This window comes from Peromyscus maniculatus, chromosome 19 (genome assembly GCF_049852395.1).
Source record: "Peromyscus maniculatus bairdii isolate BWxNUB_F1_BW_parent chromosome 19, HU_Pman_BW_mat_3.1, whole genome shotgun sequence".
Classification (NCBI taxonomy): domain Eukaryota; kingdom Metazoa; phylum Chordata; class Mammalia; order Rodentia; family Cricetidae; genus Peromyscus; species Peromyscus maniculatus.
Window position 1 is genome coordinate 21,658,197 of NC_134870.1, and position 573,134 is coordinate 22,231,330.

Here is a 573,134-nt window from a genome sequence, read left to right on the forward strand (position 1 = left end):
GTTCAGTTCATGGCGTCTGATTCCAGAGTGAATTCGATTAACCATGACAGCATTGTCTTAACATTCAAGGTAAGAAATGATGGAAAGCCAAACACCTGTGTGGTATGTACCACAGGGGACAGGTTTTTCTGGTAAGTAGTAGAGCCATGTCACAGCAGATGAGGACACCATGTCAGGATCAGGCAGAATACTGGTATGGCTTAGCTTTTGGGCACTTCCCCTTTTCCATTAGATTGGATTTCTGTGTGACATTACCGGAAGTGTTGGTATACACCTTTAATGCCAGCACTTGGGAAGAAGAGGCAGGCAGATCGGAGTGGAAGGCCAGCCTGGTCTACAGAGTTGCAGGAGAAACCCTGTGTCAGGGAGATGGGGTTTCTGTATTACACACAGAAAACAAGAAACGCCATAACCCTTGCCACACTGAAGACATCCATTGTCTCCATTTTCTTCCCCCTGCTCATAATTCCATCCTGTTTTTCTTTTTCCCATGGCACCAGTGGAGTCTGAACTTTGTACCACACGCATGCCAGGCAAGTGCTGAACTGCACAGAGCTACAGAGCACAGCCCCACCCCGTTTTGTTTCTGTTTTCATCAGTTCTGACCCTTGCTTGCAGATGACATGACACTGATTTTTTTTTTTCTAAATTCTGTTCCTCTGCCTTTCAGCACCAGTTAAAGACAGAGGCAGCATCTGGGCCCTACTTCTCAACGAAATGCCTTTGACCAGCTCAAAGCAACAACGGTCTGTGTTTTAATTTGAGAGCATTTCAAGTCCAGCTTAGTTCTAATATTTACCTCCTGGCAGCTTGATAACCAGGGAGCAATATGTCCCCTAGCTCTGGGCTGTTTAATGACTGTAGAGTACCACCCTGGGAGCAATAGACGGAGGCCTTTTCCCAGATGTCATGTTTTAAAACAGTCAGCTAGAAAAGACCTTCACTGTGTGAAATTTATTTTGATTACAGTTAGACTTTGCCTTCTTATTCAAAGAGGGGGAAAAAAAGAAAAACACAAAAAACTGATCTCTGGGGCTGAGCAGTGGTGGCACACTGGTGCAGGCCTTTGATCCCAGCACTCGGGAGGCAGATGCAGGTGAATCTCTGTGAGTTCGAGACCAGCCTGGTCTACAGAGTGAGTTCCAGGACAGCCAGGGCTACACAGAGAAACCCTATCTCAAAAACAAACAACAACAACAACAAAAACCCTCTGGTTTCCTGCTTCCTGAATTTCTGGATCTAAGTCACACGATGACAGTTTTCAGTTTTTCAGGCAGACAGGGAAAGTCAGATATGGCCAAACTTGGCCTCAACAGCAATAAGCACTTCAAGTCTGTGACAGGAATTATAGACTGCTGTAGAGACCACATTTTTAAAAAACAGTTACCTCCCTTTCCATAAAGTATAGGGGTGTCTTTCTTCTTTCCTGACATCTTTTGCTGGATTTTCCCTAAAAAGCTTTGGTCCAAAAAGCATTGAACGTTCAGTTTCCTTAGGTTTTGTTTCCTACATGTAATTATGTATTAGTAGGCGCTGGTATGCTTTCATATACCATGCATTCTAGAGCAGAAGGGGTTTGCTGGAAAGCTTCACTATTAGATAAGATTTACTTTTTTAAAAAACTTTTCTTTGGTCCTTTGAAGACAAACATACTAAGCATGCCTTCATACATGAACAGAAAAGCAAAACGTGCCTGGGCCACTTCTTTTTGAAAACAGACATTTATGTGTATGCATGTGTCTGCTTGTGTTTATGTGCAACCCATGTGTGCAATGCCTGGGAGGGCAGAAGAGAGTGTGTGATCTCTTGGAACTGGAGGTACAGGCAGTTGTAAGCTGTCCTGTGGGTGCTGGGAACCCGTCCTGCTCAGCCTCTTCAGCCTCTGGAGTTGCTTAGTCGTCCTAGCCTAATCCTGTACATGGATATTTTGCTGATGTCATCTGGGGCTTCTGGTGATGATGAACTGCAGACGTGAGTAGATGCTGCCTGGGCCGCCCCTAAAGCTGAGTCAGTGTACCCTTCTCCAACGCAACTGGAAGCTAAGGAGGCCAGGTGCCAAGTCTGACATTCAGCCTGGCACACACTCCCGGTGGGCCTGGTTCTGGCAATCTTTGGCTTGATCTAAGCTGCCCACTTCCAGGCGTGGGCGCATGGGGGAGGGGGGAGAAAAGCCCTTGACAGCTCTGAAGTGCGTCGCTAACGTGGGCGACTGCTCGGGTAAGGCCCGGAGCTCCCTAGGCTGCCTGCAGGTCCAAGTGCCACCTGCAGCCTCCCGGACAATGCTGTCGCGCGACCAGAACTACAACTCCCGGCGTGCCCTGCGCCGCGGCCTGGCCGGGGTGGCCTGGCAAACACTGCGCCGGCTGGCCTGACATCGGTGAGCCGCACTGGGTGGGCTCGGCGCCCGCGAGGGGACCCAAGTAGGTTCCAGGTCTTCCCGAAGAGTCTCTCACTGCCACCTGCCTGAGACTCGGCCCCCGCAAACGAAAGGCGGCTGCCCATACGCTAAGCAGCGCCAATCACAAAAATGTGCGGACTAAGGCCACGTGACTAGCGGGGCGGTCCTCCCAGGTCCTCGGGATCTCTATGGTTCTCACCGACTCGCTAGAGGACGTTTGGTCCACTGGAGGACTCCCTACATTCTTCCTCCATTACCTCACTGCCTCCGGTGGCTGCTGGGATAGAGGCGGACTCGGGTCCCGACTCGACTCAGTCCTCCACCCGCCCCGGGAATACCTCTAGTTCTCCCCGGCCGCCGCCGCCGCCGCCCCGCCGCTTCCTCCTCTGCCCTCCCGCCGGCCTCCTTCGGGCGTCCTCACCCGCCTCGGGACTCTGCTTTTTCTCGGGAGCCACCACCCAGGCGCATGGCTCCATGAAGCAGGAGGAAGAGGAGAAGGTAGAGCGCGAGAGGTCCCGTCCGCCCCGGCCGCGTCTGGGTCAGGAGAAAAGGTGGGAAATTCTAGGGGGAGGGGGGGAGCCGGAGGCTCCGCCGTGCTTCCTCCTGCCGGGCCTGCTCGAGGCCCTGCTCGAGCTCCGAGCGGACAAGTATCCTGGAGATTGGGGGTCCCGAGGTGCAAAGGCGAGGGGGTCCCGGGGCGCCGTGGGGGAGGGGCTCGCCGAGGCGGCCCCCGCGGGTGGGCCAGGCCTCCTCGGGCTGCGCGTCCCCCCGCCGAGGACCCACGGGGCCGGGAGGCCGTGTGCCCGGGGGTCTGGGTGGCCGCGGTCGTCCCCCGGCCAAGGAGGCGAGGCGGCAGCTGTAGCCCCGGTGCCTGAACTCCCTCCAGGAAAACAGTCGGTGGAAAGTTTGGTGGTCTCCTGCGCCGCCTGGTGGCCCCCCACCCGGTCGTCCCCTCCCCCGCTCGGCGTCTGGATTCCACCCCCGCGGCCCGGACCCAGTTGCTCTACCCGTCGCCCTGTCGTTTCCCCAACTCCCCCAGCGCCCTGTACTCTCCTGTCCCACATCCTCCCTTTCACCTTTTCCGTCTGCCTGTTCTGCCCCTCCCGGCTCCGGCCTCTTCTTTCCCTCTTGTCTCATCCTTTTCTTGCTTAACTCTTCACTCTCCCACTTTCTCCTCTTCTTTTTTCCTCCCGCTCCATCTTCCACATCTACTTGTAGACTCCCTTGCCTACTACCATCCCTCCATCTTTAGGGGGTTTTATGCCCTTCCTCTCGGAGCTGTGTGTTTTGTCCTTCGTTCCTTGCCCTGATCTGACTCCTCTTTGCTCACTTATTCCTCTGGGCCTATCTGCTTTCTTGGCCCTCTCTTTGGATTGAGTGGGTGGGGCCTGGAGTCTGTTTTGCATAAATTCTCTAGTACTGGGGAAGTGGGGAAGGTGGAAGAAATTGTGAAGAGATTTATGCAAGACTGAGTAAAGATGAATGGCTCCACCAACACTTACCATCTCTTCCTGGCACACGATGCCTTGTTCTCAGGGGCCTAGCATGTTGGCAGGTAATTTTCAAGACTCGGGAGTGTGTTTGTATACTGTAACCTGTGGAGAGCTCAAAGTGATAGGTCCTGGTTGGAGAGCAAGTTTTCACCTCAATGTGTGGGAGGGGGAGTTGGGGTTAACAGTGCATGTTCTCATTCAAGTAGAATATAGCCTTTGATCCTCCATGGGACTTCCGTTCCTTGTCTCATTTTAGCATTAGACATGTTTTGAAGTAAGGAGAGCTTATTCTCCAGCTGGTTTTGTTTGTGTCAGAAATTGCTGTTAAATTGTAACTTTTGAGCCTGGCAGTGGTGGTGCACGCCTTTAATCTCGGCACTCATCCCAGAGATTTGAAGATGTTTTCAGTGGTAAGGTCTCTTGGCGCTTGTTTGTCTTAGACCTGATGTAAAGCCGGGTGTGGTGGTGCATACCTTTAATCCCAGCACTCAAGAGGCAGAGGCAAGAGGATTTCAGAGTTTGAGGCCAGCCTGGTCTACAGAGTGAGTTCCAAGACAGACAGGGCTACACAGAGAAACCCTGTCTGAAAAAAACAAACACAAATTTTGTAAGTTCTCCAAAAACCTGGGGAGTCCCAGACTCTGTTCACTGCACTTGCATTTCTGTCTTAGGTACTGGAAGAAGGAATGGAATTGGAAGAAAGAAGATTCACTCCAGAGACAGAATAGCTTCCCCTTCCTGTTGTAGTTGTTTCCTCTGGGAGTATAAACTTTCTGCTTTCAGTGAGTATTGCCTTGGGCATACTTGAAGTGGGATTTTTGTTGCATTTTTTGGTTTTTGGCTTGTGTCTGGATTTAAGGTTTGTAAGTGTACCTCATTCATGTTTCTCTCAGATTCAGTGGGGCGGTCCTAATGTTGTTGAAGCTTTTATATGTTTTAAAATTACATTTACGATGTAGTGTGTATGTGCACATGTATGTGGATACCACCACCGTGCGTGTGCTGAAGTCAGAGAGAGTCATTTCTCTCCATGTGGGTCCTGGGTGGTGAGCAAACTCAGGTCTTCAGGCTTGGTGGCAAGTGCCTTTGTCTACTGAGCCATCCTGCTGGCCCTGTGCGTCTTCTTATTGTGTATGTGTGTTTTATTTATTTATTATTATTTTCCAAGGGGTTTCTCTGTGTAGCCCTGGCTGTCTTGGAATTCATTCAGTAAACCAGGCTGGCCTGGAACTAGAGATCCACCTGCGTCTGCCTCTCAAAGTGCCAGGATTAAAGGCGTGCGCCACTGCTCCCAGCCTGCAATTATTCACTATTTAAGACAACCAAATAAGTCCCCCTGTGGTGATATTTTGTTTGTACTCAACAAATAAAATTTGCCTGAAGATCAGAGAACAAAGCCAGACACTAGATTAAACATAGAGGCGAGGCAGTGGTGGCACACACCTTTAATCCCAGTACCTGGGAGTCACACGCCTTTAATCTCAGAACTAGGAAGGTTGAGGCAGGAAGTGATGTGGCTAGGCAGAGAAGGAATATAAGGCGGGAGGAGACAGGAACTCAGTCAGCCTCTTCGACCGAGGACTCCAGGGCATTCAGTCTGATGAATCCTGGAGACAGGATCTTCCTTTTTCTGCAGAGGATTTGGCAAGGTGAGAAGTGGCTGTGGCTTGTTTTCTCTTATCTTTCAGCATTTACCCCAGTATCTGGCTCCGGGTTTTTATTACAAGACCAACTAGGATTCGTGCAATATCCCTCCACCCCCTTGGTCTTAGGTTAATTGATAAATGGAGTTAGGAATGTAGCTCAGTTGGTAGAGTGTTCAGGCTTGTATGCATGTGTGAGGACCTGGGTTCTATCCCCAGCTCCACCTAAAACCTGAGGTAGTACATGAGTGTAATCTCATCACTTGGGAAACAGAATCTGGAAGATAGGAAATTTAAGGTCATCTTGGGCTACATAATGAGTTTGAGCAGAAAAATTAACTAATTCAGAAGTTAATATCTTTCCTGAGCAGTTCTAATTCTTATGGTTTTGATCTTCAACTACTTTTGGATCATTTTGACCTAAATCTGTTGTGGTGATATTTTATTAAATCGTATCACAGATTTAAAAATAATTATAATTCTGTATGTAAGCCTTGAACATAGTTCTTGGGTAAAAATTAGTGCTTCTTTGAGTTTATTAGGAGTAGCGTGCTTGGGTTAAAGCTATAGCCAAGTGTGGAGCACTTGCCTCGCCTGCTCAGGGACTTGTGCTGTATCTCCAGTGCACGATTCGATTCGCTACGAGCTTGTTCGAGCCGCCCATCCTTTTGTGAGGGAGACAGGAGAGGAAATGTCTTCATTTCATAAATGCAAAAACTAGCTGGGAGGTGGTGGCTCACACTTTTAATCCCAGCACTGGGGAGGTAGAGGTAGGTGCATCTCTGAGTTTGAGGCCAGCCTGGTCTATAGAGTTCTAGGGCAGTCAGGGCTACACAGAGAAACCTTGTTAAAAAAACAACAAAAAGAAAAAAAGAAAAGGAAGACAAAACAAAACTGAGGCCCAGAAAGATATAACCTCATGCCATAGGTCACATAGAAAGGGAAGTTGGGGTGGGGTGGTCAGGAGCAAAACCCAAAAATATCATCTGGGAGTGTTGGCACACACCTTTAATCCCAGCACTCAGGAGAATGAGACAGATCCGACTGCTGTTACATAGAAACCCAGTCTCAAAACTCATTATTTTCTTTAAGCTGATACAAGAATGTAGACTTTTGGTTTTGTTTGTTTTTTCATTGTTGTTTGGCTTTTATTAAGACAGGGTTTCACTATGTAGCCCTGGCTGCCCTAGAACTTGCCATGTAAACCAGGCTGGTCTGAAATTCAGAAATCACCTGCCTCTTCCAGGAGAATGCTGAGGGTAAAGGTGTGTGCCATCAAGCCCTATGGGTTTTGTTTTCTTGTTTTTGAGACAAGGTCTCTCTGTATAGCCCAGGCTGGCCAGCTCATAGCAATCCTTCTTTATATACCATACCCCATCCCCTCTCTGGTGCTTAGATTACAGTGAGCCACATGCCTACCTGGGACTCTGAGCATTTTGTTACTTATTTGTTGTTTTGTATTTTGTGAGGAAATTGTACATGTATCAAGTGCTCTCTGTATGTATATGGCAGCTGCCTTCTTTTGGCAGGGGAGTTGAGACAGAGTCTCATGGAGCCCATACTGGCCTAGTTGAGAGTGTCCATGAGCTCCTGATCCTATCTGTCTCCTGAGTTTTGGGATAATAGGCATGTACCACCACTTTCAAACTTGATTGTTTTAAAAACAGAAATAATTGGAATGGTTACCAGAATGTAGCATCTCTCATCTGACTCTTTCCTGGAACAATCCATAAATGGGCCAGGGTTACAGCTCAGGCACCACACCAGTACTCATGATATAATTATTACATTGAATTTCACTTCACCTCTTCAGTGTCACAAGAGTAACCCCAGCCTGCCCATCTGAGGAAGGCTTCATTTGAAGACACATCTGGACACTAAATAGCATCAGCTTTCCCCCACCTCCCAAATCTTTATAAGGTCATGTCCTCTGAGAAGTTATTGTAAGGTTTGTCTTCAGAAATAAATAGAACTTTTTTATACTTCTAGGCATTTCACTATGATTACCATTTGAAATGGAACCCTTTGACAGAATCTCTTGCATCAGGATGTTTGTGATAATAGCATATTTAACAAGTAAATTTTTTTAAAACGTTCTGGGTGCTTTTTTGGTGTATTTCTACAAAGTTACATGAGTAGAATAATCTCCATTCTTTCTTTTGGGGGGGGAGGGGGCAGGGGATCTATGGAGCCCTGGCTGCTGTGTAGCTCTTTGTGGAGACCAGGCCAGCCCTGGACTCAGATCTTCCTGCCTCTGCCTCCTGAGTGCTAGGAGTAAAGGTGTGCAATATTCACACCTGGCTTCGTTGTTTCTTAAGACAGGGTCTCCCTTTGTAACTGACTTCAAGGTCCTTCTGCCTCTTCCTCCTTGGTGCTGGGAGGCCTCCAGTGTTCTTTATGGTTTCTGCCATCACAGAATGAAAAGAAAACATGAATGATTTATTAGAGGCCATTACTTTCAAAAGAAGAAAAGTATCAAGGTCTTTTAGACTACAAGGTAGCTGATATAGAATTATATTAATAGTAGTTATGTGCCTGAGGACTGCCAGGTTCCTTTCATGTCTTTCTATCAGATAGTCCTATGTGGCTGCGTGTGGTGATACACACCTTTAATCCCAGCACTTGGGAGGCAAAGGAAGGAAGATCTCTTGAGTTCAAGGCCAAATCTTTTGATGGCATCCTACATAAAAGGACATGGAAGAAGGAAGCTTTTTGCCTTTTGTCTGCTTGCCCTCGTTCTCGCCAGCAAGTTTCCCATCCCGTTGCTGAGGCATTCCTTCCTGGCAATACTGTACTGTACTCTACTGTAGACTGAACACCAGCAGCTCTCTAGGAATTCCCAGTACCCTATAGCAGATTGAGACTGCTGAGGCGTGCAGTCTCATAGATTGAATGATGACCAGATTCTTGGTCTTTCTGTCAAGCCATTGTTGACTACCCAGACTAAAGCCTGTAAGCTACTCTAATGAATTATATGTATGTATGGCTGGCCTCAAACCCAGATCCACCTGTCTCTTCATCCTGGGTGCTGGGATTAAAAGTGTGTGCCACCATGCCAGCCATTGAGAATACTCTACATACTGAGTTCCAGGACAGTTAGGGCTATGTAGAGAGACCCTGTCTAAACAAACACAAAAAAATAAACAAATAGCCCTGTGTGATGGCAGGTTCACGAAGATGTTATAGCTAGCTTGAGTTTGCAGTCAGACTTTGGACCTCATGGTTGGGATCTGAGCCAGAGTTGGCAGCTAGATTGTTACCTCAAAGCCAAAGTTCTGTTCTCAGAAAGTGGGGGCTTCTCTGGCTGTTGTGAGATGGACTTTTCAGAGAGACACACAGGGAGAAGGGAAGCTGTTTTGCTTCTCAGCTGTGTCAGTTAGGGCAGCCTTTTATGTTCTTGTGCTAATACTGGCCTAGACACTAAATAATGAATGTTAGCAATCTACGAGAAATTATATTAATTCCTGGAATGATAAATTGCCACCCAGGCAAGTAAACACTAATGGATCACTAAAAGTCCCACCATCATTTAAAACATTGTATTTCTTTTTTGTTTTTCTTTCTGTTTTTGTGTTTGTATTTGAGGCAGATTTCTCTATGTTGCTCTGGCTATCCTGGAACTCATCTGTAAACCCGGCTGGCCTTTGTAAAGCCACCTGCCTTTGCCTCTTAGAGTGCTGGGATTAAAGGTGTGCGCTACCACACCCGGCTTTACATCAGGTTTTATATTTTATTTTAATGTAAGATAAACAAGCGCCAAGGGACCTTACCACTGAAAACATCTTCAGATAACTGGGATGAGTGCTGGACTAAAGAAAGGCGTGCACCATCACTGCCAGTCTGGACCTGTGTTCTTAATTGCTGGGCCATCTCTCCAGGCTGTTTAGGAGGTTTTTGAGTCAAGACCACTGGGGTAAAGGCTAAAAAAGAAAGCTAAAGCTTTTTTTTTTTTTTTGAGACAGAGTTTCTCTGTGTAGTTTTGGTACCTGTCCTGGGTCTCTGTAGACCAGGCTGGCCTTGAACTCACAGAGATCTGCCTGGCTCTGCCTCCCGAGTGCTGGGATTAAAGGTGTGCACTACCACTGCCCAGCCGGCTTTTTCTTTTTTAAAGTCAAGTTGTTTCATCTACACAGAGTAAGCCTTTGCATCATCTCATGTTAAATGGTACCTGTGGCCAAGTCCAGGACTGAGTTGAGTGGTCACTACTATATAGTGAGTTTCCAGGATAAATTGGGTCCAGATGAGAATTTCCATGATAACTAACCTAGTTGTTAGTGTCCAAATGGTGCTCTTTTTTGTTTTCACTCTTGTTTTGTCTGTGTAAGCATTGCAGGTTTGAGCATGTGCAGTGTCAGGAGACTCGATCTTTTTTAAACAAGATCATTCATTCACCTTGAAGCTATGCTGGTAGGCTAGCAAGTTCTGGGAGTCTCCACCTGCCCACCCATACTGGGGTTATAGGCACCCCACCACTGTGTGTGTGTGTTCTGATGTGAGCACTCGAGATTGTGCCGCTAGGTCTGCTGTGCTTGTGCAGCAGCCAGCCTACCGAAACATCGTCTTTCCAGTCCCCGGGGTGTTTCCAGGCATGGCCCCACCCCACACTGGACGGAACTTGCAGGGATCTCCCTGACTCTGCCTTAAACGTGTGTGTGCATGTGAGTGTGCCTGTGTTACTTATTGTTTGTTTATTGTGTTTTTTGCTTTAGAAAACTGTTTAGGGTCTGGGGAGAAACTCAAGCTGTAAGCATGTATATTCCTGAGGACTCTAGTTGACTCAGTTCTCTAGTTGAGTGTAAATTAGTGTTTTTAAACTTGTTTATTTATATATGTGCACATTTGTCACACATCTGGTGAAGAGGAGAGTGTGCCCATTAGACAGGGAACTGAGGCCTCAGCGGCCCTCGGGGGAAGGGGCTGGGTCATTGAACACTGAGAGCAGGCCTAACTATTTGACATTTGCAAGGCTAAGTGATCTTGAGATGAGATCTATGAGAAATTTATATTAATTCCTGAAATCATAAATTGCCTACTACTACTGCTTCCCTTAGCTTCACGTTGAAGCATGGGCAGTGTCTCCATCTAGTGGATTTCAGTGTTAACTGCTGTGTTCATGTTGATCGTGAAGGCTGTGTATGATTACTGCTGCTGACTCTTGAACTTTGCCCAGGAACTTTTACATGGCTTTGGTCAAGGGAATGTTTTACATGCTTTGGTCAAGGGAATGTTTCCGTGACCAAGACCACATGCCGAGGGCACAACATTGATAGTTCTGAGGTTTGGGAAGAACAGATTACAGTTTTAGAAAGGTAGTAGAACATGTCATTTAATAAAGGATTTGTTTGGGGGGTTCTCTTGTTTTTGTGGTTCTGTCTTGGACATGACAGGCAGGCACACTGCAGTGGACTTAGGTCCCCTCCCGGGTCCCTCTAGTACTCTGAAGGGTCTTAAGCTGTACTTAGGATCCCTAACTAAGTTTCAAGAGTACTGATGTCTCTTGATCATTGTGGACTCTGAGGTGCCTGCTTTGGTGTAGAGTATGCTTAGAATTACATTCTAAACAGAAGGGGAGGGGGATTGCTATTACTTTTGAAGGTGTGTGTCTTAGTTGCTGTTCTATTATTGTGTGGAGACATCATGACCAAGGCAGTTTTTTTTTTTTTTGTTGGGGGAGGAGGATCTCGAGGCAGAGTTTCTTTGTGTAACAGCACTGGCTGCCTTGGAACTCTCTTTGTGGAGACCAGGCTGGCCTTAAATTCAGAGATCCACCTGCCTGTGTGCCTTCCGAGTGCTGGGATGAAAGGTATGAACCATCACGCCTGGCCAAAGGCAACTCTTCTAAAAGAAAGTTTTTGATTGGGGGCTTGCTTACAGTTTTAGAGGGTTAATCCATGATGATCGCGGTGCAGGAAGACAGGAATAATAGTAGCTGAGAGTTTTACATCCTGATCCATAGACAGGAGGCAGAAAGAGAAGGACACTGAGCCCAGCAAGGGCTTTTGAAACCTCAAAGCCCACCCTCCCCACACACACCCCCGCAGTGACATACCTCCTCCAACAAGGCCACACCTTCTAATCCTAATCCCTCCCAAACAGTTCCACTAACTGTGGACCAAGCATTCAAACATGAGCCTATGGGCTCTCATTTAAACCATCACAGTGTGTTGTGTGCTCTATGTGTACGCGGCACCTTCAAAAGCCAGAAGAGGAGTTAGATCTACTGGAGTTGAACTTAAGCCACCTGGTGTGAGTGCTAGAACTCAAACTTGAGTTCTATGAAAGACCGACTAGTTCTATTAGCTACTGAGCTATCCCTACAGTCCCTAAACAGAAAGTTTTGATACAGTTGGCAGGGAAATTATTAATGTTGTTTGTATTGACACAGTTGATGGCTGACATTTCCTATCATTATACCATGGTTCATTTTACATTTTTAACTTTTAGTTTAATGTTTGTTTTATTTTGGGAGATAAGTAAAGTATTAGACTCCTTCAGAAATGTTCAGTAAGAGAGGAGTAGGCAATATATTTTAAGCTTAAGTGAAAGAAACTGATTTTATGGGGGTACATGTCTATAATTACAGCATGGGAGTTTGAGGCAAGAGGACCAGGAGTTCAAGGCTAGATTGGGCAACATAAAACCTTGTATTAAGCCGGGCAGTGGTGGCGCACGCCTTTAATCCCAGCACTCGGGAGGCAGAGCCAGGCGGATCGCTGTGAGTTCGAGGCCAGCCTGGGCTACCAAGTGAGCTCCAGGAAAGGCGCAAAGCTACACAGAGAAACCCTGTCTCGAAAAAACCAAAAAAAAAAAAAAAAAAAAAACCTTGTATTAAACAAGACAGAACAAGCTGGGTGGTCATGTGCACTTCCATGGCAACTCTTATAAAGGAAAACATTTAATTGGGGCTGGCTTACAGTTTCAGAGGTTTAGTCCGCATCATCATGGCAGGAAGCATGGTGGCATGCAGGTAGACATGGTGCTGGAGAAGGAGCTGAGAGCTCTACATCTGGATGGGCAGGCAGCAGAAAGAGAATGCCACACTGTGCCTTGTTTGAGCATCTGAGACCTCAAAGCTTGCACCCTAGTGACACACCTACTACAACTAAGCCACACCCACTTCAACAAGGCCACACCTCCAATAGTGCCAGACCCTAAGAGCCTATGGGGCCATTTTCACTCAAATTACCACATAGGGCATCTCATGCCCTCGTCTGGCCTCTAAACACCTGAACTCAGCTGTACTGCTTTCCCCTCATAACATAGTTAAAAATAAAATAAATTTTTTGGGGGAAAGAACAACAGAACCAAAACAATATAAAACTGTTAAAGTTAGGAATTGGTTTCAATATACTGGTCTTTCTATTTATTTATCAGAACCCTTGACTGATTCCCAAGCGCTGATAAGAATGGCCCCATAGACTCATTTTGATTGCTTATTCACTAGGGAGTAGAGCTGTTGGAAAGAATTAGAAGGACGGGGAGGTCTGGCCTTGTTGGAAATGGACTTTGAGGTTTCAGAAGCTCATGCCTGGCTCAGTCACTCTGCTTGGAAATTTTTATTTATCTGTTTTTATTTTACATGTATGGGTGTTTTGTCTGCATATATGTGTACCACATGCATGCAGTGCCCATGAAGGCCAGAAGATGGCATTGACTTCTCTGAAATGGGATTTTGGATGGTTATGATTATCTAGAGATAATGTTTCATCTGCCACATACCTTTTGCTAAGGAGAATACAGGGAGAACTCAGGCACAGCAGCATCCATTGTGGATTAGGACAAGCATGGTGGTGAGGAGAAGAGAGAGGCCTAAAATTGCCTGGGTTATGGTTCGGGTGTGTTGGCTTTGAGCCTGAGGTCTTAATTTTCTATTCCCCTTTTGTTGACAGACTTATTTAAACTGTTTTTATTGTGTCCTAGGTTGCAATGTGTTTTCTTATGTTCTTAGAGAAGGAACTAAATCCAGTGGGTGGTATTGGCAGATTTTGCTCTGCCACGTGGCTTGGTGAGAAGGTCCAGCTCTTGGAGCCTGACAGGGAGATTATGGTCCAGATCCTGGCTCTGCAGCTTAAGTGTGGCTTTGGAGGATTCCCATGCTAATTAATTCTGAGGTCCATTCTCTTTGAAATGCTGCTGACTGTCTGCCTTGCCAAAGGGTGGTGAATTGAGTAAAGTCCTGAATGTGAAGCATCCTGAATTCAGAGAACATGTCTAGGCCATCGTTAGGTTGCCCTCTAGGGGGAAGCAGTGGGTTAAGAGCCCAAACGGGAGGAAGAGCAGCTAAATGTCGTGTTTTATTTAAGGCCCTTGTGACTATTGGATTCATTTAACTCTCCCAGTAACTCCAGAGAGCAACTACTATTGTTGCTCTAGTTTGGAGGAAACTCAATGGAACAGAGATTGGTCTTGGACAAACCAGAATTTGAACTCAGTAGGCCACTTGGTTTGGTTTGGTTTGAGATAGGATCTTGCTTGGTAGCTAAATTGGCCAACTCCCTGTATAGAACAGGCGGGTGTCAAACTCAGATAGATCTACCTGCCTCTGCCTCATGAATGCTGTGATCACAGGAATGAGCTACCACTTTTAGCTAGTTTTTATATGTCTGACAGAGTCTGGCTGACATAGCTCAGCTTGGCCTGGAACTTGCTTTATATATCACCAGGGGTGACTTTGAACTCATAGTCCTCCTGCCTCTGCTTCCAGAGTGCTGGGGGTGCTAGTTTATGCAGTGCTGGAAATGAAACCCAAAACCATGTGCAAGGCAAGCACTCTGCTGATGGAATTACATCCCAGCCCTGGTTTTGAGGCAAGGTCTCACTGTATAGCCCTGGCTGGCTTGGAACTTGCTGTGTATGTTAAGTTTAATTTAATGCATATGGGTGATTTTTGTGTGTGTATCACATACATTCCTGGTGCCATGAAAGCCAAAAGAGGGTATTGGATCTCCTGGAACTAGAACTACAGACAGTTGTGAGCTTCAGTGCTCTTAACCACGAAGCTGTCACTCCAGTCCTCTATCTTGGGATTTAATGGAGTTCAGAGGAAAACCAGAGAAAATGAGGAAAGGGTTAGAGAAGACAGACAGGCAGGAGCCTCATGTTAGAGGATACACCCATCTTCAGACTGCTTCTCTCCTGAAACAGCCAAAGTTACACAGGTGGACTTACCTTGGTGCTGAGGGGAGTGCTGGAAGGGTGTGGTTAATGGAGAAGTCTGAAAGCTCCCCTGGAGCGCCTTAAAAACAGGATGGTCTCACCGGGTGTGGTGGCGTACGCCTTTAATCTCAGCACTGGAGAAGCAGAGGCAGGCGGATATCTGGATATCTGTGAGCGCCAGCCTGGTCTACAGAGCAAGTTGTAGGACAGCCAGGGCTGTTATTACAGAGAAACCCTGTCTGGAAAAAACAAAATAAAAACAAAAAGGATAGTTTCTATTGGTAACGTGTGCCTTGCAAACAAAGGTCTAAATTCAGTCCCTAAGTGAAACAGGCATGGTCATACAGTTATAATCTGAGCATTAGGGAGGCAGAAACAGGGATTCCTGGGGCAGACTGGCCAGCAGTCTAGTCTAACTTGTGAGCTCTAGGCCAGTGGAAGACTGAGAATGACACCAGAGGTTGTCCTCTGTTCTCCATGTGTGCATACATGTGCGTACACATTTAATTAAATTGACTGTTGCTCGGGTGTAGTTTAATATAACCATTATAGAAGTCAGTTTGGAGATTCCTCAAAAAATTAAAACTATAACTCCTGGGCATATACCTAGAGAACTCTCATAGCTTTTCATAGAGATGTTTGCACTTTTGTGTTTACTACTGCTTTATTCACTCTAGCAAGGAAATGGGACCAACTTAGTTGTCCATCAGCAAATGAATGGATAATGGGTATCCAGTGCATATTATAAAATAGGATATTTAGCTCTAAAGAAAAAATAAAATCACAAAATTTCAGAAAAATGGATGAATGTAGAATTAGTTAATATTAATTAAGCAAGGTTACACAGTTCAGAAAGAATAGCTGCAGACTTACTTTGTGTGTATGTAGACAAATGTATATGTGAGTCTAGTGTAATTTGTAGAAAGGAGACAGACAAAGGGTAAATATAAGGTAATGATGAAGGATGGAATGGAAGGTGCTTGACACCTGACACTTTTTAGGAAAAAAGGATGTAAAGCTAATTGTTTTTCTAGTTTTGATTCTGTCATGGATTCTCCCCTTACCCCCCTCCACACATACACACACCCTTTTTGTGGTAGGTAAGTTTTTAAAAATATTTATGAACTGGGTGGTGGCGGCACACCCCTTTAATCCCAGCACTCGGGAGGCAGAGGCAGGCCGATCTCTGTGAGTTCGAGGCCAGCCTGGTCTACAGAGCGAGATCCAGGACAGGCTCCAAAGCTACACAGAGAAACCCTGTCTTGAAAAAACAAAACAACAAAAAAACAAAAACAAAAAAAAATTAAATTAATGAAGCCAGGTGGTGGTGACACACACCTTTTATTGCAGCACTTGGGAGGCAGAGGCAGAGGCAGACAGAACTGAGTTTGAAGCCAGCCTGGTCTACAGAATGAGTTTCAGGACAGCCAGGGCTACATAGAGAAACCATGACTCAATGATGAGCCAAGTGTGGATTTCACATGTCTTTAACTTGCAGCACTCTGGAGGCAGAGGCCATCAAATCTGCGTAAAAAGTTATTATATAGAAACCCTATCTCAAAAAACAAGCAAACAAAAAAGTGAAAAAATCAGTGTGAAGCTCCACAGTTTGGGATGGCTATTCTGAGCATATAGAGGTCTGTTGAAATGTATATACTGCAGGCCTGGCTAATCTTGCTGAGTAATGTTTTTTATTTGCAAATTCTTTACAATAAAGGCTCATTTATTTATTTTGGTTATTGAGACAAGGGTCTCACTATGTAGCTCTGGCTGTCCTATAACTCATTATGTAGACCAGGCTGGTCTCAAAGTCAGAGATCTGCCTGCCTCTGCATCCCAGGTACTGGAATTAAAGGCATACACCACCATGCCTAACTTGTAAAGGGGGTACTGAAATGTCTAACTAGTTGCATCCTGTCCCCTTTGGCCTTGATGGTGTCTTGGGATAGAAGATTTGCTTATTGCCTGCCTCTCTCCATGGTGGCTATAAACTTTATAGAAACCTATTAGGAAAAGATTAGCGCTTTCTGGTCTAGAACTTGGGGTTTCTGACTTTTTCCTTCTTGACCGTGTCACCTGGAGGTTTGGGTAGGAAAGAATTAAAAAGTCTCTTAATTGCAGTTTATTCATTTGGGGGGAGGGCAGGGGCTATTGTGTGTGTCAAGGTCAGAAGATGACTTGCTGCAGTCAGTTCTGTCCTTCCACCATGTGCGTCATCAGGATTGACAGACAGCAAAAGCCTTTACCCACTGAGCCACCTCACCATCCTCCTTGACAGTCTCTGACGGCTTGTAACTGATCTGTGCAAACACTTGGTTTTTGTTCTTCGTTGAATCATTCCAATGGTACTTACCTTCTCTCTTTTGGATTAGGGTTCTGCAGCATTCCAGATCACGAACACCAAATCAGGATGGGAAAAAGACGTTGTGTTCCTCCCCTTGAGCCCAAGTTGGCAGCAGGCTGTTGTGGGGTCAAGAAGCCCAAACTATCTGGAAGTGGAACACACAGTCACGGGAACCAGTCCACAACTGTTCCTGGCTCTAGTTCAGGACCTCTTCAAAACCACCAGCATGTGGACAGCAGCAGTGGCCGGGAAAATGTATCGGACTTAACTCTGGGACCTGGAAACTCACCTATCACACGAATGAATCCTTCATCTGGAGCCCTGAGCCCTCTCCCTCGGCCCAATGGAACTGCCAATACCACTAAGAATCTTGTGGTGACTGCAGAAATGTGCTGCTACTGCTTTGATGTACTCTACTGTCACCTCTATGGCTTCCCACAGCCACGGCTCCCTAGATTCACCAATGACCCCTAGTGAGTACTAGACATAGGACAACGTGGAGGGCGTGGTAACATCTTTCTGAGGTTACTCTCTTAACAGGGTCTGACTACAGAGTTATGGAAACAGACATTTTTGTTGGTGGTGGTTCACATGGCTTAGGGTAGGTAGAGAAGTCACACTATCACACCACTGGAGACCTCAGTAGTGTTGACATCCAAGTGAATGTGAATTGGAAGTGTCTGAGGGCCAATCTAGAGACTAGGTGCTCTCATTCATTGGGAGCTGATGCTTTAAACAAAGATTCTGTTTGTTGTCCTAAGATATCTAAAGATCCATTTTCATGCATGTGTGTAGGTGTATGTACATGTATGGAGCAGGGGTCAGGCATGTGTTTGTTCAGTGGAGGCTCAAGGTTGATGTTTGGGAATCATCAATGTTCTTCTGCTTTGTTTCCTTGTATCAGGGTTGATCTTAGTCTAACCCAGAACTGGTGGGTTATGGCTAGTCTCAACTAGCCAGCTTAGCCAGGGATCTAGGGCTACCAAACCCACTGGCATTTATATGGGTTCTGAGAATCTGGTTTCTAGTCCTCCTAACCACTGAGCCATCTCTCTAGCATGTTTAAGCAGTATAAGAAAAAAATGAAGAAAGACAATGCCAGTGTTTTCTTCCTCAAAATTGGAGGCAGCTCTGTACCAGCTTTAAAAGGCACTTCAGTTCGAGGCCAGCCTGGTCTCCAAAGCGAGTTCCAGGAAAGGCGCAAAGCTACACAGAGAAACCCTGTCTCGAAAAACCAAAAAAAAAAAAAAAAAAAAAAAAAGGCACTTCAGCTTTTAGCGGGTGGTGGCACACACCTTTAATCCCAGCACAGGGAGACAGAGGCAGGCAGACCTCTTGAGTTCCTTCCAGGATAGCCAGGGACACACAGAGAAACCCTGTCTGGAAAAACCAAAAGAAAAAAGCACTTCTGTTTTCGGATGTTTGTTTTCAGGGGATGCTTCTGTGGCTTCATTAATCTAAGGTTATTCCCCAGCTGTTGGTGCTTTGCAGAACACTGAGCAAAGTTGAGGAGTAGAAAGCAAAGGTCCTTGCTTTGGGGACTCATTTGAGTTGGCAACCACACACATACACAGAAGTAACTCTAGTGTAAAGAAAGCTACCCTGAATGTGTGTTGGGAGGAAAGGCAGAGAAAAATGTGTTCACTTTTTAGGGAATTGTTTTATTATTTTATTTTGAGACAGGGTCTCACCATGTAGCCCAGGCTGTCTGAGAAACTCACTCTGTAGACCAGGCTGGCCTTGAAGTTACAGCTGTCTGCCTCTGCCTCCCAGTGTTAGGATTAAAGGCATGCACCACCACACCTGGTTTTCAGGGAATTCTTGATGTGGGGTGCTGTGATCAGAAACTCATAACTGAGCAGGTGAGATTCAAGCCTGGATAAGTTACATTATTGTATTCAGGGCCTTGTATTTTTAAGTGGGTGGTAGATCTTGAGTTTTTGAGTAGGTTTGGCACAGTGGCTTTCACTTGTATGGAACAAATATGTTATTGGAAGGAAATGAGAGTGGACAGGAGATCCATCTGCTGGGATGATGAAAAATCAATAAAGTAAGGGCTGGGAAGACAGCTCAAAGTGTGTAAAGTGCCTGCCATACAGTATGAGGGTCTGAGTTCAAATCCTCAGAACCCACATACAATCAGACATGGTGTTGCATATCTGTATTCCCAGTACTACAGTGAGACTGGAGGTGAAGACCAGAATCCACAGGTACTTGTGGAACATGAGGTCTGGAGCATGCAGCAAAGAACAAGAGACTATTCCTGTTTGAAACAGTGGTTGTCCTTTGACCTCCACATGCATGCCTTGGCATGTGTGCACCTGCATTACATGCAGGCACACAAGATGTTTTTTCCTTTAAGCATACTATAAGCAGCCAGATGTGAGGGGCTAGAGAGTTGGCTCAGCAGTTGAGCACTGACTGTTCTTCCAGAGGACCTGGCTTCAATTCTCAGCACCCACATAACAGTTTACAACTCTCTGATCCAGCTCTAGGGGACCTGACACTCTCACACAGACATACATGTAGGCAAAACACCAATGCACATAAAATAAGAATAAATTAAAAAAAAAAAAAAGCCAGATAAGGTGACACATACCTTCAGTCCCAGCAGAGGCAGGAGAATCTTTGTGTCTGAGGACTTTAGTGAGAGCTGTCTTGGAGATGGGAGTGGAGGGGTCTAGGTTAACTATTTACTTTGCCTTTGAGAAGTGAGGACTCTGGAATCTCAAAGGTAAGGGCATTGGGAATGTGGAGGGATCTCCACAAGGAGGGGCAGCTCTGTAACTGTCTTCCATCTGATCCGGCCAGGGAAATGTGACTTTGGCTAAGGGCAGAAATAGCAATTTCTGTTGTTAATATAAAGCTTTCCCGAGAAGTTGTTTTTCTCTTCTGAAAGTCAGTGAGCAGGCACTGTTTGTAGTTTGCCACTAGTTACAATTGTGAGAATAATGAAGTCCTGCAGGGATTGCCTGTAAGCTAAGGGGAGGGGAGTGTGGGCAAGGTTTGTCACCATGAATGATGGAACGAGCCACATGGGAACTCACCGAAACAGTAAAGGAGGGGAGGGTATGGGAAGTTGGAAAGAGGGAGATGAATGGGTGTTGAGGAATGAAAGTGTTGTCGAGCACTTTGAGAGTGGAAGCAAGGACGACTCAGTCAGGCTACCTGGGTGACTTGAAGTGGTACAATCTTAGACAAGTAAAGGGGCGGGGCTGTGGTGGCGCATGCCTTTAATCCTAGCACTGGGGGGAGGCAGAGGCAGGAGGATCTCTGTGAGTTCAAGGCCAGCCTGGTCCACAGAGTGAGTTCTAAGAAAGGCGCAAAACTACACAGAGAAACCCTGTCTCAAAAACAAACAAAACAAAAAAAGAAAAAGAAAAAGAAAGAAAAGTAAAGGGAACGCTGAATTCAAGGCGAGGAAGAGGAAGAGAGCTTAGACATGTGACATCTAAGTGAAGGGAAGTTGTGAGGACAGAGCATAGGAAAGGCTACACTCACACAGAGCGTCTCCTGTTGTCTCATGATACTTTCTGGGTTTTTAGCCAGGGCTGAGCAACCTCTAGAAAGGCAGAGTTCTTCGGGTAGCTAGCAATTCAGAAAACCCTTTGGGCAATAACAGAAATGAGTAGAAATAAATGCATAATTAATTTAGGGCTGGAGAATATTTTATGTTTTGCTTTTTTTTAGTCCTCTCTTTGTGACCTGGAAGACAGGGCGAGACAAGCGGCTTCGTGGCTGCATTGGGACCTTCTCAGCCATGAATCTTCATTCAGGACTCAGGGAATACACGTTAACCAGGTAATGACACAGACGTTAGAAAATAGATAATGAATTAACTAGAACTGGAAATAGCTTTCTAGCCTCATTTCTTCCAAATGTTTGGTAGAGTTTGAGCAGTTCTTTTTGTAGTCAAGAAATGTAAGGACTATATCCTGGTGAGCTACCCATCTGTTCCTGCAAAGACAGTTAATACTGACATTAGTGTTAGATACTAGCAGATGCTGTCAGAGGACCTCGGGACTCAGCTGTGTGGGCTCTATGAATGCAATGTTGTCTCCTAACTGGAGGCAGCCTCACATTTATTTTCTGTCCCCTCTAGTGCACTTAAGGACAGCCGATTCCCCCCCCTGACCCGAGAGGAGCTGCCCAAACTTTTCTGTTCTGTCTCCCTCCTTACTAACTTTGAAGATGCCAGTGATTACCTGGACTGGGAGGTGAGAACAGCTGCATTTGGATCTCTGCATCTCTCGTTGCATTTGGGTTCGGGTTAGTACATGGTAATGTATCTCCTTCATTGAGAGAGGGTCTAAGAATGTGAGAGTGACAGAAAAAAAGGTACTTCTCTACTAGGAATAGAAAAGAAATGGAAAATCAGTACTCTGAACTGTGGGCCAGGTGTGGTGATACATGCCTTTAATCCCAGCACTCAAGTAGATCTCTGTGAGTTTACCAGCCTGGTCAAGTCAGCCAGGACTACATAATGAGTCACTGTCTGCCCTCAGCCCCAGAAAAAAACCTGTCCAATTTCTTCCCAGCCCATTCTGTTCTAGATTCAGTAAGATCCATCTGATCCTTTTTCCATGTCTAATCAAATAATGAGATAACCGCCAGGGCAGTGGCGCCTTTCATCCCAGCACTCGGGAGACAGAGGCAGGTGGATCTCTGAGTTCGAGGCCAGCCTAGGCTACAAAGTGAGTTCCAGGAAAGGCGCAAAGCTACACAGAGAAACCCTGTCTCCCAAAAAAAGATAACAGAACACCCCAGATGCCTCTTGACAAACCCTTGGAGAAAAGTTTTTTTTTAGAAATCAGGTGTGAATCTGTGCATGGTGGCACGTGCCTATAATACCAGCAACCAGGAAGTAGAAGGAGGGGGATTGCAAGTTCCAGACCAGTTTGGGCTGTATAGTAAGATAATTAAAAACAAACAAACAAACAAAGAGAAAAAACCAAAGGGAACCAATTTGAAGAACCATGTACTTACAGGAACAGTTTGACATGTTCATGTAGTAGAATTAGGCTAGAAGTAAAATATTTAAACTATTGGGTATCCTATGTCAAGAACTTCTTTCTACAAGCTTCATAGTCTCAGAGGTGCAACTACACATATGTTTGACCTTTTTCTAAAACAACTTTCTTTGATTTCTATACTTTAGAATTAATTAGTCCCATAAATTCTTTTATCCCGGTGGTGGTGGTGCAGGCCTTTAATCCCAGCATTTGGGAGGTGGAGACAGGGGGGATCTCTGAGTTCCAAGGCCAGCCTGGTCTACAGAGTGATAGCCAGGGTAGCCAGGAGGGATGGACAGAGAAATCTTGTCTCAGAAACAAAACAAAACAAAATTCTTCTTTTCCCAGACCCGGGTCAAGTAGCTCAGGAGACAATGTTGATTTATATGTGGGTGATTAAAGTATTGTTAGAATCAGAAAATGCCATGTACTTGGTTGTATTTTTTTGTAGGTAGGGGTACATGGGATTCGAATTGAATTCATCAATGAAAAGGGCATCAAACGAACAGCCACATATTTACCTGAGGTTGCTAAGGAACAAGGTGAGTTGGACGGATGGGCACTCAGAACTGTACTACTCACAGCCATGCCAGTTAAAGGGCAGGAGAGGAGTGTCAGCTCACTGCCCCCACGTACACCAAGTGCAAAATGCCTCTTCCTTTACTCCTGTCAGACTCCTGTAGAGTAAAGGCAAACTGACACAGACATTAGAAACTGGGGGCTGGGGACTAAGGGATGATAACTTTCTTACTTGCTTGTGGTTTCAGATGTTTTCTTCCAAGGAATAACTGTTCTATTTCTTTGCCCCCTTAAGATTCAGAGATTATCACAGCAACTAGCTTGAGCATGTTTTCTCTTTGGTTATTAAGGAAAGTCTTACACTTTAACTGTGAAATCTGTACATGGTGTTCTATTTGGTAAAGGACAAACATCTTCCCCTACTGCTTTTTAAAGAGCTCAGTAGTTGTCAGATATGATGGCACATGCCTTTAATTCTAGCACCTGGAAGGCAGAGAGAGACAGGTGGATTTCTGTGAATTCAAGGCCAGGTTGGTCTATGTAGGACTGTCAGGCCATCCAGGGCTACAGAGAGAGACTCCAACAAACATAAAAAAAGAGCTCAGTAGTTAATGAGTTCTTATAATGAGGACAGTGAAGGTAGGAAGTGGGTTGGGCATGTTTTCTCTTTGAAAGAGTACCTAGAATTCCTTTAACTGTTTCTTGTTCTTTCTGTGATATGTAACCCCATTTTCTTTCTTTCTTGGAATTAGTCTGGTTTTGAAAATAATATGTGAAACACAGTAATTGTTGGGTGTGAACCTGGAATAGAGAAAAATATCCAGTTAAGTATATTAATGAACTACTTATGTGGAAAGCGATCACCTTGTTGGTTTTCATTGTGGTTGTGTTTTAAACTTGTCCAAAAAGCAATGTGTATGTAGCATAAAGAGGATAAATTTCTTTTCTTTTTTTTTTTTTTTTTTTTTTCTTCCGTTTTTTCGAGACAGGGTTTCTCTGTGTAGTTTTGGTGCCTGTCCTAGATTTTGCTATGTAGACCAGGCTGTCCTCAAACTCACCGAGATCCCCCTGGCTCTGCCTCCTGAGTGCTGGGATTAAAGGCATGCGCCACTGCTGCCCAGCAAGGGTGAATTTCTTAAGATGGTTTTGGTCAGGCCATAAATCTAACATGCTCCTGTTTAAAGAACACCAAGCCTAGTTTTTAGTAGTTGGATGTGAATTATTATAGTTGGTTAAATAATCAAACTGTTTCTCCCATTTTAAAGATTTATTTATTTATGCATATGAGTGCTCTATTTTGCATGTATGCCTGCAGGCCAGAAGAGGGCATCAGATCCCATTATACATGGTTGTGAGCCACCATGTGGTTGCTGGGAATTGAACTCAGGACCCCTGGCGGAGCAGCCAGTGCTCTTAAGCACTGAGCCATCTCTCCAGCCCCATGTTTCTCCCGTTTTAATGTTGAGAAACTTGAAACTTGGGGAGCTTCTCTTATGGTAATTGGAAGGAGGGGGTACAACTTGATGTTACAACAACTGGTTGTTACGAATGTGTACTGCTCTTGCAGAGGACCAAAGTTTGGTTCCTAGCAATCACCTCGGGTAGCTCACAGTTGCCATTAACTCTGGCTCCAGGGGCACCTGTATTTGTGTGTTTATGTGCACATACCCACATACAGGCACACACAGACATACAGTAAGACTGAGGAGGTGGGCCACGTGGGGTACTCCAATCCTGACACTCATGAGGCTGAAGTAAAAGGATTGCCTCTTGATTTTGAGCCTAAGCTGGGACATATATATACATAATAAGACCATGTATCAAAAAAGAAAAAAGTAACAACAAGAGAATCAACAGTACAGAGGTGAAGAACTTTTATGTCTTTACTAAGGAGATGATTTCCTTACTGTTATCAGTTCTCTGTCATACCAATCTGGAAGAAATACTGATGTCTGCCTACAACTTCAGCTCCAAGGGATCCTTTGCTTCTGGGGCATCTTCATTCAGGTGCATATAGTCTCACACACACACACACACACACACACACACACATACACATTTAAAAACTGTAAAGGAAATTCCCCCCTTTTTATAGTGACACGTGCCTATAGTCCCATCTCCATAGGAGGCTGAGAAATTACTTGAGACTCTTAGTTCAAGGTCAGCCTAGCTGGGGTTAGAGAGATGACTCAGAGTTAAGAAAATTCCTTACTGGGCCTGGAGAGATGGCTCAGTGGTTAAGAGCTTTAGCTGTTCTTTCAGAGAATCTGGGTTCAATTTCCAGCACCCATATGGCAGCTCACAACTTTCTGTAACTTCAGTTCCAGGGGATCTGGCACCCTCACACAGACATATATGCAGGCAAAACACTAATGCACATTAAAAAATAATAAATTAAATAACAAAAAAAAAAAAATCCAGGCAATGGTGATATACACCTTTAATCCCAACACCTGGGAGGCAGAGCAGATCTGTCTCTGGGTTCATAGTGAGCTCTGGGATAACCAGGGCTGTTACACAGAGACCCCGTCTCCAAACAAAGAGTGCTTCTTACTGCTCTTGCAGAAGACCTAGGTTTGGTTCCCATCACCCATGGGAGCACCCATCACAACTACCTGTAACTCAGTTTCAGGGGTTTCAGCACCATCTTCTGGCCTCATATGTGCATACTGCCCCCAACATACACCTAACACAAATACAAAGTAAAATAATACCTTTAAAAACAAAAACCAAAAAACCAACCTAGGCAATATAGTGAGACCCTGTCTTTCTACCCTGTCTTCCTATAGAGCAGCCTGAGCTTCAGAAATACACTTGGAAATACCTTGTAGGAACTATGAAAGAGCAGGAAAGTTGGGGACAGCATCATGGCACACTGAGTTATAATGTCACGTCTCAGGGTCTTTGCTGGACTGTTGGGGAGGCTGATTGGCTTCCAGTATGTGGGACCATGGCCCAGGGCTTCCTTTGCCCCGGCACACTCTGCTGTCTCTTGAATCCCATTTGTCTTCTACCCTGATCATACTGGAGCATGCTGCCCCGCTTTGACTGTGTGCTGACCTCATCGTGGCTTCTGTTCTCCTCAGACTGGGATCAGATCCAGACAATAGACTCCTTGCTCAGGAAAGGTGGCTTTAAGGCTCCAATTACCAGTGAATTCAGAAAATCAATCAAACTTACCAGGTAAGCAGCTGTCCTGCTCTTTTTGTTAGCTTTTCTTTAATGGGGTTGAATACATGGTATCTGGTGGGAAAGGGGAAGAAAATTGTTTATACCCCTAAGCCAAAGAAGTTTGTGGGAGATATGAGCTCTGAGGAAGCAATGGCTGCAGAAGTGGAGATTCCCCAGCTGTTCTTTGTCTCTCCAGTCAGTGTAACAGGGTTGAAGCAGGATTCGGCCTGTCAGCCCCATGTGGACTTAAGGTTAAGGGGGAGGAGGTTGGGGTTGAGAGCTAAGGGTTCCAGGAATGTAAATCCAGGGTCACTTGAGCTGCTTCCTCCTGGTCACCACAGTCAGATGGCAGGGAATAAAGGATATCCAAGACATCTCTAAGGATCCTATTTGGGTACTTCTGCAGGAAGCTGGCTAGTTGTACGGAACACAAAGTGACGTGGGTCTGTATCTCAGGCTCAATTATTTATGAGCTATATACCTGGGCCAGTTAGTCCATCTCCCAGAACTGTTTCCTGTCTGTAAGGTGTGAGTCGTAATTCCTTCAGGCTTTAAGATGTGGTAAGGTAAGATGTAGAGTTTCCAGGCAAGAGCCAGGGCAACACACTGGAGATGTTCAGTGAATGTCAGTGTTCTACCCCTTCCTGCTGATGCTGGGAACAAAGAAAAGTTAGCTTTGGTGGGCCTTTGCTAGGACCCTCATCTACAAAATGCTGAGTCATCGTATGCTAGCCTCACAGGTCTGTTTGGAAGATAACCCAGTGCTTTTTTAATGCATTCAATTCAAAAAATCAAGGGGCTAGGACTGCAGCTCAGTAGTAGAGCTTAATACATAGCATGCTTAAGGCCCTAGGTTCCATCTCTAGCACCAAAAATTTAAAAAATAAATAAATAAATAAAATAATAGTTAAAAATAAAAACACTGCAAATACAAAGCATTATTACTATTACCATTTATTTGAACAGCCATTTCCCTGTCAAAATTCAGGAATAACCACCTTGCAGTGGAGGAGTGATTACAGTGGGAAAGAGATGGCTCTGGGTAAGGATTGTCACCCAGCTCCTGTGCTCTGTAGTAGGCTCCATAGGTTTGTAACACCCATGCTTTGCATCCTGACTCATGGCTCTTTCCAGAGCAAAGCCAAAGTGCTATGAATTCTGTTCTGATGACCCTGTGATATGGCATATTCATCTGGGGATTGAGACCTTCCTATAGCCAAGGATCCATTAACCTGCTTCATCAGAATTTGACCCAGAATTAGGTATCTATGCCCCTTTTAGTTATAACTTGTTTGTTGCTCTTCTACCAATTGAGGTTGCATTTCTGTCAAATTTATCTCATTTTATCCTGAACGTAGATAACGCAGTTTACACTGGGTTTTGGTGCAGCCATCTTCCAATCTGCCACCCGTGTAATTTGACTTGGAAATTCCTCATCCAGATCCTGGTAGCAGATTGCTTACCAGCAGCCTGTTGATAAGCATATGTAGCGTTTTGAGGTGGGATGTGCTGAGATACATTCTCAGGGGTGAACTGTGATTGTGCTTTTTCATCTTGTTCATTTGTAATAACAGCATCATTTTCTTGTGCCGTCTTTTCATTTTCTGTAAGTAAGATCGCTCCTGGTCTTCCATTGTATTCTTTGAAACTGTGGGATAAGCTTTTGGTTTTCTCTACTAGTGACTCTTCACACTGAGATATTGGGGGTTCCTAATACCATTGCCTGTTTCCTCATACAGGTATCGAAGTGAGAAGGTGACAATCAGTTATGCAGAGTATATTGCTTCTCGACAACACTGTTTCCAGAATGGCACTCTTCATGCCCCGCCCCTCTACAATCATTACTCCTGACACACGGCTACATGACCAGTCCCACCCCCCTGTGGCCACCAATGGCTATGACATCATTGGAGCAGATGCCTCCTCTTCCTGGTCCAGTTACTTCTATTACTGCACCATTTTATGATGCTAGCTTCCGTTGCCAAGTCTGCCTCCTGCTGACTGGAGGGTGTGGGGTTACACTGAATGCAACAGAACACGAGGGGCCCAAGCCTTATATCAGCCTTTCCTCAATCTGGGGTTCTGTTGGATCAGGGCTCCCTAATAACCAGTGAGAATGGCTGTGTGGGTTCAGAAGACCGTTGTCTGGTGATTTCCCACATGTGTGGTGGCTGCACACTGAAAACTGGAATTGATGATCCTTGGAGGCTTCCTCCGCAATCCCCCACAGCCCACCAGACCAATTAGGTGTACTCCTCTGGCAGTCTGGGCAACGGAGACCAACATGAACCACTTATAGGTTGTTTTAAATTCCTTTTTTTAAACTTCCAGTTTATTGTGTACCAAGAGTTGATCACAACCTCCATGCTTCATAAATGAACACCATGTTAGGGTTGAATGTGGGTGCCATGAGCCCCTTTGAGTCCTGGACAGGAGAACTGCACCAAGATCAGAAGTCCTGTTGGATGGCTTTGCATTGTGCAGTAAGCTGTGGAGGTTTTCATGCTCACCTGGCTCTCAGCTGGACTTTCTGGTACTCTTCCTGCATTGAATCTCCTGGTGTTGAACAGAGCTCTGTGGCATAGCCTGCTGAGGAGTGGAATGGAGATGCCCATAGAGGTCCTGATGTCATCGTCATAAGCAGGTGTGAAAGGAGCGATCTCTTCCTCACCACCGGCTACCTCAGCCTCTTCTGGTAGCAGTGCCTATGTAGCTGCATCTAGGTTCTCAGAAGCACAGACATGCGAACAGGTGGTTGGTTGGGCTTTGGGACATACTGTTACAGGAGAGTTTCCAGGGTCTCTGAGCTGGCTTTCTTCACAGGCAATCATCCTGAGGAACCTTTAAGTAGGGGGGTTCTTTTTTTCTGATTTGCCTGCAGAAGTGGGAAGACTTGATATATCAGTCCTCAGTAGGACTCTAGAACAAAGCTGTGTAATAAAACATGTGAACCTTTAACTTGCCTACCACACTGGGACTCTTCACCTCACCAGTGTAAATGTCAATTGCTCGTGTTGCTCATTGAAACCCTTCACATTCCTTTGTCCATCTTTACTCATTCCAAAATAGCAAATTTTCACTCACTGGTGGCAATGTATAGTACTAGGAGACTAGGGAGGCGCTCTGAAAGCTGTCTCAAAGGCACTGCTCAGGCAACTCGAAGGAAGAGACGGCCAGCTGGAAGCAAGGCTCCTGAGGATGGCGGGATGTCTTTCAGCAACTCAGAATTCATGAGGCAGATCAGGCCTCGAGTCAGTGAATACATGTTTTGATTTCTTTTTCAGAATTGATGTGATGGTGTGGCTTTCCAAAATGGGCAAATATTCAAGTCAAAAGTTTCTTCTGCCAGGACTGGAGGAAGGGAAGTAGGAGTACTTGTGTGATTCTAGGCGTCACCCTCAAGTTCCTGGGATTTTTTTTTTTTTTTTTTTTTTAAACAGGGCAGGGCGGTTGTGCCAGGAGTGATCAAGGACCTGGAAAGAATGAGGGAGGTGCTGATTACACTGGAATGCCCAGGATATATGCCCCTTACTGCCAGGTTTGGTTCCTTCACAGACATAAAGATGCAGGGGTCTCATGGTTTCTTGCTGCTGAGGGTAATGAAGGTGATGCCATAGACAGGTGTGACAGCAGGTGCTCTCAGGTGCCATGGATTGATAGTGATGCCAGGGTGGCCAGTTCTGGACTGAGCCACCCTCCTCCAATTTGTACTACAGTATTGATACATAGGGCTACACTCATTACCGTTCAGGCGTTCTATGTTCAGAGTTGTGTTTAATTTCTAAAGATTTAAAGCAAAATGCAAAAAAAAAAAAAAATGGTGCTAAACTTCACCCCTGAGCACTCACAGTGAGACTGGTCATGCAAGCATCTACAGTGCCATGCTCCTCAAGCCTGTTTTTCTTGTAGAAATGTTGCCCTATCTGTCTTCCCCAGTGTATAGTATGTGTTTTATTTTATGGAGGGTGGGGTAGAATACCTGCCATTTGAGAAAATGAACAGAAAATTTTAAGATCCAAGAAGGTGGGGGTGGGGGATAATGAACATGAAAGGGGCTGGCCAGAGCCCAGCCTCACCATGCTGTGGGCTCAGTGCTCTCAGAGTGAAGACGCCTTACTCCCTGCACATCCCCTCATGTTCCCACACAAGGCCAACAGTGGAGATGTTCAAGAGGACCAGGGAGGCAGGCAAGGAAACTATTTGCCTCAGAAGAAATGGGCTCTATTGGTTTCTGTCCTGACCAGAGCCTATGCAGGAAGAAGTCTGGGAAGTGCAGTCATGGTCACTTCATAGGAACGTGTGGCAGATGACTGAGGGAAAAATGGCAAGTGTGGATCGGCCACTTGGGGGCTTCGCATTGGGAGGTAGAGCTCTGAACTAGACCTGAGCTGCCTTCTACACATTGACCAAAGCAGTGGTGAGGGTGGCCAGTATGGGCCCGTAGTGATGACTGAGGAAAGGGACCATTTCCTGCCCAGTGTCTCCTTTGACTTCAGCTGCTCAAACTAACAGAGGTCCCCACTGTCACCGAAGAACCAGCCCAACTCTGCTGGCTTGGTTTGGAATTTGTTTCATCCCTAGCTGTGAGTGCCTTTTGGTCTGGGAAGTTGGCTTGTCTCATCATACCCACAGCTAGGACACACTCTGTAATTATGAATTGTCCTTGTTTTCCTGAGCTAAAAGCGAATGTCTTTGATCACTAGAGTTTGTCAGTGTTGGGTTGTTTCCACTGTGAGGTTCTTAAAACGTTTTTGCTTCATAATGTTAAAATAACTCATGTTAGAAACCCTTTCTACAGGAAAGGTTTGTAGTTGAGACGTTACATATATTTTACTGTTTATAATAAAAATCATCTATACAGAAGAAGTCTTGGGTGTTAATTTTAATATTTTGCACAAGATCTGTTTTCCACGCTATGTTAACATCTACAGTTTCACTAACTTGGTGTTACTTTCTATTGAGATTTCTGAAGCCTAGAAAACTGTGTTCTTTATGTTTTTTATTTTTATTTTGTTTCCTCAAAGCAAGAGACTGTATGGCCTTCACTGCAAAGACTTCAGACCAATTATTTGTATTACACTTGGTTGCCTCTTGGCTATATAACTTCTGAGTACAAGTCATCAAAGTCTTGAATGAAGTATTGTAGAGAATAAATCATAATGGATACAATTTGTCTTCTGCCTCTTTGTAACCAGGTGACTTGAAATTTGAAACTGAGTAGCAGTTACCTTGTTTCTTTGTTGGTGGTCCTCATAAGAGATCTGCCCGCCTCCCAAGTGCTGGAGTTAAAAGTGCACTACCATACTGAGTGAGATTATTACCTAGTAAAAAGATCCCTATGAGTTGGGTGTGGCGGAGCCATCCTTCAATCCCAACACTCTAGGGGACTACACACTGAAAGGCCCTGTTTCTTTAAGGGAAAAAAAAAAAACTATAGATGAACTGGATGCGTCAGCAGATGAAGGTGCTTGCCACCAAATGTGACCTGAGTTCTACCCCTGGGATATAATGCAGTTGAAGGAGAGAGCTGTAGCAAACTGTCCTCTGCCTTTACACATGTGCCTGGTGCACAATACATGCACATAAAAGTAAGTGATCTAAAGATTTCTATTTGGGATTAGAGGTGCTTAAATGTGTGATATAAAGCTGGCCATCATTCTCTTGGTGAGGTCAATGGTGCTAATTCTTGCTGAGAATAGGGGTGATAAGATACTTTAAAGCTCTTTCCAAAACTAGGCATGGTAGGTAGCTCATGCCTGTAATCCCAGCATTTGGGAGACTACAGGAAGATGGCCAAGAGTTGAAAGCAAGGGTGGACTACAGAATGAAATCTTAGCTCAAGAACAACGGGCTGGAGAGGTGGCTCAGAGGTTAAGAACACTGACTGCTCTTCCAGAGGTCCTGAGTTCAATTCCTAGTAACCACATGGTGGCTCACAACCATCTGGAATGAGATCTGGTGCCCTCTTCTGAACTACAAGTAAACATGCAGTCAGAACACTGCATACATAATAAATCTGAAAAAAGAACAATCTAGGTTGGTGGCACACATCTTTAATCCCATCATTTGGAGGCAGAGGCAGGCGGATCTCTTGTGAGTTTGAGGCCACCCTGGGCTACAAAGAGTTCCAGGACAGCATCTGTTACACACACACACACACACACAAAAGCTTTGATATAGTGACATAAGCCTCTATAATCTCAGGAGGCAGAATGATCGCTGTGAATTTAGAGCTAGTCAAGACAACATGGTGAGTTCCAGGCAAGCCTAGGCTACAGAGTAAAGCAAAACAACAAAAGTCTGGGCTGGAGAAATGGCTCAATGGATAAGAGCACATGTTTTCAGAGGATCTGGATTTGGTTTACAACACCCACATGCCACATGACCACTAACAACTATCTGTAACTCCAGTTCCAAGGGATTTGACCCACTCTCCTAGCTTCCTTAGATACTGCGCGCACACATAATACACAGACATGTACATGCAGGCAAAACACCCAGGATTTGAGGGGCATGGTGTCCCATGCTTGTAATCCTGACACTCAGAAGGGCAGAGACTGGCAGACCTTTTTGAGTTCAAGGCCAGCCTAGCTGAAGAGTCAGCCAGGGCTATGCCATAAGACCCTGTCTCCTGGCTTGTTAAATGGGATTCAAACTCTAGGCTTATTGTGTAGCAAAGGTTCTTAACCGTCTCTTGAGCCCTAGCCTGTTGGAAGTTCCTTAACCAAGGTCCAGTACACAGTGCTATTGCTGGATGGCTCTCTAGCCATCTGAATTGTCATCAGAGCTTTATATAAGGTGGGATTATGGACAAGTGTCAAACCCTTTAGAACAGTGGTTCTCAACCTTCCCAATGCTGCGACCCTTTATTTATTTATTTATTTGGTTTTTCGAGACAGGGTTTCTCTGTGTAGCTTTGCGCCTTTCCTGGAACTCACTTTGGAGACCAGGCTGGCCTCGAACTCACGGAGATCTGCCTGCCTCTACCTCCCAAGTGCTGGGATTAAAGGCGTGCGCCACCACCGCCCGGCGCTGCGACCCTTTAATATAGTTCCTTGTTGTGGGGACACCCACCAACCATAAAATTATTTTCGTTGCTATTCATAATTATAATTTTGTTACTGTTATGAATCATGAATCACAATGTAAAAATTTTTGGAGACAGATGTTTGTCAAAGGGGTGTGACCCATACATAGGTTGAGAACCACTGTTTTTGAACCTGGACATGTAGAGGGAGGCTTGTGTTTCAAGTCAAGATAAGCTTTCTGAAGTTGCAGACAGAGCAAATAAGTCTAGCTTGGCCAAGTAATATTACTAGGGTTACTGACTGGAGTATGGCCAACTCATAAACAGTTATACCACTGAAAAGTGCCAACACTACCCTTAAAGTTCTATGCCCCCTGCTTTTGAGGGGTGGCAAGTTCTCATGTATCCTAAACTGACCTAGGTGTGCACACACCATCCCACTTTTATGGGGTGCTCGGGTCAGAACTCAGGGATTCATGCATGACAGGCAAGCACTCTACTGAGCTATATCCTCAGCATCAAGATCCTATTTTATGTGGCTCTAAGTCTACAGCAGAATTTATGCAAACCTTATCAGAGAGCTGCCATCTACTGTTGATGAGTCAGAGGCTACACAGGCTCAGAAAACCTAAAATACAAATGAAACCAGATACAGGGAATTTTGTTTTGTTTTGTTTTTCAAGACTGGGTTTCACCGGGCAATGGTGGCGCACACTTTTAATCCCAGCACTCGGGAGGCAGAGTCAGGCAGATCTCTGTGAGTTCTAGGCCACCCTGGATGGACTACCAAGTGAGTTCCAGGAAAGGCGCAAAGCTACACAAAAAAAAACAAACAAATGAGGAGCGGGGGAGAGACAGGGTTTCTCTGCATAGCTTTGGCGCCTTTCCTGGAACTCACTCTGTAGCCCTCAAACTCACAGAGATTCACCTGGCTCTGCCTCCCCAGTGCTGGGATTAAAGGTGTGTACCACCACCGCCAGCTACTAAACTCTTTCAGATGGGATTTGGGTCATCATGCTTGCAAGGCAAACACTTCAGTGACTAACCATCTGCCCAATTCCAGTTCCCACTTTTTTTTTTTTTTGAAAAGATTTATTCATTTGTTTGTTTGCTTGCTTGCTTTTTTCAAGACAGGGTTTCTCTGTGTAGTTTTGGAGCCTATCCTGGATCTTGCTCTGCCTCCCGAGTGCTGGGATTAAAGGCGTGCCCCACTGCCGCCACTAGAAACAATTTAACCCTAACCCCACCCAGTTTTGCAACAGGATGATATGTAACCTAAGTTGGCATGGAATCATGGAGTTTGCTATATAACTAAGGCTCTTCTTGAACGTTGTTTGCTTGTTTTGTTTGAGACAGGATCTCACTCTGTAGCCCTGGCTGTTCTGGAACTATCACTATGTAAATGAGGCTGTCCTTGAACTCTAAGATCCTCTAGCCTCTGCCTCCCAACTGCTGGGATTAAAGGCATCTGCGGCTACACACCGCTCTCCAACTCCTTATCCTCTTGCCCAGTAGTTTACGACATGACTAATACATCGGGGTTAATAAATTTTCTCTTTACATAAACAAATCATTGAAAGACATTCCAGTATGTTTCTGTAGTCACCTCCCCAGCTTCCCACCCTAGGCCATTCCTTGGGTCAGACACTCACTTAGTTCATTCCTGCACTTCACTTAATCCTTTCCTCCCCAAAAGGCTTACGGAAAGTCCCAGGTCCCACGGCAAGGGCGTAATGCAGAAAATAAGTTTATCTCCAAGTCGAGCAGGTGAGAACCCCCACTAACGACCGGGGAGCCAGCAGGACTGCGACCTGAGACCTCCTCGCGCGGCGAAGCCAGTCTCGTGGGTCCCTCCCGGTGTTTCCCCTCCGGGTCTACGCAGCTCCCTCAGGCCCCGCCCTTTCCACCCGGCCCCGCCCCCGAGCCTGATTGGTTCCTTTCCTGGCCCGCCCTCTCGGCTTCCTTTATCCGGCGGCGTCTGGGGCAGTCCTTCCCAGAGCAATGGCGGCGGGCGGCAGCGATCCGCGGGCTGGCGACGTGGAAGAAGACGCCTCTCAGCTCATCTTTCCCAAAGGTGAGACCCGGGACAGCTCGCCTCGGAGGTGGCATGGTCCTTGAGTTAGAGTCGTTATTCGCTCCCTGGTTATCCCTGGCCCTGACACGCGCAGGGGATTGATTGGTCAGCATGGCACAAACGAACCCTTGCGCGGGTTTAGTTAATTCCTTGGAGGAAGGGCCTTCTGCATAGATTCCACGCTCGGGTGTTTGGAATCGTGGACATCCATATACCCTCCGCTTGTAGTGCCACTGGTTATCGTTCTGTTGTTGTTTATTGTTTGAAACAGTGTCTCACGTGTAGCCCTGGCTGGCCTACAATTTATATTGTAGACCAGGCTGGCCCTGAACTCACTGAGATCAGCCAGCCTTTCTGCCTTTTGACCTCAAATCCAAGGCGTGCGTCACCACACCGGCGGTTTTGTTTTTTGAGTGTTTTCTTTATGTATCTTAGGCTGGCCTCCAACTTGTCACATTCCTGTCCCATCCTCCCTAGTGCTGGAATTAACGGCATGTGCCATCACTCTTGGCATTAGGGGTGTTTATGTCCATTTTCTGGCATGCAAAAGACAGATCTGGAGCAGAGGTCTTATTTCTAAATTGGCAGCTGACAGAAGCTGAGCTATGGCCCCATTATAGTGCTAGTCAAAAGCGGTTCAAAGTCTGTAGGGCAGGAGCGTGCATATTCTTACCACTGTCTCTGAGCAGAGATGCTGTTGTCAGTGGTTTCTGGGCCCGCCTTTTATATTTTCGAGTTAGAAAGAACAGTTGGAAGCAAGATGGATTCCAGTCTGGGATGGTGTTGTGCCTGCTGTTGGATGGATAAATGTGTGCCAGCAGGTGGGCATAGTACCCTTCTCCTGCTACTTGGAGCCTGTGGTAGGTGAATAGTTTAAGCCCAAGAGTTCAGGGCTATCCTGGGCTATAATTATAGTAAGACCCCAAGATTCAATCAGTGCTTTTTGTGAGTTTTGTTTTGAGACAGAGTCTCAATGTATCCCAGACTGGCCTGAAACTAGATAAGTAGGCAAGAATGATCTTGAACTTCCCATCCTCCTGCCTCTGCTTCCACAGTGCTAGGAATTAAACCTAGGTTTTGTGCATGTTAGACAAACACTCTATCAACTGAGCTATATCCCCAGTCCCAGAACAAGCCACTGTTGTTATAAAATCTTACTGTTATCTGTAACCAAGTATCTACAGAAAAATGACCAGATGGGGTATTAAACAATGAGTTTTTCCTTCTTTAGGAACAAAGAGCAATACATTTTGTTTTGGTTTTGGTTTTTCAAGACAGGGTTTCTCTGTAGCTTTGTGCCTTTCCTGGAACTCACTTGGTAGCCCAGGCTGGCCTCGATCTCACAGAGATCCGACTGCCTCTGCCTCCTGAGTGCTGGGATTAAAGGCGTGCACCACCACCGCCAGTCCCTAATCTTTTTATTTTCCTTTTTTTGTTTCATGATAACTTTAGTGTATTTGTGTGTGTGAGACAGAGAGAGAGAGAGAGAGAGAGAGAGAGAGAGAGAGAGAGAGAGAGACAAACACCTCGTCCTACTTGTCTAGTAAGCACCCTTGACTGGGAGCAAGATGCTAGAGAACCAGTAAGCCACAGATCATGTGACAGTAAATAGATTAATGGAAATGGATTAATTTAAATATAAGAAGTAATTAGTTAGTAATATATGCCTCTGTGTGGTAATTTGGGAAAATTTGGGTAGCAGCTACCAGGTATTTGGGACCAGGCAGACAGGACAAAAAGCTCCACCTGTTTACAGGTGTTTGTTTTTGAGTCTCTGTGTATTTTTTCCTGCAGCTCACTAATGTAGACCAGGCTGGCCTCAAACTCAGAGATCAACCTGCCTCTGCTCTGCCTCCCAAGTGCTGGAATTGGCAAAGGCATGCTTTTTAAGAATTCACACTTTTTTTTAAGAGTTTATACTTGCTCTTCTTGCAGAATTTGAAACAGCTGAGACACTCCTAAACTCTGAAGTTCACATGCTTCTGGAGCATCGAAAGCAACAGAATGAGAGTGCAGAAGATGAGCAGGAGCTTTCAGAGGTTTTCATGAAAACTCTAAACTATACAGCCCGTTTCAGTCGTTTCAAAAACAGAGAGACCATTGCCAGTGTTCGTAGGTGAGTACTAACAGTAAGTTAAAAGACAAAATTTAATCATGTATGTATGTGTTATGAGGTGGGTTTTTGTTGTTTGTTTTGATTTTTGAGACAAAGTTTCTCTTTGTAACAGCCCCGGCTATCCTTTGTCTAACAGGCTGGCCTTCAACTCACAGAGATCTGCCTGCCTCTGCCTCCCAAGTAATGGGATCAAAGGCATGCGCTATCACATAACACCCAGCTCAGTGTTATGACTGTTTTGTCAGCTTGTATGTCTGTGCACCATGCACTGCCCACAGAGGCCAGAAGTGGTTATCAGATCCCAGGACTGGAATTACAGGCAGTTTGTGAGCCACCGTGTAGGTGCTGGGACTCAGAACTCAGGTCCTCTGGAAGAGCAGCCAGTGCTCTTAACTGCTGAGCCATCTCTCCAGCCCTACCTAAAGTTTTATTATTATAGATTCTTATGAGAGGTAGAGGCAGTAGGGTCAGGGAGTTCAAGGTCATCCTTAGCTGCATAGTGGGTTCAGGTCCTTGAGACCCTGTCTTAAAAACACAAAGGTGACACACACCTTTAATCCCAGCACTTGGGAGGCAGAGGCAGAAAGATCCCTGAGTTTGAGGCCAGCCTGGTCTACAGAGCTAATTCTAGGACAGGCTGCAAAGCTAACCATGAAATCTGTCTCAAAAAACAAAACAAAACAAAAACACAAACAAAAATGGAGCCTGTGAAATGCCTCAGTGGGTAAAAAGTGGTTCCTAGCCAGGTGGTGGTGGGGAAGCTTTTTAATCCCAACACTCAGGAGGCAGAGGCAAGCACTCTGAATTTATGCCCAGCCTTATCTATTGAGTTCCTAGACAGCCAGGGCTACACAGAGAAACCTTCTCTGGGGGTGGGGGTGGGGGTGACACTGACATTTTTATACAGGTGTAGAATTTATTTTGACCACACTCATTTCTCCCCATTGCTGCTCTTGTTTCACTCACACTGTATTGTTTGTCTTTCTGTATTTTTATTTTCCCTACAATCAGCTTGCTTCTCCAGAAAAAGCTGCATAAATTTGAGTTGGCCTGTTTAGCCAATCTTTGTCCAGAGACTGCTGAGGAGTCCAAAGCTCTGATTCCAAGGTTAGTACTGGATGGGACAAGTTTTGTCTGTATTATACAGATTTCTTTTAGTCAGATTGCTAGATCTAAACATTGTGTGCATTTAACTTTTGGGTTGATGACATGCCAGCACTGAATAAGAATGCAATTTTATGGTGTTGGAGAGATGATTTGGGGGTTGGTTTTGTTGTTTGTTGATGGCATTCTCAGGTGGGCAAGGCTTTCCTTGAGCTCTTGATTGTCCTGCTTCCACTTGTCAAGAGCTGGGATTACAGATGTGAGCAATAGTTTGAGTTTTTTTTTTTTTTATTTTTATCATTTATTTATGTATGTGTACACATGGGTATACATGTTTGTCATATTAAGCATGTGAAGGTCAGTGGACAATTTGGGGTAGTTAATTCTCTCCTTTTACCATGTAAGCTCCCAGGATCAAGCTCAGGGTGTTAGATTTGGTGGCAAGCCACCTTTACCAGCTGAACCATCTTGCCAGCCTGAGAACAGTGGTTTGATACCACACTGACAGGAAGGATATGGAACAGGGTGCTAGGGATGTAGCTCAGTGGTGGAGCTCTTGCTTATCGTATGTGAGGGTCTCTGAGTTTTTCTCCCAAAACCTCACAAAGGAGCATAGGAAACCATCAGAATTCTCCTACACTACAGGTAGTAGTAGACCAATTTTCTATGTCCAGTAAAATCAACGTGACTATTTCCCGTTACCCAAAAAGATACTCCAGTATTCACTTCTGTGGTATTGGGGATAACAGATATTAGACACAATCATTAAGTCAGTCAACAAGTGAACGACTAAAAAGTGAATCATTGCAGGGCCTGGTAGTTTGTGCTTTTAATCCTAGCAAAGGCAGACCCTTCTCTGTGAGTTCCAGGCCAGCTGGGGTTGTATAATGAGACCCTATCTCAAAAACAAGCCAAACTAAAATAAACAAAGCAAAAATTTAAATCATGTGTGACTGTTAAGCCTTTTAAAAATCTTTTATATATCTGTACTTTTTAGTGTTTCTATAAGGGAATGTTGAAAAGAAATTTAGCTTAAGCTTGAAAGTGGTAGAGCTAAGTGAGCTGCACTCAGAGATGACCTCTCTCTGAAAGACAGTGTGAGAAAACTGGCAGGTGCTAGATCACTTAAGTTTATTGGTCTTCTTGCAGCCTGGAAGGGCGTTTTGAAGATGAGGAACTGCAGCAGATTCTCGATGATATCCAGACCAAGCGCAGCTTCCAGTACTAATGTCCAGACCCCTGGTCCTGAGACAGCTCCAGAACAGCACCACATCCCCGTCATCATCACACAGGAGTGATGGACATTTGGACTGCTTTTGTACTGTTTGCTTTATTGAGATACAGAGTCACTCTGTAGTCCTCAAACTCATGACAGACCTCCTGCCCAAGCCTCCCAAGTGCTGGGATTACAAGTGTGAGCCAATGCTCAAGGCTTGGCTTTTGGAGGGGAAAGGCTGGCTTGGTGATGGTCTAGGTTGCTGTCTCCACAGTGACTATTAGACCATAATTATTGTGTCTTCCTGTTACAGCCTTGTAAGGACTATTATGGTCAAGTGTGCTGCAAATCTGGACTGGTGAGGTAGAGTGATATGTTCACTACCTCTTATCTTGATTTTTTTGGACCCTGTGTTATTTGTTCTTGACATTTCAATTTTTAATATAAATATTGTTTGTAGTTTTTCAAATTAAACTGTTATATAAAAAACTTGACTGGGGAAGAATGTTCTTACCTAGTTGCAAAGGGAGAGATAAACCAGAACACTGTCACTGTTTGACTTTTTTTTTTTTTAAGAAATATAGATGTGGTGGTCTGAATGTAACTGGCCCTATATTCTCATGGGGAGTAGCATTATTAGGAGGTGTAGCTTTGATGGAGTGTGTCACTGTGGGGGCAGGCTTTGAGGTCAGCTGGGTAGCCAAAAAGCCTCAACAACTCTGTTTCCACTCCCTTGATGACCTTCAGCATTAGGGTTAGAGGCATGTACAGGTGCAACACGCCAGTCTGTAGATGTAATTCTGAATGGTCTTACTAAATGAGAAACACAGAGCCAAATGCAGAGTTAAAAGCCCAGAGATCGAGCAGCAGCCAAGAGCTAAGACCACCTTCTAACCCCTTGTTGCTGTCATCCTTCCCCTGAGCAAGAGACCTACTTCTTGTGTGTCTGTATTTTTATTGACTTTCTGTTCTGCCTTCTCATTGGTTCTAAACACGACCACATGACTTCTTCGTCACTGCCTGTCTATACAGACCTCCAGGTCTTCTATGGTTAGTACTTGGATTAAAGGCATATGTCACCAAGCTGGCTATGTCCTTGAACACACAGACTCTGCCTGCCATGTGATCAGAATAAGGGCGTGTGCTACCACTGCCAGACTTCTGCTAAATGGCTTGCTACTAGTTCTGACCCCTAGGCAACTTTATTAACATACAAATAAAATCACATTTCAGCCTAAATAGAATCTCACCACACCAGTCTTTTCACTAATTTTAGTGCTAATGATGCACACTCAGATCTTCATGCTTACACAGCAGGTGCTCGTATTCACTGAGCCACCCTGAAGTGTTAAAAGAATGGGAACACAGTTCATTGAAAGAACTTTGGCATTGCCTTGCCTAACCTGGAGACTGGAAGGAAGCACACTGTTGGAAGCAATTACCCCTAGGTTCCTTAGCCTGTGGTACATGTACTTCATCTTGGGGTAAGGGACTTTCTTGAAGAATGTGTATTTGGAGTAGCCTTGAAGGATGTATATTGTCACTCTCAAATGAAGATCTTTCCTTCATAGGATGTATTTGAAGACTGAACACTGAAGTCTTCTCATGAGATGTCTAATCCAAACCTGGTTAGATACTTAGTACTTTTATTCTGTCATAGAGGTGATGTGGAAGGAATGATTGTGTTCCTTTTTCTGTGCTGGAGATCAGGACCACTATGCCTGTTGTCTTAGGGTTTCTATTGCTGTGAAGAGACACCATGAACACAGCAACTCTTTTTTGTTTGTTTTTGTTTTTTATCAAGATGGGGTTTCTCCATGTAGTTTTGGTGCCTGTCCTGGATCTCGCTCTGTAGACCAGGCTGGGCTGGGACTCACAGAGATCCACCTGGCTCTGCCTCCTGAGTGCTGGGACTAGAGGCATGCACCACTGCTGACTGGCTACAGCAACTCTTTTTTTTCAAGGTTTTTTTTTTTTTTTTTTGGAGCTGAGGATTGAACCCAGGGCCTTGCTAAATCCCCAGCCCTAGATGTCTGTTTCAGGTTTTTTTTTCCAAGATTATTTATGGGCCTTGCTAAATCCCCAGCCCTAGATGTCTGTTTCAGGTTTTTTTTTCCAAGATTATTTATGGGCCTTGCTAAATCCCCAGCCCTAGATGTCTGTTTCAGGTTTTTTTTTTCCAAGATTATTTATTTATTTATTTATTTATTTATTTATTTATTTATTTATTTATTTATATATATGTATATAGCATATATGACTGCAGGCACCAGATCTCATTACAGATGGTTGTGAGCCACCATCCATGTGGTTGCTGGGAATTGAACTCAGGACCTCTGGAAGAGCAGTCAGTGCTCTTAACCTCTGAGCCATCTCTCCAGCCTACCGCAACTCTTATAAAGAAAAACATTTAATGAGGGTGGTGGCTTACAGTGTCAGAGGATCAGTCCATTATAATCATGGTTAGGAGCATGGCTGTGTGTAAAGAGACATCGTGCTGGAGGAGTAGCTGAGAGTCATCTTCCAGGCAACAGGAGGTTGACTAAGACACTGGATGGTATCCTGGGCATAGGAAACCTCAAAGCCCGCCCTCACAGTGACACACTTCCTATAACAAAGCCATACCCACTTCAACAAAGTCTGCCTGCCTCTGCTTCCTCCAGAGTACTAGGATTTAAGACATGAGGACACCAGGTGTGGTGGTTTGAATGTAACTGACCCCTAGAATCTCACAGGGAGTGGCCCTAATAGTCTTTTTCTGCTCTTCCGGAGGTCCTGAGTTCAATTCTCAGCACCCACATGGTGGCTCACAACCATCTGTAATGAGATCTGGTGTCCTCTCTGGCCTGCAGGGATGTGTGCAAGCAGAACACTGTATACATAATAAATAAATAAATATTAAGAAAAAAAAGATCTGTTTAAAAAAAAAAAGAAATAGTCTTTTCCCTTTTTGAGACATGGTCACGTGGGCCTCTAACTTCTAATCCTTCTTCCTCCAACTCTAGACTGCTGAGATTACATGTTTGTGCCCCCATTCCTGGTTTTCTGCAGTACTGGAGATTGAACCCAGGGTCTCTTGCATGCTAGGTAAATGTTCTGCCAACTGAGCTATACAGCCCAGCCATGAAATAGTCATTTGTAATCTCAGCACTTGGGAGGTAGGTATAAAAGGATCAGGAGCTCAGGCATCCTTGGCTACATAGCAAATTAAAAGCAAGTCTGGGCTACATGAGATGCTGTCTCAAAGGAAAAGCCCTCTCCCCCAGGATAAATGAAAGGGAAATATGGTCAGATAGCCTGGAAAGCTATAGGGCTACTTATCTGAATCTTTAAGTGTGAGATGTGCAATAAAGGCACAAAGGTAGCACTTGGAAAGCAAAGGCAGGTGGATTTCTGTGAGTTCCAGATGAGCCAGAGCTACAAAGTGAGACTCTGCCTTAAAAAGTACCTCTCCACTAAAAACAGTATGAAGGGGAAGTTAATGATTTGGATCTGAAATATGAGCTCTGCAAGGATCATATGTAAGGCTCGGTTCCCAACTCAAAGTTGAGGCTTTAGGAAAGTGACTATATCATGATAATTTGATATGCTATCAAGTATGATGAACACTTAGGAGAGTCAGGACCTAAGTGAAGGGAATTGGTCACTGGAGGTTATCCTTGGTTCCTTCCTCTTGTCGTCTTTCCCATTGCTTCCTAGCCATCATGAATTGAGCAGCTTTGTCTGGTACCTGCTTCTGTGACCATAATGTTCCACCCACCACAGTCATAAAGCCACAGAACCAGCCAACCGTGGATTGTAACCTCTGGAACAGTGTGTTAAATCAATCTTCCTTTATTCATTTTTTTTTTCTTTTAGTCAGGGTCTCCTGTAGCCCAGGCTGGCCTCAGAATGCTATGTTCATAGAGCCAAGGTTGACTGAACTGACCCCCCAGCCTCTACCTACCAAGTGCCGGGATTACAGGCTTCTATCACCAGACCTTTGCTGTGGATATTACTCTATATAAATAAAACACTGATGGCCAGTGACCAGGCAGGAAGTAGGTGGGACAAGGAGAGAGGAGAATTCTGGGAATCGGAAGGCTGAGGAGGGAGACACTGCAGCCACCGCCAGGACAAGCAGCATGTAAAGACTCTGGTAAGCCACCAGCCACGTGGCAAGGTATAGATTTATAAAAATGGGTTAATTTAAGATAAAAGAACAGTTAGCAAGAAGCCTGCCATGGCCATACAGTTTATAAGTGATATAAGCGTCTGAGTGATTATTTTATAAGTGGACTGTGGGACTGCGGGGCTTGGGGAACCTGGAGAGAAGCCCTCCAGCAACAGACCTTGTTTATATGTTATTGGTGTTCAAACCCAATTCAGGGCTTCCTGAATGCTACATGTCTTAATTTGTTTTTCAGTGACTTTGAAAAAAGTATTAACCAATATAACTTGTGGTAGGAAAGGGTTTATTTGGTTTATACATCCCAGGTCCCAGACTATCACTGAGAAAAGCCGGGTCAGGAATTAGGAGGCAGGAACTGAAGCAGAGGCCATGGAAGAATACTGCTTACTGACTTGCTTTACACTCAGCTTGAGGGTTTTATTTATATATATATATAAAAAACCAAGGACTACCTGCCCAGGAGTGGCACTGCCCAGAGTGGACTGGGCTTTTCCACATCAATCATTAGTCATGAAAAGGCCTCCACAGACTTGCCTACCAGCCAATCTAATGGAGGCATTTTTCCCAATTGTGGTTCCTTCTTCCTAAATGACTAATTTGCAAAGTTGACAAAAAGCAAACAAACAAACAAAACCAACAACTAAATAGCACAACTAGACACATGTCAACTAGACACATGAACTAACAACCTGAGTTGTTAAGAACAGTTAAGAACACTAGCTGCTGCTTCCAGGGGATCTGGGTTTGATTCCCAGCACCCACATGCTGGCTAACAACCATTCATAACTCCAGTTTCAAGGATCAGACACCCCTCCTGGTCTCTATGGGCACTGCATGCACGTGGCACACAGATAGCAGGCAAAACACCCACACATAAAACAAAAATCTTTAAAGCCTTTAATCCCAGAATTTAAGATGCAGAGGTAGAGAGATTTCTGTAAGTGTGAGGACAGGGTGTTCTACAGTGAGTTCCAGGACAGTCAGAAATCCACAGACTCTGTCTAAGAAAAAACAAAAAAAAAAGCAAAACCCTTCCTTGTTTATCACAACTATCACTATCATGTTAATAACAAGATCACAATATAAATACGGTTTGGTGGCGCACGCCTTTAGTCCCAGCACTCGGGAGGCAGAGGCAGGCAGATCTCTTTGAGGTCAATGCCAGCCTGTTCTACAAAGGGAGCTCTAGAACAGTTAGGGCTACAATGAGACCTTGTCTCAAACACACCTGTCCCCAAAGCCCAAAGAAACCAAACCAAGTAGGCAAATAAATAAAAGTCCTTCAGTTGGGGCTGTAGAGAGGACTCGGCCAATAGCACTTTTTGTTTTTGCAAAGGACAAAATGGGAGGGGCTTGGAGAGATGGCCCAGTGGTTAAGAGCACTTGCTGCTGTAGGGTTGGGGATTTAGCTCAGTAGGTCCTGGGTTCGGTCCTCAGCTCGGGGTAGAGGGGGGGAGGGAGACAAAATAAGAGCACTTGCTGCTCTTGCAGAGGACCTGGATTAAATTCCCAGCACCCACACAGCAGCTCAGAGTGCCTGAAACTTCAGTTCCAGGAAACCCAGTGCCCTCTTCTGCCCTCTTTGGGCAGCAGGCATGCCAATGGTGCACAGACATTCATGCAGGCAAACACAGTCACACACATAAAAACATACATCAAGAGGTAAGAACCAGGACACAGTTACAATCAAATCAAAGTAGAATCAACATCCAGCAGTGTAAATTAAACCCTGTAGCTCAGTGTCCTCTACCTGGCTTTCAATCCCAGTCTGGACTGCAAAGGTGTCGTGAAGCTTCAACTCTAGCAATCTGCCATCCACAATCCACATCGCTTATCTTGTAGCATCAAGCCAGCTCCATCCACACCTGCTGCTGTCCTTGTCTATCATCCCAGGGTACTGGCATCACTAGTATGCTGGCATCTTCATTGCGTTTGAGTTTGCATCTTCACCAATTGACTCTCTTGGCTTCTTCAGGGACTGACCCGCCACATGCACAAAGCCTCAGCTTCTTCCTCTGAGACCTTCAATACGCAAGTCTCCATTGTAACTGAGGCTGCACCCTCACCAATGGCCTTCTGCCTTCTGTAGGGACTCCAGCCTTGTTATATGACGCTAAGTCTCTGATGCTCTCCATAAGCCCTTCAAGCCTTCAAAACCAATACCATGTGGGAGATGCTTACATATTACCACGTTCAGCTGCTAGTTTCAGACATAGTCTTGGCCCCTCTGATCCATCTGAGTGCCATGACATACATGTTACATACATGTACACACACACACAAATAAAAAATATATAATTTTAAATAAAGGGCTAGAGAGATGGCTCAGCAGCTAAGAGTGCATACTGCTCTTGTGGAGGACTCTAGTTCAGTCCCCAGGACCCACGTGGAGTGGCTCATGCCTTCCAGTAACTCCAGCTCCAGGGGATCTGACACTTTTGGCTTCTAAGGACACCTGCACATATATACACCTATACACACACACACACACACACACACACACACACACACACACACACACACACCCATACAGACACTCATAATTCAAAACAGTCTTTAAGAATTTAAAAATTAAATATACTTCTCAAGTATTTTGTCATAAGGTGACCACAGTACCAAATTCACTGAGAAAAGCATGAACTTCCACACCCTGGGGCTAACCAGGGTGCAGAAACAGCTGAAACCAGGCATTCAAGAGCTGTGCACAGATTCTTTTGTAGGCTTCCTTCACCAGCATCACTCCATCATGGCTGTCCGTATACCAAAGCCTATTGGCTTCTAATTCTCCTTCTTCTTATACATCTGTCAACTGAGGGATGTCGCAGGCTGTCTTTGGACCTAGATTCAGAATCCCAGGGAGCACCAAACCTCGTATACCCGACAATAGCCTCCAACAGCCTAGGTAGCCAAGGATTGCCTTGAACTCCCCTCCTCCTGCCTCTCCACATCCCAGGTGGTGGTGTTGGAGGCATGTCCCACCATGAGTGATTTGTGTGGTGTGGGTAGCAGATGAAGTCACGAGTGAATGTGTGTTTGTTGACAAGCACAGCTATGTCAGGGGAGCCAATGCCTGAGGCCCATGGTGTCTTTCTTAGGGTTTCTACTGCTGTGGTAAAATACCATGTCCAGAAGCATTTGAGTAGCAAAGGGTTTATTTTGCTTACATTTCCAGATAAACAGTCCCTCATGTCCTGAGAGAAGGCAGAGAAGGAATGCAAGACAGGAACCCGGAGAAAGGAATTAATGCAGAAGCCACAGAGGAGTTCTACTTACTGGCGTGCTCTCTGTAGCCTTTTTCTTATAGCACCCAGGACCATGAGCCCGGACTGACACTGCTCACAATGAGCTGGGCCCTCCCACATCAATCATTAGTCAAAAAAATGCACCACAAGGGCGGTGGTGGAGCACGCCTTCAATCCCAGCACTCGGGAGGCAGAGGCAGGCGGATCTCTGTGAGTTCCAGGCTAGACTGGGCTACAGAGTGAGTTCCAGAACAGGCTCCAAAGCTACACAGAGAAACCCTGTCTCAAAAAACCAAAAAAAAAGAAAAAAAAAAAGAAAAAAAAAAAAGGAAAATGCAAAATGCACCACAAGCTGCCCATAGGCCCATCTGGTGGGGGCATTTTCTCAATTGATATTCTTAAATGATTCTAACTTGACATGTATTCTCTCTGGTACAAGACTGAAAAGGACAAGTGTGGGAAAACAGGAAGCAATTCCATCAGTCACGTGAAAACAACTTGGACAGCTGCAAACTTTCTGTAGTATGTTAGGCTTTGGGGAGCTTACCCTTTCTGTCCTGTCTTCTGTGTTCCTGTGTGTGTGTGTGTGTGTAGGATAAAGGAAAAAAGGTGTGTTCCTCAATTGTTTTCTGCCTCATATATTTTCTTCACACACAAAACCATTTAAGGATGGGTATGGTAGAGCATGTCTTTAATCCCAACACTTGGGAGGCAGAGGCAGGTGGTTCTCTGAGTTTGAGGCCAGCTTGTTCTACATACTGAGTTCCAAGCTGGTCAGGGTTACGAAGGGAGATTCAAGTCCTCTACAAAAACATACACTCTAAACCTCTGAGCCATTACTCCGCCCCTTCCATGCTTTCATTAAATGTACAAAGTAACTTAAGGTTAAGGGCTTTGCTCACAATTTGGTTCTTGCTTTAGGGATAAAAGACCCAGGCCATCTAAGCCATGTAAGCTGCTCCTGCTAGCAAAGGTTAGGGGTGTGACACACTCTTTTTTGTTTGTTTGTTTTGTTTTTCGAGACAGGGTTTCTCTGTGTAGCTTTGCGCCTTTCCTGCATCTCCCTCTGTAGCCCAAGCTGGCCTCGAACTCACAGAGATCCTCCTGGCTCTGACTCCGGAGTGCTGGGATTAAAGGCGTGGCACACCTTTTTTATAAAAAGAAATTACCTTGCAAAGTTATTTTCCCATTGTTTCTGTGTTTCTTTTTGTGGATACAAAGATTAGTCTTTTCTAACACCTTGAATTTGTGTATTCAAGGATGCCTTTGAACTTCTGACCCTCCTGCCTCCACTTCACAGGCCATCAAAACCAGTATAGGTAGTGCTACAGAAAGAAGCCTGGGCCTCCTACATGCTAGGCAAACACTTGACCAACTGAGCAAAATCTGCATCCCTTGTTATTAATTATAATATCTTTTTTGTGTATGTGTGCACACCAAGGAACAGTACCGTACAGTTGTTGGGGAGAATTTGTATAATTTGTATTTCTTTTCTTTTCTTTTTTCTTCTTCTTCTTCCTCCTCCTCCTCCTCTTCCTTTCTTCTTTTTTTCCGAGATAGGGTTTTCTTGTGTAACAGTCCTGGTTGTCCTGCAACTCATTCTGTAGACCAGGTTGGCTTCGAACTCCCTGAGACCCGACTGTCTCTGCCTCCCAAACGCTGGGATTAAAGGCGTGCGGCACCACCACCCTGCTTTTCTTGGCTCTTTTTATTTTTTATTTTATTTATTTTTTTTCTTTTTGGTTTTTGGAGACAGGGTTTCTCTATGTTAACAGTCCTGGCTGTCCCAGCCTCTTAAGTGTTCGGATTCCAGGCGTGAGCCACCACTCCCGGCTTGAACAAGCCGTCTTATTTAGTTTTTATAAAGCGGGATGTTTTTGAGAGCATCCGCGATGGCTCACCAGGTGAAGAAAGTCAGTACGGCCCTGGCGTTAGGCTCTGCACCCAAACCGACTCCAATGTTTGAGCGCCGGAGACACAGGCCCCACCCCTCACCTGCGCGCATGCTCTGACACGAGCCCTACCGGCGACCTGCGGCATAGGCGCGCGTGACGTAGCACCGCGGGGCCGTGATGACGCACAGGCGTACGCTCGGTGGCTCCTCGGGGAAGATGGCGGCTGCATCTTTGAAGGAGAGGCATTGAGAGTAGGGAGAAGGGGAGAGGAGCGGACGGGAGAGACATTCCCCACGGCACCGAAGGACACCGCGCTCGCGGCCAGGCGCCCCTCCCGGCCCTCCACGGTGAGTGTGCGGCGGGGCCCGTGAGGGCCGCGGGCGGCCGCGCTCCGCCATTTTCGGGCCCGGCCGTTGCGTGCTTCGGGGGGTGGGGGGGAGACAGGTCGCGGGAGAGGGGAGGACGGGCATCTGCGGGGCCGGCCGCGGCTGGCGGGGGTCCCAGCGGACGGACTTCGGGGAGGAGGCGGCGGCCGTGAGGCTCCCTCGGCCTCGCCGTCCCCGGCCAGGCCGGCCGCAGAGACGCGAAGTTCGGAGGAAGGAAGCGCGTTGGGGTGGAGGGGAGTGGAATGGAGCGCGGCTTTGAGGGCTGCCCAGAAGGGGGCCGGAGAAGTTCCTGGGAATCCAGGGGGAACAGCTGGAGGAGAGTCAGCCTGGATGCTTTCTAAAACTGAGATCCGTGCTGGGCGCTCGGAGGAAGGCAGAGCTTTGCGCTCTTGCACGAGTTTCAGTCGTCTCTGGCGCCTTTGCAAATGTCCCACCGAGCACTCGTTCTCCATTCCAACTGGAAATTAAATTCTGGTCTCAGTATGTGAGAGAAACAAAGGCTTTCTGGCAACTGGATATTTATGGTGTTAGAAAGCGCCTCTCGTTTTCTTTTCTCCCTTTTCCGATTTCTTGGAGACTGGTCCAGTCGTGTTGCCCAGGTTCGCCGAGAATTTCCAGTCTTCCACCTGCCGGGCACAAGCGAGAGAGAAGCGCGCGCGCTGCCTGGCTTGGCTAGCGGTCCTTTTGTTGTTTGGTTTGATTTCTATTTTATTTTTGATACAGTTTCACTGTGTAGCCAGGCTGGCCTAGAAACTCACTATGTAGCCTAAGTTTCGAACTCAGCGCTAATCATCCTCTCATTCTCCCAACCGATGGCATGACCAGCCGGAGCCTCACTAGACTTACTTGGCTGTAACCCAGGCTGGCACTAACTTGCTAATTAACTTCCACTTCCCGAGTGGGATCGAAGGCGTGGGTCACACCTGACCGAGAATTTGTGCTTTTTTTCCTTTTAAATTGAAGAATTGCATATGAGTGTATGCGTGCACGCGCGCTCCGTCCCTCTTCCCCTCCCCCCTCGCTGGTAGGACAGAGGACAGTTTGCTGGAGAACGCTTTTCCACTAAGTGAGTCTTGATTGAACTTAGGTGGTGTAGGTACTTTAACGCTGAGCCATCTGTTGAGTTACATTCTTGGTGTTTCTTTTTTTTTTTTTTTTTTAACAAAGTGTTGATATTGGGTTGTAACTCTTGTGGTTGGTGGCCCTTCCGGAGTAAGGGAGCTGCTGGTTGAGGGATTACCTCCTTGGATTGGAAGTCAAAGTCAGAGAAGTGTGTGTGTTAACATATGTAAAGACTGTCGGGAATGATGGGAGGCAGTAGCTGTTTGGCAGCTATGGATGACAGGAGCCAAGCCACAGTGGTGACATAGACCACTTGGGAGCAAAACTTTCACGTACTCTCTGGATATAATACAGGCAGCCTTTTGCCTGTGAATGTTTAACCCAAACAAAGAACAAAGCTCTTAGTGACTGTTAAAAGAAAACACTTTAATTGTTTCCCTGGTGGCATTTTTTTCTTCTCCTAATCTTAATTGCATTTGAGACCCACGTTTTGTTTCTATTAGGTACTTTTGCATTTTTAATTTGTTTCCATGCTCAGTAGAGGTAAAATACTGTATAGATTTGGTTTGAGACAAAACTTGAAGTGCTGTATTTAGCTGATTTACTATAGAGACTTGGGGAACATTTTGATACCCTTCTCCTAATTCTGGGAAGGATTTTGGTAGAAAGCTGGTTTACGTCACAGTGCATTAGAAAAAGTAATTTGACCACCAGGCTCGGGGGCACATGCCTATAATTGGGAGGCAGAGGCAGGCAGATCTGAGTTTGAGGCCAGCCTGGTCTATAGAGGAGGTTCCAGTACAGCCAGGGCTACACAGAGAAACCTTGTCTCAAAAAGCAAGCAAACAGGGCTGGAGAGATGGCTCAGCAGTTAAGAGCACTGTCTGCTCTTCCAGAGGTCCTGAGTTCAATTCCCAACAACCACATGGAGCTTCATAACCACCTGTAATGAGATCTGGCGCCCTCCTCTGGCCTGTAAGCATGCATGTAGAACACTGTATATACAATAAATAAGTAAACGGTGGTGGCGTTCGGGAGGCAGAGGCAGGCGAATCTCTGTGAGTTCAAGGCTAGCCTGGTCTCCAAAGTGAGTTCCAGGAAAGGCGCAAAGCTACACAGAGAAACCCTGTCTCGAAAAACCAAAAAAAAAAAAAAAAAAAGGCAATCAAACAGTCCCGCGGTGGCACACGCCTTTAATCCCAGCACTCAGGAGGCAGAGCCAGGCGGATCTCTGTGAGTTCTAGGCCAGCCTGGTCTACAGAGTGAGATCCAGGACAGGCACCAAAACTACACAGAGAAACTCTGTCTCAAAAAAACGAAACAAAAGCAAACAAATGAAATAGTAAATTGTTATTTATGAAGCTGAAAGCTTAGTGAATTTTGTCATCACAATTTTATCCTGACCTAAACCTTTAATAATATTTTTACTGACCTCTTAAGCCCTATATTCAGAGTTTGCTTTGCTAAATAAGAGTCCATTAACATAAAAAGATCATTAGGTAATAGAAAGTCTGTTTTTTTTTGGGGGGGGGGGCGTTAGATATTATTTGATTATTGCCAAGCTCAAACTTTTGTATTTCAGAATGAAAATTTAAAGTTTCATAACTCCAACAAAGATATTAGTGAAAGTTTTTTATTTTAAATTTATATGAATGCATTTATGTAATCCTTTTGAGGTTATTTAGAAAAAATTTGGTATTTTACTTACGTTTTTAATTTTTAGGTAAAATGGTATTAGTTGGAGCTAAATGGTCACTATCAAAAGTTTTTTTCCATTAAAAATTTACATTTACTTTGTGTGTATGTTTGTGTGTATAGAGGTCAGAGGACAAATTAAAGGAATTGGTTTTTCTTTTCACCTTGTGGATTCTGATCTTGTCAGCTGTCTTTTCCCACTGAGCCCCTGACCACACCTGCCTTTGACCATGGTTTTAGTACTTAAATATTTTATCTTTGTTGTTAGCTGTGATTTAGGTTTAAGATTTCTACTTGGGCCAGGCCATGGTGTTGAATGCCTATAATCCCAGCACTCAGGAAGCAGAGACTGGTGGATCTCTGTGAGTTGGAGGCCAGCCTGGTCTACAGAGGGAGTTCTAGGATAGCCACAGAACACAGAGAGACCCTGTCTCGAAACAAAACAAAGCAAGACAAAAAAAAAGATTCTACTTGGACATGTTTTCTTTGGTGACATACCTCTCCCACCACAAATCATTTATCTTAGACACCGACGCTGCCATGTTGGAGAGTGTGACCTATATTACTGTTACTCATTTTGGACTGTAAATAGCAACTTTATAAAATTTGTGTAGTGCCTTATTTTCATAATTTAAGTGTTTATAAATTCCAGACCCAAGGGAGATATATTGGAAAGAAAATCATGGGATGCTGTAGCAAGTAGCCTAAGTTTGCAAGCTGAGTTCATCACAGCTAGCTTTAGATCAAGAGGAAAGGGTGTGATGAGTATGAATTCAGGGGATTACCTGTTTTAAGTGCGTGTTACATCATTGAACTTTACCTTCACTCTAAAGCAGTTTTTTTTTTTTTTAGATTTATTTATTATGCATACAGTGTTCCGTCTGCATGTGTCCTTGCAGGCCAGAAGAGGGCACCAGATCTCATTACACGTGGTTGTGAGCCACCATGTGGTTGCTGGGAATTGAACTCAGGACCTCTGGAAGAGCAGTCAGTGGTGCTCTTAAACACTGAGCCATCTCTCCAGCCCCCAGTTTTTTTTTTTTTTTTAAATGGGTCAGTTAATGAAACTCTGAGTATCAATTTCCTTATATATAAAAATGATAATTGCTAAACTGGGCGGCGGTGGTGGTGGCGCATGCCTTTAATCCCAGCACTCAGGAGGTACAGCCAGGCGGATCTCAGTGAGTTTGAGGCCAGTCTGGTCTACAGAGTGAGATCGAGGACAGGCACCAAAACTACACAGAGAAACCCTGTCTCGAAAAACCAAAAAAAAAAAAAAAAAAAAAAAAGTGATAATTGCTATGGGTGGGATAGTACATGCCTTTAATCCCAGAACCTCAGGCAGCGGAGGCAAGCAGTTTGAGGTCTGCCTGGTCTACATAGTGAGTTTGAGGCTACACTATGTAGTGAATGTAGGCTATGTAGTGAATCCCTATCTCAAAAAAACAAAAAAGTGAAAGTAATTTCACTGTTTCCAGTCCCAGTAAGAAATATGAAAATTTATTGAATGTGTATACTGCATATACTCACCGCTGAGAGGTAGACCAGGCTGGTCTCAGAGAGATCCCCTGCCTCGGCCTCCCAAGTGAAGGAATTATAAATGTGTTGACCACTTTGTCTTCATTCATTGGTTGATGGGTATCTGGATTGATTCCGTGTTCCACCACTTTGCCTTCATTCATTGGTTGATGGGCATCTGGCTTGGTTCCGGTTCCATTTCCTGGCTATCGGGAGTAGCACAGGGTGTACAAGGTCTGTAAATACCGAGGAGTGGGTTAGCTGGTCATAATGGTAAATTCTTTTCAGCTTTTTTTTTTTTTTTGTTTTTGTTTTTGTTTTTTGTTTTTCAAGACAGGGTTTCTCTGTGTAGCTTTGCACCTTTCCTGGAACTCACTTGGTAGCCCAGGCTGGCCTCGAACTCACAGAGATCTGCCTGCCTCTGTCTCCCAAGTGCTGGGATTAAAGGTGTGCGCCACTACCACCGGCTCCTTTTCAGCTTTTTGAGGAATTCCTAGTGGCTGCAGAAGTTTACATTCTACTAGCAGATCTGGATTAGGTTTCTGCTCACTTCACATCCTTTCCAGAATTTTTGTTGTTGAGTCAGAGTTCTCACTATATCCTTCTGACTATCCTGGAACTCAAACAGATTGGCTTGCCTCTACATCCCCAGGGCTGTGATTAAAAGCGTGCTCCACCACTCCTGGCCAGTGTTCCTCTTTTTTTGAGATTTAAATTAACTGTGTGTGTAGGTGTTTTGCTTTTGCCTGCATCCATGTCTGTATAGGTGTGTGAAGTGCAGGAAGCTTGAAGACAGATCAACACTTTTAGTTTGCATTTCCCTGTTTTTGTGTAGTGTATTCATTTGGGAGGTTTTTTTGTTTGTTTGTTTGTTTGTTTGTTTGTTTGTAAGACAGGGCATTCTGTAGTTCAGACTAGGCTGAAATCTTATAGTCCAGGCTGGCCTTAAACTCATGGTGATCCTCTTCCCTTAGCCTCTAAAATATTGGGATTATAAGCACTATCACGACTGCCAGACTTGTGCTTTTTAAAGGTAGTAGATTCTGTAGTACCTTCTTGTTGTTATTGTTGTGCCCAGATCGCGACCCCCAGAGAGACCACCAAGGACGAGCAAGCCGGAATGCAAAAGCAAGGTTTAATCGTGGATATCCAAATGCAATACAAGCCTACTGTATACTGAAGTCCCTGCCTAGGCTTGTATTGCATTTGGATATCCACGATTAAACCTTGCTTTTGCATTCCGGCTTGCTCGTCCTTGGTGGTCTCTCTGGGGGTCGCGATCTGGGCACAAAAGTTATCAATTTTAATTTTATTTAATATTTGGGGGGCAGATTCTTGATTCATTTGCATCCCTGACTGGCCTGGAATTTGCAGGGATTCCCCTGCTGGGATTATAGTCTGTGGCACTGCACCTGGGTGTGGAGATCAAATTCAGGTCATCAGGTTTATACACGGCAAGTGCCTTTCCCTGGATGAGCCATCGTGCCAGCTCTACTGTATGTTTTTGTATTTCTAAAAGTTAGGCATAAATTCTAGAGAATGGGGGCAAGAGGATCAGGAGTTTAAGGCCAGATGAATTTGAGGCCAGCCCAGGTATGACTGAGTCTGTGCCCAATTTAAAAAAAAAAAAGATACTGGGCGTGGTGGCAAGGCTTTTAATCTGGTCTACAGATGGAGTTCCAGGACAGTCAGGGCCACACAAAGAAACCCTGTCTGGGGCTTCCCTGCCTCCCTGCTAAAGTTAAACTTTACAGTTACACTTGTATTGTGGACAGTGACTTTTGGTTGTGAGGACCTTGTTTCTCAAAGTTTTGACTAGTGATTGATGGTTGTTGATTAAACCATTGGGGATTCTAATAAAAAGAAAACCAACTTTTTTTTTTTCTTTAAAAATGCTTTGTGCTGGCGGTGGTGGCGCACACCTTTAATCCCAGCACTCGGGAGGCAGAGGCAGGCGGATCTCTGAGTTCAAGGCTAGCCTGGGCTACCAAGTGAGTTCCAGGAAAGGCGCAAAGCTACACAGAGAAAACGTGTCTCGAAAAACCAAAAGAAAAAAGAAAAAAAAAAAGAAAAGAACACCAAAAACAAAGTGAGATCCATCCAGGACAGGCATGAAAAACTACCAGAGAAACCCTATCTCGAACCCCCCCTCCAAATGCTTTGTATGTCAAGGGTGGAGCACAAAAACTTAGCATGTCTGACCCTCAGTCTAGTATGCTACGAAGTGTTTACTGCTGGGCCACAACTCCAGCTGTCTCCACTTGGTTGTTGTAATTTCCTTCTCCTTTCTTTCTCCCTTCCTTCCTTTTGTTGTCTTCTCCTTTTCTTTTCTTTTTTTTTTTTTTTTTGAGACAGGGTCTTGCTGTGTAGCTCTGGGTGGCCTGGAACTCACTATGTAGACCAGGCTGACCTCTAATTTGTATCAGTCCTATAATTCTCTTGCTACCATCGTTTCTTGAGTACTGGGACTACAGATATGTGATATTACAATCAGCCTGAAGAATGACTTTTTGATAGTTTCCATGAGATATACCTTGCTTTTGTTTGTTTGTTGATGTTGTTTGTTGAATTGTTGAGAATTGTGCATGTTAGTCCAGCACTTTTACTGCTAAGTTATATACACATTTGTGGACTTTTTTTTTTTAAGCTTGCCAGAGCTAGTCTTGAACTTAAGAGAAAATTTTTTTATGTGTATGGGTGTTTTGCTTGCATGTATGTTTGCCTACAGAGGCCAGAAAAGGGTATTAGATTCCCCCAGAACTGGAGTTACAGATAGTTGTAAGCTGTCATATGGGTTCTGGGAGTTGAACCTTGGTCCTTTGGAAGAGCAATCTAGCCGAATTGATGGCTCAGTGAAATTCCCGGTCTCAAAGAACAAGAACAATTGAGGAAAACACTCAGCATCAAGCTCTGGTCTACATGCACACACGCACGCATAAATGCACAAAAACATGTACATATACATCACACATAAAAACATACAAAAAAGAAAAAAGTAAGGCTGGAGAGATGGCTAAGTGGTTAAGAACACTTGCTGTTCTTTGCTTAGAGGACTCAAGTTCAGCCCAGTATCCACATGATGGCCCACTACTGTCTGTAACTCCAGTTCCAGAAGATCTGGTACCCTCTTCTGGCTTCACAGGTATTGCATACATGTGTACACTTACGTACATGCAGGTAAAGCATATAAAATAAAAATAAATCTTTTTAAAAATAAAGTGAGAAAGCTGGACAGTAGCGCACAACCTAGCATGTATGAGGCTCTGGGTTCTGATTCCATGTAACACACACACACAAAAAGAAGTGAAAAATCTACAGAGAAAATATCTACAAATCATAAATCTAATGAGAGTCTTACATCAGAGCGTGTCAGCATACAATCTCAGCAAGTTTCAGGCTAGTGAGACACTGTCCCACAGTGAGGCAGGCAGGAAGGTGGAGGGGGTCAGAATGTGTAAAGAGCTCTTATAACTAACTCAGTAAGAGAAAAAAAGAACCCCAGGCTGGAGAGTAGCTTAGCAATTAAGAGCACTTGCTCTTCTTGATGATTTGGGTTCAATTCCCAGCACCTACACAGTGATTCACAACCCATCTGTAAGTCCAGTTTAGGTGACCCTGCACCTTCTTCTGTACCTCTACTAATACATAGTACACACGCAAGCAAAAAACACATAAAATAAAATAAAAATATCTAAAAATGAAAAAAGGAGAAATAAATCATATTAATTGGGCAAAAGGTTTTTTTTCTCCCTTGAGACAAGGCCTCACTATGTAGCACTGACTGGCCTGCAACTTGCCTCCTAAGTGTTGGGATCAAAGATGTGTATCACCACTGTCCGGTCCCAGGTTTGTGTGTGTGTGTGTGTGTGTGTGTGTGTGTGTGTGTGTGTGTTTTAATGTTTGATTTCTTACCCATTTTTCTTGCCATCTGGCAGTATGGGAGAACTTTGAAATCATTATTGTCATTAATCTGTTTATGTGTAGCTGTATATATTTAGGCTCTGATACCACTGTGCGTTATGTGGTGGTCAGAGGACAACTTTGAAGAGGTGCTTTTCTCCATCCACCTTTTACATGGGTTCTCAGGATTAAACTCAGGCTGTCAGGCTTCTGTGACAAGTGCCTTTTCCCTCTAAGCTATCTTGCTGGCCCTAAATTGAGTTTTCAATGTTTGAAATCAATAAGTATGACCTACAAAACAAATCTTATTAATTTTTGGAAGATAGTATACTTGATAGAAAATTCAAAAGCTGCAGACTAAGTTTCTTCTCAACTTTATACCCTAATTCATCTGTATTTTCTCAAATGTGTTACTTTATGTGTGAGTGTTTTACCTCTATGTGTGTCTATACCACATGCTGGCCTTGCTCCCACAGAGGCCAGAAGGTGGCAGGTTCCCTAGAACTGGGGTTGCAGACATAGCGCTCTTAACCAGTGAGCTCTCCAGCTCCGCCCGCCCTCATGAAAGGGTGGTTAAAATGTGTAGTCTATTACAAAATGACTAAGTGTTTATTATGGATGGAAAATTTAGAAAATACATAGCAGTAAGTCTAATTTCTCTCTGTCTCTCTGTCTGTCTCTCTCTGTCTGTCTCTCTCTCTCTCTCTGTCTCTCTCTCTCTCTCTGTCTGTCTGTCTCTGTCTGTCTGTCTGTCTGTCTGTCTCTCTCTCTCTCTCTCTCTCTCTCTCTCTCTCTCTCTCTCTCTCTCTCTCTCTCTCTCTCTCTCCAGGGTTTCTCTGTGTAGCCCTGACTGTCCTGGAACTTCATATAGACCAGGTTGGCCTCGAACTCAGATCTGCCTGCCTCTGCCTCCTGAGTGCTGGGATTAAAGGTGTGCACCACCACCGCCTGGCCAATTTCTGTAAGTCTTTAAAAAATGCTTATTATTTATATATTTTTGTGTATGTGTGTTCACCTGTCTGAGTTTATATGCATTACGTGTACAGGAGCCCTCACAGGCCAGAAGAGGGTGTGGTGGTGTGGCTAATAAACTTATGTGGGGTCAGAGAAAGGAACAGCCACAATATTAAACATAGAGGTTAGGTAGTGGTAGCCCACGCCTTTAATCCTAGCATTTTAGAGGCACAGATCTGCCTGGATCTCTCTGTGACACACACACCTTTAATCCCAAGAAATGAGCCTTTAATCCCAGGAAGTGATGGCAGAAAACAGAAAGGTATATAAGGCATGAGGGCTAGAAACTAGACGCATTTTGGCTGGTTAAGCTGAGATAAGGACCCAGAGGCTTCCTTCCAGTCTGAGAAAAAAGGACCAGCTGAGGAACTGGCGAGGTGAGGTAGCTGTGGCTTGTTCTGTTTCTCTGATCTTCCAGCATTTACCCCAATACCTGGCTCCAGGTTTGATTTTATTAATAAGACTCTTTAAGATTCATGCTATAAGAGGGTATAAAATATCTTGGAATTAGAGTTATAGGCAGTTTTAAGTCCCCACGTGGACTTGGACATGGCTCCTCTTCAAGAGCATAAGTCCTCTTAGACCACTGAGCCATCTTTCCAGTCCCTAATTTGATATATCTTCCTATGACTGATTTAAGGCATACAACCAAGGTAGTTTTATTATTCAAATTTTTAAATTGGTTTTTGGAGACAGGTTTCTTTTTCTTTTTCTTTTTTTTTTTGAGACAGGGTTTCTCTGTGTAGCTTTGCGCCTTTCCTGGAACTCACTCTGTAGTCCAGGCTGGCCTCGAACTCACAGAGATCCGACTGGCTCTACCTCCCGAGTGCTGGGATTAAAGGTGTGTGCCACCACTGCCTGGCTTATTATTTAATTTTTATTTTGTTTGCTTTTGAAAATTATGTTTATGAGTATTTTGCCTACATATAATGTATGTATACCAACCACATGCATGCCTGGTTCCTGCAGAGGTCAGAAGAGGGTATCAGATCCCCTGGAACTCGAGTTATGGATAGTTGTGAGCCATGCCTGACCTAGTAGGTGATTTTTTTTTTTTGTCATTGCATGAACACCACAAAATGTGCTTACACACCCACTGTGATGGTATAGGTCAGTCAATCTACATGATTTCTTTTTTTGGGGGGAATGTATTTCATATTCATTCATTCATTTATTCATTTATTTATTTATTGTGTTTTTGAGCCAGAGTTTTAGTATTGTAGCACTGCTTGTCCTGGAACTCACTGTGGAGACCAGGCTGGCCTCAAACTCAGAGATCTGCCTGCATCTGCCTCTTGAGTGCTGGTATTAAAGGCATGCACCACACCTGCCTGGCTTCTACATGACTTTTTAAAAAATTTATTTATTTATTACGTATATTGTGTTCTGCCTGCATGTATGCCTGTACACCAATAGAAGTCATCAGATCTCATTACAGATGGTTGTGAGCCACCATGTGGTTGCTGGGAGTTGAACTCAGGACTTCAGGAAGAGCAGCCGGTGCTCTTAACCTCTGAGCCATCTTCCCAGCACCTCTACACGACTTCTTTATGTAGCCAAAAGACAAATATGAAATTCTGCTGACATAATAAAGTATACTCTGAACTTTTATTTATTTTTTTGTCTAGGTAGCTAAGGCTGTCCTTGGAATTAAGTGTCATTCTGCTTCAGTTTACCAAGTACTAGGCATGGTTTGTTGTACTGTATATATACACATATATATGTGTGTGTAGTCTGGCAGTGGTGGCATGTGTGTGTGTGTGTAAATATACACAACCCATGTATATATACATTTGTGTATATATACACACACACAAAATAGAAGTACACTTTAAATTAGAGTATTATACAGTATACATAAGCCTGTAGTGTCATAGTTGTTTATTGCCATTGTCAAGTGTATATAATTGTTGTTTATTGCCATTGTGTTGTACATAATTCAGAATTGTATGTGCTATGTTTTTATTATGAACTTGACATATACTAGCATCTTTACAAATCCAAGTAATGCTTTATGCTATCTATGATATGACTTTACTAGGCAATGAGATTTTTATTTTCATTGTAATGGTAGGATACCAAATTTGTTTATGTGATCCTTTGTGGGCTGTAATATCTTAATAAGACACAATATCAAGAATGAAAGAAGAATTTTAGAGAAGATTTTACAGATGTTAAAATACTAATGAGGGTGGGCGGTGGTGGTACATACCTTTAATCCCAGCACTCGGGAGGTAGAGGCAGATGGATCTCAGTGAGTTGGAGGACAGCCTGGTCTACAGAGCGAGTTCCAGGACAGCTAGGGCTGTTACACAGAGAAACCCTGTCTCAAAAACCAAAACTAAAACAAAACAAAAACAAACCAAAAAAGACTAATGAGATACCATGAACAGTTGTATGCACTAAAAATTGGTGATGTGGGAGAAATTAATTTTGTTAAAATACAAACTACCAAAACTAACCAAAGAGCAAAAAATCAGTCTACCTTCACAAGAGGTAATAGCATCAGGAAGGCTAAAGAATTTTTAAAAACTGGGGCTGGAGAGATGGCTCAGCAGTTACCCAGCAACCACATGGTGGTTTACAACCATCTGTAATGAGATCTGGTGCCCTCTTCTGGTGTGCAAGCATACATGCAGGCAGAACATTGTATACATAATAAATAAATAAATCTTTAAAAAAAAAAAAAAAAAAAAAGAGTACTGGCTGTTCTTCCAAAGGTCCTGAGTTCAATTCCCAGCAACCACATGGTGGCTCACAACCATCTGTAATGAGATCTGGTGCCCTCTTCTGGCCTGCAGGCCTGCATGCAGACAGAACACTGTATACATAATAAATAAATAAATAAATCTTAAAAAAAAAAAGAATTTTTAAAAACTTCCAAAAACATAGCATAGAACATGGATGGCCAAGGGAGCTGTGACTGTCCTGATTTGTAGAGAAAATGGTGCTGTGGCCACTAGTTCTGGTATAAGTCATTCCTGCCTAACTTGGTGACTGCCAGACTAGGTGAATTTATCTGTCAGGGCTCTTTCTGTGATGGTAGTTTCTGTTCTGCTATGCAGTTGTACAGTCTGCTGGGCTGTCTCGAAACATCCAGGGTATTGTTTCTCAACAGGACATGACACCCCCACCCCATTTCCACTTCCCTTCTTGCCTTCCTCCGATCCCTTCTCCTTGTCTCTGTCCCTCCCCCTACCTTTGGGATAGGGTCTTACTATGTAGCCCCTAGCTGGCCTGGAATCCACTATGTTGACCGGTCTGGCTTAGAAATGCAGAGATCTGCCTGCCTGTGTCATGAGATTCCTGGGAGTGAAGGTCTTTGCCACCATGTCTGACAGAATTCTAGTTCTTAAAAACCCTTTAAAAATAATGGAATTTTTTTTTTTTTTCAAGACAGGGTTTCTCTGTGTAGTTTTGGCGTCTGTCCTGGATTTTGCTCTGTAGACCAGGCTGGTCTTGAACTCACAGACATCCTCCTGCCTCTGCCTCCCGAGTGCTGGGATTAAAGATGTAGGCCACCTGGCTAAGGAAAACTTTTTAATGTGCCTCATACTTTTTTTTTTTTTTTTAATGGTACTGGGGATGGAACATGGTAGGCTAGTACCATAAAGTGGTACTGACAGTTTTTCAGAAGATTAATCACAAATATAAATGACTCAAGTTTCAGTTCTAGTTATTTACTCTAGGAAAAGGATAATACATTCACAGAAAAAATTGTACTGGTGTTTATAGTAGTTTCATTCAAATTGCTGAACACAGCATATATCCAAATGTCCTCAGTGAATGGATAAACTTTATCTCCATAGAATTTAGCAATAAAAGAAAAGGATAATTAAAACAGCATGGTTAGTTTTTCAAAACATCATGGCAAATGGAAAATGCTACTAGATTAAAAAAACTTCATGAGATGTAATTTTGTTTGTACTATGTTTGTGAAAATATAGACTTCAGTGATGGAGAACATTGCAGTGGTTACTGTGGTTAGGGGTAATGCTGGAGACTGGTACAAGGAACAGTATAGGATATATGTGGGAATGAGGTGTGTGTGTAGAGAAAGAGAGACTGTAAGTGTAATGATAGGTGTCATCTCTGGCTCTCCTCAAACTCACTGTGTAGCTGAACATGATCTTGAACTTCTGATCTTCCTGCTGCTACCTCTTGAGTGCCACGTTTATAGATATATGCCACTAAACTTTGGTTTGTGTAGTATAGCTCAAACCCAGAGCTTCATTCAGGTGTGCTAGCAAGCATCTGCCAACTGAGCTGTATCTTTAGCCCCAGTTTCTATATCTTGATTATGGTCAGTGTGTGAAACTGGGTTCATTAAAATACAGAATCATATTGCATAAAATGAATATTAAATTAATTTTGTATATATGTGTGTGTTTGATTGTGGGTTTGCACATGTTTGAGTGCAGGTATGAGAAGTAGGTGTTGGATCTTGAACCTGCTGACCTGGTTACTAGGAATTATGTGTAATATTCAAAATAAATTTAGAGCTCAGTGTTAGAGATACTTGTCTAGTTGTGTGCAAGGGCCTGGTTTTGATACCTGGTACTTCAAAAATAAATATAAACATAATTAAGTTAAAAGAATAAGAAAAACCGTAGATCCTGAGAAAATGTTTGAAAAAGATATCCCACCAGACATGGTGGTGCTTACCTTTAATCCCAAGTACTCAGGAGGCAGAGACAGAAGAACCTCTGAGTTCAAGGCCAGCCTGGTCTACATAGAAAGTTCCAGGCCATCCAAGAGAGACCCTGTCTCATCCCCCCCCCCCAAAAAAAAAACAAACCAAAACAAAAAGACTCATTAAGAATGAGATATCTAAAACATACAAAGAGCTCATAAAACATAATTTAAAAAACTAATTCGATTTAAGAAAATGGACAGAAAGATCTGAATAGAAACATTAGCATATAGATGTCAAAATAAGCATGTGGAATGATGCTGAGCTAGGCATTATGCTTGTGTACACACTGTTACAATCTTAGGACTCCAATTTGAGGCCAGCTTAGGCTACACATAACTTACCAGGTGAGCCAGAGCTATGTAGTGAGACCTTGTCTCAAAACACACAACAACAAATCCTCTCCCCCCACACAAAAAGCAACACACCTAACAAGCTGTCATTCATTTCTGGTGGGAATACAAAATGAAGCAGCCACTTTGGATGCAGAAGCATCCTTTTACATACAGTGTAGCAATTGTACTTTATTTATACAAAAGTTAAATAATTTCTCAGAAAAATATGCACATTAATGTTTATGGCAGTTACACTACATAACAAACCAGGGAAGCCACCAGAATGCCCTTCACTAGGTCATAGGTAGCATAACCCTGTGATGATAATGTATCAACTGTAAAAAAGATACGGAAGAACCTTAAAAGCATCACTGCTGGGCCCAGAATGGGGGTGCACACCTTTAATCCCAGCACTTGGCAGGCAGAGGTGGTAGATCTCTTGAGTTTAAGGGCAGCCTAGTCTATAGCTAATTCCATGCCAACCAGCTACACAGTGAAACCCTGTCTTTAGAAAAAGGTGGGACGGGGATGGGGCGGTGGGAAAGCATATTGCTAGTTGGGAGGTGGGTTGGTAAGATGGGTTAGTGGGTAAAAGTGCAAGCAAATCCCCCCCCCTCACCCTCTTCCCCAAGACAGGGTTTCTCTGTGTAACAGCCCTGGCTGTCCTGGAACTAGCTCTGTAGACCAGGCTGGCCTCGAACTCACAAAGATCTGCCTCCTTCTGCCTCCTGAGTCTGGGATTAAAGGTATGTGCCACCACTGCCTGGCCTGCAAACAGATCTGATGACTTGGAATTGTATCCTTGGAGCTCATGTAAAGGTGGAAGGAAATAACAAAGTCACACGTTCCATAGTGTGGGTTTGCATTTTTCTTCCTTCTCTTTATTTTTTTATTTTAGTTTTTTTTTTTTTAATGTGCATTGGTGTTTTGCCTACAAGTATGTCTGTATGAGGGTGTTGGGTACCCTGACACTTGGAGTTACAGTTGTGAGCTGCCATGTAAGTTCTGGGAATTGAACCCATCTGAGTCCTCTGGAAGACCAGCTAGTGCTTTTAACCACTGAGCCATCTCCCCAGCCTCCTCCTTCTCTTTATAAAATATATATATAAAGTCTATATAGAATGTAGTTGAAAAAAATGTGAGGACATGCCATTTATCCTTTTTCTTGGAAATATGTGAGGATAGTCTATTGCTTTAAGGAAAAACAGTTACTTGTTATCGACAAAAAATTGAGTTTTTAATACTTAAATTATGTTAAATATGTATCTGTTACTGTGAAGTTGGTGTTTCGCATAATTGGTACATTTTCTGATGAGACCAGTGGTGACTTGACTTTATTTTGGTTTAGTTTTTTGAGACGGGGTATCTCACTTCGTAGTCCAGGCTGAGCTAACCCAAGTCAGTTTTGAGACCAGTATGCTTTTTGAGACCAGGATCTCACTCTACCTAGCTTTCTTAGTTCTGGCTGGCCTCCAACTTCCAGAGCCTACCTCTGGCTGGGATTAAAGCATGTGCCGTGGTACTTGGGTCTGGAGTTTTTAAGAAAATGATTATTTTGTAAGTGTGAGCCAGGCGGTGGTGGTGAAAACCTTTAATCCTAGCCCTTGGGAGGCAGAAGCAGGAGGATCTCTATGAGTTTGAGGACAGCCTGGTCTACAAATTGAGTTCCAGGGCTACACAGAGAAACCTTGTCTTGAAAAAACAAAATGGAGGTTTTTTTGTTTTTGTTTTTGTTTTTTTGTTTTTGTTTTTTTTTTTTTTGGTTTTTCGAGACAGGGTTTCTCTGTGTAGCTTTTGTGCCTTTCCTGGAACTCACTTGGTAGCCCAGGCTGGCCTCGAACTCACAGAGATCCGCCTGGCTCTGCCTCCCGAGTGCTGGGATTGAAGGCGTGCGCCACCACCGCCCGGCTGTTTTTTGTTTTTTTAAAGGGCAAAAAGGTCCAAATAGAGCTGGCCATGCATGTGTGCGTGTGCGTGTGCATGTGCGTGTGTGTTTTCAAGACCAAGTTTCTCTGTGTAGTTCTGGCTGGCTGTCCTGCAACCTGCTCTGTAGACCAGGCTGTCCTCAGACTCAGAGATCCACCTGGCTCTGCCTCCCAAGTGCTGGGATTAAAGGCGTGCGCCACCACCGCCCAGCTCTCTGCAGTTTTATTAAGTATTATGTTATTATTTGCTTGTATATCCACTATGATAGTTAAATAGTAGTCTATCAACATAAAACATCCCCTTTTACAAGCATACCCACCTATACTCATCCTTAACTTCTGGCATTCATTAATGTGGTCCCCAGTTATTGTTTGTCATTTCAGAAATGTCATATCAAAACTTAAGTTTTATATTTTATTATTTTAGTTTGTTACACTTGATTATGGCTTTTTTATTGTAGCGTTGGAGAAACAAGGAATATTTGTGCCCTATCTATTAAAACAAACAAAATCAAAACAAAACTTACTCAAAGTAAGAAAAAACAGACAAGCAAAGCTGGGCCTGGTGTTTCAGGCCTTTAATCCTAGCACAGCAGGCTGAGGCTGGCTGACCTGTGAGGTGGAGTTATGGAGAACAGCCAAGGCTTCATAGTGAGAGCCTGTCTCAAAAAAGGAAGTTAAAAAAAGATGTAAATGGCAGCATAGAATCTATCCTTTTGAGCAGATTCAGATACCTACCACGGCAGTGAAGGTGCAGTACATTGTGTCACTGCTGAGCCTTCAGCTTGGTGCCAAGCCACCTGTAAGGATGTCTTTTGTGTAGCATGGCATTTGTTAAAGTTGTCAAGGAGAGATGCCAAGGGAAATTTAGAAGAGTGTAGTGTAAAACTAACTCCTGTGCTTGGAAATGCAGAGTGATGATATTTTGTGTAGCTAACAATATTGTTTATGTCACGAACCAAAGTGTGGTCTGGGAGTTGGCTTAGCAGATTGTGCACATTGTACAGGCTTGTGCTGGCCCATGGGCTTCTCAATAGATGTAGCCTTGTAAGGTCTGTGAAAGCCAAGTGGGGGAGATAAATGCAATATGGAAAGCATTGGTGGTCAGCCGAGTGCCTTTGCCTTTGTTTGGATGCAGGCGTTGTGGAAACTGAAAGTACTTAATAAGAAACAGTTTTCTTAGCACCTAAGTAATCCAACTCCAGATGTAGAGATTCTTAGAAGAGGGGGGGTGGGAGTGGGGACGAAAGCTCATGATGTTCTGTGCAAAATCTAGTTATGAGAAAAACAACAAAAGGTTAAAAAAAAAAGGTACAGAATTTTCCCATAATATCCCTGTAACTGTTCAGCTCTGAAGGGAAAGGTATCCTGGTAGTCAGAAGCCAGTTGGTTGGATTTCAATTCCTGCCTAGAATTGTTGGATAGCTCAGAAGAAGGCAAACTTCCTCAGTGTTCAGGGACAGGTTACTGAGAACTAAACCAATTTTCTGTGAAGATTATTTTTCATATAAAGAAGGCAATTAACCTACTGACCAAGTAACAAAAAAAGGACTTGATGGGAGGAGGACTCGACATGTTTAATGGCTCTTTCCTTGTTTGTCCTTGATGTGACAGAATGGTTTCTGTGTAATTATTGATTTATTCAGGATTCTTGTTTAATTAATTAATTTGGTTTTTCCAGGAAGGGTTTTCTGTGTAGCCCTGGCTGCCTGTAGCCTGCCTTGTCCTCCCTAAGTTTTGGGTTAAAGGCGTATGCCACCACACCAGGCAAGATTTCTATTTATTGTTAGAACAAAATGAAAAAAGTGAACATGTTGATAGTTTCATTACTGGCCCAGTTAACCACTTCTCCTCCTCTTTAAAAAACAACAACAACAAAACGAAAACAGAAAAACCTAAGGACATACTGTTTTAAAGGTTAGAGGAAACTATTTCAAACATTTGTCTCCTTAAAAAGTTTCCTGTTGCCGGGCGGTGGTGGCGCACGCCTTCAATCCCAGCACTCGGGAGGCAGAGCCAGGCGGATCGCTGTGAGTTCGAGGCCAGCCTGGGCTACCAAGTGAGCTCCAGGAAAGGCGCAAAACTACGCAGAGAAACCCTGTCTCGAAAAACCAAAACAAAACAAAACAAAAAAACAAAAACAAAAACAAAAACAAAACAAAAAAAAAGTTTCCTGTTGTGCCAGCACAAAATCACAGTATACTAATATATTCATATATGTAATCCAAGGTTAGTCTTCTGAGACTGTAGGAGGAGGCTGGCTGGTAGTCTTGAATGCATGTTTCTTACCTGTGCTGAAAGGCTGACTTTGCCTCTGGTAATAGTTTCTGTTATACTAGACCCTAACTCTGTGGCCCCTCGGCTGGGTATCAGTGAATGATTGGCCTCTCCCCTCCTCTCCCTCCCTCCTGTTCCTTTTTCTTTCTCCCTGTCTCATGTAGCTGAGGCTGGTCTCAAACTTGGTATGTAGCCAAACTCCTGATCCTCTGTTTCTACCTCCCACATACTGGGACTACAGGTGTGCTCTACACTCTGCAGGCACATTTGTTGTTCTTAGTGGTGGTCTAGTTTTGCGTAAAGTCTGTCAGAATTTGGAAGGTACAAGAATTTGGAGGGCACCTTGAGTTCAAAGTCAGCCCAGTCTAAATAATGAGACCCTATATTAAAAACAAACAAACAAAATAAACAAGAATCCTGAACAAGCAGGGTTTATTTTTATTTTTTTTTTTTTTTTTTTTTTTTTTTTTGGAGATAGGGTCTCACTACATAGCTCTTACTTCTCTAGAATTCACTATGTAGACCAGGCTGGCCTGGAACTTAGACCCAGGCTTGCCTCTGCCTCCTGAGTGCTGGCACTAAAGGTATGTGCAACCACACCCAGCCATACCAGGGAAATTTATTTAGAAACTGTTCTTTTTTGTAACAAGCCAACACAGACTGGAAGCAAGAAAAAGGAGCAGGAGTCCCCATTGAACAAAGACCCTTAGGAGATGGCAGATAGATACTGACTAACCTCGACATAGACCTTTTGGAATACTTAGTCTCCTGGGTAGTGTTTGTTTTTCAGAATACTTACTTTATATGTGTGTCTGTGTTTCTGGGAATATGTATATGTATCACATGTGTGTGCAGTAGTAGCCCATGGAGGTCAGAAGGTATTAAATATCCTGAAACTGGAGTTCTGGGTGGCTGTGAGCTGTTAGTTAGTTGTACTCCAAGAATGGAACCTCTGAAAGAGCAATGACAGCTTTTACTGCTAAGCCATCTGCCCAGCTCCTCCTGACTGAACAGGGAGGCTCTCTCTCTCAGTATAAAAACATTTTAAGTCTGTTTTTGTTTTTGAAGGGCTTTTTGCATGTTTGTTGTGTGCATTGTGTGTGGAAATGCATTCATGCATGTGGATGGAAGGCAGAAGTTGAGATTGTATAACTTTATTGCTCTCTACTTTTTATATTGAGTCAGGGACTCTCACTTAATCCAGAGCACGCTGATTGACCTATTCTAAGAACCCAATACACTCTGGGGATCCCATTTCTACCTTCCATCACTGGGATGACAGGTGGGCTGCCATGCCCTCTTGGCAGTTACATGGGTAGTGGGAACCCAAACTCTGATCCTAACACTTCTGTGGCAAACACTTTACTTGCTGAGTGATCTCCCAAGTCCCAAATTATTTTTTAATTACACATTTGAAAGTAAAAAACTTGATTTGTGAAACAGGTTTTCTTTTTTTAATTTTTTGAGACAGGTTTCTCTGTGTAGCCCTGGCTGTCCTGGACTCACTCTATAGACCAGGCTGGCCTCGAACTCAGAGACTCACCTGCCACCACCTCTGAGTGTTAGGATTAAAGGCATGGACTGCCATGCCCAATGTGAAACATGTTATTATTGTGTGTGACTTTTCTTTATGGGAATCTGCCAAAAGCTGAGAACTTAGTGTAAACAACATGAGATGCTTTCTGTACTCTCTGGTGTTCTAGTTTGAACTAGGTGGTTTAGGCTTATTTTGAACTGTGTTCTTTTAGGGAAAACATGATGACCTGGAATAAGCTGAATGAATGAGAGGTGGCTTTATTTAATTTGTTTCTTTCTTCTCTTCAAGTATCTTCCAAAAATGTCTTCTCACATTAAGCTGTTAGTTCTGCGCCCCCCCCCCCCCCCCAGGCTTCTGTAGCGCAGAGGGCCTTGAACTCAGCCCATAGGCAAGGATGACCTTCCATTTACCTAGATTATGGTCTTGGCCTCCCACACCTGTTAGGTTTTCAGAGGCTGATTTGTGTTGTGATCCTGTCTGTGTCCCTATTGCCGTCATCCTGGGAATGGTAGTAGTAACAGTGGCAGTAGAGCCTCACATCACTTATGTGTGCTGGAGGGGCAAGTTCATGTGGGTGTATGTACATGTGTTTGTAGACACATGTGTGTGCTTGTGTATGGAGGTCAGAGGTTGACTTCAGCTTTCATTTTGTTTTGTTTTGCCCCCCCCCCCCCCCACGGTTTCTCTGTGTAGCTTTGCGCCTTTCCTGGAACTCACTTTGTAGACCAGGCGGGCCTCGAACTCATAGAGATCCTCCTGCCTCGAGTGCTGGGATTAAAGGCGTGCGCCACCACCCAGCTCAGCCTTCTCCCTCCCTCCCTCCCTCCCTCCCTCCCTCCCTCCCTCCCTCCCTCCCTCTTTCTTTCTTTCTTTCTTTCTTTCTTTCTTTCTTTCTTTCTTTCTTTCTTTCTTTCTTTCTTTCTTTCTTTCTTTCTTTCTTTCTTTCTCTCTCTCTCTCTCTTTCTTTCTCTCTCTCTCTCTCTTTTTCTTTCTTTCTTCTTTCTCTCTCTTTCTTTCTTTCTCTCTTTCTTTCTCTCTCTCTTTCTTTCTTTCTCTCTTTCTTTCTCTCTCTTTCTCTCTCTCTTTCTCTCTCTCTCTTTCTTTCTTTCGTCCTTCCTTCTTTCTTTCTTCTTTTTTGGTTTTTCGAGACCGGGTTTCTCTGTGTAGCTTTGCGCCTCTCCTGGGACTCACTTGGTAGACCAGGCTGGCCTCGAACTCACAGAGATCCACCTGGCTCTGCCTCCCGAGTGCTGGGATTAAAGGCGTGCGCCACCACTGCCCGGCTGCCTTCTTTCATGATTGCACGAGTGACCCTGGTTGTTCTGTGTATAGACTGGGCTGGTCTCAAACCTAGAGAGCTGCCTGCCTCTGCCTCCTGAGTGCTGAAATTAAAGGTGTATGCCATCATGCCCAGCTTCTCCACTTAAGTTTTTGAGACAAAGTTTTCCACTGAACCTGGAGCTTGCTGATTTTACTAAACTGGCTGTCCAGTGAGCTCTAGGACTTCATCTGTCCGTGCTGCCGCCAGTGCTGGGCTTATGGAAGTGTCCCACTGTGCCTGGCTTTTTGTGCTTCCTGGGGATTCAAACTGGGGCCCTTACCCACTGAACTGTTCTCCAGGATCACTCTTTGAGCTCTTTTGTACTTGAAGATAAAGATTATTTTAATTTTTGTTTATGTGTATAGTGTGTATCTCTCTGTGTATGCTGCATGTGGAGCCTGTGGAGGATGCTGGGACCTGAACTTGGGGTTCTGGAAGAGCAGCAAGCACTATTAATTGTTGAGTGCCTCTCCAGTCATCTTCTGTACTTTTAAACTCTTGATGATTGATTTGTGTCTTGATGACAGGACACAGTGTGTCCTTTCAGTGCTCTTTAAAAATTTTCTTTTCCTTCTTTTTTTGGTGCTGGCTGGTCATAGTCCTCCCATTTAAATCCAGTTTGAATATCAGCTCTCTTGAATTCCTTTCTATTCATTCAATTTTTTTTGTTTTTGTTCTCTCTCTCTCTCTCTCTCTCTCTCTCTCTCTCTCTCTCTCTCTCTCTCAGATTTATTTATTTACTATGTATACACTGTTCTGCTTGTATGCCAGAAGAGGGCACTAGACCCCATTATAGATGGCTGTGAGGCACCATGTGGTTGCTGGGAATTGAACTCAGGACCTCGTGAAGGGTAGCCAGTGCTCTTAACCTCTGAGCCATCTCCCCAGCTCTGTTTTTTTTTAAGACAAGGTTTCTCTATGTAACAGTTTTGGCTGTCCTGGAACTTACTCTGTAGACTAGGCTGGCCTAGAACTCACAGAGTTCTTCTGTCTGACTCTCCAGTGCTGGGATTAAAGGCATGGGCCACTACCACCCGGCTCATGCTACCTTTGTTGCTCTTAGAATAGAAGTTTGTTTAGCAATTGCACATACACCTTTTACTGCTGTAATTAAAGGGTTATTACAGTCTCGGATGAATTGTGAGTTTTGTTTTTTGAGATTCACTATGTTGACCAGGCTGGGTATGAACTCACAGATTTCTCTGCCTCTGCCTCTGTGGTTAGTACATCACCATGTTTGGCTTTGAATGAATTTCTGTATAGCATAATTCTGAAATAATGAATTTGTTATAACTTCACAAAGAATTGCAATTTGATTCTTCCAATCTACTTTTGTCTTCAACTATACTTTGGTAGAATCATATGACTAAGATTATATGAGAAGTTACTTTGTGAGCAATTGGGACAAACAGTTGTTATTCTGCTGAGAATGTGCAGGAGAGCTAAGTCTGAGTAGTCCCGCTTATCCAGTTGACCCAGCGTTTTCTTGTAAAAATAGTGTCTTGAGCAAAGTAAGTCTTTCAGGTTATTTACATTAACTTCATTTTACAGGTTGAGAAAAGAGATGCAAAGAAATTGACTGGTGAAGGGGGAGGGGGAGAGAGAAAAAGAAAAAGGGGAGGTCATTCTCATTCAAACCACTACAACTAGCTTTTCTAATTCTGTACAGTAGTTGAAAGCTTAGGGTGTTCTTAGGGAATTTTGGTTTTTGTTTGTTTTTGTGTTTTTCAAGACAGGGTTTCTCTGTGTGAACAGCTCTGCCTATACTGGAACTCTCTCTGTAGACCAGACTGGCATTGAACTCAGAGATCCATCTGCCTGTCTCTGCCTCCTGAGTGCTGTGACTAAATATGTGTGCCACCATTGTCTTGGCCTGCTTATGGAATTTTGTTTAGTCAGGATATGTTTGCTATATAAATATAGAGTAGACCAGGTACCATGGAGCCTGAGTCAGAATGGTGTGATTTACCTGATGTTTGTAATATAAGGCAAACATTTGACACAATTGTGTTCCTTGTTTGAGACATTACAAGTTTATGTTTAGGAGAAAGATGAATGAATTTAGTTGTTTAGATGGGTTTTTATCCTTAACAATTTGGATGTTTTGTTATATATGAATAACCTTAGGCAAATTATTTGTCTCCTCCTGACCTCTGTTCTTCTTCCAACCCACCTGCTCACCTCTCAGTTATGAGATGACTGTTTGGAGGAGCATAACTTAGAGTTGAATTTTGGCATTCTAGTGCTGAATCTGAAGTGAGTGCTACAGTGAATACAATCTGTATTAATATTTCAATAGGCTAAAGCTACTGTTTCTCTGCATTTGCTTAATAAATATAGTTTCATTGTGAAGCTTGAAGGGTAGCTTGGAGGACTTGAGGTTCTCTCTGTGTGAGTCACTGATGATCAGAATTTATGTGTCAGACTTTCTACTTTCAGAGGAAGCACCTCTTATTGAAGAGAGTCAACCACTTTGCTCTGAAATTACCTAGAGGAGCCATAACAAGTACCACAGCTTTGGTAGCTTTGGTGTCTTAAATAAATTTCCTCAGTTCTGAATGTTGCAACTCAAACATCTACGATGTAAGCAGGGTTGGTTCTTGGTGACACTTTTCTATTTGGCTTGCTGTGTTCGTCTATGGCTGTTGCTCTAGTATTGCTCAGTATTGTTTGGGTCCTAATCCCTCTCTTCTTAAGACAAGATCTCTGTATGGCCCTGGCTGTCCTGGATTAATCTGTAGACCAGGCTGGCTTCAAACTCACAGAGATCCACTTGTCTCTGCCCCCGACTGCTGGGGTTAAAGGCGTGTGCCACCACTGCAAGGCTCCCCTCTCCCCCCTTTTGAGTCCTAGTTTTTTTTTTTTTAAACCATTCAGGTTAGATTAGAACCCTAAAGCTAAATATCATCACATTCTGAGATCCTAGGATTTAGGGCTTTGGTAAGTGAAGTGGGAAGGGCAGTTCAACCCAAAACATCAACAAAGAAGCATTGTTGAAAGTTTAGCCAAAAGAAATTAAAAATTTTTGTTATTTATTTGATTTTCCTTCCTTCCTCCATCCCTCCCTTCCTTCTTTCCTCTCCCTCCCTCTACATCCCTCCCTCCCTCATTTTGAGAAAGTCTCATGTAGCCTCAAATTCATTATGTAGCAGAAGGATGACCTCATGCCTCTACCTTCCAAGTGCAGAGATTACACAAATACATCACTATGGCCAGCTATTTTTATTTTTGTGATGCTAGGGATTGAACCCAGGGCATTATATCAGTCAGATGGTCTCAGTCTCTCATTCTCTCCCCCTTCCCACTACCAAGTAATTTAATGGGTTGCCTGACTTGAAGCTGAAGCTTATAAGGTAAATGTGAAGCTTGCTCAATAGTAACTGTATGGTAAGGTGGTTTGTTTTTGTTGAATTTCGTGTTAACTTTCATTTCATTGATGACTTGTGTAATGTGGGTGGACATCAGAGGACAACATGGTGTGTATGTGGGTGGACATCAGAGGACAACATGGTGTGTATGTGAGTGGACATCAGAGGATAACATGGTGTGTGTGTGGGTGGACATCAGAGGACAACATGGTGTGTATGTGGGTGGGCATCAGAGGACAACATGGTGTGTGTGTGAGTGGGCATCAGAGGACAACATGGTGTGTATGTGAGTGGACATCAGAGGATAACATGGTGTGTATGTGGGTGGGCATCAGAGGACAACATGGTGTGTGTGTGAGTGGACATCAGAGGATAACATGGTGTGTGTGTGGGTGGACATCAGAGAACAACATGGTGTGTATGTGAGTGGGCATCAGAGGACAACATGGTGTGTGTGTGAGTGGACATCAGAGGATAACATGGTGTGTGTGTGGGTGGACATCAGAGAACAACATGGTGTGTATGTGAGTGGGCATCAGAGGACAACATGGTGTGTGTGTGAGTGGACATCAGAGGATAACATGGTGTGTGTGTGGGTGGACATCAGAGAACAACATGGTGTGTATGTGAATGGACATCAGGATAACATGGTGTGTGTGTGAGTGGACATCAGAGGACAACATGGTGTGTGTGTGAGTGGACATCAGAGGATAACATGGTGTGTATGTGAATGGACATCAGAGGATAACATGGTGTGTGTGTGGGTGGACATCAGAGGATAACATGGTGTGTGTGTGGGTGGACATCAGAGGATAACATGGTGTGTGTGTGGGTGGACATCAGAGGACAACATGGTGTGTGTGTGGGTGGACATCAGAGGATAACATGGTGTGTGTGTGAGTGGACATCAGAGGATAACATGGTGTGTGTGTGGGTGGACATCAGAGGATAACATGGTGTGTGTGTGGGTGGACATCAGAGGATAACATGGTGTGTGTGTGAGTGGGCATCAGAGGATAACATGGTGTGTATGTGAATGGACATCAGGATAACATGGTGTGTGTGTGGGTGGACATCAGAGGATAACATGGTGTGTATGTGGGTGGACATCAGAGGATAACATGGTGTGTGTGTGAGTGGACATCAGAGGACAATATGGTGGCATTGTTTCCTTCCTTTACACCATGTGGATCCTGGGAAATCATCAGGCTTGGTGGCAAACACTTTAAACTGCTGAGCTATCTTCCTGGGCCTTAGTCTTAGAAATCAGTTAGGTGTCACAAAGGAAGAGCCCACCCCTCCAGTTAAAGAGTCTCAACAAGGCAGGCTTTCCTTCTGACCAGCAGGACGTGAAGGAGCAGCACACTGGGGCAGGGAGCTCACTTGGCTTCACCCTGAAGCAGGTGGTAACTTTCCCCAGTGCTGGGGCTAACCTTACTCTTTTTGTTTTTTGGTTTTTTGAGACAGGGTTTCTGTAGCCCTGGCTGCCCTGAAACTCCCTCTGTAGACCAGGCTGGCCTGGAACTCACAGAGATCCACTTGCCTCTGCCTCCTGAGTGCTGCGATCAAAGGCCTGCACCGACACCACCTGGCTTAACCTCACAGTTTTTCTTAATTTCCTGGTTTAAAAGAATCAGAGCAAAGGAAATTAAAGACATCAAATAAAGAAAAGGCATTGAGCCGGGCGGTGGTGGCGCACGCCTTTAATCCCAGCACTTGGGAGGCAGAGCCAGGCGGATCTCTGTGAGTTCGAGGCCAGCCTGGTCTACCAAGTGAGCTCCAGGAAAGGCGCAAAGCTACACAGAGAAACCCTGTCTCGAAAAACCAAAAAAAAAAAAAAAAAGAAAGAAAAGAAAAGAAAAGGCATTGAATTCTGAGACTGTGGCAGGATCTTTAAAGTGCAAACAAAAGTTTTACCTAGTTGGAGGGGGGGGGAAACATTTACATCAAAGTTTTACAAGGTGGGGAGAGAAAAAGGTGTGCATTCTTCGTAGTCACAAAAGTTTTATAGCATTTGACAGAAATATCTAATATTTAATGTTCTGAATTTTGTTTTACAGTATAGTCTCACACACACATCCTTTTTTTTTTGAGACAGGGTTTCTCTGTGTAGCATTTGCTGTCCTGGAACTCACAGAGATCTGCCTGCCTCTGCCTCCCCAGTGCTGAGACTAAAGGTGTGTGAACGAGCCACTCCTCACCCCTGGGTTTTTGTTTTGTTTTGCTCTTTTTCATCATTCCAGAATTCTGGTTTCTTTAACGTGAGTAGCACTTTGGCCATTTAAGAAGACAAAACAAGAAGACCTTTCTCAGAACACTTAACTTGATTTGGTTTTATATATTTTTCTGAGACAGGATCTCACTGACTATATAGTTTGGAACTCACTCTCCTTGCTCTCTGTCTGCACCCCCCCCCCCCATCCAAGTTGGCTTTTAACTTGCAGAGTAGCCAGGGGTGGTCCTGAGTTTCTGAGAGTTCTCATTTAATCCTAGTGCCAGGGATACAGGTATTTGCCATCAGCCTGGGTATATGTGGTGCTACAGTTGGGACAAGCATTCTACCAGCCCTTGCTGAACCAGTTCTGTTCACCAACTTGCTTGTTTTGCATTGGACCTTAGTCATTTATGCCATCAATCCTTGATTGGGTCTTGGTTAGTGCTCTCTCCAGTTGAAGCATCTATCTTCAACAGTCATCAGCTTGTTGTTATTATTTCATCTGATATCCATTTGAATTTTTCCTTAAATAGATTAAATTTCTCATTTTTTTTAGGGTCTCTTAGGCAGGAGGGAGGGGAGGTGTGTTTTTCAAAACAGGATTTCTCTGTGTAGCCCTGGCTGTCCTAGAACTCCCTCTGTAGACCAAGTTGGCCTCAAACTCAGAGATCCGCCTGCCTCTGCCTCCTGAGTGCTGGGATTAAAGGCGTGCACCACGGCCTAGCTTTTAAGCCATTTTAAAGTGTACCATTTGGCTCATTTAGCACATTCAGTGTTGTATAGCTGCCTCCTCTTCCTGGTTCCAACCCCTTTATTATCCTGGAAGGAGTAGTCACATTTTCATTCCTTTCTTCCTGGACTCTTGTAACCTGTAGTTAAGAGGCTTTCTCTGGGTTTTTCATATAAAGAGAGTCATGACATGTGGCCTTTTGTGTTTGGCTGCTTTCATTTCACACACTTCAAACATTATACATGTTATAACTAGTATAATTTTTTTGTTATCGAAACTCATTTTATTCCAGTAAAATTAGAAAATTTACACCAAAACTACACAGAGAAACCCTGTCTCGAAAAACCAAAAAAAAAAAAAAGAAAAGAAAAGAAAAAGAAAAGAAAATTTATAATGGTAAAAAATAGAACTTTCTAAGTATGCTTTTTTGGGGCTTTAGGCTGTACCTCTGTTACTACATGTGAGATGCTAGACTCAATCCGCAGTACCCTACACTCTATTCCCTAAACTTAAGAATTTTTATTTTTGTTCTTTTTTTATTTTACTTAAAAATACTACATTTATTTTGTGGGGTGTGTATGTATGCATGCATGCATGTATGTGTATATGTATACAAGTATACATGCACATTGCTGCGGGCCGCAGGAATATATCATAAGAACTCAGCTGGTTATGGCAAAGTCACTACCTGGAGGGATCAGGGAATTCCTCCAGAGGAAGCCAAATCCCAAGGAGTTTTTGGTGTTACTTGGCTTGTTATATATCAGCTGTCTTCTGTTATGAAAATCATGTGTGTCTTCATAGTTTTCCCAATTGATTTTTCCCTAAGAAGGACTAACAGTGTAGACTGATCACTCTCTGGACATACACATTCCAGGCATTTGGAGAACAGCCTCAGGAAAAGGCTTTCTCTGGAATCAGATATCTCCCCTAGCCACTTTCAAGGACTAAAGGAGACATCACCCAGGTGGTCACCCAATTTCCGAGGATTAACAGTGATAACAACCCACAGGCGAGTCTCCTGACTTAAGGTAAATTCCACAAGGGGACACTGCCTAGGTCAGGTAGACATTAAGTAATAGCTTTACACAATTTAGCTCAGACCCCTCCTTTCTTACAGCCTTACTAACTTTATAGACCTCTAACTACTTACCTAACCACTTCTAGGAATATTTAGATAACCTTCTGTGCTAACAGCTATGCTCAGCCAGAACTCCCAGTTCAAGCCTCCCTGTAATTATCATTATTGGTAGTATCCGGCCAGGTCCATCACCGGATGGAGGAAAGTACCTTATCAGAGATACCTCTGTACTCTCTAAGAACAGACTTAAGCATCCAGGCTACCTGTTTGAGAAGGCCTGGTGGATGTACTAATTAATCTTAACTTCCTCCTTTCCCAAACCTTACCTCCAGTTCCAGATCTTCCTTTAACTATCACCAGAGGCATCTAGCTGTACACAGGTTGCCTAGAGACTGAGCACACTTTCCCCCACCCTACAGAAAAACGGCTGACAGCTTGGACAGATAGGAGCCACAGGAAAAAAGAAGACAGTTTTATTTTCTCCCATTGACCTAGCAACTTATAGATTTTTAACATCTTTTACCAAACACATTTAAGATTATAGTTGTGCACGTAAGATCCCTCTTCTTAGATATTTCCCATATTTAGCCTTTAGTTAATTCATTAGTCACTTCCCCTTTGGGTCACAAATGGTAATTAACAACTAGTGCCCCTCTTTGTAATTCTTATCAACCCTCCATTTGATCCTGATAGCGGACAATCACTGCCTGAGGAAGTTCAGGCTGAGTGTCCTGGGTGGAGGGGAGGATTGTGATTTTTGGGGAGATATATAACTGTAAAGCAGAGGACAGAGAGGAGAGAAGAGAATGGAAGAATTAGATGGGTAAGAACTTGAGAGGAACAAACTGAGATGGGGAAGAAGTAGATTGAAGGGCTACAGGAGAGTACTAGAGGAACGAGATGGAAGATGAGAAAGAGCCAGATGGGGAAGAACAAGATGAAGTAGAACAAGAAGAGGAGAGAGGAGACGGGAGAGGAGATGATATGGGAAGGAACAAAGTGGATGAGAACCTAGAAGGGGCAGAACTAGATGAAGGAATTAAGACAGAACCTAGAGGGGATCGCAGACAAGTGTAGAGAGCAATCAAACTAAAGATGACCTAAATATGAGAGCAGAATATAAGCTTATAGCTGTCACAGAATAATAAAGTATATGGACTAAGGAGTTTCATGTACATATATTCATTTCATCAAAGATTATCAGCTGGTTGTAGATTGTTCCCGGACCCTGGGAGGGGACTATCGAGGGGCTGGACCCCCATAGTCCCTGATAGCACATGAGTATAGAAATTAGAGGACCTCCAGAAGTTGGGGGTGGGAGGTTGGTTCTGCTTTCCTACCATGTGAGTCCTGGGAATCAAACTTGTGTTGTTAGGCTTGGCAGCAAGTACCTTTAACTGTTGAGCCATCTTGCCACCTCAGAGCATGCTTCCCGCCCCTATACCCAGGGGTTTCTCTGTATAATCCTGACTGTACTGGAACTCTGTAGAACAGGCTGGCCTGGAACTTGGAGATCCACCTGCCTCCGTCTCCCCAGTGCTGGGATTAAAGGCGTGTGCTGCCACCACCACTGGTTCCAAAATATGATACCCCCCCCCCCAGGGTTTCTCTGTGTAGCTTTGGCACTTTTTCCTGGAACTCACTTTGTAGCCTCAAACTCACATAGATCCTCTTGGCTCTGCCTCCGCCTCCTGAGTGCTGGGATCAAAGGCGTGCACCACCACCGCCTGGCTTAACCCCCCCCCCCCCCACAGGGTTTCTCTGTGTAGCTTTGTGCCTTTCCTGGAACTCACTCTGTAGCCCAGGCTGGCCCAAAATACGGTTTTTAAAGGGATTGGGCACACAACTCAGCATTTGGGAGGTAGAGAGTGGAGGATTCTGAGTTTAGAACTAGACTGGGTTACATAATGAGGCTATATCTCAAAACAAATTTAGAAAAAATTTTAGGCCTTTAGAAAAATTGGCCTAGATATCTGGATTGAAGCTTTTAAATCTCATTGTTGATATGTAGATGTGTTCATGAGGTTTCTGAGTAAGCAGATTCCTCACCAGACTCTCAAGTGCTTCTTGTACACAATCAAATTCATACACACCTCTAATAGGTGGGGTGCTTCTCATCTCGTTACAAACTAACCTGCTGGAGCTGTAGATCAAGAACTGCTTCCTAGTAGAGGTAACACATTAATACCTATTTTGTTACCCTGTTTGTTTTGGTGTGTAGTCAGGATTTCTTTTTCTCCCCACCATCACTACCACCTCTCTTGCCTCACACACTTACTGGGACTGAAGTGATGCAGATGAATGGAGCAGTACCAAGACCATTGTTTCCCCTTTTCCTTTTCTTCTCTCATATATTACATTCCAACTGCAGTCCACTCCTCCTCCTTTCCCTTCAGAGAAGGGCAGGCCTCCCAGGGACATCAACCAAACATGGACTGTCAAGTTACAATACATCTAGGTAACCCAGTAGGAGGAGAAGGGTCCCTAAAGCAGGCAAAAGAGTTAGAGACAGCCCCTACTCCCACTGTTAGGTGTCCCACAGAAACAAGTTACACAACCATAACATATATGCAGAGGACATAGGTCAGGCCCATACAGACTCCCCGGCTGTCTTTGTGAGCCCCCATGAGCCCTGGTCAGTTGACTCTGTGGCCCATTTTCTTTTCTTTTCTCTCTATATCTATATATTATTTTTAAAGATTTATTTATTATGTATACAGTGTTCTGTCTGCTTGTATCCCTACAGGCCAGAAGAGGGCAACAGATCTCATTACAGATGGTTGGGAGCCACCATGTGGGTGCTGGGAATAAACTCAGGACCTCTGGAAGAGCAGCCAGTTAACCACTGAGCCATCTCTCCAGCCTGTGGCCCATGTTCTTGTGTCTTGACCCCTCAGGCTCCTACAATCCTTCCTCAACCAGGATTGATTCCCTAAGCTCCACCTAATGTTTGACTGGTTCTTTGCATCTACTCCCATCAGTTGCTGAGTGAAACCTCTCTGGTGACACCAAGACCATTTTTACCTAAAGAATATCACAATTTTTTTTCTAAACCCCATAAAGTATCTGGAGAGTAAATAAACCAAATAAAAGAACAGAAAAATAGTGGAAATTGCATTCTTTCTTTTGCAGTAAAAATAATTGTGGCTGAGCAGTGGTGGTGCACACCTTTTATCCCAGCACTTAGGAGGCAGAGGCAGGTTGATTTGTCTGTGAGTTCAAGGCCAGCCTGGTCTACAGAGTGAGTTCCGGGACAGCCAGAGCTACACAGAAAAAACCAAAAACCAAAAGAATAACTTGTGTTTCCCTGCTTTTATCTCCCCAATGCTGAAATTACAGCTGCTTTATTCAGCTACAGATGGGGAATTTGAAAGTCAGGCTTTACAACTTTTAGAGGATAAAATAGTTTTATGATAATCTTAAAAATAGATTGACTGTAAAATATCTAAATGAAAATTTTATTTGAAAATGTTAGTAGTGGGTGGAGCTGGAGAGATGGCTCAACAGTTGTAGAGCAGAGGACTTCAAGAGAACCAAGGTTTGGTTCCCAGCACCCAGGTTGGTGGCAAACAGCCACTGTAATTTCAGCTCCAAGGGTTCTGGCACCCATACACTTTGTGCACACATATGAATAAAAATAAAAATCTTAATTCAGCTCCTGTTTTCCATCACTTCCTTCTCCGCCTCTGTGTGTGTGTGTGTGTGTGGGGGGGAGACACGTAAGGTTTTAGAAATGTTAATTCTAAGTTGTTGCTTGCCTTTTCTTCCCCAGAAGAAACACAAAATAAACAGGGGGGAGACACTTAAGGTTTTAGAAATGTTAATTCTAAGTTGTTGCTTGCCTTTTCTTCCCCAGAAGAAACACAAAATAAACAAACACAATACCCTAAGTCATTATGCATTGTACTCTCTTCCATCTGGCCAAATTTTACAATTGATGTTTATTGGCGCTTACTCGGTAAATTAGCCCTCTCAAATGTTTTGGTCTTTTAGTTCCTATATTTATTTAGTGGTGCTGCCATTTGAATCTAGGACTTTATGCATCCTAGGTAAACTCTGCTACTGAGCCATAGTATCAGCCTCATGTTTCATTTAATAAATAGAGTGTTTGAATGTTAACAAACGCTACAGGAGGAAAACTAAAATGTTCACTGGGCTGGCAAGGTGGCTTAGTTAAAGAGGGTAAAGGCTTCTGCTGCCTTTAACAGTTGAGTCCTGGGATCCACATGATGAGAGGTGAGAACCCATTCCTGCAAGTTTCTAACCTCCATACATTTATTAGCACATGTCCTCTCTTCCTGCAAATAAATACATACATAAAAATTTTGTAACCGGGCGGCAGTGGCACACACCTTTAATCCCAGCACTTGGGGGGCAGAGCCAGGTGGATCTCTGTGAGTTCGAGGCCAGCCTGATCTACAGAGTGAGATCCAGGACAGGCACCGAAACTGCACAAAGAAGCTCTATCTTTAAAGAAAAAAAAAATTGTGGCTAGGCCAGTGGTGGCTCATGGCTTTAATGTCCTAGCACTCAGGAGTCAGTGGTAGGCGGCCCTCTGTGACTTCAAAGCCAGTCTGGTCTACAGAGCTAGTTCCAGGGCAGCCAGGGCTACACAAAGAAACCCTGTCTCAAAAACCCTAGATAGATAGATAGATAGATAGATAGATAGATAGATAGATAGATAGATAGATAAATAGCATTAAAAAAAGTATCTACTTAAAATTGGTTTTAGCTTAGGAGTGGAGAGATGGTTCATCAGTTAAGAGCACTGGCTGTTCTTACAGATGACCCAGGTTTAATTTTCAGCATGCACATGGCAGCTCATATCCATCTGTAACTCCAGTCCCAGGGTATCTGATGCCTTCTTCTAGCCTTTTCAGATCTTGCAGGCAGAACACCCACACATATTTTTTTTTTTTTAAAGTCTAAAAATGTTTTCAGGTTAAAAAAATAAATATGCTTTTAGGCACGGTTGTCATGCTGATATGTCTACTTAAAATACTTCCTCTTCTATTCTAGTGACCTAGTAGAAAAACATCACCATGGCTACAGAAATTGGCTCTCCTCCACGATTTTTCCATATGCCGAGGTTTCAACACCAGGCACCCCGACAACTGTTTTATAAGCGCCCCGATTTTGCACAGCAGCAGGCAATGCAGCAGCTTACCTTTGATGGAAAACGGATGAGGAAAGCTGTAAACCGGAAAACCATAGACTATAATCCTTCTGTAATTAAGTATTTGGAGGTAAGTCCAATGAACTTTAATGGCCAAAAAGATAGTTTTTTTAAAACTAAATAAAGGGTAGTAAGTATTACTGGTATTTTTTGAATTAGTGGGATGGATTAACCTTTTAGATAAAGAGTTCATTAATCATCTTCTGAAAAATGACCCACAGTGTATGTGAACTAATAAGTGACTACCAACATAGTAATATTTCTGAGACACTGGCACTGAGAACATGACTTGTCCCACTTCTGAGTTCCCAATGGTAAACTCTAGTCTAGAGGAGTAGCTCTATATTTACCTTGAAGATTGAATACCTGCTATAGTCATGGACTGTAGGTGATCTGCTTAAAGTGCTTTCAGCTGTTTCTGTGCATTTGAGTTCTTCATGTACTTGTGTTAGTCTGTTAAATGTTACTGTGCCATCCACTTGGTTTAGTCTGCTTTTTATACCTTAGTTGAGTGATTAACTCAACTGTTTGCACATTGAACTAATTAATATATTACCGGCACATGGCAAAAGTGTCAAGGGCAGGTTTAGACTTTTTAGTTTTTCCTCTTTTTTTTTTTTAGACAGGATATTATATAGCACAGGTTGTTTTTGAATTCCCAAACTTTCCCCCCTCCATCCTCCAAGTACTGAGATTAAAGCATGTGATGTCACATTGGTTGATTTAGAGTTTCTTGGCAATATCATTTGGGAAGCTAGCGTATGAAGCTAGAATTTGGAAGGAATAAAAAAAAGAAAGCCAAAATAGAGATAAAATAAATTGTTTTTTGCTAATGGTTTTGGCAAAAGTATGATTGCCAGTCTATCCTCACTCCCCCCTCACCAATTTATTTATTTTATGTGTATGAATTGTTTTGCTTGCATGTATGTATGTCTACTGTGTGTATGTATGCCTGGTGCCCATATAGGGAAGAAGAGGGGGTTATATATATCCTCTGGAACTGGAGTTAACAAGCTGTGAGCCATGTGGGTACTGGCATCCAGGTCCTCTGGAAGAGCCATCTCTCCAGTGCTTCCTCCCCCCACTTCCATTTATCAGAATGATAAATGAGTGAGGACGTGTTGGGGATCAGAGGAACTGGATGAATAGGGTCAGGGCTACTTGAATAAAATTCTCAACAGGAGCAGCAGGAAAGGGGGACCATCCCTGTTATCTGTGTTTGAGAAAATAGCCTGATGTGTTGGTGTGTACTCCTTTTATCCCAATGCCCTGGAAGCAAAGGAACTCTTGAGTTCCAAGCCACACTGGTATATGTAGGGGGTTGCAAGCTATACAGTGAGACCCTGGCTTTGAAAAAACAAAACTCAAAACACACATTTGGGGGCTGGGGAGGTGGCTCAATGGTTAAGAGCATGAGCTGCTATTCTAGAGGACCCTGGTTTGATTCTCAGCAGGGACATAGTGACCCATAACCATCTGTAATTCCAGTTTAGAGTCTCTCACGCTCTTCTGACCTCTGTGGGTATTAAGCATGCGTATGGTACTCACATGCATACACATGCAGGCAAAAATCCATACACATAAATGAAAAAGAAATACATTAGGTTCCATTATTTATTAAATTTTACATGACTGTCACAAAGCCACATACTCATTAGTTAATTTATTTCTAACAGAATAGGATATGGCAAAGAGATCAGAGAGATATGCGGGCCATTCAGCCGGATGCAGGTTATTATAATGATGTAAGTATAAGTTCTATCATACTAGCTTAATAAAAACTCCCTTGTTTGGTCATGTAAACCTCAAACCTCTCCATCAAAGTTGTCTTTTCTTCTTACATTTTTTGGTTAAGATTTATTTATTTATTATGTATACAGTGTACATGCATGCTTGCAGGCCAGAAGAGGGAGCCAGATCTCATTATTGATGGTTGTGAGCCACCATGTGGTTGCTAGGAAATTGAACTCAGGACCTCTGGAAGAGCAGCCAGTGCTCTTAACCACTGAGCCATCTCTCTAGCCCCTTCTTCTTACATTTTTATAGTTAACATATTTGCAAAAGTATAATGTAGTATGTCTGTATTTATCTTGATTTAATTTTGTCTCAACTTAAATATTCCTTTAAATTTAATGATGAATAAACTTTAGGCAGAAGCAATGTCAAAAGATTGAACAGCTTCAAAGTCTTTTAATAGAAAAATTAAATTTTAATTTGAGGTTTTGCAAACATGCTTTGCTGTATTGACTTTGAGAAGTAATTTAGGAAAACTGATACTTAAAGCAGACATTGAAATTAAGTTCCAGATTAATATTAATAGGTGTTTAACTTTTTAATCTTAGTTTTCTTTTAATGTAGAATACTTTTAATGTCCTAAAAGCTTTGGAAAGTTGTCCTGAAGTTTTCTTAATAGTTATCTTGCTATGTACCTTGGTTTCTTCTCTGTGTGTTATCAGGTGTTACAAAACCCAATGTTCTTTTTTCTTTTCTTTTTTTAATAGCTGGTCCCACCTATAGGAATGTTGAATAATCCTATGAATGCAGTTACAACAAAATTTGTTAGGACATCAACAAACAAAGTAAAATGCCCAGTATTTGTTGTGAGGGTAAGTATTCTGTTATGTATTTTTTTTTTTAAATTTAATTCTAGTTTTACAAATTTATTTGACAAGGTTGGGCAAGGTAGCACATGCCTTTAATCCTAGAAGCAGGAGGATCTCTGAGTTCAAGGCCAGCCTGGTCTACATAGTTTCAGGATAACCAGAACTACATAGATAGACTGACTCTAAAAACAAAGTATTTGACAAAACAAAAAGTAAATACTATATTAAATGTATGCTTAAGATAATAATTGGTTTGCTAATAATAGTTTTACTTTGAATTGTACTCTTTTATCCATTTTCTCCACTGATGGTAGGATAATGTGCTCTGAATTGTTTTTCGTCATGTTGTAGAATTCTGGAATATTTAGTATATTCATAGTGTGGCAGGTCTCAGGATAGCCCTTGAATAAAAATGGCTTTGTTGCTGTTGGAAAAACAGCATCCTAAGGTGAATGAAAAGCTGTCAGTTGTTGATAGCTGAAAACCTATGGTACATCATACTTAACAGCTATGTGAAAGTGCCCAGTAGTTTCTTTGGAATTACAAAATACAGTTTTATAATCAGGGATATAGTCACATTGCTCAATATTTTGAAGGAATTTTGCAGTTAAAAAAAAAAAAAGGTTATTTTCCATATTGACCAGACAATACATTCAGTTCATAGTCCTACAAATGATTTTTTTTAAAATTTCATTTCCTTTCTCCTTCCATCCTTTGTAGTTTTTATTATTTTTTTAGAATTTTTCAGGTTTTTGTTTGTTCTGTTTTTTGTTTTCTGAGATAGCAATTCTTCGTGTAGCCCTGGCTGTCTTGGATATCCCTCTGTAGAACAGGTTGGACTCTAACTCAGAGATCCTCCTGCCTCTGCTTCCCAAGTGTTGGGATTAAAAGTGTGCACCACTACCACCTGGCTTGATTTCTTTTTAAATGATGTGTATACATGCATGTCTATGTGCATGTTAGTAGAAGTGCCTTTGGAGGCTAGAAGAGGGTATCCCAGTCCTTTGGAGTTCCATGTTGGGAGCTGCCTTATGTGGATGCTGGCAACTGAACCCAGGCCTCTGTCAGCTCAGTATCTTCTTTTAACCATTGAGCCATCTCTCAAGCTCCCTTGCTCCCTTGTGTACTTGTTTGTTTTTACTCTTTACTCCTTGGGGGCCGACCACTCAGCTCCCAAATAAACACTTGGAAACTTATACTTACTTAGGAATTCCTGGCCTTAGCTTGGCTTGTTTCTAACCAGCTTTCCTTAACTTAAAGTACCCCGTCTATCTTTTGCCTCTGGGCTTTTACTTTTCTCTATTCTATATTCCTTTCTCTGCTTCTTCTTACTCTGTGCTAGTTGTGAGCTTGGGTGTCTGGTCCCCAGTGTCCTCCTTTCCTCCTGTCTTGTTCCTCCCTCTTCTCTTCTATTTGTTCTCTCTGCATGCCAGCCCCACCTATCTCTCTCCTGCGCAGCTATTGGCCATTCAGCTCTTTATTAGACTAATCAGGTGTTTTAGACAGGCAAAGTAACACAGCTTTACCGAGTTAAACAAATCTTTGCGTCATTAAACAAATATTCCACAGCATAAACGAATGTAACACATCTTCAAATAATATTCCACAACACCCTTGTTTATTTTATTTTATTTTTAAACTTAATTATTGTATGTGTATAAAGGGGGCTCTCCCCTATGATATATATGTGGAGGTCAGGTCACCTATGGAGTTGTGCCTTTTTTAACCTTTATGTGGTTTTAGGAGTTAAACTCAGGTTGTCAGGATTCTCTGGAGCTGGAGTTAAAGGGTGGTTGTGAGCTATCTGATGTTGGTGTTGGGAAGCAAACTCTGGTCCTCTGGAAGAGCTACAAACACTTTGAACTGCTGAGTCATTTTCTAGCCCTTTATTATCCTTTTATGATACAGGAAACTTTTGAAATGAAGCCTGCACATTCTGTATTTTTATTTTCTCTCCTTATTACTAGGGATAGAGCCTAGGGCCTTGCATATGCTCTGAATTGCATCCTTAGCCCCCCACCCCTTAAGAAAAAACAAAACAATAAACTTCATGCTGGTCTTGAACTCATCTTGTATTGTAGCCCAGGCTGCCCTAGAACTCTTGGTCTCCCTTCACCTTCTCCGTGTGGTGGATAAGTTTTCTTCTTTGGAGATCAAGGTATGAGATCTTGGGGGAAATTTGTGTGTATTAGAGACACAGTCTGTTGAAAGTTATTAAGAAATGCTTTATTTACAGTTTGGTTTACTATAGAATTGATGGGGTTGGGACCATAGCAGATAAAAAAAATCTAGGAAGATAGGAGTACTTTATTCAGAATCATCAAAATGATGTTTATTGATAAGGCAATACAGAGCTAAGTGGTCACACATATTTGTGTCATTTTCCAAATAAACTTCATGTTTCTTTCTTTTTTTTTTTTTTTTTTTTGGTTTTCCGAGACAGGGTTTCTCTTGTGTAGCTTTGCGCCTTTCCTGGAACTCACTTGGTAGCCCAGGCTGGCCTCGAACTCACAGAGATCCGCCTGGCTCTGCCTCCCAAGTGCTGGGATTAAAGGCGTGTGCCACCACCGCCCGGCTAAACTTCATGTTTCTTAAGCACACCTGTTTTTGCAGTATTGGTTTTTACATAGGATAATAAAATTGTACCGACCTGTGTATTTATATTCTTTATGGAAAATGAGTGAAACTGAACAAAAGGAAAAATGAATTATATGCACACACAGACACTTGCTTAACTGTTTGTTTATTTTGTGGCAGGGTCTTATTATATAGCCCTGGCTGGCTTGTAACTCATTGTGTAGATCAGACTGGCCTCAAGTTCATGAAGATCCTCCTGCCTCTCCCTCCATAGTACTGGGATTATAGTGTTGTCATGCTTGGCAAAAATAAATCAATTTATTTATTTATTTATTTATTTATTTATCTATCTATCTATCTACCTACCTACCTACCTACCTACCTACCTACCTACCTACCTACCTACCTACCTACCTATCTATCTATCTATCTATCTATCTATCTATCTATCTATCTATCTATCTATCTATTTATGTTTATTTAGAGACAGGGTTTTCTCTGTGGAGCCCTGGCTGTCCTGGAACTCACCCACTCACCTTGTAGAGCAGACTGGTATCGAACTCAGAGATCTGCCTTCCTCTGCCTCCTGAGTTCTGAGATAAAAGGTGTATGCTGCCATGCCTGGTATACATTATATTTTAATGGTGACTAGCAAGTATGTCACAGATTCACTTCAGCATACAAACTGTGGCATTAAAATAGTTATGTAGTGCTTTTTGTTCTAATGTATTAAGACTTTTTTCTTTTTTCCTTATGTCTTCCTGTATTGAGATAGACTCTTGGTATTGAACCCTGACAGGCCTGGTGTTCACTATTTAGCCTAGGGTAGCCTTGAACTCGCAGCATCTTCCGATATCATCAACTTCCTGAGTGTTGGGATTCCTAATGTAGATCATTATTACTGGCAGCATGGACTCTTGTTTTACTTTTTAAAAATTAATACAGCCTGCCGCTGGCCTTGAATTTAGAAGAGCATAAAATAACTCTTATGTGTGTGGTCCTGGAGATTGAACTCAGGGCTTAGGCATGCTAGGCGAGTGTTCTACTGCTGAGCTAGAACTCCATAATGTGGGTGTTTCCTTTTTCCTTTTTCCTTTTTTTGGGGGGCCAGGATCACACTATGTAGCTCTGGCTGGCCTGGAACTCCCAGAGATCTGCCTGCCTCTGCCTTCAGGCTTTTCTTTTGGTAGTGTCTCACAGAGGCTAGGGCATTCAGAATTTACTATGTATTAAAGGATGGCCTTGAATAATAATAATAATAAATTATAAAATAATTGTAAAAATAAAATTACAAAAATAATAAAGATTACTTTATATGCTTTGGTGTTTTGCCTGAATGTATGTCTGTGTGAGGGTGCCAGATTCCCTGGAACTGGAGTTACAGACACTTGTGAGCTGCCATGTGGGTGCTGGGAATTGATCCTGGGTCCTCTGGAAGAACAGGCAGTGCTCTTAACCGATTAGCCATCTCTCCACCTCCGACCTTGATTTTCTCTCTCTCTTTTTTATTTTTATTTTTATTTTTTTGAGACGGTGTCTCTGGAACTCACTCTGTATCCCAGGCTGGCCTCAAAATCACAGAGATCTGCCTGCCTTTGCCTCCAGAGTGCTGGGATTAAAGGCGTGCGCTACCACAACCAGGTTGGGATTAATATTTTTCATCTGCACAAATAGTTTCTGACCTAGAACTTTTGATCCCACTTCCTTTACCTCTTGAATGCTAGGATTACAGGCAAAGTGCCACTATGCCTAGTTTATTTGGCATGTGGGATCAAACTCCAGGGCCTTTCTGTTTTCTAGGCAAACATTCTAACATCACTAGCCCCTCTCATAACTTTTAAAAAATATTTAGTTATAGGAAAAGTTTGGTATTTTCAATGTTCTTAACACAGTAATTGTTACTGTTTTGCTTGTTTTGCCTCCCAAGTGCTGGGATTAAAGGCGTGTGCCATCACTGCCCGGCGATTATTTTCTATATATGCGCCAGAATCCAACAGCAATCAAAAGATTCCTTATTTTTCATTCAGTCATTTGAACTTTTCTGGCGACTGCCCACCTCATTTATATTCATCAACTGTGTAGCCTAGATAAGAGTGAACTCTTTACATATTATGATTTGACTTGCTTTTTAAGTACATAGTACTATACATTCCTTTTTAAACTTAGCTAAGGAGCCAGAGTATTAGTGCTTCCCTTCACTGTGTCAGGCAAGTTCTCTTCTAACAGTACACTTGCTTATAAAGGTACATCAAATATAAAACAGTGTTGTCTACTTTATTTGGATAAGCTAATATTTTATGAATAAAGGTTCTGGGGACTGGAGAGATACTCAGCAATTAAGAACACCTGCTACTCTTCCAGAGGACTTGAGTTCAGTTACCTACACACTGCAGCTGACAAGTGCCTGTAACTCTGGCTCAACTCACTCATGCACCCAAACAAGCAAACAGAAATGCCTTTGAAAATATTTCTTAAATTAGTGAAGCTACAAGACTGGTGCTTGTATGTAACCTGTCTTCCTTTTCTTCCTGCAGTGGACCCCAGAAGGAAGACGCTTGGTCACTGGAGCTTCTAGTGGAGAGTTCACCTTATGGAATGGGCTGACTTTCAACTTTGAAACCATATTGCAGGTAACAGTAACCACCAGATGGTAGCTCATCTAAGAACTTGAGGGTACAGTCAACTTCATTGGCATTTTTTTTTTTTTTTTTTTTTGGTTTTCCGAGACAGGGTTTCTCTTGTGTAGCTTTGCGCCTTTCCTGGATCTCACTTGGTAGCCCAGGCTGGCCTCGAACTCACAGAAATCCGCCTGGCTCTGCCTCCCGAGTGCTGGGATTAAAGGCGTGCGCCACCACCGCCCGGCCTTCATTGGCATTTTAAAACTTAACAATTGAATAGTTTACTGCTCTGAGTTAATACAGGTTCCTTTCAGCCCAGCCATATATTCTCTTAAAGAAAAACTTAAAATGTTTTCTCTTTTCACAGGCTCATGATAGCCCCGTGAGGGCCATGACTTGGTCACATAATGACATGTGGATGTTGACAGCAGATCATGGAGGATATGTGAAATATTGGCAATCCAACATGAACAACGTCAAGATGTTCCAGGCACATAAGGAGGCGATTAGAGAGGCCAGGTTTATACACAATATACCATTTTCTGTAGTCCCTATTGTCATGGTTAAATTACTCTCTAAGTGTATTCTGGGTGCAGAGATGCATGGGCTCTCTCAGATTCTGGGAAACTTTCTGCACCTTATGAACACAATATATCTCTTTGTTTTCACACATTCACCATTTTGCTGGCACCGTTCTGAAGTAGTTTTGTCCTGGTATCAGCCTTTGCAATATGTTAGAGATGTATTGTCTGACACATTTTGCACTGGTTTTCTCTTTTCATTTATGGTTAATAATGTGTATACGTTATTCCTTTTTATTATCTACTGTGTAAGACAAGAATATTCCAAATAAAGAATTCAGTCTTTAATTATACAACTGAATAAAATCTAAAGCCTACAGAAATCACCTTCAGAATCCACACAAAAGTCAAGGAAAAAAAAGAGGCTTAAGTGAAGACCTGGTTGGCTTGGTTCTGCCACGACTTCAAAAAGAAAGTATAGGACTAAAAACCTCACAGATAACTCTCTGGACGTGGCAAACATTAACGGATTAATGAATGGGTTCTTCATGCTTTGCAGCTGTAAGCAGACCTTTGTCAAAGAAGACTCTAGGACTTTTCTTCTGATTCACTGTTGATAACAAGACTTAATGCAAATGTATGAGTGGAGTTAAAACATTTTCAGTGAGTTGTATGTTTTTACATAACAGTGAGAAATGTATAGTAAAACTGGGGGAAAGAGTTTCAAAAAGAAGCCTGAAGAAGTGCTGCAGCCTCAGAATAAAGCTAAGCAGCATTCTTTTAAGGTTGTGCCATCTTCATGTGGGAAGAGGTTGACTTTAGAAACACCATTTCTACTTTCAGAATCCACAGAACTTGTTGCATATACATGTTTCTGCTTTATAGACCTGGCCTCAGTGTCGTGCTCATAATATTTTTTTTCACTGTTAGTCATTCAGAAGTTCAAGGGAGTTCATACAGTTCATTGAAAATCTTGATGGTTTTTCACAGCCAGGAAGAAAACTGGCTCCCTCTTGTGTAGCAGTCATTGGCTTTAAAAAGAAATCTGATGTATATTTTAAGTTTTCCTCCAAAGGTACAACATTCATGGGATTGCTTTACACCTGGAAGAAGGCATACAGTTTTCATAGGCCTTTTAATTGAAATAAGTGAAAAACATGGTATATGGAGATCTTGAACAGTCAGTCTTACTAGCCTGCTTAAAAGTGTTTTAGCCTATCATTTTTGAAGTTTAAATGTCTGAGGCAGAAACTGATGCTCATGTTTTGAGCAGTATTCCTCTGTGGCTTAAGTGACTATGTGCGGAAATATTGGTAAGAATAGAACACATTTAGTTTCACTGTTAAGGCAGCTCCCCATGTTTTGTTGACACAGGAAATATACTACAAGGAGCATAGGTAATGAAAGGACTAGTAATGCACTGAGGAGTTCTCTGAATATTGATGGAAATGGAAAAGAAAAAACCCTATTATTTTGAAGCCTTTTGATGAGATGCATATGTTAGCTGACTACATTCTTCTTTAAGGGCTTCTTCACTGGATACTTCCTTCTCCTGTTTATAATGCAGCACAGTGTTTTTATTTTTCCCTGTCTGAGAAGCATGGATGATCTGTTAAATGCTGACCTCTTTCCCCTGCTGTGTGTCTTCATGTAACAGTTTCTCACCCACGGATAATAAATTTGCTACATGCTCTGATGACGGCACTGTTAGAATCTGGGATTTTCTTCGTTGCCATGAGGAAAGAATTCTCCGAGGTATGTGTACAAACAGTACTGATTGGAATATTTAAATAGGGAAGGCATTTTTGTTTAAATCATCACAATACACAATATTGGCTTGTATCTCCATTAAAGTATTTTTTTTATACATTCACCATCTCTGCCAAGAAAACACGGCTGTTCTCTAGTTTGCATTCATTTTGTAAATTTTCACTAATAATAATTTCACTATCTTTGAATTCTTTCGGCTATAAAGTAAATATGAGCTCTCCTTTTCCCTGTCACTTCTTTATCTTTGTGTATCCCTTAGGGAAGTACTCTTTCCTGACATAGACATTTCAAAATAATAGACAGCCCACATATTCATGACAGCTCTTGCACATGTAACACATTAACCGCTAAAATAGAGGTGTTAGTAGCTCTATTTATTTGCTCCCTTTTTGAGAAATGTTCTCCTTGGGAAGATTAAGCTGGCCTGGAACTTGCTGTGTAGCCTACACTAGCCTGGAACTTACAGTCCTTAGTCCCTTGTCTCAGACTCCCAGTTCTGGGGGTGCAGTTGCGCTTCATTGCAGCTGGCTTACTTGGAATTTGTAGGTTATTTCACTTTGTATAGTGGGGCTGTCAACACCCTTTATATGAATTCTAAGGTAGTGGAGTTTGGGAATTAGCTGTGTTTTATATATTCTTAGTGCAGACATTACAATAAAACCATTTGTACTTCTAAGTACTTGGTTTATTATTCACTAGGAATGTAGTATTTTCTTTCTTTTTTTAAAAGTTTATTTATTTATTGTTCATTGTTTTGCCTGTGTAAGGGTGTAGGTCCCCTGGAACTGTAGTTACAGCTAGTCATGTGGGTGCTGGGAATTGAACCCGGGTCCTCTGGAAGAGCAGTCAGTGGTCTTAACCACTAGGCCATCTCTCCAGTACAGAATGTAGTATTTTCAAGTGTTTAGTTTAAACCTCAACTAGTTTACAAACTGCCTTTTTTGCTCCATGCCCTTGATTCCTGAATGCCTCAGAAGTAACATTATGTGAAAGGGAAATTCAGGGTGTAGAATGGGTACCAGAGATAACATTTGTCAAGACATTATGATTCAGAGGTTTCCCTTCATGTTAGAGTCAGCCATTAGATGTCTTGGTGGAACTGTAAATTTCTTAAAGCTGGTAAGATACTTTACCATGCCAGGTGTGGTTGTACACATGCTTTAATCCTAGGAGAGGCAGGGAAATCTCTCTGAGTTCTATGTTAGTCTAGTCTACATATATAGTTCCAGACCAGCCAGCACTATATAGTGAAACCCTGTCTCAGAATAAAGCAAACAAAACTAAACTTGAAAAAATTTAAAGACACATATTTTAAGCTAGTATCATTGAATGTATTTTCACATTGGCTTGGATCCCTGTACAGTTATGCATCACTATAGCTAGTGCAGGGATCTTGTCGGTGCCTGTTAAATTGAGGGGCATATACACTGTGAAGGTCATGATACCATGCAATTTAAGAATGAGGTAGAGTCGTTGAGAGCTTAGTCTAAATCACTTTATGGAAGAGTACCACGACCCGGAAGATTTAAGTGACATGTTAAAAAAATAATAGGTCCAATGCCATAACTAGAATGTTAACCACTTGACTTTTATCCTGGTAGTATACTTACGTTGGATCTTTCCTCACTGTTCTTAGAAATATTAGATGTTAAACAGACATAGGTCAATGTTTTCTAGGCTTTGAAAAATCCTTAGGAATAAAGGGATTACAATGATAAACTTGACAATATTCTGAAATATGATAACAGAATTCTCATATAAAACTGGTCAACAATTTGTATTGAAACAAAATCTTTTCTATGTTAACATTTCTTTTCACCTTACATACCAATGAAGAGCTCTGAAAACGGCTCTAAATATGCCCAGCAATGTCTCTGAAATTAGTGTTATAAGTAGCAGTTGATATTTTTAGGTTTGAGTTAAGGTGAGCTTTTTTATTTTTAATTTGAGTCAGGTGAATTTAGATAAAATGGAAACTGTTAAATAGGCAACACAGACTCAAGTATATTATCATGTATATTAATTAAATGAGAGTTTTATTCTCTACATGAGGACTGTCCATTTTAGGCTTTATATGGGTGTTTCAAATATACACAAAATATGCTGGATGCCCGTGTACTTTTAGGATTTATGTTTTTCCTTGTACATATGTATGCCATTTTCTTCCTTGTAAAAACACTTTTACTACTTAATAATTCAGTGAGTATATGAGACATTTGTGAATGTAGTCAACTAAATCAATTAAACAGCCCAAACAGTTGTGAGAGCAAGTCTCACGTAATCCATGAGATTTTAGATTCCAGTTACCGTTTTCTGTCGCTCTGTTCTCTGAATTCTGGGACACTAAGAGCGTTTCTGTTCTTCTTGATGGTGGAGACAGATGTACAGTCGTCACTGGCAGGATGCAAAATTGTTTAACAAAAATTAGAAGGAAGGACCTGAGGATAGCTTCTCATGGAAGACATGGGATCCCAAAGTCAAATTGGGGGGTTGGGGATTTAGCTCAGTGGTAGAGTGCTTGCCTAGCAAGCACAAGGCCCTGGGTTCGATCCTCAGCTCAACAAAACAAAACAAAACAAAAACACCAAAGTCAAGCTGGGACAGGATGAATGTTCTGTCTTCTAAAATGTCAGTTGCCCTGTGTTAAGGGCAATAATCATAGTCCACCCATACCTATCTGACAGGCAAGCAGGCACACTTCTTTCTCTTGTAGTATGTGTCAGGCACTCACTTTGAGAGGTTAGGTATTTAGAAAATCAAGAAAGTGCTGTTTGAGGGACGTGATGATCATATAGTCTGAGGCTATGTTCTCTATCATCCATAAAATCAGACTTTTACTCAGTTTTAGTGATATGGTATTTGTTACCTCATGTTTCCCTTCACCGATATCAGGTCCAATTTTTAGCTCATTCTTCCATTATGTTGGTAATTACTTTTCTATAACTTGTTCTTCTGTTTGGGACATCAAGGGGAAAAAAGCAAAAACATTTAGTGCATGGCTATAATCTCAACACTTGAGAGAGGTAGAGCACAGCCAGGGCTATGTAACACACTCTCTCAAAAACAATAAAAAACCTCTATAATCTATCCTGTCTGACAGCCAATTAAATATTTAAAAATAACGGTCATGTCTTTTTTTCCTCCAAGTTTTTCAGCTTTAAGCACACAGTATTCTTCAGAAGCCACAATACCATTTCAGTATAGAATTTACAGTTGCCTTTTTTAGTGTCATTTCTGATATTGTTCATAACTCTTCGTGTAAAAATGAGTTATACAAGAGAAACATAATATTTAAAATGGACATAGAGCAATTGTTGGGAGGTTTGCTGTACAAAGGATTGGTTGATTCATAAACTCATGAAATTGAATATAGCATAGAATTGGGAACATCTTTTTTTTTTTTTTTTTTTTAAAAAAGATTGATTTATCATGTATACAGTGTTCTGTCTGCATGTGTCCCTGCAGGCCAGAAGAGGGCACCAGATCTCATTACAGATTGTTGTGAGCCACCATGTGGTTGCTGGGAGTTGAACTCAGGACTTCAGGAAGAGCAGCCGGTGCTCTTAACCTCTGAGCCATCTCTCTAGCCCGGGAACATCTTTTTAATGTCCCTTATATACTGAAGTTTATACACACTTGTCCTTTTTCTCTAGTAAAGTGCTTAAAGTTTTGTAGGCAAGATATTTTCACAAGCTTTTATCATTTTAAAAGCAGAGACCAGTGAATAAACTTAATGCTTTGTTAGAAATACTTTTATTGACACAGAAGAGGGAAGAAGACCTGCGACCCTGTTTCTAAAAGCAAAACAAACTTCTTACTGCCAAGTTGAAAACATGTAATCATTAAGCCACCGCCACCTGGCCTACATTTAGGCTTTAGGAATGCCAAAATAAATTTTAACGAGAAGCATACTTCAAAAGAGAATCTGCTCCAGAAATCCACTGCACTTGAAGTTTTGTTTTTCCTTCTTGATTTTGGCAATAATAGCTGGTACAGTGATCAGGCCCAGTGTAAGTACTTTAGCATCATCAACACTTTGGAATAAGAATCGATTATTCTCGCCGGGCGGTGGTGGCGCACGCCTTTAATCCCAGCACTCGGGAGGCAGAGCCAGGCGGATCTCTGTGAGTTCGAGGCCAGCCTGGGCTACCAAGTGAGCTCCAGGAAAGGCGCAAAGCTACACAAGAGAAACCCTGTCTCGAAAAACCAAAAAAAAAAAAAAAAAGAATCGATTATTCTCCACTTTACAAATGAAGGACATGGTGACTAAAAAGTTAAATAAACCTGCCAAAGATCATACATACAGTGTAAGAAGTAGGGCTAGGATCTAAAAGCAGGCTGTGTGACTTGAGTTTATTCTACTCACAGCAGGGCACATATTAGGCAAGTAACCTAGCCACTGAGCTATGTCCCTAACCTTTTAGATTTTAAAAGATGGTCGTCAGAGATTGTGTACCTGGGCTATGGCGATAGAATTACGAAGTAAAGACTTTGGTAGGGGAGGAGAGGGAGAGTGGGCAGAGGGAACTCCAGTTTATTTTAATACTAGTCTTAAAAACTGTCCATATAGGTTACAGTTTTTTTATATACCACATATCGAACCTTAAAAACATGAAATCACACTGAATTGTTGAAACTTCAAATGGGTTACAAGGTATCTACTAGGTTATACAAATGTACAGGAAGGGGTACCCTGCAGTAGTTCTAGAGGAAACGCCTTGCTTGGGAACGAATCCGTTGGTATGTGCTTGCTTAGTATGCACTGAGTCTCGGGATCATTCCCCAGTATCGCCTAAAACTGAGTTTGGTAGTGCATGCCTCTGGTCTTAGCAGTGTGGAGGTGGAGGGAGTACGATCAGAAATTCAAGGTCATCCTTTGCTACATAGTATTTGAGACCAGTCTGGGCAAAGTGTGACTCTAAAAGCCAAACCAAGCCTAACCTGTTTTACTAGATTTTATTTTGCTTTGCTTTAAGAAAGGGTCTTACTCTGCAGTCCAGGCTGGTCTTGAATTCACTATGTAGCATATGCTGCCCTAGAACTCGTGGTATTTTTCTGGACTCATTCTGGCCTCTTCAAATGAACCCACACATTCACCACACAGCTAAAGAAAATGAACAGCATTCATACTTTTTTTTTCCAGAGACAGAGTTTCTTTGTGTAGACTTGGCTGCCCTGGAACTGCCCTGGTCTCTGTTGACCAGGCTGGTCTTGAACTCATGGAGATCTGCCTGCCTCTGCCTCCTGGGTGCTGGGATTAATGGTGTGCCACCACCACCTGGCAGCATTCATGATCAGATTCAGTAGTTTTTCTTCATAGCTTTCAACTGTGATTTTTACCAAATAAACTAAAGCCTCCTCTAAAACAATCTTTTAGTTTGGTAGAATGATTTTAAACTGTGTAAAGGCATGTTTACAGTGTCTAAGTATTCAGGGAAAAAATGTGATCTTCATTGTGAATAATTTACTACTTACCACATTTTATATAGCATTCTACAAAATCCTGTCTATTTCTCAAGACAAAAAAACACAAACACTGTTATCTTTATAATATAGTCTGTATTTGTGTCTTGGTTACTTTTCTATTGCTATGGGAAGACACCTGGACAAAGGCAACTAATAGAAGAAAGAGATTTTGGGGAGATTTACTGTTTAGAGGGTTAGAGCCCATGATCATCATTGGGGGAAGCATGGCAGCTTCAGGCAGGCATGGCGCTGGAATAGTAGCTGAGAGCTTATATCGTGAGACACAGTAGGCAAGAAAGCTAATGGGAATAGTTTGTCTCTTCTGAACCATCAAAGCCTGCTCCCAGTGACTCTACCTCCAACAAGGCCATACCTTCTGATCCTTCCTAAACAGTTCCATCAGTTGTGGACCATGGATTTAACATGAGCCTGTGGGGGCCATTCTCATTCAAACCACCACATTCCACTCCCTGGCTTTCATAGTCTTGAAAAATATGCATTTTGTTCAAAAGCTAGGACTAGTGGTACATGGTTTTAATCCCAGCACTTGTGAGGCAGAGACAGGCGGATCTCTGTGAGTTCAAAGCTAGTCTGTCTACGTAGTTCCAGGATAGACAGAGCTACATAGTGAGACCCGGTCCTGAACAAAACCTAAAACCAGAAAATGCCAGGTGGTGATGGCATACACCTTTAATCCCAGCACTTCAAAGACAGAGGCAGGTGGATCTCTGAGTTCAAGGACAGCCTGGTCTACAGAGTGAGTTCCAGAACAGCCAGGACTGTTACACAGAGAAACCCTGTCTCGAAAAACCAAAACAACAACAACAACAACAACAACAACAAAACAAAAAAGGCCCAAAAACTCTTCTGAGACTTAAGGCAATCTCTTGTCACTTTCTGTAAAATCAAAAAGCGGCCACATTCTTTCAACATACAGTGACATAAAGGGAGCAATAGGGGTCTAGTCAGGAAATACTGGACCAAAGCAAGACTGAAATCCAGCAGGGCAGACTCCAAAGCCTGTAGCTCTATGTCTGTTGTCAAAGGCTTATGGCTCTGTTCTAGCTTTGTTGTCTGCAACACGGTTCTCTCTTCCTTGTGCTTGTGAATCAAGATGTAGACTGTCAGCTACTGCTGGAGTACCACATCTGCTTACCTGCTGTCTCCTGCTATGCATACTGCCATGATAGTTATGGACTTAATTTTCCTCTGAAACTGTAAGCCCCAAATAAATAAGCGCTTCCTTCTTTCAGTTGCCTTGGTCATAGTGTCTTATCACAGTGATGGAGAAGTAACTAAGACACCAGAGTGACTCCTTCCATTCGCAGAATGTGTGCTGATGTTTAAATATTTCTGACATCTTATATATGTTGGTTCATTTTATACACACAAGCCTATCTCTATCTCTGTGGTAGTTTCTTATTCTGAGGAAGAGTATGTTGAAGGATCCTTTCTCTCATATTTCTGAAAAGACTGGGTCTTTTTAACTCATGTATAAGAGGGAAAAGACAGTATTTAACTTTTGAGGCATATCATTTAAAGAAATTAGTGTTCTCAGTATTCTATGTATACATTTATATTTTTATAGGAATTTTTCTTTTGAGCTTTCTTTTCATCCTTGCTTACTTTAAATGTTGTACATGAAAAGAAAAAAATGTTTTGAAGACCAGTGTTTTCTTGGAGATAGTAGAGTTGCATGCTGCTATAATAACTAGTGTTTTTTGTTTGTTTGTTTTGTTGTTGTTTTGAGACCAGCCTTTACTATTTAACCCAGGGTGTCCTGGAAATCTTCATTGTCCTTCCTCAGCCTCCAAGTGCAGTGATTAAGGGTGTGTATTATATATACACCTGGCTTTTAGGTTTGTTTGTTTGTTTGTTTTGAGAGAAGTTCTCACCGTGTAAGTCTGGCTGGCCTGAAACTGTGTAGCCCAGGCTGACCTGAAAGTCAGAGCTCTGCCTGCCTCTGCCTCCTGAGTGCTGGGACCAAAGGCCTGCACACTGCCCTTGCTTTTAGTTAAGGTTAAAGAGGGCAGTGCTGGGGATATAGCTGAATGGTTTTCCTAACATGCACAAAGTTCTGTTTCCATCCATAATACCAGTTAAATGGATATGCATCTGTTTTTCCCAGCAGGAAGCAGGAGGATCAGGATTTTAAGGCCAGCTTAGACTACGTGAGACTCTCTCCAAAAAAGTCAGGGACTGGGAATGTAGCACAATAGCAGAGCATTCACTTTGCATTATGGGTGTGATTCATCCAGTACCATACACAAAAACCAGGAGCCATTCCTACACACAATTTTGCTTATAAAGCCTCTCTGAGATGGGCTTTAATATGTAGTTCTGATTGGTCTTAAACTCACAGAGATCTGCCTGCTAGGACTCCAGTCTTAGAGATAGGGTCACTATGTAACTCTGGCTATCCTAGAGCTTGCTGTGTAGACAAGCCTGGCTTTGAACTCAGATTCACCTGCCTGTGCCTCCTGAGGACTGGAATTAAAGGCATGTGTCACCAAGGCAGCCCTTGATCTCAGTTTTTTACATCAGTAAGTTAACATTAATAATTTAAGCAGTCAACCTTGCCAAAGGTCATGGTGTCTGGTGCCCTTGGAGACTTGAAGAAGGCGTTGGAGGCTTGAAGATGGTTGTGAGCTCTCATGAGGATGGAAAGTGTCCTGAGCAGTGCAACAAAGGATGTGCACCACCATCTAGCCCCCCACCCCCTAGCCTCATGTAGCCTGGCTACTCTGGAATTGACTATGTTGACTAAAATGATCCTGAATTGACAGTGCTCCCTGCCCTGCCTCTGCCTCCCAAGTGTGCTGGGTTACAAATGTGTATCACCACATCCAGCCATCTCACTATATCTAAAGTTGATGTTCTAGATGAGCTGACTAGCAAGTCTCAGGGATCCTACTTCATATTCCCAGCATTGAAATTACAGGTGCACTTCCTTCCCTCACTATGGGTAGTAGGGACAAACTCTGGTCCTTAATACTTGTGCAGTGGGTACCTAACCAACTGATCATTTCTTCAGCTCCTCATTTAGAGATACTTAGATGATTCTGTATGGAAGTAGGATTGGGTTTACCTTGTATGGGTCTCTAAAATATTGAGGATGGAGAATATAGAACATCATACTTGAATTTAATTGTAGAAAGGTTTTGTGTAGAAGAGTACAGAGTGGGCTGTTGTATCAACCATTGGTGTCTCTTGAAATTGTGCAACATTTTCTTACTAGCTGTCAGGGAAGTTATTTTTGATGGGTGGTTGGTTTTCACAATGCTTACACAGACTATGTTTCCATGTAGTTTAAGAAAAGGGTTGAGGATGTGGTGTTTCCTATTCAAGGCCTCAATCCTAAGTATGGAGTGTCTAAATGTACAGGTGTGTGCTAGTGCTCAAACCCCATCCATTTGCATCAAGACTAGAGTACATTGGGTATTGTGTTTAGATATCTTATTACCTTGAATATACCATATAGAGTTTGAGGATTCATGGCTGTGCTGGCTGGTCAGCAAGCCCGAACCACCTTCCTCTACACCCTTGAAGTGCTGGGGTCAGAAGTGACATGACCACACCTGACCTTTTACCTGGGTACTGTGGATCTTTGCCTGTGTAGCAAGCAGTCTTGCCCACTAAGCCATCTCCTTGTTTAGTCTTTTGAGGCAGAGCCCATCATGTAGCACAAGCTAGTTTCAAACTCATGGTGACCTTTGTCTCAGGTGCTAGGGTTACAGGCATTGAGTTACTGTGCCTGACTTGTACTACTTTTAAATTGTTCCCCTGCATGTACGTACACACACACACACACACACACACACACACACACACACACACACCCCGATTGTACCTGTTTTTTTTATGTATTTACACTAAACCCATCTAACCACTTCTATAAAATGAAATTTTTTAGATCTCCAGAGATTCTGTCATGCTTCTTTTCCCAGTTTAGCATGCTAAGTTCCTAGCTTAGAAAATACTTCTATTATTATTTTCCTCTTCTAGATTATGGTTTCCTTTATTTCATGTTTTGTTGGTTAGAGCTGGCACTGCTCTACTGCAGTGGCCCTCCCACATCAATCAAGAGCCTGGTCGTGGTGGTGGCAGCGGCAGCGCACGCCTTTAATCCCAGCACTCCAGAGGCAGAGCCAGGCAGATCTCTGTGAGTTCGAGGTCAGCCTGGGCTACCAAGTGAGTTCCAGGAAAGGTGCAAAGCTACACAGAGAAACCCTGTCTTGAAAAACCAAAAAAAAAAAAAAAAATCATCAATCAAGACAGTGCCCCCACAGTCATGCCTACAGACTGGTCTGATCTTTGCAGTTCTTCAGTTGACGTTCCCTCTTCTCAGGTAACTCTAGTTTGTGTCAAGTTTGCAAAACTAAACCATAGCTATTGCAAATGTTATCTTAAAATAACATCTCTTCCCTAAAAAAAGCAAGCCAACACTACCAAAAATGAGAATATGAGGAAAGAATATATAAAATTATAACCACACAGTTTAACCCCAGATGTTAGTCACAGTTTTAGATCTTCGCAACCTGGGACGCTGGGGCAAGTTCTACTGATGGCACACGATGATTAATAATAGCCTTTTGAGTGAGTTTGTGAGTAAATGAGTTTATGAGAACTGTCAAAGTAGTTACTAAACATACAGTGTTCAATGTTAGTTACTGTTAAGTGATTTACAGAGCTAATTTCACAGCCTCCTTCTTGATTTTACAGTAAAAATTATTTCGGAAGTATATGGCTGTCCCTTCTTACTGAGTTCCAGGATCTCTGCAGATACCAAAGCTGCAGATGCTCACATTGTTTATATAAAATGGTAGTTGCAGATAGCTTATACATGCCCTTTATTTATTTTGGAACTAGGGATTAAAATCAGGGCTTTGTTCATGCTAAGCATGCCGTCCATTGCTGTGTGTGCTCCCAACCCTCCTGTGTTCTTTTAAATTGTCTCTACATTACCTGTACTATATAATACAATGTTAGTGGTAGGTAAATAGTTGTTAAGGGAATAAGGACGAGAAAAAAGCCTACCTGTTAGTACAGACCCAGTGGTTTACTTCTGATGTCACAGGTCTGAGATTGGTTTAGTTTGCAGGTGTGGGACACATGGATGCAAATGGCTGGCTTTATTTTGTAGTACTAGGATTTTGTGCATGTAAGCCTGTATTTTCAGCTATTTTTTTTAAGGTTATTGTTCATTATTGTAGTACTGGCTTTAATATAAAGGTAATGTGTATATATATGTGTAGCCATTGGTTTATTCAACATTAAAGTTGGCCTTATCAAGGTCTTCTAGAAGCATTTAACGATCTGTCTTGTTAGGTAAATCTAGTGTTGATGATTATTCAGAGGTGTAGTACTTTGTTCTTTGATAGGTATTTAGATGGTCTGGCCTTTGACTTGCATCATCACTGTTTTTAGTAATCCTAGTTTCTCTGCCTTGTTCAGACACAATTTTGTGACTTGGCAAAGTGCTGTAAGTAAACAGGAATGCCATAGACGCCTAATAACTAACTTAATTTCTTACCTGCTTTTCTCCCCTCACCTTGGATATGTGATCAGCAGAAAGTTTGGAGTTTTGAAAGGGCTTTGGCATTTTTTTTTTTTTTTTGTATTGGTAGATAAGATTATTAGGCTTCTCCATCAACCTCTCTACAGTACTTTTTCCTGTCATACATCAGGCCAACAACTGGCTGACTGGAGTGTTAAGAGATATTGGTTAGTTGTTGTGCTGGAGCCAAATTCACACCTAGGGTATGGACAGTGCAGGATCTGACCAAGCAATTACAGGGGTAGTAACAAGATGTCTGAAGTTGAAGAACATTCTGTTTTTGTATTAACTCCTGCTTGTTCCTTGAGGTTGTATAGCACAGTACCCAGGTTAGTTACATTTCCATGGGCCCCAATTATTTAGTTACCAGTTTTATGTTAATAATAGTCCATAATGTCTTTCCTGGTGATCAGACCACTTAAATTCCAGAAATTGATGCAATCCATCCCATTTTACATATTGTTAAAATATAGTGCCAGTCTAGGTTTTGAGTTTATGTTTAGCTTTATAGTTGTAATATTTCTCTTGGATATGCAAATTACCAATAACCTGAGTGATTTGGCTTATTGAATTCTAGCAAGTAAATCATGAAGTCAGTTGCTATAAAATCTTTTTTAAAATAAAGGGTTGGGGAAATGACGCATTTGGTAGTGTTTGGTACATGAGCACGAGGACTCGGGGTTAGTCTCCAACACTTAGGTTCAAGGTTTTGCATTGGTGTGTACCTGTAATCCTAGGGTTGGGAGGAGCGCTTAGCTCACTGGCCAGCCAGCCCAGCTTTATTGGTGAGCTCCAGGTTCAGTGAGAGAGCCTGTATCAGAAAATTAGGTGGACAATGATTCAGGAAGATTTCCCATTGTTGATCTCTGGCTTCCACATGTACATGCATGTATACCTCCCCAAACACAAACCACAGTGTATTCTTCTGTAATGAGAAATAAAATGAATTTTCATTTAGGGAGCTGATACTAGAAATTCAAGCTTGTTGAAATGGTAGGTAATGGAAAGACTAGTCTGAAGGAGGGATGGTTAAGTCCTTAACGAGGGAGCTTGTGTAGTGTCAATGAAGGGGGCAGTGTTTCTGACTTAGTCAAAACTCACTCATGGTGTAAATACCTAAAAGACAGTATTTTAGACCTCGCACAGAGGCTCCAAAAAGAAGGAAGTCATAAAAAACGCATGCAGCTTGCATTTATTTATTGGTTTGTTTTAATAGCCTGGGTCTCACTATGTTGACCAACCTGGCTTCAAATTTATAGGGATCATCTGCCTCTGCATCCTGAATTGTAGATTCAAGTTCTGCACCATCACATCTGGTTCTTTAATTTTTTTTGGAAATTAAGATATTGGTCTTTTTTGCTTGGTTTTTAAACTATAGATTTTTTTTTTTAAAGCTAGGTTTATAGTTGACTATATATTTTCTTATCTTTGGGGCAGAGATGGCTACTGTTTTAATTATTATTCCCTTCAACTTCCGTAGGACTTCTGTTTTTGCTTCTGTCATTTTTATCCCCACTGTTGGGAATTCAAACCCAGTGCTTTGCATGGGACATAGTGAATGTTCTCCTACTGAAACTCACCCGAGGCATCCTTTATTTTAATTCAATGTGTTGAACATGCAGATATGAATAGAGTAGATTCAGGATGTCTGTCTTTTAGGTTTTATATTTTGGGTATGAGTGTTTGCCTTTATGTATGTATGTCTGTGCATCATATGTGTACTTGGTGCCCACGGAGCCCAGAAGAGGGTGTCAGGTCCCTTGCCATGTGGATGGCCTGGAAACAAACACAGGTCCTCTGAAAGAGTAGCAAGTACTATATACTGCTGAGCCATCTTTCCAACCCTAAAGTGTGTATCTGACAGACAGGATCCATGCTTATGCAGTAGGCTTCTTTTATGTCACTGAAACTGGTTATTTATTTAATTTTTCTAAGTTTGCTTTTTCAGTTTTATATTTCTTTTTTAAAGATTTATTGACTTATGCATACAATGTTGTGTTTGCATGTATCCCTGCAGGCTAGAAGAGGGCGCCGGATCTTATTACAGATGGTTGTGAGTCACCATGTGGGTGCTGGGAATTGAACCCAGTATCTTTGGAAGAACAGCTAGTGCTGTTAACCTCTGAGCCATCTCTCCAGCCCCAGTTTTATACTTCTTGTCTGGGTGTGACTAATAGTTAACAAAAATAACATTGATTGCAGAGCAGGAGATTTTGCACATTAGAAATGTCTTTCAGGGTTGTACTGAAGGGCAGGCACCTAGTTTGCTCTTTCTGGAGCTGGGGTCTGTTCCCAGCAGGAAGCTCGGGGTGGGAGCTCATGCCTGGGGGAGGAAGATTCAAGGTCAGCCTGGGCTGCACAGGGAGTTGGAGGCCACCCTTGGCTTCATAAGACCCTGACTGGGAAGAGGGCTGTGAGGCTTAGCTTGGCTTTCTCCTCCCTCCCTCCCTCCCTCCCTCCCTCCCTCCCCTCCCTCTTCTCTCCCTCCTCCCCCCCCCCCCCCATCTATCTCTCTGCCCTGGAACTTGTTTTGTAGACCAGGCTGCCCTCAGACTCACAGAGATTCACCCGCTTGCGCCACCATTGATTGCCCAGCATGGCAAACACATTTGCATCCTAACAGTTTTCAGTATATTTCATCTGAGCTACTTAGTACTTGGTAATATGGTGTTGATGTGAAAATATTGTGTACCAAAGTCTTCCAGAGTTCCCCTCTGTGAATCAGAAAAGCATTTATTAGTTGCATCTCATGGTACACAGGAAAACCCATAGGAGTCAATTCTCTCCTACTCTGTCAATGGGTCTGGGAAACAAATTCAGTTGTCAGTCTTGGGAGCAAATGCCTCTTTAGCCTCTGAGCCATCCCCCCCCCCTGGGGGGGGGTTGAGGGGTTTCTTTGTGTGACTGTGGCTGTCCTGGAACTCACTATGTAGACCAAGCTGAGCTTAAACTCAGAGATCCACCTGCCTGTTTCCCAAGTGCTGGTTTTAGAGTCATGTGCTTCTACCACCAGGCTCTCCCCCACTTTTATTTATTTACTTTTCATTAGTTTAAATCCTGGAAAGGTACAGCATCACACGGATTCTGTGTCCGATGGCCTTTGCAGGAAGGCTGCTTTGGAATTTGACACGAACCATGCCACTGTTTCCATGGGCCCTAGTTACTTTTCCCAGATCACTCTGGTTTTGTTTGGTTTGCTTCCAAGAGTCACTGTGGTTTTTTTTTTTTTTTTTTTCTTTTATCTTTATACACATGAAAACATCTCTTACCCAAGTAGAATTCTGTTTCCTCTTGGGCATAAACACCTTCAGTTTTAAGAAGAGCTGTGTGCTCTCTTTGGTTCCAGGAACCTCACTTACAGCCATCAAAAATGGCCTTGCACTACAGCCTTCCCAGCAGGCCTCCACAGGCAGTAAGGACTGGGAATGGAGCCCAGGAGCCAGAGTGCTTGGCCTAGCATATACTAAGCATTGGGTTCGATCCTGAGCACTGGGTAAACCAGGCATCCTAGTGCATGCATTGAATCCCGGTGCTCAGGAGGGGAAGCGGGAGGATCAAAGTTCAAGGTTATTTTAAGCTACAAAGTAAGTTTGGTTACATGGGATGTTGTCTCAAAATGTCTGAAAAATAAATAACTGAGTTTTCCAACATTAGTCTCTTTTAAAATATTTTTTCTTAGCCGGGCAGTGGTGGAGCACGCCTTTAATCCCAGCACTTGGGAGGCAGAGGCAAGCGGATCTCTGTGAGTTCGAGGCCAGCCTGGGCTACCAAGTGAATTCCAAGAAGGGCGCAAAGCTACATAGAGAAACCCTGTCTCAAAAAACCAATAAAATATTTTTCTTTATTTTTGTGTGAGCCTACATGAGTATACGTATACCACACATGTAATGGAGAACACAAGAGGGTGTCGTGTCTTCTGGAACTGGAATTACAAGCTATCTTTGTTACTTTTCTTTTGCTCTGATGAGACATCATGACCAGGGCAACTTATAATAAGAGAAAGCATTTAGTTGGGAACTTGCTTACAGTTTCAAAGGGTGAGTCCATGGTGGAAACATGGCGGCAGGCAGGCAGGGAGGCATGGCGTTCAAGTAGTAGCTAAGAGCTACATCTTATTATTGGTTGGAGTAGAGGGTGTATGTTTGGGGTGGGGGTGGGGTTGGGGTGAGACAGGGCCTGGCCTAGGCTTTTGAAAACTTTACTCCAGGGTTGGGGATTTAGCTCAGTGGTAGAGCGCTTGCCTAGCACAAGGCCCTGGGTTCGATCCTCAGCTCCAAAAAAGAAAAAGAAAGAAAACTAAACCTTCTCTCCAGTGACACACCTCCACCAAGACCCACCCACCCTCCCTCCTTCCCTTGTCGCCAACCCCCCACCCAACCCCCCCCACCTCCAGACAGGGTTTCTCTGTGTAGTTTTGGTGCCTGTCCTGGATCTCTGTAGACCAGGCTGGCCTTGAACTCACAGAGATGGGCTTGGCTCTGCCTCCCGAGTGCCGGGATTAAAGGTGTGTGCCACTCCTCCCCCCACCCCCACCCCCCCAGTTTCTTTTGTAGCCCTGCTGTCCTGGAACTCTCTGTAGACCAGGCTGGCCTCAAACTTGGAGATCTACCTGCCTCTGCCTCCTGAGTGTGTCTAGGCCTCACCATCTAATCCTTCCCAACACACTTTCAACAACTGGGGACCAAGCAGCATTCAGACTTGAACCTATGGGGGCCATTTAAACCACCACCCAGGCGACGGTGAGCTGCCATGTGGGTGCTGGGAACTGGGGTCGTCTGGAAGAGCACCATATGCCTCTAACTGTTGAAGCATCTGTAGCTCCCTGGATTAGTCTCTTGATGGTAGGAAAGCAGCTTATTGTCTAAACATGAGCTCTTAGTAAATACTTCATGAGATGTGTCTTTAGAGTTGACTAGAGTCGGTTTTTCATTTTATGTCCAATCTAACTTAACAGGAAGCAGTAAATAACAAAGACTTAAAGATGATGTGTGAACTGTTAAAGTAACAAAGTATATTAATTGTGACATGCCCTGTTAGCTATCAAATTGACTGTAAGCAAAGAAAGTTTTTTGGTCTTTGGTTTTGTTTTGCCCTGTTGGGGATGGAGCCCAGGGTTCACAAATGCTAGCACTAACATCCTCAGGAGCAGTGCAAATGATGGCTACAAATACTATCTTATTTTAATTTTGCACAATATTTTAAAATGAGCACTGCATAGTTGTATGATAGGATGGAGGCTATTTCTATATAACTAGGTAATTTTTTTTCCTTTTTCCTTCTTTCTTTTTCTTTTTTTTTTTTTTGTGTTTTTTGTTATTTGTTTTTTTGAGACAGGGTTTCTCTGTGTAGCTTTGCACCTTTCCTGGAACTCACTCTGTAGCCCAGGCTGGCCTCGAACTCACAGAGATCCGTCTGGCTCTGCCTCCTGAGTGCTGGGATTAAAGGCGTGTGCCACCACTGCCCAGCTGGTAATTTTTGTGATTATAAAAGTGATAATTTTTAGCCAGAAGGCATATGGATCTATGTTCAAGGTCAGCCTGGCTTATTTGGTGAGTTTCAGGCCAGCCAAGGTATCTCCCCCAGCCACACCCTCAAAAAGAAGTAATATGACTTCTACCATTGGTTGAAGATTTTCCCATAGAAAAAGTAATATTATAAAGTACGGAACTCTTTGTTTTCCAGATCCTAGAAACAAAAGAATTAATTTAGAATGCAGAAGCATAATAAAATTAAATATTATTTATGTGGAACAAACTTAAAAATGTAAGACTTTAGGCCAGCCTGAAATTTGTAAAGTAACTTAGGCTGGCCTTGAACTCATGGTCTTCCTGCCTCCGCCTTTCTTGTGACTACAGTTATGAGTCACCATACCTCCTGGTATTAAAGCTTTCAGAACAAGATTTTTCACACAAAAAGATTGGTCCAAGTTAGGTTTTTGTTGGCCTTGCACATGATAGATAAATGTACCATTGAACTATGCCTGCAGTCCACTGTAGGTGCAGGGGTGTGTATATCTGTGTGACAGTGCATTCTTTTAATCTCAGTACTTGTGAGGCTGAGGCAGGAGGCTTGCCATGAGTTTTAAGATCAGCCCGGGCTTTATAGATAAATCTCATTTCAAAAAAATCAAGCCAAAACACTGGCTTACATCCTTTGTATAACAGACGAGAGCAAGTCTGCTCCTAGTCTGTCTATTGTTTCTTTGGAAAAGGAGGATAAGGTATGGAAAACAAACCCTCCCTCAAAACAAACAAACAAACAAACAAACAAACAAACAAACAAACAAGTAAACAAACAAAGAAGTAAAAAGCAAGAGTAAGCCATTGGGTGTATTGCTACCTTTACCATACAGCAGCAGCACTGACAGGATGGCTCAGCAGGGAAATAAATGTCTTCCCAGCCAAACTTGATGTCAGCCTTAGTTTGATTTTCAAGACCCAATTGATAACGAAACACACACCTGAAATTGTCCTCTGACACCCATGTACGTTTGGTTGTTACGTGTGTGCCCTTTCCCAGATAAAAATGAATGCCATTAAAGACGTTAACAGAAAAATAAAAAATGTAATTACTGTTTATAGTGATTGAGCCTCTTACCTCCGGCAGCTCCAGAATTCTAGGTACATAGTTTCTGCTTATGGGAATCTTGACTCTTTTTCTTCTTCTTCTGTTTAGTTCATGTGTATATGTTTGTAGAGTGTGTTCATGTGTGCATGCATGCATGTTCACTTTTGTGGATATGTCCCTGTGTGCAAGTGAACATGCTCTGGAGGCCTGAGGTTCACATCAGGAGTCTTTCCTGTTGGCTCTTTGCTTCATTTATTGAGGCAGGGTCTTGGTTGGTCCAGAGCTTGTCATCTGGCCAGCAAGCCTGCCCTAGTGAGCCCCCATCTCTGCCTTCTGAGCACTGGAATTACAGGTGGGCCACTACACTCTCGGCATGTATGTGGGTTCGGGGGGGGGGGGTGATCTACACTCCGTTGCTCATGCTTATGTAGCAGTTAATGTAACCACTGTAACCACTGAATCATCTCCTGGGCTCTTAGCTCTTTGATTTACTTGAGACATTATTCAGCTATGGCCAAGAATCCTGGCTTGGCTAGTATGGTAGTCTTGTGTCTCTTGGTCTAAATTACAGTTAATGATAATTTCCTCACTAGGTCCATCTGAGGGTCCTGGGCATGCACAGGAAGCACTGTACACAGTGCGGGGCAGCAAGCACATGTGTATTGCTTATGTCAGATACACCAAGGGGAGATGCTAAAAGGCATAGCATGAGTGTGGAAAAGAATGTACATCTTAGCTGATTTATGAAGAGATTGGAAGTGATGAGGTAAAAGATCTGTTTAGGGAAAAGATTGAGTTGAGAGTTAGGATAGCATGTGATTATACTGTTTTCAATAGTGATTCTCCTTTAGATGTATCATTGATAATGTATGTAAGACACATGCACATAACTATAACATGACTTTTTTCTTTTGAGAATGGGTTGATGGTACATCTTGGCCGGCTAGAGATTTGCCTGCCTCTGTCTCAAGAGTTAGCACTAAAGATGTGTGCTATCATTTGAGGCTTTTAAAAACCTTTCTTTTATGTTAATCTTCATACCTTTGCCTTCCTGTCAGAATTATGGGCTTACTTAAGGAAATTTCACTCCCTACATTTCCCATCTCTAAGTGTTTGATTGTCTACTAGCATGTGTGCATTTGTTTGTTTGGGAGACAGTCTCACAGTGTTGTTCAGGCTAGCCGTATACTTGTGGTTCCCCTGCCACACCAGGCCCTTTTTTTGAATACATGTGTTTTTAAGTCTTTCCTGACCCATTAGCTACTTTTTAAACTTATAGGTAGGTAAATTCTTGTTTATTGAGATATTATACCAAGTTTACTATATAGATTTATAGCAGAATGTTCTTTCCATTGCTGTGTTTTAACAGGTTTATAATATATTGAAACCTGAGTTGTTTATTTTGAGCTTTTTTTTTTAAAGTCAGGGTTTCATATATCCCAGGCTACCCCCAAATTCATTATGTATCAGGATGATCTTGAACTTCCAGTTTATGCAGTGTTGTGAATTGAATCCAGCATTCTACCAATGAAGCCTTATTGCCATCCCTTTTGAACATATATCATATTCTCTCTCTCTCTCTCTCTCTCTCTCTCTCTCTCTCTCTCTCTCTCTCTCTGTGTGTGTGTGTGTGTGTGTGTGTGTGTGTGTACACGTACGTACACGTACGTACGTACAGCTCATTGGGTATAGAGGTTAGTGGACAATTTTTGGGATTCAGGTCTCCTTCCCTTCAGGATCCTGGGCTCTGACTCAGTTTGTTAGGTAGCAAATAGTTTCCTCACTGAGCCACATTGTTGACCCTTATTTTGAACATTTTTAATAGTCATTTTAATTATGGTCAAAATGAAATACTTCAGTTGGTGTGGTGGCTGAGGTAGGAGGAGTGCTGTGAGTTTGCCAACTGGGGCCACACTGGGCTACAAAGTGAGGTCCTGTTTCAATAAAAACAAGAACCAAAGAGAACAACCAGATCCTCCATTATGAATATTTGTGAATTAGGACTTTCGTTGCCTTCTAACCTATTTCTCTATCACCCTTTGCTTGCTTTCTTTTATTGTTGGTGTTCCTAAGATTGTGCAGTGAAAGAAAACATTTTTTCCAAAGTTTTATTTATTTTCATGTATGTGTTTATACGTGTGCCTACCTGAGTTTATAGGTATCACATGCACGCAGGTGCCAACAGAGGCCATTGGATCTCCTGGATCTAGAGTTATAGGCAGTTGTGAGCTGCCTGTCTGAGTGCTGAGAACTAACTATACCTGAGTCCTCTGCAAAAGCAGTCAGTGCTCTTAGTCACTGAGCATCTCTCCAGCCCCAGGAAAACAATCTTCAAGTACAGAGGAGGCTGGTGGAGGCCTTCCTGCTGCCCCACTGCTTTGACTTTGGTTTCATGTGTCCTGTGATGACTGCGGAGCCACACTGTTTGTTACACATTCTGACACCACACAGGTCCCCAGACAGAGACGGCCCTGTTACACATACCTGGTTAACCAGCACTTTTCAACTGGGACACATTGATCATGTGATTTCTGCTTGCTTTTCTCATAAAAGATGCATAATCTCTGATACACTCTTGAGGAAACACCGAGCATATCACTCGTGCCTGCTTTTGGTATACGTTGTTTGAAGATTTTATTCGACCGGGTTAAATGGATCTCCTTTGGTGTTAACATGTCTTGTCCTGTAAGGTTGGGAAAATCACAGTTGATGACCATAACAGCACACATGACATTACTGACCTCTGTGGAATCGCACTTGTAATTTGGTTTTATGAGCAGCTCCATTTCCTAACCAACCCAGCTGAAGACAAAGTGCAATACTAAAGTGCATTTTTTCCCCCTGCGGCAATGCAAGGTAACAGACGTACTGTTTTATTCGTCCAGTGGAAGTTAGAATTGGAGAGTTGTAAGATCTGGAGGGGTGGGGACCTAGGGAAGAGCTGGGTGGGATTAATGTAGAAGTGATTTCTCCTGAAAATTTAAGACATGCTGGTGGTGCTGGTGGACACCTTTAATCCCAGCACTTGGGAGGTAGAGGCAGCAGATGAGTTTGAGATTAGCCTGGTCTACAGAGGGAACTCCAGGATGGCCAGGGCTACACAGGGAAACCCTGGAACACAGAGAAACAGAACAAAGAAAGAAAGAAACAAACAAAAAAAAACACTCCCAATTTTTTTTTAATTACTTCAGAAAGTATTTTACATTACACATACTCATGCGCTCTATTCTGTCTATAGGCTATCAGGATTTCTATACAAACAAAAAAAAAAACTTAAAAAATTACCTCAGAAAATCGTTTTCATTACACATACTCATGTGACTTTGTTTTTTTTTCTATAGGCTATCTCAGGTTCATCTATCTAATGCTATCTTTATTTATTTTCAGTCTTTGACTGCTTAGTAACATTGTAGCATATAGCTTCTATAACCCCCCCTCCTCTCCTCTCCCTCACCCCCACCCTCCTCGAACTCATGATTCTTCCGCCTCCTTTTCATGTTCTGGAGTTAAAGCCAAAGCCATGTATTTTCTAAGACAAAGGGGTTTTGGGTTTGTTTTTTGTTTTGTTTTGTTTTTTTTGGTGGGAGAAGCAGCAGGGTATGGGAGAAGGGGAGATTTCCTTTTGTCAAGTTCTGGTTGGTGTGGCACATAGACCATGGTGACCTGGAGCTTTCACTGATCCTCCTGCCTCTGCCTCCCTAGTGCTGAGGTTACAGGTAATGCTCTACCCTGCATGGCTTTGCTAAGACAGTTTTATTCTAAGTTTCTTTTTACTTTTATATTTGTGTCTGCTCATGGAAATTTAACCTTAGGGTAGCCTTGTAACTGTGTGTGATCATTTACACTTGTGAAGATAAATTGTCTTCAAAGGTCATTAATAATGGTATTTAAGAAAGCTATTTTAGGAAATCTCCATATTTAATTAAAATATTTTTATGTATATGAGTCTTTGCCTGCATATACATATATACATTTGTGGAACACCAGGTCACCCAGATCACCTGGAACTAGTTAAAGATGGTTGTAAGCTACCATGTGGGTGCTGGGAACCAAGCCCAGGTCCTCTACAAGAACATCAAGTGCTTGTAAACCACAGAGCCATCTCTTCAGTTCTTCCATATACCAGTTTTTAAAAAACTTATTTTGTGTGTGTGTGTGTGTGTGTGTGTGTGTGTATGTTTACACTGCACCTTAGTGTATGAATGTGGACCCATTTGTGTACAGAAGCCCTTGGAGGTTCAAACTCAACTCAGATCCTCTACAGAAACAGTAAGCTCTATTAACTGTTGAGCCATCTCCAGCCCCACTATTCCGATTTTTAAACTTTTTTTTATTATAAAAATAGTACAAGGTGCATAGTATGTCTCTTTCTGTCCTGAAAAGTGATCAGTTCAGTGATCTCACCCACTAGCCCTGCCTCTGCCTCCTGATTTTGTTGAAAGGAATTTTAGTTGTTTTTAGGCAGCCCTGGCTGTCCTGGAACTCACGTTGTAGACCATGCTGACTTCAAACTCAGATCCTCCTGCTTTACATAGTCTTAAATCTTAAATTTTTGGTCCCAGTTTAGGGCAGTATGTCTTTGTTCATGATAAGTTTTTTGGAGGAAATCTGTTCCTCCTAATTGTCTTCTTTCCTTTTGCTTTTCTACCTTTAGTTACCCTTTACATTATAAAAGATGTTAAATACATTTGCTCTGTTCTTCATCAATAGCTATTGTCTGGTCTCTTTTTATTTAAAACTTTAAGAAGAGCAGGCTGGAGAGAGAGCTCTGGTGTTCAGGTGCTCAGGTATAAGGACCTGAGTTCAGTCCCCAGAACTCACATTGGGGTGTGTTGTGGGGGTGGTTCACTCTAGAGGTGGAGACAGGTGGATCCCTTGGGTTTGCTGGCTGGGCAACCTAGTCTACCCAGTGAGTTTCGGGCCACTGAGAGACCTTGCCTTTTTTTAAAAAAAAGTAAGTGGATCAATAAAGAGGAATGTGGGGACCACAGCACCTGGGGAACAACAGCCGAGATTATCCTCTGCCTCCATTGGGGGAGCACATCTCTGCACACCCATCACCCCACCCCACCCCCACCACACACAAATTCTAAGGAATGAAAGCCAAGAAACAGCATACAGAACACAATGTAATTAAACCTGAGGAATGATAATGCTGTGTCAGTTAAAAGCTCTTCTGCCTGTTGAATATCAAGCTAAGATAATCTTTGCATTATTTTAAATAATGTTACTTTACTGTTGTGTGTGTGTGTGTGTGTGTGTGTGTGTGTGTGTGTGTGTGTGTGAATTGTGTGTTCCTGAATTGAGGTCAGAAAGACAGCTTTTGGAAGTTGGTTCTTTCCAGTGGATTCCAGGGATCAAACTCAGGGTTATTAAATTTCTATAGCAAGTGCCTTTAGCCACCAAGCCTTCTTCTTGACCCTTTCATTTTATGAGCTATTGAGAATGTCACAATTAAATTATCTTGAGTCTTTCTCACTTGCCCTAGTTGTGTTTTCACCTCTACAGATTTTAGTAGTTTTCTTTTCCTTCTCTTTTTTTGGTTTTTTGAGACAGAGTGTCTCTAGCTTTGGAGCCTTTCCTGGAACACACTTTGTAGACCAGACTGGCCTGGAACTCACAGAGACCCGCCTGGCTCTGCCTCCCCAGTGCTGGGATTAAAGGCGTGCGCCACCACCGCCTGGCCTAGGATTTATTTACTTTTATGAGTATGAATGTTTTGTCTGCATGTATGTTAAGTACACTGTGTGTCCCTGGTGCCTATGGAGGACAGAAGAGGACACACTGGATTCCCTGGAACTGGAGTTATGGACTGTTATAAACTACCAAATGGAACAATTTAGGCTCCTCTGCAAGAGCAGCCAGCGTTCTTAACTGCTCACCTATCTCTCCAACCTCAAATTTGAGAATTTCAGTTTTGCATTTTGAGCAAATTTTATCTTAAGAAATTATTTTATTTTGGTTATTTTTTTTTGTTTTAATGTATATGAGTGTTTTGCCTGCATGTATGCCTGTATACCACATGGATGCCTGATGTCCAAGTAGGTCAGAAGAAGGCATTCGATCCACAGGAGCTGGACTTAATAGACAGTTGTGAGCCACCATGCCAGTACTGGGAATCAAACGTAGTTCCTCTGGAAGCAGCCAGTGCTCTTAACTGCTCAGCAATCTCTTCAGTAGGGTGTAAACTCTTGAATAACTTTTCTCTCAGAAATTTTTAAGTTCGTAAAAAATGTTTTTATTTGAGAATTAAATACAGTGTTTCTGTTTGTTTATTAAGACAGTCTCATTATGTGCCCCTGGCTGGCCTCAGCTGGCTGTTCAGAGCATGCTGACCTAGAATCTCACAGAGATCCAGTTCTCCCTGCCTCTGCCTTCCAAATGCTGGTGTTAAAGGCTTTGTCACCATGCCAGGCCTCCCTCAGAAATTTAAGGCTTTGTCACCATGCCAGGCCTCCCTCAGAAATTTAAAGGTAACTAACTATCTTTATCAGTTTTCCTGACAAGAAGTTAGATACTAGTTTGAGCCTCCTGGTTTTTGCCTCTTCATTTGTCCCCTACACGCTTTCATTTTTGAGACATGAATGTGTCTCTCTGAGTAGCCCTAGCTGGCCTAGTACTTAGTATGTAGAGTAGGTTGGCTTCCTTGGGCATTTGCACACACTTTGAAAAAATGCTTGTTTTGTAAGTGTATGTGTGTGTGTGTGTGTGTGTGTGTGTGTGCGCGCGTGCGCGTGCGCGCGCGCGCGCGCGCGCGTGCCCCTGGAGGCCAGAAGAGGGCGGTAGACCCTGTGGAGCTGCAGTACAGGTGGTGCGAGCTGGCCAAGGAACTGGGACCGAGCAGCAAGTTCTCTTGACCTGGATCAGCTCTCCAGCACTTCTGTGCACGTCTAGTTATTATTTTTCTGTGTTTAGGTGAGAATACAAACTTCAACTTTCTTGGATTCCTTTATAGTTTGCAATCTTTATTCCATTTGAATATTTTTTCTTTGTTTCCATTTCTCTATATTCTTAGGAGACAGGTGTTGAATCTGTTACTCAGCACATCTGATGATCTTTATTTTGCAAGTTTCATTTTTCTTTGGTCTGTTTTAATCTTCTCTGCTAGGTCTTTTATTACCTCTTCCTCTTTTTCAATCTTGGTGAAGGTACCTAGGATCTCAAGCATGCTAGGCAGGTAACTGACCACTGAGCTACACCTCATCCCAGTATGTTTGCTTTTAATGACAGATCTCTTGAGGCTCTTCTGTAGCCATTGAAGCAGATGTTGTTTGGCTACTCTAATATTCCCCTTTATTCTTCTTGGAGCCTCTTAACCTGTTCCTTTGTCTTGATCTTTCTGTTCAACTTTTCTCAAATTTGTAGTAATCCTCAGTTGATTCTTCGTCGTCGTTGTCGTCTTCTCCTCCTCCTCTTCCTCCTCCTCTTCCTCCTCCTCTTCTTCTTTTTTTTTTTTTTTTTTTTTGAGACAGGGTTTCTCTCTGTAGTCCTGGCTTTCCTGGAACTCACTCTGTAGACCAGGCTGGCCTCGAACTCACAGAGTTCCACCTGCCTTTGCCTCTCGAGTGCTAGGATCAAAGGCGTGCGCCACCACCTCCCGGCAACCCTATATTTGAATAGTAGCATCTTTTGACTGGTAAAATTGATAAGTTATCTCATCTTTCTTTTGGAGTTAGGGCCACTGTTTTCCTGGAGGCTAGACCTCATGGTGTATGTGTAGTGAGAAGAGAGTGTTATAGGCTGATGTGGAATTGCTTTAGTTTATTCTATTCTTAGGTTGAATTGCATTTTCTTTCCCTTTTCTTCATTCCCCTTTCCATCCATCATGGTCCATATTGTGACATTTTTATAAGCTTTATGTTGCCTTATTCTATTGTAGGTATTTTTCCAGTTTACTCTTTGCTAAGAAAGCAATTGTTTGGCAATAGCCAAGGATAGCTGTTCTATTAAACTGGGAATCAGGAATGGCTTTCTGGACAAGTTACCCTATGGAGAATCCTATACTGCAGCTCAACCCTTGTCATTAAACTGCCACTAAACTAGCCTTTACTACAGTTTTACTTGTTTTTACATTTATTTTGTGTGTGTGCGTGTGTGCGCGTGCATGCACTTGTGTATGCCTTGGTGCACATATGAAGGTCTGAGGACAGCTTGGAAGAGTTGTTTTTTGTCCTTCCGCCATGTGTGTCTGAACTCAGATTGTTAGGCTTAGAGGTATGGGCTTTATCCACTGAGTCATCCTGTTGACTTTCGACTGTAGTTGAGGCTATTGCTTGTGTCCACTGTTCTCTTTGCACTGAGTCCTGTTTCTGTTCCTTTCTTCTTGCTAGAAACTTTCTCCCTGCTTTTAATTATTTTTGCTTTTTATTTTTGTTTGTCTGTTTTTGTATTTATTCTTGCTTTTGAAGGCAAGGTCTTCAAACTCTGTATAAACCAGGCTGGCCTCAAACTCAAGGAGATCTCTCAGTTTTCTGGGTGCTGGAATTAAAGGCATATATTGACATGTCTGGCTTATTTTTCCATTTCTTGACCTGGGCTGGTTTATCCTTCATTAAGCATCTTGGGGATCCTTTATTCCCAGGCTGTCATCGTAGTGATTCCAAATATATCTAGTGCTGACACCTGATCGACAGTGCACTGTGGCCCAGAACTTCCAAACTCAAGTGAACCTCCTGTCTAACCCTTCCAAGTAGCTGGGACTACAGGCATATGCCACCACACGCAGCTTAATTCTCCATTTTTTTCTTTTCTTTCTTATTTTTTTTATGGTTTATTTTGAAACGGGGTTTCTCTGTGTAGCCTTGGCTGTCTTGGAACTTGCTCTCTAGACCATGTTGGCCTCAAACTCAACAGAGATCTGTCTGCCTCTGTCTCCTGAGTTCTGGGATTAAGTTGTGCACAACCACTGCCCAGCTGTGTGTGTATATTTAAGTCTGGGTTGTTCATACTTGCTAGATAGCAGACACTACCACCGAGCTGTTCCCCCAGCCCTAAATCACATAGTTAGATTTAAGGTTATTCATGACATTGGAGGATTTAGAGGTAAGTGATCAATAAAAATAAAGATTCATGAGTTAAACCTATTGTCACTTTTCGTATGTCCTCTGAAATACCTTAGTATTCTTTAAAATAGAGAAAATGATGTAAAGAAAATCAACAACACATTTACACCATAAATGAAAAGGAAGTGGTTGATGTATTTTTAGTATTGGAGATGACACTTTAATCTAGTAGAATCTGTAGTACTAAAGTATCGTTTGCAATTTTGAACACACGTATGCTGTGTGGGTGTTTGTGTGTGTGTATCCACACACAAGTGTGTTGGAAATCAAACCAGAGGCTTGTATAGGCTGAGATGCTGAGAATTAGATCTTTTTTTTTTCAGGGATCATTTGAAAACTGAAAATTTAATGGATTTATTTTGGGAAAGGGCCCTCAAGTCATTTTCTGCGTTCTGTACTTTTCCCAGTGACAACAGTTCTTCTTGGGTAACTAGGTCTGTTGAAATAGTCCCACAGTGAGTGTCTTCAGGACAGAGATTAGATCAAAACTAAAGCTCTTATTTATTGAGTATGTATCCCAAGCATGATGCTTAATGCTTCATGCATTTCATGTAATTTCTGAAATAATCTAGTATTTGAATAGTAATCTGCATTTTACATGTGCCAGTATTACGGCTTACAAAGGGTTCAGTACATTGCATAATGACATAAGTAGTCTGAGACATGATTGGTCTGTTTTTTCTTGAAGTTTTTTACTATTACTTGTAGTATAGGTAACATAAGTACCTATTGGAATTAAAATATATTGACTCCAAATTATTTTACTTGTTGTAAAAGTTTTATTTTTGCTGTGCAGTAGTGGTGCACTCAGGAGACCGAGTCAGACAGATCTCTGTAAGTTTGAGGCCAGCCTGGTCTACAGAGTGATTTATTTGTATGAGTGTTTTCTTACATGTATGTATGTGTACTGTGTGTGTCTGGTGCTTGAGCAAGTGAGAAGGCATCAGATCCCCAGACTGGAGTTAGAGACAGTTCTGAGCTGTCGTGTGCGCTCTGGGAACCAAACCCAGGTCCTCTGGAAAAGTAACCTGCGCTCTTAACTGCTGAGCATCTCTCTAGCTCAATATTTTACCTTTTAAAGTTACTCTGTTTATTTTAAAGGAATTTTACTTTTTTGGAATTGTATGTGTATAAATGTTTTGTCTGTGTGTATGTTTGCCCTAGGTGCATGCCTGGTTTGGAGGAGGTTGACAGGGTGATGGACCTCCTGGAACTGGAGTTAGGGATGATGATGAGCCACTCTGTGCTCTGAACTGCTGAGCCATTGCCCGACCCCCATTCCCTTTGACTTAGACAGCATCTCTGTAGCACAGGCTGACCTCACATCGGAGCTCCTCTTGCTTTAGTGTTTTGAATGCTGCTGTTACAAGTGTGTGTCCAAGAGTTTTTCCTATAGTGTGCAAGGGGATTATTGAAGGTTGTACTTAGAAATGAGAATTCCCGTGATTTATTCTTGGTATTCTTCAGAGATGAGGGCAGAATAAATCAGTCTATTTCATAAAAGATAGTTTTGTTTTGTTGGGGATTGAATCTGTGGCCTCATCTGGTAGGCAAGTAATCTGCCTCTGAGCCACATTCTTACTCTATGTAGTTTATTATTTTTTTTTAAAGATTTATTTATTTATTATGTATACAGTGTTCTGCATGCATGTGTCCTTGCAGGCCAGAAGAGGGCACCAGATCTCATTACGGGTGTTTGTGAGCCACCCTGTGGTTGCTGGGAATTGAACTCAGGACCTCCGGAAGAGCAGTCAGTGCTCTTAACCACTGAGCCATCTCTCCAGCCCTTATTTTGGTTTTAGACAGGTCTTACTGTGTAGACCAGGCTGGCTTGAAACTCAAAGATCTGCCTGCCTCTGCTTTCCAAGTGCTGGTATTAAAGGTGTGTACTGCTACACCTGGCCAACACTTTTGGCTTTTCATAATTTTTTTTATATACTATTCCTTCATTTTTCTTTTGAGACAGGGTTTCTCTGTGTAGCCCTGGCTGTCTTGCATCTCCCTCTGTAGACCAGGCTGGCCTCAAACTCAGAGATCCACCTGCCTCTGCCTCCCAAGTGCAGGGATTAAAGGCATGCACCACCTCCTGGACTTTATAAACATTTTTGATCTCTGGATTTGTCATTATTTATTTGATAAAGAATAAGGTCAGCCCTGCAATCACAGCACATGTGAGACTGAGGCAGGACTGTTCCAGTGTCAAACCTAGCCTGGGCTACAGTGGAGAGAGAGAAAGAAGGAGGGAGAGGAGAAGGCACAACACTTTAAAAAGTTCCTATGATCCTTGTTTCATGCCTTTATCATAATAAGGCTTTGAATGGCTTGGGAATTCTAGATGCAAAGCTTTTTTGTTTGTTTTCTGAGACAGGTCTCACAATGTTTTCTTGGCTAGCCTGGAACTCACTGTGTAGAGTAGGCTTGTATGTGTGCCTTAGGAGTGCTGGGGTTAAAGGCCTGTACCATCCCAACCAGCTCAGAGCTTTTTTCTCCATCTCAGAACTTCCAGGATCCCCCCCCCCCCCCCACTGTCTTGGAGTCTGTATTTCTGAATGATTTTGCTGTATTTTGTAACCTGTCCCTCAATGGAATTTATTAGGTACTTCCTCATGACTAGACTTGAGAGTTACTGTTTGGAGAAGAACACAAGTGCTGTTTGATCTCCTTATCACGGATGCATACTGTTGCTGAGACTTGATGTTACCCTTGGTTATGTCCCTTCTCTACACTGCACCTTCAGAGTGACGTCACGGTACATAGCTTCCACTCAACAATCAGGGAGTATGTGTTCTTAGCCTCCCTGAGAGTGGAGAAGTAACTACCTGAATCATTCCTGGGAGATTCCCCTCTACTCCAGTATATATGTTCACTTATTTAACCAGTGTGGATTAAATGTGTTTATTAAGGCACTTTTAAGATGATGGAAACTAATCATCTCCCATTTGAATTTTTCTCATTTCTGCTTTTAACAAGTGAGGATAATTGTCAAGATCCAGTTGGGATATGTGTCATCTCAGAATCTTCATTTGTGCAAAGAAAAAAGCCTTAGAGCAGCAAGTTACACTGTAGGAGATTGCACAGTAGATACCTACTCCTAGCAGTAGTTGGGGATTCACGGGACCTTGGTGACATTTTTGTCACATCTCTTCTTTTCTTGAAGATATGGATACCATTATGTATCTAAACTTAGGACATTAAAAACAGTGTAGACATTATCTGACCAACTGAAAATGAGCCAATTCACCTCCTCTACCTGACTTTTGGAGGAAGACTTACCTGAGAGTATCACGTAATCAGCTTTTGTTTTTTTCTTGATTCTCCTTTTATGAGAGGTTTCAGTTGTGCCTCCAGTTTCTGGCCCTGGTTATCTGTACCAGTACTGTTACTACAGCATGGATCCAGCTTTGCTTCTCAATTCCCGTGTTATTAAGAGAAATCTCTCAAAATATTACCACGGCTGGCCTTAAATGCTCAATTCCAATGTTGTTCCACCACATCTTCCTGAGTACATTAAGCTGTACACATAGACTATTGCCATTGGCTTACAGATTTTTGCACTGATCTTGTTACTGCCAGACTTCTAGCCATCTTTTTTCTGTTTTTTTCTCTTTGAGACATGTCTCACATGTGTTGCCATGACTGGCTTGGAACTCTCTATGAAGACCAAGGTGGCCTCAAACTCATAGAGATCTGCCCATTTCTGCTTCCCGATTGCTAGAATGAAAGGTGCAGTGTGTGTGCCCTCCTACCCCTATTTTGAACTCAGGCTGGCAGACATGGCATGTAGCTGAGGATGGCTTTGAACCGATCATCCTGCTTTACTCTGGGCATTCATGGAATGGGTGACCATGCCCCACGATCAATCCTGTGCATGTTTCTTTATTGATTACATTTTTGTAGCTTTTCAAATAATGACTTTGACTATCCTGCTTAAGTTATGTCTATGGAAACGTTTGCTAGAGGTATTTGACTATTGACCTATATACACACACACCTATATACACATATCTCAGTAGACCATTTTTTAAAGGAACTTGAACTGCTCTCTGCATACGTGTGGGGCAGTGTTTCTTAAATGACTGAAGTGCCTTATGACCCTGGTGTTAATCTAAGCAGTTGGGAGAGGAGAGCACTGAAGAGCATTTGGTTGTTACATTCTTTCCCTTTAATGTTAGATGAAGACTCTAAAATCATTTTTAAACATGTTTTAAATTTTTGAAATGTGGGTTGACACAAAACAACAGCAAAATTGTTTCTCAGTTGTAGCTGAAGAATCTAGAGGACTCTTGAGCATTCTGAACATCCTTAGGTGGTAGTTTTGGAAGACTATTATAGTTTCCTGTTGTGTCAGCCTCCTGATTGCCCCCTTCGAAAATCCTCAAGACTTCTCTGCTCAGGAGGAAATTGTACCCTTTGTTTATACTCTGTCCACATACTGTGTACAAAACTAACAGTAGTATAACATTTAAGTTTAAGCAGAATTTATGCCTGTATGGTTGTTGGATTCACATATATGTTACCATACATGCAACAGAATTCACTTTGATATTAGAAGTATTCAATTGCATGATATTGTCTTACAAATTATATGCCTAATTCCACTTTCTAAGCTACTTAGCAGTTTCTTTTAGGTCCGCCTTTGGGAGTTTTCCATGTAAACATGCAATTGGTAGAAAACTGTAGGAACCAATTCACCTGTTTACACCTCCCTTTTTATTCCTTTGGGTCTGAGTTTGTTAATTGGTTGCACTTTTAACACCATACGTTTGAAAACTGTTATAGGTTTGTTGAATAGTTCTGCATAATACTTAGGTTTAATTCTTCTATCTTTACATTTTGCCATATTTTTTTCTGATTTCTTTTTGAATAAATACACATTACAGATAATGGTTGAAGGCCCTACCTTCTCCTTGTCCAAATGTGTCAACTTTCCTGAATTTAGGTATGTCATTGTCAGGCAACATAGTGAGCTAGCATTTCAAATATCCCAAATTGGTCTTGTGGTGAATGTGGCAATACACTGAGAAAAACTTTGTGACCAAATTTCCCCACATATTTGTAAGCACTGAAGCTCTGAGGTTTGTAGGGGAGAAAAACAAACAAACTTGTCTTTTTAAAAATTTCATCATTACATATGAGTCTATGTGACGTTGCTTGGAACATACATTGTGAAAACTCTGCCTAGGAGTGTCCCCATTCTGGAATCAACTTTGAGTTCCATAGTTTGTCACTGATGTAATTTTCTAGATTTGCACAACAAGCATTCCCAGGCAATCTTGTTATTAGATATGTTAAGAATGATTTTGCAAAATGGGGAGATAAACTTCAAACAAGCCCCAAACTCACTGACCAGTTCACAAGTTACTGTTGCTGCTTAAATTTTCCAGTTCTGGAGTCTCCTAATCTTTGGAAGTGTCTAGCCTGTGGATCATGGCTTTGTTTACACTTAAACTGATGTTACATTTATGTTTCCACAGCTGTCAGTAAGCCTGAGTTTGCTGTTAATGTTTAACACATTCTCTGAGTGACAGTTCTTTAACTGTTAATATTGTACAAAATGATACTTGAATTCATTGTTTGCCTCTTTTCTTTCTGTATTAGAAAAACTGGTGTTTTTGTAAGTCATGTATATTCTTCTTGATATTTGTTCATATAATGACCTGATCCAGGAAAAATAAAATGGGAAAATGGACATTACTTCTGACCTTCAAATAAAACTCATTATGTATTGTTTTTCGGACTGTTTACCAAGCCTTGGGTCATATGTACCGTGTTAAGTCAAGGCTGTTTACCTGTGTGGGCCCCATGATCTGAATGAGGTTTTGGACAGGGAAGGAGGTCCTGGGAAAATGCACAGTCACAAAGGTTATAGTAAATTTCATGGAGCCAGGGAACTTCTAGAAAGGGAGGTATCAAGGATGTTCTGTATCAAGCCATTCTGGCTTCAGATCTTCACACCACATTTCTATATTAGGAAACTATTTGAAGTTTCCACTTGGTGTAAAAGCCTAGCCTATCTGCTCATTAACTTAACTAAAGCTTAAACATCCTGTTAGTCTTAGAACTTTTTCTTCTAAAATATTGTTTAAAGTAACCTTTCTTTGGGAGAGGGCAATATATCCTGTAGCCCAGGTTAACCTTAACTTCACTAAGGATGACCATGAAATCCTTATCCTTCTGAGTGCTGTGATCACAGATGTATATGATGACTGTGGAATCCTTATCCTTCCGAGTGCTGGGATCACAAATGTGTATGACCACAGCAAGTTTTATGCCATGCTGATTATTGAAGCCAGTGCTTTGTGTATGCTAGGCAAACACTTCCACTTACCAAGTAGGCAACATCCTCAGCCTAAGAACCATCTTTTCATTATTAAGTTATATATAAGATTTGTGTGTGTGTGTTCTGTATGTGTTCATGTATTGGACCATATAGGTTAAGTTCTTAAGTATTGTGTTTAGAAGGAATTCCACACATATATTTTGAAATTTTGCAATTGTACATCTTGTCTCCCCCTTATATTTTCCATGTCAGGTTATAATCTGAATAAAATGGATAAATACTGTGACCTTCCTAGTCATCCTAGACTCAGAATCCTCATGCCTGGCTTCTTCTTCCTCTGAAGGGCTGAATGTGTCTCATGAGCCCAACTGTGGCAGGCCTGAAGGGTCTTAAGGCAGGTTTATTAGTGTCCAGTGTTTTAACCTTTAAAAAAAAAAATTTCTGGGTTTTTGTTTCGGTTTTCAAGACAGGGTTTCTCTTTGTAGCTCTGGAACTCACTCTGTAGCCCAGGCTGGCCTCGAACTCAGAGATCCCCCTGCTTCTGTCTCCTGAGTACTGGGACTAAAGGCGTGCACCACCATGCCACTTTTAGACATCCTTTCCAAGAGCGAGAAGTTGTTAGTCCTAAAAACATTATTCATTACCAAATGTTTTTAGACTATATGGGAGCTACCTGAGTAAACTTGACATCAAGTTAGTATTCCTTTAAAATTGCAAATGCTATGTATATTTTAGAATTTCAGTGTTTGGGGATACAAAGAATGTTCAATGATTTCTGAAATTTGGTCTTTCAAAACTGAAATGTTCCTGTTGGATGTGATGGCACATGCCTTTAATCTCCACACTCAGGAGGCAGAGACAGGAGCATCTCTGTGAGTTCAAGGCCAGCCTGGTCTACATACTGAGTTCGAGGACAGCCAGGACTACATAGAGAGACCTTGTCTCAAACAAACAAACAAACAAACAAACAAACAAACAAACAAACATCAAGTTTAATATAATGATTTCTTTTAAGTAAGTGTGAGTGTGGGGTGCACATAGGCGCCAGGTGTCTTCCTCTGTTTCTCCACCTTGGTTGTTTTAGGCAGGTTCTTTCGATGATACTGGAAATCACCAATTGGCTAGATTGTCTTCCTAATGACCTGCAGGAATTGGCCTGTCTTCCTCACCCACACCCCCAGCACTAGGTTACAGACATGCTACCATGCTCAGCTTTTACATTGGTGCTGAGCATTCAAACTCAGGTGCCTGTGTTTGAGTTGGTAGGTATTTTCCTGGCTGAGCCATTTTTTAGTCAGGATGTGAGAAATTTTTAGGGTTGAAATTTGAGATCAATAAACCATGTTTGGTAATTTATATTTTTTTCTGGTGATTTTGTATAAGTTAATGAGTTTTAGATGTGTCTTGCCAGTTCATATGTGTTCTTGAAATTAAGCCATCTCTTTTAAGTGTAAGGTTCTTATTGAGGACCAAGGCTCATTTTTCTAGGCTCAAGGCCTGCCTACCTGTGTTGGCAAATGAAGATATTAACTGGATTATAAGCCATCCTTTGATTTTTGAGTAGAGGTGAGGTCAAAGTAATGGGAGCCTGTGGCGGGAAATTTCCAGTGCTATGAAAGAGTAATGTGTGACTTTAAATCTCCACACAGTGACTCTTTCCTAAAAGATTATTACTAATTAAACTTTCCTTTAGATACCTAGGACCATACTGCACTTGCTTTTTGACTTGTGTATTTAGGGTGGGAAGTGTGCTGTGATGTATGTGTAGAGGTCAGACCGATGGCAACTTGTTAGGAGTTGATATTTCCCCCATGTAAGTCCCAGGGATCAAACTCAGGTCCCTGATTTGGTGGCAAGTCCCTTTAACCACTGATCCATCTGGCTGGCCCTGCCTATATTTATTTAAATGCTGTCTTACTGCAGTGCATTTGCATAAAGTCATACTCCTTTTAGGTATACAGTTCTATGAATTTTGACAAATATATGAACTGTATCCAATATACAGAAAATTCCAGCACCAAAAGTCCATATTTCTGCTTTAGTTTCAAGATTGTATTGGACTATTATCTGAGTTTACCTTGATTTCCCTTAGCTAACCACTCATTGATTCACACATAGATGATTTCAGTCTGGTCAGTTCAGACATGATGTATGTGTCTGTGAACACAATGCCTGGTATGCTTCTGCAGGCACACAGTCAGTTTCTACTAGAGGATTTGTCATACAGGCTATGTATGTGCCAGTAAGATTTTGATAGTATGCATGGTCACATGTTTTCTCTGAGTGTTACTGGTTTGCTGTCCCACTGTTACAGAGGAGCCTGCCCTAAGCCTCTGACCAACTTGGAACACTGCCATGCATAGGGTTTGCTAATGTGGGACTTGGTGCTGAGAGTGTTGCCCAGCAGAGTGACTTCACATCTGGAACTTGGTACCAAGGGTGTTACCAGAGTGACATTCAGTGGTGACTCTCCCTCCCTTTGCTCTTTTCTTTCTTTTTTTTTTTTTATCCCCCCCCCCCAACAGAATCTCTCTAAATAGCCCAAACTGTTCTCTCATGATCCTCCCGCCCCAGCCTCCCAAGTGCTAGGATAACAGGTAGAAGCCACCACATAGTTTTCTTCTTACATTAAAATCATACCAAGGAAGCTTTGCACAAAATTTACCCCATATTATTCATTTGCAAAGCCACAGTATCACACTCTCGAAAACACGAATAGAATACCTTTAATTTGTTTCACTATTCCAATATAAATTTCATTTTCTGCCTGTCTGTTTATTTTGAGACAAATCTCTACATAGCCCTGACTCTCCTAGAGCTCACTGTGTAGTCCAAGCCGGCCTAGAACTCAAGAGTTCTGCCTGCCTTTGCCTCCCCAAGCGTGTATCTAAATTTTTATAACCGGGTTCACTCTTAGAATCACCCCATAGCATTTGTAGTTTAGGAATGTCCCATTGTTGCCTTTATTCTGTTAGGCAAGCATTACTTTTGTTGTGTGTGATGTTGATGTATGTGAGTGTAGTGAACGTGCCACAGCCAGTGTGTGCGCAGATCATAGGACAACTTCTGGTAATCGGTTCTCTTCTTTTTCCTTGCGGCTTTTTATTTTATTTTTTCTTTTTCTTCAAGACAGGGTTTCTCTGTGTAGCTTTGCGCCTTTCCTGGGACTCACTTTGTAGACCAGGCTGGCCTCGAACTCAACAGAGATCCGGCCTGGCTCTGCCTCCCAAATGCTGGGATTGAAGGTGTGCACCACCACCACCCGGCTCTCCTTGTGTTTTGAGAATTTAACTCAGGTCATCAGACTCAACTGTAAACAAGCACTTGGACCTTCCCAGCCGTCTTTGTGGTCCGTGGCTTGTTTTCATGAGCCTTTTTCTTTGTTTCTAAAATCTTTCATCTTAGTGGTGATAGGATTTTTAAATTTGGAGACTGTAGCTGGGCGGTGGTGGCACACGCCTTTAATTCCAGCACTAGGAGGCAGAGGCAGGCGGATCTCTCTGAGTTCAAGGCCAGCCTGGGCTACCAAGTGAGTTCCAGGAAAGGCGCAAAGCTACACAGAGAAACCCTGTCTCGAAAAACCAAAAAACAAACAAACAAACAAATAAACAACAAAAAAAAATTTGGGGACTGTGGCAAATCTTATTCTACTTCTAAATTTTATTTTCAATTTTTGCTATTATGAACAATGTTTTGGGTGGGAGCTCTTTTTTTGAGACAGAATTATACTGGCTTTGAATTTCTGGACTTAAGTGGTCCTGCCTCAGCCTTCCAAATAACTAGGACTTCAGGTATGTGCTGCTATATCTGGCTGTATTTTAAATAAATAAAAAAAATCATCTTAAATTATTTTCTTAGGATAAATCTGTGGTAGTCTTGCTACATTTTTCACATTCACTTACTCTGTGTGTGTGTGTGTGTGTGTGTGTGTGTGTGTGTGTGCGCGCGCGCGTGCGCGCCATCAGGCTTGGGGCAAGTACTCTTATTGCTAAACCATCTCACATTATCATTTGAAATACTTCCCCCCCCCCCCTTTTCTTTCTCTGTAGCCCCGGCTGTCCTGGAACTCACTCTGTAGACCAGGGTGGCCTCTGGCTCTCAGAGATCCACCTACCTCTGGTTCCTGAGTGCCAGGACCAAAGGCATGCGTGGGCCACCACCGCCTAGCTTGAAATACTTTTTGTCATGGAATGGGAAGTTTTCTCGCTCCTGAAGAAGGACGAGGGAGTGGTTTTCCCACCGTCCCCAGCCGTACTTAGAGTTTGAGGGAAGAGGGCTTAGCATGAGCAACGTAGTGAAACACTCATTAAAAGAATCAGTTTCATATCAATTTGCTTTTGTGCCAGTCTAGTTTATTTTTCTTACCCCCACCCCCAGTTTAAAAATAAAATGCTAGGGGCCAGAGAGATTGCTGAGTGGTTAGGAACCTGCTGCTCTTCAGGAGGGTCTGTGTTGCCAGCACCCACACTGGGCATCTCCCAGCCACCTCTAACTCAGCTCCAGGGCATCTGACGCCCTTTTCCAACTTTCTCAGGCACCCAGATACATGTGGCATGCACACACATGGACACCTGTGTATACATAGGTCAAAAACAAACTATGACACTTTAAAGATTTCATGCCTACTTTCCAGGGTGATCCACGATGACTTAGTAAATTTAATAGACTTTTTTCTTTCTTTCTTGGTTTTTCCAAACAAGGTTTCTCTGTGTAACAGCCCTGGCTGCCCTGGATCTGCCTCCTAAGTGCTGGGATTAAAGGCATGCACCACCACCACCACCACCACCACCACCACCACCACCACCACCACCACCACCACCACCACCACCACCACCACCACCACCACCACCACCACCTGGCTTAGTAGACTTTTTTAAATGAATTTTTTCTCCTCAATATTAGATGTTCACAAAGTAATATTGAGCCTGAGTTATTTGCTTGTGCATAATGAGTGACCTTAGGACTAGTTACCCAAATCTAAAAATGAAATTTTTCTCCACATAGTATGGTGGTAATTGTATACAGTATTTTTAGTAATTTTGTATACAAAATGAAGTTTTGTAGTGTGGAATTTGATGCTTATGTATGCCGGTACATAAGCAATTTCAGATATTGGATATTTGGGTTAGAGTTACTCAGTTTACATAGTGAAAACTCTTGTCCCTAAATTTACTGACTTGCCCTTAGAGGCAATTATATTCTTGGATTTTTATGTATGAGTGTATGGGGTATGTGTAAGTTATTCTCATTAGGCCAGTGCTGTACCACTGAGCTCCATTCCAGCTCCATATGTGTTCTTTTTATACATGTTTTTATGTATTTTTGAGCAGTTGTATATTTTTTGTTTAGTTTTGTTTCCTGGAACTCAGTATGTAACCCAGGCTCATTTTGAAATCAAGACCTTCAGCCTTCAGGTGCTAGGATTGCAGGTGGGGCATGGGCGGGGCGCATGTCTGTTTAGGCCACAAATGTTAGTAGTAGGCTGCTCATGTTTTCTTAAGTTACTTTTATGTTAAAATTATTATTTTATGTGTGTGTGTCTTTTGCCTGCATGTTTATGTGTCAGGGTCATGTTCATGTCTGATGCTCATGAAGCACAGGAGTGCATTGGATCCTCCAGAACTGTGGCCACAGATGGTCATGAGTGAGCCACCGCATGCTTACTGGGAATTAAACCCAGGTCCTCTAGAAGAGCCGCCAGTGCTCCTAAATGCTGAGTCGCCTCTCCAGCCCCAGTTTATTTGTATTCTAAGTATAGTGGGGCTGGGAAGGCGCCTCCGAGGGTCGAGTTCACGCTGTGCAAACCTGAAGACCAGAGTTTGGACCCCAAACCACCGGGAACTCCAGCACTGGAGGGCTGGAGACAGGCAGTTCCTGGGGTCTCACTTCTTAGCCACCCAGGAATGTGGTGAAAGGGCAAGCTCTGGAACCAGTGAAAGACCCTGTCTCCAACAAAACCAAAAACACAGAACAAAACCAAACCTGAGATGGCCGATGATAGAGGCAGACATCTGACAGCAACCTCTGCCCTCCACACCTTCACACCCAGCCTGGAGCACCAGCACACACACACACACACACTCTAAAATGTTTTTAATTAAAACAGTAAAGAGAATAGGGGCCTCATAATATCAAGGCTGGAGGGTGAATTGTCTCTCCCTGTTCTAGTTCCTGCTAGGCTCCACCCTTCCCATGTCTTCATGCATACAGACCTGAACAGGAAAGCAAATGTTGTTCTTTTCTCCATAATAAAAGCTTTTATTTTAATTAATTAATTTCATTATTTATTTATTTGAGGCAGAGTCTCTTCTACATAGCCTTGGCTGACCTGGAACTCACAGAGATCCACCTGCCTCTGCATCCTAAATGCCGGGATTAAAGGCCTGGCTCTCCATGTAACTGTTAAACCTGTCTGGATATGTAAGAAACCAATCTAGAATAGTGCTTCAGAGCAGACACGGCCTCGGGCCGCCTAAGCTGCATCGGCAGCACGTGTGCTGATGTGTGGCGGTGCACACCTGTGATCCCAGCATGTGGGGGGCAGAAGCGGAGCACCAGCAGAGGCTCTGGGGTGGGCTTCTTCAATTTTCCAGTGATATATTTAGGGAAACTCAGGTTTCCTGTTGTGCCACATTGTTCTGTAGAATCTGTTGGAGCTTGTAGTATAAGACAATGACTCAGTATGTGGTACATGCTTTGCTTAGATGAGTACTGTACATGAATGAATATATTGTCTTGTTTGTATTATTGGTTTTTTAAAAAAATTATGGCTCAGTGGTGAAGAGCACATGTTGCTTTTGCATAAACTATTTGGTTAAAATCCACACATATACATGGCTGTGTGTTATATTTTTAGATGGAAATGGCCTCTAGATTTTATATTCCCTGTGCATGGTAGTCTCATCAGGCAGGTTGGGAGGACCACATGGTTTCATATATCCTGATTCTTTTTTCTGTCTCTGTGTGTGGAGGTGGTGCTGTCATCTCTGAGGGGTATACTTGCCTGTTGTGGGCACATGTTGAGGTTAGAGGTTGACATTGGGCTGTCTTTTTTTCAATCAGTTTTCCACCATATATTTTGAGACAGCATCTATTATTGAACCTGGACCTCACCCTTCTGGCCTGATTAGCTGGCCAGCCAGTCTTCTGGGATCTCTCACTAGCTGTTGGAGTTACAGGTGGATAGTCCTGCCCTAGCTTTTATTGGGTGCTGGGATCTGAGCTCAGGCCCTCATGCTTCAGCAAGAAGCCATCTCCCTGAGCCTGCTTTATTTGGTTTGCAATAGCTAGCATCTCACTATGTAGCCCTGGTTAGCCTGGGATTCTCTATGTAGAGCAGGCTAGCCTGCCTCTGCCTGGGACTGAAGACTTGTGCCACTTCACTGGGCCCCCGACCCTATTGTTTTAGAGACAGGGTCTCATGTAGCACAGGCTATCTTCTAACTTGTGCGGCTGAGTTTGGCCTTGAGCTTCTGATCCCCCTGCCTCCACCTCCCAAACACCAAGACTGTAGGCATGTACAACCATGCTCAGACATACCAGTCCTTTTTTACTTTCTTTTTTTAAAAATTATATTTTTAATTTTTTTAAAAATTAAATTTTAAAATTACATTACATTTTAAATTATGTAATGTGTATATGTCCCTGTGTATATGTTGGGAAGGGGTGTATATGATGCATGTATGGAGCTCAGAAGACAATTTGGGGAAATTGGTTCTTTCTGCCATGTAGAGTCCAGGGATGAAACACTTCTGGCTTGGTGACAAGTGTCTTTACCCAGTGATACATCTTGCTTGTACCCACTTCTTCTTCTTAATAATATTCAGAGTCTACAGAGCTTCCTTTCCCTTTCCTATCCTCATACCTTAGTTATAAAATACGTTCAGTGTTAAGATAATAGAAACAGAAACACATGGGGAAGGAAGGATCACCTTTCAGGTGGGTGTCTGTACTTTTTATCTTTCTCTGTTACCTGGGTATGCACATAGTCACTTAAACATTCACATGTCTGCTTGCCACAGTGATAGTGTGTATTGATTTCAACAATTAAAAAACTTAGTATTATGGACATTTGAGTCACACCATTGAATTAATTATACTCCTTTGAGTACTATGCTGAATGGCAATTGTTTTGGAATATATTTGAACTCTACTCAAGAACATTTAAAAACACACTGCATCAACATATTCTTTAGAGAACTTCTTCTGAACATCCTTTGGAGATCACAGGATGCGTGCTTCCTGCTCTTGGTGTACCCTCCCCACCTGCCTTAGGGGAGGGGGTGAGGGAGAACTGGTCTGAGCTCAACCCATGTGATACACAGGGTAAACGCATTTTGCCTTCTGAATGAATGTAGATTACTTCCAATATCTTGACTGTCTCTCCCTTCCTTAGTTTTTTTTTTTTTTTTTTTTAATCTCTGTTCGTTCCTTCTTTTCCCTTCTCACTTGAAGTTTACAGGACTTGGATTTGCTCCAGGTGAAGGAGGGAGCTATTGGAAAAGTTCTCACTCTGCACTCCCTTTTAAATGCATTTACCACATAATACTACTTGACCCTGTACAGTACAGCCTTTCAGAAATCATAAACATTGCTCTGCTTTGTTCAGTTGACTTTTCACATTGGTGCTTTTTAGTAACTTAATTCTTTGTTTTCACATATTAACTCATGTGTGAACCAGTCAGACATTGTTTCTCCTCCTGCATTTCAGTAAACAACAGCAAAAAACCTGGAATATGCTTACTGTCTTTCTGTTTAGAAAGTGGCAGTGTGTAAACCTGCCCAGACTACCGTGAAGAAGGTACACTGAACTGAGCAGTACAGGTTGACTCTTAGTACTAACATAATCAGGAATAGCATTAAAGGCTTAAAAAGCCTACAGAATGCATCTTCCAAAAAGCCTCGCTGACCCGCCAGCAGGTAGGTGAGGAAGATTCATGTAGTTCCCAGAGAAGAAGGCTAGGCTGGCCGCAAGCACGGCAGCATCGGAGGGGAGCTGGCCCTTGGTCCAGCAGAGCCCCAGACGGCCAAGAGCTTTTCAGGAAGTTCGAGTCAACCAAACACTAAAAGCAGCTCATCTGCCAGGTTTTTGGCTTTTGTCGTTTAGAAGGGAGCCCCACTTGCAATGCATATGACCACTGAGGCTTTGTTCTGACTTGTTTCCCAACAGGTCACGGTGCTGATGTGAAGTGTGTAGACTGGCATCCAACCAAAGGTTTAGTCGTTTCAGGAAGTAAAGATAGCCAACAGCCAATCAAGTTCTGGGATCCCAAGACTGGGCAGAGTCTTGCAACACTGTAAGTGATAGGAACCCTACCTTGTCCCTTGAAGAAGAGGGACCAAAGGCAGCCTGCATCACTTGACTTTTAGCTTTCTCCTGTGGTTTGGACACAAAGAGTCGCGTCTTTGGATGTTTTGTTAAATACGACTTCTTTCTAAGTCTCTAGTGAAGGAAGATGATACTTGTTCTGCTCCAGACCTAAGTTTTACTGGGCTATCCTGTGGACTGGTGGGAAGAGGAGGTTTCTCCTGTTGTCCCCGAGTCTCCTCAGAGCACCCGTCACCTGTGGTCTTAGTACCTGCGCCTCCTTCCAGCCGAGGCCCCACCTCCCCTGGCCCACTCCATCTGAATACAAAGATTTCTCTTCATTTGTGTGCCAGTTCCCTCCTCTCCTCTCCTCTCCCTCCCTCACTTCTCCTTTTTACCTGCTCCCCCTCCTCCCGTCTCCTGTCCTCTTTTCTCTCTCTTCTCTCTCCCATTTTCTGTCTCTCCTTCCCTTGTCCCCTCCCCTGTTTCTCCCCTCCCTCTCCTGTCTTAATCCCTCTCCTGTTCTCTTCTACCTCTCCCCTCCCCCTCCCTTTCCTCTCCTTTTTCCTCCCTATCCCCACCCACCTCCCATCTCTTCCCCATCTCTGTCTCCCCTCTCTTGGAGACTTGCTTACTTAGGTAGCTCTGGTTTTCCTTGGCATTATTTGTAATTGTTACAGTTACATGTGTGTGTTATGTTAGAGCATGTGGACACCATATCCTGGCCCTAATTGGAAATGAAACATCCACACCTCAAATTAGTTAAGACAAGGCTACTGTGAAACATGGCCACACACAGTTCATTGTGAACCCTTGGATGGAAGCATTATGCAGGCCCTGGGACAAAGCATTCATGCCTTTAGTTCAAATTAACCCTCAGACTATCTGTAAACTAGTGTCTGCTTCCATAGGTCAAGTTTCTCTAAATGAGAGAAACTTCAGTTTTTAAAATCTGATGAACATGATAGAGTATCAGTGTATTTATTCCAAGTACTTCCCCTGTTTCCAGATGAACCTTTCTGTCCAGCAGAATCCCATCGCCATTGCCCTTTTAGCTGGATTTTGAGAGTGGTGTTTAGATACTAGACTTCATTTCTGTCATCCACAGAGGTGGTTTCATTTTATTTTTCGAGTTTTTTTCTCCTCTTTTATTTCTTCCTCCTTCTCCTTCTTTCTCTTCTTGCTCCTTCTCTTCTTTTCTTTCTTCTTTTTCTTTTTGAGACAAGGTCTCTCTATGTAGTCCTGGATGTTTTGGAACCTGTGTAGACCAACTTGGCCATGAACTTACAGAGGTCCGCCTTGCCTCTGCCTCCCAAGTGCTGGGATTAAAGGTGTGTACCACCATTCCTGGCACTGACAAGAGTTTTCAAGTATATTTTCAGTGTGATCTTATCTAGTTATGGTCACATGCTCTATTACTACCAGGCCACACCTTTCACCATCTTCATCCACGTGCTTTCAACCAAAAGGACCATCTCCATTAAGTGATGCTTGCTCTGCATCCTGACATGCTGTACTCTCTCGGTGCTTCGTTTCTAGTCACGCCCATAAGAACACAGTGATGGAAGTGAAATTAAACCTCAATGGCAACTGGCTCCTCACAGCATCGCGTGACCATCTCTGTAAGCTTTTTGATATCCGAAACCTGAAAGAAGAGCTTCAAGTCTTCCGAGGTCACAAGAAGGAAGCCACAGGTGTGTGCCTGCGACGTGCTTCTCATTTGGTGACCCTTCCCTGCAGCCGTCTCACTCTGTAGTCATGTCCTCTTTCTCTTGTTTGGTTTGGCAGCTGTAGCCTGGCATCCTGTTCACGAAGGACTGTTTGCCAGTGGCGGGTCTGATGGCTCTCTGTTATTCTGGCATGTTGGGTATGTACCATTTACTGTGGGAAAGTGATAGCGTTTGCCAATGTGCACATTCCACATTGTATGGCAGCGGAAGGGTCTTGGCTCTCTTGTATTGCGGGCCTCAGCTAGGGAAATTTCGGTGGCTGGGGACTGGGGTGTTTTGACTCCCGACTCCATTGGTGTTCTCTTGAGAAGCACCCGCACATGGCCATTGCATGTGACCAACTTCTCCAAGTATGAAGACAGGGTCCTTCAGGGCAGATTTTGGACAGATAATATACTAAGAGACGCAGATGAAAATGAATGGTCTTGGGCTAGTGAGACTGCTCAACAGGTAAGAAACATTCATGGTGCAAGCCTGACACCCTGATTTCTGTTCTTGGAACCCATTGCAGAAAGAGAGAACTGACTCCTAAAATTTCACTAAGACTTCCCTTTGTGTACCATCATGTGTGCACACACATACTCTCCCTCTCCACATACATGCAAACCATACACATCACACACACATTAATAAACTAAATTTAAATTAAAAAGTCTGTTTTGAATTGGCCTCCACAGAATGTACTATATTGTGTACAGTGCTGTGATGACTATAAATGACTGCAAGGAGAGTGTTGTGAAGAGTTCTCAAGTGTATATAAATAGGATCAGTGTTGGATTTCTCTGTGCAAACGTGTCCATATCGGAGAAAGTGCCCTGCACGTTTCAATGTTGTAAATCTCGAATGGAGTGGAAGACACAGCACTTGTGTTTTGGATGTAGATATCATTATGGAAGAATAAAGTAGATTCCTTAGTTGAAATAGTTTATGAAGCGTGCTTTTCTGTGGTTCCCTTTTGTTTGACTGGGCGAATCTACTTCTGCTGAAAAACTAGTGTAACACACAGCACTGACAAGACTCAGTAGAGATGGTGATACTTCTTTTAATGCTAAAGAATATCTGATGTTTTTACTGTTCTTTTTTTTTGTGTGCGTTTGTTTTGAGTGTTCTCCTGGGAATTTCGGTTTAACAATTTCTTTCACTGGTGCCTGTACAGGGTAGAGAAGGAAGTAGGTGGGATGGAGATGGCTCATGAAGGGATGATCTGGAGTTTGGCTTGGCATCCTCTTGGACATATTCTCTGCTCGGGCTCAAATGACCATACCAGGTGAGTACCATACTGAAAATACTAAGAGATGTCTGTACTCAAGGAGTAGTAGGAAACATACATACATACATACATACATACATACATACATACATACATACGTATGTATATATGTATATGTATATATTGGTTTATATTTCAATTTTTTTATTTCCTGAGACAGGGTTTCATTGTATAGCTCTGGCTATCTTGGAGTTCTATGTAGACCAGGCTAGCGTCCAGCTCAGAGATCTGCCTGCCTCTACCTCCCGAGTGCTGGGATTAAAGGTGTGTACCACCGCCACCCAGCCCCTTCAAATTATTTTTAGAAATACTTTTATAGGGGACACTGTTGGCGGGGAGGGTTCTCATGCAAATAAGTGGGTTTCATATTCATTCTTACATGTAATAAATAGCCTTTGTTCTTAGTTGCCCCTCTCCTCTGTCCCCTTTCTTCTGAATATAGAGAAACACCTAGTTTTCTCAGCACTGTTTCTTGAAGTGTCATTTTCCTGGTGTATGATTTTGGTACCGTTGTTAAAAAAATTAAGTGGATATGACCTGTTGGTTTATTTCTGAGTTCTTTGTTCTATTCTGCTGGTCTACATGTCTGTTTCTGTACCAGTATCATGCAGTTTTGTTAACTGTGTGTCTGTAGTATAATTTGAGATCAAATATTATAGTATTTCCATTATTATTCTTTCTGTTAAGGATTAATTTGGCTATTTTTTTTTATTATTGTTGTTGTTGGTTTTTATTTTCATTTCCATGAGTTTTAGACACCTCCCCACCCCCCCACCCCCGCCCTTTTGAATTCTGTATAGAATACCGTTGGAGTTGTAAGGGGATTGGGTTGAGTCTGCTAATCATTTTTAACATCACAGTATTCTGTTAATGCATCTACTATGTTCTTCAGTTTCTTTAGTTCTTTAGTCCGTGTTTGAAAGTTTTCATTGTAGAGGTCTTTCATCACTTTGGTTAGTTTTCTTCTTCCTCTTCCTCCTCTTCCTCTTCTTTTCTTTCTTTTTCTCTTCCCTCTCTCCCTCCCTCCCTCCCTCCTTTCTTTCTTTCTTTCTTTCTTTCTTTCTTTCTTTCTTTCTTTCTTTCTTTCTTTCTTTCTTTCTTTCTTTCTCTTTCTTTTCTCCTTCCCCTCTTTTTCTTTCTTCTTTTTAAGACAAGGTCTCATGTTATTCCCAGGCTGGTCTTGAATTTCACCGTGTAGCCAAGGAAGCTTTAAACTTTTTATCCTGATACTCATCTCCCAGGTACTTGGATTATAGATATGGGCTGTCATGTCTGTTTTTTTAAAGTTTTTGAAGCTGTTGTTACTTTTAGAGTTCTTTCTCAGACAGTTCAGTATTGGTATATAGAAATGCTTTTTTTGAAGATTGCTTTGTATCCTTTTACTTTGTTTTAAGTGCTTATCTAGCTTAAGAATGTTCTGGTAGGATCTTTAGGGATCTTTTAACTATCTGCATGTCATCGGCCAGTACAAATGACTGGGACTTCTCCTATTTCTTTCACTTTTATTTCACTGTCTTGCCTGATGTTCTAGCTGAGACTTCAAGCATTGTTTGAATAAAAGAGGGGGGGGAATGGATATCCTTGTCTCTTTCTAGATTTTAGGAAAAATACTTCACAGCCTTTTCCCATTCACTATAATGTTGGCTATAGGTTTGTCATGTGTAGTTTTTATTATATTGAGGAATTTGTCCTTCCTTCTGTTCCTACTTTCTTCAGGGCTTTTATCATGAAGTGATATTGAACTTTGTTAGAGGTCTTTTCCACATCTATTGATGATCATGTGACTCCTGTCTTTAACTCTATTCATGTATTGCTTTGCATTTATTGATTTGCATCCATTGAATCTGTCATATTCCTGGGATGAAGCCACTTTGGACATTGTCCTGGTTAGGATTTCTGTTGCTGTGATAAACACCATGACCAAAAGCAACTTGGAGAAGAAAGGGTTTATTTCATCTGACAGCTCCTGGGTCACATTCCATTACTGAGAAAGTCAGGGCAGAAACTGGGAGCAGAGACCATGGAGCACACTGCTCACTTTTTTGTTCTCAGGTTCATGTTCAGCTTCCTTTATATATAGCCTAGGCCCTTCCTCCTACATCATCATGAATAATCAAGAAAAGGCCCACAGACATGTTTATAGGCCAGTCTGATGGAGGCAGTTCTTCATTTGAGGTTTCTTCCCAGGTGTGTCTAGGGTTGTGCCATTGACAATTGACGCTATCTGTGATGGATATGTATCCACTTAATGTGTTCTTTAATTTGGTATGGACTTTATTTTCAGGGCTTGAAATATTTCGTTCCATGCTTTCTTGGATTTCAGGGTTGCTACCAAGAGAATCTCACTGAGATAATGTATTAATTAGTTACCTTTCTCTTGCTGTGACAAAACACCATGGCCAAAGGCAACTTAGGAAAGAGTTTATTTGGGCTTGTAGTTCCAGAGTGATAGGAGTACATCGTAGCAGGGCAGAGGCTGGCAGCAAGCGGGAGGCATGGTAGCAGGAGCTGGAAGCTGAGCGGTCACATCCTCAACTGCAAGCGTGGAGCGGGGAAGGACTGGAAGCAGGGCAAGGCTATGTGTATAATCTCCAGGGACAGACTTCTGGCCAGGCTGTGCCACCTACACCTCCCCAACTAGTGCTGCTGGCGGTGAACCAAGTGTTCAAACACCAGAGCCTGGGGGGTTGAACCTGGCTCAAACTACTGCAGGTCTTAAAGAAATTGGGGTTGGGCAAGTGTTTGAGTGGCCTCCTTTAAATGTGTTATCTTAGTATTTGTGATTAGTTAGAATCAAGTGATTTTCTTCCACCGCAATGGATAAATTAAAGGAAATGGGAAATAGTACATCATAGTATTTCTTCCCAGCTGGGGTGACTGTGGTTTCCCTACCCTTTGGTTTTTTGTAGCTGGCTCTGCAGGTGGAGAGAGAGCTGCTGGTCTCAGTAATTCAAAAGGTTAGATCCCTGCTGATGAGAGTTTCTGTGGTGGGGTACACCTGTAATCCCAGCACTCCAGGAGGCAAAGGCAGGTGGATTTCTGTGAATCTGAGGCCAAGCCAACCAGCGCTACACAGGGAGACCTTGATAAAACAACAACAAAACCCAAACCACAGAAGAGTTTGTTTGTTTGACTCATTATTCTGTAGGAGGCACCCAGTCTGAGATAACCCTCATTCTGCTCAGCTCCACGGCCAGTCACCCTCTTCTCTCTGATGGAGAGATTACACTTTCCACACTGGGATTTCTGTGTACTCATGCTTGTAATTATATTTGTTGTGGGTGTTTTCTTCCCAAACAGATGGGAGCTGCTTTTTGACAATGCTCAACAGTGTGGGGATACTTGCTGTCTATGGCTACATTGTGCCAGATTCGGGACAGGTCCCGTGTTCTGTGTTGTTGCTGGAATAGGCAGTGGCTGAGGTGATGCCTTCCATATTCTTGAGCTCAATGAGAATCTTAGCTTTAGGTTCCCATACTCCACTTTTGTGGAGGTCTTCACAGCCAGTGCTGTCCCTTTGGAGTATCGTGTCTCCCCCCCCCCCCCCCCCCCGCAATGGAAGCATCCCCGCTGCAGTCCGCCCAGTGTCTGTCCTCTGATGGCAGCGGCTGATGACCCAGGCAGGGCGTCAGTAGGGCCCAGTGCTCGTGGATTTTGTGGATCTCACTTGAGCTTAAAATAAGCTTCTCTCTTTACTTCCTACTCCTTCTTTTCTCACACTTTCCAGCCCTTTACCATTCTGTGTTTCTGATGTTTTCATTTTCTCCTCTGATTCTAGTCTCCATCCTCACCTTTTAAAAAACGAAAACAAAAACAAGAGCCATGTAAACCAGGTTAGATTCCAGTTTGCTCTGTAGCTGAAAATGACTTTGAGCTGCTGCTACTCCTACATCTGCCTCCGGAGTGCCGGGATTACAAGGGAGCCCCATCATACACAGCCTGAGTCTGTTATTTCTTGTTTCTGACACTATGCCTTCACTGAGTTACAGCATCTAATCTGCCATTTTTGTAGTGATTGGCATAGTGTATTATAATAAAGAGATGGAGTATTAAACATTAACTTTGGTTGTTTAAATTTTGTTTTGCATTCTGATTAAAATATTTCAAAGAACGATATTTTAAAAACTTATTTGAGCTATTGTGCCTAGAGGAAACACTGAAACCATGCTGCTCTTTCTCCCATTACTTTTTATTTCATCAGCAAATTCTGGACTCGAAACCGGCCTGGTGATAAGATGCGAGATCGCTATAATCTGAACCTTTTACCTGGCATGTCGGAGGATGGAGTAGAGTATGGTAAGACTAAAATTTGTCCTGTGAAGTCTCCTGATATCCCATTATAAACTAGTAAGTTTTGTAGGAGACGCCTACGAAACTAATTTGGGGCAAAGGATGTAACTAAGTGATCCAGTATTTACCCAGCATGCTTGATGCCCTGTTCTCAACCCTCACATCAAATAAACCAGCCACCAAATAATGTAGTTTTTTGTTTGGAGTCAGAGGCCTGCCTATTTCTGCCTCCCATGTGTTGGGATTAAAGGCGTGCATCAGCTCACCCAGCCTTAGTTTTAATTTTATAATTTATTGAGTTATAACTCACCAGCAATACCACTTGTTTTATTTGTTTGTTTGTTTGCTTGCTTTTTTTGTTTTGTTTTGTTTGGAGACATGGTCTCACTGTGTATTCCTGACTGACTTAACTTGCTATTGCTATATAGTCTATGCTGGTCTTGAACTCATAGAGATCTACTGCCTCTGTCTTCTGAATGTTGCGATTAAAGGCATGTGCTACTGCACCCAGTGATATTACTTATTTTTATAGAGCATCATTTGTAGGGAACACTATGAAACTCTCTATTGACAATGGTTATATTATTTGTAGATGACCTGGAACCTAATAGCCTGGCAGTCATCCCAGGGATGGGAATACCAGAACAACTGAAATTAGCTATGGAGCAAGAACAGATGGGTAAGGGCAGTTATGTTCATCCATTTAATTTTTTTTTATAAGTTTTTGTAGACCTCTATCTTATTTTCATGGTAAAATAGTTTGTTAATAAATGGTGTTGAAATGCTCACATGGTTTATGTTGAGGATTTTGAATAAAAATAATTCAGACTATATAAAGTTTAAAAATGTTGCTTCCAACAATTTGTTCATTTATTAAGTTGCTACATTCTTTCGTTTAAGGGACTAACTGTTCTTTCTGTGGTTTCAGGGAAAGATGAAGCAAATGAAATCGAGATGACAATTCCAGGCCTAGATTGGGGAATGGAGGAAGTGATGCAAAAGGATCAGAAGAAGGTTCCGCAGAAGAAGGTCCCTTATGCAAAGCCCATTCCTGCTCAGTTCCAGCAGGTGAGTCACTAACAGCACCTTGTGCTGAGGGGTCTGTGGCTGGATCCTTTCACTGGTGCTCAGAAGTAGGTGCCTTTGGATAAGCCCGTCAGCCCTTTGGGTGCCTTCTGCCCATAGTCTCCTTTTAAACATACTTACCATTTGCTGCTTTAAAGTTAAATCCTGAGCTTCACATCCATCTTCTCTTTGCCTTCTCTTATTATTACCTCATTTTTATCATTTACATTGTCAGAGGGAAGAGAAAGAATCAGCAGGCAGTGTATGTTGCTGTCGTCTGCTTCACTGATACAAATACTCAAGTGGCTAGCAGCTTTGCATTCGTGTGTGTGTGTGTGTGTGTGTGTGTGTGTGTGTGTGTGTGTGTGTGTGTGTGTTCATTGGTATTTTGCCTGCACGTATGTCTGTGTGAGGTTGTCTGATCCTCTGGAACTGAAGTTACAGACAGTTGTGAGCTGCCATGTGGGTGCTGAGAAATGAATCTGGTTCCTCTGAAAGAATAGCCAGTGCTCTTAACTGCTGAACCCATCTCTCCAGCCTCAAAGCCTTGTATTCTTGATAACTGCAATAAAAAATAAAAAATAAAAAAGTCTGTTTTGGTTCATGGTTTCAGAAGGTTCATGGTTCTGTGGTGTGAGAGAACATCATGATGGGGAGCATGTTGCAGAATAAAGCTCACTTCCTAATTCCCAAAGAGCAGAGAGGGTGAAAGGAGCTTGGGTCTCAGTATCCCCTACAAGGGTGTACCCCCAATTACCGACTCACTCCTTCAAGCCCCTGCCTCCTAGGATTTCACTTCCTCCCCAAAGTCATCACCTGGATACCAACCCATCACCATATGAACTTTTGAGGATACCGAAGGGTAGCTTGTAGCTGTCATAATTTTAGTAATTTCCAATGACTAATGCACCTGCCACACTCAATTATGTTACAAAGAATTGGCTTTAGAGGGGAAGACAGTTCAGCCACGTATACTGATGATATTAGAGAATATTTTCAACCTATCATAATTTTCATGCTTGTCTCTCATTTAATTTTCTTTTTTTCCTAAGGCCTGGATGCAAAATAAAGTTCCAATTCCTGCTCCAAATGAGGTACTGAATGATAGGAAAGAGGATATCAAATTGGAAGAGAAGAAAAAAACACAAGCAGAAATTGAACAAGAAATGGCCACATTACAGTATACCAATCCACAGCTTTTAGAGGTGTGTAAGCTAAGAAAGTAGAGGTAGCATCTTTTATTGATATCCTTTCCACACTCTTTATTGTTGTTTTTAATGATACATGCGTGCGTGCACGCATGTGTGTACACGTACGTATGTGGCATGGTGTGCATGTGGATGTCAGAAGGCAGTATAGCAGTCTTACTTGAGGGCTTTAGCTTATTTTATTTGTTCTGTACACTAATTTTTTTTTCTCCCCTTTCCAGCAACTTAAAATTGAAAGGCTTGCACAGAAACAGGCTGATCAGATCCAGCCTCCACCCTCGTCTGGTACCCCTCTGCTCGGACCTCAGCCCTTTTCTGGACAAGGTCCAATATCTCAGATTCCTCAAGGTTTTCAGCAACCTCATCCATCTCAGCAGATGCCATTGGTGGCTCAGATGGGTCCTCCAGGTCCCCAGGGCCAGTTCAGAGCTCCTGGACCCCAGGGACAAATGGGACCACAAGGCCCTCCATTGCATCAAGGAGGTGGGGGACCACAAGGATTCATGGGACCACAAGGACCCCAGGGCCCTCCCCAGGGACTGCCTCGGCCTCAAGACATGCACGGTCCCCAAGGAATGCAGAGGCACCCTGGACCTCATGGCCCTTTGGGTCCCCAAGGGCCACCCGGACCTCAAGGTAGTTCTGGTCCTCAAGGTCATATGGGTCCCCAGGGTCCACCTGGACCACAGGGTCACATTGGCCCCCAAGGTCCACCTGCTCCTCAGGGCCACATGGGCCCGCAGGGGCCTCCTGGTACTCAAGGAATGCAGGGACCACCTGGTCCCCGAGGAATGCAAGGACCTCCTCATCCTCATGGGATACAGGGTGGACCAGGGTCTCAAGGAATCCAAGGTCCAGTGTCTCAGGGACCTTTGATGGGACTGAATCCAAGAGGAATGCAGGGGCCTCCAGGACCTCGGGAGAACCAGGGTCCTGCTCCTCAAGGGATCATGATTGGCCACCCACCTCAAGAGATGAGAGGACCTCATCCTCCAAGTGGATTGCTGGGACATGGCCCTCAGGAAATGAGAGGTCCGCAGGAGATGCGGGGCCTGCAGGGGCCTCCACCACAGGGATCCATGTTGGGCCCTCCACAGGAACTTCGAGGGCCCTCAGGGTCACAAGGACAGCAGGGGCCGCCCCAGGGCTCTTTGGGACCTCCACCCCAGGGTGGCATGCAAGGACCCCCTGGACCTCAGGGACAACAGAACCCGGCAAGAGGGCCACATCCATCTCAAGGGCCAATACCATTCCAGCAGCAAAAAACACCTCTGCTAGGTGATGGGCCCCGGGCTCCCTTCAATCAGGTATTACTCATTTCCTGTTGAACGCATTAACACATGGGAATGGACTCTGTACTGCACAGTACTCGTAAGGATGCGGAAAAGCACTTAGAGCTGGGCTCACCTGATCTTTAAGTGTCAATAGTGGCTTATGACAGTGGTAGCCTGGCTGGAGGAACGTGGTGAGATGGAGATGTGGAACTAGTTACACCGTCATTAAGTAGATCTCATGTGTCTTTACTTTGCACCTTATTATTTTTCACAGAGATTCCTCCAGAACAGATCAGCTTTCAATGGAATACAGTTACTTGTGCCAAGGCTCCAAAGAGTTGTGGCTCTAAGAGGGGAGTGTGTTAGATTGTGGGCAGTTCCACAACTGTTGGAGTCTATTGTGGACTTTTTAGTCTGATTATTCCATGGACCTGCACGTAAGCAGTCCACCTTCAACATTTCTGTCCACTCCAGTTTAAATTTTTTAAAATTCCATTTACTTACTTTATGTGCATGTGTGTGCACATGCTCACATGCCATAGCAAGCATGTGGAGGTCAGAGGAGTATTTGTAGAAACTGATTCTCCTCCCATTTGGGCCTCAGGAATCTGCTTCACCTGGTTAGACGTGATAGCAGGTCCTCTCAGCCATTCCACACGTTGTCATTGTTGTTTTAATTACATTCATTTATATCTATTTACTGTGTGTGTGTGTGTGTGGCAAATGCCCACTTTTAAAGATGGCCTGAGGGTGTTGGAGGATACTGAAAGCCATCTGCCTTACTATTTTCATTTCAGTGGATGCATTTATAGAAGAACTGATTCCAGACCAGAGCACTCAAAACTAATGCTTTGTGCATTAAATTCTCTTCAAGCTGTTGTCATCTGCAGGATCATGAGGCTGTAACTTATTTGACAAAATGCTTTGCTAGCATGTGGGATATGTTGGCTGGAGACAGAAGAATCTGGAGTTCAAGGTCATCCTTGAACACATGTCAGAAAACCATCCCCCATATATCTATATATGTTGTAAGACAGGGTCTTACTGTATAGCTCTGGCTGGAGCTTGTTTTGCAGACTAGGCTGGCTTCAAACTCATAGAGGTCCCTCCACCTCTGCCTTGCAAATGCTGAGATTAAAGGTGTGCACCATCTTGCCCAGTCCCCAAATTATAAAGTTAAAAGTAGTATTTGTAGGAAGGAGTATTTGTGTAGGTATCTGGTTGTTTTTCAAGGACTCCCTCTTCAAGAAGTTTTGCTACTCAGTCATTATTTGCTGCTTGAGAGATAGTGTGAAGAGAGTTTTAAGTTGTTTGGGGGTGAATTACACAAGACAGCAGGGGCGTGGGTGGATTTAGTAGTGTTTGCTTATGAGGTGATGACTCTGAAGTTCTCAGTCTTTGTATTTTTTGGGAATGAACAGCTGGGCTTTTTGCTAGAATTCAGTTGTGGGCACACAACAGTAAGTGAAGGACCCCACAGCTCTGCTCTGAAGGACACTCGGATACGGGGTGGGAAAGATAATAAAATAAAAATCTTTTCTTCGGGTGGGTGGGGGAGCTGCTGGAGTGGTGGCGAACGCCTTTGATCCCAGCACTCAGGAGACAGGCGGATCTCGGTGAGTTCCAGGCCAGCCTGGTCTACAGAGTGAGTTCCAGGACAGCCAGGGCTACATAGAGAAACCCTGTCTCAAACAAACAAAACAAAGAACCCATTTTTTTTCCCTTAACCTTTTACTGGGGAAGGAGAAGGCTGAAGATGGAACCCAGGACCATCGTGCATGCTGGGCAGGCAATGTACCTCTCAGCACATACAGCCCTGTCCTCTTGTGCTTTCCAGATTCCACTGAGAGTCCATGGTCTAAAAATAGCCATTTGGGCCAGTGCGATGGCTCAGCAGGTCAGGGCATTTGCCAAGCAAACCTGATGATGTATGAGTCCCCCAAGCCCACATGGTAGGAGAGCAGCACCCGCACGTCATCCTCTAACCTCCACGTGTGCCTTGGCACACAGATGTGCTACAGTGTGAAATGTAACCATTGGATTTACTGAGCATGTGATGTCGTATTCTGTAGATTTCCCAAAACTTGAAAATGTCATTTGAGTCACTTCCACCTTATGGTATTTAGAATGAACTGGATACAGTTCAGAGCTGTCATCCTAAATTGCTCTAAAACTCCACATAGTGTGTGTGTGTGTGTGTGTGTGTGTGTGTGTGTGTGTGTGTGTGTGTAGATCAGTCTATCTGTCTGTCTATCAATTGGTTTTTTGAGACAGGGTTTCTCTGTGTAGCCCTGGCTGTTCTGGAATTCGCTTCATAGCCCACGCTGGCCTCGAACAGAGATCCATCTGCCTCTGCCTCCCGAGTGCTGGGATTAAAGGCGTGTGTGCTTCACCATTGCCCATTATATAGCTTATTAATTCACTGTGTACTTGCATGTGTATACTACTTACTCTAGTTATTAACTGCTTTTTTTGTTTGTTTGTTTGTTTATGAAAGAATAGTTTTCATTTTGGAGGATTATAAAACTAAGAAACTTACTGTTATATGATGAATGAAACTCTAGACATGTTAGAGGACAGCCAAATTTATACATGAAAACCATCATGGTTCCAAAATTTCTAGTTGACTTGAATTACTAGAATGAGTCTGAAAGACTTGATACTGTGTTTAGGGCATTTCAAATCTCAGAATTTTCTTGATGGAAAATTTGCTCCTGTTTCTTATATCCTAAAGTCTGACTTTCCCCACTTTGATCAAGTGGTTTTTTCATTGCTTTACTTCAGTGGAATCGGGTGTTAAAATAGCAGCATGAAAGAAAGACACTGTTAAGAACTGTTCAGGGTAAAAGTGGGCAGCAAAGCGGTTTAGACATTTTTGCCATTGAGGGCTGGGAAGGTGGCTCATGGGATAGGAGCAACTGATACAGGAGTATGAGGACCTGAGTTTGAATCTCTAGCACCCACATTAGAAAGCTGGGCATGGTCACACTCGCGTCTGGAACCCCAGCACTGTGAGGGAAGAGAGGAGGATCATGGGACTTTTGGCTGCTGGCCTATTTCCAGGTTTAGTGAGAGAGCTTATTCGTGGGAGTAATGTGAAGAGTGATAGAGCAGGACATCTGACCTCGGCATGTATGCATGTATGCACGTACACTAAAGCCAAAGCCTCAGAAATTTCTGGCAGTGCATTACTGATGGCATTTTCCTCTCTGTTTTTTAAAATGGACTCATCATGTAACCCAGGCCAGCCTTGAACTCTGAGTCCTCCTGCCTCAGCCTCCCGAGTTCTGGGTTTATAGACCATATCTAATGAGCATTTTAATGAATTAGTTTTTGTACATTAGTGGAGTCCTGACACCAAGACTGCACTGTCACTGTCCATTCATGTGACTGACTGGTTTGTGACATGTGAGTAGTTTTACTACTGAGGTTTGAACCCGTGCTAGTCTCTCTCATACAAAGGCCAGTCAGTAAGACAGGGTTCCTCTGTGTAAAAGCCCTGGCTATCCTGGAACTCACTCTGTAGACCAGGCTGGCCTTGAACTCACAGAGATCCACCTGCCTCTGCCTTCCAAGTGCTGGGATTAAAAGCATGCGCCACATGCCAGGCTATTAAGTGTATTTTCTGTATGAAAGAATTTCCAGATACTTTCTGTTTTGTCTTGCTTTTGTTTTGTTATCTTTGTTTGAGATAAGGTTTTACTGTGTAGCCCAGGCTAGCCTTGAACTCACAGAGATCTGCCTCTGCCTCCCAAGTACTAGGATCGAAGGTGCATGCCACCATGCCTGGTTTGTCTAGTTTAGCTTTGTTAAGACTCCTGCTCCAAGGTCTTTGGGCAATGTGGGGAATCAGAACAAATACTAAGTGGCCATGGTGGCTCACCTGTCTTTCCAACCTTGGGAAGTGAAGACAGAGTCCCTAAGGCGAGCTGGCTGGTGAGACCAAGATTAACCATAATGAATTTTGGAGTTGATTGAGAGCCTGACTCAAAGAATAAGATGGAAGAGTATTGAGGAAGATTCCTTGAATCAACCTCAGGCTTCCTGCACATGCATGTGCACACAAAAGCATGTGCACCTTTCTACACATTGACACCTCTCTCTCTCTCTCTCTCTCTCTCTCTCTCTCTCTCTCTCTCACACACACACACACACACACACACACACACACACACACACACACACACACAGAGTTCGGGAGAGATGACTTAGTGGTTAAGAGCACTTGTTGCTATTGCAGAAGGCTCGGGTTTGATTACACGTATCCACATGATGGCTCACAACCATCTGTAACTCCAGTTCCGGGGGATCTGATGTCCTTTTCTGGCCTGTATGGATACTGAGTACACATGTAGTACACATACATACATGCAGGCAAAACATCATACACAAATATTAAATAAATCTTAAAAAAAAAAAAAAAGCCAATGCAGCGGCCCACATCTGTAATCTTGTCCGAGCACGGCTGCTAGGTGTGGTCAGAAGCCCACAGGCCACCAGCTTACAGTATAGTAACAGCAATAAGAGAGATGTTGCCTCAGTGAGGTGGGAAAGGAGAACCAGTTCCTGAAAGCTGTCCTCTTACCTCTGCATGTGACAGTGTGCACCTCCTCCACAAAATAAATAAATAGTAACCAGAAGCTCCATCCAGATGTAGCCTTGAGAGGGTTGGTTGTGGTGTCACAACTTGACAGTTCAAGCTGCCTGCCTGGTAGAGGCCAGGCCTGTCCCGTTGTGAGGAGCTCACGGTCTGCAAGAGCTAGGGCACTACACTGTGGCTCTCTTGGTTCCTGCTTGACCTTACAAGGGAAGCTCTGGCTTTAACTGAAACCTATCCGGAGGTTTAAAATACAGATGCTTCTTCCTTTGATTGTGGAAAAGAAATAACTCCTTCCCCAGTTTAGAATTGTTTATGTGTATATTCCTTTGTGTTTTGTGTGAATACAGGTGTGTGCATGCCACCTTGTTGGAGTCAGGTTGTCCTGCATCTGACAAGCTCTGGCCTTTGTGTATCTTGGGACTCTCCCATTCCAGCTGTATTTTATCCCAAGTGCACTGGGGTCCCCGACTTGGGCTGCTTCATCTGACGTTCCTTGGGTGCTGGGGAATGCAAGCTCCATCCGGTTCTCATGCTTGCAGGGCTCTTTATCTACCAAGCCATCTCTCCAGCCCACTTCAGGGGGATTTTGTTCTAATGTCACTAGCTAAATATTTAACTCGAGCAGATTTTCACGTTATGGTTGTTGTTCCTGAAGCGCCTGTCCATGGTCTCACACCTGTCTTTACATGTTTCCCCTCAGGAAGGACAGAGTGCGGGTCCCCCACCCTTGATACCAGGCCTAGGGCAGCAGGGAGCACAAGGCCGAATCCCTCCTCTGAACCCTGGACAAGGACCTGGCCCTAACAAAGGTAAATATATGCTTGGTGAGGAAGTGTGTCTTCTCCCTGTTGTATACACTTGACAGTAAGTAGTTTTGTTGGCACTTGATACGGTGGCATTGTAGTGGACCTGCTGAGAAGGTCACAGTCACTTTAGGGGGGAGTTTGCTGAGTCTTTGGTTGCCATAGATAATGTTTGCTTAGGCAGTGATGCTGGCAGAGAAAATGAGTCCCATACTACCAGAGACGTGTGTGAAACCACAGCCCTGGCATTTGTGTCTGTGGCCAGCTCAGCCCACACTGGAATGGCAAGTGGCTCTTGTGCCTGTGGGATGCAGGTCCATATGTCTGGCCTTCCAAAGAGCAGAACCGCCTCTGCTTTCAGCTCCTTGATAGGGTGGAGGATGCAGCATGTTAATGGAGTTCTTATTATCACTCCCCTTTGCCCCATTGTTCCGTATTGGCTCTTTAACTGCATCCATTGTAAGGCACCATTTGAGGAAGAAAGCAATGTACTAATGTTGTGAAAAGCAAAGATGAAGACTATCAACATTTAGGGCCTATGGCTATTTGGAAGTTACCATTTAACCAGAGGATTTGGTTGAACGGCATTGTGCCCTTGCTCCCAGGTGGGCAGCCTTGGAGTAACGGGTAAGGGCTGGGCTGGCAGGAGAGTTGGCATGGAAGAACTTAGGGGAATATGAACAGAAGTGAGGTAGGAGTGGAATGATCCCACTCAGCACCCTTAGGAAAGAATAGTACATTGGCACATGGGGCACTGTGGGGACGGTACCTCACAGTGCTGCACACCTTTATTACTAATTGGCCAAACCCGCAGCCCCATATGGTACATGTTAGAGGTTTTCGTCCCATCCTATTGGATTAAGAGAAGGCCTTTCAACATTTATAGCCCTGGAGTTTAGACATTTAAAGCTCAGCTTTGAGTTGATGTGAGACATTAAAAGGTAAGAAAGAACAGGGATTCAAGCGCTTTTATTTCCATCCCCGTTGCTACCATAGAAGTGGTAGCGGTAGATACACAGAAGGATTTGTGAGAGAAAGAAAAGGAAGAGTTTTCCTGGAGGCTTGGGGACCCTTGGGGAAGGGCATTTGTTGTCCACGCGGTACTTCCGTTAATGAATGAAAGTGGCCTCTCTGCCACACCTGCGTCTGTCTCCACTTGTTCCTGCGCATCTTGCTCGCCCCTCTCTCTCCCCCTCTCCCTTTCTCCCTCCTCCTCCCCACCTGCCCTGCTGCCTTCCCTCCCCTCTTTCTCCTAGGGACCAGAGGGAGAAGGGAGAGACATGCAAGTGGCTTACCATCCCCTCCTGGATTAGTTGCCACCAACACAACATCACCGTTTGTAGTGGTAGGTTTCTTTCCTTGGAAGAAAGTTGACAGGCTCCTTTTAACCAGAGATGGTGAGATGAGTGTTTGTAGGTTAATGAAGTCCAGATGGAACTCGTGTCATATCCTCTGGTCAGTTGTCACTAAGTTCAGACAACCTGACGTTGGAGAAGCAATTGTCTTAATTCGGGTTTCTGTTGCTGTGATAAAACGTCATGACGAAAAGCAGCTTGGGGAGGAAAGGGTGTATTTTACCTTACAGCTTATAAGTCCATTACCCAGGGAAGTCAGGGAAGGAACTCAAGGCAGGAACCTCGAGGCAGGAGCTGATGAGAGGTCATAGAGGGGTGCTGCTCACTGGCTTGCTCTCCGTGGCTTGCTCCGACTGCTTTCTCATACAGCCTAGGACCACCAGCTCAGGGATGACACCACCCAGAAGAACTGGGTCCTCTCAGTCAAGTACCCAGGCTTACCCAGGGGCCAGTCTATGGGGACATTTTCTTAGTTGAGATTCCCTCTTGGAAAGTGACTCTAGCTTGTATCAAGTTGATGTAGCACTAACCAGCACAGCTGTGAGAGCAGTGAGCATTGAGTGCTTGTCCGTTAGGGGAGTGGACCCAGATATTTGCAGACTGCCTGGAGAAAGGACAGTGGAGCTCAAGTGCAGAGACTTTTTCTGACATCACCTTTTTATACTGAGATTTCCAAGTTTCAGTCCATGCTGAGTGGAGAGGAGTTGAAGTGGCTGGGGAAATGAAAAATGGAAGGGTGCGAGTTGGAGGCAGTGAACAGAAGTGTTGACTGACTGATACAGGAAAGTTGTCTTATTAACAAGAAACAGCAGCAAAAGGCAGGAGCTGGGAAGTTTCGAATAAAATTCTTGTCTGCAAAACATGCTAATAATAACATACTTGAGGCCCATCATTCCCAGAAAGAGCAAAATAAGATGTAAATGCAAACCCCAAAGTTGAAGGCCAGCAGAGCTCGTTTGTCCCCAAACGACTGTTAGAGGGGCCCATGGTTCCGTGAGCCTCATGGAGGATTGTGTTAAGATTCCTGAAAGGCCGTATGGCATAAAGCAGCAGGCCAGGGACTAAAGGGGTGGACAGTAGGTGGCAGCAGTGTAGACCCGGGGCCTGTGATGGCTTTGTGGTCTTTACATGAGCAGAAGTGAATTTGTGTGTGTGTGTGTGTGTGTGTGTGTGTGTGTGTGTGTGTGTGTGTGTGTGTGTGTAAAATTTATTTTCAGTTTTGAAACAGGGTCTCACTGTATATCCCTGGCTGGCCTGAAACTCTCTCTGTAGATCAGGCTGGTCTCAAACTCAAATCCATCTACCTTTACCTCCTAAGTGCTAGGATTAAGGGAGTGTGCCACTACCCCTGGCTGATGTGAATTCTTGATAACACAGTCTCTTAGCTTTCAGCTGCCCGGTCTACAGCCCAGCTTTTCTCTGTTGTGTCTCTTGGGTATCTAATCAGGGGCCCTGATGAAGTCGCAGGAAGGGACAGGGTAGGAAAGTCCATTCTCGTGCTGAAAGTTCACTTATGTTTTCAACATGTGGCCGAGAAGTGGACACTCTGTAGAGATTAGTGATTATCCTTAGGTCACATTATAAAGCTGAAAGTTGTACCCCAAACCCCATGGTCTCCCCATTATATGATGCTTTGGGATGTTTATCTTCTAAGTACCCTGAGAACCTAGAAGGGAAAACATTATAGGGCAAAGTACCTCCTAGAATTGACAGGTACTGTAGAGCAGGCCTGCACAGCAGGCCTCATGGAAGCCATGGTAACTAACATTCAGCTTTGTTTCTTGTAGGTGACTCTCGAGGCCCTCCCAACCATCACCTGGGCCCCATGTCAGAGAGGCGGCACGAGCAGACGGGTGGCCCCGAGCATGGGCCTGAGAGGGGCCCTTTCCGGGGTGGCCAGGACTGCAGGGGTCCTCCTGACAGGCGTGGCTCTCACCCTGATTTCCCTGACGACTTCAGCAGACCAGACGACTTCCACCCTGACAAGCGCTTTGGCCACCGGTTAAGGGAATTTGAAGGGCGAGGAGGACCCTTACCACAAGAAGAGAAGTGGAGGCGAGGGGGCCCTGGACCTCCCTTTCCACCCGATCACAGGGAATTCAGTGAGGGTGATGGCCGGGGTGCAGCCCGAGGCCCTCCAGGGGCATGGGAAGGCCGCAGACCTGGAGATGAACGGTTCTCCAGGGATCCTGACGACCCACGTTTTCGAGGACGCAGAGAAGAAAGGTAAGGAAGTGTACTCCTTGGGTTTTCTGCATTTCCCTGCCCTCACTACAAAGATGGTTTTCCTTTCCTAGGGGAAAGTACAATGTTGATTTAGCCCTACGTTCTATGTGGTTAGCATTTAGACTTTACTTTTTTACTTTGTTTTATTTAGGTTTTTTTGAGACAGGGTTTCTCTGTGTAGCCCTGGCTGTCCTGGAATTCACTCTGTAGGACAGGCTGGCCTCGAACTCCCAGAGATCCGCCTGCCTCTGCCTGCTGAGTGCTGGGATTCAAATAAAAGGCGTGTGACCCCACTGCCTGTCAGCATTTAGACTTTAAAGTTATGTTATCTGTGGTTCTCTATGATCTGTGCACTGGAGACCTTTGTCTTTCAAGTTGCTGTGACACATCTCATGCTGCGGTCCAGGCTGTCCTTGAATTCCCAGGCCTTGTCTCTGCCTCCTGAGAGCAGTGTGCCACTACCCCTGACTAACGTTTCTTAATTAAAGATGGGCGACTGTGTATGTATGCTCAGCGAGTGTCTTGGATCTGACTTATGGTGTCCAGGTTAATTAGCTGATGCGATCTGAACCAGATATTATAATTGAAAACAAAGGGCTGGTGGGGCTGGAAAGATGGCTCAGTGGTTAACAGCACTGGCTGCTCTTCCAGAGGTCCTGAGTTCAATTCCCAGCAACTGCATAAATCTTAAAAAAAGACTTGTCTTACACTTTACCACTGAGCCTTCTCTTCAGCCCTGTTTTTTTTGTTTTTAAAGAAATTTCTGAGAGCTTGTAAGACAAGTCTTTTTTTTTTTTTTTTTTAAGATTTATTTATTTATTTTATGTACAGTGTTCTGCCTACATATATGCTTGCAGGTCAGAAGAGTGTATCAGATGGTTGTGAGCCACCATGCAGTTGCTGGGAATTGAACTCAGGACCTCTGGAAGAGCAGCCAGTGCTGTTAACCACTGAGCCATCTCTCCAGCCCTCAACCCTATTTTTTTTTATCTTTGTGTGTGTGTGTGTGTGTGTTTGTGTGCGCGCGCATGCAAATTTCATGCTTTCATTGTTTTTCTCTGCTGAGTAGTACTCTACTGTGTATATGTACCACATTTTTTTCATCCATTCTTCAGTTGACAGGCATCTAGGTTGTTTCCAGGTTCTGGCTATTACAAATAGTGCTGCTATGAACATAGCTGAGCATGTATCTTTATGGTATGAATCAGCATTCCTTGGGTATATGCCCCAAGAGTGGCATGGCTGGGTCTTGAGGTAGATTGATTCCTAATTTTCTGAGAAACCGCCATACTGATTTCCTCAGTGGTTGTACAAGTTTGCACTCCCACCAACAGTGGAGGAGTGTTCCCTTTGCTCCACATCCTCTCCAACATTGACTATCATTGGTGTTTTTGATTGTAGCCATTTTGACAGGAGTAAGGTGATATCTCAGAGTCGTTTTGATTTGCATTTCTCTGATGATTAAGGATGTTGAGCATTTCTTTAAATGTCTTTCAGCCATTTGTGATTCTTGTTTTGTGAATTCTCTGTTTAGCTCTTTAGCCCATTTTTTAATTGGACTGTTTAGTATTTTGATGTCTAGTTTCTTGAGTTCTTTATATGCTATGGAGATCAATCCTCTGTCAGATGTGCGGTTGGTGAAGATCTTTTCCCATTCTGTTGGCTGTCTTTTTGTCTTATTGACTGTGTCTTTCGCCCTGCAAAAGCTTCTCAATTTTGAGAGGTCCCATTTATTAATTGTTGTGCTAGGGTCTGTGCTGCTGGTGTTATATTTAGGAAATGGTCTCTGGTGCCAATGCGTTCAAGAGTTCTTCCTACTTTCTTTTCTATTAAGTTTAGTGTAACTGGATTTATGTTCAGGTCTTTGATCCACTTGGACTTGAGTTTTGTGCATGGTGACAGATATGGATCTATTTGTAATCTTTTACATATTGACATCCAGTTATGCCAGCACCATTTGTTGAAGATACTTTCTTTTTTCCATTGTATAGTTTTGGCTTCTTTGTCAAAAACCAGGTGTTCATATGTGCATGGATCAATGTCAGGGTCTTCAATTCAATTCCATTGGTCCATATGTGGATTTTTATACCAGTACCAAGCTGTTTTTATTGCTATAGCTCTATAGTAGAGTTTGAGGTCAGGGATGGTGATGCCTCCAAAGGTTGCTTTATTGTATAGGATTCTTTTAGCTATCCTGGGTCTTTTGTTCTTCCATATGAAGTTGAGTATTTTTCTTTCCAAGTCTGTGAAGAATTGTGTTGGTATTTTGATGGGAATTGCATTGAATCTGTAGATTGCTTTTGGTAAGATTGCCATTTTTACTATGTTAATCCTACCTATAAAAGATGATTTTTAAAATTATTTATTCATTTATTATTTATTTAGTTTAGATTTTCGAGACAGGATTTCTCTGTGTAGCTCTGGCTATCCTGGAACTTGTTCTATAGACCAGGCTGGCTTAGAACTCACAGAGATCCTCCTGCCTCTGCCTCCTGAGTGGTGGGATTAAAGGCAGGTGACACCCCCTCCCAGTGTGGGGTAGGTGGGGTGGATAGTGACACTTTTTGTTCTGTTTTTCCTTCCTAATTCCATATCCCGCACTACCTTCATATCCTCATACAACTCTGCTTACTGACTTTCAAGAGTATGGGGCAGCTATCTGTATCATACGTGATATGTACCCTATATACCATACCAATAGGTATTAGAGCTTCAATATAGGAATTTAGGGGGGCACAAGCCGTCCCTACCAGTATAAAGGTGAAGGAGACTCCATTTGTACCCGGGGTATTGGCACGGTGGATGCCTGGGCACAGGAAATAATATGCTGTGTTTCAGGCACAGCACTCCTGTTGAGACTGTTCTAGCCCATCGTGCCTCTTGTGCTGTTCCACGCTGACCCAGGTCTGCTGTGCTTACAGCCAAGATGCTTTGGTCATGCCACCTGGGGACAAAGAAGCTAATTAAAAGGGAACTGGAGGAAAAACCATACAACCTGGCTCATGCTTGGTATCTTAGTGTTCTATTGCTGTGAAGAGACACCATGACCAAGGCAACTCTTATTAAAGAAAGCATTTAAGCGGGGCTTGTTCAGATCTAGAGGGTGAGTCCATGATCATCATGGAGAGAAGCAGGCAGGCAGGCACTGGAGCAATAACTGAGAGCTCTATATCCTGATCCACGGGCAGCAGGCAGAGGGACAGACTGGGCCTGGCACAGGCATTTGAAACCTGAAAGCCCACTCCCGGTGAAATGCCTCCTCTAGCAAAGCCACACCTCCTATCTTTCCTGGACAATTCCATGAACTGGAAACCAAGTATTCAAGCGTGGGCCTGTGGGGCCTTCTCATTCAGACTACCAGAGTGGAGACCACTCTGCTGCACCAAATACACAGAGTGCATGTCCCCAGACAAGTCATGATCAGCACCCCTTTTTCCATCTGTATGTAAAAAAGAATGTCCATCATAAAAAACAAAACAACTGAACAACAACAAAAGGTACCCGTTGTAGTGGAAAGGTCGGTGAGGAGGGGATGAGACAGTAATACACGGAAAGAACTTGGTCCATCCCTGTCAGCGGAAGTAACCTACATCCTGCCACGTTGTTGCCTTCCGTCTACTTAGGACTGTAATGTTAGTGCTGTAAAGTGAATAATAATCAATAAATAGATCATGTGTTTATCTCCATTTACATTGTATATTAAAGTTTCCTGTTCTCTCCATACTTAAGAGGAATGTATTTCTGAAGGTGGACATTGTGTTTTTGTTCTCAGCTTTAGAAGAGGAGCCCCCCCAAGACATGAAGGCCGGGCTCCACCAAGAGGAAGGGACAACTTTCCTGGTCCTGATGACTTTGGTCCAGAAGAGGGTTTTGATGCTTCTGATGAAGCATCCCGAGGACGAGATCTCAGAGGACGAGGCCGTGCCAACCCACGAGGTGAGCAGTTGAGAACAGCTGGTCTGAGGGACAGCAGCCTTGAGCACAGCTGGGCGGCCTCTGAGCGGTCCGTTTGCTTCTCTTCGTAGGGGGATCCAGGAAGTGCCTACTCCCCACTCCTGACGAGTTCCCTCGCTTTGAAGGAGGACGGAAGCCAGATTCCTGGGATGGAAACCGAGAGCCCGGTAAGGAGGGAAGGAGACGTACTTGTGCTTTGGTAGTTCCCAGAGTAGAGACCATCGCCAGGTTCTGTCTTGTCTAGTTTTACTCCATGGAGGCCGGTTGTCTTCCTGTCTGTCTGTTCAGGTGTCTTATCTCAATAGATTTAATGCAGAAATAAGTGGGAGAACCCAGCTTATTTTGTTTTGTTTTTTTGTTTGTTTTGTTTTTGTTTATTTTCCTTTTTTCTTAAGATAGAAAAGAGATTTGTGTTAAGTATAAAACAATACTAGCATGGTGGTGGCACATGCCTTTATCCTAGCACTTGGGAGGTAGAGCCAGGCAGATCTCTGTGAGTTTGAGGCCAGCCTGGGCTACAGAGTGAGTTCCAGGAAAGGCACCAAAGCTACACAGAGAAACCCTGTCTCGAAGAAAAAAAAAAAGTATAAAACAATACATTTGGGTTAGGGATATAGTTTAAATCCTCAGCCATTCTTGGCATTAGCACCTGGAGTTCCACACTGACGAGGCAGAGGGGAAATCCCTAGAGCTCACTCACCAGCCTGTTCAGTCAGCTGCTGGTTTAGGTTTAGCACCAGGCCCTGTCTCATAAAGTTGTGAGGTCAGGAGTGGTGCACACCTTTAACCCTAGCACTCAGGAGACAGAGGCAAGCGAATCTCTCCAAGTTTGAGACCATTCTGGTCTACACAGAAATTGTAGGCCAGTTAGGGCCACATAGTAAGATCCTGGCTTTAGGAGGAAAAAATCCAAAAAATGGAGACCTGAGGAAGATACTTTATATTGGCCTCTGGCTTCCAGACATACCAGCACATACACAAATAATACCATTCTTTTCATTAAATTGTCATATATTTGGAAAATAAGGATAAAAGAATTAAAATTTTCCTCATCTTGATTTATCATACCATAAAATTAGATGTGTTTTTGTTGTTGTTTTGCGTTTGTTTTCTCTATGTAGCCCTGACTGTCATGGAGAACAGGCTGTCTTCGAACTCAGAGATCCTCCTCCTCTGCCTTCCGAGTGCGGAGACTAGAGGCGTGCACCACCACGTCCAGCCCAGTAGATGTATTTTTGTTAGTGGACTTTTTGGAGTCCTCAGTAAATTTTCTTTATGTGTATATATGTGAGCTATGCATGTGTATGTATGTGTGTTCACATGTGTGTGGGTGTACATGAATACAGGTGGGATGCTTGTGTCTGCGTGTGTATAGAAGCCAGATAACAACTTTCCTTGGTGGCTGTCCGTCTTAGATATTGAGGAGTTGGGAGCCTGCTGGTTTGGCCAGTCTAGCCAGCCGCCTCCCCTGGACCGTCCGCACATGTAGCTTCTATGTGGCTGTGGGTGTCTGAGCTCCAGTCCTCCTCAATAGCAAGTCCTTTCCTGCTGAGCCAGCTCCCTACCCCTTCAATCCATTTAAAGACCGTCACGATAACCAGAGTCCTGTCTCCTCTTATCCCGGGAGGAGTTCCTTTCTTCGTGGTGAGGCTCAACCCGGTCTGTTTCATAGACATTCCTGTTCTCAGGTTGCTCGAAGCGGCCTTATTTCCAGTTGCTTTGGGCTGCACTGATTGGCTGAGATGATAGTGTCAGATCCTTAACCATGGACCTTTGTTTTTCCTTTCAGGACCAGGTCATGAACATTTCCGTGATGCTCCCCGCCCCGATCATCCCCCTCATGATGGCCACTCACCAGCTAGCAGAGAGCGCTCCTCTTCTCTCCAAGGCATGGACATGGCCTCCCTACCACCCCGGAAGCGTCCCTGGCATGATGGGTCGGGCACTTCTGAACACAGAGAGATGGAGGCCCAGGGAGGCCCCTCGGAGGACCGAGGAAGCAAAGGTAAGAGGGCTGCAGCCCCATCCCAGAGCTGCAGGAGTCTGTCCCCGTGGCGGCCTCCGCCCTGCCTTTGTGTGAATGTGGTTTGTTTGCCACCGCTGGGGAGCTGCAGACTCTCCGGGAGGCCCTTGTTCGGGGTGGGTCCTTGTTCAGGGTTTCTACTCTGCTCCTTTGAGCCCTGGCAGTTGTATCCTCCAGCAGTGGCTATTTGGAGCCCCCAGGGGTATCCTCTCGGGGAAGGGAGAGCTATCTTCTCCCAGGTCCTGTACCTTGCTTTTCAGCCTGGGCCCAGGAGGAACATCAGTGGCACTTTAACCAGTAGCAGCCACTGACAGTGACTACAAGTCTGGCTTTAGGTTGGGCTGGGCGGTGGCCTGTGTGGTGTGCTTTGGAAAGGAAGCTGCTGGATGCTCTACCTTGTTCACTGCAGTCTTTCCATAATGACTTGTGTGTATCCGGTCATCTCCCCCACCAGCTAAATGCAGTACTGTTCAATATACTGTGGTCCTAGATGAATTCCTGAGCAGTCAGGGTGCCCAGGCCAAGGACATGTGGCCAGATGACAGCTCTGTTCGGTTGACCTAACATACTTTGCATAATAAGTAGCCAAGCTTATTGTTTGGCAAGTTCTCATCACATCTTCATCTCCATTCGATTAACTTCCATTGAAACATTGCAGACAAAATAGAGCTGGCGATTGTGTTGTAAGAACATGCTCTAGATGAGCCAGTCACATCAGTTCAGGAGAAAAAGTTCTGTTTGTGGATTCATTTACTTTTGCAGTGCTGGGAATGAAACACAGGATCTAGGCACACAGTAGGCAAAGCACTGTACCACTGAGCTGAAGAAAAAACAATTAAAAATTGTGTTTATTCTTTGGTAATTTATTACACAGTTTAAAACACAAAATACTTAGGTCAACTCATCCCAGACCCAGTCCCCTCATGGCACCTTCCCAACTTAATGTATCTTCCTCTTGTTTGTATAACCTGAGTTCAATTAGCACTGTGCATGTGTGCATGGGTATGGGGTGCCATCCATTGCAGCATGGGCAACCTGTCATGGGGCCCACCACTGAAGAAGCTGGCTTTCTCTCCCCAGGTAGCTTCTCTTACATTTTTTAGTTGTATTTGCTTTGTACGTCTGTACATGGGTGCCATGTGCACACGTGGAGCTTAGAGGATAATTGCCGGACTTGCTCCTCTCCTGTCTTGTCCTGAGCGGAACTTGGGTTGTTAAGTTTACTAGCAGGTGCCTGTACCTGCCAAGCCATCTCACTAGCCTAAGAAAGGTTTTTTAAGACAGTTTCCTTCTAGCTAACATCTGGGAATCCTAAATCTGAAAACAAGTCAAACTTAGTCAATCTCTGAAAGCCAGTTTATTTTTGTTCTTTGAGAATATCTTACATCACTAAACATATGTAGGGAGCCAAAGTGCCACATGTCATGGAACACGCACCCAACCCCTAACTGGAGCCCTTGTTGCTGACATCTGCAGCAGCCTATGTATCTTAGGTGCTTCTGAGTATGTGCAAAAACACCATCAGCTGTGGTGCAGGTTTCCTGGGGATTCGCAGTGTTTGGCTGGCTTCTGGCCTTCTGTCCAACAGCCCTAGGATGGATGGCCTCACAGATGCTGAGGCCATGAGCCAGAATGGAAATGAGGTCAGATGGGACAGAGGAACCTGCTTCTGTGCTCTGAAAGCCACTGTGTATCTCCTTAGGACCTCTTGGTGGTCCACTGTCATCAGGGAGTGAAAGCTGTACCAGAAATTACAGAGAAGCAGCCACTATGATATGGAATGTCATGTCTCAAATCATGTTTTGTTTCAGGCCGAACAGGCCCAGGACCTTCCCAGAGAGTGCCAAAGTCCGGGCGTTCCAGCTCTTTGGATGGAGACCATCATGATGGGTACCACAGAGATGAACCTTTTGGTGGCCCTCCAGGCAGCAGCTCATCTTCTCGAGGGGGCCGGAGTGGCAGTAACTGGGGTAGAGGGAGTAACATGAACTCTGGACCTCCACGGAGAGGCTCTTCAAGGGGTGGCGGGAGGGGTCGGTAGAAGTAGGGGCTGAGTAGCCCTGGGCCTCTGCATAGTATTTAAGAAGTTCTTGTGGACTCACCAAGGAAGCGAGAAGAAGCCTTTACCACTGTAGCCGAGCTCTTCTTCTGGGGCAGCTGAGTTCGAGGAGCCCAGTGCGGTTATCACGATGAAGAGACTGCTGCCACTACCCAGGGTAGTTGGCCCCGTTTTGTCTTGTCCAACCTCGTCGCCCTAACGCTCCCTCCCATGTTGTTTGTGAAGATGAAAGCTGGAATCTTTTTTTTTTTTTTTAACGTGTCATAAGAAATGGAGCACCTCCACAAAGTTGAGTTCATGTCCAATTGGAAATTTATTTCTATATGTACAGTTTGTCAGAGAAAAAACCTTGTTTTGTATGAATACAGAATGTGATTTACTCAAGAATTGACAAAACAACGGGTTGTGTAGTGCTTGCCTTAAGGAACTCTGCTTTCTACTGGATCTGACCTGTCGGGTGCAGTTACTACTGTAACCCACGGCAGGTGGTGTTCATGTCAGCTTTGTGCTTTCCGAGTGTTTTTTACCTTCCTGTTGTTACACTGTTGTACAGTAAGAAATACTTTATTCAAGAGGGCTGGCTCAAAACCTCAGACCTGCTCTTCTGTGTAGCAAATGACACCTGAAGAAAAACGTGAATCTTCTGGGTGCTCAACCAGAGTCTGATCTCCCTTGGATGCATCTCCTCGCAGTTCCGGTTTGAGTGTCTTGTCTTCACTGGTGTAAACTGACATCTTCGTTGACTACATGTATCTTCGTTCTCATGCAGTTCAAGTGGAACACAGTATCTGTATTTCAGACACAATTTCCTTTTCCACATTTGCTTTATGGCGACCTCAGGGTTTAGGGTAGAAGACAGAGTGCGCCCAAGTTCTTTACCATGACAGGTTTCTTGCGTTAAAAAAGCAACACACTTTTGATCCCAGCACTCAGTAGGCAGAGCTTTGTAAGTTCAAAGATAGCCTGGTCTGTGGAGAGAGCTCCAGGACAGCCAGGGCCACACAGTGAAAAACTCGATCTTGAAACTGCCCTGCCCCCACAAATAAACAGACAGACAGACAAACAAACAGATAAAGCTGAGTGTGGAGGCAGAGGCAGGTGGATCTCTTGAGTTTGAGGCCAGCCTGGTCTATAGAGAGAGTTCCAGGACAGCCAGGGCTACATAGAAACTATTTCAAAATTAACCTGCCCCCATAAAACAATAACAAAGGTAGGCCCTGGAGAGATGGCTCAGCAGTTAAGAGCACATACAGGGACTAGAATTCAGTTCCCAGAACCTACAATCAGGCAGCTCACAACTACCTCTAACTCCAGCCACACAGACAGACAGACAGACAGACAGACACACAGGGAGAGATGGACATCTGGACATGGTGGTACACATGTATAACCTAGCATTTGGGAATTAGACCCAGGAGGATCAGAAGTTCAATGGCTACATAGTAATTTTCAGGGTAGCCTGGGGATACACAAGACCTTGTCTCACTACTCCCTACCCCTCCAAAACCAGAGAGGTCTTAGGGTGAAAGTCAACATTTCACTTTGAGGTACCCCTTCCTATAGTGGTCTTTTTTTTTTTTTTGCCTGCATTTATGTCCATGCACCAGTTGTGTTCCTGGTGTCCTTGGGGGCTGAAAGAGGGCATCGGATACCCTGGAACTGGAGCTACAGGCAGTTGTACACCACCAGGTGGGTGCTAGGAATTAAACACATGTCCTCCTCCAGAGCAGCTGGTGCTCTTAAGCACTGAGCTGTCTCTTCAGCCCTGACCATTGGGTTGTTTTTTTTTTTTTTTTTTTTTTTTTTTTTGTAAGAAAGCTTTCATTAAAAGGTCAGTCCTGGAGCTGCTAACATCTCCAGCTTTGCTAACATTACCAGATTTTTAGCACATGAAGATAGGTTTACTTGGCAAGCTGAAAAGAGATAGGACATAGTTGGACAAGTACACAGAAATCTTCCCCTGGCTCTCTCTGGGTATGGAGTGAAGAAATGTTGATTTGGGTGCTAGAACCTGAAGATTTCAAGTAAACATTTTCTTTTTATTTCAAAAATAAAAATGGCTGGGCAGCAGTGGTGCATGCCTTTAATCCCAGCACTCGGGAGGCAGAGCCAGAGCCAGAGCTAGGCGGATCTCTGTGAGTTTGAGGCCAGCCTGATCTACAGAGTGAGATCCAGGACAGGCACCAAAAACTACACAGAGAAACCCTGTCTTGAAAAACCAATAAATAAATAAATAAATAAATAAATAAATATGTCAGTAGCTACACTATTAGAAGCTATATTCCTCCTCACCTGCATTCCCCTGGCATAACATCAAAACAACTTACAACCAAATTCCATGAAACCACAAAGGGATGCAGAGACCATCCAGGTCACATTTTGAGAATGAATTCATTTATAAACAACCTCTACATTATACAATAAAAATTTACATATAGCATTTTAAATACTGCTGTTGAAATGTAAGATGTTGTGCTTAGAATTTATAAAACTTACTTTCAAGTAAAGAATTCCTGAGACAATTTTAATATCTTGAGTATAGTAACACAACAATGTGCACATCACTACTTGCAAGCAGCCTTTCTTTTCCTATTTACTGCCTGGGAGCACTAGAGAGAATGGTAGCTGGGAAGTCTATGGAGGGGTTATTAGCCAATGTGGAATCACATCATGGGGGACTGCAGCAAGTAGCAATCTGCTGATGTCTGACCTTATCCTGCTAAGGCAACATTTGGGCAGCCTGGAAACCAGTTAACTTTAACGTTGTACAAGTCAGTCAGATCACAGAAGTTTAGCTACAATTTAGCTAAACATGAAAACATGATACAATCCACCAGTATTACAAAGGACCTGATGAAATGTGGCTTCTTTTGATGTGCAAGTGTAGTCTGAGAACCACTGATAAAATTATAAGCTTCTAAATACACTTCACTTGCTAGTGTATCAAGACTCAATACTGAACCCAGTTTTTGACAATAGACTGTGATAGATTTAAATGGTGATTCACCCCAGCACAACAAAAACAAAACAATTATATATGAATAGCATTTTACATTGCATTAGTACCAAATTGTATAGTACTTTAAAAAGCAATGTTAGGAATAGTGAACACTTGGCAAAACCTCATTTATAGCAAATACAATAACTGCAGGTGTAAGATTTTCCTGTAGTCCCAGGATTCCTAAGCAGAAACCCTTGTAAACTTTGCACGCATCATACTGGATATCTGGCTTCTTGATCCAGGAAATTGCTCTTTGGTCTATTGCTTTTACGATTAATTTTCCTTAAATATAAAGCACCGTATTTACTACTTAACTGAAGAAAAAAAAAAACCTGAGGTAGAATGTATTAACTACTCACTATTTTAAATCCAGTGACTAAATTTAGTGTTTAATCTGATAATCTGGATTGATTTACAGTGAATAGCAATAAGGAGGCTTTGAAAAGGAGCGGCCAAACGGAAACCTTATGCTCAACCACATATAACATATACCACTGCTTTTTTTTTTTTAAATGACAAAGAGGAGATGGCAGTTCTTCCAAAGCCACGAAAGCAGCCAAGTCAAGAAGCTATTTGTTTCTTTTCCTCCCTTAAATGTAAAGTTAGTTGGAAAACAGTTCCGCAGCACAGTGTTTACCAATCAGGTAATCCAGTCTTTTCGGGGAGCATGCTGCCCAGAACCTCAGAATGCTGAAGCCCAGGGATCTTTCGAGACCCGCCAGCCTGGGTCAGTTCGTGGCAGGTGCTCCAAGCTCAGGGACTCCGCAGCACAGTCCCAGTTGGGGTGCCTCGTCCTCGCACGCTTGGGCACCGTGGAGTGCGGCGGTGCCTGCACCGTCGCTCGCGCCGGGCTGGTTCCGCTTCCGACGACTGGGGCTGTCACACCGGGAGAGCGTTGGCTAGGCCCGCCCCACGGTTCAGGCGACCCAGCGCGAGGCGGAGCGCGGTCAGGCCGCCCCAGGGTAGGAGCCCCAGCAGCGCGTAGAGCAGGGCGGCGACCTGTGCGCAGGCGCCGAGCGCCGTCAGCAGCGTGCTGCGCAGGCCCAGGGCCGCGTAGAGCGTGGCGCCCAGGGCGGCCGCGTAGCACAGCGCGGGCCGCGAAGGCGTCTCCTCGCCGCGCAGCAGGCGCCCGCAGGCCGGGCCGCCCCGCAGCAGCGCCGCGCTCGCCAGCGCCAGCACCGAGCCCAGCGACCAGAGCAGCGCGAACTTGCGCGCGCGCAGCAGCAGCACCGGCGCGTAGAGCGCCGCCAGGCCGAAACAGAGCGCGGCCAGCAGCAGACCCAGGCCGCCGGCCGCCAGGCGCTGCCCGCGGGTCACGGTCGGGAGGCACCGCGGGCCGGCGGGCGGCGGCGGCGGCTCGGCGGGGCTCCGCGCCCACGGCCACGGCAGAGCCGTGCGGCCGATCCACGCCCCGGCGGCCCGGTTCCCGGCCGCAGGCTCCTCTGCGGCCGTCGTGGCGAGCAGCGGCTCCGCAGCCGCCGGCCGGTTGGCTTTACCCTGCGTCAGGTAGTCCTGCAGTTGGCGGTGGAGGTCCGCCATGTCGGACTGGACGGCGATGGAAATGGGGCCGGCACTTCCGGGTTCGGGCGCGCCCCCCTCCCCCCCGGCCAGCGGAAGTAGCTAGATCCTCGGGCGACGGTTGGTCGGCCACGGCGGAAGGGCGGTGTCCGAGGCTTTGCGGAAGTCCCGGAGTCGGCTGCGCGGCTGTGTTGTAGTTCGTCTCCCGGGTCCTGATCGTGTGAGTGTTGTAGTCAAGGGATAAATAAAGGATAGTTGAGAGTGGCTGTAGCAATAAAGGGATGCACTGGGGATATTTTTGCTGGCATAATGAATATTGTCAGGTGTTATTATTAACAATGTCACTTTTTTTTTTTTTTTTTTGGTTTTTCGAGACAGGGTTTCTCTGTGTAACTTTGCGCCTTTCCTGGAACTCGCTTTGGAGACCAGGCTGGCCTCGAACTCACAGAGATCCGCCTGGCTCTTCCTCCCGAATGCTGGGATTAAAGGCGTGCGCCACCACCGCCCGGCAACAATGTCACTTTTAACACTTAAAGTTTTGCTAAATGGAGGAATCTGGGGAAAGGGTACACGGAAATTCTTTCTTTCCTTTCCTTTCTTTCCTCTTCTTTCTGTCTTTCATTTCTTTCCCTCTCTCCCCCTCTTCCATCCCTCCCCCCTTTCTTCCTTTCGTCTACATGTCTGCGTCTATCTCAAAATTCTAATGAAGGAGCTGGAGGTGGCTCAGTGGTTAGGAGCATTTGCTGTTCCTGCAGAGGACCCGGGTTCAGATCCCAGCACCCAGATGGCATCTAGCAACCACTTGTAACTTCAGTTCCAGGGAATCTGCGATCTGCGCCCTCTTCTAGCCTCCCCTGACGCTGTAGGCATGTGGTACATGTACAATCATGCAGGTAGATATCTCTCTCTCTCTCTCTCTCTCTCTCTCTCTCTCTCTCTCTCTCTCTCTCTCTCTCTCTCTCTCTCTCACACACACACACACACATGCTTTAACTTAAAAATTAACACTTGGGCCCGTCGGTGGTGCCGCACGCCTTTAATCCCAGCACTTGGGAGGCAGAGGCAGGTGGATCTCAAGGTGAGTTCCAGGACTGTTACACAGAGAAACACTGTCTGGAAAAACCAAAAATAAATAAATAAGTAAGTAAGTAAATAAATAAATAAATAAAATTTTCACCCCTGCAGAGCTTAGATTATCCCCTTTGAAAGCAGAACAGGGCTAGCTCCCAGTCCACTCCTCTTCTGGTTTCCATGTATTTCTGTTTTTTAATTATTACTTCTTTTATATTTTGAGAATATAATTACATTGTTTCTCCCTTCCTTTTCCTCCCTCTGAACCCTCCCAAATATCCCTCCTTGCTCTCTTTCAAATTCGTGGACTTTTTGTCACATGCATATATGTATGTATACACTCTCAGATATAACCTGCCCAGTCAGTATAATATTATTTGTATGTTTTCAGAACTAGCCATTTGGTGTTGGATAACCAGTTAGGGTGCCTTTCTCCCGGGGGAAGACTGTTTCTCCCACTCAGCATTCCCAAGCTGTCTGCAGTTCTTTGTGCAGGGTTGACGTCTCCCATCCACTTTAGCCTGTCCTGTTGTTCTTGTTCAGCTCATGTTTGGGCGGTCATGCTGAGGAAACTTAGGGGGTGTAGCTTCTGACATTCCTAGGGGACAGTCTCACAGCAGATTCCCCGATCTTTCTGCTCCCTCTCTTGCAGTGTTCCCCGAGTGTGACGGTTTCCATTTCTTGACTCTCCAGTCCAGGATGTGCACGTGCCTCCCTCATGTCTTTGGCTTGCCTTTCCGTGACCTGGGAGCGCTATTTTGACCTGCTAAACTCATGTCATTGAAGTCAGTTTTCTGTCTGTTCCAAGGTGGCTTGTGTGTGCCGCTCTCTCTCACACCTTTCTGGAGACATGTCAGCCCGTGACACAGAGGCCGCACCACCAGGCTTCCCAGGGCGGCTGCTTCATCCTGTCACTACTTTGCACACTGTCCATGTTCTACTAGTGGGAACTGTGAGTCACCGTTTTAGGACAGGGTCTTTCTTGTGACCCCCTCTCCAGGACCCGACAGGTCTGGAACAAAGATATAAATGAATGTGTGTGGGATGAGTCAACACAGCCGTCTTTCAGGGCAGTAAATGTGCTTGAAGCCTTAACAGATGTCCCTGAAGCCGTTGGTTGAAAGCTCCAGACAAGTTGCTGGAGTGTGGCTGGCTGTTGTGAATTGAAGATGTGCTGCATAGAGGTCCTTCGTGTGGGAAATAAGATGCTTGATCTAGAGTCACAAGTTCAAGGGGTCAGTGTAGAAAAGCATAGAGAAGAAGAGGGAACGGCAGGTGTGCTGATCTGTGACAGACAGTTGTTTTTAAAGACCCTCATCTTGAGAAATTCCACCCTCCTTCCCTTCCCATAGGCCAAGACTTGCCCCTTTTCAGATTTCCCGTCCTATCGGCTTATCTAATGAAGAGTATGGGACTTGAAACTGCCCCCTTTTTCTGATGGTGGGCCCAGTCACACAGACTGCTGGCAACTGTGTAACTCTGAGGGTTCTGAGACAAGCAGCCACCAGCCAACAGCGAGGAGAGGGAGGGGCCTAGTGCTTCCTCGTCTGTGACTCTTCATGGGCTCTAAGCACACTCATACTGAGAAGCGCTCCATAACGACTTCTTCTTTCTTGTTAAAAAAAAAAAAAAAAAAAGCTGAGCAGTGGTGGGTCACCCCTTTAATCCCAGCACTCAGGAGGCAGAGGCTGGTGGATCTCTCTGAGTTCGAGGCCAGCCTGGTCTACAGAGTTTGTTCCAGAACAGCCAGGACTACACAGAGAAACCCTGTCTCGAAAACAACAACAACAAAATGTTGCTCTATAGTTTCGCCTTCATGCAGAAGCTCCCAGCACCCACACTGGCAGCTCACAACTACCTGTTATTCCAGCCCCAGAGTCTAACGCCCTCTTCTGGCCCTCTCGGCACCTGAACACACATGCTCATACTTACATGTAAATAAATAACCCTTTTACAAACAGATGCAGGACCATGTCACTGACATTACAAAACTAATCTGAGTTGACATTTTTCTTTTGTGTGAACAAATCTACTTTGTCCCTCCCACACATAAAGGAATTAACAAAAGCATTTAACAGTTTTTTTTTTTTAACATTTATTAAATTATTTTTGGCTGTGGGAGGCATGCAGGTGGAGCCATAGAGCAACATGCAGAAATTAATCTTGTTACACCATGTGGGTTTCGGGCCATTGCTAATCAGTCATCAGACTTGGCAGCACAAACCTTTACAATCTGAGTCATCTTGCTAGTCCATAAAATACTTTCGGGCTACAGACAACTAAGATGCAGTAAGTGAGTCAGTGGTGGCGTCACAATTGTGGCCTACACCTGCAATCCCGACACTCAGGGGCCCAAGCTTGTTAGCATCGGTCCTCAATGCCGAGGCTGCACATCAGGGTGTATTTTGAGAATTTATCTGTCAGGAAAACAGAAAGCGTTGCAAGCAGCTTAGGGCAGAGTCTGACTACAGTTTGTGTGGGGTGATCTTTAGCCTACTCAATAGCTGTTCCTTGTGCTCTCTGCCCCGATGTCAGACCTGACATTCTGTACTCTCACATAAAGCTTGGTTTAACATCTCCACAACAGATTAAACAACTTTTAGAATGTACTAACTTATCAGAACCCTGATTTACCACTAATCAAAGAGCCAAGCATGTTTTCAGATATCATCCAAGGCCTAGAGTCCTCCCCATCTAGTATAACCCACCTGCTTTTTACCCACAAATGTATTTGAAAAATGTCTTGCTTTATGGCTTTCTTTGTTCTGTTACTATAAAAAGTTTATGAAATTGTTACCTAAATCTGTGTTTCAAGACCATGCTCACTCATATTTGGCTCCAGAATAAACTACATCCCTTATTCCTTTGACGTGAGAGTTGTTTCTTTCATTCAGGGTATCGGGTCTAAGGTCCTTGATCCATTTGGAGTTTTGTGCAGGCTGAGAGATAAGGTCTCATTTCATTCTTCAGCATTTAGCTACCAATTTGACCAGTGCTATTTGTTGAAGACACTGTCTTTTCTCCATTGTGTATTGTTGTTGGCCTCTTTATTTAGCATGTGAGCACATACACAAAGAGAGAACTTGGCAGCTCCATGACAGCAGCAAGAAAAATGACAAGGCACTCAGCAATGTAACAGATCTAGACGATTCTAGAAAGAACACCCCTAGGAGGCAGAAATCTGTGTGTAAAACTGGGCTTCCCATACACAGGAGCAATCACAAGATGTGGACAGTGTTGGGATCCATTTTCAGTACATCAGGGTTCTCAGGAGGAACAGAACGGACAGAATGCATGTATGAAGGAAGGGATTTATTAGATTGGATTCCATGATGTGATCTAGGTAGTCAACAGTACATGCTTCACAGTAGAGAGGCAAGGAACTGGATAGTCGCTGAGTCCAGAGACTGGGTGTCTCACCCTGAAGATGCTGGCTCCGACATTAGTGAAGGAATTGGTGGCAGCAACAGAGGCCAGCGCCTGTGACAGGCAAAAGCAGACTTGACTTCTTCTGGGGTCTTTATCAGGGCTGCCACCAGGAGGCGCCACCCACATGTGGACCTCCCTGCCTCAAATAATCTGATCAAGAAAAATCTCTCACCAGAGTGTCCAGCAGCTTGTCTTTTAGTTGATTTCTGATTCAGTTGACAAATATCTACCCCTTGTCAACTTGACACATGATCATTTTTCCTTATATCATGCGTTATTTCTAAAGGCAATATATATAATAAGGTCATAATTCTGCCTAACATGATACAGTAGTCTCATGTACAACCTCAAACACATTATTTTTTCCAAACAGGTGGTAAAGTCCCTTTGGAGTGCTTAGTCTTTCAATGTTCTATAACTTAAGATTGGTAATTCAGATTTGCAACACTTAACCACTGATATTATTCAGCCAGTCTTATATTACATTATAAACAAACAGGAAAGGAAACACAAATATCTGCTTAATGTATGTGTTTATACATTACATGCATATCTTCATAAACGTCTGAACAGAATAGGACTGTGCTGGCTAGTGTTTTGTAAACGACACACAAACTAAAGTCATAGAAAAGACGGAACCTCAACTGAGAAGATGTCCCTACAAAATTAGCCAGTGGGCAAGCCTGGGGGCGCATTTTCTTAAATAATAATTGATGCGGGTGGGCCCAGCTCACTTAGGGCAGTGCCTCCCCTCTGCAGGTGATTGCACATGGTATAGAAAGCAAGCCACGAGGAACAGGCCAGGAAGCAGCACTCCTCATGGCCTTCGCATCAGTTCCTGTCTCCAGGTTCCCGCCTTGAGTTCCTTCCCTGACTTCCCTGGATGATGGACTACAAACAACAGCATAAAATAAACCCTTTCCTCCACAAGTTGCTTTTGGTCATGGTGTTTTTATCCCAGCAACAGAAACTCAAACTAAGACATGGACAGACATGCTTATGACAGTTACAGTACTCATTACTGTAAGTGATCCTGTGTGTGGCCTTACCTACCCTGTACCACTAGCCATTCTGCGTCTCACCGACCCTCAGCAGGCATCTCAGCAGATTTGAGTTCATTGCATGGAGGGGTGACCAGCACCTTCGTTCCTGAGGGGCCACTTGCTATCCAGTCTGGATTGGGTTACTGGGTTATCCTCATTGACATGGTAACACCAACAGGCATCCTCTTTCTTACTCCATTGTGCAGAAGCATCCTCGTTCTTCCTGGAAGTCTAAATCAATCAGTTGTCCGGTTGCTCCTTAGCCCAAGCGGCCAGGAAGAGGAGGAATCTTAGCTTCCAGTTTAATGGAACATTTGTTGTGCTTCCTGGCAGAAGCACTCTCTCCTTCTGGAACCAAAATTTCTGGCATGCAGAGCGCAAAGTCATGGGAACAGGAAGGACAAATTTCGCTAGTGGATCACTAAAGTGATGGTCAGAGTGGACCATTCTCGTTTCTTTTGGTTCCTGGACCCATGCGTCTTGTCTGTATGAAAATCAGTACCGTCTGTTGGATGCCGATTCTAAACATATACAGCAGCCTTCTTGAGGACCCTGCCCCATCCATCTAGGCCATTGCCACATAATTATTGCTGTTTGTCAAGTCAGATTTCTTCAGGATAGATATCAGGGAACGTGGTAAAAGAGATGAATTCCATGAGCATGGGCCCACTGCTGGACTTCTTTGGCTTTAGAGCTCCTTGATCAGAAGCAGTGCTGTGTGGAATATATAATGTGCCTGGTGGTTTAGGCTGAAGTGTTACATGCAGGGAAGGCAGATTCATAGCCAGAATACAAATCTATTTCAAGTAAGGGCAAAGTGATACCATTCCAGGATGGGGCAAATGTGGTCCGCTCGACATCAGGTCACTGGCTGGTCACCCTAGGGAATGGTCTGTAACTGGAGTGCTGGTGTTCATCTGGGGATCACTGACTTTTTGGACCCAAGAATTGAATTTCTAGGAAAGAGAATACGGAGACACAGCACAAGTGAAAGCTACAGGTTCTACTGAAGCAAGTAAACAGCTCCCTGTGGGACGGGAAGGTTCCAGAGCGGGGAGTTGGCGGACAGGACTCAGGATTGGGTGTTTTATAGGGCGCCTGTGTATCTTGATCCTCCCCTGTTGTATGTTGATCCTGTTAAGACACCTGCTGCAGAGAGCATGGGCTGAGGCACTCAGCAATTAGGATATCCACATGAGATTTGTCTTTTGAATATGCTCAGGTTATCCAGGCAAACATTCCTTACACTACCATATGTAAAATATAATACTTTAACTTATAAATATATATATATATGTATATATATATATATAAAGTCTTATATACCTACTATGAAAGTTAAACGGACATCACACCCAACAGGGACAGTTTTTGTGTGCAGAAAGTGCTGCTGCAGGGTTCTGCTGGGTAATCTTCTCTGGTGAGGACACTTCGGAAGCGTGCAGACCCAACCCATGTCCGCGGAGAAGTCCTTCAGCTCTGGCAGGCTGGAGGGATGGCACTGGGAGTGGTCCAGGAAGTCCTTGGGAATGTTGGCCAGCCGCTCATGCTGGCAAGTGAGTGTGTGAGCCCAGCGACGGTGGGAATTCAACGGTCACTGAAGCCAGGGCCACCACACACAGAGGCCAACCTCAAGTCCTCTTGCTGGTGGGTATCAACACAGTCTTGGGAAGGCGTTGTCCTGGGAGCAGGGCATTGGGATCCTTGAGACCATTCCCAAAGTTTCCATGCTTGTATCATTTCATTGGGCGGTGGCTTTGCCCTATCAGGGTTCACAACTTGGGGCTGGTTCACCAACCTATTAGTGCGACCTTGGGGTTAGTTCATTAGTATATCAAGGCCTGTCTTGGGCTTGGCTGTATCTGAGCTGCATGTGGCCAGTCCATTAACACATCAGAGCTTGCTGGTGACAAACTCCTACCTTACAGGCATCATGATTCCAAGTCACACAAAATGGTTTTTAAGTTTCATAAAATATTTCACTTAGGTTTCAACTATCTGCCTTGGGCCTTCCTACTGTCTCTCTTCTTGAAATGGCTTCTGGGAAAAGAAGCTGCTGCCTTACGGAGTCCGTTCTTGCTTTCCCTGTCTACCTACACCCTTCCGTCTGTCCCCAGTGCCAAACAGAGGGTTCACTGTTGATCTCTGCTGCTGGCAGATCTGCCGTTCAGCAGTAGCTAGATCCAGGCCGGCCTTGTGAGTGGAAGTTCATGTTATTGGGCACACGCATAGCCTCCACCTCTGCCACCATAATCATTTTGTTCATGAACCCGCTGGGCAGTAACACAGACGGCCTGAGAAAGAAGCTCTGGTGGTTTGACTGAGAACGGCCCTAATAAACTCATATGTAACGCTACCCTTTTGCCAGGTGGTGGTGGCGCACACCTTTAATCCCAGCACTCGGGAGGCAGAGGCAGGCTGATCTCTGTGAGTTCGAGGCCAGCCTGGTCTACAGAGCGAGTTCCAGGAAAGGCACAAAGCTACACAGAGAAACCCTGTCTGGAAAAACCAAAAAGAAAAGAAAAAATTCCTTCTTTTGTAAGTTGCCTTGGTCATGGTGTTTTGTCACGGTAGTAGAAAAGCGACTAGGAAGCTGACTCTTCACAGAACAGGTCATCCTATCTACTTGATCGCTGATCCTCTGTAGAAGTCACCTTTCGCTGAACATAAGTATCCTCACATCCTTTGTCGATTTGGAGAGATCCATCTAAAAACTTCTTCCCTAAATGTCTTTATTACCAATTTTCCAGCCATTCAAGTCCCTTTGGTTACAGCCTGTGAATGAGAGCGTTTCTGAGAAGAGGCTGTGTCTGTGAGAAAACAAACAAACAAACAAACAAACAAACAACTAAAAATAACAAACACCACAAAAAAAAAAATCTCCTGGAAGGCATTGTGTCTGCAGAGGCTGATGGACCAATTGGATTCTAGTACTGTGGAGAGACTGGAATTTTCTAGGTTCAGAGGCTAATTACTTCATCTTGGACTTGTGTTAGCTTTCTTGGACAGCCATTCCTTGCCTCACTGTGTATCTGAACTACACCATGTGATAATAAACGAAACCCTCTTAGAATTGGTTAACTTAGCAGAACACTGGCCTCCACCAACCCAAGAGCTAAGAATTCATCAGATGGCGTCTTGGGTCTCTAGTTGGCCCCATCTTTTTGTGCCCATCCCTCTGGTGGACCCACCAATGTATTTTGAAGTTGATTTTCTTTGTCCTGTAAAACTATAAAACAAACAAGCAAATGAACAAAAACCCGTGAAACTGCTTCCACGCTGGAACATGGAGTGTGGTGTAACACGAATCTGTGTTCTCAGGCCACAGTCACTCAAAATGGCGCCAGAATGAACTCTCTCTTGTTCTCTTTAGGATGCCAGCTGTAGTTTTTACATCGACCAGCCCATTAATCAACTATCACATTTCTTCTACATCAAGACTATTTCCTCAACCAAAGCAACCCCAACAGAATGTGAGAGTTCAAGAGCTTCTGTCTCTTCAGTGCTCTCCCCCCACACGAGTTAGAGGCCCCGCTCTTTTCCAACCAGCGGCCTCAGTTTAACTGCCGACACCCTCCGGGGCTGGGCTTCAGCTTTGTTTTAAGTCGGTCAGTTGTATAGTAAGGGTTTCAGTTTGATTTTTTTGGCAACTTGAGTGCTATGGCTGCTGGAATTGGGAAGATCCTTTTCCAGGGTACACTTAGACACCCTTAGTTAGGGCCTGTTAATTTTTTTTTTTTTTATCTCTAACAGGGTTAGCTCTCCCCCCCCCCCCCCCCCCCCGCCCCCCCAGAGGCAGGGTTTCTCTGTGTAGTTTTGGTGCCTGTCTGGATCTCGCTCTGTAGACCAGGCTGGCCTCGAACTCACAGAGATCTGCCTGGCTCTGCCTCCTGAGTGTTGGGATTAAGTGTGCCACCACTGCCCAACTCCTTTTCTTTTCTTTTCTTTTTTTTTAAGATTTATTTATTACATATACAGTGTTCTGCCTGCATATGTCCCTGCAGGCCAGAAGAGGGCACCAGATCTCATTACAGATGGTTGTGAGCCACCATGTGGGTTGCTGGGAATTGAACTCAGGACCTCTGTAAGAGCAGCCAGTGCTCTTACCCTCTGAGCCATCTCTCCAGCTCTCTCTCTCTCTCTCTCTCTCTCTCTCTCTCTCTCTCTCTCTCTCTCTCTCTCAGGACCACGGGGCCAGCTTTCCCACCTGCCCCAGGCGTTGATGGGTGTGTGTGTGGGGAGAGGGCAACTCTCCCCGACTCATGCCGCCACAAGACAAATGGTTAGTGGGGACAGCTCTCCTATGCTCACAATTTTGGGCCTGGCTCACCCATACCTGTGCCAACAAGATTGGCTCTATTGTGCTGCCCTGGTGAGGTGCAGGCCCTGTTCTCCCTAGTGTTGCAGCTGGTGGGGGTCAAGGATGGCTCTCCCACTCTTATGACCACAGGGCCAGCTCTCCCACCTGCCTCAGGCATTGATGAGCAGGGGGGAGGGCATCATTCCACACAAGACAGGTGCGGGTGAGCCATTCCCTAAGTTGTAAGCATGGGGGAACTGTCCCCATTTCACATCTGGTGGACCAACCCTACATCTGCCCAGGCCCAGACCCAAGGATATGAACTGGCCCGTTCCATCATCCACCCCATGTATGATCTGCTGAAGCATGTGAAGGGACCTGACCTGCAGACCCAAAGCTGCAGGATCTCCACAATACAGGGCAACAATGGAGTATGCAGGAGGAGTCCTAGCGAGGCCCATCATCGAGAAGGCAGTAGAAACCAGAGGCCTTGAACCAGATCAATGACTCTGCACTGAACACTTGCATTAAAGATACATGGACAGAGGGGTTCATGACATGACTCACTGTGTCACCTGCAGCTTCCATGATGACATTTTAAGTTTTTTTCCCCCTTATTTTTGTTTCTTTTAAATTTTGTTTTATTGGGGGGGGGGTGCAGGGGTGGAGGGTGGATGTGAAGGAACGGGGAAATGAATGGGATCAACATAGATGACGTAAAAGACACATCGAATCAATAAACAAAAATTAAATTTTTATCCCTGGACTTACTCTTTCCCCTTTGCACTTTATCCAGAGAGGCTGGAAGTAACTCCTCAGCGTCCGTGTTTTCTTTACTTCCCAAACTTTTATATACAGTCACCAAACTCTTCATTCCCCACAAGAGGTGAACAGGACTACCAAATACATTTGTCTTTCATAGTTCTTTAAGTAGTTCACACCATGTGCTTTCAGTACACGTGTCACCAGGAGAGTCTTTAGTAACCAGGTGTTACTGAGTTGGAGAGCTAGTTCCAGATACCACCAAGTCAACTAGACAAATTCATCCTTACAATTCTGTTTCTTTAAAACCAGTTTGTGGTGCCACAATCTGTACTAGTCAGAGATGGTTCAGCAGTTAAGAGCACTGGCTTCTCTTCCAGAGAACTCAGGTTCAGTTCCCAACACCCATACGGCAGCTAACAACTGTCTGTAACTCCAGTTCCAAAGGATCCAACATGCTCACACAGACATACATGTGGGCAAAACACCAATGCACATGAAATAAAAACAAAAGATTTGAAAAGGAATAGACAGGTAGAAGGATGACTGCACCTTAAATGGGGTGTTGTTAAATTACGTACACGGTGGATCTGGGGAGCCCAACAGTGGCTGTTGAACAGAGAGACTAAGAGTCCAGCAAGTTGCTCAGTCCCCAAGCAGGGGCGTCAGCAGTCCCAATCTTGTGCTGAAGACCTGGAGGAGGTTTCCTGGGAGCTGCTGGTCTCCAGTCTACACCAAAGCCCAAGGAAGTTGTTCTAGTATCAGTGAAGAAATCTATCACAGCAGAGTAGATGAGCTTACAGGAGGGTCGGGGCAAGCGGGCAAAACCAGAGTTTCCTTCTGCCATGTCCTGTTACCTGGGACTGCCACCAGAAGGTGCCACCCACATGTGGGTGGGCCTCCCCGCCTCAAATAATCTGATCAAGAGAAATCCCTCACAGGAGTGTCCAGCAGCTTTCCTTTTAGTTGACAGATTTAGTCAAGTTGACAACCAAGATTAACCATAATACCCAGAGACCCACAATCTCTGACCCAACATCCCCTGAACAATAAGCTACTCCAAAGCCAAAGATCTTTAAGGAAACCAGACTTTAAAACAAGTCACACGTATCCCTAGGGGACTGGAAGACCACGTGCGTGTGGAAGGCAACATTCTGAGAAGTGATCAAAATGAGGAAGTCTGGTATTTGGTGGTGGCTGAACAATAGGAAAAAAACAAAATAGAACAAAACAACCACAGTAGCAGCATTTGGGCTTCACAGGTGCATCAGTAGCAAAGGGTAAAAAACAAAACCAATTAAAAAAATCCTCATGCACCATACACACAACAAAACACAAACACCACCAAAAACCCTTCCTTTGGGGGCTCAGGAGATGGCTTGGTCAGTAGAATGCTTACCTTGTAATCATGAAGACCCGAGTTTGATCCCCAATACCCATGAGAGAAAAAACAAACAAACAAACAAACAAACAAAAGCTGGGTGTGGTGATGGGCAACTGTAACCCCGGTACCAAAGGGACAGGCACAGGCAGATCCCTGGGGCTTGCTGGCCAGCCAGTCTGGAGTACTGGGTGTGATCCAGGCCAGCGAGAGACTCTTCCTCAAAACAAAACCCAAAACAGCAACAGTAACAAAAATAGAGGTAGACGGCTCCTGAGGAACAAGAGCAGAGGTTGTGCTGGGCCGACCACACACGCACACACAAAACTGCCCAAACTCTCCAAGAGGTCTTACGTACAACTTTTGACCAATAAATAACTTAAACTGACTTTGAGGAAACTCTCTGCAGCCAGGCTAAAAGATGAACTCAACATGGGCTTCAGAGGCCGTCCTCTTTAGAAGAAACAGCCTTCATAAAATGAGTTAATCAAATCGCTAACCAAATAAATAAACGACAAAGCCAATCCCTGCCACCTGTTGCCATGGAGATCAGGTTTTTTAGAGTTGTTACGGTAGCTAAAATGTCCCACTGGGCAATGATGGTTCACTCCTGACATTTCGGCATCAGAGAGGCTGAAACAGTAGGTTATTTGAGATTGTGGCCAACCTGAGATAAACTGTGAATCTCAGGTCAGCCTGGGCTAGAGGAGAGCCTGTCTCAAACTCCAGTTTCCATCTGTAGCTCTAGTTCCAGGGAGTTAGACACTTCTGAACTCCAAAGGCTCCCACATGGTGTATATATATATACACACCCAGACACACACAAACGCATAAAATAAAAAATAAAGCAGCAAGTACAAATTGCCTTTAAAAGGACCTAGACATCGTGACTTACTAAAGTCTTCCCCATGCACACAAATTCAATTCAGGGGTGGAAGTGTTGCCAAGAATGACATTTGAATTTCTCAGTGTGTGGTGTGCACCATAAACATAGGTGACCAGCACAGGAACAGGAAATTTTCCAAAACGTTTAAAACAACTTGCTTTGGACAAATATTTACTGGGCAGCTTTTCTGAATGGAGCCCTGTTCTTGGTCTAGAGAGTGGAGCCAGCAAAAGGATAGGAAGTTTGCGTGCCGGCCCCCAACTTATTTATACCTCACTGGCCGCTTGTTTCAAACAGCATGGCCACACAGTAGCACCTCTCTCTCTTGATAATTATCCTGAGCTTGCCTCATCTCTACCCAGCCCTTTGCTGGGTTCTGCACTGTATGACCGTGAAGAGTCCCACTCACTCTGAAGGGATGTAAGATTCAAATGAAAACCACCATCCAGGGCCTGGGGCCGTGGCTCAGCTGATAGAGCCTGCCTCATACGCCCAAAACCCTGGGTGATCCTCGGCACTGTATAAACGTGGCTCGGTGGCACACCCCTGTAATCTTAACACTCAAGAGGTGAAGGGAGGGGCATGAGAAGTTCAAGGTCATCCTTGACTGTTTAGGGAGTTGGAGGCCAGCAGGGGATACACCAGACACCATCTCAAAACACTGCCCCCCCCCAATTCCATCAACTGATTGTGCTCATAAATGCTGGATTTAGAAATTGTATGCATAGCGTGATGAAAATGAGGACATGGCTGGCTGCTCTTAGGTATGGTTGAGGGGGAGGGTTTTACTGTAGATATGAGGGAAGGCATGGCCAGAGGCATCTGGAAGAGTTCAGACTGAAACAGGCCAGCAGAGGAGAGACAAGGAGAGTGAGAGAGGAGAAGGGAGGCGTGAAAAAGAACCAAGAGGCCAAGAGCAGAGCCAAGAGCCAAGAGAGCTCATGGGAACCAACGGCCAGAATGGTTGAGTTGTATAGGAATCAGGAGCTGGGGGCTGGGAAGCAAAGCTCTGGGGGGAGGGGGGCTGCCCAGGTTTAGGGCAGGGGACGAGGGTGAGAGGTGCTGAGGAGCCAGGACTCTGTGACAGGTACTCACTGAGAGCCAGCTGATTTGAGACGTTAATAGGCAACTTAGCCATTTATCCTGGGTTTCTTTGAGACCTAACGCAGTGCATGTGACTCCTGGAATCTCTTCCCAGGAGATCCTGGGAGTTGGATCTGTCAGCACCATGTGAAAGGGGCTGTAGGATCAGGGAAACCAAGATCAGAACCAAGAGGGTGACAAACGTCTGTCATTGCCACGAAGGGACTGTGACATTGCAAACATGAAACTATCGCATAGGCGGGCACAGCTGGTAGAGTGGCCGCCCACCATGAATCATGCCTAGGTGCCATCCCCAGAGAAGGATACTCCAGGCATGGCGGTGCACAGCTGTAATCTCAACACTAAGGAGATGGAGGCAGGAGAAAGTCAGGGTCATCCTTGGCTACATAGTGAGTTCAAGGCCAGCCTGGGCTAAAGGAGACTCTGTTCCAAATACACAAAACCAAAGGGGCTGAAGAGGTGGCTCAGTGATTAAGAGCAATTGCTGCTGTTGCAGGGGACCTGAGTTCAGTTCCCTGCACTACATGGTGTTTCACAACCATCTGTCACTCCAGTTCTGGAGAACCTGGTCCCTGTTCTGGCATCCGAGGACACCAGGTACACACACATAGTGCACAGATGTGCAAGCAGGCAGAGCACTCATACACATAAAAATAAAAATAAATATTTAAAACAAAAAACAGTAAACAACACGAGCCAGTGAACACCAAGTCCGGAGGTGACTTTTCTTCTTCCTATCCATGCACATTTTTCAATGCAGTACGAGTTTCATAACAGAAAAGTATAAAAGAAAATAATTAAGATAAAATAAATGGTCCTCCTTTCAAGGCAAGCAAAACTTATCAGGAGGCATCTTGGTTAAAAAAAAAAGGCATTTAGCAACCTTGGTAAATGAGGTTGAGGGCATATGGTCATCTCCCTAGGCACCATGGGTTCTGTTTTCTTGGCCATCCGCCCTGTGAACATTGACCTTACCAAGGGCTCATGACCTCTTTATCCCAGGAAGAATTCGCGTTGAGAGCCGTCTTTGCCAGCCTCTATGAAACCCGAGGGCGGCTCTTACTGCTTTTGTCCTGCCATCCTGGATCTCCAGGGAGGCAGGCTTTTCCTTCCTAAACTTCTCCCGTCCTAGCTTGTCCTTAGCTGACCCCAAAGTGCTTCCGGCCACACCTTCTAGGCTTGGACCTCAGGCCAAGTCTCCTGCCGAGGCAGAGGTGAGACGAGAGCTCCTGGGAGCTGCAGCAGTGGGACACTTTGGTTGCCATCCAGTCTTTCTCCGAGTGGCGGTGCCAAAGAGGCTGGGCAGCTACTGCTGCCCCCAGAGGAGCTGCTGGCAGCTATCAGGGAAGGAGGGTGCCAGGGAGACAGAGCATCGGCTCAGCCACCAAGGTAAAGAAATGAACCTGTGATGTGGGGGTGCCAGCTCTGGTCTTCTACCCCAACCCCAAGTTTCCTTGCCATCCTTTATGCCCTAAATGCTTGTGTTCACGCTGCCAGGGGAGGGCGGAGGGAACGGCTCCGGGGCCTCCTGCCCTCTTAGGGCTGGTCAGTGTGGTAGCTCCCCTTGGCTGCACACTGAGTCTCCTCTGGAGACACATTGGGTTTGGGGCATGGTAGGGTTGGCTGCTGACCATTTTGGGAAAGCGTTTGGGGAAGCTCTTATGGAAGCGTTGCCCATCCGCATTGGTTGTCACCATAGGAAAGAAGAAGCAAAATGTGTCTTGGTTTGCAGGTGACATGGTCTCAGAGACAGTGAGTGGCTGTGGCCCTGCAGGGGGAAACTCTTGTCTGTGTGCTCAGCAGGCTCTGGTTTTATCCCTTTGTGCTGGAGATGGAGCCCAGGGCCTTGTGCATGCTGGACAAATGCTTTGCCACTCAGCCACATCCCCAGCCCCAGAGTGGCTTCCGGTTGGGTGACCAAGGTTGAGATGGTCTGAGATGCAGAGACGTGGGACTCCTGAATATCAAGGGCCATTTGTAACTGCGTTTGTCGGATGGATCTCTCCCAGGTCAGACACACAGGTGGAATGGTGTTTTCCTCCTCAGAGTTTTGGGAACTTGGGAGGCTCCTTGGTCCAGCTTTAGCCTAAGACCAGAGAACAACGAGACTCTAAAGAAGCAAGGAGGATTGGGGACATGGCTCAGTTGATAAAGCCTTGCAAGCAGGAGGGCCTAAGTTTCACCCCAGGACTTGTGAAAAACCGAGGCACAGTGTAATTCCAATGCTAAGGAAGCAGGGCCATCAAGACCCTTGGGTCTAAAAAAAGAAAAAGAAAAAAAAGTCAGATGGCTCCAGAGCTTGTCCTCTGGGCCTCCACATGTATGGATATGTACACACACACACACACACACACACACACACACACACACACACACACACACACACACGGGAGCAAGGAAGAGTGATAGGAAACAAATTTGAACAAAGTACAATGATATGTATAAAAATGTCATAATTAAACTTATTTTGTGTGGTAACTAAAATGGTAAAGAAAAAAATGCCTATTCTGCTTGGCATGAACATCTATCTACCAGTTGTATTAAGCTTCATCCAACATGTATCTCAGAGATATGAACTGAATTGACAAAAATTCTATTATGAAACTGCATCAATTCCCCTTTAAGAATATGGTGAATTTCCCCGAGTCTACTTTATAAGCACACCAACCTCACTAAACTAACCTCCTTGGGCTGCGGAGAGAGCTTGCTTGGCCTGCAAGTATGAGGTTCTGAGTTTGATCCTAAAACTCTTGTTTTGTTATATTTTAGACAACAACAGCAAACTGTAGTGACACATAGCTTGTAATCTCAGAGTTGGGAGGCAGAGGCAGGCAGATCCCTGGCACTCACTGGCCAGCCAGTCTAGCCTACTTGTTGAGTTTGAGAGCAGTGAGAGACCCTGTCTTAAACAATAAGGTGGAGGGTGATTAAGACACCCAGCTATGACTACTGCCTGGAGATGTACAAGCATCATCAGTAAATACACATGGTATTGTGTGACAGATTCCCTGGAAAGATGCAACACTTAACGACTGGTCACCCAAGGAAGGGAACTCATGATAGACCAAAGTAACAACTAGACCAATGTCTACCTTGCTGGACCAATGACTTTTATTGGGTTAGAAATGGCTGAGGTGACTTATACAGAGTAGGGACGACTCAAGAGTAGATGCATCACCCCAAAGCCCACCCCAGCTGCAGCCCTAGAGCTGTCTGGGAAGCCTGCAGGCAGCTGACCATCCAAGAATTCTCTTCCCTGGGAGGGAGCTAAGAGAATCTCCCAAGTTTTTGTTCTCCTGGACATGTGACATTCTTGTTTACCTCCTGAGGCTCATGAGCTACTCCCTCCTGGAGCAAGTGCGTCAATTTGGAGACTACCAGACAACATTATGTCATGCGCAAACCTACCCTTTGGCTTTCAACAGTTAATATTTGACTACAAAACTATTCCAAGGATGAAGACCTGAGCAGGGCCTGCTGTTAACAACGTAACTAAAACTGGATTCATTTAGGAGAGATGAAGAGATTAGGGGAGCTTTCAGTCCTTCAACCATGAGGTGTCTCATGTTCTTCTAGAGAAGTTGAAATGGGACATCTGCAAAGCACCCCTCAGCCCCGCTTCAAACCATGAGAAACTAAATCAAAGCAAAGCAAATCACTGGAGGGCCGCGTTGAAAATCTGTCGATTTATTTCCCAAGTCAGTTGTCAGTTTAAACAGCTGGAACAGGACTGAATGATGATGAGGCCACTTGGAAGCTTGCCAACACTTTTTGGGGGTGGAGGGGACAGAGTCTTACTGTGTAACCTTAGCTCACCTAGACCTTACTGTGTAGACTACTGTTGTAGAAAGAAACAAATAAAGAAATGTAATAGATCTCAAAGGAATAAAAGACAAGGTTTATTCTGGGATATATGAGTGACCATGCCTCAGCCATACAGATTTAGGTTATCCCACCGTGGCTCAGAGTTTTACCCACTGATGTCCCGAGAAGGAAATATAAAGGGAGTGTCAGTACCATGGGCCAGCTGCCCAGGTGTCTAGATTCGTCCGGGGGCAAAAGAGAACTGAATGTCCATGGAGAGAGAAAGTAAAGACTCAGGAGTAAAAATGGACTTGTGTTGAAGCAGAAAGCATGCGGTCAGGAAGGGTGGGGTCCCCAGAGCCAAGTGGTCTCTGAGCTGGTCCTTAGAGGCTCCCTAGAGCATTTCTCCCTCTGAGCCCTCTCCCCACATTTCATTTCCTCAGTTCCAACAGAAAACACCCTCAAGCGGATGGTATTGTTTGACTGAAATAGTCAGAAAGACACGAGACGTTATCCAGTGGATGGCTTTGGCGTGCCAGGTGTTTCAGGTTAATGGGTGTTGGTTTAGCACTTTCCAGTGTTACATGAGATTGTCCTTCCCAGGTAGAAATGTTATTTCCTCCCCCCTACCTCTATCCTCACTGCCTACCCCCTTCCTGACTCCTCACAGAAGCCAGCCATAGCCTAGAGGGAGGGGAGAGCTTAGGTAGACCAGCCTTCAGGGAGCTGGTACATCCCTGTGGCTGCCTATAACTACCCTCCACACCCTCCTGTCGGCTGGGGAGGGCACGCGGCCTCCTCTGCAGGGCCACATAGTGGTTATGTGGACAAGTTACTTGTTTCATTGTAGAGACAAAATACCTGTCAAACAAATTTGTTAGGCCCAGAGTCCCAATAAACACAGTCTATCAAGGCAGGACAGGCCTGGCGGCATCAGCAGCAGGTGGCTGCTGGTCACATTTGATCCACATTCAGGAAGCAGATGAAAGCTTATACTCAGCCACCTTACTATTATTTTTTTTATTTTTTTATTTTTATTTTTTTGGTTTTTCGAGACAGGGTTTCTCTGTGTAGCTTTGCGCCTTTCCTGGGATTCACTTGGTAGCCCAGGCTGGCTTCAAACTCACAGAGATCCTCCTGGCTCTGCCTCCCGAGTGCTGGGATTAAAGGCGTGCGCCACCACCGCCCGGCTATTTTTTTTATTATTATAAAAAGTTACTTCATTTATTTATTTGTGTGTATGTGTGTATGAGTCAGAGTTCTCTGGAAGAGCAGGACAGAATAAATCTATATTAAGAGGATTTTTACTGGAGTGGTTTATAGACTGTTGTTCGGCTAGTCCAACAATGGCTGTCTCCTGACAGAAAGGCCAAGAACCCAGTAGTTGTTCAGTCCATGAGGCTGCCTGTCTCAGCTGGTCTCCAGGCTGTGCTGGAGTCCTGAAGAAGTCGGTCCTAAAGCCAGCAAAGGAAGGCCTAAGCACAGGACTGGTGAACTTGCGGTCCAGCGTAAGGGCAAACAAGGAAAATAATGCAGGCTTCCTTCTTAGTGTCTTTTTACGTGTTCTGCCACCCGAAGGTGTGGCCCAGATTTAGGGTGGGTCTTCGGATCTTCAGCAATAAGTCCAGATTAAGGCTGAGCCTTCCCACCTCAAATGATCTAGTCAAGAAGATTCTCCAGAGCCGAGTCCAGAGACTTAGGTTTCAGTCGATTCCGTGGCCAAGTTGACAACCACGGTTAGCCATCACAGTGTGTGCGTGTGTTTGGGTGTGCACAGGCCGTGACTCCCTTGTGGAGGTCGGGACAACCGGTGGGAGCTAGTTCTTCTGCCACGTGGACTCTGGGGACAGAACTCAGCTTGTCTGGTGCCTTTTACCTGCTGGTACCATCATGCTGGCTATCATTGTCTCTTTCTAGTTGGGTCTGGAAACTCAACCATGGAATGGTACATTCAGAGTCTCCTCCTTCAGTTAACCCAAGTTAGGTAACCCCAGATATGCCCAGAGACTTTTTTGCATGGTTATTCTAAAATCTTATCCCATTGACAAGATTAATCACCATACTTTGGAAGGGCTGCAAGACCCTCATTCTCCTCTTCATGTGGGACTTGTTTTTGGTTCTAGATAGGGCCTGGAGGAAGCCATCTGAGGCACTTGCAGACCTTCAGATCTTTTCATCCTCATCTTATTGGTCTGGCGTGGTGGCTAGAAGAAGCCCCACACCCTGCTTCATCCTTGAGTTCTTGGCCGTTCCTGAAGAGTGTGGGGCTCAGGCCTGGCGGGAAGACATGCTTGCTGAGGGTTAATCAGGGCATCTGCTGTCTTCTCTGAGGCTCATCTGCTCTAAGCTCCAGCTCTGCTCCTGGCGAGCTTCTGTACCTCCATTTCCTTCTGGGGCAGACTGTGTGTCAATCTATGTCCTGTCCTTGACCTCAGACTTCTCAGAGCCCACCTGCTGCTCCTCTCTCCAAGTCACAGAACTCAATACGTGATTCAAGCCTCTGTCTGAGTGTTCCTCCATCTTACCAACCTCAGCTCAAACACAAGGTGACACCATTCCCCACCCGGTGACCTCACAGATCTGTGTGTTTCTCCTCTTCCTGAAAAGGGCAGTTATAACACCCCTACGGCCTCCTGGGCTCAGCCTCTCTCTATGGTGCCTGTTCCTCTTCTTCTATGATAGGGCTGTGTGTGGAACCCCTACTTCCATGGGCCTTCTTTTACCAATCCCAGATCCCTCCCTGTCCTTGGAGATGGGGGCCACTGTTCCCAAGCTCTTAGAGCTCTTCTGCTGGCTTCCCTAGCGTCCCTGAATTGCTTTCTTTGTCTGTGTTTGTGTGGATGCAGGTGCATGTGTGTGCTTGTACGTGTGGGGGCCAGAGTGTCAACTTTAGCTGTTCTTCCTAAGGTGCTGTCTGCCTTGGTTGTTCAAAGGCAACATCTCTCACTGCCCAAGAGCTCGTCAAATAGGCTAGGTTGGCAGGCCACCAGGCTTCCCCTGTGTTCAGATTGCAAACTCATATACCACCAGACCTGGCTTGTTTGTTTGTTTGTTTTTAAAGTGGGCTCCGGCCTCACGATTACAAGGAAAGAACTTCACTGACCCAGATGTCTTCTCAGCCACTCCTTCTTACCAGGCCTGCCCTATTCATCCCGGACCTCTTCTGCTGCTCCTTCCCTTCTCATGGAAGGTCCTCTGCTCACACCCACATCCTCAGGGACCCACTGAACATACAAGGTTGAACTTGTACGTGAATCAAGCTTCCCACGTCTGTAGCAGAGTTCTAAGTCCCTCCCCTGCTCCCTCCTGCTTCCCAACACAAACCACATCCCCACAGCCTACACGTCCCCACACCCACTTGTCCAGCTGCTACATCCCACCACTGTCCAGGAAGCCACCTCCCCTCCCACACTTACCCATGCAAGTGCCCCACTGGCACCTGTCATGCCTAGCAAGGGCCACATCCACATCCATATCCCCAGCAAATTCTAACAGTTGCAGAAGACACAGTGCCTGACCCCTTTGCCTCCTGGCTCAAGGCAGCACACGTTCCTTGCAGGACGTGCCCAGTAGCCACTAATCAGAATGCTCTGGTGTCCACTGTGTCCCCGTGGTAGGGGCTGGTCTTGTTTGGATGCTCTGCGTCTCTAGTGGGACTGAGCAATGTCCTTCGAGAGCAGGTGAACAAATGATCCCAGATCCATAGGCAGATCCCTGCATGCCCACAATCACACAAGTCATACAACGTCCCTGTGTGAGTGTGTGTGGTGTATGAGCAAGCTAAGTGGGAGGTGGTGGGCAGGTGAAGGCATAGAGGCCAGAGGAAGACTTTGAGCGTCCTACTGAGTCACTCTCCACTGTTTTCCGTTGATAGAGGCTCTCTCATGGAGCCCAGAGCTCCGGGGGCAGCCAGTGAGCCCCAGCGGTTCTCCTGCCCCTGCCCTCAACACCACTGGGGTTGGACTCCAACTTCTTCCGTGGTGGGGATTTGAACCCCAGTCCTCATGCTTGTTCCAGGAACCATCTTCCCAGCCCCTGCCTTTGACCTGTCATTCTCTTTGGTTCTCGCGAGACCTCTATGCTTGGTTAAACCACTCAGCTGGCGACTTCTGCTCAGCCTCGCATGCCTGTTCCTCTGTGTTGACAATTGTGGAGACATTTCTCCTGACATGGGCAGAGGGACCGCGGAATCTTTCACACTTAGTATTTAACCAACCCTCAAATCACAGCTTGACAGAAAGGGCCAAGACACGTGCCAAAAAGTAATAATAATAATAACAACAACTGTAGACCCTCCTCTCCGATGATGTCAGCTCCGTGAGAACAGGTTTCTCTCAGCAAATGAGAAAATGATTTCCTAAATGCTTTCATATCATCAGATCATTTTAGGGCAGATAATCCTCCTTGATTTATCAGCAGTGTTTTACTATAACCGGGAGTCTTGGTTTGATTTTAATAAGAAATACTGTTTGGCTGGCGTGCTGACTTAGTATGCGCAAAGCCCCGGGTTCCATCCTCAGCGATGTGTAAACTGAGTGTTTCTGTGATCCCAGCAGAGGGAGGCAGGGGGAAGAGGATCAGGAGCTCAGGTCGTTCTTGGCTACACAAAAGGGAGTTTGAAGACAGCACGGATTACACAGAACCTTGTCAAAAATAAACAAACAAACAAATAAACTGCGTTTCTCAGGAAAGCGCCGGTGTCGGGTCTTAAGGGCAATTCAGCTCCCCATACAAGAAAGATGTTCTGGACCTTGCCCTCTCGATAGGGGACTGCACAGATTAGTGGAGTCCCTTAGTGCCCCGGCAGGCAGTGGGTGCCTAGAAGTGTCTGGGAGACCTAAGTCCGACTGTTTTTCCTGCTGCCTGGGGCAGCAGCGGGAACTCCAAGGAAGTGCGCGCGCGCACGGACTCTCTGGGTTTTACTTTCCTACCACATCCCTTAAAAGTGTCTCGGGATGTGGGTGGGGGAAGGCATGGGTGGGGGAGGGCAGATGAGGTGGGAGGGAGGGTGAATGGGGGGGTGGGGTGGGGTGCGAACTCGTGCATGTTTATTATAACTTCATTCCCTTTAAAAGGAAAAGTATGCCCGGAATCCGGGAGGTGGCAACGGAGTCCGGGTTGGCGAGGACGTGACGGACCCACTCAAGTTGGGTGTCTCTAGTGTCAGTCTCTAGTGGCTCCAGGGTTGGCGCTTGCACCGGCATCCCCTGTGCCCCTTGAGACTGTCTGTCCCCTGCACCCCTCATCCCGGCTGCCGGCTGGGCGGAGCCGCCCTGGCGGATTGGGTGTGTTCCTCCCTCAGCCGGACCGTGAGTCCTCTGTCAGGGACACAGTCAGTGGATTGCGGATCGGTGCTAGGCTGCTGGGCGCGTGGCCACCATGACGGGAAGGTAACAGATGATGCCTTAGGTTACGGGTGGAGGGTGACATGGGCCGGGACGGATGTGGGACTGCGGGGTCGCGGCGGGAAGTCCGGCGTCTCCTCTGCTCCCAGGCTGCAACCCATCTGGGACTGAGAGTCGGGCAGGTGGTCCTACTCTCTTCCTCGAGGGTGTGTGTGGGCAAGGGCAGGTGTAGTTCTACCGCCAGTGATCCCCTTGAGGTGACCCAGACCAGGGACTTGTCCAAGGTCAAGAGCGAAACCTTAAAACACGGCTGAGAGCCATGGACTTTCCTGGCAACCCTCTGTGTGATCCCGGGTGATAGTCACTGGGTGCTAGCCTGCCCTTGCCTCCTCCGTGAAACAGGGCGGTAAACGGCGTGTAGGACCTGTGGGGGAACTGCCTCTAGACCCTAAGTGTAGAGGCTCCGGGAGGGGCAGGGAGTATCCCTCCAGTCAGCCCCTGGGGGAGGCTCTGAGGTCCCTTCCTACCATTTCACAGATGAGATAATTCAGGTTCCAGAGGTTCAGGAGGTGGGTCACATGTCCACAAGAGTCCAGCCAGTGTTGGCTTTTGCAGTTACTTCTGGAACATGGCTGGGTACAAGTGTGTGGTTCAAAGCTGGGCTGGAAAGGCATAGCCAAGAGCTGGCAGGGGTGCTTTTTCTGCCCCATACCTCGCTACACTGGGGCTCCTGGGGAGCCTTTCCCTTTTGCAGCATTTGGTAAAGGGTCCTGGGAGTCAGGGCAACACCCAGTACTGTGGGCTCATGGCCTGAAGATCCCTTGAGGCACAGGACAGTGTCCTGCCTCAGGGACACACTGCTGCTGACCGCTGAAGCTGTGGCTGGGAGTCCTAGGGCAGCCCTGGATTGGGAAACAGTGTGTATCCTGTCATGGAATGAGATCAGTTCTGCCCTCCGGCTTCCCAATGCTTCCTCCCCAGCCTCAGCTCTGGGTACTCCCCCATCGTGAAGACTGCTGCTTTATGTGGTGCAGTACAAGGACCTGACCCACCCCAGGAAGGTGGTAAAGGTCTTCCCACAGACTGCTCTGGTCACTTCTGTGTGCCCCTCAGCTTGCCCCCTGCCCCCGGTTTCCTGGCAGAAATCCTTACCATGTTCTTGCCTCTCCATGCTCAGTCCTCAGCTTTGAAAGAAAAACAGGCACCCAACTATATCTTAAGCTGGAAGTGGGATCCCGAGCAGACACATGAGGCACCTCTTAAGTCTGGATTCCTCAGCCCTCTCTGGATTGGTCGGTCATGGGCAGCCAGCAAGAAGAAAACCTTCCGGAAGGTTTTTGGTGGTGGGAACAGAGATCAGGAGATCTGCTGGCCATGGGGTCACAGGGAACAGGGAGCTCCTTTCTGCTCTGGGTACTATTGCTCATCCTAGAGAACAGAGAAAGCCCTAGACGCGGGGAACCTCAGCAGCAGTGATGCCCTCTTTGAACATTTTGGTGGCTCTCTTCGGTTTTTGCCTTCAAGCATTTCCCTGTTGGTGTGTTTTATGTCGCTGTGAGATGACCCTGTCCACCACAGTTCCAGGCTTGGCTTCCTTCCCTCGTACACACAGAGATCCTAGCCAGGCTTGTCCGGGAGGAACACACATCTGACTCAGACTTGGGAGTGGGTAGGTCTCTTCTTGTCCTAGGAACTGTGGGGTTCTTTAGCACCATGTCACATGCTCTGTGCCCATTGCCTCGGTGAGGCGGGGCAGGTCTTCATGCTTGGATCCTGGAACCCCCACCAGACCTTGGAGCCAGACTGCAGGGATACCCCTTCTCTGCTCACACCCCTCAGGACCCTCCTTGTCACCTCTCCCCTGGGCAGTGGCAGGCAAGAGCAGAAGGAGGGCTGCGGGGAGACTCCAAAGGAGACCTGGAGTAGCATCCTTTGTAAAGGCACCCATTGGTGCTGCGCAGAGAGGGCTGTGAGGAGACTGGGAAGCCAAGCAGGAGGCCAGCAGCCAGGGAGGCTGAGGGCATGGAGTTGGGAGGCAGGGTCAGGGCTTCCTGGAGGTGGAGTGGACAGGATGTTATCGGAGCTGTTTGAGCGAGGGCCACGGCTCTGTCAGCCACCTCCTCAATGGGCCAGTTAAATAGACAAGTAATAATGAAAGACAGAGGAAGGACAGTTATTCAGTGTGGTCACACCGGGAAGAGAAGCAGGGGTCCTGTCAGTGGCTACGTTGTCTCCCACCCCAATATACCCTCAGGTCCTGACATGAAGTTCAGGTTTAAAAGAAGGCAAGAGGAACGCATGGGTAAGAGGTCCCTGGCAGGGTGTGGTGCTGCCCGCCACTCCCCTGTCCCAGTCTCAGTTCCAGTCTCTGCAGCAAGGTAGCCTGACAGCTGTCAGAATCATGTGACATCCCTTCCTGGGAACGAGCCCTTCTCCTGGCTCACCCCAGGCTTCAGCATCTTTCCTCCCCGTGATGGCAGTCCTGGAGCAACTCTGGTTTCTTGGGGATCACTGCTTCCATAGTCAGATAGCCAAGCCAGGTGTGGTGGCGCACACCTTTAATCCCAGAACTCGGGAGGCAGAGGCAGGGGCATCTCTGTGGGTTCGAGGCCAGCCTGGTCTACAGAGCAAGATCTAGGACAGTCAGGGCTGTTACACAGAGAAACCCTGTCTCAAAAAAAAAAAAAAAAGAGTCTGATAGCCAAAGGGAGAGACACAAATGTCTCTTGAGCACATCTTCATCTCAGTTACGAGAACAGGTCACTAATGGCGTGCTCTGAGGTGCACAGTAAGGAGCATTGGTGAAGGCCTGTTTTTCAGCAGATCTGCGAGGAAGAAAGGGTGCTCTAGGTGTGGTCTGGTCTAAGGGGAGAACTGGAGAGGCCCAGGAAAGGGCTGGGCTGGGGAAAGAGGGCCTGAGCCCTGTGCATTGCTGAGGAAGAGAAGGCGCCATGGCGTGAGAAGGACCCAGCCAGCGGGTGGTGTCATGGCCTGGGGACTTCAACACCAGGTTCTGTGGTAGTCACAGCTGTGCTCCCCTGTTAGAATCTCTAAGCAAGCTCTCAGGAAAAGCCCAAGACCAAGCAAGTGATTTCTGGCTACAATGATCGTTTCTGAAGTGTGATGCATTGCTCTTCAAAGAACTGAAAGTAGTATTAGTGAAGAATGCATTCCTGTAAAGTCCTAAACTTCTGTCTATACCATTCTTTCAGATGCTTTTAGAGATCTCCGAGACATGCCAGGCTTAGCATTACATAAACAACCCTTTTACAGAGGGTAGGCAGGACCTCTCAAGGCCCACCCTCATCCACTCCAAGCAAGTACCAGTTGATCTTAGACAACTAAAGGAATGCTTAAAAAGAAACATTAGCAAGCCCCCCCCAATCCCCCAAATTCTATTACATATCAATTGTTTCTTCAAAAGAACGATGTTGGGAACAAAGTTGATGTAACCAAACACTCAACAAGAAGCAACTTGAGGAAGGAGACATTTCCTGTGGCTCACAGTTTGAGAAGACACAGTCCATCGTGGCCGGGAAGACATGGCAACAGGAATGGGAGGCAGCTGGTCCAGCTGTGTGTGCGTGCATTCAGGAAACACAGCAGGGGGACTGCTGGGGCTCAGGACCCCAGAGGCCAGTTTGGTGGCTCCAGATGTTATTAATGCAACCGTCAACATCAACGATTACAGTTGTGTGTAGTGCAGTGCTGCTGTGTGGGGGAGACCCCACTCCATGAACCCCTCCATAATCCACAGCCATTCTCCGTGAACCATCTCACTGCTTCATCTCAAGGTGCGGCTGCTTCCGTGGGGTCACTGTGTGACTCCTCACCCCAATGGGTCTCACCCCTTTGCACTGTCTTGCCCAGCTCAGGTCCAAACTTTCATTGTAGGTATAGAGGCTTCCCTAGTTCATGCAGTTCAGACACAGTATTCCCTCATTACCACAGTTTCCCGTACCGGGCCTTTATTAATGTCCCCATGTGCATGCTGAATCATGAATTCACCATTCTCTCTTAAAGCTCAAACAAGGATATCTTCTATAGTTTCTATCACGTTCTCTTCCTCCTCACTCTCTGATTCTCCCCAAGGGTTCTGTGTTTTTGGATCCTTGGAAGAGCTCTTTAGCATCGATATAATTTACACCCTTTGCCTTAAGTTCTGCAAGCTGTAAGAAGGATTAGCCAGCTACTTAATCTCATCCCCTCAACTTCCCACTTTTCCAACAGAGGCTACTGAAGAGGACAGTGTCTGCATGTCTCTTCATACTGTGATTCCTCCCTTACATGGGGCAAGCTCCCCTCACCCCGAAGGTCACATGACTCAGTCACATGCTCTATCACACACACACACACACACACACACACACACACACACACACACACACACACAAAGGCCATGTAGCAACTACCACAGTCCGTTATGGTTCTGTCCCACACTTAGTACTTCCAGGGATCAAAGTCCATTTTCTGATTCATCAGCTGTTGTGGGAGGGGGGCATTTCCATGTTTGCATGGCAGACTCTGTTTGTCAAGGAGGCATACCACCCCGTATCATGTAGAGGAAGATGGTTACCTTGGGATTTCCCCCCAGGGATGTTCTGCTTTCAGATGGTTTGGCTTTGCTTGCATGTTTTATTGCCCACTACAGGAAAGAGGTAGACTATCCTAAGGTAGGCAGAGAGGGAGGGGTTGTTCTGCAGATGCGCCATTGGTCATCTTCAGTTGCATTCACACTTTCTGATCTTACCAGGACCCCCCCCCCCACAAACACACACAAATATTAAAGACAGGCTGGCTTCCTATTCAATATGTAGTTGAAAAATAACAACCTTGAACTTCTGATCCTCCTGCTTCTACCGCTGGAGTGCTGGGGTTACAGGTGTGCACCACGACACTCATATGTCTTTAAAATGGTACACTGTGGAGAGTCCTGGGTTCTAGCATTGAAGACTTCTGTATGAGAGAGGCTGAGATACTTTGGAGGCATGAGTTTAATGCTGACTACCAGAACTCTGTCCCTGAGCTTCTGCACATCTGCAGCCATCTACATCAGGAAGTGGGCATGTGGGCATTTGGAGCCTTTAGCCTCCTCCGGACTCAGCCTCTAAATGTCCTTTAAAAATATTTGCTGAATCAATCATTGTTGGGCAACTTTGGAGTTGGCCGCCCTTACAAATGGTATTCTGGGCAGGGCTTGTTAATGAGTACCACTCTGTTTCTGGGTTTGCTGATGTGTGTTCTTGGCACCTGAGAGCATCAGGCTGGCCCTGGACTCAGTTGCCTGGTGACAGGAGCAATGGCGAATGTTTCTTTAGGATGGCCTGGGAAGATGCTACTTATGCTTTCTCATCTCACCCAGAAGGCTCACAGCGACAGCCCAGAGTTCCCTGCTCTGCCCCTGCATTAGTGACTAGAGTGGTAGCTCAGGCAGCAGTGGCCATGGCTTCCATACTCCTCTGGGGTAGTTGTCTTTGGGTGACAAGTCACTGTGTCACCCTCTACAAATAAAAATCACGAGGGCTTCTCTAAATATTGACAGCGTGAGCTTCTTTTTGGAATGCTTGACTCTTTTGTGTGTGTGCACTCATGGGCAACTGAATATATAGGCATGTGTGCATGGAACATGGAACATGTATGCAGTCAGAGGACAACCTTTGATGTTATTCCTCAGGTGCTTTTTTTTTTTTTTCTTTTTTCTTTTGGCAGGGTCTCTTATGTTCCTGGAAGTTCACCACATTATCTAGGATAGCTGGCCAGGGAGCTTCCAGAGCTCTACCTTGCTTTGCCTTGGGCACCCCCACCCGCCACCCCATGTCACTCACCACTGTGGGATTCCAAGGGGTGAACCACTATGCTCGCTCGACTTTTAAAGTTGGTTTTGGGGGTCTGAACTGAGGTCCTCACACTAGCAAAGCAAACGCTCTGCCCTCTGAGCCATTCTCAAGCCTGGGCACTCAGCTCTTGGTTGGCCAAGATCCTAGGGGACGGGAGCCCAGGGTTTGCGTTCTGAAGTTGGCTTTCATGCTGCAAGCTCTCAGAGAAAGAAGCAAGGTGGCATGTGCACATGGTGGGGCCTGCAGCTGGTTTCCTTTTTATTATTATTATTATTATTATTATTTATTATTATTATTATTAATTATTTCTTCTTATTCGTATTCTTCAACTTTTAGACAGGGTTTCATTTTGTGGCCCTGGCTGGTCTGGAACAGTAGATGAAGCTGGCCTTGAACTCACAGAAATCCCACCGTCTCAGCCTCCCAGGTGCTGGGATTAAAGGGTTGGCTTGTACTCCGCACTCCTCACCGCAATGTGCCCAGGAGCTCAGGCTCCCCACTGTATAGGGACAGATAGAACCCAGCCCTGTTTTGGGACCTGCCCAGACCCAGTCCCCTCCTCAGGCCCTGCTTTCTGGAAGCTGACCTCGCAGCGCAGCAGGAACAATACCCTTACTATTCAGATCGGACGGCTGCCCTTTAGCGATCCAGCCAGTAACTCAATTCCTGTCCCGCGGAGGAGGCTCATGCCTTACCGGGGGAGGCGGCTTACAGCCTGGCTGGGGCTAATGGTCAGGTGAGCTAGCTGGGTGGGGGACTGTACCTGCAGCGCCCCACTCTGGCCAAGCAAGGCTTGCAAAGAGTTCGGGTAAAGAGTGAGAGGCTGGGCGGGGTTGTAGACAACAATGGCCGGAAAAGCTTGTACTTGCCTGCAGTGCTTGCTTCGGAAACCCCTCCTGGTCCTTCAGAGAGGCTGACTAGCCAAGGCACAGGAACAGGGCTGGGCTGGAGACAGGGTGGGGGAGCAGGCGCCACTTGTTGGAGTTGGTTTTGATGCAGTCTGAGATCCCAACGCTTGCGTAGGTTAAGGCACTGAAGCTAGGCACCAGAGACCCGTTGTCCCGTGTCATCCCTTTGGTAACTTTCAGACTGAGGTTATTTTATTTTGTGAGACCGAGTCTCGTGTGTCCCAGGCTGGCCTTGGCTCACAATGTAGCCAAGGGTGATTTTGGACTTTTGGTCTCCCAAGTAGTGGGATCACAGACTTGGTTTTATGCCATGCTGAGGGCTGAACCCAGGGCTTCCGAAACGTTAGAGGCGCGCTCCACCAACTGAACCACGTCCTTGGCTACAGAATGGGTGATTTTAGTGTCACCTTGTAGATGCACAAACCCGGGCTCTAGAGGTCAAGGGCATCACTAACCAAAATATGGCGGATTCCAGCACATGTCAGACAGATTCTAAAGCAGCAGCTGCTTGATTCTCTGGAAACTTGACGAGGTAGAGAACGAGATGGGTCAGCAGGGTTTAGGGTGGTCCCCACAGTAGCTCAGAGGGTTAACCTGGGCTTAGGAGGGAATCTGGGAGTCCCTGGGGGGAGAGAACAGAGGACATGGCTCCTATACAGGTTGCCCAAGGGCCACCTGGCTGGAACAGAACTGTAAAAAGCTAGGGGCTGGGGTGGATGGGGCAGTGGCATTGGCATTGAGGACCAAGTGGCCCTAGAGGAGGAGGTGGAGGAAGAAGTGTCGGGGAGGAGAGCCGGGGAGCCACAGTCCCAGGTGGGCAGAGTGAGGACCTGATATTTAGGAGGCTGACGTCACTCAGGTTCTTCGGAACTTCCTGCCAGTGACAGGGAAGTTTGACAGGGATTCTAAAGGACTGAGCCTCGAAAAAGGTGTTTGTGGGGCTGAAGAAATGACTCAGTTGATACAGTGCTTACTGTACAAGCAGGAGCACCAAAGTTCAGATCCCCAGCACCCATCTTAAAAAAAAAAAAAAAAAAAAGCTGGCATCTTGTCTGGGACCCCAGCACCAGGGAGGCAGAGACAAGCAGCTCTCTGGAGCTCACTGGCCAGCCTAGCTGAACTGGTGAGGCTCAGGTCCAGTGAGAGAGCCTGTTTAAAAAATAAGGCGGAGAAGAAAACATCTGACCTCAGCCTCTGACCTCCACACCCACAGGAACACAAGTGTGCGTGCCTGTGCGCACACACATCATCTTTGGCCGAGAACAGAGGCAGCGGGAAGGCACTGGGGAGGCAGCGCTGACTCAGCTGTTATCTCCTATCAGGGGTTATCTGCAAAGGGACTGCCGTATGCTGGTTCTTCTTCAGGGGCCCAGCACAGGCCAGCACAGGCCTAGGCAATCCCATTGCTCAGGTAGGGACCTGTGGTTCACCTGCATGTGGCCAACTGGAATGGCGCCCTCCCAGGTCAACTTTGGTTGTGTCTGGTATGAACTGCAGGGCCGGGGTACAGGGGACCAGGGAACTGAGAGTGACCTCAGGGTGGAGATAACAGAAAACATGACCAAGGCACAAAGGAGGGATGTGGGCTCCGTACAGAAACTTAGGCTCCAGCAAGATCCCAGGAATGTGCATACACACGTTTATGCAACGCCTGCTTTTGGCTTTCTTTGAACTTCTGGTTCATGCTTCATGCCAGTTCTCTGTTGTGACAGGTGTGGCATGCTTGAACTGCTCTTGATAAAAGGAAAGCGAGCCCCTGGACCAAAGGGGTGTTAGCTCTGACAGGTTTTGGATGGATTTGGAGATTCGGATAGGAACACGCCCCCTCGCCCTTTCCCACTTCTCCACACTCTTCTCCCTTCTGCTTTTCTTCTTTTTCCATTTTGGACAGGGTCTCACGTAGTTCAGGTAGGTCCCCCAACTTGCTATGTCACCAATGATGACCTTGATCCTCCTGCCTCCACTTCCTCGGTTCTGGGATTACAGGGGTGAGCCGCCGTACCCAGTATTACGCAGAGCTAAGGATCCAGTCCACGACTTTCTTACATGCAAGGCAAGTACTCTGCTAACTGAGCCACATCCTCAGCTCCTGGAATATGTTTCTGATGGTGAAAATGCATCCTGTGCACAGCTGTCCAAGGCAGCGTGTTAATTTCCCAGTAGCCACATGATGAGGAACAGGGCCGTCTTTGTGTCAAACCCTGTTTATTGTGTGCAGCCCGGTGGCCTCTGATGCTGATGTGGCCAGGGAGACAGGCCAAATCGGTCCCGAGCTGGCCGCGGCTGGTGGGAGGAAGCTTCCACTGGAACCTTAGACTGTGCCTGCCGCACAGGGAGCCTCTCTTTACCCTGAACCTGGCTCGTGCCTGAAATAGTGCAGACACTCAGCAAAGACCCAGTGGCGGAGGCAGGAAGTAGCTTGTGCGAAACACAGATTCTCCAGCGGGCATTGCCTTTTATAGACAGTCGATGTTGGACTCATTTTACAGACGAGGGTACTAAAGTTCGCAGGACTTTGATGCATGGGATAGGGATGTAGTTGGTAGAGTACTTTCCTAGCATGCATGAAGCTCTGGGTTGATTCTCAGCACTCAGGAGGTAGAGACAGGAAGATCAGGTTCAAGATCTGGCTAAGACATTTACCACCAAACCTGATGACCAGAGTTCAGTCCCTGGGTCCCACATGGTGGAAGGAGAGAACCAACTCCTGCCGGATGTCCTCTGAGCCTCATACATGGAGACAAGGTACAGGAACACACACGCACACACACACACACACACACACACACACACACCATAAATAAACAAATGGAAAAAAAGAAAAGAAAAAAAAAACCCTTTGCTTTAGACAGAGTGTCACTACATAACCCTGGATAGCCTGGAATTCGTTGTATAGACCAATTTGACCTAAACTCAGAGATCCACCTGCCTCTGCTCCCCTCAAGTGCTGGAATTAAAAGGGGTGTGCCACCATGCCAAGTTCCAGAAGAACTTTTTTTTTTTTGAATTCTAGATATTCTTTTTAATCTCCATTTTCTGAGTCCCCCTGATAGGCTGGCTTTGACCAATATTGCTGTTTCTTTTCTCTCTCTCTCTCTCTCTCTCTCTCTCTCTCTCTCTCTCTCTCTCTCTCTCTTTAAATTTTATTTTATTTTACAATACCATTCAGTTCTACATATCAGCCACGGGTTCCCCTATTCTCCCCCCTCCCACATCCTCCCCTTACCCCCAGCCTACCCCCCATTCCCACCTCCTCCAGGGCAAATCCTCCCCCGAGGACTGCAATCAACCTGGTAGACTCAGTCCAGGCAGGTCCAGTCCCTTCCTCCCAGACTGAGCCAAGTGTCCCTGCATAAGCTCCAGGTTTCAAACAGCCAACTCATGCAATGAGCACAGGACTTGGTCCCACTGCCTAGTTGCCTCCCAAACTGATCAGGCCAATCAACTGTCTCACCTATTCAGAGGGCCTGATCCAGCTGGGGACCCCTCAGCCTTTGGTTCATAGTTCATGTGTTTCCATTCATTTGGCTATTTTTTTTTCAATAATTGAGTAGAACCGAAATTTATTATAAGCCACAGTCGTCCTAGGGACCTCCATACTATATATATAGCCTCTATGGTTCTATGGGCTGTGGTCTGATTGTTTTTTATTTTATACCAGAAGAACTTTTAAAGAAATCCCATCATCCTTCTTCCCAGGCCCCCTCACTCATGTGCAGGGATTGGAGTGGAGGAAGAAACTGTTTGGGGTGGCCAGACCTGTGTGACGCCCTGGGAGATAAGGGGACAGGAAGAGCCATGTCTAGTCCCAGGTGATCCTCAGCAGGCCTCCACCGCTGTGCTTTAGTGTCTTTGGAGCAGAGAGAATCCCCCGTCTCATCCCAGACTCCCCTATAAGCTTAGGGATGTCTTGTGATAGTTTAGCGTGTGTCATCTGTCCCGAGTATGAACGTTTGGAGCGCTGCGGGTGAAGGTTGAGGAAAGAGAGCAGGGTGGTACGCATGCTCAGCTCTGGGTTTGGTTCTGTGCTCTGAGGGTGGGGCCTGGTTGTCTCCTCAGAGGATAGCTGGACAGGCTGCTCTAGGGCTGACTGTGTGAAGGAGGGCATGGAATGTCCATCCATCTCCGACCCTCTGCCCTCTGGCAGGGAGTACAGGAGGCCACAGGCCTTCCCTGGACTGGTCACAGCTGGTGAGCTCTGAAAGCACCCAGAGCTACAGTACAATGACAGTTCTCTTCATGCCGTTTGAGATCTGCTTAGCCCTGGACTGGGTACGAATGTGCTGTTACATCCTTAATCTTGGGTATTGGTCCTCACCTTCCACTTTGGGCACATCAGCCTAGCTGGCCTGCAAGCTTCTGGGAATTCTCCTGTCCCACCTCCCAACAGGAACTCAAGGACTACAGACACTTGACATATTGTCCTTGTCTTTTGCATGATTCCAGGGATTCCAACTTTGGTCCTCAGAGTTGCGTAGCAATGTGGCAAGTGGCTTTACCCACTGCGCCATCTCCCCAGATCTCCACCTTTTTTTTTTTTTTTTGGTGAGAGAATGTCTCACTTTTCCCTGGCTCTCACCCAGGTAGGCTAGGTTGGCAGGCCAGTGAGCTGCAGAGACGTGCTTGTCTCTGCTTCCCTGGCACTGGGGCTCTAAGTGGGTGTCAGTACGCTTGACTTTGTGTGTGTGTGTGTGTGTGCCTGTGTGCATGCATGCATGTGTGTGTGTGTGTGTGCCTGTGTGCATGCATGCATGTGTGTTTGGGTGTGTGTGGTGTGGGGGACTCTGGGTCTGGAACTCAGGCCTTCAGGCTTGTGTGGCAAACACTTCACTGACTGAACACAGAAAGGCCCCTGCTTTCTTCCAGATCCAGCAGCTGCTGGCTGGAGCTGTCAGGACTGAACTGTGTGGAGTGAGCCTAGAGCCCTTGTCTTCCTGGCCATGCCCCTGTCTCCCCTTCCTCGCAGAAGTCTTTGCTTCTTTGTGTGTTAGCTTTTTCCCCCTGTGACAAAATTACTACTCAGGAGCGGAAGAGTTTACGTTGCTCACAGTGTGTCAGAGTCTTTTTCTGTCTCCATGCTAGGACACTTTGACCAAAAGCCACTTGAGGAAGTAAGGGTTTGCTTGGCTTACACACTGGATCACTGTCTATCTTGAGGGAAGTCAGGGCAGGACCTGGACCTCAAGCAGGAGCTGAGGCAGAAATCACTAAGGAGAGTTGCTCACTGGCTTGCTGCCCATGGTTGGCTCAGCTGCTTTCTTAAAAACCCAGGACCACTTACCATGAGCTGAGCCCTCCTTCATGAACCATTAGTTAAGAAAATGCCCCCTAGGCACCCACGCAGGGGGGGTCAGGATCCATCCCTGGTGCATGGGCAGGCCTCTGGGAATCGGTGCTTGTGGTGTGACGCCTTGTGCAGCCTTGGTGCAGTGGGAAGGGGCTTGGACCTGCCTAGGCTCAGTGTGCCAGGCTCTGCTGACTCCCCATGGGAGACCTTGATTTGGGGGATGTGGGGATGTGGGGTGGCTTGGGAGAGAGGGCTGGGGGGTGAGATGAGGGAGGAGGTGGGATCTGTGGGTGGTATGTGGAGTGAGTAGAAAATTTCTTAATAAAGAAAAATAAAAAGAAAGAAAGAAAGAAAGAAAGAAAGAAAGAAAGAAAGAAAGAAAGAAAGAAAGAAAGAAAGGAAGAAAGAAAGAAAATGCCCCCTAGACATTCCCAAGGCCAGTTTAATGGAGGCAATTCCTCAGGTGAGATTCCCTCTTCCCAGGTGTTTCCAGTCCGTGTCAAATTGACAAAATCTAACCAGCACATGGCTTTAGATATGCCAGGCATCATGGTGGGGAGGTTATGGTGTGCAGACATGGGCTTATATCCCAGCACAGTGGGGAGACGCAGAGAGAGCCAGGTGTATCCTTGGTGCCTGCTAGTCAGCCGACCTAGCCTACCTGGTGCGTCCCATGTCCGTGAGGGATACCGCCACAAAAATACGTGGATGGTGCCTGAGGGTCAACGGCTGAGGTCGCCCTCTGGCTTGCAGCCCTGCAGGTGTCTCCCCCCCCCCACATGTACCCACACATACACAATTTCACGTTTTAAGGACGCTTACAACCTTGTGCCGTGTCTGTCGCCGCCGTTAAAGGTTGGATCCACCTGAGCGCTTGAAGCAGGGATATATGTCCCTGGGCCAGCCCTGCAAGTCTGCTGCCCAGCGCTGACCTTCTTTCTTCTCCTTCTGTCCCCTCTAGCAACATGTCTGAATGCTTGGCCGATGCCCTGTGCCAGCGCTGCCAGGCCCGGTTTGCCCCCACAGAGCGCATCGTCAACAGCAATGGGGAGCTGTACCACGAGCACTGCTTTGTGTGCGCGCAGTGCTTCCGCCCCTTCCCCGAGGGGCTCTTCTACGAGGTGAGGAGGCTCCGGGTAGAAGCCTGTTCTTGAAGAGTCCGTGGCGGCTCCGTGACCTGGCCAAGCTCCGAGGCAGCAGAGCTGAGTGTCACGCATGGTGTTGGCCCATCCCTCACCAGGGAACTTCTGGAGTCAGCAGACTCCCCTGGACAGGTTCCGGGTGGGTCCCGGAGTAGGAAGAACCCCACCATGGTGCTTGCTCTCCACTGGGTCAGATAGTAAACGCAATGGCGGAGTGATTCCATTATCTAGTGAGGGTGCTTTAGAAATAAGGATTCTCGTGGTTGGAGTTGGGTAACCAGGTGATGTTTGATGAGGCCGGAAGAGAAGGGACACACACACACACACACACATACACACACACACACACACACACACTCCTCTGCAGGAGAAGATCTTGGCAGAAGGCACAGCATATGTACTGAAGTGGAAGCGTGTGGGAAATCTGGGGAGAGGCTGGTGTGGCAGAAGTGAAATCTGGGGATGAGCCGGAGAGTGGCAGGCAGCAGACAGAGACTCGATCTTTCTATCTTAGCGGCTCTCCTTTGGGGTCTTGAACTTTTCTGTAAGAGATCGGAGCCACTTGGGTTTGGAACAGAGGAGTCACACCATTGTTTAACACGTGAAGAAGACCCCTCTGGTTCAAGGCATGTGACATGCGCCTGTAACACCAGATCCTGGGAAGCTATGTAATGGGACTGTCTCAAAAACAAAGTGGAAGACAGAGAGAGGCCCCGGGCAATGTGCCATACAGAGGCTGGGAGCCAGCTGGGAGAGAAGCTGGGGTACCAGGTGAGACCAGGAGTGGGGTCATTGAGTATGGAGATAGTTCAGATCAAAGTCAAGGGCCCTGAATTGCCCACGCCAGCTCACAAGAGCAAGTAGTTAAGTCCTTTCTAAACATGGCTGTTGTTAAAAAAGTAACTCATGCACGGGCTGGCAGAGGAAATGCCTTGGTCATCAGAGTGCTCGACTCACATCATGAGCTCTTGCGTTGAATCCCCTGAACCAATGTAAAAAAAACAGGGCACATTGGCTTGTGCAGGAATCCCACACTGGGAAAGCAGAGAGACAGGTGGGTCCCTGAGGCTCACAGGCCAGTCAGTCTAGCCTATTTGCTGAGCCTATCACAGGCTGGTGAGAGACCCTGTTCCCAAAAAGGGTGGGGTGCACCCACATACACATAAACACACACATAGTAAACCATATCAGTATACAGGGGTATAGTACTTTATTAAGAAATGAAGATAACAAATAATTAAAATGTCCTACTTCCCATTATTTCATTAGACTTTCACGTCGTTTATGTGTCTGAGATTATTTCTGCCTATGCGGCACCACTTGTGACATCGGAATGGTCCCAGCCTGGCAGTGAGATTCACACCACGGCATCTGGCAGACCCAGAGTCGGGGCCTCCATTGCCCCCCTCCCCAGAGTCGGTTAAACACTGACAGCGCTCCACTGGGCGGGAGTGGAGGGGGGACCAGGACTCGGGGGGGGGGGAGGAGTGCTCTCTTCGGGGGGCTGACGGCATCGCGGCATTGACTGGTGTGGGTATGCGGCCCGCATGTCGGATGAGGATCTCCTTTTGCTTCCCAGGCTCCTGAGAGATGCTGGCCGCCTGTAGAGGCAGCAGAGCGTTGGGGAGAAGCTCTCTGAGGGCTTTAGACCAGAACCAAGCCATGCACACAGTGGGTGTTGGGGAGATGTTGCTGCTGAGGGAGTTCAAGCCTCTGCAGTTTCTCTGGCTCACTGGGAGAGCTGCATGTACAGTTTTAGGAGAAGGGAGTTATCGAGGATGACTTTGAACTTCTGGTCCCTCCGACTTGCCTCTCCCAAGTGCTGGGATTACAGACAGGCACCCCCACACCCTATTCATGCAGTCCTGTGAACAGAAGCAAGGGTTTCCTGCATGGTATGCAGACCCTCTACAAACTGAGCTACAGCCCCAGGCCCAGATTTTATTTTTTATTTTTAAAGTAAATTGTTAAGGGAGAGGAAGGTTGAGGCAAGCTTTGGTCACGCTTGGAGACAATACATGACAGCCGCTGACCGCAGCACTCGGGTGCTTTTCTTTATCACCCCCATTCCTCAGGCCCTGCTTGTGCTCTCTTTCTTCCCTCTTCCCGCTATGGGCCTTCTACAGTCTCCAGGGACACTGACCTGGTCAGCTATGGAGGACAAAGCGGCACATGTGACTCAGATTTGACCTGTTCTCCCCCAGCCCCAGCTCCCACCTCCACTTGGCCTGCAGTCAGCATCCTCGGGTCCTCAACAGACAGCAGAATCCCCAAGAGCAGCCTGGGACCCGCAGCATCTCTGTGAAACACTCACTTTGCACTCTGCTAAACTGCACGGGCCAGTCCCCTGCTCCAGCTAGCTTGAGAAGGCTCGCTTCTCTGGACCCCATTCCCTCATTATGTATTAGGAGCAAAGGACTGTGGAGATGATGAATGACTTGCTTGTCTTTTGTCTGTGGCCCCATTTGCAGTTCGAGGGCCGGAAGTACTGCGAGCATGACTTCCAAATGCTGTTTGCCCCATGCTGCGGATTCTGTGGTAAGAGCTGGTGACGCCACCTGGGAAGCGCGGTGGGGTGGGGTGGGGGGTGGGGGGTGGCAATACTGGCACTCTACTTAACCTGGGGACTTTTACTCACCACCTCATTCTGTCTCTCTGAGTGAGCATTGCTCTTCAGGCCCCTAAAGGAGGGGTGCTTGGACAAGGCTAAACTGGGAGGAGCCCCAGGCTACATAAGGACTTGGGAGGTGCCGAAGGGTGGGGCGTGCCCTGACTGACAGCTGAGGTCTCTCCTCTTCTAGGTGAGTTTGTTATTGGGCGCGTGATCAAGGCCATGAACACCAACTGGCATCCAGGCTGCTTCCGCTGTGAGCTGTGTGACGTGGAGCTGGCTGACCTGGGCTTTGTGAAGAATGCAGGCAGGTGAGGCAGCCGCAGTTGTGGGCAGAGAGGCGGGTCTCTTGCCCCCACTCTAAGAGCCACGGTCCAGCGAGGTACCAGGCACCTTCCAGGCTCTGCAGTGTCCTGGGCGGACCTGGCCGTGAACCTTGTTCTACCCCTACTAGATGGAGAACACAGTCCCCAAGGCATGGATAAAGATGGGGTAGAAGGGTGAGGACAGACGGGGCTTCCTCTGAGCAGGGGGCTCCTCTGGGGACAGCAGGCATGAGGATTCTTGAGTGGCTATGGATGGATGAGGAGTTTTAAGTTCACAAATCACTATGACCCCTGACACCCCACCTGCTGCTCCCACACCATGCTGACGCCAGCTGTCTGCCTTCCTCCCTGTATGCACGTGGCTGGAGGATGTCGGACAGAAGGTCCTTAACCAGGTTTACTCTAAATTCAGAACTGTAAACTTCATTGGTACTCTGGTAATTCCCCTTCCAAGAAGCCTTATTCTTTCTTCTCATCTCTGCTTCCCTCGCTGTGGGTTCTACACCTCCCCTGCAGCCATGACCTCATCTCCCACCTGCATGGGGAAGCCTTGGGGGAGCTCCCAGCGACACCTTTGGGCCCCAAAGTCCTTCAGAGCATAGCTGTTGACCTTCTCTACACCTCAGGACAAGCCGGGGTATCCCACCAGGTCCTCTCCTTGACCTCCAGTGGTCTCACAGCAGGGCCCTCCTGCCTAAACCGCCTCCTCTCCCAGTGAGACCTCTGTCCTGTGCTAGCTTCCTCCAGCCTCTCTCTGTACAGAGATGTTCTTCGGGCCTGTGTCTGTACCCACCCTTGAAGATGAAGTCTTGGGTCTCTCAACAGCACATCTGGACTATCCAGGGGTCTCCTCCAGATCTCCCCTTTGCTCAGTTCCCCTGCCTGGGTGGCATCTCCATTTGAGATTTCAACACAACAGGTCCCAAATAGAGCTGCAAGTTTCTCCTCCTCTGACCCAAGTCTGCTTCTGCAACCCCTGTGCCAGAAAAGGCCTTGCTGCCTTCCAGAGACCCTCCAGCTTCCCACGAGACTGTGCTTCCTGTCTGGGTACTTGGTCCTCCGTCAAAGCCCCTCTGTCTCAGCCTACAGTGATCTTGTCGCTTTGCTATGCCGCTGGAGGGGCACATGACCTCATCCCGGTCCTGGCATCTGTAAGGGTGCCATGGTCTTGTATTCAGCAGGCTGTCTTGGTGAGGGACCACCAGGGCGGACAGACCTGTACTGGTGAGAAGTAACACTGAGCATGAGGGGCATCAGTCCGGGCTGTGCTCTTTCTGAGATGAGCCATGCACAGGCCACTACCCCATGCTTGGAAGCAGTATCCATTTGGAAGACAAAATGTAATAGAAGAATAGAGGGTTTCTCTGTTGATGGGGAGGGTGTGGTTGGAGGGCTAAGTTTGAGAGCCCTTCCAACCTAGAATGGCACTTGAAACTCCATGATGCATGGCTTCAGGTCTGCCCGGGGCAGACATACCACGGGGCCACCCAAACCACAATAAGGGAGACATTGCCTTACTTGGTCATTCTTGGGTGGAAGGGAAGAGAATTTCAGGGGAAGACATCATGTGTCAGGTTGAGTTAGCATAATAATTTCCTTTTCCTTAAGGCTCGATTATGTTTAGGAGTCATACAAACAAGTACAAAAAGGATACATGAGCATGGTCAACACATGCTGACAAGTTCAACAGTTCAAAGCCAGGCAGCCCAGGCTGGCAGAAGCCTCTTGGGAGGGAGTGGAAATGCCCCACTCTGGGTTTGAGTGAGCTGGGGACAGGTTCATGAACCTGGGTCCCTGCCTGCAGCGGGCTCTAATGGCTGTCCATCTATGCCATATGCCTGACCAGGCCACCTTCTACTGCGAAACTCCAGACGTTGTCAGGCTAGAGGCAGATGTGGGAACAGGGTTACAGCAGGGGAGTTCAGAGCTGTGTTTGCTGGACTCACTTGCAGTCAGTCTGAAATGTACTCATGTGTGGCTATCCGAGAGTCTGTGTCCCCCAAGCTCAGAATGAGATCATCTCCCAGGGCAGGCAAGGACTCTGTAGGGATAGGCGATATACCATGCACTTCAAAGGAAATATTAGACGCCCCTCTAGTTCCATTGAGATTAGTGCTGCTTCCTTTTCGGGGTCCTGGGCAGCTTGCTTTCTGGGTTATTCTGTTGGGCTTTGTTGCTGTGGGCATCTGCAGTATGAAGGAAGCTGGATGTTTCGTGGGGAAGAAAGATCTCCATTGTTCTAGAAATGTCCCTGTGGCTCCCTTCCCTATTTAGTACCAGTGAAGTCACTGAGTGTCTGGGAGCTGTAAATAAGGCAGGCCAACCCAGTCCCTGTGGAAGGGTGGGCAGGGCATCCTGTAGTTTGCCCCCGCCTCTTGGTGGAGTTGCTCAGACTGGATGGCCTTGCCGTTAAGACCTTGGAGCAGGGCAAGAGCTGCTGACATGTTAGTTTATTTGCTCAGGAAGTGGTGAGGGAACATAGACTTCTTTAGCTGGCCCTGGTAGCGTGGGCCCCAGTGGAGAGCTGGTCCTCCTACAACAGTCTACAGCTGGCCTGGTGACAGGACCTCCTTACAGCTCAAGGCTCACAGTTCAAGGCTCACAGCTCGGATCGGGCACTCAGGGAGCTCTCGTTGGTTTTTCCCTCAAAGCTGGGAGGTGGGCCCGCCAGCCGCTTGCTGCAGAGCAAGTTGCACAAGGCGTGGCGGAACTTCTCAGCCACGAAGAAGTACATGACAGGGTCCAGGGCCCCGTTGAGGCTGGTGAGACACGAGGTGATGCGGTTCCCGAGGGCCAGGGCACGCTGAGCAGAGCAGGACATCCCGCCGCCGCCGCCGCCGCCGCGGTAGTGAAGCACGTAGACCGAGCGGTGGATGTGGTAGGGCACAAAGCAGATGAGGAAGATGGCCAGAACCATAGCAATCATGCGGACAGCTTTGTTCTTGAGGTGCTTCTCTATGCGGGGGCCCTGGCGCAGGCTGCGAATGATCAGCAGGTAGCAGGTGACGGTGGTGATGAAGGGGAAGGTGAAAGCCACCGCCAGGGAGGCCAGGGCGTGATGGGAGGCCTTCTCCCGGTACAGTTGCAGGCAGACCACTGTGTGGTTGGTCTGCACGGTCTGTGGGCTCACGAGAAGTGGGGCCATCGCCACAGCCACCACCACCCACAGGAAGGCACAGGCCAGGTGGGCATAGAGAGGTCTTCGGAGCTTGAGGGACTTGACTGGGTGCACGATGGCCAGGAACCGGTCGGCGCTGATGCAGGTGAGGAAGTAGATGCTGGCATACATGTTGAGGTAGAAGAGGAAGCCAGTGAGCCGGCATGGGATTTCCCCAAATGGCCAGTGATTCCCGGAGAAGTGGTAAACCAGCCGAGTAGGCAGGACCAGAACACAGGACAGGTCGGCCACAGCCAGATGCATCAGGAACACGTTGGCCGGGGTGCCTGACTTGTGGTCCCATATGAAAAGCCACAGGGCCAGGGAATTGCCCACAAAGGCTAGGATGAAATCCAGAAGGTAGAAGCAAGCGAAGAGCATGTTCTCTAGTGGGGTCTCCTGTCCACATTGCTCAGAGTAAGCCAGGGAGGAGTTGTCAGCCAGGCTCGGTGGGGCCGTCTCCAGGCCATTCATGTTGGGGCTAAAAGCAGAACAGGAGAACAGAGCTGGAGGGAATACGGAACCAGTTGTGGGATCCCAGGATGCACCCCGAGGTCAGAGGCAGGACCTCTGACGCCTTCATTGTCTCCCGTCACTAACTGGAGAGGAACGGAGCTATTCTAAGCTTGTCATAGCTGCTGAGCTACCAAGGGGGACTCCTGTGTCTGGGGGATTTTCTGCGTCCTTTGGAGCTGGCTGAGCCTCAGGCATTTTGAACCTCAATCTCAGTCCAAATCCAACGGAGGCTTGGTTTTCCCTGTGAGTAGGAGGGCCTGGGGCAATTTCTGGAAGACCCAGAACCGGGAAGTTACTTTCTGTACTGTGCCTATCCCTCAGCTTAGAGGGTGGATGAGTTAGTACTGGAGGGAGAGGGGATCCAGCTTGATGGTCTGGGCTTCTGAGCCCTTCTTTTCTTTTCTAACCTCACCCCAAGGCAGGGGTGGCATTGTGGAAGGGGTCCCTTAAGCCCCACTCCCCATGGGTGAGTAAGTAGGGTCTGTTGCTAAGAGCCAGGTACTTGGCACCCACCACTCTGAGTCCCAGAGTCCCAACTCTGACCTGTTGGCCTGGTCTGCAAGGAGCAATATGTCACTACTTTTTGTCCCACGGTCTGGCTCCTCCCGCACTTGCTAGCAGGGCTCCATCGGGGCTGCACTGGACATGCTGTCTGCCACGGCACCTGAGAAGCCCAGGATCTCTGGACTTTGCCACACTTAGCGGGTCAACGCCATTTTGACCAGCTTTTCTGGGTGAGAGCTGGGTTTAGGAAACCTTTGCAGGACCTCAGACCAGCAGGGAGTCCCTTCCAAGGCGAGGTGTTCCACAGCCCCGGCTGGGGTATGAGGGGAGTCCTGCATCTTCCAGGATCCAGTTTCACCTCTGGGAGCCTAGGGGACCCCCGTGGCCAGAGCTGGGAGTGGGGCTCATCACATTACATACACTGGAGTTGCCCATTGGCTTTTGTGGGGCTTTGCCAGGACTGGCTACCTAACTTTGGGGGGCTCAGAGTCAAATGAAAATGCATAACTCCTTGCTCCCAAAGTAAGCATTTGGGTTGGGGATGTAGCTTAGCTGGTAGAGTGCTTGCCCGGTACGCAGGAGGCCCTGGGTTCCACTCCTAGTACAAAAACTGGGTGTGGTTGAGAGTGTAATCCCAACACTTGAGAGCTGGGCAAGAGGTCAGGGTCATCCTCCGTTAGAGAGTTCAAGACCAGCCTAAGCCATGACTCTAAAGCATAATAATAATTCTAAAAAGTAAGAATTTCAGGATCACGGAAATTGTTACACAGCTCAGGGCCCTGTGTGACTGCAGGGTGTCTCCACTGTCACCTCCACCCAGCCTCCCTTCCTGCCCACCCCTGCCCCTTACCTCTTGCAGATGACCCAGGAGGGCAAGGACGGGAGGCAGGCGAGCGGTGAGCCGGCCGTGGGTGGTGCTCCAGGTGGACTCCTTGGAGCTGGAGGAGGGAGGCCTGACTATTTAAGAAGAGCAGGAGAGCCCACAGCGCCTCTGAACCTGAAAAAGCGGCTTCATTCCTGAGGGGTCCTTTGTGGGGTAGGCTGCTTTTCCAGCTGGGTCTGCTTCCACGGAGCACGTACTGAATATTCCAGTGTATCCTCAGATTGTGCATGCCCCCATCCCCCAGCCAGGCCACAGAGCACCACAGAGGCCAAGTGTGTGACTGTCCTGGGAGCCTGGGAGTGGGCAAGGGCTGGGCCGGGTGGGGGTCTTTGGCTGGAATTGATAGACACAACAGGACATTTCAGAAGGGTATGGTTTTCTACTAGTAGGGGGGTAGGGAGGGGTCAGCTACCATGGCAACGGGCCAGGATCCCAAGCTTACTGGTGGGGGTGGGGGTGGGGGTGGGGGGGTGTTGTTATGCATGCCAGGGTTGGAGCTGAGGAGTCTTGGGCCAGATGAGAGGGGATTCTTTCAGACACTTGCTGTAGGGTCCTTGTGTCCTGTCCTGTATAATTAGGCCCCGTTTGGATGTGTGGAATAAATCATGGCCTTTATGTGGAGCCCTGCACAGCTGCGGACGCCTTATAAAGGGGGTGCTGTCTATGCAGCTCAGCGCAGCAGGCCTGGATTTTGCCTGGGAGGGCTTCTCGGCAGAGCACGGTCAGCAGGAGGGCCTCAGTGTCTCCCCGACCAAGGCTTGCTCCTTCTGGGGTGGCTCAAAGCTGGGATGCATTGGGCGTTGCCTGTGATTCATCGAAGTTCATCAAGGCTGATATCACTAATGGGGTAGCCATACAACACAGCTAAGTCCGAATTCTTAGTTTCAAAAGACACTTCAGTTGAAGTTGTTTGAAATTACGGCTGGGCATATAGCTCAGCCAGCACAGTGCTTGCCTAGTGTGAAGGCAAAACCCTGGGTTCCACCCGCAATGCTGCAGAAACTGTGTGGTGACTGATACATGTGTTCCCTGCACTTGAGAAGCCGAGGCAGGAAGATGAGACGTTCAAGGTCATCTTCAACTACATGCTGAGTTTGAATGCAGCCCGAGTTACATGAGATCCTGTCTCAAAAACAAACAAGCGAAACATTTACAATTATGTGTGCCTAACATCTGGAGAGGACCTCCTGCCCAGTGGTATCTTTCGTCAGTCTGTCTTTTCACACAGCACTGTGCAGCTGGGAATTTTGCCCCGTTTGACAGTTGAGGAAGCCAGAGTTCAGAGAAGTGAGGTCATCCACCCTGTGGTAAATTCTAGCAAGTGGCAGAGCCTGGCTCTCCACCCTAGCACATGTCACTGCAGAAGTAAGACTTTACGTGAATTTAGTCCTTTCTGTTGGCCTGAGGCATTTTGACATGAGAGTTCTTTTTTGGGCGTTTTTCAAGACAGTTTCTCTGTGATCCCTGGCTGTCCTGGAACTCACTCTGTAGACCAGGCTGGCCTCCAACTCACAGAGATCCGCTTGCCTTTGCTTCCTGAGTGCTGGGATTAAAGGACATGAGAATCCTTAGGTGTGTGTGTGTGTGTGTGTATGTGTGTGTGTGTGTGTGTGTGTGTGTGCACTCACACACGTGTGTACATAAAGCAGGAAACCCAGCTGAGTGTCTAGGTGGTGACTTCATGAAGCTCTAAAGCATCTTAGAGAGAACTGAAGTGGCGCCTGAGGAGTTGGGGGGAATAGCTCATGAAGTGTTTCCCATGGAAGCAAGAAAACCTGAATTTGATCCCCAAAACCCATGTGAAAACCCCTTGGTGTGGTAGCACTTGCCTGTAATCTCAGCACTGGGGAGGTAGAGACAGGGAGGTTGTCGGGGCTCTTTGGCCAGCTATGCCCTTGGCAAGTTCCAAGCCAGGGGGAGCCCCTGTCACTGAAAACAAGGTGAAGGGCTGGAGAGATGGCTCAGTAGTTAAGAGCATTGGCTGCTCTTCCAGAGGACCTGGGTTTTGTTCCTAGCATCTACGTTTGGGTTTTGCAACTGCTTATAACTCTGACTCCAAGGGCTCCAACACCTTCTTCTGTCTTCCATGGGCATGCGTACACATGACATACACTCACAAACATACATGAGTAAAAAATCAAAATAATTTTGAAACTAGTAAGAAAAATATATAGGCTGGGAAGACTGCTCAGTAGTTAAGAGTGCTTGCTGCCCTTGCAGAGGATCTGGGTGCTGACTCACACTGCTAGTCATGGAATTGGCTGCCCCGAGCAGAGCATTCTTGGACTCACATACTTTTTTCCTTAGATGCTATCCACGTTTTTGTTGTTGTTGTTTTGTTTTGTTTTTTTGTCTCAACAGGGTTTCTCTGGGTAGCGTTGGCTCTCCTGGAACTCACTTTGTAGATCAGACTGACCTTGAATTTACAGAGATTCACCTGCCTCTGCCTTCCGAGTGCTGGGATTAAAGGCGTGCGCCGCCGCCGCCACCACCACCTGGCAATGCCCTGCTTTTAAAAATAACTTACTATGGTTATTTATCTATGTGGGTGGGTGTGTGCCATGGCATGTGGTAGAAGTCAGAGGACAACTTATAAGAGTTGGGTCTCTCCTTCCACATGTGGAGCCTACAGATGTGGAACTCAGGTCACCAGGCTTGGTGGCAAGCACCTTTATCTGCTGAGCCATCTCAGTGGCCCGTGTCCAATTTTTTAAAGTGTGGATTCTGGGGTTTGAACTCGGGACTTCATGCTTGCAAAACCAAGCCCTTCGTCAACTGAACTATCTCTCTCGCCCTTTGGGTTTGGTGATTTTGACACAGTGTCTCACGGTGTAGACAAGGCTAGCTCAAACTCACCGTCCTCCCGCCTTTGATCTGTGGTGTGAGAGCCACCATATCTTCCTACAGCTTTGAAGCACAATTCTTCTGTATTGGATGAACGCTGTGTTGATTCTAAGGAGGGCCCACCTGATTTAGAAGGGAGCCATGGGGAATAAGGCCATGACTGTGGCAGAGACACAGGCAGAGAGGAGGAGCTGGCTAGAGTGGGCGACTGGGCCTGGGTCCGCGGCTGTTGTATAAACGTCTCGGGTGAGCACAGATGCCGGGGTGAAGATGGGCTCCAGAGATCACAGAAGTGAAAGCTCCAGCCACAGGCCACAGTTGCTGCCTGTGGTGGGGTAGGAGGAGCCTGGGCCGCCTGTGCTTGGACGCTGGCCCGGGTCAGCGTCCGCTTGGCTCTTGTCACAGAATTATGTCCACGGCTACTTCTCAATGATGGGCACCCCTGGTCCAGCAGAGGTACAGCCGGTAGCTTAGCAAGTAGCAACAGACACCTTGTTCGGGCCCCTAGCACCGTGCTAAGCTCCAAAGACAAGACCTAACTAAGGGCAAGTAGAGAGTAACGAACGCTCTGTGGCATAACTCCAGACAACACGAGGTAGCAGAGGATCCCGCTGACCAGGGGCTTCTTGAGTCAATCTCTGTGACAAGTCAGCCAAACAGGGTAATGGTGAGATCCGGGGAAATGGTTCAGTTACGTTAGGCAAGCTTGAGAACTTGAGGTCTGATGCCTGGCGCCCATCTAAAAGCCTGGCATGGGAGCATGCGTCTATTGCCCTAGCACTGGGGAGATGGAGACCGGCAGATCCCTAGAGCACACTGGCTAATTTAGGCAAATTGGTGAGCCCCAGGTTCAGTGAGAAACCCGGTGCCAAAAAAATAAATAAATAAATAAAATAAGGAGAATAATTGAAGATTGGCCTGAGATTGACCTCTGACCTACACATGTGCACATGCCTGCACACACATCTGCAGGCACAGGTGCACAATACACACAAATATGTATACAACACACACACACACACACACACACACACGCACACGCACGCACACGCACACGCACACACACACACTGACAGAGCTAATGGTCAGTTGGCTGAGGAGGCTAGTGACAGGTGGGGGATTGCCCCTGTGGATTTAGGAGCCTGGGAAGGAGGGCCAGGTCTCAGTAGGATTATACTATCGGAGTGACCAGTGGGGAATGGGGATCACGGGGCATTGGATCGGGGCTTTTGTGCATCTTTGCCTAGGGACCCTGAATCTAAATTCTTTGTACCGTCAATGATGAGGAAACAGAACCTGTGTTGATTTCCTTCTCTGTTAAGACCACAGCTGTTGCTCAGGGCGAGGAGCAGCATCAGAAATGACTGAAGTCCTCACAAAAAGGACTCTGTGGTGACAGTGGCTGGTTCAGGGGCTGCCATGCGACACAGTTTTGCTTGTGTCTCTGGGGACAGAAAGCGCTTGTGAGCACTGGGGCCCTTCTTCATCCGGCCGACTCCAGAGGAGGGGGTGAAGGAGCCCTGTATGGATTCGGCGACCCTGCCCGGCACTGTGGTATTCTAAGGCTCACAGTCACTGTAGCGTGCACTAAAAGACATGTGAAAAGTAATGTAAATGACAATAAATGGCAGCTAAGTGTCTCTTCTGTATTATACAATGTCCTGGGCCCAGGAAGCCTTGGAGCAGAAACATACTTCCCAAAGACAGCAAACACGGGTATTCTAGTGTGTGTGTATGGTTTCCAGCATATAGGTGCTGGGGTTCAAACTCGGGTCGTTAGGGTTGGTGGCAAACGCCTTTACCTGCTGAGCCATCTTACCTGGTCCCTGTCTTTTGCCGAGTGTGGGAGGCCATCCCTTTCAGAGGCCTCACCTGTGGGTTTCCGTGTCTTGTGATAGGAAAACTTTCTCAAACGTGGGCTCATTCACTTCTAATTACCCAGATGCCACTGAGGCCGCAAGCAGGGCTCCAGACTCCCTTTTCCAGGAGATGGCTGTTCTGGGAGGAGGTGGAGGGAGGATTGTCCTTCCTGACCCGGCTCTTCCCTCCTACAGGCACCTCTGCCGGCCTTGCCACAGCCGGGAGAAGGCCAAGAGCCTGGGCAAATTCATCTGCCAACGGTGCCACCTAGCCATCGATGAACAGCCCCTCATGTTCAAGAACGATCCCTACCACCCGGACCACTTCAGCTGCTCCCACTGCGGGTAGGTGCCCAGTCCTGGCCCCGTGCGTGGCAAAGACAATCACAGCCGTCACAGAGCAGGGCTGCTGGGATTCCTACCCAGGGCAGAGGCAAACAAGGTCGGCACAGAGGGCGCTTAGTGTGTGAGGCACAGAGCTTTCAGGGGCAAGGTGGGATCAGGTGGGAAATCCCTCTCTCCCGAGCTCTCTGTTCCCCTGGACTGCGGGACTCTGGTTGAGATGTGATAGGGGAAAGAGTGGCGTGTGTAAGGTTGGGACTGTGTTGAAGAGAGAGAAGCTGACAGTCTCCTACAGGCCCCTTGTATCCCTTCTGTGCTTGCCCCAGACACCCAGTCTGGTTTGGGGGGGTTGGGTTGGGATGAGAAGAAACAGACCTTTCTCTCAAGAAGCTAGCTGGACAGTACACAGGCATTTTCCGCAGGCCTGGGCGGGGATTCTGTGCCCTGGGGCCCGTCTGGGGTGCACACAGGAAGTCTCCAGAGATCAGAGCAAGCTGGCTCAGCCAGAGCAGGGGCCTCAGGCACGGGACCCCGGACCAAGGGTTGCTGTGGTCCTGCAGAAGGTCACAGACTGAGGATGCTCTGTGCTGTCTTCCAGGAAGGAGCTGACCTCCGAGGCCCGGGAGCTGAAGGGGGAACTCTTCTGCTTGCCTTGCCATGACAAGATGGGTGTCCCCATCTGTGGGGCCTGCCGCCGGCCAATTGAGGGCCGGGTGGTCAACGCACTGGGCAAGCAGTGGCATGTGGAGGTAAGCCTGTAAGCGGAACACAGATTCACGTGAAGAAGTGGCCCGGTTAACGGTCTGAACCCCACCCTAGGCCATGCCCTGGCTGGTCCCCTGTGAACACGTTTCTCTGAGGGCAACCTGCCCTTGTTCTGGGCAGGAACTCTATGGGAGCGAGGAGAAGGGAGCCCACAGGCCATGGTCAGACAGCCACATTCACCTTATCTCTTAGCTCCCTTTGCAATCTGGAAGATGCTAGAGTCAGGCGTTAGGCACAGGTCTGCCCAGAGCAACTTGTGGGGTGTGGACGAAAGGACCTGCTGGGGACATACCCCCACACAGACAGGGAGCTGGTGGGCTCCTGGGTCAGCTCTTGCCCTCTCTCTGAGCCCTGACACACTCTTATGAACAAACTTGGGAAGAAGGCTTGCCCCTCCCGTGGCCTGGCCGTCTCTATGTCCATAAGCAGTGCTGGGGGGGAGGGGCTACTAAAAAAGGCTATGGGATGTGCTGCCCTGTCTTTGGGTATGGTGTGTCCTCACACACTCAAAAGGACAGTAGATGGTTCTGGGCGTGTGTGTGTGTGTGTGTGTGTGTGTGTGTGTGTGTGTGTGTCAGGGAGGATGTGTGTGTGGTGCAGGAGGCATCTACCAAATGCCAGGGCAGCTCCACCCATGTGGGCACGTGGCCTGTTTGCCAAGCAGGATCCCAGTGACCCAGGATATCGTTGTGATATGTTCAGGGACCAGGAGGAGGCTGGCAGTGTAGCTCAGATGGTAGAGTACTTGCATTATGTACACAAAGACCCGAGTTCAGACCCCAGTACTGTATCAAAGCAGGCATGATGGAGCATCAGAAGTTCAATGTCACCCTTGACGACACAGTGGGTTTGAAAACATCCCGGGCTGCATGAGACCGCGCCTTGAGAAAAGTAAAAACAGAAGGGTCAGCGGGTTCCTACAGCTTCCATTACTGGTGCCAGTTCTTCTGCCCGGCTGTGAGCCTTGTCCGTCCCCTTCCCCTGTCCTCTGGGGTCCCTGGGGACAGCTCTGGTGTTGCTCAGCCGCTCCTTCTTTCCTTCAGCACTTTGTCTGTGCCAAGTGCGAGAAGCCATTCCTTGGGCACAGGCACTATGAGAAGAAAGGCCTAGCCTACTGTGAGACCCACTATAACCAGGTACGGCCTGGGATGGATCCTGAAAAGACCCAGGGCTGGAGGGTGGTCAGGGGGACTCAGGACCCAGGGCTGGAGGGTGGTCAGGGGCCTCGGGACCCAGGGCTGGAGGGTGGTCAGGGGCCTCAGGACCCAGGGCTGGAGGGTGGTCAGGGGACTCAGGACCTTGGGAGAGCAGGAGTAGGGCTGTGATCAGACATCTCCATGTCTCGAAGTGGTGCTTGGGTGACCTGTTGGAGAAGGTCCTGGGAAAGGCTATGGGCTCTGGGGGACAGTGTGTCCTCACATGCTGAAAAGCACAGCAAGATGCTTCCCAGGGTCTCTGGGCTTCCGGGTTTTCCTCTTATATGAGTGGGGGTGCTGCAGGCACCCCAGAGTCCACTGTGTGCACCAGAAGTCAGGCTTGGGTCCCGGCTTAGAGTCTTGAAGCCCGTGTGTAAGACATGTGAGCAGCTGTCCGAATAGTGTCTTCATTTGATAGAATGCCATTGTGGCCCCAGAGGCTGATGGGATGAGGTCCCACCCTGGCCCTCAGTCCTGCAGGAGGGCTTCAGTAGGATGCATCCGTGGGGAGCAATGGGAGCTTTGGGGAGCAATGTCTCAACCTGTGGCCCTTCCCGGGGAGTGCTTCTATCAGGCTGGGCATCCTCAGAGAGGACTGGCGGGGGTGGGGGGGGGGGCGTGGGAGGGAGGTTGTTATGCTTGTGGGCGGCACTGATGGCTTGCTTTGTCCACAGCTTTTTGGGGATGTCTGCTACAACTGCAATCACGTGATTGAGGGTGACGGTGAGGCCTCTGTCCCCAAACCCCTCCCTCCCTTGCTTTTCCCCAGCCAGCCTGTTCTCCTGGGGGTGGGAGGGGCTGGTGGGGTGGTGGTGGTGGGTGGGAGGGGTCGTGGGTTGGGGGATGGTGGTGGCGGCGGCGGCGGTGGCGGCGGTGGGTGGAGGGGAGGTTGTCCCGCAGCAGCTGCAGGTCCCATCTGGCTCTGGTTTTGCACAGCTGGGCCTGCAGCTGGCTTGGGCGGGGCTTGCTAATCCCACATCTGGCCCCACAGTGGTGTCAGCCCTCGGCAAAGCCTGGTGCGTGAACTGCTTCTCCTGCTCCACCTGCAGCATGAAGCTCACGCTGAAGTGAGTAGTGGTGGGTGGGCACTTTGCAGCCCCGACTTTCCAGCCTGCTTTCCCTGAACTTCCGGCGTCAGGCAAGCCCTGGGTGTGTGCGAGGCAGGAGCAGGCCAGGCAGACGAGGGAGACCAGGGATCCCAGAGAGCGATGAAGGACGCAGTTGCACACTTACAAGAACCCTGGGCTTTGGAGGAGGACATTCTGGCTCAGGGAACAGTATATGTAAAGGCAAGCTGTCGGGTGGCTGGCTCCCTCCTGAAGACTAGAAGGGTATGGGGGTGACTGGAATTGTGAGGTGAGGTAGGGGCTCAAGCTTCCAAGAGCAGCAGAGAGCCACAGAGGGTTCTGGAGAGAAGCCTCTATGAGGGAAGCGAGACTAGCGGTTCATCTCCTCTTCCCCAGTGCCCTTTGGCTAACATCTTACCCCGGAGCCTGGTTTCCTGGCTCTGACAGGCTGGGGTGGGGGTGGTGGAGGACAGAGGACTGGCAGCTGAGGGGACCTTGCTCTGCCTCTGGCTACTGTCTGGGGTCAGGGTGGGGAGGGCACAGACTGCTGGGGTTTTCTGTCTGCAGGAACAAGTTTGTGGAGTTCGATATGAAGCCTGTGTGTAAAAGGTGCTATGAAAAGTTCCCCCTGGAGCTGAAGAAGAGGCTGAAGAAGCTGTCTGACATGACCTCACGCAAGGCCCAGCCCAAGTCTGTGGACATCAACTCCGTCTGAAGGTCCTCGGCCTCCATTGGCCTGCCCGCAGAACCTTTGCCCTCCCCCACCCCTGCAATTCCTGCTGGCCGCCTCCCCCTCCCTCTGGGATGTCTGTCCCCAGTCTACCTTGGGGTTACATAGTACTTTCTTCTATTGCTGAGACCTGTCCCAGCCTCATAGGCATTTCTTCCTGTACACGCAGCCTCCAGGGACAGGAACCAACTGGGCTCAGGATTATCTGCCATTTGCTCAGCCCACAGATCCCAGCCTGACACTGGTCCTTTCCATTCTCCTGGGAGAGTTTCGGTCTGAGAGAGACCCTTGGGCTTGCCTGGGAAGCTGTCCCAGCCCTAGGGCCAGCACCTTGCACATGGAGGCTTCTGGAGTGGGGGTGGGGCGGCCCTTCAGTTACTCAACCACATTACTGTCCGTCCGTCCGTGTGTGCTCACACTGCATCAGCGAATCCAGCCACCTCTGGGATGAGCCAGCTGGAGGGCTGAGATTCCCCTTTCCTTCACTACTCAGGAGACCTTGCAGAAAGCCTCTGGGCTGCCCACCAAGGCTGGGGTCCCACTTCCAGGGGGACACAGTGCCCCAGCCAGCTCGGACCTGCAAGGGATCATCACATACTTGCACAATGAAGGCTGATTTACACACTGGGTGTGCCTGTGTGATTTGTGGGAGGGATGGAGGAGGGTGGTGTAGAGGTGCCCCTGCTGGGGATGATCAACAAACACTCAGAGACCCCCCTCCCCCCTAGACAGGCAGACCAGAGAGTTTCAGGTTTCCCAGGTTGGCTGCCACCAGGATTTATAAACAAAACCAGCCAGGACTCCTCAGGCATGGTGGCAGCGGCCCTGTGTACTGACACTGACATGTGCCTTCCACCTGGCCTTCCTGGGAGCACAGCAGGCATCCTTGGTGACCCACGAGGAAGGAAAAAAACCTGTGCAGAGGCCCAGGAAGCAAGGTCTCCAGGGACACCCTCTCCCCAGGCTGAGAACAAGAAAGAAGAGAGAGCGGTGGAGGGAGTGGGGAGGGTGTGTGTGGAAGAAGGAGGAAACGAAGATGAAGTCATGCCTGGAGAGTATGGTTGTCATCTGGGGCGGGGGACCAGATCCCACATTTATTTATCCCAGCGACTCTTGAGGAGTGAGGGATGAGAGACTTAGGAAGAAATAAAGAGGGGAGAGAAACAGAAACACAGGATCCAGCCTCGAGTGGGCCTGGATCCTTATCCGGCCCAGAACTTTATTCCAAAGGGCTTTTTATAACAATGCCAAAGAACCTCTCCCCTTAGCTAGGTACAGCCAAGTGTAGACCCTTCCAAACACCCGGTACTCAGGCCTGTGATCAAATCATCCTCTCATGCAGTCCTGCTGGGTAAAGCCACTAGGAAGCCTAGATGGGCCCCAACAATCTGGTTTTGGGAAGAGTCACGGTACCCTTTGCTTTATCTGGATTAGACCCTCTGGTGGGTAGAGAGCCGCGCCCCACCCCCAGATTGGAGGCTGCCCGCCTGGCACCCACCCTTCCCCTCAGAGACACACACTCCCTCCTGGTAGGTGAATTTTTATTGTGAATTCAGGGGGGGGCTGCCAATCACCTGCCAGGAGGCTTGAGACCTTCCTTGGCCTCTGCAGTGAACACCAGGGGTGGGGGGTGGGTGGGTGGGTAGGGGGCAAGGGCGGGGTGGGGGGGTGATCTCGTGTGCTGAGAAGGGGATGGAAGCCCGGCCTGGAGGGCTGGGTGCAGACAGGACCTGTTAGGGGTTGGCCAGGGCGGGGGCCCTGGGGCCCCGCTGTTTGTTCACCACACTCATGAGCTGCTGGACGTATGAGGTCAGCAGGTCATCCATCTTGTAGCCCTAGACAGGACAGGGTGGGGTCAGAGGCTGTGGGTGCAGAGAGAGCACTGGGGCTGTCGTGGTGGAACAGGAGGAAAGGAGGAACACAAGCTCCCCCCCCCCCAAACCGTGCTGGGCTTGGCTCGCTCTGGTGGAGCTGAGTCCCACCCTCTCCCCAGAGGGAGCTGGGATGGTCCAGAGTCAGCTTAGTCTTTGGACGTGACTGCTGGCTGCCGGCCTTGGGGGTGCATCTAACCTCCCCGCAGGCCTTGGCTGGCTTCGCCTGGTCCTGGGCAAGCAGTCTCTCTTGGTGAGTAACTTCCACGTGGAGATGGGTCGTGAGAACACACACCAGCATCTCCGGGTGCTGCGTAGGGGTGGGGGACGGGGCCTGTGCTCACCAGAGAGGTCTCGCACAGCAGGCGGCTGCCCTGGCCCAGGCTGCCCAGGGCCATGTGGAAGTAGGTGCTGCCGCTACTCCAGCTGGAGATCTTGGTGAAAGGGTAGGTGTTCAGCAGTTCCTGGGGACAGAGAGGCCGTTGGCAGGAGGCCAGGCTTCAGGGGAGGGAGGGGCGGGCAGGAAGGCAGGCATCCCCCCCATCCCCCCACCCCCAGACTGGGTGACGATGACGACGACGATGGTGCAGCCGGCACAGCCCCTGGTGCTCTCTACCTTGGTCTTGGGGTGGATGAGTAGCAGCCCATGTCTGTTGATGGCGATGAGGAGGATGTCTGGGTAGGAAGGCTCAGAGGTTTGCTGCGGAGGGAGAGGCACAATGGTCTCAGACAAGCCTAGGGGGCCAGGGGACCACTTTCTATTCGTATGTGTGTTCATGTGTATACAGGGTTGGGTATGTGTGCCCATGTGTGCGGTCTGTGCACACGTGTGCCCGTGTGTGGAGGTCAGAGGTCAATCGTGGGTGTCATTCCTCAGGGTGCCATTGCTTTTTAAACATGTGTTTATTTGCGTGTGTCTACATTGGCACATGGGTGAGTGGAGGTCAGTGGACATCTGTGGGAGTCAGTTTCCTCTTTCCACCATGTGGGGTCCCAGGGATTGAACTCAGGTCATCAGACTTGGGTGACAATTGCCTTAACCCACAGAGCCACCTCACTGGCTGTTTGTATGTAAGTATACATGTATATATGTATTGTATGTGTGTGTGCTTGTATGTATGTATGTATATATGTATTGTATGTGTGTGCGTTTGTATATATATATATATTGGGACAAGGTCTCTCACAGTCCTGGAGCTCATCAAGTAGGCTAGGCCGGCTAGCCAGTGAATCCTGGGGATCCCCTTCTCCATCTCCCCAGCACTAGGGTCACTAGCAGGTAGCAGCATATGACCAGCTTTGTTATTGTTGTGTTTCAACCTGAGTTCTGAGGATCCAACTCAGGTCCTTATGTTGGCAAGGCAGACACTTTGTCAACTGAGACATCTCCTCAGCTCCCCGGTGGCCACTTTTTAAATGCTCGCTAGGGCTACAGTGAGAACACACACGCTCTGTCGTAAGCACTGAGGACTCAGCTGAATGGGGCCTGGATGGCAGCAGGGGCTGGGTGTGGATCAAGGCCTACCTTCACCTCAAAGAAGGAAGACCCAAAGGTAGGCCAGCGGTAGATCCACTTCAGGAAGTCCACCTTGGCCTCTGCCACTGTCTTGTGTTGGTATTTGTCACATTCCAGAAGGAGGCTCTGATGGAAAAGAGGGTCACTGAGGACCTGGGCTGGCTGCCCTGACCAGATGGGGCCCTCTGTACAGGGCATGGACACCCAGGGCCTCTGAGACTCAGGCCAGAGCAATGCCCACCTATCTGGAAGTCCTAAGGACAGGGCAGGGAAAGCCCAGGTGCAGGCAGCCCACGTCCCAAGCCAACCAGCCCGCCCAACCCAGTCAGACCCTGTCAAGGACCTTTTTCCATTCCTCTGAGGACATCAGTCGCGTGAGGTTCTGAGGTACCAGTTCCTTCAGGATCTTTGAGACACTAGCCAGTTGAGACCGGTCACTGCCAAACTGGACTCTATAGATGAGGCCTGCCAGGTGGATAACGTCTTCCCGGGAGCACTTGTGAAACCCTCGAAGGTACTTGGGGAGCTCCTGAGTGGCGGACACACTGGGTCTTAGGTGACAGGACCCTGGAGCGGGCAAAGGCTGAGGACCTCAGGGAGAGTCCTAAGTGAGGGCTCCCTGGCAGTGTGCTGTGGTGGACATGGGCTTTGTCCACGTGATGTTGTCCTTCCAAGCTGCAAGCTGGTGCATCAGGTTCAGCCTTCTGCACGCTCTCCCTTCCCAGCTCACACTGTAGACCTTGTCCCCAGAGCTGCCGACCCTCAGGGTCTTGGCCCTGCTCACTCATTGCAAGTGCTTAGGGCAAGAGAGTTCCTCCCTGCCCCCTTCCCTGCCCCCTTCCTCTCCCATGTCTCAGGACAGATTTGGGGTAGGCTGGCAATGGCCCTTGTGACTTCAAGAGGGCCGCCTGATGGGTACCTGGTGGTAGTGGAGTATGGTGTCTGCGTTCACATCCTTCCCAGGGGTCACGTTGAGCCACAGTTTCCGCATGAACAACACCTGGTAGGGAAGTGTCATGGCGGCCCCTGGAAGAGGGGTGGCAGTGGGCACTGAGCCTATCCCAGCAGGCTCCAGAGACTCAGTCCTGAAGAGAACACTCCTAGCCTTCATGACTCTTGGCCTGGAAAGCCTGTGTCCTTCCTCTCCCAGGCTCCTGACTCATCTTCATCAAGCAGTGTAGGGTTGCGTAAGAAATGTCCCTGGGCCCCCACCCCCACCCCCACTGCCATGAGGCGGGGCTCTGGGCTATCTCTCTCACCCTGCCTGCCTGGAGTTAGCCCTTTGCATGTCTAGGGAACATGGGGGTGAGTGAGAGCAGATGGACGGGTCCGGAACCATGCCAGCGATTCGTCAAGCAGCCACCCCCCTCCACAGAGATGCCCCTCACCTTCTTTCTGAGGCCGGTTCTTCTTCACCCAGTCAGATACCTGCCTCAAGCTGTCAAAAAAGAAGTCTCCCTCCTTCAGGCTGATGACCTGAGGGAAGAGGCAGAGGCAGGTATGGCGGCTTCTGGAGAGTATCCTCCGAGGAGACCCAGTGAGGCTGGATCCAGAAACGCTGTGCTTTGGCTGGGTGGGCTGGGGGCTCACTGGGGTTGACCAGCAGGGGGTGGGACCACAAGACCCCGCCCCCTAGCCCCAGCTGTTCACTGAAGGGCATGGTTAGCAGTGTTCTGGGCAGGCTGAGGTCTGATGGTCACGGGAGGCCTCCTCAGGCAAGAGGATCTTGCTCTACTCCTTGGCCTCCCAAGTTGCTCACCTTGTCTGTGATCTTGATGAAGAGACTGCAGCCATCCAAGGAGGCCAGCTGCAGCCGAGTGGCAATGCTCTCACATAGGTCTCGCACCCGGCTGCTGCTGCCCACCTCCATTGTCTGCGCAGAGAGATAGCAGGTGAGGCCTAGGTCCCAGCTTGGGCAAGAAGGCTTCCCAAGCCACTGCTCTAGGGTATGTCCTCCTGTACGTGTGTGCGCGCGCGTGTGCGTGTGGGTATGTGGGGACGTGTGCATTTGTGTACACATGATTGTGAAGGCCAGGGGTGAACCTCAGGTGTCTTTTTTTCCTTCCTTCCTTCCTTCCTTCCTTCCTTCCTTCCTTCCTTCCTTCCTTCCTTCCTTCCTTCCTTCCTCCCTCCCTCCCTCCCTCCCTCCCTCCCTTCCTTTCTTTTGAGAAGGGGTTTCTCTGTGTAGCCCTGGCTGTCCTGGAACCCACTCTGCAGACCAGGCTGGCCTCGAACTCAGATCCACCTGCCTCTGCCTCCCAAGTGCTGGAGTTAAAGGCGAGCGCCACCACACCTTTAAAGACACCCAAGTCACTTAAGTGTCTTTCTTAATTGCTTTCCACATTTTTTCTTTTAAAGTCTTTCACTGAATGTGGAACTCATCCATTTGGCTGAGGTGACTGGCCAGTAAGCTCCAGGGAGCCTCTACCTCCCGGTGCTATGGAGCCCAGCGTTTACTCAAGGTCAGGGATCTGAACCAGGGTCCCCCTGTTTGTGTGGCAAGCACTTCAGTGACTGGACCGTCACCCTGGGCCTGCCTTTGTTATCTCTAAGCCTTGGGCTGACCATTGTCTGTCTGGAGAAGGACGGGCCCCAGAAAACCACCCACATACCATACTGCTTGGTAACAACTCTTACTGTCCTGGGCCCAGGCTAGACCCAGGAGGTCTGGCCCTTTGGACCTGTGTTGTGACCCTGTAGGCGGGCTATGGGAACTGTCACTGCATGGACTTAACTGTACCCAAGTCACAGATGCTCATGTGACGGCGGAGAGTGTGAGGGTGGCCTTGGGCACATTCTACTTTGACCTTCTTTATCCCAGCTGGGGCCCAGTGGTCCCCTACCTCCTGCCTCTCCCTTCCGCCTCCTCAAGCCCCCAGGGCAAGCTCTGGGCCGAAGGCCCACGGCTATTGCTCACCACAGATGCCTCCAGGGGCCCACGAGACCCGGGACTCAGCCTTGCTGCTCAGCCCTCTGGCTTTCCTTCCCTTTCCTCCTTGGCCTAGAATCTTGACTCATACCTTTGGAATAGTTCCCTCTTCGGATCTCACTGGTAGCCCCCGTCCACCTCCCATGGCACCTTAACTCAGTCCGCTGCTCCCCATGCTGCCTTGAAGTATGGAGGCAGGCATGCTGGCACAGATGTGGGTAGTGAGCGGGGGTGGGGGGTGGGGGTGGGGGAGGGGGTGGGAGGTGAGAAAGTCCCTTTGGAACCTAGAATATGGATCTATTTAAATGAACAAAGAGCATGCTGGGATGGTGAGACTGTGTCCTGCAACCTTCTGAGGCCCGAGGCTCACCGTATACCAGGCTGGGCACTCACCTCACTGGTGTCATTGGGGAAATAGACCTCATGGCATAGTTTGGACGCATTCTGTTCAGCAGCCTTCACCTCTATGTGATGTGGGGGCTGCTTCCGAGGTCCCATCCTGAGGAGGACAGCCACAATGATACTCCTTTCATTCTTGTATCCACCCCAACCTCCAACCTCTATCAAGGCATTCAGTCTTGGGGTTGGAAACAAGGACCCTCACTGACCAGTGCAGGGGGGCAGGTGGGTTCCTGCTCCTCAGACTTCCTAGGGTTTGTCTCTGCCCTGTAAGCTCTACATGTGACCCTGAGATGAAGATGAGCCTAGTCCCACCTACCTTCAAGAAGGCTGGGGACACACGGGCTCCCTAGCAATGCCAGGGGCTGTTGACTATGGTGTTATGGACAGGAGTGTTCTTGTGTTCACAGCTCAGGGGATTGAGCAGGGGGTGGGGACTCCAGCATGGCCCTTCAAAGGATGCTACTTCCTCCATGACTGCAGTTATGTGTGGCCACTCACACTCACTGTCAGCCCACATTCATCACGGTCAAGGCCAAGGCAGAGAAGGCAGGAGACTCCAAGGGACAGGGGAAAACGTGGACACCCTGGCCTCATGTTGGAAATGAAGCATGGGCCAAGGAAGGTTGAGTTTGTCTCCAGGACATATCCATGGCGAGAGGAAGAGAGTCATCTTTATTGAGCACCTACTAAGTGCCTGCATGAATATGCCAAATTCACCGTCACTCTAGGGTTAATGGGGATTGGCAGAGCTCCATAGGAAGACCCTCTTGATGATAGTAGGGAGGAAGGAGATGGTACAGGGGTTAAGAGAGACAGGTTTCTGACCTCAGCCACCCTGGGCTGGACCAAGATGCCTCGGCCATGCTGGGACATCAGTTGACTTCTATGGAGCCATGGGTAAGATGCCCATTGATCCTGACAGAAGCATCTCTGAACACCCAGGCCTCCCCGGGACCCTCCTGAGCCTCCTGCCCCGTCCTCCACCGGGTCCCGGGTCCCATCTTCCTGGCAGGGGGCCTGAGGTCACACAGAGCCTGTGCTCTCGGGGTTGCAAGGCGGCAGGCCTACCTCAGAACCCTGTGCAGCCTGCGGCTGCAGTCGGGAGCCAGCGGCTTCTTCCTCCGGGAGTCTATGAACTTCTGAGCGTGGGGCAGCAGCATCTTGCCTGGCGGGAAGAGGCCCGTGAAGAGCCATAGCAGCTGCCAGGCTCGCTCCTCGCTGTACCTGTGGGGGTAGCTCCCGTCAGGGGTGGGGCTCTCTGCCGTGCCCAGGCCAACCAGATACTTCAGAGGCAGAGGCGGAACACCCGGCCCGTGGGTTCCGGTGCTTCCATGGGGAGGGGAGGGGGACGCAGTACACACCAAGGCTACGTTATGCCAGCCTGCAGTCCAGCTGCCCAGTGCAACAGGGCACTTTCAGGCCCTGACGACAAGACAGATACTACTATCCACTTTATGGAAATGGGTTCAGAGAGGCCACAGCCTGCCCAGGTCACACAGAGAAAGGATGGTGGGCAGGGTGTAGGGCGGGGCTGTCCCTTCTTCGTCAACCGTCTTTAGATACTAACAGACCCCACAGGGCCCCAGGCCTCTCATGGCCGCTTTGGCTGCTGGGTATGGATCCAGACCTACGTGTGACTGACTGTGTGCCCCTGGCAGAGGCCTAGTCCGGAGCCTAGGGCAGGAGGCTACACCTTGGCAGACCTGATGGAGTTGTGTGTCAACTGCTTCAGGATCTGGCAGTAGAGTTCGTCCTGAAGGGCTGGGTCCTGCTGGGCTAACGAGAACATCTGATCTGTGAGCTCCAGGCTGTGCCACGACTGTCGGGAAGGGTAGTCGCCTGTGTACTTGAGAATGGGTGTGACCGTGAAGGAGAATAGTACCTGGGCAGCCTCAGGCTGAACCTCCAATCAGAGCCTCAACCCTGGCCCAATGCTGCCCGGGGGGCCCAGGCTCAACCCTGAAGCAAGCTGCTCACTGACCCCCTCAACCATGTTCACACTGACCTCTGAAACAAGTCCCAAATTGACCTCTGGACCAGTGCACACTCTAAACTCTGATCCAGGCTCACACTGACCCCCCCTGAATCAAGCCCCTCACTGGCCCTTGACCCAGGCTCACACTGGCCCCCAGGCTGGGACCACTCCATATGGACGCTTTTCTCCAGGCCCTTTACTGAGCCTCAAATATCCTTGCAGGGAGCTGAGTATTGGCTCTGCAAGGTGCTTTCTCACATGAGGCCTGACCCCTCACAGGTAGCTGTGGGTCTGGAAGGGACCCAGGCGGGTATGTGTCTGTAGGCTTGCCTGCTGCTAGGGTAGGCCGATGGGAAGGATATCAAGGAAGATCTGGCAGGCTGCATCCCGAAGTTTAGCTTTGTCGTGGACGCATTTGAGCAGCGGCTGGCGCAGTGGCTCTGGGGAGTAGGCCCACAGGTGGCCTCGGCTGCGGGCCATAGGCATCGTGGCCCTGCTGATGGTCTCCTTGTCTGGGGTCCTGCCAGAGACAGAGCTGTTGTAAGGACCTGTGCTGAGGCTTTCTCTGGCCCCTGTTTGGCCTCTCAGGTGGCTGCTGCCTTCCTCTCCTTGTACTCACGGCTGTGCACCCCCCCACCCCAGCCCTTTGGCAGCCTCTGGAGTGGGAAGAGCGCACCTGAAGAACTGGTAGGCGAACTCCTCCAGGGTGTATGGTGACTCTGCGGGCTGCTCCTCGGGCAGCTCTGCGGCCCGCACCTCCTGGACTGCCAGCTTCCGTTTCTCTGGTGACATGGCCAGCAAGCTCTGCAGGGGGCAGGCCCATGGTTACCCAGGAGCCACTGCCCACAAGGCTCTTCCCTCAGTGGGTCGCAAGCAGTCAGAACCCGGGGTGATAGGCCTTCGCTGACTATGTGGCCGGCCAAGTGGATTGGACCCCTCTAAGGCGTTCCTTTTCTTTAGCTAGATTAGCGTCAATAGCTGTGGAGTCTGGCTCACCCTGTTCTCGGGGTGTGGCCATTCGGGGTCTCACAAGCCATGGCTCTCTTTCCCTAGGACATTTCTGCTCAGGGATTTAGGAGCTGCTGTGGATGGCAACCTTGAGTTGCAGGCCTATCTCTGCTTCCCAAAGGACAGCTCTTGGGGCTGGCACAGGGGTATCCTTGGGGCAGGGGATGATGTGGACACCCTGAGATACATCCCCAGGACATTTCCCTGGCGAGAGGAAGAGAACAAGCTTCACTGAGCACCTACTAAGTGTCTGCATAAATATGTCAACTTGGCCATTACTCAGGATTAAAGGAGATTGTCGGAGCTGCCCTAATGCCCACGTGACCCTTGTGGATTTCTAAAAGGAAGATGGTGAGTGAGGTCCCAGGCTGAGCATCCCAGGACTGTGCTCACAGTGCCCCAACTGATCAGAGATGTACGTGAGACATACCAGCAGCTGGGCTGAGGGCTTGGTGACCGAGGGGATGATGTACAGGCAGGCCACGGGCACCAGCCCCGTCTTGCCTGTTCTGTCATTCTGGCCTGGGATCCAATTCTCTGAGGCCAACAGTCCCTGTTTCTTGGTCAGGATCAGTAAGTCCCCTTTCTTGAAGGGCAGGAGGGTGGCATCATCTGCTGGTCCCGGTCACAGAGAGAGACAAGGATGCCACATTTGCTGAGAGATCTCCAAAGTCCCCAGACTACGCTGGCATTTCAGAGATGGTATCCTTTGGCATATGGAGAAACTGAGGCACAGAACCATGGGTCCAAGGCCACTCTGAGAGGGTGGTGTAGAAATGTCACCCGATTGCCTTGAGCAGGCAGGACATGGGAATTCTCACTGCGGCCCCAGCTTAATAGACTTCCAAAGCCTGACTAGGGTAGGGACTGGGCAGGAGGCAGAGCTCACAGCCGGTCATTTACATGCCTGGACAGAGTGCTGTGTGGCCTGACCTCTGAGCCCATGTGCCACTCTGTAAGCCTCTGATGCTATTTCCTAGGTGACCATGAGGACTAATGGGGTAACAGGGCCACCCTCTCTGGCCCGATGTTCCTCACAGAGTTTAAGGGTTCCTACGGAGAGCCCTTTCATCTGATTTCCAGCCAGTTTGCCTACAGTGGCATCAGTCTCTATGGCTGAGGTCTTGGAGCCTAATGCTGGCCTATAGGTTCCAGCCCAGCTCTCACTGGAGTAAGCTTTCAGGGAAGCTGTGTGTTGCTGGGTGAACGATCCCCTCTCTGAGCCTCTGGTCTGGTGTCTGTAAAATGGGATAATGGGGTGGTTGTGGAGATGGTGTGTAGGTCCCTCCGGGTATGAGTTAACCTTGCTAGTGATTGAAAGCATTGGCGGCCTTGGTGGGGTGTATGTGTGAGACCTCCTCCTTTACCCCCTTCAGATGGGGACCTTGCTGACCCCATAATATGGATGCTTATGTCTCTAAGGCTCGCTTTGGGTCTCGTGGATATGAGAAAGCCATCCTTCTCTACTAGTCCCATAAGCTGCCACCCCTTCCCTTTCCCAGTGGGCACCTGTGGCCTTCCTGTCCTGCAGGGCCATGGCGAACACAGACCTCTCCTTCAAGCCTCCCAGGAACAAGGCCACCAGCTCCGCAATGGCCACGCTGCTGGGGGAGACGAACTCATACTCTTCATGCAGTGTGGACAGGAGCAGTCTCTGCCCACCGGGGGCCTCCCTGAGGGCGCGAAGAGTGCAGTGTGACAGGGTGCAGTGTGACAGGAGCCTGCCCTACTCTCTCTCTCTCTCTCTCTCTCTCTCTCTCTCTCTCTCTCTCTCTCTCTCTCTCTCTCTCTCTCTGTCGTTTCACCCCCGAGCAGCCTTTGAGAAGGTGACAACTCCATTGCTACATATGGGGAAGCAAGGGACGCCTCAGGGTCCTTGAAAGAGCTTGGTCTGAGTCCAGGTTGGCCTGAGGTGATGGACAAGTGACCAGCAGATCTCTGGGTCTCAGAGGCAGTGAGGTACACCACTCCCCTGCATGTATGGCTGCTCTGAGCAGATGGTGAGGAACATCACACAGAATGTTGTAGGCTTGCTCTGGAACCTGGGACAGTTACCTTAGCCAGAGTGCCTCAGTTTACTTCTCTATAGAATGGGTGAAATAGTTAATACCGATGGTCACCTTGTTAGCATCTAGACCACCTATGAGACAATCCTCTGGGTCTATCCGATGGGGTTTCTAGATTGGATTAACTGACGTGGGAAGACACTAAATGTGGGTGCAGCATTCCACAGGCTCAGCTCCCAGACTGGTGGAAAGGAGACTGTCTCCTTTCTGCTTCCTGACTGTGGACACCACAGGACCAGTTGCCTGCCTTGCCTGCCATGATGGACTGTATCCTCAAACCATGAGTCAGAACACACCCCTCTTTCCTCAAGTTGCTCCCGCCAGGTAGTTTTGCATGGCAACAAGACAGTTCAGGAACACAACAAGGATGTTATCCAGGAAGGTGCTGCACAGTTGACCCCCCGGGAGCAGCAGCACTGTGTACCTGCTTCCGGCCATCTCTGCAGACTATGACCGAGGAGCGGTAGTGGAGCCTGGGGAGGCTTCCTAGATTGCTTGGAAGAACCCCTAGGAGTTGAGAACCCTAGGAGAGGGGGTCCCTAAGTTCTGTGGTTGTTATGCTTGTCCCGCTACTGCAGCCCGGCTCCTGAGGACAACAAGATTCCCCCCCCCCCCCCCCCCGGTCTCAGTATCTGTCCTCGAGTTCCATATACGTCTAAACGAAGGACTCACATTGTGAAGTAACGGGCTTGAGGTTTACCTGTTGGCAACCAGACCCATGACCTCTGCGAAGGACAACTCCAGCAGCGTCCTCTCCTTCTGGTCCAGGAAGCACATCCCCTTCCAGTTAATGGCCAAAATCAGCTGTGTCTTGGGAAGGCGGGGGCCTGGCCAGAAGGTGACCCAGAGTGAAGGCCATGCCGGCCACCAGGAGCGGCTCCTTATCCTCCCCCGTCCCGCCACGCCAGATGCTCTTACCGGAGAGCGTGGTGACTTCAAACAGCCGGGAGAAGAGCAGGGGCCACAGTAAACGGGCAGCCTCCACTGTCTGCTCCCTCACCGCCTGCGGTGTGGCTCTTGACTGGGTATACGGGGCCTGTGTGGAGTGGAAAACCCCAGACCTCATCTCCATCATCCCGCCACATGGAAGGGCAGAGGACAACCTCCAGTGTTGGTCCTCGACTTCCAGCGAGTTGACACAAGGTCTCTTGTTGCTCGCCGATGCATGTGCCGGGCTGGCTGGCTCTCTCTCGGGTTCTGCGGACTCTCGGGTCCCTGCCTCCCATCTTCCTGCAGGTGTGTACTGGGACTGCACATGCTTGTGCTGCCTCATCCGGCTTTTCATGGGTTTGGAGATCTGAACTCAGGTTGCCAGCCTTGTACAGCAAGCTCTTTATCCACGGAGCCATCCCCACCACCCCCTTCCTCCTTTTGAGCTGGCGATCTCAGCTGTCTCGTCACGGCAACAGCAAACAGGCAAACACGGGCTTGCTGTTGCTGAGGGGTGCCTGTGAAGACCGTCTTGCTGTGTGTCCCTGGGTCCCGGGCACCTCCCTCTGGCTTCCTTCATATTTGGGAGCCTCTCGCAGAGGCGTCTTCTCCTGTCCTCCTTCTAGCCCCCTTCTTCATCTGGCTTGCCTTTTCCCTCCCTAACGTGGCCCCCCATGCTGTGTCGGTAACGTCTCCCAGCTCTCTTTCCCTGTTGGACCAAATGTCATTTCTTGTTTCTACTTTGAAACACTCATGTGCTGACTGTAGGCACGTTAATGGCCACACCGTATATGAAGGGTGCTTTGGCCATTTGCCCACATATACCAAATGCTTAAGATGTCTACACCAAAGATTTCCCATGTGCCCGATGAGGGGACGTCGAGGGGCTTGGAGGTGAGCATGAAGGGAAGCAATGATGAGCCTATGCCAGGGTCACAGAATTGTCACTATTCAGCAGCTGTGTAATCTCTAGCCCTGGAAGACAGGGCCAGCTAGGTGCTGCTGGGCAGAGAAACTTGAGACTAAGAGGGAGGAGAGGTGATAGGAACCTGTGGTGGGGTGTTAAGCTAAAGGAGACATTTGTCCCTTGAGTCAGGGTTGAGCCTGTTAAAGCTTCCTGAACCCGGGGCGTGTGGGGAGACTCATGGGGGGAGGGATCCATCCATCTCATTCCCCTCAAAGAAAGGCTCAGGGTCAGAGCGCCCCGCCTGCCCTAGGCTGACCTTAGCGTGGGCAGCAGTGACCAGGCTAGCCCACTTCTCCGGAGACTTGGTCCGGTATAGCTTGGAGGGAACACAGCTGGGCAGCAGCTCCCGAACGGCATCGCTCTTCACGGTGGCCCCAAGCTGCACGTAGCAGTGCCGGGCCAGCAGCTCCACCAGCTCTTCCTCCTGTATGCCAGGGACAACGGGAGCATCGCGGGTGTGAGCAGGGGCCCTCCACACGAGGCTGCTCCTGCCTCAGCGCCATGGGCTTAACCAGCCACTCAGACAAGGTAGGAAGCAGGAACGGCCACCTGTCCTAACCCCTCCCCAACATTGCTGCTCTAAGTGGGTGTAGTCACCCCATGCCAAGAGAGTGCAGTGGCTGCCCTTTGCAGGCAGATCTCTGGGATGGCTGTGGCCGCTGGGTCCCCAGACCAGCCTCCTGATGTGGCGCAGTGTCTGCATCTGCTGCCTCCTCGCCACAGAGCACCCCATTGATGGAGCTCTTGGCATTTTATACCTTCCCCTGTCCTCCCCTCCCTTTTTTCCTCCTCCTCCTCTTCTTCTTGGCCCTCTTCTCCAGTTCCCCTCCCAGTTCAGAATAGATCTCGTGTATCACAGGCTGGCCTCGAACTCCCTATGCATCCAAGGACAACCTTGGACTTCTAATCCTCCTGCCTCCACCCCCCAGTTGCTGGGATCGCAGGTGTTCACAACCATGTTCCATTTATGCGCTGCTGGGGACCAAGCCCATGGCCTCGTTCAATCTACCAATGAAGTTACAGCTCCAGGTCTGAGGCCATGTTCCTGGTCCCCAGGACCGAGCAGCTGCCGTGAAAGGCCAAGCAGCCTGGAGGCAGCCTGGGGCAGATAGGGAGGCCTTCCCTGCCTGATGCTGTGGGTGCCAAGGATCCCAGATGCCCAAACAAACCTGCAGCCCACAGGAAGAAGACACAGGCCATCCTTGGGGGAAGATGGCTGTACCCAGTACAGGTCCCACATCTGCATCCTTGTAACTCCCTCCCCATCCCTCATCCCTCTGCCTCTGACCCGTCATATTCTTTGCTATTTCCATTGCCTCTGGGTCCCCCTGCTATGGAGCATCCTGATGGCCACAGCCTAGGAATGGGGCGACTCCTCACCTTCTCAAAACTGTACTCGCCAGACCACACTCCGCGGATGACTTGCCAGTAAACGAGCTCGGTGCTCACGGGGTCCTCCTGGGAGTCATGCCAGGGGGCGAAGAACTCCTTCCGGAAGTAGATGCGCCAGGGGGACTGGCGCTGGCTCTCTCCCCTCTCCCGGGCCAGTTGTTCACACTGGGCCACAGCGTCCATCACATGGTCACAGCCACTTCCCAAGGACCAGAACTGAGGCCAGAATCGGGTTAAAGAGGGGTTAGCTGCTGGTATGTGCCCTGACCCACGGGGACATCTACCCTTAACACCGTATGTGGAAGACAGGGACTGTGACGCCCTGCGTGGGCCAAGAAGCCACTTCTGAGTCCACTTGGACACCAAAGCTCCTTTCTTCCTCTTTTTGTACACACATGGATATATGAGTGTATCTGCATGCTTTGTGGGGGTCATGGGTGGGTGGCAAGTCTTCCTTAATGCTCCCAGCTTAGTTTTTGAGATAGGCTCTCTCAATGAATCTAGAGCTCACTAATTCGGTTAGACTGGCTGACCAATGAGGCCCCAGGACCCTCTGGTCACCATTCTTGAAGTACTGCAGCAAAGTCCACCATGTTCAGATTATTTCCGTCGTTCTGAGGGATTGAACTCAGATCCTCATGTTTACAGTCCGTGCTTGGCCAACTGAACTGTCTCCCCAGCCCTCAAATGGTATCTTTATAAGGATCGCGGTCTGGCCATTACTCCCCAAAATGACTCCTGAAGGAGGTAGAGTTGGACTCTCACAGGGAAGTGTTAGTGTTTCCTGAGTTCTAGGGGTGAAGGTTCATGTCTGGCCCTGTCTGGGTAAAGGTGCAACTGCTGGCCTGTGAATATGCAGGCAGGAGGACTGGACATCTCGTGTGAGGCATTTCTGATGTGTGTATGTATGTGCATGCATACATATGAATGTCTGTGCACACACATGTATGTATGTGCATGCCCATGAGTGTGTATATGGTGGCTGAGGATGCAGCTAGGGCAGGTTAATGATGTACAGACTCTAGCTTCAGGGTGCCCTGGCTCAGGTGTGTATGGGGAGGTATGCGTAGGCTAAGACTTCTAGTGGATACCTTGTCATATACAGCGACCTGGAGGGAGAAGCCCAGATGGTCCCTGAGGCCCTGTTTCTGAGCGATGTGCTGGCAGATTTCTCGGGAGGTGGAGGCAGAATCCACAGAGATAGTCAGGCTCCCTCCAGTTGCCAGGATGACCTGGATCGGGATGTGCTTCTTGGACTTGACAGCCTGGGGACAGACAGATGGCGCCTTGTAGTCCTCGGTCCCTGAACCACCAGACCTAGAGCTCCCCATCCTTGAGCTTGCTTGTCCCTGTGGAGTCCCCAGGAATACCCAGAGTCTGGCTGAGACTTGGCATGGTGTCCAGTGGTCTGCGTTGCCCACACATAGCAGGTGAGTCGTGGACTTTTGAGAGGCAGTCTCTGTCTAATTTGCCACACTCAGATGAAAACCTACGGTGCTAAGGTTGGCTTGGACACAACAGTTTGAGTCATTGGGTCCTAAGCACAACACTGGGGATGTGAGTGGTTTCATGTTCACCAACAGTTCAGGGCTTACGGGAAGGAAGCCCTGTGGACTTAGGAACTGAAGAGAGAACATGAAAGAAATGTGGCCAGAGGAGGCCTGTCGTCTCGATGTGGGCCAGTACAGGGCACTGGCATGAGCCAGAGTGCTCCCTCTGTCCTGGTTGTCTGGATTGAACCTTTCTGAGGACTCGCAGGTGTCTGAGACAAACAACAAATAACAGCTACAAAGGCAACGGACTGGCGGGACCATCGCCTTCTAGGAGCTAGAATCTGTCTGGGCTCTCTCTACAGAGCATGGTAGCTATATCTTCCCATCCAGGAAGGCAGGAGACAGGAACCAAACGGGAATGTGGACTGAGAGGTAGGGAGGGTGGCTTTGAAGCTCGGGCCGTGCTAAGGACCAGGGAGGCCCAGAAGGTGCAGCAGAGGGGCCGATGGAATAGCTCGGCAAGTGAAGGCACTTTTTGAAAGAGTGGTGACCCGAGTTTAATTCCTGGTACCCACATGGTAGGGGAGAGATGACTCCAGCAAGGTGTTCTCTGACCTCTGTATGCAGGTATGTGCATGCATGTACATGCGCGCACGCGCACACACACAAATGAATAAATGGTTTTGTTTTTTTTAAGAAGATGCCACAGAGAAGGTGGAAGGAGCCGAAGGGCTGGACAGGGTGTCCTACCCTATACTACCCATCTCCCATCCCTGCCAGCACCTACCTGCAGCTCCAGCCAGGTAGGGGGTTCTGCACGCACCCCATTGGCGAAGGTGCGTTGTAGACGCTCAGCACAGAAGGGACCATAACTGGGAGGCCCTTGACCAATGAAATTCAGCAGATACTGGTGGTGAGAAAATGGCGGGAAGAGGAAGACACTCAGAATGGAGGCGCCTTCTATTTTCTGCCCAAGCCAATTAAAACTCTTCATTGCTGGAGATGTAGCGTGGTTGATAGTGCTTGCCCAGCACAGATGAAGCCCTGGGCTCTAGTCATACCGAGATAGACCCTAACTGTCCATCAGTAATCTCAACACCTTGTGGGACAGGTAGGTCCGCCTCTACCTCCTGAGAGCTGGTACAGGTGTACATCAGCATTTCCATTTCTAGGTGGTGCTAGGAATTGAACCCCTTCATGCATGCTTTGCAAGCATGCTACGAATTGAGTTACATCTCCAACTTAGTCTTGAAGAGTATTTCTGTGCCTGGGACCAGAGGCATTGACCCTGCACTCCTGGATAGGAGCTTGAAGGAGCCAAGTAAAGCATCCTTTCAGATGTGAAAACTGAGGCCTAGAATAGCGTAGATATTGCTGCTCACTAGCTATGACTTCTGGACTCGGTCCAGGGTTTAGGACTCAGGGTCTGTCCCTGCTGTAAACTGCCTCCCTCCCCAATCCAGTCCCACCCCAGCCCAGCCTTCATCACCTTCATGAACCTCTCCGAGGGTGGGAAGCAGCCCAGACAGAGGCTGAGCAGAATCCAGCCCCGGGCCAGGCTGCTTTTTTTGTAGTTCTCAGAGAGCTGCTTGCAGATCTGGCAGTAGATTTCATCTCTGAAAGACACAGACCACAGGCTCTGAGAGAGGAGCACAAGGCGGTGCTCAGGTACACAGTAGTGGAGGATCTCACCTTACCAGGTCTTAGCATAGCCTAGGACTGCGCCCATCACCTGGTGTCTTCCAGATGCTCTCTTTCCACTCCCCCTTCCTAGTTCATCAAGGCCTCACCTTCAGTCTTCCTTCTAAGATATCCCCTCCCTTGGTTCTTTGCTCCCCCAATCCCCTCTGCCCAAGACCTACAAAGTAGCTCCTCCTTTGAATCTTTGCTCCCCATCTCCCTCTGCCCATGGCCTCCTTCCCTGCTGCTGTCCTTGGTCCCCTCTCCCTGGTTCATGTATAAGCCAGCCTGCTCCTTCCCCCAACCTCACAGTCACTTCAAATTACTTTTCTTCTCTGCCTTAAGACGCTGACCCGTACCATGGAGATGGCCACCTCCTCCAGCAGTGAGCAAAGAAATATGGTGTCTACTTTTGCTTGTCAACTTGTTAGATTAAGAAATACCTAGGATAAAATCTCTCAAAATTTTTTTAATGTAGGCACTTAGTGCTATGAGCTTGCCTCTTCTTTATGTCCCATAAGTATGGGTATGTTATATTTATTTAATTTAACTCTAGCAAAGTTTTAGTTCCCTTCTTCATTTTTGTCTAGACTCAATTTTCATTTAGCAGTTAGTTGTTTAACTTTGATGAGTTTGTGTACTTTCTTCCATTTCTATTGTTGATTTTTAACACCTACAAAGCTGGTAGTGGGCTTGTATATAAAATGTATAAGGAACTAAAAAAAATGGACATCAAGAAAACAAAAAAAAATTAAAAATGGTGTACAGATTTAAATAGAGAATTCTCATAAGAGGAAATACAAATGATCTAGAATAAGTTAAAGAAATGTCCAACATCCTTATTTATCAGGGAAATGCAAATCAAAACTACACTGAGATTCCATCTCACACCAGTCGGAATGGCTAAGGCCAATAAAACAAACGACAGCTGATGCTGGCGAGGACGTGAGGCAAGGGGGACACTCCTCCATCGCTGGTGGAAATGCAAACTTGTACAGGCACAAGGAACATCAGTGTGGGAATTCCTCAGAAAGCTCGGAATAGATCGACTTCAAGACACAACTGTACCACTCGGGCATACACCCAAAGGATGCTCCATCCTACTACAGAGACACTTGCTCAACTATGTTCATCGCTGCTCTTTTCATAAAAGCCAGAAGTCAGAAACAACCTGGATGTCCACCAACAGAAGAACAGATAAAGAAAATGAGGTACATTTAAATTGAGTATCACTTAGCTGTTAAAAAAAATTATCATGAAATTTGAAGGTAAATGGATGAAAGTAGAAAAAAATCATCCTGAGTGAGACAACCCAGACTCCTAATCCTTATAAAGCAAATTGCACACGCAGTATATATAATATAAACAAATATATTTAACATATAATGTAGTGAAGAACTTGCTCATTTACAGGGTCCTGTACTAAAGCCTGTTCTAAGATGAATGCCCAGAGCTAGAATAATCCCAGCACCTGGGAAGCTGAGGCAGGAAAATCTTGAGTTCCAGGACAGCCTAGGCTGTGAGACACTGTCTCAAACAATAAAAGAAAACAACAAAATAAGGTGAATGACTCTCCAGCCCATGACAAACCTGTCTTAAACTGTGTTTGATCATAGTTAATAAAAATAATTATGCTGGGGGAAAAAACTTTAAAAAACAGCTGCTACATTCTACAGGCATCCTAATTATAGAGACCAAGGTTTACAGGAGGAATCATACTAAAATTCAATGGTGCTAAAAAAAATATTTCAATAAAAAATTAGGCCAGTGGTGGTGCACGCCTTTAATCCCAGCACTTGGGAGGCAGAGCCAGGCAGATCTCTGTGAGTTTGAGGCCAACCTGGTCTATAGAGCGAGATCCAGGACAGACACCAAAACTACACAGAGAAACCCTGTCTTGAAAAAAACAAAACAAAACAAACAAACAAAGCTCTCTATACTAAAGCTCTCTCCAGCAAAGACAAAAACAAAAACAAAACTGACCAGTGGTTTTTCCCCTTTCCCCTCTCATGCACGTGGATGTACGCATCTATGTGTGTGAGCTTGTAGACGTTTTCCTTGGTCGTTCCCCACATTGCTTATTTATGTTTTGAGACAGGGTCTCTCAGCCTGGGACTCACGGACTTGGCTGGACTATTTGGCCAGCAAGACAGAAATCCTCCTGTCCTCACCTCCCCAGTACAGGGATTACGAGCACACACTGTTTTCCCTGGCTCTCTCCCTCCCTCCCTCCCTCCCTCCCTCTGTCTCTGTCTCTCTGTCTCTCTCTCTTTCTTCCTTTTCCTATTTTTGACATGGGTTCTGGGGGATCAAACTCAGGTCGTCATGCAGGTGTGGCAAGCACTTTACCAACTGAACCATCTCCGCAGCCCCTCATGGCTTTCTTCACAGGGCAAGCTGAGAGCCCTGGGTGTCTCTAACATCTGTGGTGCTGAGACCTAGACCACAGGCCCAGGCCAGAGAGTAGGAGAAGAGCTGGTACCTCATGGCAGATGATAAGGATGATGCCACCCTGGGCTAAGTGCCAGTGACGTGGCCTGATTGCCTGAACAGAAGTGGGAGGAGAGACTGACCTGAGTCCGGGACGCATGATGGCGTAACCCACAATGAAGTGCACCTTTTCCAGGTTAGACATGGGTCTGTCTGAGACAGGGACGTCAGACTTGAATGCCTCTTCACCAGTCTTCAGCTTTCTGGCCACCTAGAAGCCCACAGACAGCTGTTAGCACAGCTGTGACCATCTCTATTTACCAAGGAGGAAACAGATGCATGGGATAGAAACAAAGGCCTGGATCCCTGCACCAAGCTGACACTGAGCCAGGACAGACAGATGTAGCTGGGCTCATCCGGCCAGTGATCCACGAGGGACCACCTCAGCTTTATGAAGAGATATCATTGAGCCCTTGGTCCCAGCTGCTTATTCTCTGTGGGAGCAGACAAGGGACCATTAGTGCTCATGTGGTTGACCCTGGAGCCACCAGGGCTAGACCATTTGCCTCTGACACTCAGCCACTTTCCCAGTCCATTTCCAAAGCCAGTAGCACAGGTCGGGACAGAGGATGTACTTTACCATGATGGCATCACTATGGGAATTTGCTGCCCAAATTGGAGCTTGGTGTGAGATTGAGCTTGGGTTGAGGTCAACTCAGGGCCAGATACCAGCTCTGTCTGTGGAAAGCTGGTTTTGGATACAGGAACTAAGTGTGAAACATGGGCTTGGAATGTGGGAAGGACCTGCTTGGCCTACGTAACAAACCTGTGTATGGAAGAAAACTGAGATCTGACCCTGGGAAGCAAGTCCACTGTCTCTATGTCCATCCTTTAGAGGGCAGAGTTGCCAGCTAGACTGTCTTCTGGATCCCTGCCTGGGAAAGCCATCTGCCTCCAATGGGATCTTCTGACATGCCTGTTGTGGTATGCCCCTGCCTCACAAAGTGTGCGATTTTCAAGACTAGATACTACACCTCCCTCCTTGGCTCACTTGATGTGAAGAAAAACCATGTTGTGAGGATGCTTAGATAGCTCAGGACAAGGACCACATAGCCGGGACCAATGCACCATTCCATGATCTGGGGAATGGACTCAGGTGAAGCCTACAGATTATTCCCGTGGAAGTTGACGGTTTGGCAGCATCTCTGAGAGAGGCCCTGAACCAGGACCAACTGTTCAAGACACTCCTGATTCTCGGAATGAACCAGCCTGCCCTGTCTTAAGCTGCTGTGCTTCAAGGTCACCGGTTACACAGCAGTCACCACCTAACATACTCTGGTGGAGCTCACACCTCCAGAGATCAGGAAGCCTCAGCGACTCTGAGCTGTCCGTGCAACCCGGGCTGCAGAGGCTTTTAGTTAGTTAACGCCTCTGTAGTTAATCAGAACACGGGACCTCATAGGTACCCATGCTGAGTCTCAGTGACCTGGTGTATGGAGCACTCCTGGACTTCCACAGTGGGTTCCTACTGCTGTTGCTGCTACTTAAGTAATTTCTTTTGGTCAACGGCCATACCACCCTGAACGCGCCCGATCTCTATGGTGATATTTTATTTGTATTAAAATGTTATTTGTATGTTAATAAATAAAGTTGCCTGGGGGTCAGAGCTATTAGCAAGCCATAGGAAAGCAGGGCAGTGGTGGCGTATGCTTGTAATCCCAGCACTTGGTAGGCAGAGCTAGGTAAGTCTCTGTGTGTTCAGGGATACAGCCGGTATTGGATACACATGCCTTTAATCTCAATACTAATCATAGAAAACCTGGAGGTCTATACAGACAGGCCGTGACGAGGCGGTCATTTGGTTGGGTTTACAACCAATGAGAAGGCAGAACAGAAACACTATAAAAAGCCAGACACACAGGAAGTAGTTCTGGTTCGGAAAGGTAGGACCACCGCAGGAGGAAAGGTGAGGTTTTAGCTCTTAGCTCTGACCTCTTGGCTTTCTTCTTTGCATTGGTTCTGTGTTTCTTATTTAATAAGATGGTTGGTTACATCTACAGATCTTGTCTGGTAATTCCTATTGGTTTTAGTTAGTTCACTGCATGAAACTGGAGGAAGCCTTCGCCAAAAGATGTTGTGAGTTATTTTTAAACTGTGTGTATGTAAATATGTGTATAGGCATTGGTGTGTGTTTGTGTGGGTGGGTGAGGGCACAGGTATACGTGCACATGTGTGAGTTTATATGGAGGCCAGAAGTCAATATCAGGGATATTTTTAATCACTTCTCCATATTATTTTTTAAGTTTTATATGTGTATGTGCCCAAAGAGGCCAGAAGAAGGTATTGAATTCCCTGGAGCTGGAATTAGTAGTTATAAACAGTGGGTGCTGGGGACCGAACTCAGGAAGAGCCAATAAGTGCTCGAAACTGCTGAGCCATCTCTCCAGCCCCCTCCACTTACCTTTTTAAGATGGGGTCTGCAGGGTGGTGGTATTGCACACCTTTAGTCCCAGCACTGGGGAGGCAGAGTCAGGCAGATCTCTGTGAGTTTGAGGCCAGCCTGGTCTACAGAGGGAGATCCAGGACAGGCACCAAAACTACATGGAGAAACCCTGTCTCGAAAAACAAAAAAAACAAAACAAAACAAAACAAAACCAAAGAAGTAATGAAAGACAGGGTCTTTCAGCTAACCTGGAGCTCACTGCCTTGGCTGGACTGGCTGGCCAGTCAGATCCAGGGATCCTCTTGTCTTCTACTCCTTACCCTGCCAGTACTAGGGCTACTGGCACATGTTGCCACACACAGCTTTTTTAAAAAAGCTTTTATTTTAATTATTTTTAATTACGTGTGTCTGTGGGTGGGTATGTACAGAGGACAGAGGCATTGGGTCCCCTTGGAGCTGGAGTTACAGGGACCTGTGGGCTCCTTGATATGGGTAACGGGACTATGTGCTCTGGAAGAGCAGTATGTGCTCTTAACAGCTCAGCTACCTCTCCAGCTCCAGTCACAACCGGCTTCTTAGGAGAGTGCTAGGGATCCTGAACTCAGGTTGTCACCTTGTGCAGCAGCATGTATACCAGACTAGCCATCTCCCCATCCCCCTGGGTTCCAGAGGGTGTGGTGGGGCGTGGATCAAGAACTTATTCTTTGGGCTGGGGTGCAGATCAGCATGCACCAGGGGTGGGATTTAATTTTAGGCTGGCATACCTGGGGATTAAATGAAGAAAAGTCACTGGCATCTAGTGGACTATCATTCAATAGTGGCGTGTGTGTGTGTGTGTGTGTGTGTGTGTGTGTGTGTGTGTCTGTCTGTCTGTCTGTCTGTCTGTCTGTCTGTCTACAGCCACTCAGTCCTCCCTTCCCACCTTCCTTGAGACAAGGCCTCATCACCACTGTACACACCAGGCTGGCATCAGGCTTTGGGAATTCCTACAGCTTCCCGTTTCCTAGAGAAGTTCTAGGCTCAGATGCTCAAGCTACTGCAGCTGGCTGGCTGGCTGGGGGATTTGACACTGGTTTTCATGGCTAATGCTCTTATTCCCTGAGTCTTCACCCAAGCCCTGTTCCCTTTCCTTCTCATCTTTCTCTGGCATCCAATAGCCAAGGGTGACCTTGGAATCCTAATCCTCCTGCCCCTGGGACTTGAGTGCTGGAATAACAAGAATGCCCCACCTTGTCTAGGGATCAAGTTCAGGGCTTTGTTCATGCTAGGTAAACACTCTACCAATGGAGCCATATCCCCAGCCTCAAAAATCTGTTGTTCTTTTAAAACGTTAATTTGAATTTGGTTGGAGTCAAAGCCAGTATTTGGAGTTCAGGAGACCCTCTCTACTCATGACTGCAAACTCCCAACAGTCCTGGTGCCATTCTTTTTTTTTTTTTTTTTGGTTTTTTGAGACAGGGTTTCTCTGTGCAGCCTTTCCTGGAACTTGTTCTGTAGACTAGGCTGGCCTCGAACTCACAGAGATCTGCCTGCCTCTGCTTCCCGAGTGCTGGGATTAAAGGCGTGCACCACCACCGCCGGGCATCCCGGTACCATTCCTGACTCTCGACTTCCCGGATGCAGTTTAAGTCTCAGGCACTGGGTCCAGTGGATGATGCTTCCACCCAGCTTCCTCGGTCCTTCTCTGATGGACACCTGCCTGCTGCTGCCCTCACCACGTACCTGTGCATATTCGGTGTGCTCTGGACCCTGAGTGTCTCTGTCCTTGCCCGGCCTGTCGCGGATCTGCTTTGTCACTGAGCTGCCACTCAGGCTGTTCCTGGCATAGAGCACTGGCTCCGGAAGGTCACCCATGAACCTCAGGATGATGGGCCATATAGCTAGAGCTGTCTGGAGAAGGAGACAGAAAGGCCTGGGTGATTCCAGCCCTGGGACCCATGGTGACCTGGCTGGACCCTTTGCTTATGTCCTCTGAACCATAGCTCGGACTTTGGGCTCTGGGATTGGGGAGCGGGGCTGGGCTACATAGAAACCAGTGAACAGCTGGTACCAAGTGGTCAGTGTCTTTCTCATGGTAGAGCAGCGGGTATCGGAGGGGCTTCTGAATGTGGGTATGGCTGGCTGATTTCTGGAAGTAAGTCGCAGCAAACTTGGGGAAGGTGTATTCAGCCAGACCATCCACGTCCTCCTCTGGCATCTCCGTCATGGGCACTGTATCCAGATCAATCTCAAGCAGTTTCTGGGTCTTGACTTCCAGATCCTGAGAGGGCCAAACAGGGAGGAAGGACATGGGCTAAGCTTTCAGTCAATGGAGTGCACACCCCAAGTCCCGGTTATCCCGAGAAGGGTCCTCCCGTCCCTGCCTGGGCTCTCTTACCTCGAAGCGCGTTGGGGCTGGGCCCTCCTGACCTCCAATCATGGCTGGGAGGAAACCAAATACTTTCTCCACCATCTCCGTGTCGGTGACAGTGTCGTAGATGGACTTACGCTTCCTGTCAGGGACAGCACCCTGGCCCTTCGGCTCGTTAGCCAGAATGACCGGAGGGCCCTGTACATACCCCGTAGAAAGAAGGTCACTGACAGGCAGGGCTGGCCTCCAGGGTGCAGCTCGGCCTACCCTCACAGGGCAAGGCACCCTAGAAGCCTAATATCCCTCAACTTGCCATTATTTGCCTGAATCAAGATGTTTTCTCCTAAAAGAATAATTTTGTCTGTGTGCATGTGTGTGCATGAGTGTGGGGACCAAAGGTTGAGTCTGTGTGCGTGGGTGTCTTCCTCAGTTGCTCTCCATTAACTTTTTTTTTTTTTTTTGAGACAGAATCTCCTATTGAGCCAAGAACTCATCAATTTGGTGAGACCGACTGGCTCTCCAGTCCAGAGAGGCCCTTGTCTCTGCCTCCTCAGGACTGGAGTTGCAGGTGAACGTCACTGTGACTGGATTTTTTTCATGCACATTGGGGACTCAAACTCAGATTGTTACGTCGGACACTTTACTGATAGAGCCATATACTCTGCCCAATAATTGATTGAAACATCTTTGTCTGAGAATGTTGGATATTCTAAAGCACATCTCATAAGTACTCTTAATTGCTGCTCATCAGTTTCCCTGTTGGCCCTGGCCAGCCCTCCCTCCCTCCCGTTCATACCAAGTGACCACCTACAATGGATTTCTGTTGCCGGAAGTTCCGCCGGGCAGCCATGCCTCTGGCGTGGGCCTGAATGATCACCACGGCCCTCCTCTTGGCCTGGACCTGCTGTCGCACCAGGTAGCCCCTGCAACGGGCCTGCAGCTGCACCAGCTTCTGTCGCATGGTCTGGAACTGTCTCATCAGCAGGCGGCTCCGGGCAATGGCCTGTAGGCGCCTAAAGCCTACTAGGATCTGTGGGAGCAGGAAGGAGGTAGATTTACTGCAGGTGGCTTTCCTGAGAGAGCAGCTCTCCCCGGGAGATCTTCAATATAATTTAGTCACCCAGTTTTTTGGTACAGTGCTGGTGTTACCAGTATCCATACATGGCAATGTGCATGAGCCGAGCAATTACTTGTAAGTTGGAGCAGAGCCCATCAGTCAAATAAGCACTAAATAAGTACCCGGTGAACAGCATATGTGATGGCTTATATTGACTGTGAACTTGGCCGGGTCTAGAATCACCTTGGAGGCAAATCTCTGGGCTTGTCTGTGAAGAGTTTTCAAGATAAGGTTAATTGAGGTGTGCGGATCTACCCTAAACATAGACAGCACCATCTCATGGGTCGGGTGTCTGCACTGGATAAAAAGGAGGAGCCTAGCTGAGCATAGGAACTCATTGCTCTCTGCTTCCTGACCGTGAAGGCAATGTAACTAGCAGTCTCAGATTTCTGCTACCGTGATTGCCTTACTATAATGGACCGTATCCTCTCGAACTGTGAGCCCAAATAAGCCCTTCCTTCTTCTGATAAAAGTTGCTTTTTATCAGGCATGTTGTCGTGACAGCAAGGAAAATGTCTAATGCTGTGTAACTTGCAGACCGCCATGGGCTTCACAGCAGCCAGCCGCGGTCACCGCATTGCTGGACAATGAGCTCCTGTGTGGAGCCCACTCAGGTCGGGTGGGCATCGTTAAAATAGGAGAGTAAGAATTGGATGAACACCCAATCTATACCAGGGCATAGAGGATCCTGGGTGTCCAGGATGAGCCTGTTGGCTGATCGAAGACCGACTCAGTGGCCCAGCCTAAGGGTTTGAAAGTCACACGGACTTATAGATGCCAGATGTCCCCGCTCCTGAGCAAATCTATTAAGTCCTCTGTGCTTCAGTTCCTTTACTTACAGAGTGGTTAATATTAGATAAAACCATGCACTCTGTACAGTAGGTCCCCAAGTGACTCCTCTGTGCTCGTCAGCTGCCACCGTGTACTTTTTGAGCACAGGGTGCTGAAAGTCGGGGCCAGGTGCTGATATGGCCCTCTTAGGCTGCAGTTACAGTCACTGCCATGACAAGAACAAGGGGTCAAGTGAGGCCCAAGAGAGTGCAGTGACGGCCACTCTGATTCCCAGAGAGCAGAGTCACTATCTGGGGTCTGTGGTGGGAAGAAAAAAGAGAAAGAAATGCTTGCAATGTGAGGTCCATTCTGATGGTTATTCTATTAACTCCATGTTGGGAGAAGAAAAGCCATCAACCCAGTCCAGCACTGGGGGAATGCCCAAAATTCTGGAGGGGAATATCTTGACCTTCCCCCAACACAGGGTTAGAGATTATATAAAGAAAAAAATAGGTGAAGGGCTGGTGCCTGGTCATTTAAAAATCTGTATTCTCTATCAATTTCACAATGGAACGCTTCCTGCCTGGGAGCTCTAATTCAGAGAAACAATAGTGAATGATTTGTCTTTCATGGGTCAGTTTTCTGCTGCCCCTGAAGGCCCATCTTCCCAAGCTCTCTCTCTCTCTCACCAGCTCGAAATTCTTTCTTTGGCAGTGGCCTCGCCATACAGCCTGGAGAGTCACAGCTGCCTGTCTCTGCCTCAGGAACTCCTTCCTAGAGGGAAAAATGCAAATTAGAGGCATTAAATAACTCTTTTAGATCCTGAAAAGTGTTTGGGAGCCAAGGCATTGATCTGGAAACAAAAGTGGATAATAAAATATTAGGGAGGAAGGAATCTGTAGGACTCATGCTGGGAAGCCTTTGCAAGACCATCAGATGTACCTGCAGGTTAGAGTCATGAGGTTTAGTATTAACAACCCACATCTCCAGGCTGAGGACGTAGCTCAGTGGTCGAGCATTTGTCTAGCATAAGGCCTCAGGTTCAGTCCTCAGCATCACAAACAAAAAACCTCAGATAAAACAAACAAAAGCTAAAGCAAAACAAAAATGCCCCACACTTTTGAATGATATAACCCAGGTTTTTTAATAATCAAGAAATCTCTTCTCATCCCTTCATATTCTACCAAGATATATAAAGGAACAGAACCAATTGCCATGTTTTCCTTTTTTTCTTCTGTTTTCTTGTGTATGTGTGCACGTGTCTCTGCATGTGTGTAGGCACATGTACTTGTGTGCACATGTATGTGTAGGCCTGAGGATGGTATAAAAATTATCCTCAATCAATCTTCTAACTTTCCATTCTTCGAGTCTCTCAGCCAAACCCAGAGCTTGCTGATGTGACTAATTTCACAGCCAGTTTGCTCTGAAGATCCCACCTCCACCTTCTAAAGCTGACATTACAGGCAGGATGACACACTCATCTATCTGACCTTCACAGTGTGTCTTAATTAGCTTCAACTGTCAACTTGACACAGCCTAGAGTCATCTGAGAGGGGAGTTTCAGTTCCTTGGCAGCTCCTCAGCCCAGGACTGCGACAGAATCTGAATGTAGGCCTCTAAGATCAGGGACCCCTCAAGGGAGCTTGGCCCACATAGACCTTTTATTTCACACTCAACTGTGTTTTCTTACTACTTTTAATACTTTCCCAGATGAACTTCTTAGGTTTAGAATGGTATGTCTCAGTCATTTAAAAACCAGAGAACTTCAATATTGATTATTCCTGGGTCCCATGTAGAACAATTATATCAGAATGTTTCTTCTTTGTCTAACGTACACACACACACACACACACACACACACACACACACACAAAGAGAGAGAGACACACACACACAGAGACACAGATAGAGACAAAGAGAAACAGAGAGACAGAGACAGACAGACAGAGAGAGAAAAAGAGACAGACAGACAGAGACAGAAACATACTTACATACAGACAGATCACACACACACACACACACACACCGAGTGAGTCCGTCAGTCCTCTAATTGTATACACCTGTGTACACATAGCTCCGTAGCTACAGTCTCAGCCACCAGAAACTGAAACTCTTTGGAAAAGACTGCATCTGCACTGAGCCTGCACAGACTTTCATTTTTATCATTGCTCCTCAAATGATACATTTTAATAGCTACTTGTATGACATTGGTATTGCATTGCATTATCTGGAGATGGGTCAATTTATACAGGAGGATAGGTTTAGGTTATATGTGCCAATATTGTGCCATTTAAAAGGGGGGGGGCTAGTGAGATGGTTCAGCAGTTAAGAGCACTCGCTGCACTTTCAGAAGACTTGAGTACAGTTCCCAGCACCCACATGGTGGCTCACAGGCATCTGTAACCCTAGTTCCAGGGAACCTGATGCCCTCCACTGGCCTCCGCATGTACTATGTACACATGGTGCACATACATATATGCAGGCAAAACACTTACATACATAAAAAATATAAAATAAAATAGAAAAAAAACCTGTTTTGCTCAGACTGGCCTTGAAGTCATGATCCCCCTGTCTCTGCCTTCTGGGTGCTGGTATTATAGTCATGTACAACCATGCCTGGCAATGCCATTTTATATAAAGGACTATTATTCTTAGATTTTGATATACCTGAGAGCCTGGAACTAACCTCCCCAGTGATCTAATAGGCAGCCAAGGTATCAACCAAAGCACCACAAAGCAAAGCTAATCTGCCTCCTTCAGGTGTCCACAGCAGTGGCTCCGGGCCTGGGGTAGCTGCCCCCCAGGGCACGTTCGGCAAAGTCTAGGAGATTCTGTTTGTTATGTTGGGGGGTAGGTAAGAACGCTACTGATGTCTAGTGTGTGCAGATCAGGGGTTCTGATCACAGAACTGTCTCCATGGCAAAAACGAGTTATCCAAGGGACTGGAAGTGTATTTTAGTGGTGGAGTCTATGCTTAGTACGTGTGAGGACTTGTGACCAGTCCCAAGCATCAAAACTAGCTGGGACAGAGAGATGATTCAGCGGTAAAGGTGCTTCCTGTGGAGCTTGGTGACTTGAGTTTGATCCCTAAGACCCGCATAGTAGAAGGGGAGACATGACTTCTGAATGATGCCCTCTGACTTCCATACACACACTGTGTCCACACAAATACACCTGCAATAATCTATGTTCATAAGGGGAAAAAAGTTGACCATAGTAGTATGTGCTTATAATCCCGGTGCTTTGGAGTGGGGACAGGAGGATCCCTGACGTCACTGGCCAGCCAACCCAGTCTACTTGGCAAACTCCAGACAGGTGAGAGACTGTCTCACAAAACAAGGTGGCTGGCTGGTAGCTGAAATCATCAATGTGACCCAATGTATGTGCACTTGCACGTGTGTGTGCACATGCGCGCGCACACACACACACAGACACAGACACACAGACACACACACACACACACACACACACACACACACACACACACACACTACTGCAACTGAAAACAAACCCTCAGTGGCTGGAGAGAGCAGAGGACGAGTCGGTAAGATTGAAGACAGAACAGTAGGATTTTTCAACCTGCGGGACGGAGAGGAAATGGACTGAAGAGAGTGAGCAGGGCCCCGGGGACCAAAGGGACCGCGACAAAAGAGCTAAGACTGCTGTCTTCCAAGACCCGGAGCCAAGAAGGAAGAGGTCACTTTACTGACAGAGAGGTCGACATCTGAAAAGGACTTGCCTTGCAAACATGAGGACCTGTACACCCGTGTGTGTGTGTGTGTGTGTGTGTGTGTGTGTGTGTGTGTATGTGTATGTGTGTGTGAGATGTATATTGACACCCGTAAAGATGAGATTGAGGCAGATACCTTTCGCTTATGGAGTGCTTTTCCAATTATGCATTAGAATTATCAACATAGCTGAGTGTCTCCATTGAGGAGATCTTGTGCCTCAGTCTCCCAGGCCTGCCTGAGGGACATGGTGTGCTGGCTGACTGCATCTAGGCACTTGCCTGCACCCCCGGTTAAGTGGGGGAGGTGCACACAGGATACGAGGCGGGCCTGGGGCCTCCGAATAGTGATAGAGCATTTGGCACCAGACCAATCCAAACCTGAGGACGGTTTATGGGGCAGGCACCTGTATTTGTGTCCCCGGAGAACTCTCTGGATGCTGATCGCTGCTCCATCCAGGACCTGGCTCCTCCGGATCTCCAGCATTGTGTCCTGGTGATCCTGAGGATGGGTGACATCATCGTGTTGCTACCCCTCCCACCCCCACTGCCCCTGCTTGGTACCGGGTCTTGGTCTCCAGAAGTCAGTTTTGTCCCAGACTCTCCTATGAGGACTAGCTAGAAAGGACCCTGATGTGGATCAGAATGAGGCTGCAAATGTATCTCACCCTAGCGCCAAACTTATTCTAGCATCTCCTTTTGCTCTTCCGGTCTGTCAGTCTTTGTTCCCAAAGCCACACGCCTGCAGTGGACTATATAGCACACCTGAGCTTATTTCTGTGCGAAAATCTTTCCCAAAGCCCATGAGCACAGCTCACGGGAGCCGGCGTGAGATGATGGATTGTCCCCACCCATGGGTGTCTCTCCTGCCTCTTACTCCTCCTAGTTCCCTGAGGCCTGAGATGGGAAGCACAGGCCTGTCATCATAGCCCCAGGAAGGCAGAACTTGTCTTTACAGGACAGAGAGCAGTGGTCTTGTGGCCGGTGGAAAGAGGTTGGTAGCTCAACCGTCCTCCCTCCCTCCCTCCCTCCCTCCCTCCCTCCCTCCCTCCCTCCCTCCCTCCCTCCCTCTCATCCTCCCTCCCTCGTTCTGGCCCTCCCTCCTTTTATCAAGCATCAGGAGGACTGAGTCTCCCACGTGCCCTGGTGAGCTCGGGAACATAGAACTGGACCAGACCTTGGGCACGGACTCAAGGAACCAGGAGTGTAGGGGTGAACCTTCTCTTCTCATTCTTTCCTCACGGCCAACTTCACCCTGTGCTGCTCTGTGTGACCTTTCGTGGCTATTCCATCTTCCTGGGGAGTTCCCCGATAGTCCCTCTGTTAGCCTGTCTCTCTACTGCTCCTTCCTGTCTGGATCCCACATCCCCATTATGGGACAAACAGTGCATGAACCGATGGCTAGAGGAACCGACAGCCCAGCTGGGAACAGGGCAGGCAGAGTGGAACTGCCCCCCCCCCCGACTCCGCCCCATCATTCCCAGGAGGCCAGGGGATCGCACCTTCAGGAAGATTTTGGTCCTTCCCATTTTCCAGTCTTTGTCTGTCCCCAGGCACAGGTCAGCAATGCGCAAGGCCATCTGGCGGTGCTTGTCTTGAAACTGTTGAGAAAACCAGGGGTGGCCAGGGACTCTGGAGAGGGGTGAGAGCCTCCTCCAGGGCTGCTCAAGCAGAGGTCCCTTTGTCCTAACAGGCTTCCCAACAAGGGCTGTCTGAGTACACTCAGGCACTTGGCTGCACCCCAGGTTAAGTGGACGAGGGGCACATAGGGTACTTGGTGGGCCTGAGGCGTCCGTGGAGCTTGGGACCAATCCTTGCCTCGGACCAATCCAAACTTTAGGATGGCTGCAGGCTGCAGAAGGATGGCAGAGCAGCATCCTATCCCACAGAGCTCCCTAGCCACCCCTCAGATCCTGGACCTGGTGGCCTCGGGAGAGCAGAGTGAACCTCCAGACATCCAAAAGGAACACGCACAAGCCACCGGCATCAACTAGAAGCCACTGTGAGCCAGCCACCTTGTCTATACAGCGCAGAGATGGAGGAGGAGGAGGACAAAAGGAAGGACAGACAGAGAGCATGCTGAGGCCGGGATCCAGGGAGGGTCCTAGAGATCAGGACGTCGGAGAAGAGTTAGTGGGTCAGCACAGGGTCCTATCAGCTGCCAGACACACACACCTGCTTCTGCTCAGGGCTGGGCAGCAGCACTCGGAACCTCTGTGAGAACTCATCGAACGTGTAGCGGATGGGAAAGCCTGACCTGCGGATTTGCACCGTCTCCATCATGCCGGAATAGCGCAGCTGCTGAATGCACAGCTCTCGGTCAAACAGCTGTGGGCACAGAAGACCAGGCTGAGGAGCCAAACCACTCACTGCTGCTCCTGCTGGGGCCGGGGTGGGGGTGGGGACTCAGCTTGCCTAGGGACCCACCCGGCCACCCCCCAAAGACCAGGAGAACTCAACAAATGCATGATTGAACTAAAATGGCTTGTTTTTATTGGGGGACAGCTGTTGCCCGGGAATTGACATATAGTTGAGTATGAATGACAATCGGTTTAAGCACGTAGTGCTGTACACAGATTTCAAACGACTTTTTGAAGATAGCGGTGAGCATGGCTGAAATGTCTCCAAAGACGTAAAGGACAATGACATAGACACTGGAAGCCAGGTCAGTCACGGTGGCCCACACACATGACACCTGGAGGCAGAAGCAGGAGGACCACGAGGCCAGCCTTGGCTACATAGTGAGACAAAAGAGGTGGAGGGTGGGGACACTGGTTTAGCTTTGTGTCCGCTTGACACAAGCTAGAGTCATCTGGGAAGAGGGGACCTGAGTTGAGAAAACGCCTCCACCAGGTTGGCCTGTGGGACATTTTCGTAATCAGTGACTAATGTGGAAGGGTCCAGCCCAGTTGGACAGTGTCACCCCTAGGCTGGTGGTCCTTGGGTATATAAGAAAGCAGGCTGAGGAAGCCATGAGGAGCAAGCCAATAAGCCACAATTCTCCATGGCCTCGGCTTCAGTCCCTGACTCCAGATTCCGGCTCTGTTTTGAGTTCCTTCCCTGAGTGATGGACTGTGAGGTGGAAATGTAACCTGAAATAAACCCTTTTCTCCTCAAGTTGCTTTTGGTCATGGTGTTTTATCAGAGCAATAGAAACTCTATCTAAGACAGTGCCTGATGAACAACAGCAAAAGTTGTCCTCTGGCCTCCATACCCACCCCCCACCCCCCATACAGAGAGAGAGAGAGAGAGAGAGAGAGAGAGAAGAGGAGAGGAGAGGAGAGGGAGGAGGAGGAGGAGGAGGAGGAGGAGGAGGAGGAGGAGAAGGAGAAGAAGAAGAAGAAGAAGAAGAAGAAGAAGAAGAAGAAGAAGAAGAAGAAGAAGAAGAAGAAGAAGAAGAAGAAGAAGAAGAAGGACATAAACAACTGGATGGAGGGAGAGAGAGCTGAGGTCGGAGGCTAGTGTGGCTGACAGGAATCTGCGTACGGTAGCTTCCCTTCTGTCTCTGAGACTCTGGCGGGAACTCTCAACTTGAAGTATTAGGGGAGATGACACCCTTTAAATAGACAAGCCATGGGCAGGTTGGTGAGGGTCACCATGGGCAGCCCTGGGTGAATGGCCAGCTGTTATTGACTGAGTATGTCCTGAAAGTCTGTAGTTTCTTATTTATTCTCCACAACAACGTACACGATGGGCATGCTTGGCTCTGATTTAAAGATGAGATACCTGAAGGACAGGGCCACACTCTTCAGTGGCTGAGCCTGTCTGGTCCTCAGTCTAGGCCTCTCCTCCACAATTCACAGCAAATAACTGCTGCCACTGAGATGAATTCTGGTCAGGGACACCACAGAATGTGAGCCTCAGCCTAGGGCAGGCAGTGTGGCCACCTGCAGGACCTCTGAGAGCAAGGTGGGTTTTCCCAGCATGAGGAATAAGAGTTGTCTAAGCTGGCAGTGGTGGCGCACACCTTTAATCCCAGCCTTTGGGAGGCAGAGGCGGGTGGACATCTCTGAGGTCAAGGGTAGCCTGGTCTACAGAGTGAGTTCCAGGACAGCAAAGGTTACACAGAGAAACCCAGTATCAAAAAACAACAAAACAAAACAAATCAAAGTGTTGTCTAGCTGCTGTGTCTATACTAGTGTGATTGGCCCCCATAAACTCATAGGCAGTGGCACTGTTGGGAGGTGTGGTCTTGTTGAAGTAGGTGTGGTCTTGTTGAAGTAGGTGTGGCCTTGTTGGAGGACATATATCACTGTGAGGGTGGGCTTTGAGGTCTCATATGTTCAAGATACTGCCCAATGTCTCAGACCACTTCCTGTTTCCCACACAAGATGTAGAACTCTCAGCTCCTTCTCCAGCACCATGTCTGCCTGCACACTGCCATGTCCCACATGATGACAATGAACTGAACCTCTGAACTATAAGCCACAATGAAGTGTTTTCCTTTATGAGAGTTGCCGTGGTTATGGTGTCTCTTCACAGCAGTAGAAACCCTAAACGAAGACAACTAGCTTTTATAAAACAGCCTCAATATATACAATTGCATTCTACTTAAAAGGTACTTCACTTAATGTAATATTTATTTATTAGATTTTTATATTACATTTATTTATTGTGTGTGTGTGCATGCGCATGTGCACGCATTATGGCATGTATATGGAGGCAAGAGAACAACTTGTGGCATCTGGTTCTCTACTTCCATCACATGAGTCCTAGGGATCAAACTCAGAACATCGGGCTTGGCAGCAAGTACCTGCACCCACTGAGCCATTTGTCAGCCCAAATGCAATTTCCTTTCTAGGAAAGTATGACAACCTGCCACTGGAACCCACAGTAAATGCCACCGCCGCCACCACCACCACCACCACCACCACCACCACCACCACCACCAAACCTAGGCGTGTCCTGACAATATCAGTGATGGTAGGAGGAGGTAAGCAGATCTCAGGGGCCTGCTGGCTAGCTAGTCTAATTAAATCTGCAAGCTCCAGGTTCTTGGAGACACCCTGTCTCAACAAATAAGGTGCAGGGTTGGAACGGTGGCTCAGCAGTTCAGAGCGCATGTGCTCCTGCTGAAGACCTAAGTTCCCAGCATCCAGGTCCAGGAGGTTCACAAGGCCCACAATTCCAACTACAGGGGATCTGATGCTCTCTTTTGGCCTCCACAAGGAATTGCACTCATGTGCACATGTGCTCACACAGACACGCATGCACACACATACTGTTTTTTTTTTTTTTTTTTTTTTTTTTTTTTTTTTTAAAGGGGGTGGTTGCTGGAGAGATGGCTCAGCAGTTCAGAACACTGGCTGCTCTTCCAGAGGTCCTGGGTTTGCATTCCAGCACCCACATTATGGCTCACAACTGCCCATAACTCCAGTTGTAGGGGAGTTCCAGCTCTAGTTCCACCTCCGGCCTCGATGGGCACCAGGCACACAGATGATGCACGCATACATGCAGGCCAAACATCCATACATATAAAACAAAATAATTTAAGAACTATATGACTTGGAGAGCAATAAAAGAAGATAGCAAATATCAAACTCTATCCTCCGTGTACATATATGTGCACCCCCATAATACACACATTCATCATACACTAACATGTACACATATTCCCCTATGGTATGGTTTCTAGTTATCTTGTCTTTGCAAGTCATATTCCCTAGTTTGGGGAGCCCCTGCGCTTACAGCCTTTTAGGGAGCGGGTTCTATAGATCAGGCCACCATAGGTGTCCACCTTGTCCCCACCACCTGAGGATAAAGCTCCTGCAGGTCTTACCACAGGAGTGGACCTGACTCTTAAGTGCCAGCATTTGAAATAGCTGTTGCCTCCTGCTAAGTGTGGCTTCTTACAAGGGAGAAGCCACAGCATCACCTCCTACCTGTGTTTATCCCTTCCGAGTGACATAGTGTCTTTTGTATCAGAAGGTTAGCTGAGACAAGACCACTCCATTTTGGGAAAATGCCATGTTGCAAACCTCTGCGTAAGTTTATAGCTTCTAGTTCCCAGACGTAAGTTTTGATTCTCTTGAGTTTTGCCTTCCCAAATGTCAACTTTGGCCTGAAGGGTCAAACTGCACAGCTCGGTAGAGGTGAGCCAATCGTGTAAGAACGTGAGGCCCGACTCTGACCAACAAGAGCAAGCACGGCATCGTGGAGTCCTAGAAGCCCAGCCGACGTCCCACCACGTGTGCTTGCTTGCTGGAGCTGGCCATTGCTGATCACCCATCTACGGAGGTGAAGCTTGCCTTTCAAAGATACTTTGGGTCACGTGGGCATTCTTGTGACCACAGTTTCATTTCTGACATCCTATAAACAAGACTAAGTCTGACTTTAGGGAAGTCGAGAAAAATGAGGCTCAGAGCCTGGCCAATCACACACGGCAGACGATGGAAAGGCTAAAAAGCTAGGCTGTGAGTGAAGCATTGCGCTGCCACCGACTCACACCAGTTTTCTGTGACATGGGGGCAGCTGACAGCTGTAATGCTTGCCACGCCCCGGATATTAACTCTAGGTGTCAAACTCAGCCCCTCAGGACCACCCCTGTCCTGGCACGCCCCCAGCCTCCCCTGGTTACCAGCGGCTTCTTGTACTCATTGGGTTTGATGCAGCGGATGAAGTAGGGCTGGCAGTGGGTCAGGATTCTCATCAGCTGCTCCAGGGACTGTTTGAACTGGCCCGCGAGCGTCAGGGGGCGCTTGGTGGAGTCTGATGGCTGCCAAGAGAAAGCAAGAGGCGTAAGGGCAGGGGGGCTACGCCTGGGGAACTGGGGGCCCGGGCCACAGTGGGGGCTGCTACCCAGGACAAATGTACACACTTCCTCCTCCACCCCTCCCCCAAGCCTTCTCTCCTTTCCCTTTTCACTTCCTTCTCTCCCTTCCCTCCGTCCTTCCTTCTTTCCTTCCTTCCCCCCTCATTCATTTCTTCTCTCCCTTTTTTCCTCTTCTCTACTTCCCTTTTTTAAAAGATGATTTTTAAAAATTTCACGTGCAATGGTGTTTTCCTGCCTATATGTCTGTGCGAGGGTGTCAGATGCCCTGGAACTGGAGTCACAAACAGCTGTGAGCTGCCATGTGGGTGCTGGGAATTGAACCCGGGTCCTCTGGAAGAGCAGCCAGTGCTCTTACCTGCTGAGCCACGTCTCCAGCCCATTTCCCTTCTTTTATACTTCCCTCTCTTCCCCCTTCCCTCTGCATTACTCTCCTTTCTCCTCCTCTCCTTCCTCCTCCTTCCGTCTCTCTCTTTCCTTTATTCACTCTTTCTCTCCTCTTCTCTTCTTCACTCCAGCATAAGCCTCCTTGGGTGCCAGCTGCATGCTGGGGCTGCTGCATGCTGGGGCTGCTGCATGCTGGGGCTGCTGCATGCTGGTGATGCTGCATGCTGGGGATGCTGCATGCTGGGGATGCTGCATGCTGGGGATGCTGCATGCTGGGGATGCTGCATGCTGGGGCTGCTGCATGCTGGGGCTGCTGCATGCTGGGGCTGCTGCATGCTGGGGACTTGTGAATAAAGGCTCTCCTGGTCACAGCTGTCTGGGCCAGTGCCTTGGAGCGAGGGTGGCAGGTGAGTAGCCCACCTTGAAGGCAGACTGGCTTCCTGCCTTCATCTGGCGGATGGTGCCATGGCCCAGCTTTGCCTGTGGTGACTCCAGGTTGAATATCTCCTTCAGGAACTTGTTTTTGGAGGAGTGAATCAGGATGAGGATGTCTGTGCTCAGCACGTCTCGGTTCTTCTCCAGGAAGCCTGTGGGGACAGCGGGGACAGCTTTCAGGCCAATAGAGCCTTCTCCCCCATCCCTTCAGTTAGACAAGAATGCCTGGAGGGACTCCAGAGTGTCCCGCTCAAGCAAACTGTCTATTTTCCACTCAGACAGAACTTCTGTCTCCACTAAGTCACATCTGACCTCTATCTAAACTCTCAGCCACCTGCATCCCATTCCCACTCAGCACTGTTGTCTAAGTGAATACAGCTATTCTGCTTCTGAGGTCTTGGGCATTCTGATAGGGTTGGAGTTTTCCTAACTGGAACACCTGGCCTTCAGAAACGGGGCATAGATAGTGTTCTGGGCTGAATGAATTCACCCAAATTTATTTATTGGGGTCCTTGCTTCCAGTACTTATGGATCCAGTATGGATCTCCTGTTTGAAGAGGCGGCTTTGTGTGTATGTGAATGTGCATGTTTGTGTAAGTGTGGTACCCATATGTGCCTGTGTATGTGGAGGTCAGGTGCTGTCGATTTTTTTTTTTTGAGCCAGAGTCCCTCATTAGCCTGGAATTCACCGGATAGGCTAGCTGCTATCCAGAGAGCCCCAGCGATCTGCCTCCCCAGTACTGAGGTTCCAGGGCAGGCTGTGTCCAGCATTTTTCTTTTTTTCCTTTTTTAAATTTAATTTAATTATATTTTATTTTATTTTACAATACCATTCAGTTCTACATGTCAGCCACGGGTTCCCCTATTCTCCCCCCTCCCACCCCCTTCCCTTACCCCCAGCCTACCCCCCATTCCCACCTCCTCCAGGGCAAATCCTCCCCCGAGGACTGCAATCAACCTGGTAGACTCAGTCCAGGCAGGTCCAATCCCTTCCTCCAAGACTGAGCCAAGTGTCCCTGCATAAACTCCAGGTTTCAAACAGCCAACTCATGCAATGAGCACAGGACTTGGTCCCACTGCCTAGTTGCCTCCCAAACTGATCAAGCCAATCAACTGTCTCACCTATTCAGAGGGTCTGATCCAGCTGGGGGCCCCTCAGCCTTTGGTTCATAGTTCATGTTTTTCCATTCATTTGGCTATTTTTTTTCAATAATTGAATAGAACCGAAATTTATTATAAGCCACAGTCATCCTAGGGACCTCCATAATATATATATATATATATATATATATATATATAGCCTCTATGGTTCTATGGGCTGTGGTCTGATTGTTCTTTATTTTATATCTAGAATCCACCTATGAGTGAGTACATATCATGACTGTCTTTCTGGGTTTGGGTTACCTCACTCAGGATGATTTTTTCTAGTTCCATCCATTTGCCTGCAAATTTCATGCTTTCATTGTTTTTCTCTGCTGAGTAGTACTCCATTGCGTATATGTACCACATTTTTTCCATCCATTCTTCCGTTGATGGGCATCTAGGTTGTTTCCAGGTTCTGGCTATTACAAATAGTGCTGCTATGAACATAGCTGAGCATGTATCTTTATGGTATGAATCAGCATTCCTTGGGTATATGCCCAAGAGTGGGATGGCTGGGTCTTGAGGTAGTTCGATTCCTAATTTTCTGAGAAACCGCCATACTGATTTCCACAGTGGTTGTACAAGTTTACATTCCCACCAACAGTGGAGGAGTGTTCCCTTTGCTCACATCCTCTCCAACATTGGCTGTCATTGGTGTTTTTGATCATAGCCATTCTAACAGGTGTAAGGTGGTATCTCAGAGTCGTTTTGATTTGCATTTTCTTTTTTTTAAAATGTGACTTCTGAGGATAGACTCCAGTCGTCATTGCAGAGAGAGCACACTACTGACTGAGCTGTGGCCCAAACCTGAGAGGGGCCTTTACATGATCAAGATGAAGTGAGGTTATGAGGGTAGGCCTTGACCCAGTATGGCCAGTGTCATTAAATTCTGAGAGAGGACTGTGTGAGGTCACAAGGAGAGATGGCTAGCTCTGAGCCATGATCATGTGAGGTCATGGGTACAACAGGGTAGTCCAAAGGAAAATGAAACACTTTAGCATTTTTGCTTATTGCTTTATGTTTTTTTGAGACTGAGTCTCATAGAGGCCCAGGCTGACTTCAAACTTGCTTTGTAGCTGAGGATGACCTTGAACATCTAACCCTCCTGGACTTCTAGGATTACAGGTGTGTACCACAATGCCTAGTTTATAAAGTGCTAGGACTCAAATGCCAGGGCATCATGCATGCTAGGCAAGACTTTGAGCTAAATACCCAGCCCTGGTTTTGTTTTCTAAAACTTGTGTGTGCATGCATGTGTGCATGTGTGTATGTGTGTGCATGCACATGAGTGTGTATGAGTGTGCGTGTGCATTTATGTGTGAGATTATGGGCGTGAGCATGCCATGGTGTCTGTGTGGCAGTCAGAGGACTTCCCTTCTGCCTTTGATGTTGGATCTCTTGTTATTCAACACTGTGTACACCAGGCTATCGGTCCTTGACTTCCAGGGATCCCCCTGCCTCCGGATGCCATTTCACCACAGCGGTGATGAGACTGTGGATGTGAGCTGTGTCTGGCTTTCATGGGCTCTGGGTATTCTAAATTAGGTCCTTGTGCTTGGAGAAAGAAGTGTCCTGACTCTGAGCATCCCCTTTGCAGGGCTCTAGCAGGCTGGAGCAGGGCAAGCATAGAGCTGACAGATTTTTGCCATTTCCCTTCTCTCCCATTCTCTTTAATTTGCCAAACTGTTAGTTTACATTCCTAGCCACCAAGGTCTGTTCCCTTATTTGGCCACTTCCTCCTCCTGAGGCTGACCACCAAGGTTCAGCTATGAAAGCATTGAAGTCCAGCAATCAAAAGCCCCTTTTTGGCTACCCTAATTAACCTGGCCAATCAAAGTTAAACACCTCATCCTAACACAGGGTTTCCCCTTTCCCTTTATAAACTGTCATGTGCCTATGTGCCACATCTGTCTCCTCGCTATCTAGAGGCAGACCTTTGTCCCTCTGGGGCAAATATCCTTCCCCCTCTCCCTTGTCCCTTTCCTCCCCTCTTTCCTGTCTCCTGTTCCCAGCCCTTTGTCCCTCTAGATCAAATAAATCTCCTTTGGCTGAGAGCTTGGTCTTGTGTCCTGTGTTAAGTCTGGTCTTTCACTCTTAAGTATCATGTCACTTCAAAACAAAAACAAAAACCCTCACTCTTGAATACTTAGGGATGCTAGGGGATGGGCTCAATGTCCTCTTTGGATTCTGGGACTATGATTGCTTAATACTGGTTGTCAATTTGACTACATCTGGAATCAACTAAAACCCAAGCAGCTGGGCATGCCTGTGAGGGATTTTGCTTAACTGGATCATTTGAATGGGGGGGGAAGACCCACCCTAAATGTGGATCATTTGAGGTCAGAAGACCCATCTTGACCACACCTTCTGGTGGCAGCCTATATAAAAGGACACAGAAGAAGCAAGCTTTTGCTTTTTGCCTGCTTGCCCTCACTCTCTGTGGCAAGTTCATCCATCCGGTTGCTGAGGCGTTCCTTTGCTGGTGTTAGAACTTACTTTTTCAGGATCCCAACGTAGACCAAAGACCAACTGAGGCATCCAGCCTCATGGGCTGAACCAGATTCTTGGCTTTCCCGTTGGGAGACAGCCATTGCCAGGCCAGAGCCTAGAAACTCCTCTAATAAATGCCCTTTTAATATAGATTGATTCCACTAGTTCTGTTCTTCTAGGGAACACTGACTAATACAGGGACTCTCCCCTTCTCAAGAGCTTAAAGTCAGGGTGTGGCAGGGACTGTGAAGGCGCCCTGCCATCTTCCGAGTTTTCCAACAGAATTTCCCCACCTCCAGCACCCTGCTTCCTCCTGGTAAGTTGCCTGCCTTTCTGCTCCTCTGTCTCTCTCCTAAAGGAAAAGTATGCAAGGATTGTCCCTAGATTCACATCTCTACTTAAAGACGTCTACGGATGATGCCCACCTACCCTGTTTTCCTGACTACAAGGGCACACTGGCCACCTTCCCATTCTTCTAAGCACCACAGACGACACATTAGACCTTTGCTTCTCTGCTCAATACGATGAGTAACCTGACTACAACGTGAAGTCAACTCATGGAATCAATGTCTAAAAGTAAAATCTAGCGCAAGGTCCTGGGTTCGGTCCTCAGCTCTGAAGAAAAAAAAAAAGTAAAATCTAAACCTCTTGTAAGAATATGCATGAGAAGAGCTGGAGCTATGACTCAGCTGACAGAGTGCTTGCCTAGAATGCATGATTCTCTGGGTTCGATTCCCAGCACCATACAAACTGGACACGGTGGTGCAAATATCAGCATTTGGGAGGTGGAGGCAGGAGGATCAGGAGTTGAAGGCGGTTTTCAGCAACATGGTGAGTTGAAGGCAGCCTGGGCTATGGGAGATTCTGCTTTATAGCACTCAGAAGGCAGGGGGTTTAGAGGCCAGCCTGGCTACACAGCAAGTTGCTGGGCAGGCAACCTAGGGAGACCCTGTCTCAAAACAAAAACAACGAGAAAGAAAACCTTCGTGACACTAGACCTCCCAGTGGACTACAAGCTATGACACAGGCAACAAAGGCAAAGAGATAAACCAGACTTCTTTAAAATAAAACCTTCAGCACCACTAAGAAAGTGATATGGAGCCAGGTGTGGGGTCCGCACAGGCAATGCCAGGGATTTTGGAGGTGGAGGATGAGCTATGCATCATGCCCCTATCTAAAAAGCAAACAAGCAAACCATTAAAAACAAAAAGCAAGGAACTGGATGTGTGTTAGGCCCTGAGCTCACCCACAGCCACCAGACAACACTGAGAAGACACAAGACCCTCAGAATGAGAAAAAATTTAAAACTATATATCTGATGAGGTACTTGTAGCCAGAGTACAGAAAGCACGATTCTAGGCCAGTGAGATGGCTCAGCAGGTCAAGGTACCCACTGCCAAGTCTGATGACTGCAGTTCCATCCCTGGGACCCACATTGTGGGAGGAGAGAACAGACTCCTACAAGTCATGCTCTGATAACGCAAGTTCAAGTGCACGTGGAAAAGCTGGAACTCTCTTACATGTCTATTAAAAATGAAAAATAGCACAGCTGCTTTGGAAAGAGTTTTGTGGCTCCTCAAAAACTACACATGACTTAGCAATCCGCTGCTGGATATATGCGGAGAAAACTGAAATCTATGTCCACACAAAAGCCTGCCCTGGATAGCCACTGTGTTATATAAACTAGCTGTACAGTGGAAACAACCGAAATATCCATCAGTTGAAGAGAGAAGCAAAATATGGGTCGATAATACTGCAGAACATTCTTCTGCAATCAGAAGAAACAAAGGAGGCTGAGGAGAGAACTCAGTTGGTAAAGCGCTTAGTGTGCAAGCATCAGGGCTTTGGGTCGGTCCCTCTCACGTCCATCAACACAGACGAACCTCAAAGAAACCAGACACACAGTGCATACATGATGTGTGCAATGGTTAGTGTTTTGTCAGTCTGCCAGAATCTAGAGTCAACCTGGTAGCCAGGCCCCTGGGGGATTATCTTTATTGCATTAGTTGAGGCAGAGAAATCTACCCCCAGTGGGTGGAACCATTCCCTGCCTGGAATCCTGGACTGTGTAAGAGCAGAAAGGGAGCTGAACATCAGTCTGCGTTCATCCTTCGCTGTCCCCTGACTACCTCCTTCCTATGGTATCCTGAGTTGGCCCCGAGTGGGTTATACACAGAGTTGTGCTCACCTTCCGCCTGGTAGTATACTTCACCCGCAAAGTGTGTGATCCCAAATCGGGTGTCATGGATGTTCCTGGGTCTCAGGAAGAACTTGTTGTTGGCATGGACGCTGTTCAGTTTCTGCAGCATAGTGGCATCTGTCCCCTGGAAGAACCCAGAGGCTTTATGGGCTGAGGCCCCAGAGTCATGAGGAGGTCAGCAGGCGAACCCACAGAGGCAAAGCAAGCTAGGCTCAGGATGACTTATGGCTCACTATTGATGGACAATTAGTTCACATTGATTGGTGACCTATAGTGAAGACTCTGGAACAGAGATTAGAGGCTATTCCCTGGCCAGCTCTCCTACTCTACCCACTGGACAATCATCCAGGTCCTTAGTCTGGGAAGCCTTCCTGCAGGAGGTGTGCTGAGCTGGGGCTTGTTAGGCGGAGGTGGTGACAACCATGTGCACAGGTATGCCCTCCACACTCGATACCATGGAGTTGCTTGACCTCAGAGGAGAGACTCAGGCTCCAGGCTCCACTCTGAGGACGATGCAGACACGTGCCTGTGGGAAGCGGCTCTCCTCATCTAGGAGGGAGATGATGCTCATGGGCTTGACAGCCAGCAGGTCTAGGATGGGCTGGTTGTCGGTGTAGTGGATGTAGTCCCAGGTGATGTTCTCGGAGAGGTACTCCTCCTGCTCCATGGTGAACACGTGTTTCACAAAGAATTGCTGCAGATGCTCGTTGGCGAAGTTGATGCAGAGCTGTTCAAAGCTGTGGAATCAGCACCATCATCTCAGGGTGGGGCAGGGTCAGCTGGGTACCACTGCAGCCTGGGGAGCCCTGGAGTCGTGAGGCATCTCTGCCCCAGACATATGCCATGTGCACACAGAGCCTCATGCGTGTACACCTCTAAGTACATGTTTCCTTTTTCTCCGACTCCAGGGGACTCTCAGGGCCCAGGCTCCGACCCTAAAAGCTCTGGAAGAACACCTCTGCCTTCACTTCCCCTCTGGCTACCTGTTGCCATGGACTCTGCCCTGGATATCACCTGCCCAGATTCGGCCCCCCATGCCCACCTGGTTTTCTTCCCCAGCCTTCATCACAGTGGTGACTGAAGCAATGCTCGCACCTGCTTCCAGTTGTTCTGGGACACTGGTTCAGAGATTTTCTGCCTGAGTTTACTCATTTCTAAACTGAAAGGCTGGAAATGGTCCACAAAAGCTCTGCGACAAGTCAGTGCTATTGATTTCTGCTACCACCCTGACCCCATGTGGTAAGTCACTGTAGATCAGAAACGGAGTCAGAGGTTCGTGTATATGTGTGTGTGTGTGTGTGTGTGTGTGTGTGTGTGTGTGTGTGTGTGTGTGTGTGTAATGCTAGGAAGTAAGCTGACTCTTGGGGGTGGCTTTTACTTACACAGACTTCTTTGGGCACTGGGATGTTAAGATGTACACAGGCTGTATTTGCAGAAAGGCCCAGACTTGCTTTCAGACACCCCAGCATTATGAATCGGGAGTGTGAAGTCCTTGCTCCCAGCCTAATGGCTAGGGTAGGGTAGGGGAAGGGGACAGGTACCCTCAAGCTTGGTCAGAACCACTGCTCATCTGTGTGTGTGTGTGTGTGTGTGTGTGTGTGTGTGTGTGGTACATTACGCATGTGTGCATGTATGTGGTGTGCATGGGTGTGTTGTGCATGTGTGTTTGTGTGTGTGTGTGGAATCAACCTCAGATATTGGTCCTTGATGCCATGCAGCTTAGCTTTTTGAGACTGGGTCTCTTCAGTTCAGCTAGCCTGGCTAGCCACTGGGCCACACGGCTCCTTCCTGTCTTTACCCATCCAGCACTGGCATTACGAGCACGTGCCACTGCCCTCGCGCCCAGCTTTCCCCATGAGCTCTGAAGGAGAAAAGCTCAAGCTCGCCTGACAAGCACTGTACTGACTGAGTGGTCTCCCTAGCCCTTCGTATACAGTTTTCAGAAACGGCGATGCAGGTTAAGATCTTTATACCTATTGTTCTGGAAATTTTCAAAGCCAAATATGTCCAGGAGACCAATGGCCCTCCGCACACTTTGGGGATCCTGGGCTGGCGGTGTGAAGATGGCAGCATTGATCTTCTTGACAATCCACAGGAAGAGGTGCCCATAGATGCCCTGGGGAAACACAGGGTGACGCTTTGGTCTCTGAGCCAAAGGAAGACACCATTACCTAGGGAGGCTGCATGCAGGTTGGTGACCCTGGCCTCCCAAGGGATATTACCCCAAGAGCTGGGACCTGCCCATCCATCTGTTCTGCCCCGCCCTGTGGCTTTGTACCTTGACAAAGGCGTCCCTCCGGTCTGCAGCCTGTGCCATGTTCAAAGGCCTGGAGACGTACTCTCCACGGATGGGGATGGTGTGTTTGATCAAACAGTCTCGGAGAGCCTGGTGCTGCACCTGGGAAGGGATGGGGACCGTGTCACACCTGTGCAGGGGAGCCTGGCTTGGGACTTGCGCCTTTTCCTCTTGCGACCAAAGACCCCTTGACGGCGGGAAATGCTTTGGACCGAAACCAGGACCGCGAGGGTCACAGCCTTGGTCTCCTGAGTGTCTTTACAATGTTTATGGAAGACTGCCTGTTGGTGAACCTGAACATGCTGGTCTCCTGGGGAAAGGAGCAAGAGAAGTTTGGAGAGGAGTGAGCCCTCCCCTCCACGCAGAGAAGACAAGCTGCCATGAGCCAAAGGTTTGGAGCACCTGCTATCGTTTGAATGTGTGTCCCTGAGTTTCTATGTTGACACGTGGTCCACAAATTTGTGTGTCAGTGATGTTTAGAAGTGGGACTTTGGGAGGTGACTGGCTTGTGAGGATTTCTTTTGCTTTCTGGGACCTTCTTTGCTGAGCCACAGACTAATTTGGACCAGAAAAATGCACAGCTGATGTGGGATAATACAAAATGGACATGCTGGTGGGTATGGGGGTTGGACCCCAAGAGGAACCCATAGGGAGTGAGTGGGTGGGAATAGAACCACTGAAAGGCAGGAGAAGGTACAGGAAAGAGGGAGAAGACACATTCACTGAAGTACACTGGCCACTTCAATTGTTAATAATCAGCTCACCCTGCCCTGGTGTTTACTCCCAGGAGTCCACAGTGCAGATGGGCTCAGAGCCTGGGAGAGGGTGGGACACACAAGCAGGGAACTGGACAGGGCTATGAGAATCAGATTTGGGGCTCTGTCAGCCGAAGCCCCCAAGGTCTCTCACAGGAATCTGAACTAGCAGATACAATGATCCAGTACCTCTAGCAACTTCATCGCAAAGGAGAAGGCTGAAGTTTCCATCACGTCAGAGGAATCCAGGTTCTCGAAGACAGCAGCTGGGGAGAGAAGCAGTGGTTTTGAGAGAGAAATCTGACGTGATGCATAGAGGGCCCGGGCAGGCTGTGTCTACACCTTAGCAAACACTGTGCTCAGGTGAGTATATCACCTCTCCTGGAACCTTCTCCCAGGAGACTGAATATCCCCACTGACCACCAGTCATTATCAACTTAGCTGAACCAGGGAAACAGGCCATGGTCCCCTTTATCTGGCCAGGTCATTGGGACATTGGGACCTAGCTGGGGGGTGGGAGACTGGGTTGGGATAGTGAGTAGATGCTGGTGCTCGTGAGCCTGACTGGGGTCTGGTACAAGAGAAGACAGGCTGCCGGCTTCCTTTGCTCCACTGTGCTGTGTTTAGTAGCCCAGATAGTTGTGTATTTATGACATCAATGATGGAGTACCAGCTGGGAGCAGCGGCCTTAACTACATCTCTACTTCAAGTTCCTTCTCTTTGCACGACTGTCCACCTCAGGAGTAGCTGCCTAACAGGACTGAGGGGGTTGTCTTAACTTTAAAAGCTTGAGAACTGAGGCTGTAGCATAGTGGTAGAGTGCTTGCCTACTGTGCGTAAGAATCTGGATCCAATCCCAAGCATCTCTCTCTCTCTCTCTCTCTCTCTCTCTCTCTCTCTCTCTCTCTCTCTCTCTCTCTCTCTCTCTCACACACACACACACACACACACACACCACTCTCAACATTTTATGAAAACCATTTCTTTGTTTTTATTATCTTTTTATTGCCTACATTATGTTCCTATATGGCACTTAGGTGTGTGTGTGTGTGTGTGTGTGTGTGTATGTGTGTGTGTGTCCATGTCCATGTGTGTGCACATGTGTATGACCAGCGGCCAACAGGTGGCTTCCTTGATCACTCTCCACCTTATATTTTGTGTTTATGTGCATGCATATGTGTGTAGGGTACATACATGTGTACATTATTAGTACATGTAGTGTACATGCATTAATGTGTGGATGTGGATGCACTTACACATGCGTGCTTGTAAGTATGAAGGCCAGACGTCAATGTTGGGTATCTTTCGCTATTGCCGGCCACCTTATCTTTTTTGAGACAGTGTCTGTCACTGAACCCGGGGCTCATCATTTGATTTGACTGGCTGGTCAGCAAGCTCTAGGGACCTGCCTGTCTTAGCCACCACCCTCTCACCATCACTGGAGTTACAAACACACAAACTCCACCTCACTTTTTTGAGCCAGGGTCTGACTGAACCGAGAGCTCACTCAATTTAGCTAGACTGACTGGCTAGTGAGCCTCGGGGATCCTCCTGTCTCAGCCTCCCTTGCGCTGGATTGAGTGTGCACCTGGCCTTTTCTGTGGGTCCCAGAGATCCAGACTCAATCCCTCAAGCTTGTGTGACAAACATCTTACTGACTGAGCCATCTGTCCAGCCCCCAGGCCCTGAAGTTTACTGTTCTAAGTTTCATACTGGCATGATCTCTCTATCTGGTGCTCTGAGCTGGGCATGTCTCAGGATGCCACCGGCCAGGACCCTTCAATCCTCCTAGCACTTTAATTTCTCATAAATTGATTTTGTAGGTTCACATGTGGGTTTGTGTAGTTTGGTTCACCCTAACCATGAGTGAGTAGCTCTCTGGGGTCCCCACTAACCATGGAGTGGCTGATCTGATTCTTTTAAACAATTTTTGGGGGTGGGTGTGTATGCACATGTGGAGGCTGGAGGTTGTTGGTGAAGGGTTTCCTTAACCATCTGCATTTTATTTTTTGAGTCAGAAACTCTCACTGTGCTAGAGCTTACGGTTTCAGCTAGACAGGCCTGTCAGTGAGGTCCAGGACCTTCCTGCCTCTGCCTCCTACCACCGGGGCTGCAGGCACATGCCACCATGCCTGGCTTTTTACATGGATCTTGGGGATCCAAACTCAGGTCTTTATGCTTGCCTGTCAACAGCCTGACTGATAGCTATCCCCTCGGCCCATGACCTGATTCTTTACCTGTGAGGCCCAGTGTCTTCTCCTCAGAACTGTGGGGACTGCAAAATCATAGCCACATTTTTAGGATGTGTTTTTTCCAAGACTGGGTTGGATCATGCGATCCTTCTGGCACAAGGAGCCAGATACTTCTTCCCCCTGCTGTTTCTATCCCTCCATTCTTCCTCCCCAGGGGTGTTATCAAGACAAGAACAGCATTACCCATAAACCCCACATTCCCCAGGTGGAGGATGGCTGCCAGCAGTTTGCTGATGTCCCAGTTCTCGGAGTCTGAGAAATGGAGGATCTTCATGGCTGAGCGCACATGGGCGTAGTCCTTGGCGTCATTGAGTCCCTCACAGGATGTGCAGTTCCCCTACCGGGAGAGGACAACACTTCAGTTGACCGGGTCACCCCAGTCACCCCAGATCTCACCTCCTCCAGCCAGGAGCCGGCAAGGCCTGGCTGGAGCCGGCAAGGCCAAGGTGGCTTAGGAACGTAGTTAAAGTTCCCTGAAAAGTCAACTTAGAAGCTCTGGGTGGACTCTGAAGGGCAACATCCATGTAACTAAACTTAGCAAAAAACAAACAAACAAACAAAAAAACAAAAACAAAAAAGCAAGAGATTTTCAGAGGCAAGACCACAGGAAGGTATTCTAAGGAGACACACCTGCCCCTTCATTTGCCTTCCAGATTGTTGAAACAGCGGACCCTAAGAAACTGGAATTTCCCTAGGAATTTCATCTGGGAAAGAGAAAGGTCTAGTGCCAGCCAGAGGGAGAGATTTCCCAGTTCTGATAGCTTGTCAGACCACTTCTTAGGAGGACTGGAACTGAGACAAGGATGCTTAGTTAGGCATAGCTCACGCCTTCCATTTAAACCGAAATTTCATGTCAGGACCCCATGTCCAGACCAGCCTGGAGGATGCTTGACTTTGTGCCCCATCACTTGTCTGCTTAATTAACGTTTTGAGGATAGGTGGCCGGGCCCGGCTTGTTGAGCTGCCAGGGCCCAGGCTCTGACCCCGACAGCACCATAGCTAAAGCACACCTGGGCTTTGCTGGCAGCACTGGTGACCCTGAGTGAGTCCCTTCGCCGGCTTCTATTGACCACCCATCCATCTTGAGCCTGTCTGGCCTGTCTCTTGAGGATATAGTGGCCTCATTCCCTTAGGAAGCACTTCTCAAGTATGAATACAATCAGGACCTGTGCTCCTTGCTAGGAGTTAGGAAGGAATGACCCGTAGCTCTTCACAGCTGCTGTATATCTAAGAGGAGCAGGCAAGAGGCCAATGACCTGCCACGGGCTCTTACCAGTGCTAAGACCAAAGAGGCCAAGCCTAGCTGGGCGGTGGTGGCGCACGCCTTTAATCCCAGCACTTGGGAGGCAGAGGCAGACAAATCTCAGTAAGTTTGAGGCCATCCTGGTCTTCAAAGCGAGTTCCAGGACAACCAAGACTGTCACACTGAGAAATTGTCTTGAAAAACAAAACAAAGAGGCCAAGCCTAGCCCTACTGGGAGGTACAGAGAGGTTCCTTTGCAGAAGGTGCTTGAGCTGGGCCTCTTACAGGGCAGGGGCTGGTGGGACAGAGTTGGGAGGTGGGGTCCAAGGGCTGCTGCAAGGAGGGTCAGATCCTGGAGAAGAATGAAGCTATGCCAAAGGTTTGAACTTCTAGTAACTAATTGTTATCAGAGAGGTTTGCACTGTGAGATCTCCTTAGCCGCAAGTAGATGGTAGATTAGAGATCAAAGCTGGTCACAGGGACACCCCAAAAGACAACTACTGCCCTGTTCTAGGCGAGGACTGATGAGGACTTTGAAGAACTGACCATTACTTCAAAGTCAAAGGGTAGGAGAGGAAAAGTGATCCCAGAAGTAGAGGATGTCACCATGGCTGCGAATCTCACTGTCCTGGAAAGCAGGGACGGGGAGGACAGAGCTCATGTTCTGAGAGCTTGTAGTCTAGGGGAACCTACAGGGAAGGGAACAAGAGTCTGTGGATAACCATCTATTGTTCTGGGAGCCTCTTGTAGGCCTCGGGGGTGCTTCAGAAGAAGATGGGGTATACGGGAAAGGACCAGAGCCCTAGCTTGGAGTTCCAGGAGTACACGGAGCGGAAGGGAAAGAGGAGGCAGACCACTGAGGTGGTCACACACTTGTTTCCAGTCAGGAAGGAAAGGGGACCCGGCACCCACCTCAGGGCCCAGCTAGAGGAGGAGCTCCTCAGCGGTCAAGATTGGGGCTTGAGCACGTGCTAGGCCGTCCCTTCCTCCCTTTGCTTCTGAGGAGCAAGTTGGGAAGAGGAGTTGGGGGCTCACCATGGTCAGGTAATGGTAGTCAGAGGCCATGCCCAGACCCAGCAGTTTCTTCTCTTCCGGGCTCATCCCCATCAGCATGCAGTAGAAAATGTGGTAGTTCCGTTCCTCTGCAGCCTAGGAGGAAGGGCATCGAAAGGGACGCGTGAGCAAGTCCCCCAGGACCTCCCCAGTTTCAGGCACGTGTGGCTCTGGCATTTACACAAGGACCAGCCTGCACCCCTAGGTCACCTGTGTTCCAAGAAGCAGAAGAGTCTGGGTACCATCTGAGGAGCCAAGAGGTTAGCCTGACATCACTTCCTAGCCCAGAAAGCCACATAGGGCTCCGCAACTCACTGTTTCGTGGGATTTGTAGATGTGGGGTTTGTTTGTTTGTTTTTGAGACAGGGTTTCTCTATATAGCAGCTCTGCTCTGACTATCTGGAACTCACTCTGTAGACCAGGCTGGTCTTGAACTCACAGAGATCTACTTGCCTCTGCCTCCCCAGTGCTGGGATTAAAGGCGTGTGCCACCACTGCCAGACTAGATGTGGGGCCTGTAAATACTATTTATAAGCACATCTTCACTGTGAAAATTCAGGCTGCCATCAGTGTTCTTTCTACCTTGCTTCTCCTCCTCCTCCTCAAATCTCCACTTCCCCTCCTCAGAAACCCTTCAGGGTTTGTGTTTCTTCTAGACCTTAAATTCGTTTCTGTAACTTACTTATATAATGTATCTATATATAGTTTTGTTTGTGTAGGAGTGTGTGTTCTTGTGTGTACAAACATGAATGTGGAGGCCGTAGGACACTCTTGGATGTACGTACTTGGGAGTCTATCTTGTTTTTTGAGACAGGCTCTCTCACTGGCCTAGAACCAGGAAAGTAGGCCAGGCTGGCTGGTCAGCAAACCCCCAGGATCCTCAAGTCTCTCCCCCCCAGTCCTGGTCACATGGCCTTCTAGTCTGTTATCCGGGTCCCTCTGCCACAGTTTCCAAAGCACCTTGTCTCAGATTTGTCCCAGCCAGGCCTCAGGTTAATTCCAGGGGAGGTGAGGCAAGGTCGGCCCCAAAGAGTGAAGCAAAGAACATGGATGAAAACGGGATTAGGAGTTCAGAGTTGCACCTACACAGCAATTAAGAAAGAAAGAAAGGTAGATACGTCGGAGCTAGGGAGATGGCTCAGTTGGTAAAGTACTTGCCGTGCAAGCACAAGGACCTGAGTTCAAATCCCCCCTACTCATGTGAAAAGCTGAATATGGTGGTGTACACCTGTAATGCTAGTTAGTGCTGGGAAGACAAACAGAACCCCTGGGGTGTGCTGACCAGCTAATCTTGTTGAATCAGTGAGCGACCTGCATCCAAAAATAAGGTGGAGAAGTGATAGAGGAAGATGTCAACTGTCTGGCCGCCACACAAATGTGCACACATGCTTATCTGCACACACACACACACACACACACACACACACACACACACACACACACACGCAAACATGTATACATACATATACCACATATGCATATGGACAGATTGTCTGGACAAGAAATTCAAAGTTGAGAAAATTCAGTTGTCTCTTTGCAGCAATATTGAGAAGCACATGGGATCTGGGAGGTGACAGAGGCCGAGGAACATGACGGGGAGGAAGCCCCAGGCGGTGGTATAGAGTCTCACCTGCCGGCAGACTCTCGACTTCTCCAGAAGGAAGTGCTCAATGCTGGCGCCCTCGATCACCCCGCTGGAGTTGAAGTGGATGTCAATGTACTTCCCGAAGCGGCTGGAGTTGTCATTCCGGACAGTCTTGGCATTGCCAAAGGCTGAGGGCGAAAGGGAGGTGCTCACCAAAGGAGCGGAAAGGAGAAAGTTTCCATTTAGAAGTCATCTGGGTAGGTTCTCCAGGGAGGTGGATGAAAGGTCTGGAGTCTAGGGTTTCAGGGACCAACAGTGAGGTGGTTGTCCTTTGGGGGCAGAAGTTCATTATTAGAGTCACCAATGCTGGACAGACAGACAGACAGCATGACCCCAATACTGCAGATAGACAACATGTCTGAAGCCTTGAGGAGAGTTCAGGTCCACATGGCAGAGCGGGAGTCCCTTCTTATAGGTCTCAGAGGAAGGGGGAGGTTTCCTGCCACATAGTTGAGGAGTAGCCTGCTTTGGGGAAGGAGTGGGGGTGTGGGATAAGAGAATAACATATCCAGCTGAGGTTTACCCATTATTCCAGTAGACACCCTGGAGTCCACGGTTCTGAACCGTAAACTCCCTTGGGGAAGTGAGAATGGTACCTGTCTGTCATTCTGGACTCCAGGCACCTGGGAAGTCGGTTAGGAAGTTAGAAGTCAGACTTTCGGTAGGGGAGTTGGGATTTCTTTCCAGCAGTGTGAGAAAGAGGCTGTGTCAGGTGAACATGGCTTGAAAAGCCTGTGTCTAAAATCTGGCAGTGGAGAGCCTGCAACTGAAGGCTGGCGAAGGTTTTCCAGGTGGGCTTGGCAGGCCAAGGGCAGTACAGGAAAGCTAGCTGGCCAGAAGACAGGAGGCTCCTGAAGAGTAGGAATCTGGCCTAAGTGCAGACCCAAGAGAAGAGGAAAGAAGGCTGGCCCAAACAGTGGATGGGCTAGGTGGCTTACAGCTGTGAACGCTAGGCTCAGAATTTGAGAACTGCCTCCTGCAGGGGCCACATGTAGGAGGCAGGGAGGCTTCTGAGGGCCAATAGAGCAGATATGCTGCCTGAGTGGGCATCCTGAAATACATATACATATGAGCATCACTAAATACACACACACACACACACACACACACACACACACACACACACACACACACCACATGAAAGAAGATGAGGCTGAAAAGATGAATCAGTACTTAGGAGCACTGACTTCTTCCACAGGGTTTGACTTCCAACACCTACATGGTGGCCCACAACCATCTGTATACTCCAGCTCCAGGGATCTGACATCCTCTTCTGGTCTCTGCAGGCACTGCATGAATGTGAAGATGCACAGGTATCCATGCAGACAAATCACTCATACACATAAAATATAAAAATAATTCTAGAAGAAGAGGTCATGAATTTAAACAGAAAGAGATAAACTGTGCCCCACAGCTACCAGACCTGGGGCCAACATAACAGGTGTCTGGGCTGCCTCTACCAGGGACAACACCCGAGGGTGGGGCACTGGCACCTAATGCAACTCTTCCAAGGAGAAGTTTGTTAAAATTCATTTAAAGAGGGCTGGAGAGATGGCTCAGAGGTTAAGAGCACTGGCTGCTCTTCCAGAGGTCTTGAGTTCGATTCCCAGCACCCACATGGTGGATCACAACCATCTGTAATGAGATCTGGTGCCCTCTTCTGGCCTGCAGGCATACATGCAGAAAGAATACTGTATACATAATGAATAAATAAATCTTTTAAAACATTCATTTAAAGAGGTCATGAATAAAGTTGGGGGACACAGGATGAGTTGGAGGAGGGAGAGGGGAAATGTTGTATATACAGTACTCGTGATGAAATTCTCAAAATGAAAGAGAGAGAGAGAGAGAGAGAGAGAGAGAGAGAGAGAGAGAGAGAGAACAGGTGAAAAGGTAGAGGTGAAGATGGAAATCATGAGCTCCTATGGGAGTGGCATGGGCTGACTCCGCCCCAGAGAAATTGGCTGTAGAAGGAGAAGGAGGTATGTGAGTTGCAGCAGAGACCCAAAGAAACTTGGGCAGAGCTGTTTGTGGGCTCCCACACTTCCATTAGCTGCCATTACTGCAGGCTTCTCGTGTGACACACAGCACTGTCAAAACTGTCAGAAGCAAAATGAAGTCACTTGTGCCAAACCTTCAATAACGACAGTAATAGTAAAGCAGGACTACAGCGAGGGCTCTCATACGTGTGCCTACGATGGGTAAGCAGAAACAGGAGGACCCCTGGGGGCTGCTGGCCAGGCAGTCTAGCCGATCAGTGAGCTCCAGGTTCAGTGAGAGATCCTGCATCAGAAATGGAGGTGGGGACTGGAGGGATGGTTCAGCAGTTCAGAGCACTTACTTTCAGAGAACTGGAGCTTGGCTTCCAGCACCCACATTTGGTGGCTCACAAACGCCTGTAACTCTAGCTACCAGGTATTTGACACCCTTTTATGGCCTCCTCGGACACCCACATACACATTTAGAAATAACACACACACACACACACACACACACACACACACAAAAAAAAAAAAAAAAAAAAAAAAAAAACCTACACTAAATTTGTTTTTAAAGATAGCCTGACCTCAAAGTCACAGTTCTTCTAACTCTAAACTCCTCATAAGCTGGCAAAATGGCTCAGCAGGTGAAGGTGCTCACAGCCAACCTCGATGCCCTGAGTTTGATCCAAGGGACTCACTTAGTGGACAGAAAAAGGATGACACTTTTTCTGCAAGTGCCATTTGACTTTTGCAAATGCATTGTGGCATCTGCATGTGCATGCATGCATATAAATGTACACACATACATGCGCTGTGAGCATAAGGGCCTGAGTTTGGGTCCCCAGAACTCAAGTGAAAACTGAGTTTGGGTCCCCAGAACTCAAGTGAAAACAAGCCGGGCGGTGGTGGTGCATGCCTTTAATCCCAGCACTTGGGAGGCAGAGGCAGGTGGATCTCTGTGAGTTCCAGGCCAGCCTGGTCTACAGAGCGAGATCCAGGAAAGGTGCAAAGCTACACAGAGAAACCCTGTCTCGAAAAAACAAAACAAAACAAAAAACAAAACAAAACAAAAAAAAAACTGGGCATGATGGCACATGCCTATAACCTCACAAATGAAAGGGGTGAAATGGGAAGCAGTCTCTGGAGTTGGCTGGTCAGCCAGCTGAGCCTACTTGGTGAAGTTCCAAGTCAGTGTCTCAAAAGAAAGGTGGAATGGGCCTGAGGTTGACTTCCGACCTTCTTATGCTTATATATACGTGTGCACATCTGCACACACATGTTCACCCCTCCCTGAGATTAAAAAAAAAAGTAAAAACATAGAGATGGGGAAGAGAAAGAGATAAATTGTACCCAGCAGCTACCAGACCTGGGGCCAACGTAACAGGTGTCTGGGCCACCTCTACCAGGGACAACACCCGAGGGTGGGGCACTGGCACCTAATGCAACTCTTCCAAGGGGAAGTTCGGTCCAGACTCTGTCATTAGGTTGCTCTTGTGAGCTCTCCACAAAATATGACTGCAGCGTCTCTCATGGTAACCAGCGAGATGGTGGCTGCAGGCATTAACTCTGACACAAGATGTCCAGCTTGACCTCCTCCTTGCCCAATCCTGATTCCTCTCATCCTTGCTAAACTATCCAATCAGCATCTGAGCCTGAATCCTTGCTCTATCTACTCCTGCTTTCTCCTCTGTGTCTTCTCTAGGGTTCTCCATCACAGCCTTAATGTATGTAACCCTGAAGCGACTTCTCGGACCCAGAAACACACAGACACTTCTCAAACTGGCTTGAACTTGGGACCTCATTTGAAAAGGAATACTATTTTTTTTCCTTTTTGGTGTGTGTGTGTGTGTGTGTGTGTGTGTGTGTGTGTGTGTGTGTGTGCCAGAGATTAAACTCAGGATACCCTGAGTTTTTGAGAGAGGGTATCTCACTGGGATCTGGGATCTGAGGCTCACCATTTAGGCTGGGCTGGCTGTCATTTGAGCCCCAGGGATCTGCCTGTCTCTGCTTCTCCTCTGCCAGGATTACCAGTGCCACCGTGCCTGGTTTTGATGTCGATGCTGGGGATTGAATTTAGGTTCTCATGCTTTTATGGCAAGCATTTTCCCAGCTAAGCCATCTCTACAGCCTCTCTCTTCAGTTTTTACTGAGGTAGGGTTTTGTTATGTAGTCCAGGCCTTAAATTCGACATCCCCATGCCTTGGCTTCCCCAGAGCAGGGATTACAGGTATGCTACCACATCAGGCTGAAATGCTCTGTCTATCTGGTGGCAAACACTCATCATGGACATTTATAATAATCACCTGTTCCTATGCTTCCACACCACTGTTCACCCATCTCTTTGAAGGTCATGACTTGAGTAATGGCTATCACATGTGGCGAGGGCCATTCTGTCCGAGTCCCCAGGATCATGGCTTACCTTCTAGGATGGGGTTGGCCTCCAGGACCTGCTGTTCAATCCACGAGTGCTGGCCGCTGACTGTGGCCAGGAACTGAAGGATGAGTTTGGTCGACTCAGTCTTTCCGGCTCCAGACTCCCCACTGCCAGAGAGTGCAGGGAGATGAGGCCTCAGACAGAGACTTGCCACCATGTAGTGCCTCCATTCTTTAATATTGACCTCCCTAAACCCGCCATCCCCCGCCTCCCCAGCCTTCAGGTCCACATCTGGGCCATGCTGACAGGCACACACTTTCCCAAGAAGAAATCCCACATTGCATTTGCCCTGAGGTCCCCTGGGGCACCTCAGACTGTCTGTGATGCAGGCATGTCCAACCTGTGGCTTGTGGGCCACATGTGTTCCAGGATAACTATAATATCATTCAATACAGTTGTGGAAGACTCAATAAGTTGAACACCCCGGATAGAAGTTAATACGTTGTCTTTCCTTTCCTAATAGGCTGAAAGACTCTTGGCACATTATGACCTGGGTTGTTCCACAGCGGAACAAGTAAAGTGACTCGGTGTCTTTCTGATGAAAGTGTGGCTCCCAGGCAATGGCATTTGTCACCCAGACAGAAGTCCAGAATCCCGGGTTCCATCAGCCAGACCCAATCAGAATCTGTGTTTTTATATAAGGAGCTGTGTGTGATGGTTAGTATTGGTTGCCAACTTGACAGGCTCTGGAATCAGCATGGAGACAAGCCTCTGGGTATGTCTGTGAGAGCTTATCCAGATTGGTGGCTTGAAGTGGGAAAACCCACCCTCAACATGGTTGGCAGCTTCCCTTGGACTGGGGTCCTGGGCTGAATAAAAAGGAGCGGTCAAGCTGAGCACCAGCCTTCCCCTCTCTCTGCTTCCTGACTGAGGATGTGAGCAGCTGCCTCAGTCCCTTGCCTTGGTGCCCTCTCCGTCATGACGGAATGGGAGTGCTTCCTCCCTTCGGTGCTGTGTTAGATGTCTTGGGCAGCTGGCGCTGGCTACTGTGGCAGGACTCGAGGGACTGGCTCGCTGTCCTGGAGAGCCAGCTCTGATTTCAATATCCAGCATTGCTTAAACAAGACATGGTGCTGCGTGCTTACCATCCCAGCACTTAAGGAGCAAGGGGTAAGAGGATCAGAAATTCAAAGCCATCCTCAGCTACACAGCAAATCTGAGGTCAGTCTGGGCTACATAAAACCCTGTCTCTAAGCCGAGTGGTGGTGGCGCATGCCTTTAATCCCAGCACTCGGGAGGCAGAGGCAGGCGGATCTCTGTGAGTTCGAGGCCAGCCTGGACTACAAAGCGAGTTCCAGGAAAGGCGCAAAGCTACACAGAGAAACCCTGTCTCGAGGGAAAAAAAAAAAGACCCTGTCTTTGAAAAACAAATATGAAAAGAAAAGTGATTAGGTAAAAGATGGGCTGGTCCTTGCCCTCCAGAGCCACCCACTTTCCTGTCTGTAAAGTACCAAGTCTGGTTTTCTGTCACAGCAGCCAAGAAAGGGCTAAGATGCCAGGGCAAAAGGAGAACCTAGGCTCACTCAAGATGCCACAGAAGATCACCACGGGGAGCCAGGCACCAGGGAGCCTGCCCTTTGGCCTGGCTCTGTTTGGGAGGCCTCTTGCATCAAGGCAGGGAGGGACATATAAAGACAGGTAGGTCCCAGAACACCTCCCTGTCTTCTCTGGAGCCCTGGATTTGAAGTTTCTACCTATGGGCCTATGGCAGAAAATAGAGGCCGGAGGAAGCTACCCCAAGCTCAACATATGAGAGAAGCCAATCGACAGATAAAGACTGGAAACTCTTCCTACATGGGCTGCACACAGCAGACAGAGCACATGTGAGAAAATACTATTCACTGAGTGGGCGGGTGCTATGTAAACACCTACAACGGGTTCTGTGGCTGGTGGCCGGCACTTTGAGAGTGGATGCTTTTCCCCAGCGTATTAGCCCACCCCCGCTCTCGGGAGTATACTTCCTTTCTTTAAAACAGTATCTATTTCTATTTCTAACCACACGGCCTGGGACCCAAGAGCCCAAGGAACTCCAGCAGGTGTGCCTGGGCCTGTAACATCATCGGGAAAGAACGTCAACCTCTCCAGGTAGAGGTTTGAGTGACTGAAGGCATGAAGTGGCGTCTAGGCTGGGTTGCCATTCTGGTGTCCCTGCTCAGAGAGGCAGCCTCCTCTGCTTCCCTTTAGTGCTCTGAGCATCTGCATCCAAACGTGCTACTGCTGCCTGCCAGTCTACTGTTCTGTGACAATGAGCCCTCGGACAGGAGATGGCGTCTCTTCTACCTGCTGCTGTTTCCTATGCTCGGAACTTATTATTGATTTGTATTTATTACTTATGTTTATTTTTAAAACTGGGTGACACGAAAAAGTAACCCAGGCTGGCCTAAATTTTGCTGCGTATTCAAGAATGAACTCGGATTTCTGATCTTCCCGCCCCCGCCTTCTGAGTGCTGGCATTACAGATGTGCAGGCGCCAGGCTCCTGCGGTGGTGTGGACAGAAGCCAGTGCTTCAGCATGCTAAGCCAACATGCTAACAGATAAGCGACACCTCTAGCCTGGAGTGTAACAAGATCTCCAGTGAACTGAATAAACAAACTCATGAAGAGGCGAGTGAAGATTACAATACCAAGTTAGGGGACTCGGGAACCAAATTCTTACTCCTTCTCTCTTTCTGTTCACAGTCCCTCCCCTCAGTAGGGGTAAGGTCTGTGCCCAGGGAGGCCAGGCTGGGACAGGCAGGGAAGCAGAACCAGGCTTGGGATTTGAGGGGCCCATGTCCCTCCAGCCCTCAGAGACCTCAGAGTCAGGAGGACATGTCTTCAAGGAACATATATCCTCAGGGTGTGGGAAATGTGTCCTTAGGATGGGGAGGAATAAGTCCTTGGGCTGTGGAGGACATGTTCTCGAGGTGTGAGGGACATGTCGTTGGGAGCAGGGCAAACAGGAGCAGTTCTGGGCAAACACCTCTGCTAAGAGCAGTGGTTAAGAAGAGGCCCCGTGAGAGCCTCGAGAGGGGTGTTCCTTTCTTTCTGGGATCCTCTGGGGCCTGGAAGCAATCGCTGACCCTCTGCCCCAGGAGGGGGGTCTGAGCCTCACCTGATGATGCAACACTGGTCCCTCTTGTTCTTCCTCATGTTGAAGTAGCAGCTGTTGGCGATAGCGAAGACGTGTGGCGGCTGCTCGCCCATGTGGCGGCTGTAGTAGATCTGTACCTGCTCCGGGGTGTACAGGGGCAGCATCTGGAACGGGTTCACGGCCACCAGGATGGAGCCTGTGTAGGTCTGCGGAAGGGAGCGGGTGGTTAGCACCTGCCGATCCCGGGACGGAGCCGCGGACTGGATACCCCCCGCCCCCCCCCCACCCCCGCCGCCCGTCTTGGATGCAGCACCCGACACCCGCTCCCCCGCCCCACCCGTCTTGGCTGCAGCACCTGACACATGCCCTCCCACCCCCCTCTAGGGCTGCTCTCAGCTCCTCAGCTCCTCCCTCTGGGAAGGTGGGGGTTCCACTGGGACAGTGAGATTCTGGGGGGCTTGTTCCTAGCAATTATATGTGTAGCACCCTGTCTCGTTTTAGAAAAGGCTCAAACAAAAATGGGCTGAATGTGTAAATGACTTTTTACCTGCCTCTTTGAGAGGTCTCTGTGGAGGCTGGGTGACATCTGCTGTCCCCACAGACCCCAACCACATGTTCTATGTACTTTCAGCCTGGGATATAGCCTGCTCTTGAATACCCTGGCCCTACTCAGCACAGCTGCTCCTGTGGAGGTGAGATCAGAGAGTCCCCACAATAGACCACTGGATTATTCTTCGGACCCTGGGAAGGACACTCCTGCAGGAACGCAGGAGAGGAGGAGCTCCACACGTACAGTCCTAGGAGCTTTGACATCCCGGAGCCAGAGAAGAAGCAGCCAGGCCCAGGCTAAAGTTCACTCCCTCCACTAAGCATTCCCTTCATGCAGGTTCCCCAGTTTACTCCCAGACTAGTCAGACTGCCTGCCTGCCCAGACCACTCAGGAGTCCCAGGCAGTAACTCTCCAAATCTTATCCACTTGGACAGAGCCCTGAGCATCCCCAAGAGATATTGACACCAAGTATGAAACTCCATTTCAGACTTCTGGAGAACTGGGATGAGAGATGAGTCCAGCTACCACCCACTGCCAGGTTTGAAAGAGGACCTTCGTCTGTCCATAAGCTCCCCTCAACCTGGGGAAGGGACCCTGGATTTGGACTGTCACAAGACTGTTCCAAGTGGGTAAGGGTCTTCCGTTGATGACACTGTCTCTGCAACATGTCTCGGGGGACTGAAGGCTATGCCCACCCACCCCACCATCCTCCAGTATCCACCCAGCCTGGCCAATCAGGGCTGCTCAGCACAGAGAGGGAAGAGTGGACTTGGCTGGCATTTATGGGAGGGGCAGCACTTATTAGGCATCTACTGTATGCCTGACTGTGCTGTCGCTTGCACTAGCCTCCCATCCCCCAGGGTATGATGTTCCCAGTTTTGCTTTTTTTTTTTTTTTAATAGTCTCATGGAGCCCAGTCTATATGAGTCTCAAACTCAAGTAGCTGAAGATGACCTTGAACTTCTAACCCTCCTGCCACCACCTCCCTAGTGCAGAGATTACAGGTGTACATGACTATGCCCAGTTTGTGTGTTGGGAATCAAACCCAGGGCTTCATGTATTCTAGGCGAGTACCAACTGAACTACCTCTCTAGCCTTGCTCCCGTTTCTTTGGATTGTAGCAGAGACTGGGGAAACCCAAGCACCTAGCCCACCTCACTGAGTAAGGATAAGGGGAGCTGTGCCAAGCTCCAGACCGCCCCCCCCATCTTTCCCGAGGACACCGCACCAGTGAACTCACGTAGATCTTGTGCTGCTGGTACCGGACCAAGAGGTTGTGTACCACACCTGCCTCGTTCAGGTCCCCTAGGCGGATCATGTCATCCACTCCTTGGGCTGAGTTGGGATGCATGGGGCTGAGGGTGCTGAGGTCTTCTGCACAGATCCAGTGTTCCTGTAAGGACAGGCACAAACTCTCCACAAAGGGCAGCCCTCTAACCCCACCCTCCTCTCTCTTCCATAGTCTCAGGTCTCTGGCCAGGCTTGATCTGGGTTTGAGTCAAGGGATACCTATGACAAAGCCAGACCCATCTATGGCTTTGGTCAGCACCTGTCTTGGGACTGGGGTCCATGTGGGGCTGGTGCTAGGGCTGAGCTTCAGATAGGGATGTAGGATCTAGCAGCTGGGAGTTTGCCTTAGCCTCAGGGTGCAGCTGGAAGCCTTGAGAGTTCTTGGAGCAGAATATGGTGCAAGTAATCGCAGCTTCAACCCTCCGCAGCACTGCTCAAGCAGATGGAACACTGTTATTGTTTTGTTGGCCTCCAGCCTTTGGGGCTCCTAGGCAGTTAGAACCTTCCTCTGTAGGCCATTGTCTGCAAGCGTCTCTCCCGATAGCCCCTTGGGACAGGGAGGTTGGCCCAAGGAGGAGTGAAGTGACCAGCTGATGCTTGCCCACTCACTGTCCTTGGTTGTCCCTGTCTTACTCAGATGAGCTTCTAGCTGGGCCAATCTGAGCTGTCTGCTTCTAACCTGGACACCTTGGTCCCTTCCTCCTCCTCTGCACACCTTGTTCACCAAGATGTCGCTCCTGCCTCCTTCTCTCCGCACAACAGTGTTTGGACCTCCGTCCTCCCTGCTTCAGCCCTTCTGCTCACTCCTTCCTACCCCCCTAACAGCTCCCGACCGTTACTCTCAAAACATTTTCAAGACAAATATGTCCTTCCGCCAGTGCGGGACTCCATCGTGGTCTATATTGCCCCAGGGATAAATGGATTCCCTTGGTGGTATTAGCAAGCAAGTGCCTGAGCCCCGTGGGGAGGGGTTTGGAGAGGAACCCCAACACCAACCTTGCCCTCGTCATCCTCAATCAAGACCTTTCCCAGCTTTGTTTCTTTGACAATGCCCCCGATGGCCACGCCGGTCTTGCTGGTGGAGGGAGGGTCCAGCCACACATGGTCGCCCTAGAGAGCAGAGAAGGGACAGTGGTCTGAGTCCTTTTCCTCTTCCCTTTCCCACTAGAGACTTACATGTCTTGGGGCTGTCAACCCCAAGCTCCCAGGTGGCAAGAGTTCTCTCTGTCTCTTTGTCCTCTCCCTTAGCTGTTCTCATAGGGCTCCTCACTGCTAATCAAGCTTGCCTGTGCCTGTCCTGTCTAGACCAATGAGCACAGCAGGGCCTGGGCTCAGCCTTGCCCATAGCACCTCTTCCTAAGATGGGAAAAAAAATCAAAGGAAACAAATAACATCCAAGCATAATCATGGAAGGCAGTGAGGTAAGGTAGTTAAGGATAGACTGTCTCAAACTTGAGAATGAAATGCTGGGGAGGCCGGGCGGTGGTGGCGCACGCCTTTAATCCCAGCACTCGGGAGGCAGAGGCAGGCGGATCTCTGTGAGTTCGAGGCCAGCCTGGTCTCCAAAGCGAGCTCCAGGAAAGGCACAAAGCTACCCAGAGAAACCCTGCCTTGAAAAACCAAAAAAAAAAAAAAAAAAAAAAAAAAAAAAAAAAAAAAAAAAGAAATGCTGGGGAGATGAGTTCAATCCCTGGTACCCAACTTTAAAACAAAGCTGGGCACACTGGTGTATGCTTGTGAGCTGAGTGCTAGGGAAGTGGAAACAGGAGGATCTATAGGGGTCACTGGTCAGCCAACCTAGTTGGATGGGTGAGTCCCAGGCCAGTAAGAGACCCTGTCTCTGAAACCGAGGTAAAGGTGCTTCCCGCCAAGCTTGATGACCTCAGTTCCATCCCCAGGACTCACAGGTCAAAGAAGAAAACCAAAGTTGTCCTTTGACCTCCACATGCACGGAGCACATGTGAATGAACACTCACACATACACACCCAAGCATACATAAATAAACAAAATAGATGCAATAAAAAGCAAAGCAAAAAACAGGATGCATTACACTTGAGGAATGATGCTCAAGATAGTGCTCTGGCCCGCACGTCCACACTTACGCATGCGCTCAAGCACAGATGTGTATCCCCTCAACACACAGACATATACATGCTCACAAATTTTGAAAGCAAAAGCAAAAGCAAATGATCTTGAAAAGAGTAGCAAGAGTGAAGTCAGCTTGTCCACTTACATCCTCTCAGGAGTCACCATAAGCAACTGGGAGATTGACAAAGGAGACAGAACCACCCCCGTGGTACTGGGGGATGGCTGAGCTGCACAGCAAACAGGAGGAGGCTGGCACCTCACCCCATGCCCTACCGTCCGTAGAGTCCAGAAAGAGCCAGAGCGTTCATCGGGCTCAGGCCCTAACAAACAGGCAAAGGGGGAAAATGCTTCTACAGTTCTGGATGTCGTGGGCCAGTGTTTGAACATAATTGATAAAGAGTACTGAAGTGCAGGCCAGAGACAAAAGAGCTCAGGAGTGGAGAGACAACCGAGAAGAAGACATGAGCTGCCAGAGCTCAGGAAGGAATGCAGGAAACAAGATAATGGGGCAGAGAGATGGCTCAGCAGTTAGAGCACTGGCTGCTCTTGCAGAAGTCCAGGGTTTGGTTCCCAGAACCCACATGGAAATTCACTACAATCTGTACCTCCAGTTCCAGGGAAGCTAATGCCTTCTTCTCTCCTTAGGCACCGGGCATACATGTGATGCACGTACATACGGGTAGGCACTCACACACAAAAGAAGTAAATCTTTTTTTTTAAGCCAATCATAAAAAGACAAACACCAAATGACTCTGTTCAAGAAATGTGCAAAACGCCGGGCGGTGGTGGCGCACGCCTTTAATCCCAGCACTCGGGAGGCAGAGCCAGGCGGATCTCTGTGAGTTCGAGGCCAACCTGGGCTACCAAGTGAGTTCCAGGAAAGGCGCAAAGCTACACAGAGAAACCCTGTCTCGAAAAACCAAAAAAAAAAAAAAAAGAAATGTGCAAATGAGTCAAAATAATAGAAACAGAAACTAGAAATATGGTTTTCAAGGGCTAGAAGAGAAGCAATTAATGTTCAATGGGATTAGTCTCGGTTTTTCTAGAGATCTGTTACACAACAGTGTGAAGATATTCAATACTGCTGTGTATGATAAAATGGTTACACTAATAAATTCAATGTTATACATTTTAGTACAAGGTATTTCAGGAAAAGAACAAATATGTATGTGTATATAAAATTTGTTTGATCAGTGCAAACATTTTTGAAGAGTCACTGTTCTTCCCATTAGCTTTCTAAAGCCGACAACTCAACTCACTGGGAACTTTGGTAAACAGCACAAAAAGAGGAAACAGACTCAACCGTGACACATCACAGTGATGTTTCGAAGTTCTTGGGGACAATGAGAAGATCATAAGTGCGTTTAGAGAGATAAAAACAATTTCACACAAGAGGTGGAGAGCTGGGTGACGGGATGGGACCAAACTTCACGACAGCAAGACCGGAAGTCAGAAGAAGCAGGAAGTGGCTTCCCGGTCTTCAGGGAAAGTTGTGTTCCAGTGACCTCACATGCCTATACGATGTTAGAACACAGGAGTTGTTCAGAATGCGCATCCTTTCCCAGAAAGCTACTGCAGGGCATGCTAGGTCCAAACAAGGCAGTAAACCAAGAAGAGGAAAGAGTGTGGTCTGGGAGCAGAGAAGATGGATACTGATGCTCAGCTCGCCTTCCCTTTTTTTTTTTTTTTTTTTTTTTTTTTGTTTATTCTTGGACTCCAGCCCAAGGAATGGTGCCACCAACATTCAGTTAGCCCAGTTTAGAAGCAGTCTCAAAAACACAGACCCGTCTCTAGATTCTAAATTATACCGGTTATTTTTGTCCACTTGACGTAAACTGGTCACCTGGGAAAAGAGAACCTCACTTGAGGAATTGCCTCCATCAGACTGGCCCGTGGGCACATCCCTGGGGTATTTTCTTGGTTAATGATTGGTGTGGGAGGGCTCAGCCCACTGTGGCAGGTAGTCCTAGGTTGGATGGGAAAGCAAGCTAAGCAGGTGTGGGGAGCAAGTCAGCAGTAACGTTTTTCCATGGCCTCTGGTGCAGTGTCTGCCTTAGGTTCCTGCCTTGAGCTCTCTTTCGTGTTTTCCCTTGATGATGAACCGTAACCTGTAAGCCACAAAACCCTTTCTTCACCAACATGCTTTTGGTCATGGTGTTTATCTCAGCAACAGAAAAGCAAACTAGGGCACACATCCTGTCAAGTTGACCGTCAATATTGACCATCACACAGACAAAAGACAATTAAAAAATACAGCAAAGGAAATCTCACAGTTGATCTTAGGTAACGTAAGAACAATTAGGTCAACAGTGGCCACATGCACAATGGTGGTCCCATTATGCCACTCAGTTATAGTAGCTACCCTCATTTGTTCAGGCACACTCCATTATGTTCACACAACAAAATCGTCTGGTGATAATTTCTCAGAAAACTTTGATAAGAGTGGGTTGAGGTCAGGGGCAAACTTCAATGGCTAAAGAGCTTGTTATTCAAGCATGAGAACTATACTTTAAAAAACCAGGAGGCCATGGCAGCCTGCCTGTAATCCCAGTGCTCAGGAGGCAGAGACATGAGTTCCCCAGAGCAAGCTGGCTAGCTAGACTAGCTGAACAAATTAGTTTTCAGTTCAAGGCGGAGAGTGGTTGAGAAAGACATCCAACATTAACCTTGAGCCTCCATGTACATCTACATACACTTACTTGCACATATGCCCAGATATATGAACATGCTTTACACAGGTAAGTACACCACATACATATATACACACAGGGGGAAAAAATGGGGTTTGAAGTCATCTTTGGCTACATAGACAGTTTGAGGGCAGCCTGGGTGTCTGCTGGAAACTAGGATTTAACCCTTTGTGGAAGATGGATAGACACCGTAAGCACGCAGGTGGTGGGGCTAACACTGGAAAAGGAGCTGAGGCCTTACCTGTGCTTAAGGAAGTCAATAACAGAGAACACTTAAAACCAAACTATCAAGCAGAACCATAAGTTCTTTAGGGAGGTAGAGAGGAAGTCAAAGGGAGTTACTAAACACTTAAGCAGTCTGCAGGAAAACAAAGGGCCGATCCTCTAAACTCCCTGTCTATATAACTCGGTGTACACGTGTTCATGCATATGTGCATGCGCACATGGGTACATCCATGCATGAGCATGGGGAAGCAAGAGGACAACCTCAGCTGTCATTCCTCAGGTGTCATCTATCTTGGGTTTGTTTTGTTTGTTTGTTTGTTTGTTTTCTTCCTTGACTGAAACTCAACAGGTAGGCTCAGTCGGCTGGCAAGAGAGGCCCGGGATCCATTTCCTGCAAGGCAAGCACTTTGCCAATTGAGCTGTCTGTCTCCCAAGTCCTTGCATATACAGCTTTATCAAGTAAGGGGAAGCTATTGCTGCCTGTTGTATCAGACAATGTGAACAGCACACTGCAAGGCTGAGAGTCAGTGTGAGTGACTGCACCGGGCAGCCAGCAGAAACAGTGTGATCAATCCAAAGGAAGGAGAATAAAGGTCAAAGACAGATAATAAACACCTTGCAGAGAAGCCCACGTTAACCAGGGATGGAAGGAAGTAGAGTATTCTCAGTCTGTACCAAGTGATGAGGTGTTAGCCAATGGGGATGGAAAGAACAAAGAGCCAGAGCATGTAGACTGACTGCAAGGAGAGACATGATTGGTTGGCTACTTGGACAACCTTCTCTCAGAAATGAATGAGTAGCCAAGCAGCCAATAGCAGCTTGTTCAAGAATTTATAGAAGAGCAGACAGTAGCAGCTGGACCATAGTTACACCACTCCTGGTGTCAGGGCCAAAGGAAACACCAATTCTGCAAACCCCCAAAGGCAGGGCAAATATCCAGAATGAGCTCAACCTGGACTATAGGAAGATTTCTGGGTTAGATAAAAGCCAGCGTTCCTCAGGAACTTGTGAAACCAGTTCCCATCTCCCAAACGGAGTCATTTTCCTCACATCTGGCAGAAGGAGCATGGCTCCCTGGACATACACCTGTACTTGCACATCAAAGCAGAAAGACCTCCAGGCTCCCTCAGTCTCTATCACAAGCTCCTGTTACACATTTCCAAGTCCACACTAGCATCCTAGCCCTGCTCACCTCTCCAAGCTTCCCTCCTTCCAGATAACCGTTTGCTCTCTTTACAAAGGTTCCCCGCTGCTGCTGAATTCTCACTGGTCTCTCCATTCTCTCTCTTTCTGGCTATTCTCCTCTTTCTCACAGATAGCCCTGGCCATGTCCACAGAGTCTGCTGGCCGTTTATTGACCCAGAGTTTCACGGGTGTCCTTGCTGACTTTTTTTTTTTTTTTTTGCTGAAAAATGACTTAACATAGGACAACTTTGTCAGAGACAGACAAAGCATTCAAGATTAGAATATGGAAGAAAAAAAAAACTCCATTAGTGGAGGGTGAGAGTCTGATTGGTTATAGAGTTGGAGAAACTTCTATTGCATGAGGTCGAGGCTCTAACAGTTTAAAGTCAGGATGGGAAGCAATTAGGTAAGAAGGAGTCTAAGGAAACAGACTCCCCCAGACAGAAGGTAACCAACTCTCAACCCCTTGGCCACTCGAGAGCTCCTCTTTCCCATTCAGTAGTCACAGATCCACCTGATCTCAGCCCACACCATACTCGGGTGGGACAAAATCACACACACACACACACACACACACACACACACACACACACACACACACACACCAAACAAAACAAAACAAATAACCACTTTCTCCTTCCAAGTTTCTCCACGTGCTTCCGGAGCAATAGTTCCATGTCTGGGATTTGGGGCACACCTCCCCATTCCTTCTGCTTCTTCTATGAGTTTCTTTTCCCAACAGCAACTTGTGCCTAGGCTCTCAGGGGAGGTCAAAATGTGGTCTAGATAATGCCACTTGGAGTTTGCAGTTATATTTTTTAGTGAAGTCCTGTATGCCTAGGCCACATGCGCTGTCCATATCCATGCTAATGTAATTGGTGCCTTTATTTAAGAAAAGGGGTAACTGTCTGCATTCAATCTGTGATGTGTGGAGTCCACAGAGACTTGTGCTTTGATGGGGGAATGTGCTCATTTTATCATGGAGCTGAGCTCACCACAAGCAAAAAGCAAACATGTCTCTTTGTCACCATCTTGGATGGTGACTTCAACAAGATAGGGACAGCCACATGACGTGGCCACCATCTTGGTTAGTGATAGCATTAAGATGCTGACCACCATGCCATCTTGGCTAATGTACTACACAGAATGAACCAAAATGGTGGCACCCATAAACCTTCTTGGTACCAATGGACCCTCCGGGGATCACTACACTCCTAGAATTTCCTGTTCCTCGGGCATTCGGTCACTTATCCTGATCCTCTTCTCCCAGTTGTTTACTTTTTGATTTTTCACCTTCCTGATGCCTGCTGGGATCAAGGAAATGGAGGTCCCAAAGGAGATCCAACACAGGCTGCATTGTGGAGGGATAAAGTCAATGTATTTTCACATCAGACCAAAGAGGAAATACCACACTTTCATGGTGGGTTTTTTGTTGTTGTTGATGATGTTTGTTTAAATTATGATACATTATTTTAAACCAGTATTTACCAGTTTCTAGAGGGGATTTAAAAGTCTCCCCCAGCCCACGTGACTTTAACACTAGCCAGTACCTAAGGAACCTAACACTTTGAGATGTCCAGGCTTGGAAAGCTCCTGTGAATGTGCAGAGCAGCTCAGGGAAAACGTGGGGAGGTACAAGCCCAGCCAGAATCTAAAGAAGAGGTTTCAGGATGCTGGGGGGCAGCCACAAAAGCTGGGTACAAAGAGAAGTCAGCCTGCCTGGGGAGGCTGGAGATCCATGAGATGCTCGCCCTTCATGCCTGTGCCATCTGCCTGGGGAGGCTGGAGATCCAGGAGATGCTCGCCCTTCATGCCTGTGCCATCTGTCTGGGGAGGCTGGAGATCCAGGAGATGCTCGCCCTTCATGCCTGCTCCATCTGCCTGGTACCTCCAAGCCTGTTTCTCTCTAACTAAGGTGGACTAGTCTGTCCCTTCACAAGACACCCTTGCTCCATGTTTTCTGTCTGCTTGTTTCTACCCCATTGAGTCCTGGGTGCTCTGGCTTTTATTTTACCCTCCAGCTCCAGGTCCATGGACAGACTATGGGGAAGGAACAGGACAATGCCATCCCTCTCTAAGTTCTTTTAACTCCAGAGTCAGCTTTGACAGGGCTTCCTCAGCTGCCCTCTTCTGGATGCTGTAGCCATCAATCTGATGCTGTTTGCTATGTGTCTGCTGCTTCTCAGTGTAAGTCAGCTACGTACACTCATTCAAAACCAGAAGCACAGTTATGGTACCACTCTGTGTACCACATAAAGAGTGGCTTGTGTTTTCTAGAAGGCTTACCTGAGAACTTACAAAGCCATATAATTTAACAGTGTGTACACTGGTCATATTAATGAATCACATTGTCCTAAGTATGTGGTTTGAATTAAGGTTTCTTTTATTAAGGTAGTATTGCAGAACACGTTCTCTGAGCCAAACAACTGCCATCTTCCTATGTCCCGTGAGGGGCTCAGCTACACACAGTTTACTTGATCTGTACCTCACAGTGCCTGAGAACAAGAGCACACCCCTACTTTTTTTTCTTTTGAATCACTCTCAGGCTCTGGCATCTTCTCAGTATTTCTTGATTCAAATAATCAACAAGATCTCACTCCACTTCCTACACATGGAGTCATTACCTAGCGAATGAAACATAGACATTTACTGAATGAACGGAATAAAGGTCACCCAGACCCAGACTCATTCCTACACTGTTATTCCTGAGCAAGCTCTCTGCAAGTGCTGTATAAGACAACAAATGGGAACTCCCCATTCCGGCCCCAAGTGTGTCAAGTGCGTGTGCAGAGGTGGTGGTGTGTGAATGTATGTGTACATGCGTGCGTGTGTGCGTGCGTGCGTGTGTGCGTGCGTGCGTGCGTGCGTGTGTGTGTGTGTGTGTGTGTGTGTGTGTGTGTGTGTGTGTATGTAGGCCAGAGGACGATCTCAACCATTGTTCCTCAGGGCTGCCCACTGTGTTTTTTGAGCTAAGATCTCTCACAGACTGACACTGACCGGCTCAGCTAGGCTGGCTGACAACTGAGACTCAGAGCTAGGATTAAAAGCAAATATCGAACATACCTGGTCTCTCTCTCTCTCTCTCTCTCTCTCTCTCTCTCTCTCTCTCTCTCTCTCTCTCTCCTCTCATTCACTTTCTTTTTTTTTAAAGTAGGCTCTTGGGTATCAATCTGAGGTACTCTTGTTTGCAAGGCAAACATTTTGCTGACCGAGCTGTCTCCCCATCCCAGTAACCGCCCCCCACCTTTTATGTCCCTGAATCTAAGTGAGGAATTTCTGTGCACAAGTGGCCACTTTGCAGAGACACAAATGTTAGCCACACTTGCCTTGTTTCAATAATGGATTCCTTCCTAGTTCTCAGTTACCATCCCCTCTCTCTAGAATTTGCCTTCTGGTGTCTCTGTGACTCTCTTTTTTTCCTGAAAGTGATTCGACTGAGCCTTGGGAAACTTCCACAGTAAGTGCTATCCTTACCAGCCGGAACACCGACATCCCAGGTCAGCAGCTCCCTGTAGCCTGTAGGAGGAAAAAAACAGAACATCAGTCCCATGGCCTATCAGTATGGAGCCCCTAAAGAACAGGTGCCTTGTGAATTTGTCAGCCTATCCCATCCCCAAGTGTCTTGACTGGAGCTTGGCTCCAGAAATAGCTCTGAATAGTGGGATGTGTGAGCCACATTCCCAGCCTGTGTGTAAGAAAGTGTTTCTCGTCTTCTTCATCCTACACCCCCTTCAAAGAACACTTGACTCTTGGCTCTGGGCTCCATTCAGGGAGTAGGGCAGTGCCCTGTCATCCAGAAGCCCAAGTTTTGAGGTAGGAGGAGGAGTATTCCTATGTGTGCATGTGTATGTTGTGTGTGCATGCATGTGGAAGACAGAAGTCTACCCTGGGAGTTGTTTCTCGGGAGCCATCTGTGGTAGTTTGAATGTCATCAGCCCCCATAAGATCCTAGGGAGTGGCACCATTAGGAGGTGTGGCTTTCGTGGAGGAAGTGTGTCTGTGTGGGGGCGGGCTTTGAGGTCTTCCGTGCTCAAGCACAGACTCCTTCTGCTGCCTGTGGATCAAGATGTAGCACTCTCAGCTCCTTCTCCAGCACCATATCTGCCTGCACACCACCTTGTCCCACCATGATAATAAAGGACTGAACCTCTGAACCATAAGCCATCCTAATTAAATGTTTTTCTTTTATTTATTTATTTATTTATTTATCATGTATACAGTGTTCTGCTTGCATGTGTCCCTTCAGGCCAGAAGAGGGCACCAGACCTCATTACAGATGGTTGTGAGCCACCATGTGGTTGCTGGGAATTGAACTCAGGACCTTTGGAAGAGCAAGCAGTGCTCTTAACCTCTGAGCCATCTCTCCAGCCCAATTAAATGTTCTTCTTTATAAGAGTTGCTGTGGTCATGGTGTCTCTTCACAGCAATACAAACCCTAAGACACCATCCATCACATTTACTTATTTATTTTATTTATCTTTTTCTTTCTTCCTTTTGTGTATGTGTGGTACGTGTGTATGATGAGGGGTACATACACGTGCCCACATGCATGAAGAGACCAGAAGTTGATGCTGGATTTTTCCTTGGTCATCTCTACTTTATGTATTGAGGCAGGGTCTCTCTCTGAACCCAGACAGCTTTCCCTGGGGTCCCTGACTCCACCTCCAAAGGCTGAGGTTACAGGTGGGCAGCCCCACCCTCAGAGACATGGGTGCTTATACCTGAGTTCTAGTTGTCATATCTGTAGAGCAAGCATTTTTACCTAATTAGCCATTTCTTCGGTATCCGCCTTGTTTTTTGAGACGAGGTCCTCTCACTGGGACTTGGAGCTCTCCAAGTAGACTAGGTTCTTTGGGCAGTGAGTCCTCGGGATCCCCCGTCTCTGCCTCCTAGTTCTGGATTACAAGCATGTGCCTCCATGCCCACCTAATCCAGAATTCTGACTGCTCATATATCCATGCAAACTGGTCATCACCATATGTCCTAGGAAGGGCTCAGCTGCACACAGGTTGTTTACTTGTGGTGATTTGAATAAGAGTGACCCCCATAGGCTCATATATTCAAATGCTTAGTCACCAGGGAGTGGAAACTTTTTGATAGGATTAAAGGATTAGAGGTGCGGCCTTGTGGGAGTAGGTGTGGTATTGGTGGAGGAAGTGTGTCACTGAGTGTGGGCTTTGCGGTTCCAAAAGCCCACGCGAGGCCAAGTTTTCTCTCTGCCTGTGGATCAGGATGTTGCTCTCAACTACTTCTCCAGCGCCGTGCCTGCATGCTGCCATGCTCCCTGCCATAGCGATAATGGACGAAGCCCCTGAAAGTGTAAGCAAGCCCCCAATTAAATGATTTCTCCTATAAAAGTTGCTGGGGTCATGGTGTCTCTTCACAGCAATAGAACACTGACTAAGACAGTCCTTGATCTAAACCTTTTAATCAGTGTCTCCTTATATAGCTCAGAAGGGCCCTGAGCTAGCCAGCATTCCTCCAGCCTCTCAAGACCTGGCCCCTTGATTTTGACTTGGGGCTCAAAAGAGGAAAAGTCACTTCCTTAATGAACTGTACGGTTGGGAATTAAGCTCAGATCAACCACATTCCAAACCTGTCCCAGCTTCTGGCTGCTCTCCAGTGTTACAGCTTCTGGAAGCTCTCGAGTGCTATGGAAGCACTCAGGTAGATGGGGGAACTCAGGTCCCCAACCTTCCCACTCATGGAGATGCCCTTCCTGTTATTCGGACTTGAGTGCTGTTGTCTTTTCTGATATGTTAACAGGCAAGGCAGGTGCTGAATCTATGGTGTTCACTTCCTGTTTGCCTGCCTCTAGCACAGGCCTGAGCCAGAAGGGACACAGTCCTTAGCTATCTACTGAAAGGGCATGGGAACCCCCTGGAAATGGGGTTGTTACAGTTATGGCTTCTATGGTTGGTAAGGATGCCCAGTAGTGGGGCAGCTCTGAGAATAGATGGCATCAAACCATTCTACAGGGAGAGAACATAGAAGCTGGGGAATGCTGAGACTTGGCATGGTATGTTCATGTATGTGTGGGTACATATGTACATGTGTGCAAATGTGTGGTGAAGGTATTGTTTAGTCATTTCCTCCCAAATAAAACATTCCATCTTTGGAGGGAAGCTCCTTAATATCCAGGCTATTCTAAAGGGAGGTGAAACATTCCATCCTCCATCAAGCAGGGAATATTGCTAAAACAGAAAACAAGCAACACAATAGCCTCGGGAAGTCCTTGGAACGCATCAGGCTCACCAGACCCTGCAACTTATAAAGGCATAAGAAGTGCTAAGAGAGACTTTCAACAAGCCTAGAGCAGGCTCAGACCAACTGAACCACCAGAAAAGGCAAACAGTAGCCAAGCTGCCTGGAACAGGCCCAGACCAGAGGGCTTTGGAGAGATGGGTTGCTTTTCACAAGGACCTGGGTTCAGTTCCCAGCGCCACAAACATCTGTGATTCTAGTCCCAGGTGACCTGACACCCTCTTCTGCCCTCTGGGAGCACTCTGTGTGCAGGGTGCACAGACATACATTCAAGCAAACACACAAAATAAAAATAAATAAAATCTAAAATAAGGAAGGAAGAGAGGGAGGGAGGGAGGGAGGTATGGAGGGAGGGAGGGAGGGAGGGAGGGAGGGAGGAAGGAAGGAAGGAAGGAAGGAAGGAAGGAAGGAAGGAAGGAAGGAAGGAAAGGAAGGAAGGAAGGAAGGAAGGAAGGAAGGAAGGAAGGAAGGAAGGAAGGAAGGAAGGAAGGAAGGAAGGGGCTCAGACTAACTGAGCTGCCTGGAAAGGACACTCCCACTTGTCAATCGGCCAGCAGACTGTGCAGTGTGCTCCAGGTTCCCAGGAACTATGTCACACAACAGGAGCTAGAGGACAGTCTCAGATGTTGCTCCTCAGGCACCATTCTTCTTGGGTTTGAGAGACAGAGTCTCTCCTTGGCCTGGAACAACTTGGCAAGTAGTTTAGACTAGCTGGCAAGGGACCCCGTGCCCCCCCCCCAGGGATCCGCCTATCCCTGCCTTCCCAGAACTTATAAGTGTGTATCACCATGCCCAGATTTTCTCTGTAATGTGGGATTTGGGGGAGGGGTAAATCTAGTTTATGTTACAAGCTCTTGATCAACTGAGCTACCTTGCTTGGCAAAGCTTTTCATCTAACAAGCAAAGAAGGAGAATCTTCTCCCTAATTTTAAAATCTGCCTCTTGTCCCCATACCCTCTGCTGTGGGGAAGTATAAACATCTGTCAGAATGCTGAGAAGACTTTCAAGAAGGCCCAGGTCTTTGCAGGGAGTCTGGGCCCTCTTTCCATCTCAAGGAACCCAGAGAGGTGTTAGAATGAAAAGACGTAGAGAAACCTGACTCAGCCTTGGTCAGTCCTTTTCAACAAACAAAACAAGAACCATCTTGCTTGCAGATTTTTCTCCCTGCTATTTGGTCTGTACATTTTGACTTGTGTTACAGAAGGAAAACCACAGGGGCTAGTGAGTGACAGGGTAAAGATGCTTGCCACCAAGCCTCATGGTGTAAGTTCAAATCCTGGAGACCCATGTTGTAGAATAGGGAAAGTGACTCCCAAAAGCTATTCTCAACTGTTACATGTGGCACCATATGTCCCCTGCCACACACAATAAATAAATACATATGAAAAAGAGAGCAGTCACCCTCAGCTTCCAGCTCCACCACTGGCCTGCTTTCCACTGTCCCTCTGCATGCTGAGGTGACTTCCCAGGTGAAGGGGCTTCAGCGGGGCAAATGAATCCTCCTGGCCTCCTACATCAGAACTCTAGTTTTATTAGCTACTGTGGTAGTTTAGAATAGTTCACCAATTCTTTGACGTACTGCTCTGTTTTGAGTATAATTGAATGTCCCTCATAAGTACCAATGAAAAGCTTGGTTCTCACGGTTGTGGTGATATTTTGTTTGTGCTCTCACAAATAAAGCTTGCCTGGAGATCAGAGTGCAGCGTTAGCCACTCAGGCCAGGCAGTGATGGCACACACCTTTAATCCCAGCACTTGGGAGGAGGAAACGGGAAGTGATATGGCTGGGCGGAGAGAGGAAGTAATCAGGTGGGGTGGAGACAGGAGCTCAGCCCTTTCAGTCTGAGGACTGCCAGAGGTAAGAAGTCTTCCTAGTGGCTGGCTGCTCTGCTTCTCTGATATCTCCAATATCTGGCTATGGGTTTTTATTATTAAGACCATTAAGATTTGTGCTACACACAGTGGTGGAACTGAGAAGTTCTGTGGGCCGTTAAGAGATGGGGCAGTCACTTTAGGTCATGGAGGGCAGTGTACCCTTGAGTTGGAGTATGTGACCTCATCCCATCCATCTAGTCTCTCCTTGCTTCCTGACTTGAAATGTGACCACTTGCACTGATGACACTCACCCCGGCCATGGTATGCTGCCCTCACATGAAGTCCAAACTAATGGAGCCTCCCAACCCTGAAGTTGAACCTCCAGAACCACGAGCCAAAACTTCCTTCTTCATATTTCATAAGTAGCCTACATTGAGTATTTCATTATAGTGATGGAAAGCTGACTAATAAAAGCACCTTGTTTTATGAAATTCTTTCAGTGGATGGAAATTGGTCCTCTCTACTTTGAGGGTAGATCTAGAACAAATAGAATGGCTGGGAGTGATGGAGTACCGTTTGTGAGACTCATTCACAAAGACTGTAGCACACTCAGAAGACTGTCCGCCTGAGCTAGTAGCTAGGAAACCTGAGACTCAAGAAGGGCTGTTGGTGGGGGATTAAGACCAGACAGCTCCTTCCACTGAAGTTCCCCACTTTGTAGTGGGAGTTAATCCAAGTTAGTTTGAGGTGATTCATCCTCAACCCCTGCTGGCCCCTGAATCAGCAAGCAGCTGTGATGTTAGACCCCACAGACTTTAGCTTCAAAATTGTGCCTGAGGCCAGAGGCAAAGAGGGGTCTACAAGGTCAGATTATGAGACTTTACTATGTGCCTGATGCAGGACTAGGGGGCCAGGGCCTCAGAGACTTGTTGAAGAGGATTGGACTTAACCCTACAGATGGGGTTTTTCCCGAACATCTCTGCCTCTCTGCCCAGGTCGTCTCAGATCTGCTTACGACTTGCCAGAGCAATGCTGCTACCATGCCGCTATTATGCTACATTTCACTGCCCAGTTAGTTCACTTTTTCACTTCTACCAGACTCAGTGGTGGGAAGGTAAAGACGTGACTGTGGGGAGGGGCAGAGAAAAGTTCAGCTGTAGGGACAACTTGTGGCCAGACCTCCTCTCATTGCATAAGCAGAGCCAACAATTCCCCAAGTCTCTTCTTGTCCTGTGCTTCATGTAGGCTAAAGAATTCTAGCTGGCCTCCTGTATTCTCTTTCAGAGTCCTCTGTGAAATCTCTCTGAAGGTTTAGGGCTACTGCCAGGCTCCTAAAAATTTTAGGTCCAAAAGCAGCATTTCTGGTGGCCATATCCATCACCAGGCCCAAATGAAGCCCTGTTTTTCTGGACTTCTCCAGAAGATCTGCCTTGAGTACATCAAAGTCTGTGTGACTGTATTAATTCATCTCCTCAGTTCTCCAAACTATAAAGACATAGTGTTATTAAAGAGATGAAGAAAGATTCATGTCACTAACACTCATCAAAGGAAAGCTGGAATAGGCATATAATTTCATAGAGAACAGATTTCAGTTTTTGAAAAAGATGAGAAATGAAGAGAAATATTACATGATAGTTAGGGATTAAATTCTTAAAAAAACAAAACAAAACTAAGTCCCTAACATCTATACACCTAACAACAGAGTGCTAAAATAATAAGGGGAAAAGGGATAAATCTGTAAGAGGAAGTAGCAGAATCCACCTTTATAGTCCGCTTTATCAGAAATGGAGAGAATCAACATGCAGAAAATCAGTATGAAAAATATACAACCTCAACACCACCATCGATCAAAGATGACACTACAAGTGTGCAAATTGTGATTTTTATACAGCACTTTGTCCAAAAACAGCAGAGTATACATTCTTTTCAATCTCACATGGAATATTTGTTAAGAGAGATCACTTTCCTTACTGGCCCATAATTGCACACTGGCACCCACCATCAAGCAACAAAGATCCTCATAAAACCTGAAAAGCTTTTAAAAGGTTCCAAATACACAGAAAAAGGAGCCAAACTTGGCTTCCTAGTCTTGTGTTTCTCAGGCTGGCCACAGTACAGAGATGCATCTCCTGGCAGCCGCCAGTACACCATAAACTAAGCGGCATGGCAGTTTCCTACAGTCTCTCACACAGGCCACCATACAGAGAAGCATCTCCCAGTCGCTGCCTGTGAGCTTGAACCACCAATGAGAGCTCCACCAGTACACAGTGTGGCAGGTTTGGGGTTTTACTCATGCAGTCAAAAAAGATTACAGAGACATAGTAAAGACAGATTCAGATGGGAAAAAAAAAACCCTCTAAACAGGTTACAATGTGTTTAAAAATATACATAGGCTTGGAAGAGAAAAGAGAAGGTATAGACAGTCATATATATATATATATATACATATATATATATATATATATAGTTTTAAAATAATAAAATAAAGTCCTTGAAAGGGGAATAAATTAATATAAAAGAAATAAACCATGTAAAGATGGAAAATACACAGAGAGTCTGAATCCTGTATGTTATTGTGTTGTCTTTAATTGTTTTTGGCTGCTAAGAGACACTGGATTATGAAAACTGATAGATTGAACCAGCCTATACACTTTGAAAATATTTTGACTTCAAATTTTAAGACAAAGGATGTTTTACTTTGGGGGAGAGATTATGGTTTTATTTCCACAGGAAATGAGAGGCTGTGGATTCATTCTGGGTTAAAGAAAATCAAGTTTGATCAAGAAAGACCCCTTGAAAATTCTGACTACAAACATAAAACAATAAACCTAGAAAAAACACAAAATACATAATGTGTATTCTATCTGCTCAAACATAAAACAAAACAATCATCTTTGGTTGACTTTTATACAATGCACAGTCTATACCCATATTAATATAGATATGTATGTTACCTTTAAAAGTTTCTGTATTTTCAGAGCAAGGAGACCAGACACCAATGAAAACAGATGGTCCAGGTGATCCAGCATCCAGAACAGCTTCAAGGATGCTAACTAAGATGATCCAGCCTCACAGAATACTCCAGCCAAAACCTAACAATTATCCTGATTTTCTCCAGGTTCTTCCAAAGATTACCAGCACCCCCAAACAACAGGAAGTAGTCTAGAGAATGATGCCTACATTCTCAAAAGATGGGTTATGGATATTTATTATCATTTAAGTGGGTTGGTTGCATTGTTATTGGTAATGGTCAGGAAAAAAAGCTCAACAAAGGAGATTAGATTCAAGGATCGCTTTCTGAAAAGAAAAAGGGAAGATATAGAAATGATAGGATAAAAGAGTAAGTTATTGAATCTACTTTTAAGACAAAAAAGTAACTACTAGTCTTAAAAATTTACATTGGTATGGATTTTTGTATATTGATACAAATTTAAAGTTAATTTTGTTATACTATATATTTATACTCTTGTTTGAAGTATTGTGTTTATAAAGCTCATCTAAAAATATAATATATAATTAAGAAATACAAATTAATAGTAATCTATAATAGTCAAACTTATAGTCATGTTAGGTATGTTTTCAAGGTCATACATAGAAATATTTAGATAGATGGTATTCAAATACCTCAAAGATCTACTGATAATGGCACTTAAAATGTTTTCATGGCAAACGGCTTTTCAGAACAGTAAGACATCTCTGCTCCTGACAGTACCAATTTACTTCAAAAGAAGATGATGGGCATTGAAGAACCTCCATATGAAGTTTACTTCCTTTATGGCAAAAGCTAGCCATTTGGGGAAAAAAACTGCCCTTTCCTCAATTGCTGACAATACACTGTCCAAACTGGAACAGCAGGACACAAACAAAAGCAACTACCAAACTTTGCCAAGACAAGGTAGGACAGTCCTTCAAAATTCCCTGCTTCTCAGAAATGTCTGTCAGATATACTAGGCCTACAGGCCAAAGTTGGATGCCCAACATTACAGAAGAACCTAGTGTGACTGTCCAGGCATCTATATGTCCATGTCATTAAGTAACATTTCACCCTTCTAGAGTCTTTGATGGACCTGAAAACTAGATAGTCATAGTTAAAGTTTTTCTTAACTATAATAAAAAGTAAATTAGTTATAAAACTTTAGAGTCACAAAAATAAAATATGTAATAAAATAACTTCCCTATTTTGCCAAATACAAATGGACTAGATATTGTAACTGTAATTTGTAGTGGGTAGCCATTCCAGCTTGGATCTGAAAGTTCCAACCCCCATTGAGACTCTGGCAACTGTCACGCCTACGAGGCGGGGCGAGGGGAGGCGCCTGGGGACCCGAGAGCTGGATGGGCCAGCACTCTCTCTGTGCGCTCTCTCTGTGCAGGGATGCTGAATGGTGAAGGTGGACTGTGCAGAGCTCCGGAGAACACCGTTGGATTGCAATACACCTTCCCCAGACCCTGCGACCGACCCATTACTTAATTTGTGAGTTACGCCATTAAATAAATATCCTTTTAACTACGTGGAGTGGCCAAAATAATTTCTCCAATAGTAATTCTTACTCGATAACTGCTTTTGTTGTATATAATCTTACTATGTTAAAGTTAAAACCTTCCTTTTTAATTAGATGAAAGGGGGAAATGCTGTGGAATAATCCTTTTGAACACTGTGAAGATCTGTCACTGTAATTGGTTTAATAAAGAAGCTGGCTGACCAATAGCTGAAAAGGATAAAGTTAGGCAGGAGAGCCAAACTGAGAATGATGGGAAGAAGGAGGGCAGAGTCAGAGAGTCACAGCAGAGGCAGAAAGAAGCAAGATGGGAAGGCCATACTGAGAAAAGGTACTGAGCCATGTGGCAAAGCATAGATAAGAAACATGGATTAATTTAAATGTAATAGTTATCTATTAACAAGCCTGAACTATTAGCCGAGAATTTACAATTAATATTAAGCCTCTGTGTCTGGTTATTTGGAAACTGGCATGAGGGACAGAAACTTCCACCTACAGCACACCTTACCAATTAAAAAAAATAAACCAAAAAATAAAATAAAATAAAAAAAATAAACCATGTAAAGCATCTCCTCAGACTACAATGCAACTGAATTAGAAATCAATAACAAAAAAAAATGAAAAGTTGCCAGGCAGTGGTAGCAGATGCCTTTAACTCCAGCACTCAGGAGGTAGAGGCAGGCAGATCTCTGAGAGTTTGAGGTCAGCCTGGTCTACAGAGAAAGTTCCAGGACAGCCAGGGCTACACAGAGAAACCCTGTCTCAGAAAAAAACCAATAAACAAATGAAAAGTCTTAACCTATTTGGAGATTAATAAATATACCTTTAGACACATGGGCAAAAAAAAGTCCCAAGAAAAAGGTGGAATAATATCAACTATATAAATACCAACTAAGTATAGCTGACCAACATTTGAGAAATCCAGAGAAGGAAGTACATATGGAAAATGTAGATCACAAAAGAGGGAAGAAGATCTGAGATCTACAACCTGAGCTTCCATGTTAGGAAGCTGTGGAAGCAAGGAAAATATAACCCTAAAGTAAGAGGAGGAAAGAAATTATTTTTCTAAAGTAGATCAGAAATTGGCACAACAACAAACAAAACAAAACAAAACAAGAAATCAATACAACCAGAAACCTGACCAAAAAACATCAACAACAAAAAAAAATCCAACAAAATAATAACTCAGTAAAATTAAGAAAAGCACAAAATACAATTTGCTAGTACCAGAGATGGAAACTGGGTGACCCCTGTAACCCCAGATGGGGAGCTTGGCAAGGGCAGAGCTCTGAAACAAGTCAATGGAGGCCAGAGAGTGCAATGTGAAGGTTTGAATAAGAATGGCCCCCATAGACTTATAGATTTGGATGCCCCAGCTGTCTTTTAAAACTCTTCAGTATCATAACCTATGTACTTTTTCAGCTTATAGTCTATTTCGCATACCACCTCTACACCCTGAACTTCATGCAGGCCTTGAAAACCACACGCTTTCTCTTATCTTTGTGTCTATGTATTTGGTCTGGATTTGGAACACACACTCACGTACATATACATATACACCTAGTCACATTACATGCAGAAGCTTCTGTTTTCTACCTTAGCAGTTGGTCCTGTTTTTATATGGCATTGTGCATGGCTCTCCCAGAATTGTGTGAGACTTGAGAACTCACCATGCAGCGCTCAGTTTTCTAAATGAATGCGTGGACCAGTGAATGGATGGATTGAGGTGAGTAAGAGAGTGGATTATGAATACATTAGTGGATGTGTAGATGGATGGAGGGATGGGTGAATGAATGAACAAATGGATGGATAGGTAGATATATAGATAAATAGATATAGGTAGGTAAGAAGATAGATAGATAGATAGATAGATAGATAGATAGATAGATAGATAGATACATACATACATACATACATACATGATAGATAGATAGATAGATAGATAGATAGATAGATAGATAGATAGATAGATAGATAGATAGATAGATCTGCTCAGGAAGGCAGATGAGGCACTGTCCTGAAGGGAACACTATTATATTTTGAAAGTCTCTGCCCTTTGAGAATCTGAGGCCTTCATCCTAGCTCAGGCCCCCTTGAAAACTCTGAAAAAAAATGGAATTTAACACATGGGGTCAGCATCTCAGCATCCCAGATAACCTGATGTTAGGGTGACTGTCCTCGAGGACTTCTGGCTCTCAAAGCTTTCCACAGAATCACCACACTAGTTCTCTCCCAGATGCCAGTGAACTTGAGTATGAGGGCAGTAGAAAACACTTGTGAAATGGGGGTGGGAAGAGACCCAAGTGCTGAGGACCGGGGAGTGCTATATGCTGGGGGCTTGTGCCAGAGCACATGGGGAAATTTGTCCACATTCTGTCATGAAAGCCACAGAACCTACACTTTTCTTGGAGATCTCTTGCCTCACAGGCAAGCAGACTAGGTTCCAAAAAGAAAATCCAGCATTGACCCTGGCCCGTGAAATGCCAGCCCCAAAGATACCAGAGTTTTGCTTACCAAAAGGGTATGAGTATTCTCTGGGTAGAAAGGATATCTATGGCTGGGCAAGACCTGAGTAAGTCATAGAAGCTATCCTGGGTCACCAGAGATTGCCTATTCTCCACATGGCCCCAGAGCCATGGGTCCAGGACATGGGAGTCACCACTCAATGAAAGGGAAGGCTGATGCAGGAGAGAGGAGCCGCAGCCAGGGCAGGGGCTCCCAGGTCACGTCAGCACACTTCTGTGGGTGACAGGATTTAAGCCAGACAAACCTGCATTCAGGACGCACCCAACCTGGTCAGTGGCCCAGAGGAAACCCAGAGAAGGACACTGTGAATGGTCAGCCTTAAGAAAAGAGCCTGCCAGCATCAAGAAATCAAAAGCTGTTATGCTTCTCTCATACAAGAGCAAGCTTGTTTCCTGTCTTCCCACTTCCTTTCCTGTCTTTCCTCTTCCTTCTTCCCCTATCTGTCATCTATCTATTATCTCTATCATCTATCTATCTATCTATCTATCTATCTATCTATCTATCTATCTATCTATCTATCTATCATCTATTATCATTGATAGGGTCTCATGTACCCTGGGTTGCCTTCAAACTCACTCTGTATCCAACGACCACTTTGAACTTCTGATCTTTCTTCTTTCTCTCCAGTACTGGGATCACAGGCATGCATCACCACTTACAATTTATGCACTGAGGGAGACTGAACCCAGGACTTAGTTCATGCTAGTGGAACAGTCTACCAACTGAGCCACACCCAGTTGTTGTTGTTACATAATTTATTAGTTCAAGAATTGCAGGTACAATATCCCTTCTAGTTGCAAGATAATCATATATATATATATACATATTATATATATACATATTATATATATATATATAATGTTTTCATAATCATTCATATATTTGGGAGAACTGGAACTTGGCAAAGTAAAGAGGTTTACCCAGATCTCACACTGGTGAGAAGCCAGAACCTGTGTACCCAAGAGATAGGGTTCCCAGGAGGGGCACAAGGAAGTGGGTTGTGGGGAGGAAAGAGGGGAGGATGAAGAAGATGTTAAGAAAGGCTCTGAGATCTCCATATTCCAGGTATGGCAGAAGCTACACACATGACCTATAACAGATGGAGACTTGTGGCCCGGGGCCTTTGAGCCTGGGACCTTTCCCAGCTCTCTGACCCACTTTTCCCACCTTGATTTTCTCTTCATCTTGCTTTCTCATTTATTTTTAATCCTATTCTATTATTGGTGTATATGTAAGCTACATAAAGCCACTGTTTTGCTTCCTGTTTCAATACTGAAACATTATTATTGTTTCTGCCGTACCTGGAATATGGAGATCCTAGGTGGAAGTCAATATCAGCTGTGCTTCCGGCTGGCTGAGCACCTCCACCCAGACCTCAGTCTCTTGCCTATAAAATGGAGACAATATCACCAGAGTGTTGCACAAATATATGAAGGTGTTTGTATGAGAGTCCCTTTCTCTTTCTTAATAAACAGTCTCCATTTCTTTCATTATCCATGTGTCCCTGATCCAGCTCTTTGTTCTGGGACACAACCTGGAAATCTCAGTGAGTACCTTCTGGACTCAGATTAAGTTGATAGGATGGTACCGGAGAACTTTCATCACAGTTCCTGCTTGAGTCCCTGCCTAGGAGCTCGAGAGAGTTCTGGGGGTTAAAAAAAACAGTGTGTCAGAGAAGAGGCTGGCCCACATCAGGTATGCCGACGACAATTGTCCCTGTGTTCTCTTGCTCAGTTTGAGACAGAAATCATGAAGAGTAAGCAATACCAACTGAGTGAACTTTTGGGGGGCGCAGGCACGGGGGGGGGGAGGGCTGGGGAGATGGCTCAGTCAGTAAAGGACTTACTGTACAAGCATGGAAATTTCAGGATCCTCATGGGCTTTTTTTTTTTTTTTTTTAAAGCTACAGTCCTGACCAGAGTTCAGAGATCTTATGAATTAGAACAAAGTTGGCATCCACAGATATAAGGTAGATCCTAAGTGAAGGCCTAGGAATACGAAACACACATACCCAACTTAGGAGGCTCAGGGTGGGGACCCATACACTACTCGCTCCCAAACTTCAGCGGTCTCTACTGACTTCTGTCTCCAGTTTCCTCCTCCATGAATGGGGATGGTACACACCAAGCCCCAAACGGAGGTACCTACAGCCTTCTATCTCTTTTACCGTCTCATTCACCCAACACTCAAACATTGAGAAGGCTCTGAGGCCAGTGAGTGCCTGTTTTGCCACAAACCAATGCCTCAGCACCGCCCCCTGCCCAGAGTTGACTAAACACAGGAACCTGCCTCTGTGGATCAAGTGGGTGAACCTAGGTGGAAGTCGAGATCAGCTGTGCTTCTGGCTGAAACACCTCAGCCCAGACCTCAGTTTCTTGCCTATAAAATGGAGACAATATCACCGGAGTATCTCACAAATACAACGGACCTCCTCATATGGTACAACAGGGCCACAGCATGGTACCTGTGCTGTCCTCAGCCCCTTGGATTTCGTGGGAGGCCTTCCAGCAGAGAGAGGACTGAATGGGAGGTGGCAGCGGCCACTTTCCTGAGTGGTGCCGGCTCTCCTGTAGCATAAGACTTCATAGCCCTTCTCAACCTTCTCAGCCTTCCAGAGTAAGCCTGCTGCCCAAATCAACTGCCGTATCTATCACCTGCTGGACTGAGGTTTTGGTTTTCCTACGTCTGGAGGTGGGTGGCATCCGCAGCCCTCTACTCCACAGGGCTGCCCCACCCTGTTCCCAGGTCTGTGTCTCCAGACCCACCTCCTGCCTGGAACCCCTCCTTCCACATATCCCAGGACTCTCTTACCTTGTCAGGATCAGAGTATGGCGGTCCTGTTGATTCCCTGCCCCTCCACCCTGGGCACCTGAAAGATCCAGGTAGGGAGACAGGTTCCGAGCTCCCGGCAGTATAGGAAAGAAAGGACAGAGGAGATAGAATGGCCCCAAGAGGAAGTGGCTAAGCACTGTGGGTATATGTAATTTATTACAGGACTTTGTCCTCTGTCTCAGAAACATCCACTCCCACAGGCCTCCTGCAGCCCTGGCCAGCAGCCTGAAAAACTATCTGCTCTTCAGCAGACCCGTGGATGATCACTACCTGGAGGCCTCAGGGTCTGTCCTCTGAAGAACTCTGCTTATCACCTACCAAGCCCTGGGTGACAATCAGCTGACTGTCCAGACAGTTCAGTGGCTTCAAAGGGTGGTAGATGCTCCAAGGAAGCCAGTCAGGGCCTCTGCTCTCAAGCATCCAGGTACTGACTAGGGGCTGAGGTAGGGTATTGATATTGGAGTTGTAAGAATCAGAACCTGGGGGCGGGGGGGAGGGCTGGAGAGATGGCTCAGTGATTGAGAGCACTGGCTGCTCTTCCAGAGGACACAGTTCAATCCTCAGAACCCACATGGTAGTATAGCTGCCTATAATTCCAGTTTCAGGGGATCTGACACCTTCATCCAGACATACATACAGGTAAAGCATGAATGCACATGAAACAATAAATTAAAAAATAATCAGAACCTTGGTGGGCCCTGGCAGCCCTAGCCAGCTTGGTTAAGCCACCCATCATCAATAGGCCAATTTAAAAAAAGAAAGTAATAATCAAAAACAGAAAGGAGATTTATTTATTGTCTTAGTCAGTGTTCTATTGCTGTGAAGAGATACCATGAACACGACAAGTCTTTTTTTTTTTTTTTTTTGTTTTGTTTTTTGGTTTTTCGAGACAGGGTTTCTCTGTGTAGCTTTGCGCCTTTCCTGGAGCTCACTTGGTAGCCCAGGCTGGCCTCGAACTCACAGAGATCCACCTGGCTCTGCCTCCCGAGTGCTGGGATTAAAGGCGTGTGCCACCAACGCCCGGCTTTTTTTTTTTTTTAAAGATTTATTTATTTATTATGTATACGAAAGAGGGCGCCAGATCTCATTACAGATGGTTGTGAGCCACCATGTGGTTGCTGGGAATTGAACTCAGGACCTCTGGAAGAGCAGTCGGTGCTCTTAACCTCTGAGCCATCTCTCCAGCCTTTTTTTTTTTTTTTTTTTTTTTTTTTTTTTTTTTTTTTTGGTTTTTCGAGACAGGGTTTCTCTGTGTAGCTTTGCGCCTTTCCTGGAACTCACTTTGGAGACCAGGCTGGCCTCGAACTCACGGAGATCCGCCTGCCTCTGCCTCCCGAGTGCTGGGATTAAAGGCGTGTGCCACCACCGCCCGGCTGACAAGTCTTATAAAGAAAAACATTTAACTGGGACTGTCTTACAGTTCACAGGTTTAGTCCACTGTCATCACAGCAGGAAGTATGGCAGTGTGCAGGCAGACATGGTGCTGGAGAAGTAGCTGAGAGCTCTACATCTGGATCTTTAGGCAGCAGGAAGAGAGAGAAACTCTGGGCTTGGTATGGGCTTTGAAACTTCAAAATAACACAGTAACACACTTCTTCCACAAAGCCATACCTCCTAATCCTTTCAAATGGTGTCACTCCCTAGTGACGAAGTATTCAACTCTATGAGTCTATGGAGTCCATTCTTATTCAAACCATCACATTCACTATAGCCACACTGTGTAGAGGGACAAAGATATCTAGTGACCCTCCCAAGTCCACCTTCTAGCTCCTTCTACGGGGTCTGGGTTTAAACAGGGCGAGAGATGGGTATAGATAAATAAGCGCTCCTGGTCAAGGATGTGGTACTGCCCACTACTGACCCACCACTGTCTCCGCTCATCGCTCATTTATCAGAACTTGTGAGCTCTGTGTGAAGTGTCTCCCGTGGCGACAAGCTCCTCTTCCGACTGGCACCGAGCCTCAGCCTTCTCCCAGCATGAGGTTCCTGAGGAAGCTCCAATTCTGGGCACCTTTGTCTCAATACTCTGATCACACAAGTGTCTAGAGTAAAGATACTCTAGAGCATCTTTATTCCTAGTTGGTGTCACAGAACTCATAAAGCACCAGCGGTCCCTACGTGTGTGGAGTGTGTTTCATTCACAACACAACTCTCTGACAATACTTGAGATTTATGCTCCCGTTGTGACTTAGGTGGTGGGCCCCAGAGAGCCTCGGGATGATTCCAGTCACCAGAAAGGCTACTGAAGTGGAGGATTTAAACTTTCCATCCCCACTGTCCCCTGGGAGGGTAAAACTCTTGGACAAGACTCCCTTAGCTCTCAGGTACCGAGCACAGGAGATGCTTGGAGAGAGGCACCCAAAGAAGGCGAGCGGGCTCTCCCTGCTTTCCCAGGCCCTGCCTCTGCGTCTCTTCCCCTAGATTCATCTGGATCCTTTGTTACATCCCTTTCTAAGGCGGTAACCATCTCTAAGCGTTACTTAGTTCTAAGAGTCCGTCCTTAACAGAGCTGAGGAAGGGGCCTCGGAGAGGGCTACATAAGCTTGACATCCTCAGTTTGGTTCCAGAACCTGTGCTGGAAGGAAAACACGCATGTTTGCAAATTGCCTTCTGACCTTTGACTTTCAGCATATGTGGCACACCCACACAGCCACACTCACACTGACATGCACAACAACGACAATGATAAAATAAACTAGGAGGAGACGGAGCTCTCGACCTTCTAGATCTAACTCTAAATCCAGGTGCAATGTGACAGAACTAAACCGTGTTAGAGGAGAGCCAGTTGGAGGACACTGGAGAACATCATGGACATCTGTCATTAAAGTGTTCACATGTGGCAGGCAAGTGCTCTACCAACCGAGCCATATCCATAGCCTCCAAGTACAGATACTTTGACGGGAAGTGGGTCAAGGAGTGTTTCCTGAGACGACCAAATTAGAGGATTGGCAGCTGCTAGAAGTGGCCATCCACACCTACAAAGTCAGGCAGGCAATATAAAGGCATAGCTGTTCTGAATAACAAGAAAGCGTCATAGTCATTGTAGTTGATTGAACTAGAGCCAATCAGGTATCTCTCTCTCTCTCTCTCTCTCTCTCTCTCTCTCTCTCTCAGGATTTGGGAGGCACTTGACCCTGTAGGGGTATAGACTTGGAAATGAATTGTCACAGTTGAGAGAAAGTTGAGGTCAAGGCAGGGTAGCAGCCAGAACCATTAGCCTGGTAGTTCTCAACCGTCCTAATGCTGTGACCCTTTAATACAACCAGTTCTTCAGGTTATGGTAACCACCAACCATAATATTTTCATTGCTACTTCCTAACTATAATTTTGCTACTGTTATGATTCATGACGTAAATATCTAATATGCAGGGTATCTGATATATGACCCCTATGAAAGGTTCTTTCGACTCCTAAAAGGTTGCGACCCACAGGTTGAGAACCACTGCATTGACCTTTACTGGGAACATAACTAAGCCCTAGTAGAAAAGAAAAGGGTGAAGGGATGGCTTCGAGTTAGAGGCACTTGGATGTAAAAGCATATCTGGGATCTGAAGTCTGATTTTCCTCACTTCACCAAAACCCCCGAAGTCGGGAATCAGTAGAAGGAATGGGGTTTAGTCACAGTCTGGGCCAGAAGTAGGGAGAGAAAGAAATCTGTTTCTTTCTGTTCTGCTAGCAGCTGTGCTACAATTTATAGAGAAGATGAAAGAGAAACCCAGAAAATACACATACAAAGATTTATTTCCCAAAATATACTCCTGGGCACAGTTCCCCCTCCACAGATCCACCTCCAGCCATTTTTCACCAAGCACCAGAGATTCAGGCTAATCTCACTCCAGCATGAGATTTCTTGAAGAAAAAAAAAAATTCAGATAAGGTCTCTCTCTCTCTCTCTCTCTCTCTCTCTCTCTCTCTCTCTTTTGGTTTTTTTCGAGACAGGGTTTCTCTGTGTAGCTTTGTGCCTTTCCTGGAACTCACTCTGTAGTCCAGGCTGGCCTCGAACTCACAGAGATCCGCCTGCCTCTGCCTCCTGAGTGCTGGGATTAAAGGTGTGCGCCACCACCGCCCAGCTAATAGGATCTCTTGTAGCCCAGACTAGTACTGAACTTTCTGAGTGACCAAGGATGACCTTGAGCTCCTGATGCCCCTGCTCGTATCTCCTAAGTGTTGAGATTGATTACAGGAATACATCATAATACTTAGTTAATTGTTTTTCTATTACGACACAGGGTCACATGTAGTCCAAGCTGGCCTTGAACTCACTATGAAGCAGGCAAGCCTTTATGCTGACTTTGTCTCTATACTTGAGTGCTTAAATTTCAGGGATGCTCTAACCACATTCAGTGAAATTTTCATTCTTGGGGTCCTGAATAAAGTGCACCTGCAGAAGCAAGGTGAGCTGAGTTGAGAGAGGGAGATGGTAGAGAGGGAAAATGAAGTATCCAGGTATCCAGGAGTGTGCCCATCTAATGAGCACCGTGGCTCTCCATGGTGCCCGTGTCCAGAAGATGGCAGGGCTAGTGTGCTCTGAAAGTGCTGTTTGGGCCCTCTGATGTTAAAGAATCCACCTAGCAGATATTTGCAAAGGTCCAAGTGAAGAGCAGTCATTTTTTTTTTTAAGAGCAGTCATTTTGACTGAGATGGACAGAGTGACTTCCAAGTCCTGAAAAGTCATCTACTAACCATTCCCAGCATGAGGCCATGTAGAGGTGTTTTCTGTTACGGGATATTTCATCACACCATGTGAAGATGTGACGCTGTTTTACCTTGCCTGCCTACCGTACCTGATTGGTTTAATAAAAAGCGGAATGGCCAATAGATAGGCAGGAGAGGTTAGGTGGGACTTCCGGGCAGAAAGAGGAACTCAGGGGGATGAAAATAGGTGCAGGAGAGAGGCTAGCGAGTCACAGAGCAAGTTGGATATACAGAATGGAGAAGAGGTTTAAAAAAAAAAAAGCCATGTGGCAGAATGTAGATTAATTTAAGTAATAAGAGCTAGTTGGGGGACAAGCCCAAGCTAAAGGCCAAGCTTTCATAATTAATAATAAGTCTCCGCGTCATTATTTAGGAGCTGGCAGTTCCAAAAGAAAGTCTGAGTACAATTTTCTTCAGCAATGCTATCGGGAGTCCAACAGTGCCAGGCTTCACTTCAGTCTCTAGACTTGGTAACGGAAGCAGCTGAATGAACGAGGACTGGGAAAATGGTGAAGTTGATAGAATGCTTGCCCAGCCTGCATGCGCCCCAGGTTCCACCCCCAACGCCACATAACCTGGGCATGGGAACACACGCCTGTGACCCCAGCACTCAGCAGAGAGGAGGCAGTAGGAGCAGAGGTCCAGGGTGTCCTTGACTGCAGAGAGGGTTGGAGGCCAGCCTGAGGGGAGGCGGCCTCAAAATTAAAAGTAAAATAAAAGTGAGTGAGCAAAGGCAAGAGGATTTGTTCAAGTGTCCTTCAGTTTCACCTTTGGGGGATTCTCTGGTTTGCAGAGAGATCATTTTGTTCCTCTGGCATAATGATTACCTTTGTCACAGCTCCCAAAGATGATGAACCCCTTACTTTCCTGCTCTAGGTTAGACTTCTGTGGCCATCCTCTGCTGCACCCAGCTAAGCAAGAAGCCACAGATACCTGTGTGGCACAAAGGCACGTATGTGACATTTCTGTTCACAGCTTGTCTTATGCAATATGTAGCAGAAATTCACTTTAAAGGGATTGAGGAGACAGTTCAGCCCATTCAACACTCGCCTTGCAAGCACCAGGACCAGAGTTTGATCCTAAGGAACCACGTAAAAATTGCCGAGTGTGATGTTGTGTATTTGTAATCTCAGCAATGGGGAGATGGGGACAGGCAGATCCCGGGGGGTAGCTTAGCTAGTCAGTCTTGCCTACTTGGCAAGTTCCCAGCCAATGAGAGACAACGTCTCAAAAGGACGAGGTGGGCAGTACCTAAGGAATGACACCTAAGGTTGCCCTCTGTCTTCCACACACATGTGCAAGCATGTGAGTGAGCACATGCACACACACACACACACACACACACACACACACACACACACACACACTTCACCTCACAGATGTGCAAACTTGTCTCCTCCTCATTCTTTCATAGAGCCACAGTCCTCCCTGGACAGACATCTGGAGGCATTTGATCATCTGCTCTCCTACACAATACTGGGAAGAACAGATCTGTGCCCATGGCTGTGCTTCAGGAAGGCCCAGAAGGGAGCTTATTGCAGCAAGGGCACTTCTGTCTAAATGTTTTGTTGCCAACCTTTCTCAAATATCGTGCAACCTCTGCCCCCATCCCAAGGAGGGCACATGACTGCAGAGGCATGAGTGAGGATGGGGCATCCTGACAGGTATCCAGGAGCTGTCTGAAAGACCCCAAGTTTTATAAACCAAAAAGAGAGAAGGGACATGTAGGGCAGGTCTTTCTAGGTCAGTCCAGTAAACGAGTTGGCTCTTTTCCAATCTAATGCTATTTCAAAAATTCTATCCACAAGGCAAATGTTATGCTAACGTTTAGTTTTTATTATTTTTGTGTTATGTGTTCACATGTCCATGTGTGTAGGTGCACATATGTGTTTGCATGGAGGCCAGAGGTCGGGCTGGAGCATCTTCCTCAATCACTTCTTTGCCTTACTTTTTGTTACTTTCAAAAGTCTTTGTTCGTATGATGTGTTTTGGATGGGGGTGCACATTTATGTGTGTAAATGTGGTTGTGTGCATGTCACAGGACACGTGTGGAAATCAGAGGACAACCTTGGGTGTCTGTTCTCTCCACCCTGTTTGAGAGTCGGCCTCTTTTTCCATTGCTTGTGACAGGCTAGTTGGCTCATGAGATTCCAGGGATTCTCCACTCTTGCTGTAAGAGCGCTCACGGGATTCCAATGAGTGCTACTGTGACCAGCTTTTATATGTGTTCTAGAGATTCAAACTCAGGTCCCCACAATAGCATGACAAGCACTTTATTCATGGAGCGGTCACCTCAGCCACATCTCTGCTTTATATTTTGAGACAGACTCTCTCACTGAAAGCCCCAGGCATCTTTTTATCTCTGCCTTCCCAGTGCTGGGAGTACAAGTGCATCCCGCAGCCAACTCTGTGCATGAGTGCTACGGATCCTCATATTTGCACAACATACATGTTCCTGAAGGAACCATATACCCAGCCCCACCTCCTGCTGGCCTTGAAACAGACATTTCTGAGAGGAGTCAGAAAACGGCCAGGGGACAAACAATCCAATGACGATCCACTGCAGCATCGCCATAGCAGCTAAAACCACACAGTGAACACTCCATCCCAGCTCTATCATCATAGCGTGGAGCCTCCCTCTGTCTTCCCATCTGGCTCACAATAGCCACGCTATCCATGAACTCTGTACAAGAACACAGTGTCCTTCATGCTAGCCTCTTTGCAATGGGGTCGCTTTCAATCCTCTCCAAAACTCTACTCGGGAAGGTTTATACCCATGTCATAGTAAGAAAGCTACAGTCAAAAGAACTGAAAGCTTTGCTCAAGTCATATGGCCAAAGGTACAGGGATAAATTAGGACTCAAAGTCCGATGCCATACTAGGTGCTTACTGTATTGGATTACAATGTGCCAAGCCCACTGAATCCTAACTCCATCCTCTGCCACCTACTGTGATGGGTAAGACCTTCCCCTCCATCCTCCCCATCCTGCTCCCCCTGTTCCTCCTCCTCCTCTTCCTCTTTCTTGCTGTTTTAGTAAATGAATCCAGACAAACTTAAATTTTTGGTTTTAAAACAGGATCTCACTAAGTTGCCCAGAATCTGCCTTGAACTCACTCTGTAGCCCTGGCTGGCTTTGAATTTACAATCCTCCTGTCTTAGCCTCCCACAAATTGGGGTTATAGACCTGTACCACCAGGTCCAGCCTGAGACATCCTATTTCAGAGACTTTCAGAAAAAAATGTGATAATTAGCATTGATTATCAACTTGATTGAATCTAGAGTTACTTAGAAGACAAACCTCTGGGCATGTCTGTAAGGGAGTTCTAGATAAGATTAATTGAGGAGGGAAATCACATCCTCACTGCAGGCAGAACAATTCTATGGGGTGGGGTCTCAGTCTTCCTGACAGGGAAAAGGCAAGCTCTTCCTGACTGAGGATGCAGTGTGACTAGCTGTCTCCTGCTCGGCTGCCAATGGCTTCTTCTGCAGTGAGGAACTGCATCCTCCAACTGGGAGTTAACAATAAATCCCACACCCCTGAGTTCAAGGCCAGCCTGGTTTACAGAGGGAGTTCCAGGACAGCCAGGGCTACACAGAGAAACTCTGCCTGTGTAAACAAACAAACAAAAAGCAAACAACAAACTCCCTCATAGACATGCCCACAAGTTTATCTAAGTAACTGGACATACCCAGTCAAGTTGACAATCAATATTAACCATCACATTCTTCTCTGAAAGTCTCTAAAGTATGATGTCAAGTATTTTATTGGATTGCTTTGTCTCAGCAATAAGAAAAGTAACTACTACACCCACTAATGTGCCTTACCCAGTGGTGATAAGTTACAATGTTTCCCAGACAGGATTGTCAAGTGTCTCTGGAGTGACAGAGGCACACCTAGTTGGGAACCATGTATGGGTCATAGGTGCCATAAAGGCTAGGATAAGGAGGAGGCCAAGAGGGTCAGGTAAATGTCTTCCTGCAATGTGAACCTTGCCCATAGCTGCTTTGGGAGGTAGGGAGGTTCATCAAGGAGGGAAGACATAGGGAATGGTGGAGGTCACTCATGCTTCCTAGAGGACTTTGAAGTACCCACGCACAGTACTTATCTTATAGACCAGCAGCTCTGATATAGCCCTTCTAGAATGGATGGACATGGGAACCAAAGTCCTGATCCATCAGATAGCATCCTCATTTCTCAGCCCAGGGTGAAAGGGCCCTTTGCTAACGGTGGTTTATTGTCACAAAGCCTATGAGGTATTTGTTCACTCAGAGGGTCATCCAGGGCAACCAGGGGTGGAGGAGAGGTACTCAGTGTGAAAGAATCACTTTTTTCTCTACACAGATCTCCAAGACCCTTCCATCTCCATCTTCCCAGCACTGGGACTCAATGTCCGTGCCACCGTGTCTGGCTCTTATACGGGAGCTGGGGATCTGAACTCAGGCTCTCGTACTTATGCAGAAAGCCCTCACCAAAGCCATGACTCTTGGCTTCTGATCGTATTGCCCTGAAGAGACTGGAAGACTTAGGAGAGAGGAGCAAAGCTTGGCTCTGTGAAAACTCAACACATGAGGCAAATGTTGCTGCTGTGTTCGTGGGTAGCTTGTTGCTAAGAGATATTGGATTACACATAACTAATCAATTTATTTGTCAACATGGTCATCTGCGGTGCTGAGGGTGGAACCCAAGACTTTGTACGTGTTAGGTAAGCACTGTCATTGAGTTGCCACCAAGCCCTGGGATAGATTTCCTACCCCTCCCTGGAGCACCTGCTGGATACAAAGATCAATTTCCACTTCCTCCTGGTCTGTAGCCATAATTCTCTTCCCAGCCTCATGCATGTCGAGGAGCAGGCATAGAGCACATATAAGCAACACACTTCTGCCTGCTCTGGTTTCCGTGACTGACTTCATAAAGGAGAGAATTGGGTCCTGGAGTCTGGGAAAGAATTGGGTTTTGACTGCCAGTTCTGGAGTCCGTGAATTTCAAGGGTGCGTCTACGACATTTGGTAAGAGCTTCACAACACAACACTGTGAAAATCGAAAGGGAAAGCAAGCATGGGAAGAGATGAATCACAATTCCTGAGGGTCGCTCTGTGAGTGTGTGTGTGTGTGTGTGTGTGTGTGTGTGTGTGTGTGTCTGTGCGGTGTGGTGTTCGCACATGCTCATGCAAAGGCAGGTGTGGAGGCTAGAGGAGAACATCAGGTGTCCTGATCTGTCATGCTCCACCTTATGCCCTTGTGACCTGGAGCTAGGCTGATTGACAGCCAGCAAACTCCAACAATCCTTCTGTCTCCCCCCGCTCCCAGTAGCAGTTACCGGTTGGTGCCACCGCACCCAGCTTTTTATGTGGGGCTGTGATCCACACTCTGGTCCTCGAGCTTGCACAGTGCTTTTACCCACAGAGCGGCTTATCTAGCACCTGAACATGCTCCCCCCGCCTTTTTTTTTTAATGAAATCACGAACAATTTACATTTATCTGCTGATAACTTTAGCCAAGCACAGCAGAAGCTGAGAGTCCATCGGGCGGAGCCCTAGCTTGCCAATACCTATAGGCCATCCATGAGGAGTAACTTGAGACGTAGCCTCAGGCTCCGCGCCCAGCTCCAGGCCAACCGCTAGGAGGTGGACCTGTCGCCCTGGCCCCTAAGAGGTGAGGAATTGTGTCTTGTTCTCACACTCGTGCTTTATACGCTCTGAAGCCTCCTCTGCTGATGGGCTCATCAACGCTCTGGTCTGCGTTGGGATAGAAGGTATGCAGGAGGAAAAGGGCACCCACTGCCATGGTGAGGGCAAAGGTGGAAGTCCTTCGATCAGCAGGGAGTACAGACTGAGGGACGTCTCCTCACGCGGCCTTGCATTTTTAGCAACTATTTTATAGACCTAATTGTCTCTAGAGGCGCCATCTCCCAACTCTGTCACAGTGGCGATCAAAAGTCAACGTTACTTTCGGAGGGGACAAACCCAGATGGAAGCCGCAGCAACTTCGTTTAAAACCAGTGCCAGGCTGCACTCGCCTTTCCTCGATCTGCTAGCATACAGTAGTAGAGCCAAATTCTGCTTTACAAAGAGCAAAGCCATTGGAAAGGAACGGAACCCGCTGACTGATCACAGCAGCGGTTCTCAAACTGTGGGCCGTGACCCCCCTGGGAGTCAAACAACCCCTTCACAGTAGCGAATAGCAGACATCCTGCTTATCAGATATTTACATTACAATTCATAACAGTGGCAAATTACAACTATGAAGTAGCAACAAGATAATTTTATAATTGGGGGTCACCACAATGTGAAGATTAAATTATATATTACATATATTAAGGGTCACAGCATTAGGAAAATTGAGAGCCACTGGACTATAGACAGTCAAGGGTCACTTCCACCCTGTTAGTAAAGCCAATGTTATTGACAAGAGCAGGAAGTAAACTTTGAATGCCAAGCCACTGAAACCCATGGTTTTGGTATACACCAACAATGTAACTACAGGACAGGTAGCTCGCCTCCCACACACAGTTGGCAGAGGGCTTGCCTGGCATGCATGAAGGCCTGGGTTCAATACCCAGAACTGAATAAACGTGATGGTGCGTACCTTTAATTCTAGCACTTGGGAGGTTATCAAAAATCCAAGGTCATCTTTAGCTACATAACAAGACTGAGGCTATCCTAGGATACAAACAAACAATTTCCTTAGTAGAGTATCCAGTCTCCGGCATTTCAGTATAGCAAAGAGAAACAGGCTAATACAGGAATCATGAATTCAATTCTTTTGTATCTCCACTGTTCCTAATTAAATAATGTTGACAATGTATGTTATGTCCTAGGAATTAGTATGCTCTTAATCATCATAGCAACTGTCAGATAAATTGCCATTCCTAATTTATGGCTGAAGAAGTTAGTACACAGAGAACTAAACTTAGTAATTTTATTTTAATTGAATTTGTTTGTTTGTTTGTTCAGAAAGGGGGCACAGCATGAATGTGGGGGGTCAGAGAATAACTTACAGGAGTCACCTCTCTTCTTCTACCGTATGGGTCCCTTGGATTAAACTCAGGTTGTCAGCTTTGGAGGCAAGGACCTTTACCTGCTGAGTGAACCACCTCACTGGCCCTCCATCTTAGCTTTGTAACAGTCTCTTTACTGAACCTATAGCTCGGTGTTTGGGCTACACTTTCTGGTCAGTGATTTCTGTACTTCCGACCATGATTTTCATTTTCATGTGCTAAGCCTTCCCTGCATGCCTGGAATAAAGCCAACTTGGTCACGGTGTGTGATTCTTTTTTTTTTAATGTGATCTTCAGTCTGGTTTGCAAACATTTCATTGAGAATTGTTGCATTGGTATTCATCAAGGAATTGTTCTATATTTGTTTCCCTTTATTGTGTTGCCCTGATCCAGTTCTGGAATAAGGCAAACACTGTCTTTGTAAAATGAGTTTGTTGGCCGGGCGGTGGTGGCACACGCCTTTAATTCCAGCACTTGGGAGGCAGAGCCAGGCGGATCTCTGTGAGTTCGAGGCCAGCCTGGTCTACATAGTGAGTTCCAGGAAAAGATGCAAAGCTACACAGAGAAATCCTGTCTCGAAAAACCAAAAAAAAAAAAAAAATGAGTTTGTAATGATCTTTTCCCTTCAATTCAAGGAAAACTAGCATTGGTTCTTTTTTTATGTTTTTTGTTTTGTTTTGTTTTGTTTTGTTTTGTTTTGTTTTGTTTTGTTTTGTTTTGTTTGAGACAGAGTCTCTCTACATAGCCCTGGCTGTCCTCCAACTTCTTCTGTAGACTAGGCTGGCCTCAAACTCAGGGGATCCACCTGCCACTGCCTCCCAAGTGCTGGGATTAAAGGCACACACCAGGTTGTTCATCTTTAAATATTGGTAAAGTTAAGCATTAAGTGCATCCTGTCTTGGGTTTTATTGTTTTAAGTGAAGGACTCTTTATTTCTGCCCTAATTTCATTGCTTGTTATAGCTCTGCTTACGTAATTATGACCTCCTGCTTTAATTTTGGTAGGTCATATGCGTCTAGAAATTTGTTCATTTTTGTAGATTTTAAATATATTGGATATGCACTTTAAAAAATATTCTTTAATGACCCTCTGAATTTAAGTAGCATCTATTACAATGTCCTCTTCCATCTCAGATTTCCTTACTTTGGGTCTGTTCTTCCTTTTGGTTAGTTTGGCTAAGAGTTCATCAATTTTGCTATAACATAGAATTTACGAGGAGAATTGGGTCATGTGTTACAGAAGCTGATGAGCAAAGGCTCATCAGTTAAGAATGCTGGCTGCTCTTGCAGAAGACCCAGGTTCATTTCCCAGCACCCACACGGCAGCTAACAACCTCCTGTAACTTCGGTTCTAAGGGATCCGATGCCCTCTTCTGACCTCCACAGGCTCCAGGCATACATGTGGCAAACAGACATGCATGCAGGCAAAACATCCATACACAAAATTAAAAATAAGTAGCACTATTTTTTAGGAAGGTGATGAAAGTTGAGATACATCTCAACCTGTCTGCCAACTAGAGACCATGGGATGCTTATAAGACGGCTCATTCCACATGCAGAGGACTCAAAACCCTGGGAAACTTGAGGATTCTTGATGCAAATCTTTGAGTCCAAGGCTGGACAGCCTGGAGGTCTGATGTTCAAGGCAGCAGAAAATTTCTATCCCAGATTTCACAGAACAGATCCTCTTACCTTCACTTATTCTTTCCGGGTCTCCGGCCACTTTGATGGCGTCACCCACATCAATGACAGATACTCCCCTCTTAGACCACTTCAGCTCACATAGTAATATTCTCCAAAAGGCACACTCAAATAATGCCTTACCGGGGTACTAGGGGTTCCTAAATCAAGTTGACATGTAAAATTTTCTGAAATTGAGTGTATACCGGGTTGGGGCAGAGGTCCATGTTAGGTCTATAGTATTCTGAGCTGGTTTTTACACTGATTGATATTTCTGAGACATCCTCCCATGTAAGCAGCTACAAAAGAGCCCCTTCACTGGCACCTGAGAAAAAGCACATAGACCAACAGTCTTAGGAAGTAGGAGCTTCGTCTGTTTCTGCTCATATAGGGCCACCTAGTGGTTCAGCACAAGAATTAAAGATCTGATTTCTCTGGACTTAGAATAATTCAGCTAAGAGAACTTGAACTTTCTACTTGAACACATACATAGCCCTTATTTGCCATGTAGGGAAACTGAGGCTGACAGAAGGCTGGTGGCTCGCTCCATCTCACCAAGCAATGCATTCCCAGAGTGAGGTCACCTAAGGCCATCAGAAAACACATCACAATTCATAGCAGTAGCAAAATGGCAGTTATGAAATAGCAATGGAAATAATTTTATAGTTGGGGTCGCCACAACATAAGGAACTGTATTAAAGGGTCTCAGCGTTAGGAAGGTTGAGAGCCACTGCTCCATCTCCTTTCCTTGAGACAGGGTCTCTCACTGAACCTAGAAGTAGGCTGACAACAAGCAAGCCCTAGGGATCCTCTGGTCTTCATCCCCCACCCAAATGCTGGGTTTCCGGGCCGGCATGCAACCACATCTAGCTATTTCAGATGGGTACTAGGGATCTGAAATCGGTCTGCATGAGAGTGTAGCAAGCAGTCTTACCTGCTGAGCTACATTTCCAGCCCCCAATTCTACATTTTCTTTTTTTTTTTTTTTTTTTTGGTTTTTTCGAGACAGGGTTTCTCTGTGTAGCTTTGCGCCTTTCCTGGAACTCGCTTTGGAGACCAGGCTGGCCTCGAACTCACAGAGATCCACCTGCCTCTGCCTCCCAAGTGCTGGGATTAAAGGCGTGCGCCACCACCGCCCGGCCAATTCTACATTTTCAATGGCTGTTTCCTATTGGCCATTTTTTAGAAGCAGGGAGTGTATCTGCTGAGCCCATACATGGAGGTTCTTGCGAGCCCACAAAGAGATTCTAATGAACTTTGATTTTAAATGAACATTTTAAAATCCTTTCCAGACACTGATCCAGAACTTCCTTTCCTCCCTATTTCAGAGGTTTGAGTCCTTTTAGCAAGGCACTCTGGAGGGATGCCCTGATACTGCCACATCCGACACCCAAGTTCAGCTGTAAGAAGGCAAATCATTCATTGTCCCAATCCCATAATGGCAGTTAGGGTTTCCTCTTCAGAGAGTGAAGGGACGATAAAACCAGGAAGTAGAAACTGACTAGGCAGTTTAAGGTAGAAATGTAGCCAGTTTCTTTTTTGACTAAAAGCCAGCAATGTCCTCAGAACTCTCAGCAGTTTCATCCTTACCAGAGGCCAATGATGTCATGCTGCAAGCCGCAAAAAATATACGAAGTAGGATTTCAGCTGATTAGGACAAAGCTAATACCTGGAAGAAGCCACGGGCCTTCCAGAGGTCAAGCTGAGGCTCAAGGAATCTTGGTGATATTGGCTTTTGATTATCAGCCGTTTCCTGCTATGAGTTTCTCATGTGTTACTGTAGCTTTTCCATCATTCATTGGGCACAATCTCTCCTCTACTAGAGGAATATTTAGATAACCTTCTGTGCAGCAATGCAGCCAGGATCCTGAATTTCAGGCCTATAATTATCATCATTAGCAGCATCTGGCCAGGACCATCCCCGGATGGATGAAAGTATCTTATCAGAGACACCTCTGTACTCTCTAAGAACAGACTTAAGCATCCAGACTACCTGTTTGAGAGGGCCTGGCGGATGTGCTAATTAAACTTAACTTTCTCCCTTTCCAAAGTCTTATCTCTGGTTTTAGATCTACCTTTAACTATTAACTCAGAACTGAAGGGTTTCTACTTACAGGTACATCAAACTGACTCAGGCTGCCCAGGCACCAAGTGCACTCCCCCATCCTGCCAGAAAACCTCAGTGGCCAAGATAGCTTGGACAGATAAGGAGCCAAAGGAAAATAAGGCAGTTTTATTTCTACTCATCACTGATAAACTCCTAACACTTTAACTAACCACTTCTAAGAATATAGTTGAGCACATAAAATCCCTCTTGCTCAGATATTAACCGAATTTAGCCCTCAGTTGATTCTATTCCTCATTAGTCACTTCCCTTTTGGGTTGCAGATGACGACTGGCAATTACTGCTCTTTTGTGTGGATCTTACTGCCCCTCCTTCCGACCCTGAGGGAATTCAAGCCTGGGGACCTTGCTTTAACCATTGCTATTGCATAGATATTGCATATTGCATTGCTATTGCATAGATAAATAACTGTAAACCTCAGAGACTTGGGAGGACCAGATGGAGAAGAGAAAAGAGAATGGAAGAACTAGATGGGTACGAACTGGAGAGGAATGAACTGAGATGGGGAAGAATTAGATTGAAGGGCTAGGAAAAAGGTACTAGAGGATCAAGATGGAAGATGAGGAAGATCCAGATAGGGAAGAACAAGATGAGAAAAAAGGAGATGGGAGAGGAGCTAAGATGGGAAAGAACTGGATGGATGAGAACCTAGATGGGGCAGAACTAAGATGAGAGAATTAAGATAGAACTTCGAGGGGACAGCAGATAAATGTAGAGAGAAATCAGGCAAGAAATGAGCTAGGCATGAGAGCAGAACTGAAGCCTTGTAGACAGAATTTTATCCCAGAGGAACAAAGCAGATGGACAAAAGAGCTTGGTATACTTAGATTCTTTTCCTGAAAATAATTCACGCCATATGTAGCTTCTCTTCTGGGCCACTGGGAAGAAAATTATTAAGGCTGGTCCTTAATAATTTTTGAGAATGTCAAAAGTATTCTGAATGCTCTGATACCTGATTTGGTTCCTCAGTGAGTCTAGAGCAGAGGTTCTCAGCCTGTGGATCTCAACCCCAAAAGACCATTGGAAAACACAAATATTTATTTACATTATGATTCACAACAGTAGCAAAATTAAAGTTATGAAATAGCAACAAAAATAATTTTATGCTGGGGGGGGGGTGGTCACCACAACATGAGGAACTGTATTAAAGGGGAACCATTAAGAAGGTTGAGAACCACTGGTCTAGGGTCTTTGGGAGGTAGACTGCTAAAGTAGCAAGGAAGGCTGGTTAAGACAAACTAGGGAGAGACTAGCAACTATGATGTTCTTCCCTTCAGCTTTCAGCTATTTAAACAGGAACACTAAAACAATGAGCTCCAAAAGTATTTTGTTCTGGAAGAAGGTGGAAACTAAAAAGTTCTGGTCACAGAGCCAAAGAGAGAAAGGTATGTGTGCATGCGTGTTTTTGTTATTTGTGTGCAGTTGCCCTCAGAGGCCAGAAGAGGGCATTGCATCCCCTGGATCTGGAGTTACAGGTAGGCCCATGAGTAGTGGGAACCAAACTCAGGTCCTCTGAAAGAGCAGGGAGAGCTCTGAACTGCTGAATCATCTGTCCAGTCCCTCCCTCCCTTCTGTTTTCAAAAAGGATCTAGCGCAGCCCACGCTTGCTTCACACCTGCTATGTAGCCAAGGAAGACACTGTGCTCCTGATCCTCCCACCTCTATTATTTAGTGGAGTGCAAGTATTTAAAGTATTCCCTTTATAATATTCTAAATTTTATTTGTATCTGTTGTAATGTTTCCATGTTCATTTCTAGTTCTGTTAATTTGAGTCTTCTCTCTCTCTCTCTCTCTCTCTCTCTCTCTCTCTCTCTCTCTCTTTCTTTCTTTCGATTAATTGGGCCAACAGTCTGTTGACTTTATCTTCTCAAAGAACGGTCTCTTAGAGCCTCTGATTCCTAGAATTGTTTTTTTTCCTATGTCACTAACTTCTACTCTGGTTTTTATTATTTCTTGCCATCTAGTGGGTTTATGCTTTATTCTTGTTTTTCCACAACTTTAAGATGCATCATTTGTGTTCTTTCTGATTTTTTTTAATGTGGCACTTAGAGTAATAAATTCCCCTCATAGGAGTGCTTTTAATATGTCCCAGACGTTTTGTTGTATTGTGTTTTTATTTAGTTCCAGAAATTTCTCTATTTTTTTTCCTGATTTCTTCTTTGACCTACTCACTAGCCGAGAATGACTTATTTAATCCCCATGAATCTGTGTATTTACTAGAGATAGTTTGCTGTCTGTTTTACATTTTATTGAATTGTGGTCAGATAAAGGTAGACTGAGTTATTTCAATCTTCTTGTAAATTTGTAAAGACTCATTTTGTGTCACAGGATGTGATCTGTTTTAGAGACATTTCTGTCCTGCTGAGTAGAATGTGTATTCTTTGGTGTTTTGATGAAATTTATCAGAAGAAATAAAGAAGGGAACATTAACCAAGAAGACATTTCTGTCCTAAACATGTATGCACCAAACTCTGGTGCATCTTATTTCATAAAAAGTGTACTTCTGAAATGAAAGATGCATATTAATATCAACCCATTAAGAGTAGATTATTTCACTATCCGCTTTCTCCAATACACAAATAATATGGACAAAAAATAAGTATCAGAATTAAAAGACAAAATACAACAAATGAACAGATATTTACAGAATATTCATTCTTCTCTTCAGCCCCAAATATTGATTCCTGTATTTTCTTGAGGTTTGGCCTGCTGAATATACATTTTGTTTTTTGGCCTTTGTTTTTCAAGACAGAATTTCTCTGTGTAGCCCTGGCTGTCCTGGAATTCACTCTGTAGACCAGGCTGGCCTTGAACACAGAGATCTGCCAGGCTCTGCCTCCTGAGTGTTGGGATTAAAGGCGTGTGCCACCCCCACCCCCCACCCCCGCTGAATATAGATTTTTAAGACTTTTTTTTATCATGGAAAGTTTTTCTTTCTCCTTTAATTATGGCAGATAGCTTTGCTGAGTTCAGTAGTAAAGGAAGGTTTGGTCTTTTCATGATGTCTCACACTTCCTGTATGTTCCTTTCCTGTATTTAATTTTTTTTTTTCGTATTCTTTACTTATTTGGTCTAGGCCCTTGTGCTGGGTGGTTTTGTGTGTCAACTTGACACAAGCTAGTGTCATCAGAGAGGAAGGAATCTCAGCTGAGGAAATGCCTCTTGGAGATCCAGGTGTAAGGCATTTTCTCATTTAGTAATCAATGGGGGAGGGCCCAGCCTATGGTGGGTAGTGCCATCCCTGGGCTGCTGGTCCTGGGTTCTATAAGAAGGTGGGCTGAGCAAGCCATGGGAAGTAAGCCAGTAGGAGCTTCCCTCCACAGCCTCTGCATCAGCTCCTGCCTCCAGGATCCTGCCCTGTTTGAGTTCCTGTCCTGACTTCCTTCAGTGATGAACAGCAATCCTGAAGTGTAAGCCAAATAAACTCTTTCCTCCCCAACTTGCCTTTTGGTCATGGTGTTTTGTTGTAGCAACAGAAACCCTAACTAAGACAGCCCTCTACTTTAAGTCCTGATGTTCTGTCTTCTGCTTGATTCATTATAACTCTGAGGCTTTCCCTGAGTTTTTAGTTGGGTTATTAGGTTCATAAATTCCATCTTCATTTCAGCTTGAGTTATGTTCAGTGTTTCTGTTTGTTGAACTCCATTGTCAAATTCTGGATTGTCTTCATCATTCCCATCAGCCTCATGTCTGCGTTTTCTTGGGATTCACTCAGGCATTAACTTCTTTTCAAATTCATTGACCTGTTTCTTTGTGTCTTTAAACTCCATGAATTCTTTGAAGTTTATGACTGTTATTTTAAATTCTGTGCCCTGGAGCTCAGCACATCTAGTTACTTCTCACTGGAGAACATTCCATAAGATTGGGGAAGTGGGGCAGGGGGTACTGCTTTCATACTTTTAAAACTTACTTTTATTTCACGTGCATTGGTTTTTACATGCATGTACATCTGAGGGAGAGTGCCCTGGACCTGGAATTATAGGCAGTTGTGAGCTGTCATGTGGGTGTTAGGATTTGAACCAGGGTCCTCTGGAAGAGAGCTCTTAACTGCTGAGCCATCTCTCCAGCCCCAATCTTTCTTATTTTTGTAATGAGATCTGGGTGTGTGGACTTCTTTCATTCTGATGTGGGAGCCCCAACCCCTGGCCCCTGAGATGGGCGTGCCCCACATGCAGACAATGGGGACACTGGAAGGTGTATCGTCTAGCGGGACTCCCTGTGCTCCCCCACCCACCTTGACACCACTTCCCACCATCTACTCATGGAATTAATAAAATGAGGAGGTCTGAGTTCAGCTTCCCTAGCCAGGGCAACTATGGTTCATCTGATGTCAGTGTTACAGGGAGGGTGGCCGGGAGATGAGTCTCTTTTGTCCTGAACACAGAGGCTTCCTTCCTTTTCTGTGTTAGCCGAATGGCAGGGAGACAAGTTCTCCTTCCTTTCTACAATTACCAGAGTGTCTGGGGTCCCATTATGACCCAGAAGCACCCCTCCACTCCCCTGTCAATTTGGGTTCTTATCTCTAACACACACATGTATAGTGATGGCAATTATCCCGTACCCTTCCTAGGATGGCACCTCCTCACCTAATTAAAAGTCTCTATTTACATACCCCTCTTAGAAATAACCTCCATCTTTTTCTTAATCACAGACTTGAACTTAGACATTGAACCATCTTCACCTAAAACCCCTTCTCATCCTGTGCTGCCCTCGGCTCACCCTAGGGTATGGGACACTGCTAATCCTTCCATAGCCTGCCATCACTCTTCATTCCTTGTCTCTCTGAAAGACCCTTCCTCCTACATAACACAAGAACAATACTCCATATTGCCAAATCCATGGATAGGCCAAACACCTCTCACTCATCACCTCCTCCCGGCAGGACTCCTAATTTCCACTCACCATATTACACTCCTATGGTATAGGTAAATAAAATCTAAAGAGTTCTTCTGCCTGGTTCAAGACCAGAAAATCAATGAGGCCACAGTCCCCAACCCCTCAATTCTCCTTTCACCCATCCCCCCAGCGCTGCCTGTTTTTCAGTTTTCAACTTAAGTCGCCTTTTCTTTACTATACCTCCGCACCCCCCTCTCCACTCCTCTGTTCACGCCTCAGTTTACCGTCAAGGAAGGATCCTGATACTCTAAACTCTCAACAACCTACTTGGACAGTAGCCTGTTCCGGGGACAAGCCCTGAAAAAGGACTTAGCATCCTTGACATTTCTCCTAGTTTCCTTGTGCAGTTTGTGGGTCACCTTCTCTCCTACAGCCCGAGTCTCTAGGACAAGCTCTGCCAATCCACAGTCTCAATGCTCTGGGTTCCGAGGGCTATTAGGTGTCCAAAAAGAAGGCATGGGTTGTGGTGATATTGTGTCCCCCAATATATTGTGCACCTTAATAAACTTATCTGGGGTCAGAGAACAGAACAGCCACTAGATAAACATAAGAGGCCAGAAAATGGTGGCACACACACCATTAATCCTAGCATTCTGGAGGCAGAGATCCATCCAGATCTCTGTGAGTTCAAAGCCACACTGGAAAAAGCCAAGCATGGTGACACATGCCTTTAATCCCAGGTAGTGATGGCAGGAAGCAGAAAGGTATATAAGGTATGAGGACCAGGAACTAGAGCCTGGTTAAGCTTTTAGACTTTTAGCAATAGTTCATTTAGATGAGGACACAGAGACTTCCAGTTTAAGGAAATGAGATCCGTTGAGAAGTTGGCAAAGTGATGTCAGCTGTGGTTTGTGTTCTGTCTCTCTGATCTTTCATCGTTCATCCCAATACCTGGCTCCCAGGTTTGTTTTTATTAATAAGACCCTTTAAGATTCATGTTACAATGGGTCTGTACCCCGACTGTTTGCTAACTAGGTCTGTTTCTTTCTCTCTGGTAAGAGCTGTTCACATGTACCTTACCAAGACAAAGAGAGACTCCATGGCTTTACTGGACCTTTAAATATGGAACCTCTCCTCTCCCCACAGTCTCACCAGAGCCTCTACCCTGAGATTCCTGGATGCCCTTAGACTTCCTTTCTTTTCCTTTCCTCCAATCAAGGACAAGTGCCAGCAGTTCCTCAAAGGCAGGAGATACTTATTCTCCTGAAGGTTATTTGTTGAAGCAAATGGATACGGTCCCAAGAGGATGGACCTCATGCTTACAAGACCTGGCTGTCGCTGTGCTTCTAAGTCCAGAAGCTAACAAAATTCTGTCCCACAAATCTGCTTTATACACTAACTTTACACTCACTCAGGGATCTCTGAAGTCACTGGGCCGTCCTCTCCTGACCCTCATTTTAGGAGTAGATCCTCCATACCTTTCTTCTGGACCCCACCCTCTCACCTTTGAACCCTTCCCTGCACTACCCCCTCCCCATCCCCCACCCCCACCCCCTATTACTTCCCCAGCCACTGACTCATATCTCCCCTCTCATTTCTGCTCTGAGATCCTGGATCTTATCGTGAATCCTTTTGCACACATCCTTAATTATCCCTCCCCACAGACCACGACTGGTTCATAGATGGCAGTTCCAACACTGCCCTCCCACACAGCCAAATATGCCATTATCCAAGGATACCCCACTCCCCTACCCCACACACTCTCGTCGAGGTCAAGTCCCTTCCTCCCCATACCACCTTGCCACAGGCAGAACTGACAGCAGCCCTCTCAAGGGCCTCGCCCTGGCCAAAGACAAACAGGTGAACATCTACACTGACTCCAAGTATGCCTGTAACACTATCCACTCCAACATCCTAACCTGGAGACAGAGGGAATTCCTAACACAAAGAGGGACGCCCACTGCCACTGCCACCCGTATACAGAAATCTCTAATCTGTTGTGGCAAAGAGAAGCCATTACTTCCTCAACTATCATTCAACTCTTCCTGACCGAGGACTACCAACAGAGAAGTCTTGGAACCAGATGAGCATGAAGATCCTTGAGTAGCTATTTGCTTCTTCAACAAGGTTCTGTTAGGTTTTGGGGTTTTTTTTGTTGGGGGGCGGGGGACAGGTTCGAGACAGGGATCCTCTGTGTAACCCTGGCTGTCATGGAACTCTCTGTAGGCCAGGATGGCCTCGAACTCAGAGATCCGTCTGCCTCTGCCATGCTGGAATTAAAGGTGTGTGCCACCACTGCCCAGCTATCAAGGGACTCTTAAGACAAAGATCTCTACTTGTTGACTAAATAGTTTTTCAGTTGCAATTTATTTTGTAAAGAAAGGGAATGAAACGTTTTATGAGTAGCAATCACCTTATGTTATGACTTTCTTTTATCTAATTTTTTAACTTTCTTGACGAAGGGAACTCAACCCGAGACCCTGCACAGGCAAGACGCCTTTGAGAGCTCCCTATAGTAATTCATCAGCGCTCCCCAACCTTTTAACTACAAGTCCCAGAGAACAACGCGCTACTTTCCTTCTAAACTAAGGGCGGGAACTGGAACTGGCCGAATGTTAAAAAATGTAATTTTAAGCCGGACGGTGGTGGCACACGCCTTTAATCCCAGCACTCGGGAGGCAGAGGCAGGCGGATCTCTGTGAGTTCGAGGCCAGCCTGGGCTACAGAGTGAGTTCCAGGAAAGGCGCAAAGCTACACAGAGAAACCCTGTCTCGAAAAATAAAAAAAAAAAAAAAATGTAATTTTAGCGGGTTTTCCTTTTTCGCAGAAACTCAAATGTTCCTCACAGCAAGCTCGGACACAGAGCCCAGCGAGTACCATTACCCCCACTGGAGACAGACATCCAAATCCGGCTCGCGGTCGGCATTTAAGCACAGCCGAACTTCCCGCTCCCACGCCACTCTCCCAGCAGGCTCCTTCCCCGACGCTGCCGTGACGTCACATTGGCACCGCACCTTCTGATTGGCCGACGGGAGGGTGACGGCGCCTGCGCGTCGCGTCTCTTTGAGGGTCGCGGGGCAGGCGCCATTTTGGCCCCAGAGGTGCTTCTGGGAAGTTGCGCGCCGAGCTTCACTTTGCCGGCCTGTGAGGTCCGGCCCGGGCTGCTCGCTGCTGGGCTTCTCCGGGGCGAAGCCTCGCCTTGGCCCGCCGCTGCCGACTTCTCCGGGGCTCCCGGACCGGGCGGGAGCGCGGCGGCGCAGCCGAGGGAGGTCACCCCGCCGGGAAGGACGCGACGGGGGCGGCGCGTGTCGCGGACACTCCCCGCCGAGAGCCCGCCTGCCATGGACTCCGAGTACTACAGCGGGGACCAGTCAGGTGGGTCGGGGCGGCTGGGACCGCGCTGCGCCGGCCGGGAGGGCAGAGGAGGCCCCCCGGGGCGGAGAGGGGGGCGATGTCCCCTTCCTGCCTCCTCCGGTGTCCCGGCGAGGCGGGGCGGGAGCTGGAGCCCCGCAGAGGGACGTCTTCAGGGCATGTGTCGTCCCGGGTGACCAAGGGTTTTCGCTCAAGTTGTCGCGGCTGTCTCCCAGGGGGCAGGTCTGTCCTTTTACGGGGATTGTCAGGAGTTGAGTTTTTTTTTTCCAGGATCCTAAGAAACTGCTCGGTGGGGGACGGGGATCCTTCCTAGACTCTTTTTTTTTTTTTTACCAGTTAGGGCTAGTTTAATGTCTCCCGTAATACTGGCTTCCCGGGAAGAAAGCGCAGGTTCTTTAAGTTTACATGCGTATTTTTTAAAGCAAAGGGCGAGTCCCTGGTACTTAGAGTGACATTCGTACCTTCTACACTAAATCGGCTCCACTTTTATGCTAGGGCACGTTAGGTGTAAAGATGAACAAGGCAAGGGCCTGCCTGGGGTAAAACAGCTGTGTGCTGATTTCTTTTGGACTTTCTGTATCGAAAGTACTGCAATAATAGATGGTTAAGAATTAAGCTGTTTTCTGTTTTGACTTCAATTGCTAATGACCTAACAGTGATGATGACAGACTCTGTCGTCCTGGACCTCCGCTGCTGTTTTGCTTAAAACATTTTTTTCACGTTTTCAAAATATTTTTCAGTTCATTGGCATTTTAAAATGAAGTTTAAAAAATTCAGTGTAATATGGTTCGTAGGTAGGTTGTGTTAGAAGAAAAATTGAGGTAGCACAAAGGCAGCAATTCCCTAATACACCATTCTTTGTTTTGGTTGTTGTTGGTTTTGTTTTTGTTTTTTTGTTTTTTGAGACAGTCTCACTCTGTAGCCCTGGCTGGCCTGAAACTCACGTTGTAGACTAGACTGGCCTGGAATCCTCAGAGATCAGAGATCAGCCTGTCTCCACCTCCCTAATGCTAGGATTAAAGGTGTGTTTTTAGCTGTTGTTATTATTATTAATTATTCATGTCTGGCTTTTTGTTTGTTTTTCAAGACAGGTTTTCTCTGTGCAGCCTTGGCTGTCCTGGAATTTGCTCACAGAGATCCTCCTGCCTCTGTATCCACCTCCCCAGCACTGGGATTAGAGGCCTGCGCCATGCCCAGCTATAAACTTTACCCTTTAGATGAATAGAATATCTCATCAGCATGAAAGTCATCCATTTTTATACTGCAGTTTTGGCTTTCTTGTAGTTGACTGTTTATTTAATTTTTATTTATTTTTTTTTACTTATTTCTTAAACTGCTAATCAAGTCGTGTTTTTTAGTATCCCTAAATACCTCTCGGATACTTTTACTTTGTATTTTTAAGGTGTTGGTTAAGGTTAGGTGACAGTTCATATTTACTATTTATTCTATAAAATTATAGTTTATAATTAATTGAATTTTCAGTATTTCTGGGCTAAAGTTCCTTGTGCTCTCCATTTATAAATAAGCACTTCCTGTATACCATGTAACAGACAGTATTCTGGCCTCCAGAGATTCAGTTATGAATCAAAAAAAAGTCCATAGTAAACAAAATAACTTGTTAAGTCATATAGTGCATTAGAGCATGGTCAGTGCCCTGGAGAGATAGACAATAAAAATTGAAACTATTATTTAGATGATTTTGACTTGGCATTTAGTGGTTTTTCTAGGCTTCGCCTTTATGAAATGTTTTCATTGCTCTATGTGCCACATTACATGGTATTAGTTGTTGGTGTTTATGTGAGTGTTCTGTTGTTTTCTTCAGAACATTTGCTTCAGTAGCTATGCTTCTTCAATAGTAGTAACTTTTGGCTTTTATATTAGGTGTGCTCATCTTAATTGTGGATGTTCATTTTAACTGTAATCATAAACATTATTACAGATATCATCTATCTAACACCCTAAGTGAGGTTTTTGTTTTGTTTTTAAGCAGATGATGGTGGTGCTACCCCAGTACAGGATGAGCGGGATTCAGGATCAGATGGTGAGGATGATGTAAATGAGCAGCACTCTGGATCCGACACTGGAAGTATAGACCGGCATTCAGAGGTACAGTGTCTTTGGGGAGGCTTTTCCTTACATTTCTGTGGCACCTGTTTTATTTGGGAGTTTTAGAGATTGCCTCAGCCTTTAGGCTTTCATCCCTGAACGTAAAGGGTATAAATTAATAGAAGATTATTTTCAAATGAATAGGGATGGTCTGGTCACTGATAATCACGGGAAAAAGTTGTGGTGGGTCAGATTTTAAATACTAGGCACTTTTTTCAGCTATGCCTGTTTATTCAGAGTATGATCTGTTAGTAGGCTTCACCATCCCTAAATAATATCTGGCAAGAGCAGTAAGCATTTGCAGTCAACAATACCACTTGAAATAGTCAGGGGAGATAAAATTTATTAGTTTGTGTCAGGAATTAGACTTGTTGGATCTTTGGCAAGGTCTAGGGCTGTAACTCAGATGCACTGTTTTACTGTGTTTGTTTTGTTTTGTTATTGTGTTGCTTGGGATTAAACCCAGAGCTTTGCATCTGCTAGGAAAGTAAACACTACCACCGAGTTACCTTTTTCTTTTTCATTGTATTTATTTAGGGGTGAGGGCTGGGCGTGCCATGGTGTGGAGGTCTGAGGACAATTTGCAGGAATTAGTTCTCTCCTTCCACCAAGTGGAATCTGAGGGTTGAATTTAGGTTGTGGCAAATGAATGCCTTTACCCACGGAGCCATCTCATACCAGCCCTATTTTTACTTTTAAGGCAGAATCTTACTAAATTCAAGGCTGAGCCTTGAACTCTCTTTATGTAACCCAGGCTGGTCGTGAACTTTTTGATTCTTCTGCTTTAGCAGCCTTCCATGTAGCTGGGATTACAGGCATGTCAACTGTACTTATGGCAAAAGTAGTTTTAAAAGCTGTTTTAGTTTAGTGACCACATAGTGGTGAATTTTGTATACATTTTAATATTTGTCCCAAATATTTTTGAAACTACTTAGTATACCTTTCTAGTCATATAGCCTCTCTTAGTATTAACAACATAAAATTGTACCTTTCCAATAAATCAGTATAAGTCTTCAGTAGATGTACACTAAAAGAAATAGGAATGATAAAGGTGGATGTATTTTCCAAGAATTTTATGACTGACATTTGTTACATAAGCATAGAAAATGGTCTAATTTTACGTAGTAGATATGTCTTAGAAATTGTATTGACTCTCATTACAGTCATGTCATTTTTCAGTTTATACATTAACATCATTCATGTATACATTGAACTTAATTTGTTGAGCACTTGCTGTGTGTCATGCTTTTTTTAAAGGTGCTTTGGACATACGCATGACTTAAAGTCAAAATTCCATTATTGGGCTTATTTTTCCAGTAGAAAGAGACATTAAACTATATATGTGTGTGTATACTTTATATGTATATAATGTGTATGTATACATAAATTGTATCGTTTGTTAGAAAGTGACAAATAGAACAGAATTAGAGCAATGTAGGGTACAAAAATGGAAGGTAGTCTTCCATGTTGAGTAGGTCCATGTAGGCCTTATTACAAAGGAGGTCTATTTGAAGGGAATGGTTGGGGAAGGAGGCCAAGGAAATAGCCAGGTAGGCATGTGTCTCTAGGGGAAGAACATTCCTGCCATTGCCTCCAGTGACAGTATGTTTAAAGTCCTCAAGGGACACCAAGAGCAAGTGTAGGGATTGTAATCTCTAAGGGGCATGGAAGGTCAGAGAGCAAATTACAAGTTCTAGAATGGTTTGTTATTTAGGTATTTTGATGTCATTCAGTGTTTTAGAGACTATTAAGTAAGTTAAGTTCTATTTTAAATTAATGACAGGTAAGAATTATTAATAGTGTAGGGATTGAGAAGATGGTGCAGTGGTTAAAAGAACCTGCTGCTATTCTAAAAGGACCCAAGTTCAGGTGGCATACCCTTGTCAGGTGTGCCTCTAGCTTCAAGGAATCTGGGATCCTTTCTGGCCTTTAGAGGCGTGTGTGCACGCGCGCCTACACACAAACACAAACACAAACACAAACACACACACACAAATAATAAAAGTAAGATTTCTTTATATTTTATGTGTATGGGTGTTTTGCCTCTGTGTATGTCCATGCACCATGTGTATGCTTGATGCCTTCAGAGGCCAGAAGGGGTCATCAGGTCCCCTGGAACTGGAGTTACAGACAGTTCTGAGCAGCCAGTTGGGTGTTGGGAATTGAACCTGTGTCCTCTGGATAAGCAACTCATGCTCTTAACCACTGAGCCATTTCTCCAGCCCCTAAAAGTAAAATTTTTAACTTGTTTTGTTTGAGACAGGATTTCTCTGTGTAACAGCCCTGGTTGTCTGAAACTTGCTTTGTAGACCAGGGTGGCCTTGAACTCACAGATCCACCTGCCTTTGCCTCCCGAGTGCTGGGGTTAAAGGTTTGTGCCATCACTCTTGGCAAGAATTATTGACAGTGGGGCTGGAGAGATGGCTCAGGGGTTAAGAGTACTGACTGTTCTTCCAGAGGTCCTGAGTTCAATTCCCAGCACCCACATGATGGCTCAAAACCATCTGTAATGAGATCTGGTGCCCTCATCTGCCCTGCAGGCATACATGCAGGCAGAACACTGTATATGTAATAAATAAATCTTAAAAAAAAAAAAAATAAAAAAAAAAAGAATTATTGACAGTGTAAATCTTTGCAGTACTTTTAACATGTAGCTTTTTTTCCATCTTAGTGTGTGTGTGTGTGTGTGTGTGTGTGTGTGTGTGTGTGTGTGTGTGTGTGTGTATGGGTGGTTTGCCTGCATGTATGTCTGTATACTGAGTGTGTGCCTGCTGCCTGCAGAGTCTGGAAGAGGGTATTAGATCCTAGGACTAGAGGTACAGACACCATGTGGGTGCTAGGAATTGAACACAGGTCCTCTGAAAGAACAGCCAGTGTTCTTGGCTGCTGAACCATCTATCATGGCGTTTTACGTTTCTGCCTTGGGACAGTATTAACTGTGTCAGCTTAGAACCTGTTAAGGTGGCTATTCTCAACCTCATACTTAGTGTTAAACAGTGACAACTGCTTATCTGTACTAGTACGTATCCTAAATAAGTAAATGTACATGTGAAAACTTGGAAATTGAATTATTTTAAAGAAGAAATTAAGATCAACATGCTACTGTCTCAGAAGTGACTTGTAGAGATTTTTTTTTGAGGTTATTTTCCTACATATTAGCCCCCTTCCTGTGCACATAAGTTACTTAAGTACTTTTAAGTTACTTAAGATATTATGTACATTTTGTGTCTGTATATTATCTCTTTGCTTAAGATAGCATATTAAGTAGTTTTCTATGTCATTAAGAAAATCTCACTGAGGGTAGTTTTAATGACTTCATAATATGGATATAAAAGTACAGTCATCCCTTTGTCCATGGAAATTGATCCCTGCCATCAAGGATGCTCACATTGCTTATTATATAAATGACACCAGTGATGGGGATAGCTTAGTGGTGGTGCGTGTTCTTGCCATGCATGAAACCTTGGGTTGGAGTTTCAGCACCAAAAAGTAACATTTAAAATAGCAAGCCAGGCCTGGTGGCTCATGCCTGAAATTCTAGCACTTTGGAAAAGAGGAGGGCTACTAGTCCGTTCCTCATCTCAAAAATAATTCTTTTTAAGGTATAGTTTTTGTGTAATAGGCACTTTGTTCTCTATGCTTTTGGTTGTTGCTAGACTACTTTCCATACCTATATAGTTGGAATGCTATGTTTGGGAAATAATGACAAAGGCCCATTCTGGACCTCGCTACATAGTACATAAGGTACTGTTAGTTTCTTCATGTTTGCAGTCGAGTGCTTATTCAGCGATCCTCTAACTGTTGGCATGTAGAAGGTCAAAGCTCCTTTTTTTCCTTCACTACACCAGGCTACTGAACTTCCTTGTTGTCCCTTGTTTACACTGTTTTGAATAATGCATTGTGGCATATATTGCTTTATAAAATAATCCCACCAAATTCTGGCTCTTTGGAATGAATAGTTTCTAAGAACAGTGTGATTCCAGAATGACAACTCCTAGCTGTCTCTTTTTGTTATTATTTATGTGTGTTTTGCCTGCACCAGATGCATTCCTGGTACCTGCAGAGCCAGAAGAGTGTATCGAATCCCTTGGAATTGGAGTTTTGAGGCAGTCAAACCCAGGTTCTCTGGTAGAGCACCAGGTCTCTCATCTCCTGAGCCATCGCTTTAGCCCCCTTCCTGGCTGTAGTCCCTGGTGCAGCCCTACAAACTAACTGGCCTAAGTGTAGCTAGTGTAGCCTCTGTCTGAATCCCTTCCAAGTGCCTTCTGCCACAATTTCTTCAAGTCTACTTATATATGAAGTCCATTTCTTTGGGAGTGACCAGGAATGATTTAGTTTAAGCCTATGTTTTCTTTCTCTAGGACTCTGAAACTAGTGGTGGGAAAATGATGAATTTCCCCTGGCTGACACCACAGCTATGGAAGCTGAGCTCTCAGCAAGAGCCAGGGATGAGGTAGCTCATTGTCATATTCTTATAAGCTGGCGACAAGAGCCCTTGTATTTTCTAAATGCTGTGCCAAAGGTATGGCCTTTGATTAATAATGAGACAGAAGACAGGACCCCTGATCTGGAATGCATTCACCCAGGATTTAGCCTCCACAAAGTCATCTTAAGGCAGGGTATCTTGCTTCCTCTAGAAAGAAAGCTGTCCCACTGAGGGTGGGGGTAGGAGGGCCTGAGTATGTAATTGGATGGTCTAGAATAGAATCTCTACGTTAGAATCATAAGCATTGAGATTGGAAAGAAAGTGGTCTTGGTTCAGGTATTGCGGACTCTGGCCTCTTGCTGATTTTAGGAATTTTATGTCTCTTTGCCCTGGAGACCTTTTCCAGAGACTTTAAATTTGATCCCACTGCTTTCACTGGGAGATCAGTAAAGTCTAGTGCCTTCTGGAGGTCCTCGTTTGACTTTGTTTCTACTACTTTTTCTGGCTCTCAATACCTTTCCATATTAAAAATGATCTCTGCAAACATTTGACAGGAAATAAAGTATCAGGTGTCATTAATGCTCATGTGCCTCCCCATTCAGTGTTGGGCCCCAAACCTCCCTTACCTTTTACTTTTGAGAGTTGAGTGTATATCAGTAGCAACAGTTATCAACCAGTCAATGGGATTTAATCAGTGGTGACCAGATTGGTCTGACCACACCATGGAGTGGCCACAGGTTTCTGTGAAAATAGCCTTAGTTACCATCTCCACCATAAGATTTACTTTTTGCCTGATTGAGAGGAGACTGGAGATTCCTGGCTGAAGGTCATTGACCTCCACTGGCCCATTCTGAGGAGTGAATGAGTACACAGGGTAGTTACTGCTGTTTGAAACTCTTCTAGATCCATCTTAATGGCTTTCTGAAAAACCCGGGATATTTTCAAATTGTGTACTCCCTGGCAAGTTTGAGTGAACTTTGTATTTGAAATAGTCTCACTCTATTGCTAGCCTGGAACTTGCTCTGTAGAACAGGCTGCCCTCAAATCATTGAGATCCATCTGCCTCTTCCCCAGTGCTGGGATTAAAGGTTTGTGCCATCACCCAGCTTAATTTTTTTTCCCCTGAGACAGGGTTTCTCTGTGTAGTTTTGTTGCCTGTCCTGGATCTCACTGTGTAGACCAGGCTGGCCTCGAACTCACAGAAATCTGCCTGGCTCTGCCTCCCAAGTGCTGGGATTAAAGGCATCATGTACTACCACCGCCTGGCCCTAAAAATTTATTTTTTAATTTTATGTGTATGTTCAACTTCCATTTATGTTTTTGCACCACATGAATGCAGTGCCCTTGGAGGCCAGAAGAGAGCATCAGATCTCCTGAAACTGGAGTTACAGATAGTTGTGAGCCACCATGTGAGTGCTAGGAACTGAACCTACATCTCCTGGAAGTGCTCTTAACCATTGAGCCATCATCCTGACCCCCTTTGTGTGGTGTTTTATACAAGTACTGTTCCATGAATTTTATAAAATGTTGTCAAAATGGGGGTCTAGAGAGATGGTTCAGTGATTTAGAGCACTTATTGCCTTACAGAGGACACAGGTTCTATTCTCAGGACCCACATGGTGGCTCACAGCCACCTATAACTCCAGTTCCAGGGGATCTGATGCCCTCTTCTGGCTCTGCAGGCAGGCAAACACACACACACACACACACACACACACACACACACACACACACACACACACACCGCCAATGCATATAAAATAAATTTAAAATTTTTGACTTGGAAAAGAGGTGGAGTCTCATTTTGGGTGATGTAAAAATAGAAGATACTGTGGGGGGATATGACAGAGGAATGACTAGCTCTACTATCATATAAGATAAGTTTGTGCTCTGTCTTGAACGATTGTATAATTAATAATTGTAAGTAGTAAGGTTTTGTTATTAGCAGCTTTTCATGCATTTAATGTTCAGAGCAGCCCTTTAAAGTATAATTCCTGTTTCTGACAGAGGCTCTGAGGCACTAAGCATGTTTTTCTAGGTCACATGATGGAAAATGGCAGGTCTGTGGTTTCCCAGGTTCTGTGACTCTAAAATCTCTGTTCTTAACTTTCACATTATGTTGCACAAAATCTATTCTGTGCAGAGAGAAGGATGGAAAAGGCTTCATGAGCGTTTTTTGCCAAGCTTTATGGCTGCCAAGTTTTTTGTTTGTTTGTTTTGTTTTTCAAGACAGGGTTTCTCTGTGTAGCCCTGGCTGTCCTGGAACTCATTCTATAGACCAGGCTGTCCTCGATCTCACAGAGATCCACCTGCCTCTGCCTCCTAAGTGCTAGGATAAAAGGTGTATGCCACCACCACCTGGTTGGTAAAACTTGAATTTTTAAAACATTGCAATTCTCCCTGGGAGCTTACATTGGACTGATAGAATTGTGATATTTAATAAAGACTCTCCCTTCTTTTCCTTTCCCTCCCCTCATATTACAAACCATTGCTTTACAGCTATTTTCTTTTCACTTTAAGAATATTAATTCAGGCTGAGAGGTGGCTCAGCAGTTAAAGGCTGAGGCTCACAACTGAAATGTCCATTATTTCTGTTATGTGCTGTGGACCTAATCTGTAACAGCATGATTGCTATTTGAATGCTGAAATGAACAATATGGTTATGATAGATAACCAATAGTTATTTATAAATGCAGTGTGAATGGTTGCAAAGAAAACTTAAGATACAGACATTTCTAAAGCTTCCTAAGATCCTCAAAGTGCTTGGTTTTCTGACAGTTCTAAGTGGGAATTTTTTGCTTGTTAAAAAGATGACATTTGGGGGGCTGGAGAGATGGCTCAGAGGTTAAGAGCACCGACTGCTCTTCCAGAGGTCCTGAGTTCAATTCCCAGCAACCACATGGTGGCTCACAACCATCTGTAATGAGATCTGGTGCCCTCCTCTGTATACATAATAAATAAATAAATCTTTAAAAAAAAAAAAAAAAAAAAAAGATGACATTTGGTCTGGGGATGTAGCTCAATTGATAGAGTGCTTGCTTAGAACGTTATAATCCCCTCCAGTTCCTAGGAGTACAATTCCTAGTACTGTATAAACTGGATGTAGTTGTGTGCGATTGTAATCCCAGCCTTCAGGAGGTAGAATCAAGAAGGATTAGAAGTTCAAAGTCATTTAGCTACGTAGTAAGTTTGAGGCCAATCTTGGATACTTGGCCCTGGTTGGAGTGGGGGTGTGTTGTGTTTTAAGAAATTTTGGCCAGGCAGTGGTGGTGTACACATTAATCCCAGCACTCAAGAGGGGGAGACAGGCAGATCTTTGTGAGTTCAAAGCCAGCCTGGTCTACAAAGTGAGTTCCAGGACAGCCAAGGCTGTTACACAGAGAAGCCCTGTCTCAAAAAAATCAAAAAAGAAAGAAAGAAAAGAAACTTCAGTGACAATTTGTAATGTTCTTATACTTGTTTCTGTTTTCTATTTAAAAAAAAAAGTTTAAGTTTTCAGTTTGATTGCTAAAAATGGCCCAAAAATTTAAAGTATTTTAATAACTTTCAGACCTTTTAGCTATATAATGTTTAATACAGTCTTCTCAAATTCTGTAATGTCTTTACCCTCTGTTTGAGTCTATTTACTAGTTCTTCCTCTTTTTTCTTTTTGGTTGTGTTTGTTTTGAGACAGGGTCTCACCATGTAGCTCTGGCTAGCCTGGAACTCCACTATTTAGATCAGGCTGGCCTTAAGCTTACAGAGATCTGAGTGATTCTGCCTTCCAGGTTCTAAGATAGAAGATGTGTTGTGTGCCTATGGCCAGAACTAGCTTTTTTGGCTGGGGCTATTGATCTTTTTCTTCCCTTCATGCTACATAATGAATGAATGCCCAGGTGTTTATGAAGCTAAAAATGATAGGAGCCAAGTGTGGTGGAGCACACCTTTAATCTTAGCACTTAGGAGGCACAGACAGAAGCGTCTCTGTGAGTTCAAGGCCAGCCTGGTCAACATGGCAAGTTCCAGGACAGCCAGAGCTACATAGTGAAATCCTGTTTCAAAAAAAATAAGTAAAATTTTAAATTGATAGTAATTCATGTTTCATAGTTGGTATCCTGTGTAATGTCCTTGTAATAGTTGCTTATTTTGTGAGTATTCAGAGACGGGTAATTCCTGGGGGGCACTCACCAACCTAAGACAGAGCACCTGTGTGGCCTGGGCAGGCGTCTCCATGACGGGTAAGGTGACCTGCTGACGTCCCATGCAACCCAAGTCAGAAGCTCATTTTTTAGTAAAAGGGGGACCTGCAGGGTCCTGGCCCTCGTTTTGGGTAACTGTTGCCATGCTTGCAGACTTTGACCCTGATATCCTCCCAATGCTAATTCCCTACCAGGTTCCACCCTCCTGAATGCTTAAGGGAAGTTCCTTGTCTATATATCATGAATAATGGGCGTTAACAGCTTAGATGCAAGATTGTAAACCATCAGTAGCAAACTTCTGTCCTCCTCCGGGGTCCTCCCATTGTGCTTTAAGCCTGTAATTACCACCTCCTACCCCCTTCAAGAAATGACATTTGACATTTAAAATTATATATATATATATATATATATATATATATATATATATAATTGAATGAATACTGCGAATGTAATCTATGAATACCACAAATGTGATTAATATCATGAGTGTAATTTAAAAAATAAATAAATAAAAAAAATAGTTGCTTATTTTGCAGTGCATATCCCATGTGTTAGGAAATCTAGGCTAGAGGGTAGCAGATATACTCTGGGAGGGCTACCCGCTCATGTTGTCTCCTAGTGCTTCTGTGTTGCCTGTTAACCGCTGTGAGTTAAGTCACATCCAACTTCCTTGGGCCAGTTAGCTTGTCGCTCTGAGGTATTTAAATTTTAGGCTTTTTATTTATTTATTTATTTTCCCTCCCAAATCTCAATATGTAGCCCTAGATGGCCTCAAACTAACCACCTACCTCTGCTTCCTGAATTCTGTAATTAAAGGTACATGCCACCATACACAACTAAAATTTGGGCTTTTTGTTTTTGTTTTTGTTTTTTTACGTTGAAGTTTAGGGCTTAGTAGTTAGAGCCATGTCACACTATTGATGGTACTTCAGGGAAAGACCCAATTATCTCTGTTTTGAAATAACCTGTAGCATGTTAATCTTGAGTTAATGTCCTGTGGTACCAACTGCTACATCTGTACACTTTAAGACCTAGCTCTCTTACCTCTTTTGGGGGATTTTGGGGTGTGTGTGTGTGTGTGTGTGTGTGTGTGTGTGTGTGTGTGTGTGTGTGTGTGTGTGTGTGTGTGTAGGTAGGTATCTGTAGGTTAGAGGACAAGAGGACAACTTGGAGAAGTCATTTCTCTCCTACCATGTGGATTCTGGGGACCAAACTCAGAGTTACTAGGCTTGGTAGCAAGTGACCTTCCCATTGAGCCATGCTACTGAGCTTCTCCTTACACTTTTTAGGACAGAATATTTTATTGGAAATTGAGGTTCTAAAAATAAAATTGAGGTTCTAGACTATAAATCTTAAAATACTTGTTTTTGGCATGTTTAATTTTTATCTTTTCATCATTTTTATATGATGTATATATCACGTTTGTAACTTGAACCTTGTTTCTCTCTGCGTCTATTGTGGTTTGACTTTGGTGATCCACTATAACTCTCTTCAACACTTGGTGCTCAGTTGGTGGCTATTTGGGAAGAAGTAGACAGTATGGCCTTCTTGGAGGTAGTATGTCACTGGGGGTAGGTTTTGAGGCTTCATAAGTCTGGTGCCATTTTGAATTAGAGCTCTTTGCTTCCTGTTTGTGGGCAGAGATGTGAGCACTCGGGTGCTGCTCCAGTACCTTGCATGCATGCCTGCTGAAGATGACGGTGCTGGAATCACAACAGAAGAGAAGTAACTAATATATTGTTTGTGTCTCTGAAGTCTTGCTATGTAGCCCTGGCTAGCCTATTCTTCACTGTATATCCCTGACTAGCCTTGAATGTGTGGCTCTCCTTTACCCCTTAATTCTGGGGTTTCAAGTTTGTTCCACCATGGCTGGCTTGGACTTTATTTTGAAAGAGTTATTCAAAAAGAAATCCTGTTCTTGGTACTGGGTTTTTATTTGGTAGCATGTGGTATCCAGTTAGTGTATTGTCACACTGTTATATACTAGTTCCATTTAAACTCTTCTTTATATGTCTATATATTCTAGGAAGCTTCTACAGTAATAGGTTTCCATATGACTTTTTCTTGTTTTAAGATCTATTTATTTATTATGTATACAGTGTTATGTCTGCACATATCCCTGCAAGCCAGAAGAAGACACTAGATCTCATTACAGATGGTTGTGAGCCACCATGTGGTTGCTGGGAATTGAACTCAGGACCTTTGGAAGAACAAGCAGTGCTCTTAACCTCTGAGCCATCTCTCCAGCCCCCATATGACTTTTTCAAAAAGCCTTAAGTATTAGTTATCCCTCCCCATATTCCCCATATTCCTTCCTCTCTACCATTCCTTCTCATCCCTGCCCCCGCTCTTTTTTTTTTTTTTTTTTTTGGACACAGGGTCTCTTACTTTATAGCCCAGGCAGGCCTCAAGCTCATATCTGTCCTGCCTCAGCCTCCTGAGTGCTGACAGGTGTACACCACATCCTCTGTTTACAAGGAAGCCTGTTTTCTTGTTATGAAGAAAAAGTGAACCAACAGGAAACAGCCAGGTATAATGCTGGCTTTTAGTTTGTTGAGATTTTCATGGGTGAATGAATATATTCTGTTTGACTATTTGAATAATTAAAGTTTTTATATTAAAGCTTTTTTCCTTAAAATAATGCTAATTTTATAAACTCGGGATTATACCTTTGTGAAAAACTTGGTTGTATGTTTGCTTATATTTCTATGGGTAACTAGAATTATATGAGGAGTTAAGGCTGTTTTTAAAAATAGAGGCCTCTCCATATAGGAGTATGCTTTACAGATTTGGTTATACTTCTCTTTGGGAATCAGACTATGACAATCCATTTCACAGACTGGCCTTAGGTTAAAGTGATGTTTCTTTATTGTATAGGATGAACAATCTTCTTTAAGTATACACATATTCCTACATTTTAAAAAAACTGCTGAAGAATTTTAAGGTTGCACTACTTTTTTTTTGACAGTGCTAATTTTTCCTTGTTTTCAGAATGAAACTAGTGACCGAGAAGATGGCTTGAACAAGAGACATAATGGAACAGACTCTGAGAATGATAAGCCCTCCAATCTTAATGCCAGTGACTCGGAAAGTGAGGAACTTCACAGGCCAAAGGACAGTGACTCTGAATCTGAGGAGCATGCAGAGTCTCCTGCCAGTGATTCTGAAAACGAAGATGTCAACCAGCATGGGAGCGACTCTGAAAACGAAGAGCTTCTTAATGGGCATGCAAGTGACTCCGAAAAGGAAGAGGTTAGAAAACCTGCTGCCAGTGACTCTGAAGCCGAGGACACTCTGCAGCCTCAGGTCAGCGAGTCTGACAGCGAAGATCCCCCAAGACCCCAGGCCAGTGACTCAGAAAATGAGGAGCCTCCCAAACCTCGGATCAGTGACTCAGAAAGCGAGGATCCTTCAAGGCCACAGGCCAGTGACTCAGAAAGCGAGGAGCTTCCCAAACCCCGAGTCAGCGACTCGGAAAGTGAGGATCCTCCAAGGCCACAGGCCAGTGACTCGGAAAGTGAGGAGCTTCCCAAACCCCGAGTCAGTGACTCGGAAAGCGAGGATCCTCCAAGGCCACAGGCCAGTGACTCAGAAAGTGAGGAGCTTCCCAAACCCCGAGTCAGCGACTCGGAAAGCGAGGAGCCTCAGAAAGGACCTGCTAGTGATTCGGAAGCTGAGGATGCCTCCAGACACAAAGACAAGCCCGAGTCAGATGACAGTGATGGAGAGAATAAGAGGGAAGATTCGGGAATGCAGAATGAGTCAGAGGGCCATACAGACAGAAAAAGACTCCACAGCTCAGACAGTGAGGAGGAGGAACCGAAAAGGCAGAAAATGGACAGTGATGAAGATGAGGAGAAGGAGGGGGACGAGGAGAAAGTGGCAAAGCGGAAGGCTGCCGTGCTCTCTGATAGTGAGGACGAAGAAAAAGCATGTAAGGAGTTACAGCGGGCCATAGCTGTCCTTGTTGTCTGTGTTTGTAACTGAAATGTTGGACCCTTTTCTGGTATATTTTATTAGCGTATATCAGTTGTAATGCTAATTTCATCCTGGCCTTTTCACATACAAGTATACAGTATATTAATCACACTTAACCTCGTTTATCCTGTCTTGTCCCACTCCCACTGCTCCCTCATACCTTCTTATGGACATTTTTTGTTTTTGTCCTGTTTTTATAATCAAATGAGTTTTATTGGGTTTACTTTACAGAAGTCACGTACCTTACCAGTGGCTCCACCACTGAAGAAAATAGTTCTGAGCTGGGGTTCTCTGTGACTGCTAATTCACATTTCCCTTGGACAGGAAATGAGCTTCAGAAGTCCTTGTCTTTGTTAAATGTTAAACCTTGTTGAATACCCACATACAGGAGGGTTTGGAGGGATTCTGTTTAGAGACCATAACTTTGCTACCCCAGACTCCATTTTTACAAGTAACACTTTTTACTTAATACCTTTTTATGCAACTTGTCTTTAGATAAAGAAATACATTCCTCTATAATGACAGTTGTTAGACGAGAAAACACTGTACACACCATCATATTATTTGATTCACTGAGTTTGTGTTTCTAACATCCCCCCTTACACACACCTAAAATCTCAAGTTTTCTTGCTTTTTCTTCTGTATTGCTTTTTCCATTCAGATTTCTCATCTATTTTGTAGACTTTTTCTCCTGTGTGTTGCTGACTCAGCTCTCTGGGAGTAGATTTAATTTATCTGCTCTGTATCCTTTCAGGTTATTGATCATTTTTACCAGAAAAGTTTTGAAAGTTTTGTCGGGCATTTTAGCTGCTTCAGTATGTGTATTGTATTTCTGTGGTGATTTACGGACTTATTGGTTTGGATATCTTTCTTAGTCTATGGACGGCAGTCATTTTACTGAACAGTCTACTCTTGAAGGCTCAGTCCTGTATCAGTGAGTGAGAAGGGGACGGACTGCTGTAGCAGTGACATCATCAGACCACATGAGATCTAGAGAGAGGCTTGAGATTAGCCATTGCACCTAATACACCAGTGGGCGGAGGGTCTGTGAATGGGAAACTCCCTAGGGCGAGTGTGGAGGGAGTCAGTGAGGTGAGGGAAGGCATAATAGACGACGCTGAAGACAAAACAAATGCTTCAGTAGTGAGAACGTTCAAAACAAACTGAGATCAATGGAAGAATGGGAATTTTAAAGGGTGTTGGATTTTCTTGTTTGTTTGTTTGTGTAAGCCAGCGAGGTAAAGCCAGAGCACTACTCCTGATGGGGTAAGGGAAGGCTGAGACACAGGGGCCAAGCGGAAAAATAGGAAACTAAGGAGAAGAAGAAATGCTGTTCAACAGTGGTGATAAAAATGCATAAACAAATTAAATGAATATGTAAAGGAGAATAACTGAAATTAAAAATTCAATACAATAAAAAATCCTGCTTAAATGTGGAGGAGAAAAAAATTACATGAAAAAAGATGCCATATGGGCATAGTTTTTTTTATGGCTCCTTAAAAATTGAAGATTGCCACTTCTGTGAACAGGAGAGGGTCAGTTGAACTTAGTTTATGGTGTGTGTGTGTGTGTGTGTGTGTGTGTGTGTGTGTGTGTGTGTGTGTGTGTGTGTGTGTTTTCTGTGTTCTGTGATTTGTCTGGGTATCTGATGTCTGCCAAAGTTATCTTCAGTTTTTCATTTTGGTTTATCAGAGCCTCTGATTGGCCACACTGAGCTTGGCATACCACATAGTCTGTGGACTGGGCAGGTTCTCAATGCTCACCAGACTCTCCAAACGTTCCACCTAGATTGGCTGCCTGTTCTGGCTTGGAATGGGGAAGGCTCTACGTTCCTTGGCAGTGTAGAAAGCAACCACAGCACTGACATTTTCTGTCATGGTTTTTGTTTGTTTTTCAAGACAGGGTTTCTGCGTAGCCCTGACTGTCCTGGAACTCTATCAGGCTGGCCTCGAACTCAGAGCTCAGGTCCACTTGCCTCTGCCTCCCTAGTTCTGGGATTAAAGGCATGCCTCACCACTGCCAGGCCAAGTTCCTATTTTTAAGGCCTCCTGAGTACTGATCACACTGCTGGACAGATGCAATTGTGGCTCTCAAGTTCTTGGCTTTCAAAGTTCTTGGACTCTAAAGCAGGGAACAACAGATAAATGGTTCCACATTTGGATCTACTGCTGGCCTCTAGCTCAGAGCTATCAGACTCTGGGGCAACTCTCACAGATGAATCTGTTCCTTGTCTTTTCTTATGCACTTCCTACCCTGATGCAGCCTTCTGCTGCCTGCACCCTTTGGTCCATTACGATCCAGCCCTCCTTTCTATCACTGCCTCTCTGGGCCCTCCCTCAGCAGGGGTGGCGGCAAGCCAAACCGCAACTCCGAGACCTATGGGTCTTCCTGATTTCAGGCCCCTGGGGTAGCTCAGTTTTTAACAAAGATTCTCTGAAGATTATGCCTGGCTGTTGCCCTATGATTCATGGGTTCTCTTCCTCTGGAAGAATCATTGTCTTAATAAACCCCAACTGATTTTGGGGCTCATAAGAGCTGTAGATTGCCCTGAGGGTATGGCTACCTGGCTTTCATCTAGCTTGCTTTTTGGAAGTGTTTGGCTGGCTGCTCTGTATTCTTTGTCTTTGTTCCTGTTCCTTCCAGAGTCCTGCGTTACCTTCAAGGATTTCCCAAGCTTTCTTTTATTTCTCTTGTTGAGGTACACTCGGCTTTTTCTTATTTAAAATCTGGGCTTCACTGGTTTTCACAGAAGCAGCCTCAGGTCCACCATCTGACCCAGAAGTCTGATACTACCAGAAGGAACATGGGGAATTGACAGTTTAGATTGAAGGCTGCACAGCACAGAAAGGATGTCCGTTCTGCCCAGCAGACTGTATTCAAATTTTCTCAGTCCCCAAAGGAAAGGTGCTTACTGACGCTCACTTACATTGATGATTTATCATTTAGCCTCTCCTTCTTAGGTAAAGTAGCAGAAAATATATAAAATGACTATCATTGTGCCTTTTTACATGTTTTTGAGCCAAGAATAGAACCCCAGGGCCTTTTGCTTGCTAGGCAAGTGCTTTACTACTGAGCTACACCAGTTGTTAGCTATTTGATTTTTTTTTCCAGTGCTCACATTTTCACAGCACATTACAATTAGTAACACATAACAAAAGAACGTGAATGATTGTGTTTTCTAACAGCGGCAAAGAAGAGTCGAGTTGTCTCTGATGCTGACGACTCTGATAGTGATGTTGTATCAGACAAATCAAGTAAAAGAGAGAAGACAGTAGCATCTGACAGTGAAGAGGATGTGGGGAAAGAAGAATCGTCTGTAAAGAAGAGTGAAGAGAAGGATCTGTTTGGGAGCGATAGTGAATCAGGCAATGAAGAAGAGTAAGTGAGAACGGGGTTTCTAGGGCTCTTCAGTAGTAAAGAGGGGCTTTATGAGGTGCAAAACCTCAGCTGCCTAACTGCTTGGCTTTGACTTTAGGACTTCAGTGCTGAAGTATTACCACACACTACACCATGAGTGGGTCTCAGTTAGGGTCAGGGTCAGTGCTGAAGTTTTACCACACACTACACCATGAGTGGGTCTCAAATAATATGTTGACTAGAGGGGATTGAAAGGAATGTGTTATGGCTCCAAATACATGACATTTAAGAGCTGGCAGAATTCGTGGTGCTAGGGTCAGTGATCGTGTTATCTCTGGGTGTTGGTGGTGGAGGCTCATTTAAAAGGGCTGGAAGGGGCTGGGGGTGTGGCTCAGTCAGTAGATTATTTGAAACAACAAAACAAAACACCCTCACCTGTGGGTTGAGTGCTACATGAGAAAAGGCTGTGGGGAAATGGGCTTCTTCCATTAGGGCACTGGTTATATGAGTGTATACATTTGTTAGAGCCTGTTGAACTTGATGCCTAAGGTCGCTCATTTTACGACCCATAAATGATACCTGGTTTGTAAAACAGTACATATGCAAATATAAGAAAGCTGATGAGTGCTTTTATATTTGGTTTTCTAGAAATCTTATTGCAGATATATTTGGAGAATCTGGTGATGAAGAGGAAGAGGAATTTACAGTAAGTATAAGACTGTTCCTTTAACTGAATTGTTTCGTTCTGTGGTAGCAGTTCTCTAATACTACAGTGAAATAGTACAAAGTGAAATAGCCTTACAAAGAATAAAAGTATTTCAGGTTATAGAATTTGGAAAGTGCAGGACTGTATCTCCTACTCTCTGTGAATAGTATGCTGACCGCTGCATACTAAAAGGAGACACTAAAGCATGAAAGTGCTCACATGAGTATGGGCTTTTCGAGAACCAAGCAAACTCCCCACACTGGTGCCTAAGGAGGGAGCTTTTGCTACACCCCTTTTGATGCCTAATCAGTACTCGTTGTCCGTTGTGGATATATTATTTAATGTGAGAAATCGGGAGTTGTTTGCAGAAGGAGATCTGTAGGTGGTTATGGTAACTGGGCTAACTCACTACTGTACCTTTAGGGGTTTAACCAAGAAGATCTGGAGGAAGAGAAGAGTGAAACACAGCTAAAAGAAGCGGAAGATTCCGATTCTGATGATAACATAAAGAGAGGAAAGCAGTGAGTGTTTTTGTTGTTAGTTTTTAGAAATTTCGACCCCAGAAAGGTCTTGACGGTAAAGACTATTGAGCTTTCCTGTTTCTCATCTAGGTTTCCAGACTTGGAAGAGTGTTGTTTTTTTTCCCTTCACTTCCTCAAATAGTGTCAGGGAGTTGTTTGCTGTTATTTGCTGTATGCTCAGATGTCTTAAATTATAGGTTATATGACATTTCTAATTTATTTCTTATAAGATAAACTCTACTAAAAAATAACAATATAAAAATTTTTTCAGGGAGGGGAAAAAGTTCATTTTGGGTGGCAGGGGAAATAAATCTAAAGTTAATACCAAAATGCTTTTTTAATTATAATTGACTTACTTTTGTTAAAATAGTTGTGAACCATGTCCAGACAAAGATGATGCCATGAGTAGGGTGATTTATTCTTTTGTTTTGTTTTGTTTTTTTTGTTTTTCGAGACAGGGTTTCTCTGTGTAACTTTGCGCCTTTCCTGGACTAGCTCTGTAGACCAGGCTGGCCTTAAACTCATAGAGATCCACCTGCCTCTGCCTCCCGAGTGCTGGGATTACAGGCGTGCGCCATCACCGCCCAGCCGGGTGATTTATTCTTTACAACTGCTCACAGTTGTAAAGCTTATACTTTAAGAAATGTATGAAATACTTTCAGTGATGTGCAAGAATTAAGAAGCAGGGTGCTGCTTTTAGAAGTTTGAATTTATTAGCATGTGGCAGAATGAGGTAACATCCTATCAAGTGTAAGTAACAAGGGCTGTAAAGGTCAGGCACTTAGCATGCCTATAGTCAACTTTGTTTTGAGTTGTGCTCTTTATTACTAAACAGCAGCAGTTGATTTTTTTTTCCATTTTTTTTCTAGTCATGGTTCATAAGACAAAAATATTCAAATAATCGAACATTTTCTATTCCTAAAAAAGCAGTATACCTCAACTGAATATGCTCCTGACTGAGGACTTGAAATGTTCGTTCTCAAGCTAATAGGTGACAGATGTGAATGTGGTGTGTGGAAAACTGAGACCTATTTGTGATTCATATTTATCAGTATTATAGAACAGGAATTGGATATAAAGTGTAAGGTTCGTTCACTGTTCTTGTGGTATTAAGTTATGCGTATTTGAGCTTTTTTAAAAAGTAGCACTTCGCCAGGCATGGTGGCGCACGCCTTTAGTCCCAGCCCTCGGGAGGCAGAGGCAGGTGGATCTGTGAGTTTGAGGCCAGCCTGCTCTACAGAGTGCATTCTAGGATAGCCAGGGCTATGTAGAGAAACTGTCTCAAAAAAAAAAAAACAACAACAAAAAAAAAAAACAAAATAGCACTTCTTTGACTGAAGACTAGACAATTTGGTGTTCTCAGTTGTAATTAAAGGTGAGTGATTAAAGAGCTTGATTTTGTGTTTCTGCCTAGTATGGACTTCCTGTCGGATTTTGAGATGATGTTACAACGGAAAAAGAGCATGTGTGGCAAACGCAGACGGAATCGAGATGGGGGCACTTTTATTAGTGATGCAGATGATGTTGTGAGTGCCATGATCGTAAAGATGAATGAAGCTGCGGAGGTAAGATGTTGCTTCTAGGTTACCTGCTCTTTCCCCCACCAAATGGATGGTGTGGCATCTTCTTTCTTTAAACCTTAGGCTGCTGTAAAAGATATCTTGCTTTCTGTAATAAAGTATGTACTTGCTAAATTTTAATCCTGTAAATAATCTTAATTTCCAAAATTTAGCCACATGGTTAGAAAAAAAAAATGGTAACTAAAACTGAATCTTTTTTAAGTGAACGGGAGGTTTGTTGTCATAGCTCCTGGTCCACTACCAAGGTTGATATCTAATCAAATATAAAATATGCCATAAAGTCATTTGTTGGTTTGCCCCTGATCAAAAGATTGCAGCGGACTCAGTGTACTGGGAAATATATATCTGTATCCATCCAAATTATTAAAAATTGGCAAATATTTTTAAAAACTAAATTCTGATCCTTGAGAAACACTTGCAGAGGTACTTTTGTTTTTTGTTTTGAGGCGCTGGGGACTGAACCCAGGCACTTGGCCGCCAAAGGCAAATGCTCGATGACTGAGCTTCACCACCAGCCCCTTGCTGAGATAGCCCAGTGTTTTGATGATTTGTCTTGTATTTATTTGAAACAGTTCAAGGGTGAAGGGAGAAATAGGTAGACGTATAGTTAAATGAAGACCAACCCTGTGTTTGTTTGTTGAAATGAACATTGGATACGCTGTTGTATATTTGTAGAATATAGTGTTTTATGATTTTAAAAAAAAGTAGAAATTACCCAAGTAATATTTTTGGCAATAGGTCCTACCCTCCTACTTATGGAAAGATAATTCTTGACGATAAAGCAGACTTTCCCAGCTGTATTTTGTTCCTTGAGTGAATTCCAAAACCTTGAAGACTTGTCAGTACTATCAATGAAATCGTCCCTCTCTGTTCTGATAGTTAAAAAACAATGTAACTATGGGTTTCATTGACTAGACAGATAAGGAGTTTGGCTTTGTGTAAAATAGCTCATCCTTTTCTTTCAGGAAAATTATACTTTCTTTGAATAACTATTTTGAGGTTCAGAATTGTAGTGGTTGTTATAATTGCATATTAAGAGTAATGCTGCTTTATTTTAAACCCTTTTTTTGTGGGGGGGTGTTCTGTTTTCTGAATAGGAAGACAGGCAATTGAATAATCAAAAAAAGCCAGCACTGAAAAAATTAACTTTATTGCCTACTGTGGTTATGCACCTTAAAAAGTAAGTATTTTGTTTTCTTGGGAAAAAAAAATTTCCTTTTAATAAAATGATATTCAAGTTGGATGATGGTGGTGCATGCACTCCTTTAATCCCAGCACTCGGGAGGCAGAGACAGGTAGATCTCTGATTTTGAGGCCAGTCTAATCTATAGAGTGAGTTCCTGGGCGACCAAGGCTACAAAGAGAAAAATAACAAGAAGAAAGCAAACAAATTCTGACCTATAAAATTATATTCAACCTGTACACTATTGTTTTAGAACTATTGAATAATTATGGCCTTCTGTTGGACCACAGAAAATTAGAGATGAGTAAATTTTCCTCAATTATGGTTCTTCATAAATCTTTGTTTTTTGAGACAAGATCTCTCTATGTAGCCCTGGCTGTCCTAGAACTTCCAGACTGACTTCAAACTCACAGATATCTGCCCACCTCTGCCTCCTGAGGGCTGTGATTAAAGGCATGCTCTGCCACCACCCAGTTCATGAATTTTTCTTAAGCCTTAGTGCTTTTTGAACAAACAGAAAACTGGTTCTATTAAAGAAAACCTGGAAATTTACTAATTTTATCATTTATAGACAATTGAGACCTTGTAAACTTTATGTATTTTTCCCAAGGTAGTAGGAAACAGCAAGCCTTGGGAGCTATTGCTTGCAGCTTGTCTGTGCTGTAGATTTATCTGACCCTGTTCCTCAGTCATTGCTCTTCTTTAATGGCAGTCTTCACAAGTCCTTGTTGGACAATTCTCTATAAAGTCACAGCCTTGTTTTGATAGTTGAAGAAATGCCTTAGCACACTGGGGATCCAACTAGAAAACTTCTCCATCGCCAAATTTTCTAATTCATTCCATTGCATAAAGCAGAATTTAAATATGGTATTCGATTGAAATATTGTTCCCCCTGCTAGGAAAACTATATTTTCCTTGTTTTCTGTCAGAGAACAGCACAATTCTGTTTTCCCCACTCTGAAATGAACTATAGGTTGTGTGTTTTTTTTTTTTTTTAATAATTTATTTAATTCTACTTTATGGACATTAGTGTGAGGGTGTCAAATCCCCTGGAACTGGAGTTACAGACAGGTGTGAGCTGCCATGTGGGTGCTGGGAATTGAACTCAGGACCTCTAGAAGAGCAACCCGTGCTCTTAACTGCTGAGCCATCTCTCCAGCCTCTTTTTTTTTTTTTAAGTTGTAATAATTGGGCTCTTTTTTTGACTATCTGTATCATTGATACCAGTTTTAATCTGTTTTGTAAAACCTGCATATCTTAGTGAGTTACCTTTGAAGTGTAAGCTAACTTTCATGCTGCTTTTGAAACTAGGAAAGGGGTTGAGTAAATATTGAGTATATAAATAATTTTTTTAAAGCAGTGTTTTTTGAAACATCACTATGTAAGTAAACTCAGAGGGTGATAGACTTGGCATTATTATCACATTTGTCGTCATTATTTCAGGCAGGACCTTAAAGAAACATTTATTGACAGTGGCGTGATGTCTGCCATCAAAGAATGGCTCTCACCTCTACCAGATAGGAGTTTGCCTGCACTGAAGATTCGGGAGGAACTGTTGAAGATTCTGCAAGAGGTTAGCACAGATGACCTAATTCATTAAATATCTAATGTGTTGCTTTTCTGTGGTCAAGACCTGTATTTTGTACCATTTCCTTATAAATTTGTGTAGCTACAGTCTGCCAGAAAGGGGGTTTTGGGAAAAGAGACCATACATAATAAAATGAACATAAAAAGAAAAACCTTGTAAAATTTGGTTAATGACAGTTTTCAAGGAAAGAGTTCTTAGTGTAGCCATGGGTTTCTTGGCAGAGCAGTCCAGTAGTGAGCATGTAGAGAGGTAATTGAAGTAGAAAGTGTACTACATTTAGAGATTATAAACTTGAATTGGAATCTCTAATTGGGTTCCCTTTTTGTATGATTAGGATACCCTGCTTAACATCTGAAGAAACTTGAAAGAACCTCTGTGTGTCAAACACTGTGTTAGATGCTTTGTGTTTGTATTGGCTTATTGGTCTTTCACAATAAACTTGTAAGATAGGGATATTGCCTCCATTTTGTAGATGAGGAAACTAAGACAAGGTACATGATTTATCTAAGGTCATGCAGCTAGCTGGCGGTTGTGCATAGATTCAGGCTTAGGTATGTTGGATTCCAAGGCCTGGGCAGAACTGCTGTCCTCTTAAGTATTCATAGTTGGTATTTCCTTGCATTATTATATTTTACTTCACTAATACTGAAATCTTGACTTTTGATGTCAACACAAAGGATGTTCCATGTCTTTAGAGATCCTGAAAATGGAATTTTGTGTTAGTTCTAATGTGAACAAATAAGGCCTTGAAGATCTCTAAATTAGCATGCCTCCTAGCACCTGAGTAATTAATATGCATGTATTTTGTTAATATTGTGCATGTTTTATGTTAATATGCATGCTTTTGTTCCCCAGCTACCTAGTGTGAGCCAGGAGACCCTGAAGCATAGTGGGATTGGACGAGCAGTGATGTATCTGTATAAACACCCCAAGGAATCAAGGTCCAACAAGGATATGGCAGGGAAATTAATCAGTATGTAAAGTTTGCTTTTTATTTGTCTATAGAGGAAGAGATGTGCATGTGTAAAAACTATATTTTTACCAGTGTTTGTTTAAAATGATTTAGTAAAGTGGAATAGAAGAGTTTCAGTGCCTATGTACAGGTACTAACTTTTCTCTCTTAGGTTTATTTAAATATGCTTTCCGGTATTAACTACAGCAATTAAAAGCATATGTCTTCTAGCTGTGCACCAAGAACATGGGGAGAGGAAAATGCAGGCCCCGGGATTAAACATGCCTAGTTCACAGTCCTGACTCCACCGCCTTCCTGCAAATCCTCGGCTAGTGACTTAATCTTCAAGCTTGGCCTCCACCTCTGTAATAAAGAGGTTTTAGTAATTCTTTGTTTTTTGGGGTTATTATAAAGATTAAATGAGAGGCTATGTAGAGAGCACTACTGTCAAGAAAGCCATTGTTGCTGTGGGTTGCACCTGTTTATGCCAGAGAAGTCTAGGTCCTAACTGAAGGTACATATTGATTATGAACTCTAGGTTTGTTTTCCTCCTTCTTGTGCTCCACATTTTAAAAAGGAATGCTCTATAAATGCCTGTAATACCTGCCCAGTACTAGGGTGTGATTATTTAACAACCCAGGAGAAATGCTGTTTTGTAGACTAAATAATTACTATTTTCCTTACTGCAGACGAGTGGTCTCGGCCTATATTTGGTCTCACCTCAAACTACAAAGGAATGACAAGAGAAGAAAGGGAGCAGAGGGACCTGGAGCAAATGCCTCAGCGACGGAGACTGAGCAGGTATGAGGGAACAGGTAGGAATGCACGCGTGGAATCTCATGTAGTGTGTGGGGGAGGACCTTTCTGGGACACAGTGCTGGAGTGCTAGAGATTGGAGTGTTCTAGCCATTTGCAGAAAACAACTTTCTCAGTCCCAGTTCCAAAACCCTAGGGGGAAAAAATGTTGGTTCAATTTTTCAGTTTTCTGGATACTTCCTTGAGGGCAGGGTTATCAGTTACAAGTATAGTTAGTGTAGATCACCCAGAATGAAACCTGCTTCATGAATGAGTATTAAGGTGAACAGTACTTTAAAAAAGTTTTCAGGCCAGCAAGACAGTTTAGAAGGTAAAGGCAGTTGCTGTGCAAGTCTGGCAACCTGAGTGATCCCAAGAACCCAAGTGAAGTCAGGAAGGAAAGTTACCCTCTGACCACCACTGCACTCCCGCACATGCACACACGTTTTCTGTGATTCGATATAAAGGCACTTACCTTGGTATGAATTTGATAGTTGGATGTGCTTTTCCTAGTTGTAAGGATTTAAGATCCCAGTATCTCACTGTTTGTTCTTTTCCCAGCACTGGTGGTCAGACACCGCGAAGAGACTTGGAGAAGGTGCTGACAGGAGAGGAAAAGTAAGAGTTTTGCCTTGATTTTCCTTAGCATGTATAGAGGATCTCTGGTTTTACTTCATTGTAAGAACAGTATTAAATTATGTGTTCCCATTGATAAAGGGTGATTTTTTTCAATTTATATTGGGTGCTCTGAAAAATTAATAGTTCACTTAACAAGTATTTAGTGGCTGCTTGCTAAGTAATAGAATTCTTTTAATTTAAAGCTTAAAGAATACAAAAGAAACTTAAAAATTTCCCGTGTTGTCACGTATAGTTTCATGAAGGGAGATAGACCAAGATTTGTAGGCACATGTGCCATCCTGGTTTCAGAATGGCGGGGGTGCTGAAGCAGCGGCAGTGTGAGGTGACAGGTGTGGTAAGAGACAGTCCTGGAGATGCAGGTGTGGACCAGCAGGAGCCCAGGGTCAGGCTGTGGAAGGTTTGCTTCTCTTTATAATTCAGCAGAAGGTTTTGAGCCTTTGTGAGAAACTGTCACATTTGATTAGAAGGCATTGTTTGGACAGCTAGAGCAGTGGGCTGAAGGCAGTGATACAGCTAAATGGGGTTAGTCAGAGGGTAGCAGAAGGCTGAGAAGACATTCTAGAGGCAGTGCTTAGAGTTGGTGACATGTTTAGGGAGAAGTTGGCTTACAATTGAAGATTCTAACCAAATATTTAAACCGGAGTATGGAGACAGTGATACTACTGATCACTAAAACTAAGGGTAAGTAGATTTGAAGAAATCAGTAGTAAGTTATTTTTTCAAGCTATTCACTGTGAGTGAGATATTTAATGAGATACTCTTCAACACCATGGGGTCTTGTCATGCTAGACACGACACAGATTTGATGGTTATCTCCATAGCTGAGGGGAATATTCGATTTAGAGCCTAGAATAAGAAGTGAACTAAGCAGTTTGGCAGAGGAGTGTAGCCAAGAGCCAGTAGAGAAGATGTGTTCTTATTCGCTGGGACAGAGCCTGGAGGTAAGAGGATAGATGTTTGCTCCCTACTCCCAGCAGGTATAAGTCTGCTCTCCATACATTAGGGGGAGTTCCTAAAGATTGAATGGCTTAAATGCCCAGGCACTGACAGAAGGGCCCTACTTACTAAGAATTGTAATCTTAGTGTGGCATGGTTATTTTCAATGTTGTCTGAATATAAGCATGAATGAGTACAAGAAAAACTGAGAAATGTGAAGGAGATAAAAGTGTCAGTGTCCTCACTGTGATACACTATATTTTGGAAAGTTGTTACTATTGAGAGAGACACTGGGGTCTCGATTACTTCTTATAACTGCAAGGGAATTTGTAGTGACCTCAAAAAGTTTTCTCCATTAGGTTGTCATTTAGACAACCTAATTTTTCCTCATCGCCTAGTGACTCTTGAGACTAGGTTAGAGAACTTAGGATTTAGAGTATTTGCGTTGGAGAGATGGCTCAAGAGCGCTTGCTGTTATTGCAGAGGACCTACGGTTGGTTGCCAGCTCTCACATTGTGGTTCACACGGTCTGTAACTCCAGTTCCAAGGGACCTGACTTCCTTTTCTAGTAGTACATGTACATATATGAAGACAAATGCTCATATATAGAAATTTAAAAACAAAGTTTTCTTGAGACTAGCCTTGGAAAGGACAGGGCATGATTACATCTGAAGCCAAGGAGAAGCAAGAATTCATATAAAAAGGGAATTGGCATTGAAGAGTGAGTAGTTCACACACTAGCAGTATGATGGTGGGATGACGGGATTGAAACATTGCAGCTGAATGTGATGGGCCTGGGTTTACAAGGGTGAAATCTCGCTTAGACTCCTGTGGCCAGCTAAATAATTAGTTTTTCTTCCCTTCCTCAGGGCTCTTAGACCTGGAGATCCTGGCTTCTGTGCCCGTGCTAGAGTTCCAATGCCGTCAAACAAGGACTATGTCGTCAGGCCCAAGTGGAATGTAGAAATGGAGTCATCCAGGGTGAGTGAGCAGAGGAAGAGCAAAACCATTTGAATTTTCCCCTTTCTTTATGTTTAATAATGTGTGTAGCAGTTATGGTTTATTTCATTCACAAGATCTGTCTTAGGATCTTTTAGGTATTCATTCACTTAAAGAATCATGAGAAATAAAGTTTATCTGCTTTCTCAGAGCCTTCTCTCTCTTTCTCTCCATCTGCTGAAACGTTTGTTGTGAAATTGTCAGAATAAACACTTGCCCTGTCATCAGTGAAGACATTACCCAAATGCTGTTTCTTGGTAATCTTTTTCTCCCATCAAACCACTCTCTCTAGCCTGGTATTCTTAAAAAGGGCCTAAGTCGTTTGGAAAAGCATAAGAGGCGGTTTGCAGAACAGAAGAGGCTCAGCAAAATGCACCGTGCTGTCAAGTTCAGCATTGAAGGCAACAGAATGCCCCTGTAGTCCTGGCCCTGCCAGAGTGTATACAAGAGGTATTCCCAAGGAAGCATGAGCTATGCATGGGCTTGAATTGCCAAGAGAGTATGTGCTTTCTTAGCCAGAAAAGGCCTGGCCTGAATTCAGCTTCTGAATTAATGCTCTTGGGCAGCATTCTAAGACATTAAGGCCTCTGAATCCTTAGGAGTTCACACTGAGGTCCCCTTCTATGTCAGGATCCTAGAGACTAATAGATCATTACTTTCCCAGTAAACATTATATTTTTCCTGATTGTTACCTATTTTTATGAAAAAGTCCTTAAAAATTTGTTTGGTTTTTTTGTGACAGGGTTTCTCTGTGTAGTCTTGACTATCCTCGAACTCACTCTGTAGACCAGGCAGGCCTTGAGCTTGGAGATCTGTCTGCCTCTGTTTCCTGAGTGCTGGGATTAAAGGTGTGCACCACTACTGCCTGCCTGAAAAAAAGCCTTTTTATTTGGGCCAAGAATCTTAGTCTGCATTACAGGCATACAAACTGCTTAGTGGATTTTTTGTGGATGGGAAGTGACTTTTCCTATAGCATTTGTCAAGAATTCTTTATATAAAACATTTTGCTGGGCATGCAGATGCACAGGTATCCATCACCTGGCCATAAGCCGCTGACACTAAGGCCGGAGTGACAGCTTGATGCTGGGTGCAGTGTCTGCTGCTGCTTTTTGTGCTTCTCCCTTAGCTTCCTTCAGTCCACTCATGTGCTGCCACTTGACATTGCTGTGATGTGCAATTAACTATAAACAAGTAAAGGACTTAGTTTTACGCAGAGGACATCTTCCTCTACTTGTACTTCCCTTTTTTCTGGTTTGTTCCATATCTAAATCAGTGTTCATTTCTCCTTGCTATCCCTTTATTAACATTTTTTTTTCCAAGACGGATTTTCTATGTAGCTTTGCACCTTTCCTGGAACTCACTCTAGCCCAGGCTGGCCTTGAACTCACAGAGATCCGCCTGCCTCTACCTTCCGAGTGCTGGGATTAAAGGTGTGTGCTACCACCGCCTGGCAACTGTTTGTTTTTTTAGCTTTATATTTTCTCACTGTACCCTCCCTCATTTTAGCTACTTCATTCATATTTCCTTTCCTAGTTCTTTTGTTTTTGAAAATTGGAAATGACAGTGTAGCCACAAAAATGTAATAAAAATTTGGTGGCCAGTCTGCTCTGGAAGCAGACTCCATGTTTCTAGGGGCTGTGTGCCCATCTACTGTTGTGGCTGGCTGTGAGCCCATATCCTCAGGGGTAGGAGAGCTATCTGTCATTTTTCTCCAGTGTAAGAGAGAGCTTCCTTCCTATATTTCCAGTCATAATTTACTGGTTTTTATCTAGGCCAAAATGTAGCTCTACCAGCCAGACTGACATATCATTTTGTTCATTTCTCATTAATCCACATTGGAGATTTATACTTTTTAAGTGTAATAGTCTTTGTGATTTATGTGACTATGTACTAATTTGTTTATTTCTGATTTTTAAAACTTCTTTATTTTGAGATACAAAATTTTAGCTGGCCCAAAATTTGCTATGTAGAGCACGCTGGCCTCAAACTCACAGAGACCCCTATCTGCCTCTGAATGCTGGAACTATTTACAAAAAAAAAAAAGAAAAATGGCAGAGGCAATGCATATTTTTATCTAAAGTTTTAAAATGCAGGCATTACAAATAAAATTAATATAACATACTCTCAATATAAGTTTACATTTTGGATTATAGCTTTTTGCTCCTTTTTATGCATGCATGAACATTAGCCTTTTTAAAAATTTCAGTCTGCAATGTGATCATACTCTTATAACTTGAGTTTAAAGGTTTGGTTTTAACTTAACATGACAAAAAACCATTTGACTCCCATTCTTAGTGACTTAATGTGTTGTCATATAGTTGTAAACCACCCCCCCCCATTTTTGTTTTGTGTTTTTAGCAGACATTCCTTGCTAGTCTTCTACAGGCTTTTTTTTTTTCCTCTTGATAAAAACATTATGGCTTTCCTAACATCCAAAGGAATGTTACAGAACTGATGAATCAGGAAATGAAGATCATTGGATTTGACGTGTTAGGTACTGGATGTCTGTAATGAACCTTAGATCATTGAGCAACTTTGCAGGTTACATATATGCAGTGAGCAGATGTAGTCTGGCACTAGCCTGGTGTGTCCTTGGTGCTGATGCCAAACAGATCCTGTAGGGTTCAAGCTGTTAGAGAAGATCCTAGGAGTGAGCAAAGAGAAGTCCAGCTTGGTATGTAGAGCTTCAGGGAGCCGGGTAATTGTCAGAGATTGGAGCAGTAAGGCCTCCAACTCCTTGTACAAAAATTAAAGGGATGTTATACTGGTAATGCAACATTTTCTCATCTGACAGTGAATTTTTATGCTGAGAGTACCAGTGCCAACTATTGAATAATGTGGAAATGGGATATTCCTAGAAAACTTCAAGAATGCCATAGAAAGCTGGTTCCTTGACTGGTAAAGAAATAGCTTCATATTAGGGTGAGGCTGAGACCTTGAGTGGACTAAGAAGGCTCATAGTACACAACTTCAGGAGAGTCTTTAGCTTACCTTCTTTGGTGTTTCTGAGACTATAACTTTGGAGGTGATTTAGTAGTAAATATTTGGGGAGAAGTAAAAGAAAAACACCTGTCACTAGTCATTCACCATTCTTTTTTATTTTGTAATATTCTTTGCCAATTCATACATGTACACAAAACATCTTCCTCCCCCCACCCCAACCCCCCAATATCCTCTCCCTTGTCTTTCTGGGTACCCATACACCTTTCCTGCATTCATATCTTCTCCTTCTGTAGATTTTTAGTTTTGGTTTTTAATTTCCTTGTTTGTGCATGTGCTTGCACATGTATGGGTGTGTGTGCCACAATGTACCTCTGGATGTCAGAGTACAACTCTTAGGAGTTGGTTCCCTGCTTCTACCACTTAGGTTCTGAGAATCAAACTCAGGTCATCAGGCTTGGCAGAAAGTGTCTTTACCTGCTGAGCCATCTCACTATCCCCAATTTATATATAGTTTTTGTAAGTCATTGAGTCCAGTTTCTGCTATCTGCTGGAATGCTGGCTGATCCTATTGGCGTAATCTTGGGCAGGTAACCATAGCTGCAATGAGCTCATGAATGAATACAACGCTCATGTCATGTCCACAAGACAGCATTTCACAGCACTCCTCCCCATCTTTTGGCTCTTAACATTCTTTCCACCCCTCTTCCTCTGTGTTCCCTGAGCCTTAGGGGTGTTGATACAGTTATCTATTATATGGCTAACGACTGAACAGTCACTCATTCTCAGCATTTTGACTAATTATGAGTCACTACATTAACTAATGCCCACTGTAGAAAAAAGCTTCTCTGACCAAGACTGAGAGCAGGACTAATGTTAAGAGTATAACCATGGATGTTTAAAGGCACTTTGACAACATGACAGTGTAGCAACACAATAGTAATAGATTCCCCTCCTAGGGCATATGGCCTCCCAAGCTGTGGGTTTTGGTCGGGTTTACAGTACCACGAATAAATTCTCTCAGATGGACTGAGAAAGTGGTTCTGAGAAAGATAGTCATGCCGTTATTGCACCAGTGGCAAGTCGGTATTGTAGCACTCAGGTTTACTGATGGATAATGCCGTGGATGACTGTTTCTCCTCTTTCCCCACTGCCCCATAACCCACACCAGCCTTCATGGCAATGTCGCCAGCAGGGAAGGTCACTCTTCTGTTGCTGTGAAGAGACACCAAGACCTAGGCAACTCTTGTAAAAGAAGGCAATTAATTAGGGGCTTGCTTACATGGTGGCACTCATGGCACTGGAGCATAGCTGAGAGGTAGATCCTAATCCACAGGCAAAGAGAGAATCTGGGCCTGGCATGGGCTTTGGAAACCTCAGAACCCCCCTGCAGTGACACACTTCTTCCTCCAGTAAGGCCACGCCTCCCAATCCTTATAATCCTTTCAAACAGTTCCACTTCCTGGTGACCAAGCATTCAAATACATGAACCTGTGGGTGCCATTCTCATTCAAACCACCACACTCACCATTCTCAACATCTGAATTTTTAGCTACAGTTAGCAAGAACTCACACTGGTCTTTGACATCAGTGATAGACTTTTCCAGATTTATTTTATAAAAGCTGTCAGGTCCTTGGGAACCACATATAAGACATGCAATATTCAAAATATTTTTTAAATATATGTTTTAATAAAGCAAAACAACAACAAAAAACCTCAATTAAGCCTTTAACTGTAAAAGCAAGTAGGAGATGTCCTGTTAGTAGTAGAGACCACCAGGTATAGTTTGCATAGGATTCTGGATCCTGCTGAAGCAGAGCAGAGACTCACCCCAAGGCTGAATCTAGAACTTCAGCACCTCAAGATTTGCCTGTGTTGGTTATGTTTAAAGTCTTTCTCTAATGACTTTTCTTTGTGTTTTTTAGTACCAGCACTGTTTAAAGTCATATGTCAAGTAGTTAGCACATATAGTCAGATGTCATTGATGAAATTCTGTCATCTAGAACTTTCTATGGGCTGTGACAAAATTAAAAATAAAGCATAGACAACAACACAACCAGTTGTCATCACTGAGAGGTCGATAGTTTTTTGTTTTTTTTTTTAAACGCTTGCTCTGTTCTGCTGGTCACCAAAGTATGTTCTGGTTATTGTTAAGCTTCAGGCTCTCTGACTGCTAGGTTTACATATTTCAATAATTTGTTCTTCAATTTTCCCCAATCTTAGTTTCAGGCAACCTCCAAGAAAGGTATCAGTCGACTGGATAAACAGATGAGAAAGTTCACAGATATCAGGAAAAAAAGCAGATCTGCACATGCAGTGAAAATCAGCATCGAAGGCAATAAAATGCCATTGTGACCTTGCCTGGGACACATCCCCATCTCTAAAAAATGCACAATGGACTATCAAGAAAGAAGATACTTTTCAATGTTTTAGTGTGTCTCTACCTGTGGTCGTAGGACTAACGTTTTTCTCCGTTGTATTTAAGACCAGTTGTTGTCTACTTTGTACAGAAGAGTACTACTCCTGCTTCTATAAACTGTACGTAATAAAATTTCATTCTGGTTTTGGGGGGTTGTCTCATCATTGTCTTAGAGAAATTCTCTGTGAGGACAAAAAAAAACAGTCCTTTCTGTTGTGTGTGATATGACGAGGAATTTGTCTGGGCTTTATCCCAGGCTCCCAACAAGGAATATCTCAAACCCTTAGGGTTCTTGAAATATCTTTGTTATACTCTTGATTTGGTTCATTGTAGGCCCCTGAGATTGCTCTGTGGTGGAGGCTGGTCACCAGAAATACGCTTGGGGTAGTCACATTGCCTGTTTGATTAGTCAATCATGCCTTTGTAGTGAGGCCCCAGTAAAGAACTCTGGACGAGCCAGGTGCCGTGCACGCTTGTAATTCCAACATTTGGGAGACTGATGTCGAACTGAGGATCATGAGTCTGAGGCTGGCCTGGATTACATGGCAAGACTTAAATGCTCTGGACACTGCAACTGTGTTGATGTGCCAGGAGAGCAAGGGCACAGAAGCTCTGCATCACCCTCTAGACCACTCCTGAATTTTCATTGACCCGGTTGGCCGAATTTGTGTCTTTTTTAGTAAGACTGGTCATAACTACAATTTTTTATTGAAAGACATAGTACTTTTCTGAGTTATGCGAATCTTTCAGCAAACTGTTAAACCAAGAAGTTCTTGGGAACGTCCCACTTTACAGCCATCCTGGAATGTTGATGGCCTGAAGATAGGACTTGCAGCTCATGTCTGAGGTCGAGGCAGTCTTGTGGAGGAAGCCTGATTCCTAGCACTGTGGATTCTTACATTAACCCTGAGCATTTGGTATCAGAATTGAATTGTGTAGCCCGCTGGAAGTAGAGGCAGGAGGATTGGAAGTTCCCCCACCAGCCTGACACGTAGCAAGACCCTGTTCAAATAAAGATTATGGTATCCCAGTTGGGGTTGAAGTACAACAAACTTACTTCTTGTTTCTCTTAGTAGGGATTTTTTTTTTTAATCTTGGGAGTTAAGCCGTGGAAAGAAAAGGTTAAGAAACTCTTAAATTGAAAGTTACTCAGTTACATATAGCAATTGGGCAAATAGAAAAGGGAGAAACACAGTTTGGGTTTCTTGTTCAATTTTTAGAATTCTTAAAAATCATGAGAGATTTCTGTAGATCAAGGAAGTTTTATCAGTAACCCATTAATTACAAAAAAATCCTTTTTGTAATTAATGTAAAATTAATGTAAAAAAAAACTGACCTCTGGACAGTTGAAGGAATGTGGATTTCATGGACTAAAACTCTGTAAGAACCTCTCAAGCCAGGTGTGGTGGTGCACACTTTTAATCCCAGCACTGGGAGGCAGAGGCAGGAAGATCTCTGAGTTCAAGGCCAACTTGGTCTACATAAAGAGTTTTAGGACAGCCAGAGCTATACAGAGAAACCGTGTCTTGAACCCCCTCCCCCAATAAAAAAGGGGGGCTAGAAGAAAGGACTCAGTGATAAAGAGCACTTGCTGTTCTTGCAGAGGACCTATTCCTAACACCCATGTTGAACAGCTCACAGTTGCCTGCAATTCCAGCATTAGGGGATCCAGCACCCTCCTCTGGCCTCTGCACCTGCACACACATGACTCAGCCGTTAAAGGCGAGGCTCACAACCAGAAAAGTAAAATCTTAAAGCCAGGCCCTATGATTCATGCCTTTAATCCCAGCCTGGTGTACATAGAGAGTTCCAGGACAGCCAGCACTACACAGAGAGACCCTGTCTTCAAAAACCCAAAATGGGGTTGGGGGTGGGGAAGAGCCTGTCAAAGCCCATGAGTACTCTGCATAGGAGAGCAGGTGGGCTGACGCAGAAGGACTCACAAAGCAGCTCAGCACTAGGTGGAGGCAGACCACCCCTAGCATTGTTTGATTCCATTAGCTAAAAGTGATAAAGAGTATATAATGAACCACAAATCAGTTCTAAACATGAACAGGAGGATTTTGAGAATTATTCAAGTTTTGGTGTCTTGGGATGAGCTCCACTTACCACAGTGTTAGGTAAGGTAAATACAGCAAGCAAGTGATGAAACCATACCCTGGAGTTCGAGGGGATGGGAGGTTCTACACTGTTTAAAGAGAAATTACTAAGTTTAAATTATCTTTGCTGTGTGTCTTTTTTAGGGGCGTCCCAAGCCTGACCCATTGCCTTTTTAATTCCTATTTACTGAATCTTCAGAATACCGAAATAGCTCCCATATAATAATACTCGTCAACATTTCCCGTCCTGCCACTTTCATTATGTTCTCTCTATGATTTCTTTTGCAGCCCATGTGAGTAGCTTATAGGCAAGCTTTCCTCTTAAGCTCCAGATATCTAAGCATAACATGGTTTTTAGGGCCTGAATAATGCAGCTCTGTTGGTAGAATGCTTGCTTGGCATGCACCACAGACACCTGGCTACCTAATAAGTATAAAGCCAGCCTGGACAGTTTGTCTCAGGACTGGCCATGTTAATTTTGACCTCTTGTATGGAATGTTGCCTAGTCACTCAGGTTTTTTTGTAAAATATTTTCATTTTGGTAAAAGATTTGTATCTGAACTATACAGTTGAGGTGCATTGGCTGAATTCATATTGTGAAAAGCCATCTCCAGAAATCTTCGTCTTAACACAATTTAGCTGTAGGCTGGGCATGGTGTCATGCACCTTTAATCCCAGCACTAAGGAGGCAGAGGCAGGAGGAGCTCTGAGTTCAAAGCCATCTTAGTCTATATAGTGAGCTCCAGGACAGCTAAGTCTGCAAAAATCCTGCCTCAAAATGAACAAACAAAACCCTTAGCTTCTTCCAGCTCTTGACAACTTCATTCTGCTTTCTGCCTCTTATTTAGACTATTCTAGGAACCCACTTTTTAATTTATTATGAATGGGGACACCTGTACCATGGTATGCTTATGGAAAATCATGAGTTTATGGAGTTCTTGCCTTCCACTTTTACGTAGATTCTAAGGATGAACAGGTTACAAGACTTGCAGCAAGCACTTTGACCACTGAATTATCTTACCAGCCTTTTTAGATATACATGTATAAATGCCTTGTCAGATGCATGATTTACAAATAGTCTCTCCTGTCCTTTTGACTCTTGATCATGTTCTTTGGTACAAAAGTAATTTTAATTTTGATGTAACTTATTTCCTATGCTGTGGTATCACCAAATGAGTTACATAGCTTTATGTAAGAGCTATGTAAAAAAGATTTTGATCCATTTTTGAGATAATTGTTATAAAAGGGTCTGCTTTTATTCTTAGGAATATGGATTTCCTTACATCATTTGTTGAAAAGATTGTCCCTTCCGCATTGATGGCTCTGGATCCCTTCTCAAAACTGATTTGGCTGTCTGTATGAGGGTTTATTTCTGTATTTTACTTCATTCCTTTTGATGTTTTGTTCTTTCTAAACCCATGATACTGTTTTGGCTACTGGAGCTTCATAGTAAATTCTGAAGTAATATATGATCTATTCACTTTTCAACATTGTTTTGGTTGTTTGGGGTTCCTTGAAATTAAGAGAAAAAATTGTATGGATGTGTGCAGGCATATGCCACAGCTGCATGTGGAAGTCAGAGGATGACTTTTGGGAGTAGGTTCTTCGGCCTGAGTTCTGTGGTCATCAGGCTTGCACAGCAGACACTTACCTGAAGAACCATCTTCTTGTCCCCTCTGCTTTTCTATTCGGTATTGTTTTGGCTATCTGGGGTTCCTTGAGGTTTTATATGAATTCTAGGGTGACTACTCTGTAGCCATCAATGGATTTTTAACAGATTGTTTTAAATCTGCCATTTGAAGTAGTACTGAGTTTTAACAATTATAAGTATTCTGGTCCTCAACCAGAAAATGTCTTTCCATTTGAAGTCCGTGGTTGAATTTATTCCTAAGTGTTTTAATTCTTTGTGATGTTATTCTAAATTGAATAATTTTCTTAATGTCCATTTAAGATCATTGTTCTTTAGTATGAGCAAATGGAACAGGTAATTTTATCTCTTCCTTCCTATTTGGATACCTTACTTCCTCTTCTTGCCTGATTGTTAGAATTTCTAGTAGAACGTTGAATACAAGTGATGAAAATGGACATTCTTGTTTTCTTGGCTTTAAAGAAAAGGCTTTGTCTTTATTCACTGAGTATTGTAGACTTTTGTGTTTTTGTCTTTACTTCTACTTTTAATTTATTGAGTTTTTATCACGACAGGATATTGAATTTTGTGAAATGCTTTTTCTGTATCATTTGAAATCATTGTGGATTTTTCTTCATCTTGATACCATGTATTTCACTGTGTGTGTGTTTGTGTGTGTGTGTGTGTGTGTGTGTGTGTGTGTGTGTGTGTGTGTGTTTTCAATTATACATATGTATGCATGAGTGCCTGTTGCACAGGTGCTCATTTCTTGTTTTCTGAGTCAGGGTCTCTCACTGTCCTGGAACTCTCCAAATAGGCTTGGCTGGCTGGCCAGTAAGGCCCAGGCATCCACCTTTCTCTGCTTCCCTGTGTTGGGATTATAAATGTACTCCATCACATGTGAATTTTCCTAGATCCTGGGGGCTCGAACTCATGTCCTCCTGCTTATAAGGCAATCTACTTTTACAAACTGAGCTATCACCCCAACCCATCCTCGATTTTTGGTATTGTTGTTATGCCACATCATCCTAACATTCTGTCAGCAGTTCCTTTTTAATTGTGACATAATACCTAATACTTTTTGAAAAAGTTTTATTTTATTTTATGTGTGTGGATATCTACTTACATGTATATATGTGTGTTCACCGTATGTGTGCCTGGTGCCCATAGAGACCGTAAGAGGTACTAGAGTTGGAACTAGAGTTAATAAGATGGTTGTCATCTGCCATGCAGGTGCTGGGAATTAAACCTGGGATCCTCTGCAAGAGCAGCCAGCGTTCTTGACCACTGAGCCATCATCTCTCCAACCCCACATAATCCCTTTAATGTGTTGTTGAATTCTGTTTGCTAGTAATTTTTTAAGTTACATTTAGTGTGTGTGTGTGATTGTGTAGCAGAGGATAATATGAGTCAGTTTTCATTCTACCTTGTGGGTTCTGAAGATCAAACTCAGGTTACCAGGCTTGGTAGTCCATGTTAGGCTTTTTTTGTTGTGATTATGGTTTTGTTTTGTTTTTAAGGATTTTTGTAGCACTTTGAACTGTAGTTTTATTGTTGTACCTGTTTGGTTTTGGTATCAGGGTAGTGCTGGCCTCATACTTTGGAAATGCTTCCTCCTTTGCAAGTTTTCAGAATAATTTGTCAGAATTAATTTTAATTTGGCCAGGCATGGTAGTGCATGCCTTTAATTCCAACACTTGGGAGGCAGAGGCAGGAGGATCTCTGAGTTCAAGGCCAGCCTGGTCATCCAAGACTCTATGTCGAGAACCTGTCTCAAATAGAAAAAAAAATACTGTTCTTTAAATGGTTGGTAGAATTTACTGTCATGTGGTCCTGAGCTTTCCTTTGCTGGGAAGGTTCTGATAGTAGATGTAATCTTACTAGTTAGAGGGCTGCCTATGTAGATTTATATTTCTTCATGAATCAAAGTTGGTGGTTTTTCTATTTCATCTATTATCCAGTGGATATATTGATGAGATACAGTTTATAGTGCTTCATTTTCATTCTTGGAAAACCTGTCATGATATCCCCACCCCTTTTAAAGGTACATCACTGTGTGTATGTGTATTCACATGTATTCACGTGTGTGCACATATATATGCAGGGGACAGGGTCTCTTCCTTTATCTCTACTTTATTTATTGAATATAGAGCCCCCAACTGGCTAGACCAGTTAGTCATGTTGCCCTAGGGATCCCCCATCTCTGTCTCTTAAGTCCTGGGATTACAGAGAGCCATAACCCTGCTTAGATTTTTCCAAGGATCCGAACTCATTTTATCTACTAAGCCATCTCCCTAGCCCAGTGTCCTCATTGGTTTTTAACTTTAGTTAGTTGAGCTTTTTTCCCCTTTCCTAGCCAATGTAGCTGAAAGTTTGTCAGTTATGTCAGTTATTTGAAAGACCAGTTGTTGATTGTGTTATTTTTCCTCTGATCTGTTTGCTTGCTTGCTTGCTCTTTTCCTTGTTCCTTGCAGAATAAAATTCAGCTATTGAGAACCTTGCTGCATAGCCATAAATTTCAGCATTGCTTTTGGTGTACCCCAACACTTCTGCTATTTTGTGGGTTGTTTGTTTGTTTGTTTGTTTGTTTGTTTGTTTCAGGGAGTGTTCTAATTTCCCTGGTGATTTCTTCTTTCAACCATCAGTTGTTTAAAAATGTCCTATTTAGCTGGGTGGTGGTGGCGCACGCCTTTAATCCCAGCACTTGGGAGGCAGAGGCAGGCTAATTTCTGAGTTTGAGGCCAGCCTGGTCTGCAGAGTGAGTTCCAGGACAGCCAGGGCTACACAGAGAAACTCTGTCTGGGGTGAGGGTCCTATTTATTTAACACGTTTGTGGGGTTTGTAGTTTCCCTTAATGTGTTAAGGCTCTTTGTGTCCCTGATGTATCTGGGGAAGTGTTCCACATGCACTTGACAAAAATGTGTTTTCTGCTTATTGGGTGATGTGCTCTGTATATGTGTTTTGAAGTCCAAATAGTCTGTGGTGGTGTTCAAGTTTTGTTTTTTCTTGTTTATCTGCCTTACTATTCTATATGTAACCCTTGAACAGTTTTATTTCTTCCATAGTTCTCTGTCAATATTTCCTTTATACACTTAGCAATTTTAGTTGGCATGTCTTTATTGATAATTGCTGTGTCTGATTGGTGATATAAATATCCTTATTTCATTATGTAATTGCCTTTGTCTCTTGAAGCAGCTTTGACTGAAGTCCTTTTTTTTCCTGTGTCTTGTGTGCTACTTCCCTCTTTGGGTTACTATAGTTGAATGGGACATACTTTTCATTCTATCAATTTAGTGTGTTTACTTCTAAAGTGAGTCTCCTGTATAAAATATATAGTTGAATCTTGGGTCTTGAACATATTCTTCCAAGCTGTATATTCTACTTGGTAACTAAATCCATTGACAAAGTAACTATTGTAACTATTAAAGGAAAGGGCTCACTCTTGCCATTTTGTTGTTCTCTATGTCTTACAGTTTTTTGCCCTTCATTTCTTCTTTTACTGGTGTGTGTGTGTGTGTGTGTGTGTGTGTGTGTGTGTGTGTGTGTAGTTGATATTTATAGTGGCTTGTTTGATTTACTTTCATTTCTTTTTGTGTATATTATATATGCGGTTTTTATGAGGTTTACATGAAACATCCTAAAGTTACAACAATCTATTTTAAACTAATAGCTTCCATCACATACAAAGCTTCTTCTCTTTATAGCTCTATTCCCCTTTTTTACATTATCAATGTCACAAATAGCATAATGTGTGTCCAAGAACCAGTTTATAACTTTCTATGCTTTTCTATTTTAAATAATGTTAAAGAATAAAAAGAGTTGTGAACCAAAATTACTATAGTACTAGTTTTTCTGTTTGTGTGTTTATTATTAGAGGAAAATTTTATATTCTTATATAGCTTTGAGTTTATGCCTGGTATTTCTTTACAACTTGAAGGATTCCCTTCTGTATATTTTTTTTAAATTTATTTATTATGTGTACAGTGTTCTGTCTGCATGTATCCCTATATGCCATTAGAGGGCACCAGATCTCATTACAGATGGTTGTGAGCCACCATGTGGTTGCTGGGAATTGAACTCAGGACCTCTGGAAGAGCAGCCAGTGTTCTTAACCCCTGAGCCATCTCTCCAACCCCTTTCTTCTGTATTTCTTAAAGGTAGGTCTGGTGATAATGAACTTCCTCTGCTTTCTTCATTTCTCCCTCACTAAAAATACATATTATTTCATGTGTGTGTGATGTATGTATGCAAGGGCACTGCATAGCATATGTAAAAGTCAGAGGACAACTTTGTAGAATCAGTTCTCTCCTGCCTTTCATGGATTCTAAGCATTGAACTCATTGTTTTAGGCTGGCACAGTTAACACATTACCTACTGAGTCCAGCAGCCCTCTGTTTCCCCTGTCCTCTCACTCCTTTTTGAAGACCAGTTATTGTGTGACAGATGTTTCTGGGGAGATGTAACACACACCTGTCTGCTCACCACAGATAGAGAGCCCATGACAGACCAAAAATATGGATACCACTGAAATCCAACTTGGTGAACCAGTGAGTTTTATTGAGGTCACAGGAGCAGAAATGACTCAAAGACAGCTGCATGACCAAAGCCCACTCAGCATGGGTGACAGCTCACAAAAGCTGAGAACTCAACAGGTTAGAGAGTGTCCTTACCAATCTAAGGCCCTTCTTCCAGACAGCTCAACCAGTCTCTACTCCAGACAGCTGGTCTGGTCTAAGTCTTCTTTGCAGCTTGGCCTCTCTCAGTCATCTTTGCAGCTTGGCTCATCCGAGAGTGACGCTCAGCCAACCTTATTTATGCCTGGAATGAAAGGGCCTAATAAATCTGGTCAGTCTCAGAGACTTCTTGAAGCTATTTTGAGTTATTTGCTTTCTGTTTTAAGGACCTTCCCTGGGAGATGGAATGTGTCAATCTCAGAGGAAACTGCTACGCAACACCCATAAATCTGGGGCATTTCAATACTTGGTCTGCAGTTGGTGGCTGTTTGTGGAAGGTTAAGAAGTGTGACCTTGCTGGAAGTATATTACTGGAGGTGGGCTTTGAGGTTTCAAAGGACTCATGCCATTTTGAGTTACCACCTTCTGTTTGCTGCTCATGGTTCAAGATGCGCACTTTCAGCTGCTCCTCATGCCTGTCACCTGCTGTCATGACTTTGTCATCATGGATTCCAACCCTCTGAAACCGTAAGCCCAAAATAAACCACCTACAAGTTGCCTTGGTCATGGAGTTTTATCACAATAGAAAAGTAATGTAGTTGGTACCAAGAGAGGGGTATTACTGTGATAGACTTTGACCATGTGGTTTGGAGCAATGTGAAAGCCTTTGGAACTCTGGACTAGAAAAGCCATTGGATGCAGTAAGCAGAGCTTAATGGGCCATTCTAGTAGGAACTTTAATGAAAGTAGCGTGAACTATAGTGGCCTACCTCACAAGTTCTCAGAGGGGAACAATATAAGCAACTGAGTTGGAGACCATTCTTATAATATTTGGCAAAGAATATGGTGGCCTTCTCTTTTTGTAAGAACTTTCCTGAGGTTCAATTTAAAAGGAATAGACTAATGTCTTTGACAGAGGAGATTTCAAAACAGCCTAATAAACTAACTCTGTTTTGTGGTTATTAGAAATTGTTTTTTTGCAGGTCTACAATGAAGAGCAAATAGGGCAGAAAGAAAGACAAAATGTAAAGCTTGGAGAGGAAAAGGATACTGGCAAAGATAATGTTATAGTCAAGGCTTGTGCTAGAAGACAGACTGTAACTGTTAAGGGAGGCCAAATCTGCATTGGAATGGCTGCCCTCTTGCCAAGACCTCACTCAGCTGAACTTCCAACTTGTGAAAGGAAAAGACCTAAGGAATTAACAAAATGTCAGTGTCAGCCATCGAGTTCTGGCTTAGAGTCATGAAGGACACACACGTAAAGGAGTTGTAGAATCTGCCTCCACAGTCAAGGAGAGCCACTGGGGCCAGGCATGTGGAAGTCAAGTGTGAATTGCACGGAAGACCACAAGATGTTAGAGGTGCCAGAGCCAAGGCATATCTGCCAAGGAGAGCTTCATACAAAAAGTGGAACCCACCTGAGAAAGAAAGATCTGTCTTAGAGGCAGCAAAGCCAAAAGGGGAGGGCCATTTAAGCCCTTTGACATCAGACATGGAGCTACAGGATTTGGAGGTTTGCCCTGCTGTGTTTTGGCCTTCCTTTGGTGCAGTATTTCTTCACTATGCTGTGATTCCTCAATTTTGGAATGGTAATATATATTCTGTGCCATTGTATGTTGGAAGTATGTAATTGCTTTTGATTTTTCAGGGGGTTCCAATTAAAAAATTCCCTTGAGTCTCAGAAACTTTGGACTTTTAAAGTGTGTTGAGACTGGAAGACTATGGGGACTTTTGAAGTTTGACTAAATGCATTTTGCACTATGATGTGGCCATAAGCCTGTGTGTGCCATGGAGTGGAATGTGGTGATTTGAATGAGATGTCCTCCAGAAGCTGAAGGCATTTGAAAACTTGGTCCACAGTTGGTGGCTGTCTCTATAGAGTTAGGAGGTGCGGCCTTCCTGGAAGAAATATAGCACTGGGGTGGGCTTTGAGGTTTCAAAAGATTGATGCCATTTTGAGTTAGCTCTCTCTTGTTTCCTCTTGCAGATAAAGATGTGAGCTCTCAGCTGCTGTTTCTGCCTGCCATCTGCTACCTGAAAAATTTCTGTACCCTGATATTAAGCCTCTCTGCTGACACCGTAATCCAAATCAAACCGAATTAACAATTAAAAGTCTGGGTTTAATGAGTAAAATGCTCTCAGATGATTTTTCGACCCCCAGAGAGGAGACGGGAAGAAGAGACCAAAAAAACCACATGGCCATTCTCTGGGGGACAGTTTACACTTACCCTGTAAGTGTGGTCTTGAGCATCTCCAGGGAAAGAGCCAACTTCCAGCAGGTTTTCTGAGATGGGGCAGGGTTTGGAGATAGAGCTAGAGATGGGGGGATGGGGGACTGAGGTGGAGCTTCCACCTGAACATCCCACACTCTGGCTATATGGATGCTGGTTTATGTCCAGCTACTTCCTGCAGTCATTGGACGATGCAGGGACGGGGAGTTGGGAGTCAGTGGGCTCACTCTCAGTGGGAGGTATAGGTTTCGAGGGATCTAGTTAACTGCCATCCTGGAGACCTCAGGAATCTGTTGCTGGAGAGCTTCTCTCCAGGTTCCCCAAGCCCCGCAGTCCCACAATCCACTTATAAAACAATCACTCAGACACTTGTATCACTTATAAACTGTATGGCCGTGGCAGGCTTCTTGTTAACTGTTCTTATATCTTAAATTAACCCATTTTTATAAATCTATAGCTTGCCACGTGGCTGGTGGCTTACCGGCTTCTTTACATGCCCTTCTCCTGGCGGTGGCTGCAGTGTCTCTCCCTCCTTCTTCCTGTTTCCCCAATTTTCCTCTCTCTTTGTCCCACCTATACTTCCTGCCTGGTCACTGGCCATCAGTGTTTTATTTACATAGAGTAATATCCACAGCACTTCCCCTTTTCTTCTTTTTTTAAAAAGGAAGGTTTTAACTTTAACATAGTAAAATTACATATAACAAAACAATTATCGAGCAAGAATTACAGTTACAATATTAAAGAAGTTGTCCTATCTATCTTATATTTGTGAGTTTAAGGTTTTATATCTAACTTATCTTTTATCATAACTGAGGAAATTACAACTATCTAGTTTTTAACCACATCAAAGACCTGAGAAGGAAGATAATGGTACCTGAGAAATGGTAGATGGATGCAAGCAACTTTTGGGAATCTTGAAAGAGTAGACCAAGACAGCTGGCAGCCTGGACAGTCACTTAATGTTTTTCAGCATTGTTGGTGCATTTAAATTGGCTACAGGCCTAGAGTATCTGACAGACCATTTTTAGAAGCAGGAATTTTGAGAGACCATCTTACCCTGTCTTGGCAGAGTACAGTGGGGAAGGTTTCTATCCATCCTGTAAAGGTGTCAACAAAGGTTGATAACAGCTTTTTATGAGTGGGCATGTGTCCTCAAAGCTGGTGCAGAGGCTGACATATCTGGAGGGACCCCTGTGGGTTGGCCTTGGCACAGGTCTGGCAGGAAGAGTGAACCTGTGAAATACTAGCTCAAGGATGGTTGGGGTCAAAGAGGTGCTGTAAGAAAAGGAACAAAGCTTTGGGGCCTATGTGTAAGGTCTGGTGGATGTCTGAAATGATGGACAATGCCTGGTCCTGAGGGAGGACCATCCATCCTTTGTCTGTGTGGCCCCTTTTTAGGAGTTTGTCCCTTTCCTCTGGTTGATAACAGGGCTGATAGGAGGGTATCAAAAACAAAATATGTTCTGTTGGTCCAGAGGAGCTGGAGGCCAATTCCTGGGCTACTGAGTCAGCCTTGGCATTGCCTAAGGCCACTAGGTCCTTGGTGGACTGATGTCCCTGGCAATGAATTTTGGCTACTTCTGCAGGGAGCTGGAGGGCTCCAAGAGCTAGGGTCCGTTAACTATGGGAGTGCCCCGGTAGTGAGGAAATCCCTTTTCCTCCACAGTACAGAATGAGTATGAGGTATTAAAAAGGCATCGAGTCAGTATAGATGTTTGCCCAATGACCCTTGGCTATTTGGAGCACTCTAGTCAAGGTGATTAATTTGGCCTTTTTTGAAGAGGTCCCAGTTGACAGGTGGGTTGCTTCAGCTGTTTAGTGGAAATGACCACTATATACACCACCTGGCTATTTCCTTATCTATCTGTAAGAGAACTTACATCAACAAAGAGGGTGAGTTGGGGATTTGTGAGGGGTTGGTCTAGGAGACCAGGCTGGCATGAGTGTAAGGCCTCCACAGACTGGGCAGGAGTGAGAGGAGATACCAGAGGAGGAAGGGGCAGGAAGGAGGGTTGCAGGGTTTAGGGCAGGGCTGGAGGCCATGGTAATTTGGGGGGGGGGTATTGATGTAACCAACCGTTTTATTAAATAAGAAACACAGAAATAATGCAAAAGAGAAAGCCAAGAGGTCAGAGCTCAGAGCCAAAATCTCACCCTTCCGCCTGCAGTGTCCCAGCTTCCCGAATGAGCCTCTATTTCCTGTCTGTTCGTCTATTTAAAGAGACAGAACAAGCCACAGCTATCTCACCTCACCAGTTCCTCAGCTGGTCCTGTTTCCTCAGACTGGAAGCTTCTGTGTCCTCATCCCAATAGCTCTCAGCTGAACTGTGTTGCTCCAAAGCCTGAAAGCTTAACCAGCCAAATGCTTCTAGTTTCTGGTCCTCACGCCTTATATATCTTTTTGCTTTCTACCACCACTCCCTGGGATTAAAGGCTGGCTTTCTGGGATTAAAGGCGTGTGCCACCACCGCCACACTCTTGCAATGGCTCTAATAGCTCTGACCCCGGGGCAACTTTATTTATTAACATACAATCAAAATCACATTTCAGTATAATTAGATTACCACCACAGGGGGGGGGGGTTCTAGAAACAGTGAATGAAAGACTTGGACTAGTGAGGGTCCAAGGAGCGAGAGAGAGGAGTGATTTGGAAGGTCTGAGAGGCGGTGAATGGAGTATATCATGATTGGCTGGAACATTGGCTGGTGATCTTGAGAGCCTCTCGTGTGAGTTCAGCCGCTGCGGTTAGGACTCTCAAGCATGGCTGCCATCTGCAGACGGTGGGGTCTAGTTGTTTGAACAGAAATGTGATGGCCCAGTTGGAAGGCCCAACCAGCTGGACTAGAACGCCAGTGGCTACTACCAACCTCTCATCTGTATAGAGGTGATAAGGTTGGGAGAGGTCTGGAAGAGCTAGGGTGGGGGCCGTTAGAAGGGCAGCTCGCAGTAAAAAGAAGGGGCAGTGGACAGTGACTGGGTGCGTGAGGAGCCCCTTGGGAGTCTCTCTGGCTGCCTGGTACAGGGGCTTGGCCATAATGGTAAAGTTAGGGATCCAGTGATGGAATCCCACAGGCACAAAAATGAAAGAATCTGGTCTGCGGGCTTCAAATCCCGCAGGGCTTGGACTCTGTAGATGTAACCAACCGTCTTATTAAATAAGAAACACAGAACCAATGTAAAAGAGAAAGCCGAGAGGTCAGAGCTCAGAGCTAAAATCTTACCCTTCCTCCTGCGTGCTCCTAGCTTCCCAAAAGAGACCTATTTCCTGTGTGTATGTCTTTTCATAGTCTTTTGTTCTGCCTTCTCATTGGTTATAAACCCAAACACGTGACTGCCTCGTCACTGTCTGTATGTACAGCCCCCCAGGTCTTAAAGGCATATGTCTCCAATGCTGGCTGTATCCCTGAACACACAGAGATCTACCTAGCTCTTCTACCAAATGCTGGGATTAAAGGCGTGTGCCACCACCGCCACACTCTTGCTATGGCTCTAATAGCTCTGACCCCGGGGCAACTTTATTTATTAACATACAATCAAAATCACATTTCAGTACAATTAGAATACCACCACAGGACTCTGTCAGAGGTGAGGGTCTTAGACTGTGGGCTGAGTTGAACACCCAAATACACCACAGTGGGAGAGCATAGCTGAGCCTCAGGTGAGGAAACACAGTATCCCAGGGAGCAGAGGTAGTTCAGGAGCGAAGAGGTGGCCTGTTGGGACAGAGGCAGGGTGGGGCTGCAAGAGAAGGTCATCTACCCATTGGAGGAGTGTGCTAGGACCAGGGTCAAGGGCGGAAAAATTCCGAGCCAGAGCTGGGCCAAAAAAATGAGGGTTGTCCTGAAAACCCTGGGGGAGAAAAGTCCATGTAAGCTGTCTGGAGGACCCGGTGTCGGGGTCCTCCCAGGTGAAGGCACAGAGGAAGTGTGAGTCAGGGTGTAGAGGGCCAGTGAAGAAGGCATCTTCCAGGTCCAGAACAGTAAAGTAGGATGTGGCAGGAGGGATGCTAGATGGGAGGTTGTATGGGTAGTTAACTACTGGGCGTGTTCAAATAACTGCCTTGTTGATGAGGTGAAGGTCTTGAATGAACTAAGTGGTAAGCTCTGGAGGGCTTACGTATGGGAAGAATGGGGCTGCTGCAGGGTGAGTTGTAGTAATTAAAAGTCCCTGAGGTACAAGTCAGGTGATAACGGGCTTACGGCCTCAGCAGTAGGTTTCAGGGGAAAACAAAAATCGGGTCTGGAAGGGAACTGGCTGGTGGTGAGTAGTCACTACTGAAGTGGAGGTATCCCATACTTGGGGATCTACTGGGTAAGGGAGGGTAGGAACAGGCAGTCTGGGGTAGGAACCTGTGAGGCTATTAAGGGGAGAAGAAGGTGGGAATCGGGGCAGGGTGTGGGGGCCAAGGTGAGTGTAGTCCCAGAGTGACTGAGATTATCATGACCAAGTAGAGGTATAGGGCAAGTGGGTATGACTAGAAAAGAGTGTGAGAAGAATCATCCTGTAAGATACAGGCAAGTGACAAGGTCTTAAGTGGGAAGAAGGGGTCCTGTCCACCCCTGTGACAAATCAGTGAGGGAACTGTGGGACCCGAGTGAGAGGTTAAAATAGACTAGGTTAGCTCCTGTGTCATAGAAGAAAGTCAGTGGACTTACCTGCTGCCTGCAGCATTACCCTAGCTAGGCTCAGAGAGGGTGATGGGAGTCACCAAGGCCAGGCCACATCAGTCCTCTGCCAGGCTGAGGAGTCTGAAGGCTAGAAGAGTCTCGGACGCCAGTGTCAGTGAGGCTGTACCTCCGTAGCTTGACATAGAGGACAAGCCTGCGTGGGGGCATTCAGATTTCCAGTGTCCAGGCTGTCAGCCTATGGGACATGGCCTCCACAGTGCCTCTTCTCAGGCATTAAAAACTTTAAAAGCCGTTTTCACAATTCCTATTTGGGGCTTTGGGGACCCTCCTCTGTCCTTGTTCATTTCTTTCTAATGTCCAGCACTGACTGAAATGAAAAGGGTGGCCAGGACCGTGGCTCCCACTGGGGAGGCTGGGTCAAGGTGGGTATTACTGAACCATGGTCTCTTGTAGTCAACTTAGAAAAATGACCAGATTTTCATCAGCACGCTGCGTAATCTCTCAGAGCTTACCAAAATGAACGGTTTTGTCCGAGACCGTTTCCATACCCTGGAGGAGGCAGCTGCAAGACCATGAGATCTCACCTCTGGTGGCTGCTCTGACCCGGTTGGTAGTCCCAGTAGGGCTCTGTAGCTGGCATTACCACATCACCCACAGGGACTGTATTGTCCTCTAAGTAAGTTTGGTCTGCAGACTGTCTCACTGCTGCCTGAACTCGACCTCGCTCCTGGGGAGTGAGAGTAGAGGCCTGAATGACGTAGGAGTCATGTAGACCAGGTGTGAGAAGGTACCAGAGAGGATTGCCAGGTCGAGGGGGGAGGGGGGAAAAAGCCAATGACTTGGAATCGGCAACTCACTGACCAAAAGTTGATCCATTCTGGCAGAGAGCAAGTGTGTGTGTGTGGGGAGGGAGAGTGTAGCTTTCCACAGCCATGCCACGTGGTCACAGGAAGCCTGGACTCACCTCAGCACCAGATGAAAAGTTTCCATACTCCGGTATTAAGCCTCTCCCCTGACACAGTAATCCAAATCAAACCAAATCAAACTGAATTAAGAATTAAAAGTTCAGGTTTAATGAGTAAAATGCTCCCGGGTGATTTCTCAGCCCCCAAAGAGGAGATGAGGAGAAGACACCGAAAAACCATACGGCTGTTCTCTGGGAGACAGTTTAAATACCCTGTAGTGTGGTCTTGAGCATCTCCGGGGAGGATTTTCTGAGATGGGGCAGGGTTTGGAGAGAGAGAGAGATGGGGAAGGGGAGCTGAGGTGTAGCTTCCACCCAATCCCTACCTTCACTCCGCCATGTGGATTCTAACCCTCTGGAGCTGTAAGCCCCAAGTAAACTCTTGCCTTGGTCCTGGTGTTTTATCACATCAATTAACTGATGCAGACACCAATTGTCAGTTAATATAGGAGGTTTTCTTGTGATACAGAATTCAGTACCCATGGTTTGAGCATCAGAGAGGGATAATCACCTGCCCTTTGAGTTTGCAAAAGGCATGATTCCTAATTCTCTTTGGTGCACATTTCGTGAGCAGTAAGAAGGTTTTGACTAGAAATAAGAGGGAAGTAGAGTGAGTATTCCCAGAGAAGTTCCGTGTTAAGACCATCAGAGGCTAGTAAGCACTGGTCTTGTGGAAGTCAGCAAGTATAGTCATATTCCAAGCCTCTTTTGAAAGTCAAGTCAGGGAAGAAGAAAGGCCAAGCCAGAAGAATGAGCTCCTGGCTGCTGTGGAACTAACTCACTGTGTGGACCAGGCTGGCCTCAAACTCTCAGAATCGCCTGTTTGTGCTCCTTGAGTGCTGGGATTAAAGGTGTGCACCACTACTCCTGGCTCTGTCTGATTTTCTTAATTCAGTTGTTGAACTGAGCTACTGTGTAACATTTCACTTTTGACATTGTGGCAGGTTAGCTTTAATCATCAACTTGACAATCTAGAATCACCTGGAAGGGGAGTCTCAGTGAGGATTTGTCTAGATTTGGTTGGGCTGTGGCATGTCTCGGGGAAATTGTCTTGGTTATGTGAATTCAGGCTGGAAGGCCTGTCTACTATGGGCAGCACCATTCCCTGGGGGTGGGTCCTAGACTGTAAGAGTAGCGAAAGCCAGCAGAGCCCAGAAGGCATGTGTACATTCATTCTCTTTGTTCTTGACTATGAATGCTGCTAGCTATTTCAGGTTCCTGCCTTCTTCACCTCACAGTGATGGACTGTAACCTGGAATTGTGAGCAAAAATAAACGCCCTCTTCCCCAAGCTGCTTTTTGTCAGGGTAATTGATCACAGAAACTGACACACAACTAGGACAGAAATATATCCTAATTCTAGAAGATACTATTCATGCATCACAGATGAGGAGAATGGCATCAAGACTCCGCTGTTCCACCCATTTAGTCGCAGAGCAAGTGTCGAGACCAAGGTCTGATTCCCTGATTTCTGCTCCCTTGGCCTCCTTAGTAACTGGATCATTTCAACATGAAGTAGAAAGTGTAACGTGGATTTTTTTTAAATTTATTTCTATTTTTTGTGCATGGGTGTTTTGCCTGCCTGTGAGTCCATGTGAGGGTGTTGGATTCTGGAGTTATAGGCAGTAGCCATCTCTCCGGCCCCCATTTTTAAAAAATGTATGCCAGCACATCTGAGTCACTTTCCTTTTTGTTTGTTTTGTTTTGATTTTCAAGACAGGGTTTCTCTGTGAAATAGCCCTGGCTATCCAGGAACTCACTCTGTAGACCAGGCTGGCCTTGAACTCACAGAGATCCTCCTGCCTCTGCCTCAGTGCTGGGATTAAAGGTGTGCGCCACCACCGCCCATGTTGTAGCATGTATCTTAACATGGAGTAGAAAGTGCATTCACTTTCATTATTCAGATTTTACATTCCTTGGCTTTTACCTCAAGATTTTTCTTAATCATTGCTGTTATTGATTTATTGATAGAAGAAAGAAAACCGTGTCTTAGTTAAATACCTGACAAGACCATCTTAAGGGAAGGAGGTTTATTTTGGCTCACAGTCTGAGGTGCACCATGGGAGGGAATACAGGGAGGCAGGGTCGTATCACATCCACAGTCAGGAAACAGAGGTGAACGCTAGTGCTCCGCCCCCTCTCTCCTTTGATCAGTTCAGGCTCCAGCCTAGGGAATGGCTCCATTCAACACATTCAGGGTCGGTCTCATGAATTAACCTGAACTAGATAATCCTTTACAAATATGCCCAAAGGTGTTGATTCTGATCTCATGGGGATTCTAAATCCCTTCAAGCTGACAATCAAGATCAACCGTGGATAAAGCTACTCAAACATTTCTTGAGAATGATGTTTAAAGTGAAGTAAGAAGATGAGTGTAGTTGTATATTCCTGTAATACCAGCACTTGAGAGAGTGAGACAGAACGATCACACACAGACCAGCCTGGGCTATGAAGTGAATTCCAAGATACAGTCTAAGCTGCATGGTGAGACCCTGTCCTAAATGAGACAAAATAATCTGCATAATTATGTTAACCTTAAATTCAGAATGAAATCGATCTTTTATCAACAAACTCTGTTTTTAAAAACCTTTTCGGGCCAAATATGGTGGCATGCACTTTTAATCCCAGCACTGGGGAAGACAAAGGCAGGTGGATCTCTATGAGTTCAAGGCTAGACTGGCTGTTCTACCTAGTGAGTTCCAGGCCAGTCAGGGCTATACATTGAGATCATATATTTAAAAAAAAAAAAAAAAAACCAAAACTTTTAGGGCTGGAGATATTGTTTCCCCAATGCTTGCCTAATAGGTGTGAAGCTATGGGTTCAATCCCTATAATAACAAAAAGCTTTTAATGGAAAACCTGCAAGCCAACCCCACGGCAGAGATGCATGACAGGAACTATCTCACCCCAGCAGAGAGAGGAAGCAGAACTGCCTCCTGTGCCTGCATCACACCAGGTCCATGTGCTGGAGCTGATGCAGCTCCATAAGCAGTAGTTGTCATCTTTTTAAAAGTGAGGAAGAAAGGTAAGTCCAAAGTTAATTACTCCTGCCAAAAGCCCCACAGTAAGTAGACACTCCATAGACCAAAAGTCAGTTCTTTGAATGGATTTAGTGCATGTATGTATATAGTAGCAAAGTGCACGTGAGCCACAGCACACATGGAGGGTGGAGACCAACTTTGTGGAATCAGTTCTCTCATTTTTCTTTACATGGGTTCCAGGGTTTTAAAATCAGGTTGTCAGGCTTGTCTGGCAAATGCCTTTATGCACTGATCCATCTCACTGGCCCTAAGGTTAATTCATTGCCTCCAGAGTTCTCGGTTATGTTGTATGTTTTTTTTTTTAAAGATTTATTTATTTATTATGTATACAGTGTTCTGTTTGCATGTATCCCTGCAGGCCAGAAGAGGGAGCCAGATCTCATTACAGATGGTTGTGAGCCACCATATGGGCGCTGGGAATTGAACTCAGGACCTCTGGAAGAACAGCCAGTGTTCTTAACCTCTGAGCCACCTCTCCAGCCCCATGTTGTATGTTTTGTATAAAATGCTGGTATTTAAAATGCATCCTTAGAATTGTTCTTAGATGGTGTAAACTTTTACCATCTAAAGTAATATCTATTTGTAGTCTTTCCCAGTTTCTTGCCTATTTTCCCCCTGTTACTGCTCAATACACTCATTCCTTAAACGACAAATGGAAGACTTTACAGTATCAATAAAGCTAATAGTCCTAATGAAATTCCACGGTAGTGTACAAGTGGGCAAGAGATAAGATTCCGCCATATGCTGGGGTGGTGGTGGCTCACACCTTTAATCCCAGCACTCGGGAGGCAGAGCCTGGTGGATCTCTGTGAGTTTGAGGCCAGCCTGGTCTACAGAGTGAGATCTAGGACAGGCACCAAAACTACATTGAGAAACCCTGTCTTGAAAAAAAAATCAGCCATATTCATACATGGCTAGGCAGTTGTCTTCAAACAAACATCAAATTCAGAGATTTTTGTTAGGACCTGAGTATTCTTAAACCCTTTCTGCTGTTGGGTTAAATTATCCACAGGTTGAGTTCATTGCAGTAGCCCTGGCACTTGTAAAGACTGTGGGAATTCCCAGAGCAAACACAGCATTGAGAAGGGCCAATCCAACAGCCCAAATGCCTAAGGAAAAGCAACTGTGTAGGTGGGCTGTAGTTGCAGGTTTGTTCTCACCCAGCCAATTCAGAGCCTGGTACACTCCAGGGAAAGGAGGGATGTAGATGTGAGCCTTGATAAAGATACTTTAATGGGGTTCAGAGTTGTGCTGAGCCCAGAAAGAGCTTTCTCACCTGATGAGAGTAGGGCACAGTGGTAGCCTGGATCCATACCTAGTGATGCTCTGGGACACCCCAGACATGCAGAGTCTCTGGCCAGCCTAGGAGGTGGGAACATGAGTAGAGCTTCCTGTGGTGGTATCTTGAGGAGCTATCAGATCCTGAAACAATAAAAGTGTGACCTACCCAGCACCGGGGGACAGGCACACACCCTTAGAATTCTCAGAGAAGGCTTTTCTTTGCTGTGCAGTATTCTGTCTGCATAGATGAGAATGCAAAGCCCTTGAGAATTCCGCCCTTACATGAAGTGATTTAAGATCGAAACAGTTTTTCTTTCTACTGCGTTTTATCATTTGTGTGTTTAAATCATGATCTCCCTGTGCTGCCCTGGAACTCCTGAATGCTGGAATAGCAGGTGTATACCATCAGACCAGGCTTTTGCTGCATTTTAAAACAGACAAATAGAGATTTTTCAAGATGCTCAAGAAAAATAGTTTACATCTTTTTGTTATTTTTTGAGACAGAGTTTCTCTGTGTAACAGACCTTGCTGTTATATAGACCAGGCTAACCCCGAACTCACAGAGATCCACCTGCCTCTGCCTCCCAAGTATTGGGATTAAAGACGTGCACTACCATGCTTGGCTAATAGTTTGCATGTTTATTAAAGAATGATGTAGAGGCCAGCAAGATGGCTCAGTGTGTAAAAACACTTTCAGACAAACCTTTCATTTTGAGTTTGATCTCTGGGACCCATATCACAGGAGAGAACTAGCTCCCAGAGTTGTTTGTCCTCTGCCATTTAAACATGCACTGTGGCACCCACACCAACAGAGTATGTGTATTTACAAAGGGGGTGCTAGAGAGATGGTTCAGTGGATAAGAGTACTTGCTGCTCTTCCAGAGGATACAAGATTAGTTCCTAACACCTAGTATCAGGCAGCTCACAACTGCCTGTAACTCCAGCTCCAGAGGATTCAATGCCCTATTTGAGCTTCCACAGCCACCTCCATGCAGTGCGTGTGTGCACGCTCACAAACACATATACTAAGTAAATAAGTAAAAATGAATTTTATTCTCAGAAAGTGATTTAGCTGGTGTAGTTGGTACATTGGCGCACACCTTTAATCCCAGCTCTCAGAAGGCAGAGGCAGATGTCAGTTTGAGGCCAGCCTGTTCTATAGAGTGAGTTCCAGGACAGCCAAGGATCTGTAGAGAGATACTGTCTCTGAATGAATGCATGAATGAACGAAATGAAGAACGATTTACACTGGAAGTGTAGGTTGGTGAGAGGACCCTTGCCTAGCATGTGCAAAGCCCTTGGTTTAATCACTAGTACTCCAATTAAGTTGTTAGTTCACCCCCTTGCAGCACATGATCTGTATCCCTATGCCTGTTCTACCCCACTGCTTCTCTGATCTTGCCTAAACCCCTCCAGTTCCACCACTCGCTCTCCAGCTTCCTGCTCATCTGCGCCCAGAATTTCTGTGCTTCAGGATTCTTGTACTTGCGCATTTTCTTGATCTGGATGATACTCGTTGCACCCAGCACCCATCTCTTCATTCTCAAATGCCCATGCATCCTGCTTCCTCCAGGTCTCTGTTCAAATGTTACCTTGCCTGTGCAGCTTTCCCTTACTTTGTTACTCCTTAATCTGCTTTATTTTTCTCCAAGGCATTTTGCAGCATTGAGGATTCCCCATGAGGGCAGTAGCTCCATCTGCTTTTCAGTGATGTGCCCCACAGCACACTCAATAAACTTTATTAATGAATAGTGTTCTTTTGATAGTTCATTCACTAATTAGTTCTGCTAGGTATGAAGCATTACCAAATAGCAGAGAATCAAATATCAATAAGACCTTAATATAGTCATGCTTTGAGGAAACGTTGATGAGCAAAGCTAGTTTAAAATGTAGGGTGGTAGACTTTATAGATAAGTGACTGGAAATCCAGGAGAGCTTTGTGGAGGATGAGTGTCATGACTTGCTGCCACATACTTAATGGCTTCTCCTTGTTAAGCAATTGAATATAGTGTCATTAATGCTATTAAATTTTATAGTGTAAGTACTGATGTAACTTTTGGGGATAAGTGTAGTTGGAAATTTTCCTGTGTCCTGGCCGGCTGGTGGTTGAAACAAATCTCTCCCACTCAAGTCCCCCAAGTAAACACACAGAAGCTTATATTAATTACAACTATTTGGCCATTAGCTCAGGCTTATTACTGACTAGCTCTTACACTTAAATTAACCCATAATTCTTATTTATGTTTAGCCCTATGGCTTGGTACCTTTTCTTAGCTCTGCCTTGTCATCTTGCTTCCTCTGTGTCTGGCTGGTGACTCCTGACTCAGCCTTCCTCTTCCCAGCATTCTTCTCATCTGCTTGCCCTGCCTATACTTCCTGTCTGGCTACTGGACAATCAGCATTTTATCAACCAATCAGAGCAACACATATTCACAGCATACAGAAAGACATCCCACAGCACTTTCCCTTTTCTTTCTAATCAAAATGGAAGGTTTTAATTTTAACATAGTAAAATTACATATGATAGAACAGTTATCAAGCAAGAATTACAGTTACAATATCTAGTCTATTTATATTGGGCAAAATTAAAGAAAATATTCTGTCCTATATTTGTGAGTCTAAAGTTTCATATCTAATTTATCTTTTATCATATCCAAGGAAAATTGTAACTATCTAGTCTTCAACTACATCAAAGAACTCAGAAGGATATAATATTACCTAAGTAAACAAGAAATGCATGGGAAGCAACTTCCAAAATTCTGGAAATGACAGAGACCGCTACCCGCCTGGACAGTCACCCAAAGTTCCTCAGCAATGTTGGGACATCCTTCTTCAGCCCATAGGCCTAGAGTTTTTTAGTCACTTCTCCCTGTGTCCTGTAGAACGTCTGTCAGTCTCCTCTGTGAAGCAGGAACCTGAAGGACCATCTGGCCTTGCAAAGTTCAGTAGTCACCTTCCCATGGGTCCTGCATGTTCAGTTGATACAACATTTTGTCAAGCAGTGAAGGCAAGAACAGTTTCTTGACCAAATGGCTATTTTTGCCAAGAAGAAGATAAATTCCATATAGTGTGTCTTCAATGCCCATCTTTCTCTTTGAAGTAAATCGGTGCTGCCAGGAGCAGACGTGTCTCACTGTTGAGAAAGTCTAAGTTTTTAAAACATTGAAGATTATCTACCTAACTTAAATAAGTCTATGTATACCTGAAAACTTTACTAACATGACTATAAGTTTGACTATCATAGATGACTAATTATTAATCTGTATTTCTTAATTCTACGTTACAATTTCAGATGAGCTGCACAAACAATACGAGTAGAAATCTACATACAGTATAACAAAATTAACTTTAAATTTGTATCAATAAACTAAAAGCCATAGCAATGTAAAACATTTTAAACAAGTTGTTGATCTTTATCCTGTTATATCCTCTTTTTTATTATATTATTAATCTATAATATCCTCTTTTTTGTCTAATCAAAAAGAAAGGTTTTACCATAGTAAAATTACATATAATAGAACAGTTATCAAGCAAGAATTACAGTTACAGATAAGGAAGCTGATTCAGAAAGGACCAAGATCATAGAACTCACTCACACTTGGTGGATCTGAAATTCAAACATGGTTCTTTCTGGTTCTAGCTTATTCTTTAACTAAATGCTGGGCAGACAAAAAGAACTGTTAACATCCCAGAGCAGATGCTGCTCCTGTTATCTACAGCTCTCTACCTTCATCCCCTAGATGATTCTGGGATCCCTGCTGCCTACAGACTGAGAGCCTATAAATAGGTCTGTAAATAGACTGCCCACATACCTTTCCCAAGTTTACAGACAGAGCAAACAGGTGTGGTGGTGCATGCCTATTAATCCCATCACTGTGTCCAACACTTACAAGATTTCTCTAACAGTCTCGGAAATGGGCTAGAGTAAATATCATTCGGCTAAATAGGAAAGTGGGACTAGCTGGAGAAGCATTATTAGCTGTAAACACGAGATTCTCAATGCTAAACAATACTTGTCTGCAGAAGCAATGTCACTTTTACCTCATGTCAACTTGGCTTTCTCTTTAGGTAAACACAGTCATGGGCTTAAGAGAAAAAGCAAGATGAAGTTATTTTAATTGAATTAACTCCCTGTACATGGTAACTTGCTGTCTTAGAAAGAAAGATGGAAGATGGCTCAGTGGTAAAGTACGTGCTTAGCATCACAATTCCTGGGCCGGATCCTTAGTGCAAAAAAACAAAAACAATAGCATCCGAACTGACGACAAAAGTCAGATCCAATAGCAGCTAGCTGAAGCTTGGCAAGAAGAGAATAAAGTCAGGTGTGTGGATTCCCACCTCAGTGTATGGAATGCTGGGTGCTTTAGGTTAGGAACTGGAGTGGCCGATGCTCTACGAGGTATTTACACTATATGAAAAGTCACTTTCTGTAATTTAGAGGGAAGGTAATGACTTAACCAAACTCTCTCTCTCTCTCTCTCTCTCTCTCTCTCTCTCTCTCTCTCTCTCTCTGTGTGTGTGTGTGTGTGTGTGTGTGTGTGTGTGTGTGTGTGTGTGTGTGTCCTTTGGCACAGAGGCCCAAAAACATCTGGTATCATGCCTAATCTGGCTGTCAACTTGACTACATCTGGTGCCAGTTAAAATGCAAGCAGCTGGATACACCTGTGAGGGATTTTTCTTGATTGGAGAAGACCCACCCTAAATCTGAACCACGCCTTCTGGTGGCAGCCCACATAAAAGGACATGGAAGAAGAAAGCATTGCTTTTTGCCTGCTTGCCCCCACTCTGGTAAATTCATCCATCCTGGTGCTGAGGCATTCTTTTGCTGGTGTTAGAACCTACTTCTTCAGGATTTCAATGTAGCCTGAAGACCAGCAGCTCTTATGAATACTTATGAATACTCTGAGACACCAGCACCAGACTGGGATGGCTGAGACATCCAGTCTTATGAATAGACCATATTCTCAGGCTTTCTGTCGGGAGAAGCCATTGCTGGACTAGCCAGACCACAGCTTGCAAACCATTCTATTCCTTTAGAAAAACCTAACTAACACTATATAATGCATTTAAATTTAGTTTTAATTTAGCTGGTTTATAAACAAGCAGTTGTATTGATCTACTGTAATACATTCTTTGGTAATGTGTTTGAATTATAAAAGGTATTTCAAGTGTTGAAGGGAAATAGGAATTCTGTACTGCCTGGCATGTGCAGTAAAAGAATCTTTATAAAGACCATTTCCCCATGATGCAAGCTTGCGCCAGACTTCTCACTGAAAATTCTTTTTTCTTTTTGAGACATGGTCACAGTATCTAGTCCTGGCTGGCCTGGAACTCACTGTGTAGAACAGGCTGGTCTCAAACTCACAGAGATACACCTGCCTCTGCCTCCTGAGTGCTGGGGTTAAAGGTGTGCACTACAACACCTAGCCAATATGATGGACAATTCATATTTGAAAACCTATTTCATGTAAGACCTAGAGCATGCACCGCCACACCCTGCAGTCTAAAGCCCTGAGTTTGATCCCCAGCACTGCCTAACACAGGTGTAATTAAAAGTTTGTTTTATGTTGTAAAACCATGGACTTCCTGAAGCTACAGGCATGGCTGCATGAGAATGCTCTGCCCTGCTCAGCAGGGTGTGTGTAGCCTGGGCTAGCGGGCAGCAGGGTGCAACACAAGATGGAGTTAGCTAAAACCAGGACGAAATGGAAGTTATCTGGGCAGTTCAACTTACAGTTTCCCTTTAGCACGACAGTCTTCATAACAAACTGAAGTCAGCAAAAGAATGTGTGCATTCACATAAGTAATAAAAGCATTTAAACTGTCAGCATCTTGACAACACTGATAAATTCCACTGAAGGCTGAGCAGTGGTGGTGCACAACTTTAATCCCAGCACTTGGGAGGTGGAGGCAGGTAGAGCTCTGTGAGTTCAAGGCAAGCCTGGTCTAAGTAGTGAGGTCCAGGACAGTCAGGGCTACACAGAGAAACCCTGTCTCGAAAAACCAAATAAATAAATATAAATTCCACTGGGTAATTAATTTGGAGCATTTGGTCTTTTATTAGTATATATTGGTTATAATTGGTTTCATTATGACATTTCATATATATTCATATATATAATGTGTTAGATCATATTCACCTCCCTCCTTTATCCTTTTTACTTCCCTACCCTCCTAATTTCAATTATATTGCTGTGATTAACACCATACCCAAGGCATTTTGGTAGAAGAAAGGGTTCTGAGTTGTAGTCTTATCCTGGGAAATCAGGAGAGGAACTGAAGCAGAAACCATGCGAGAATCTGCTTAGTAGTTGGTTCACTGGCTTATGCTCAGCTAGCTTTCTTAATCAACCTAGGCCTACCTGCCTAGGTGCACACATGGTAGGCTTGGCCCTTCCACACTCAATCATCAATCAGAGCGTGACCACAGGCCAATCTGATCAAGAATTCAATTGATGACCCCTCGTCCCAGGTGTCTCTATGTGTCAGGTTGACAATAAAGCTAACGAGGACAGCCATCTCTTCCCCTCATCCATCTTCCCAACTAGTCCCCTTCTACTTTCCTGTCTCTTTTTGGGGTAGGGTAGAGATGGGGGGGTGACCTAATGAGTTTTGTTAGGGTTGTTTTGTCTGAGCTTGGGTAAGGGGTTATACAGGAGCATGGGCACCTACCAGTCGCTACACCGCTAAAGAAAATGCCTTGCCCCTGCCCCCAGCAATAGTTGAAACTACCTTGATTATACGTTAACACGAGTTAACAGATCCTTCATTAGGGGCGGGGGCCTTGTGAGCCGAGCCCCTCCTATACAATCAGATTTGGTGTGTGGTGGTGCATGACTTTAATCCCAGCACTCAGGAGGCGGGGCAGGCGGATCTTTCTGAGTTAGAGACCAGCCTGATCTACACAGTGAGTTCCAGGACAGCCAGGGCTACACAGAGAAACCTTGTCTTTAAAAAAAGAAGGGAAAAGATAAAAGCAACATCCATGTCATGCCTGGAAGACAGCATTCTACAACATTCCGCCGCTTCCTCCAGCTCTCATATTCTTTCTGCCTCTTCTGATGTTCCCTGAGCCTTGGAGGGGGTGATATGGATGTCTCACTTATGGCTGAGCAGACAATAACTTATCATTTTGACCAATCTAAACTTGAACTTAAGAATATTATCTCCTTTTCCTTACATGTCATTGACATTGCTGAGAAGAACAAGATTGTGCAGAAGCAGGAAAGTCTGGTCAGCCACAGGCTTGCGCTGTTTCAGAAACCGCGGTCAATGTTTGCCCAAACTGCTTTGGAAACACTCCACGGATCTACTGAAGATGAAAGTACGAATCTGTGTGTTTATCTGGCAGCTTTGTTCAGGGAGTGATAAATGCACTCGTCATTACCAGCAGCATATTGCTTCATACTTAAACGTCAACACACGCTGCTCCATAAACAGCCCCAGTATCATCATGTAAAATGAGACTGTTGCCGGAATCATTCTGGAATAAGCATTCCAGCACCAATGAGAGTGGAAGAGAGATCTCACTGGTGGCCCGAAGCCAGGATAGCTCCTGGAAGGCTTCAGTCCCAGGGCCAGTTTGCATTCTCATTTTATACTCAGACCATAAGGTGAGGTGGGCAAAGAAGTAAGATTTGACGGAAGCATATGTGGCAGTCACCAGGTTGTTAAGGGCAATGAACTTTCAGCTGTGTCTCCAGGTCATTCCGTTCCAGGTAGCCAGTGAAGTCATGTTTGGTAAACAGTGCAAGCAACGCTTTGAGTAAGTCACTGAATAAACTGATAAACCAGTACCTAGTAATTGGTCTTTTCTGCTTTAGTCTACTTCAATATAAGCAAACATTTAAAATGTTTTACTGTTCTGTATGTGTCTGTTTATATATGATGTATATGTGTGAGTGGACATTTGTGTGCCCTGGTGTATATGTGGAGATCAAGGGACAGCTTTCAGGAGTTGGCTTTGTTTCACTTTGTTTTGAGGCAGGGTTCTTGCCATGCTGTATACTACAGGCTAGCTGCTCCACAAGCTTCCAGGCAGTTCTTTCCCGAAATGGGAGTGTTGGAATTATAGACGCACACCACTACATCCGCTGTTTCACATGGCTGCAGGCGTGGGGTTCGGGTTGCCAGCCTTGTGCGGCAAGAGTTCTTACCTGCTGAGCCGTCTTGCTGCCCTGTAAACATTTTTGAATGGAAAATTCTGTTAAACAAATTTCCCACTTGGGGCTGGAGAAAATGCTCAGCCGTTAAGAGCACTTGTTGCTCTTGCAGGAGACCAGGGTTCAGTTTCCAGAATGCACATGATAGTTCACAACCACCCATAACTCCAGTTCCAAGAGATCCAATGCTCTCTCTGCCCTCTGCAGGTACTAGGCATGCACCTGGTACACATATAATCATGCAGGCAAAACACTCCACACAAAATGAAATAAATCTTTAAAAATTAAAAACAAAACAACGAAAATAAACATACCACCACTTAATAAGCAAAAATGTGGCCGTTTGTCTCCATATAACTATTAGAATAAACCTTGAACAAACTCAGCCAGACCCTGACCAAAGCCCTACACTGAGACGCCACAGCCCCTCCCCCATCACTGCCATTACCAAACCCAGGCACCCACTGTGACCCACATCCTGATAGCTGGGGTAAGGCAGTTTCTAAAGATAAAATGTTCTCGTTTGGACAAACAGCTCCAGGAGAGAAAAACTGTGGGCTTCTAGGTCGCCCCAGCAGTTGTATTTCCCAAACCTCCCCTATAAACCCAAAGTCTCCCCTCCGCCTCTGGCAGACACTCCTTACCGCTGTGCCTGCCCACTGATGTTTGAAATGACCAGTCCAGCTGACTCGGTCTCTCTGGTCTCTTTTCTGCGTCCTGTGTCTTTTAGCTGCCTCCAACCTAGTGAAACAGCGAAGGTTTCAGGGGTGGTTTGTTGTCTGTTCCATAGTCAGCTGTTTTGTGACGGGGCCTCACTGTGTAACCTTGACTAGTCTAGAACTTGCTATGTAGACCAGGCTGGCCTCAAACTCACAGAGCTCCACCTGCCTCTGCCTACCAGTGCTGCAACTAAAGATGTGCATCAGTAGGCCTGGCTAACAACAAAGATTTTCTTTTTTTTTTTAATTTATTTTTTTAAAATTACACTCATGATATTAATCACATTTGTGGTATTCATAGATTACATTTGCAGTATTCATTCAATTATATATATATATAAAATTTTAAATGTCGAATGTCATTTCTTGAAGGAGGTAGGAGGTCTTAAATACAGGCTTACAGCACAATGGGAGGACCCCGGAGGGCAGAAGTTTGCTACTGATGGTTTACAATCTTGCATCTAAGCTGTTAACACCCATTATTCAGGATACACAGACAAGGAACTTCCCTTAAGCATTCAGGAGGGTGGAATCTGGCAGGGAATTAGCATTGGGAGAATATCAAGGTCAAGGTCTGCAAGCAAGGCAACAGTTACCCAAAACGGGGGCCAGGACCCTGCAGGTCCCCCTTTTATTAAAAAATGAGTTTCTGACTTGGGTTGCGGGGGACGTCAGCAGGTCACCTTACCCGTCATAGAGACGCCTGCCCAGGCCACACAGGTGCTCTGTCTTAGGTTGGTGAGTGCCCTCCAGGCATTACCCATCTCTGAATACTCATTATCATACCAGCTCAATCGTATGTGAGCTGCATGGTTAATTGCTGCCAAAGATCTCAAAGTGGCACTGGGCTTGCAATCTGTGTGTTCGATACAGAAAAGACCAACAGAGGTCCTATCTCACCCATAGCCAGTATGCTAAAGGCAACTGAGCCATTCCCTTCCTTAACGAGCCATACTGTACGTTGGAGTCCTTGTATGATAGTATCCCAAAAGCAACTGGAACTTTAGTTTATAAATTTATAATTTTCACAGCCAATCGAGATGTATATAACTACTGAATTAAATTTATCATGCCCAATAGAATGAAAGATTAACTAACTGGTAGCTACTTTTGTTGCCAGGGTCTCCACTGTGCTAGCTATAGTAAGCAATTATAAAATAGTAATCCCAGAAACAGTAGCAGCGGTGTGCGCCATTGTTATAACAGCAACAGCAGCAGCAGCAATGTCAAATTCTCTTCTGGATTGTGTGGACATCCACTGGCATGGATACAACTCCAGGAACACGAACCGCCAAGGCCCATTTTTCTTGATTCCAGCATGACTTTGGCTGGCAGCTCTTCTGGAGAATCCAATCTCATGGCTACAGTTCCTAGGCTTACATTAATGCTTGCCAAAGCTGGCCATATTGGGCTCTCAATCTCCATTGGCATCAGAAGGGTAGTTTTTTCATGATGACCCATTAGGTCTCTGTCATGTTGGGCTTCAGCAGCAGCCACAGGGCGCATTCAGTGCTCAGGAATCCAAAGAGGAACCTCATTGTCCTGAGGAAAGACAAACCAAACTCCGGGGCCACAGCAAAACTAGATCGGGTCTCCTCCACGTGCTAGTAGAAAGATCCTTCCATCGCTCCAGAAGTTGATTTGCAACAGGAGCCCTCCAGTGCTTATCTGCATCAGATCCTCCAGCAGAGTCCACCGATAAAAAAATTTAAATTATATAAAACAAGGGAAAGAATAGAATGTGGAGAGGAATGATGAGTCCCTAGTTCTCCTTTATTTTTAACTTTAGTAAAATGTTTGTTTGTTTAATATTTCAAATTTTTCTATTTTTATTTATTTTTTATTGTTTAAAATTAATTAATTAATTAATTTTTCTATTATCATCTTGATAGAGTATGTATTCTTATCTTAATAGTTAGATGTTTCATTGAGGCTTGCTCAGTAATTGAGTAAAACTGAAATTTATTATAAGCCACAGTCGTCCTAGGGACCTCCATGCTATATATATAGCCTCCATGGTTCTGTGGGTTGTAGTCTGATTGTACTTTATTTTATATCTAGAATCCACTTATGAGTGAGTACATACCATGACTGTCTTTCTGGGTTTGGGTTACCTCACTCAGGATGATTTTTTCTAGTTCCATCCATTTGCCTGAAAATTTCATGCTTTCATTGTTTTTCTCTGCTGAGTAGTACTCCATTGTATATATGTACCACATTTTTTTCATCCATTCTTCAGTTGACAGGCATCTAGGTTGTTTCCAGGTTCTGGCTATTACAAATAGTGCTGCTATGAACATAGCTGAGCATGTATCTTTATGGTATGAATCAGCATTCCTTGGGTATATGCCCAAGAGTGGGATGGCTGGGTCTTGAGGTAGTTCGATTCCTAATTTTCTGAGAAACCACCATACTGATTTCCACAGTGGTTGTACAAGCTTACATTCCCACCAACAGTGGAGGAGTGTTCCCTTTGCTCCACATCCTCTCTAACATTGACTATCAATGGTGTTTTTGATCGTAGCCATTTTGACAGGTGTAAGGTGGTATCTCAGAGTCGTTTTGATTTGCATTTCTCTGATGATTAAGGATGTTGAGCATTTCTTTAAATGTCTTTCAGACATTTGTGATTCTTGTTTTGTGAATTCTCTGTTTAGCTCTTTAGCCCATTTTTTAATTGAACTGTTTAGTGTGGTGGTAATCTAATTGTATTGAAATATTATTTTGATTTGTACTGAAATATTAATTTGATTGTATGTTAATAAATAAAGTTGTCTGGGGGTCAGAGCTATTAGAGCCATAGCAAGAGTGTGGCGGTGGTGGCACATGCCTTTAATCCCATAGATATCTGTGTGTTCAGGGTCAGAGCTATTAGAGCCATAGCAAGAGTGTGGCGGTGGCAGCACACGCCTTTAATCCCATAAGATCTCTGTGCGTTCAGGGATACAGCCAGCATTGGAGACATATGCCTTTAAGACCTAGGGGGCTGTACATTCAGACAGTGACGAGGCAGTCATGTGTTTGGGTTTACAACCAATGAGAAGGCAGAACAACATACTTTAAAAATACGAACCGACAGGAGGTAGGTCTCTTTTCGCGAAGCTGGGACAGCAGGAGGAAGGGTGAGATTTTAGCTCTGAGCTCTGACCTCTCGGCTTTCTCTTTTACATTGTTTCTGTGTTTCTTATTTAATAAGACGGTTGGTTACATCTACAAATGGCGCCCAACGTGGGGCAAGAGTTTCCACCTAAAACCTGAGAAAAGATTCTAAAACGGAACTAAAAACAGCTTCCTAATTGTCTCTCTCAAATGAGCGGCAGCCTGCCGGTTTGAGCTACTGGCGGGTTCCTAGCATGCAAGCTTGATCTGCAGTATGGCGGGAATGAGGCCTCTGCAAGTGGCACATTAAGCTGCATGGTGGATTTAGCCTTTGCTAGTACAAAACAAAAAGAGGTTTCTGGGCTACACGCTGCTTTGATAAGAAGCTTAGAACCACTATTTGATGGCTCCCAAAGCTGGCGTAAAATATACCACCGCCATGTTGGGAAGCTGAAGTGGGAGGAGCCAGCAGCCACAGCACCGTTTCAGGCTTAGAAGGCTGCAGTTTAAAGCAATAGGCTCAAGGTAATATAAAACATAAGCCACATAAAGATGGCTACCACACAGAGAATCTGGATTATGTTCTCTTTGATATTCGTAACTGAAGAGAAACATTTGATTGCAAAAGCTGTTAAGTTATGCCAAAATGTGTATTTTAAAGGTACCTTGACTTCAAAATTTGGCTATAAGGATATGTTGCTTTGGAAAAGAGGCTCTGCTTTTGTTTCTACAGAAAGCCAGAGCCTATGGATTTGTTCCAGATCAAGATACATCAGGTTTGACCAGCCAAGACCACCTGAAGGTCTCCGATGACACCATGGCCCAGATGATCCAACATCCAGAATCGTTTCAAAGCAACTGGCTCAGACGATACAGCCTCATGGACTACTCCATGATCCTAAAATTGTCTTTGTGTCCCCATAAGATACAGCGCCCCCCTCCAGCAGGAAGTAGTAAGAGAAACTACGCCCAAATTCCCAAATATACCAAGCTTGCTTTGGAGATGTGTAAAAGTTAAAACCTTCCTTTTTAAAAAAAGAAAAGGGGAAGTGCTGTGGGACAGTCTGTATGTCAAATTACTCTGATTGGTCAATAAATAAAACACTGATTGGCCAGTGGCCAGGCAGGAAGTAGGTGGGACAAGGAGAGAGGAGAATTCTGGGAAGCAGAAGGCTGAGGCAGAGAGACACTGCCAGCCGCTGCCGCCATGACCAGCAGCATGTGAAGACGCCGGTAAGCCACCAACCATGTGGCAAGGTATAGATTTATGGAAATGGATTAATTTAAGCTGTAAGAACAGTTAGTCAGAAGCCTGCCACGGCCATACAGTTTGTAAGCAATATAAGTCTCTGTGTTTACTTGCTTGGGTCTGAGCGGCTGTGGGACTGGCGGGTGACAGAGATTTGTCCTAACTGTGGGCAAGGCAGGAAAACTCTAGCTACAGTTTAGTATTTTGATGTCTAGTTTCTTGAGTTCTTTATATACTGTGGAGATCAATCCTCTGTCAGATGTGGGGTTGGTGAAGATCTTTTCCCATTCTGTTGGCTGTCTTTTTGTCTTATTGACTGTGTCTTTCACCCTGCAAAAGCTTCTCAGTTTCGAGAGGTCCCATTAATTAATTGTTGTGCTCAGGGTCTGCGCTGTTGGTGTTATATTTAGGAAATGGTCTCCGGTGCCAATGCGTTCGAGAGTGCTTCCTACTTTCTTTTCTATTAAGTTTAGTGTAACTGGATTTATGTTCAGGTCTTTGATCCACTTGGACTTGAGTTTTGTGCATGGTGACAGATATGGATCTATTTGTAATCTTTTACATATCGACATCCAGTTATGCCAGCACCATTTGTTGAAGATACTTTTTTTTTTCCATTGTATAGTTTTGGCTTCTTTGTCAAAAACCAGGTGTTCACATGTGCATGGGTTAATGTCAGGGTCTTCAATTCGATTCCATTGGTCCGTATGTCGGTTTTTATACCAGTACCAAGCTGTTTTTATTGCTATAGCTCTATAGTAGAGTTTGAGGTCAGGGATGGTGATGCCTCCAAAGGTTGCTTTATCATATAGGATTCTTTTAGCTATCCTGGGTCTTTTGTTTTTCCATATGAAGTTGAGTATTTTTCTTTCCAAGTCTGTGAAGAATTGTGTTGGGATTTTGATGGGGATTGCATTGAATCTGTAGATTGCTTTTGGTAAGATTGCCATTTTTACTATGTTAATCCTACCTATCCATGAGCATGGGAGATCCTTCCATTTTCTGATATCTTCTTCAATTTCTTTCTTTAGAGATTTAAAGTTCTTGTCAAAAAGGTCCTTCACTTGTTTAGTTAGTGTTATCCCAAGGTATTTTATATTATTTGTGGCCATTGTAAAGGGTAATGTTTCTCTGACTTCTTTCTCAGCCCTTTTATCATTTATGTATAGGAGGGCTACTGATTTTTTTGAGTTGATCTTGTATCCTGCCACTTTACTGAAGGAGTTTATCAGCTGTAGGAGTTCCCTGGTAGAGTTTTTGGGGTCACTTATGTATACTATCATATCATCTGCAAATAGTGAAAGTTGGACTTCTTCCTTGCCAATTTGTATCCCTTTGATCTCCTTTTGTTGTCTTATTGATCTAGCTAGAACTTCTAGTACTATATTGAATAAATATGGGGAGAGTAGACAGCCTTGTCTTGTTCCTGAATTTAGTGGTATCACTTTGAGTTTCTCTCCATTTAATTTGATGTTTGCTGTTGACTTGCTATAAATTGCCTTTATTATGTTTAGAAATGTTCCTTGTATTCCTGATCTTTCTAAGACCTTTATCATGAAGGGGTGTTGGATTTTGTCAAAGCCTTTTTCAGCATTTAATGAGATGATCATGTGGTTTTTTTTCTTTCAGTTTGTTTATATGGTGTATTACATTGACAGATTTTCGTATGTTGAACCATCCTTGCATCCCTGGGATGAATCCTACTTGGTTGTGATGGATAATTGTTTTGATGTATTCTTGGATTCGGTTTGCCAATATTTTGTTGAGTATTTTTGCATCAATGTTCATGAGGGAGATTTGTCTGTAGTTCTCTTTCTTTGTTGCATCTTTGTGTGGTTTGGGTATCAGGGTAATTGTAGCCTCATAAAAAGAGTTTGGTAGTGTTCCTTCTGTTTCTATTGTGTGGAACTTTGAAGAGGATTGGTATGAGTTCTTCTTTGAAAGTCTGGTAGAATTCTGCACTGAAACCATCTGGTCCTGGGCTTTTTTTGGTTGGGAGACTTTTGATGACTGTTTCTATTTCTTTAGGGGTTATTGGTCTATTTAAATGGTTTATCTGGTCTTGATTTAATTTTGGTATGTAGTATTTATCCAGAAAATTGTCCATTTATTCCTGGTTTTCCATTTTTGTGGAGTACGGGTTTTTGAAGTATGATCTGATGATTCTCTGGATTTCCTCGTTGTCTGTTGTTATGTCTACCTTTTCATTTCTGATTTTGTGAATTTGGGTGCTCTCTCTTTGCCTTTTGGTTAATTTGGCTAGTGGTTTGTCTATCTTGTTGATTTTTTCAAAGAACCAACTCTTTGTTTCATTGATTTTTTGTATTGTTCTCTTGTTTTCTATTTCGTTGATTTCAACCCTCAATTTGATTATTTCCTGGCGTCTATTTCTCCTGGGTGAGTTTGTTTCTTTTTGTTCTAGAGCTTTCAGTTGTGCTGTTAATTCATTGGTATGGGATTGCTCCATTTTCTTTATGTGTGCATTTAGAGCTATGAATTTTTCTCTTAGCACTACTTTCATAGTGCCCCATAAGTTTGGGTATGTTGTACTTTCATTTTCATTGAATTCTAGGAAATCTTTAATTTCTTTCTTTATTTCTTCCTTGACCCATTGATGTTTCAGGTGGGCATTATTCAGTTTCTATGAGTTTGTGGGTTTTCTATAATTTTTGTTGTTGTTGAGGTCTAACTTTAAGGCATGGTGGTCTGATAAGATACAGGAGGTTATTCCAATTTTTTTGTATCTTTTGAGATTTGTTTTGTGTCCAAGCATGTGGTCAATTTTTGAGAAGGTTCCATGGGGTGCTGAGAAGAAGGTATATTCTTTTGTGTTAGGATGCAATGTTCTGTAGATATCTATTAAGTCCATTTGAGTCATAACATTTGTTAGGTCCTTTATTTCTTTGTTAAGTTTCAGTCTGGTAGGTCTGTCTTTTGGTGAGAGTGGTGTGTTAAAATCTCCCACTACTAATGTGTGGGGTTGATGTGCATTTTAAACTTTAGTAGTGTTTCTTTTATGAATGTAGGTGCTTTTGTATTTGGAGCATAAATGTTTAGAATCGAGACTTCATCTTGGTGGATTTTTCCTGTGATAAATATGTAATGTCCATCCTGATCTCTTTTGATTGATTTTAGTTTGAAGTCTATTTTATTAGATATTAGGATAGCTACACCAGCTTGTTTCTTAGGTCCATTTGCTTGGAAAGCCTTTTCCCAGCCCTTTACTAGGAGGTAGTGTCTGTCTTTGAAGTTAAGGTGTGTTTCTTATATGCAGCAGATGGATGGGTCCTGTTTTCTTATCCATTCTGTTAACCTGTGTCTTTTTATAGGTGAGTTGAGACCATTGATATTGATGGATATTAATGACCAGTGATTGTTAATTCCTGTTATTTTTTGTGGTTGTGTTGTGTTGTCCTTCTTTGGTGTATGTTGGTGTGGGATTATCTATTACTTGATTTTTCATAGATGTGTTTAGCTTCTTTACGATGGATTTTTCCCTTCTAGTGCTTTCTGTAGGGCTGGGTTTGTGGACAGGTATTGATCAAATCTGGTTTTATCCTGGAATATTTTGTTTACTCTGCCTATGGTGATTGAGATTTTTGCTGGGTATAATAGTCTGGGTTGGCATCTGTGGTCTCTTAGTGTCTGCATGAGATTTGTCCATGACCTTTTAGCTTTCATAGTCTCTATTGAGAAGTCTGGTGTTATTCTGATGGGTTTGCCTTTATATGTTACTTGGTCTTTTTCCTTTGCGGCTCTTAATATTTTTTCTTTGTTCTGTGTGTTTAGTGTTTTGATTATTATGTGGTGAGGGGACTTTTTTTTTGGATCCAGCCTATTCGGTGTTCTGTAAGCTTCTTGTGTCTTCATAGGTATTTCTTTCTTTAGGTTAGGAAAGTTTTCTTCTAGGATTCTGTTGAATATATTTTCTGTGCCTTTGAGTTGGTATTCTCCTTCTTCTATCCCTATTATTCTTAGGTTTGGTCTTTTCATGGTGTCCAAAATTTCTTGGACCTTTTGTGTTACGACTTTTTTGTCTTTGGTGTTTTCTTTGACTGACAAATCTATTTTCTCTATTGTGTCTTCAGTGTCAGAGATTCTCTGCTCCATCTCTTGCAATTGGTTGGTTATGCTTGTTTCTGTAGTTCCTGTTCGTTTAGTCAGGATTTCTATTTCCAGCATTCCCTCAGCATGTGTTTTCTTTATTGTCTCAAATTCATTTTTCAGATCTTGGAATGTTTCTTTCATCTGTTTAATTGCTTTTTCTTGGCTTTCTTTGATTTCTTCCCATTTTTGTTCTTTTTTTTTCTTCCATTTCTTTAATGGAGTTTTTCATTTCCTCTTTAAGGGAAGTTTTCATTTCCTCTTTAAGGGCCTCTATCATCTTCTTAAAGTCATTTTTAGGATTGATTTCTTCTGTCTTGGTATGTTCAGGTCTTGCAGGTGTAGAATCACTAGGTTCTGATGTTGCTATATAGGTCTTTATGTTGTTGCCTGTATTTTTGCACTGGCATCTACTCATCTCTTCCTCTGCTCAGTGCAGGTGGTGTCTGTGTCTGAGAGTGCCTCTCTTGTTCTAAGTTTTAGTCTTGATTCACTGGGAGTTCTTGGTTAAATTGGTGCTATTGGGCTGTTTCTTCAGGAGCAACTGATCTCATTCGGTGAAGTATATACTTATGATTCTGGTGATCTGGTTTGGTGGCTGGGCACTGCCTTCTTCTGTGTTCCCAGGTCACGTTTTGTTCATTCATCAACTCCTCAGCTGATCTTGTTTCTTCAGACTTCAAACTGTAGGCATCTGAGTCCTCTCCCAGATGGATTTCAGCTGAGCAGGGTAGTCTCACCAACACCTCCAAGTTGTTGGGTTTTGCAGGATCAGCAGCTGGGCCCTGGGTTGGCCTCAGATGGAGTGTTCAGATTCATTCTGGTTCTGTCCCACGGAGATAGCTTCTTCCCCAGGTATTAGGATTAAAGGCATCCCTGTTCCAAGCTCTTGATTAAGAGCTTGTTTTCACTAGCTCTTCAGCGGGTAATAGCTCAGTTTCTGTTCTTTATTGCAATTGTGTTTTGGCTGCCGCCTGCTGGGCCTGCCTGCCTCCGTGCAGGGCTTGTCTGCATCTGCCGGGCCGTCTACCTCTGCAGGCTGCCACCGCGGGCCTACCTTCCTCTGCTTGTCGCTGCTGCTGTGCCTGTCTACCTCTGCAGGCCGCTGCTGGGCCTGCCTGCCTCTGCCGGGCCTGTCTACTTCCGCGGGCTGCCGCTGGGCCTACCTGCATCTGCCAGCTGCCACCGGGCCTACCTGTTTCTTCGGGCCACCGCCAGGCCTGTCTGTCTCTGCCGGGCCTACCTGCCTCCGCCTGCCGCCGCCGCCACTGTGCCTGTCTACCCCAAAGATTTTCTTAACACAATGTGACTTCTGTTTAGTTCATGGAAAAGCACTCCCATTTCTAGAGTGTGGAGAAATCCTCTCTTCACAATGAGCCAAATGTTAGAAAACCAGAGGAGTGTGTTCTTTGAACCATTTCATTCTTTCCACAAATGGATAAACATCAGAAAAAGGATTTAAAAAATATTCCAGCCAGAAATGGGTGTTAATGATCACACTGGTGTCCTCTCCCCTTTTCTGACTGTTGCCTGCTGCTTCAGTTTCATATAACTTGGATCTCTATTTTCCTTTGGAATGGAAGTCAGGGATCACTACATAGAATATTAATAAATGAGAATGTCTGAGTTCTAGAAACCAACATAGCCCTGTAGCATAGTGTAAGTCCAACCTTTTCAGAATCTGTCCCTGGACACTCCTAGCTATTTAAATCATACTACAAATTGACATCTCCTATAGCAAAGCTGAGTTTTTGCAAGGTCTTATCTTCCATCCAACCTGATGCATTAGCTACTTAGCGTGGTGAGCAGGTCATTCATGAAGTACAGCTGAATGTCTCTGTTAAAACAGTGAGAGAAAGAGGCAGCAGTAGGCTCCTTTGGGCAGATGGTGAATGGCCGTGGAAAGGCCCAGGCAGAAGTCTGATGTCAGCTCCATTGGGAAGCTGTGGCCAGGGGAGAATGAGCTTCCTATTGTGGAATAGTATTTTAAGATTGTTACATGTGTTTATGCTGTGGAATGCTTGTTTAATGATGCAAAGATGTGTTGCATTCTTTTATGTTGCATTTTTGTTTAACTCTGTAAAGCTGTATTACTTTGCCTTTCTAAAACACCTTAATGATCTAATAAAGAGCTGGATGGCCAATAGCTAGGCAGGAGAGAGAAACAGGTGGGGCTGGCGGGCAGAGAGCATAAACAGGAAAAATCTAGGCCTGGGAGAAGAGGGAGGCGTGAGAAAAGGAAGAGAGGAGGTTGCCAGGGGCCAATCACCCAGTCACACAGCCAGTCACAGAGTGAGAAGGAAAGAGGTATATAGAACAGACGTAAAGCCTAAAGGCAAAAGGTAGACAGAATAACTCAAGTTAGAAAAGCTGGCTAGAAACAAGCTAAGCTAAGGCCAGGCATTCATAAGTAAGAATAAGTCTCCATGTATTTATTTGGGAGCTGGTTGGTAGGAGGGGAAACCACTACATTTTGGCATTCCAACCTGGGCCCATATTTCCATGTAAGGCCTGAGAAAGTTGGGGGAAAGGTGTGTGTGGGGGTGTGTGTGGGTGTGGGTGTGTGGGGGGTGTTATGGCTCCATGAGCTGTGGGGAATACAGGTGCTACCACCACGCCCAGCTCATAACTTCATTCTTAAACAGCTTCCTCACCAGGGCTGTAAGGTCATTCTGAGCAGCACCTTCTGGACATCTGGCTACTTCCCCAGTGGGCTACTGATCCTCTGTCTCCACTTGTCAAAGCTGGGGGTGGGGGTGGGGGGCTCGCTGGCCACCCAGCCTAGCCTACTGCATAAATTTCAGGTCTGTGAGATACCCTGGGCCAAAAAAAAAAAAAAAAAAAGTGGACAGTGCTTGAGAAACAACACATGAAGTTGTCCTCCTGCCTCCAAACACACATATGTGCATGCACACCCATATACACACACACTCACTCCCCCACCCCCACCCCCCCACCCCCCACTCCAGCTGCTCCCAGGAGCAATGGAGAAACAGCTGAGCTTGGGAGTGTGTCCTTGGTTTGAATCCTGGCTCCACCACATGACCCTTCTGAGCCCCACCTGCCTCTGTCATAAGCCACTGGTAAGCTTTTCTAATGTGCAACTAGCACTGGTCTTTCTGAGACCCCGAGAAAGGCTCTAGTCTCTTGTAGTGACATTAAAAAAAAATTCCTGTCTATAAACCACCCTCCCCAAGTTATATCAGCCTCAGCTCTTGCTGGATCTTCCCCTACCCCCACCCCACAGAACTGCTCTGGGAGTTAAGCAGGTTCTTTTCATAAAGCACCTGGTGTGTAGTAGATGCTCAGTTAATGTTACTTTTCTCCAGTATAGCCCATAAAAAGGACGGAAAGACAGACAGGAACTCAAGTGGGTATGTTTGTTACATGCCCCTTTAATGTCCTCTGCTGTGGTATTCACGAGCCCAGCCTCACTCTAAGAGTGAGGTCCAGGCATGAGCAGCGAGAGGTGCTACACCCTCTGGCTCTTCGGGGAGGCATCCTTGTCGTCAATGTGGCTGTGGATCCATTCTAGGTAGCGGCTTACTTTGGTGTAGACGCCATAGTTGTTGAGGTGCCCACAGCCCTCACCCCAGCTCACTAGGCCCACAAGGAACCAGGTGCCCCGAAAGAAGACCACCATAGGTCCTCCACTGTCCCCGTCACAGGCGTCCCGGCTGTCACCAAGGATGCCCGCACACAGCATGTTCTCCGAGACCACGTTGTTCATGACCTGCATGCACTCATTCCGTGGGGCCACAGGGATGCGGATGAAGGTGAGGACGGAGGTACGGTTCCTCCTCCCGTCTTTAACTCTGTCACTCTGATAGCCCCAGCCTGTCACCACCGTCTCCCGGCCGGCCCGAGTGAGCTCCCGCTCTGCCAGGCCGTTGTCCGGCAGGCAGATGGGCACTATGGTCTTAGAGAGAGTAGCTGGCTGGGCCAGGCGGAGCAGGGCGATGTCGTTGTCACTGGTGCTCCGACTGTAGTTAGGGTGGACGAGGACCTCCTTGATGTCCAGGTCCAATTCCCAGTGGTCCCTGCGCCGCAGATCATACTCACCTGCAAAGCAAGGACACTATCAGAGTAGGCTGGGAGGGGGCGGGAGGAGCCTGCCTGTCCTCAGTGCTTCTGCTGCCCAGCTGCGCGAAGCCCTGAGCTGGGTCCCCGTGCCCCAGATCCTTAGCAGAGGTGAGTTTTCCTGCCAGGAGCATTAGAAGATGGGCCCAAGGGCATAAGTTCCTAAGGGGCAGAGGGCCCGCTCTGCACTCAGAATCCACAGTGGAAAGAACAGAGAAGCCAGAGACGCCTGTAGACGGCAGGAAGGGAACAAAAGTCAACGCTGCTGGAGAGACTAGCTCCATGGCGGCCAGACCCAAAGGGGGTTGGTCATCAGCAAGCCCCAGGCGCTGCTAGGAACAATGGTCTGGACCACAGAGAAGAGACAGGTCCTCCCTACCAGCTGATGGCTCCGGGAAGCAGGGCCACAGGCCGCTGTCCACGATGAAGGTAGATCATATCGATTTTGTCATTCTCAGGGTACCCTTTCTTTTATTATGCATGCCCTTGCATATGTATGTATGTGTGTGCTTGTGTCCATGGAGGGTGCCTGTGTGTGTGTGTGTGTGTGTGTGTGTGTGTGTGTGTGTGCATACAGAGGCCAAAGGTCAATGCTGGGTGTCTTCCTCGATCGCTCTCTACCTTATATACCTCTCACTGAAGCTGAAGGTCACAGATGCAGCTGGACTGGCTGGCCAGCAGGCCCCAGGGACCCTCCTGTCTCTGCCTCTTAGCCATACACTGCCACATCTGGATTCTACGTGGGTGCTGGGCATTGAACTCAAGTCCTCATCTTAACCCCTAGGCTATTCCTTGGCCCCCTTTTCTTCTTTTTGGTATAGTGTTTACTAAAAGCCCCTCCAGAAATCGTCACAGAGTAGGGCCTAGACTTGGGGACCCTCAGACTCCTGGGGGGAGCAGCTAGCAAGGCGGGCCAGTGTTGACGCCGCTCCACCCTGTCAGTCTTTGTGAAACTCACACAGAGTCCTGGGTCTGACCATGGCCAGGCGCTGAGGCCTACACAGAGCTGGCTCCCTAGGAGTGGGAGTGAGGAGACCTGGCTGTGTGACACCCCTCACTTACAAACGTGTGGACCTAGGTCTGAAATGAGCTGACTGGAGTCCCAGTGTGAACCCGTCCGTGCTAACACAGATGCCTCTGTCCCCCAAGCGTCCTCTGTGGAGCCGAAGTCACTGTCAGCACCGCCCACCCTGGGGCAGCAAGCCTGCTTCCCCTGCTCCATCCCTGGCCTCCGGCTGCTCCTGCCCGGCTGCAGCCCTCACCAAGCCTCACGGTAAGCTTCTTGGTGTTCTCCATGCAGTGGGCCGCCGTCAGCACCCAGGAGGTGTGGATGAGCACTCCTCCGCAGGCCAGCTTCTTCTTGGAGTCCAGGAGGATTGCCTGAAAGTAACATCACAGGGCTGCCTCTGACAACTCCTAGCACGGGATCCAAGTCTTACATGGCTCTCAGTAGTTCTCAAGCACTCCCCTGCATTCCTGGTCCCACGGGCACACGTAGACTTAAGGTCTTTCCCAGTGTTTTCTCTTTGTTACGCGGTCTGGTGTTGGCCTGTGTCAGGGCATCTCTCTGACATAGCCTATGCAGTTCCTATAGTCACCTTCTGCCAGACCAGGGTCAAAGCGCTCTCCTGCTGGGGCTTGGGCCAGGCCTTGCATCCTCAGGGAAACCTTTGTGGCACTCAGGCTGCTTGAGGTATCTCTCTTGGGCCTCCCTCTGCCCCCGTCCTGATGGCCATCCTGGTTCTCATCCTACTGAGCTATTTCCAGAGTTTTCTAAGCTCCCCGAATCGGTGAAATGCTAGTATACGCCTCATCCAGAGCCTGGCGAAGGTGAGAAACAACCAATTTTCACTCCTGTGTCGAAGCTGGGGATGCTGGGGGTCAGCACTCCCTTCTAGCTCTCCTATACAAGACCCTGCTCCAGAAACATAGTCCCCGCCTCAGTTCCCAGCCACAAAGGCTCTGTCTCTCCATCCCTTCCTCAACACTGGACCGCTTCCTCCTGCTTGCTGTCTATGCTGTGCTGGCTAGTTTTATGTCACCCCGACACAAGTCGTAGACATCCAAAAGGAGGGACACTCACTTGAGAAAATGCCTCCATTGGATCCCATTGGAAGGCACCTTCCTAATTTGTGATTGACAGAGGATGCCCCAGCCCATTGCGGGTGCGGGCAACACATGGGCTGGTGTCCTGGGTTCTACGACAAAGCAGGCTGAGCGAGCTTGGAGAGCAAGCCAGTGAGCAGCACCCCTCCATGGCCTCTGCATCAGTTTCTGCCCCCCAGGTCCCTGCCCTGCTTGAATCCCTGTCCTGATTTCCTTTGGTGGTGGACTGTAATGTAGAAATGTAAGCCGAACAAACTCTTTCCTTCCCAAGTTTCTTTGGTCATGGTGTTGCGTCCCAGCACCAGTAACTCTAACAAGACACATGCCGTTCCCGGCACATGCCCGCTCCTAGCCTTACCAGCTCTCACCCTGTCCCCTGGAGCAGCAACACTTGTCTCGAGCCAGCGGGTGTCCCAGAAGACTGTCTCCCCCCCTCACCTGCCAAGGACTGTCCCCCTGCTTCGTCAGCGTTCCGTTGACGATCCTTGGGTCGACTTCTTGTTCATCTTCTGGGTCTGTGTCCCGTTTGACGTTCTTCCGTTTCTTCTCTATCCGCCTCCCCAGCTTCCCGCATGGGAAATTCACTAAAGGTAAAAGAGAGGAGGTGGTAAAGGGCCTCCCAGGCAAGGCTCCCCAGGTCCGTCTGTCCTCGGCAGGCTTGGCTGCCACCATGGAGGATTCAAGACGTGCAGCTTGGGACTCACAATCACATAGTGCCACCTACTGGCGAGAACTGGCCAAGCACTATTACTACCTAAGGGTCTCTGAACTGATGAGGAAAGATATCCCGGACTCATGCTCCAGGGCTATGGGTGAGTGAGCATCCCCGAGATACATAAGGGAAGGCTCCTGTTCGGATGCTACCAAGCTCCTCGGGGGATAATAAATTACATGGAGTGATCTGGGGAATAGAACTCAGTTTCTAAAATGCTTGCCTAGAACACATAAGTCCCTGGATTAGATCCCAAAGTAACGCACATCTGTAACCACAGGACTGGAGAAGTAGAGTTCTAGGATCTGAAGTCCAAGATCATCCTAGGCTACAATAGTGAGTTTTAGGTCAGCCTGGGCTACATAGTGAGTTTTTAGGTCAGCCTGTGCTACATGTGACACTCTCTCAAAGTAGGGGGGCAGATTATGGAGAAAGAGCTAAGTATTCTTTTTTTCCTAGGTGTTTATAAGTGTTTGGCTTGCGTGTATGCAAGTACACTGTATTTAAGTACACTGTGTGTGTTTGGTGCCCTCAGAGACAGGAAGAGGTCATCAGATCCTCTGAAACTGGAGCTAAGAACAGTTGTGAGCTGTCACGTAGGTGATGGGAATCAAATTAGGGTCCTCTGCAAGGACAGCAAGTATTCTAAACTGCTGAGACATTTTACCAGCCCCAGAAGGGTGTGTGTGTGTGTGTGTGTGTGTGTGTGTGTGTGTGTGTGTGTGTGCATGTGTCCAGTTGCACATGCATGTAGAAGCCGGAGGTCAACATTGAGTGTCTTTCTTGTTTCTATGCCTTAGTTTTGAGACAAGCTCTCACTGAGTGTAGAGCTTGACTGACGGGTGACTCCCAGGGATCCTGCTGTCTCCACCTACGTGGTGGCTCACAACTGTCTGTAACTCCAGTTCCAGGATCCATGGCAACAGACATGCATGTGGTGCACATATATACACACACAGGCAAAATACCCATACACATAAAATAAACAAATCTCCAAAGTAATTACAGAGTTTAAAAGCGTGTTTCTGTACAGAGACTAGAAGATAGAGCTGTAAATAGTTTCCTGAAAAAAATGCGAAGTCAGGGCTGGGGACAAAGCTCAGTTGGTAGAGTGCTTGCCTGGCATGTTTAAAGCTCCGAGTTTCACCCCTAGCACCAAATAAAATCAGGTGTGCATGGCCATAGTCCCAGCACTCTGGAGGTAAAGGCAGGAGAATAGGAAAATCAGTCATCGCCAGCAACACAATGAGTTCAGTGTCAGCTTGGGATACATGAGAAGACTGTTCCAGGAAAATAGTGGGACATGGGAAATAGAAGAGGCACTAAGCATGAATGGTGTAAGAGATCCAGAAAGACACAACAGAGAGAGCACAGGGGGAGCGTCAACAAAATCAAAACGCAGGGAAGCCGGTAGGCGACCTTCAGGCTCTCAGTCTCCCTCCTCTTTTCCAAATCCAATCCTCCGGCTCATCCACGTGTCGGCAGCATACCGCTGTGTAGCCTCCCCTTCCTCCGTGCCCCACCTCTGGCAGATGGTGAGGATCTTCTACAGGCTCCCTCAGCACCCCATCCTGCTGTCTCAGCCTCCAACTTCCACAGGCACTTCCTGAATACCCAGTGGCCATATCTGGCCGGATCCCAGACGTGCTCCCGACCAGGTAACCCATAGCCATGACACTCCTTAAGAACCAGAAAGAACCAGAAAGGGCAACAGAAACCAAAGACGAGAACACCATCAGCTCCTACAATTGCAATCACCCCAAACCCAGATGCTTAGACGCCGGTGTAAAAACACAATCAACAACAAGACGTCTCCCCTAAAGCCCAGCAACCCTACCACAGCAGGCCCTGAGCAATGCAATGTAGAAGCACCAGACAAGGGCTTCAAAAACGGCCTTTATGAATACACTCTGTTCATTTCCTTAGAGAGGAAATGGACAAATCCATTAAAGAAATCTGTGAGAACAAAAACAGTGTAATGAGAGGAAGAAAACAGTTCAAGACTTACAAGTGCAAATAGAATCAATAAATACAATTCAAACTGAGGGAAAACTGCAAGTGAAAAATGTAGGAACTTAAGCAGGAAACTCAGAGGCAAACTTCATCAACAGAATATAAGAGATGGAAGAGAGAATCTCAGGCATCGAAGATAAGATAGAAGAAACAGACACCTCGGTCAAAGTAAATGTTAAATAAATTTTTAAAAAAATCCAGGCACAAAACATCCAGGAAATCTGGGACACTATGAGAAGACCAAGTCTAGGAATAATAGGAATAGAGGAAGGAGAAGGAACACAGGCCAAAGACACAGAAAATGTTTTGCACAAAATCATAGAAGAAAATTTCCTGAACTTCACAAAAAGGAGATAACTATTAAGGTACAAGAAGCATACAGAACACCAAACAGAGTGGACCAGAAAAATGAATTCCCCTCCTCACACAATAATCAAAACAATAAACATACAGAACAAAAAATATTAAAAGCTGGAAAGGAAAAGGGGAAAGGGGCAAATAACAAAGGCAAACCTGTAAGAATAACACCTGGCTTCTCCATGGAGACTCTAAAAGCCAGAAGGTCCTGGACAGATGCCCTACAAACTCTGAGAGACCACAGATGCCAGCCCAGACTACTTTATCAGTAAAACTTTCCATCACAGTAGATGGAGAAAGAAAGGCAAATGGTGTTGGTCAAATTGGATGGTTGCATGCAGAAGAATGCAAATAGATCTATATTTAGCGCTCCGCACAAAACTCAATGACAAATGCATCAAAGACCTTAACATAAGGACAGACACACTGAACCTGACAGAAGAGAAAGTAGGTAATAGCCTTGAACTCATTTATGCAGGCAAAGACTTTCTGAACGGAATACCAATATTACAGGCACCAAGATCAACATTAATAAATGGGACCTCATGAAATGGAAAAGCTTCTGTAAGGCAAAGGACACCATTATTCGGACAAAGTGGCAGGCTGCAGAATGGGAAAAGATCTTTACCAACTACACATCTGACAGAGGGCTGATATTTAAAATGTGTAAAGAACTCAAAAAATGGACAGCAAGAAAACAAACAACCCAATTTAAAAATTGTATATGGATATAAACAGAATTCTCAAAAAAGGAATCCACACAAATGGCTGTGAAGCACTGAAAGAAATTTTCAGCATCCTTAGTCAGGAGGGAAATGTAAATCAAACTACTTTGAAATTTTGTCTTACACTAATCAGAATGGCCAAGATCAATAAAACAACCGACAGCTGGTTCTGCTGAAGATGTGAAGTAAGGGGGACGTGCATCCATTGCTGGTGGGAGTGAAAACTTGTGCAGTCACTATGGAAATCAGTGTGGCATTCCCTCAGGAAGATGGGACTCATCTCCCTCAAGATCCAGCTATACCACTCTTGGGCATACACCAAAAGGATGCTTCATCTTACTACAGAGACACCTGCTCAACCATATTCATAATAGCCAGAAACCGGAAACAACTTACATGTTTGTCAGTAGATAAATGGATGAAAATAATGTGGTATGTTTACACAACGAAATATTACTCAGATCTAAAGTAAATAAATGAATAAATCATAAAATTCACAAGTAAATGGATGGAACTAGAAAAAAAATCATCCTGAGTGAGCTAACTCAAACCCAGAAAGACAAATATGGTCTGTCTTCTCTTATATGTGGATGCTAGTTGTTAAGTCATTGACAAGCAAGCTACAGTCCATATAACCACAGAGGTTAAGTAGCCAGTAAGGGACTATGGAGGAGGGATGGATCTCCCTAGGAAGGGGAAATAGAATAAATAGTTATGGATGGACTAGATAGAGGAGGGCCTGGAATGGGAGGACTGAACAGAGAGGGGAGGGAAGATGGGGTGAGGTGGGAACATGGGGGAGGGATGGCTAAAACTAAGGGCCATTTGAGGGGTCATATGGAAACCTAGCACAGTAGAAGCTTCTTACAGTATGCACATATATGAAGACCATCTAAATGAAATTGCTGAATAATAAGGGAGGCAGAGGGACAACTGGATGTTTCTTGCCACCAAAGGAAGCTTCCAGTACCAGGAATGGATTACATCTAATTGAGTTCTTTGCCAAAGGTGTCCCATGGGAACCTCCAAACAACCCAGCCTAATGCCAAGGTTGTTGGTGGTTCTCCACAAACTGACGGTAAATTAAGGCCCTGTTGATGCTGACAGCACCCACAAAACTCACTGAGCATGGGGAATGACAGCTGGTGCCTCCCCAGAGCCTTTGCCCCATGGACTAGTATCCCTGGTACTGGTGGGTACTCTGCATGCTGCCCAAGGAGAAGGGTAAAAAGCAACCCAGCTACAGACCCTTCCATCTACAAGAGTGCCCTGCCCACAAGGCACACTGGGGCAGCAGTGGCACAAAGCTTGTGGGGGTAACCAACCAGTGTCTGCTTTGACTTAAGGCCCTCTCCATGAGGTGGAACCCATGCCCAACGCGGCTTGGGTGGCCAAGAACCTGAGGGTAAATAGGCCAGAGACAAGGGGGGAACCAAATACCACTGCTCTCTAAAGGAACCCAGCAATCCAATGACTCCTAATGACATCTGCTGTCCCCATAGATCAGTGCCTTGCTCAGCCCTCATCAGAGAAGCTTCCTCCTGCAGGAGGTGAGACAAAGAGAGAGACCCACAGCCAGACAACATGCAGAGAGTGAGAGACCTTGGAATACTCGGCCCTAAAAGGGATGAACCCACCAAATCCCTCCCCTCAGGGCTCAGGGAACTCTGTGGAAGAGGAGACAGAAAGAGTGGAAGAGCCAGAGGGGATGGAGGACACCGAGGCATCAAGGCCTTCTAGACTCAACACACGAACTCACAGAGACTGTCGGCATGCACAGGGCCTGCTCGGGTCTGCACCAGATGGGCTCTGTGCTGAGAGGAGTGGACACGTGCCCCATCCCTAATCCAGAAGCTAGCTCCAATTGATAGCCACTTGCAAATGAAAAGTAAGTTTCCCCCAAGGGAACCTTTCTAGGGAAACAAACCTCTCTTAAGTATTGGCCCCATGCCCAGCAGTAGATGGCCCACACAGGAGGAAGTCAACTGGAGGTTCTTTCATAATGCTAAGTCAGGGCTTTTTTTTTTTAACCTTACACATCCTCCGCCTATATATTATGGGCTCCAGTTTTGGGTTTTTATGGGATTCCTGTGTGTGCAAATGTGTGTGCGTGTGTGCGTGTGTGCATCTACATGCATTTCTTGTGCTTTTCTTTTGACTCTTTTTCTTATCTGTTTTGTCATTTTTCAATTTTTAAACTTTATCTTATTTTATTATTATTCCTTAGATACCTGTTTTCTAAGGAGAGAAAGAAAGGATGTGGATCAGGATGGGAGGGGAGGTGGGGATGAACTGGAAAGAGTGTTGGGGGGGGCATGCAATCATATTTGTATAAAAAATATTTTTTTACAGGTTCCATATTCACATATTTATTTTATACATACAGATTATATGTGAAACATTTTTATTTAAAAAATTCTAAACTCAGCCAGGTGGTGGTGGTTCATGCTTTTAATGCCAGCACTCAGAAGGTAGAGGCAGGCAGATCTCTGTGTGTTTGAGGCCAGCCTGGTCTACAGAGTGAGTTCCAGGACAGTCAGGGAAACACAGAGAAACCCTGTCTGAAAATAAAACAAAAAAATTTTAAAAAAACTCTTGATATTTAAATGCTAATCATTTATAACACTTTACTAAGGTTTTATAGGGGTAAGATCTTTTTTTAAACAATATTCTTTTTTCTTTTTTAATCTTACTTTTTTGTTTGTTTGTTTGTTTTTTGAGACGGAGTTTCTTTGTGTAGCCTTAGCTGTCCTAGAACTCACTCTGGCCTGGAACTCACAGAGATCCACCTGCTTCTGGCTCCTGAGTGGACTACCTGACTTTTTAAACTACACACATAAGTAAACTTATTCAAAAGAAAAATTCAAGGAAAACTGAAAAGGAAGGCAAAACCAGGGTTCTGTGAGGAAATAACACATCCAGAAGGGTAGGTGGAGGAAGACACTGATGACCTGGTTCCTAGGTCCCCTCAGAATGTGTGTGTGTGTGTGTGTGTGTGTGTGTGTGTGTGTGTGTGTGTGTGTGTGTGTGTGTGACAGAGACAGAGGCAGACGACAGTTGTGCTCTAGGGTATGTCCAGGCTGGCAAACCGGCAAGAGTCTACACACAGGGTCGGGGGTGAGGGGGGAGCAGGGTATGTCCACCTGTCTAGGGTCCCCAAGATGTACTTGATTTCTGGGAGCGCGCTCCCTCCTGGCTTGTGTTGGCCGGGTGCTCTCTGCAGGGCTGCCTTGGCTCACCCCGGACCTGTATGGGGCAGGGTTTTCTCTGCAGGCCTGCCTTGGCTCACCGGTGGACTTGCAGCGCATGTGGTCATCTGCCAGCTCGTAGCCTGGAGCGCAGGCGCAGCGCCGACTGCCACCCTCCTCTAGACAGTAGTGCAAGCAGCCTCCGTTGTTCACCTGGCAGTTGTAGAAGCCCTGCTCTGTGCGACAGGAGAGTGCAGATAGCTCGTAGTGGTTCCAGATCCCACCTCAGCCCACCCCGCTGCCTCGCCTGCCCCTGCCGAGGTCCCCTCACCCTGCTGGCAGAACCTGCCCTCCCAGCCCTTATGGCAGAAGCAGATGTAGCTGCCCAGGCTGTCGATGCATGTTCCATGCCCGCAGCACGGGCTGTCGCACTGGTGGTCCGAGGGCGGAGCCGCACACTGGTCACCATCTGTGAAAGACAGCGCGATGGGGCAGTAGAGGATGGTGGGTACCTCCATTTTCCTCTCCAACCTCCGCGACCCTGAAGCAAGCATCGACTATCCTTCATGCAGGTGTCTAGGACTCACTCACCGAAGTACTTGATCCAGAAGGCCAGCTGTGGCGGGAGAGAAGAGTGTCAGGGCCCAGCACCACCACCTAGGCGAAGCCCGCAAGGCATTGCCTCCCCCTGGATGTGAGCGGTCCAGGGAGTGGAAAGGACTTCCAGACCAACAGCTGCCCACCCCACTACACCGCTCAACATGCAGCCCGAGTCTGCTCACTGCCTCCTCAGTGGAAAGTGTCTAAATCCCTACAGTCTGTTCTGCCTTCGTCAGCCCCGTCATTCCCCAGCTGCCTTTGGAGCGTCTGGGCTGGAGACATGACTGGCTGGCTCTGAGTCTGTTTCTAACTAGGCCTCAACTGACCAAGGCTCAGAGTGCCCCATGGAGACAGACATTAGAAAGTCTTGGTCACATGCATAACCATAAGGTGCAGGGTATCTTGGAGGAGAGGAAGATCGCCAGGTCACAGGGAGGGAGGGAAAGACAGGGAAGATAGGCAGCAGTGGCCAGTGGCCACAGAGGGCTGCCCAGATGGCCTTTCCCGGAGCTGCATTTCAGGGTCCTGGTTCCTATAGTCCTCTGTGCCCTGACCAAGCCTTTAAATAAAGTCGGCACCCACATGACCAACTAATTCTTATGACTCCAAAAAGGGCCCCCCAATGATAGTTGTCATGCCCCCTGCTTCTCTAGGTCCTATCCAGCCACCAGCCCCCCATCCAACAACCCCTCCCGGCCCCAACCTCGGGACCTAGCCTTGTGGTCTTACTGTGGCATCCACATTTTGGAAAATCTCCTTGGCCTCCTCAAAGTCGCAGATCTCCTCCATACACTCCCGTTCCAGGTTGCCCGGCCGCATCTCCTCCAGGAAGCTGTTGGCACGTTTGACCCGCAGCACCTGGTGGGCACGCTCACTGCTGGAGAACACTGGGTCTGCTTTGGGATGGGAGTCAATGAGGCGGAGGAGGGACCCAAGAGGGACCAAAAGGGGTCTGAAGAACCCCAGCTAGAGAGAGCCTGGGAAGACCTCACCCTGGTCCCTCTAACTTTAGTGTTTACAGCATCCACAGGAAGGACGCTGTGCCCTGCTTTTCTGCTCTGTTCCCAGGTCCCTCTGGGAGAACAGTGGTATGGATCTTGCAGAGCAGGCGCTCTGAACCAGACAGATCTTCCTTTGAGAGCACGCCTGGAACACTCAACAAGGTCTTGTGCAGAACAAAATGCTTAGGGGCAATGCCAGATCCTGCTGCTGTTAAAACTGCAGTTCTGGGGCTGGAGAGAGATGGCTCAGTGGTTAAGAGCACTGACTGGTCTTCCAGAGGTCCTGAGTTCAATTCCCAGCAATCACATGATGGCTCACAAACATCTGTAATGAGATCTGGCGCCCTCTTCTGTGTACATAATAAATAAATAAATCTTAAAAAAAAAAAAAAAAAAAAACCAGCAAAAAAATTACCTTCTTTAAAAGAAAAAAGCTGGGCGGTGGTGGCGCACGCCTTTAATCCCAGCACTCGGGAGGCAGAACCAGGCGGATCTCTGTGAGTTCGAGGCCAGCCTAGTCTACAAAGAGAGATCCAGGACAACCCTGTCTCGAAAAACAACAACAAAAAGTAACAAAAAACTGCAGTTGTGTGTACACGGAAAAAAAAATAACCATATATAATGTTGTCTAATAATAAATAATCATAAAAGAATAAGGCTGCAAAGCGACATGGGTCTCACGCTTCTCCCAGCATAGCTGAGTGAGCCCTTCTTGTCTCGGCTCTTGATTTCCAACACCCTCTATCACACAGTCCCCATCTCTTCCCCTTGGGCAGAGACACCCGGAGAACAGAGACCTGCCCACTCAGCTCTGAGAGATGCCTGTCTCGGGCAGGAGAAAAGCTAAGGGGGGGGGGGACTTGAGCAAGGAGTGTAGAGGAGGATGTGTCCCCCTGAGCCGAGGGTGCAGAGGGGGCAGAGAGCTGGCATGGGCAGGGCAGGGCAGGGCAGGCTAGAAAAGGGCTTGGTAGGTAGATGGGGCATTCGAAGAAGGACACAAGTTCAGGAGATAGCTGAGGCAACGCTAGAGAGGCCGTGTATGCCGGTGCTATGGGAAGCCCATGGAGGTTCTGAGGGTTGGGGGCTGGGGGGTGGAGGGGTGTGGAGGGTGCGGGGGGGGGGGGGTGTGGGGGGGAGATGGAGGCAGTCTTACCAAAAGGGGCTGGTATGCTAGAAATTCCCCAGGTGAACGCGAACAGCAGGAAGATTCTCACTTGCCACATCCTGGAGCTGCTGACACCTGTCTGAGGAGAGCCTCTAAGCTCCAAGGACACCCACAGCTGCTCTGCCCCCAACACCCCCCGAAGATGGAATGAAAGGGTCACCCCTGAGCAGGGGAGATGTCACAGTCAATAAAGCATTTGCTGTGCAGACACGAAGACTGAAGTCTGCTCCCCAGAACCCAGGTAACGTTAAAACAAAAATCTAGGTGTCATGGCACGTTCTTGCAATCCCAGTCCTGGGGAGGCCGAGACAAGGAGGTTCGTGTGGATTGCTGGCCGTCCAGCCAGAAATGATAGCCTGCCTGACCAGCTCCAGGCCAGCAGGAGGCCCTGCCTCAAAAAACAAGGTAAATAGCTCCTGAAGAAAATACCTGAGGTTTATCTCTTGCCTACACACACACACACACACACACACACACACACACACCACACACACACACACACACACACACACACGAATGAATGAAAGAAAAGGCAAGAAAGGGAGGGAGGGAGGGAGGGACATCTGTGTGTTCTATTGTCTGTGTGGAAGCGGGGGCTGGGAGTGGGTTACACTGTTCACAGACACACAGGCAGACATTTGGTCTTTAGAGCTAGGCTCACTCCAGCTACCTGAAAGCAGAGAGGTCACTGCCCGGGGGCAAATTCCAGTTCGTTCTGGAGAGAGAGAGAGAGAGAGAGAGAGAGAAAGAGAGAGAGAGAGAGAGAGAGAGCTGAGCATGCAACATTTATTTGACAAGATGTTTACATTCTCCGGTGTCCTCATTTGTAAAATGGATAAAATGCCTTTCTTCTATAAAGAGTTGTTGGGAAAAAAAAAAAAAAAACAGTAACGCACATAAGGCCTCTCGTGTGTGCAGCACATGTGGAGACCAGGGCGTAATCTCCGCTGTCCTTCCCCAGGCCTTGTCCACATCCCCCCCCCCCAGGTTTTTGTTTGTTTGTTTTATGAGGTAGCCATGGCTGTCCTGGAACTTGCTATGTAGACCGGGCTGGCCTTGAACTCATGGACATCCGCCTGCTTCTGCCTCCTGAGAGCTGGAACTCAAGGGGTGCGTCACTATGCCTGGCTTCCACCTTCTTTTTTGAGACAAGGTCTCTCACAGCCTGGAATTCATCAGGTAGGCTGGCCAGCCAGCGAGGCCAAGGGGTCTACTTGTTCCTGTGCCCTAGTACTGTAAGGGATTGTAAGTGTGCGCCACCGCGTGCGCGCGACTTTTTTTTTTCTTTCTTTTTTTAAACACGTGTTCTGGGAATCCAACTCAGGTCCTCACACTTAAAGCAAGCACTTTTTCAACTGAGCCATCTCCCCAGTCCCCCAACACACACACACACACACACACACACACACACACACACACACACACACACGCTGTCTGTCACTATTCACTGTTACTGGCGTAGTCTAGGGTTACAACCCCCCCAAGAGGTCGACATTAATGTTTTCTCCCCCTTTTCGTGAGAAGGAACGCAGAAGTACAGTGGAGATGAACCGCTAATGAGAAACCTACACTTAGAAGAGGGGCAGAGCTGGGCTTCAAGGCCAAGCCTGTGTGGCCCTAGCTCTGGAACCTTAATCCCTGCCCCAAACCAATTGTCAACCTGCAAAGCCTCTAGTGTCCCCACGATCGGGTGGGCAGGCCCGCCTGTCCCCGCCACACGGCCCCTGCCGGCTCACAGTCCTCCTTTGCTGACTTCCTGGTTTACAGGTTCCATCTTAGAGGACAGGGTAGAGTAGTGGGGGTCCTGAGTATTGAGACGCCTCTGAGGACGGCTCTGGATCATGGAAAACCCCTCGGCTGAGCTCCGCTTGATCCACACAATTTGATGCGTCGAGAGGGCCACTTGGATTACAGGGAATGCCGACCCACTGGTCAGGATAGAGTCTGGGCCTGCTTTCCTTTGGCCCCAAGCTTCAGTCAGCCTGGAGAACCTTGGCTCAAGGTTTTTACCTTCCTCACAGCCCCACTGTCCTCCCCACCCTCTTCCTCCACAGCCCTTCACAGTTTTGCCTTGAGGGGGACTTACAGGGGTGGGCCGAGGAGAAACTGCAATTTCGTCCCGGTAACGCCATGTCAGTCTGGGAGTCGGGTTAATCCGTAACCACAAATGTTTGCTTTAGCCTTTGGTGTTGAACCTCCCCCTCCTCAGACAAACAAACCAGGGTTTTCTGATCCCCAGTCTGCAAGCCGCCGTGTGTCCAACGCTCACCTCTGCCTACCAAAGAAGCTGTCTAGAAGAGAGGGTTGGGAGAAGCGAGGGCTGAGCATGCTTGAACAGATTGGCAAGCGCGGTCTCGTTTTAGCCTTGTAGTGACTGGTTGAGAGAGGGAACGGAATCTTTAAGAACAAACAAGCAAATATATCACAGCTTGTTCACGGGCAGCGCACTGGAAAGTGATTCTGCATTTCATCAAATCTAGAACGCCATAAGCGCTAAGATGCTCTTACTGCCCCCTCTGTCTTACAGAGGGGATGCTCAGAAGTCTTCATTACTTGCTGACTTAGAGACAGAGTTGGTGGGAGGCAGGTCTGCCCTAGAACAAAGCTCGGGTTCACCTGGCCACTTGGTGGGCTAGTGAGAAAAAAACTGCAGGGAGCTCCTCGCTAAGATGTCTGGGAAAAAGAGAGGCGGATGTAGCCCTGGCTGTTCTCCGATCCCTTGGCATTTCCTAAGCACCTTCCTTCTGTGAGACTGGCAGTTCCAGGGGACCTACCGTCTTTCCCCTGCCCTAACGCCCTCGGTGACTTGACCCTTCTCCTCCAGGAAGTCTTTGCTCTGAACTGGGAGCTTGGTTGGCTCCAAGTGGTCCATCTGTCTTGGGCCCGCGGGGAAGTTGTCTGACCCAGGGAGCCCATCAGATTTTCCATCTCAGTCCCGAAGAATAAGATCTCAGTGAGCTGTCCAGGTGTGGGGCTGGATTCAGGAATTTGAAGGGGGGGTGGTGGTGGCTCGGGCCACAGTTGCCCAAGTTTTTCCCCACTGGAGGTGAGGTGGTGGGTGGGTGTGGTGGGTGGGTGTGTGCTCCTAAGACAGGCAGTAGGGAAGTACTGGGGTGGGTGAAGCAGGGGCGAGATGGAGTGTGAGGTGCTTAGAAACGGACTTATCGGAAGTGGAGAGCCGGTGGCTGTTTGTGAACGGGCTGTGGTGGCTTCCTGCAGAACTGAGTCCCTGGTCACCCAGGCATTAAAGGCCAAATGCAAGACCACACAAGGGTCTGCTTGTGCACCCTGGAGAACTTTTTGTTTGGCTTCTATGCAACAGTTCCTACCCAACTTTCCAGGAACTTGTGAAATAAACGCTTGCTGCGTGTGCTCTTGCTCCAGGTGTGGCTGCCCCACAAGTCCGCTGCCTTTCTCCCAGCCTACCAAGCAGATGTCCGGTGTCAGCGGCTTCCTCCGCTCCCACCACTTCCGACTTCACTCAAAAGGTCAATTGCATGGCAAGTCTAGCAGGGTGCACACACTGACCCCAGCCTACAGGATGGACTCTGCCCAAGGTGGCAAAGTCCAAACCCAGAGACTGGGAGTTGCAATACTGATGTGTCCATTGCCTGGGAGTCACGTAGGCCGGGCAGACCGCCTGCAGACGATCCTTGCGCTTCCTCAGCAGAGCTCCTCAGGACTTCAGACTTCCTGGGGGACTCTCCATGGTGCTCTGTGTTACCAGCCACTAGCCATTCAAGAGCTTTGAGTTTTTTTTGCAGGTTTCCGGCAGGGGACTCTGTGCCACCCCATGGCCGGCGGCCACTACACTATGCTGCAATAGGTGGAGGTCCTGGGTGGCGTCAGTCTCTGATGCACCTTGATGAGAGTGTCTCTCTCAAGTGTACCTGACTGTAGGTCAGTCAGGCAAAGTCTACTGCAAATATCACAGCAGGGCTTTGGGGAGACAAGGCACTTGTGATTTCCAGAGCACAGCCTTGAACTCACCTTATGGAAGAAAGGCATACTAAAAGGAAAGGAAAGAATTGGAAGGCTGTGAGCGATGAGGTGGTCTGAAACCTTACAGCTTGGGATCAGAATCCCTGCGTCAAAGGGCAGCGTGGCTCCTTACTGACTGCATTGCTTAACTTCTCTGGAGCCTCAGCTACATGTCTGTAACACCAGATCAATAAGATGCATATTTACATGCATGCATATGGGTGTGTGTGTACATGTGTGCATTCGTGTGTGTGTGTGTACATGTGTGCATTCGTGTGTGTGTGTGTGTGTACATGTGTGCATTCGTGTGTGTGTATGTATGTGTGTGTGTGTGTGTGTGTGTGTGTGTGTGTGTGTGTGTGTGTAGGTCAGAGGACAACTTAGAGAGTTGATTCCTCATTCCATCACGTAGGTTCCAAGAACTGAACTCAGATCTTTGGGCTTGTCAGCGAGGGTCTATGGGTACAGACTCACTGAGTCATCTCATCAGCACCTACAAGTTGTAACTAAATGTTTTATACAAAGTAAACAGGGTGTTTACTTTGACTCAAACGATCTGTGGACAATTCTCATCTCAAGGATGTCTGTGGGTATAAAAGTCAAGTGATTCTCCTGGGTGTGAACAGAAGGAAGCTGTGCCAGCACGGACATCTGCACATCCGGGTTCCTTGAGCCCAGCTCGCAACAGCCCAGATGTGAAGCCAACCATGGGTCCATCAACAGAGGTGTGCTTAAAACAATGTGACACACGTGCACACCGTGGAGTTTTATTTAGTCACAAAGGAGTGAGATTATGCCACTCAGCCCCCAGAACCCATGTTATAAAACTGGTCGGGTGGGGGTGGCATGCACATGTTATCCCAGAACTGGTGATGTGGAGACAAGCAGACTCATGGGATTCACTAGCCAGTCAGCCTAGCCAAAGGGATGAGTTCCAAACCAATGAGAGACCCTGTCTCAAAAATTAAAAAATAAATAATGGAGAGAGAAGATAAATACTGCCTGTCTCCTCTCATATGAGTGTATATATATATATATGATACATCGATAGCTGGATAGTATGAAAGTGGAATGGGGACTATGAGTGAGGAAGAAGGGGGTAGGGTGAGAGGCAGGAAGAGTAAGGAAGGGTGGCAGGGCAGGTATGATCAAACAATGACATACATGTATGAAAATGTCATAATGTTGCATGTTAAGCAAAAACATTGAAAATCTCTTTTTATAAAAGACAACTGTCAGCCAGGTGGTGGTGATGCACATCTTTAATTCCAGCACTTGGGAGGCAGAGGCAGGTGGATCTTTGTGAGTTCGAGGTCAGCCTGATCTACAGAGCGAGATCCAGGACAGGCTCCAAAACTACACAGAGAAACCCTGTCTGAAAAAAATAACAAACAACAACAACAACAAAAAGACAAGAGTCTTGAGTGCCTATCAAGGTCAGGGACAGGGTGAAGGACAGCTGACTTGTGTCCCACCTCAGTAGCTCCCATCTTCAAGTGGCCAGTCACTCTTAACTTCACCCATGCCTCAGGCACGTGGGGGGTGGTTGTGGTTTGTTTGGTTTCATATTTTGAAGCAAGGTTTCACTATGTAGCCCAGGCTGGCCTCAACACTCTACAGTTCTCATGCCACGGACTGCCAAGTGCTGGGATGACAGATGCGCACCATCATGACAGATTAACAATATACTCTACACACCTGGGACCGCTCCCCCTCTGCTGGTAGGCACTAGAATCTGGCCTTTGCAGCGTGGGCAGAGTGGGCTGCCTGTGGAGGGTGGGCTGACCCACTGAGTCTCTCTTAACCCAAGTTCTTGATCAGCCAGTGTCTGCTCCCCTGAGTGCATTATCCCTGGCTCTGCTGCGGAGAAGGCAGGGCGGGAGAGAAACCAGACAGAGTCCAGTTAGTAACTGGAGGTGGTGGCTGGAGATGGGGTTCGGTTGATAGAGTGCTTGTCCCAGTGTGCAAAAAGCCCTCTTGGAATCTATGCCCCAAACTGCCTAAATCAGGAAGGATGGTGCACAGCACACCTCTAATCCTAGCACTCGGGTTGTAGAGGCAAGAGGATCAGAAATCAAAGCTCATCCTTGGCTACTGGTAAGTTTGGGGACAGTTTGGGCTATATGAGATCCTGGGACACTGAAAAACAGAAGAGAAGTAATGGTGAATGGAGCCAATTCTAGTGGCATAGAAACTTTTGTTTTAAAGTCAGATTCATTGAGGCATAGCTTATATGCAATAAAATCACCCCTTTTAAACACCGATTGTTATTCATTTTCTTTTGTTTTATATGTATTTTTGAATTATCTGTATGCATGTATGTCTATGTGAGCTAATATGCCAGTGAATGTGGGTGCCCAAGGATTTCAGAAGAGGATGTCAGATACCTTGGAACTAGAGTTATAGGCAGTCTCAAGTCACTGCACATGAGTGCTGGGAACTGAACTCAGGTCCTCTGCAAGAGCGCTCTTAACTGATGACCCTCTCTCCTGCCCCAATATCAGCTTTTTGAATGTTAAATTCAATCTGCTTTGGCAAAGTCTACAATCAGGATATTGCATATTTCTGTCATTCTCGGTTCTTTGGGCCATGCCCTGTCCCTGGCCACCACTGATCTGATTTCTACCCCTGGGGTTTATGGCATAAGTGGACTTCTCAGGAGACACCATTTTCACTGGCCTCCTTCCCTGATGCCGGTCCCCTCTCTTTTTATTGCTGAGTTTTTCCATTGCATGAATGCAGCCTAGTTCATTGTCCATTCACTAGTTCTTGGCTCCTTTTAAATACAGATTCTAGAGCATTGGTGTGGAGGTCTTTGTGTTTCTCTTAGGTAAATACCTCGGAAAGGGTTTGATGAATCATGCAGTGATTTCATGTTTACGTTCACGCCATTATTTAAAGGTCAAATTGTTTGCCAGATGGATACACAAAAATATGCCTGCCTACAGTGATACACAGCCGTTCTATTTTTTTGTCTTCGCCAGCATTAGATGTTGCCATTTATTTTCATTTTTTATTTCATCATTATTATGGAGTGTGTGTGCATGTGTGCATAAGTGCCTGTGTGTGGAAGCCCGAGGACACCCTTGGCCAACAGAGGACAGCAATGGCACAGTTCATCTCTCTCTCTCTCTCTTTTTTTTTTTTTTTTAAGATTTATTCATTATGTATACAGCATATATGACTGCAGGCCAGAAGAGGGCACCAGATCTCCTCACAGATGGCTGTGAGCCACCATGTGGTTGCTGGGAATTGAACTCAGGACCTTTGGAAGAACAGTCAGTACTCTTAACCTCTGAGCCATCTCTCCAGCCTCCAGTTCATCTCTTTTTATTTATTTATTTTTTAATTCTTGAGACAGGGTCTCTCATTGGTTTGGAACTCACCACTTTGGCTAGGCTGACTGGCTAGTGAATCCCATGAGTCTGCTTGTCTCCACATCACCAGCTCAGGGATAACATGTGCATGCCACCTCCACCCAACCAGTTTTACAACATGGGTTCTGGGGAACTCAGGTCATCATGCTTGCAAAGCAAGGTCTTTACTGATGGAGCCATCTCCCTAGCCCCAAGATATAATGAGATCTTGTCACAGAAATCCTTCTAAACAGGGGCTGGAGAGATGGCTCAGCAGTTAAGAACACAGTTTAATTCCCAGCACCCACATGGTGGTTCACTGCCATCTGTAACTCCAGTTGCATGGGATGCAAGGCCCTCTTCTGGTCCATGCAGGTACTGCACTCATGAAATGCATATAAATGCATACAAGCTAAACATCTATACACTTGATATTACAACAAAGATTAATGCAATCCTTCTATCAAACAAGCAACAATAAAAAAAGCTATAACTGAAATAGCCTGAATAAATGAGGGGGAGGCACATGGTAGCTGCTCTAGCCCTTTACACCACAGAGCTCATTCTGTCAGGTCCTTCTAAGAGTCATGCTAATATGAAAATATCTCTGTGGTGGTTTGAAAAGAAAACGTCCCCCAAAGGGAGTGGCACTATTAGGAGATATGGCTTTTTTTGGAGTGAGTGTAGCCTTGTTGGAGGAAGTGTGTTACTGTGGAGCTGGGCTTTGAGGTCTCATATATGCTCAAGCCACACCCAGTGAGACAGACCACTTCCTGTTGCCTGCAAGATGTAGAACTCTCAGCTCCTTCTCCAGCACCATGTCTGCCTGCACACTGCCATATTCCATCCTGATGATAATGGACTGAAACTCTGAACTGTAAGTGGGCCACCCCAATTAAATGTTTTCATTTGTATCAGTTGCTGTGGTCACAGCAATAGAAACCCTAACTAAGACAATTTCTTATCTCTTAAGACTTTTGATTAAATACATCAACTTCTATCAAGGCTTTAGTGAAACTGTAGAATGAAGTAGTACAGATAACTTGTCCAGATACCGAGAGACAGCCAACCCATCTGCATGCATATGTGGCAAATAGTGCAGGGTTGCTGAGAGACTGGCTTTGTCTTTAAAGTGAGCCTTTTCCAGCACACTTGCTCCGTCTGGTCATGTTACAGTGCATCATGAAGTCTCTCACCAAACGTCAGCACTGTGCTCTGGGACTTAACCAACTGCCAGAACCATAAACCAGATTGTGCTGGTTAATACTGGTTTTCAACTTAACAAGATCTAGAATCAGCTATGAGACAAACCTCTGGGCATGTCTATGAAGACGTTTCTAGATAGGTTAATTGAGGTGGGAAGCCCCATCTTACGTGTGTGCACCATCATTCCGTTGCCTGGGTCCTGGACTGAGCAGGAAGGAAAATGTAAGTCGGTCATCTTCCTTTGCTTCCTAACTGTGGGTGCAATATGACTGTGGGTGTCTCAGGCTCTTTCCCCCATGCCTTCCCTTCCATGATCAACTGCACCCTCAAAACTGAGCCAACAGGGCTGGAGAGATAGCTCAGTGGTTAGGAGCACTGTCTGCTCCTGCCGAGGACCTGGGTTTGATTCCCAGCACTCACATGGTGGCTCACAGCCATCTGTAACTCCAGTTCCAAGGAATCTGATGTCTTCAGGCACCAGGGACTCAAGGGGTGCATAGACATACATGCAGGCAAAATACCCGTACACATAAAATAATAAAATAAAACTTTTTGGGGAAAAAAAAAACTAAGCCAAAATGAGTCTTTTCTTCGTTAAGTTTCTTTTGTCAGATATTTTTGCCACAGCAATAAAACAAGTAGTTAATACACAGGTTAGCCGCTATTGTTTGTAAATCAGCCAGTTCCAGGTATTTTATTACAGCAACAGGAAACGGACTCAGGCACAGTCGAGTTCAGATATGTTAAGCTGTTCCTCCAGCGCCACCAGAGGATCTTGGATGAGCTCTAAAGGACAGAGGGACACTGTGAAGGACAGTCAAGGCTGTTTACCTGCCTGGGATGAATACATGGTTCAAAAGGCCTGGAGACTAGCACCACAGACCTTAGCCACCATCACGACACAGTAACAGTCTCAGTGTGGCCACGCCCATGGCCTCTTCTCCAGGACACTCTTCTCAGGGGAAAGTGCCAACACGCTGGGCTGGTACCCGGGGCCATCACCATGTGGGCCTACTAAGGGGCGGTAACTTCATGTCAGAGAACGCTGGCGTTCAACTGCCTTCAGTTTGATGGCTTCTGTGTTAGTTTTGTTTCCTGTGGCTGGGATGAAAAACAAAACGAACCCTGACAAGAACAACCTGAGGAAGAAAGTTTTCCCCGGGCTCACACCTCCAGGCTAGAGTCCACTGCTGCGGGGAAGCAAGGCAGCAGGAACCCGGGGCAGCTTGTCATACCGCACCCACAGTTAAGAGCACCGAGAGATGAGTGAACGAAAGCATATTTACACTCTGCTTGCTTTTCTTCTCTGTTACATGGTCCAGAGAACGATGCTATCCACTTACAGACTGTGTCTTCCCCCCATAAATCAACGCAATCAAGACAGTCCCCTCCGGACATGGCTAGAGACTCCCTTCCCAAATGATTCCAGATTATGTCAGGTTGGCAATTAAAACTCGCCATCCCAGCTGTCCTGAGGAAGAATGAAAATGTCCTACCGTTGTATCGTGGACAGATTGACGCTTGTGAGCGCGGTGATACCAGTGCATTAGTTCCTCTTCTCGTTCCTGTGACAAAGCAGCTCATAGGAGGTTGATTTTGGCTCACACCTCCAGTGAACACGTCGTTATGGTGGGGAAGGCATGGAGGCGGGGGCTTGAGGGTCACATTGTGTTCACAGTCAGGAGGCGGAGAGACATGAAGGCTGGTATCTAGCTGACGTTTTCGTTTTTATTCACTCCAGGACCCCGATACAGGGAATTAAGGTGGGTCATCTCTCATCTCAGTGAACCCAATCTAGAAAGTCCCTCACAGACATGCCTTGAGTCTTGTAGCTGATTCTAGATTCTGTTGACGGGCAGTATTCACCATTTACAGGTGTCAATTAAGTGTGTTTGTATTTTCCTTCATTCTTTAAAGTATTTGTTCTCTCCTTCCTTTCTCCCTCCCGATACTCTTTCCTTTCTCCTCCCCATCTCGTGTGTGTTTATGTATATTCATACATATACATTCATATATATATGTATATGTATGTATATATAGTTTTTTTGAGACAAGGTCTCACTATGTAGTTCTGGCTGTCCTGGAATTCACCATCTCACTCCGTAGACCAGGCTGGCTTTGAACTCACAGAGATCCATCTGCCTCTGCCTGCTGAGTGCTGGGATTAAAGGCGTGGGCCATCACACCTGGCTATGTACATTTTAATTACGTAATAAGTAGCTAATAACGAGTTAAATAAATGACTGTATCAGAAGACAGGAGGAAACACAAAACTAGGGTCTCAGTATGTAGTCCACAACATCCTCAAATTCACCATCCTCCTGCCTCAGCCTGCCCAGTGCCAGAATTACAGGCATGGGCCACTGTATTCTGTTCATATATAAAATTTTAAATATATTATATTAATTATATACATACACATAGTGTACATATAATATGTAGCATTATATATTATATAAAATACATTATGTGATGCCATTTACTATTACATTATATATCATGTACAATGTATGTAATATATTATATGTCATATAATATTATGTATTATAGGGGTGGGGGTTGGTCTGAGTAGCTGGCTGTGTGTCTGGGGTTGAATCTTGAACGCTGCCCACCCAAACTCGTATCCCATGGCCTCTGTCACAGCCCTGGGCAACCTGGGAGGTTACAGAGCAAGCAAAGACGCTGTTGTTTCTCTCACTGGGCTTTGCCTGGTGAAGAGGTCAGAGATAAATCAGCCCAGGTCGAAGGTGCGCTATAGTTCTCCAAGGGGTCCCGGGGGGGGGGTGGGGGGGGGAGCAGCCTGGCAGCGGGGTGGGGGTGTGTGTGCTGTGCTCTAGGGATCAGGCTACAGGAGGGAACCAACGCTTTAGCCTCACTGGCTAGTGAAGGTCTCACCACGGTGTTCGCTGGCCATGCTTTTGTCCCAGGTGCGATCTGAGGTCCCCTGCTAGGGCCTTAGAACACCACCCTGCGCGCCCAGGCCCCTCCTAGAGCGGCGGCGGCGGGCAAAGCCGGCTCCGCCAGGCGCCCCCTGGCTGCACGCCTTGCGCTGAGTCAGCTGTGAGTCAGTGTCCCCTGACCGCGCCACGTCCTGCTCCAGGGGGGACACAGAGGGCTGGAAAGGAGCAAAGGAGAGAATGGAGGAGCAGAGTTACCCATTAACCAGCTGGTCGCCCCAGCAACCTTCTCGGAAGTCAGGCCTGCACTTTTATGGCAGGAATGAGCCGTGAGCCCTCATCCGCAGAGCCGGACAGACAGCCTTGGTGACCCAGGTTGCAGCTGTGTTTAGAATCCACACTGGCGTCTGGCAGTGTCCTTCAGACGTTCCTTTGAATCCTCAGCTGGCAGTAAGAAACACGTTTTACAATGCAACCAAAGTTTCACAAAACCGTCTTTAGTTCTGGTTCTTCTTTTTAATCATCGTGAACTCGATCTAAATTGTGACTTGACCTATTAATAGGTTGTAACCTGTAGAATTGGGTCTACAAGGCCATCCCCTGTTTCCTCCTCCTGCTGTCAGCCCAAGCCGGCCTAACTTCCTAGGTTGCCAAGGGATGACCTTGAACTTCAGTGCCTCCCGGCTCCACCTTCTAAGCCTTGGCACACAGGCATTCACAGTCACGCCTGGCTTTATGCCATGCTGGGGTGGGACCCGGGGCTTCATGCATTCTGTGAATACAGCTACATCTCCAGCCCTGTCCTTACGTGCAGCGGTGGGAAAGAGCTCACTGCTGGCCAGCCTGCTGAGGCTGTCTGAATTCCGGGGACCCTGAGATGGACCCCAGACCCCCAGAAGCCATAAGTTTGTTTGTATTAGTTTAATGCATAGGGAATCCCGGTGGGTGGGGCTTGAAGGAGGACTTCGTTTCTTATACTCTTCGCTGCTGCCTGAATGTTAGCTACACATTCATTGCCCAAGCATTTAGGTTAAAAGGCATTTCAAACCTACAAAGAGAAGCCGGAAACAATGCACCCCACGACATTATCCATCAATTCATTGCTCGAGTTTTCCGGTCTCTACTCGCTCACGGGTAACCTCCTTGGATGGGTGCTTCCCACTACGCAATAGAAATCTGGCACCCTGGTTTCAGAATTGAATTCCCCTTTGGGTCATGCTCCCTGGTTCTAAAGAACTGTGCCTCTGAATGGAGAGCCTGAGGTGCTGGTGGACCTGTCCCGGAAGCACCCACCTGGTCTAGATGAAGTCAGCTTCCTAGGATTCCCTCATTGGTTATGTCCTGTTATATTATCTCCAAAAGGAAAGGCTCAAACCATACCTTTGGCTGTTAGCCCCAGCGCTGGACAATGTGATCGTCTACGGGACTTTTGGAGATGATGAACAACTATGGCATCCTTCTACATTTGGACTCAGTGCCTGCGTTTACCCTCTGTATATGTTACTGAAAGGGATTCCCTCAACTCAAGAGAATGGGGGACACTTGAAAACTACTCGTACGGATTGTATCCTCCCTGACTGTGTAAGCTCTTCCTCTGCTTCTGTGAGCTTCTCTTGCTTTGGCAGACGTCCTTTGTTATGGCTGCTGGGCGCCTTTATGATATGTGATACAACTGCATCAGGCTCTTACTAGAAAGCAGAGATTTTTAGGTCAGATTTTAACTAGCAGGTTTTTTTTTTTTTTTTTTTTTTTCAGTAGTCACTGCAGTAGCTTCTGCAGCTGCTTCTGTTAATCCTACTGGGGGAGAAGAAGACCACTACCTAAGTTTTTGAGCCAAATTTGAAGCAAGCTTTATTAAATACTGGCCAGGACAATGGACACTGGCTAGGTCCATACCCAAGATTCCCAGAGTATGGCACTGAATTATGTTAGCTAGGGGTTTATAAAAGCAAACCCCACAAGGCTACGTTCTTCCTGCCTTCATCCAATCAGGGGCAAGCATGCATCCTGACATACTTTCTGCCTACATAGCTCCAGCCTAGGTGTGATCAAGCACATCTTGTGCAGTTGGGGTAACCAAGCTTGTTTACAGAAGTGAAAGCACGTGGCTTGTTATCTTACATGAACAACAGCCCCAGCATTCCAGGAAGTAATCTGTCCTTGGGCAAGAGGGGCTTACAGGTTAGAGGGTGTGTGTGTGTGTGTGTGTGTGTTTTATAAATCTTTTAAGCACAGTAAGTTAAACTTAAACACAACGTTAGCCCTCACACTTCCATAGTGGCTCTTACCCAACAAGTACAAACTGCCCATTTTGCTAATCAGCTTTTTTGGCAACACAAAAAGGCTCCAGGTTGAATGCTTAGGAACTGTGGTGTTGCATTTAGGAGAGGCAGCACAAACTATACGACATCAGTTGACTTTAAAGTGCTATGCTGACTTTAGGTATGTCTGTGTTACTCCATGAAGCTATAATGAATCTGAATAAAAATGAGATAAGATTAAAAATAATTTACAAGGCCAAGTGTGGTGTTTCATGCCTTTAATCCCAGCACTCAGGAGGCAGAGGCAGGAGGATCTCTGTGAGTTCAAGGCCAGTCTCATCTGCATCGTGATCTCTCGAACAGCCAGGACTAACCTGACATTTCCCCCTTGAAGAGACGGGAGTTGTCAGTTCCAAGGCCACTATGTGCTTGGTCTGTGGCACGCTTGAGATATCCTGTGTTCCCTTGGTGCAACATCACTTGATGAGATTCCTGCTGACTCCGTCCCATTTTATGGTAGCTTCGTGCTGACTCTGTTCCATTTCCCCACTGTAAACTGTGTCTAAGATGCAGTACTTCCTAATAAACTGACTCAGCACAAGCCATCCGCATCTGCAACACCTCCTGAGTCCAACCTCCACATTGTTTTTATTTTCTCATCCCTGTTCCTCTCCCTCAGGACCGAAGAATGGGCTTGCTGGTTCAGGTCACGCCACGGAAACATACTCAACTAAAACCAGATTTCACAACACATTGTTCAGTCTTGTTATCAAGTGTGGCGTTCTAGTTTCAGTTCTACACAGCTTATTTCCTGAGAATTTCATTTCACAACGTACAGTGAAAGAGTCAGTATCTTCAGTTTGAAAAAGCTCGGGTGAGCGCGTATTGTCTAAATGGAAAACTGAAGCCCTGGCAAGGGGAGTGAGTAGCTAATGTACCCGAGTTTTCAAGACACATTTTCTAAAGACCTTGAAAGTAGTGTTATATTTTATATATAACACACAGGCACATTAAGCAAGTGTCCACCCCTGAGCTGTGTTCACAATCTGTTGCTTTGAGACAGGGTCTTGCTAGGTAGATCTGGGAAAGCTTTAAACTTGCTATCCTTCTGTCTTAGCCTCCCAAGTGCTATGCTTACAGGAGCACACCGTCCATCTTGGGCTGAGCTGATTTTTTTTAAAGTTTTATTATATTTGTTATTATTATATTTGTTTGTATACATGTGTGTGTGTGTGTGCGCGCACGCGCGTGTGAATGCACACGCACTCGTGTGTGCTAAAATGCAGCTTACAGGCTGAGCATGTGGCTCAGTGGCTCTTGGGTCCACCCCCTTGAACAGTAGGGCACCAGGGGAAATGTTTCCAGGATGGAAGAGGAGGCCAGTCTCAGAGCCTCCACTGACTTAAACACAGTTTGTGTAGCCAGACGTAGTCAAAATTGGACATTGTGAAGTTCTTGTAAGACATCTGTTGGGTGACTCAGGCATCCGGCAGGGGGCTGGCATTTCTAGCCAGTGGCCCACAGTGGGCAGGCAGGCTGATGTAGGAGGTCAGCTGCACCCACTGGCACTGGGATCTTTCTAGCCTGATATCAGGGAGAATTCTATAGGTTTTCATCCTCCCTCTGAGAGACTGCCCTGGAGAATGTCAGCCACAGAGCTGAAGATATCTGTTATGGTACAGGTATACAGCCCTGACTCACAGAGATGGAGCTTTGGGTCCTGCTTCTTTGGATAATTTTGCATAACTGAGAAAGTTAACTTTCCCTGGAACTGTAATTTCCTGATTGTCCGAGGGAGAGGTCGGCAGCTGTATGAATCCACCAGGACACTCAAAGTCTACTGGAAGCCTTTGAAATGTCATCTCACAGTCTCCATTCAGCAAGTTAGAGGTGTTAAATGGCCTCTAGAGTTCAACCGACCGCTGAGCCAGGCGCCTGGTACGCATGCTCGCTTTGGCTCTCGGCAAGCAGGTGAGAAGCTGGGAACTGGCTCTCTTCCATCTGGGAATTCCACAGGCAGGTGGGTCTGGTCTCCAAGCCTGACTTGAATGTGTGCACCAGGCCCAGAGGAACTAACAACCCAGGGCTGAGTCACCCTGGCTCACTGCAGCAGCAGGAGACCCCTCCTCCCCGTCACTTGGGCCAAGGCCTGGTTGCCCAGCAATGAGACATAATATATATAAATAAAATGCAGCTTCTTGCTTCAGGAGGGAGGCCTGATGTCTTCTTGCTTCTGTCCATTCGTCGTCGTCCCTCCGCCCCCACTAGCTTGCCCAAGTTCATTGATTCAATGCTTAAAGGCCACACTACAACAACCAGTGGTAGACTCCTAATTGTGGGTGCTGGGTTCCGTGAGCACCCATTTAGATAAAGCTGCCTCAGGGTGGTGCAGAAGGGGATAGGCTTGGCAGGCACCCTGGACTTTACCGCCTGGGTGACTGGGCGAGGGCGGTTTGGCTGGACATGAGTGCCTGACACTGAATCAGAAGGGCAGGAGGTGCCCCAGGCTTCTGCAGGGAAGTGGTGTGCATTTCCCAGGCCTGGGTGGGACTTGTGCTAACGTGGAAGGTACCTGACAGCCGGAGCAGCCTGAGCGGGAACCTGAGCTTTTCACTGGTGACTCATTTTGTTTAGATGCAGAAGAACATCTGGTAATGAGGATCCCTGGGTGGACAGTACCCAAAAGTTAGTGCCCCAGTCACATATGCACATAACACAACCATTATTAGTTCAGGAGCCTTTCCGGGACAGCACTGAACTTGGGAGTAAATATAAACATAAATATAAATATGTATTCCATTCCCATATCTCTCACATACACACACAGACATATACACACACATCACTTCATTAATCTTTGCAATGACTCTGTAACATTTTTTAGGGGGGGTCAACATTACTATGACTTAGTTTATACCTTCGAGATTATTTTAGGTGCACAAATTTGACATCACAGCCTTCGAGACGCAGAGCATTGCTGCTTTCACAGAGAGTTTCCTCTGTTGGCCTTCCTAGACAGCCCACCAGTGGCCTCTAGATGGGTCTTGTTTTTAAGATAATTTAGTATAAATGAAATCATACACGATGTAATATTTTATCTGCTTTCTTTCACTTAGCACAATGCATTTATTGGCTTCATTTTTAAAATTACATTTAGCTTGGTGTGTGTGTGTGTGTGTGTGTGTGTGTGTGTGTGTGTGTGTGTGTGTGTGCATGTGTGTGTGCTCCAGGTCAGAGGATGACTTTCAGAAGTCAGTCTCTCCTTCCCTCATGTGGGTACTTGGGATTGAACTTGGGTCCTCAGGCTTGGAGGCAAGCACCTTTACCCACTGGGCCATCTCCCCAGCCACATTGTGGTCCAACTCTATTCACGTTCTCATTGATTTTTTTCCTTTCTTTATTAATCCACTTATGGATATTCGAATCGCTTGGAGCTGCACAAACAGGATAGAACACACAGATACAAATCTTTGGACACATAGCTTCGTTTCTCCTGTGGAAATACCAATGAGAGGAAACGCTGGTTCATTCATGGGTGTATACAGAAATCTCTATTCTGTAGATGAACGGGGCCATCTCAGAGAGGCTAAGCGGCGGCCAGAGATTCAAAGCAATTACCAACCTCTTCACTAGGAGTTCACCCTACCAATATAATAAAACAGGCAATTCTGTGAGTGTGAAAGGCTCTTTTTGGTAAATAACGACTACACATCGGCTGAATTCAAGTGTATACCTCGCATGCCCGGACTGTCCTTGAATACAAGTTGCAATCACAGGAAGTGCATGTTCTGAGGACAAGTCTGAAGGTAACGAATGAAAACCTGAGCTGGAGAGCTATAGGGGCCGGATTTTTTTTTTTTTTTTTTTTTTTTTTTAGTTAGTTAGTTTTGTGTTTTTGGTTGTGAGCCTAGCCTTTAACGGCTGAGCCATCTCTCCAGCCCTTAGTTTTGTAGAGATGGTATTTGCCAGTTATATTCTTTTGTTAGGAAGAGCGTCTTGGTCTGGTTTTGTGTGGCTATAACAAACTATCTGGGGCTAGGTAATTGATAAAGAATATAAATTTATTTGACTCACAGTTTGGAATCTAGGAAGGCCCCAGAGCTTGTCTACTGCCAATGTTTGGTTGGTATCTGGTAAGGGACCTCTTACTGCATTATAATAGGGCAGATACCATAGTACCAGGCTAACTCTAGTCTCTCTATACTCATGTTTATGCACTTGTGCCGGTGGAGGTCACAGGTCAACTTTGGGTGTCTTCCTTAGCTGCTTCAACACTTTAAAACAAAGCAAAACATTTATTGTGTGTGTGTGTGTGTGTGTGTGTGTGTGTGTGTGTGTGTGTGTGTATGTGTATGTGTGTGTGTGTATGTGTATGTGTGGGTGTGGGTGTCTATGTGTATGTGTGTGTGCTCGCGTGTGTTTATGTGCATCAAATGAGTTTAAGAGCCAATACAGGAGAGGGTGTTGGACTCCCCTGAAACTGGAGTTATGGTGGTTATAAACCACCATTGGGTGCCGGGGACCAAACCCTGGAAGAGCAGCAAGTTTGAGTCCTACTTGTTTGTTTGTTTGTTTGTTTTGGTTAAGGTCTCATGTAGCCCAGGTTGGCTTCAAAGTCAATGTTGAGCTGAGGCTAACCTTAAACATCTCATTTTCCTACCTTTATCTCTCAAGTGCTAGAATTATAGGCACAAGCCACCACATCTGGTTTATGTGGTGCTAGGATTTGAACCCAGGACTTTGTGCATGCTAGGAAGTATTCTGTTAACTGAGCTACATCCCGGCCAGGGCTGCTGCCTAGGGCCATGTTTGGGTCTATGGCATTGCAGCAGCCAGGGTCTGGGGTGATGTCCATGGCTCCTGTTACCACCAAGGGCTCTGCAGATGCCCAGGGTATGTTCAGCCTCCTGAGACCGTGTTGGTGTCCAAGGCCCATGCTGCCACCAGGGCCGTACTGATATGAGGGGCCTGTGCTGCTACCGGGTCCATTTGGGCCCAAGCTGCTGCCGAGGGTCATGTCTGGGTCCATAGTCTTGCTGCAGCTGGTGTCTATGATGATATCCATGGCCAATGTTTGCACAGGGTGTCATAGGAACCACATGTGTGGAAATTCAAGGACTAAGTTGAACCAGCCCCCCCCCTTCACTGGCCCTGGGACAGCTGGTCCTGCCCCTTGCTGGATACTGCAGCAGGACTGGCCCTGACCCTCAGGGGAGAATCCTCCCAGCCCCCTCCCCAACCCAGGTGAGCTGACTCTGTGGGTAAGGGAGCAGGAGAACTGAGCCTGTCGCGCCTCTCTGCCATGTGGTGCATGGGTGAGAGAAAGATGCCCCCCGCCCACTTCCCCGCTCACCCACTGCCACCCGCAGCAGGTGAGAGAGCTTGCCCTGTGGTCACGAGAGTGGGAGAACTAGCCCTGCTCCAACCCCGCCCCCCCGCCGGTTGCAGCACATCAGAAAGCAGGCTCTGTACCCCATGTGGGCAGCGCACTAGAGCTGACGCTATTGCGGCGTGTGTGTGTGTGTGTGTGTGTGTGTGTGTGTGTGTGTGTGTGTGTGTGTGTGTGTGTGTAGGAGAGCCAGCCTGGAGGGCAAGAGAGCAGAGCGGCAGAGCGGACCCTGCCTCCCAACTTCTGCATCCCCTACAGCAATTGAAAGAGAGGGCCCTGCACCTCCCCAGGGCAAAACAGTAGAGCTGGGCCTGGTGGTGTGAGTGGGGGTGAAGATGATCTGAGGACCTGGGAGCAGGAGAACTGGCCCCGTTCCTGGCTGTAGGCCGCATTGGGTGAGCTAGCAGAGGCAGTGTTAAAAGAACTCGCCAGGTAGTGATGATGAGGGAAAGCTGACAGGCTGACTAACCCAGCTACCATGCAGGCCCAGAACCAGGGCTATGAGTTGGCCCACCCCAACCCACGGCATCCATGAACTGTTGGAGCATGTGAATGGGACAGACCTACAGATCCCAAACTGCAGGATCTCCACGACTCAGGACAACAACAGGATATCCAAGAGAGCCCATTCTCGACAGTGTAGCAGAAGCCAGAGGCCTTGAACCAGACAATGACTCATAGCAATGAACACTTAACAGATAATAATGGATGGACTAAAGGGTAAACTGTGTGACTCAACAGGCCACACTGCAGCTTCCACGATGAGAGTCTTCTCCTATTTATTTATTTATTTATTTATTTATTTATTTATTTATTTATTTATTTTTCTTTTAAATTTTGGGGTTTTGGGGGGTGTTGCATGGGCAAGGGGTGGATTTGAGAGGACAGGAAAATAAGTGGGATCCAGATGCACAATGTGAAGTCCACAAAGAATCAATAAAAGCTAAATTAGAAGGAGGAGGAGGAGGAGGAGGAGGAGGAGAAGAAGAAGAAGGAGAAGAAGAAGGAGAAGAAGAAAAAGAAAGCAGGCTGAGCAAGCCATGGGGAGCAAGTCAGTAAGCAGCATCCCTCCATGGCCTCTGCATCAGCTCCTGCCTCCAGGATCCTGCACTCCAGGATCCTGTTCCTGTCCTGACTTCTTTCAATACTGAACAGTGATTTGGAAGCATAAGCCAAATAAATCCATACATCCCAATTTACTTTTGGTTATGGTGTTTCATCACAACAATAATAACCCTACAAACAGCGGAAAAGGAAGAAAGAGACCATCCTCATTTTATTGTTGAGACAAAGAAACTGGAAGTGAAGTGCAAGCCATCAGACCCCTAAGAGAAAAAGCCGCCTTGGTTCCCAGAGGATGCCAGGAAGCCTACAGCACACAGTCAATGTCTAAGACACAGGGTCATCACCATTAACACTTTTACATTGATTTTTAAAAATTGTGTGTGTTGCCGGGTGGTGGTGGAACACGCCTTTAATCCCAGCACTTGGGAGGCAGAGGCAGGCGGATCTCTGTGTGTTCGAGGCCAGCCTGGTCTACAAAGGGAGTTCCAAGACAGACCCCAAAAATACACAGAGGAAACCCTGTCTTGAAAAACAAAACAAAAAAAAAATGTGTGTTTTATATTGTTAGTGAGGGGTGTATGTACTTGTTAGTGTGGATATGTGCTCATGTGCCTTGGGTGCACATGAGTGCACATATGTGTTCAGGTTAGAGGTTGGCATTGGGTATTGTTAGATTAGGATGATGGAGCTGATGTAGAAGTAAAAGATAGAAGACAGGCATCTCCAGAAGCAGGACTGTCCTTTTGATCAGAACTGAAGGGCTGCAGTCTTTTAGAGGAAGTGGAGGCTGTGTGCTCTGGCATGAGGGACTTGAAGTGAGGAAGGATATATCAGGGTGGGCTAGTGGTAATTTTCTGGCCTTAGTTCTGCCTCTGAAGTTTCAGATAGGAACTATCTGTTATGGTAGTTATTTCTGAGTTTGTGGAATATTATTTTAACTAAGCAAAGATGTGTTGCATTTGTTTATGTTGCCTTTGTTCAATTATGTAAAGATGTGTTGCAATTGTTTCACCTTGCCTGCTTAAGACACCTGATTGGTCCAATAAACAGCTGAACAGCCAATACCTAGGCAGGAGAGGGATAGGCAGGGCTGGCAGGCAGAGAGAATAAGTAGGAGGAGGAGGAGGAGAGAGAGAGAGAGAGAGAGAGAGAGAGAGAGAGAGAGAGGGAGGGAGGGAGGGAGGGAGGGAGGGAGGGAGGGAGGGAGGGAGGGAGGAGGAGGAGGAGGAGGAGGGAGAAAGAGGGGGACATGCCTGGGGCCGGAAGCCAGGCTGCTGCCAGCCAGACACAAGAAACAGTGAAAGTAAGATATACAGAAGGAAAGAAAAGTGAAAAGCCCTGAGGCAAAACAGCTGGAGAGAAACAGGTTAATTTAAGTTAAAGAAAAAAGAGGTAGTCGGAAACGAGCCTAAGCTGAGGCTGAGCGTTCATAACAAGTCGTCTCTGTGTCGTAATTTGGGAGCTGGCTGGTGGCTCAAAAGAAGAAGGCTGGTACACTTGAGCATGGGGGTTTCCAGGCAAGCTTTGCCAGACTGAGAGATTTTTACCCTTTAGATATTTCCTCGGTTTCCCTGTACCTTGGTTTTTGAGACAGCATCTTTCATTGAACCTGGAGCTCTGACTGGTCTAAGCTGGCCGGCCAGTGAACTCCAGGGATGCACTTGTCTCCTCCAATCCCCACCCAGGTGCTGGGATTGTAGGTATGTACAAGTGCATTCAAGTGTGTGAATGCATGTGTGTGTGAATAGAGGAAGTACTTGACCTCTGGCCTCCAATATGTATTCATGCATACCCACTTGCACATACATACACACATATACACACATCACACATGCAACATGCATATAAACACAACACACATATAACACACACATATACACACATCATACATACAGCACACACATACACACATCACACATACAACATGTATATATACACATCACATATACAGCACACATATACACATGCACACACACACACAAACAACCACAAAACCCAAAGTACCTGAAGCAGAGTCCTAATGACCCCCGAACCTCTCCGTACCGTTACCTGGTTGTAGCTACTTTTCTATTGCTGTAAGCGACACCTTGACCAAAGAAACTTGTGAAAGAAAGCATTTGGCTGGAGGCTTGCTTGCAGCTTCAGAGGACGATCATGATGGGAACAGGTAGGGAGGCATGGCGCTAGGGCAGTCAGTAGCTGACAGCTTACAACTGATCCACAAGCGTGTGGCAAAGAGAGTGACTCAGAATGGTCCAGGCTTTGAAACCTTAAGACCCAGTCCGGATGTCACACCTCCTTATCCTTTCCATACAGTTCCTGTAAGCGGGGACCAAGCATTCCAACATAGGAGCCTATGGAGGCCGTTCTCATTTAAAGCAACACACATGAGCAATTGCATTTGTTGAAGAAACCAAAATAAATAAAAAAAGCTGGGCAGTGGTAGTGCACACCTTTAATCCTAGCCGTTGGAAGACAGAGGCAGGAGGAGGTCTACAGAGCAAGTTCCAGCGCTACACAGAGAAACCTGTTTTGAAAAAAAAAAAAAAGAAAGAAAGAAACAAAATGAAAAATAAATAAATAAATAAAATAAACATAAATTCGTTAAGGACAATAACCCAACTATAACACCCACTCCTGTGTGTAAGGATTCTGTATATGCACAGCTTGGGGGTCTCGTCCAGTGCCTTATTATGTCTTCAGCGGGTAGCTGCATCCCAGCCTAAAAGCCGGACCTGCACCCCCACGCTCTCTCTCTGCATCTCTTTCTGGGTCTCTCTCTCTGCACCCGTCTTTGTTTCCTCTCTGCCAGGCCTGGCGCTCTCGCTCTCTCTCTCTCTCTCTCTCTCTCTCTCTCTCTCTCTCTCTCTCTCTCTCTCTCTCTCTCTCTCTCCCTCCCTCCTCCTAATAAAGCTCTAAAAGGTACCACTGGGTTCTGTCATGACTATGACCTTTCCACGCGGTAACCAGCGCCAGCCACCAGCACCGTATACCCTTTCACTGTGTCCTCTAAACTCATGTCCTTATCACAATGCGAAATTTGATTATACCATCTTTATAGTTCCAAAGTCTTCAACCCATTCCAGCACTAACTCCACATTCTGTGTCCAAGCCTACTGATCAAATGATCTGTTTCTGTACCAACAATTGGATAGTGACGGTGGCCATTTCTAGTCCAAAAGGCAGGAGAAAGGAGTAAGTGACCCAGAGCAAGTGTGGAACTCAGTAGAGAAAGCATGAGTCATGAAGCTGGAATGTAGTCCTTCCTTTCTTACAGGGCGAGGGCAGAGCCTCTAAGGTATCAGGCAAACCCACTGCTAGGACTTTGCTCGGCTCCTTCTTATGGCTGCTTTCTGGGGTTGGCACTGCACACTGGAGTGTGCAGTTTTCCCAGGTAGGCACTGTACCTTGTTGGGGAATATTATTTTAAGGTGTGTTACTTTTGTTTATGTTGTATTTGTTTAACTCTGCGAAGCTGTGTTACTGTGCCTGTGTAACACACCTGATGGTCTAATAAAGAACTGAACAGCCAATAGCAAGGCAGGAGAAAGGATAGGCGGGGCTGGCAGGCAGAGAGAATATATAGAAGGAGAAATCTGGGTTGAAAGAAGAACGAGAGAGGAAGGAGGAGAAGAATTTCAGGGGCCAGCCACTCAGCCACCCAGCCAGACATGGAGTAAGAAGGAATAAAAGTTATACAGGAATAGAAAAAGATAAAAGCCCCGAGGCTAAAGATAGACAGGATAATTTAAAGTTGAGAAAAGCTGGCTAGCTACAAGCCAAGCTAAGGCTGAACATTTATAATTAAAAATAAGCCTCTCCATGTGTGAATTATTTGGGAGCTGGGTGGCGGGCCCCCCAAAAGAGCAAAACCAACCAACAACACCCCATTAGTGGCACTGTGGTTCTGAGGTATCAGCGCCACAGCAGTGATCATACTATGAGATTTTTATTTCTATCAAAGAGAGTTAACCCTCCAAGTGCTGACATTCCATAAATCTCCCCGACCCTGCAAAACTTTCACGTAAAGGGGTTCAAATATTTTAATCTCCCCTGCCTTGTAAAACTTTAATGAAAAAATTTTAATCCCCCCTATCTAGTAAAACTTCTGTGTAAGGCCCCGCTGTATTCTGGGAACTTGAGGGCCTGGGCTGGCCCTTTCTTTCATTTCCTTTGCCCCAATGAAAAAGCGAAACAAGACAACTAGCCAATGGCAAAAGACTGAGCTGAAGTACAGCCCAAGGGGAAAGATGGAGTCACCACCTGAGTTAGAGTAAAAGCTAAGTGAACATTCTACCCTGGCATCCTTGCTAGCTTGGTTTGGGTCTTGGAATATATATATATATTTCAAAAAGAAATTGTGTAGCACACATCTTAAATGGTCTTATAATAATAATAATAATAATAATAATAATAATAATAATAACCCAGAGCCAGATATTGGGGTGAAAGCTGAAAGATCAGAGAAGCAGAACAGCCAGTCACAAGTTCTTCTTACCTCTACGAAATCCTCAGTCTAAAGAGAGTGAGTTCCTTTTTCCTCATGCCTTATATACCTTTCTCTGCCCAGACATCACTTCCTGGGATTAAAGGCGTGTGTACTTCCCAAGCAAAGGCATGAGATCTCAAGTGCTGGGATTAAAGGTGCGTGCCACCACTGGCTGGTTCTGTTTCTCTCTTAGACTGAGTCAATTTCATGTAGCCCAGGGTGCCCTTGAACTCACAGAGATCCAGACAGATCTCTGCCTCCTGAGTGATAGGATTAAAGGTGTGTGCCACCACTGTCTGGCCTCTATGTCTAACCTATTGGCTGGCTCTGTCCTCTGATCCCCAGATAAGTTTATTAGGGTACACAATATGTTGGGGTACACAATATATCACCACAAAATTGCCTTGCCCAGTTACTTTCCCTTTGTTGATGCATTTCTTTGTGTGATACCTAGGATATTTGTTAAGAGTTTTATGTGGCGGCTCCGTCCCCTGTGCTCCCAAGCTATTCTGTTCATCTTTGAAATCTAGATGGCGGCCACCATGCCCTCTGAGCTCTTGGATTTGGCACACCCTGCAGAATTAGCATCATGTGGGTGTAGACACCAGCAAGGTCTATCTGCTCCTACACCTCAGCTTCCTGAGCCATGATTGGAGCAGCTCAGTTCTCCACTGGAATTTGATGAGCTGAGCCTCAAGGTAGCTTGAAGGTAGTGGGCACTTCTGCCCTTATGGCTCCATCATTCTGAACTTGGTATGGGAAGAGAAGCCTTGATGTCTGGAGTGTTTTGAGCATCTCTTCTGATGAAGAAGATGTGGGAGCCCGTTTTCAGGTTCCTTGTGGCTTTACCCAGCAGGTCCGATTAGAGGATGATCAGGACCACGGGCCTGAGTGCAGGTGTCTGAGATGGTCTGCACTTGGCTGTGCTGGGGGGAGGAGGTCTTTTGTTCCACCCCTAGGTGTCTCTATAAATACCCTGGAGCCGAGACAGCTGGGACCTGTTGGAATAGGTTCCAGGCCCTCTCAAGGCTAGCCTGTATTTTCTATCTCTTCATCTCCACAATCTAAATCCTTCTATCTAATATTTCCTGCTGCTCGCACTCAAGAAAACTCTGGGGAGCTGTGGGGTTGGTGGGCAAACGCCCCACAAGAAGAAAAGCTGACTGTGAATTGATCCTTAGCTCTCAAATAAAGGGTAGCGCGGCCATACTCGGCATTCTCCATTGAACATGCTTTCTCACTCCTTGCTTGCCAGTCTGCAAAGTTTTGAAAATTTTAACATTTTCCTTTTCCTTGTAAATGCCATCTTTAGGTCATTCCTTTGTTCTTGTATCTCAATTTAAGCGGTTCAAAAGCAATTGCACACGGTTGGGGAGATAACTCCGTGAGATGACCAGGTCTGAAGACGACCTGGTCTTCAGAACCCACATAAACATGCAAATTAATAAGGAGGAAAGAAAAAGGAGGAGGGGGCTGGTCTTGTAACTCTGTCACTAGAAGACTGGGCAGACTCCTGGGGCTCACTGGCCAGCTACTCTAGCCTGTTTGGGGAGTTCCAGAGAGAGATTCCCCCCCTCCCCTGGCATAAAAACAAATACCAAACCACATGGATGGTGTCTGAGAAATGAAGTTTGAGTTTGTCCTCTGGTCTTCACATGCACCACCACACATGTACCAACCCACACATATGAACATATGTGTACACATATACTACCCTGACCAAAGTAACTGTGTAGTTCTCCCATATCTTGCTTACAAATTTATTCCACCAGAAATCCTTGTTCTAGCTTCCGTAAAGACCCAAGGCACATGAGACAACACATTCTTGCTCCTATTTAACAAGGGGGATTTTAACGTCTACTTCTGTCCAGTTCTTCATTATTTCCATTTGTTACATCATCAGGATGTTTACTACTTTCCATATTTCTCTCGGCATTCTGGTTATAACCATTGAAATAAACTGCTCAGGAGCTCCAAGTGTTCCCAGTCACACCCATTTATTTCTTCGCTCCTCAATATTTCCAGAACTCTAGCAATTATTCTACTGTTCGTAACAAAGAATAATCTTGTTGCACAAAGGAAACCTTGACCAAACAAAAGTTGTTTGGCAGGGCAATTGTGTGTGTGTGTGTGTGTGTGTGTGTGTAAAAAGAGTACATTAGAACACATATGAGCTACTTTTGTGTTGCTGTGATAAAACACTGTGACCAAGGCAATATTTTATTTGTTTGTTTGTTTTGTTTTTAGAGACAGGGTTTCTCTGTGTAGCTTTGGAGTCTGTCCTGGAACTCACTCTGTAGACCAGGCTGGCCTTGAATTCACGGAGAATCTCCTGGCCCTGCCTCCCGAGTGCTGGGATTAAAGGCGTGCGCCACTGCTGCTGAGCTTTCAAGGCAATTTATAAATGACAGTGTTTAATTGGGCTTCTGGTTTAGAGGGCTAACCTCTGTGATGGCAGAGCAAAGGAACGGTGGTGGAAACAGCTCGGGGCTCACACCTCAAACAGCAAGCAGGAGACAGAGAGAACAGTGGGATGGCATGAGTCTTCTGAAGCCTGAAAGCCTGCCCCAAATCAAACACCTCTTCCAACAAGGCTTCCTTATCCTTCCCAACCACCAATCGGAACCAAGTATTCAAACATGTGAGCCTAAGGAGGTCATTCTCGTTCAAACCACCACATTTCACTCCCTAGTTCCCTTGAGCTCCTGACCATATCATAATGCAAAATGCATTTAATCCAACTCCAAAAGTCACCGTCTTTCACAGTCCCCATATAGTTTAAAGTCCAAAGTCTCTTCTGAAACTTAAGACAATCTATGAATTGTAACAACCTGTGAAGACAAAAGGCAAATTACATACTTCTAACATGGCATAGGATATACATTACCATTCCAAAAGGGAAGAATAAAGGCATTTTGAGAAATACAGGCTCAAAGAAAAACAAGAACCCAGAAGAGCAAATTCCAAAACCTGCAGCTTCATGGCTGATATGAAAGGGCGTAGGTGGCTCCGCCTCCCTAGATTTCCTGCCTGTAACATCCTCCTCCTTTCTCTCATCCTCCTTTCTCTCATCCTCCTTTCTCTCATCCTCCTTTCTCTCATCCTCCTTTCTCTCAGGCTGGTTCCACTCTTGGGCTGCAGCTTTCATCGGCAGATATCCCATGCCTCTGGCCCCGCTAACATCTTGGGGGGGGGCTCCATTGCAATCCAGGCTTTGCTTTTACAGCTTTACAGAATGGCCTCTCGGGGCTGCCAGGCAGAGGCTAGCCTGCCACATGGTGCAGGGCCTCACACCTTAACCTCAGAGGAAGATTCCACAACCTCTTTACTCCTGTACCCTTCATGACTCTAAAGCCAGAACCATGTGAACAACATCACCGCATCTGGCTGCCTGCCTAGCTCCCTTGAATCACTGGAAATTCCTTAGTCCTTTTCCTTTCACAAGTTGGATGATTATCTGGGTAGAGTCTTCCATGAGGGCAACACCCTACCCCCCCAATTCCATTTCACATCTGGTCTCTCATTAATCTCCTTAGCTCTTTCAGCACAAGCTTTGGATCCAGCATTAAATTTTCTGATGCTCTTTTTCTCTTCAAACTGTACTTGCTCTTTTTTTTTTTCTTTTGGTAGCAATGTATAAGATTGATTATTAATAACTGTGAAATAGGATTGATGTTAGGGTATCTTGAAATCTTCTCTGCCAAAGAAATTAGTCCACTATTTTCCAGTGTAGTCTCAGGCAAAAATCTTAGGACAAATGCAGAAATCAGCCACAGTCTTTGCCAAAATGTCACAAGAATGGTCTCCATCGCAGTTTTTAATCTTGCTCCCCACTGAAACCTGTTGATCTGGGCTTCCATAGTCTACACTGCTCAGTCCTATGGCTTCCAAGCTCCTACTAGGATGGCCCATTAAGTCCTGCTTACAGAATTCAATCACTTTTCTAGTCCAAAGTCCTCAAACTCTTCCATATTCTTCCAAAACCCTGCATGGTCAGGCTTGTCACCGCAATCCCCCACTCCTGGTACCAACTTCCATGTTGCTTTCTTTTCTATTGCTGTGATAAAACACTCTGACCAGGGCAACTTATAAATGCACCTACATTTTCAGGGGGTTGGAGTCCATGATGACAGAGGGAAGGCACAGCAGTAGGAGAAGTTGAGGGTGCACATCTCAAATAATAAGGGGGTCACATCTCAAATAATAAGCAGGAGGCAGAAAGCACATTGGGAATCGCTAAGTCTTTGAAATCTCAAAGCCACCCTTAGTGACACACCTACTTTAACAAGGCCACACCTTCTGATCTTTCTCAAACAAACAGTTCCTCCGACTGGGGATCCAGTCTTCAAACCTATGAGCTTATTGGGGCCTTTCTCACTCAAACCACCACAGACCCCAAGCAAACACACTTGGTCAAGATGCTTTCAGTCTTTTATTACTGACATAGGTGATGACTCCTCCCCCACTGGTCAGAGCTTGACTTTGTCATCTTACAAAATTGGTTAATTGGCACAAAGAGGAAGAGAAGGTCCAGGAAATGTGAGTCATTGCCCGGCCAAGGCCAAGTACCTCTGATAGAAAAAAAAAAAAAACAAACTAACAAACCCATAACTTCAATAGGAATAGACTTTCTCTAAAATTTCCCTTTTCTTTACAGTTTTTTTTTCAGACTTAGCCAGCATATGTTGATCATTTGAAGTCTCTAGAAAGAATAAATTCATTATTTTAAAAATATTAAATTTTATGTTAATGGGTGTTTCGCCTGTATGTCTGTGAATCCCTTGCATGCTTGGTGGTAATGGAGACCAGAAGAAGACCTCAGATTCTCTGGACCTGAGGTTACACACGGCTTTGAGCTGCCATGTGGATACTGGGAGCTGAATTCTGGGTACTCTGGAAAAGTGGCCAGTTCTCTTAACCTCGGAGCCACCTCTCCAGCCCTGGAGTAAATTATTGTTATGGTGAGTGTTGACCTAAGAATGGTTTAAGGTGAACTTGCTTTCACCTTCGAGTCATTTAGGAATGATTGAGACCAGGGCCCCCAAACACTTTTGGCATATCTGGTCTCTGGAAAGGATGAGACCTAACAAAGAAACTGGCTGCTTTTCTTGAACTGTCTCAGTTGTCTACCCAGTTTCTACCTCTTGTTCTTCTTATGCCCTACAAAAGTCATTACAGAATCTGGGAATGGCTGATTTGGCTTCTTCCAAATGAATTTGGGGTGTTTAGTGTGGCGGTTTTGGGGTATCTCTCCAAAGAGTGTATCTAAACTGTCAGATGTAGAGAGAAAAGGAAAAAAATGTCTGGAAAAAGATGTGAGAAGGAAGTAAAGGCAAGAGTTATTAGTTTATCTGAGAATCCAGAGAAGACAGAAAAGGAGATGTGTCCAAATCAAGGCACATTAGAGCCTCTTGATGGGTGCACATCCATCTACGGGCTCCTTCTCATTTTCCTGTTTTCCTGAGAGGCTGGACTCAGCAGTGACCCCAGGATCTGTTTTTCAGGCACTTTGACACTTGGTGGAGTGGCTAGAATCACAGTGGGTGGTCTTCCCAGATGGCTTCTAGAGAGGGAGAGGGAAACAATGTAAATATTGATTTCAATTTAATTTACTTGATTATTTAAATTATTTGATTTTCAGGTCTCCCTCTAGGGAGCACCTTAGTCTTTTTGTTTGTTTAAAAATAAGATTCACTCTACTAATATTTTGTGACAATAAAGCAGGTTCCATAATCATAATAGATTTGCCGTAGGACTTTTAACCATCACAGCCTGTGAGAGTCCTAGTCAGTTTCTCCAAATCCAGCCTCTGCCCTTCTCAGGACAGAATCTGAAGATCCTGTCTGCTGGTGTACTTACCCCATATAACCCTCAGTACTGTGAACATAATGCATAGTAATCTGATGAAGTTCTGTAACTAAGTTGTCTTTAATAGAATATTATTTAGATAAGCATAGCGTAATGATAACAACTCTGTTTTTAATTTTATTAGTATTTAGCAACACCGGGGGTCAAATCTAGGGCCTTGCAAATGCCAGGCAAAGGGCTTTATCAATCAACCATACCCAGGATATATTAACCCTTTAAAAGCACACTGCGGGGGCTTGAATGGGAACATCCTCCATGGGTTCTGGCTTTTGATCATTCAATTCCCAGTTATTGGTGGTGTCTAGGGAGGCCTCAGCGATGTGGCCTTGCTGGGGGGAGCGTCCCTGGGAGAGGGTTTTGAGAGCTGAAAGACTCCCATGTCTTTGAATTTGTTGTGTCTGCTTTGTGCTCGCCGCCGTTTACCGGGCGAGTTCTCGGTTGCCGCTCCAGCCTCCAGGTCTCCCATGCTGCCGCGCTTCTTGGCTGTGATGGCAGTGGACTCATCCCCCTGCAGCTGGAAGCCCAAATAATCTTCTCCTTTTGTAAATTGCCTTGGGCACGGTATTTTATCCCAGTAATGGAAAAGTAACTAACACACAGGGTTTCCTTTGCTTTGTAGCAAAAGAGGAAGTCAGAAAGAGTCACCGCATAGCACTCTCTGTTTCTAGCTAAGGAAGAGGGGGGTAGGAATGTAAGTGGCCTCATGAAGCCAAAAGCAATCCCAGGAAATGGGGAGAGGGGGGGTCTCAATCTAGAACCACAAGGAACTGAATCCTGCTGACAGCATTGATAAGGGATGAGGACTTCCTACAGGGCTTTCAAATGAGAATTCAGTCCAGTTGATCTCTTAATTTTAGCCCGTGATACCCTGAGGAGCAATTGGGATATTCCTGGTAGAAAATTCTCACCTCAACACTGTGAGCTAATTAGCAGGTATTAAATGAAGTTATCCAGTCTGTTTTCTCTTTTCTATTCTCTCTCACTTTTAAAAGGTGACCTCTCCATGTAACCTGGGCTGGTCTTGAACTCTTCTTGAGTGTAGCTGGGGTATAGGTATAGGACACCACCTCTGGCCGACTGTGGTAACTTGTCATGCAGCAGCAGCAGCAGCAGCAGCAGCAGCAGCAGCAGCAGCAGCAGCAGCAGCAGAGTCAGGTATCCTGCGTTTTGTCTGACACCTTCCCCTACTCTTCAGGCACACCTGTGACATCTTCCTTTCCACTGCTGTGTCACAGGCTACCTCTGCCACAGTGCAAGTCATCCCGTGTTACAATAATCTCACCTTCTCTTTTTTTCTTAATTTTTTTTTTTTTTTTTTTTTTTTTTTTTTTTTTTTTTGAGTACGGATGCCGGCCAGCACACACGTCTGTGCACCATGTGCATGCCTGGTTCTCGCAGAGATCAGGAGGAGGTGTGGCATCACCTAGGACTGGAGTTACAGGCAGCTGTGAGCCACTGCGTGGGTGCTGGGAATTGATACCGGGTCCTCTGCAAGAGCAGCCAGCGCTCTTAACCACTGAGCCACCTCTCCAGCCCCAACACTTTTTTTTCCCCCGAGGCAGGATCTTACTGTTCAACTCAGGCCAGCCTGAAACTTGTTACATAACATAGGTTGGCCTTCAATTCCGAAGGATCCTGCCACTTCAACCTCTATAATGCTGGAACTATAAGGGTGTGCCACCACATCTGAACTCAATTTGTAATCATATATACTAAAATAACCAAAGGATTCAAGATTTAATATTTAAGAGGAAAAGTCACCAGTACAAAACAAACGACCCACCGTGGATTTGGGGATTGAATTCAGGTTGTCAGGCTGGTATGACCACCGAGCCGTCTCTCTGGTCCACAAAAAGACTTCCTTAGTTTTATGCATACGTAAGTTGGAAAGCCCTGCTTTTTAAGTAAATGGAATTAAACTGATTTACCACTTAGCTCTACATATTTGGGATAAACATCCTTGTTTTTTTCTGTGGTTGATACCCCTGGAAGGAGATGCAGACCTTTTGATAGTACTCGACATGTGCTTCCTGGAGTCTGTGGTCCGGCTAGCTCCCTTGACAGTTGGGGGTCTCTTCTTATCCCTGGGGTTCGTGGGCCAGCTACCGTCTCTCTCCCGTCAGATGCTGAAGCAGAACCGTGGTCTGCCGCAAGCAAGCAAGCAAGCAAGCAAGCGGGAGAGGGGATCAGACTGTTCTGATAACCAAGGAGGAAAGGCACAGGAAATTGTAAGGGGTACTGGAGGGAGGGAGGAGATGGAGCGGGAAGGTGTTTTTTGCGGGTCTGAGTCCTGCAAAAACCTCAGGGTGCAGGTTAATCTGTATTTTATCTCTTGAATCAAGGAGGGCAAGGGAAGGCTTTGGTGAAAGAGATTTCACGATCTTTTGGTCCCGGGGTGTGATATCAAGTCATCTCCGGTAAACTGGGAAAGTAATAATAACGTACTAGGCCAAGCAAAAAACGCTTAAAATTTAGCTTGCGACCCAGGCGGTGGTTTAAGGTCCGGGCAGTGATTTTTTTTTTTTTTTAAAGTCCTTTAAAAAACTTGTGAAATCTGTCGAGGCAGACGGTTGCCGGGATGGGGAGACGGTCCCTGCCTCTCCGCGATGTGGCTTCTCGCCGTCGGTCGGCGGGGGGAACCCTCTCGGCGCCCGGCTGACAGCGAACACTTTGCGCATGCTCAGAACCCGGGGTCTCCGCTGCGTGCGCACCCCGTCTGAAGCCTGGGAACGTCGCGCCGTCGGTGAGCCCGGCCTGAGTGGGCGGAGCCGGCTGTGCGGCGGCGGCGGCGAGCGGACAGTGCGCAGGCGCGCCTGCCCTCTCGCCTCCGCCGGGCGCGCGGATGCGGCGGGTTCCGCTGCCGGCGGGCCGAGGGGGGCGCGCGCACACGAGCGAGCCGCCGTGACGTGCTCCGCCGTGCTACGCCAGACATCACGGGGCTCCGTGGAGTGGCGGCCCGGCTGTTCTCAGCCGCATCGCCTGGCCGAGGGTGGCGCGGCGTCCGCGGGTCGTGCAGCCGGCGACAAAGACGACCCGCGGCGGACGACGATCCGGTTGGCAGGAGCCGCCGCTTCCGCTTCGCTGCTTCTCCGGCCACCGGCGACGCGGGCCCCTGGCTTCCTTCTCCTCGGCCCAGCTTACCCCGCCGGCCCCGGGGCTGCAGCTCTCCTGAGGCCGTAACGAGGCCCCGGGCCGCGCGCCCGCTGCCCCATGTGAAGCAGGTTGGGCCTCCTGGTCCCCGGCCCGCTCCCGGTTTCTGCTGCGGCCCTTCGGGCCTCGGGGGGGCCCAGTGAGGCGCCGCTCCTGGGGGGCGCGGTGACAGGCCGTGCGGGGGCGGAGGGGCCAGCTCGGTGGCCTCCTCTCGGCCCTCGGCTCCGCGATCCCCGCCCAGCGGCCGGTAAGTGCTTCTGGCTCAGCGGACGACTGGGCCCAGGGACGGGAATTCCACTGCAGGGGGCTCGGGGGTGGGGGGTAGCCCTGCTAGGCTGGAGCTGACCTCAGAACCTCCTGGTCGGTGCGATGGGGGCCGGGAAACTGTCAGACTCGTACTCCGCGGGAATTTTATCCTAACCGGAAGGTCGCAACCAGCTGATCGCAGGGAAGCTGGGACCGACGTGCCTTTTTTTGCTAGAAAAGTGTTTGCTTTGGGTTGTCGGTGGTGGTAGGATGTTGAGGAAGGTTGTTTCCCCTTATCTTGGAGCGGTCGGCCAGCTCTCGAGGTGCACGTACTTGTATGTCAACTCGTCTCGTCTTCTCAGCCCCCCCCCCCTCCGCAAGACGAGTATGTAGTCTGTCAGCTTTACAAATGAAAAGTTGAGGCTCAGCGAGATAATGGTTTAACTTCCCAAGGTCATGCAAGTGGTCATCGAGGAAGTTCACATATGCAGATATGTTTCTGCTGGAAAGTTTCCCCCTGGTTGTAAATTCTAAACACCTAGTTAGCTAGCGTTTACATTTTTTGACTTACATTGTTGGATGAGTTTGATTGCAGCCTTGTCCCCAGTCATTTTAATTTCCAAAGACATTGCTTGTGAAAAGTGGCTCTGAGCATCCTTTTATGTGCTAGGGCTGTACAGAAGAAAAATTTGTCATCTTATTGGACAGAAGAAATATACTTGATAGAACTTTCATATTTCTTGAGGTTGTATTTAATTTTTGCATTTTGCTGTTGATATACAGGGAATTCACAGGTTATTTTATTTGTTTGAGAATTCCTTATTCCAAACTTTGTTGCCGGATTGTGTGGCAATACATAGTGATTTTTGCATTGTCTTATGCAGTATTTCAGAGTTTAATGTTAAAAGTCAGTGTGTAGAATATTACAGAAGTGATCATTTGTTGGCGTGATTTATGTATCTACGCAAAATGCTACTAACCAGTTAATAAGCTGACAGAAAGTTCTCATTTTAGCACCATTTAACACTGTAGTGTTTGATTAGTGAATAAGCAGGGCTAGAGCCCTTTACAGAAGTAAGTGCTGATAAATTCCTGTCGAGTAATCCTGTAACTACAAATGCTCAGTTATAGTACTCAAATTTTACTCGTGTATTACACCTTGAAAGAAACTTGTAGTTGACTGTCTTTGTAATAACTGATAGGGAAGAGGTCACACTTAAAGAGTTAACAGGTGAGTGGCTTACAGACGGCTTTGTTATTTGGTCAGATACAAACGTGTTGAAGTAGGTTGAATTTGGTATTATAGTGGAGTAGTTGTCTAGTCATGCTCCTGCTGTGTCTGTTGTGAGAGAACTAGCTGTCAGGAGCTAATCTGAAATAATTACATATTAAGATTGAATCATTCAAGTGATGTTTTAGGTGGACTGTTGCTCCCTACTTGATGCTGCCAAAGGGACGAATGTCTATTAGGCACTGCACTGTGGTAGTGTGCTATGCTTTCTGCATGTGCGCATTTAGGTTGCTTCTTTCCCACTCTGGAAAAGGAGCTTTCTAGGTCCCCTTTCTCCAGCTTTCTATCATGAAAGCAGTTTGAGCATAAAGAAAATCTGTCAGTGGTAAACAGCCATGTGATGACTCTCCATTCACATTTGTTGATAGCTTGCTGTATTGACTTTGTTTGTAAATGTATATTTTTGTTGAACTATTTGAAACTAAGCTGTTGACTCATGACACTTTACCCTTGATGTGTTAGAGATTAGGGCACTTCTTCCGTGGATAAAATGCTGTTATTGTTCATTTTCTGTAACATGATAATTGCTTAGTGTAGTCTTAAAAACAAACTTTGGTGCTTGTGTGCATGGGCTGGTCCCCATGGAGGTCAAAAGAGGGCATCAGATCTCCTAGAACTAAAGTTATAGGTAGTTGTGAGCCACCATGTGGGTGCTGGGAACCAAACCTGGGTCCTCTGCAAGGCAGCCAGTGCTCTTAACTGATGACCTGTCTCTCCAGTCTCTCCTCAGAGTAATCTAAGGTTTTTATCTCTCCAATTGTCCTGAAAGGTCTTCTAGAACATTGTACACAGCCTTTCTTACCCAACCAGGATTTCATCAGTTTATTCTTGGCTTTTGTTTAACTCTTTTTGATTTCTTCTCATTTAGACTACCCAACTCCTTCTTATAAAATGACATTGCAGAGAGAGAGAGAGAGAGAGAGAGAGAGAGAGAGAGAGAGAGAGAGAGAGAGAGAGAGAGATGACTCACATTCTAATTTGTCAGAAATTTTCCTTTCAGTGGAGTCAGCTACAAGCTCTTTTCTCTGTCCCACTTAAACTAGCTGTTGATTGTAAACTAGTTTTAAAGAGTCCAAGGACAAGACTACCCGGTAAATGATGCTATGTACTTAGCTTAGTATTGCTTCTCATCAGGAGCTTCCCACTGTCTACTCCCTTTACTTCTTGATGCTATTTGATCATATGGTTGAGGGAGTTGTAGTAAGACTTGTTTCCTACCACAGTTACCAAGATATCTGTCTGGGCATGGTGGCACACTCCCTTATTCCAGTTCTTGGGACACTGGCAGGTGGATCTTGTGAGTTCGAGGCCAGCTTGGTCTGCATAGGAGTTCTAGGACAGCTAAGTCTTAACTAGAGAGGCCTGTTCTCCTTAAAAAAAAAAAAAAAAAAGAAAGAAAAGATAAATAAAAGACACCTGGTGCTATGGTAAATGAGCACAGTGGTGATGCTTGTCTGTTGTCCAATCATCTTTTAAATTTTTTATTTTATGTGTTTGGGTGTTTTACTTGCATGCATGTCTCTGCATCATATAGGCTCTTGGTGCCTGCAGAAGCCAGAAGAAGGTGTTGGATTCTTTGAAATTGGAGTTCTAGATCATCATAAGCCATTGTATGGGTGCTGGGAATCTAATCTAGTCCACTGGTAGAGCAGCCAGTGCTTGTAACCACGGAGCCATCTCATCAGCTCCTACGCAGTCTCTTTCCACATACAAATTATTGTAGTGTGATAATCCTTGCAAGCTCATTTGTGAATGCATTGTAATAATCTTGTGTCTGTCAATAGATGGAAATAAGATTATGAAAATTGTAAAGTATCCTGGGTAGCTGCTATATTATTTAAAATCTGATTTTGTGAATTTTTTAAGATTTTTTAGTGATGAGTTCAAAGTATCACCGGTTATGAATTGGAAAAGAAACTTGGCTTGAGAAAAACTGGAAGAATTCAATGACTGCCTTTTCCTGTAATGAATACTTAGTAAAGAAATTTGTTTAAATTTTATGCAGTCAATATTTGTTGCACAGGAATATCCAGAAATATGGAGCTCTGGGTTGAAGAATTGTAAATTGTGGGCTGGGAGGAGCAATCTGTGTAGCTCACTGGTTGGGAAAATGCTTTAAGTGTACAGGGCCCTGGGTTTAAACCCTACTACCACCATAAATAAATAAATAAATAAATAAATAAAATGTGGTTTTGCACTTTACTTCTATATTCTCATTCCGTAATGATTGTATAAGTAAGCATTTGTGAATAAAGGATGAATGAACTTCTGATAATGAGGCATATTAACTACATTTAGCGATGGGCCTCATTTTTATTAAGCCAGATATAAATATGTAATATAAAATCACATTTATTTTCAATGAATTTAGTATTTGATTATTTTAATGGTTTCATAGTTAGATTTCTATAAGTAGCACATTCTTTCACTAAAATATTATTTAACTCTTGAAACAGTTTTGAAGATTTTTTACATGTATTTTTGTAGATCAAGATGGCTTATGTACACAGAAATAAAAAGCTTAACTGTTATTTTTAAAATGCTTTTGTAGTATATCTATATATCTACACACCTATACATGCATGCTTAAAAAAAAAATAGTATAATTTTGTCTTGGATCCCTTAGATTTATTTTGAACATTGGCTGACTATGTTCCTCATGGTGGTAATCACATATTTGCATTGTGATATCTATTGGTTATTGCTTTTGTTGTTACTTAACTTAGATTGTTGTTTTATTATTATTTTAAAAATAATGTATATGTGCACAGTGCAGTTCAGACCCTCTGAAGCTGGAGTACCAGGCAGTTCTGTGCCACTTGATGTGGGTGCTGGAACCAAGTCAAACTCTATGCAAGAGTGATGCTTGCTCTCATGTCTGAACTGTCTCTCCAGCCCCAAGACGTGCTTTGTGTGTGTGTGTGTGTGTGTGTGTGTGTGTGTGTGTGTGTGTCTTTCAACACATGGGAAGCTAGGGACAGAATCTTATTTTAGATTCCCTATTATAACTGGCAGACTGCTTTTCTTTCTTCCTTTTTGTTTTTTAATTTAGAATATTTGTACATCTTTTCTCTCTTCCCTCTCCTCCTCCCATGTTCACCCCCAAACCATTCACAGCCTCTTCTTTAACCATCCTTGTCACACATACCAGACTGACTTTCTTTTTCAAGACAGGGTTTCTCTGTGTAGCCCTGGCTGTCCTAGAATTTGATCTGTAGACCAGACTGGCTGTGAACTCAGGGACCACTTGCCTCTGCTTCCCAAGTGCTGGGATTAAAGGTGTGCACCACCATGGCCTGGCCAGACTGTTTTTCTTAATATGTACTTATCAGTTGTCTGTTTGAAATTAATAGTACCATAAATGTAGAAAGCTGTATGTAACTCATACATTTTGGGTTTTTTCTAAAGATCATTCCACCCTGAACACAGTGTCCCTCTAGCACTGTACACACCTGCTTCTGCCATCATTCTAACCAGATACACTGTAATCGTTTTTGTCCTCCAGGGGGAAGTTAGCTCTTCAAGGATAGAAGTAGTGTTTTGTTGATTTTGGTACCCCCAAATCTAGCACAAGTGAACAGTGGAGGCTTCCTCTTGCAATATTTAAGACTACTTAAAAGGCATGAATACCCTAAATCATGGTAGTATACAGTAGTTTTGGTCTAATTTTCTGAATTTCCTTTTTCTCTTGTGCCATTTATTTGATTTTATGTAGCTGACTTAAAGCATAATTTTCTGTTGTAGGTGCTGATGTAAGTATTACTTTAAGTAACTGAATTCAATTAGTCCCTACACTAGCTCAGTGAGCTAGCAACTGTTACTACATGCAGACTGTAGATGAGGGATAATAGGTAATTTGCCTGCGTTTAGACTCTCTTGTTGTAGTGGAGCTAGGACCTGGATTAAGACAGTCTGGCTCCAGAACCCCTGCTTTCATATACTGCCTCTGTTTGAGTTGCTTTACCAAAGAGTAGGTCTTATCCAGTCATTGAGCATATACTAAGCCTGGGGAGGGTGTTTTCCAAGCCCTGAAAAGTAGGCAACAAGCCAGGCGGTAGTGGCACACGCCTTTAATCCCAGCACTGGGGAGGCAGAGGCAGGCGGATCTCTGTGAGTTCAAGGCCAGCCTGGTCTACAGAACGAGTTCCAGGAAAGGAGCAAAGCTACACAGAGAAACTCTGTTTTGAAAAACCAAAAAAAAAAAAAAAAGAAAAGAAAAAAAAAAAAGAAAAAGAAATGTAGGCAACAGTAGGAACCAAATGGACAAACTCTAGATGTGAACTGACTGCTCATGAGACCTACTGAAGACACAGTAGGTACTATATAAACTACTGCTCATAATACCCACTAAAATATTTAAAAATACAGAAGACAAGGTAAAGATCAGTGGTTCTCAACCTATGGGGTGAGACCCCTTGGGTTGAATGACTCTTTGACAGGGGTCGCCTAAGATCATCAGAGAACACAGATATTCACATTATGATTCATAACAGTAGCAAGATTACAGTTATGAAGAGGCAATGAAAATAATTCACACCTTACCACAACACGAGGCGCTGTATTCAAGGGTCGCAGTATTTGAAAGGTTGAGAACCACTGATAAAGGCTGTAAGTAGGAGCGTGGCAGTCAGGCTCAAATGAGTGCTAGTGCGTCTCTTTAATTGCTCCAAGCTTTACTTGCCTTATCTGTAAGATAGGGATTATAGAGCCTAACACACAGATTATCCCATGTGTAAATGGGATAGCATGTTCAGGACAATTCCTATCATACTTGTACATGTGTGCATGTGCACATGCATGTGTGCACACACACATACAGTATATATGTGTAACATGTATATATCAGTTATGAAATCTACAGCTATGTAGATCATTGTTTATGTACAATGAAACAATATTAATATTATTAGGGTTGATGATATTCATTTCAATAAAAATAATATGAGGGAAATAAAAATGGCCTGTTTTATCCTAAGTATTTTATTTTGTATTTATATTTTATAAGGTAAATGTAAAGCATTCTGAGTACATGGCCCACCTATAGTTGCTTGATTTTTTTTTCCCCCACTAGTCTTTTCCAGTTTATTTATCTATATTAAAGTCTTTTTTTTTTTCGTAACTAGCCTTTGAATCTAGTTATTTGACTTCATTTTCATAGTTTCAACTTCCTTAACTTTTTTTTCCCCCAGTGGGTTTTCTCTACATCATAGCCCTGGTTGTCCTGGATCTCACTCGATAGCCCAGGCTGGCCTCGAACTCACAGAGATCTGCCTGTCTCTGCCTCCTGAGTGCTGGGATTAAAGGCATCGGTCATCATGCCCAGCTTGACTTCAGTAACTCTTACTGGTTTATGTGATTTTAATTAACTAATTATTGCAACCACATAACCATATCTAATTCTCAATAAATTGATGGGAACAGAAATAAATGTACTGGTTGATTAAAAACTGCAGAACTAGTGGTGCATACTGAGGATTTATTAAAAGGCTTTGTAGAGAGAATAGAGACAGTGAATTTGTTACCGTTGTTTGTTAAGGTTGAGTAAAGGATGGGGCGATTTTAAGAGACTAAGGTAGTGGACATCGGCAGCGAAACAGTACTTGGTGTGTGTGACAGCCACTGTGCTCATGAACTTGCAGAGGCTGGCACTGCTTGCACAGACCTGCTGAGATCAAGCCAGCCCAGACCTCAGCTCGTGAAGGTCCACCCCCAGTCAAGGAGCTGTTGGCAGTTGATGGCTGCTGAGGGAGGGGGAGTCGGTTTTCTCTAGGGATGTGGTTCCTGAGAGGTTAACTGTGCCCTGTAGATGGTTCTACAGGTATAGATGCAGGTATAGGCCGTTCTGTGTCAACTCAGTAGTTAAAGGCAAAACAAAACCCATGAAGTCAGGAGGGAAAAGTGATGATGGGGATAGAGGGGAGCGATGGGGGTGACTTTGATCAAAATACATAAATGCACGTATGAATTCTCAAAAAATGGCGTGTTGACTTAAGAGTCTGTGGTGGCTTGGATGAGAGATGCTTCCATAGTCTTGGCATTTGAACACTTGGTCACCAGTTGGTAACATTGTAAAGTCTGGTCCTAATTCTCATGATCTCTTTCCTTCATGATGCCAGTTGAGGATATTAGTGCTTAGTTTCCTGCTCTGGCTTCCATGCCTGCTGCTTGCTGCTTCCTGCCATGCTTTCTTGCTGTGACCGACCCTTACCCTCTGGAACCTTAAGCCAAATAAACTCTTCCTTCTGTAAGTTGCCTTGGTCATGGTGTTTATCACAGCAACACAAAAGTAACTAATACAAAAGTTGATACTAGAGAGGGGTCTGTTGCTGTAAGGAATCTGACTTTTTTTTTTTTTGAGAATATGGAAGACTTTGGAACTTTGGATTAGAAAAGCAGTTGAATGCTATAATCAGAGCTTAAAGAGTTGTCCTAGTAGAAACTTTGAAGACAGTACTGCTGAGAGGATTTGAACTATGGAGATTGAGCTCAAGTGGTTTCAGAGAGAAACAATATTAACCACCAGGCTAGCGGCCATTGCTATGATATTTTGGCAAAGAATCTGCCTGCCTTCTGTCGTTAATCTAAGAACTTGCCCAAGGCTAAATGAAAAAGTAATGGGCTAATGTTTCTGGCAGAGGGAGTTTTAAGGCAATGTGATATTGAATCTGGCAGGGTTGTTATTAATGACTGTTTTGCAGATCTTCAGAGAAAAAGAGCAAGTGGGGAAGAAAGAAACAAAAAAGTTCAGTTTTAAGAGAAAGAGTACCACTAAACTGAATTTTGTGCCAAGGCTTGTGCTGAAAGAGTACAGAGATTAAGATTAGGATTCAGGAGAAACCTGTGCATTGGAATAGAAGGAGGGAGCCCTCAGGGCAAGAGCCCCTCCCCCAGCTTTAAACTGGTGAAAGAGAATCTAAGGCGTTAGTTGATGATAGAAAGCATCCTAAAAATCTGCTGTTAATGTGGCTCAAGGGGCCCAGGCTCCACCCCAAGCTGGTGGCAGAATTTGGCAGTGTTACCCATGTGCTGCTGGCTTGGGAGACACGAAGGACGCTAGAGTGAGAGGGTTGGGGGTCTCCCTGTTTCAGAGAGCTGCTGAGGCCAGACAGTGTATGGAGAGGGTGTTATTATTAAGAGGCACAATGTTATTCATTAAGTGGCGCTGTTTACCATGCGAGAAAAGCCATGAGGTACAGCAAAACCCACTATAAGAGTTTATTAAGGGAAGGGAACAGAAGGGGTGTGCATAGGCCTATGGAAGATCATGCATGGAGAGAGGGGGGAGGGATAAGTGGGACCCACTTTTATGGGTTCCACCCGCACATGTGCATATGCGCTTACGTAGCTACGCCACGCATGCACATAGATTACGTGATCATGCAGTGCACGGATTACATAGCACGGAAGGCCCTGGGATGACTAAGCATCTTGCCTGGCTACTGGACAGCATTTGTGTGGTCAATGTAGCTGGGGGAGTGGCTGGGAATTCTAGCATGGTCTCTGCTTGAAGGCCATGAGAAGGGCAAGAGGCTGTGAGAGGCCATTGTTTTAAGCTGTGAAAATGAAGCCTGGCTTGCTGTGGAGAACTCAAGACCTTGGAGATATCAGAGTCATGAGATTTCCATGAAGGAGTGCTTCATACAGAAGTGGAAGTGGCCCAAGGGGGAAGATGTTACCATTTAAGTTTTCTGTTGATGTTTGTCCTGCTGGGTTCTGGTCTTGCTTCAGTTTAGTATTTCCTTACTGTTCTCCACTCTTCTCTTTTGTAATGGTAATGTATATTCTGTGCCATTGTATGTTGGAAGTATGTAATTTGCCTTCTGATTTTACAGACAGTTACAATTAAGGGATTGCCTTGAGCAGTAGTTCTCAATCTTCCTAATGCTCTGACCCTTTAATACAGTTCCTCATGTTATGGTGACCCCCAACCATAAAATTATTTTTGTTGTTATTTCATAACTAATTTTGCTACTGTTATGAATCGTAATTGTCTTAGGGTTTCTATTGCTATGAAGAGACACCATGGCTATGGCAACTCTTATAAAGGAAAACATTTAACTGGGGCTGACTTATAGTTTCAGAGGTTTAGTCCATTAGTGTCATGGAGGGAAACATGGCAGTGTGCAGGCTGACATGGTGCTGGAGAAGTAGCTGAGAGTTCTACATCTGGATATATCTGTATCAGCAGGCAACAGGAAGTGAATGCCACATTGGGTGTTGCTTGAGCATCTGAGACCTCAAAGTTCTCCCCAATGACACACTTCCTCCATCAAGGCCATGTCTAATAGTGCTACTTCTTATGGGCCTATGGGGACCATTCTTACTCAGACCACCACAGTAATGTAAATATCTGATATGCTGGATGATCTTAGGTGAAAGGGTTGACCCCACCCCCACTCCAAGGGGTCGTGAGCCACAGGTTGAGAACTACTGGTCTTGAGTCCCACCAGAGACTTCAGACTTTGGGTTTTTAAACAGTGTTAAGACTGTGTATTAGTCAGGGTTCTCTAAAAGAACAGCACTGATGGACTGAAAAAAAAATGTATGTATACATATAAGGGGGATTTCTTAGAGTGACTTACAGGCTGCTGTATGGCTAATTCAAGATGGTGGTCTCCTAATGGAAAGGCCAAGAATCCAGTCCAGGAGATTGTGTGTCTCAGCAGTCTTGATCTGGTACTGGAGTCCTAGGGAATTCCTAGGGAGTTGTTGGTCTTAAGTCTGGAATATGGAAGAAGTAGGTTCTAAACCAGCAAAGGAATGCCTCAGAACATGATAGATGCATTTGCCAGGTGGAGTGAAGACAAGCAGGCAAAAAGCAAAAGCTTTCTTTTCCTTTTATGTGGGCTGTTACCAGAAGGTGTGGTCCTATTTGAAATGGACCATCTCACCTCAGATGATCCCATCAAGAAAATCCCTTCCCCCGCCGGTGTGCCCCAGCTGCCTGGGTTTTAGTTGATTCCAGATGTAGTCAAGTTGAGAAGCAGCAGTAGGGCTGACAAGACTGTGGAAGACTGTAGGTTCTTTTGAAGTTGGACTAAATGCATTTTGGCTTATGATATAGCCACGAGACTGTTGGGCTAGGGAAGGGGATATGGTGATTTGAATGAGAAATGTCCCTTACAGTCTTGAGTATTCCAACGGTTGATGTTGGTTGATGCTGCTGTTTGGGGGCTTTGCTGGAGGAAGTCTGTAACTGGAGTGGGCTTTGAGAGTTTAAGGCTTCATCCTACTTCTGCTTTGTACTTGTGGTTGACGATGTGAGCTCTCAGTGTCTTCTGCTGGTTGCCATGCCCGCTGCTTCTACCATGTTTTCCCACCTCTGGAACCATAAGCCCAAATAAACTCTTCCTTCTGTAAATTGCCTTGGTCATGGTGTTTATCCCAGCCACAGAAAGGTAACTAATACAGAATCTTTCAGGTATATGCCTAGGGGTGATATAGCTGGGTTATTTGGCGGTGCTGCTTTTAGTTTCTTGAGAAACCTCATATTAATTTCCATAGTGGCTACACATTTACATTCCCATTAGCAGTATGTAAGGATTCCTCTCAGCCCACACATCCTTGCCATCACTGGGGGTCAGTTCCCACCATCTCTTTTTTGGGTTGATAATTTTTCTGGCTAGTGTGGAATGGAATCTCATTTTACATTTGACTAAGGATGTTGAACACTTTCAAATATTTATTGGTTGTTTGTGTTTTTTCTTTAGAGAGCTATCTGTTAATTTGATTTATTGGATGGATGATAGGGGGTTTTGGTGTTTGTTACAGTTCTTTATATAGTCTAGGTATTAGATTCCTGTCCAATGAGTAGTTGGCAAAAACTTTCTTCATACTGCTGACTGCATGTGCGCACGCACGCGCACGCACGCACACACACACACACACACACACACACACACACACACACAGAGTGGTGATTGTTTGCTTTGCTTTGCAGAAAATTTTTAATGTCTTGTAAACTACATTTGACAACTCTTTGGATTACTTCCTGTGCTATTGGAGTCCTTTTCAGAAAGGCACTACATGTAGCTGTGCCTTGAAATGTTTTTCTATAGCAGTTTCAAATCTTCAGGTCTTACATTAAGGTCTTTGATCCATTGAAATTAATTTTTGTGCAGGGTGAGAGATACACAGACCTAATTTCATTTTTGGCAACAGTAAAAGGTACCTGAATTAAGTAATAAAATAAATTCAAAATCTAGCATGTAACACATCCAGAGTGTTTCTGGCAGTGCTGCTGTCCTTAATGCATTTGGAGAGACCATATTACAACTTTGTTTCTGCACATACAACATGTGCTGTCACACCATGCAATACCGGTGAACACTGCCTACTTTTAGATTCTAGATAATTGTATATTAAGAATTGTAGAGATTTTAACTGCACATACAAAATTTCTCTTACAGAAGTGTGTGATTCAGTTATAGAAAACAAAGAGTGCTTTTTGTTTTGTTTTGGTTTTTTTTTTTTTTTTTTTTTTTTTTTTTTTTTTTTGTTTTTTGAGACAGGGTTTCTCTGTGTAGCTTTGCGCCTTTTCCTGGAACTCACTTGGTAGCCCGGGCTGGCCTCGAACTCACAGGCCTGGCTCTGCCTCCCGAGTGCTGGGATTAAAGGCGGGCGCCACCACCGCCCGGCGACAGTGCTTTTTTTTAAACTGCCATTCTCAGGATCTAACTAAACTGATATAGTTCTGGCTGTGTTAGAATGTTTGATTTTAAACACTGTTTGAGGATTGGGGAGTCGGCTCTGTCAGTAAAGTAAGCACTTGCTGTACAAGTGGGAAGACCTGAGCCAGTCCCGGGAACCTTGTTAAAGATTGGTGTGGTGGTACTGGGGAGTCCTGGGCAGACACAGGTAAGTGGACCTCTCAAGCTCTTGGCCCCCTAGCCTGAACTGCTTGACAAGTTCCAGACCTGTGTGAGATCCTGCCTTAGAAATAAGGGGGATGCTTCCTGAGGAATCATAAATCACACACACGCTGTTTGATTTGCTGACTTGTGTTTCATTAAAAAAAAAATTGTTGAATGAATTTTGGCTTGGGATTAAGGCAATATTTCTAGCAATTTCTGAAAGGGCCCTAAATGCACTACTGCCCTTTTGTACTACATGTTTATATGAAGTGGAATTCTGAATATTGATGATCACAAAATCAAATATTGGTCAACTTTGAAAAATTTTGAAGATACTTTTCATTCTGTAGCATGAAATACTCAAATCATTTTTCCCCCCCTGAGACAGGGTTTTTCTGTAGCTTTGGAGCCTGTCCTGGAACTTGATTTGTAGACCAGGCTGGTCTTGAACTCAGAGATCTGTCTGCCTCTACCTCCCAGGTGCTGGGATTTAAGGGTGCGTCAACACTGCCCAGCTCAATTGGTTGTTAAAAGCACTTTATAAATATAAAATGTAAAAATGAGTAAGTGCAACCATTTCACCAAATGTATATTTGTTTTCATCTTTATTAAATGTTAAAATTACATTTCTTCCAAAGAATATTTTAAAATAAAAATCTGGGAGGCAAGACAGTTCATCAAGTAAAGGTGTTTTGCTCTGTATAAGCCTGATGATCCATGTTTGATTCCTGGAACCCTTGTGTAAGTGGAAGGAGAACAGACTCCACAGAGTCTGTTGACCTCACAAACATGCCATGGTATGTATGTGCCTACCCACATGTTCTCTCATACATAAAATAATAATGAAAATAATTTAAAAATTCATTTAAAATACAATTCTTCACAGTTACCAGTAAATGTTTTTGTATCTATTTTGTATACCTGATAGTTTAAAATTCTCAAGTGAAAAAGGCTGTGAGTGGAAAAGGTTTAAGAAGCTGTGATATGAATTAATTGATTTCTGTTTTAGATTGAAACATGTGACACTAATCTCATTTTCTTATTAGATTAAAACCAAATAAAACAAACAAACAAACAACCTTAAATGTTCTCTATTATCTGATGGTCAGAGGCTAGACAGGTGTGTGACATGACTTCATGGGGAGACACAACATACATGTCTACTCACCCAAGATAGGGAGCCCATGACAGACCAAAGTCAACTTGGTGAACCATTGAGTTTTATTTATTGGGATTGCTTACAGGAATATGGGTGAAGGGATTACTTAAAGGAACAGAAAAGACTCAAAGACAGATGCATCACCTAAGTCCACCCCAGCCTGTGTGCCAGTTCATAAAAGCTGGAGCACACTGCCCAGCCTGCAGACAGCTCAACAGGTTCGAGAGTGCACTTTATAAGTGACTCAGTAGGTGTAAACTTCTTCCAGGGCCCTGATCTCACAGTTTTCTTTGGCTGAGAGTGACCCTTCCGGCAGTCAGTCTTTGTTGCTTACCGGGGGATGGAAGAACCTAGTGAATCTAGTCAGTTTCTGGTACTTCATGAAGCTATTGGAGTTATTTACCTTCTGTCGTAAGTAACTTCCCTGGGAGGTGGAATGTTTGAATCCCTCAGAAAACTGCTATACAACTGCTGGTAGGAAACCTGCATACAGTCTTCAGTCTGCTGTTAAGGAGAACTGTGACCAAATGCTTCAACACAAGGGACCACACTCAGTGCTTTGCTGTGTTAGTGTTTTCCCACAGAGCTATGTCCCCAGCCCTGACTTCTGGATTCATAAAAGTGCATTTGCCTGGGCGTTCTTGTATAAAAGACCGGTCTAGTGTATGATTCTGAGACCCACAGCTTAATAGAAATAGAAATAGAGGAGAGGTGGAGGAAACTTTTTTTTTTTTGCTTGTGAGGTTACTGAACATGACAGTAGTGTGAGGGTAGATTTGTTTCAAGACAGCACTTGGGAACAGGACAGATGGCTTTATTTAATGTAATTAATTGATCTGAATGAAGTTTCTTAAAAGCATTTTATACCCAGATGCTTTACTGTGATTGGTAGCGCAGAACTTTAAGCTCTCAGTGGATTCTTAAAAGAGTAAGCCAGAAGTCATAGTTACTTGTGAAGCAACCAAGAAGTACTGGTCCCAGAAAATCACACAGAATTGGATTATTCTCATTTTATGACTGGAGAAACCACACTAGTGAAATACTTTAGCCAAAAGCGAGGGATCTTTTAAGAAAAGAAAAAGAAAAGTATTGGAAAATTATATGCAATCTTTTATGTTCAGTAGAAATTTAAAATTTTAGGGAGATACTTTGATAAGTCCAACATTACTACATAAAAAGTCATTTTTGAGGCAATTATCTACCAACATTTTTTCTTAGAATTTTTTTTGTATCCCTTTTCTGTCTTTCTGTCTTAACCAAGATGCAAAAGTGCCCCTCGCTTTTATTGTTGATCTTGCTTTTATTGATGTTTGTTAATCTGGTAGCTACATTAACTGGTATTCTCATCACTAAGTCCTGCTCTTTTTTAATAAGAGAAGCAAGTAGGGAATAAGTGGCTTTTTTGGAAGCAAAAATGAGTATTGCAGAAGTGATTTGATTGGAGGCAAAGGGAGGACAAAGTCCCTTAAGTTTGGTTATGCAAAAATCTCAGAAGGGAAAGTTGCAGACATTTCTTGGTCTTGATCTTGGGAGGAGAAGCAGTGCTTGCTCTATGTGGGAGCTTTATCAAAGACATACAGCTACTGTGGTATATGGAATAAGAGATTTAGGAAAGGAGCAAAAGCAGATACGGTTGTGGGAGAGACTCTGAAGCCCAATCTGCAGATTTGAGAAAAGCCACTCACCAGCTTGTCTGAAGCAGTGGTTCAGTGCAGATGATAGGTGAACCTGTGGGGCCACAGAGTGGAGCTGGTGGAAAGTCTGCAAGATGACATTTCTACACAGCCTCCTCTTCATTTGCTCTCTGTCAAGGTTTTACTGGTGGACCTGGATTTGGAAGAACAGATATATGTGGAGCAGGGAGACCAGAGATATGGTGGAATCTGGTGATAGCACTCACCTTTGTCTAATAATGTTTTTGAGAGTAATTTGCCCTTTTGGCCAACTGTAACCTGGAATAGGATTCTGGGAAATGTAGTTTGAATTAATCAAGTTGCCCTGGTACAATTACAGTAACAGTAAAGGGAGGGGGAAAACTCCACGAAGGAGGATGTTGAAGTTGTGGGTGTCTGCAGTCTACCCCCATGTCAGTCTGATAAAGCCAGTTGCTTAACTTCTCCACACCTGTTGCCTTATCTACTTTATGGGATTGTTGTGAAAGCATTTAGCAGTGTCAGCATTATAAGTGTTGTAGCCGAGGGGAAAGGCTTCCCCAAGGGAAGTGTTTGAGCTCTGAGGGGAACAGTGTCCTGGCAGTTGGGAGCCAAGGAATACCACAAAGTGACACTGTACAACAAACCTCACACAAGAGATGTATTGGGAAAGACACATGAAGGTGGCTGTCTCTGCTTGAGAACAGCAGAGAACTGAGCGAGAGGCAGGCTTTATATAGGGTTTTTTGAGGGGTGGAACTTTCCAGGGTGGGATTGGTGGGTTTTTAAACTCAGGAATTGGTGGGTTTTCAATACCCAGAAGTGAGCCTGGACATTTTACCCTACAAGCACAATGCAAACTATGGTACTTAGTAGCTTTTGTTACCAGTAGTAATTACAGTAGTAATGGCAAGAAAGAAATAGGGCACACTTTGGAGGGAGAGAAGGAGAGGAGATGAGTGGAGATAAGAATGTAACATGAAGTCCATATTGCAGTTGAGGATATTGCAATCTAACTGTGAGAACACTTGGTCACATGGGCTAGAGAGATAGCATGTGCTGTCAGTGAGAGAGCTTGGTGTTGAGTGACCGTGTGTGAACTCCTTAACATACTGCCTGGGGTTTCCAGGTGGTAATTCTTTCCACTGTCATTTGTAGATATGATCAAATACAGACATATCATTTATAGATATCTGACCCCCATATGCCATGGCACATCGATAGATAAATGTTAAGAGAATTGTCCTTACTTAACAAAAATAAACTGGAACAACCACTAGCCAACTGGAATGTATGGTTTCCCTACATACGTTAAAATGAATGTGATGCAATGCAATATTTACAAAGTACCATGGAAATCTTTAATATAAAACACTATATTCCAAAAGCTCATAGCAAAAAAAGTAAGCATTTAAATATATATAATTATGATGTCAGTAATATTGGCATTTTGGAAATGAAGTCTGCTTAAATATCAGACTTACCTAATGGAAATAAGATGTAAATAGACAGAAACCTCAGTTTGGCCAATAAAAATAAATTCCATATTGGGAGAGCATACCCCAATTCCCCAAATGGGATACAAAAGTGCTCAGAGAGGCAGTAAGTTAATTGAGAACTTTTCCTTCTGCGGGGAGTAGTGTTAGAGTATGTACACAACAGAATGTTATTTATTCATCTATGAAGACATTACACCATTTGTAGTAAATGGACTGAACTGGAGACCATCATGTTAAGTGAAATAAGAAATAAGCTTGACTTAGACAAACATTGTCTCTTTTCTCATATTCAGGGAAACCATTTTTTGCATGCATCATTACGTGTCTAGGAGTAAGGATTACTAGAGAAGAGAGGGAGATAGGCACTTGGGATGGTAGAAAGGTAGGCCCAGGAAGTAGGTTCTGGCAAGTCCTTTTGGGGAAAACCCGGCAGCATGTTATTGGTTTGTCATAGGGTTTTTGTTGGAGGTTGAGGTTTTGGTAATGTGTCTTCTGAGTTTTGGTGGAACAGTGCAGCCTTTGGTATTACTTGGGACTTTTGAATTATATAATAAGTAGCAGAAAGAGGACTGGAGTAGTTAAGAACACTTTGTTCTTGTAGAGGACCTGGGTTTGGTTCCCAGCTTCTACATGGTAGCTCATAATCATCTGTAACCCCAGTGCCATGGGATCCAGTGACTTTTGCTGTCTGGGCACTAGGAATGCATGTGGTGCATAAAACATGTATGATAGATATCAATAATAAGCAGCAGAAAATATTACTCCTACCAGCAAAGTATTCTCAACAGTTGAGTATTCATGATGGGCCCAGGAATTGTTTTATTAGGCCAGTGTTAAGGTGTAGATATTATTTTGAAAAGGACTTGTTTAATTGATTACTATTGTGTATATGTATGATGTGTGTGTGTGAATGCATGTGCCCTGGTGCATATGGAGGTCAGGACATTTTTATGGAATCAATTCTCTTCTTCAACCTTTATGTGGTTCTGGGGATTGAACTGAGGTCCTAAGACTTGGTGGCAAGTACTTCTAACTACTGAGCCATCTTATTGGTTCTGTAAAATTACTTTTATGCTTTGGAAAAATTTTATTATTTTTAATTAAAAAAATTTAAAAAATTTTATTATTTTTAATTAAAAAATTTACTGTGTGTATGTACGTACGTGCGTCAGTGTGTCCACTCCATGGCCTTAGCAGTGTGTGCTTGTGTGCCTATGTATGTGTGTCTGTAGATCAGAAGATCGCTTCTCTCCTTTCATCGGATAGATTCTAGGGATTGAACTCAGGTCTTAATGCTTGGTGGCAAGCGCCTCTAACTACTGAATCAGGCCTTCATACTGGCCTGATTTTAGAATTTTAAAAAGATAATATTAAATTTTATAATTTAGTTTTAAAAATTTTTATTAATTTTTGTTTGCTTTTTAAAGACAGGGTTTCTCTGTGTATCCTTGGCTGTAGAGCTTGCTCTGTAGCCCAGGCTGGCCTTGAACTCAGAGATCACCTGACTCTGCCTTCCAAGTGCAGGGATTAATGGTGTGTGTCACCAGGCCTGGCTTTATTTTGTCACTTTTCAATATGGGAGAGTATTAAGGTCAGTATGATGGTGTACCAAAGACATATATTTCTAGAACAAATAAATGAACTAAAGGCAGTGCAGTAGTGTGTATGAGTGGATTCTGAACAAGATTAGAGTCAAAGCTGAACTTAATAACTTAGATTCTTATATATGCATGATGATCTGAAATTTTAAACATTTTATACATTTATGCATTTCCTTTAATTCTTACAACATTCATGAATGGATGCAGTTCCTGTTCCCATTTTCCGTATGAGAGACCCTGAGAGCCATTATTGTAATTACTGTCAGTGAACATTGAGTAATAGGTTTGGTAACTCATTTATGAAGTATTCCTTTTTTTAAAAATACCCCTAGACAACAGTTAGAGTTTATATACTCTGTACATATGTCCAAAGTGACTTGGGAGTTTTGACTAAAGCCTAAATTTGTTAGAGTACTAATTTAAATGCTACCTTCATTTCCTTTAAGACTGTTTTATAGTGGGGCTGGAGAGATGGCTCAGTGCTTAAGGGCACTGTCTGCTCTTCTAGAGAACCCAGGCTCGATTCCCAGCACCCACATGATGGCTCACGCCATCTGTGACTCCAGTTTCAGGAGATCTAAAACTTCCTTCTGGCCTCTCTGGTCTCTCTGGACACTGCACAAATGTATGGTTCACAGACATACATACAGGCACAACACCCATACAAATAAAATAATAAGGACTTTTTTTAAAAGACTGTCTTATAAAATACAGGAAAAAAGATTTGTAGACACATACGTTCTCATTATGGCTCAAAAGCAGAAGTGGGAAGAACTTGAAGTATATACCTCCTAGCTGGTTTTGTGCACCTGTAGATGGCCACAGACTGTAAGTTACATAGAGCAAAGATTGATTTCTTGTTTTTTTTTTTGTTTGTTTGTTTTGTTTTGTTTTTCGAGACAGGGTTTCTCTGCGTAGCTTTGCGCCTTTCCTGGAGCTCACTTAGTAGCCCAGGCTGGCCTCGAACTCACAGAGATCCGCCTGGCTCTGCCTCCCGAGTGCTGGGATTAAAGGCGTGCGCCACCACCGCCTGGCAAGATTGATTTCTTAGAGGTTGAAATCCAGAATCAAGAGGTTGTGACTGGTGAGAGGACCATCTTGATGTGGTATAACATGGTAGAATACATTTTATGGGCGGGTAGAGCAATAGATCAAAGTTAGAGCCTCTAGCCCCCCCCCCTCCTTTATCAACAGTAATCTATGCAGGAAGGCCACGCCTCCTGGCATAATCACCTCTCTAAGGGTCTATATTTTAATATTGTCCTATTGGGAAAAGCTCAACAACATGGTTTTTCAAAGACACATTCAAACCATAGCAGTATATCAAGTTGATTTTGCTTTAACACTTATTAGCATAATTATTACTAGCTAGTCAAGCTTCAATTAAGTACTTTACAAATATTTACTTGTTGGGCTGGGACTGTAACTCACAGGTATAGTTGTTACCTATGTACAAGAACCTGGGTTGGATCTGAGAGAAAATTAAAGCAAAAAACAAGCCACAAAGAAACATTTACTTATTTCATTTCCACTGCAATTTGGTTATGGTATTATACCACAATCTCCATATTTACAAGTGTGGAAACTAAACAAAGAAATGTTAAGTCATTTGCCTACGGTTGTATACTTGTTAAGTAACAGATTCAGTTTCAGAATCAGACAGTTTGGGCCCACAGTCTAAGTAAGCTCTTGACTACTCTGCTTTCTGTCTTTACTTTTGAAGGGACCATGGCCATTCAAAGAGGAAATGTAGATGACTGAAAAAGAATGTGGTAGATTAAAATTATGGGCCACGCATGGTGATGCATGCCTGTACCCATGCTGCTTGGGAGGCTGAGGCAGACAGGCAGATAGACAGACTCCATGCTAAGTATAATAATTACTTTTGATTCATTCATATTGTTCACTTGTGTCAGTAGTTCATTCTTATATATTGATGAATATTATTTATTCCATTGTGTACAATTACCACAGACTTGTCTAACTGGTGATCGACATTGGGTTTCTACTTTCTAGTTGGTGACTACAAATAAATCTGCTAACAATTTTCTTTAAATATTTGTGTGGATATATGCTTTCACAGTTTAACAGTCTTACCATGGCTAGCTAAAGTTGTTAAAAGACCTCTTTTTTGTTTACAGGTATTTTATTATCATGATTGTTGTTATTACTGTTTTTACAATGCTAGGGATTGCTAAACCAACTACTAACCCTCATCACTAGTTCTGCCATTGATTGATCTTTGTAGTGTCTCTGTATTTTTTACTATACATAATTGGAATCATGTAGTATATGACCTTTTCAGATTAGTTTCTTTTACTTAGCAATCTGCATTAAAGGTTCCTCCTTTTTGTGGCATTATTTACAGCTCATTTTTTTTTATTATTATTTTCTAAGTAATACTCCTGTATTAGTTACTTTTCCAGTTGCTATGGTAAAACACACTGATAAAAACAACTTAAGGGAGAAAAGATTTATCTTCGTTCACAGTTCCGGGTCATTGTCCATCATGGTAGGGAGTCATGGTGGCAGGATGTAGAGGAGATAGCTTGGTTATTTTGCATCTACAGTCAAGAAGCAGAGACTGATGAATATTAGCACAGCCCTGTTTCTTCTTTCTATGCATTTTGGGACCCCAGCCTGTGGAATGGTACCACCTAAATGACTATGGCAACTCTTATAAAGGAAAACATTTAATTGGGGCTGGCTTACAGTTCAGAGGTTTAGTCCATTGTCATCATGGCGGGAACCATGGCAGTATACAGGCAGACATGGTGCTGGAGAAGGAGCTGGGAGTTCTACATCTGACTCATAGGCAAGGAGACTGTGTGCCACATTGGGTGTATCTTGAGCATATGACACCTCAAAGCCCGCCCCCTCAATGACACAGTTCCTCCAACAAGGCCATACCTCCTAAAAGTGCCACTCCCTATGGGCCAAGCATTCAAACACATGAGTCTATGGGGGCCATAACTGTTCAAAACACCATACCTCCTCAGTTAACCTAATAAAGAATTCCTCACAGGCATGCTAGAGGCTAACCTAGTTTAGATAATCTCTCATAGATGCCCACTGAAGCTTGTCTCTTAAGTGATTCTAGATTCTGTTAAGATGACAGTATTATCACTAATCCATTGTATGATATGCTACAGTTATTTTTATTTCACTCAAAGATTACATTCTTTAAATGTAATTGTTCTTTTTTTTTTTTTTTTTTACAAATTTCATTAATTTTTATTTTTGTGTATGAGTGCCTGAATATATGTCTGTGCCATATGCATGTGCCATATGCATGTGCCAGAAGAGGGCGGGATCCCTTGGGAGTAGAGTTATGGATGGTTGTGAGCTGCCTTATGCTGAGAATTGAGTCTGAGTTCTTTGGAAGAGCAGCTCATGAGCCTTCTTTCCAGTCCCTGGTTTTAAAATTAAAATTGTATTTGTTCATTTATTAAGTTTGAGACAGGGTCTTACTGTGTAGCCCTGGCTTAGACCAGCCTCAAACTTTTACACTTGTGGCAATCTTGAGCCTCTTTAGTGCTGGGATTGCAGATGTGCACCACGATGTCAACAAAAGCCCCACCCCTGCACTTTTTTTTTAATTCTTTTTTTGAGATAAGGAGTCTCTACCTAGTCCTGGTTGTCCTGGAACTTGCTGTGTAGATCAAGTTGGCCTCAAACCCAGAGATCCTCCTGCCCCTGCCTCGTAAGTGCTGAGATTAAAATTATGTACCACCACATCTGGCTTTTATTTGTTGGAAGTGATTCTGGGGATTAAATTTAGGATCTCATTCATGCATGCTAGGCAGGTGTTCTACTACTGAACTATGTCCCCAGGCCATTTATGCAGAATCCTTCCAACATTTGAGTCTTCAGTCTTTTGGAATCTTATGACTTTGATTTATATTTGCATTTGCTTTTCTATAATGGCTAAAAGTAACATGTTTTGATATCTATATGTAGTTGGACAGTATATAAATATCTTTTGTATAACAAGTCTTTATTGATTATGTATTGGTTACTTTTCTATTGCTGTGATAAAACACTATGATTAAGGAAACTTAGGAAAGAAAGTGTTCTATGAGGGTAGAGTGAAGGCATAGCATCAGAGATAGCTAAGAGGTCACATCTCAAACAGTAAGCAGGAGGTCGAGAGCACAATGGAATGTCATGAGTCAGTGGCACACCTACTCCAACAAGGCCAAGCCTTCTGATCCTTCCCAGACAGTTCCACCAACTGAAGACAAATGCAAGCCCATTGACCTTTCTTATTCAGATTGCCACAGATTTGTCTTTGTGGACTGTAAGAGTTATGCTTTCTAAAGGCACGTGTTTGGCATACTTAGGTTTGTGCGTGTGCATATTTTCTCCTTATCAGTGGCCTTTTTATTTTTTATTTTTATGAATATGGGTGTTTTGTCTGCATGTATGTCTGTGTGCATGTGTTGTCAGAGGCTAGAAAAAGGACATCAGACCTCTGGGATTAGAGTTAAAGATTGTTGTGAGCAACCATGTGGGTGATGGGAATTGAACTTGTGTCCTCTAGAAGACCAACCATTGCTCTTAATCACTGAGCCATCTGTCCAGTCCCATGGCCTGTGTTTACTGTCTTACTCTAGTGTGTTTTGGAGAGCACATGTCTTTAATTTTGATGTTCAGTGCATATTTTTAAGATTGGTATTTTTGTTATTCAAAAAATAGTACTGGACCAATTGATTAGCTAAGTGGGTAAAGGCACTTGCTGCCAATCCTCATCACTTGAGTTTAGTCCCTAGGATTTATATGCTAGAAGTTGTCTTCCACATGCATGTGGTAGTACATGAGCCCACATACATATACACACTCAATGAATAAATAAATACTGCTTTTAGAAAGGATATTATTAAGGAACTAAAGAGAAATCTTTGCCAAACTCAAGGTCACTAATTTTCCCCCCTAGAATTGGATGTCTTTTACTCATTCAGGTTTACAAATAATCATGAATTATATTTTATACATTATATGTCCATTGGGTATGGTGACACAAACCTTAAATCCTAGCACCCTGGAGGCAGAGGCAGATCTCTGTGGGTTCAAGGCTTACGTAGTCTACATAATGAGTTTTATGGGTACTATGTGAGTACTATGAGTACATTGTATGTTCTAGGTCAGCTGGAACTATACAGTGAGACCCTGCCTCATACAAACAACCCCCCAAACCAAAAAACAGAACCCAAAATAACCCCCAAACCCTATTCCCCCCAAAAGCCCATTGTTCTACCACTGTATATAGAAAATATTATCCTTTCCCAATTGTATAATTCTAGCACCTTTACAAAAATTAGTTGACTGTATCTTAAAAGTCTGCTTTTAGATGATCTATGCTTTTAAAAATATTTATTTTTAATTATGTGTTTTTGGACCTAACAGTTTGTGAAAAGCAACCAATAGCCTTGGCAATGCCTGGGTTGTTTGGGGTTTCCATGGTGTCACTTTGGCCAGCAATGTAACCCATTCCTGGCACTTGTTATTGAGAGATGTCGAGCTGGGACTTTGTCTCTCCTGTTACTTGGTGACTCCACTTCAGTTTCTTTCTTATTGTATTTATTTTAAGAAGCTTCTACTGTAGTAAGGTCCCATAAGACCCCTCCACTGGCCCATAGTTTTAGCTGTACACCCTGTATTCCCTTTCTCACCTCTTGTTCCCTTTCACCCTACCGCTCTGTTTAATCTTCCTTCCCAGTCCCCATCCATCCAAAGCTATACATTCTGTTTTTCCTCCCTTGAGATTCTTCCATTCACCATAATCCCTTACTCAGTACCTAACCTCTGTGGTTGTATGGATTATAGTCTGCTTATCGAAGACTTAACAGCCAGCATTCACATGTAAGTGAATACATACCACATTTGTCTTTTTGGATCTGAGTTACCTCATTAGGGTTTTTTTTTTTTTTAATGCTCCATCCATTTACTTGCAGATTTTGTTTTTTCTTTAATAGCTGAGTAATATTCCACTGTGTAAATGTAACATATTTTCCTTAGCCATTCATCCATTGACAGACATCTAGTCTGTTTCCAATTTCTGGTTATAAATGATTAGAGCAACAATGAATGTGGTTGAACAAAATAGTCTCTGTAGTAGGATGTAGAATCATTTGGGCCTGTGTCCAGGAGTGGTATAGCTGAATCTTGAGGTAAATCTAGTCTTAGCTTTCTAAGGAACCACCACACTGATTTCTATAGCGACTGTACAAGTTTGTGCTCCCACAAGCAGTTGGTTGAGTGTTCTCCTTGCTACACATCCTCGACTGCATGAGCTGTAAATGGAGTTTCTGTGTCCTGCCCCGTTCCGTAACCTCTTCCATATAATCACCCAAAGGCTTATATTAATTATAAATGTTTGGCCGATGGCTCAGGCTTATTACTAGCTAGCTCTTACATTTAAATTAACCCATTTCTATTAATCTATGGATGGCCACGTGGCCTATGGCTTACTGGTTCTTTCACATCTTGCTTCTTGGGCAGCTCGCAGTGTCTGTCCAGACTCTGCCCTTCTCCCTGTTTCTCTGGCTTTCCAGCCCAGCCTTATTATGCCAAAACAACTTTATTATCAACCAAGGAAAGAGATACATATTCACAGCATACAGAAGGATATTCCACAGCAATGAGCTGTCATTTGTTTTATTGATCTTGACCATTCTGACTGTTTTAAAATGAAATCTCAAAGTAGTTTTAATTGACAATTCTCTGATGACTAAAGATGTTGAAAATTTATTTAAGTGCTTCTCAGCCATTTGTGTTTCATTTTTTGAGAATTCTCTGTTTAGATCTTACCCCATTTTTAAATTGGATTGTTTTCTTGATGTTCAGTTTCTTTAGTTCTTTACCTGTTTTAGATATTAGCCTTCTATTGGATGTGAAGTTGGTGAAAATCTTTTCCCATTCTGTAGCCTGCCACATTGTCCAAATGTCCAAATATGTGGGATACGTCCTTTCTCATACAGATGCTTTCAGTTTCATGAAGTCCCATGTATTGATTGTTGATCTTAGTGCTTGTGTTATCTGTGTTCTATTCAGAAAGTCCTTTCCTGTCCAGTGAGTTCAAGACTAGTTCCTACTTTCTTTTCTATCAGGTTAAGTGTATGTGGTGTTATGTATTTGACTTATGAGGCCAATGATCCATTTGGTCCTTGATCCATTTGGAGTTGAGTTTTATGCAGGATGAGAAGTATGAATTTGCATTCTTCTCTATGCAGTCATTCAGTTTTACCAGCACCATTTGTTGAAAATGCTTTTTTCTAGTGTGTATTTCTGGCTTCTTATAAAAAAAAAAAATCAGGAGTCTGTAGGAGTGTAGACTTATACCTGGATCTTCATTTAAATTCCATTGGCCAATCTGTCTGCTTTTATGCCAATACCATGCTGTTTTTATTACTTCTATAATACAGCTTGACATCGGGGATAGTGTGATAACTCCAGCAGTTCTTTTATTATTGAGGATTGTTTTAGTTATCTTTTGTATTTTATGTTTCCATATGAAACCGAAAATTGTCCTTCGAAGATCTGTGAAGAATTGTGTTGGACTTTTGATGGGGATTGCATTCAGTCTGTAGATTGCTTTTGGTAGGATGGATGTTTTTACTATGTTAATCCTACCAATCCATGAGCATGGGAAATCTTTCCATCTTTTGATATCTTCAGTTTCTTTCTATGTCTTAAAGCTTCTGTCATACAAGTCTCTTACTTGCTTGTTTAGAGTTATTCCAAAATTTTGTTTTTGAGGGTATTGTGAAAAGTATAGTTTCCCTAATTTCTTTCTCAGTCTGTTTGACAGATGTGTATAGCAGTGGTTCTCAACCTGTGGGTTGAGACCCTGTCACAGGGGTCGCCTAAGAACATCTTACACACCAGACATTTACATTACCATTAATAACAGCAGAATTATAGTTATGAAGTAGCAATGAAAATAATTTTATGGTTGGGGGTCACCACAACTAGATAAACTGTATTAAAGGATTGCCACATTAGGAAGGTTGAGGACCACCAATGTATAGGAAGGTTACTGATTTTTGGATATTAATTTTTGTATCCTGCTACTTTGCTGAAAGTGCTTGTCAACTATAGGAGTTTCCTGGTGGAATTTTTAGGCTAACTTATGTATGCAGCCATATCATCTGCAAATAAAGATACCTTGACTTCTTCTCCTCCTATTTGTATTCCCTTGGTCTCCTTCAGTTGTCTTATTTCTCTAGCTGAGACTTAATGTGCTGTAATTAGTAAGTATGGAGGGAGTGGACAACCATGTCTTGTTCCTGATTTTAATGAAAATGTTTTGAGTTTCTCTCCATTTAAGTTGATGTTGATTGTGAGCTTGCTGTTAGTCACTATTATTATGTTGAGGTATGTCTGTTGTATCTCTAATCTGTCCAGGACTTGAATCATGAAGGGGTGTTGGATTTTGTCAAAGGCCTTTTCTGCATCTAATGAGACGATCAAGTGGTTTTGTTTTTCAGTCTGTTCATATGGTGGATTACATTAATTGATCTATGTATCTTGAACTATCTCTGGGATGAAGCCTACTTGATCATGGTGGATGATCTTATTGATGTGTTCTTGGATTTGGTGTGCAAGTATTTTACTGAGAACATTTACATCTATGGTCATAAGGGAAATTGGTCTGTAATTCTCTTTCTGTGTTGAGTCTTTATGTGGTTTAGGGATAAGAGTAACTGTGGCCTTGTAAAAAGAATTAGGCAGTGTTCCTTCAGTTTCTGTTTTGTGGAATCATTCGAGGAGTATTGGGAGTTAACTCTTCCTTGAAAGCCTGGTAGAATTCTGCTCTAAAACCATCTGGCCCTGGGGCTTTTTTGTTTGGGAGACTTCTAATTACTGCTTCTATTTCATTAGTAGGGATTATAGGCCTGTTCAAATTGCTTATCTGATCTTGATTTAACTTTGGTAGGTGGCATGTATGAAGAAAAGTACTCATTTCTTTTAGATTTTCCAATTATGTTGAATGCAGGTTTTTAAAGTATGTCCTTATGATTCTCTGGATTTCCTCAGTATCTATTGTTTTATACCCCCCTTTACCTTTAATTTTGTTAATTTGAATCTTTTCTCTTTGCCTTTGAGTTAATTTGGCTAAAAGTTTGTTGTTCCTATTGTTTTCCCCAAAGATACAAGTCCTTGTTTCATTGATTCTTTGCACTATTTGTTTGTTTGTTTCTATTTTATTGATTTCAGCCTTGAGTTTGATTATTTTTTGCTTTCTACTCCTTTTGGGTGTTATTTCTTCTTTTCTTCTGGACTTTTCAGGTATACTGTTAAGTAAGTAGTATGAGATCTCCATTTTTTTTTTTTTTTTAAATAGACACTCCGTGCTATGAACTTGCCTCTTAAAACCACCTTCGGGTTGGGGATTTAGCTCAGTGGTAGAGCGCTTGCTAAGGCCCTGGGTTCGGTCCTCAGCTCCAGAAACAAACAAACAAACAAAACCCCACCTTCATCTTGTCCCATAAGTTTGGATATGTTGTGGTTTCATTTTCATTCAATTCTAGAAAGCTTTTGAATTTCCTAATTTTTGTCTTGACTTATTTTTCATTTAGTAGTGAGTTGTTCCGTTTCCATGTGTTTGTAAACTCTGTATTGTTTCTGTGGTGTTGATATCCAGCTTTATAACATGGTGCTCAGATAGGCTGCCTGGCGTCATTTCAGTCTTCTAATCTGTTGAGACTTGCTTTGTGTCCAAGTACGTGTTCAATTTTGCAGAAAGTTCTATGTGCTGCTGAGACGAAGGTGTATTCTTTTGTGTTTGGGTAAAATGTTCTCTAAATATGTTAGGTCTATTTGGCTTTTGATGTCAGGTAGCTCCAGCCTTTTTCTGCTTAATTTTTGTTGGAATGATCTGTCTATTGGGGAGAGTGGATTATTAAAGTCACACGCTTTCACTGTGTGAAGGTCGATATGTGTTTTAAGCTGTAGTAGTGTTTCTTTTGTGAACGTGGGTGTTCTTGTGTGTTTGGTGCATAGATTTTAAGAAATGCAATATCACCCAGGCAGTGGTGGTGCATGCCTGTAATCCCAGCACTTGGGAGGCAGAGGCAGGCAGATCTCTGTGAGTTCAAGGACAGCCTGGTCTACAGAGTGAGATCCAGGACAGGCTCCAAAGCTACACAGAGAAACCCTGTCTCGGAAAAACCAAAAAAACAAAAAACCCTGCAACATCTTCTTGTTGGATTTTCTTCTGATGAGTAGTATGTAGTGACCTTCCCTGTCTCTTCTAATTAGTTTTGGTTTGAAGTTTGATTTGTCAGATAGTAAAATTACTTGCTTCTTAGATCCATTTGCTTGGAATATCCTTTTTCATCCTTTGACTCTGAGGTGATGTCTATCCTTGATGTTAAGGTGTGTTTATTGGATGCAGCAGCATGATGGATCCTGTTTTCTAATCCGGTCTATTAGTCTGTGTCTTTTTATTGGGGAATTGAGACCACTGATGTTGAGAATTATAAATGAGCAGTGTTGATTCACATTATGTTGTTATGGTAGTGTGGATTTTTTTCTCCCCTTCTTTTAATTAACTAGTCTGAGATTATTTATTCTTTGTGTTTTCTTGGGTGTGGTTAGCCTCTTCAGGTTGAAGTTTTCCTTCTAGAGGCTTCTGTAGGGTTGGATTTATAGATAGAGCTGCTTAAATTTGATTTTATTGTGGAATGCTTTTCTTTCTCCATCTATTATGATACAAAGTTTTGCTGGATGCAGTAATCTGGGCTTGCATCTGTGATCTCTTAGAGTTTGTAGAGCATCTGCTTAGACCCTTCTGGCTATTAGAGTCTTCATTGAGAAGTCAGGTGTTATTCGAATAGGTTTGCTTTTATATGTTATTTGGTCTTTTTCCTTTCCAGTTTTTAATGTTCTTCTTTGTTCTGTACATTTAGTGTTTTGATTATTATGTATCATGGGGAATTTCTTTTCTGGTCCAGTCTGTTTCGTGTTCTGTGTGCTTCTTGATAAACACCTTCTTTAGGTCAGGGAAATTTTCTGCTATGATTTTGTTGAAAATAATTTCCGTATCTTTAACCTGTGCTTCTCTCCTTCCTCTATTGCTATTATTCTTAAATTTTTGTCTTTTCATGGGTTTCCAGATTTCCTGGACATTTTGTGTTTGGATTTTTTTATATTTAAAATTTTCTTTGACCAAGTTATCCATTTCTTGTATCTTGTCTTCAATGCCTAAGAGTCTATCCTCCCTTTTATTATATGTGTGTCTACACACACACACACACACACACACACACACACACACACACACACACACACACACACACACACACACACACATGCTTACTGCTGAAGTTTTTGTTTGACCAAGCAAACTTAAAAAAAAATGGGGGCTTATTTATAGTTTCATCGGGCAAGTCCATAACCATCATGGTGGAGAGCCATGGCAGCAGGCAGGCATGGTGCCAGAGCAGTAGTTGAGAGCTTACATCTGATCCACAGGAGACACACAGAGAAAGGTGGGGGAGAGGAGAGAGAGCTAACTGGGGATGACTTGGGCTTTTGAACCTCACTCCCAGTGACAACCTCCTCCAGTAAGGCCACACCTAATCCTTCCCCCAGGTTTGTATCATTTAAGGACTAAGCATGCACACAAGCCTCTGAGGGTCATTCTCCCTAGAACTACGTACAGTAGAACCAGAGGGTTCCTTCCGCAAGGAGAAGTGGTCCTAATGCCGAGCCACTGCTTCAGCTTTCCTGCTCAAATGAACCTCTTGACTTGTTTGTTCTTCATTGGAGGTTTGCTGGTTGTGAGTTCCTTTAGGTTGTTTTGTTTAATTTTTAATGTCTGGACATCTTTATTTTTCTCTTATTTTTAACAGTTATTCTCCCTTATTTTTGAGAAGTTGGTTCCAGGTTCTAGGATTGCACAAGGTCAAAGTTTAAGCAGCTCCTGCCAGCTGTCCTCCGGCCTGTACCCGTGCACTGTTCTCTCAGTGTGTGTGTGCTTGTGCCCACACCCTCTCTGTACAACCTAGACTTCCAGGTTGGCAGGGCTTTGTCTTCTTTTTTTTCTTTCCCTTGTTGTCTTTGGGAAGGGTGCTTGGGGTTGGTAGTTTTTTAGGTGGTTTAAAGATATTCTTACTGTTCATCCTTGCTGCTGTTCCTTTATATATGATTTTTTTTCAATTTTGTATCACATTTACTTATTTGTGTGTGGTGTTCATATGTAGACCTTCTATTGGATTTTTTGTAGCATGAGTGATGTAGCTCAGTGGTAGATCTCTTCCTTAGCATTTGCAAGGCCCTAGGTTCAATCCCTAGGGTGACAAAACAAAGCATATCAATACAAAACAAAACCCAAAACATAAAACAAACTTCTAAGCCACTTAACGCCTCTCTTTCATCTCCTTGAATATAAACTATGGCAGAAGAATTAATGACATTGTATACTATTTCTCCAGTGTGTCACTTCTGGACCTTGTTTATATTGCTTCTCTTTAGGAATTTTAAGATTTTTAGGTAGAATCAAAACAGCATTTATTTGTTTTTGTGCAAAATTGCCCCCAAATGCTTCTGTGTACTTGCTTCAATGTCCTGTGATTATGAGGTTTTCCATCTTGATAATCTGACAATCTTGTGAGGAAATCCTGTAAATAAGAGATAAAATTAATGACCAAGAGCCTCATCTTCTCAACATATTTCTATGTCAGAGATTATAATTGTGTAATAAATTAGATGTTAAATAAAGCAGCCTTTTCACATAATTAATCTGGAGACTCAGAGAAGCCTCCTGGACTTTTTGGCGTCCTCGGCAGGTGGCTGACAACGGTAGTACTTAGGTAGTGGAAAGCTGAGTTCCATCTGGACACCAGAGCACATTTGGGGATTGTCAGTTTGCTTGTCGGTAGCGGCTGTTACAGGAAAGGATGCTCCTCGAAGTCTGATAGGATGAAAAGAGCGGTAGTGCGAAGTGAAACTCGAAATGGCATGCCCATGTCACAGCCATGGGGAGACGAGATTCTGAAGCAGACTAGGGTGCATGTGGAGAGTGGTGATTAAGTGCTAATGGATATTTTGTTTCCTTTTACTAATATGAAACAACATTTCATTGTTTGTTTATATGTGTAAGCTCTTAAACTTAGTTTTACAAGCTGGTGAAATACTGAGAAATTATTTCCCCCATAGAACTATAATCATATATTCCCAGGCAATATAAATAATATGGTTGAAAAATACACATTGCTATTTTACTTATTATATAAGAAAACAAATTATCAAGTACCCAATTACTAAGTTACATAGCTATTAGATATTTGCCTCAGTTCATTTGCAGAACCCCCTCCCTCCCTCCCTCCCTCCCTCCCTCCCTCCCTCCCTCCCTCCCTCCCTCCCTCCCTCCCTCCCTCCCTTCTTTCTTTCAAGAGAGGTTGGGGGAAGAAGGGGAAAATCATAATTCAAACAATTAAGAAGTTGGAAAACAACTTCTGATAGTATGGAACTCTTTTTGCAGACAAGGCTGACCTCCACCTTATAAAAAATCTGCCTACCTCTGCCACTTAAGTGCCTGGATTAAAGGCATGTACTACCATGCCCAGAACTATATAGGCTTTTTGTTTGTCTGTTTGTTTGGAGACATTATTGAAGATATGTGCTTCTGTAACAAAGTAGATTTTCAGAATGGAGGTTTCCCATAACAGCACAGAAGAAGACATAGAAAGTCATTGAATAATCATCATAAGACTTGGCAAAAAAAAATTAATCAGTGACTACACAAATCTAGTGTGTATGTGTGTGTGTGTGTGTGTGTGTGCGTGTGGGAGATATAAACATGGAATGGTAACGAAGAGCAGCCCTGCAGTGTTTGAAATGACTGAAGGAATAGAACACAGGAGCTCTGGGGTGTTCTGTTCCTGGAACTTTGGCTCTGTATGATGCTGAAAATATACAAGTATTGTGCTGGTGTTTTGGTACCTATCTTTCTAAATTTCGTATGTTTTGGTAAGGTTCTGGCATAGTAGTGCACTTAAAGATGTAACTCAGAACAGTATGGTTTCAGGAAAGGTCAGTTGATTAAAGTACTAAGTACATTTTCATTGTTTTTGCTAAGTGTCTAAATAGGTGGATCATAACCTAAACATAGAAGTTGCTGTTTTCATAGAAAGAAGGGGCAGAAAGAATGCATGCTGTTAGAAAGTCCTGATTACAAAATGGCACCTGGGAGCTGAGATTTGAGGAGGGTTGTGCTAAGGGCTCGTTGTGTCAAAGCTGTTTATACAAACAATATGTTTGCTGCTGATCATCTACTTTTCTTAGGTCCTGGAAGTTTAGTGTGTTAGGGAAGGGTACCTACAAAATCAGGTCCTAACGTTAGGTATTCTGAAAAACTCAAATTATTTCTAGTGTATACACACATATCTTTCATTAGTGTCAGTTGTACCATTATTTTCCTTTTTGTGGTTGCCTTTTCTGGTTTTTTATTTTTATTTTTTTTATTTTTTATTTTTTTTTGGTTTTTCGAGACAGGGTTTCTCTGTGTAGCTTTGCGCCTTTCCTGGGACTCACTTGGTAGCCCAGGCTGGCCTCGAACTCACAGAGATCCGCCTGCCTCTGCCTCCCGAGTGCTGGGATTAAAGGCGTGCGCCACCACCGCCCGGCTTTTTCTGGTTTTTTATTAATTAATGTGTTTGTCTTCTTTCCTTTTAAGGCAATAAAGAATGTTGATGAGAGAACCATTGTCCTTTTCCCCAAATTATTGAGCTGGTTGTCATCATGGGTAAGTTTAAGCTAAAAGCATTTAAAAAACATTTATAACTAAAGAATAGGATGAGGGAGAAATATCTTATAATACACTTTATTTAGAATTTTTTTGTTTGTTTGTTTTTTTCGAGACAGGGTTTCTCTGTGTAGCTTTGCGCCTTTCCTGGAACTCGCTTTGTAGACTAGGCTGGCCTCGAACTCACAGAGATCCGCCTGCCTCTGCCTCCTGAGTGGTGGGATTAATGGCGTGCACCACCACTGCCCGGCTTATTTAGAATTTGTGATACAATATATTTATATATGTGATATAGGAGATTTAGCTAATATTTTACTTAATGGATTTTAAGGCTTAGGGTGAAGTAGAGTGTTTGAATAGTTAGCCTATGTGAAGCCCTGTATTCAGTCACAGGTGCCACCAAAACCATAGCGAGGCAAAGCAGTTTTGAGTTGAAGTACTTTTTATGTGGTTATAGTTTTGGATTGACCATTTGCCATTGCTCTTAACTGCTGATCTATCTCTCCAGCTCCACGTTGTTGTTTACATTGCTATTAGTCTTTGATAATAAATACTTCTATTTACTTATTTTAATGATTTATTTGTTTATTTTATGTGCATTGATATTTTGTCTACATATATGTCTGTGTGAGGGTGTCAGAAGCCCTGGAACTGGAGTCCCAGACAGTTGTGAGCTGCCGTGTGGATGTTGGGCATTGAGCCTGGGTCCTCTGGAAGAGGAGCCAGTCCTCTGAACCACTGAGCCATCTCTCCAGCCTGATAAATACTTTTATATTTGTAGTCTTTGGAAGAACTTTGAGAGAACCTTTTAGAGTATTAGTAGGCAGTGTCCACAGAGGGAGCTTTTCTGTTTCTTCCTCCAAGTATCAGCAACAGGAACACATCTCAAAAGTGAAGTCTGCATTTTGAATATAAATGCTTATGGAAGATGATATTTATACAAGGTTTATTTTTTCCCCTCATTTATTAAGATTTTGACATCTAATGTTTTGTTTGGGAGTTGTAGATAAGAATTTGTTCTAGCTGGGCTGTTTTGACTCAGGATGTTAAATCACTAAATGAATTAGAATGACATTTACTTCCCTTATAAATGCCTAGTGTAGGGCTTGGAAAGAGCTCAGCAGTGAAGAGCACATACTGCCCTTCCAGAAGACCTGAGTTCTTGTCCCAGCACCTACATTAGATGGCTTACAACCACCTATAACTCCAGCTCTAGGGGACCTGACATCTCTGGCATCTGCACTCATATACACTTATCCATACACAAACACATACATACACACAATTAAAAATAATACAATAATACAAAATAACAAATACAATAACAAATATTTAAAACAAAAATAAATGTCTCATGTGGACACTTAGTTTATGTTGAGCTTGAGTCTTACGCAGTTTGATGTTAGTTGTTCCCAGAGGTGTTTTTTTGTTTTTTTTTTTTTTTAATTTACTTGTCACACAACATTTTATTTTATAAAAAAGGCAGGTGGATCTCTGTGATTTCAAAGCCAACCTTATATACATAGTAAGTTCCAGGACAGCCAGGGCTACATAGAAAGACCCTGTCTCCAACAGCAGCAAAAACAGCAGCAACAGATTTATTTTATCTATGAGTATGTTTCATATGTGTGTGGGTGCCCATAAAGGCCAGAAGAGTGCACAGGATTCTCTGGAATTGTAGTCACAGGTGGTTGTAAGCTGTTCAGTGTGAGTGCTGGGAACTAAACTTGAATCTTCTGAAAGAGCAGCAAGCACTCTTAACTACTGAGCCATCTCTCCAGTCCAATTAACTCATTTTTAAATTAAATTCCATTATAAATTCTGCTTGATGTCTATGATAAATATATGTTGAAATCACAGTTTTGTGTATGTGTTCTTTTAAAAATACCTAGATGATCAGCAAGCTTTGAATTCAATCATGCAAGATTTGGCTGTCCTTCATAAGGCCAGTCGGCCAGCATTATCTCTACAGGAAACAAGAAAAGCAAAACCTACATCACCAAAAAAACAGGTATCTATTTCAGTAATACTCTAAAGATTTCATTTTTATTAATATTAAATTATGTGAATTATGTGTATTTGTGTGTCTGTGTGGGTATGTGGATGAAATTGTAGGTGCCTGTGGAGACCAGCAATACCGGGTCCCCCTAGAGCTAGAATTAGAGGTGGTTGTGAGCTGCCTGACATGGGTGTTAGGAATTGAACTTGGGTTAGGAATTGAGCGGTATGTATTCTGAACCACTGAGCCATCTTTCTAGTCCCAATATTAGTAATATTTTAATAAGTGTATTTTGTTGTTCTATGAATTACTTTCATAGCCTGATCTTGTAAGGACTTCTTTTATACTTTGAATCACACGTTGTGTTTAGTACATTGTCTTGTACATTTGCATTTTAAATTTTGTATTTACATTTAATATGTGATACAATATGAATGCTATGTATAGGTAGAATATTGAAGAAATAATGACAAAATATGACAAAAAATGAATACATTTTTAAAAAGCTATATGATAAGTGCTTAAGTTTCTGTTTCTGTTTCATCTCTTCTTCAAGCATCTAAGATAAAATAAGTCTCTTCTGGATACTTAGAAATGTGGTGATTTTGATTCATATAAACAGGATTAGTATGGGACAGCTAGCACGGGAAGCAGAAATCTTAGGGTCCCCTTCGCTGTCTTTCCTTCCCGGACTTTCGGTTACTCATGCTCAGCTTGGGTCAGAAAACAACAGATGTAATGTTGGAGACATAAGCAAATCATAAGTTTTAAATTCTGTGCCGTTTGAAGTAGCATAATGAAATCTCACACCGTCCTGCTGTACTTGCTTCGGACATGAATTATACCTCTGTGTGTGTTGATCCATGTTGTGTATGCTACCTATCTGTTTGTTACCTAGAAGCTGTTTAACTTAGGGAATTGACTACCGAAATCTGAGAGTAAAAATACTGACGATTTGAATATGCAGCAAAGAAGCTTTAAAGTTCTTCCTTTAAGAGAAAAGGAGAAAGTTCTGAATTTAATAAGGAAAAACAAGCAAACCCACAAACATGTCCAGAGGCCTTGAAACTTATAGAGGAGGAAGGTCTACAGTGTAGCATTCTGTATGTCCTTAGGTTCAGGTCATTCGAGCAGGAGGAGATACTGGTGCTCTTTCCTGTTGTCAGATCTAACAGTAATTCTCAGCTCAGTTTTTTTTGGCAGATATCAGGTGATTGGAATTACACCTTGAAAGTGAAACCCCCTTTCTTCTGCTCTGTGTTAAATGAATAGGCTAAAAAAAAAAAAAAAAAAAAAAAAGACTTCAGATTTATCTGGTCTCTGCACGATTATGACCGATATCTTCATTTTATTATAGAATGATGTCCGAGTCAAATTTGAACATAGAGGAGAAAAAAGGTAAGGAAACATTACACATCAATTAAATAATAAAACGTATATTCCAATTAAGCTATTAAAGAATCTTTTTAGATTTGAGTGAAGTTTGGGGTTTGAAATTAAGAATGGAATAGTCTTTGGTAATGTGTGACATTCACCTAGACTGAGGAGAAATAGAATGTGTCAAAATGCCTGCTAACCATTGGAAATACTGAATGTGCTGCTTTGCAATATCGGGAAGTAAATAAGATCACCTTATAATGCACACTTTAAAGTTTTACTGTTTACTTTTATTTTTACCGAGTAAAATTTTTGACTGTTCTCAAGAGATTTGGATGCTGTGACATGTATTTTGTTAATAAGGTTGTACAAGTGAGTTAGAATGGTGGCTGCAGGCTATTTATGTAGCAGGAATGTAAGCCTAGCCTTCTATACCTGGTGTCGACTTGGTATCTATACCTCAGGGCAAAGTAGCTGATAAAAAGACCTAACAGGAGTTACAGAAGAGACAGTTTGTTGTTATTAGTGACTCATGATGTTCTTGAAGTCCTGTCAGTCTTAAGGAATTTAAAATGGCTCACAAGTCATATAACTTGAAGATGTGAACACAATTCACCAGAGATACTGAAAAAAAAAAAGTATGCCTGACAAACTGTAAAACTAATATCTAATGTATTCCTTATTTGAGATTATTTGCTGGGTATTTGCTAGCTTTTCCATTCCCTCAGCTCTGTCCTTAGTATGTGATAGGCCCTGAGATGACATAAAGTGAACACGGAACTGCCTTCTTCCCCAAGAAGCAGTAATTCTAACATGGTACTCTCTAGACTTAGTGCATGTCCTCTGATCCGGCCAGGCTGTAGGAACAAAAGAAGTAAATACCATAATCATGAGTTTGTTTTACTGCAGTCCCTTGAAGATGTCTTAGAGATGCTTGTATAGTATGTGTGCTAAAATGGTGAATTGATAAGGGTCCAGAAATTAAACTTTCATCTCTACAGGATGGATACTTATTATTTTTAACAATTTCATTGTGCTCTGTTACACATATGTCACATAGTTAATTAAATTTATTTTCCTAAGTGGATGCTTTACATTGGTCTTTAATATTTATGTGATTATAAATTTAAAACTTTTTAAAAATTATAATTAGCATAGAACAAATTTTACTGGTTCTATTCTAAATTTTATATTGAAAATTTTTGTATTTTATTAAAAGTGTGTTATAATTTTTGCTTTCTTTCTTTCTTTCTTTTTTTTTTTTTTTTGTTGCTTTTGTTTTTTTGAGACAGGATTTCTCTGTGTAGCCCTGACTTCCTAGAACTTCCTCTGTAGACCAGGCTGGCCTTGAACTCAGAGATCTGCCTGCCTCTGCCTCCTGAGTGCTGGGATTAAAGGCGTGTGCCACCACCTCCCAGCTTTTTAAAAAAATTTATTTTTATGTGCATTGGTGTTTTGTCTGTGTGAGGGTGTTGGATCCCCTGGAATAGCAGTTAAAGACAGTTGTGAGCTATCATGTGGATGCTGGGGATTGAACCCAGGACCCGTGGAAGAGCAGCCAGTGTTCTTAACTGCTGAACCATCTCTTCAACCCTTAATTTTTTCATATAACAAAATAGAACTGTTGTAAGTATATTGTTTATGACAAACAAAATAAAATATTTCAAAATTATTTTCATATAGAATCTTGCAGGTTACCAGACCAGTTAAACTAGAAGATCTGAGGTCTAAGTCTAAAGTTGCCTTTGGGCAGTCTATGGATCTGCACTATACCAACAACGAGGTAAACATGCACCATTTCACTTTGGTAGTTTTTATCTTAGAAAATTAATGTATTCGCGTAAGAGATTGTGTTTTTATTTGGTGTCTAGTTAGTAAAGGAGTGGTACATTAGATGGAGGAATGTGACAGATTGGTAAGTTTTACCGTATTGAGTGGACATGCTCCTTGCAGATGATTGAGTGAGAACATGCAGTAGGAAGAAGTGGGCATCACCTTGCTGTCTTCTGCTCTCATTTTTCCTTTTACTCTGTGTACTCAGTCAGTTTACTTTCTCGGGGCCCATAGAGCTCTGACAGTCAGACCACTTCATTAAAACTTAGGATCATTGTGATACTGCTTAGGATGCTTTTTTATTCCTCTATATATGTTTTAAATATGTTTTATTTATTTTTATGTGCATTGGTGTTTTGTCTGCATGTGTATTGGTGTGAGGGTACCAGATTCCTGGAACTGGAATTACAGACAGTTGTGAGCTGCCATTTGTATGCTGGGAATTGAACCCTGGTCCTGTGGAAGAGTAGCTAGTGCTTTTAACCACCGAGTCATCTTATTTATGTTTGGGGTCAGTACATGTGGTCTTGAGGGCTCACTGTTTTTGGGAACCCCCTTTTAATCTTGAGATTAGAATTGTATTAGATGGTAACTGGACTTTCTTACTGTTTGTGGGATCTTAAAATTTTTAATTTTTTTTTACTCTTTGGAAAAACTTTTTAGTGACCTAATGTTAATGATTTTTTTTTCTTTATTTATTTATTATGTATATAATGTTCTGCCTGCATATATCCCTGCAAGCCAGAAGAGGGCACCAGATCTCATTACAGATGGTTGTGAGCTACCATGTGGTTGTTGGGAATTGAACTCAGGACCTCTGGAAGAGCAGCCAGTGCTCTTAACCTCTGAGCCATCTCTCCAGCCCTAATGTTAATGATTTATGAGTTGCGGCCTTTTATGGGGTAGGCATTACCGATTTGCAAAAGAAGCAGACAGTAAGTGAGCTGAAGATTTTTGAAGGCGATGCATAGTCTTGTGACAGTGAATGAAAGAAAAGTCAAAGCTGGGAGTGGTGGTGCATGCTTTAATCCCAGTACTTGGGAGGCAGAGGCAGGCATGGTGAGTTCCAGGACAGCCTGGTCTCTGTAGAGACCTGTCTCAAAAAACCCCAAACCAAAAAAGTCAGTGAGTATCCTCTTGATGCTACTAAGGAAAAACTAGCTGAGGTACTGTTTATGCAGAGACTTCGTATTTCAAGGCAACCTTATAGTTTCAAGGGAAGAGTGGAAGATGGATCACCTTGAGAACAGTGTGACTAGAAAGTGTCCCAGTGGGGATGGGGTGACAAGAGAAGTCATAGAAAAACTTTGTCTAAGAAAACACATGGAGCCCCCATGCAAATAGAATACTTCAGAATAGCTCAGAGATGAAAACACTCTTTTAAACATGGAAGACAAACAGAACAGTCTGAATGCTTATGTGCAACATAGAATACTTTCTCTGCCGCATACAAGACAGTTCATTGCTTTGGGAGCTCCAGGGCCTGCAGCAACACCCGCCAACCTGTGTCAGCCCCTTCTGCCTGCATCAGCTTACAGACACAGAGCCACAGCAGGACCTGCATAGGAGTCCCAAGAAGGCAGAAGAACATGTTCTCATAAGTACAAATCTATATCTTAAACAGGATCTCTGAACAGAGTAATCAATATTGTACTATAGCAATATCTTGACATTTTGCTTTTCAGTTAATTTGGGGTTTTAATTATTCATAAGCATATGAAAAGTCTTACCCAGTCTTTTCTGGGTACTGTATCATTCTGGCCAGATTTTCAGCAGCCAGCCTGGGGTTCTTTGGGTTTTCTAGATGTAGACATGGGTGAAGCACATGGAGGGGTAGATGATTGACTGTCCTAAAGGAGCAGCGCTCTGGAGAATGCACTTTTCATGGCCAGCCCCATTTCCTCAATCTCTTACCTAGATTCTTTTCCATATGAATAACTTGACCTTGAACCATTATCTCCTAACATGATTCTCAGGGAAACAAAGACACCCTACCTTCCCACCCCTTTGCCCATTCCTTCTTCCCTTCCCCCCGACTCCCAGGGTATTTTATCAGCAGTAGGAAATGAGACTAAGATGATGTGTCCTAACACAAAATTAGCTGCCAATAGAAATTAGGAATAAAATTTTAAGTACAAAATAGACAAATGTAAGCAGAGTATAAGACAGTTCAAAGTAGTCCTGGTTTATATTTACACTTGACAGCTTTCCTTTTTTCTTTTTCTATCAATTAACTTTTTAGGGGACAGAATCTTGTTGTGTAACCTTGGTTGACTTGGCACTCACTGTATATCTTAGGATGGCCTTAAACTTCTGTCAATCTAAAAAAAAAAAAGACACTTTTCATAAAACACTCTACAGAGTGTGATTACATACCATAATAGTTTCTGCGTTTGGGTGCACCTCTAGTGCTCACCCTGTGATATGTACTGAACAGCATTTGCCAAGGGCCTGCCTGCTCTTGGCTATTCTGCTGGAAGGGACCCTATCTTCAGGGGTTTATACTGCAGAGGACTCTCAGCTGAGTAGACTTTACATTTAAATATGTTTCACATGCTTTGCTTTTTAAAGATGGTTAATAAGGGTGGCGGCATATGTCCATTTGTTTTCATTGTGTTCCTCTTCCAATGAAATGATACATACTTTTATATCATTGACAATCCTCTTAAGCTGCAAGAAAGTTTTTATGTAAAACAATAAAAGATTTTGATTTTGTCAATTATGTGAATCATACTTTTTTCATAGGCCTCTTGGGTGCTTTTGTCCTTCCTAACGTCTTAGCCATGAGAGAGTACTAATGAAGGTAGATTTCACACTGAGGAGTCCCTGAGATGATTACTTGTTTAGCTTACTTGTTCTAGAGTGTAGTGGTCAGTTACCAGGACCAGAGATGAATGCAGGTGAACTGTAGATTGCAGATATGTGGCTGATGATACCTTCCCATGGCAGCTGTCACTGATACTCAAGGTTTGTTACATTGTAAACACATCAGGCGGAGTGTAAACCTGTGGTTGCTACTAGAAAAAGAACTAAGAATTTTTTATTTGTGCAGATGAAAAGTAGTACCTTATTTTAAATAATTTGTGTATGTATCCTTCAGTGTTCTTAGCATGAATATACTTACTATATCTTAAATTTAGCAATGTTATAAAATATCACAGAAAATTAATTTTTAGATATATTTACTAGAAGGTAATGATCAATAAGGGAACCATTTTGACTTTTTTTTCCACATGGAGAGTGTATTATAATAGAGAGATGAAGAAAAGATAGGAAAGAGAGAAAGAGAGAGAGAGAGACAGAGAGAGGGGTGTCAAGGGTTCATACCTCGTGGGAGGAAAAGCGGAACAGAGCCCATTTTGATTCTTTACCATCATTCTGAGACTTTGTGGTATTGGAATAGAGGATAGAGATGCGTATACTCCTTAGACTTCCATTGTAGTAATAGAGTACAAGGTGTTTTGAAATGGACAGTTCCCCAGTACTGGAAGGGCTTGACCTGGTGTGATGTCTGCATGATTCCTGTCTCTCTCTTTTTTTTTTTTTTATTTAAGTTGGTAATTCCATTAACTACTCAAGATGACTTAGACAAAGCTGTGGAACTGCTGGACCGGAGTATTCATATGAAGAGTCTCAAGATATTACTTGTAACAAATGGAAATACACAGGTATGAATTGGGGTTGTGTTTCTCACTGAAGATTATAAGACTTGTAACCACTGAATATATTTTAATTTATAGAATGTGAATTCATATACTTTCATTGCTGTAGCTTAATATCCTTGTTCCTCAAAACTACATAGTCAGAGTTACAAACAAGAATATATTATACACGTGAAATGAATAGAAACTGGCAGCTTGGGAAAATTGTTAGAATTGAAATGTCCATTTTTTATTTTTACCTTTTACATTTATTTCGTGTGGATGGGGTGAGGTGTGTGCATGCCACAGGCACATGTATGAAGATCAGTTCTCTTCTTCCCACATGTTGAGTTCCAGGGTTTGTACTTGGGTCATCAGGGTTGACAGCAAGTATGCTTACCTGCTAAGCCATCTTACTGGCCCTGAAATATCTTGTTCATCTTCTACCCCTTCAACCTCCCACTTTCCTTTCGTCCTTCTCCCTCCCTCCCTCCCTCCCTCCCTCCCTCCCTCCCTCCCTCCCTCCCTCCCTCCCTCCCTCCCTCCCTCCCTCCTTCTCTTCCTTTCTTGCTTTCTTCCTTTCTGTTCCTGGTTGCAAGTGATCTTCTTGCTCTCACCTTCTAGCTAGCTGGGGTGGTAGGCTTGTGGCCACTCTCTTGGTAAATTAAAATTGTAAGAGTAGATTTGAAAAGGCCCACCAAGAATGGAGAACAGTTAGGCTGTGTTTTGGTAAGAGGAGGGTTCCATGAAAAGCATCAATGGGAAGATAGCGTTTACTGCCCCTTTCTCTTCCAGACTGCTAATTTAGAGCCGTCACCGTCATCAGAAGATTTGAGTAATACACAACTTGGTGCAGAGAGGAAGAAGCGGCTGTCTGTAGTAGGTGAGAAAACCAGGGTCTGAATAAGGAAATGAGTGATTTCTCAAATCCTTCTCATCTTTTAATGTAAGATAACGTGAACTATATACCTGATAAATAGCACCCTGTCTCTATGCTTTCTGCAGTTATATACTTTAACTACTTTGTCGTAACTGTTGTTCCTGAGAAATTAATTTCACATATTGTAGGACTAGCAATATCCAATTTAAAGTTCTTATTTATACAGAGATTTTAATATTCAAAATTCAAATAAAATCTTGAAGAGGTTTTAATGATACAAGTAAAGAGAGGAAGTAACTAAGACATTGAAATGAGTAGACTGGACTCTTGTTTCTAAGTTCTCTAGGGTTTTAGATATTATCAGAATATGCTACAGTATAAAAACGGCTAAGAATAACTAGATTGTGTTATTTTTGCTTCCTTAGTATCCAGTTTTATTTATCACAAATAATGAATTCCTTATACCTAAGCTTATGATATAAAGAAATAAAGATCCCATGTGCTATATTTTGAGGTGGCCTTATTGAGCCTGGGTAGGCAGAGGTGTTCTGAATCCTCCATGCTTGTTGTCATAAAAAACATTGACAAGTTGCTGAAGAGCTGACTCAGTGGTTAAGAGTGTTTATTGTTCTTGCAAAGGACCAGAGTTGGATTCTCAGCACCAGTGTCAGATGGCTCACAACCACCTGTGACTCTTGGTCTAGGGGATCCAACACCATCTTCTGGCCTCTTCTGGCACTCACATGTGCGTGCATACATGTAGACTCACACATACACATAAATAAAGGTAATAGAATAAATTCTTAAAGCATCATTAAAAATACAAAAAAAAATTGACAAGATTAAAGTGTCTTGTTGCTTAAAGAACAGCTGATGTAAATGTTCTTAACAGATAGGGCAGAGATATAGTCATTCCAGGTAGCATGAGCTCTTGATTGATTATAGATTTGAAAGGGAAAGTAGAAGAGGGGAGACGGGTGAATAAAAGAGAAAGCAAGAGCACAGGACAAAGTGAGACGTTTGGGTGAAAATCTTAAAATGACTCGCCTAGAAGAAGGGTGGTAACAGCGGATGAGAAGATGGAATTATCGTGTGAGTGCCTAGAGCCGGTGTTGATGTTCTTTTGTTTTGCAGGACAAGCTGTTTTATGATCTTTCTATTGTAAATGTCTTGTCTCACATGAGTCTATTTCAGAGAGCTAGAGATATAACCCACAGGGATGATACGTAATAGACACGGCTTGTCCTCACTCAGAAGTACGTCATAGGACTAAAAAAATGAAACAAAACAGTGACAGACTACCTGAGCTGATTTCAGATTCTGGCACTCTGACCATGAACCAGTAACTTTGCCCTTGCCTTTGGACAATGGGACTAAAGCCACAAAGAGAGCACTTGTAAAGTTCGCTTCACTTCTCAAACTGGAGGCACAGTTGCTACTAACTGTACATTTCTTTCTTTGTAGAAGTAAAGTGAAAACAGCCACTTCATTTCAGTTGTTAGATGAAAAAGCTTAAATGCACTAGTTAAATTGCCATTTTGAATTCCTCAATATTAACCTACTAGTAAGTGTTTTATTGTTTGACTTTGGTGCCAGAATAAGAAAAAAAACTGAAAATTGTGCAGAATTTCTGAGTGTGTTAACATGCCCATTACAATGAATGTTAAGAATTAAGAGTTGTCAAGTAATCGGAAGAACTTTTATAGCTGCCTTTTCTCAGTCTCCTCTTAGTAGTTGAGTATATTGCCCTTTTATTTATTTATTTTTTTTAAAAGAGTATCCAGATAGAATTAAAATGTCAGGATGCTGTGATGACTGTGGCCATAACTGTTAAAGTCTACATGAACCCGGACTCAAAACTCAGCCCACGCTCCTTGTCAGACAGCAGATGAGGTCTCTGCACATCTAATAGGTGTTCTCGTGCTCCTCCTTCTACTTAACAAAGGACCCCTTTACACATGCTTTTTTCCTTTAAACTTAAATAGAATTTAAATGATTACACCACTTACATATCTGTTCACTTTTTAAAGAAAAAAAAAAAAACGGCAAGGAGAGAAGAAAACTCTGTTAATAAAGTATTGTTTCCTGTGAACCAGGTAAAAATAAGGCAGATTATTGTTTCATAAGAGTTGTGAGTAATTAAGTGAACTATCTAAATGAATGCCAGGCTCTCCTCCATTTTTTCTTAAAGTACAAAGGTTTTTTTGGGGTGGGGCAGGGTCTTATTGTATAGGCTGCTCATCTGGAATTCTCTAGGTAGATAAGGCTGGCTTTGAATTTAAGAGATCTGCCTGCCTCTGCCTCTTGGGTGCTTGGATTAAATGTATTTGGCAGCACACCTGAAGAGCTTTAAATGCAAGGAATATAGCTTGCCACAAAAGCATAGTTTTAAGTAATAAAAAATAAGATCCAGGATACTAAATACAAAATAGGAGCCAAATGACTAAGAAGCAATCTTACTTCAGGTTTCTAAAGATTAAAGAGAGTGAATAGAAAGACTCTCATGGGACTGAATTGCATAACGTGTCTGTGGGAAATGAATTTACCATCAACAGCATTCTTACCAAAAAGTGATGGAGTACATTGTTCATTGGTGTGAAAACGGACCAGTTTCCAAAGACACTAATATGGTAACCTGCACTGGAATTTAGACCATGCCTGATTCCAGAGCCCTTATTCTTTTACTAAGACTAGCGGATACAAATTATCTTTGGAAATTCAAAAGCAGTTATTGGCCCATGATATAGTTGTCAACAGCCAGAAAAACTTGGGTGTAAATTAGCATATTCTAATGAGGTTGTAGAGTGTGAATTTAGGCTGTAAAAAACTCTGAACCTAAATATTCTGATTAAGTTTTTGTAAACACTAAATTTCATTTTGCTAAAGTTATTTTTATGTTGTTATAAATATGACCTATTTAATTGAAATAAAAATTAGTTTGCTTGCTAACAATAATGAAACTTACAATTTTTCTTTCTGAGGTCCCACTAATAGAGATAGAAGTTCCCCTCCCCCAGGATACATTCCAGATGAACTACACGAGATTGCCCGGAATGGGTCATTCACTAGCATCAACAGTGAAGGAGAGTTCATTCCAGAGAGCATGGACCAAGTAAGCCGGACTGGATACTGTTTTTCACTATATGTAAAGAGGTACTGGTCAGGACCAGTGTAATTTGGCAGGCACCTAGGGTGGGATGTGTGCGTGCGTGCGTGCGTATACACACATTTTCTCTAATCCTCTATCTTCTTAAGTGAAATAAAATTATTAGAAACTGCTCATTAATTATATATGCCTTTTCATATTAGTATGTAAAAAATTACTGGAACTATCTAGTTTTCTTATATTGATCATCCATGACACATTTGGCTTGTAATCTTAGGTTAAATAACATTCAGATTTTTTTAAATGAACATTTTATTTTGTTTATTTATTTTTATTTATTTACTTTTTTGGTTTTTTGCGATAGAGTTTCTCTGTGTAGCTCTGGCTGTCCTGGAACTATATCAGACTGGCCTCGAACTCCGAGATCCACCTGTCTGTAGAGGGCTAAAGACATGCATTGCATGCACAACCACTGCCTGACTTAATGAACACTTTAAAGATAGAGTAAAATTATAACTTTATAAAGCTGAGGTTTGTGAACTGTTCAGAACATTTTAAAAATGCTTCAGCTTTTGTAGTATTCAGATGTTTTTGTGGAGTTGCTGCTAGGTCCTTATATTGCACTGAATGCCCACAGAACTGCAGCATTTTACATCTCCTAATGTAGCAGTCAATGTATTGTTTATCTCAATAAAACAGGGTCATTGTTCAGTTTTCAATAAGCAAAATTACTTTAGCTTCAATTACTTGACTACAGAAAAACTTTATTTTTCCCTTAGAAAATTTCATAGTCACAGCTTGTTTATTCAGGATGTTTAAAAATGAGTAATTCTGGAAAGTGATTGCTATTTGTTACAGAGTTTCTTTTGAAGGTCCTAAAAGGAATTCTAAAATTGTGGGGAAAGTTATGTACATTTCTTGATATGCTAGAAGCCATTGAATCATATACTTTAAATGAATGAGGTTTATGTTATATTATGTGTCAAGCAGTTTTAAAAAAAAAAAATAACTTGGTTATTATCAGACAGGGTCATGGTGGAACTCTTTATTTTCTTAGATGCTGGATCCATTGTCTTTAAGCAGCCCTGAAAATTCTGGCTCAGGAAGCTGTCCATCACTTGATAGCCCTTTGGATGGGTAATGATGATTATAGTTCTGCTTTTTAGTATATATTGGTACATGTAGAGTTATCAATAATTCTTTTATTCTATATTCTGAAGAATGTAGCTGATTGATAATTGTCTACACAAACAGCAAGTAAAGTTTTCTATATTGTGAATAAATCTTTTAACCTCATGGAGTTCAATATCTTTATTAATTGTCTTATGTGTTTTTCTTCTATTTCTACTTGTCAAAATCCTGTTTGAAGCAAGTGCACACTTAGACTTCACATGTGTTTATTATATAGCAGCTCTTGAAACTGTTAAGAAATTTCTCATGTTTGGTTTTGGCAGTTGCTTTTTAAAAATTGTATTTGTTTATTCCGTGTGTGCATGATGTGCATTTGTAAGGTCCCCTCTCTTGTTCTCAGAAGGACATTGCTCTTTGCAGTCTTCTGTAGCACAGAATTAGTATTAGATGATTCACTTGTTTATTTCCTTTGGGCTTCTTTGGAGAACAGATAGACATTTGGGAATTCATGTACACTTTCCTCTACCCATACCTGTGGAACCTGTCTGTCAGTGTTTGCCTCGGGAAACCTACTCTGTCTACTCACACCCACCCTACCCCAAAAGAAAGGAATTTTGTACTTGAATATTTGTCATTAATGTTTGATAAGTTAAATTATATGTCTTTTGTATAGATTCAGAGAAAAAAAATATCTTTCAACTTAAGCTGAAATCCAGGTACTTCAAATAAACCTCCATGGTTCCAAATGTATCATTCTTACCCCTGAATGTAGTAGCTGATTTTAAGCTTGGCTTTCTGTCTGTGTGTACTAAATGAGTGTTTCAAACAAGTTTCTCTTTTTAAAAACTTACATTAGTATTTAAGTGAGCTCCTTTACACACACACACACACACACACACACAGTATGAACACATATACAAATATATAGATATTGCTTAAAGATTTTAAAAAATGTTTTATTACATACCCTCTTTTAATTTAATCTTATATTTTCTATTTATAGAGAAAACTATCCCAAATCACGGATGCCTAGGGCACAGAGCTACCCAGATAATCATCAGGAGTTTTCAGGTTAGATTATAAATTCTACATACTCTAATGTTTATATCATGCTTTGGCCGGGAGGGGGAAATATTTTGAAAGAATTAAAAATGATAAATATGCTTTTCATTACTAAAAACATTTGCCTTTTTAATGATAGCATTCTTATGTCTTAACAGACTATGATAACCCTATCTTTGAGAAGTTTGGGAAAGGAGGAACATATCCAAGAAGGTATCATGTTTCTTATCATCATCAAGAGTATAATGATGGTAAGTTTTGAACAATCATACTACATGAACAGATGATCATGAGCAAATATTTAAAAATATGACTGCATTTTAAAAAAGCCTCATATTTATGATAACCAAATAATTTATTCTTGAGTTATTTATTTTCCTGGTTTAAAAAAAATGAAAAAACTTTGCTAGGAATGGTAGCACATGCCTTTAGTCTTAGTACTCAGGAGGCAGTGTCAGGCAGATCTCTATGAGTTCAAGCCAGCCTGTTCTTCATAGTGAGTACCAGGACAGCCAGGTACATAGAAAGACCAGGTTTCAAACAAAAATAAAACAACAAACCTTTTTGCTGGGGATGCAGCTCAGTGGTAAAGTACTTGCCTAAGGCCCCAAATTTGACCTTTGTCAACCCTCCAAAAATTTTTTTTTGGAGAAAATTGGGTTATAAGTAAAGCAAAATAATATAGTAGTTTTCTGCCAACTTGTGATATTTATGTTTTACTGCAAAGGAGTAACTGGAAATGGTATAAATTAGAAATATACTCCCTGAGGATGAAATTCATGTTTGCTTTGTTCCTTTAAAAAGTAAATTGGGCTGGGCGGTGGTGGCGCACACCTTTAATCCCAGCACTCGGGAGGCACAGGCAGGTGGATCTCTGTGAGTTCGAGGTCAGCCTGGTCTCCAAAGTGAGTTCCAGGAAAGGCGCAAAAGCTACACAGAGAAACCCTGTCTCGAAAAACCAAAAAAAAAAAAAAAAAAGAAAAAGAAAGAAAGTAAATTGGTTCTGAGAAGGTAGCTCAGTCCGTAAAGTGTCTGCTGCTCAAGCACAAGAACCTGAGTTCAGATCCTCAGAGCCCATGGGAACACTGGGCACAGCAGTGTGTGCCGCTAACCTGAGATTGGAGGAGAGGATGTGGAGCAAGTGGATCCCTGAAGCTTAGTGGTTGGCTAGCCTAGCTGAATCAGTGAACTTCAGGTTCAGTGAGAGACTCAAAAATAATACTCCAAAAAATAAAGATGGCAGCTGGGCATGTGGTGCGTCTTTAATCCCAGCACTTGGGAGGCAGAAGCAGGTAGATCTCTGTGAGTTCGAAGATAATAAAGGTGGGGAGTGATTGAAAAAGATACCCATTGTTGACCTTGGATCTCCATATGCATGTGCACATGTGTGTGTAACAAACTTGTCTTAGTCAGTGTTCTATTGCTGTGAAGAGACACCATGCAGTGGCACCTCTTCTAAAGGAAAACATTTAATTGGGGCTGGCTTAGAGTTTCAGAGGCTTGGTTTATTGTGGTCATAATGCAAAGCACAGTGGCACACAGGCAGACATGATGCTAAAGCAGTAGCTGAGAGTTCTACATTCCTATCAGCAGGCCCCAGGAAGAGAGAGACACTGAGCCTGGCTTGAGCATTTGAAACACCAAAGGATGAAAGGGTTTATTTCACTTAGCAGTTTACAGTCCATCATGAAGAGAAGTCAGGGCAGGAAGGAATTGAAGCAGAAGCCATGGAAAAGTTCTGCTTACTGGCTTGCTCTCATGCCGTGCTTAGCCTGCTTTCTTATACAACCCAGGACCATCTGCCCAGGGGTAGCACCTCCCACTTCTATCATTAATCAAGAAGGTGTCCCACAGACCTGCTTACAGGCCATTATGATGGAGGTGGTTTCTCAATTGAGATTTCCTCTTCCAAAATGACTCCAGTCTGTGTCAAGTTGACAAAACAACAGAAAGAACCAACCAGGACAAACAGTATCTCTCTGTTATCTGTAACTTTCCATTTTGGTTTTATGTTTATTTTAAAGCCATTATTGGAAATGAAATTTTTTTTTCTTCTGTGAAAGTGAAGGGTTTCTTCTATGGCTTTCTTGTATACATGAGTGTATGTGCATTTTCCCATAGCAGAGTATGTAGCTAAAGTTTTCCTGCCTTGCCCACAGTCAGGACAAATCTTTGTCACCCGCCAGTCCCACAGCCGCTCAGACCCAACCAAGTAAACACAGAGACTTATATTGCTTACAAACTGTATGGCCGTGGCAGGCTTCTTGCTAACTGTTCTTATAGCTTAAATTAATCAATTTCCACAAATCTATACCTTGCCACGTGGCTCAGCAGCATCTTCACATGCTGCTTGTCATGGCGGTGGCTGGCAGTGACTCTCTCCACCTTCCTGTTCTCTCAGTTCTCCTCTCTGTTAGTCCCGCCTATACTTCCTGCCTGGCCACTGGCCAATCAGTGTTTTATTTATTGACCAATCAGAGCATTTGACATACAGACCATCCCACAGCAAGAGTACTTGAATTTGTTTTCACTACCACTCCTCACACACATAATCATTGTTATTTCAGCTTTTTCAGCTTACATTTCAAGGCCGGTTCCTACTCTATCTACACTCTGGATGTTTAAATATCTCAAACATGTAGTACATTAATAGAAGGAATAAGTGAACTCTCTTTTCGCTTTGTAGGTCGTAAGACTTTCCCAAGAGCTAGAAGGACCCAGGGCACCAGCTTCCGGTCTCCTGTGAGTTTCAGTCCTACTGATCACTCCTTAAGCACTAGTAGTGGAAGCAGTATCTTTACCCCAGACTATGAAGACAGCCGGATCAGAAGAAGGGGAAGTGACATAGACAATCCTACTCTGACTGTCACAGACATCAGCCCGCCCAGCCGCTGTAAGTAATAGGAAGTAGAGCAGAACATTGGAGTAGTTTGGTGTTAACAGGAGTAAATGGCAAATCAGAACTCAGGGAAAAACTCTCCTCACAAGTGGTAATAATAGGGTTCTTAAAGGGGGCTAAGCATTCAGGCATAAGTTGGTATCACAGCTAATTACTTTAATTGTTCTTCACTTTTATTAGGAAAATTGTTACTAATTATTCTTATACATTCTGTTCTACTTGTCCATGTTAAACACTGAGATTTTTTAAGCACTGAGATTTACTAAGCAACTTCTAAGAAACAGCCTAGTGAGGAGATTGGTTTATAGAGAAAAAATTACAGTATAGCATTTGTTAGATCCTAATGTGTAGAAATTTACTAATTGTATGTGTCAGACTTTCATCACTGATGAAATACCTTACCCAAACAACTTAAAGGAGGAAGGATTTATTTTGGCTCAAGATTTTAGTTTGTTGTCCTTGGCTCCATTGATTCTGGCTCTGTGATGAGGCAGAATACCATGGTGATGGACACGTTGGTAGAAGGTACATACATACCTCATACTAAATGGGAAACCAGACTGGAGAGGTGGAACTCAGTTCCCATCTGGGTTAGGGTTAAGGTTAGGCTTAGGGAGATGAGGTATAACCTTCAGAGGCACCCCCTCCCTAGAGATACACTTCCTTTAGCAAGGCTCCATCTCCTGAAGTTTTCAGAACTTCCCAAAGTGGTTCCATCAGCACTGAGTAGCCATCTCTCTGGCCCTTTTCTTTATCTTTGAGTATATCAGCATGTGTGTGCGCGCTTGCGTGCACATATTCATGTGCATGTATGGAGTGGGCTGGTGGTTGTTACACCTGTAACAAAGTTTGTTTTCTTGTTGCTTGACAAATACCTGAGGAAAACAACTTAGAGTTTGTTTTGACCTAGGAGTTGAGGGAATGAAGTCCATCATGGAGGGGAAGGCACAGTGGTGGGAGCACTGAGGGCTGGTCATGTTGAGTCTGCAGTCGGGACACAGGAAGAGTGGCGGTCCTGAGTTCATTGTGTTCTTTTCTCTTGGGCTGGGGTTTCCAGCCCAGGGGATAATGACACCTCCATTCAGGTTGGGCCTTCCCTCTTCAGCTCATCCTTTCTGGAAACACTCGAAAAGACATTTTACTGACATGGGGATACCTTATTGAAGTAGTAGAACTAGGACTACAGTGGTAAAGGAGATCAAATTGCAAAGTATTTGAACTTTATTATGTCCACAACATCTTTGCCTGCTCCAGCTCAAAGACAGATGTTGCAGCAAAACTTGCATGATCTGACCCTCCTTTTTCTAGTGTTGTCACTCTTTCCCTTCACACCTGTACCCCACACTGCATTGCTGTCACACTGCCCTGGCAGCTGTTTTTTTAATTACACTCATGATATTAATCACATTTGTGGTATTCATAGATTACATTCACAGTATTCATTCAATTATATATATATATGTGTGTGTATATATATGTGTGTGTGTATATATATATATATATATATATATATATATATATATATATATATTAAATGCCTAATGTCACTTCTTGAAGGGGGGAGGAGGTCTTAAATACAGGCTTACAACACAATGGAAGGACCCCGGAGGGCAGAAGTTCGCTACTGATGTTTTATAATCTTGCATCTACGCTGTTAATGCCCATTATTCAGGATACACAGACAAGGAGCTTCCCTTAAGCATTCAGGAGGGTGAAACCTGGCAAATAATTAGCATAGGGAGGATATCATGGTCTGCAAGCAAGGCAATAGTTACCCAAAATGGGGGCCAGGGCCCTACAGGTCCCCCTTTTATTAAAAAATGAGCTTCTGACTTGGTATGCGTGGGACGTCAGCAGGTCACCTTACCCGTCGTGGAGACGCCTGCCCAGGCCACACAGGTGCTCTGTCTTAGGTTGGTGAGTGCCCCCAGGCATTACCCGTCTCTGAATACTCATTGTCATACCGGCTCAATCATGTGTGAGCTGCATAGTTAATTGGGCAGCTGTTTTTAAAGATTGAAAATAAGGGGAGACGGGTCTGGAGAGTTGGCTCAGCATTTAAGACACTGGCTATTTTTCCAGAGGACCTGGCTTCAATTCCCAGTACATGGTAGCTCACAACTGTCAGTAACTCCAGTCTCAGAGGATCAAGTGCCCCACTTCTGGTCTCTGAGAACACTAGACAAGCATCTGGTGGACATATACTTGCAGGCAAAACACCCATTCACATAAAATAAATTTCAAAAAAAAAAAAAAAGAAGGAAGGAAGGAAAGGAAAGTCTTGGATTGGTCTTTTGTACATACCTCGTTTATCTGTTTCTGTAGATCTTTATGTAGAGTCAAGATTCAGTCAAGTATAAAATTCTTCTTACCTAAAGAATTGAATTTAACCCCTTTTTAAATAAAAGTCTGTTGATAATACATTCAATTAACATTTATTTGCTTGAAAAGGCTTTCCCCCCCCTTCATTTTTTTTTTTTTTTTTTTTTTTGGTTTTTCCGAGACAAGGTTTCTCTGTGAAGCTTTGCGCCTTTCCTGGAACTCACTTGGTAGCCCAGGCTGGCCTTGAACTCACAGAGATCCGCCTGACTCTGCCTCCCAGAGTGCTGGGATTAAAGGTGTGTGCCACCACCACCCGGCAGCCCCCCCTTCATTTTTTGAAAGATATTTTTTCTGCATATAGATTTCCTTTAAAAAGAAAAAAAAAAAAAAAAAAAAGAACCAGTGCCTTTAGCTCACCCCTTGTCTTTTGGCCTACAAATTTCCAGGAGAAATTCCGTTTTCATTTGCCTTCACCCCTCCCCTGGTCCTGCACTCCTGCTGCTGCTCTGCACCTCGCCCCATCTTCATTCTCACCCTTGCTCTCCTTTGAGCATTTCTCTTTTGTTCTGTGATGCAGGATGTTGAGATGCATTCCAGACTGGCCCCAGATTCCCTGTGTATCAGAAGATGACCTTGAACTCTTGATCCTCCTGTTTCCACTTCCCATGTCTGAGATTTAAGGGCTTATCTGTTTATGATCTTATTGAAGAAACATTTCCCTTTTTTTGAAGAAACATTTTCATTTGACTCTACATCTGTTCTTGCATGTTGCCTAACTTCTCCATCCAGACCTTTAATATGTTAATAGATTTTTAAAAAAGATTTATTTTTAGGTGTGTGTGTGTGTGTGTGTGTGTGTGTGTGTGAGAGAGAGAGAGAGAGAGAGAGAGAGAGAGAGAGAGAGAGAGAGAGAGAGAGAGCATGCACGCGTGCACACATACATTAGTGCAGTGATGATGGAAACTGGAAGAGAGCATCAGATTCCTTGGAGCTGGAGTCACAGGTGGTCGTGAGCCATCAGTGTGTGTCCTGCAAGAGCAGAAGCACTCTCTACTCTTACTTGCAGAACCATCTCTTCAGCTACCATGTGTTTTGTGTTTTTATTTTAATTTTAAATTGCTTTTGTATGTAGTTGTGGAAATTAAACCCATTGAAAGTTGTGTAGTGTTAGTGCACACTTTTAATCCCAGCACTTGGGAGGCAGAAGCAGGAGAAATCTGAGTTTGAGACCAGCCTGGTCTACAGACTGAGTTCCAGGACAGCCAGGGCTACACAGAGAAACCCTGTCTCGAAAAACAAAAAACAGAAACCAAAAAAACAATGCTTTGTGCACTCTACCACTGAGCTACATCCTCAGCCTATTCAAAAATTAAATTTCCTGAATGAGTTCTCTTGAGTCTGGTTATGTTGATTGCTTTCTCTTGTGAGCTCTAACCCCCACCCCCGACAGGGTCTCTGTGGCCGTGGTAGCTGGGAACTCCCAAGGGAAGTCTACCTGACTCTACCTCTTAGTGATAGGGTTAAAGGTATGTGTCATCATGTCCAGCAGTGACTCTTACTTTTCTATCACAGGACCATTCTGTTCTCTAACCTTGACCACCAAGGCCATGATCTCTGGCTCCTCTGAATACAGGGAGGGAGGAGGTACACAGAAAAGTTGGGCAAGTTGGACCCGTGTATGTCTTGCTTTTCCTGTGATTCAGTGTATACATGTCCTCTGTAATCTTCAGGCAAATTTTATTTGTTAGAGTGCAAACAAAATATCACCACATTATTCTGTGTTCTTCACCATTTCTTTTCTTTCCTTGGAGTGCCTCCTTTTCCTTAGATTTTAGGTTAGTTGGGTGCCCTGTAATCTTTTTTCCAAAATGTTCAGTAAAGGTTATAATTTCTTCCAGGCAGGGTGGTACACATCTGTAATTCCAATACTTGGGAGCGGAAGCACCAGAAGTTCAAGGCCAACCTGAGCTACATGACAAGTTACAGGGCAGTCAGGTCTACATAGTGAGACCCTGTCTCAAAACAAGCAAACAAAACAAAACAAAAAAAAACCCCACAATGATTTTTTAAAAAAAAGTTATAGGGCTGGAGAGATGGCTCAGTGGTTAAGTGCAGTGGCTGCTGTTCCAGAGGATGTAGGTTTGATTCTCAGCATCAGGAGACGGTTCACAATCATCTGTAACTCCAATTCCAGGATATCCCTTACCCTTTTCTGGCTTCCAGCACTGTATGCATGTGGTGCGCATACACACACAGGGAAAATACCATATACATAAAGCTGTAATTTTATTGATTGCCTGATTTCTCTTATAGAGATGGGCATTGATACTCTTTCCAGATTTCTGTATTATAGATGGACTGAAAAAACTATTTACAGATATTTGTAATTTGCTGCAGTAAAAATTGGAAAATAAGGTATCTTATAGTTGGTGATATCTTAGATCAAGTGAAAGATGGCTGTCACTTTTGTAGTTGGTAAAAGAAAATCTTACTGGGAAAAATATGTCATGAGATATAAACTTTTAGTTAGAATTCTTGATAGGGAGAACGATAGAGACCATTATAAATTTGGATGGTCATAATTTTCCCTTGAATCTGAATGTTCAGTTAGAAAGTCACTGATTAGCACCTGACTACTCCATATTAAGAAAATACTCTTTTTCAGCACCTCGAGCTCCAACGAACTGGAGATTGGGCAAACTGCTTGGCCAAGGAGCTTTTGGTAGGGTCTACCTCTGTTATGATGTTGATACCGGAAGAGAACTGGCTGTTAAACAAGTTCAGTTTAACCCCGACAGCCCGGAGACCAGCAAGGTAAAAGTCACTGCTCCGATTGCTTACTTGGCCATCGTAAAAAGCGGTTTTTCTTGGAGGGGAAAAAGCCAAAAGCAAAAATGGGACTAGTGAGTTACTCCAAGACTAGAGACCTGATTTGGTCCCCAGAACCCACATGATAGTAGAGACCCAGCTCCCACAAGTTGTTCTCTGACCCCCACCCCACCCCCCAACACCCAGAGACAGACTAAATGTACATAAAAAGCTTTAAAATGTAATATAACAATGTGGTGGGATTTGTGGGTTGTAGTAAAATGATCAGCTGTTTTAGTGCTTCATTTGTGTTCCTAGTTGGACTTGGTGTTTCCTTAGCAAACAACCAGGGGCTGTTAAATAAAAGATATTGGGGGTCTGGAGAGATGACTCAGTGATTGAGAGCACCTGTTGCTCGGTCGGACAATCCAGGCTCAGTTTGCAACACCCACATTGAGGCTTACACCTGTCTGTCACTCTAGTTCCAGGGGTGGTCGAACCCCTCTTCTGACCTCTGAGGGCATTGCACACATGCGGTCCAGACAAATTTAGGCAAGGTCACATACATTAAAAAGTAGAGACTAAAATATTCTATGTAGAGTGAACATTTCCATGACAGTCCATGAACTAAGAGAATTTTGTGTTTCCTTTGATGCTATAAAGACTTAATGTAGGGCCAGTGAAACTGCTTAACAAGTAAAAAGGGCTTGTCACCAAGCCTGTCTGCCTTAGGTCAATACCCAGAATCCACCTCTTGGGGACCCACATGGTGGAAGGAGAGAACTAACTCCTGCAAGTTGTCCTATGACCTCCACTTGTCTTTCCTGGTGCATGTACAAATGGACATGCAAATAGACAGAGAGACAAATATAATAACAACGTACTTTTAAAAGAAGACTTAACTGGAGTTCTGTCTTTCAGGAAGTAAATGCACTTGAGTGTGAAATTCAGTTGTTGAAAAACTTGCTACACGAGCGAATTGTTCAGTATTACGGCTGCTTGAGGGATCCTCAGGAGAAAACACTCTCCATCTTTATGGAGTATATGCCAGGGGTAAGTTCATGCATCTTTTTGGAAAGATACATTCTTATTAAAAATAAGTTGAGGAGACTCCAGTCCAGCCCTTTTGATCTTCTGTGTCATAGATGAAATTTTGAACCTGATGTGGCTGATGTCAGGAGACGTAGGATGTCTGGTTATTCCACTGTAGCCACGCTGATTGCTCACAAGAGGAGAATGATCATAGCCTGACTCATTATAGTAAAATTTTAGTTTTTCCTGTAGCCAGTATTGTGATTATTCAATTCATTTAAAAACATTTTTCAAGATGGCAGTTAGCATCGTTACTCATTAAGAGATAGGTGCCTTCTGACAGGCATGGTAACATATATCTGTGATCCCAGTACTCAGGATCCCAGTACTCAGTAGAGGTAGGAGGATTTCAAGTTCAGGGCCAATTTAGACTTGACAAAGTGACTTCAAAAAAAACTTTAAAAGAAAAAAAATGTGGTGCATACCTTTATTTAATCCCAGAAAAGGCAGGTGGATCTCTATGAGTTCAAGGCCAGTCTGGTCTACAGAGTGAGTTCTCAGATAGCCAAGGGTAATCAGAAAAATCTGTCTCAAAAAAACAAAACACAATATCAAAAGAATAAAAAGAAGAAGAAAAACATATTCTCATAATTTAATAGCATAAATTAGGAAAAAGAAGTTTGAATTATGGGTCTTCATGGGAGTAGGGAGCTAGAGTTGCACGTTGAAGGTAAAGGTTGCCCTCTGAGCTTCCAGATCCGTACCTGGTAGTGCCAGCTGTTGTTGACCACCGTCAGTGTCCTGCAAGCAGCAGCACACCTCCTTTATGCACAGCTCCTTGTCATGATGCCGTTGCTACTCACCGGCCTTATTTGCTACTACTTTTATGTTTTCAAATATTCTGTTTCCTGGGGAAGTTGGCTTAAACACTATTTTTGGAAAACACATTGGGGTTGTATTAAAGGCCTACAAATATGGAAGACTTGTAATTTATTAGTTTCAAAGAGATGAGTTCAACATAAATAATCTGAAAGAACAGAAACTGCATATTTATTTTACCGAGAATTTCTGCCCTTTCCACTTAGAGTCTCCCAGCCATGGACTAAGGATTCTCTTAAAAATAAAGATTGAGCCGGGCGGTGGTGGCGCACGCCTTTAATCCCAGCACTTGAGAGGCAGAGCCAGGCAGATCTCTGTGAGTTCGAGGCCAGCCTGGGCTACCAAGTGAGCTCCAGGAAAGGTGCAAAGCTACACAGAGAAACCCTGTCTCGAAAAACCAAAAAAAAAAAAAAAAAAAAAAAAAAAAAAAATAATAATAATAATAATAATAAAATAAAATAAAAATAAAGATTGAATAGCATATTTTATTTTAAACAGAAGGTTTAGTTGTTTTCTTTTATCCTAGGGTTCAATTAAGGACCAACTAAAAGCATATGGAGCTCTTACTGAGAATGTGACTAGGAAATACACTCGTCAGATTCTGGAGGGGGTCCATTATTTGCATAGTAATATGATTGTCCATAGAGATATCAAAGGTAAGTCATAAATTACTTTTTACTTTAAATACACAGTTTTGTTTGAGTATGAATGAAAGAAATACCATTAAAGCATTGAACATTTAAACTGTAAACTACCAGAGGGGAACAATTCTCCAGCTTTCTCATGGACTCTGTTAGTGTCCTGTCAGACTAGTTCTGAAATTTGGGCCTACGTGAATGATTAGCTTTGATGTAAGGGTCCATAGGATCAGTTTCATTCAGACACCCCTAGAATAATATAACCATGTTTGTATGAGTACTGCCTGGGCATTAGGGCAATGAGCAGGGGTTCTGCATCACAGAGTTGGATTCAAACTTGGGCTTCATTTGCTCTAACTGTAACCTTGGACATGTTAATCTTTCTGTATCTTCATTCCTCATTAATCTTTCCATCCCTCTCTCTTTCATCCTCCTTTTTCTTCCCTCCCCATGGTGCACACCCCCAATTTCTGGAGATGGAACCTAGGAAATTGCATCTACTAGGCAGCTTCTCTATCCCTGAGAGGCACCCTCTGCCCTCTCTTTTAATTATTCTTAACTTAGAGTAATAATAGTATTCAATTTATAGGATTCTTTCAAGGATCAAATGTGTTAACATGTTGCAATGTTTAAAACAATGCCTAGTGCTCAGCACTTAAAACTTAGCTACCGTGATGACATGCTTTATGTTATAATTGTATTTCAAGTCATGGGAATAGATGTCATGAAAGAATAAAGAGGAAGGAAGGGAAGATCCCAAAATTGAGCTTTAATAAATTTCAACTAGGATAAATTCACTTTCCCCCAGGGATCAGATATAGAAATGAGTACATGGAGTGAGTTAATGGGAGAGATGTGTAAAATTTGAGAGTACTAAAAACTCTTTACTTGGGAGCCTACCTGAGTCTTTAAAAACTGAAGTATGACCCAAAATTTAGAAATCACTGAGTAAAAAAAGTAAATTTACTCATTGATCTTATTGCCCCTCTTACAAGTTCCCAGATTTCTGCTTTTCCATATGGTAGGGGCGCATCTTGACTATGTCCAGATTAGGCCAAGAAGGAAAGTGCCAATCATTTCTGGTAATTGAACAGTACTTTCTACCATGAGTCTAGTATGCAGAATTCCTGAAGCAGGTTACATGCACTATAATGGGCCTTATTAAGTATAAAAGCTGATACTTTAAAGAACTTCATAAAGAAATTATTCAGTTAGGAATATCTAGTCCTAGTTAAGTTAACTTCTCTTTGGCCCTCAAAATGAAGAAAAGAAACAAAGGCAGCTGTTTTCTGTATGGATCAATCTTCTAATCTTACCAGAAAGTGTGATGAACCACCTTGGTCAAGTGAAGGGGGATGAAAGCAAGCTGATATATAAATATTACAGGACAAATATTGATGAGAGAAAAATAAGATATAAAAATAGGTTCTCAAATTTGTAAATTTAAGTATGACAGAAGGAAAATGGTGGCCACCAAATGGCAACACAGTGGCATTTGCTTTCTATAGTATACTTTTGACTTGTTCTGCGTCTTCTGATTCTTTTGAACAATTTATAAGTGGCAAATGGAAAGGTAAAGATAATTGATTTCATGTAATTTCAGACCTGTCGGATCATAACAAAGATGAAGATCATTACTGTTAGAAAACCCACTCATTTCCAAAGTTTATTCCCCCAGCTCCTCTTCTTTCCTTTTCCCTCCCATCCCTCTAAATTCATCACAGTTTTTGTATTTGAGTGTGTGTGCATGTGCATGCGAGTGCCACAGACCATGCACAAAGGGCGGAGAACAATGGGAAGGAGTTGGTTCTCTTCCACCATGGAAGGCACAGGTTTACTCACTGAGCCATCGCTCTGGCCCTGTTCTTTGTTCTTTTTGTCTTTCTGGGAACTGTACTGTTCACAGGCTTGGCAGTGCATACCTTTAATTGCAGCAGAGGCAGATGCATGTAGATCTCTGAGTTCAAAGCCAGCCTGGTCTATATATTAGGGGCGGGGGAAGGAACTATACTATTGAATAACAAATAGTTAATAAAAGGACAATTTATTTTCTTAGTGGTTTTGTTTGTGCATATGCACACCCCAGAAAAGGACAGGGAATGCCCGCTCTGTCTCTCTCCATCTTGTTTTCTTGGGTCAGGATCTTTCACTGAATCTTCAGCTTACCATTTTCTAGCTAAGTTGGCTGGCCAGGAGTACTAGTCATCCTCTTATGTCCTTGCCCCTGGCACTGAGATAACAGATGCATGTCGGTACACCCAGTTTTTATGTGTATGTTGGGGATCTGAATTCAGGTCCTCATACTTGAACAAAAAGTACTTTACCCACAGAATCCTCTCCCCATCCTGGATATGTTTTGTTTTGCTTTAGCTGTTAGTTGTCTAATTGGATGTTGGATGGGAGCAATGGGAACATAAGCAATTCTGTCTGCCCTTGCCTATGTTGGAAAAGCCTTATTTTAAATTTATTAAAATACAGTTTAAAAACCAGAAAACTGTGTTGGGAACCTGGCTGCCTATTTTTTTCTTCAGCTCTTCCTGTGGGTGAGCATTAGTTCAGTATTGATGCCACTTCTCAAATGGTGACTCTGTGCGCATGCGCATGTCTGTGTAGGGAAAGTGTCCTCTGCTTGTAGCCAGTAAAATCTGGCTCATTAAACATGTGTAGTTTCAATTACTTAGGAAAATTGAAATAAGAGGATTGTGAGGCTCACTTGAGCCCAAGAGTTCAAGTTGCCTGCCTGAACATGGCAAGACCACATTTCAAGCAAACAAAAAGGTCTGTTTTGCTTTGTGATTAAATAGTCTAGAGATAGTTGGATGTTTTTCTGAGTCTTTTTTTATATACTAGATGTAGGAGATCATAAACAAGCAGAGCTACATTAGAAAATTACTGGTGGGTCAGACAGGCTTAATAGGTTTTGCTGAGAAGGATCCTAGACTCTCCTGTGGAATTACTGCTGGTAAGGCTGGGGAATTTTCTGGGAGAATAGAAGCTCATGGTGGAAGTGGAGAGGCTGTATTCTCTATGGTCTGTAATGTAGATTATCTGCACTATTCAGCCTTCTCCATAGAAATCATTAAAACAAAAAAGTGTATTCTGGTGGTTCATACCTGTAATTCCAGTGCTGGGGTGCTGAGTCAGGAAGATCTCAAGTTTGAGGCCTTGAGTTAAAAATAACAGCAACAACAAAAGAATACCTTAAAATACAAGGTAACTAATGCTGCAATAATATGGAGTAGGTAGAAGTTTTGATCATGAAGGTCCTTTTGGAAGTTCCTGAGGAGAAACTGGCTTACCAGGAAAATAATCTTCAGTCATGGACTTCTTGCTTTGTAGCAAACAAATGCGGTTGTGGTGGCGCATGCCAATAGGATTTGCTGAAGGAGGTGGAGGCAGGAGGATCACGAGTTCGAAGCCAGCCTGGGCTACACATTTGGGGGCTGGAGAAATGGCTCAGAGGTTAAGAGTACTAGCTGCTCTTCTAGAGTTCCTGAGTTCAGTTCCCAGCACCCACATGGTGGCTCACAGCCCTCTGTAATCAGCAAACAAATGGAGCCAGAGCCTTCCTTGGTGCTTGGCTAAGCTTTACTCCCAGCCCTTCCCCTTCCTCTTGAACCTCGCCTGGCCCTGCCCCATCCTTTATCTGAGAAGCTCATTAGGTTCTGAAACACCTGGAGAAGTGATGGCTAAACAGCAGATGCTTAATGCAAGGTAAAAAAAAAAGGACTTGCTAATCGAGGCATGCCAGGCACTGCTGGGACTAGACAGGCAACCTAATTTGGGGACAGATTGGAGTCTACACAGTAATTCTCTGCCACTTATTATACATTCTAGAATGCCAATAAAATCTTTGAAATAAGACTATTTCTTATTTTTAGGAGCAAATATCTTGAGGGATTCCACAGGCAATATCAAATTAGGAGACTTTGGGGCTAGCAAACGGCTTCAGACCATCTGTCTCTCGGGCACAGGAATGAAGTCTGTCACAGGCACGCCATACTGGATGAGTCCTGAGGTCATTAGTGGAGAAGGCTATGGCAGAAAAGCAGATATCTGGTAAGTTTGGATGTCAGATTTGCCTGGAAACTTACCTTCTTATTTCTACCCACATTTGAAATTGCCAGATTCACATTATCCTGTGTACTTTGGAAGCAGGATATATGAATTGTAATGATTAATTCCATTTTAGTTATACCTTAGCAAGGCTAAGACTAAATACTTGAGTTTTTGAAATATTTTTCCTTCTGTAGAAAGGATTTTGTCTTAAGCAAACCTCAACATTAGAAAGCTCTTATTCCCCTGAGTAACTTTTAAAGAACTCTTGGCTGTCAGTGTCTTAAAACAACAACAAAATTAAAAAAAAAAAATGAATAGGTGATTTTCTTTTTAAGTCACAAAGGTATGTATAAACATTTGAAAACACATAATTGCCTGTATAAGATGGGTGAGACTACAAATAATAATTGGGGTAAGAGTAAGTTATGAGGTCACCTGAGGAGATTAATTCATCACTCCTGACATACCCACCCACCCTAACATGAATCTTGACTCCTCACCACCACCCTGGGCTGGGACATATCAGACTCTACAAACTTTCCATTGCAGGGATATTTACTTAAAAATTTAAAACCTTACAGTGAAGCACTGTAGTTATGAATGGGTCATCATGTAATTTCTGTTTATGTGTTTGAAGAACAAGGAGATCTCCATTAATAGCTGGATTAATTAATTAAAAACATTAATTATGTTTTGATTGCAAAGTCAGATTTTCCAAGGATCTTGAATGTCAATCATATAATTATTTACAATAAATTGATAATTGCTTTACAGAAATAAAAACTGTTGCTGTGGTGGTGGTGTGATGTGGTATTTTCATAATATGCTTAGCTCTGTTGTTTTTGGAAAATGCATTATTGGATTCTGGATGATTTAAGGTATCTGCAAGTCTTCCAGGTAAGGAAGAAGAGAAATGATGCTGGTGCCTATACCAGGGGCAGGGCTGTGTGTAGTTGTTAGTATCTTAAAACTGAATTAATAAATCACATAAGTTAGGTCACAAAATGGCCATTGTCCACTTCCCAACCAGGGAAAAAATATATTGATTTTAGGAACTTGAAAGCAAGTAATTTATAATACTTGTATTCTTTGTATGATAGAGACAGAATTATTAACATCATGTTAGAAAATGATCTAAAACAAATATAATAAAGTTCTTTGCCTAACCATACATTTGTGATCATAGATAATTATGATATATTTTCATTGAAATGTATACATTGCTCCAGCCTTTCATTAATTTTCATGTTTGAATTACATTTTTATTTAATTAACCTTTGAGTGAAACTTTGTATTTGAAATAAGTAATATTAAACTATATGCCGACTTATCCCAGTTTCTATTTTTTGGCTAATCAGCTTTCTTTCCTAAAGTTATTACTTGGGTAATGCTTCTTTTTATTTCTTTTTAGGAGTGTAGCATGTACTGTGGTAGAAATGCTAACTGAAAAGCCACCTTGGGCTGAATTTGAAGCAATGGCTGCCATCTTTAAGATTGCCACTCAGCCAACCAACCCGAAGCTGCCACCTCATGTCTCAGACTATACTCGAGACTTCCTGAAACGGATTTTTGTAGAGGCCAAACTACGACCGTCTGCGGAGGAGCTCTTGCGGCACCTGTTCGTGCATTATCACTAGCAGCCGGCGCCTGCTCCTGTGCCCCCGCCAGCCCCATCCTCGGGTTCACCTTCTCTCTTACTGCACTTTCCTTTTTATAAGAATGAGAGATGGGAGACAAAGACAAGAGGGAAAAGATTTCTCTTGATTCCTGGTTAAATTTGTTTAATAATAGTAAACTAAATTTTTTATATTTAATCTTTTTTTTCTTTACAAGAACTTGAAACTTCTTTTTTTTAAAAATTTTTATAATGTACTGATGTGGTTCAGCGATATAAAGCACTTTAGTACATAGTTGCTCTTTTTAGTACAAACAAATCATTTGGAATATATAAAGATTGTAGTCTTGCCCTGTATCACTGACATGGAAGACAAAGAAAAGAAAGTGATGTACAATTTGTAGTTTTTAGTGATAGTATTTAAATAGATCCTTATTTGTGGGGTGGAGCCCTAAACTTGAGTTTAGGGTAGGTACTCAGCTTAAAGAATATAGGTTCCTTCTTATATCTGTATTCTTTAGATCCTAACCTCTGTCTATCAAGCTTTTTTGCTCAGTAGGAATCTTGATTAGGAGATGCGAATCTCTAAGAGGTATGTTTGTTAATCCTAAGCAGTATAATAGACAAATACATTATAGTGGATCCATGTTACTGGAATCTGTAAGCCTTGAGAGACAGCTTTCTGCTTAAAATACTGTTGTATTTGAAAGCAGATTATGTGAAGCCAATGAGTAAATTCAACTAAAACACAGACGACTGCTCATTAGATGTATGAGCAGTAGAATAGACCACATTTGCCAGTCAGTAGAAACAATGGAAAAAAGAACCAAGTGTCATTTAGTATATTTTAAACATTATTTACTTGATGGGAAAGTCCCCAAATGAAGGGAACTGAGAAATAATAAAAATTGTATATACTATCTTCCTATTTCCAGCCCTATAGGTAACCATCTTCAACTCAAATACCCACTTGTTAAAGTTCCTGTCACGAAATAAAACCTTGTTCTTGGGATCCCTGTGTACGTAGCCAGAGGGACCTCAGAAGAACAAACATGAGGTAGAACTGAGATCAGTGGTGGGGAGTCCTTCACTTCACCTGACATCTGTCAGTGCCTGGAGACACTGTTGCCATAACTGACACGGTACTGCTGCATCTAGTGGGTAGGGGTGGGGTGCTGCTAAGTAGACTAGTGCACAAGGACTCTTCCCAGGAATCATCCTGCCACAGAAGGCAGAAGTGCCTAGAAGGAAAACCCAGTTATAAGCCAAAAACAGCCCTTCACAAAGCAGAAACCCAGATTTCAGAGGAAAGACGCAGGGCCATGAGGGTCCTGAGAGGTGACGATTAGTCAGGGGTGCACAGCTCAGCACAGCAGGCAACAGTCGGTCCTTTGACAGCTGCTGGTTGTGTTGGAATCACTATCTCTTTAGAAATAATGGATTTGAGTATTGAACCTTTTGAATTTTGCATCTCTGTATATTCTTTCCTTAAAAGTCAGTTCATCCTTCTAGGCCCAGAAAAGTATACCAAAACAAAGTGTTTGCTAGCAGTGGGAAGGTTAAAGCACTGCCAGATAGTTCCAGTGTAAGCATCTACTTAGAGCCAGGTCATTAAATGGAAAGACTAAGCTGGGGAAGAGCCCACTGTCTCTAGTAGAATTATGAGACTTGAAAAACATGAAGGTGTCAGTAATTTGGCCACTTGAAATTTTTCAGCATATTAAACCAAGTGCTAAGTAGTTTATTTTTTAAAGTCTAGATGATAACAGTCTTCCAGGAGACCCTGAATGGGATGCTTTTCATCAGAAGGGACTAAAGAGTCTGATTTCATTGTTGTTATTATTGCAAGGCATGTTTATTTAGATATTTTTTAAGTACTTGGCTTCTGAAGTTATGTAGATCTGGCTTTAATGTATCAAGATCCTATCCAGCATACCCTGTAATAATTTTTGAAATTCCAATAGTCTAAGAGTCAACGCACAGAATGTTAGTTAACACTTCTTTACAGTGTCAAGCAAAGGAAGCCCCTTACAAAGAACAAGCATTAGGTGCTGCTCACCTCAGCAAATCTTAATCTTATGCTGGAAACCTAACGTGTGCGTGTGTTCTAATTTCTTTATCTTTTATGAGTGAGGGCATCTTTTCTACTTGAGCAAAATTATGGTACCTGGATTGCTGGGGTTTTATTTTGTTTGTTTTGTTGTTTTTTTTGTCTTTAGTCTGGTTGTGATTTCTCTTTGGCTCATATTTGGTCCATCAGGGTAACGTGCAGTACAGAAGAGAGACAAACCCTCTTCAGAAAGATACTTGCACACTGGAACTCAAAGCAGGTGTTAGCTTTTTAACAGTCTCCTAGTTCTTTTCTAAATTCAGTAGTAAATAGCTGCATCAGAATACTTTTGCTTTTAAGAAGAATAAAATTATAAAGACTTAAAAATAGACTAATAATTTACAGAGTTATTATATTGAATATGATGTGAATTTATTTCAGACTAGTTGTGAAGGTACCAAAAACACAATGAAAGTTTATATACATACATATATACATACATATATATGTATAAAAGTATACACACACATGTACATGTGTATATATATAAAAGTGCAAACCTTGCTAGAGCAAAAAAGCTTGAAGTAGATAGGGGTATGGGACATGGAAGATCAATCGTAAATTTAAAAAAAAGAAGTTTTTGAAAGGAAACAATTTGTCAAAGGAAGTAAAATATTACACTCCATTTTTTTTCTGCCTAATAGTATGGGCTGACAGATGAAGTTTGAATTTTTAAAAATGACTCTAAATGTATTTTGTTTTTTTAAATGCACAACTGATTCTTTGGTACTGCAATGTTTCTTTGTGGCTGGGAAATGGCCAGACTTCTGACTTTGTGCCTTTACATGCATTCTGCATTGCCAGTAGCAGACTTCCGGTGCTGGAGCGAGATCCACTAGCAGCGACAGATGTGCTTTCAGGAAGCACCGTCTGCCGAGGCCCTGAGAGATTCAAAGTGGTGTGACAGGAGTGAGTCAAGTGGAGACCTTTCGCAGTGCAAACAAAGGGTTGAAAACATAACCAGTACAGTTCTTGATGGATTGGTATTAAAATGTATGGAAGTTATACATACTTTGAGGTTTTCAGAATGAATGCCTTGAACAATTTCAGCACTTTTCCTTGTTTACAAAAATATATTTCTAACTTTAAAAACATCTATAACTATTGCCTTAGAAAGTATTAAGAGGCACAATCTACAATATATGAGAAGTCAAATATTAATGCGCATGCTGGACTATAAAAGAAATTAAAACTGTTATTTCAGAATAAATTGAATTGGCTTTCATTTGAGTCTTACCTTGTTCCCAATAGAAATTACATAAAAAGTAAAAGTACATCTTTAGAATAGCTTTCTGCTACTAAGTTCTGACATTGGTCATGTCTGACCTGTACTACTTCTGAAATAGAGTTGTTATAAAATATGTGAAATCACTAAGAAAATAAAATCAAACCTGAATAGATTGGCAGATGACCCAGCATGATGCAGACTCCTTGGCTAATGGCAGAGTTTACGCCAAAGGTTTCATTTGGGGTCTTGAGAACCTTCATATAAATTCAGCTGGAGTCAACCAGGTACACAAATATATGTCTTATTTTAATTTGTGTTTTTGGAGTCAGGGTTTTCACTATGTGTTTCAGGCTGGCCTGGAACTTAAATGCTCCTGCCTTTGCTTCCCAGGTGCTGGGAAAACAGGCATGTGCCACCACACCCAGCTTTGTCCATTTAAAAAAAAAAAAAATAGGGTCAATCTTTTTAATTTTCTTACTCAATAATTGTGATGTGCTATGTCACATCAAATTAATATCCTTCAAGAAGTTACAGTGGAGGAGGAGAATGGGCAGACAGTTACTTAATGGCATACCCTAACTCTGAAAGTTTAGCAGTGATGTTTAAAACACTAGGATTTTTATATGAAATAATAAGGAAGAAATTTTGGATAATTGTTGACTATTGTAGACTCCAAAGACAGTAACAAGAAGGATTAGAGTATAACTATCCCAATATCCCAGGTTAGACAGCCTCTGTCAGAACCTGTTCTTACTACACCACGCAGCCCTAGTCTGTTCTGTGACAACGGAGCATTTTTTCCTTAGCACACTGTATTGGGGTTCTCCCTGACCCAGCTGTTGTTACTGTTTTACTTTGGTTTTTAAGGGGAAAAATAACCCCAAACTTTAGTTTTTAGGTGTTAAAATACCCAAAATATTTGATAGAGGTTGAACTCCCGCCAAGTGTTTCTTATGCAAAGATCAGGTTTTTTGAGACCTTATGGTTTTATCATTAAATTTGGCATTTACTTTTAGATGTAACATTCATATTTATTTGACTTTAACACTGGTTAAACTTCAATGAAAAGCAATTTGTTAATTTTTAGTAGTGCCTTTTTCTCTGTATGCCTTAATTTTATTTTATATTTGTAATTCGAATTACCTAACAAAATGAAGGTTTTTCCAGAAGCACTAGGCCTCAAGAGTTTATCTGGCCTTGGACTGTGTGTTGGCCCCTATGTGTTTCTTATTGCTTATTTCTTCCTCTTACCCTTTCTACCTCTTTTTTTAAAAAGTTCGCAGAAAAACAGTAGTTCTGATTGCAGTCTCCACTAGATGTGAAGTCCTAAAATAACTATAGAAAGGCATTCTCATTCTAAAAGACATAGTAAATTGATTTTTTGATTGATTACTTGATTTTTCAGTCATATTGGCACTGTCCAAGTTCTTTGTGTCTCGTTATTCGGTTATGGTTTTCATAGAACTAGGATTGTTGTTTTGCCCTAAAGAGCTCCTTTCACAAATGTTGAGGCAATGAGCATGAAATCCAGGGACAGCGAATTCTAATCCTTAGTGTTTAACATGTTAACTGATACTCTAGCTTACTGTTCTGTGAGTGTGTGTGTGTGGTGTGTGTGTGTGTGTGTGTGTGTGTGTGTGTGTGTGTGTTTGGAGCTGGGGCAGGGGTAGGAAGGAAGGTGTAGTTGTTCAATTAGATCTGTCTCTGTTCTTGGAAGAACAATTGAAAATGTATGATCTACTAATGTGGGGTGAGAATGGTCATCCTCAAGTAGGCATGCCAGTATATTTTCCGTAAGTAGCTAGTACAAATGATTGTTTAATAAAGGTATTTATTGTAAATTGCCAAGCTCTTAGTTGCTAAAAGTAGGTTAAAATCAATTTGTGTGTTTGTGTGTATAATAATTAGCTTATATATAATTCTTAAATAGAAAGTATTCAATCTTAGCTATTTCTCCATGAACTTTGTGGAATAGAAATTCTGCCAGACGTTATCTAACCTAACCAACTTCCTTAGCTTACCAAGTCATCAAAAGGAAATACTGTTGTACCTCTTATTGGTTGGTTAAGGAAGGTGTGCCGTGATGCCACTGTTCCTACTTCTTAGTCAGTGTTCGTGTTGCTTTGACTCCTCCCACTGTCCAGACAGGATGCCATACGAGCTGTGGAAATGCCAGGGCCATCCTTCTCTCCATTCGCACTGTTCAGAGTTGGAGATGATAAGTTTTCAGGGGAACCTAGACATTTCTTTTCTCAGAGGTACTAAGAGTGGTCAAGGTTGAGCTTCAGGAAGGTAAGGGGGGAGTCATAGCTATAGTAAAGAAATGAATAAATTGTATCCATTGCCTGTATACAGTCTCATAATTCATGGTTTGTGTGTGTGTGTGTGTTTTAATAGACAGTCATAAAGTATTAGTCATACGCTGGGCGGTGGTGGCGCACGCCTTTAATCCCAGCACTCGGGAGGCAGAGGCAGGCGGATCTCTGTGAGTTCGAGGCCAGCCTGGTCTACAGAGCAAGATCCAGGAAAGGCGCAAAGCTACACAGAGAAACCCTGTCTCAAAAAAACCAAAAACCAAACCAAAACAAAACAACAACAAAAAAAAAACAAAGTATTAGTCATAGGGTATTGTTTCCTAACAGCAAAGACATTAAATAAGAGAATACTCCTGTCCTTCTGCCTGATGATGTTTGTTTGTATCTCAGTCTGTATTACCAGAATCACTTTAAACCAAAGCTTTTGTATTCCCTGCACATATAGCCAAAATGACTAGCCCTGTTAAATTTGCCCATGTGTAAGCTAAGAGAATATAAATGGTAGAGCAGATGCTAGTAGAATTTGTATGCCAATCTATCCTTCCAGGAAAAGGACAGGTGCTCAGTGTTCGCATTTAGACATGCAGAATTTCCTTCAACTATTGTGGAGCTATGTAGATTTGCAGACTTAAATTTGTATGTGTGCCAATCTTACTGACGTCTTTTGACCACTGATGTATGTAGATTCACATTAACATCTGATTCCTCAGATTGGTGGCTTATTTTCTTTCTAGTGTCTTAACATTAATGAGCTGTGTTTGACTTAAGGGACATTTAGACAATGCTGTGAAGAAAAGTAGGTCATGAACTGCAGTCTGCTTTGTGCCATAGACATTTGGAACGTACAGAAGCATCTGCTCTCTAGTTCTTTAAAGCTTACAGAATCTGTCCCCTGCTTAGGATTTCTGAATCTTGTAATGCCAGTTGAGAAAAGTTTATGACTGTTTTGAAAAGCACTTTTGTGTTTATTATTTGTATGTTTTATAACTTTTTTAAAAAAAAACAGTGTAATCAGTGATTTTAGCATTAGCGTTACTTAGAAGGGAAGATAAGTAATTATACGTTAAACTCTAGTAGATGCTTTGACTCCAGGCTATATTTGACATGTTCTCATTTTTCCAAAGACTGTTTTTCCCACCTGCAGTAAGGAGAGTAGACAAGTGGGAAGCTACAAGCCAGAAAGGCGCATGGGCAAAAGAAAGTGGGCCAAACCCTCGTGAATTAAAACCACATTCTCTAGGGAGGAGAATACTTCTTTAAAGACAAACAGTTGTGGGTGGTTGTTTTTTTTTTATAATTAGTAAGTAAAAGGTTTACATTTCTTCTATTGCTGTTGGTTTTTAAATTTAGCCTGCATTCTGAAATATTGTAACCAAGTTAATACCAAAAAATACTTTTAATGTCTGACATCTCTTATATTTCATGTGGTTGTTTTTACTCATTGTAAATAAACTTGGATAAATTTGAAAACAAACTTTTATCTTACAAACTATGATTATCAATTTGTAAATTTACCCTTTGACTTAATGTAAATTTAAAATGTATCCATTAAATTCTCTATATTTAATGTATTATTTTCAGCAAATGTTTTTAATCTCAGTTGAATACTGGGCAGTTTATAATTATGTATAAATATTTTTTTGTTTCTTACCAATGTTGACTTTTTTGCACATTTTCCAAACATTTAATTTGTACACTGATTTATATGACCAATAATGTTGAGTGTCTGCGAATCATGAGTGTGTGCATTGAACTACTGTCTTCGTGTTTGCACTTCTTCCAGATGTAGCCCTCAGTTACGACGCTGCTACAGTACTTAGTAGGACCTTCTTGCTTTTGCAGAGTTACCTTGTGTGGTTCTGTCTTTGTTGAGGAACTCAGGAGTTCAGTGTTGCATTCTAAGTTTATCCTGTATTCTGAATCAGTTCCTAGGTTGAAAGTATTCTGTATCACAAGCTATGGGTTTGTGTGGAGATGTCCTTTTCCATGTGTAGGTACATGTATATATCTTAGTAAATTCTTATTTTCATTTCATTTCTACAATTTAAAGAACTTTATGATAATTAAATATATGTAAAAGCTTTCTGAAAGATTATTTACTATATATAAATATACTATATTTTCATCTGGCTGGTCAAAATTATTTTTTAAATTTTGGTTTTAACCATTTAAGCATTTGTAGTTCCAGAATTGGATACAGCGTTTGCTTAGAGCTCAGTTAAAATACTCTTGCAGTTAACATCCTTTTTTGGGGGGTGGGATGCAGGATTGTTAAGCAGTAGCAAAACACACTGTCCACTAACATGGCATTTGACTTCTCAGAGCTGTTAAAAAATGTGAGCAACTAAATAGTCTTGAAGACATGTCAAGATTTTTATATTTCCATTACTTTAGACCTGTCTGGCTATTATTTTTGAATATTTCCTTTATTTCCAAAATTTTCAAGTTTTAATTTTTCTCTTACTGAGCAAAGTTAGACTGAGTCTATGAAACAATGCATTGGCATTGTGATTCTTCACAGTTGACTACCATTGTGTTAGGAATCTCCAAATACACAGAGTGTCTTTATACTGTACTGTGTGTTTTAAGCAACCGGCAGAAAAAGAGTTGGAAATTAGGTTTCCTGTCTGACAATGTTACTGTATTCAGTGTTCAGTGGAAGCCTTCTAAAAGTATGTGGTGTTATAAATGATTTGTGTTAGGAATAAAGTCTCCAGTTGAAGTTGACTATCACTAAGCTTATTAGGTTGAAAGGAACCCATGTGATTAGAACCTACCAGAAGCCAGACACAGTGTAGTATGTGCCACATTTCATACACTTTTTGGGTTTGTTGTTCATTCAAAATTGTGATTGTAAAAAATGTGTAAAATTTCTTGAGTTTTATAATTTCTATGTATTTTTCTCTTGCTGGTAAATAGCTTTTTAAAAATTTAATATAAAAGAAACCATGTTTATATTTTGTTAGTGATTATGAGTTTGTTTATATGGCAATTTGTGTATTATTGACACATCTTTATTTAGATTTGTCATGCATGAAGGCCTGCGATATTTAGTACAGTGAGACATACTTTTTCTTTCCTGTTCATCTTTGGACGGATTGTAGTACAGAGGCTTACTATCAGTAATCTTCTGGACTGTAGGATGGACATAAATGATGGCACTTTGAGTGTTAATAAAGCTGGTATTTATTCCCACTGTGATTTGTGTGTACAGATATGTTCTTCGACATAGTGTGTTTGCAGAAGTTTCTTAATAATTTTTTATTTTTATTTTATTTGCATTGGTGCTTTTGCCTGCATGTATGTCTATGTGAAAGTGTCAGATCTTGGAGTTACAGTTGTCAGCTGCCATGTGGGTGCTGGGAATTGAACCCGTGTCCTCTGGAAGAGCAGTCAGTGCTCTTAACTGCTGACCCATCTCTCCAGCCTGCAGAAGTTTCTTCTTGCTTGCTTTCTCTTTGGAACACCTAGCAGTTACCTAGAAACTCTCGATGTCTAAGCCTATAATGTCCATAAAGCCTCTTTAATAGATCTTTGTGTGGACATGATGGCCCAAGTTAAATGTAGTAGTAATTAAAAACAAGCACAGGGCTAGGGGATGGGTCAGTGGATTAAAGTGCTTGGCACACAAGCCTGGGGACCTGAACCCAATCCTCAGAACCCATGGTGGAGGGAGAGAGCCCACCCGTGATTTGTTCTCCGACTACATTAAGAATTTAAAACAACAAAAGGCATCTGGTAAAAGAGATTCAGAGTAAGAAAAATACTTTATTCCAAGAAGAGAAAAGAGATTCAGAGTAAGAAAAATACTTTATTCCAAGAAGAGAAATAGAGGGGAAGCCATGAAGAACACAAAAAGATACTGGGGGGTGGGGTGGGGGGCAAAGCAGAAGGGGATGGAGATTCAGATGCCAGTTCAAAAGGGAAGCTAGATGAAAGCCAAGCAGTCCTGTTAGGACAGTCCTACATCCCTCATGAGTCTCAGCTCCAGTTGTGGGGTTTGGTGAGAGTGATTTCTCTGGTAGACGGGCCAGCAGAAGAGAGAATTCCCATTTTGTCACAACATCTTGAGAAGGGACTCTATTGTTAAAACCTGAGGTTCTCTGGGGGCCATTTGCTTGGCATAAGGTAAGGTCCAGAGAGGCAGCTGTGGTGAGTTCTGGGGCTGGATCCTGATAAACTGAAGGGTGCAGGTAGCAGGGGGCTGACTAAGGTGGGGAAATGCACAGGGAGAGATAGCTTTGTCTATGCTGGTCTGAGAACAGCTCTCAAATAAGAACCCTGGAGTTGGATAACTCATCCTGAGGCCAGTGGGTGCAATCAAATTCTGGAAGCCATCTATGGTTCACTCTTCCTGAGCGAAAGAACTCTGAAGTTCCAGGGATGCATTTGACAGCCACAGCTGAATCCCTCCAGCAGTGTGATTAATACTCAAGAGGCTTGAAAGTAGGAAGGCAGTCCTCCATCTGGACTGATCTCAGTGTTGTGCTTGCTTCCACATTCCCAATGAATGTAGGATTCCCTGCCCACCCGCCTGCCCAGCCCCAGGGTATGATCTGCAAAGTCTTTAGAGGGTGAGAACCTGCTTAGCCCATAGAATGCAAAGCTGGGTGAGACCAGCAGAGGCACCCAGAAGGAAAATGGCCACTATGGAGACAGCTCTCATAGACACTGGACACATTTTTAGCACAGACTTAGCAGCAGTATAAACCAAAGGAAACTGAGTCCACAAATTCAGCTGACTTTCACTCCCCTGTGTGCTTGCTTGGTGTGTGTGTGTGTGTGTGTGTGTGTGTGTGTGTGTGTACCCATTGATGCAAGAGGCTGATGTCAGGTGGCTTCCTCTATCACTTTGCTCATTTTTTCTGGTGTGTGTGCAGTTGCCCTTCTTATTTGCTCACCACCTATAGAGGCAGGGTCTCTCACTTGAATTCAGAGCCCAGTGGTTTGGCTTGCTCCAGGAACCTACAGTCGGCTTCCTGCATGTCATCATTAGAAGCAGGTTACCTGGCCCACCTGGTTTTGTTTTGTTTGTTTAGATTTATTTGTATGAGTGTTTTGTTGAATGCATGTCCACCCCATGTGTGACTGGTGTCTGAGAGGTCAGAAGAAAGCCTTGGATCCCATGGAACTGGATTTAGGGATGGCTGCGAGCCACCACGTGGGTGCTGGGAAGCACACCATGGACTTCTGGAAGAGCAACAAGTGCTCTTGGCCATTGAGCTCTCTCTTTGGCTTTTACATGGGTGTTCCATAGCTCTAAATTCTGATCCGTACACCTTTGTGGCAAGTGCTTTTTCACTGAGCCATCTCCTCATAGCCCCACTTCACTTTATTTATTTATTTTGCAACAGGATTTTTCACTAAATCTAGAGCTCATTGATTAGACTGGCCAGTAAGCCCCAGGGATTCTCCTTTCTCTGCCTCTCAGCTCCAGGACCACAGCTATGTAACACCATGCCTGCCCCCATTTATGTAGGTTCTGGGGATCTCAAATTAAGTCTTCAAGCTTGTGCAGCAAGTACCTTTACCCACTAAGTTATCTTCCCAGCTCTCTTAAAAAAAAAAAGTCCAATTTTTTATTGCTTGTTTGCTTTTTTTTTTTTTTTTGTTAGCATAATGGGCTTCATCGTGACATTTTCATACATATGACACGTGTGGCTGCTTTCCTGCTAAGCTACTCATGGTCTGGTTCCAGAGAGTAGCACCTAGTCCTAATCCGTCCTTTGTTTAACCTTTTGTTTCTCTTACGGCCCTATGTGAATCTTGTCTGAGAGTCAAGGATCAAAGAGTCAGTCCCAAGGATCAAAGGACTGTGTAAAACTTGGTTCAGGAAACCTGTAAAACCGAGGTACCTGAGAAATCAAGGAATTTGCACTTGGCATTTTATCTTTGGGAGCTCCTTTCAGGTTACTTTGAAGGTATTGGAATTACCTGGCTAAACTGTAAATAGAGGGAAAATAAAAATGCCCTAGGCAAAGGAAAGTGTCTCAGTCCTTCGAGGCTGGACCCCCTTACAGCCATGAAAGGCTACATTCATTCTTTTTTTTTTTTTTTGGTCTTTCGAGACAGGGTTTCCCTGTGTAGCTTTGCGCCTTTTCCTGGAACTCACTTGGTAGCCCAGGCTGGCCTCAAACTCACAGAGATCCGCCTGGCTCTGCCTCCCGAGTGCTGGGATTACAGGCATGTGCCACCACCGACTGGCAAGCTACATTCATTCTTAAGATGCCTCTGAGTCTTCTTTGCATGGATCCCTGTGAACCCACACACCCGTGCAGCTACAAACAGTGACAGACATGCTTTGTTATTTTCCTCCCTCTTTCTGGTCCCCTTCTCACACCCTTCTACTTTTTCTAAGTTTTGCTGTTTAAACCTTGCCCCCCCCATGACATTTTATTATGAACAGCAAACAGATTTACTACAGCTACCTACATCTGACTTGCTCCAAATCATCTTCCAAACCTGAACTTTCCCTATGTACAGTAAAAGGGCCAGCCAAAGAAATTCACCCTACCCCTAAAACCAGAGCTAGTGAAAGAAACCCACCCTGGCCCTGAAACCAGAGCCAGTGAAAGAAACACTTTATCCCTGAACCCAAACCAAAGAAATACATATTGACCTGAAAACAGTGCCAAAGAAACATACTTTGGCCCTAGAATCAGAACCAGTGAAAGAAACATGCTCTGGCCCTGAAATTAGAGCCAAAAGGCTCAAAAGGGCCAGTAAAAGAAACACACTTTGGCCCTGAAACCAGAGCCAAATCTGGCCCCTGACCAACTAAGCAGATAACCAATCTCTGAGCAGAAGATCTAGCCAATCTGAGTTCAAGGACTGAAATCTGACCAATTCCCACTCTTAAAAACTTCTCCTTGGAAAAACACCGCCCCTATATAAGCCCTGTGCCTGTTCAGTTTGCTGCTGGCCTTTTCCCACCCTGGCAGAGGCAGCCCCCCTCCTGGATTCTTCCCTCCCAATACATCTCTTGCAAGAGGTTTGGGTGAGACCTTCTTGCCGGGGGAACAGAGTGGAGCAAGGTTGTAACACTTCAGTTGGGGAAAGCTTCCCCTAGGAAGCAGACCTGTAACAATTCTCTGGGGAAGCCCTCCCCTGCCCGGCAGAGCTGTTTATATTGGTGAAACCTTTCCTTGGAGCAGAAATATAAAGTGTTATGTTTACTGTGACTTGTGCTTGGCTTCCTTCCGACTGCCAGAATACTTTTCCATCCGAGCTGTAACACTTAGTATTCCTTGACTCCTGATTGCCAGAATCCCTTTCCATCCAAGCCACAATGCTTACACCCTAAGGTACATCATTTTAGAAGTTGTTGAAACCAAAAATCTTGGGTGTTATTTTTTCTTCCTCTACACTTCCCATATTATCCCAGTCAGCAAATCTCATCTATTTCTCTTTCAAAATAAACAGGGTGAAAACAGTCTTCCTTTCTTTTACTTTTACTGGAGCTATTCCAGGACCACTCTACTATAATTTTTGGAAACACGTAACAGGTATTTCAAGCTAGCTTCAAACTATTAGGTAGCCAAGTATTGCTTTGAACTGCTTTCTTGCTTCCACTTTCCTGGTGATGGGATTGCAGACCTGAGCTGCCACACTTGGTTTGTGTGGTGCTGGGGCTGGAACCTGCTAGATGTTAGGAAAAAACTGTCTCACACACACACACACACACACACACGCTGTTGACCAGGTTTAGATGGCTCAAAGCAGTTGACCTGATCCTTCCCCTTTTTTTCCCATTCCCTTTGTGCCTTGTTTTAAAACTGGACAACTGTAGCTGGGCGGTGGTGGCACACGCCTTTAATCTCAGCACTCGGGAGACAGGCGGATCTCTGTGAGTTCGAGGCCAGCCTGGGCTACAGAGTGAGTTCCAGGAAAAGCACAAAGCTACACAGAGAAACCCTGTCTCGAAAGACAAAACAAAAATTGGACAACTGTCAACAGATGTGAGTGAGGTCTGGCCCCAGCCAATGGGGAAAAGACACAGTCACCAAATTAAAAACCACGTGAACCGCCTGCTCTGATGTGTTTGTTAGTCCCTTCGGGTTCTGGTGCACCCTTTTTCAAAAAGAATTGCCTTGCCGAGTTATTGCTCGTGTCATCCTTGGTGAGGCACCGAGATTATTATTCTTTGGTTTCTGGCAGAGGCACAAAAGGAGCCACACCCCCATCCAGGGCCACTCCATTTAGACGACACGGCTCATTTTAGTCCCCTTAAAACAATGTGTATTTCCCACCTCTCTCGTTTAGAACTTAGCTTCCAGAAACGAGGTGTGGTGGAACACGCGTGCAATCCTAGCTCATGGGAGGCTGAGGGAACCATCCAGGTCTGTTCACTGCCCTACCTTAGCGATCTAGGCAGTGGCCTCAACAAAAACCAGAGCGAAGGAAAGTGGCATAGTGAATCCCGGCACTCGGGAGGTAGGGGCAAGCAGACCTCTGAGTTGTGGCCCAGCCTGGTCTATAGGGCAAGTAAGCGCAGCTACCAGAATTCCGTGAAGTTCAAATCACAACTGGTCGAGCGGAGGACGAATACTCCAAGCACGCGCAGCTAGCTCACTTTAGGACGGCTGCGGCCAGGGTAGCTCCGCTCTTCCGGTCCAAGGCTTCAGAGGCGGGATTTCCGACGTCCTGGGGCTTATTTCCGGTGCGGACCGGAAGTTCCTCTGAAAGTATCTCCTCCGGAGTTTACGCGGTGCGGTGTGTGTGCTGTGGTTGTTGGTCCTGGAGCCGATATGGGCAAGAGAGACCGAGTGGACCGCGGTAAGGAGCCCTGGTACCCACATCGTCTCAGGGTTTTCTCCGGTCTGTTGGGTCCAGGAGATGCGGTACCCAGCCGGGTCGGGGGATGCCGGGATGCAGAGCGCCGGCTCAGGAGAACTTAGACGTTCCCCTGTGCAGGGCGGAGGGAGCCCTAGAATCCTGCTGGGCTCACTTTGGTGTCTTCTGTCGCAGACAAGAAGAAGTCCAAAAAGAGGCAGTATGAGGAGGAAGAGGAAGACGAAGACGACACGCCTGGGAACGACTCTCAGGAGGCGGTGCCCTCAGCCGCCGGGAAACAGGTGGACGAGTCCGGCACCAAGGTGGATGAGTATGGAGCCAAGGACTACAGGCAGCAGATGCCGCTAAAGGGCGACCACTCTTCCCGGCCCCTCTGGGTGGTAAGCGTGGCCGAAAAGTCTGGATGGCAGCCAAGTCTTGGACATGATAACACCTCCAAAATCCAAGAGTCAGAAATAACTGCTTTCTGAAGCAGCCCGGGGCCGTGCGTGCACACTGGAATAGCTGGTGTGACCTGGGCGTTCTCCATTTCTCTCCAGCCCACACCACATTCCAATAGCGAATGCCGTTTGCCTAATAGATAGCATTATGGGTCGGCCAGATAACTCAGCAGGTAAAGGCTCTTGCTGTCAAGAGTGAGACCTGAGCCTGTACCGGTACCCACATGGTAGGAGGAGAGAACTGACGCTGGCAGGTTGTCCCCTGACTTTCACCATTGGAACTGTGGCCTGCATGTACTCACACATACACCACACACCATCAGTCAATAAATGTGTAAATAGCGTTTATTTGTTCTTTGTGTGTGTGGTGTATGTGCACACGTTGTTCGGGTGTGCTCATGAGATTGATGTCAGGACGTTTTCCTCAATCACACTTCACCTGTTTGCCCAGCTTCCTGTTTTGGCTAGACTGATTGGCCAGTCTCCCCACCTACCTATCCCCACCTCTTCCAGCTCTGGTCATAGGCATGCATTACCATTCCTGGTTTTTTATGTGGGTGCTGGGGTTCTGAACTCAGGTCCTCATGCTTCATCACAAACATTTTACCCTCTGAGCCGTCCCCCCAACCACTAAATAGTGTTAGGTAACCATTTACTTGCTCGTTTTTTAAAAAGATTTTTTAAAATTTTATTTGTATGTATGAGTGCCTGCATGTATGAGCGCCGTGTGTGTGCCTGGAGAGGAGCGTGTGTGAGATCCCCTAAAACTGGAATTACAGGCTGTTATGAGCTACCTGATGTGGCTGCTGGGAATGGACTCTGGGTTCTTTACAAGTGTAGCAGTGCTCTTAACCACTGGGCCATCTCTTTAGCCCCCTTTCCAGTTCATGGAAGGCATGTATTTGGTACCTGAGTTTGCTTGACTTTAAAATACATAATGTTCTGCACTCATTCTCATTCTAGCCAAAAGACGATTTGAGAATAGTAAGTTAGGGAAGATTTCTGTTTATGGAACATTGGGAACCTTTTCCTCGACTCTCCTGTATCTAATTAAGGTATTAGGAGCCGTACAGTTGCCTGAAGGATTGGTTGCAAACATATCTTTAGCCCTGGACAGCTCATCCTTTTTGATAGTGATATGAGAGTCCAGTGGTCTCTGCAGCTCATTAATATTCTTGCCTGTTGTGTTCACTTGATGTTTTTAGGCTCCCGATGGCCACATTTTTTTGGAAGCCTTCTCTCCGGTTTACAAATACGCCCAAGACTTCTTGGTGGCGATCGCAGAGCCAGTGTGCCGGCCTACTCATGTACACGAATACAAGCTAACTGCCTACTCCCTGTATGCAGCTGTCAGCGTGGGGCTGCAAACCAGTGACATCACTGAGTACCTCAGAAAGCTCAGTAAGACTGGAGTCCCTGATGGAATTATCCAGTTTATTAAGGTGAGTTGCTAGCAATTCTAACTATCTTGATAGTGTGGCAGCGGTGTGCTCAGGTACTGTATGTTGCCATGAAAATGTCTGGTTTGTGTATCCTGTGCAGCACAATAGCCTGTGGCCTAGCTGCTGCTGCTTTGGACCCAGCATGGTTCTGGCTGAGGCTGTGTTTCCTGTGAGTTGCGCCTAGCCATGGGGTAATAATCCAGATCCAGGCTAGCAAGAGTTCTTTGGAAAACAGCTCTGAATGGTTGGGGCTATACACTACACACACACACACACACACACACACACACATGCATACACACACACACACACACACACACACATACACATATAAATCTTTACCCCACTATATCCATATTTGGTAAGACTAAATGAGGCTATAAGAGTGAGACCTCCTTAGCCAGGAGGTGGTGGCGCATGCCTTTAATCCCAGCACTTGGGGGGCAGAGCCACATGGATCTCTCTGAGTTTGAGGCAAGCCTGGTCTACAAAGTGAGATCCAGGACAGGCTCCAAAACTACACAGAGAAACCCTGTCTCGAAAAAACAAAAGAAAAGAACCCCTCCTCCCTCCCCCCCCCAAAAAAAGAAAGAGTGAGACCTCCCAATCAGGAAGATACTTGTCTTTATTAGGAGGCATCATACAATTGTCATAAATTCCTTCTTCACAGGACTATGTATGTAGAGAGAAGGTGGCTATCTACCAGCCAGGAGACCTGGCCGCAAAATCAGCTGGTCCTGGTCCATTGATTATGAACATTTAGAACTCTGAGAAAATAAATCTCAGTTGTGGGGTTTGGGTGGCTGGCTATTACAGGTAGTGAGCTCCATTTAAGGTTAAATATTTACCCAAGACCCATGGTAGATGAATTCTGCTGGGGAACCAAAACTTCAGATGTTGAAGTGAGGAGGGTTCCATGGGACAGCAGTTGAATGTAAGTGAATATTATTCAGAGATGGGACAGCAGTTTCTGCTAATCTGAGAGGACTGCAGATCAGATTTGACATCTGGAGACAGAATGCCGTGGGCATCCACTCCCGGAGCAGCTTTGGAGCTGTGCAGAGTTCTCTGTTGTGGTGGTGTAGAAGGATGCTCAAGGAGAAAGCACTGGGGCTAGGTCAGTCTTGGCGGGAGGCTGGCTGCAGGGATGCTGGTGTTGGGGCGGTGCTGCGGTGGTTGGAAGGCGGCTCAGATCCTTGTCCTTGCCAGCACACAGACGACTGGGTTCCTTCTAGCAGATGGGGAACCTGCAAGGATTTAAACTATATTCCCTGTCACCAAGAAACTTACTTTGTGCTGGGCATGGTGGCATGTGCCTCTAATCCCAGCTGTCCAGGGAGGGAGGAGGATTCAAAGTTCAAGGCTAGGCTGGTCTGTTTATAAGAACTTGTCTCAAAATTTAAAAATACATGTGGTAGTAGTTAGGGATGTAGCATCATGGTCTGAGTTTATTTGCCAATGCAATAAATAAATAAATAGATAAATAAATAAAGCTTTTTTTTTTTTTTTGAGACAGGGTTTCTCTGTGTACTTTTGGCTGTCCTGGAATTTACTCTATAGATCAGACTGGCCTTGAACTCATAGAGATTGGCCTGCCTCTGCCCCCCAGGTGTTGGGATTAAAGGCGTGCACCACCACTGCACAGTTTATAAAGTTTAGATTTTTAGTTGGGGAAATGAGAACATTGGTGGGAAGGCCCAACCATGTATGATGTTTGAACTTTCCTTGTGTAGCAGGTACTGCTGAGCATCACTGTGTGCCTGATGACTCCTGGGAGCCGTTGGAGTTCTGGGGAGGCAGGATGAGCCTCCAGATCAGGATGGGGGCTGTGCGCATGCAAGGGAAAGTAAAATGGAAAGCACAGCAGCGATTTTTAGCTGTGTTTTCTAAATAAAAGGTTAGGTGTGCGAATTAGGCAGGAGGAGGGCTTTTGTCCGTAAAAAAGTCGAGGTCAGTGGATAGAAGCTCCCTTTAGGCAGCTCTGACTGCACATGGAGTTTTCCTAACGCAAACTCAGCTCTTCGCTTGGGTGTGTTAAGGCATGCCAAGTTCTGAGAGCTGATTCTGCCCGTTGGTGGTCTCTCTGCTTGCAGCTGTGTACTGTCAGCTATGGGAAAGTCAAGCTGGTCCTGAAGCACAACAGGTAAGAGGAGGCGGTTGCCAAGCACTGCCCTCTGCATGCCTGCTAGGGGGGAGGGCTGTGGCTGGGGGCTGGAGACCGAGATGGAAAGCTGAGAGGACGTGGGAAGGAAAAGGAGTCCCTCACCCTGTAGTCTAGTTGACTCCTTCCAGCTGGTAATCGAGAATTCTAGCTGTGCCTGGTGGCCCATACCTTTAATCCCAGCACTCAGGAGGCAGAGGCAGGTGGATCTCTTGAGTTTAAGGCCAGCCTTGAACCAGGGCTACACAGAAAAACCCTGTCTCAAACAAACAAACACACACAAGAAGAATGATAGAAATTAAAATTTGCAGTGCTGCTAGATGATGGTGGCGCACGCCTTTAATCCTAGCACTCGGGAGGCAGAGCCAGGCGGATCTCTGTGAGTTCGAGGCCAGCCTGGTCTACAGAGTGAGATGCAGGACAGGTACCAAAACTACATGGAGAAACCTTGTCTTGAAAAACCAAAAATTGCAGTGTTGTTTACCTACATACAGTTAGTAGTAGCTTTTCTATAGAGCTATTTCGAAGAATAATGTTAAAATAGCAGTGATCACACAAACTATAAGCATTTATGACTTGAGTTCAACTGTGCTTTCCCAGTGCAGACCTTCACTAGGAAGGTTATTTGCCCTCCTGCTGCTGACAGGCCAATTTCACTTCAAAATGAGCATCTCCTATGACTCTTGGCATGTTACTTCTTTGCCTGTAGCTCCCATCTCTGATTTGACAGAAGTGTGGGAAGAGTCATTATGAGGCTCTAATTTTCAGATCATCTCATTGAGTTACAGTTGCAGAATGTTCTGGAAATATTGTGCTGGCCAGTAGAGATGTCTCTCCTTCCCTGCTTGTAGGTACTTCGTTGAAAGTTCTCACCCTGATGTCATCCAGCATCTTCTTCAGGACACTGTGATCCGAGAATGTCGCTTGCGGAACGCCGAGGGGGAGGCCACGGAACTCATCACAGAGACCTTCACAAGCAAATCCGCTGTGCGTGAGCTCCTGGGTTACCTGGGGGCCGGGATGGAGGCGCTCGGTTCTCCTGTAACCCAGCACTGCAGTCTAGCTGCCTTGCCTCCGTTGCTCCTGACGGCTTCAGTTCACGGTTGATGACAAGGCTCAGTGTTGTGTGGAGCCCCAGACTGCCTTTCTCTTACAGATTTCCAAGACAGCAGAAGGCAGCGGTGGGCCTTCTACCTCCCAGGTGGCAGATCCACAGGCCAAGTCTGACATCCCCAAAGACCTGTTTGATTTCTATGAGCAAATGGACAAGGATGAGGAAGAGGAAGAAGAGACACAGACAGTATCCTTTGAGGTTAAGCAGGTGAGTGAATGCTTCCTGGTTTGTTTACCAGTCCAGCCTGTGTTAGCACCCTCTACTCAGAGAGAAAAGGATCCCTGTAAGTTTCCAGTTTTGTTCTTACCAGTGTGGGCCATGAGAGTCTCCTCGGGATTATGGTCTGAGTGTCGTTGGGCTAGGAGGCTGGTTTCCACAGGATCCATTTTGGTTCTGATTAATGTTCATTTTGAGGAGATGTAGCTCTGTTGGTAGAATAACTTTCCTAGCATATGTAAGTCCTTGGGTTCAGTCTCTAGCATCACATAAACTGGATGTGGTAGTTCATACCTGTAATCTGATCCTGATCCTTGAAAGGTTGAAGCCAGGAGGAATCAGCAGTTTAGGGTCTTCCTTGTCTACATACACAGTGAATTTAAGGTTGGCCTTGGGTAGATGAGACTTGTCTCACAAAAAATCGAAACAAGAAAAAAAAAAACAAAACAACTAAACAAAAAAAATTTTTTTGACCGTATTGCTAGTTTGTGCTGCTTTTCTGTGCTAACCTTCTTGATAGCAAGCAAGATGTAACATTGTATTCATCCAGGTAAAATTCCCAGATTTTGATCATGAGGCCTTTTTGAATGTTGTCTTGAATACTTTTTGGAGTTGAGATTATCAAACATCCTTCCTGCTGGCTCCTAGGAAATGATCGAGGAGCTCCAGAAGCGCTGCATCTACTTAGAGTACCCTCTGTTGGCAGAATATGACTTCCGGAATGATTCTCTCAACCCTGACATCAACATCGACCTGAAGCCCACAGCTGTGCTCAGACCCTATCAGGAGAAGAGCCTGCGGAAGATGTTTGGGAATGGACGAGCACGCTCTGGAGTCATTGTTCTTCCCTGTGGTAAGTGAGGCCTGAGGGAGGGAGGCTCCGTCTTTGTCTGCCCACCGCCTCCCGCCCTACTCGGTGTGTCCCTGCTAGCACGTGGCCTGTGAATGGCCAAGGGCAGACCACTTCCTTATTCCGGCCTCGACTGAGGTTTATTGAAGCGCTGCTTTGCGCAGCCCTTAGTCTAGGCCCTGCGGGAATGTCAGCGCTCTTTCAGTTGGGGTCGAGAATGACCACAAGTGGCTCAGCTCAGGGCCTCTGAAGCCTTGACTGATAACGAGGTGACGAAGAACACTGGAGCGTGGTGTATGAGGAGACAGCAGTGTGGTGGATAGCACGTTCCTTACCCAGTGAAGTCAGTGTTGGGAAATGGCGGTTTGGAGGCTGCCTAGCCAGAAGTGTTGCTTGTTTCTAGATGGCTTGTGATGGGAAGGCAAGGCTGAGGAAAGACAGCAGACACACGTGCTTGCACACACGCACACCCTCTGTCAGACTTCACAGTTCTGAGTAGTGGCAGGTCTGCCTAGGTTAACAGCCAGAGGCCACAACAGACTCATCTGGGATGGGAACCCCATCCGGACACAGTGCGCAGAGACGGCCTCTGCCTTCAGTTCTCTTCATAAAGCTTCATGCATTATGTCAGGGGGAAAGGCAGAATCGTTGATGAACAGTTTGATTTTTTTTTTCACTCTAATCTTCTAATGGAAGGTGAAACTAAAGTAAGAAATTGAAAGAATTTTATTTTCTCTGACTTTGCCAGGAGCATGCACACTTTGTGTATTCTTGAGCCTTGATTGTCCTGTTAGGTAAAAGTTGTCATTTGCCTAAATGTATTCTGGGTACATAAGACCATAGGCAAAGTGCCCTTTGCTCCAGACTTCCTTTCTTTATAAAGAAAACAGCCTGAAGCAGTAAATGCCTTCCCGATCCTGGTTGTGAGGACTAGTATGTGAATTTTGCCTAGATTCTGGTTCTGCTGAGCCAGCCTGTCCACTCCTGACCTTTGGGTCAGTCTGCTGGTGGGTAGCATAACCCTTTGGTTGCTTGCAGGTGCCGGGAAGTCCCTGGTTGGTGTGACTGCTGCATGTACTGTCAGGAAGCGCTGTCTGGTCCTGGGCAACTCGGCTGTGTCTGTGGAGCAGTGGAAAGCCCAGTTTAAGATGTGGTCAACCATTGATGACAGCCAGATCTGCCGCTTCACCTCGGATGCCAAGGACAAGCCCATTGGCTGCTCGATCGCCATTAGCACTTACTCAATGCTGGGCCACACCACCAAGAGGTCCTGGGAGGCGGAGAGGGTGATGGAATGGCTCAGAACCCAGGAGTGGGGCCTCATGATCCTCGACGAGGTGCACACCATTCCAGGTAGGAGGGGGGCGGTCTTCATAGAGATAAACGCTGGCTTCTACTCGGGTTGCAGGTGGCTGCTGTGTTCTACCCACTGCTAGCAAAGCTTGAAATAGTCATTCAGCCTGATGGGATGGAACTGGGAGGGAGGTGTGCACATTCAGAGCCTCCTCAGTCCCTGGCCTAGAGAGTGCTATTCTCTTCCTTCCTACATCTTCTAATTGTTGAAACTTAACCCTTAACCCATTTTTATGGTCCTGTGAAACTGAGCCAAGAGCACTACATAACCCTTGGTACTGTTGTGTTTCCTTTAAATGAAGGCTGAAGAATCAGTTGTCAGAATGTAATATAAATCCTACTTCTCCAATTACAGGCATGTCTTTTTCTAAAACAGCCTCAGTGATATAATCTATCTGCTGTAAAGGTCACCCGTTATGAGAGTATAATCCAGCAGGTTTTAGTAAACTTCTAGAGCTGTGCAACCCTCACCATGATCTGGTTTTAGAACAGCTCCTGTATCTCTATTTGTAGTCAGGCCTTATTTTCCTCTGCATTTTGAGGCAACCCACCTACGTTCCCACCTTCCTAATACTGTGACCCTTGAACACAGTTCCTCATGTTGTGGTGACCCCAGCCATAAAGTTATTATTATTACTGTTTTGGAGGAAGGGTTTTTCTGTGTAGCCCTGGCTGTCCTGGAACCCATCCACTCTGTAGACCAGGCTGGCCTGGAACTCAGAGATCCCTATCTCTGCCTTCTAAGTGCTGGGATGAAAGGTGTGTGCCCCCACTGCCTGGCCATAACATTATTTTTGTTGCTACTTCATAACTGTAATTTTGCTGCTATTATGAATCATAATGTAAGTATCTGATATGCAGGATATTTGATATATAACCCCTATGAAAGGGTCATTCGACCTCAAATGGGCTGTGGCCCACAGGTTGAGAATCTCTGTTCTAGATGTACCCTTTCTGGGAGTTTTCATATAAAAGAAACAATACAGTACTTCCTTTCTTGTATCGGTCATCTTTCACTTTGCATAGTTGATCATCTGTGTCATAACAGTGATGTGTTCTTTTTATTGATGCACAGTGCTCTAAGCAAATGGTTCTTCTGAGTTGTCATTGGTGGTGCTGTTGTACTCTTCTGGTTTTTGATTTTTGGAGATGTGATCTTTTTGTGTTGCCCAGGCTGGTATCAGACTCCTGAGCTCACATGGTCCCTTCACCTCAGGCTCCTGAGTAACTGTGATTGTTAGGTATGAGTCAACATGCCTGGCTAGGCAGCTCTTCCTGGAAAAGAGAGATTAAGGAAGATCCCTCGTCTAAAGCAGAGGTTCTTCTACTTTAAGAGGCGTTTTTTTACAGAGAACATTAAGAACACTGAAAACAGCCTACCATTTGGGTCTTTTTATATGATAAGAGCTCTTCCAGGGTCTGTATATGTCTGAGGATAACTAGAAATGTTAATAGAGGTGTTCATAGAAGGTCTGGTAGAGATTGAATGTCTTTGAGAAGGAAAAATGACAGGGTACTGGCCTTGTGGTACTTGGGATTCATCAGGCGGTGTGGCGCACATCTTTAATCCCAGCCCTGGGGGCCGGGGGGAGGTGGGGGTGGTGGGCAGAGGCAAGTGGGTCTCTGAGTTCGAGGCTAGCCTGGTCTACAAAGTGAGTTCCAGGACATTACACAGAGAAACCTCTCTCAAAAACAAACAAACAAACAAACCAAAATAGTCTTGGCATGCTCAGACTACTCAAGGCAGCCAAGTGTCCACAGAGAAGTTCTGAGAGAGCAGTCAAGGCTGGCACTGATCAGGTGTCAGAGTATCTTTAGGACCCCATAGGCTATGATGGAGATTTGGCTTACACTCTTCATCTCCAAGTAAGAAGCCATCAGAAACAGAGGCTAACCTGAGCTGACTTACAATAGGAATCACTCTGGCTGCTGAGCATTGGGAGCAGTGAAAGGAGCAGTCTTATGGAGTCCCAAGAAAAGGCTTGACCCAGGGGAATACAGGAAGACGAAGACAACCTGAGTGGACAGGCCGCAGAGATCCCATGAACAGGTTAGGCGTGAGGGTAGAAAAAGGCGGAATCAAGGATGAGACTAAGGCTTTGGTTTGAGTGAAGGAAGGGCAGCAGGGCGTTGGTTGAAATGGGGAAAGCTTTGGAAACAGCGTGCTTACAAGGGGCAGCCAGGAGTCTGTTAGATGTGAGACATAGTGATTTGCATTGTCAGATGAATTCAGGCAATGACCAGAACGTGGGGAAATGACATTAGCAAGGATATGCACATGCTGTGCTAGCACTTAGGTGCTAAGCATCATTAGCCATCAGAGAAATGACCATTAAAACACAAGATGTCGCAGCTACCCCATATAGAGTGCCTAAAATGAGAATACTGGCATTGCCTGTGCAGAGGAGGCTTGAGAGCAGAGGGATTGCAGAATGGATGGTTGCTCTGTAGGACAAACTGACATTCACTGTAAAATCACTATAAAATCACATGATTTGTCTATACCACTCCATAGAGCGAACAGCAACTCTGTTCATAATCTCCAACGTCCAGTGGTCCTCTGGGGATATTTAGATAAGCAAACTATGGCACATCTATACACTAGAACACAACTTGGCAATAAAGAGGAATGAACATGCGACAGCTTGTCTGAGTTTCAGGGCCATGGTGCTGAAAGAAGCATGTGGTTACACATACATGACGTTGTCAAAAAGATAGCATCGTGCTAGTGAACAGGCCGGTGGTTGCTAGGACAGTACTCAAGGACACTCTGAAGGACAGCATTAGACAGTTTTGAGGGAGTGATGGGTTGATCAATGTCTTGATTTTGATGTAGACATATAAGTCTATACATGTATTAAAATTCATAGAACTGATGCTACCTTCCCTAGAGTTAGATTTATCTTGTGATAACTTAGAAACTCAACATTAAAGAGTATAGGTATCAGGTCTGCCAGGATTAAAGGTGATGGTGTAGAAAGTCACATCTTATAAATGAGTTTGAGATTGTTGTGCAGTAGTTCTTTGGAGGCTGAGTATGAAGCGGGATAGGGCTGAGACATTCTTCCTGAGAGTGTACTTATTGCACGCTGCTGTATTTAACTGAAATCTCAAATTCAGGTGTGTGGGAACCTTGTATCAGGTGATAAGATAGAGCTCATAGTGTGCTCTCTGTTCTCTGATCTGGTTCACAACATCACTGGTTTGTCTCTGGGGATAAAAGTGAAACTGAGATTTGAGTGTGTCGCATAAGAATTCCTACGTTGAGCCAGGCGATTGTGGCACATGCCTTTAATCCCAGTACTTGGGAAGCAGAGACAGGCGGATCTCTATGAGTTCGAGACCAGACTGGCCTACAGAGTGAGATCCAGGACAGCTGGGGCTACACAGAGAAACCCTGTCTCAAAAAACCAAAAAAAAAAAAAAAAAAAAAAAAAAGAGTTCACCTGTTAGAGGCAATTCTGAGAGATGATGGGGTCTTTAAGAGAAGGCTTTTGGTCATGTGTATCACCTGCAGAAGGCATTAATTCTGTTCTCCTGGGATGCCAGCTAGGTGGTTACAAGAGATCAAGCCTTTCTGATTCCACGGGAGCTTTTCTGTGTGTGTGATGCTATCTACTGTGAGGCTTGTCCACACAAGTGGTGCTGCCCAATCTTGGACTTGAATGTGCATTTTGCTATGACAGCAGAGGATGAACTACTAATCCTACAAGCCCTACTGACTGGCAATCTAGCCCCAAGAGCTGCTATTAAATACAGATGTGAGCAGATCAGTAAATTTCCTGACATCCTACTTTTAGTACATTGGATCAGCAGAGTGCTACATCTAGAGTTCTCAAAAGAGAGATTTGCTTTTCTCTTATAGGTGTTTTAAAAGGAACCTTGCTGGATCTATTTATTAATACATCTGTGTTGTATGTAATGAGCTGGAAAGAGAGCTCAGTTAGTACAGTGATTGCTTAATACACGTGAGCCTCTAGGTTATATCCCCAGCCTCACATAGATTAAAGGTGTTTCTACTAGCTTTATTAAAGGCTACTTCTACTGTTTTTGTTTGTTTGTTTTTCGGGACAGGGTTTCTCTGTGTAGTTTTGGTGCCTGTCCTGGATCTTGCTCTGTAGACCAGGCTAGCCTCGAACTCACAGAGTTCCCCGCCTGGTTCTGCCTCCTGAGTGCTGGGATTAAAGGCGTGCACCACCACTGCCTGGCCTTACTTCTACTGTTTTTTTTTTTCTTACAAACTGTATGGCCGTGGCAGGCTTCTTGCTAACTGTTCTTATAGCTTAAATTAATCCATTTCCATAAATCTATACCTTGCCACGTGGCTTGTGGCTTACCAGAGTCTTCACATGTGCCTTTTCATGGTGGCGGCTGGCAGTTTCTCTGACTCAGCCTTCCACTGAATTCTTCCCTCTTCTACTGTTTTAACAAGTATTTATTAAGCACTTTTAGAATTCAGGCGCTGTGCTTGGCATTGGAGTCATCCCAGTGAACTTTCGGCTTAGCTTTACATAACAGTGATGCAAGCTCCACCCAGAGTGAGGAAGGTGACTACATTTATGTGAAGGTCAAATAGACCAGGGTGATGGTCTCTATTGACAAGGGGTGATGGGAGACTTGTGGGATACTGTGCTGAGTGCTCCATCTGTGACTGTGATGTGTCCTCTCTGTACAGCATGCCTCACTTGCTGGGGCAGTTGTGGTGGCTGCCAGAAATGGCCTAGAGGGATGCAGAATTGAAAAAAAAATCTGGATCAGGTCCTACTTTGTCCTTGTTACCTCACCTGCCTCCCAGGCCCACACTGTGTTGTACTTGTTGCCTGGGCTTCTAATGCTCCTCCTAGTAAGGGAAGCCTGGATCCTTGGCTGTTGCTTTTTGGGGCCAGAGATAACCTTGACATTAACTTTTTATTTGCTTGTACCTCCTTTTGTGTTTTGGTATAATTTTTGTTGTGTTTGCACATCTAAGTTTTCAAAAACTGTTTTAGTGTGTGATATTTAAAGCTGGCCATTTACTCGGAGTTTGACCACCGTGCTTTTCTATGGCTCTTGTGTTTGATTTGTCTTTTGAAATGTTCTGGCTTTTTCATCTTGCAACTGTGTTTCTTTTTGAAGTATTATTGGCCTCATCTTTTATTATATTATAAGATAAGCATGACTCACATACGTGTGTGTGTGTGTGTGTGTGTGTGTGTGTGTATAAAGGGGTACTGAGGATTGAAGCCAGGGTTTCATGCATGTTTAGCATATGCTCTTCCACTGAGTCACACCTTCAGCTCCATGACTCAAACATTTTTTTCCTCCTTTGGAAAGGCAGGCAAGCCAGTAGAGTAACAGCTCCCTGTGGGGGGTGGGGATGGGCTATCCCCCAAAATCTGTTGCCCAACCCAAAATACTTAGAAATTTTATATTTACTTTTGGGGAGGGCATGTATATGCCGTGTCAAGGGTGTGGAGGCCAGCAGGGGTTGGTTCTCTCCTACCATGTGGATCTTAGACTTTGAATTCAGGTCATCAGGCCTGGCAGCAAGTATTTTTATCTGCTGAGCCATCTCATTGGTCCCCCAACTTAAAACATCTTAATATTCTTCCAAAGTATTAAAAGTTTTTAAAGCTGTGGCCATGGAAACCTTCAAATTGGAAGACCAGAGTTCAAGTCTCAAGAACCCACATGAAAGCTGGATGTGCTAGGGTGCATCTGTAATCCTAGCACTCCTGTCCTGTGGGAAGATGGAAATGTCGACAGTAGAGTCCCTGGACTCTGCTGGTCATCTAGCCTGGCATATGCCGCAGTGCACCACAAAGAGACCCTGCCTCAAACAAGGGGGGAGATGACCATCGGTGCCTGAGGTAGACTTCTAATGTCCACACGTGCTGTAGCATGTGGGTACCTACATTCCCACAGAGAAGCATGCCCACGAAGATGTTTAAAAGGTGTTTCCCATTATGTGTTTATTTGTTATATCAGGAATTACATCAATCAAGCAAAGGAAGAAAATGAAAGTTGCGTGTTGATGAAAGTCAGTCTCATTGGTATTGTTGGGTGTTTTGTTTTGTTGAGACAGGATCTCACTCTGCAGTCCTGACTGACTAACTATAATAGGCTGGCCTAGAACTCTCAGCGATCCTCCTGCCTCTGCTTCCAGAGTACTGAGATTAAAGGTGTGCACCACCATGCTTGATTTAATTGGTATCTTTGGGAGGGGAGCCAGGTAATCAGGATGCTTAGGCAGACTGGTGGCTGAGCTTCGTCACTCCCATGAGCTCTGTTTGCTCTCTGGTTGGAGGGGGTGGTAGGAAGCAAGCAGAGCTGGCTTTCTTTCTGTGCCCGTATTCCAGCTCCCAGCTGTAACCCGGGGACAAGCCTTAGGATGAGTGATTTGTGTGGCTTGGAGTCAAGTCATATTTGCTGCTGCTGTCTGGACTCTTGACAGTGTTGGTAGGAGGATGCTTGGGCATTTGTGAACTTGGGACTCCTTGAGGTCATTTGTGCCTTGTTCTTCTTTCCATCTTTTGAACAGGTCTAAAAGCCATGAGGAAATACTCTTTCTTTGTTGTTCTTGTCTGGAACCAGCCTTCAGCTCTCTAGTCCCAGGGTCAGCCCATATGGTACCACAGACCAGTGCCAAGTTTCAAGCTGTGTGTGGGACCTTCTCAGTGTAGAAAGTGATGATGTGAATGTTCCCTCTGTTCCTCCAGCCAAGATGTTCCGGCGGGTGCTGACCATTGTGCAGGCCCACTGTAAACTGGGTTTGACTGCGACCCTTGTTCGGGAAGATGACAAAATTGTGGACTTAAATTTCCTGATTGGGCCCAAGCTTTACGAAGCCAACTGGATGGAGCTGCAGAACAATGGGTACATCGCCAAAGTCCAGTGTGCCGAGGTACTTGCTCCCTGGGTGGTACGGGAAGTAAGGATGCCTCCCGTGGGAGCGGAAGGGATGTATAGATAAATTCCTCAGGGGCAGACAGGCAGGTCAGGACCCTGTCTAAATGAGCATGCGGTATTCACCGTGAAAGGTGAGCCAGACCTCACAGCAGAGTGCAGTGGAATCCTCTGTCTCTGCCATATAGTAAAGTCAGTGAGCCAGTACAGACCATGCTCCTCCTGCGATGGGCTTCTGGGTACTCTGTGCACCTTTGCCCTGAAGGATTGCTACAACAGCCTATGTGGGCAACCATTTAAACTAATTCCAGTGCCAAAGTCCTAAGAAAATAGGTTGGTCCTTATGGTGTTATTTCTGAGAACACTGTTTTCAGGTGAATACCTGCATAGGTATGTGTTAAAATCCATAGTCAAAGGTATATCTTCAACAAAAACAATAAAAGGTCCAGCCTTTATTGTTTTCTCCCAGGGTCTGTGGAAGAGTCTAAGAACCAGCTGAGGATTCTAACCTGAGGGATCTCAAATGAATCTAAGCACACTGAGTTCTTTAGTCCATTCACTTTATTTTTCTCAGTCAATTCTACTACACAGTTTCTTTTCTGTTCTCAGACTTAGCTCTTCTCAGTCCCTTCTGCTGTTCTCTCATGTCTATCAAGTTCTTTCCACCTCCGTCCTCATCTTTGTTCTTCTCCATCAATCCTCCCAGTGCTCTCAGAGAACCAGTCTATATACCCACACAGTAATTCTTTGGCAATGCAGTGCAAGGCTTGAACTTTTCAGGGTGGCAGAGAGAGGTGATAAGGACCCACACATCAAGCAATTAATTGTCAGCTTCCAATTACAACCCAAAAGGGAGTGCCTAAAGGGGATTCTCTGGTAGGGTCAACTAAAGGCTAAGATTAGTTAGGGAGTTTATGTGCTCAAACTATACTCTAGAAATGGCTAGGTAGAATGTTAGGGTCAGTAAGTCACAAGAAAGTAAACTGTCTTTGGTGCCGTTTTTCCCGCTCATCCCGGCTGCAGCTGCTTTCTGATAGGGAGGGGACATACGCTAGGTGGATAAGCAACCTCTGTCAGCATGTAGTATTTGGTTAGTGAAAGTACTTTCACTCAGAGTAATTGCTGAGGAGAAAATCTAGGAATAGCACCTGGCTGGGGAGGAATAAAAGCTTAATTTGCACAAGAAAGAAGCTTGGCACCTATCACCTGTCTGGCCTTGAAGGCAATCTCCTTGGGTGAGTGGGAAGTAAGTGCCTTAAATAGCAGGTGGCTAAAACATCATCCCAGGAATGTGAGCAGTATGTCTCTTAAGTTAGGGTCTTGTGTAAATAACCCGGGGTGAAGGTAAGGAGTTGAAGATTTAATTGCTAGTGGTTCTTTTCTCTATCTGTGGGTGAGATGAGCTAATGTTTATCTATGTGCAGTTTTGTCCTTGGAAAAAAGTTATCTTTGCTGAAATACTTTTGTCTGGAGAATGGCCCTGGCCAGATGTATGTTAATGAAAAAATAAACACAGTTGGGGACAGTTATCCAATTACCCCAAGTGTATAGGGAAAGTTGTGCCCGAGATTAAGATGCAATCATGAGAGTACATGTACACATAACATGGAGATGCACGGTAAATGGGGAGAATCATAGCTCTCATTGCACAAGAAGTTTACAACAAGAGACAGCCAGTTCATTCCAAAGGCAGTAATTCCATAACACCTTGCGTGATGGTTTTCTCTAACGGAAGCCTTAGTTCTGATAGGTTGGCCTTCTGAACTCTAGTTGTTACTGCTGTATACTCCATGGACGTTTGCTACCAGCGGCTTCAATACATCTTAGCACTCGAACATGACAGCCCCTCAAGAGCTAGAGTGGGGTGGCCCTGTGAAAGGGCAGGAAGGGACTCATCCCTTATGAGATGAGCGTGAGAAACCTGTAACGTGTTTGCTGTGTTGAAATAACCCTCCCGTGAAGTTGTGTCCGCAGCGCGGTGTCCCTGCTCACCGCCTGGCACACTTCCCTCCTTCCCCTCTGCCCAGCAGGGCAGTCACTGGTATATGGAACCCGTGTTCTCCCTGTCAAGCACGCACCACTGAGCCATCCTGCCAGCCCTGCACTATTTTCTTGATCATGCATGTAGCTGTAGTTCATTCCTTTGAATTACTGTGTGGGTCTTTCATACGATGTACCCCAGTTTGATACATAACTAAATACTACCTACCTAGCAATAGAAAACCCTTTTCAATATTGACTGATGTTTTGACTTACTAAGTTGTTTTTATAAGGGTTTTGTTACTTGTTCAGTGACAAAGCTCTTGCCTAGCATGTACGCGAGAGACTCTGGGTTCATCTCCAGCACATACACACAAATAAGCAAGCACATTTATTAGAGTATAATTTATGAGTGAGGGTTGGGGTTCAGGGAAGAGGGAGGAATGAAAGCCCCTCACACCAGGGCGCTGTACAGTTCTAGTGGCAGAGGGCTTTGCACCCCGAGAGTCTGATGTGCTGCTGGCCCTCCAGGGAGGGCGGCGTTTCTGGAGCAGTGCTGATTGGTGTGTGGTGATGTGGTCCAGGTGGAGAGGTCTCTGAGGCTCACACTAGCAGCTCCACGATACTTCCCCGGATATGACCATATCTAAAAATCTTTGTTAAGTTAGTATCCATTTCAGTATTGAGTATTCATTTTTCTTTTCTTTTTTAAATTATTTTGTTTGTATGAGTGTTTGCCTGCTTGTATGTCTGTATACCACAAGCATTCAGTGTCCTTGGAGACCAAAAGAGGGCCTTGGATCCCGAGACTGAAGTTAGACAGTTGTTAGCTGCCATGTGGGTGCTAGGAATCAAATTCAGGTCCTCTGGAAGAGCAATTAGTGATCTTAACCATTGAGCCATCTCTCCAGCCACTATTTTGTTTTTAATTAAAATACAGTTACATCATTCTTTCCCTCTTCTCCCTCCAACCCTTCCAATCCCTAACCGCCCCCCCCCTCCCCCGTGACTCCCTCTAAAATTCATAGCCTCTTTTTCTTTAATTATTATTGTGGGGTGTGTATAAATAAATACTTGCTTATCCTGCTTAGTGTTCCTTGTTTTCAGGACTCACCACTCAATACTGGATAATCAGTTAGGGACTTACCCCTGAGAAAGATTAATTCTCCCTCTCTTAGCAGTTCTTAGTTGCTTACAGCTGTCATCTGAGGTTGAACCCCATGAGATCTCCCCCATCCATGTTGTCATTTTTCAGGTCTTGTTTAAGTAGCCATGTTGGTAAGGTGTTGTGAGTACAGCTTCCCTGTCCCCTGTCATATCTAGGAGACACAGTCACACAACAGCTGTCCTGGTCCTCTGGTTCTTAGTCTTTCTACCTCCCTACCACTGTGTTCCCTGAGCCTTAGGTGGAGGGTTGTGTTGTAGACTATCAGTTAGGGCTCGGGACACCACAGTTAGCTGTTCTTTGCATTTGACCAGTGCCTTTCTGTAACAGTGTCTGTCTGTCTGTCTGTCTGTGTGCTTCACAAAGAAGCTCCTTTGATGGGGAGTGAGAGCTGCACTTATCTGGATATAAGGGTAAGTATTTAGAATGCAGTTAGAAATTACACTGGTTTGGAGAAAGTGGCTGCAGGAAGTTCTCCTGAGTTACATGACTTTACTAGCCTTGGTGGCGCCAATTTCCAGTACTAGGTGTGATTTCCCTCCTTTTCAGTGGACTAAGGCAATTAGACAGCTAAATCCAGTTAGACAGCTGTTGGTTCCTGCCCAAATGAAAGCGCCACCTACTGTGTACCTTTAGGGATTTTGTTGTGGTTCATAGGCATCCCACCTGGGCAGGACTATTGATTACTTCCCTCCCTTTGCAGATGATGTATCACCTTTTGGTACTATGAAAGCTAGTCCTCAGGTGATATACACATATATGTGTGTATGTATACACGTATACTTATTATATGTATATTATATGTGATTTTTTATAAATATACAATAATTTACTGTTGCTTTTTTAAACATCCTTAGTGTGATTTAGCCTTCTTCCCTCCCTTTCTTGTATTGTATTGGAATTTTCTTTGGGCCACCAATCAGCTCCCAAATAAAGACACGGAGACTTATTATTAATTATGAATGCTGGACCTTAGCTTTGGCTTCTTCCACTAGATCTTAAAACTTAATTTAACCTGTTTCTATTCATCTATTTTTTGCCTCAGGGCTTTTTACCTTTCTTTCATTCTGTATATCCTATTTTCCTGCTTCCTCCACATGTGTCTGGCTGGCCCTGGCATCTCTTTTCTTTCTTTCTTGAGCCTAAATTCCTCTTCCTACTATACTCTCCCAGCCCAGAAGTCCCGCCTATAACTCCTCCATCACTATTGGCCATTCAGCTTTTTATTGAACCAATCAGGTGTCTTAGGCAGGCAAGGTAAAATAGCAACACATCTTTGCATAATTAAACAATTGCAACACATCTTTGCATAATTAAACAATTGCAACACATCTTTGCATAGTTAAACAAACAAATATTCTACAACATTGTCCTTCTTCCCTCCTCTTCAACTAATACCCCCTCCTGTTTTTCCAATTTCCACATAGATATCACCCATATCCTGCTATTTTCCTCTCTGTATCTCCACCTCTCCTCCTCTCCCCCATCGTCCCTTTTTACTTTCCTGCTTTCTGTGGTTATTCCCAGTTATTTATTTACATCTGAAGATTTGGAACTATCACAAATGAGAGAGCACATGTATTATTTGTCTTTCTAGGTCTGGGTTACCTCACTCAATATGACCTCTGCTCTCCATTTATCTTCCAAGTTCCTGATTTCATTTTTCTTTATAGCTGAGTAGTAGTATCCCATGTGTTCTACATTTCCATTATCTGTTCACCAGTTGTGGAACATTTAGGTTGTTTCCGTGTCATAGGCTCTTGTGAACAGAGCAGCAATGAGCATGGCTGAGCAAGTATCTGTGGAATGCGATGTCAAGTCTACCATATACCAAGGGGGGGTATAAGTGGGTCATATGATAGACCCATTTATTTTTAGCTTTTTGAGAATTCTGCACACTCGTTTCCATAGTGGCTTTTGCGGCCCTACCAACAGTGAGTTAGAGTCCCCTTCCACACACCCTTTCATCATTTGTTGTCATTTCTCCCCCTTCCTTGTTTTTTGAGACAAGGTCTCTTTTTGTAGCCCAGGCTGCTTCAAATTCACAGAGATCTGCCTGCCTCCTCCTCCTCCTCCTGAATGCTGGAATTAAAGGTGTGTGCCATCACACCAGGCACATCTGTTGTTTTCTTGATCCTAGACATTCTGACTGGGTTAAGATGAAATCTCAAAGTTTTGATTTGCATTTCCCTAGTGGCTAAAGATGATAAAAAATTCTTGCTATATTTCTAGCCATTTTTATTTTTATTCCTTTTAAGAACTCTTTGTTTGGTCCATACCCATTTTTAAATTGGATCATTTGTTTAATGGAATCTTTTTTTTTTTTTTGGTTTTTCGAGACAAGGTTTCTCTGAGTAGCTTTGCGCCTCTCCTGGGACTCACTTGGTAGCCCAGGCTGGCCTCGAACTCACGGAGATCCACCTGCCTCTGCCTCCCGAGTGCTGGGATTAAAGGCGTGCGCCACCACTGCCCGGCCTTTGTTTTGTTTTTTAATACATTCTGGATATTAACTCTGCCATATGTGTGGTTTCTCTCCCTCTCTGTGGGCCTCCTCTTCACTCAGTTGAGAGTTCTTAGCGGTAGAGAAGCCTTTTCGTTTTCTGAAGTCCCACTTACTATCACCACATCTTTTCAGTATTGAGCTTGAAATTTAGCACTAGCTGGAGCAGTAAGGCAAGAGAAGGAAATTAAAGGAACACAAATTTCGTACTAAGGAGAGAAACCCAACTACCCCTATTACATAGAAAAGATCCTGCTGCGGTCCAGCCACAGCCTGGGTTCAGGTGCTGAGCCAGGGAAGGGGCGTCGGCACGAAGAAATGAAGTGTCCGACCACTAGATGCATTTCACACAAGTGGCCGCCCTGAATAGCTCAGGCTGTCTTTATCTAAACTTCAAAAACAAGCATGTCTCCCCCACCTCCCAGCATTAACCTCCGGAAAAAACAAACGTGGTTTTTGTGTTTTGAGACATGGTCTTACTATGTAGCCTCAGCTGGCCTGCAACATGCTATGTAGGTTCCAGGCTAGCCTTAACTTACAGAGATTTGCTTGCCCCTACCTCTGCCTCTGTAGTCCTGAGATTAAAGATATGGCCCTAGGTATTAAACTTGATTAATAGTTGTACGGTAATTTTCCCTTCCTGTCCATGGTGATTTCTTCTAAGACCCCCCACAGGGTGTCAGATACCAGATAGTCTGGATCGTCTGACTTAATGGCGTTTGCACTGTACTGAGCACTTGCCATAACTTCTGCTCTGTGAGGCTCGACAGAACACCCAGCTGGAGTTTCCTGTCCTTCTTCACGGTTTAATGGTAGAATAGTCACTTACCATGGCTCTTAGCAGCCTCAGCACGAGTTTGTCTTTTCCTAAGTCAAGGACTTTACCTTTTGGAGTAGAGAAGTGCAGATAACCTAGAGCAAGAGATGATTGGCAGCCTAGGCATAGTAGGATGGGTGTGCATAGGATTTCATTATCAGAATAGTGTACAGGTTAAACTTCATGAGTTGTGTAGTTGGTGGATTTTCCCATTTAGTATTTTCAGATCACGTTTGATTGTATGAGACTGAAGTCATGGGTAAAGGATGACTACTGTATTGAGATAAAACTCACCTACCATTGGTTTTGTTTTTTAATTAAAAAAAAATTCTTGTGGCATGTGTGCCTGTGTGAGTAGGCATACGCATGCCTCAGTGTGTCTGTGAAGGGTGAGGCCAACTCTTAGATTGTTGCTCTTTTACTAACTTGTGGAGTCCGAGTATCAAACTCAGGTCACTAGGCCTTTGCAAACCCAAGCACCTTTGCTTGTGAGCCATTCAGCCACTGGCACTTGAAATGTTTTTTCTAAGCTAGTTCTGCTAAATGAAAGAGCATCAAAGATCCTTAATGGTGTGGTGTTTTGTTTTGCAAAATGATCCCTTATTCCGTATTCTTACTGCACCTCAGGTTTGGTGTCCGATGTCTCCTGAGTTCTACCGGGAGTATGTGGCAATCAAAACGAAGAAACGAATCCTGCTGTACACCATGAATCCCAACAAATTCAGAGCCTGCCAGTTTCTGATCAAGTTCCATGAACGGAGGAATGACAAGATTATTGTCTTTGCTGATAACGTATTTGCCTTGAAGGAATATGCCATTCGGCTGAACAAGTAAGAGTTGAAAATTTTGAGTTGCCTCCAAATCCTCTTGCCATTGAGAGTGTGGGAGGTGCCTGTCTCTGTGAGTCCTCAAGAAGTCCCTGGGATCTAAAGGTCTCTGTTCTCTGTCTTTGTCCCAGTAACTAGCAAGACACAGAATCATTTAGTCAGGTCAGAGGCTAGAAGATGTAGAAAAGAGGCACTTGGCCGCCTGAACTGGACTCCAGAGGCCAGCGTGTCACGTTTCAGGCTAAGTGAGAACTGGGGCTGGCACTGAGGCCAGATTGTGAGGTCCCGGGGCTAGTAGGGCAGGATGGAGTGGCTGGTGTCCCAGGTATGCTCGCATTTCTCATCACTGTGCCCAGATGCCTGATGGAATCAACTCGAGGGAAGAGACGCTCTTTTCGGCTCCTGTTTCAGGGCTGTAGTCTGTTGTGATGGGTGAGCAGCTCTTGTATCTGTTTGCTACCCAGTTCCCTGGAAGGAGCCACTTTCAACTCTTCTTTATTTACTTTTTTACTTTTTAACTGGTACCTTGGTGACAGTTTTTGGTTTGTCATTGTAGAAATTGCCTACTAGCTTCCTACTGTGGGAGTTCAGGTTTAGCTTTCTGACATACGGCATTCTCTGCTCCTCCCTCCTAACCTGATAACAGTCTGAGCTGGGGTTAATTGTTCCGACCGTTCCAGCATTGTCCAGGCAGTTTTGTAGTATACTGTGATTGCATTTTGTTTTTCCTGGGAACTTTACTGGCCTTGGTGCTTTGGTTTTCTACATAGTACTTCTCCCCCAAATTCCTTTTTTAAGCATGAACTCCCTCTCAGTGTGTCTGGGACCTCTCCGTTGTTTTTTCTTTTCCTGTTGACTCCTGCACATCATTCTCTCATTCTGCTCCAGCCCGTCTAGGGCTAGAGCTGCCCTGCTGCCATCATGGGGCTTTCTGTAGACACCGTCTTCTAAATCTCCATGGCCAGTTTCTTGCATCGGAGCCTCCATTGCCCGGCCTCAGAGTTCTTTTGTTGGGGCACATGACCTGGTAGTTGGAAGGAGGGAACGTTTGTTATCTTTGGATTCTCCGTTTCCTCTCTCTTTCCTGTCTCCCTTTGTGTCTTAGTCAGGGTTTCTATTGCTGTGAAGAGACACCATGACCACAGCAACTCTTATAAAGGAAAACATTAATTGGGGCTGGCTTATAGTTCAGAGGTTCAGTCCATTATCATCATGGTGGGACATGGGGTGTGCGGGCAGACATGGTGCTGGGGAAGGCGCTGAGAGTCCTGCATCTTGCAGGCAACAAGAAGTGGTCTGAGACACTGGGCGGTATCTTGAGCATGTATGAGACCTCAAAGCCTGCCTCACAGGGACACACTTCCTCCAACAAGACCACACCCACTCCAACCAAGCCATACCTCCCAATAGTGCCACCCCCTGTGGGGGCCATTTTCTTCAAACCACCACACCAGGAACCCATCTTTACTCTCCAGTTCCCTTCTCTTATCATCCCATCTCACTACTTCTTCTTCCCAACATGTTTTATTTTCTTGCTTTTGAAATAATACTGTGGACTCTGGGTCTTGCTTTATTCTTAGCTTGTGGTAGAAGTCCTGGTATGTGGCAGAGGATCTCCAAGTGTCTGCTTTTTCCCATCTTCATTGCAGTACCTTGCAGGACGCTGTGATGGGCTGTGTGACTGTGGGAGTGGGCAGAGGGTCCATTATCTTGGAGTCTGACAGACCGAATTCCCAGCTGTCTGACCTCAGGAAGGCGGTTTGCCACTCTGAACCTCATTTTCCTCTTGGTCACATTGACCTGCACCACTTATCGCAGAGGATGCTTGTGCCTGGTGTCTCTTGTGTTTACAAATGTGAGGTTCTCTTCGTGGAGGATTAGTACCTTCTGTTCCACTTCCTGTATGGGAGAAGCCTCCTAATCCAAGGGCCTGCAACTGTATGAGTTATTTTCCAAATGGATAGAGGCCTTTAGAAAAGACCCCCTAAAACCTGTCCTGATGAGTGTGGCTTCCCAACATTTTTCCTAGCATGGTATGCAGAAAATGATAGCATTATGCAGGGTCCTGGATTCTCATAGTGCCAGGGATAGCAGCTCCCATCTGGGCTGTCCAAAGACCACCTATATGAATGTGCAGCTGTCCCAGGCCCCGCCCAGCCCCCCACACTGAGAAATTTGGTTACAGGCATGCTATGGGACACATGACATTGGTAGTACTACCTGGAACAGAAGAAGCAGTGGTGCTGTGGGCCCAGGCTTTGGATGGCTACTGTTGGGCTCCTGATCCTCAGTTGCCGTGTGTAAATTGGGAACTGCAGTCTGCCTTTTGCATTGTTTTAGTACCCAGTTCCGTGGTGTGTCCAGAGTACCTGGTGCCTGTCTAGTCATTACTGTCACTGAGAAGCCCCGGAGACAGGCCACCAGGATTATCAGAAAGAACGCAGAGGGCCGGTTCCTATCTGTGTGGGAAGTAGGCAGCAGGGTTACCTTGCCCTCTGGTGGAAGCTGAAAACAAAGGAGATGTTCAACTAAGTGTTAAGGAGACCAGTAGAAGCCGCTTAGGCTGGTTCTTCTTTTCTGCTCACTTGAAGGAAGGGCGCCTGTGTTTGTCATCCTCGCCCACAGTCAGCCTGCGGCTCTTTTCCTGGTTGTTGTCCCACTGCCTTGTGAATCAAGGATTCTGCTTGCTGTGGACTCTGCCTAGAGCCACAGATACTGAAGCAGGAAAAATCAAAGCTGAAAAACAGTAAGTGCCAGGACCCATGATGCTCACAAGTTATCTTGGTACCCAGAAGACAGCAAGAGAATCATGAGTTTGAGGCCAGCCTGTGGTACCTATGGAGCCCTATCTTAAAACAAACCAAAACACAACCAAACCAACCAGAAAGAAAAAAAGAAACGAGAAGGAATTGTGAAGAGTGGTGAGCAGGGGGAAGGATTGGGAGGGGGCGGGGTGTTGGTGAGAGAGAAAGGTCTGCAGCATTCCGTGTCCTGGCTCTTCATGATGACATGGCAGGGCTTCCTCAGGTGTGCTTTAGCACCTGGACCGTGAGGGCGAAAGGCCAGACCTCAGCAGCCCGAACAGGCAAGGAATGGTGAAAAACAGACAGGTTTATTTCACCAGTGTGCCTTGGCAAGAGAAACGGGGAAGGGTCCAGTGGCCCCGAGTCCATCAACCTAAGAGTTTTATGCATTGAGACCAGGGCTAGGAGGTACACATAAGGAAGCAGTTCTGGCCGAGGTATGGCCCGTCGTCTTTGTGTCAGCTGGGGTCCTGTAAGATGGTCTGATAAGCTGTTAACAGCTGTCACATCTGGCTCCTATAAGCTGACCAGCTCTAGGATCTATAGTCTTCCCAGTGTAGACCATTGTCCTCATATGATGTGCGGAGGGAGTTGTCTGTCCTTCTCAAATCCAAGGTGACTGAGTGTAGGACAGTGACATCTTGTACTTCATCCTTTTTTGTTATTTTTGTTCCTTTTGTTTTGAGGTTTTCTTCATTTATTGAAATTAATTTTGTCATAGAATATATTTTGATTACAGTTTCCCCTCCTCCTACTTCTAGTCCCTCCCCACCTCCCCTCCTCTCCAGATGCACACTCACTTTCTGTCTCTCATTAGAAAAGAACAGGCTTCTGAGAGAATTACCAAACAGGGCAAAATTAAATATAATAAGATAGACCAAAACCTATCACATTCAGGCTGGACAAGTGTGCCTTCATCTTTCACTAGGATGAGACAGGTCTGAGAGGCAGACATTCCTAAGCCACTGTCACATTGTGTTAGTTACTGTTCTATTGCTGTGAAAAGATGCCATGACCAAGGCCACTTGTAAACAGGAGTGTTTAATTTGGATAATGACTCAGAGAGTTAGAGTTCATGATGTCGGAGCGGAAGGCATGGCAGCAGGAAGAGCTGAGAACTCCCATCCCAGTAGCAGAAAGAGCACTGGGAATGACAGGAGTCTTCGGAAACTTCAAAGCCCATCCTAGTGACATACCTCCTTTGACAAGGACACATTTCCCAATCCTTCCCAAACAGTTCCACCAACTGGGGACCAGTATTCAAACATATGCACCTACGGGGCCATTCTCATTCAGACCACCACATATGTCTATGCAGAGTCAAGCAGGAGCTCATCCCTAAGAAAAGGACACAGACACACAATGCAGGCAAAGATGCCAAGCTTGCACCCTGCTTAGTTACGTTGTGGGCCCAGGTGAGAAGTCAGTGCTTTGTAGCAAAGGTAGTTTCTAATCCCCATGTGTGATTCTGTGATGTTTCTAAAACTCCTTGCTCTTCTCTAGACCTTATATCTATGGGCCCACATCCCAGGGAGAAAGAATGCAGATCCTCCAGAACTTCAAGCACAACCCCAAAATCAACACCATCTTCATCTCCAAGGTATGTGGCATAGTCTGGCAGTGCAGTGCCTCCCTCTCCTGGGGGCCTGGGAGGTGCACTGAACTCCTGGACATGGTTCATATATGCAGAAGGCCTCCTATGTATGCTCACTCTCCTGGCCCAGGGTTAGGGTTAGGGAGTGGCAGATCTGGGTAGTGTGAGAAGTAGCTTAGGGTTCTTGTGCTTGCAGGTTATCTATAAGGGCTTTTTGTTCCTCAGGTTTTTCCCACCTCCCCCTGGAAAATAGAGGTTTAAATTTTATTTCCTTTATAGAAGGCTGTAATGTAATGTGGGTTTCCTGCTCTGAAAAGAGTAGGTATGTGGATGAAGCTTCCTTTTTGGAGTTGGTGTTTGGGAAGCTTCTGTCCTGGTGCCTGATGTGCCTTGACGGTGGGTGGCCAGTGCCACAATGGACTTGGTAGGCCAAGCTTCAGCATGCCATCACTGCTAACATATGACCCAGTGGGTTTTGTTTTGTTTTTCTGTTTTGTTTATTTTATCCTGTTCTGGTTTGTTTTCTCTTTCCTTCCTCCCTCCCTCCCTCCCTCCCTCCCTCCCTCCCTCCCTCCCTCCCTTCCTTCCTTCCTTCCTTTCTCTTTGTTTTTTTTCAAGATAGGGTTTCTCTGGTTGTCTTAGAACTCACTCTGTATACTAGGCTGCCCTCAAACTCAGGAGGATCTGCTTGCCTTTGCCTCCCAAGTACTGGAATTAAAGATGTGTCCCACCACCACCCAGCTTTATTTTTATTTATTTATTTGTATGCTTATTTATTGATTTATTTTGTTTTTTGAGACAGGGTTTCTCTTTGTAGCCCTGGCTGTCCAGGACTTACTCTGTAGACCAAATTGGCCTTGAACTCAGAGATCTGCCTACCTCTGGAGTGATGGGATTAAAGGAATATACCACCACTGCTTGACCCAGTGGTTTAAAACACTCATGATCCCTTTACCCAAGAAATTTTTATGTGTGTGAAAGGTCTGGGGTTTGGGGTTCAGCAGGGCGCTGAAGTGGATGTTCTTTTGAGTTAGATGTTTGTTAGGAGAGTTCCCTCCCTAGGTAGACAGCAGCAGCGTGGCGGGAGCTCTGAGGAGAATTGAAGCCCACAAGGCAGAGTGGGAGTCCTGGAAGAAGGTTTCCAGCACAAGCCTACAGCCGAGCTGTCCCTGAGTCTGGGGAGTTGTGGGCGAGTACAGTTGCTAGGGCTAGGGAGCTGTCTCCATTATATCAGTTAACCGGCTCCTGTTCAGAGTCTGACAACCTGTCACTCTTCTGTCACTGGGTACCTGGTGAGTCTCTTCACGAACTCACAGCACGTAAGGATCTGTCTCTGTAGCAGCAAGGATCAACTATGGAGGTGGAGACATTTGTGAAAGATGAAAGTGAATTCTCCCATCAATGGGATGATGGACTTGTTTGCTGCTTTTACTAAAGAATTAAATCTCAGCTGATATCACAGGCTATAGAGGATTCTACTGTATATGTAGAGCATTGTCAGCATTGATGGATTTTTTTTTTTACATAATTGTCAATGCTGAGAATGTGGTTTTGCATAAATACATAGTTCAAAATAACAGTTGTATGCTTGGGACCATTCCAGAAATTGTTGGAAATTCTGTCCTAAGCTCAAGACCAAATTTATTGAATGATTTTTAAAAAATGAAACTCAAGGGTTAACTGTTGAAGCAGCAGTTTTAAAATTAAACATTCTAACACAATATAATGCAAAGATATACTAATTCAGTACTCACATGCTTGGGAATGATTTTAGGAAAATATTACAAGTCTTTGTTTTCCATAATTAAACCATTATATAAGAGCAGAAAAGTTTGTCTGTGGAATTGAGATATTTTAAGCAGCGTTTGTTTGTGTTGTGAGGGTGAGGTGTATGTGTTGTGCATTTGGAACCAAGACTGTAGTGAGATTATGCATTTGATTAAACATTCAGAAACCCTTAAAATTGTTTAGTTACATTTGTTTGTTTGTTTGTTTGTTTGTTCGGGAGAGGGATGACACAAGTGTGCCATGTTGTATGTGTGGAGGTCAGAGGACAACTTGTGGGAATTGCTTCTTTCCTTTCACTTCACGGGTCCCGGGGATTGAGATTAGGTCTTCGGGCCTGCAGGCAAGCACTGTCACCTGCAGTCAGCTCAGACACCATAGCCCTAAGAAGCTGGCATTTAGAGTGAGGTGAAGCTGGAGCTCAAGTCTTAAGACTTGAGTATTTACAGTTTGGTGGTCGCGGCTGGGAAGTTGTTCCTGTTTGCGGCTGAGACCCCCCAGCTGAGGAGCGGCTCTAGTGAGGGTCTTGTGGGTAGTGCCCTTCTCTGTGTGCACTGTCCACCTGTGCTGCTGCAGGTGTCCTGGTCATCAAGTAAGATGCGCTTTGTACAGACCCATTTCTGTAGCAAGGAGAAATGAGTTGTGGTTAGGTTCTGGGGCTCATTCTGAGGTCCAGTGTGTCCCCACTGCCTGCAGTGGCAGGACCTTGAGAAGAGGAGGAGGAGGAAGAGGAGATTTTCCTCTGTTATCTCCACCTAGGGATGAATAGGGAGGTAGCTTAGTGGGAGAGCACCTACTTAGCATGCCTGAAAGCCCTGATTCCATCCCTAGAAGCACAGAAATTTAAAAATTTAGATTCTGGACTAGTTGATCCTTTGGTTGTTGTTCTTACTGTTCCCTACATAAAAACTCCCAAACTCATAGCTGCTTTGTTTCTGTAGGTCGGTGATACATCCTTCGATCTGCCAGAAGCAAATGTCCTCATTCAGATCTCCTCCCATGGTGGCTCCAGACGGCAGGAAGCCCAGAGACTGGGGCGGGTACTCCGAGCCAAAAAAGGTAAGGCCACCTTTCCTCTGCTTCCACAGGCTGGCCTATGCTATGGCCTCTTACCACATAGGTTAGGAAGAGTGGTGTGTCTAACCACAGTGTGCTTTGCTTCAGAGCTGGAGAGCCATTGAGGGGAAGGGCCCAAAGCAGAGCTTAGAGCCTACAGTCTTCATTACTTCTCCTGCCTCAGGGATCCATGTTCTCCATGGTCTTTGAATGGTGCGTGCATGTGTGTGTGTGATTTTTTTTCAAGACAAAGTTTCTCTGTGTAGCCCTAGCAGCCCTGGTACTCATTTTGTAGACCAGACTGGCCTCGAACTCAGAGATCCTCCTGCCTCGGCCTCCTGAGTGCTGGAATTAAGGCGTGCCCAGCTTGAATGGCAGTTTTTACTAGTAACTTCAACTTCAGTGGGTCTTAATACCCTCTTCTAGTCTCTTCAGGTGCGCACACATGGTATACACTCACAGAGACACGCAAACATGCACACTGAATCAGAAATAAGACCTGGAGATGAACACTGCTCTCTGAAGAGGCCCCTGTGGCCTCCACACTGTTGTTCCCTCCATGACAGCTGTCCATCTCTGATTCCCACTCTGGCTGAAGTTCTTCTCCAGGCTGTAAGGGAGAAGGCCTCTCCTTCCCTCTAAGGCCTCCTAGTTCTATCACTGTGTATTGTAGCGTTTCTGTCTGCTTTCCTCCGCCTGTGTAAGTGCCCGTGCTTACTTACCACTCCAAGGTCACCTGATACAGCGCTGAGGAGTGAATCAGGCCCGGCTGGAGGGACCACAGCACCACGAAGGCTGGGACATTTTTATTGAGAGCAGTCAGACTGTTTATACCTTTATCAGAATCAGAATACAGCGCCAGTTGCCAGGATCAATACAGTTGTAGTTGCCAGGATACAATGCCGTTTGCGAGCTGTACAGGGCACACCAGATTAATGTCTAAGACAGTTGTCCTGTCAAGTTTCCAGGCTTCCTTGACTAATAAGGGAACAGACAGAGAAACACAAGGCAGCCTGAACGCTTCACTGCCTGAAGGACGTGTGGTCTCTCAGGAACTGGAAGGCACACTGTGTCCCAGGAGTCATAGACTCTAACCTGAAAAACCTAGATACATGCCTCTCAAGACAGCTAGGCCAAGCCAACTCCATGGTCCCTGCACACCTTGACACTCAGTCATGGCCTTGAGGCTCTCATTATACCAAACCTTATTCCTTTTTCTTTTTTTTTCTCCTTGAGACAGGGTTTCTCTGTGTAGCTTTGGAGCCTGTCCTAGATCTCGCTCTGTAGACCAGGCTGTCCTTGAACTCACAGAGATCCGCCTGGCTCTGCCTCCCCAGTGCTGGGATTAAAGGCGTGCGCCACCACTGCCCGGCTCCAAACCTTATTCCTAAGTGGAACTTACGTGTTTGCTTTTCTTTGTAGACCATCACTATAGCCTTTTCATGGTGTCCTAACAGATTCCCAGGGTCAAACTCAGATCCCCAGGCTTGGCATCTATTTAACCATCTTGTTCGTCCTCTTTGTTCCTTTTTAAGTTTGTTCTGTTTGTGTTACTGATGCTGGGGACCAAACCCAAGCCCCCTTTGACATGCTCGGACAAGTTCCCTGCTGCTGAGCTCAGTTGATCGTGTTCTTCAGAGCAGAGTGTTAATGTTGATGCGATCCCATGCAGTCGGGGGTGTGTGTGTGTGTGTGTGTGTGTGTGTGTGTGTGTGTGTTACACACAGGATGAGGAGCTTGCTCACTGCAGTGCGTGTTTCTGGTTGGAACCCTGGTGTTTTTGGTGACTAGTGTGGGTTTTCCTTGCCCTTTCTCGCCTTTCCCTGTAGGGATGGTCGCGGAGGAGTACAATGCCTTTTTCTACTCACTGGTGTCCCAGGACACACAGGAAATGGCTTATTCTACCAAGCGGCAGAGATTCTTAGTGGATCAAGGTTACAGCTTTAAGGTATGTATTTGTTTACCTCTGGTTAGGCTCTGACAAAGGTCGGGGCACCAGCCTGGGGCAGCACTCAGGCAGGCTGCATGCTCTTTTCTCTCTGTAAATTGCTGGGGTAACACTGCTAGCCTGGCAGTTCTGAGGTGCCGAAGCTCTGTAGTCACCGAGAGTCTGAATCCTGAGGTTCTTCTTGGGGGTGGCCCTCCAGGTGGCTTGGAGCGTCTTCCTTAGCTGGAGAGGCCTGATCCGAGGTTCTGAGGGAGGAATGGAATAGTTTTAGAAGCAGAGAAGAAAACTCCTGCTGTGGCTACCAATAGTATGTCATCAGGATGCCAAGTTCGAGGTTCTTAATTTGTAAAAGAACTATACATGGGTCCCTGTGTTAGAGTTCTGTAAATGAACAGAGCCGATGTAATAAATGTGTTTACCAGAAGGACATTCATTAGAGTAGCTTGCTCAGTGTGGTCTGGGTAGTCCAGTCATGACGGCCTCACACTGAAGACGAGGCTGGGTATCTCAGCAGTCTCAATCTGGCCTGCATGGCCTGCAGGATACCTGGAAGGCTGCTGGTTTGCCGTCTGCTGGAGTCCTGCATAGGTTATTAATACTGACTGCAGAAACAGGGTAGATGAACTTGCCAGGGAGAGTGAGGGCAAAAGCAGTTCCCCTTCTGCACGCCCTTTCATCTGGGCTGCCACCGGGAGGTGCCGGGTCGTCTGGGTGTAGTGTAGGGCTTCCAGCGTCACATACTCTTAGGTAAGAGAGTCCTTCCTGGAGTGCCCAGCAGCTTGACGCCCAGACACACCTCCTTATGCCATGCTTCAGTTCCAGAGGAGTAACTCCACCTAAGACGATCAGCTGTCCGTGTATGACCACACACACACACACACACACACACACACACACACACACACACACACACACAGAGTGGGTTTTTGTGGGGGTTTGTTTGAGACAGCAGTCCCTTTGGGAATGCTGCGTTTTTTTCAGTGATTCACGACAAATGTGATGATATAGATTTACAGCTCTTTAACCACTGCTGTTATCTCAGTTCCTGATACAGTACACGAGGGAAGGAGGGAGGAAAGAAGGAAAGAAAAAAACCAGTATCTGCTTAGTGTATGTGTCTGTGTGCTCTTTAACTAGGACAGAAACAGCCACCATTCAAATGTATTTTCACTGGTCTCTTAAGCATGGGTGATAGTTCCATTATTAGCCTCAGCAGAGCAGTCCCGCCACACTTCTGTAGCTGTGAAGTGAGGTCTTTGGTCAGGGTTAATGCAGGTAGGCCAGCCTTTAGGTTCCTACCTTGAGTTCCTGCCTCAACTTCCCTCAGTAATGGACTGTAGCCTGGAAGTGTAAGTCAGATAAACCCATCATCCTCTCCCAAAGTTGCTTTTGGTCAGGGTATTTTATCATGAGACTAGGACATTTTCCTTCTGAGAGAAAAATCTGGTCAATTATTTTTAAATTTTTAGTATGAGTGTTTTGCTTGCATGTGTGTCTGTGCACCACATGTATGCCTAGTGCCCACAGAGGCCGGAAGAGGGTTTGGGGTTCCCTGGAATGGAGTTATAGATGGTTGTGAGCCACCATGTGAGTTCTGGGGACTGAATCCAGGTCCTCTGGAAGAGCAGCCAGTGGTCTTGTCTACTGAGCCATCTCTAGCCCCGGTCAATCAATTCTTGACATCTTGTATGAATAAAGTACTTCTTGATGGAAGCCCAAGATGCCATGCCGTGGGGTGGAGTGTCCTTGGGTGTCCTTTCCATGCTTTCCTTCCCTCCTGGTGCAGGATGGGAAAATAGAGGGTTGTGTCTCCTTCTGCTGTGCCCATCGGGAGTGCCCTAGCCTCTGTCTTGAGCCAGTAGTGAAGCTCTGGTTGGACTGGGGGGTGGGGGGGAAGAGGTGCCCAGGAGCGGTGCAGTGGAGATTTGGAGGTGAGAAGAGCCTGTGTCTGCCATTGCTCATGTAGGTGATCACAAAGCTAGCTGGCATGGAGGAGGAAGAGCTGGCATTCTCCACCAAAGAGGAGCAGCAGCAGCTCCTGCAGAAGGTCCTGGCAGCCACTGATCTGGACGCGGAGGAAGAGGTGGTGGCTGGGGAGTTTGGCTCTAGATCCGGCCAGGTGAGTGAAGAGAGAGGGGTCTTTCTGTAGGATGCCCACGTGTGCATATGTGATGTGCTTGCACATGCACACATGCACAGACACACACACATGCAAACCTGTGAGCATGTGAGCAAGTAGGATTGGGGGGAAACTGAAAATTATGCAGAAACACCCCCATTATTTTTTAATGTGGGTGCCTTGTAAATATATCACCAGACAGAGGGGCTTACTGTAACGGTAACTGGGATCCTGTCTGTCCATGACAAGCTGGTAATATTGGGGCCCAAAGTAATAATCCTGCAGGCTCTGGAGCTAATAAATGCTGTGTCTGTTGGTTGGGGGTTAGCTGGCTCACCGTGCTTTCCACCTCAGTGAGAGAGCTCTGTTGATGCTCCATCTTTGGAGCAGATTTGGTCATCCCCATTTTACAGACACTCGAAACTTGTCCATGGCTTTGGAGCTGAGTCAAGCCAGGATTTCCTGGCTTTCCCATTGGTTCAAATTCTTCCATCAAGTCTTAGGAGATTTTAAGGGACTCCCATCCTAACTTTCTTTTTAATTATTTATGTGTATGGATATTTTGCCTGCATGTGTGTCTGTATACCACATGTGTGCCTGGTGCCCACAGAGGCCAGAAGAAGGCATTGGATCCCTTGGAACAGGAGTTATAGACAGTTGTGAGCTTCCAGTGGGTGCTGGGATTCAAACCCTAGTCTGAAAGAACAGCCAGTGCTCTTAACTGCTGTACTGTCTCTCCAGCCCCAGTCCATCCTAACTCTTAAGATTCAGTGCAGGGACTGAGGATGTTGCCTGGTAACAGAATGTCTGCCTGGCGTGTGCGGTGTCGGGCCCTGATTTTTGACCTCAGAACCACAAAAGAAAGAAAAGAATAGGTTCTGTTGAGCAGTTGACATTAAGGGAGCCATTGTAGTGTTCTTTCACATCAGAGTGCCTGGGCAGTGTTCTAGTCCCATTTTTCTTACGAGCTGGAGCTAGCCCAAGTGAAGCTCTTGTGCCTCAGTTTCCTGCTCTGTAGGTTAAGATTATAATTGTGAGGGTCAGGGGAGGTAATATATATGCAGTGCCTAAGACAGAAAGTGGTCAGAAGGATATTTTAAATTTTTTTTTGTTTTGTTTTTCGATACAGGGTTTCTCTGTGTAGCTTTGCGCCTCTCCTGGGACTCACTTGGTAGCCCAGGCTGGCCTCGAACTCACAGAGATCCTTGTGTATCTGCATGCACAAGTGTGTGTGTGTGTGTGTGTATTTATATGTGTAGGGGGCACATTTATGGAAGTCAGAGGACAACTTTTGGAGTCTTTGCTCTCCTTAGGCCTCTTTATAGGTTCTGGGGATCAAACTCAGGTTGCCTTGTTTGCACTGCCAATGCGTTTATCCAACTCACCAGCCCAGAGAGTGTTATTTTAAAAACAATGTATTGAAATGCCTGAGGGTTCAGCTTGGTGGTAGAGTACTTGCCTAGCATGCACAGTGCACTGGGTTCAATCGCTAGCACCACACATGTGTGTAAACACACACACACACACACACACACACACACACACACACACACACTACAGAATCTGATTATGAATGTTGAAGGGGGTCCTTCCTTTGGAGATTAACCTCAGCCTGGCTCCTTCCTCTCCCCTACAGGCGTCCCGACGCTTCGGCACCATGAGTTCTATGTCTGGGGCAGACGACACTGTGTATATGGAATACCACTCCTCCCGAAGCAAGGCTTCCACCAAGCACGTGCACCCACTTTTCAAACGCTTTAGGAAGTGACGCCCACCATGTTACTCTTGAAGACTGACTGCCTAGATTAGGGTTGAAAGAAAGAGACTTCTCAGTGTGATAGTTCCTCTCCAAGTCTATGTACTTTGCTAGTGTTGATCTAAATGCAATACCTGTTGCCTGACTGTGCTGAAAAACAGTCAGCCTTAGGGTTCGACTCTGCCTTCATGGGGTACCCAGGCTTTAAAGAGGACAGAAAGACTGTGTTTGTTTGTTTGTTTGTTTCAGACTTGCTGAGAGTGGATCATTCCTGTATATAAAATGTATACCACTTAAGGCACATTTGTCTTTGTTCTACTGGATAAATTAAAGAGTGGAATTTGGAGGGTCCTGGAGCTGAAAGGAAAAGTGGACGCATGTTCCCATCCTCACCCAGAGGCAATCTCCAACTGATAGCCATGTGCAAATGAAAATGTATTTTTCTCCAAAGGAGTCTTTCTGGGGAAACAAACTCCTCTTAATGGTAGACCTCATGCCCAGCAGTAAACAGCCAACAGGAAACGGACTCAATGGCATCTTCGGAGGTTCCTTGCCTCATAATTTCATGTCAGGGCTTTCCTTTTTGTATTATTAAAAAAGTGGCACTTGGGAGGCAGAGGCAGGCGGATCTCCGTGAGTTCGAGGCCAGCCTGGGCTACCAAGTGAGTTCCAGGAAAGGCGCAAAGCTACACAGAGAAACCCTGTCTCGAAAAACCAAAAAAAAAAAAAAAAAGTGGAATTTGGGCTGGGCAGCGGTGGCGCATGCCTTTAGTCCCAGCACTCGGGAGGCAGAGCCAGGGGGATCTCTGAGTTCGAGGCCAGATTGGTCTATAGAGTGAGATCCAGGACAGGCACCAAAACTACACACACAAACCATGTCTCAAAAAAAAAAAAAAACCAAAACCAAACAAACAAACAAAAAAGTGGAATTTAAGCTCTGTATAAGTCAGGGCTCTCTAGAGGAACAGAACTGATGGAAATTTACTAAGCTAGATTACTTTGAAATGTTAACTACCTGAGAGGTTTTAATATTTCACACCTGAGAGTCTGAGAACTGGTTGGTCCACGAGGCTCAGTGCCTCAGCACCCGTTCTTGAGCCAAAAATATGGAAGGGTCCTGGAGAGCTGCTGGTCCTTAGGGATGGACGCCTGGAAGCTCTGGTTCTCGTGCCGGCAAAGGAATCAGCAGCAGCTGGGTAAAGAAGGCTGTTGGCAGGAGAGGAGGTCAAGCCAGCAAAAGGTGAGTGATCCAGATGGTGCCACACTTGGGTGTGAATATAATTTGAGGCAAGTTGACGCTACAACCACTGCATGCTTAGTATTGATCATGAATTTGAGAGGATCTAAAGTCACTCACCTAGGAGGGCTGGAGAGATGGCTCAGCTGTTAACGGCTGCGCTCACAACCAAAACTAAAATCACCAAGGAGACACACCCATGGGCCTGTCGATGAAGAAGTTTCTAGATTAGGAGAATTGAGGTGGGAAGACCTACTCCAAACACGTGGTGCTGTCAGATGGGCTGGGATCTGGACTAGAATACAAAGGAAAACGCTGGGCACCCAGCATTGCTTGGCCTCTGCTTCTGACTGCAGCTGCAAAGTGAATAGCTGTCTCCTGGGCCCGCCACCATGACTGACTGTCCCCTTGCACTGGGAGACAAAGTAAACCCCTTCCTTAACCTGTTTTTGTTAAGTATTTGTCGCAGCCCTGGGGACAGGAACTAACAGACCCCGAGACCCAAGGCCTGTGGAGTGTCAACCCCAGGGGCTGCTGTTGGCTGTTCTTTCTGCCTGGGCTGCCCCTGTTGACTGCTGCCAGATCCTGAGGGATGCAGAAGCTGCCACACGCCAGGGCTGCAGGAGTTCTCACCTCCCTGTGATTGCTGTCCTGTTTTAAATTTCTACCAATGCCATCGTGTGTACGTGCGTGCGTGCGTGCGTGCGTGCGTGCGTGCGTGCGTGTGTGTGGTGTATGTGTGTTCGTTCACACACGTATGCACAAGCCAGACATTGGTGCCGGGTGTCTTTGTTCAGCCACTCCACCTTTACCGTTTGTGACAGGTCTCGCACTGAACCTGGAGCTCACTAGGCTGGAGAGCCCTAGGGACTCACCTGCCTCTGTCCTGAGCCCAGCGTTGGGGTTGTAGGCGTGCACTGCCATGCCCAGCTACTTAATGTAAGTTCTGAGGGTCAAACAGCTCCTCCTGCTGCATGGCAGATGCTGTCTACCGAGTCAGCTCCCCAGGCTGCTCTCTTTCATTGCCTAACTTGAGCTCACATTCTTAAAGTTTAAGGGTTCTATATTCTTATCTATTAGTGTTTTGATCTATTATGAGTTAATTTTTCTCAGTACTGGATGTTGAACCCAAGGCATTGGACATGTTAGATAAGTGCTCTACCACTGCTCCACATCCTTAGATCTTGAGTTAGTTACTGTAGTGGATGGGGTAAGGTCCTGTTTTATTCTTGTGTGTGGATATCCAGTTGTACCACTTACGTAGGGTATTCTTCCTTCATTGAAATTGTGTTGGTTCCTTTTTCAAAAAGGAGCTGACTGTGGATCTCCGGGTTTAATTTTACTCTTGATCCTCTTCCACCAATAGAGGTGTCTATTTTTGTGCTAATACTATACTTCTTGATTATCAAAGTGTGCTGGTTGTTTTTTTTTTTAACCAATGTGAAGTCAATTAAAGTTACCTGGGAAGAGGAACTTCAATTTAAGAATTGCCTCCTTCAGATTGGCCTGTGGGCATGTCTACCAGGGATTGTCTTGATTAACGGTTGATGTCGGAAGGCCCAGCCCACTGAGTGGTGCCACTCTGGGCAGATGGTCCTGGATTTTATAAGAAAGAAAGTGAGCGAGTGATAGGGAGCAAGCTGTGTAACACAAATTGCTAAATAGTCTTATTATTAAAAAACAAAACAACAATAACAAAAAATCCCGGAGCCAGATATTGGGGTGAAAGCTGAAAGATCAGAGAAACAGAACAAGCCACAACCAACCTCACCTTACCAACTCCTCAGCCTCCAGAGCGAGACTTTCTGTTTACTCACACCTTATATGCCTTTCTGTGCCCTGCCATCTTCCTTCCTTCCTAGTGCTGGGATTAAGGGCTTGTATGCTTCCCAAATACTTGGTAGCAAAGGCCTGAGATCTCAAATGCTGGGATTAAAGGCATGTGCCACCATGCCTGGCTCAGTTTCCAGTGTGGCCTTGAACTCACAGAGATCCAGACTGATCTCTGTCTCCCGAGTGATAGGATTAAGGGTGTGTGCTACCACTGTGTGGCCTCTATGTCTAATCTAGTGGCTGGCTCTGTCCTCCGATTCCCAGGTAAGTTTATTAGGGTACACAATATATTGGGGCACACAATATATCTCCACAGAGCTGGTAAGCAGTATGTCTCCATGGTCTCTGCTTTGGTTTTGGCTTCAAGCTCCTCTTTTGAGTTCCTGCCTCGGCTTTCCTTGATGACGGACTGTAACCCAACTGTAACCCGTAAGTCAAGTTAAACCCTTTCCTCCCCTGATCACTTTTGGTCAGAGTGTTTATTAGAGCAACAGGAAGGCAGACTAGAACATTTCCCCAGGAGTTAGGTTTGGAAATGAAGCCTGGCTTTCAGCTTTTCAGGCTTGTTTTGGTTGTTCTGATTTAAATTTAAAAACAATTTAGAATCAGAGTGTCAATTTTTGCAAAACACACCTTTTTTGATATGAATTACATTAAATCCATAGATAAATCTGCAGAGTATTGCTGTCCTAATGATACTAAGTCCTGTGAATGTGGATGTCTGTTTAATGGGTCTTACAAAATCTTTTTCAACAGTGTTTCATAGTTTTCACAGTCCAAGTCTTACAGTTCTTTTGGTAAGTTTATTTTGTATGTGATTCTCTCCAACTGCCTTTCTCTCTGCATACATACAGATGCGTGTGTGTGTGTGGGGAGATTAACACTGGGTATTTTGTCAGTTGCTCTCCACTTTATTTTCTTAATATTTAAAATTTTTACTGTGACTAGTTGATGCATTTTTATAATGTCTCTTGATCATGTCAGTCCCCAGCTCTCCCCAGAATCCTGCAAAACATCTCCTTCCCACCTTAATGCCTCCTCTTCTTTTACAGCCCATTGGGTTCAGTTAGCGCCCCTGCTTGAGTGCAGATAGGTAAATGACTCCTTCCCTGGCAGCCATCAACTGCCAACAGCTCTTCGGTGTGGGGGAGGGGGGGTGGGGGGGGAGGAGGGGACGGGACACACTCCTCCTCGGCCCCTCCCTCATCCATGCTGGAATGTTGACTCCCAGGATCTAGAGCACGCCACTCTAACTGCTGTGCTGCGGTGACATGCCATGTCCACAGGCAGCATTTCAGAGCACCCTCCGGTCCTCCAGCTCTCACCGGCTTACTCTTTCTTCTGTGACGTTCCCTGAGCCTTGTGGGGTGTGTGCGTGTAATGTAGATGTCCCGTTTAGGAGTAAGCCCTTACTAGTCACTGTCTTAGTCATTGTTCTATCGCTGTGAAGACAGCATGGCCAAGGCAACTCTTATGAAATAAAGCGTTTAATTGGAGGCTTACAGTTTCAGAGTCCATTGTCATCGTGGCGGGGAACATGGCATTCAGGCAGGTACTGGAGCAGTAGCTGGGAAGTTCATCCTAACCTGCAAGCAGAGAAAGACAGGAAGAGGAACAGGGCCTGGCATGGGCTTTTAAAATCTCAAAGCCCACCCCCCCCCAGTGACATTCTTCCTCCAATAAGGCCACAGTCTATGAGCCTTTGGGGGCCATTCTTATTCAAACCAGCAGTCACTTATTCTCAGCACTTTGATCAGTTATTAGTCTTTCCATTTACTGCTGCCCATTACAAAAGCTTCTCTGACCACTGTTGAAAGCAGCACTAAAGTATGGATATAATCATACTTACAAGGCAGTTTGGCAATTTGTCCGTTTAGCAAAGCAATAGTAATAGGTCACCCAATAGGGTCTATGACCTCCCTTGTCACAGACTTGACCAGGCTGGCCAGGCATGGACTTCCTCCTCTGGAGCAGGCCTTACATCCAGTCCGGAAGTAGTTGGTCTACTGCTCTAACAGCCATGCTACTGCTGTACTAGTGGGTACATCTTGCCTGGCAGGTCAGTGTCAGAGCATGCAGGGTCCAGCCCTAGATAAGACCGTTGACTTTCCCTCCAGTGGCCTGCATAGCACTATGAAAGCCAGCTAGCATTCACCTTAGTTTTTATGACAGAGTCTCACTGAATGTGGAGCTCACAGATTCAGCTAGACTGGGTGGGCAGCAAGACCTTGGTATTCTCCATCTTTTGCCCCTCAAGTGTTGAGATCACAGAAATATGCTGCCACATTTCTTTTTACATATCTGTCAGGGTCTGAACTCCGTCTTCATGGATGCACAGTGTGTTAGCCAGTCTTGTGTCAATTTGAGTCAAACTAGAGTTATCTGAAAGGCGGGAGCCTCAGTTGAGAAAATGCCTCCATAAGATCCAGCTGTAGGGCATTTTCTTAATGATTGATGGGGAGGGCCAAGCTCACTGTGGGTGGTGCCATCCCTGGGCTGGTAGTCCTGCATCAGCTCCTGCCTCCAGATTCCCCCATTGTTTGAATTTCCTGTCTGGACTTCCTTTGATGATGAATGGTGCTATGGAAGTGTAACCCAAATAAACACTTTTCCTCCCCAACTTGCTTTTTGGACATGGTGTTTCATTACATCAATAGAAACCCTAACTAGAGACAGGCGGTGGTGCCGCACGCCTTTAGTCCCAGCGCTTGGGAGGCAGAGGCAGGTGCTCTGTGAGTTTGAGGCCAGCCTGGTCTACAGAGTGAGTTCCAGGACAGCCATTGATGTTACACAGAGAAACCCTGTCTCAAAAAGACAAAAACAACCCCCCCCCAAAAAAAAAGGAAAGAAAAGAAACCCTAAGACACATTGCTAACACTTTACCAATGGAACCATCTCCTCAGTCTCAAGTAAAACGCTTTTCTTGGTTTCCTTTCCAGGCTGTTCATTGCCAGGGTAGAGCAACACTGCTCTGTTTATTGACCAGCTCCCCTGCAACTCTGATGAGCCTGTGTGTTGGTTCTTGGCAGCTGGTATATGTCCCTTTCCATTCCCCGTGTGCTAGACCTTGCCGTCTGCGGAGACACTTTGATTTTTTTCCTTTCCAATATGGATTCCTTTTCTTGTCTAGTTGGCCCTGGCTTTGCCTGGAGCCTCCAGTTCAGCACTGAATACGAGCGGCAAGAGCAGATGTCTTTGTTTTCTAGCTGGTGCTGAAGAAGGATAGTCTAGTTTCGTTGTTTAACAGCAGCATGTCAATATTTTTATTTTTCCGCATAACATGTTTATTGATTCTCTGGGAGTTTCACGTCATATACCCCAATCACAATCCCTTCCCAGTCCTTCATGTCTGACCCCACTTGTGACTGCCCCCCCCAAAAAAAAGAAGTAAAAAATAAAAATAAGCAAAACCAAACCAAACCAAGTCCACTCTGTGTCATCTATATACTCACTGGAGCATGGTCAAACTCTCAGTGGCCTGCCCCTTAACTAGAGCCAAGGCCTTTCCCTCACACACCTCCGCCAGAAGCCATCGATTGTGGAGAGCTGCTCTTCAGCATCTCCACTACACTTTTTAAGAGTTCTCTTGCCGGGTGGTGGCGGCGGCAGCAGCAGCAGCAGCAGCACACGCCTTTAATCCTAGCACTCAGGAGGCAGAGGCAGGCGGATCTCTGTGAGTTCGAGGCCAGCCTGGGCTACAAAGTGAGTTCCAGGAAAGGTGCAAAGCTACACAAAGAAACCCTGTCTAAAAAAAAGAGTTCTCTTTGATGGCTTCCTGTCTAAGCTGTTTCTTTGGGGTAGAGGGGCCAGGGTTGTCACAGAAGCCTTCCATGCCCCTCCCTCTCAACTGTGTCTGCGCTCATGGATATCTGTTAGTGTTCTGTTTTGCATGAGTCTGTTGAAGAAAAAGGTCATTCCAAGATGAATTTTGGGCTTACCAAAAGCAGCAGGTTGAGCCAGCTTCTGGTGAACCACTGTCTATTACTTCACACAAAGTCTTTCTATTGTTAGACAGTTTTCACCTTCAGCAAGCAATTTCCACACATCAAAACCTCTTATCTGAGCCGGGTGGTGATGGCCCCATCCCAGCACTCCGGAGGCAGGAGGCAGAGGCAGGTGGATGTCTGAGTTTGCGGCCAGCCCAGGCTACAGAGCAAGTTCCAGGAAAGGCA

At 45.0% G+C, this 573,134-nt stretch overlaps 11 protein-coding genes, 3 long non-coding RNA genes and 1 pseudogene across 44 annotated transcripts; 7 read left to right on the forward strand and 8 right to left on the reverse strand.

The window, feature by feature from the left end:
• Positions 1-2,811: 2,811 nt before the first annotated feature.
• On the forward strand, positions 2,812-29,164 carry Ammecr1l (AMMECR1 like). 10 transcript variants are annotated; one of them, XM_076554874.1, is made up of 9 exons: positions 3,182-3,953; positions 4,332-4,433; positions 4,563-4,673; positions 17,063-17,507; positions 20,725-20,835; positions 21,137-21,251; positions 22,498-22,588; positions 25,652-25,748; positions 27,476-29,164. In XM_076554874.1, exons 4-9 carry the CDS (start codon positions 17,101-17,103, stop codon positions 27,585-27,587), a joined length of 933 nt encoding a protein of 310 aa, XP_076410989.1. In that variant the 5' UTR covers positions 3,182-3,953; positions 4,332-4,433; positions 4,563-4,673; positions 17,063-17,100; the 3' UTR covers positions 27,588-29,164. The 10 variants fall into 10 exon arrangements, 7 of the variants coding, with proteins under 7 accessions (XP_006978012.1, XP_015852153.1, XP_076410989.1 ...); XR_013046003.1 differs by lacking the exon at positions 4,332-4,433 and adding an exon at positions 26,871-26,998 and having other exon boundaries at positions 3,371-3,953; positions 21,137-21,303; XR_013046001.1 differs by lacking the exon at positions 4,332-4,433 and adding an exon at positions 26,725-26,998 and having other exon boundaries at positions 3,371-3,953.
• LOC143269536 (uncharacterized) lies at positions 7,584-17,176 on the reverse strand. Of its 2 annotated transcripts, XR_013046004.1 has the most exons (4): positions 17,044-17,176; positions 12,357-14,929; positions 9,305-12,175; positions 7,584-7,938 (listed from the first exon to the last, which is right to left on the reverse strand). It is a non-coding gene; the product is annotated as an uncharacterized LOC143269536 (long non-coding RNA). The 2 variants fall into 2 exon arrangements; XR_013046005.1 differs by lacking the exon at positions 9,305-12,175 and having other exon boundaries at positions 14,703-14,929.
• On the reverse strand, positions 26,675-34,664 carry LOC121824092 (uncharacterized). Its single transcript, XR_006065876.2, has 2 exons — positions 34,416-34,664; positions 26,675-29,209 (listed from the first exon to the last, which is right to left on the reverse strand). It is a non-coding gene; the product is annotated as an uncharacterized LOC121824092 (long non-coding RNA).
• A 32-nt stretch (positions 34,665-34,696) lies between these two features.
• Polr2d (RNA polymerase II subunit D) lies at positions 34,697-39,810 on the forward strand. The gene is made up of 4 exons (XM_006977948.4): positions 34,697-34,837; positions 36,773-36,953; positions 37,965-38,060; positions 39,207-39,810. The coding sequence occupies exons 1-4, from the start codon at positions 34,765-34,767 to the stop codon at positions 39,283-39,285; spliced, it is 429 nt and encodes a 142-aa protein (XP_006978010.1). The 5' UTR covers positions 34,697-34,764; the 3' UTR covers positions 39,286-39,810.
• An 8,894-nt stretch (positions 39,811-48,704) lies between these two features.
• On the forward strand, positions 48,705-163,398 carry Wdr33 (WD repeat domain 33). 2 transcript variants are annotated; one of them, XM_006977946.4, is made up of 22 exons: positions 48,705-48,928; positions 82,658-82,884; positions 84,491-84,559; positions 85,316-85,420; positions 90,529-90,624; positions 90,980-91,131; positions 92,791-92,888; positions 135,005-135,131; positions 136,682-136,836; positions 136,931-137,009; positions 138,029-138,139; positions 142,344-142,438; positions 143,025-143,111; positions 143,361-143,500; positions 144,550-144,702; positions 144,927-146,012; positions 151,280-151,388; positions 154,525-154,963; positions 158,736-158,899; positions 158,989-159,084; positions 160,707-160,922; positions 162,752-163,398. In XM_006977946.4, the coding sequence occupies exons 2-22, from the start codon at positions 82,681-82,683 to the stop codon at positions 162,979-162,981; spliced, it is 4,011 nt and encodes a 1,336-aa protein (XP_006978008.1). In that variant the 5' UTR covers positions 48,705-48,928; positions 82,658-82,680; the 3' UTR covers positions 162,982-163,398. The 2 variants fall into 2 exon arrangements, with proteins under 2 accessions (XP_006978008.1, XP_076410993.1); XM_076554878.1 differs by lacking the exons at positions 135,005-135,131; positions 136,682-136,836; positions 136,931-137,009; ... (10 more) ...; positions 160,707-160,922; positions 162,752-163,398 and adding an exon at positions 107,606-107,842 and having other exon boundaries at positions 48,742-48,928.
• On the reverse strand, positions 106,977-107,432 carry LOC107401337 (large ribosomal subunit protein eL33 pseudogene; annotated as a pseudogene).
• Positions 163,399-166,730: 3,332 nt separating the features above from the next.
• Positions 166,731-167,653, reverse strand: Sft2d3 (SFT2 domain containing 3). The gene has a single exon (XM_076554879.1). The coding sequence runs from the start codon at positions 167,537-167,539 to the stop codon at positions 166,880-166,882; it is 660 nt and encodes a 219-aa protein (XP_076410994.1). The 5' UTR covers positions 167,540-167,653; the 3' UTR covers positions 166,731-166,879.
• Positions 167,654-182,714: 15,061 nt separating this feature from the next.
• Lims2 (LIM zinc finger domain containing 2) lies at positions 182,715-221,241 on the forward strand. 4 transcript variants are annotated; one of them, XM_076554880.1, is made up of 11 exons: positions 190,394-190,688; positions 203,637-203,796; positions 206,289-206,355; positions 206,619-206,739; positions 216,713-216,862; positions 217,458-217,608; positions 218,668-218,760; positions 219,495-219,543; positions 219,812-219,887; positions 220,455-220,604; positions 220,787-221,241. In XM_076554880.1, the coding sequence occupies exons 1-10, from the start codon at positions 190,678-190,680 to the stop codon at positions 220,600-220,602; spliced, it is 1,026 nt and encodes a 341-aa protein (XP_076410995.1). In that variant the 5' UTR covers positions 190,394-190,677; the 3' UTR covers positions 220,603-220,604; positions 220,787-221,241. The 4 variants fall into 4 exon arrangements, with proteins under 4 accessions (XP_015852149.1, XP_076410995.1, XP_076410996.1 ...); XM_076554881.1 differs by having other exon boundaries at positions 220,845-221,241; XM_015996663.2 differs by lacking the exon at positions 190,394-190,688 and adding an exon at positions 182,715-182,883 and having other exon boundaries at positions 220,455-221,241.
• On the reverse strand, positions 206,737-212,031 carry Gpr17 (G protein-coupled receptor 17). The gene is made up of 2 exons (XM_015996661.3): positions 211,782-212,031; positions 206,737-210,392 (listed from the first exon to the last, which is right to left on the reverse strand). The coding sequence occupies exon 2, from the start codon at positions 210,383-210,385 to the stop codon at positions 209,354-209,356; it is 1,032 nt and encodes a 343-aa protein (XP_015852147.1). The 5' UTR covers positions 210,386-210,392; positions 211,782-212,031; the 3' UTR covers positions 206,737-209,353.
• A 1,018-nt stretch (positions 221,242-222,259) lies between the features above and the next one.
• Positions 222,260-307,929, reverse strand: Myo7b (myosin VIIB). The gene is made up of 47 exons (XM_015996660.3): positions 307,785-307,929; positions 293,345-293,386; positions 284,678-284,791; positions 283,632-283,784; positions 281,863-282,047; positions 278,754-278,875; positions 274,338-274,480; positions 272,690-272,803; positions 270,595-270,748; positions 268,349-268,425; positions 267,387-267,506; positions 267,082-267,224; positions 265,635-265,845; positions 265,097-265,232; positions 259,261-259,427; positions 258,262-258,399; positions 253,860-254,012; positions 253,187-253,285; positions 252,092-252,186; positions 248,647-248,731; positions 246,881-247,099; positions 246,097-246,267; positions 245,770-245,979; positions 245,442-245,609; positions 241,420-241,547; positions 238,656-238,782; positions 237,954-238,073; positions 236,765-236,938; positions 235,662-235,889; positions 234,538-234,705; positions 233,303-233,420; positions 233,085-233,211; positions 231,828-231,991; positions 230,749-230,930; positions 229,987-230,114; positions 229,673-229,830; positions 229,039-229,192; positions 228,404-228,559; positions 227,327-227,432; positions 225,764-225,877; positions 225,393-225,480; positions 224,924-225,030; positions 224,348-224,533; positions 224,014-224,130; positions 223,105-223,188; positions 222,833-222,952; positions 222,260-222,452 (listed from the first exon to the last, which is right to left on the reverse strand). Exons 2-47 carry the CDS (start codon positions 293,360-293,362, stop codon positions 222,351-222,353), a joined length of 6,351 nt encoding a protein of 2,116 aa, XP_015852146.1. The 5' UTR covers positions 293,363-293,386; positions 307,785-307,929; the 3' UTR covers positions 222,260-222,350.
• Positions 307,930-331,210: 23,281 nt separating this feature from the next.
• On the forward strand, positions 331,211-375,347 carry Iws1 (interacts with SUPT6H, CTD assembly factor 1). Of its 9 annotated transcripts, XR_013046008.1 has the most exons (17): positions 331,211-331,514; positions 333,502-333,617; positions 345,213-346,155; positions 349,385-349,577; positions 350,205-350,262; positions 350,686-350,783; positions 352,198-352,348; positions 353,461-353,543; positions 354,990-355,119; positions 355,990-356,107; positions 356,776-356,887; positions 357,443-357,499; positions 359,326-359,437; positions 364,620-364,934; positions 373,442-373,742; positions 374,181-374,803; positions 375,202-375,347. XR_013046008.1 is itself a non-coding variant. In XM_042264293.2 (15 exons), exons 1-14 carry the CDS (start codon positions 331,481-331,483, stop codon positions 373,736-373,738), a joined length of 2,502 nt encoding a protein of 833 aa, XP_042120227.1. In that variant the 5' UTR covers positions 331,211-331,480; the 3' UTR covers positions 373,739-373,742; positions 374,198-374,322. The 9 variants fall into 9 exon arrangements, 4 of the variants coding, with proteins under 4 accessions (XP_042120227.1, XP_076410990.1, XP_015852143.1 ...); XR_013046007.1 differs by lacking the exon at positions 364,620-364,934; XR_006065897.2 differs by lacking the exons at positions 373,442-373,742; positions 374,181-374,803.
• Positions 375,348-406,066: 30,719 nt separating this feature from the next.
• Proc (protein C, inactivator of coagulation factors Va and VIIIa) lies at positions 406,067-420,879 on the reverse strand. Of its 5 annotated transcripts, none has more exons than XM_006977939.4 (9): positions 420,725-420,879; positions 418,627-418,713; positions 417,202-417,365; positions 416,464-416,488; positions 416,204-416,341; positions 415,974-416,108; positions 409,316-409,461; positions 408,034-408,151; positions 406,067-406,753 (listed from the first exon to the last, which is right to left on the reverse strand). In XM_006977939.4, exons 1-9 carry the CDS (start codon positions 420,768-420,770, stop codon positions 406,164-406,166), a joined length of 1,449 nt encoding a protein of 482 aa, XP_006978001.1. In that variant the 5' UTR covers positions 420,771-420,879; the 3' UTR covers positions 406,067-406,163. The 5 variants fall into 5 exon arrangements, with proteins under 5 accessions (XP_006978001.1, XP_015852138.1, XP_015852141.1 ...); XM_015996652.3 differs by having other exon boundaries at positions 417,202-417,368; XM_015996655.3 differs by having other exon boundaries at positions 418,627-418,717; positions 420,725-420,862.
• Positions 420,880-452,412: 31,533 nt separating this feature from the next.
• Positions 452,413-518,610, forward strand: Map3k2 (mitogen-activated protein kinase kinase kinase 2). The gene is made up of 17 exons (XM_006977938.4): positions 452,413-452,547; positions 485,285-485,353; positions 487,246-487,364; positions 488,710-488,750; positions 490,413-490,512; positions 494,117-494,230; positions 494,999-495,086; positions 498,065-498,195; positions 499,247-499,326; positions 500,324-500,391; positions 500,541-500,633; positions 503,069-503,275; positions 508,269-508,417; positions 509,333-509,464; positions 510,849-510,978; positions 514,842-515,019; positions 516,431-518,610. The coding sequence occupies exons 2-17, from the start codon at positions 485,350-485,352 to the stop codon at positions 516,654-516,656; spliced, it is 1,860 nt and encodes a 619-aa protein (XP_006978000.1). The 5' UTR covers positions 452,413-452,547; positions 485,285-485,349; the 3' UTR covers positions 516,657-518,610.
• Positions 518,611-530,847: 12,237 nt separating this feature from the next.
• Ercc3 (ERCC excision repair 3, TFIIH core complex helicase subunit) lies at positions 530,848-566,189 on the forward strand. Its single transcript, XM_006977937.4, has 15 exons — positions 530,848-531,062; positions 531,255-531,460; positions 532,726-532,962; positions 535,056-535,105; positions 535,975-536,110; positions 536,280-536,444; positions 537,102-537,306; positions 538,342-538,656; positions 545,355-545,539; positions 552,631-552,833; positions 557,138-557,234; positions 559,955-560,072; positions 561,899-562,017; positions 563,984-564,136; positions 565,773-566,189. Exons 1-15 carry the CDS (start codon positions 531,035-531,037, stop codon positions 565,902-565,904), a joined length of 2,349 nt encoding a protein of 782 aa, XP_006977999.1. The 5' UTR covers positions 530,848-531,034; the 3' UTR covers positions 565,905-566,189.
• LOC121823905 (uncharacterized) lies at positions 560,072-570,103 on the reverse strand. Of its 5 annotated transcripts, none has more exons than XR_013046013.1 (5): positions 569,990-570,103; positions 568,621-568,725; positions 566,932-567,334; positions 562,034-562,262; positions 560,072-560,982 (listed from the first exon to the last, which is right to left on the reverse strand). It is a non-coding gene; the product is annotated as an uncharacterized LOC121823905 (long non-coding RNA). The 5 variants fall into 5 exon arrangements; XR_013046011.1 differs by having other exon boundaries at positions 560,072-561,047; XR_006065543.2 differs by lacking the exon at positions 560,072-560,982 and having other exon boundaries at positions 562,005-562,262; positions 566,932-567,098; positions 567,250-567,334; positions 568,590-568,725.
• Positions 570,104-573,134: the final 3,031 nt, after the last annotated feature.

Bases quoted from the DNA above. Each gene is read 5' to 3' on its own strand.
- Myo7b (XM_015996660.3), bottom strand. The intron at 272,804-274,337 runs GTGAGACTCTAT...CCTTCCTCCTAG, and splicing joins AGTCGAGAGTCTGCCGGCAG to GCTGCAGAGGAACGGAACTA. The intron at 241,548-245,441 runs GTACGTGGTGAG...GTGGGCTTCTAG, and splicing joins AGCACACCGAATATGCACAG to GTGGCCAGAAAGCTGAAGAC.
- Lims2 (XM_076554880.1), top strand. The intron at 206,356-206,618 runs GTAAGAGCTGGT...CTCCTCTTCTAG, and splicing joins CCCATGCTGCGGATTCTGTG to GTGAGTTTGTTATTGGGCGC. The intron at 216,863-217,457 runs GTAGGTGCCCAG...GCTGTCTTCCAG, and splicing joins TTCAGCTGCTCCCACTGCGG to GAAGGAGCTGACCTCCGAGG.
- Sft2d3 (XM_076554879.1), bottom strand. From the start codon at position 167,539: ATGGCGGACCTCCACCGCCAACTGCAGGACTACCTGACGCAGGGTAAA.
- Iws1 (XM_042264293.2), top strand. From the start codon at position 331,481: ATGGACTCCGAGTACTACAGCGGGGACCAGTCAG. The intron at 333,618-345,212 runs GTACAGTGTCTT...CCTTGTTTTCAG, and splicing joins GTATAGACCGGCATTCAGAG to AATGAAACTAGTGACCGAGA. The intron at 346,156-349,384 runs GTAAGGAGTTAC...GTTTTCTAACAG, and splicing joins TGAGGACGAAGAAAAAGCAT to CGGCAAAGAAGAGTCGAGTT.
- Proc (XM_015996652.3), bottom strand. From the start codon at position 420,770: ATGGCGTTACCGGGACGAAATTGCAGTTTCTCCTCGGCCCACCCCT. The intron at 416,342-416,463 runs GTGAGTGAGTCC...TGTCTTTCACAG, and splicing joins CTTCTGGATCAAGTACTTCG to ATGGTGACCAGTGTGCGGCT. The intron at 408,152-409,315 runs GTGAGGGGGGGA...TGTTACTTTCAG, and splicing joins AGGGGGACAGTCCTTGGCAG to GCAATCCTCCTGGACTCCAA.
- Polr2d (XM_006977948.4), top strand. From the start codon at position 34,765: ATGGCGGCGGGCGGCAGCGATCCGCGGGCTGGCGACGTGGAAGAAGAC. The intron at 34,838-36,772 runs GTGAGACCCGGG...CTCTTCTTGCAG, and splicing joins TCAGCTCATCTTTCCCAAAG to AATTTGAAACAGCTGAGACA. The intron at 36,954-37,964 runs GTGAGTACTAAC...CCCTACAATCAG, and splicing joins ACCATTGCCAGTGTTCGTAG to CTTGCTTCTCCAGAAAAAGC.
- Ammecr1l (XM_006977949.4), top strand. From the start codon at position 3,881: ATGGCTCCACCAACACTTACCATCTCTTCCTGGCACACGATGCCTTGT. The intron at 3,954-4,562 runs GTAATTTTCAAG...TTTCTGTCTTAG, and splicing joins GGGGCCTAGCATGTTGGCAG to GTACTGGAAGAAGGAATGGA. The intron at 25,749-27,475 runs GTAAGCAGCTGT...TTCCTCATACAG, and splicing joins AAATCAATCAAACTTACCAG to GTATCGAAGTGAGAAGGTGA.
- Ercc3 (XM_006977937.4), top strand. From the start codon at position 531,035: ATGGGCAAGAGAGACCGAGTGGACCGCG. The intron at 535,106-535,974 runs GTAAGAGGAGGC...CCCTGCTTGTAG, and splicing joins CTGGTCCTGAAGCACAACAG to GTACTTCGTTGAAAGTTCTC. The intron at 560,073-561,898 runs GTAAGGCCACCT...CTTTCCCTGTAG, and splicing joins GGTACTCCGAGCCAAAAAAG to GGATGGTCGCGGAGGAGTAC.
- Map3k2 (XM_006977938.4), top strand. The intron at 498,196-499,246 runs GTAAGCCGGACT...TTATTTTCTTAG, and splicing joins TTCCAGAGAGCATGGACCAA to ATGCTGGATCCATTGTCTTT. The intron at 508,418-509,332 runs GTAAAAGTCACT...TCTGTCTTTCAG, and splicing joins ACAGCCCGGAGACCAGCAAG to GAAGTAAATGCACTTGAGTG.
- Wdr33 (XM_006977946.4), top strand. From the start codon at position 82,681: ATGGCTACAGAAATTGGCTCTCCTCCACGATTTTTCCATATGCCGAGG. The intron at 82,885-84,490 runs GTAAGTCCAATG...TATTTCTAACAG, and splicing joins CTGTAATTAAGTATTTGGAG to AATAGGATATGGCAAAGAGA. The intron at 159,085-160,706 runs GTAAGGAGGGAA...TTTTCCTTTCAG, and splicing joins GGATGGAAACCGAGAGCCCG to GACCAGGTCATGAACATTTC.
- Gpr17 (XM_015996661.3), bottom strand. From the start codon at position 210,385: ATGAATGGCCTGGAGACGGCCCCACCGAGCCTGGCTGACAACTCCTCC.